Below are 522,275 nucleotides of genomic sequence, written 5' to 3' on the forward strand. Positions count from 1 at the left end.
TGCTTTTATAAGGCTAATTAATTTAAACTCTTCAGAGTATGACCTAAATGCTAATCTGAGTGCAGACATATTGTACAAAGAAAGAAAGAAAGAAAAAAAAAAAACTTCAGTAAACGGACTTTTTTCCTGGAATCTGGGTAGTGGTTTTTTACCTACAGGCCTTAAACTTCCTTTCTCATGAATAGCTGCCTGTTACATACAGATAAAGAATTGCAAAACTGAAACTGTTGCTTATCCATAAGCTATGGTCTGTCTAAAGTTCGGCCACAAGAATAAAAAGCAGGTGCTGGTCCTGCAATGCTGAACATCACTGGTTAAGTTTCTAACAGGTTGGAACGCTAATTGAAAATATTTACGGGGTAGTAGGGACAACGGTAGAAAAAGGACATAAAAACAGTTGATCAAGGCCAATACTACTGTCAACTTCAAATAGAACAAAATACTCATACACATTCTTCTCGCAGGTTACTGAATAATGGAAGCAAATGAATAGCTGCAATTTGTATGTGGCAGCCCCTCCCACCCTCCCTTGCTGTTGGGGAAGGGAAGAGGAAGCGGCTGGCGGATTGCAAGAATAACTGTAAATTGTCAAACCTCCACACGCTGCAAGAACCACTTTCTGGACTTTGGAAACTATCATGCTCTTGGGGTATCACACTCTGCTTTTTAATTAACCATAGTTTCGAAGGGCAGTAAAGAGCAATTAGGGGATGATTAAAAATGGAAACGTTTTTCCATTTCACCTAAACTCCTGCTTGATGTGAATTTGCAGGAAGTAAAAATAAAACAACAAACAATATTAACAAAGCTGCCACCACAGCAGCAGCAAAACGCCAGTGTCATCAATATAAAATTTGATTTGAATTCTTTAGTGAGATACTTATAAGAAAATCCTTGAAGAAAAAGTTACTCATGTGATTAATATTGCTTAGATTCTATGTGTTTTGAAAACTGTTCAATATGATCGTACTTGAGTTCTGTTATAAACCATGAGGCCCATCTGCCCAACAAAGACCCAGGCTCGCTATTGAAGCGTAGTGCTGATGTCCGCAGATGATTTTAATGTCCTTGCCCAGTATTTGTGTTCCTTTTACCTGGATGGTGGATGTGGATTTCTGTTTCTCTAATTATGCTCAAGGGTCCATCTTAAACAGCTCTCCTCTGACTACCCCTTCCTATTACTTTCCCATTTGAAAAAGTTGTCATTGACTTCCTTGAAGTCCTGGTGTGTGTGTGTGTGTGTGTGTGTGTGTGCGCGCGCGCGCTTGCGCGCGCACGCACACACGCACATACACTCGTGTATGTTGTGTTTGTGTATGCGTATGGTAGAATATACATAAAATAGACAATTTTTATCTTTTTTTAAATTTTATTTTAGAGAGAGAGAGAGAGCACAAATGGAAGGGAGGGATAGAGGGAGAGACAGAATCCCAAATAGGTTCTCTGCTCGAGCCCAACAGGGCTCAGCAACACAGGGCTCAATCTCATGACCCTGGGATCATGGCCTGAACCAAAATCAAGCATCGGATGCTCATCTGACCGAGCCACCCAGGAGCCCTGACAATTTTTATCATTTTCACGTGTATCGTCCAGAGGCATTAAGTATATGACATTATTGTATGAGCATCACCACTATCCATCTCTAGATCTTTTCATCCTCCCAAACTGAGACTCTAAACAATAACTCTACTGTTATTAAACAATAACTTCCCATTCCTCTTCTCCCCCAACCCCCAACCAGTCCCTGGAAGCCACCATTCTACTTTCTGTCTCTATAAATTTGACTTCTCTAGATACCTCATATAAGTGGAATCTAGGACATTGGTCCTTGTGGCTGGCTTATCTCACTTAGGTGGACCCAGGTTGTAGCATGTATGTGAATTTTCTTCCTTCTCAAGGCTGAATAATGTTCCATTATATGTATACATCACCTCTTATTTATTTATTCATCCTTCAATGGGCATCTGTGTTTGTATCCACCTTTTGGCTCTTGTGAATAATCCTGCTATGAACATGGATATACAAATATCTCAGTTCTTCGGGGTTATTCTTTTGGGTATAGACCCCATAAATAGAAATTGCTGGATGCAAGCATTCTTTATTGCTCGACCATATCATGATTCTATGTGTAAATTTTTGAAGACGTGGCATACTCTGAAATTCTTCTGTCTTCCTCATGTTTCATCTCCCTGCATTCTGGTTTCTGCTTCTCCTATTCACCAAGACTTTCTTGCCAAAGTCATCAAATGACCTTGGTCATTTGGATGTTACCAAATCCAAATGATACTTCATAGCCCCCTTACTTGACTTCCTTGCAGCATATGCCACTGTTGACCACTTCCTTCTTATAGAAGTGCTCTCTGTGCTCGAGTTCCTCACTCTCTCCTTCTGATTGTGTAACAATTTCTCCTTTGATTTTGCTAGAGGGTGCCTTAACTATGTTCATCCATTAAATATTTCTGCTTCTCAGGATTCTGTTCTGGGCCTGGTCCTTTTCTTATTGACACTCTCTCCAGTATACTTCCATGGCATCAATTGGCAAATACTTATAGCTCCCATATCTGTCTCCAACCTAGGTATCTCCCTAGGAAAGCTTTGACCAGTACAAAATACAAGATCATTTGGGCTTATGATCTAGAGAAAAGCATCTGCATAGAAGGTCTAAGATGAACCTGATTAATTTTTATTTCTATTGTTTAGTCTTGGACAAGTCAGCTATTATTTCTTTTATTAAGTTCTTATTTATTTATTTTTGAGAGAGAAAGAGCGAGAGAGAACGAGAGAGAGAGAGAGCCCAAGTTGGGGAAGAACAGAGAGGGAGGGAGACAGAGAATCCCAAGCAGGCTCCACACTGTCAGCACAGAGGCTGATGCGGGGCTAGAACCCACAAACTGCAAGATCATGAACGCGAGCCAAAACCAAGAGTTAGATGCTTAACCAACTGAGCCACCCAGGTGCCCCAGCTATTATTTCTAAGTCTTGTTTCCTTCTCTGTAAAATGGGGCCATAAACAACCACTTTGGAGGATTATTGAAAAATTATTTACCTAACTTTCAAAAATTATAAAATAAAAATACTTTGTTGTGTTTATAGTGTAAAAATACAGATAAAGCAAAAATTAATCCTGTCTCTCCCTATTGTGATTCTCCTTACATATATATGACACATTGAATGAATAATTCTGTGGGTTTTTTAACAATGGTTTTAATTTTTTTTTTTAATTTTAGAGAGACAGAGAAAGTGCAAGCAAGGGCAAAGGGGAGAACAAGAGAAAGAGAGAGAGAGAGAGAGAGAGAGAGAGGAGAGAGAATCTTAAGTAGGCCCCATGCTCAGCACAGAGGCAGATGCTGGGCTTGATCCCACAACCCTGGGATCATGACCTGAGCAGAAATCAAGAGTGGGATGCTCAACCAATTGATCCACCCACGTACCTCATGGGGTTTTAAATATATATATATATATATAACTATATATATATATAATATATATAATATATATATAACAATATAATATATATATATAATATATATAATATATATATAACAATATAATATATATATATAATATATATATATTATATATATATAATATATATATATATATATATATATATATATATATAACATCACAGTATACTTTCACTGTGATTTTTTTTAACTTACCAGTATAACTTGAAGATATCGCCAAGTTCTTCTTTTGATTTGATTCACATATATCTAATTCCCCGATGGATAAAATTTGTATAACTTCTTCACAATTAAAACAGTGTAGCCAGTCAACAGCATTATAGATGACTCTTTGAAAGTATGTGTAAGTTTGGGGCACCTGGGTGGCTCAGTTGGTTAAGCATTTGACTCTGGCTCAAGTTATGATCTCATGGCTCATGGGTTCGAGCCCTGCATCAGATGATCTGCTGTCCATGCAGATTCTGCCTCATATCCTCTGCCCCTCCTCTGCACTCTCTCTTTCTCTCTCTCAGTCTTTCAAAAATAAATAATTTTTTTTTAAGTTTGTGCAAGTCTTTCTTTAAGGTAAGCATAGGAAAGTAGTATTGTTGGGCCAGAGGGTGTACACATTTGAAATGTTAATTGTTATGCCAAATTGCCCAGTCAAAAAAAGCTTTACCATTTTGAACTTCCAATACTTCCTGTTTTTCCGCTCTATTGCCACTACTCGATATAATCAAACGTCTGAAGATTTGCCAATCTGATGGGCAAAAAAATAAAATAAATAATGGTATCTTCATAGTTTTCATTTGTTTTTCCCTGATTACTATGGCGATTGAACATATTTTAATGTTTGTATCCCCTTTTATATTTCCTGTTTTGTAAATTGCCTGTTCATTCATTCCAGACATTTGTTTATTGGGTAAATGTCAACTTCTTATTGATTTGTAGGGTTAAATTTACCTTCTGTTTTAATGTATTGTAATCATTGTTCTTCTTTAATGCTCCAGTCATTGCTACTGTAGCTTTTTGAGAGGATCCCAAAGTTCTTTGACAAAATCCTTGCATTCTCTCACAACTAGATGGCCCGGGCTCCTTTTGTTATATTTCCTACTCCAGACCTGACCTGAGCCCTTTTCTTGAAAGGATTTTGTTTCCTTTTAGTGGACGTGGTTTTTTGAGACCACAATTTAGACATTAGTGGTGCTTCTAGGTTATCATCAGCATTAGGAATAAACTAGGTTATTGTAAGCATTAGCAGTTAATCAACATACTGTTAGCTCTTTCTACATGTGATACATATATATTTGCAATGTATATTTAAACATGTACTAGTTTATAGCATGCATTAACATTGCATCATATTTTGCATGAAAGTAACTTAAGAATAACATTTCTGATGCAAGAAAATATTTTCTTTTAAGCAAAAACTGGGCACTATTTTATGAAAGGATATCTTGATAAAGAAAGGTAATTTTCATGTCTTTCATTTTGACCTTTTAAAATACCCTCCAAAGAAATTTCAAAAATCATGTAGATTGGAAAAATATTACACAGCTTCCATATTTTTCATGTTTTTCATTCACATTTATAATTATGATTCTCAATCTGTTTCCTTTTTTTTTTTTTTTTTGCTATTATGCACTTACCACTTAGAAGTAAGCAAGCATCTTTGCATTTGTCCTTGAAAAAAAGATTTCAATTAAAATAAATACATTCATGGTTCTAGCCACCATTTTTTCCCAAGACCTATTTCATGGCCACTTTAAAACTACTGAAGTGGCAGCCTTTCAGTTGCTATCTGCATAGCTCAGTGGTGAGAGGAGTACTCTCATTCACTGATTTTAGTTTTAATTTATTAAATACATGGATTTAATATTTAAGCATGCATATAATTGTTTTGTGCAGTTAGAGAATTGAAGAGGAAAGCACTGTCTGATCATTCTTTTTTTTTATGTTTATTTATTAATTTTTGGTGGGGGGACGGGCAGAGAGAGAGAATTCAAGCAGGCTATGCTCTGGCGGCCAGATGCAGAGCTCGAACCCATGAACTGTGAGATCATGACCTGAGCCCAAACCAAGAGCCAGCTGCTGAACCAACTGAGCCACCCAGGTGTCCCAGCACTGTCTGATCATTCTCAAATACCTTTCACCCTTATCTGTGAAAGGGAATGAGAATATCAACTTCACTGGGGTGTTGTGAGCATTAATTGGCTATTACAGGCAAAAGGCCAAGCAGGTTAAGTTTCCTGATAAGTATGATGCTGATAATTCCAAATCTAATTTGAAAACACACAGTTGGACAAAAAAGTTCCTTTCAATTTGTGAACTTATTTATTTATTTGTAAACACTACAAAAGGTTTACAAATTAAATCACATCTAGTTTTACATTTATGGTACATTCTTTGTGTTTGTTAAGAAAAGTGAATTAAAGAACCAGGAATATAGGAGATTTGTGGAGAGTCAATTACTCACTCATCCATTCAAAATTTATTATCTGATATATGTAAGGAGTTATACTAGGGGCTGGGGATACCAAAAGAATAATTGGACTTTGCAGATTACTTAGTCGTTGTTGCCCTTTCTTGCCCCACTTCTTTGCCTAGAAGCTCATCTCTACATACCACATACTAGCCTCCTCTGCCCTCTTCCTTCTGGTTACCTCTAGCCAATGGATGCATCAGCACGAGATGGAAAAGAGAACTGGGAGTATGATTTTGTATCCCTTTCATCCTGTCAGGGCATGATTTAGGAAGTGGCCACATTGCTCTCCCCACAGCCATGGCTCCTCACTGGCAGCTTCTCTCTTTTTCTTTTTTTATTTTTTTTAATGTTTATTTATTTTGGGGAGACAGAGAGACAGAGAGACAGAGTGCAAGCCGGGGAGGGGTAGAGACAGAGGGAGACACGGAATCTGAAGCAGGCTCCAGCTCTGAGCTGTCAGCACAGAGCCTGACGTGGGGCTCAAACCCACAAAGCTCAGGATCATGACCTGGGCTGAAGTCAGATGCTCAATTGACTGAGCCACCCAGGCATCCCTGGCTGCTTCTCTTTTGCAGCTATATCTTTGATCTAGTTCCAGTAACATGGCTCTTCTTTGCCTTTCGGGTCTATGGGTGGTAACAGCTTTCCACCATTGCTCACCTATGGTGCTTTACCATACCTGGCTGACCCCTAATCGTTTCAACACCCCTCAATAATCCTTTCGTTAAACGCACTATTTCAGGTAGATCTTACTCTACGTTAGTCCTGTCATTAAATCAAATTATACGTGTTACTTTGAAAGTGACAAACAGGAAGGTATACAGTTTCCAGGGAAGCACAAAGGTGGAACATTATAAAAGATGTCGATTGGGGGACTCAGTTCAGGGGAAGTAACAATTGCACTGAGACTTGAAGGATAAGTAGGATTTCATGGGTATTGAGCAGGGCTGGGTTTGCGGGGTGGGGTGGAGGGGGCGGGAGGGAATTAGAAAAAGAAACAGAAGTCAGTGAAAGAACATCCTAGTCATGGAACTGCATGTAGTATGCTATTTGGGAAGCATATGTTGGGAGGGTTGGAAAGGTGGGTGGTGAAGGTACGTATTAGAATAAGCCAGACAGGAGGCATTAGAAGATGATGAAGAGCATGGTATTAATGATCCCTGAAGAAGCATAAAATACTTTTAGTGTGGGCTGATTCAGGGCTTTTGGGTTATCTGTACTTTTCTTACTCTTTACTAATTCTCTCTTTCTTTTGGTAATAAGCCTCATGATTTTTCTCTGAGGAACATCTTTGGTGTCAGCTCACGTAAAAGGAGGCATTGATTTCTCTCACGTTCTAACTTGGTGTTAGCACATGACCAGTGTCTGGGAAATAAGTGTAATTCTTTTTCTTTGAGACAATGATTGATTCAAAGATGGGTAGGGGATTCAAACTAGCCAATGAGACTTATTTATGGAAACTTTAGGCTCTGCTTTTGCTGGAATTGGCTAGCTATAAGACCAAGTTCTGATGACATCATCAGAGTCCCTGACTCCAAGTATGCCTGAAGTCTTATCACTGTTCTTTTCTTAAAAAGAAAATTATTGGGGCGCCTGGGTGGCGCAGTCGGTTAAGCGTCCGACTTCAGCCAGGTCACGATCTCGCGGTCCGTGAGTTCGAGCCCCGCGTCGGGCTCTGGGCTGATGGCTCAGAGCCTGGAGCCTGTTTCCGATTCTGTGTCTCCCTCTCTCTCTGCCCCTCCCCCGTTCATGCTCTGTCTCTCTATGTCCCAAAAATAAATAAACGTTGAAAAAAAAATTTAAAAAAAAAAAAAGAAAATTATTTTTCAATGTTTATTCATTTTTGAGAGAGAGGAGGGTAAAGAGCATGTGCCGGGGAGGGTCAGAGGGAGGGAGACACAGAACCTAAAGCAGGCTCCAGGATCTGAGCTTTCAGCATAGAGCCCGATGTGGGGCTCAAACCCACGGACCTCAAGAGCATGACCTGTGCTAAAGCTGGACGCTTAACCGACTGAGCCACCCAGGCACTCTGTCACTGTTGTTTTCATTTACTGAGCCCATAAATTCTTAGATTTCTGTCACTTACAGCCACAAAAGTCTTTTACATCAGGAAGAAAACTATGGAGGAAAAGACATGTTTTATTTGAAGTGTAAATGTCAATATCAAGAAAAACAAGCAAGCGATTTTTAGTTACTACATTGAAGAGAAACAGGTGAAATGAATTTTAATGAAGTATTTTATTTAACTCAATATGTAGAAATATTACTGTTTCAATATGTAGTCAAGATAGATAATTGTATCCTATTTAATTCTTAAATTTCACCTTAAACTAATTAGAATTAAATACCATTAAAAATTCAGTCCTAGCCACATTTCAAGGGCTCAACAGCATCCAACAGCACAGCCCTACTAGGTCCTAACATACAGGAGTTGACAGGAGTCCCTTTGAAAGTCAGCCTGTGGTCAAATTTTAGGAATGAAGGGTGGGGAGCTATTTAATATTTTTGAGCGGGGAAATGATGTAAGCTAAAGAATGCTTCAATAAAAATAACCTGGCAATTATAGCATCCTCAAAGCTTTCCTGATTTCCCAGCCAAATTAATGATGCCTTTCTCTATAATCCTCTTGCACAGAGTCATAAGGACACATGTCAGACTCTCTAGGGACAGAAACACTTATCCATTTTGAGAAGGCAGCCAGAAAAATAATCTGTTGTTGAGCAAGATTCTCTCAAGACGTTGCCTATGCATTCTTTTGTCCCTAATGAGATGTGGAACATTCCCATGACATTACATAGTGTGCCAGTTTCGGATTCCTGCTTGTACGTGATCAGGTACAGTGGAATGATGAAATCAAATGTTAGGTGCAGAAATGATTAAAAAACTCTTTTTTAACGTATGCATGAATTAAATGACCAATCCTGACTTGAGACCTATTCAAACAGGAAACGACAAAAATCTTAGAATCAAGAAAATACACTGTATACTATCCGCTCCAAAGAGCGAAAATAGGCCTTATTTTGCTGGTGTTCCATCCCAGTTTCTTGCCCGTACGTAGTAGGTTTTTTTTTTTTTAACTATATTTGTTTAATGGAACTAGTGAATTGTAAAATAAAAGTAAGAGTCTTTCAATTCTTCTTGGGTAACTAATATAAAACCAAACAGAGCCCTTTAAAAATAGTTTTTAATTTTTTAATCTACTTAACATATCTGAATAACTCCTTGATTGAGTTTTTCTGATCAACATTCCATTTTCTTTCTATTCTTTATAAATGTAAAATGATTTAAAGATACACCTTTCATTCCTGCAACATCATCGCAATTTCAATCAAATGATTATATCAACTCTAAGAATCTCATGTCCTGGCAAATTAATCACGTTACCAGAAACATTTTTTTTTTTTTATAAGGAACACCCTTTTTCTGTACGAATGTTTTAAATTCCTGAACACAGGCATTTTATACGATTAGTGAAACATTTTGTTTCAGCCAACTGGGCGAGGGCTATGTTTGTTATTTCTGTGGTGAAACAAAGAAAGGATATGTTCTCCTTCCACAGCATACAACTGCTACAACGGAGGAGCAAAATGGGGGTCAGGTCAGGAAAAAAGTCCTCAGAGGAAAGTTGCTACAGACCGGCCACACCCAAACCTAGAGAATGCAACACAATAGCCATTGGTGGTGGCCACAGCTAACCATAGCTGCTACGAGTTACATGTGACTGCTTTTAAATTTTTTTTTCAACGTTTTATTTATTTTTTGGGGGGACAGAGAGAGACAAAGCATGAACGGGGGAGGGGCAGAGAGAGAGGGAGACACAGAATCGGAAACAGGCTCCAGGCTCTGAGCCATCAGCACAGAGCCTGACGCGGGGCTCGTACTCACGGACCACGAGATCGTGACCTGGCTGAAGTCGGACGCTTAACCAACTGCGCCACCCAGGCGCCCCACATGTGACTGCTTTTAGAACAAGACTTCTAGGAAACAAGGGTGTCCGGTAATGTTGGAAGCTCTCGTAAAATTATATATTCATTTATTTGCTTTCTGTTGGTTTGGAGCGATGATGAGATGCAAATTTCAGAATGTTGTGGGGATTCAGTTTGTGAGATTGTAAGCATCACAAAAGACAAATGTATGGACAAATGATATTTCCTAGGGGGGATTTAACTTCTGTTCTTTGAAGGCAGCTGTCTTTGTCAATAGACTTAACTAGTTTTGACTTTTGAAGACCAGTCCTGACAAGTGATGGAAAGTATGGATGTCCAGTTGATTGCCAATGAGCCCTTTGGTAATCTTTACTGAAAAGCTTTACAATGTGCTATTTTGTTGTAAAACATTTGCATGAGCCTTAATGCATTCTGTTCTTCCTGAAAGCCAATTTTACCAGCAGTTACACAGCTTTTAGAAGGCTTCAAATGAAGTCACATACGTTTCACAGTAACTGAAAATTTACAAAAATATCAAAGCTCAAATCTCTTATTCTGTGTGCTCAACTAAATCAGTGGCTTGCAAGGTTTTCTGAGTGTCAGGACATGATATGCTTTTGTTGCCTGGAAATCCTCTCCCCACCCCCCTTTTATTGGATACACACACACACACACACACACACACACACACACACACATAAATGTTACATGTGCATATATATACATACTACATATATAAATGGGTTTTTTTTTGGTGGATGGGAGTTGTAGAAGCAATATGTGATTGTCATAAATCTATAAGGAGGACAATAAAGATCACTGTTTGATTCAATTAATTGGGGATTATTACTATTTCATTTTATATACATCCTTCCAGATTCATTTATACATATATTTTTTCAAAAATGGATTACATATAAATAAAGCAGAATCCTATATAATATATAACTGCATTTTCATTTTTATTATTCACAGAGTGGGAAAATATATAACAAATTTACTATCAATTCAATAATACTTCTTATTCACATCATCACCTACATACATTTGAATGATAGTAGCACATATTCTTACAGAATATATATATCCAGGGTACTGAAATACATGTGGATGTATGATTTGGAAACTTTTCATAAAAAATATATCTCACACATTTAGAACCACTGGTTTAAAATCTTTTAACAAGCCATGCATGTGTGGCTGTTTTTGATTGCTCTACGTTCAAAGCAATTTCAACTGCCAGAGCTTCTGTTGGTATCAACAAACACTCATGGAATATTTGCTACAAATCAGGATAGGCCTCAACTTGCACAAGAAGAGCTTGGGAATCAGTTTGTCTGATTATGTAATTATGTGACTTCAGGAATTAGCTATTAGTGGTTCTTATGCGAAAGGTGAACGAGATACATCAATAATTTTTCTCCCCCAAACCTGGGAAGATTTCTAAAAAGAGATAAGATCTAGAAAGTCTTAAAAGAGGGAACTACAATACTTGAGGAGGTTAGTTAGGCAAATGAAAGCTTCAGGTACATGTGTAGTCAAAATCTAAAAGGAACATCCGGTGAGTATTGTGTTGTGAAAGATCAAGAGGTCAAAATTCACGTAGAAATTTATATTAGAAGCAGCAGAAGTGCCATTTAGAAAATTAAAGGTTTTTTTTTTAATTTGGAAACAAAATTCTAAAGAAAGGTAAGTTCAGAAAACAATATGATGAACACGTGTGTAGCCACTATCAGAATAAAAAAGTGATCTGGATATCTTTTTGTCTTGTGTTTTCTTCTTTATATAGCTCTTATATATTTAAAAACCAAACCTTGGAGCACAAGGAGTAGTTGAGTTGAAGTGTTGGGGATATTGCAAAGAGACTGGAAAAGGGAAAACACCTTCGGGAGAAATAACTCATATGGAATGTAAGTGACACACACTCAAAAATCTTTTAGAAGAATGACTCACTGGAATTATTTAAAATCGCAGGGACTCATCAAAGAGGAGAGGTTAAGGATGACATGACTTAACATGTTCTGAGCAATCTGGTCTCCACAGTCATTTGATGACAACTCTTTCTGATTAAGTTCAGAAATACAGACAGATTTCGAGTTTTATAGGAATATGATCCGAAAGTTTCCTGGTATCCTGATTATCTGCATTTGCTTCCCATAGTTATGAGATCGTACTTTGTTGTTAACTTTCCCAACGGGTTCATAAAAGCCTACTTTCATGGGCTGGCAGCCAAGATTACCTGTTCTTTTAAGATCCTTCATGCACAGACATAGTACGTAGTGATTGTTAGATGTGATAATAGGATGGTGGTTATATTTAGGGAAAAAAAAGGATTAGTTTTCTGTGGCTACATAACAAATTAACAGAAACCCAGCAACTTAAAATAATACAAATTTACGATCTCACAGTGTTTGTGGATCAGGAGTGTCACACAGGATGGCTGGGTTCTCTGATCAGGGTGTCAAACTGTGGAAATGAAGGTGACATTCTGGGTTGCTCTTCTCATCTGAGTCATAGGACCCAAGCTCACAGAAGTCATGGGCAGAATTCCTATGGTTTTAGGACTGAACTCCCATTTTCTCACTTGCTGTTGATCAGAGGTTGATCTCTGCTTCTAGAGACCACATTCTTTGCTGTTGGGCCCCCTCTATCATTAAGCTGGTAATGGAGACTGTCTTGCATGTCTAACTACTCTCATAGGATGAATTTCTGACTTCTTCTGACTCTGACCTCTAGACCTAGACTCATGTGATTAGGCCAGACTCACCTAAGAAAATCTTTCTATTTTAAGACTTCGGATCTTAATGACTTGGCAAAACTCGTTACAGTAGTGCTTAGGTTAGTGTTTTATTGCATAACTGAGAGAAGAGGTATATAGACACGGGCCCCCAAATCTAGGAGGACCACCTTAGAATTCTACTTACCATAAGCCCTATCAGTTAAAGATACATACTGGCATATGTGAGGACAGAATGACATGATGTGTGGGATTTGTATTGAAATAAGCCAACAACAACAACACAAAAAAGAGTGAGAAATAGCTGCAATAAAATTAACAAAATATTGAGTTACTGAAACAGTGGTGGGTATTTAGGGAATTATTCTACTACTGTTTCTGCTTCTGCTATGTTTAAAATATCCACTAACATTTTTTTAATACATAAGTAAATAAATACCATGTCCCTCAGCCTTAATCCTGAGACCCAAATTTTGATGCCTTTAAACTATCTTGTGACTATACACTAATAGCTTGGATTTTCTTCTGGGTTTTCTTGTCCTTTTGGGCTTCTTGTCCAGTCATTCCTCAGTCATTTAGAGCCATAAAGGAAATTGAGACTGAGTACATCACAAGGTATATCTGGGATGTCAAGAATGTTAGATGTTAGCACATGGATAAGGACTAGTGCATTTCCCACGGTGAAGATGAGAAGTATGTGTGAGATAGAGATATCTGGCCAAAGGGAGAGTTGTGATCAAGTGAGCCCTAACAATGGTTGGAATGAGAAAGGAAATAACGAGGCTTGAAAAAGAGGAATTATATGCCATATATAGGAAAGTTAGCAATAAATGTAGAAAGAATGATAGAATTAGCAAATCACTATTATGCAAACCCCAATGTAACATGAAATTTAGACGAGGATATCAGAGATATGCATCTAACTTCGTGAAAGTTTATTAGAAAACAATATATTCACACAGTTGTAAAATGGCATCACACAGAAAGCCTTTTTTAATTATAGAAGGAAAACAGACCTTTATTATGGAAAGACCTTGTGATTATCACCTTACTCGAACAATCTAATTTAAGATCAACATTAGTGACACAATGTAACTTTATGTGACTCCTGATTAATGCAACGAGAGTTTTATGCTATCACCTATCTAATACTTTGCCCCCAAATTTAACTTGAATCTGATCATAAGGAAATAATCACTCAATCCAAAATGTGGAGCTGTTTACTAGATACCTGACCTGAACTCATGCAGAATTCAGTGTCATCAAAAACAAAAATGAAGAAGCATAGGGATTGTCTTTTATTAAAAGACTCCAATGAGACTGAACCAAATAGAATAGATGAACTTTGATTGGATCCTGCTTTGAAGAAAAAAAAATAGTTATAAAAGACATGTAAGAGAAGGAAAACTGAATATAAATGGTACAGGTGATGTTATAATTGAATTACTGTAAATAATCCTGAGGTTAAAAATTGTATTATACTTTTATAGGAGAATGTCCAACTTGGGGTGTGTTCTAAAATAGTTAGGCATGATCAGTAGCATACTGATGTATATTTGGCATATATACATACATACACAAATGTAGGTATGTGAAGAGAAAGAGAACAGATTTGTCAAATGTTCATAGTTGGTGAAGATAATATTGGTGTTTATTGTTATATTCTTTCAACTTTTCTACAGGTTCAAACTTTCAAATGTAAAGAAAAACATCACATCATGTTTCTTGAATTTAGTTTCTGTTTCTGTAAAATGAGAAACTAAATGGTTTTAGAATAAACCATCAGGGAATTATTATTCTTTGATTATATGTAAACTGGAACAAAGGAGAAGGCAGCAGTTAAATTATTCAAGAACTTAACGAAACAGATTAGAAGGATAAGAAAATGCTGTGGTGACATGGGCAGTTAATTTAAAATGATTTTGCACGTAATTAGTTTTGGTTTTTTGGTTTGTTGATGGAATTATATTAAAACACTTTAATTCTTTCACCATTTAAAATATAATAGCTCAAGTTACTTCTCTGAGAGAAAAAAAATGAAAATTAACTAAAATTCAGATTTTTTACTATTTTACTATATATAATGTCTAGTTAAGCATAAAAGCAAAATTGACATAGTAGGATATGATATATCCTGGTAAAGTTTTGGATAGAGTATCAATATTGAAATATTTATTTAGGGTATGGTTTTTTAAAAAGGAATACCATTATGGGGTGCCTGGGTGGCTCAGTCGGTTAAGCGTCCGACTCTTGATTTCCGCTCAGGTCATGATCTCATGGTTCATGAGTTTGAATCTCATGTGGGGTTCTTCACTGACAACACAGAGTCTGCTTGGGTTTCTCCCTCTACCCCTCTCGCTTCCCCTCCCCCTCCTGTCTCTGAAAATAAAATAAACTTTAAAAAAATACCATTCTTAGAATGAAAATGGCGTCAGCTTCTTATCTTCTTATTTAAACTCTCATAGAGGCTTGATAACTAATCCCAGAATCTTGCCAGTTTACCTTCATACTATATCTAGATTTTCTTGCTAAGCAAGAAGATCACAGTTCATGGACCTAAGCATCAATTGACTGTTTTGTGGCTAAAACCGTTTTGCCTTTGAAAACATCCAAACTTATGGATACATTAATTTTTTAAGTTTATTTATTTATTTTGAGAGAGAGAAAGAGAGACAGAGAATCCCAAGCAGGCTCTGTGCTGTCGGTGCTGAGCCCGATGCGGGGCTTGAACTCAGGAATAGAGAGATCACCATCTGAGCTGAAACCAAGAGTCGGACACTTCACCCAGGCGCCCCTGGATACATTAATTTTTTAAGCATTGGTCATATCAGTACATTTTGAAGTTCTTTATTCTTGCAAAACACAAATGTAAGTTTATTGAGAGTTAAATCCTGCTTGTCATATGTTGATAGTGTCTCACTCTTACCTCGTGGTGAATATTAAAATGGATGAATTTTGACTAAATGTAATTTGCAGCCCCACATCACATCAGCACATTAATTATGATATAGATATAGATATTTATACACACATATATTCAATATGTATTTGTTGAATGAGTGATTCAGTGAATGAACTATCCTGGTAACTTAGTAGGTACTCAAGGTGAAGGGATAAAGTTCTCAGGTAATGTTTTTTTAAAAAATTAATATGAGCATCAGCACTTAAGACTTTAAGTTGAGACTACTAGGCCTTCCTATTTAGTAGATTTCCCAGATTTTGGTATCATATTTCTGCCCATTTCTCTCTTATTTTTTCTAATGCTTAATTTATTTCATATTTCAGAATTACCAAAACTTAGCAATTTTTACTGTGAAAGGATTACCCCTCGTTCAGCATAACAGAATATGTTTAATATTGCTTAACTAAACAAGGAAGAAACGTTAATTCTACTCTCTGTTTACTCACATGCCAAGTTCACATCTTTGTCTGATTTGCCTGCATCTGTTTTATTTTAGCTTGGTCAAGAAAACAATAAAATCTTAAACTGCATTACAAAAGACCAGAAATGTGACTGAATCAATGAACTACCATCCATTAAAATAGTTATATTTGAAAGGGATATTGTTATAAGGAAGTCCTATAACTAACTATAAGGGAGATGGTAATGTGGTGGTACTTTACGCACAGTGCTTTACAGCTCTCCAATTCAGAGATTTCACGTTGAATAAAATAATTTGTGGCACCCTGACTCTTTCCAGGCAGTCTTCCAAATTGTCTAAGGCAAACTTACCACTGTTTATGCTGCCGAATGTTTGAAGTTTGAAAAAATCACAGGGTTATTGCACTCTGAAATATGTTGTAAAAAGGTCTTTGCTGTTTACCTGAATAAATTAGTAATTTTACTTAGGTTGACTTTCATTCATAAATGAGTATATTTGAAAATAGGGTTCTATGCATTTATAAGATTTTTACAACCCAACATTATTATTAAACTCTGGATGTCCTTGAATAAGGGTTTAGGTCAATACCCAAAATCATCTGAGTATTATTCTTCCACTAGGGCTCATAGTATATCTTAGTTCTGCACCTAAAGATCATTTATTTTCAGTTAAATTGTATTATGGAGATATGAGTAATAATATAAAAACACTGATACAATACAATCTTTGCTCCATTAGCATCTCAAAAAACCTGTGAATTTTCTGATTCAAACAGAACAAAGTTAGTAAGTTATATGTTCATTAACACTTCATGATGATTATTACATTAAGATCAATTTTGGTAATAGTGCTATATTTCCATCTTCTAGGGTAAAAAAGAAATGATGATTTTTGTCTCACTAGATCTGTAGCTACTTCCTCTTCCTGACTTGGAATGAATAATAATTGTCTAACTTCATAGTTACATTTAAAACCAGGTTTCTGTCAAATCATTTTGATTTTCACTGAAAAAAATAGAGGTACATAGAACATCTAGAATAGGAAATCAATCACTAAGGGGATGTTTCCTTTCTGTTATCTTATAATTAATTATGATAAAAATCTATGTAATATACTGTTTTTTGCGTGTTTTTTGTTTCAAATTTTTATCTAAATTCTAGTTAGTTAACATGTAGTGTAATATTAGTTTTAGGAGTAGAATTTAGTGATTCAACACTTACATATAACACCCAGTGCTCATTACAACAAGGTCCTCCTTAATACCCATCATGCATTGAGCCCATCCCCTGCCCACCTCCCCTCTAGCAACACTCGGTTTGTTCTCTGTACATATGAGTCTATTTTATGGTTTGCCTCTCTCTCTCTCTCCCTGCTCCATGTTCATCTGTTTTGTTTTTAAATTCCACATATGAGGGAAATCATATGGTATTTGTCTTTGACTGGCTTATTTCACTTAGCATAATATATCCTAGATCCATGAAATGAATGAAATGGCAAGATTTCGTTCATTTTTCTGGCTGATTAATATTCTATTGTATGTGCCACATCTTCTTTATCCATTCATCAGTCAATGGACATTTGGATTCTTTCCATAATTTAGCTATTGTAATATCATAATTTTATTTTCATGGTGTTTAAAATTCATTCTTATGTCAGTTTGCAACCCCAGATACTGAGAGTGAATGGAACCCAATTCTGTACTCCCATGCACCTCCACCTGACTCTCTATCTAGAGTAGAAATGACTCTTGTCCCAAAAGTAGTTTCATATAGTCAAAAATTTAGACAGAAAATATCTTAGAATCTCTTGAGAAAAGAGAAGAGCAACAACCTAAGAGAAAACACTCACTTATTCAGGAATTTTTATATACAAATGTTTATTCATTTTTGAGAGAGAGAGAGAGAGAGAGAGAGAGAGAGAGAGAGAGAGAGAGAGAGAGATGGCAAGAGTGCATGAGGAGGGAGGGGCAGAAAAAGAGGGGCACAGAGGATCTGAAGCTGGCTCTGCACTGTCAGCAGCAAGATTATGACCTGAGCTGAAGTTGGACACTCAACAGACTGAGCCATCCAGCCACCCCAAAGAACTTTTTATTTTGTATACATATAAGCACAGTGATGACAGAGGATCTTATGTGTTAAAAGCAATTGAAGCAAAATCATAAGCATAAAAGGAAGTCATGTTTGAAAAAGGATATTTCTGTTTTGGGCCATGAGGGAGTAACAGAGTCTAGAATTAACCTTAATCCATAAACAAGTAGAACACTGGGCAAAATATAGATAGCATTCTATTTTCAGAAACTGGAACACAGGCAGTACAACTAATGTTTCTGAGAAAAGAAACAAATGAGTTTAGCTTCCTGCCTGGAGGTGATTTCCTGTCTGTAGTATAGAAATGGAGAAACCAAAATGATATAGGCAATCGTATTGAGTTGGAGAGATATTCCAATTTGAGGGGGATGCTGAAGTTAGTTTGCAGGACAAAGTATCTGAGATAAAGAAACTATGTAGAGAAGGAGTTCCAGCCTGTGACTCTTTGGCTGAATACCAAATACATATGAGTAATATGAAACCCATGAGTCCAGACTAGGAACATCATCCAAGGAAAGAAAAATTTTGTTGAAACTGTAAGATGAACAATTCCCAAAACTCACACAGAGCTTGGAGTTATCAGTCCCCATCAGCCAGAGGAAAGATGCTTTCTTAAATACATAAAACATTCAGTAGAATCTACAGGAGAACCTGGGCATTTTACAAGTGAGGCTAAAGTTGCACAGAATAAATTTTGTTCTAGATATTCCCTAAAATGACCTAAAAAGAAAATTCAAAAGATCAAAATTCTAAAATGTGAACCAAATCTTTAAAAGAATATAACAAAATCCAGCACTCAGCAACCTAAAATTCACAGTTTGGCACCTGATAAAAAATTATTAGAGATACAAAGGATAACAAATTGATCCATAATCCAAAGAAAAATCAGTCAGTAGAAGTAATCCCAGAAATGAAAGAGATGATAAAATTGGTGACAAGAACTCTAAGATATCTATTATAAATATGCTTCACATTCTCAAGGACATAAAGGAAAGCATGAACATAACGAGGACACAAATAGAGGATATAAAAGAGAAACCAATGGAACTTCCAGAAATGAAAATTAAATATCTGAAATTAGAAATTCACTGGATAAAAATTAACAGTAGTATATTCATTTCGGAAGAAACTACCAGTAAACGTAAAGACATAGCAAAAGAAGTTACCCAAAATGAAATAAAACAAAAACAAAAACAAAAACAAAAAACAAAGACTCAGTGACATAAAGCACCAGTGCTTTAAGGGACAATATTAAACAGTCTTGTCTATAGGTAACTGGAGACCCAGAACAAAATGAGGAGCAGAGAACAAAAATAATGAACAGAGTTCCCATATTTGTTAAAAACTATAAACTTTCAGATTCACGAAGCTCACAATCCCTAAACAAAACAAACACAAAGAAAACTATCCTAACACATAACAAACAAATTGCTAAAAAATGCTGTTTGAGAATGAAGATGGGTTGAAAGAAAGAAAGAAGATGGAGCTAGAGTCATGAATGAGAAAAGCCCAGATAACTGAAGCATTCCATTGCCACTCTCTGAAGGTTGAAAGCAGGCAGAGATTTTTTTAAAAATATAGTTTATTGTCAAGTTGGCTAACATACAGTGTATACAGTATGCTCTTGGTTTTAGGGATAGATTCCTGTGAGTCATCGTTTACATACAACACCCAGTGCTCATCCCAACAAGTGCTCTCCTCAATGCCCACCACCCATTTTCCTCTCTCCCTTCCCACCTCTCCCATCAACCCTCAGTTTGTTCTCTGTATTTAAGAGTCTCTTATGGTTTGCCTCCTTCCCTCTATGTTTGTAACTATGTTTTTCCCCTTCCCTTCCCCCATGGTCTTCTCTTAAGTTTCTCAAGTTCCACATATGAGTGAACACATATGATATCTGTCTTTCACTGACTGACTTATTTCACTTAGCATAATGCCCTCCATTTCCATCCATGTTACTGCAAGTGGCAGGATTTTATTCTTTCTCATTGCCAAGTAGTATTCCATTATATGTATAAACCACATCTTCGTTATCCATTCATCAGTTGATGGACATTTAGGGTCTTCCCATAATGTGGCTATTGTTAAAAGTGCTGCTATAAACTTTGGGGTACATGTGCCCCTATGAATCAGCACTCCTGTATCCTTTGGATAAATTCCTAGTAGTGCTATTGCTGGGTCATAGGGTAGTTCTATTTTTAATTTTTTGAGGAACCTCCACACTGTTTTTCAGAGCAGTTGCACCAGTTTTCATTCCCACCAACAGAGCAAAAGGGTTCCCGTTTCAGAGATAAATTTTTAACACTGACTTTAATTATTGGCATATTTTTTAGTTTGTCATTAAAAGTGAACAAAATTGAGGATAGTTAACATACGGTTAATAAAAATCTACATACTACATGTAGCCAAAAATATTTATTGGAGAGATGGGGAGTGTGGGTGAGGTCAGAGGAGTAGAATGGAGGGAAGCTATGGACCATATGTCACTTATTGTAATTTTTAGTTACTCTGTCAGGAGAGTCTTTCTCGTATTTGCAGAATAATGCCATGCTCCTTTAGAATTACGTTCATATTCAAGGCCTCTCAATTAGCAATTTTATCCTGTAAATCCTCTCTTCTCTACCTTTCTCTCTCCTCATCTGTTCTTTATTAAGGATAAGACATGATATAAAATAAAAGAAGAGAGAGGATATGAAATTTTACCCAACAGGAAGAACAATCCAGATCTTTTAGGGGGCATAAAAGAATCAGAGAAATACAAGAAGATCCTAAGGATTCAGACTCTGACTGGGCCTCACAGTTGAGGACAGGAGTTTGGTGAAAAGATAAAAATGTATGTATAGTTGGAAAGATCTCACAGAATAAAGAACCATGGCCTCATTCCCCAGAGTTTACAGGCGACAGGCCACCAAAGAATATACTGCGGGGCTGTGATATACTTCAACAAAGATATCTTGAATTACAGTTGCCAAACTTCCCTCAATGACAGATGGTGGTTATGAATCCCAAGGTTCTTCATTTCTCTTTGGGGTGATAGGACATTGGTCATGAGGACACTATGAGAGCTGAGGTAGGAATGTACTGTCACAGTGAACAGATAAACTAGGGGTTGAGTATGGACATGGCAGAGACAGAGCATCCATTGTGATGAAAAGTGGAGAAGACAGGGGTTAATGTCAGCAAGGGAGAATTACAAAGCCTTTACAACATCAAGAGAAAAGATTAGTAGTTCACTAGCTAGACTCAGCAGGAGCCATCAAGAGAACCCCAACATTGTGTTTAATGAAAAGAAGGAAGTTGACTATTTCTATATAGTTGGCCTTCAAAATATTTTAATTGGATGAATAAAATAATGCTTGAAATAATCCACATTCTGGGAGTTTTAAGTGGCTCAGCATATCTTTGATAAAAATGTCATTTTAAAATAACTAAAATTAACTCTAAGTTGGAACAGTTATGAAAAACAATCCTATATGAACTATTTAATGTAACTGAAAATTAAAAAAAAAAAACACCTAAAAGACATAGAGGGGGGGCGCCTGGGTGGCTCAGTCCGTTGAGCGTCCGACTTCAGCTCAGGTCACGATCTCACGGTCTGTGAGTTTGAGCCCCGCGTCGGGCTCTGGGCTGTTGGCTCAGAGCCTGGAGCCTGCTTCCGATTCTGTGTCTCCCTCTCTCTCTGCCCCTCCCCCGTTCATGCTCTGTCTCTCTCTGTCTCAAAAATAAATAAACGTTAAAAAAAAATTTAAAAAAAAGAGCGGAAAGTTTCAAGAAAGTGTATTTATTTTAGAATGTATATCCCTGATATATGTCATTTCTTCTATCTTCATGTAGTGTTTCCACCTGGCTCAAACTTGGTGTCATGCTTACTTCTTGGTAGGGAGTAGGATGTGGTTTCCAGAGACAGACAGCTGGGAGCAGGGCAGTGCATTCAAGATAGGACATATTTCAATATAGTAACTTGGAAAGATACTTTCCTTTCCTTGGATGGAAAGGAAAAGAACTTGGAGGTTTACATATTCCCAGGTGCCCAACATATGGTCTCATTATTCATTTGAGTATATTTATTCTTGCCATCTCAGACTCTGATGGGATCTCCTGGAGTACTAATTGTGACTGAGGCATCTGATGGAGTAGAAGGAGCCCTGGGTGGGGGAACTGGGTGATCTGAGCTGTACATCAGTTTCTGCCATTGACCAGCCATATCAACTTCAAACCAGTGGGGCTTAGTTCTTCCACTTATAAAAGTTGGGATCGGGACTAATTATTTCCCAGGTTTCCATCAGTTCTGATATTTTTTGAACTTCTAAAAAAATTTCTACCTTATTTCACAAACCTAGAAAATCATATAACCAACATCCAGGTTTCAAAACTTTCAAAATATGACATTTAAATCAACCATGCAGTAAGATTGTCCAAAGGATATGCAGAATCTATATTCTGTCTACATTTCTCATTTCTCTTTTGTCCTGATTTCTTCTTTGCACATTTGCAGCAGGAGCCCTAGGAAAACAAGTCAAGGACACTGTGTATGTTCTCTCCCAAACCCCCACCCTATTTGCAATGTTTTTCTTTTCAGATTTCTTCCCTGAGTTTACATTGACAGGACAACCTGCTTTATCCATTTTCTTCTTCTCTTAAAGGAAGATATCTAATAAACTCAGTAATTCTAAGATACCTAGTGAATTTATGATTAGTGTGATTCATTAAGAATATTTACTTTTAATATTTTAAAAATGTTTTACTTATTTTTTAAGAGAGTGAGAGAATGCAAGCAGGGGAGGCCCAGAGAGAGAGGGAGACACAGAATCCGAAGCAGGCTCCAGGCTCTGAGCTGTCAGCACCAGAGCCCGAGGTGGGGCTGGAACTCACAAGTACCATGAGATCACGACCTGAGCTGAAGTCAGATGCTTCACCAACTGAGCCACCCAGACACCCCTGGAATATTTACTTTTAAAAATATGTAATGCCTACCATTCCCCCATACACACCAATAAATTCCTAATGATATTTGTTAATTGTGGGCCACTAAAAAGACATATTTTTAAATTACCAAGTATATTTTCCTGGCTCCTAAAGATTTTCAAATTTTAAATTTTAAAAATATCACTTCTTAGTTTTACTTTAGAGCACTCAAATAAGAAACCAGGCAACTTGTTGTAAAAGAAGCAATCAAGCCACTGCATAATAAACCATAAACTACATCAAAAACACAAATTGAAATGAGCGTTGTGATTTCAGGAACTGTCACTATCAAAATATTTAGAAGTTTTCACCCTGAAGATATAGAGTAATAGTTTTATTGTGTAAAAGTTTGATTATGTTCATTTATAGGAATCTGTGCATCATTCATTAAGCATTCATTGAGCACCTACTGTGCTCTTAGGTTTCTTGGCAGGTGCATATATGGTGGTTTAGATGAAATATAAAAGGCATACATGTTGCTAGTTAGGTGTATCCAATGGTGGTCCCCTAAATGGGAAGCTCTGAGTTGGTGTACAAATAAACAGTAGATAGTGCTTTACCTAGGAAAAAAAATGCATATAAAATCTCCAAATTCCCAACTCATAAATATTTATAGTACTTATAAAATTATCCTTATGTGTCAAAACTCTAAGCTATGACATTTTGATTAAAACGAGACTCACTTTTTGCACCCCCCCTTCCCTAAGATATGGATCCATAATCCTAGCATCAAAAGGAGCTGGACCTGAACGAAACTTTAGAAATCACTTAGTACAGTGGCTTTCAAACTCACTTGAAAGAGGCCAGGTGGCTGCCCCAGGTGGGGCGGGGGGGGGGGGGGGAGGGATAATAGCAATGTTGGGGCAGATTGGCTGAGCAGGTGTCTCCCTGGCATAACCAGAGCAGGAAAATACCTTGGGGGAGGGTGCAGAGCTCTCTCACTCATAGCCTGGCTTTGCAAGTCACATATTTACATATGGCCTTGCCTGGACGCTGTAGACATGTGGGTTTGCAAAGCCTGCATTGTATCCTCACCTTTCTTTTCATTCATTCTGCCTTTTCTCTCAATGTGCAACCATGAAGGAGGAGGTCCATGTCATTGACTGATGTTTTCCTAGAGGGCACATTCTCCCATGACACAGAGGAAACTACCATTTTAAATAATTTTTACTTTAATACCCTGCGTTATTAATACCCTGTGCTATTTACTTATTTACTTATTATTTACTTTACTACCCTGTGTCATTAATACCCTGTGCTATTTTATATAGTTTTTGAAGAGAAATTATCAATGTACATTTTTGAATTATTTTTCGTTTAATAGAGCTATTTTTGACAGCTGAAATTATGGATCTAGGCTTGGAAGTGTGATCCATCCCATTTGCTTTAGATTTATCACAGATAAAAGCTAAGTTTTACTACTAGTTATAGAGCCTCAATTTTGTTTTTGAGAGAGAGAGAGAGAGAGAGAGAGAGAGAGAGAGAGAGAGAGAGAAAGATTGTGCATGCAAGTGGGGAGGGGAGGCAGAGAGAGAGAAAGAGAGAAAGAATCCCAAGCAGGCTCCACTCTCAGTGTGGAGCCTGACATGGGGCTGGATCCCACAACCCTGGGATCAAGACTTGTGACAAACTCAAGAATTTGATGCTTAACTGGCTGAACCACTAAGGTGTCCCCTGGCCTCAAATTCTTCATAATACTTAGAAGAAGTAAAAACTGAACAAAAATTTATCGGACAGAAATGGAAGGGAAGGAAATGGTTCCAACTTCTATTTTGCCTGCTGCACTGTCCAACATGGGAGCCATTAGCTGCATGAAACTATTTAAATTAAAAAAAATAATTTTAGGGGCTCCTGGGTGGTTCAGTCGGCTGGGCGTCCGACTTCGGCTCAGATCATGATCTCGCGGTCCGTGAGTTCGAGCCCCGCGTTGGGCTCTGTGCTGACAGCTCAGAGCCTGGAGCCTGTTTCAGATTCTGTGTCTCCCTCTCTCTCTGACCCTCCCCATTCATGCTCCATCTCTCTTTGTCTCAAAAATAAATAAACATAAAAAAAATTAAAAAAAATTTTTAAACATCCATTCCACAGTAGTGCTAGTTACATTCAAGTTCTCAATAGCCCTATGTAGCTAGTGGATACTTTATTAGAAGGCTGAGATGTAAAGAGTTAACGTCATTCCAGCAATTCCTTTGGATAGCACTGTGGTAGAGAAATACCATAAATTGAAGAAAATTGCTTATCAGCTATAGACATGAAATGTTACTTTCCCTGTCTCTTGTCATGGTAAGGAAACTGTTACTCTGTGAAAAGAAAATCTGGTGTGTTTGTTTTCCTTCTGACATTTCTTTCAATTGTCATTTCCTCCTGTCTATACTTCTAATGTTTCATCCTTCTTGCTCAATCTGCACGTTAAATACAGAGACATCTACCATTTCCATCCATATCCTTCTTCCCTGCTAAGTAAAGCAACTTTTCCGCTGTCACTAATATTGGCTATAAATTGTCATTCTGTGACTAGAAAAGATTGGATTATACAAACCTCGGGAAATAGCTTTCTGCCTTTGATGGATCTCCAGGGAATATTCTTGCCCCCAAATACCTTCCAAGAATCTGGTCTCAGTGCTTGAAATCCCAGCATATTACTGAAATTTTTTAGTTTTTCCAAAGTTTGCCACTAAAATGCAAATTCCTGGCTGCCGTGTGTCAGTCTGGTTTCCACATGCAGGTCTCTGTTGATTTTTTTTTAATGTTTATTTATTTTTGAGAGAGAGAGAGAGAGAGAGAGAGAGCAAGCAGGGGAGGGGTAGAGAGAGAGGGAGACATAGACTCCAAGGCAGGCTCCAGGCTCTGAGCTGTCAGCACAGAGCCTGATGTGGGGCTTGAACCCACAAACCGTGAGATCATGACCTGAGCTGAAGTCTGGGGCTTAACCGACTGAGCCACCCAGGTGCCCCCCAACATGCAGGTCTTTGTAATATAACGGGTCGGTTAACCCTCCTAGGTGTAAGCAGCCTGGAAGGAAAGGGGCATTGGTAACTAGGGAGGAGGAAGTGTGTCAGCAGGGCCTTTCATGAAAATGCCGGCTTGCTTTTGAAAATGTAGAGTCCCTTGCAAGAAAAGATGAGGCCAGGGAACATAGGACGCTGGGTCCAGCACCATGAGGTAGGATAGACCTGACTTTGATACTGGATCTATAGATTCTCCTTTTGCGTCCTTGGACATATGACTTAACCTCTCTGACCTTTGATTTTCTGTCCTTAAAACGGGTCAAAAAGTAATTTAGGATAAGAAAGGATGTGTACCCGAGGTGCAGCTCTGTACAAGGCACACACTTTCTGCCCCAGGTACTTGAGAGTCGGTGGGTCAGATCTGGGGCTGAGTCCAGAAGATCTCAAAGAAGGCGTAGTAACAGAGCTTCATCTATGTGGTGATGAACACAAAGAAATGGCCTACCGGGAGCAGAGAATCATTAAATCATGTTCCAGAGGAGGCTGAATAAGGAGATTGAAAGTTAGAACAGAGATAAAATGTAGGTAGGGCTTGGTGGAAGTTGTGGGTTGTCGTTTTTTGTTGTTCGTTTGTTGGTTTTTTAATCTAGCAGATTCCCTCAATGACTGAAGCCAGCCAGAGTGAATTCTTCCCCATTGTCTCAGTTTCTTGCATCTGTCTGGCTTTACACTGACCTTAAATGTTCTTTTCAGTTACAAACGGAAAATAAGTGCATATTGGGTAAATATGTGTGTCTATAAAATAGGTCTATCTTTCCCTTTAGAAGTTTTTTTTTTTTTAATCTAGAGGGACAGAAAGATTTTAAACAGAAATGTTACCCAAAAATGCATGAACCGTGATATAGGACAGTGTAGAGTGAAATGGGAGCACAGGGTATCTGCTCAGAAAAACGAACTTCCCTTTAACTGCTAGCAAAGTATCCAACGCTGAGCAAATGTCACTCCATGTAGCCACAAATCTCAAAACCACGGTTAACTTATTTAATTTACTGAGATATTTTTCCTATGTCCTTCCTATCATATCTTTTTTTAAAAAAAATTTTTTTTAATGTTTATTTTTGAGACAGAGACAGACAGAGCATGAACAGGGGAGGGTCAGAGAGAGAAGGAGGCACAGAATCCGAAACAGGCTCCAGGCTCTGAGCTGTCAGCACAGAGCCCGACGTGGGGCTCGAACTCACTGAGTGTGTGAGATCGTGACCTGAGCCGAAGTCGGCTGTTCAACCAACTGAGCCACCCAGGCGCCCCCCTATCATATCTTCTAACATAAATCACCTAGAATCAAATTTAAGTAAGTTATGACTGTCTCAGAAAATGACAGCAATATTCCACTTATCAGTAATCAACATTCAATAACCTTACCCTTTTGGAGTCAACATGAAGAATACCCACAAGGTGTTTCTGATTGCTATAGAGCTGTCACAAAGCAACCCTTAAGATCATCATTTATTTTTGACTTTTACTTCATGTGCAATTGTAAAAAGCTTTTTTGTTCATTTGTTGTTTGTTTTGATGTTTTATAAAGGCTGACTGGTGGCAGCAAATGAGAGAGCTGAAGAAATCAGACACTTTGGAGCTAGTAATGGCCAAATATGAGCCAGAATGCAATTTAAATTTTGAATAGGAGAATTAAGAAAATTGTGTTAATAATACTATTGTTCCAATAGCAAGGCAATGTGGAATGCATCTTAAAAGACTTCCTGCAAAGTGACTGAAATGGAAAAAGAAGGCATCAAAAACGATAAGTTTCCATTGTTTTTCATCTATGGAATATTACTTTTATTGGTGACGATTGATAAATGAGGTGTTATAAAACCTTTAGACACAGTACTTAGGTCTTCAAAATATTGCCTCTTATTTCTAAAGCCTTACAACAAAGCGATTATAATTTTTTCTTTCTAAACTCTGGTTCTGATGTCAGATGAAAAATCTACACTTTAGGAAAGATTTTAAGGAAAATTAAGATCCTATCATGCATTAAGTTCATGTGACAGAAAATGGAAATAGAAATGAAAGGGTCTGAACTCATTTAAACCAAGTTACTAAAACTTTCATACATTTAAAGAGTGACTAGTGATTTATATCTAATTTATCTCATACTGGAAAGAGTGACCTCAGAGTCTTTATGGAGCAAGGGGTGAAAAACTAAAACACTAAAGGAAAAACAAAAAAGAAAAACCCCTTCAGATCAGCTTTCCCAACCTCATGCTATGCTAAAAATCTACCTCCCAGAACAATTACTAAGTTTCCATTTCTTACGTGACAGTTAATTTTCAAAGAGTTGAAATTTAAAAAGACAACAAAATTTGTGTGTTTAATGTAGAAGTAATAGCAACAGGACTGTTGGGAATGTGAAATTAAAATAGGGTTCTCGGTTCTCTTCTCAGAAAATAAAATGCCAATTGAACTAGAGTGTTAATGAGTACCTCATTCTCCTCCCCCAATTTTGGGTTCAGCCCCTTTTGCACTATTTCAACAGCCTGCTAATTAAAAGATCTCCTTGTCTCTAACCTTTTCTTCTTCCAGTTTATCATTTTATAAGATTCATTTGGCAAGATTCATCTTTCTAGACCAGTGCTATCCTATGTCATTTCACATTAAGAAATCTTCAAAGGCTCCCATTTTTAACTGAGTTAAGACCCCTGTCAGGTTGTATTTCAGATGCCTCTATCCCAGTAGTTTTTCAAATGAATTCTCTGGAATCCTAATGATCCAAACAGGTGCTTCGGGAGTTACATGAGATTTTGGTCCAAGTGCAGTGGGTGCTGAGACTGCAACTATTGTTCATTATCCTGGGCTTTCCTTATCTACATGTCATTAAACCAGAGCACTATAGGAGTAACTGCACTACATTTGAATTTATAGAATAACTTTAGCGATTACTTTAAAATATTTTACATAGTAGGGTTATGCATAAAATTTTCTTTCTTCCTTTATTTTTATTTACTAAAAGAGTTTGGGAAAAGTTTCTCTATAAATGCTACCATTTTTTTTTTTTAATTAGGCTTCACCCCAGCACAGAACCCAATGTGGGGCTTGAACTCACTAGACCCTGAGATCAAGACCTGAGCTGAGATCAAGAGTCACACTTAACTGACTGAACCACTCGGGTGCCCCTAAATGCTACACTGAAGTATAGTTGACATACAATATTACATTAGTTTTAGATGTATAGCATGGTGATGCAACAATTGTATACATTATGAAATGTTCTCCACTCTAAGTATCGTTTTATCACCAAACATGCCAGTTTCCTGTGTCAGTTACCATGCTGGTTCTTTACCAGAAATTCCCTCCTCCTCATCCCATTCTCCAGGTCCCCACATTAAATCTTTCCAGTGCCATCAGAGCCTTTGCTGCTCCTTCCATCTATCCAACTTTCTCTTTACTCTGTGTCACATTTACAGCACCCGCTGGGGTTTCCTGCTCGGTTTCATCTACACTCCATGCTAGGTTCATTTTTTCTTTAAGGCAGGAATTGTCTTATTTTGCATTTATTAAATAATTAAATATTTAAAGAAAAGAATTAAGGTCCGAGATTCTGAAAATGATCACCATCACCACCATACAAAGTCCATACCTTCTATGCTTTATGAGTGCTACCTTTTGAAAAGCCTTATCCAATGACAGATGTTCTTTAATTAGGGAAGTATGTAACGTATGATAACTTCAAAGCACAAACACAAAATCACTAATATTTTAGAGTGAGTTCACTCTAAATTAATTTGGTAAATTAATTTAATTTGGTAAAATTAAATCACTATGGCAGGGATAATGAAAACAATGTGTTGAAAGCCTATCATGTGATAGATCTTTTATCTATTTTCTCCTATCACTCTAATAACTCTCTAAAATGGGTAGCATCTCGCTTTTATGGAAGAGAAAACTGCTACTCCAAGATGCTAAGTCTTTTGCTCAAGGTTACTTACAACTAGAGTAAATGGGAGAGTCAGAATTCAAACACTGTCTGTGTGGCCCAAGAAATAATGTTCTTTCCAGTTCATCACGCTATCACTCAGAATGGAAATAAGGAAAATAATAATAATAATGGCATATGTATGAATTCTTCCTGCAAGGAGATTTGCGTGTAATTATTCTTATTATTCAATGCATAGAGCTTGAGATCTTTTCATGTCTGTTACAAAATTCTTGCTTGAGGGTTTCCCACGATAAAACACCCACTTGGACTGAAAATTGCCTTCCTCAGTTAGTGAGCATTTCACTCTTCCTGGCTGAGATGAAAAGTTCCCATCAATACGAGTAACAACAAAAGGAACAAAAAAAAAAAAAAAAGAAATGTTCATATTCATAGTTATAGATGCGAACCCAAAACTTAGGCTGCTTCTAATGGTAGAATAAGAATGAAGAGGGGCACCTAGGTGGCTCAGTCAGTTAAGTGTCAGGTCAAGATCTCACGGTCTGTGAGTTTGAGCCCCACCTCCAGCTCTGTGCTGACAGCTGGGAGCTGGGAGCCTGCTTCAGATTCTGTGTCTCCCTCTCTCTCTGCCCGTCCCTAGCTTGCACTCTGTCTCTGTCTCAAAAATAAATAAACATTAAAAAAAAAGAATGAAGAGAAAAAATACACAGCAAGTGTTAAATAAGATTTGTAAGCATGTCTAGTATAGCTAATTGAGTATGGCTAAAGCTAAATAATCTAAGAGACGGAGACAAACTTCCTATCACAGCAGAATGGAGTAGAAGTATTGATCAAGATGCTCTTGGAGTGTATGAGAGCTTCCAACTTGTAGTTTATACCCCTGCTTGCCTTTTGAACCAATGCCAGCAAAGAGAGTCTCCTTGAGAGACCTCCAGCCTCTCACTTCATGCAACCAGGTATCCTTTGTTCGTCCTGTTTCTCCCTTCTCCTACTTGGCAGTCTTTCTGATTTCAGTCTTAGCATGAAGCCCTTTGACCGGCTCAGAACGAGTGGCCTCATTGGATAACACTTAGCAGTTCAAAACTTACCCATAGATCACTGAGCTAAATTTTCACTGTGGCAGTTCCTAAGCAAGCTTAATAAACTTCATAACTTTTACTTTTGTCCTTTCTTCTTTAATTGTGATCCTAGAGAGTTCGGATTGCTAAATTATAAGTAGTAAGATGACAGGAGCTGTGATATTTTGAAAGTCCCTCATGTGACTATCACCTTGAGACAGCCCTGGGGGTACTACTAGGAAGAAAAGAGCTTGAACAATAGCAATGCCCAGTGGAGGGTGGTGGGGGGGGGGGCGGGGGGGGGAGCAGGGAGCAGAGGTACAATCGTTAATGAGCTCCATGGCTGAGGGCAAAACCTTCCTCCCCCTCTTCCTTTCTTTCTCTTCTTCCCTCCCTCCTTTTCTCATCCATCCCTCCCTTCCCACTCCTCATCCTTCCTACTGACTTTCCTGACCTCATCTTTTCTCTGATCCTGCACCGATTGATCCGAAGTATGACTTTTCATTTCACGGGAACATTTCTCCAAAGTAGCAGAGCCATGTTAGACCATGATACTATCCGGATAATGTTTTTAAGTGGAAAATAAGAAACGCTGGATAATCACTACCCAATTACAAGATTTCACTTCTGTTTAGAAGGTTAAAGGTGATTTACATCTTTTGCAACTAGCCATCATTTTGCTTCAAAATGGAAAGACTAGAACTCGCACTTACTGAATTCTCGTGATGCGCCAGGCACTTGGCGAAGTACTTTAGATGAACTTCCTGGCAATAGGTACGATTATTATTACCCTTACTTAACAAGTAAGAGAATTGAGAATTATAGAGATTAAGCAATTTGTTCAAGGTCGCACACCCAGTAAGTATTCCGACTCAAGACTTGCAACCAGATGCTTCTAAAAAAATAATAAAAAAAATTATGCTCCTAACCACTTACACTGTCACAGATTTTCAATTATTAATATTAAGCCATATCTGATACCCTTTTGGCCAAAACTACTTCTCCTAAAGCTATTAGAGAATAAACTGAATGAAGTACAAAAAGTAGGCTGATCGAATTTCACAGAGAATTAGTTTGGGTCAATCATAGAGTCAGTTCCAACAATAAACTCTGCTTGCATTATATTTCACCATATTACGATAAAAATGTTTTTCTTCTTGTAGAAACCTTTTCATGTAGTGTGGTAAAATGGTCTAGACACCATTCACCAATTCTCCAGTTAAAGCCTTTCTCCAGAAATGTTCTTACAATGGGAAAAACAGGGATTTGTGTTTTTTTTTCTTTTTGGGGGTGGAGGGAGAGGAGTGATAATCTTCCAAGTGAAAACATCTCTTTAAGAACATGGAAATGGTAGTTTTTATATTCAAACACTATGGTGACCTTTGCGTGTGTATTTGGAGCTGCAGTGTTAGAGGATTTATTTATATTTCATCTTTTTTATTATCTCCTGTGAACAAAGGGTCTCAGACAATAAAAAGGTCACCTAGTCTAGCGTCAGATGTTACTTGCTCCAGCCAGGCTCACCATGATAAGAGACTGGCATGTGAAGCTTGACCACTTTGTTCCTGAAGCAATCTGATCAGGATCATCACCCCCGATTCAGGTAGAGAGGCAGAGAACTACTTGTGCAGCCTCAGACCAAACTAAACTATGGCTTCGACCCATGACCTCACAACCCAGGTGACTTCGGCTGTCACTATTGCCTGGGAACTCTTACTGCTGTTCCCTGTACGCTAGACTAAAATCCTGTATAGCCACACTGATCGGGTCTAGGTTTGCAACTTCTCTCAGGGCATTGCTTTTTTGCAGCACTGAATACTTTTCGGGAGCTCATCTACTTGTGAGAATCAGTTCCCTTAGCCATAGTCCTCACTTGGCCCATCAGGAGGAGATCCCAGCATGTTTTGAGATGAATCCATGTAATTATGACAATTAATTATTAGAACTGGAATGAAACTTTATCACTTTATCACTGTTTTTTTTAAAATCAGTAGACCTATTTCTTCAAGTGGAATTGAACAGTAAGTCTCAATTTTAAAAAATACAACTAAAGAGAAGTGAAGGTGAGGTTGAAACAATAATACAAAAATGAGGGCTAAGAGTCCCCCATGCACTGCCCACCCCCCCACCAGAAACACACTTACTCAACATTGTTAGAGCACAGCTTTGACATCCCTGATTTATTTAAACTAATTTGGAGTCCCAGGTACTTTGTCCAAAGTCACTTAAAAGTCTGGGACCCGAAAATCAAACCCAGTACACTAGTCAGGGATCTCCAGAGAGACAAAAGCAGTAGGGTGTGTGTGTATGTGTGTGTGTGTGTGTGTGTGTGTGTGTGTGTGTGTATCTATATCTGTACCTATATCATCTATATCTATCTATATATATATCTATATATTGAGAGAGAGAAATAGAGATTTATTTGATTTATTGAAGGGATTGGCTCACAAAACAATTTGTAAGGCAGGCTGGTAGGCTAGAGACCCAGGGAAGAGTTGATTTTGCAGCTTGAATCTGAAAAGAGTCTGGAGGCAGAATTTCCTCTTCCTTGGGAGAAACTTCAGTCTTTTTCTATGAAAGCCTTCACCTGATTGGATGAGGCCCACCCATATTATGGAAAGTAATCTACTTCACTCAAAGTGTCCTGATTTAAATGTTAATCATATTTAAAAAGTACCTTCACAGTGACATGCAGCCTAGTGTTTGACCATATATCTGAGTATTGTGGCCTAGACAAGGCCACATTTGTTTTTGACACGTAAAATTAACCATTACACACAGGGTTCTTAATCCAAAACCTATGCTCTTTCTGTTATGAATAAAGGCTTAGGATCCAATAGAAGAGAAAGAAGTGTAGTATGTGATGCTTGTTGCTTACCTAGTACTCATTCTCCTTTTCGCTCTCCTAACAAAATACACAATTTTGGGGGAAAAGCCAATAAACCTACCTAAAATATCAAGCTTTCTAATTTCTTCTAGAGTAATTGTTGGCCAGTGAAATCTAAGTAGAGGTTACTGGGTGCAGTTTTGGAAGAGTTCTTCCTTTCTTGATTTTTTGACCCAACCAATTGTTCAACTTTATTTCTTGTTTTTAATTGACATATAACTAATATACAGTATTATATTAGTTTCAGGTGCATAGTATAGTGATTCAACAATTCTGTACATTACTCAGTGTTCATCACGGTAAGTGTACTCTTAATCTCCTTCACCTACTTCACCCATCCCTCTCCCTTCCATTTCCCCTCTGGAAAAGTTCTTTAAATAGATGAACTGATTTTGCTGGTCTGTGGCCACCTGGCCTTTCCTTGTCTTCCTTTGTTTTGCCTGGAATTTGGACTTGGTGACTGAAGCTAGAGCAGACATCTTGTGATCACAAATGTCAAGAGGATCAGAGAGACCTAGGTCCTAACATTTTGGAGCCAATGAACCAGTACTAATAACTATGTTCAGATTTCCCTGTTACATGATAAAATGAAAAAAGAATCTTTTTCTAAGCCTCTGTTAATACAGGCAGTCTAAATCCTTAATTGATACAGACAGGGACACAGATGACTACAGTGAAGATCTTGAAAACTGAATAATGATGAGATCCTTGAGACTGTGCCTAAGGAAGCAAGGCAAAATGAAGAGTCTAGACATAATGAACATGTCAAATACTATGGGAGACCTAATTAGGCAGGAGCACTGGGCGACTGAATGGCTGCCATGAATTCAGCAAAAAGGTAAATGGACAGAAGTGGCTATATGAAAAAAGGAGATGGACATTTAAAAGACTAAACTTCCTACCCGCAAGACGAGGGCAGGCACTGGCATGAATGACAGTGAAAGCTGTGTGACTTCTTTCTCTGAATCTTTCTGAGAAGTGAAAAGTCAAGAGAAGGGCAGGAACAAATTAACTGCCTTCATTGGCAACCTCCACTCTAAGATGCGTCCTCCTGACAGACCCTTTGAAGAACTTTACCTTGGCTGGTTTATCGATACAAGCACTTCCTCATCCCAAGGTTTTTTGCACAAAGACTTAGTTAATTAAACCCTCTATCTTGTGTAATTAAACCCTCTATCTTGTGACTATAAATGCCCATTTTAGTGCAGGAGCTGAAGTACAGATCACTTTTAGACATTATATTTTAGAAGAGTGGGGTAGAGAGGGAGAGAGTGCTAGTCTGCTTGAAATGACTTAAATTAACTCCTACCTTGAGGTAGAGAGATAACTCTGAACTGTCCGTAGCCATCAACAATCTTTCCTAGAGATACCCTTCTTACGAGCGTCTGGCTTTGTGGAAAGAATGAGGGGTTCACAGTAGTGGAGAAGGTATAAATGGGAGGATTTGATGATCAGATTCTCCAGATAGAGTCGAGGTAGGGACACATAACTATGTATTGGATGACCTTGAGCATGAGACAGTCATTGGCTGGACGTGAGCACAGAATATCTTTGGGGAAAAGAGAATGGAATAGGACAGGTTTCAGTCAATTTGAAAGCCAGAGATAAATGAGAACAAAGATGCCTCTGGCAATAAATGGTCACATCAGCCGGAGTACTAAGCGGCAGGACAGGAAACAGGCGGTTAGCACATCCAGGGTGGGAGCTGTGGCTAAAAATCCTGACAAAGGGATGCATAGCCTCTCCTTTTCTCCCTTCTTCCGTGTTTCTGAGACATCGGAAGTACAGCACTCATTCTCCGAGCCAAACTCATTCCACCCTATTCTCTCAAAACCCAGGAAAAAATGATTCTCCTTCATAGTTCACTTTTAAGAAATCTTTTAGGAAGCACAAAAATACAAGGTATTTCCTTAAGCACATTTGTTACCCCTCTTCTCCTCATTTGCTGTCAGGAATACATTTACTTTATGCAAAAATTCAGCATTAAGTATGATTTTTGACAAAGAAAGCTACTTGCTTTTAAAATTTCCAATGCAATAGAACATGAGACTCAAATCTTATTATAATGTATCCACAGGCTATCCAAATTCTTCCGTTGAAGTAATCTTTTATTAAATAAATATATATGCCTGAGACCTATTAAATTAACAAACATATATTTAAAATAGTCTGGGAAGAGCCTATCTAATTCTCTGGGTAAAAGACATCTGAAGGAACTTTATTGGTCCAATACAACTAGCTGTATTTTCTCTTTATTTATTTTTTTCTTATATCCTTCAGTTCTCTGTACTTTCGCGGCCTGAATTTCCTTTTGGCCAAACAGCAAATCAGTTCATTGGAATCTAACATTTGTTGAGTGTCTGCTGTACAAACGTGATCTCATTTAATGCTCAAAATAAACATCCCAATACTTTTTTTCCAGAGGTTAAGCCACTTGTTCAAAGCCACTCAACTGGTAAAAATGGCAGAGAATGTTCCTTTTCCTTAAATTCAATTATCAGCTTAAAAAAAAATCTTATTGAATGAGGCTAAATCTGGATGCTGCCTCAATTTGTTTTCAAAGGGCCTGGGTGGGGAAAATACGTATAGGCAAGAGTTAAAACCAAGAGCGGTTAGGCACAAACGGATGTGAATAGAGTTGTTATGCCAATTTAATAATGACTACCTGGAACCGGAGGAACTTTGGTGATAAAATAATCACAGAAGATGAAAAATTAGCATTTTTGTTTTGCAATTTTCTTTCACTGTGTGGAGAAATACTGCTTTATAAGACAGAATTTGTAAACATGGTAATTTCAATTTACAGTGACCCAGTTAGCAGAACCAGCAGCCCACATAATAATGAAAGAGCTTCCTTAGCAGTCTTCACAGCCCCTCACCACTGCTTCTATACCTCTTTGTGCCTCTTTGGGATTTGCTAGCCACATACCTGTAACTTTCCAGAAAGGCAGAAAAGGGTTAATGAGCTGTTTGGTCATTGTTTAATCATGAACCGGTTTCCTGCTTCTTCCCAATAGGACAATTGTATGAGCCAAAGATTGCTTTCCATATTCAGCACAATAAAGGAATACATTTCAAAACTGTTTTTCCTTTGGTGGTTCAATGACTTTGTTTTTTAACTTATGATATTCTGGAAGCTGAAAATACATTAAATCTTCAGATAATATGAAAACCACAAAAATTTATAGAAGTTGCGTACAAGACATTAGAGGTGTGCTCTACCTTCTATCCAAAGGAACTAATTTCTGAATATTTATTTAGTTTATAAAAACGGTAATAATTACAAAAATGACAGACCCAAAACTATTTTCCAAATCTTCTCAGAGCATAAATACTTACATTCAAAATGAAGTGCTTTGGATTTAAGACTTTTATGTGTAAGAATTCATAGACAGTCTAGTTTCACTATATTTTAATGTTTTAAAATAGTGCCATAATCTTTCAAAATTATTTTGTTCGAACCACTTAAATATGCCTATTAAAAAACGTTAAGGTTCAAAGTAATCTATTTCTAAATGCCGCAAAATTTTCTGATTATAATGAACTATTATTTGCATACTTGACAAAATTAAAAATAGTTTGAAACTTCAGCATTCCTAAAAAAAGGGATTATTCTCTGATGACACTTCTCAGCATCTTCTATCCACAGAGTACCTTGTATGTATTTTATACTCAGCAAAATTTAATAAACTGCTAAATTTACTGAACTACTGTGAATCATTTTATTATCTGTTAACAGTTTTCATTGTACGTTAGAGGAAATCTAGGAAATGTTTAGCATCCAAATATTATGACCTAAATTACAGCATAAGTCAATAATCAAATTAATCCTAGGCCAGGACCTACTGGTTATAGGATACTTTCTGAGATGTAAAGTTATTTTACAGGATGTGCAGTTATTTAGCTGCAAATACTGTGCTTTCTAAACATTTTACGTCTTACGATGGTAACCTATGACTGGGAAATGATTTCTTTCAGTGTTATATTCCCTTGGTACATATTTAACATTTGTTTACTGTGAGCAAATTCATTCACCTTATAAACTTTGCCTAGAATGCTCCCTCTTCCTTTTGATTTTATTGGTTTCCCTTTATGATACCATTTCCCTTCTTAAAAGGACGTCTCTACTTGTCCTACTGTCCCAAAGCAGAAGCAGGAGACTGAGAAGTTATTCCTCCTCCCCACTCTCATTCAGGCTCTTGGCTCTACAAACAGTGCTCACCAAGCCCTTCTCCTTTAAAACCTTCGTGTTGTTACTGCTTTCCTTATAGCGCCCATTTACTGACCTCCAGGAGACTCAGTTTCTAGAACTTTAACACTTGGATGGAACTCTATCTTTGCCTGACCCCTACCTCTGCCATCATCAGCAGTCCTCCCAACTGTCAGCCCAACTGGTCAACTCCAGCAGAGACACCCTGGTCATTGCCCAAAAGTGATCCTTCAAGATAGCAAATTCTGAAACCTGCCTCTCAGTCCACAATGTCCTCCTCCTCACATCACGAGCTTTTATACTTCTGTGGAATCTGTTGTTTTGTTCCTGTCATGACTCTTGGGTTCTAATCCTTTTGAACTGTTTTCAGGTATGAAAAAAAAAAAAACACTTCCTTGGTCTTATTACCCAGTTAAAGATCCCACGGTCAACCATGATGGATCTCCTTTCCTTAGCACCTTCACACTATTCCCCAATCCTGGACATATTACACAATCTATTTCTTCACTCCCATCCCAAGGTGGCATATTGCTCAAGGATGTCACAAAGTGATATGTCTTACAGGGACTATGAATTTATGCTCCCTGACCTCAATTGGGTTTTCAGTGTTTCTCAGTAATATTTTTGTGATTTTACTGGTTTATTTTCTATTAACTTGCCCTTACTTGTTAGCTACCTAAAACTTACTCCTGACTGTCTCCCTGTCAGCAGGTGATCTTTATACCCCTTTCACTGAGAGGATTTAGGCTGTTAAAAATGAACTTTCCACTCGTCTCCTAATAACGTCATATGGTCTCATCTCAGCTGACTTTTTCCTTCTGCTTTTATTTTAGAGGAAGAGAGATTTCTCCATTTTCCTTGATAAACCTTATCATTTATATTTTTTAGTCTAATTCTTCTCATCTCCCAAGCATACTGTCTCCCAGCTCCTTTAATTTCCCCTGAAGTAGTCTGCTCCTTCCATGCTTTCTTTGTTTTTTAAAATTTTTTTTACACTTATTTATTTTTGAGAGACAGAGACAGCACAAGTGGGGGAGGGACAGAGAAAGAGAAAGAGACACAGAATCCGAAGCAGGCTCCGGGATCTAAGCTATCAGCACAGAGCCTGACGCGGGGCTCGAACTCACAAATGGCGAGATCATGACCTGAGCTGAAGTCGGACACTTAACCGACTGAGCCACCCAGGCGCCCCTCCTTCCACTCCTTCTTCCTGCCTTGGCATTCTCTCTCTCCAGCAACTCAGAGTCTAGACTTGCCCTCACTGGTGCATTGAGCAGTTTTCCCCAGACAAGCACACAAATGCCCTTATCTGGTGTCTCTCCCTAAACTACTCTTCACTTCTCATCGAACACCACAGACCACTCTCCTTCTCAAGTGTCCAAATCATCTCATTAACAATTATTTAAACTGCTGTGCAGTACATGCAATACGGAGATAAATATTATATGGTCCCATTCCTTAAGAAGCCCACAAACTAGAGATAGAACATACTGCTGAAGTCATAAGCAAGAGCTACTGTAGCAGAGAACAAAAGGAGTGAGCAACTCTGCCAAGGAGAGCTGGGAGCAGCTTCACCAGTGTGGCATCTTCGCTCCGTGCCAGGTCTGGTGCGTGTTTGCTAGGTTCAGACGAAGGCGGGCACTGTAGACAGACACATACGCCCGAGGCGCCTGCTTTGGAAACGGCAGACACTTTAGTATATTCCAGTAGATGTCGAACATCAAGCCTGCAGGGTGCTGTCTAGAGACTAGAAATGCAGTTTGAGGTCTTAGGTTAAAGGACTTTTCAGACCAAGGAGAAGAGGTAAAAAATCTCTCCCATTGGTATCAGTTTCTACGACTGAGCCAATACAGAGTTTTAGAGTATGTGTTTGTACAAGATGTGACTTGTACAAAAGAGAACAGATGATAGATCCTCTGAAACTCTTCATTTACTGAAATTTAATGAAGGGACTCTATCTTTCTCAGCATTCAGTCTTTTTTTTTATTTTTATTTTTTTTAACATTTATTTATTTTTGAGACAGAGAGAGACAGAGCATGAACGGGGGAGGGGCAGAGAGAGGGAGACACAGAATCCGAAACAGGCTCCAGGCTCTGAGCTGTCAGCACAGAGCCCGACGCGGGGCTCGAACTCACAAACCGCGAGATCATGACCTGAGCCGAAGTCGGCCACTTAACCGACTGAGCCACCCAGGCGCCCCCTCAGCATTCAGTCTTTAACGCCTAGACATCTATGTCTAGTCTGCCCCACCCCAGTCCCTCCCTATATTTTTGCTACCAAGTCCTGCTCGTTTTACTCCGCATCATCTTCTGCAATTTGGATTTCCGTTGCTTCTGTCCTCCATGTCCAGATTCAAGCCTCACCTGTTAGCTCTTGCCTAGATATTGGGGTCTTTGAAGCCATCATATATCGGGATCCCAGCCTCTAGTGTTTCTCCCGTACTAATATATTCCCCACAGTGTTGGTGCTATGGAAAGTCTGCAAAGAATAAACCAATATGCCAAACACTTTCTCCAGTTCCACCTGATATCAGAAGGCGTTTCTTTCCTTTTACTAAGTCTTTGTTAAGTATCTACTATCTCAGAACCATGGTGCTGGTGCTTTGTTATCTTATTTTACATTTGCATCTAAGAGCACGATTCACTATGAACAGTAAAACACATCTTAGCTGTATATGCAAACTCTGCCAGTATCTCCCTCTTCTGAATTCAACTTTCATTTGGATAGTTTTGTCTCTAACCACATGGGATAGGTTAATCCTTATGACGTGTCACCTGTATAAATCAGAGGACTTGCTCATTGCTGGCACTAACTCAGAGTAAACAAGATTCCTACTGCTTCAAATAAACCACGAAGTTAGCTCCCTCAAAATGTTGGTACGTGATGTATATCAATCTGAGCCTAGAAGCCACTGAAATTTGTGCCTAACTGCTGGGCTATGGGAGCATTTAGAAATAGCTTCAGACCGTGCTCCATTTTTATAACTTTGATAGTGAAACCAATGTCATCACAGTATGGTTTAACTCTGCTTCGTTTAGACTTTTTAAATTAAGAACTCATGCAATGCCTATTATTTGATAAAATTGATTTGTTATCGTTGTGCCTATGTGCATATCCTTTGGTGTTAGAAAAATCTGGAAGCACAAAGTGGTAGGTAGTAAGTTACGATCACCAAATGTTAGGGTGCAGGCCATCTAAGTGAACCTCTCCACAGAGCCTCTTTGTTCTGAAAAGTTAAAAAATGGGTAGCTAGACTGACAACTGCCATCAGGAAGAACAGAAAGCAGAAGTATCCCGATGGTAGTGCCCTTAGGATATTTATCAAATCCAGGATAAAGGTTGTAAAATGATGTCATTGGGCTGAATTGGCTCAATGCTGTATTTCACTTAACCTGCATCATTTAAGTACACATTTGGGAGAACTCACATAGAAATTAGGTTTTATGGCTTCTGTTGAAACATGAAACATAGAAAACAAAGCAGGATCAACAATTAGCTGGTCCTAGGTAGGGGAGGAACAAATTCTTGAAAAGGCACTACATGTTACTACTGCCTTTGCATCTCATTTGATTTCTGTCCCCTAATTCTACTCCACAACCAGGGTGGAATGAAGGGAGGCAAGGCAGGCAGTAGTGCCTGTGGTTGAATTTCCTGTCATTCCAATGGAAAGAGTTCTTTGAGTCAAAACTAATTTTTAAAATAATTATGATCATAAAAGAATGGGCAATTTCTTGAATACTTGAGTATGTAGATTCACACTAGCTAGGTGTAACACCAATAATTCTCTTGTTTGAGATTTAAAACAACTCCTTAATGTTTACTTATATCATATGCTCTCATCTTTTTAGGAATCATAGGCATCTGATGAGTTGATAGATGCAGTAGAGAAGGAAAATACACAGGACATGGATGGTCTTTAATACAGAAATTCAAAGCAGTAAATTAAGTTATATCATTGGTGGAAAGCCAAGGAAATGAAAAAAAAAAAAATCATGAGCAACTGAGATTGAGAAATTCCTAGTGTGAGAAGCTATTACAGAAACGAAAGCAGAGGTCTTGCCTTTTCAGGTGTTTGAAGACACCAGGAAATATCTTCAGACTAAAGCTGGAGAGCCTGTAAAAAAGAAGTCTAGAGAAGTCCTCAAACCCATAAAAGAACGTACTTCCCCAAATAGTTAAAGGGTGTTTGCCTTTGGTTAGCCAAACCGCTAAAATAAGGAAGTAGGCAAGGTCAAGATTTTCTCTTCTAGGTTCAGAAGAGCCAAGTTTTGCTATTCTGATTCTCAAGCAACTATATTTCCCTATAGAACATGGAGCTATACACAAATTTACTCATTGTCTAAACCTATTCCACAAACATGTAATTTGGAGACAGTATTGGGAGACAAAGTATTTGGAGACAAAGAAGCCAGCTGGTTCATAGCACTGCATCCGCACCTTTTATTAACATGTATCCAAAGAACTCATTTGCATAACATTTATATTGCCTTAGCCTTGAACAACCCATAAGGCAAATGCAAGACACTTGATCTAGGGAGGATATAGCATGTGGGTTTGTTGATCAGAGGACTTGTTGAAGTGTATGTGAGTGAGGGTAGTGGAGAGGAGAAGAGAGACATTAGTAAATCCAGTTAACACAGAAAGGTTCTTTAAAACTACTTTTCCCACTTTAAAACTATTTTGGGACATATAGCCTCAATAGTAGAAATTGTTCTTACAGGGAACAAAGTTCTCTGAAAGAAAAAAAAAAGTGCTAAATGCATATCTTGGCAAAAGGCTTTATATTTGAATTTAAATTTTAAGATAAATTTGTTTTTCAGATCGTATAAGCAAGCAATCCCAGAAAAAAAATGTCAGAACATTTTAGTTTTCTTTTTATTAAAAAAGGAACCTACAGAGATATAAATTGATTTGCATTCTTGTTATGTGCCCTTGGATATCACACAGATTGAAAGATTATAATTAGAAATGAAACAAAAAATAATTCCATAGTGCTTTCACATTTACACTTTAAGATCCAGAAAAATGTAATGACATAATTTAGTAGTCAGTATAAAGAGTCATTTTTTAAAGCGAACTGAAATGTGCAGCATCAGGGAAAAAAACCAAGGCTGACACTAACTTTTTTAGGGTTCTAGCAAAGTGACATTTTATTCAAACTTTCCTCACAATTCCACATACAAATCTGTAATTCAAAGCTTGTGAATCTTGCAAACTATGTGCAATCTGTATAAACACATACACGTTATTTGAAAGGGTTACATTACTAAAGGCACAGTCAGTGAGTCACTTTTAAAAAGAATAATTCACTGTATGAATCAAGCCATTTCTTACTAGAAGTGTGCTTTACCTAACTTGCACATGCTAACATTTGCTTTAAAAAATTCAGAATTTATGAAATCAGCAACATATTGCCTTCTAGTCTATCCACTGGAAAACTAAGTGAATTATTTCAAAGATATTACTTGAAAACCATATTATCATACTTGAAAACTAGACTTTTGGAAAAAGTCTAATTCTCATCAGGGAGTAAAAAATGAATTACCATAGATCAACTTAAAGCTCAATTTTACAATTCTCCATATCACCGGATGTAATACATTTTGAAACACGTATTTAGATCTTTCTATGCTACTTAGTTGTTTTTGCTCTAAATAATTTTCAGCTAAATAAAAGCTTCAATTCCTATCCAGCATAGTTAATAACACAGTAACTACAACATTTTTACAATAACTTACAATCTTCTGCGATGATGTTTCACAACTCCTTCGGTTACAGCTGGCAAATATGATTTCTGTTACTATTCTATTTTAGCTTTTCAGTAAGTGCCAGCAAACAAAATTATATTCCTTCCCTTTTATGGCTTTCTGCAAGGCCCTGGCTTGTAGAGAAGGCATTTGCGAGGTTGCTAACATTAAATTTAATGTTAAACAGCTTATATTTTAACTACAGCTATTTTGCTGGTTGGATATATGCACGTTTGACTCTTTGCCACACATTTTGTTAGTTGGAAATAGTAAATGACCAGGCTTTCTTGTTTACTGAAATAAGTGGCCTCTTTATACCTTCAGGAACATTAGCTCCTATGAAAAGAAGGTCTGGAACATCAATTAATGTGAAAATGAAAGTCAACATTTTTGTTTGTTTTAAATAATTTAGAAGCCAAAAGATAAAACTAGTTCACTTTGCCAAAATGCAAGGCATTTTAGGCTTTTATACAAAAAAAAAAAGTAAACACTAACATGAAAATCAGCAAACTGCTTAGGAAAAAAAAACGTGAAAGGGCGATTTTTGTTGGAGGACAAGGTAGCTTGCCATTAAAAATGGTGTCTGTTCCAAGAAGTCTGTTTGGCTAACGCCAGAGACTCTTTACCAGCAAAATAAGAGAAGCATGCTGTGCTTCACACATGTTTCTACACATTTCCTGAGAAAGTCTGAGCAATCTTTAAAATAGGAGTCAAGAGCAGAAGCCATTCTGGTCAGAATCACCTTTGAAGTGACTCTCTGGTTATCTCCATCACTACTCTGACCACGCCTCCAGGCCCCTGCTGTGTTCACAGGACAAAGGTAAGCCACAAAGGATGCCTTCATCTGCATTGTTCAGATATAAACAAAAACAATGAAAACTGATTTAGGTGAAAGAGTCAAAGGCAAGTATGCACTTTATAATTTGCCTTCGTGTGATAAAGATCCCAACTCTTAAAGTACTCCTCCAAAATAACTTTGTATGGAATGTATGTATTGAGCCAAGGCAAAAAATCCTATACTATCAAATACTTTAAACGATTAAAATTCTGGGATAATGCATACTTTCCTATGTAATCCTTTATCTTACAAGATAAAGGAATATTTTCTCTCAATTGTTCCTTATAGAAATCGCAGTCTTATTAAACCTAACAGTGCTCCGACAATAGGATTCTTTTTTTCAACTAAGCAAGTTTGTTTTTTGTTTCTTTTTTAATTCATGTTTTGTGCCTATACCTGATTGTAAGATGGTGTATTAGATTAGAGCTATTTAGTTAGACTTCTTTGATAACTGGCCAGGTAGATTTATACTTTTTCTAGGGCTTTTTGTTAGAACTCAATAAATATTTAATAATGATCATTATAATTATGGAAACACCCACAATATAGTTCTATATAATCAGTCACTATAGTTAACCATGATATTTGTGTATTTTTTTAACTTCTAAAGTTTTGATATAGCTAATATATAAGTGAGTCTGAAAAGAACCTAATAAATCTTTTTTTAAATGTTTATTTTTGAGACAGAGAGAGAGAGAGAGAGAGAGAGAGAGAGAGAGAGAGCACATGCACAAAGGAGGAGAGGCAGAGAGAGAGGGAGACAGAGAAACTCACGCAGACCGCATGCTCGGCATGGAGCCTGATGGGGGGCTAGATCTCACCACCATGAGATGACCTGAGCCGAAACCCAGAATTGATCACTTAGATCACTTAACCGACTGAGCCAACCAAGCACTACCCCCCCCCACTCCCGCCCTGCAAATAAACCTTTTTAAGCATAATCTTTTCCATTCTCAAAAGCAAGGCACCTAATAGAATTTTATCATGCTTTGATATTAGAAATCATATTAATTGGCCTTTCAGAACACAGAAATTCATGATTTGAGGGATATTATGGGCCTAGGAAATCACCTGATTCAACTGCCTTCATTTTGTGGATTGGAAAGTGGAGAGTCACTGAATGAAAAATTGCCTGCATTCATATAGCAGGTATGAATACAGAGTAGATAGAGCAATTTGACTATGAAATAATAAAATAATTACAATCTAAAATCTGACATTCTCTTCTTTCAGTGAGTCAAAAGCTCCTATTCATCTATCATTTATATTATTTTGTATAAGATTAGGAACTAGAAAAAAAAGGGGATGCCTGGGTAGCTCAGTCTGTTAAGTGTCAGGTTCCTGAGATCGAGACCTGCATCTGACTGCCTGCTGTCAGCACAGAGCCCAATTCAGATTCTCTGTCCGCCTCTCTCTATCCCTCCCTCACTTTCTCTTTCTCTCATCCCCGCCTCGCCCCATCTCAAAAATAAAATAAACATAAAAAAAGATTAGGAACTGGTATTTCCCTTCTTTAAAAATATTTTTTTATATTATAGAAATATAAACATACAAAAGTTATCTTTATTTTCAATTGCCTCAACAGATATTTATAGAAACTGATGACCTTCCAAAGAGTAACAAAAATGGCATGTCAGTGAACATTTTCATAATAAAGACATATAACATGAATTTATAAAACCATTCCTGAATCACTGAATGATACTACATTTTTGAGACTTTAATTAATTCTTCTGTTGCCAAATCCATAGCTGCACACCCTACACTTTTTCCAAGTTATTAAGTAAACAGTTATGAGATTGAACGTGCATTCCACCATGTCTTTTCTCATGAGTGCTATTTTTCAAGCACTGGTAATTTCAACAGGTATTTCTATTGTGGCTCCTTTCATGTGGGAATTATAAACAAACAAATATAAAAGGCAGGGATAGCTATATGATAAATATTATGCTATTATGTCATTAAATTATAATGACCAGAGAAAAAGAATATGATATAATTTCAAGTGAAATAAGCCACAAGAACTTAATTATGAACACACACACACAGAGTGAACGCAAACCTGTAAGAAAATATTTGAGAATATTAATAATGTAGGATTTTTCCTGGATTGCAGGATTTTGAAGGACTTTTCCTTTTTTCAAATAAAAGGTCTGTATTTTTAGGATTTTCTACAATTGGCATATTTACTTCTATAATCAGGAAAGATTAAAGCTAATTTCACAGAAATAGATACATAAAAACTAAATTATGGAATATGAGGGTGCGTGTACAATTTCAGGCTGCTTAAACTTTGCATTCAGACAGCATCTTTCCTCCAGAGAATGTTACGATCTCGGCTAGTGTGTATTTTCTAAGGAGGCAATGAGACAAAAGACATTTTTTTACTCACTGAAAGATTAGAAGCATTGCAAAGCGGAAGAGACCAGCAGAACAGGAAACAAAAGTAAAAGAGTTAAGATAAGGGACTGCTGAGAAAAACAAAAGAGAGCTGCTAAGGAGTAGTAAAAACACTTTCTGAGTGTTTTGGCTTATGATATTACTCAGAGAAAAGCAGAAGAAACTAGTATTTCTGTAAACTCTGCAATATGGCAGTGATTATGCCTATGTCACTTGGTTCCCAGTTGGGTCACATTGGTCTGATTATTCTCCTGTATATTACCTATGATTGACCTCACCCTGGTATGTCACCCAGAAAAAGAGTGACAGCATTAATGAAACCACAATGTACATTGAGGTTAGCTGGCCCCCCAAACTTCAGCTCTGTGCATTTCACCCCACTTTCTCCAGAGTAATTTCCATGAAATAACTAAACATACCATCTCTCTTCTAGGACGGTAATGGCTGTGTTATTTGACAGTAAGAGAAAGGGGACTTCAATCATTTTATTTTCAGATAGGCAAGTAGGACAAGGGAGGGGGTTGATAGAGAGACAGACCTCTCAGAGTCGTCAATTCTGTAGCTGAGGGAAAGGCAGTGATGGAATAAAAAACAACATGGTCATCAGACGAAACCAGATCGCAGTTCCCAGATCCCGCATTTACTAAATATGTGACATCTGGGCAGGTGTGCTAGCCATTTTGAGTCTCAGATTCTTCATCTGTAAATTGTTTTAATAATATCATCTTTGGGGCGCCTGGGTGACCCAGCTGGCTAAGCCTCCGACTTCGGCTCAGGTCATGATCTCGAGGTTTGTGAGTTCAAGCCCTGCGTAGGGCTCTGTGCTGACAGCTCAGAGCCTGGAGCCTGCTTCGAATTCTATGTCTCCCTCTCTCTCTGCCCCTCCCCTGCTCATGCTCTGTCTCGCTCTGTCTCTCAAAAATAAATAAATGTTAAAAAAATTTAATGATATCATCTTATAGCAGCTGTACCTACATGAGAAAAACAGTTAAAGAGTACTTAGAAGAGATCATAGCGCACAGTAGGCTCCCAATAAAAGGTTCCCCTTGCCTTGTGTCCCAGCCATTGGACACACATTACAAAACGCTATTCATTGCCGCAGAGTTTTATTAGCTGTTCCCAAGGTTCCATTAGCTGGTGGCAGCCTATCCCTAGATTCCTAAGTACATGTAATTTTTTTTTAAAGCCCCACCCCCCTTGTTGAGATGTTTCACTGTGGTTTTCCTATTACTGCTTTCTCATTTTCTCATGAACTTCAGTTTTCTGCTATCAAAATATACCCATGAAATTTAATAAAGCCATAATCATGGGGTGCCTGGGTGGCTCAGTCAGTTAACTGTCCTACTCTTGGTTTTGGCTCAGGTCACAATCTCACAGTTCAAGCCCCACATCAGGCTCTGCGCTGACAGTAGGGAGCCCGCTTGGGATTCTCTTTCTCCCTCTCTCTCTGGCCCTCCCCTGCTCTCTCTCTCTCTCTCTCTCTCTCTCTCTCTCTCAAAATAAATAAATAAACATTAAAAAAAAACAAAGTTATAATAGACTTTGTATTTAGAGTTCTTAGAATCTCAAATAGTACGTAGAAGGACCCTAAAAGATCTTTGAGTTCAAGAAGCAAACAGGATGAGCCAAGCTCATATCCTTTTAGTTTAGCTAGAACAACACTCATTATTTCCTTTCCAACTTAAAGGCTGCAGGCAGGGTGTTATTCCTCTCTACTGTGGGTTCTCTTACTTCCTATTGTGGCTGTTTCTACCTTCACTTTCCTTCAGTGGCCCTGATTTCATTCAAACCCTCTTTTAGTGGTGGTCTCGTGAAAAACAGGGTGTCGCTCAAAGACTTGTCACAAATTTTTGGGCCCCACCCTACACCTAATAAATCAGAAACTCTGCAGACGGGGCCCAGCCATCCATGTTTGAATGTGTCATTCAGGAATACTTGCTACATTTTGAGAATATATATTACGGAGACTAGCTCGATCAATGCCAGCACTCGGCTTTCTCGACAATAACCCAGCTCCCAGCCCCCACAGATCCAGCTTTGGTTTACTGCATGTTTGACATCATTACTTTGTTCAGGGTTTTTCAACAACTTTGTAATCTTCCAGGTTAGTCTATGAGGGAGAGGTAATTTTTGCAATAATCTTGAAAAATGACATGCGAAGCATGTCTTTACGCCTTGATGACCTTCCTTTTAATCTGTTCCCTGTGTACCACACCCTTCAGATTTCCAGGGAGGTGAGCAGAGTGTGTAATAATTTTTAAACATTAACAATTTAATCTTCTCTGTTTTAAGGAAACTGTGACTCACTTTAAAAGATTAAAAAATAAAAGCAAAACAAAAACAAAAGCCAAGCCTAACTGAAACAATCAAAGCAAACAAACAGAAACTCCTAAAACCAAGTCCTGAAATCAGGAGAGAATTTAAACCGTATGTAAATACTTAAGACCACCACTGAGGCGGATGCCTATATCACACAAGCATATCTGATGTCAACCACTTTTTGACTGACAGAGCAGAGCGGCACAAAGTGGCCAAGCTTCTACAACCTCTAACTTGGCTTGTCACTGAAATGAATAGGAATATCCTCCTAAAACAATAGAAAATGATAGGAGACTATGTTTCATTTAGGTTAATATTGATAAACGTTGCTTTGTTCCCCTTGGTTTTTGTTTCTCTTCCACAATTTTTTTCCAGGTCAGGGAAGCTGTTAACATTATTGCCCCAAATTCCAACCTGCCTCTTAAGGATGTGGGAAATTTGGGGCGCCTGCGTGGCTCAGTGGGTAAAACGTCTGTCTCTTCATTTTGGCTCAGGTCATGATCTTGTGGTCCGTGGGCTCGAGCCCCACATGGGGCTCTGCACTGACAGGAGCCTGGATTCTCTCTCTCTCTCTCTCTCTCTCTCTGCCCCTCCTCTGCTCTCTCTCTCTCAAAATCAAGAAATAAACTTAAAGATGTGGGAAACAGGAGTCAAACTGTGGACTAAGCAGTCAAAAGCTAAATTGTTTCACCTTGTCTGAAGATTGATGGCATTATCATTGATGCCGGTGCTCATTAAAATTTCTGAGCGTTTACTCATTCCACATGGTAAAATCCCTTTCAACAAATTTTCTCCTTTATCTAACCACGAATATTTCTTCTAAGGTCAAACAGACCTTATACCTTCTATGCCTCGTTGTTTTTACCAGAAACTGAGGGGGAATTTAGAAACATTTTGCAAATTTTTTAGATATAGATTAATAAAAATTAAATGCAAAAAGTGAACGCAATGCAATTACTACCGTTTAGACAATCTCTTTGTAGAAGGATGTCTATTCTGCCATTCTCTCCTCACTAGCTTGCAGGAAGCCAATCTTTTCCCTCCAGAGCTATGAAAAGATATCTAGAAATATTGTTTATGTTATCTGTGGTGCCTGTTTTGCTTTATTCAAACCTCAGAAATAGAATCCATGAGCTTCTTGGTGTGAGGAAAGAAATATTTACCGTTACCTCACATACCCAGACCAACCAAGGGTTCGATATTCTTCCAAATACTGCTCAAAGTAGAAGACAGAGCACTGAAAATTATTTTGGGGCATATCATCGTATTATTCTTTGTATCTTCAGCCCTTGGCACAGTTCTTGTCACATTATAGACAATTAATGCATGTTGAAATCATGAGTGAATAATTACTAATATACATTGGCTTGATTAATAATTTGGGTAGTTTGAAAGAAAGTCTCAAATGGATGAGGGATCTGCACCAGGCTATGATTCATCTCCATAGATTAACTAGTAGGAGCTTAAAAACTGAACAGCAACAAAAAAAATAACCCTATTAGGAATGACATCTGAGCCATAAACCCAGTAATAGAAGCCTTGAGTTTTAAAGCATGTGTTGTAATCATTAAATTTCAACAATCCTTTTACTATCATCCAACCTCACATGCCACGTTCGGTAGCAATATGTCAAGATGTGAAATGCCAGCCTGTCATGGATAGTACAGGGATATAATTTCTCTTCCACATTCATCTAGCATTTTGTTTTCTTTTAGCAGAGGTAGTGGGTGTGTGTTTGCCTTACATCAACACTTGAAAGCACTGCAATAAATATGTTTGATAGAAGCTGATGGAATCCCCATTTTTGGTGCATTTTAGAAATGATTTATTTGGTTTCCACGTCACACATCTAATTTAAATACAGAAGTCTTTTCCAAGAATGGGCATATTTTTACAATTTTTTGTTGGGTCCTGAATTATTTTTTCTTTGAGGAGGGGTGGGATTTTTTTCTACTTGAGCTTCCATTTCACAACATCTTTCGATGCTTCAGAGTAATACGAATTCTAGTGGATGGCAATTTTTCCATCATCCATTTAAAATTAACCTTCCCCCAAAAGTGACAGTATTGAGGATTCAGTCTCTCTTTGCAGTTCTGTAAGTTAAAATGACTAAAAATGAAACTTTGTATGTGGTTATTGTAGACTGAGCTCACACATGTTTCTCAACTGAAGTTCCTTATTTTAGGCAAATGTACTACAGTTAATAGTTTCTCTATTAATTCAACCAGGGGTTAGAAAAAAGGAGAATGCTCGTTTTAAGAAGTGCTTCTCAAGAGCGACACGTTAGATGACTAAATTCACTCTGTTAACAAAATGTCAAGTGTTTTTCTTGTCTTCATATTTGTTTCCATATGCCCTCCCCAAATCCTCCCCCTCCATTCAGATTTGTGCCTTACCTTTTTAAAAATCTGCTCTTTAGACATTTACCTCTTCCAAAAAGCCCACTCCAATAAGCCTGTAGCTTGCTTAGAAGCACTTGTGTTTCAAATACTACTCTATTTTTTTATTTTCTTATATTTTGCTAAAAAAAAGAGTGATTGGGTTTAAAGAATCCAACAACAACCTTTAGCCATTCCCCATTACTTATACTTCTGCCCAAACTCCTCCATTAAGGTCTCTGGCATTTCCACAATATGACCCCACCCACCTACCCAGCAAGCCCTTCAATTGCTCGATTTCCTGCCATCTGTCAAGCCACTCTCCAGTCAGAGGGGGCTCTTTGCTGTTTTAAAATTAGACCTTGCAAGTTTGTTCAACCCTTTTACTTACACTTTCTCCCTCTCAGCTTATTATCCCTCCTTCCACCTCTGTTAGGATTGCTATTTACTAGGCATTTATTTAACAAATACCTATTAAGTGTGACCAGTCCCTGGCCTCGAGCTAGGAAGGAGACAGATGCCAGTGAACAAATGAAGAGCTTATAGTAAATGAGTACCAAATTATCAAATTAAATACAAAGTCAAAAATTTGTGACACATGCTTAGAAGGAAAGATCCAGAAAGCCATGAGAGCAAAACAGGGTGGCCTAATTCAAATTGGGTTTTTTTTCAGCTAGTAATACAGTGAAGAAAGGAAGAAGCAGGATTAGCCAAGCAAACATTAGGTGGAAATCAGTTTAGTGAGAAGGAATCATGCTTTCATATGCATTGAAGAACTTTCAGAAAACAAGTGTGAGCATTGCATAACGTGAGAGAGGGAACTGCACCTCGATAGACACACTTCCTGAGGAGCGAACAGGGGTATGCTCCTCCATTGCTTCTTCTGATCCAAACGGTGGACACATTTAATGTCATTAGCCATCCTTGATATCCTTGACTTACAGACTTGGGACATGTCTTATCTCCACTACTCGATTTTAAGCTCCTTAAAGACAAGAACTACGTCCTATTCATATTTTGTCCTCTGCATTATTGGGTACAATCCCCAGTAGGTAATGACCATGAGGCCAGCTTCTCTGCAACCATACAGGGCCCTAAGCTTTGAGAGGCCCACTCTTGCTTTAATGCTTTGCTGTCACCATCTCTAATTTCTTAGTACTTTTTGAAGACAGGGCTCCAGCCTTTCATACTTCACTGAAACCCCAAATTAGTTAGCCAATGTTGAATGAATAGAGACTTTCTGAGTGAATGAGTGACTCAAAGGTTAAAGATACCTAATTGGAATAGGTCTGCAGGGCATTTTTTTCTTCTAGACTCTATCTTATTCCAGGAACACTGTATGATTCTCTGTTACATGATGGATGCTTAGGGAATGGGCAAAGTTTTCCTTTAAAAGAAGTTTACAGGGCAGCTGGCTGGCTTGGTCAGTTGGGCGTCCAACTTCGACTCAGGTCATGATCTCGCGGTTTGTGGGTTTGAGCCCCGTGTCAGGCTCTGTACTGACAGCTCAGAGCCTGGAGCCTGCTTCAGATTCTGTGTCTCCCTCCCTCTCTGCCCCTCCCATGCTCATGCTCTGTCTCTCAATAATAAATAAAAGCTAAAAAAATCTTTTTAAATAAAAAAGAGAGAAGTTTAGTCTTCTAGCATATTATTTACTTATTTCTATTTTTTATTTATTTTGTATTTTAGAGAGAGAGAGAAAGAGAGAGAACATGAGAAGGGGAGGGGGCAGAAAGAGAGAGAGAAAGAATCCCAAGCTGGCTCCACACTCAGTGCAGAGCCCAACATGGGACTTGATCCCACTACCCTGGGATCATGACCTGGGCAAAAATCAAGCTCCCACCCAGGCACTCCTGTTTTATTTCTCAAATATTAAATTGAGCTCCATATTGACTGGGTCGTTATGCCTTATTTAGATATTCCTAGAACCCCATCAGTTGAAGCATACTGTTTCATGATCATGGCTTTTCGAATCTCCATCCCCATCACTAGGAGATGAATAAGTCAAGGTCCCAGACATGGTTCTCTAGGCCATTCATCTGTTTGCATTTTGTGAATTCTTTGTGTCCTGCTGCATATCACAAGTATGAATGAGAGACATCAACGCGGAGAAATACATGCCATTCAGGCTTCTGCTGCTGAGTCTATAGAAGTCTGCAGAAAAAACAGGAGCAGCAAAAGACCTTCAGTTATCAAGGATTAACGACTGAAACTGGATCTTCTAGAGCTCAAGTCGTGTAACTTTGGGGGCCTGAAAGAACTAGTGTGGTTCTTAGTCCAGACAAGTTCGGGGCTGGCAAGTATTTGTGCAAAGCTGGGTTAAATATTAAGTTATTTACTGACTTACTTTTCCCCTTTGAGAAGCCCCTTGGAGAATTCAGAAGGCTTTTTAGCTCATCCACCAGTCACCAAGCTACAATCAACACTTATGACTGAGCTTCCACAGGACAGGCTGATTTCTCACTATCTGTCTGGTCAATGATCCATAGATTATGGCCTCCTTCGTGCAGAAGGAACTTAAACTATCTTAGCTCAAGAGTTTTATAGTTACTTATAGCAGTGAGTCAAAAAGGTGCCTGCAGAGTAAATAGGACTTAAACAGCCTATCTTTCAATTCACTGTCTGATGATACGGTGCACAGATTCCAAGTTTATTTTACCTAAGCCTTTTATTTATTTATTAACATTTATTCATTCTTGAGAGACAGAGCAGGAGTGTGGGAGATGCAGAGTGAGAAAGGGAGACGCAGAGTCTGAAACAGGCTCCAGGCTCCGAGCTGTCAGCACAGAGCCCGATGCGGGGCTCAAACCCAGGAACTGTGAGATCATGACCTGAGCCGAAGTCGGATGCTTAACCGACTGAGCCACCCAGGCACGCCTTACCTAAGCCTTTTAAAGACTGTGGTGGACAATCTTATGCATGCCCTGAGCTTGGGCTCAGGCTCTTTTTCCCTCCTTTGTTAAAAGAATAATGAAAGAGAACTCTTCCTTAATAATTATTGCAATACTTTATCATATTTCAAAAGAGCTAAGAACAGACTGTAAAATTAGTGACTAAAAATACTGTTATGAGAGCGGGTGAAATTTAAACCTATGCAACCAAGCAGGACTGAATAAATCCAGGATTATGTCTACTTGGTGATTATTTAGAGACATAGTAGAGTTATCCATTCACTGAGAGAATGCATTCTCCTTGTGGTGGTAGAATATAGCAAACTTTTATTATTTATGAACAAAATATCATCCCTTTTATTTTCTGAACCCCTCAGGGAGAATTCCTCATGAGAATTCTTACTCATGCACTGCACACCTTGCATGGCACCTCTTAATTTTTCTGTATTTATATATCTTTTCACCATTTTATCTCTTTCTCTCTAGCTGAAATCTCCCCAAGTGAAGGGACCTCTTGATATCTTTAGCCACAGTTCCTGGTAGATAATAAATGCTTATTAAATGAACAATGAAAGAATGCACGGACCATTCTTCTTTTAAATTACACTATGGTTATCTGTATCTCCTTAGCCCTGACACTTAACTGTCAAGCCTCTAAAAGGCGGTGTGAACTGATGGGAAATTTACACCGGGCCCAAGAGCTGTAAAGACCTAGGAGAATGTGCCCGTGTATGATGCTAGAGAAGAGGTCTGAAAAGCAGAGTGATTTCTGGCCTGGAGGCAAGACTATCTGGCTGAAGTAGCAGGGGGAGGCCGAGTTTCAGGAGAGCACACACAGCACAGGGTCTGCTTTGATGCCTCTGCTCCCAGTGAACCACATCCTTGCCCTTGGGGTGAGCGGCTCTCTCAAGTGCCCGGCTTGTGCTTTAACATCTGAAAGGAGGCACTCATTTTTAACTTCTGCCCCCAAAATATTGGTCTCCAGGGGGAATGAGGGACAATTAGAGCTCCCATCAGACATTTCTTTGTAAATCAGGTGATAGAAATATCTGATTTAATGAAAGCAGTTAGGAAGATTTCATTTCCATACATACATTTCAAATTTACTACATTCTGTGGAGCAGAGGGCCAACACATTCATTTACAGAGAGAAATATTTCACAGGTGTGTATAAAAAGCATCTTATAAAGAAAGTTTTTTATAAACAAGATCCATCTAGATTGGATGCTGCTTCCCTCCTGACTCTCTAAGTACCAGTATCAGTTCTTAAAACAAATTTTTACATACACATACCTTGTGTGGATGTGTATATATATATATATATATATATATATATATATATACTCACAAAGTAGCCAAATTAACTGCAGAAAACTTTAATCTCTGAATCTAATTAAGTACATTGTCTAGCTGCCAGATGGAGACCCATTTCAAAAGGCAGGCAGGAACGTTGACCAAAATTGTGATAATTTATATAGCTCTCCGTCCCCCTAATTTAGCTGCAGAAAGGTGTATGTTTCAAGCAAGTGTTGCCTTTTGAGTTTTCGCTGTAGACATTTTCTCGCAACATTGTTTCTGGCAACAACATAAAAGGCAGTATTATTTATTTTTTGACAATTTTTAAAGTAATTTGTATTTTGATTTTCCTCACATTATTTTAAATTTATATTTTCTTCTTTTAAATTGTTCTTTCCTTTTTGGAATTATGTATCGGAAAATTTTATTTTCAAGGGACTTGTGGTAAAAACCCTGCTGTCCTCTCCTCCTTCCATGTTCACACAGAAGCAGGATTTTATTGAAATATTGGGAGATTATTCTGTCGGATAATAGTGGTTAACTGAAGACATCTATTCATTTTTCAAGGAATAGAAAAGGAGATGGTCATGTGATGCACTTGTAGCCAAGGGAAGGCCTGCTGGGAGGCACCTGGGAAAATTGTTATTACTATGAATAAGAGGCACCAGGAAAAGATACAGCCTTTTGTATCTGATCGGGATGCAGTATTTAGGTCCGGTGCAGCCAATTTGCAATTAGGTGGAAGAGATAAGCCTGAGGGCAAAACTGATGAATTGGAAAGAAAAGATGGGGATGCCGAGGTGGCTCAGTCAGTTAAACATCGGACTCCTCTTGGTTTCTGCTCAAGCCATGATCTCACCTTTCGTGAGTTTGAGCCCCCCCATCAGTCTCCACGCTGCCCATGCAGAGTCCCCTTGGGATTTTCCCGCTCTCCCCATCTCTGCCCCTCCCCTTCCCACCGTTTTCCCCCCGAAAGAAAGAAAGAAAGAAAGAAAGAAAGAAAGAAAGAAAGAAAGAAAGAAAGAAAGAAAGAAAAGATGGACAGATTCTGAGTCAGTGATAAAATCCTTGTGAGCCACTATATCATCTTATACTTTAAGCCACTTAAAAAAAATTTTTTTTTCAACGTTTATTTATCTTTGAGACAGAGAGAGACAGAGCATGAACAGGGGAGGGGCAGAGAGAGAGGGAGACACAGAATCGGAAACAGGCTCCAGGCTCTGAGCCATCAGCCCAGAGCCTGACACGGGGCTCGAACTCCCAGACCACGAGATCATGACCTGGCTGAAGTCGGACGCTTAACCAACTGCGCCACCCAGGTGCCCCTACTTTAAGCCATTTTAAATAGCATCCTCTACTTACCTCCATTGAAAGCATGCAAACAGATACATCACCACTTTGGGGACTCATGGTTTCTACTAAGAATGGGGCTGTGAGTTAGGAGCAGAAGAGGCTATTTAATTCAGCATTTTTCATTGAATGTGCAGACGAAGCCAATTAAGATGAAGGTCAAGTTAGATTTACGCTGAAATGCCACCATTCCAAATATCCATCTTTCTGAAAATATTTTAAGGTTTAAAATTATATAGTCACAGGGTTAAGCAGCTATGGTCTTCTTGCCTTCAGAACGTGACTTACATCTTGAAAACTTCCTTTCTCAGTCTCTCTTTTTTTCTCCAGTAGATTATTATACAGTGAATATGAAGTGGTTCCATCCGTCATCATATTAAGATAACAAAATCATCATGGTGTGATGGCTGAAAAATTAATCAGCAGGATATAGGTTTGGGCGGGGGGGGGGGGGGGTGCTTCACACAATCCTGAACATTTTGCCAGGCTCTTCATGTACAGAAAATGCAATTGATAGTCACTGTCTATCAGTTGAGAATACTGTCATGAGAATCAACAAAAGGACCATTAGCTAGAGCATCTGGGGAAAAATCCTCCGAATATCAAACTTAAAAATATATATATCATAACGTACTTGGTCAATTTCTGCGTTAATGCTTAATTTCTCTCTCCAACATCATTATAATTCTAGTCTGGTAATTCTCCTTCTCAGTGTCACAATTTATTGGTATGTAAGTGACATTTTTGTGTGCGTGTGTGGTTTCTTCGTGACTATGGCTGAAATTAATAAAAATAGAAAAATTAACTTCATATGTTTGATTTTTCAAACCATGTTTAATTGAGGTCTGCCAGTATTTTCTGTTTTTTTTTTTATAGTGAAGCTTTATGAAGAGTATATTAAACAGAAGTCCCAATCGAAGCAGCCTAAAAGGGAGTTTGATTGTGTTGTGTCTACTGTAGGAGTATTCTACCATGAGGCAGGCTGTGGCCGCCAGCAGGTCTGGGCTCACATCCTTAGACCTTGGTAAGCCACAAATCTTGCAGTGACTAAAACGTTCCAGAGCAGAAGGTAGTGTGCCTTGCTGTCTTCCCTGGGTGAATAGCAGTTTCATCAGCTGCATGTGGGGTGGGAGGAGGAGAAATGCCCCAACAGTGGGGATCCCATTACCAGAAAAGGATGGCAGAGATTCTGAATAAGACAACACATGTCCTCTACATGGGGGGGTATTTAAGGCAGAATGCAGAGTTTCCCAAACTAATTTGCTTGGGAACTCTTTCCACTCAGAACATCTGTTATCATTTCTGGGAAGTGAAGTTTTGATTTAACACTTTGAAAAGTTATTCTTTAGAGTATGCAAAACATTTCAATATAGATTAGCTCCCTGAACCTTCACAACAATCCTACTGGGTCTGTCTCTGTCGGCTAGGTATAATCAACCTACCTTAGGAAACACAGACTCAGAGAGATTCAGAGACTTGTGAAAAGTCACATGGTCTACTGGAATACAAATTCAATCCCAGTTACTTGTCAAATGTTGTGAGATGGCCTTTGGACTGTAAGGTGGCCAGTTTTGTAAGTTTTCTCTAATTTTGACGGTACTTCATGTCAGCCTCTGCACATAGGACTGTCAGTGACACAGGATGGCTTGATTACAATGGCATTTCATGATCCATTAATGCAACTGTATACTGCTGGCTTTGGTATCAAACCACTTAGGTGAGAACCCTGGCTATTACTTTTGCTAGAGCTGTGTCCTTGGGCAAGTTACTTTCACTTGGGAAAATTGTGTCAATGGAAAGGCAGGCCCTATACGGTTTTTGCTGTTGTGATTAATAAAGATAATGAACGTAATTCTTAATATAATGACTAGGACATACTGATTACCAGTAAGTCTTATGCTTTTAGGGACAAGTGTCACAATTGAGTCGTTGTATAGTAAAAGATTCTAGAAAGTTTCTAATTGTTTATTTCTATTTAAAAAAATTTTAATGCTTATTTATTTTTTTAAAGACAGAGAGACAGAGCATGAGCTGTGGAGGGGCAGAGAGAGAGGGAGACACAGAATCCGAAGCAGCTCCAGGCTCTGAGCTGTCAGCCCAGAGCCCGACATGGGGCTGGAACCTACGAATGGTGAGATCATAACCTGAGCTGAAGTTGGATGCTTAACCAACTGAGCCACCCAGATCCCCCGTTTACTTCTCTCTTCATATATGTATTGACATACAAAGTTTTATCTGCAAAAGCATTCCCTCTCACCCCCCTGAATTGTATCTTCTAATATATTTTGGGCCAAAAAAAAAAAAAGGCGGGAGAGACACACACACAAGTGGAAATCAATTAACCCTAACTTGAAACAGATGTCACTAAAATGTGCTGTATGTTCTTTCACCCATAACAGCTAACACATCAATTATGGAAAGGGAGAAGCATCCAAAGCCAGATGTTTTGCATGTCTTTGGAATTTATACACTTTCTTAACTATGGCCAGTTGAGTTATCATATGTTGATAATTGAAATAGCTTCTCCTTAATTGCACACCATGGTAATTTCAAAGACAGCTCTTGGCCTTTTAATAGTCACGGAGGTGCTTCTGCTCTATGTAAAGCAAATGCCAAGACAGAATCGGATCAGGTGCAGAACACATAGGTAACATTTTTCTAAATTATTCCATCAGTGAAGTGATTCAAACATATTTCCTTTTGCCAGTCTTACTTTATACGTTGGTGTGGTTGACAAATCTCAAAGGAACTCACAACCATTCCACACAGAGACTTGTTCCAAGTCAGAGAGAAGCACATACAGTGTATTATGATTTAGAGTCTGTTGCTGAAAATAGGATATTGTGGCTTAAAGAAATATTTAGACATTACTTAAGCTAACTATTATGGGATTGAAATGAAGGTCCAAATGTTATGACTGGAACTGCACTCATGTTTTCAAAGCTTTTGAACCAAGCTGGTAGCTTGCAGAACAAATGTCACTCAGGAGTAGGAAAAGGGAGCGTGTGCACACACACAAAAACACACACAAATACTAACATTAATTTATATGAATACAATTCCTTAATTTTCTTTCAAAACCTACTGGTACTGCTTAGCTCATTAACTATGGGTAATTCATACCTAAATACTCAAGAACTCTGGTCACCTCGGAGAATTTCAATTATGAACCTGCAGGTCAGGTTGTGTTGAATGTACATTGTGGTCATATACTATTTCAAATTCTGACTCACTTCATTACTGAACTATAGTTGGACAAAATTCCCCTCAAGGAACTCTATTCTTAAATAGGATCACTCTTGAGTTTGTGCCTATCTAAAGAAATCCAAAGCTTCCAAACTCTAAGAAACAAGGAAATTTGGCGGTGGAGGGAGACAGCATGGAGGAAATGGAGGAGGAATGGAGGACAGTGGGGGAGTGGAGAGTGTGGGGTGGTTTGGGACTATAGCTTCAAGTTGCCTGCTTCAAGTATAAAATTACTTTGAAGTATAAATTCCTATGAATTTAAAAGTGATTTTTATTCCAGTATTTTAAAGTATAATTGATTTGGGGAGTTAAGTGTTAGTGGGTGATTTCTCACACTTACTGGGCCACTTTCACATATGTAATAACTCCCATCATATCCCAATTGGGAAGCATGGAAAAAAGTGGGGAAAATGTTTACTTTTATGAATCCAAAGTAAAATCACATGCAGAACTCAACTCTTATACAAGTTTCCTGCAACTATTCTTCGGTAGTGAGCAGAGGACCATGTTGGCAACCAAAATCTTCAGGGAAGGCTCTTGGTTAAGTCTCAAAGACAAAGTGGAAGTAGGAGGAAGTGGGGCCACTGCTCTCTGTCACACAAGACAATGGCAATAGTCCCTTTTAAAGATGTGGGGGGCAAAATAGATGAAGTTCTTAATAGGAGGAATAAAGACAAAATAATTAGACCTATATAAGTACCTTTGTTTTCTTTCCTTTAACATAGAGAATGGCTTGTTCCATATGTGTCATATAAAGGCTTATTACAGTCCACATCTTAGGAGATATAAATAGGGCAAGGGGAGAGGACACTGTAAAGACAAAAAGCAGCCAGAAAGACTTGGCCCAGTGGGCTAAATATTTAAATATAGCTGGAAGGGGCACCTAGGTAGCTCAGTTGGATAACTGTCTGACTTCCACTCAGGTCAGGATATCACACAGTCTGTGGGTTTGAGTCGTGTCAGGCTCTCTGCTGTCCGCATAAAGCCTGCTTTGAATCCTCTGTGTATCTCTGTCTCTGCCTCTACCCTGTGCTCATTCTCTCGCTCTCAAAAAAAAAAAAAAAAAAAAGAAAAAAAAAGATTCTCTTTCTTCCTCTCTCTGATTGATAAATAAATAAATAAATAAATAAATAAAGCAAGCTGTGAAAATGTCTTCCTTCATTGTCTGGCTCAGTTCATTAGTATAGCTAATGAAGATGTGGAGGCAGATTTGGTTATTCTAAGAATTAATTCAAAGTAGTTTTATTGTAGAATATGTCCTGTTTTATTTCTTGGTTGAAATGGAGGAACAAGTGATAGGATGGGATTTTGAATCTAATAGATGAGAAAGAATCCTAATATAATGGGAGTCAAAACCTAATTTCTACTGTAACTCAGCTGGGCAAAGATGACCCCTACCTACCAGAGATTGGGTAAAGAAATTACTAAATACCAATCCAATTTTAAATTTCACCCAATTAGATTTATATAATTCCTTTAGGTAATTAATATTCCATTTCTCTGGAAAAAGAAATAGCTCAGTTTGAGTCACCCCTTTTCCTTTGCTTTTCTTCTAAAGTGATAACTAAGTATCTAGGGTGAAGGGTAAGACAGGGAGGCACTGCTATCTTTGGGCACAGCTTGTACCGCCCCCACCTTTCTCATCCTCAGTCTCTGTGCAATGTCCTCTTTCTACCTGTTGCTGCTTATCTACTTAGCATTCCATACCAATTTGAGGCTGAGGTAAGGTGCACACCCTGGTCTTTCTGACAGTTTAGTAAGAATCTAGTGGATGGAATAAAGAAATGAGTGATCCAGTCCCACGTCAGTCTCTGATGGTGCCATAGACCCCTCTGATAGGGTCTTACTTGGACTCTATGTGTTTATTTTGTAGCTCGTTCAGTCACATGTCCCTGCCCAAACCATCCCATTTGCCAAACTCCACACCAGGTTCTCAACCATGTCAATATCCTTTTATATCATATAGAAACCAAAGATGATGAGGAAAGATGCATGCCCTCTCCATGCCAAGATTCCTGTAGACATCAAGTAGATACTCAAGGCTCAGGTCTTGGAAACATGTCAACTTGCTCTCAAGTCAATCCATATCTCTTCTCTCTCCTCTTCTGTTATCTTTCACCTGCCCTTCTTCCTTCAATCTCCTGGGAGCTTTCCCCTCTAAATGCACCGTCTCTTATGACTCTGACCTCCTCTCAAACTTTAATGAAGACAGGGGTATTTTCTCTACACTGGGTTAAAACTGATCCTCCAGGTTAAGCTGATTCTCCAGGCTTGGTTATTAAAATGCAAAAGGATGAGGAAAACAGATGAAAACAAGTTTGGGAGATCATTTTTCAAGACAATATCTTGGCTTGCAAGGCACTTTCCTACTGTATCATCCTATTTGCATATCAGAAGCAGGATATCTCCTTCCTTTTTCATGCTCACTGTAATAAATGGTTTCCTTTTGTAATAAATTCTAATCTTCCTTCAGCAGATGGATACTTTAGGTCTATTAGCACCAAGCTTATGAGTTCACATATTTAGAAAGGCAAAAGTGGAAAATACATTAATGTTTCCAAGAGGTTAGATGCTCTATCTAGACTTCTCTCAGCTTTGACCCAGAGAGAAGCAGTATGTTTGATAAATGATGGTAATATCAAGGGCATTGGTATTACCTTACTTCCCTTCTTGGTACCTAAGGAGGACAATGCTGTATAGGATATCTCACACTACCATGGGGGCAGCCTAGTTCATTTAAGAAGGCAGAGAACCATGGTCAGACGCATAGAATTGCTAGGGTGAGTCCAGAGCCTCTTTCATTTCCCATGTATTATGGCCATTGAGTTGAGAGCAGAGGCAATTGGTGGCGTGCCGGGTAGGAGGCTAAATTTAGGATAGGATAGGAAGATGGTGCATTGGTCCATATCCAGTAGAAGTTGAGAGGCAACCAACTCAAGAAGGTAGAGATATAGCATGCTTCACTATAGCCAAAAAATGTGCTGAGTTCAGTAGTTACAAGATTTGGCCCTGAGAGTCAACAAGATATCTAGGTAGCAGGATGTCAGGGATTGGGCATGGGAGACCTGTGAATGTCAGCAAAGACTTACCATGAAGTCAGGGGATTGCACTCCCTGGCCAGAGGTACCAACTCACCCAAGCCATATACTTTTTCCAGCAGATTACATATCACCTTAGATATAGAAGGAGGAGGAAAAATCAATTGTAGAAGACTGAGCATTAACAAGAGTGGCTGTTTGGGAAACAGCCACATTAGACAAAGGCTTAAGAGAAGTTGGTCATTTACTTACTAGATCATACTCTGTTTCAGAGGAACCCCAAACCCAGAAAGGGGCTTTACTTCTTCCCACTTTTGCTTCTTCCATGAGCCATCTTTTGACCTTAAAAATTGAAGCCTTATTAAAGATGGTGGAGCAAAAAAAAAAAAAAAAAAAGGAGCCTTGGCTCTTGATGACTTCATGGAACCATCATACCTATCCTGGAGAGTACTTTTCAGGACTTCCCTTAATGAGAGAATAAAGCCTCCAAATTTAAGTCACTAGAATCAATTTTTTTTGTTACTGGCAGTCAAACAATTCCTACCTTAAACAATTAACTTATTTTTTTTCTCTTTGAAATTTTTCTGCTAAGAATTTATCATTTTCCCTTATACATATGTTATATACTCAGGGCAAAGGTTATTTTTATTTTTCAGAGATACAAAAGAACACATTAGAAAATTTTAAAACATTATCAGAGGAGCCAATGTGTAGGACTGACCATCAAAATTAAATGTCTTTGCACATGAAAAGATGCTCAACATCACTCATCATCAGGGAAATACAAATCAAAATCACAATGAGATACTACCCTCAACACCTCTCAGAATGGCTAAAATTAACAACTCAGGAAACAGCTATTGGCGAGGATGCAGAGAAAGGGAATCCTTTTGCACTGGTAGGAATGCAAACTGGTGCAGCCACTCTGGAGAACAGCGTGGAGATTTCTCAAAAAATTAAAAATAGAATTATATTACGACTCAGCAATCATACTACTAGGTACCTACCCAAAGGATATAAAAATACATGTTCAAAGGGGTATGTGCACCCCAATGTTTATAGCAGCATTATCAATAATAGCCAAACTATGGAGAGAGCCCAAATGTCCACCGACTGATAAATGGATAAAGAAGATGTGGTAGGTATGTATATATATATATATATATATATATATATATATATATATATATACACGCACACACATATACACAATGGAATATTACTCACCCATCAAAAAGAATGAAATCTTTCCATTTGCAATGACATGGATGGAGCTAGAGTCTATTATGCTAAGTGAAATCAGTCAGAGAGAGACAAATACCTTATGATTTCACTCATATGTAGAATTTAAGAAGCAAAACAGATGAATATATGGGAGGGGAGAAGAAAAGGAGAGAGAAGGAAACAAACCATAAGAGACTCTTAAAGATGGAGAACAAACTGAGGGTTGATGGGGGTGGGGGGATGGGCTAGATGGGTGATGGGTATTAAGGAGGGCACTTGTTATGATGAGCACTGGGTGTTGTATGTTAAGTGATGAATCATTAAATTCTTCTCCTGAAACTAGTATGTTAACTAACTAGAATCTAAATAAAAATTTCAAAAGAAAAAAAAGAATAAAAAAATTGTCTTTGTTTTGAAAACCTATGTTTAAAGGGCATAGAGGGGTGCCTGGATGGCTCAGTAGCTTAAACATCTGACTCTTGATATTGGCTCAGGTCATGATCTCAGGATTTGTGAGATCGAGCTTCACATCGGGTTCTGCACTTGATAGCATGGGGCCTGCTTTGGATTCTGGGTCTCCCTCTTTCTCTGCTCCTCCTGCTTGCTCTCTCTCCCTCTGAAAAAAAATTAAATAAATAAATAAATAAAGGGCACAGAGATAAGATGTATGTGTACGCATATGTGCTTCTGTTTTCTTGGTTAAATGAAATAGAAAAAAAAAGTAACAACTGGGGGAGATTATGACAATAAGATGAGTTCACAGATGAAATTATTGTATTTACTTTATAAACGTTTTTTAGGTAGTGGCATCCTCATCAAAGAAAAAGGAAAAGTACTTACTCTATGACTCTGAGACCTGACCATATTAGAACATTAGCTAATGTTTGGGGAGGTGTGGGTACCCAAATCCCAGCACATAAACTGTCTGTATTGATAGACTGTTTATGTCTGCCCTCTGAGTCCCAGAGACAAGGCCCCAGGACAGAGACTTATCCTATGAAACTCCAGGGGGCGCCCTTCACAAAGCAGGGGATGCAATAAGAGATCTACAAGAGGCAAGGAGCTTTTTTGAGACTCCAGTGAAAATCTCCACACTAGAAATCTAGAGCTGTAAGTTCAATTTCTTTTTTAGTAGAATATATGAAAGTTTTCCTGTTCCCAAATATCTTTTCCACACTATTTAAAACTTTTACTAGCCACATTGCCTCTATTTCTTTCAAATAGTACATTCCATAATTGCACACACTTATCTTTTAAACTGAAACTGTTCCTGGAGGGCAGGTAAAGTGGTTATTTTCTTAGGGCACATACATCTTGTTTGAGAAAATAGAAAATAGATGGTAGAATGGGAAGAATGCAGAGAATGGAAAGGTTATTTTAATAATATAAGACCTGGCAGGGGTGGGAAGCATTAAAGTCCTGCTTAGCAGAGGTATTTGAGGCAACTTCTAAACTTTGCATTAAGGAACAGGTGTGGTGTTTTTGTTGTTGTTGTTGTTTGTTTGTTTGTTTGTTTTTACCTTGGATCTTAACCTAGTATAACTGTATTTCCCAGGGTGCATGTGGCAGTCCCAGTTTATACCAGTTGTTTTGCAGTAATTATTTTACTTTCCTTTTTTAAGTTTTTTATGGAGTAATTTTATTTTCAAAATTGTCCCAGAATGCATGATAAATCTTTAAAAGAATTTTAAATGTTTATTTATTTTTGAGAGAGAGAGGGGGAGAGAGAGTGAGAGAGAGAGAGAGAGAGAGAGAGAGAGAGACAGAAAGACAGACAGCGTAGCTGGGGAGGGGCAGAGAAAGAGGAAGACCCAGAATCCAAAGCAGGCTCCAGGCTCCAAGCTGTCAGCACAGAGTTCGATGTAGGGCTTGAACTCATGAACTGTGAGATCATGACCTGAGCTGAAGTTGGATGCTTAACCAACTGAGCCACCCAGGCGATTTTATGGAAAATCTATTCTTGTCCCATTTTTCCTCCTTTAGATAAGAGGGAAAGCGCCTCTGATATTCAGAGGCAAAAGGTAACTGTGATTTCTTTTTCTAGGAGAGCTACCTGTCTCACTCCTGTGTTCTGGCATCTGTGTCTAGGTTATAGGAGATAGGACAAGGTGTTGTCTTAGGATAAAGCCCTCCTATGTATTGAGTGGTTGAGAGCCTCAGAACTGAAAAGGGATACAACTAATGAAGTTTGCTCTCTCTTTCACGTGTGCCAGCAAGATGGATTAGGGGTGAAGTGATACTTGAGGTGGTTTTGAAAGCCCACAGGTAGTGATGTCTGTCCATGTACAGTCATAGTGTGAATAATCACCACTGTGCATATAAATATGTTGGGGGGCATATAGACAATGCAAAGTGTCTTAAAATGGATTTCCCTAAAAGCAGATTCTGAGTACAAGTAGTTTATATGGGAGGTGATCTCAAGAAATGAATACAACAGTACAACATGGTGAGTTAGGATAGGGAAGGAAGCCAATAAGTGTTTGTTATTGAGCAGGCTACCTCTGTGGATATAGCGGCTCAGTCTTGCTAAGGACCTCAGTAGGCTGTGTTTCATCTCAAATGACTTGTGAGGTAGCTAAGGTATTTATATACCAACTTCTGACAGTCATTAATTGAGAGCTGGTCTCAGGGGGCATAAAGTGCCCAGATATTCTGGCCTACTAGCAGAGGAGCAGAATAGTCTTCAACAGCCCAAAGCCCTCAAAGAATCACAGGTGCTTAAATATGGAAGCCAATGGTTCTGCACAAATGTAATTACCAAATGTAGATAGGGATTTGATAGTGTCTGGGGCATAGGCACAGGGAAATCAATTGCACATGAAATATAATTTCAGGGTCATCAGGAAAATCAATCGTATAACTGAATGATGCCTGAAAATCAGCTGTATAACTGAAAACTCTTTCACTGATGTTGGCAACAATACTCGATTATGATCTTTTAGTTGCAAGTTGTTTGATAAATTAATTTATTAATTCAATATAATAAAAAATTTCAGGTCTTTGGCTTCAGACACGACTGGATTCAGGCTTTCTGGCTATGTCATCATGCATGTTTCTTTCTCTTTCTTTGGACTGTTTTCCTCTGTTTTGGCTTCACCCTTAGGTAGATTATCTCCATTGGTGGCAAAATTGACTACCAGCTAGATTCAACCTGTTTGGCAAGCCAAGAGTTAATAAATAACCTACTTTCCAAAAGTTCCAGAATAAGTCTAAGAAGGCTTTCACTGTACTAAACTATGTTACCTGTGCACCTCTCTTCCAGTTATTATGTATGGGAAGAGAAATGGGATTTGATGATTGGCTGGACTGAGTTCATATAATCATCCCTAAAACTGTGGAGACTGGGTAAACCTTGGCTGCATTCCATAGCATGAGGTATGGGCAGAGTAGTTCCTTAGAAGAAAATCAGGTTGCTGTTATTAGAAGGGAAAATACTATGTGGCGATGAAAAAGAATGAAATCTTGCCATTTGCCAAAATGTGGATGGAACTGGAGGGCATTATGCCAAGTGAAACAAGTTAGAGAAAGACAGATATCACATAATTTCACTCAAATGTAGAATTTGAGAAATTTAACAGATATTCATAGTGGACGGGAAGGAAAAATAAGATAAAGACAGAGGGAGGCAAACCATAAGAGACTCTTAAATACAGAGAACAAACTGAGGGTTGCTGGAGGGGTGGGGGTGGGGGGATGGGCTAAATGGGTGATGGGCATGAAGGAGGGCACTTGTTGGGATCAGCACTCGGTGTTATATGTAAATGACGAATCACTGGGTTCTACTCCTAAAGCCAAGACTACAGTGTATGTTAACTTATTTAAGAATAAAACAAACACACAAGAAGGGAAAATGCATAGCAGACAGACTGCACACACACACACACACACACACACACACACACACACACCACAGAAATACACCTATATCCATCGCCATTCCACTCTTTAGCTTTGATCTCTGAAAAAAAAATGCAGGTTTCTTTGGAGATTCATTAACTTAATTTTGCAGCCAGGTGACAATTTTCTTTTCTGGCTTTGCAACCTACTGTTTGTGTGATACTGTACAATTCACTAAATAAAATGTAAAAGTGGAGTGTTTCCTCTCTTGGCAGTTTCAGGTGAGGCCTCCAAGCTGAAAGTGCCAGGTACTAAGTACCCCTGTGTTCTAATGGGAGGTTCTAGGCCATCTGAATAGGAGTTAGAAATAAGAGAATTCCAACATTGGTTCTTTGATCTTTAGCCCAACAAACCACAAACCATGTGGATTCTATAGGAGTTTATCAATGATCATTTCCTTAAAGGAATTAGGATCCCGGTTATTCCCCTCTGCCCCGTGGGGAAGAACGGGTGGTATTTTCTACACAGATGGGTGACGCAGGCCCCCATGAGATCTTTTCAGAGCCTAGCATGTGCTCCTTGGTTGGGTTTCCTGATTTGTGATTAGAAAGGACTGGAGCAGCCTCACCTGAACGATGAGGAGACCGAATGAAGGAAAAAGACGTGCCCTAGGCTCTTCCCTCAATGCGCTATAGTGATTAAGCGCACAGGCTCTGAAGCACTCCTGCTTTAGTTCAGATCTCACCTCCACCGAGTATTAACTGCGTGTTGTGTGGTTGTGTAGCTTCATGGAAATAGTTTAAAGGAGCATTGTGAGAATGAGATGGACTGGAAGATATCTTTCAGTAGTGCTTCAGAAGTGCTTAGAAGAGGGTGTGGCACACAGTAAGAGTTAGCTTTGATTATTACTTCTTTCTCACGGGCTGAGGTAGATATTTCTGAGGCCCCACAGAAGGAAGCTAGGTTTGAGTTATCTGGAAAGGGAGCCCAAATAAGAAGGTCACTACAGGGCCCTTAGGTGACATAATAGACATAATAGGGAGAGTCTCTGTGGGACCTCTGGAAGCAGGGATGGAGGGAGATGTCGTACGCAGGCAACTAGAGGAGTCATCATGCAGCATGGAGTCTCAGCAGGGTCTCTGATAATAGCAGTTCTCTTTGAAGAACCCTAAAGACACCCTAAAACTATTAACTTAAAGATCTACCCAGGGGCATGGATAGCTGAGAGAGCTACATGGTACAACTTCTTTTTTTCTCCGTCCTTCCTCCACACCACAGAGAAGAGGAACAGCTTTGTGAATGGGGGAGGGATGCAAAAGCCAGGAAGAATAATAAAATAAACCCAAACAAAGCTGATCTTTTGCGATAACTTTATCTATAAAGTAGATAAGAGAGTGAAGCTTTGATATTGCTGTGGACTGAATGTTTTCCCCCTCCCCCATTCATATGTTGAAGCACTAACCCCCCAATGAGACTGTAGTTGAAACTAGGCTTTTTAGGAAGTAATTAAGGCTAAATAAGGTCATAAGATTGGGGCCCTAATCTGAATGGACTGATGATTTTATATGAAGAGGAAGAGAGAGATCTCTCTTTTTCTCTCTCTATGCCATAGGAAGATACTTCAAGAGGGTGACCATCTACAAGCTAAGAAGAGAGCCTTAACTAGGAAAAAAATTGACTAGCACTCTGATCTCAGACTTCTCTGCCTCTGGAACTGTAAGAAAACAATTTCTGTTGTTTAAGCCACCCAATCCATGGTAACCCCCTTTGACTAATACACATATTAAACTTTACAATACCTGAAAAATTGGGCTATTCAGTGACACTATTCATTAGTGTCTAATAGTGGCTGGAAAAGCAATACTTTCAGCCCAAGATTTCATCCCATAGCAGGGAAGAAATTTTTTCTGTAATAGACTTAAAAGGGCAGTGGTGGGAAGGAATGGACACATTTTTCATGAGTCTAGCTTTTCAATAATTTGGTTGCACACTTAACTACTTTGGACTCTGTTTCATTTCTTTGGGAGTATAAAGGAGTTGGACTAGATGGGATTCAAGTCCCCAGTGTGGCTCAGCCACATTACATTCAATGATTCATTTCCATTCATGTGAAAGGGCTTCAGATATTTTCCTGAAAGCAGTTTCTAAAAAGTAAATATGTTCAGTGTATTTCAAAAGGAAGATGGAGAGAAAAGGAGCACATTTTAGAGAACTAGAAGCCTTAGGGTTTCCAACCACAAACCAGACTTTTCTGAGGCCCAACACTATAGCCAGTACTAGCCATTTCATTTAAAAGAACCTTATTAGGGTTGGGTGCCTGGGGGGCCCAATTGGTTAAGCGTCCGCCTCTTGGTTTCATGATGTCACCATTTGTGAGTTTGAGCCCTGCTTGGGGCTCTGCGCTGATAGTGTGGAGTCTGCTTGGTACTCTCTCTCTCTCCCTCTCTTTCTGCCCCCTCCCCTACCCACTCTTTCTCAAAATAAATAAATAAACTTTAAAAAAAGGACTTTACTAAAAACAAATGTTGTTTAGTAAAATTCCAATGATACCTGACTAACAAGTAGTCACCTAGAGCTCTCAAAAAATTTTCTTGGTAGCCTACAAGTAATTTTAGTAAATGTGAATTATAATGAACGTGTGCACACATGCACACACACGCACACACACACACCCAATGTCTCAACTGTGATGAATCTAGAACTCTTGAGCTTCTGGTTAATAAAACAAAACTCCTAGTTTCAAGCAAAAATATAGCTAAGTCATACAAGTTTTGAAAAGTCACTGTGGTATTCTGAAAGATGAGTAGAGCATTTCATATTCACTCTCAGGCAACTCATCCCAGTAGCTTTTCTTTAAAGATAATTATTCCTTTCCCACACCACATATGTCCCTAAGCTTGGGGAAATTGCAATTCCAATTTTAAAGGTCTGCCATGCACCGGTGGCAGGTTTAAAGACATTCCCTTCCAACGTGTCAAAGTCTTAGGTTTCTGAGGAGGAGAAACCAATGAAAATGTACACTGTAAATTCCCAGTTAAAAAGTGCCTGCCTGCGTGAGGGCATTTTCACATTTCAATGTTGCCAACGATATGCAATTTGCAGCCTACATGTATAGAAATCTTCCCTGGTAGGCCTGCCCAAATCTAGAGCCAGGGTTATTAAAAAATCTTTGTACCCTTTTCACATAAATCTAGTGCTTCTTATACAAACATTTTTTTCATGTTGGAGTGATTCTAAAGCCTCTAATCCCATGGGTGTAATAGGACACCTCTCAATTATGCATCCTAGGGATGAGTAATTTCACAAGCTGAGGGAAAGAGATAAATGCATTAAAATGTTCTTGCAAAACAAATTTCTGGGAGAGAAAAAGATGAAAAAGGAAGTGAATATAGAAATTGAAGATTTACTTCATTGTGCAGAAAAGAATATTAGACCTGCCTTGGCAGAAGTGCTTAATTCATGATTCTGCACAAACAATCTGGGTAATAGCACTGCCAAAAGCCTTCCTAATATGCATGTACCTACCAAAGCTCCGCTCTGTCTCTGGCAACTGTAGAGGAGGAGAAGTGTATAATAATCACATTCTGTAGTGAGTCATGGGTCAGAGAATCTGTGAGGAATTATCTCATTATATCATTTCATTCAGGATTAGTTCTATTCAGAGGCAGAGTAGTTGGTCACTTCTGGGCTTTTTGGCCTTGTGAGAAGCTATGTATTGAGGCCCTGATCTGTGGGAAGGCACATGGTAGCTAGATGTAGGCTGTGTTATGACACTCATAAGAGCCAGGGCTTCTATAGGCAAAGACAGATAACCATATAAAAGCAATATCTTCTGTCCTGGGTGAGAAATCTTAAAGATATGCAGAGGTAGATACAATCAGATTGTTGGCATGATTAAAGAAGGCTTTGTGGATGAGTAGACAAATTGAGCCTAAAAAAAAAGGTAGATAGGCAGAGGCGAAGAGTGTCCTGGAGAATTACCTCATGTGGGAGAAATGGAACCATAAATGCCCAGAGGTTTAAAGCATGGTTGGAGAACATTTATATTATTAGATATAGCAGTATAAAATTATTTTTATGAATAAGAAATGATCAAATATCCCCAGCTTTGTAAGACACAAAGCTGCCATACCAGCACACTGGAAGACAAAGGTGGATATGTGGGTAGGAGCCACAAATCAGGAATCAAGCATGTCCTGGCAAGGTCTTTTCTAGTGAGGTATTTCCTTTAAACCTCATTAACAACACAGCATCTGCAATCTAAAGAATTATGAACCTTAGAATTTTCTAAGGAAGGGGACTTAGGAGAAACTTAGTTTAACTTCCAAACCCTGAATGACACTTCATTGTCTGCTTTTATCATTCCAGTGACAATGAATGTCCACCTAATTCAGTTAATTCTCTTTTGAGACAACTCTAGTGGTTTATTTCTTTATTCGTGTGTGTGTGTGTGTGTGTGTGTGTGTGTGTGTGTTTAATGTTGAACCAAAGATTAGTGTTACAGGCAACATTAAAGCTTTAGCTCATCCCTTCAAACATGTGAATACATCAGATTAAATACAGCTCTTCCTCAATTTATGATGGGGTTATGTCCGATAAACCATTGTAAGTGGAAAATATCGTAAGTCAAAAATGCACTTAATACACCTCATCTACCAAACATTATAGCTTAGCCTAGCTACCTTAAACGAGCTCAGAATACTTACATAATGTACAATTGGGCAAAATCATCTAACACAAAGCCAATTTTTAATCAAGTGTTGGATGTCTCATGTAACTCTGAAAGTGAAAACTGGAAGAATTGTATGGGGCACAGAATGGTTGTAAAGGTATCAGTTATTTATCCTCCTAACGACAAGGCTGACGGTACTGTGGCTCGTGGCCCAGGATTACCGGAGAGGATCCTACTATATACCACTAGCCCAGGAAAAGATCCAAATTCAAAATTCAAAGTACAATTTCTACTGAATGTGCATTGCTTCTGCACCATCATACAGTAAAAAAAAAAAAAAAAAAAAAAAAAAAAAAAAAAATTAAGTCTAACCACCGTAAGTCAAGGACTACCTGTGGTCCCTTTCTTTTATTGCTTAACTTTTGTGATTTAATTTCAGGCTCCTCCTTCACTCATATGAGGACTTTAAGAGACAAAACAGATGAACATAAGGGAAGGGAAACAAAAATAATATAAAAACAGGGAGGGGGACAAAACAGAAGAGACTCATAAATACGGAGAACAAACTGAGGGTTATGGGAGGGGTTGTGGGGGGGGTGGTAAATGGGTAAGGGGCACGAAGGAATCTACTCCTGAAATCATTGTTGCACTATATGCTAACTAATTTGGATGTAAAATTTAAAAAAAGAAAAAAAAAGAAAAAGAAAAAGAAAATTTCAGGCTCCTCACCTAGTTGGTCTAATTTTGACATGCTCCAATTTGTGAAAGTTTCTCTGAAAGTTCAACATTTAACATGACACATTATTGGGGCACCTGGGTGGCTCAGTTGGTTAGGCGACCGACTTCAGATCAGGTCATGATCTCACAGTTCGTGGGTTCGAGCCCCACGTTGGGCTGTTTGCTGACAGCTCAGAGCCTGGAGCCTGCTTCGGATTCTGTGTCTCCCTCTCTCTCTGCCCCTCCCCCGCTTGCGCTCTGTCTCTCTGTCTCTCAAAAATAAATAAATGTAAAAAAAAGTTTAACATGACACACTATCTAGAAATTGTATGCCTATATCCAGCCATCTTCTAAATAGGTTTTCTGATTAATACATAATAACATAATTAAATTTTCTTGGCAATTGCTATGCAAAGCAAAATCATATTGAGTTTACTGTCAGCTAATCCTAATTCATTTCCTACCCAGGCTAAGCCGTGAAACCCATATTGTACAGCTGTACAAATGTACCACATTTAGGACTTTTTATTAAATTCCTGTTAGATGACATGTAGGCAGAGTTAATCCCTTATTTTGACCTGTAAGTTCACTATTCTTTCAGTCAACACATTATCTATTGCTCTCCAATTTTTCTTCTACAGGTTTGATCAGCATACGACAATGTCCTTTAATAAAACTACTTAGTAAGCTGGGGCTCTGAAATACACCACCAGATCATTAGCTGGTTTCACACAAACTATTTAGAAAATAACATTTATGGAAGTCACCTAATCTTGCTGTAATTTAGCCAATAATAATTTCTTAATCTCAATTATAGGGATAACAAGATATATTTGTCAGATACCTTGCTGAAATACGGGATGTATTTCCCGTGCTTTCAGTATTCTCCACTTTCTAAGTTTCCTCTCAAAAGTATTATCGCAACTTTTGCTGAATGGGTTGTTTCTACAATGCCTTTGTAAAATGAAAGTGGGGTAGAATATAGGGCCACCTCCTATTACCCAGTAGGACCCTTTCAAACCAGTTACCACGTGAATTATGCCTAGGCCCCAACACCAATGATACAAAGGTCAGCAAACTTTTTTCTGTAAAAGGCCAGATAGTCAGTATTTTAGACTTTGTGGGCTACCTGGTCTCTGTTGCAAATACTCAGCTCTGTCATTGTGGAGCACAAGCAGCCGTAGACAGTACTGTCTACTAAACAAATGGGTGTGGCTGCATTCCAATGAAACTTTATTTACAAAAACAGGCAGCAAGCTGGATTTGGCCCAAGGCAGGAGTTTGCTGACCCCTGTATTAACATATTAGTATTGCTGGAAGGGGAGGTGAGCAGGGGATGGGCTGAATGGGTGATGGGAATTAAGGAGGGCACTTGTTGTGAAGAGCACTGGGTGTTGGGTGTCAGTGATGAATCAATGAAGCTGATATTACTTTAGAGGCTAACTAAGTGGAAGTTAAATAAAAACGTGAAACAAGCAAAAATATATTAGTATTAACACGCTGTCAGGGATCATATCTGTAATATCTGAAAATACAGAGAAGTCTAAAAAATGACAACTATTGGTGTAAAAAAAATCAGGAAAATAATCTGAGGATGATAATCTTTCTGTGCAGAGAGCTACCCACTTCAAGGAGTCACTATGGACAGCTGAGAGCTTTAAAAAGGAAAGAATAGATGATAACATCCATCTGCAAGAAAGTAGGCCCAGCAGCAAATGTAAATTTAATCTATTTTGCACTTTTGCTGAGGTTTGGGACAGGTTTCAGTATTGGTATTACCCAGATATCACATTCAATTCTCTAGAGGCCTGATTTGAAACAAAGAAGCAGACAGCATTCAGCTACCACCAGCTTGAGGTATTTTTTTTTTTTTTTTATCTTGGCTGGTGACAGTTAGAAGGCCTTGGGCATATGTACGTAAAAGAGTATTTAAAGAAACGTGGCAAACTCTTGTTCAGTAAAGCTTGACCTATGTGCTCACAAAGTACAATGTGAATATAAAAATAAACAAATGGAACTTCCTCCTGGGGGAAGAGTTGGCCCGTCACATGAACTGAAACAGGAACTGAAAGATTCTTTTGGGAAGGACATTATTGTACACTTGTATGGAGTTCATATACCATCGTTCTTCAGTTTATAAAACACCATAGATTGTAAGCTGCACAGCTGATTTAATAATGGCCATACAGGAAAGAAACCCAAGCAAACTATATTAAATGTTCCCATCAATTGTAGACTATATCCTGGCTTTAGAAATTTAGAGAGTGAAAAAGAGCGTTATAACATGGAAGAAACGTCTCATGTGATCTCTCCACTGTCCCCTCCCCACCCCAAACCAAAAGCACACACCTTGGCTTTAGGGAAAAATAAGACAAGCAAGAGCCTATCACTCATCCTTCAGGAATAATGCAGCATAAATGAACCTCACTGCTTTGTCCTAACTTGTCTATACTGAGATGAAATCTTACATTTGGATTGTTTTTAAGTGGACATGTAACTATTAAAGATTTTTTTAAAAATGAACTTTTATTTTAGAACAGCTTCAGATTTATAGAGTTATTTCAAAGATAGTATAGAGGGTTTTAAGGTACCCCACACCCAGTTTTTCAATATGGTTCCTTTTTGTTGTTATTGTTAACTTTAAGAGTTGTTTGTAATTTTAGATACAAGTTTTTTTTTTGTTGTTGTTTTTCAGGTAATCTCTGCACCCAATGTGGGGCTCAAATGTACAATCCTGAGATCAAGAGTTCCATGCTCCATCAATTGATTGAGCCAGCCAGGTGCCCCTAGATACAACTTCTTTATCAGAGGTATGTTTTGCAAATATTTTCATCCAGTTTGTGGTTTGTCTTTCTTTTTCATAACTGTGTCCTAATTTCCTTTTTCTCTTCTAGGATCCCATCCAGGATACCACATTAAATTTAATTGTCATGTCTCCTTGGGCATCTCTTGGTTTTAACAGTTTCTCAGATTTCTCTTGTTTGCGATGCCCTTGACGGTTTTGCAGATTATTGGTCAGATATTTTCTACAATCTCTTCCAAATGGGATTTGTAATACATTAAAAGTCTTCTGCTGCTTTCTGTGTTCCATTCTAGGATCCTCCGCACTCTGAGACGATTTCTTAAAAATTGTATATATCAAGATGGAGTCTTTGTGCTATAAAAGTCAGTGGGTTTTGGGGCGCCTGGGTGGCGCAGTCGGTTAAGCGTCCGACTTCAGCCAGGTCACGATCTCGCGGTCCGTGAGTTCGAGCCCCGCGTCAGGCTCTGGGCTGATGGCTCAGAGCCTGGAGCCTGTTTCCGATTCTGTGTCTCCCTCTCTCTCTGCCCCTCCCCCGTTCATGCTCTGTCTCTCTCTGTCCCAAAAATAAATAAACTTTGAAAAAAAAAATTTAAAAAAGTCAGTGGGTTTTGACAATGTCTAACATCTTGTATTCACCATTATTACATCATACTTTACAGCCCTAAAAGTAGCTTTGCTGCCCTAAAATTTCCCCTGTGTTTTCCCCAACCAGAAGACCTTCTCTGCCACCTACTGAACCCCTGGCAACCACTCATCTGTTTATTAGCACTACAGTTTTGCCTTCAAACTGTCATACACTTGTGGAAACATACGATAAGTAGCCTTTTCAGACTGGTTTCTTTTATTTTGCAATATGCCTTTAAGGTCCCTCTATGTTTTTTTTTCATGACTTGATAGCTCATATCGTTTTGTCCCTGAATACTATTCCATTTAATGGCATACCAACTTTATTTATCTTGTTACCCATCGAAGGAAATCGTGGTTGTGCTCAGTTTTGGATGATCATAAGTAAAGACCTTCTAAACATTCGTATGAATGTTTTTATGTCAACGTAAGTTTTCAATTCATTTGGGTAAATACGACGTAGAAGCGCAATTGCTGGATCTTATGATAAGCCTATGTTTAGCTTTGCAAGAAACCGCCAAAGTATTTTCTGAAGTAGCTGTACCATTTTGCATTCTACAGCGAATGACAGCTCCTGTTGCTCCGTACAAACTGTTATCGTTGTCAGTGTTTTAAATTTTTGCTATTCTAATAAGTTTGTGGTGGTGTCTCATTGTTGTTTGTAATTCCCTAATAATAAATAATACTGAGCATATTTTCACATGCTTATTTTCCATCTGTATATCTTCTCTGATCACATGCCTCTTCGGATTTTTTTTTTTTGCCTATTTTTAAATTGAGTTATTTCTTTTCTTTTGGTTGAATTTAATGTTTTATTTGTGCATTTTGGATAAGAGTCCTCTATCAGAAGTATCTGTTGCAGATATTCTCTCCCGATCTGTGGCTTGTCTCCATATTCTCTTGACATTGTCATTCACAGAGCAGAAGTTTTTCATCTTAATGAAGTTGAGCTTGTCAATTATTTCTTTCATAGATCGTGCTTTGGTGTTGTGTCTAAAACATCTTTGCCATACCCAAGGTTATCTAGATTTTCTCCTATGTTATCTTTCAGGAGTTTTATAGTTTTGCATTTTATATTTAGGTCTATATTATTTGGAGTTAATTTTTTGTGAAGTGTGTAAAATCTGTGTCTTGATTCCTTTTTTTTTTTTTTTTTTTTTTTTTTTTTTTTTTGCATGTAGATGTTCAGTTGTTTTGCATCATTTGCTGAATGGATTGCCTTTTCATTCCCTTGGTAGTACCATTCGATGAACCAAAGTTTTTGATTAAGTCCGATTTATTTTATCTTTTGTTCCCTGTGCTTTTAAGATTCCATTGCCAAATCCAAAGTCCTGCATATATGCTTCTATATGTTCTTTGAATAATACCATAGCTACAGACTTTAAATTTGGTCTTTGATTCATTTTGAGTTAATGATAAAGGTGCATGATAAAGGTCTAATTTCATTCTTTTGCATGTGGATACACAGTTTTCCAGAACAATTTGTTCAAAAGACCATTATTTCCCTTTTGGATGGTCTTCCCATTCTTGTCAAAAATCAATTGACCATAGATTGATAGACCATTGAGTTTGTTTTTATATTCTCAGTTCTATTGTATTTGTCTATTTTTATACCAAAACGACAGTTTTGGTTACTGTAGCTTTTTAGTAAATTTTGAAAGCAGAAGTGTGAATCCTTCAAATCTGTTCTTTTTCAAACATGCTATTACTTTCTGGATCCATTGAAACTCCATATGAATTTTAGCTTGGGATTGTCCATTTTGCCAAAAAACATCACCGTGATTTTGAAAACGGTTGGTAAAATGCTGACATTTTGCCCCGTTAATTAGAGAACACTCTAACTGGAAGCTGGGGAGAAAGGAGGATGACTGTGTTCTCAGATGCACCAGCCTGGAGTGGCATTTCTGTTCCACTAATCTGGAAGAGGGAGGAGGGAACCTCAGATTCTCATTGTTCTTAGTGAGTTTTAGTAGATTTTCTTGAATAAGTGTTTCTTCATTTGCTGTGTGCCCTTAGGACCATTTCCACAAACTTTAAATGGTTGTTCCTTTTAAAATATTTTTTTCCAGTTTTACTGAAAAGTGGGTCCACAGTGCTCCTCACACTGTCATGTTGCAAGTGGAATTCTCTTTAAATATGATTTTAAAACATTTATACTTTATTAAGCTCTCCAGAGAGCAGATTTATCCCTTCACGGAAAGCCAGTTTGAGTTATGAACTTGTTCTTAAAAGAATGATATGTGTAGCCCCTCAAGTAATCACACATCGGCCTGTGGCATTTTTTTCAACAAAATCAAAGCTTTAAGTGTTTTTTATAAAATTTGTGTCTTTTTGGTGAATTGGTTTGACTTTTGTAATTCGAACATTTTAATTGAAGCACTTTTTTACAAGGACAGAAATGCAAAGAAAAGTAATTTGATTAATTTTATAAAATATATTTCCATTTTTATTACATTTATAACACATTAATATATATTTGTTATTAAAGGTTTAAACAATACACTTCTGTATCCCTATAGAACTTTAATGCATTTATATATATATTTACTGTATGTGTAATCATAAAATAAATGCATCTTTTTTTCTGCAACTTATCTTTTTCACTTCATAAGAGATCTTAGAAAACTTTGTTATTTGATATAGATCTTCCTCATATTTATCTTTAATAGCTGTAAACTATTTCATAAGGTGGATTGCCTTTTTTTTAGTTAAATTTTTTTTAATGTTTATTTAGTTTTGAGAGAGAGAGAGAGAGAGACAGAGTGGGAGTGGGGAAGGGGAGGAGAGAGAAAGACACAGAATCTGAAGCAGGATCCAGGCTCCGAGCTGTCAGCACAGAGCCTGATGCAGGGACTGAACCCACGAATGACAAGATCATGGCAGCCAAAGTCAGATGCTTAACTGACTGAGTTACTCAGGTGCCCCTAAAACACTTCTCTATTGATAGACATTTAGTTTTCTTTTTTTAAAAAAAAATTATTATAATTATTGCTAATTAGAATTTATTGAACACTATTCACCTCTGTGTATTTGGGTTCCACTCATGTAACAGAAACTTCAAATAATAAGGTAAGTTCTAAGTCCCTCCCCCTGCTTTACCTCTAGTATACACTTACCAAGATGCTCAGAGGTAGGGTTAGCTGATGATATTATTGAAGTTTGAATAGGTCTGGGTTAAAGATTCTGCGATTTCTTAGTCTTTCCTTCAGGGTCACAGAAAGGCTGTTCCAGCTTCAGACCTCTCCTCCATATCCCTGGCAGAACAATGAAAAAATACAACATGAAAATAGGGCCTATGACCAGTTAGGTGCTTTCCTGAACACCCTGCTGTTGTTGGCTGAATTGTGCTTCCCCCTACAAGTTCGTATTTTGGATTCCTAACACCCAATATCTCAGCATGTGACTGCGTTTGGAAACAGAGTCTTTAAAAAGGTTATCATGTTAAAATAAGGCCATTGTATTTATTTTAATGTGACTCATTTCCTTATATGAAGAGGGGACTAGGACAGACACACACAAAAGAAGGCCATGTGAAGATACAAGGAGAAGTATCCATCTTACAAGGCAATGAAAGAGGCCTTGGTAGAAACTAACTCTGCATACACTTTCGTCTCAGACTTTTAGCCTCCATCATTGTGAGAAAATAAATATCTGTTGTTTAAGCCAGCAGCTCAGTGGTATTTTTTTTGTTTGTTTACATCACATTAACTAGAGGTATGTCACCTGGCTATCCTTAGATGCAAGAAAGGCTGAGAAATATGATTCTTTTCTTACTGAGGACATTGCTTCCCCTATCTATACCAAGATTCTGATACTAAGGGAAGGGAGCCTAATAAATAATGGGTATTCACTGCTTCTAAGTTCCAAGGTCTTTACTTTTATAATCTTAACTTAATCCGTATAAGTCTAAAATATTTTACAGAGATATAAATCAAGGAGTCAAATAAAAAGTCACCTGATTGGACCACAGACTGTCTGATAGAATGCTCAATCTAAGTTATCTCAGTATTTTTCTCCCTATTATAAGTAATATCATTTTTAAATTCCTAATACATACACTTTTTTTGTATTTGATAAACTCGATTTTTAGAAACTAGATTTTTAGGATTCCTAGGATCATAACTACTATAATTCATGTTGTTACTCTTTAAATAAGAATGTGCTAGTTAAATTGCTTTCTTAAAAGGCATTGTCAGATGATACTCCCACCAACAGTTTATAAGTGTCCGTTTTCTCTCCAGTGCTGGGTATTAACAATCTTATAAATATTTTGCTAATCTAATGAGTCAAAAAAGGATATAACATTATTTTTAAATCTCCCTTATTATCAGGGAGGTAAAACATCTTTTCATACATTTATTGACCATTTGTATTTTTGTTCTTTTAATCATTTTTCTATTTGGTTATCCTTTCATATTTATTTATAGGGGCTCTTGATATATTCTGAGTATTAATCCTTCTTATATTTGCTCTATATACTGTTTCCCAATTATAATTTGTCTTAACTTGGTTTAAGGAATTTTTCTCAAGACAAATACTGAATATTTTTGTGATGAATTCTGATATTTATGTTTTTCCTAGGAAAATCTTCTCCAATCACAGTTATACATATGTATATATACCTATGGGTCATCTTAGTGTTATAGTTGTTAGTTTGTGGTTTTTATTTGAGTTTAACACTTAGCTCTTTTACCTACCTGGAATTTTTTTATATGCATTGCCTGAGGCAGAAATCTAACTTTATTTTTTTACAGACATTTGGCTGATTGTCCCAGTGTTATCCTTGATGTTGTTAATCTCATCATTTTTACAAAAATATAAAGATAATTTTTTATCTACGTAACATGCTCCTTATGATCTTCTGCTATACAGGAATTTTTGTACCAAAACATCATAATCTTATTTCATTTACATGTAAATCTGAAGATGGAAAACACGTTTTGGTAGTTTTATCACTAAAACGTTTGTACTCTTTCCTCAGTTTATGGCAAAATTCTTTTTCACCAGTAGTTTTAACATTATGATTGTATTGTTTATGAGGTACGTATTGCTTTTGGGGGGATTCTCAAGTGGTTGGCGAAAGTGCCTATTTGACTTTTCCACTGAAACTTTTATACCAGAGTTATTTTTGGTTCCCATCTGTCAGCAGATTGAGATGTTTGATGGAAACCACTTTATCTCAAAGATTTATTCAATCCCTTTAGCCATTTGAAAAATGAAGGTTAATCACAAAACACAAAGAGTCAGTATAGTTTTATTACTTAAGAGCATCCCACTGGAAGGGTTAATATGTCCACATTACAGAAAAAAGAAGGCTCATAATTCCTAGAGAATTAACTGGAAGAGAGGAACAGCCTGACCCAGAGAAATCCCTCCAGGGTCCTGGAGAAGTTCCAGCATTCTGAAGGTTGGTACTCAAGCTAGCCTGTGTTTTGAGCCACTTTATCTGATACTTGAAGTTGGAAGACTCAGTATATATTTAATGCTGCATGTCTAAAAATACCTTTCAAGTTTACTTAGAAATTTAGGCAGGAGAATGCCTTTTTCGGGAGAAGGGAATTAGGGGATTCTTTTAAAGCAATTAGAAAAATGAAATGAATAGTCAGGTATAAATGTTCTTCAAAATTAATCCTCACTAGAACCTGGGAAATTTGGCTGTAAATATCCCTGCTTTTTTGATAAATTGAAATCTGCTTTATCTGCATTAGAAGGAATGCAATCGATGTTTCTACAATGAAAATAAAGGATACTTTGTCTATTGTGTAAATTGAACATGTATATATTTGATTTTCTTAAGATGAGATTTACTTGTATATGTTTTTCTGTAAACTTGGGAACATTGATTTATTCTGTTAATACTGCTGGTTACAGGCCAATCTATATCTCCCCAACTTCATACTAGTCTATTTCTTTTTTTTTTAATTTTTAATGTTTATTTTTTAGAGAAAGAGAGACAGAGTATGAGTGGGGAGGGGCAGAGAAAGAGGGAGACACAGAATCTGAAGCAGGCCTCAGGCTCTGAGTTGTCAGCACAGAGCCCCATGTGGGGCTCAAACCCACAAACCGTTAGATCATGACCTGAGCTGAAGTCAGTCGCTTACCAGAGCCACCTAGGTGCCCCCACCCTACTCTATATCTAATGTATGTACATTGTTTCAGAGTCAAGGTATCTGACAGGAATATCATGTACTAAAAACAAACAAATAAATATGAGTTAAAGACTGTTACTTAGAATGAAGAAGTAATTCACATTTTTTAAAAGATGAATTATGAACTATTAGTATGAACATTAGGAATTATAGTATGTAGATGAATTTGTGTGAGTTTCTGGGATAGATACCTATTTAAATTTTTAATAAGCACTTCCCACTCTGCCTTTTATTTCCCTGATTGTCTTTATCCAGCAGTTCATACTTTGCAAACTCTCTCCTTATTGCTGGGGTTGCAAAAAACTATCATGAATTAAATATGTTGTCTATGGAGGATAGCTAATCCATAAGCCAACATCATGTAAAACAGCTTAATCTTGACCTTCTTTGACAGTTGTCATAAAAATTGCTTCAATCCAGTCCTCTCTGATCACCACAGCCTGTACAGCTTCTCAGAGCAAATCCTTTCCTATGATTTGCATAAGGAAGTTCTAAGCTCATGGTTACATGTCATGTCTTCTACTTTCAGGTAAGTGAAAATAGCTAATATAAACCTCTTGCTTAAAAAACACTAGGTGTTCCTATACTTTTAAATGACAGTCAACAAAACAAAAACTGAACAACTCAACAACTTTCTACAGAAAACTCACATCTCAGAACAAGCACTCTTGCAAGAGAGTGGTATACTGAAAAGATCCTAGACTTCAGGCTAAATGGATGTTGGGTTGAATCCCAGGCCCCCACCTGTATATCAAGGGAATTTGGCAGCAATGGATTTAACTTTTCCTAATCTGTTTTCTCATCCTGAAGTGAAGTTGCAAATGCCTAAGTCGTAGACTGTTATATGTAGTAGGAGGTTTACCATATAGAAAGCCCCAGGCATAGTACCCAGCAAGAGGGCCTTTCAATTCTAGAAAATCCATTCCCTTACTAGCTTTTCCTCCCTCTGTTTTTACTTAACACTGAGTTTTGCAGAGTTTTTAATACTGTAATTTCCCAAACTGTACTGAAATAGGTAGGATTCAGGATAGAGGCAGTAAGGCAGATAGCCTAGGGAGGTTGAGTAGGGAGGCTTTAGCTATCTGGAGAGAAATAGGGCTTTATGAAGTTTTTGAAAAGCGAATTACAGCATGTTGTTAGCAATCATGAACACTTCTAAGAATACTGGTGATTTTATGTGTCACCGTGAACTTGAATGCGCTAAGGGATGCCCGTATAGCTGGTAAACATTATTTGTGGGTGTGTCTGGGAGGGTGTTTCGTGAAAAGATTAACATTTGAATCAGTAGACTTGGTGAAGATTACTCTTACCAGTGTGGGTGGGCATCATCCAACCTATTTAGGGCCTCAATAGAACAAAAAGGCCGAGGAAGGATGATTTTCTCTCTCTGACCTGAAACATCCATCTTCTGCCCTTGAACATTGGAGTTCCTGGTTCCTGGGTCTTCTGTCTTACACTGGATCTTATAACATTGGTTTCCCCTATTCTCAGGCCTTCAGACAATAACTGAATTATACCACTGGCTTTCAAGGTTTTCCAGCTTGCAAAAGGCAGATCAAGGAGTCCCTAGGGCTCCATCATCATAGATAATTCTTTTTTTAAGTCATTCAATCAACCTCTTACTATGGAAATAAATTTCAGCGACTTGGACTCTCGACCTTGATTCCTCTAAACAAAAGGCCCCATGACTTGATAGTATGATTTAACCATAGGAAGTGTATTGCGCAAAAAGCTTTATGCATTACAACATAGAGAACAAGCTCTAGTTAAGGCAATAATATAGGGAAGGATGGTGTGCATATACATTTGTCCAGAGAAGCTCCTTAACTTTAAAATTATGCGTTGGAACTAGAACATTTAAAAACTTCAAATAGACTCCAAATGAAAAATAATGACAGAAATTAATTAGAGCTGGAGAAAAACTAATATCGCTTACTCAAAAAGCATGTACTAAGAATGCAAGGGAACAGATAGTTTACACATTCAGACTATGTTTAATGAGGTTTCAAGAAAGCACTCTATTTAAAAATTGGTAGCATGTTTTGGTTACGTTGGCAGAGTGTCACTCTGGTGTCTTCTTTTTTAATCTGACTGCAGATCTAATTTTTGCTATGTCAAAGAGACCCTCAAGTGCTTTTTAAATCCTCTTCTAAAAACATTTCTTCATTTGGCTCTAAATGTACAGTTGACCCTTGAACAATGGGTTTGAACAGTGCAGGTGCACTTACACCTGGATCTGTGTGTGTGTGTGTGTGTGTGTGTGTGTGTGTGTATGTGTGTGTTTTATAAGTATGGCACTATCAGTGTGTTTTCCTTATAATTTTCTTAACATATTTTCTTTTTCATAACTTAATGTATTGTAAGAATACACTCTACAATACATAGAATATACAAAGTTCGTGTTAATCAAGTGTAATGTTATTGGTAAGACTTACAGTCAACAATAGTCTATTAGTAAAGTGTTTGGGGAGTCTGATTTAAACTCAGATTTTCAACTGTGCGGGCAGCTGGTGCTCGTAAGCCTCATGTTATTTAAGGGTCAACTGTATATACAATCAATCCAAAGTACACTACATTTTAGGAAGAGATAAATTATAGTATGAGTATCCATTATTTTGAATCTACTATATTTACCAAATATTTTTGACTCATTATGTTTTTAGGCATCAATATTTATTAATACAAAATTTTATGTGTATACTACTGTTAAACTTTTACATTATGTTGTAATATGTTTGAGTATAATTTTAAGAACATAAGAAAAGATTAAGACAGGTGATGAACTCTGAGAAAGTTTTCTCATTTCATATAAAGGGGAACTTATGGAGGTCAAGCTTTTCCAACAACTTCCTCCTCTACATAGATAATGGCTTTGGGGCATCTGGGTGGCTCAGTCAGTTAAGTGTCCAACTCTTGATTGCAGCTCAGGTCATGATCTCAAGGGTTCGTGAGTTCGAGCCCTGCATCAAGCTGTGTGCTGATAGCATGGAGCCTGTTCGGGATTCTCTCTCTCCCTCCCTCTGTGCCCCTCTCCTGATTGCTGTCTCTCTCTCTTTCAAAATAAATAAACTTAAAATTTTTTTAAATAAATAGATAATAGCTTTTCTGAAGTATAAGCTGAAGTATCAATTTTTTTTTAATTTTTTTTTCAACGTTTATTTATTTTTGGGACAGAGAGAGACAGAGCATGAACGGGCGAGGGGCAGAGAGAGAGGGAGACACAGAATCGGAAACAGGCTCCAGGCTCTGAGCCATCAGCCCAGAGCCCGACGCTGGGCTCGAACTCACAGACCGCGAGATCGTGACCTGGCTGAAGTCGGACGCTTAACTGACTGCGCCACCCAGGCGCCCCAGAAGTATCAATTTTTTAAAATAGGTCAAAGCTGGTGAAAAGTAAGTTGTTATTTTCACAACCTCACCACACAGAGTTTTATATTATACTCCATTACTTACCCATAATCATATAACATTAAAGAAGAGAAGAAAATGGACTAGCATCTTTTAAATATTTTAATTAAAACTTAGGAGGCTGGGGGCCTGGGTGGCTCAGTCGGTTGAGCGTCTGACTTTGGCTCAGGTCATGATCTCACAGTTTGTGAGTTTGAGCCCCGTGTTGGGCTCTGTGCTGTCAGTTTGGAGCCTGGAGCCTGTTTCGGATTCTGTGTCTCCCTCTCTCTCTGCCCCTTTCCAGCTCACGCTCTGTCTCTCAGGAATAAATAAATGTTAAAAAAAAACAAAAAAAAAACAAAAAAACCACAAAACTTAGCAGGCTGATTTCTCATCAGAAGAATGAAGAATGTGAGTCAACGAGAGACTCTTAAAGGCTTGCTATTACTTCCTCCTCTATGTTCCCAGAGAATTATCTGTACTTTGTATCTAGACATCATGTACATCATACTAAAATTGTTTGTATACCTACCAATTTATCTTAAGAGAATGCTAGGCCCTCAAAGAGAGAGACAATGTTATTATTTTTTAATACTTCTGGTGTACTTAACATGTTGAATGAATGAATGAATAACTCTACTTATGAAGGAGTATAAACATGATTTTGATAAATTACAGAAAAATTTATGACTATGATCCATAGTAAAAAAAAAAACCCACAATTTTACATTAGGATGCAAAATACAAATGTCTATCTTGCTATCTTTCTCTGGTTATCTATCTAAAACAAAAGAGTTGCCAATCAATACTCCTCCTTACTCTGGGCACCATTCTCCTATTTTCTATTCTAATCTATTTTATTTTTTAATAAAGTTTATTTATTTATCTTTGAAAGAGAGAGAGCATGCATGAGCATGGGAGGGGCAGAGAGGGACAGAGAGAATTCCAAGCAGGCTCTACATTATCAGTTCAGAAACTGACACAGGGCTCAAACCCACAAACTGTGAGATCATGACCTGAGCTGAAACCAAGTGTGGGACGCTCAACCAACTGAGCCACCCATGCACACCTCATCTATTTCATTTTTTAAAGAGGATTGTCAATGAACTAAGCTGATTTTATAAACCAGGTGAGTCATGACCTGTAGTTTAAACAACAGATTTGTGGGGGAAGAGAAAAACAAAAGTATCAATTTATCCCTAATTTAACTTACATACAGGAAACTAATAGAAAACAGGTATATAGATGTTGGGCGTTTCATAAAATGTTCTGGAAATTCTGACAGAACATACAAGATACTTGAGTGTAAATTTCTGGAGAAGGCTTCAGAGAAGTTTAATTCCACTTGAGCCTTAGTATTTTAGAATTTACATGTAAAGAGAGAAGCTGAACATTCTAAGGTGTATAGTAGATGAGAACAAGAGCAGAGAAAGGAAGCAGAGAGCAAACAACTATAACCTGAGGAGATGTGACCACAACCATAAGGATCTTGACAGATGGCCTAAGAGAGATAAAATGGATTGAATACTGGACTGAGGACTCCATTAAGATTTCAAGCCATATACTTTCTATATGTACATTATATATATATATATATATATATATATATATATATATATATATATATATCAATGTAGCATCATTAAGCAACATAGCAATATTTTTCCCTTTGGTGAAAAAGAATATATGCAGGGAACACAATTAGCCTTTTGAAAAAAAATTTTAAATACTTTTAAAAAGTTTATTTATTTATTTAGAGAGAGAGTGCATGTGCATGAGTGGGAGAGAAGCAGAGAGAGACGGAGAGAGAAAATCTCAAGCAGGCTCCATGCCGTCAGCCCAGGGCTTGATGCACGGCTCGATCCCACGAACAATGAGATCATGACCTGAACCGAAATCAAGAGTCAGACGCTTACCTGACTCAACCACCAGGTGCCCCTAGCCTATTTTTTTAATGTTTATTTGTTTTTTAGAGGGGGGTTGGGGCAGAGAGAGGGAGGGACAGAGGATCTGAGGCAGGCTCTGTGCTGACAGCAGGGACCCAATGTGGGGCTCAAACTCAGGAACCGTGAGGTCATGACCTGAGCTGAAGTTGGATGCTTAACCACCTGAGCCACCCAGGCGCCCCAGAATTAGCCAACTAAAGTGCTATGAGGAAGGTGATAAAGATCAGGCTAGTTCAGAAACAGTTGTAAAAAAGGTGCTTGATGATTTCTGAAGCTGAACAATGAATGGAATTAACCCTTACTGGTGTGAGCCTGGCTCACTGGAGAAATGTTAGCAGCAATGACAGGCATGGAGACATTGGGAATAATGGTCTGTTTTAGTGGGCTGATTGGAGTGTTTTTGAGGTTCCCTCATAATTGTATATTTCAATATCCAATCATCTTCTACACTGGAATGATTAATAGTTATTTTTAGCTAAAAGTTTTTAATCTCTTTGACAATTGGCAGTTTGTTCACCTCTGGCATGACATAACATCAAGATGTAATTTTAAAGCTAAGAATGATTCCTATTCGCATCCTTGGAACAAGGCTAAACTTCAGTGTCTAGGTAGTCTGTTAGCAAATAGGCAAATTAGATAAAAACCAGATTGCTCTGGATATGGCTCTCCCAATCTCATGGTTGACCATCATGGAGATTCAGCATATAATCCTAGGCTCAAACAAACAAACAAACACCTTAGCTCCCTCAAAACAAAAGAACAAAATAATTCCAACAAAACCAACTATATCATGGAAATATTTAGAAAACTATATGAAACTGGACTGAAGTTACTTCTTTCCTTCACAATAAAAAAAAAATTACTGGCCTTGAGCATGATTTTCGAAGACCATTATTTTTCTATCCATTAGGTTTCAAGCTTCCTCTACAATACTGTCCTCGTCTCCCACCACTTCCACTTCTTTCTTTATTTAAGTCACTAAACCAAGAAAACACAAGAATTGCCTCTGTTAGATACATTTGGCAAAAACTAAATCCAACAGATACAGAAATGTAACAGAGAGCACTGTTTTATTTTAATTCTTTAAACACTCAAGTCACACTCTTGTTGAGCCACAGAATATTCATTGGGTGCTATTTGCATGACTAGTTTTATAATTTGGGATCCATCCATTTGAACAAATCAGAAGTTTTATAAATAATACCTTTCTATGCTTGAGTCACTTTAAAACCGTGATTTTATGTGAAATGGCAATATCTATTTGGCTAATTTGTTTTTTTTTTCTCAGAGTGAAAAGACAACCATGATGAAGGTAACAGTCAATACAATAGAATAAACATTAATATTTACAGGATTACTGTTATAGTATGAATGGCAGTATCGTACACAGAGAAGAAATGCACATCTTACAACCTTAGAATGTGTTCAGATGTTTGGGGTGTAGGACATATTATAACACTGCATAATTACAAAGTACCTTTCTTGATAGGATCTATTTCATATGTTCTCCTAGTTTCTTCGGTGTTGCTACAAAGATACATAACTCTATTTGTGAGATGATGTGTAACTCGGCAAATTCCTACTAAGTCCATGTGAGTTGAAGAAAGGAGAACAAAAACTAAGTTAGCTGAGCAGATGTTTGCATGTGAGAGGCCTCTACTGTTCGTGACCTGCAGGACTGGTATAAAGAAGGATTTCAGACACCAATGTATAGCGTTACAATAGGTTCTGTCCCATTGCAGGAGTTAATATTTCAAAATATCCTTATTGAACGTCAGTTGATGTTCTGTTAAGAGCCACCTTTTTTTGTTCTAGGTCCTCTGAATATAATTGGGAATAATGACAATTATTAGGAATGTAGGAAAAACTGAGACACCAGTCATGGATCCTTAAAACATTGCAAGACCAAATTTACTCCCTTCAGGTAAAACAAAATTGGAACTCAGAAGCGTTGTTACTTCCGTAATCCCATGTAGATTACATAAGATTCCCATGTGGGGAATTTACGAATCCCATGTGGATTCGTAAGAACATCTAACATAGTATTCTTCCCAGATGACAATAAATCCTATAAAGAACTAATTATTCACAATCTAGTCACTCTCTCTGCAAGTTCTTTCCATTAAGTTTAAATGATAGAAAGGGAAAAGGTAGTGCTAACTATGACAGATTCCAAGACCATAACATCATGAAAGTGGTTTAATTTTAGATAAGAGTCTGAAAAATGCATTCGAATCATGACAAGGGAAATAATTCCAAGGCGCTCGAAATGTGATACTACCGCTGATTGCTGAGAATGTAATTATTATAAAGAGTCAACAGTGAGTCTGCACTAAAATGTAATTTAGACGATCTTTCCGCATGAGTAACACAAAAAGGAGAATAAAAAAACAACTTTGCTAAGACTCCTGGAGAAAATATTCAAATGAAGCAACAACAGCAGTGAAAAACCAAATAGCAAACAGGACAAATCACAAGAGGACATTTTTGAGTCCTCAGACATTTGGGAATTGAAAGCATATGAAAACAACAAAGTTAGCAGGGTTTGGGAAAGCCAGCAGTGATGAAATCCACATAAGTCAGAGTTCAATAGCACTCACAGCACTGGCTCTACATAAATTTGGGAAGTAGGTGGATTTTTGCTTTGGTACCACCCAGTCATCTTTCAGTTCAACGTTTGGTGGTTGGCGTGTGTGGTAGGATTGAATTGGGTAAGGGAAGAAGGAGGATAGGGTGTGTTTTCTCAAATTCCTTCAAAATTTCCTGCTTTGGGCACCTCTTTTTTTTCTTTAATGCTTATTTATTCTTGAGAAAGAGAGAGAGACAGAGTGTGAGCAGGGAAGGGGCAGAGAGAGAGAGAGAGAGAGAGAGAGGGAGACAGAATCTGAAGCAGGCTCCAGGCTCCAAGCTGTCAGCATGGAGCCTGAGGTGGGGCTCGAACTCACAAACCACAAGATCATGACCTGAGCTGAAGTCAGACGTTAGCTGACTGAACCACCCAGGTGTCCCAGGCACATTTCTTAACTACTGCTATCATTTTAAGTATCCATTTTACGGGCCTCAACCCAGAAGGCTGCCATCAGGTCAGCTTTTACTTCCAAGGACTTTTCACCATTCATCTCAACTAAATGCTCCTCCATATTTCTGTCTGAAATATGTCTGATAGGCCCTGTGAGCAATAGGAAAACATGCTAAAGCCTTCTTTTTGACTTAGCTGGAAGATCCTATCTTACACTATCTCTCTGAGTTTTAGTAAAATGGAACCGATATACCAACATTATAGGATTGTGGTAAAGATTTAATAGAACTGCTTCTATAGCTGCTGGCACCCAGGAGTTTGGCACAAAGTTTGGGCTCGGGTGCTCTTCATCTTTCACATCATGCTCCTAAAGACTTGAAAGATAGTGTGTAGTAGTTCTAAAATATTATGTTTCCTTCTTTCTTTTTAAAATCCAGTCCATCTGATAACAGTACATTCTCATGAGTCACAGGTGTATTCACCATAAAAAGGATCCTCAAGGTTGAAGTAATTAATTTCAAATCTGGTGGGCATATTTTATAAGCGGATCAAAAAAAGCCCTACAAGTGGTGTGGTACATCTGGGAGATAAACCTCTGCCCTGCAGTTCTTAATGCCACTGCTTTTGGGGGAACGGCTTATATTTGAAAACTTCCCTGGTACAGATAAAAACTTCCCTGTGGCCTAGACCATAGAGAGAGACTGAGGGGGATCAGGAGTCCCTTCTGCTCTGTAGTATTCAAGGCAGTACCAAAGAACACATGTGGTTTTAAAGGGGGAAAAAAAGGAAAATCATTTTTGATGTCTGATCTGGAAACAATCATTCTTTTCTGAGATTTACCTGTCCATTTTCACAGAAATAAAAAAGAAGACTATACATGAAGGCAGGATCTCAATAACTGAATTTCTAGTAATAAGAAAGGAATTCTTTAGCTTTTAGTTGAATAAACAAAAGCTGGCTTTTCAAAAAACAATACCTGTATCCTGTTTTCTAAAATTTTCCTAGAAAATAGAGCCTTTGCTTTTTTTTGGGGGGGGGTGTATATGGCTCCATGCAGAATTCAGGACCTGAACTCAAGACCCTAAGATCAAGACCTAAGCTGAGATCGAGAGTTGGACGCCCAAGTGACTGAGACACCCAGGTGCTCCAAAGCCTTTGCTTTTAAAAGGTGAAGGATTTATGTGATTTGAAGAGAAAGCAGACTACAGAAACTTTGCTTTAAAGAAATCTAGCATTACATGACTATAAAACCCATACATCTTTTATACACTTGATATTTGCACCCTTTAGACTAAGATGTACATTAAATTACTATAAAGTAAGATATAGACATCATTATGAAAAATATTGTTATTCAGAAAACAAAGTGCCATATATACAAGGAGGTTGAGATATTAAAATTGCAGATTTCTTCAATTTTTCCCTACAGGCACTGGTTTTTAAGAGATACACTACTCTATTATAATTAAAAAATACTTTATAATTTTAGAGAAAAGCTTAAATCTTCCCACATTTGCAGATTTCTAATATATATAACTTATTAGTGGCATTTAGAGCATATGCCACTTTGGGGATCTAAAATGCTATAGCCAATGATAATGTGCTATTTGTCATAATAATAAAATCATGAAATCAAATCATTTTACAATTTAACAGGTGGCATTTCTGACATAGTTGTATGTCAGTGTATTTTTAATAAGTTTTATCTAATTGTCCACCAGTTTTGTGATTTAATATTATTTAAATGACTATTTTTCAACATAATTATTTTTTTGTCAGTCAATTTTTGTGCTTTGCACTTCTTTTCAGTTTGATACAGCGCTACAGCTAGGAGGCTAGATCAACACTCCATCCTGCTGTGGGCTGTGTCAGAGAAAGGACATAGGTAACTCATCTGGAGAGAGTATGCTCAGGTTCCTACATCCATAAAAATTGGTATAAGTCACTCCTCTTTTTATTTGGCACACATCATAAAGATAAAGAAGATAATTAAAAGAGACGAAACATATGGGAATAAATATATAAACCTGAGGCAGGACCATTCTCATGATGGTGATGATGATGAAGAAGATGATGATGGTGATGAAGAAGAAGAAGGAGGAGGAGGAGGGGAGGGAGAAGAAGAGGAGGAAGAACAATGATTATATTCAAGCCTCAATAATCAACCCAAACTATCCAAGACCATTTCTTACATTGCATTCATAAGGAAACTTGGAAAGGGGAGAGGGATCACAAACTGGGCAGTTGGGAAAGTTGGAGAGCCTGAATCCTGCCACAGGTACTGTAGGGTGTGGTCACTTGAGACAGTCTTGTCTGGCAACTCCCTGGTGAGTGCATCATGGACTTGAGTCTTTCCCACCAGGCATGTTCCCTCTCATGTCTGGCAGGAGCAAAGGCCAGAAGCCTGATGGAACAAGTAACTTTTCTTCTCTGATCCCAGAAAATGTCCATAGTGTTTGGAATTGAGTAATGAACCCTCCTGTGGCACTTTATGAATGAGGCTAAAACTTGCAGCCTCTGGTTGCATCATCAGTGAGATGCCAAATGAAAAAGACAGACACACTGGTTAGCCCCTGAAACAATGCTTTCTTTCTGAAGTGTTCTGCATCATGGTGAGCAGTCAGGCTTTCTACTGCTTATACCATTTTAGTTAGACACATCTCCCTGTGGTATAAAATTGCCATTTAAAAGTAAGGATACAGAGAGATTGAAAGGGTACATGCATCCCAATGTATATAGCACCAATATCAACAATAGCCAAACTATGGAGAGAGCCTAAGTGTCCATTGACTGATGAATGAATAAAGATGTAGTGTGTATATACAGTGGAATATTACTCACCAATCAAAAAGCATGGAATCTTGCCATTTGCAATGATGTGGATGGAGCTAGAGTGTATTATGCTAAGTGAAATAAGTCAGTCAGAGAAAGATACATACCATGTGATTCCTTTTTTTTAATTAAAAAATATTTGTTTATTTTCAACAGAGAGGGAGAGAGTGGGGGAGGGTTAGAGAGAAAGGGAGACAGAGGATCTTGAAGCTGACGGCAGAGAGCCTGGTATGGGGCTCGAACTCCTGAGGCATGAGCCAAAACCAAGAGTTGGATACTCAACCGACTGAGCCACCCAGGTGTCCATAAATACCATACGATTTCACTCATATGTGGAATTAAGGAAAGAAAAAAGATAAACATATGGGAAGGGAAAAAAAAGAGGGGGGGGGAGGAAACCCTAAGAGACTCTTAACAGTAGAGAACAAACTGAGGGTTGAGGGAGGGGAGGTTGGTGGGAGATGGGCAAGATGGATGATGGGCATTTAAGAGGGCACTTGCTGAGAAGAGTACTGGGTTTATACATAAGTGATGAATCACTGGGTTCTACTTCAGGGACCAATATTGCACTGTACGTTAACCACATAAAAATTAAATAAAAAATTAGAGGGAAAAATATATAAATAGCATGAAAAATAAAAGTAACAGTGTTAGGGCATCTCTGTTTCCTTCCCTATAGTACCCCAGGCCCGTTGTCACTTGCACTTCCATTTATCAAGTTTTAACTTGAAAGTCTTCCCTGATGTCACCTTCCCAACCAGGATTTTCTCCTGATTATTTTTTCCTTTTATAGCTCCGTGTTTGTCCTTGGTAACACTTGTCGCAGTTATATTTTTTCATTTACATGCCAAATCAGTGATTAGTATCTGCCTTGCCTACTGGACTTCAAATTATAACAGATCAGGTATAATATTTTTTTACTAGGGCTGTCATATTTAACATGCATGCAAGATAAAATAAAATAAAATAAAATAAAATAAAATAAAATAAAATAAAACAAAATAAAATAAAAAAATAAAAATAAAATAGATTACAGGACACCCAATTACATTGAAATTTAAGGTGAACAATAATATTTAGTATAAGTATGCTGCTGATCTAAAATTCAAATTTAACTGGAAATCCTGTATTTTGTCTGGCGACATTTTCTAGTTACAATTTGACCTTCAATGCCTACCATGGTGTTAGGAACATTGTAAGAGTTCAATTAAAATTTCTTGAATGGGTGTATGAAAGATTGCAGAAGGACAAAAGTACCATAAAATCTGAGACAGTTGCTAATATAGGAGAAGGCTTACTTGTATACTTGTAATCCATTCTCTCCAGAAACTCTCTTAAAGTAATATTTCAAAAATGAGGAATAATCCATCAAGCTTATAGATAAAAGACTTTCACAGTTATTGATAAAAATGTCATACTAGAATTCTGTCCCTCTAAGTTTTGACCTGCTGAGTCCCCCTATATCAGAGGTAACAAAAGTCACATACACACCCTAGTATGAACTAAAAGCTGAATTTGAGGCAAAAAGTTTCTACTAATTTTTTTTTGCAAAATTGATTTAGTATAGCAGATGAAACTAATATAGTAGACAGAGGTTGTGAACGATTCACTGAGATCAAGTACTACAGAAACAAGAAAGGAAACTGGCAAAGAGCCCTTATGAGGTCTTGGGTGAGCTTAGGTGAGCTAATTCCTGAACATTATAACTGTTTGACAGAATTGTTTCCTTTAAATTACAAAGCAGATCACTGTCTTCTCAGATTTTTATGCTCATCTTTTCTTTCTTGAATTTCAGCAAATACTGAATGCCCGTGTAAGCAAGACAGTGTCTATAACAGATGAGAAGAATTTGTGTTACTGTACTGAATATGAAAACATATATAGAAAGCATACTTAAGTGGAAATACATACATTCTTCATAAAAACAAATTGCTACATTCCATAAATGTACCAAAGGCAAAGGTTGCAGAGTGCAGAAAGAATCAATTTGTGTGAATACAAGTTAAGACATGTACTGTGATAGAGTTCATTCCCTCTAATACATATTTAGTTTGGCTCCTTATCCTCCATGATTCATACAGCATTAGCCACTTCATTTGTTTGAATACTCTGTTTTAAAACATCACTAATAAAATAAGTTCTACTACAGGTTTAAATTGCTACTAACGTATGTAGGCACACTTCTGCTTTGCTGGGTTTTGACATGCTCCTCCTTATCACAATATTTTAGAAAAACACTTTGTGGCAGATTAAAGATGAGCTACAAATTCCTTGCTATTACTTCCACATGAAGTGGAGTCTAATCCCCATCTCTTTGAATCTGGGCTTTAGTGATACACACACACACACACACACACACACACACACACACACACACACACACTTTGGAGTAGAATGTGTAAGACTGAAGGTTTTGTTATTGTTGTTTGTCTTGAGTGATAGTGATAGAACTTGCTGGAAAAGCCATATCTTTTGATTTTGGTTTGTGAGATCTTTTACTAGAAATTCAAACACTTTGTTATTAATGGGACTCTAATGTTTCTCTTTTTAATTTGGTTTTGAGGAATTTGACCAATTATGTAAATATTCAAATTTATTGGCATAAAGTTGTTTATAATATCTATTTTCTAAATTTTTTAAAATGTTTATTTATTTATTTTTGAGAGAGAGGGAGAGGGAGAGTGCATGAGCAGGGGAGGGGCAGAGAGAGACGGAGACAGAGAATTCCAAGCAGGCTCCTGATGTCAGCGAAGAGTCCTATGAGGGGCTCCAACAAAAGAACCGTGAGGTCATGACCTGAGCTGAAATCGAGTCAGATGCTTAACCTACTGAGCCACCCAGGTGCTCCATTATATTTTTTATTTTTTTATTTTAGAGAGAGAGAGTGAACAGGGGAGAGGGACAGAGGGAGAGAGAGAGAGAGAGAGAGAGAGAGAGAGAGAGAGAGAGAGAGAGAGAGAGAATATCTTAAGCAGGCTCCACACTCAGTGTGTGGAGCCCATCACAGGACTTGATCTCATGACCCTGGGACCCTGGGATCATGACCTGAACCGAGATCAAGAGTTGGATGCTCAACTGACGGAGCGACCCAGGCACCCCTCTCTCTATTTTCTGTTTAAGTTTTCGCATCCGTTATGCTCTCCAATATTTCTAATGGCAATTCTTTAAGCACCCTCATGTCTCCTCACCGCCCACTCCATCTTCCTCTCCTTCTTCTTCATCAATCTTGTGACAGTTTTCTCAAAGAAATAGTAATGTATTTTAGCTTTGTTCTTTTAAGTGTATTTGTATTTTATTTCCATTATTTCCTAATCTATTAATAAGGGGAGGGGCAGAATGGATATATCATGGTCAGCTAGCAGCATGTCACATTTCCACCTGAAAACTGCATCTATGTTCCATAGAGGGCTAAAGAAAAAAAAAAGTAAATTTCAGAGAAGTACAACTTCAAAAGTGAAATTCTATGCATTACCCATTTCAAAATGATATATTTTGTAGTAAAGAATTTGGCCTTGCAGAAAGAGAGATCCAGCCTTATCCTTGGCTCCAGGGAGGTAATCTCCAAACTCTTGGAAATACCCTCAGTGATAGGAGTACCTCTGTTATTCATGGTAGGCCTTTGGAACCACATCTGCCAGTTTATGCTAGCGAGATGACGGGTGGATCCCTCTGACCATATCTGAGACTTTATGCTAATTATGATGACTTATGGTGGGCCTCAGCCCTGTGTTATCAGCCTGAGCTCTGAGAGTAAGGGCTGGAGACTCGTGTGCAGCTTTGTGGGCAATCATCCAGTCAGGCCCAAGTAATGAAACTTCAGTAAAAAGTCTAGGCACAGAAGTTAAGATGAGCTCCCTGGGTTGTCAAGCCTCCACAGGTACTGTCACACATTGATGCCAGGTGGAAAATGGAAGTCTTGGGTTTGGAACCCTCCCAGAATCTGCTCTGTGTTTTGCCTTGGCTGATTTTAATGTATCATTTCCTTGTAATAAACCATAAATGTATATATAATAGTTTTCAGAGACTTCTAGGAGTCCTTCTGGCAAATTACGGACATTGAGGATGGTCTTGTGAAACATCAGTTTGGACTGCCAAGTCACATTGCATCAGACCAGGAAACACACTTCATAGCTTCTATGTCCAACAATGGGCAGAAAGCTTGTGTCCCCAGAGCAGTGGCTAGATATAGAATTAGAACGGGCAATAGGAATAGTTGTTGTTTAAAATGGGTAGATAAAAGCAAGAGTAGTTGGCTTCTGCACCTTCATGAGTGTGTTCTCACACTCAACATGAGGGGAGGCCAAGGAAGGATCTCTATCAGATAGATTCCCCTGCTTTTCTGAGTAATCTGAGAAGAAGGAAGTGGGGAAGTATTCTGGTATGACTGTATAATTCTTCCCATGGGGGGAGGATGCTGTTATGACTACACTGTTTCTTTTTTGCTCACATCACCTCAACTTTTTTCTTACCTAATGCAGTGGTCCTAGGACCAGGCCTGTGACTATTGGTGCCCGAAAAGCAGAGATAATCCTTAAACAAACAAACAAACAAACAAAAAAAACCTGTACCTCTATCTTTAAACTTTTATGTCAGAATTCCTAAGGGCCTGATAGGTTGGATTATGCCTTTACGCCATCTGGCATAATTGGGGTTGGTGGGAAATGTAACACACGAGTTGCTTAGTGTCCGAGAGCCCACTAGCTATGTACTGTGTAATCCTACCCTGTATAATGGGAGTGCATTGCAGGGAATGCTTGCTGGACCAGTATTACTACTGGCAATCTGGACCTGCTCAACAGCCAAACCTGCCATCTCTTCCAAAGGTGAAAATGTTTGGGTAAAACTAGGCAGTTAATGAAGCTAGGGAAAATAGTAGCTGAGGCTATGGGAGGGCATAAATTGGTTTTATAAGGGGGGAAAATAAATACTACATTACTACTTTGAGAAAGGCTAAGAACAAGAGATGATATGGTGTCAATGCTCAATTACACCAGTGGGTGAAGGCCACTTCTGCTTTTGCAACCTGACAGCATTGACAGGAAACCTACAAAGCTGAGTAGCATCACTCTGGCAGCCATTTTGGTTAGACAATATGATGACGGACTGTACTGTTAATGACTGAGTGGGACTCTGGTGATGTGCCAGTATGTTTTGATTCTTATACATTGAGAATCCTATATATAAGAATATACATTCTTGTATATTAAGAATATTATATCACATCTGCTGCCATAGTGTGATAGGGTATGACACTGGCCTTGTTGTTAAGGTTATAATGTTGATATTGATGATCAATTTGGGAAAAAGAATTAAAGCCTCCTCAAACCATAACACTGATGGAAAATGATTGGCTTAAGGAAGAACTGAATTTAGCCAATCATCAGATAATCTCTATGCTAAATAACATTGCATAAGTTTACTCTAAAGTACACATAATGGTAAATCAAGGAGTAAAAATATAAATGTAATATATGTAATGACTTTATAGGATGGATTAGTTTTTTCCTAAAAAAAATTTAATGTTTATTTTTGAGAGAGAGACACAGAGTGTGAGTGCAGAAGGGGCAGAGAGAGAGAGAGAGAGAGAGACAGAATCCAAATCAGACTCCAGGCTCTGAGATGCCAGCACAGAGCCCGATGTGGGGTTTGAACTCATGAACTGTGAGTTCATGACCTGAACCAAAGCTGGACACTTAACTGACGAAGCCACCCAGTCACCCTTAGGATGGATTAGTTTTTTCTTTAAACCTGTCCCTTCCCCATACTGGCTCCTCCAAATGTGAGGCACATTCATATGATAGTATTGTCTCTACCATATATAAGCTATACTAAATGTAGTTGCAGGTAAATATGATTGTTTTGCTATAAGACAGACTTGGCCAAAGGCTAGAGGTAGCCTTTATAGGATATCATTTGGTTTGGCCAAAGGAAAGCTCTGGCCTTTGTCCCTAGCCACTGGGAGGGACCTTCTAAACTTTTTGGATTTCTTAGATGATAGGAGTATCTTTGTTATTATGGACCACATCTGATACTTTATGCTATGGAGGTGACTCATGGTGGGCCCCTTGGGCCACATGGTATCAACCCAACTTCTGGGCAGTAGAGGACTAGGAACTGAGTGCGACTGCATGGGTAATCAATCAATCATGTCCACTTAATGAAGTCCCCATAAAGCTGTGGACACCAAAGCTTGGGTGAGCTTCCTGGTTGGCACTAGTGAGTGCATACTGTCGCATGTCAGGGTTGGAAATGAAATGCATTCTGAAGACAACAGAAGCTTCACATTTGAAACTTTCCCAGGCTCTGTCCTATGCGTTATTGGCTGACTTTAATTTATTCTTTCCCTGTAATAAACCATAGGCACGTGTATATTAGCTCTGAGTCCTGTGAGTCTTTCTAATGAATTACCAAACCTGACAGTGATTTTAGAAATCCCCTCAAACTTGTAGTTGGTGCAGAGGTCCCAGAAACGTTTGGCAACTCAGAGGATTGTGCCCTCAACCCTCACATTTTAGCTACCTTTGGAAGTTGTAGGTATATTTAAAAGGGAGAAACTGGACCAAAGAAAATACTCTGTCTCCATATACCTCACTTAAAAATAACTGTAACTATGGTGGGGAAGCCAAGGCACATCAAATTATTTTTAATACATGCCACAAAACAAATAAGTCACACCAGACACTTTACAAAGAAGAAGGTTTCTGTTATGCAGCATACTCAGGCAATGACTTCACTCCTCTATTTAAAGGAATTTACGTGGTTTAAAAGACCCTCGTGGTGGAGCCCCCACTGCCTCCTCACCTGCAGAGGATTGGTGGTACTGCCTTGCAGCCCTGAAAAGAATTCCCCCAAATGTCAACGGCCTCTCAAAATACAGGGCATGGATTTTCTTCTGCCTTGAATGCTTTCCATCAAACCTGCGCCTGATTTATTAGTGTTTATCCTTCAGACCTCGGCTGAATTCTCTTTTTCCAAAGGAAGTTTTGCCTGCTTGCCACAGACTAATTTTATACCTGTACAGGAACATGCACTTCTCCTTCATAACATTTATGACAGTTGTGATAATTTGTGTCTGTGTCTCCCTTATTAGGCTGTAAGCTCCATGATAACAGGCTTACCTGTTTTGCCCACAGTTGCGGAGTGGTGGTTATGAGCCAGGTACTGTAAGGTGCAGTTATTTTACTCAATTCATACTATTCAATGAGTCAGATGTCTTCATTGTGGCCCCCATTTATAGAAAAAGAATGTTTGACATGAAGACCTAAGTGTCTTCATGTGTGGAGACTCTAAATGTGGGGAAACCATGGGGCACCTGGGCGGCTCAGTTGGTTAAGCATTCTACTTCAGCTCAGGTCATGATCTCGCAGTTCATGAGTTTGAGCCCCCTGTTGGACACTATGCTGACACCTCAGAGCCTGGAGCCTGCTTCCGATTCTGTGTCTCCCTCTTTCTCTGCCCCTCCTCTGCTAATGCTCTTTCTTTCTCTCAAAAATAAACATGCAAAAAATTAAAAAAAAAAGTGGGGAAACCAGGGTTGGAATCCATGAATTTTGACTCTAGGCGCTATATTTTAAAAACACCATATTACAGTAGATGGTTAATACTACTTGCTATATAAACAACAGAAATTAATAAAATATGCCTAGAATACTCTGTTATGCTTTACAAATACTACCATTTCCAAAAATTTAGATGATAATCTCTCATACCATAATTGTATTTTATCTTTTGTAATCAAGAGTATACTCCAAAATCTTACTGAGCTATAGACATATTAGTGGGGGAATCACTTCTTCCCAGTAAAAGCATCAGGAATACTTTTAATCATAGGAAATTGATTCATAGGAAATTGATTCAATATTCTGAGTCATAGGAAATTGCAACTTGGAAGCTGTAAAAAAAATACAGCTCTGAAGCTCTGAAAAAAAATAGCTCAGTATCAGTAATTTTATATAGCTCAATCCAATCAAAACTTTTTGTTGTAGTCAATAAAAATCCAAATAATATTTTTTTCCTCCCTAATTCAACAACACATGAGGCTGGCCTGGCGTTTCCATAACATGAAACAAGCTGACGAGGTTTATGTCATCAGGAAATTTATTGCCTGAAAATACAAAGAAAACCCGCCCAAAGAAGTTTTGCAGACCAAGTATCTGAAAGGAAGGCACTGCCCCTTGCTCCTTTGTGCTTGCTGAGACAATTGAGATATTGTTATTGGATGTAGTTGCACGCTCCAAACCCTGGCACTTCTCTCTTCTCCGGCATCTCTGAAGAAATTTTAACAGAGCTTTAAACCTTGATCTCACTTCCTAAACCTATTTGTATTTCCCAGTGATGGAAAATAGTCAAAACAAACAACTATCCAAGCACCGCCTCCAAAAACCATGATAACAAAAAACGAAAACAAACTGAAACCCTTTGACCGAAAAGGCAAAAGGCAAAGCAGAACAAAACAAAACCGAGATGCTTATCTACATGGTGCAGTCTACCTAAATTCAAAATCTGTTCCTTTTGTGGCTCATACGGATTCTTTGTTGAAGTACTTTCAGTGCAAAGCTGAACCAAACGAAAGTGGAGTAAATGTTCACGACCATTATTTCCCATGAAATTAATGCTGGCTTCAAAGTTTTTACCACCTCACCTTTCTGGAGAACTTGAGTTCTAATAGTGTCACATCGCAGGACCTCTCGTGCCGTTTCTGGAATCTGAAATTGACCTGGACATCTGGTAAGACATTATTATGATTTTCTCTGTTTTGTGGAATGTTCTGAAGCTTTACCCTCACTATGAAGATACTTGTAGAGGGATGAAGCCCACTGATGTTTCTGGCCTTGCTTTTGAGTTTATGAAATGACCAAGATCTGGCAGCCATAGAGTTATAAGGCTTTTCTCATTTTCATGAACTCTTGCAAGTTCTTCAGTAGTTTGTTCATAGCATTCTGGGTGTAGTTCACAGCTCATACTTAAGGCCCATATGACACCCTCCCTCCTTTAAAATTACCTGCAAAGCATGGATTTGGGAGTGAGATAGATTAACATGACTTAATGCATAATATTATTCAAGGCAGCATCATGAGGATTAGATGAAAACACTTCTACAACTTTTACTTTATTTGTTTAATTTTTTTAAAACGTTTTCTATTTATTTTTGAAGAGGAGGGGTAGAGAGAGAAAGAGACGCAGAATCTGAAGCAGGCTTCAGGCTCTGAGCTATCAGCACACAGCCCAATGCAGGGCTCAAACTCACCAACTGCGAGATTGTGACCTGACCCCAAGTTGGATGCTTCATCAACTGAGCCACCCAGGTGCCCTGCTTCTGTAACTTTTAAGTGCAAGGTTTTGAGGCCCAATTAGACATTCAATACGTGTTCATTTTCTTCCTCATCTCCGTTAGGTGTCCTCTACCCTCCACGATGGGCCACTGGTGTCTCTAGTTGCCGGCCGTGTAGAGTATCATCTTTTCTTTTCTCAGTACTTACATCTGGATTCTCCGTTCCATAGGTGTGACAAAAGCTCCCTGGCCTTTCTTCAGCTTTTTGTTTCTTGGGGAAATCTTCTGGAACCTTTCAAGTTTAGCTTGGTTTCAAGTGGCACCATTCTTAACCACTGGCACAACTGTTGGCATGTAGGGTTTCTTTAAAAAACCAGCAGCCAGGACCATGATTTTCTTCTATTTTGCCAAGAAATTTCATTAGTTTTATTTAGAACTGAGCCTCCCATGAAATGTGAAAATTACCCAAAAGACTGTGGAAGTTACCCAAGAAAAGAGGCTTGTGAAACTCTATTAAATTATACTTCAGATCCTTCATGAAGCAAGGTTAATCACTGGCCCCGCAGTAAACTTCATCTTAGGGTGATATTATACAAGTCTTCTGGATAGTCCTTAGAGGATATGGGTGAGAAGTGACCAGTCCGGGTCTCCCTCTGATACATACCTACATACATCCAAAAAGTCTAGCAGCAGTCAAAAAAATTTTTTTTGCCTACTCATTAAATAAACATTTATATAATACCTACTACTATTGTTCAGCTCGTGACAAACACTGAAGATTCAATAATAAATACGGTTTAAATTTTTCTTTAATGTTTATTTATTTTTGAGACAGAGAGCGACAGAGCAGGGTAGGGGCAGAGAGAGAGGGAGACACAGAATCTGAAGCAGGCTTCACGCTCTGAGCTGTCAGTACAGAGCCCAACATGGGGCTAGAATCCATGAACTGTGAGATCATGACCTGAGCCGAAGTCGGACGCTTAACCGACTGAGCCACCCAGGCGCCCCAAATATAGTTTAGATTAATATATTTATTTTTTGTCTCAGACAAAAATAAACTAACAAATAACTCTCACCATATGAAGAGCAGTATTCTAATTATCATATCATATTATCATATCTCTGATATGATATTATCATATCTCTGATAATATATATTGATATGATATGATATTATATATATATATTGATATTATTATATATATTATATATATTATATTATATATTATATATAATATATATATTATATATTATATATATAATATATTATATATTATATATAATATATATTATATATATATATTATATATATTATATATATATAATTATATATATTGATATTGATATGATATTATCATATCTCTGATAATATATATTGATATGATATTATCATATCTCTGATAATATATAATACAACAAGCCTCTGAAGTGGGTGAGTACTATAATTATCTCCATTTTACAGATGAGGAAACTGAGACACAGAGAGGCTAAGCAACTGACTCTAGGTGACACAGCTAGCACGTGGAAGAGCCAGAATTTGAACCTTGGCTATCAGACAGTTTTTGTTTTTGTTTTTGTTTTTTTAAGTTTCATTTATTTAATTTGAGAGAGATAGAGAAAGCATGAACAGGGGAGGGGCAGAGAGAGGGAGAAAGAGAATTTCAAGCAGCCTCCATCTTGTCAGCACAGAGCCCGATGCGGGGCTCAAACTCAAGAACCTTGAGATCATGACCTGAGCAGAAATCGAGTTGGATGCTTACCTGACTGAGCCACCCAGGTGCCCCTTGCTATAGGACTGTTAATGTCCTGCCACATGGTCCCTTGGCTTACTTCTGAATTCATCTGTGGGGGAAGTAGTAAGTTTCCACATGCTCAGAGCTTCCCACCACAGGCCCCTGGTATGTATACTTGTCAGCCTGAGAGCTTTCTCTGATTATTGTTTGGGGGCTTGCTCAGCGTTTGCAGGGTAAAGCTTAAAGGTGCCAGGTCTTTAATGCCTCCAGAGAAAACTCTCTGTGGGCGTTGGGTATGGTGGGTAAAATACCTTGTCCCTCATCTCTTGGAGACATGCTCCTTAAAGTTCTGAGACATGTTCCTTAAAGCTCCTCAGAGGGTTTTGAATGGTATGGCGCTCCCAAGGCTCTCAGGCGTGACCTGCTCATTGGCATGTTTGATCTCTTTGATCTCTTTTTCCCCCTTTCTTTCTCCACTCCTTCATCTGTGCTTACTGGGATCACCTCTCAAAACAAGTACCTGCACCCAAACCTTTACCTCAAAATTTGCTTTTAAAGCCACCCAAACTGTGGCAGATACAACTCTCAACATAATATACTGCCTCTCTACAACCTCTGGTTCCTTAGTCTGCTTGGTCTCTGCTCAGAAAGGCCTGCCTTCACCATCTAAATTAAAATATTTATTTGTTAGGTTACAGGCTTAGCTGCCGAAACAAAGAGACCCAATACTGAGATTAAAAAAAAAAATGAATTGCACTTATCTCTTGCATAGCATCCCAGAAACAGACAGGGAGTCACCTCCCCTTCCAAACATCTATATTCAGGAACATAGATTCCTTCCATCTGGAGGCTCTACCATTCCCTAGAGTCCCTGTTCAGGCTGGTTCACATTTCCACCAAGAAGGGGAAAGGAAAGAAAGGTATCCTTTATTAAGTATGTATCTTAGAATCTGTACACATTGCTTCTCTTCACATTCCATTGGTTAAGACATTGTCAGATGGCCTAGCTACGAAGGAGGCTGAGGAATATAGTTTTACTCAGGTAGCCATGTTTCCTTGTATCATTCAGGAAAATGGATATGGCAGATAATTAAGAGTTTTAAGCAAAAATAGCATCAACCCAAACAGCATTTATGTATTCTTCTTCCTGCTTTATTTCCCATCAATTCACATATCACTATTTGATGACTGATACATTTCTCATATGTCTCCCCCACTAATGTATAAATGCCTTGAGGGAGAGGCTTTGTGAGTTTTGCCCACCTATAAATCCAGGCTCCAGCATGGTGCCAGAAGTCTGAAATCACTAGGGCTATACTACCTCTGAGGAATCAAGGCGACAACTTGTTTCTTCAGCTTTTGGTGGCTGACCTGGCTTTCTGGGCTTGTGACCACATCACTGCAGTTTCCAACTCTGTCTTCACATGACACCCTTTCTTTGTATCTGTATCTTGCCCTCTTTTGTCTGCCTCAAATATCCCTCTGCCTTTTATCTGATAAGGAAACTTATCAGTGGATTTGGGCTCACCCAGTAACTCAGGATTATCTCAAGACCTTTAATTGAATCACGGTTGAAAAGGCCCTTTTTCTGAAAAAGGTAACATTCATAGTTTCTACAGTTTTTCTGTAAATATTTCCTTTTTGATCTAGGGTAGGGGGTCTGGGTGTGTGGTACATTTTGCAGCCTACCAGTCCCTTCTCTGGCCCCAAAGGTTCATATCCATCCCACATGGGAAATACAGCCACTCCATCCCAACATCCCCAAAGACTCCATGTATGACAGCATCAACTCAAGTTCAAAATCTCGTCTAGCTCTCATCAACCCCCTAATCCCAAATATCATCATCTAATCAGATACAAATAAGACTCTGGGGATCTACCCTAGAGCAGAATCTCTCTTCATTTCTGGACCTGTAAAACTAGAAAGTGAACTGTCTGCTTCTAAAATAAGATGATGAAACAAGCATAGGGGAAAACAAACAAGCACGGATTCTGTAGACCAATAATGCATCTCTGTGTCAGATTAAATCTTGAGGCCACCTTGTTGTAGACCTTTGCTGGGGGAGGATGGCAGAGTTCCTCCAGGGAGAAATGTATATACATTTGGTGGTGGTAGGGTGGAGATCGTGAGACATTTTGTTAGGGAAAGGAAGATGAAAGAGATGGAGTTATTGAAAAAAGTCCTGTAATTTTTCTATAAATTTCAATAGATAGCTGTATAGAAAAAAGTATTATTGTTTGTTTATTATTTTGGCCCATTCTGATAATTTAAATCTTTTTATCTATGCCTATCTATATTTATCTACCCATCTGTCGATTGAAATTTATAGAAAAATTGAAAGTATGGTGCAAAGAACAATTTCATTTTTCCTGAAGCATTTGAGAGTAGGTGGCCAAATATGTGCCTCCATCACCCCTAATATTTTAGCATTTCCTACAAACCAGAACATTCTTCAATGTAACTTCAATACAAACAGAATCAAGAGTTAGATTTTGACACATTACTACATCTAATCAGATTCCATTCAAGTATTGTCAGAGGTTCCCACAAGGTCCTTACCCCACACTCAAACTTCCCAATTGTCCCAGTGATGCCTTAGTAGCAAACATGCTTTCATCTGTTCACATTTAGTTGCCATGCTTCTTCACATTCCTGGAACAGTTTGTTGGTCTTTCTTTACCTTTCATGGCACTTTTGTAGATGACAGGCTATTATGTTATAGACTAGATATAGAAAGATATGTTTATATTTTCTAGAATTTTATGTGAATAGAATTATACATTATGTATTCTTTTATTTTTTGCCTGTCTTCTTTCACTCACCATGATGATTTTGAGATTTAACTGCCTCTGTAATTCATTATTTTGGGCGGGGGTACTAAATGCCTATAGTTGAAGGCATGATACCAATGAAAAAACTTAAGTAGATATTTTGGCATTTCTCTTTTTTTTTATTGTTGAGCTGTACTCTATTATATGGTTATACCACAATTTGTTTATCTACTCACCTTCTAGGGAATATTTGGGTTGTTTCCAGTTTTAGGCTATTACAAATAAGCTGCTGTGAAAATTTGTGTACACATCTTTGTATGAACATATGCTTTCATTTTTCTTGGGTAAATACCTAGTAGTGAAATGGCTTGGCCCTATTGACTTTTAAAAATGTGCTACCCATTTCCAAAAAACTATACCATTTTGCATTCCCACCAGAAGTGTGTAAGAGTTATGATTGCTTCACCACCTCACTGATACTTAAGTATGACCAGTATTTAAAGTTTTAGACATTGTAGTGAGTGTGTAGTGTTATCCTTTTGTGGTTTTGATTTGCATCTCCTTAATGACTAATCATGTTGAGCATCTTTGCATGTACTCATTTACCATCCATATATCTTCACTGGTGAAGCATCTGTTCACATTTTTTTTTCCATTTGGGATGTTTTATTCTTATTAAGTTGTAAGAATGCTGTATATATTCTAGACTCGAGTTCTCTCCCTAATTTTGAAGGAAATTGCTTCTAAAGTCCAAAGTTTTCAAAAACTTTAAATGATTACTATTCTGCTTTGCTTTGTATTTAATAAAACCTTCACTAAACTGAAGTTCACTCAGAGTTTACTCTATGTTTTCTTCTAGAAATTTGGTAGGTTTTGCTCCTACACATAAGTATATGGTCCATTATGATTGTTAAAAATATGATGTGAAGATTTAAAGAGTTGAGTGTATGTGTGTATGTATATATATATATATATATATATATATATATATCTCAAAACTGTTTTAGCATCTTGACTGAAGAGGTTATACTTTCCACACTGAATTTTCTTGCATCATTGGTGAAAAACAATCAACCATGTATGTTTGCATCCATTTCTGGGCTCTTTATCTGTTCCATTGACTTCTACATCCATTTTTATGCCAAAAGCACAATTTTTCCTCAGTTGGGTAATAAATATCCTTCAATGTTACTACTTTGTTTTTTTGACATGTTTCCATCATTTGTTTTTTGAGCAATTCTTTAGTTTCTGGCACAAAAGGATATTCTGTGTTCATCTTGTATTGCCTTAAGACCTAAAATTGGCCTTTCCTCCAACAAGCCCTATTTCCTATCTGTGGCGAATAGTATTTAGAAGCCAAGATCTGAGTGGGAGTCATGGACATTCATGACTATTAAGAGTATCACTAGTCCCATACCACTTAGTGGACAAGCTAGAGTATATATATGCATGCATTTGAACACACATATGCACACATAATATACACGTATACACATGATACATATATTTACATCCATATTTCTCCATTTTTATCTACCTATTGAAGACTACTATTTCACATTGATGCCACCAATTCCAAAACAAGGTTAATTCTAATGTTTTTTCTTTCTATATTTGAACTGACTTCTGTGGCAATGCGGAAGCAGGATCCTCTTATCTTAAATATATTACTTATTTGATCAACCTCCCTTTATGCCATCACCATTGCCACCTTCCTTCTGCATAAATACCCTTCTTACCTTGTTAGGCCTCTTGTGCCAGACTCTTCCCTATGTGAAATCCTGTTTTACATTCCTGGGTTGTGATACTTTATGCTTGGCTGTTGTTGGGGAAGAATGCCCTCCTTACCCTGCTTGGACTTAGAACACTACTTTTCAGGGGACTCCCTTTCTTTCCTACCCCTGAAACCTGTGCAAATATTTACCTTCATCACCTACATTGAGTGGCTTTAAGATTGAACTGTTTTGGAAAGAAAAGGAAGAGAAGAAGATGAGGAAGAAGAAAAAGAAAAGAAAGACTAGTGGGATTGGATAAAAAGTAATTACATTTTGTCTTTAAGTGAGTGATAATGCAGGGTGCCTGGGTGGCTCAGTTGGTTAAGCATCCGACTTCAGCTCAGGTCATGATCTCTTGGTTCGTGAGTTCAAGCCCCGCGTTGGGCTCTGTGCTGACAGCTCAGAGCCTGGAGTCTGCTTTGGGTTCTGTGTCTGCCCCTCTCCTGCTCATGCTCTGTCTCTCTCTGTCTCTCAAAAATAAATACATGTAAAAAAAAGAAATTAAGTGAGTGATAATGCAACTCTACTATTGATTTTATAGGAAAGACACAAATCACGTGCAAATAACACATTGATTGTATCTTTAAATGTAATTGACCTTTACGGAAGTCAAAGCTGCTACAGCTGCCATTTCACATATCCTCTCCCCTCTCCTGCTGGGGAAAAGACAAGGTGCATTCTTTAGTGTGATTCTACTTTTGAAACTCCAACTCAAGAGTAGTGGTTGAGGAAATTTAGGAGTGATATCTGACATTCAATTTTAAGTGACTGTGTTTTTTTTTTCTTGAATCTTTGACAAAATTCCACCTTTTGAGATGATTTGATCAATAAATGAGATGACCTGCTCCAAAGCTTGGTCAGGGGACATAGAGAAGATGAATAGTTACAGAGGACAGGCTACTGGGAGGGGAGGGATTACTGAACTAGCAACAGCAACTTGTATACGGATGAATACGTATACATAGTCAGTAGAAGAAAATACCTGAGGTCAGAAATGAGCTATGGAGGTTAATGTTAACACAAAGCGCTGTGAAATTAAATTTCATTAGTTACCGTGGCATATATGTAATTATTGAATTCCATGCAATTCAGTCAGTGAATCACATTTAATATTTTATTTAATATGATAAAAAGCCAATGAAGTGGTGAACTATATCCACTCTAGAGGGGAAAAAGCTTAGAGGTTTAAACAAAACAAAACAAAACAAAACAAAACAAAACAAAAAAGAAAACACTTACTTAAGATCACCAAATTGGTAGTTAAGAGAGCTAGGGTTGAAACTTTATATCAGGAACTATTTTTTTTATGTTTACTTATTTTGAGAGAAAGAGCATGAGTGGAGGAGGGGCAGAAAGAGACAAGGACAGAGGATCCCAAGCCAGCTCTGTGATGACAGCAGCTAGTCCAATGTGGGGCTCAAACTCATGAACCATGAGATCATGACCTGAGCTGAGTCGGATGCTCAACGAACCGACTGAGCCACCCAGGCACCCCTAGATCAGTAACCATTAACAAATATGGCTACAGTCATTTTAACCTATATCATCTTTGCAGTCAGTTTTTTCAGTAGCAAGAAAAGGCCTTCAAGGCCTTAAATTGATGTTAGATAAACATTCATACCTACAACAAGGATTAATCATAGATGACATTCTGTCTGCTGCATTTGGTGCAGTATATAGAAAGCTGCAATGGTTAAGGAGGGCTTTCTGAAGGAGGTATCCTAAGAGAAAACTCAGAGATGAGTATTTACATTAATCAGATGAAGGATAGAGAAAGGGTGGAAAAAGAAACACTTGTACTGATATAGAAACAAAAGAAGACATTCTGGAAACTGGCAAGGTCACTAATAATTGTTTTATTTAAAAAAATTTTTTTTTCAACGTTTATTTATTTTTGGGACAGAGAGAGACAGAGCATGAATGGGCGAGGGGCAGAGAGAGAGGGAGACACAGAATAGGAAACAGGCTCCAGGCTCTGAGCCATCAGCCCAGAGCCTGACGTGGGGCTCGAACTCATGGACCGCGAGATCGTGACCTGGCTGAAGTCCGACGCTTAACCGACTGCGCCACCCAGGCGCCCCACTAATAATTGTTTTATAGAGAACAACAAGTATGATCAAAGGTGAAGGCAGAAAGGTAGTTAGTGGATAGATCCTAAGTGCCAGCGGACACCAAGCTAATTATCTTTTCAGTTATGAGTTATTATTGAACTCTTTTCAGTTGGGAAGTAAAGAAATCAGATTAGTTTTCTAAAGATCGATCTCAGTGGTGTGGAGAATGGATCCCAGTGCATTAGTGAGAAAGTAAGCATGAGATAGAATAATCAGATAAGTGATATTGAACAGATCCATTTGAGAAATAATAAAGGACTCGAGCAAAGGAGTAGCAGTGAGCAGAATATGTAGGTTATGGAATCCAGAAATATTTAGGCACTAGTATTTATAGGATTTGTTCAGTGTCAGGTGTCTATGCGTCGTGCCATTCAGATAGAGCTTTCCAGTACTCAGGTAGATGTATGGGTCTCAGCTTAGGACATATATCTGACCTGGGAAACTAGATGTGGGAATGCTAAGTGGACAAGAGTGTCGCTGAAACCATGGGGCCAGATGCTATCACTTAGAGAAAAATGTACAATGGAGAAAATAGAAAGCCAAGGACAGAACCCTGGCAAGAACAAAGGCACAGATACAAGAGGAGAAGGCCACAAAGGAGATGGAAAACTTGAAGCCAGAAGGATAGGAGGGCAGCCGGAGATAGAATCATCGAAGAAAAAAAGAGGAAACTATTACATTTAAAGCCTTAAATAATTAGGGGCGCCCAGGTGGCTCAGTCGGTTGGGAGTCCAGCTTCGGCTCAGGTCATGATCTCACGGTGCATGGGTTTGAGTCCTGCATCAGGCTCTGTGCTGACAGCTCGGAGTCTGGAGCCTGGTTTGAATTCTGTGTCTCCCTCTCTCTCTGCCCTTCCCTACTCACGCTCTGTCTCTCTGTGTCTCTCAAAAATAAACATTGAAAAATTTTTTAAAAAAAAGTCTTAAATAATTAAATCTAAGGAGGCATGTTATCAAACTGCACAAAATGGCATGTGTTGCAGACATTTAGTGATCGGCCAGGCATCATAAGAAGCAGTGTTACTCACAGAAGCTTGCAAGGCATTATTTTTATGTACATATATGTATGTAATATAGAGCTAATTTATGCTTCAGATGTGATATAGGCTGAAAATCTCTAATGTATTTACATGGAACTTAGCTAAATTTCTGGATTTATGAATTCATCTATTCATTTATCTATTTGACCAATATTGATTGTGCACAGAGCACACTGAGCTGGAATATTTGATAATCTCTTTTCTATGAAACGCTGAAAGAAATTCTGGTGGCATTTATTTCTTCTCCTAGAGTAGAGGTATCTCTTTGTCCCAGAGTAGATTGTGTTTTCTTTTTCTCTTTATTATTTTTCTCAAAATAATTTTTCTCAAAATTATTTTGAGAGTGGAGGGAGGGTCAGAGAGAGAGGGAGAGAGCATCCCAAGCAGGCTTTGTGCTGTCAGTGCTAAGCGCAACATGGGACTCCATCTCACAAACTGTGAGACCATGACCTGAGCCAAAATCAAGAGTTGGATGCCTAACTGACTGAGCCACCCAGGTGCCCCAGATTGTGATTTCTTAAGAACAGGTGCTATGACTCAACCGTCTGGAAAATGGAAATTAGAATGAAGTCTTGCACATAATAGAAGTGCAGATAATATTTAGTGATGGGATGAAGCATGAGAGTGGGAATAGAGGATTTTGTGACTGATTATATCCATCAAGAAAATGTTCCTTGGCACTGCTGTCAGAGAGCATTTCTCACTAAATGGTCTGACTCACAACAATTTTCCATACGCTGCTTTGGAGAGATGGCGTAAAGTAATGGATAAGGACTATGCTCCTGGGCAATATGGTAAATATGTATTACAACTTTGGTAAATATGTATTACAACAAATATGTATTACATCCTTTCTTGTGTAATGAGATTGTGTTTGCTATTTATTTAAGATTGGTTCTTAACACTTGTATGACTACCGAGCTATTTTTAATTTCTCTTTAAAATTTCTTACAATTCTTGTTTCACTTTCCGTATGTTTTACCCATGGCCCTGTGAAGGTTGGGGGGCATTGGGTCCATTTGGTCATTCTGGCTATCACTATGTCAACATAAATGTCGGTGTATGTCTCAAAGATGATGTGGTCTGTTCAGAATACGCTTTCGACCTTTATCCTATCCAACCAACAAAAATTTGTTGCCATTACTTTCTACCTAACTAATCTATCACACCAGTTTTGGCTACTTAAGTTATTCCTAGTTATATTCGAAAAACAGTATCTCATCTTGCCTTCCCACTCTTTAAGAATGTTAATATACTTTAAGCTATACTCTTTAGACTAAATTAGTCTGTGTTAAGATTTTACTTTTGATTTCCTTTGAATTACTATCCTTGACCTTTTAATTACGGTAATTACTCTTCTGAAGTTACAATAAATGATCTATATTATTTCAAAATTTGGATATCAAGATCTGAATACCTAATTTCATGTAGTTTTCCAAGTGGCATCAGAAAATGCATTACTATTTGCAAAAGTCATAGAGATTTTAAAGCAAATTTTCTAAGTAGACTCTCTTAATATGTTAGTTGATAGAAAAGTATTTTTCTTTTTGAAGAAATTCTCTGTCATTTGTGAAGTCCTCTGTATTATACAGACTGTGGGTGAGACTTCTATTATATTAGGTTCCTTTTAGTTCCAAAAGGCCAGGCACACTTCTTTTGAATTTTACAAGGAATAACTAAGAAGAAGACATTTTTCTCCCTTTCATTTGCATTCACCCAACATCACAGATATGTATAACTGTAGCCACATATCATGTAATACATATAAGGCACCTTGCTGGGTATTGTGGGTGAAACTGGGGTGAATTGTTCACAGTTCCTGCCCTGCAGCCATGCACTTTAGTGTGGGAGACAGATCCTTTAAGAAGTATCTCTGATTCATAAAAGGAAAAGAAGCTGTTATAATGGAGATACAATATATAATAGAGATATGCAAGAGTCCTAGACAGAGAGTTTTCAATATTGCCTGAGTTCATGGTAGAGATGAGATCTGAGTTGGCCCAAATGAATGAAAAAGGAAGGACCTTCTAGGTAGTGATAAAGGCTTGAGCAAAGATATGAAGACAGAAAAGTAAACGTTGTTTAGAGAAACAATGATTAATCTCTTGTGTTTGGAACATGTGTTTAACATGTGTCTCAAGAATAGTTCAAGATGAGATGAATAAATTTGTGGAAAATTCAAATGCCTGGCTGCCAAGTTTTGACCCTGTTAGAAAGGGACACTCAGAACAATATTAAGGAAAGATGTAATATTTTCTTTTTCTTTTCTCCACAGTATTTATAAATGAAATGATGGTAATATATTTTGATACGTCTATTCATATGGTGTTTCTTTTTAATATATTATCCTTTATATTGCTTTACTCTGCCTTGAGGAAGATTAGCATTACTACATCAGAGAATAAAACAAGAAAAGAGTGAGAGAACATCAGTACTAAGTTTTGCATTGCAAATTGTATTTTTTATTCTTAGCAAGACAACAGCCTTAAAATTTTAGTATTGCTGCAATATAAAGGGAATTTCCAAATCTCTATAGCTTCCACAGAGGGATCTGGAGCCAGAGGTCTGACTAGATCTTTTGCTCCTTCCCTGGTGTGTGGAATGGATTCTGTTTTGAGGCTAAGCCCTTCAGAAGAAGCAAGATGTGATGGAGAAAAGAAGGGGAAGTAGGGAGCCCAAGCTATAAGCTCTGTCAGATTGTGGAGAGAGATGACAAAACCTGATGAGAGGATAAAAGAACATCTATGGCTAAGAGATATTTTCCTGAAAACATTGTGCTTTTGAACATCCTTCTTTGTAACCTCTGCCAACCTTAGAAAGTTCATTTATTTGTCTCCAAAAAGCATGAGGGAAGAGAGGGCATCCAGAAGCCTTAACTGAGAAAGAATCAACCAGAAGAGATAGTTTAATAGGGAAGAAATGAGATATTATAGTTCAGGAATTAAAAAAAAGTGTTTTGTTTTCTCATTTACCAAAGAGATGAAGATCTCAAAGGAAAATCAGATCAGTCATAGAAAACAAAATTACATTTGCTTTAAATATCTGAATGTTGTTATTGTTTTTCTATTTAACAAAGTGCTTCATCCATTTATGAATCATTATTTGTTTCTCTTAATTAAACCACAACAATTGTATAATAAAGGACTAAAACATGTCACACTGGTTTGCCAAGCCTTATAGCAACTTGGTTCTCTTACTTGGTGGCTGTATCACTGGTCAGAACAAGCAGTTCATGACCTAAGATGAAAGGTGTGTGGAGAGTCTTAGGTCCCCCAGGAGGAAGGTAGCAGAGAAGCTGATAGACAAGGAGGAGAATAGAGGAGGCTGAAAGTATCATGTCTGGAAAACAGGAGACTTATGATCCCATGACTCTGCAGTCCAGATTATCTGGACCTAGGGATCACCCTTCTAAGGCAGGTATTATTACTTTGGTGCACATAAGACCATATTAAATTTATTAACACTTTCTAGGATTAATTTTTCATTTAGTTGACTTTACAAAACAAATTTATATGCACTTTTCCTCCCCCCCCCTTATTGCCATTGATCCTTTGGTCCCTAAACTAACTGCTCTATTATCTGGTAAGGTGTTAGATTTGGTAATATTATCTGATATTAACAGAAGTACCATATTGTTTCAAGTTACTGCAGAAGACGAAGAACTGTGGATTTGGCATTTTGTGGTAATATTGTCTTATTAAACAGAACATGCATGTAACAAAATAAAAAAATTATATCTAGTTATAGAAAGCCTATGAATGGAAGAAGAAGGGAAGAAGAAGAGGTGGCATATTGGTACTGAATGGAACTTGTGGGGATGGTGGAAATGTTCTGTATCTTCCCATAATGGTGCACCCATTTGTCAAAACTCATTGAATTGTACACTTAAAGTGTATATAGTTTATTATATGTAAGTTATACTTCAATAAAGTTAATTTTTTTTAAATAAAATAATATAGTAAGCATAATAATTTTGCCAAGCAGTGCTTACCTAGGTTTGAATTCTTGCTGGGCCCCTCACAAACTGATTGACCACTCACAGGGGTAAATGATGACCCCTCTGAACCTGTTTCTTTATCAAGTAAGAATAGCAGAAATATCTATTCCGTAGGATTCATATTAAGAAAATGTGGTAATATATGTAAAGCACATAGAAAAAAAAAGCACATAGGAAGAGGTTCAGGAATGCGTATCTTTACCTATACTTGTATAACCTAGTGAGAGCTAATAAAAACATTTTCATTAATAGACCTGAATAATGCAATCTCAATTATAAGAGACAGCTCTTTGCTAAAACACCTAAAATAAAAAAGAAATATGTGTGCTATTATTCTAGTTTTTTTCTAATGTAAAAGTATTCTTTCCCTATATTTCATTATTTCAGGAGAAAATATATTCAGTTCTTCTGACAAAAACTGAGGGAAAAAAGGTTTTTAATATGCTTTTAGTAAGAAAGATAACTACAGTGTGCTCATAATGGTCGTATAGCTTTCTTTCATTGCTGGGGTTCTAAATTACACTACACCAATAATGTTATGCCAATAACAAAAACTATGAAGTTTATTAGCTAATGTTTTTAAGAACCACTTCCTTTAAAAGTAAAAGATCTCAGTCTCTTGGCTCCGTAACCGTTTTTGGAATGTTCTGGCTGAATTCTTTTAAAACAGCTTAATTTATGGCCCAAACTATCATGGTTACTTCAGTATGAAGTTAATTCATTTAAACACAGACTAGCTTCTGATTCTCTCTGAGATTTACATTGTAGCCAAAGATGGTATAAAATAGATTCACTCCCTCAGAATAAAATGATAAGAATTATTGCTCTTGGCCTCTCTATGACTGCTTCAGTCAACAAACGTGTTGGCCTTGTAAAATAATGACTAAAATGCTCACCATCTGAAAGCTAGGAAAGGAATGACTGTACCATAAAATATTTAAATGAAATTTGCCCAGAGACTGAGGAAAACCAGAGAAGAAGAAACTCCCTTATTTATTATTTGTTTGTTTGCAATTTACATCTCACTTCTGCTTGCTTATGAAAAGAATTGGAAGACAAGACGTGTAGTCTTGCACACTATAGTCACTTTAAAAGATTTGGAAAGAAAAAAAGAAATGGAATTGGGGGGTATTCAATTACTCTAATATATGCTAAATGTCTGTAATTCACTGTTACTGAACAATGGAGAGGAGCTCATCTTTGTTGCACTGTAGTGAAATGTGAACTATAATTGGGAACCCATTTAATTACCGTTTTGTACTCCAGCATACTGTTTTGTACTATAGCCCATGAATTTAGTGAAGTTTACGATATAGTAGGTAAGAGTGCATGTTCTAGGGTCAGGCAAATCTGAGGTTGAACACCGGTTCTCCCATCCAGTGGACAAGTAGTATGGCCTCAATTCCTGCCTCTCCAACCTGACGATAATCATAACCATCTCATGAGTTTTTGAGAGGATTAAAGTCAAGAGTACATGGCAAAGACCCGTTTCTACACCTGGCATACTATAGGTTTGACCAATCATCCCTGGCACCTTATATACAAAGAGTTTCTGTGTTATGGGTAGTCATTACTATTGTAAATACTACCGAGAGCAAAATTTAAAATCTTTCCCTTTTGTTTCTTCTATCTATGCAAGATGGATGGAGAAAACCTGAACATCATATTTTTACACATTGCACCTTATTTCTGTTTTAACCAGCTCCACAGTCTTTTCTTGACCTTCTATACTTGAGTATATATGTCTTCTCTACTTGAATATATACTAGAATATATATATATATGTATATATACACATATATAAAAATATATACACATATATATATATAAATATATATATATGTATATATACACATATATATAAAACATTTCTTTTTCTAAATGTTCCTTTTCTGAAGATGTGGCTATATTTTTCCAGCCTTCCCTGATAAATGTCTGCATTCTCTTTGGTAATGGATTACCCCAGGAACTTCTTGTCTCCCTGTTTTGCTATGTTTTACCATCACCAGCTGTCAACTGGACAACTCCATATGAAGAATAACTGCATGTGAATACTGCATATTGAACACTAAATTCATTGTGTCTTTCCTCATCAGCCCTCCTTCCCTTGCATTCTTCCTTCCGTATTCCTACTCCTAGTGGATGGCTTGACTAGACACTTGATTTTCTAATTATACATCTTGGAGGCTTTCTTGATGTCCCATTTTTCTATCTTGCTATATCTCACTGATCCAGTTCAATTCTCTATCCAGCTCAACACCCAATTTTTCTCTGATACTACCCTTTACACATTTTTCCATCATATGACAAGATGATTCTTTCCTCCACATTTGTATTCATGTTGTTTTCTCTATCCAAATGTTCTCTGAACAAGCTACAGTTTCAAAGCTCAGTGACAATTTCAACCTTTCCATGAGGTCTTATTTCTTGGCAAGCCATTTGGACTTTGTGCCATCAGCTCTGTTACTTTCTGATATAATAGCATCACGTATATGCTTTGTCTTCTTTGAGGAGATCAATGGAAGGCAGGTAGGCTCTGTGTCAGATGCCCCAGATTTCTTCTTAGTGCCTTAACATATCAGTTTCCTTTTCTATAAAATGAAGTTAACGTAATACTAAGAAGTCATTGATATAATTACATAAAATAATGTAACTAACACTTCTTTTACTGAAAATTGGCACCGACATAATAGTTACTTTCATTATGATTTTCAATTTCTATTTGCTATGGCCTAAACCAAAAGGAGTTACCTACATTGTTTGTTTAAAAATTGCTTATTTATTGACTGTTTGGATCTGATATTTAAAAAGACATTTATTGCTTCATCTAATGAAGAATATTTAATGTTTCTGATGAAGGATACATCAAGTCAGTTATAGGTTTATGATTTTTTGTAATAAACTTAGAAGTAACTTAGAAAATGACAACCTTGAATAAATGCCTGTGTTTACATGAAAATGAAATTAAGAGTAAAACCAAGCAAGAAGAGACTAAACTAGAACTTGGCATATAGTCCAGCCATATTGGCCAACTTCTATAATCTCTCAGGTTTCTTTGCCTCTGACTTTCCCTGCTTTGATCCCTGCAATGCCCAACCTGGAGATAAGTCTTCTAAAAATACCATTCTTATCATGTTGCTTTCTTGCTTAGAAATCTTTAGCATCTCTCCATGACTTAATGAATCAAGACCCTAATTCTTTGTCGGAAATTCATGGTTCTACATAATCTGGGCCCAATTTATGTACCCAACTTCATCATCTATTATTCCAGCAGATGTGATCCATAAAATCTTTCTATCTTACATATTCAATAGTTTATGACCTAGGATCTGACACTTAACAATGCCTCTAGGGCCATCTAAATAATGTCTTCTTTGGGGTGGTTAGGTGGCTCAGTGGGTTAAGTGTCCAACTCTTGATTTCAGCTCAGGTCATGATCTCATGGTTCATGAGACTGATCCCCACGTCAAGCTCTGCGGTGGCAGCATAGAGCCTGCTTAGGATTCTCTCTCTCCCTCTCTGCCCTTCCCCAGGTTGTGTGCACATACTTTCTTTCTCTCTAAAATAAATAAACATTTAAAATACATACATACACACATAAAGTTTTCTTTACTGAAAACTTCCTTAACTATAAGAATCCATATTATTAGTACCTGAATTAATCTCAAATCAAAATACACTCATTGTTGCTTAGAAAGTGTCAAGCTCTACGACAGAAACTTTGAGGAGAATAAAGACGAATTAGTTACACTCTTTGACTTCAGTCTATTACTAAGTTCAATGAAACCCATAAAATGTGTTTCGAAAATAGAGGAAAGAAAATGTAAGGCACATGGTGTGTGTGTGTGTGTGTGTGTGTGTGTGTGTGTGTGTGTGTGTGTATTGGGGGTGTGCTCAGAAAATGTTTTCAAGATGAGTTGATATTTAAACTGTGCTTGGAAGAACTATCCTAAAGACACAATAAACAAAATGTCTAGGACCCATGATACTTCTAGGAGTCCATAGATAAAATACTTTTAACTTATTTTAATATCATAAAAATTTAATATAACAGTAATGAATATATAATAACAAATTCAGCCAGGATTGTGCTTGTTTTTATACAAATAGAATAATTTTTAATATTTTGATGGTGGAAGGAGCCCCTGAAGACAAAGTGACTTGGGTTCTCAAAAGTTACGTTGTCACCGTGCCTAGAAGAATAGATGCGATATGAATGGGTGGAGATGGAAAGAGGAAAACATATGAGTAAAGGTCACGTTGTAGGAAAAAATAGGGTATATGTAGGAAATTCCTGCAAAAAGAGTGTTTAATTAAATACGAGTAATGATGGCTAAGAGATATAGGATAATAGGTAAATACAGACTGTGGAATGGATCCATATTATGGAAGCCATTATTCATGGCAATTTTAAAGAGATTTGAACTTGTTGATGTTTATATAAAACGTTGTCGAATAGAGGAGTGACATGATAACAGTTTTCTATATCTAGTGCATTCATTCAACAAATATTTAGTAAGCATCTAAGATGTGCTAGACATTTTGCTAAGTACTAGGCATACAGTAGTATAAGAGGGAGTCCCTGTCATTATGTAGCCAACATTCTAATGAATTCCAGAGACAATAAATACACAAATTATCAAATAAATAATAATTTCCCAAAGTGATAAGTGCTTTGAAGACAGTAGAGGAGGAGAACAAATAGAGTAAACACAGAATACTGTTGTAGTTGAGAGGGTCAGGATTCTAAGCTGGAGGAACATAGCAAGGAGAAGACCAAGTTCAAATAACTGGTAGTTGACAAATCTATAATGAGGTTGTATGACTGGATTGAGTGTATCAGAGAATGAATTCAATCAGAGAAAGAATGCATGGAATGAGGTTGGGAAGGAAGTTTACATTTTTGCACTTGGTTATAAAACATTTTGTGTCCTTGTGTCCCTATCCTTTTTAATAGTTTTTTACATTTATTTTTAATTCATACTAACTTATTTCTTTTTTATCTGCAAAATGGCATTTTGAATCATTTTTGGAATGCAATGGTGTGCTTAAAATTCTCTTCTATTCTGTGCAACATCTATCAGTGAGTTGAGATTACGAAAGGCATTCAATAAACATTTGTATGACTGGTTTGTTAGACAGCAGATATATTCAGATATCATATGAAATTCCACTTAAAGGAGCCAAGAATTCACTTTGGTCTTAGATAAAAATAAATTGTCATTTAGTTTACAGAGTCCTATGAACATCTAAAATAAAATAAGAAGTATCTCATGGTGCTTTAAGTAATATTGGCCTTCTTCTTTGATAAATTCCTTTAGTACTGTTACAAGAGCACATCAGGGTCCATTATTCAATTTGGAATCTTATTTATTGTCATGGTAAACCAAGAAAAATGCTATCTAAATGCAAAACTTAGAGATTATTTTTGGAAGTTCCAGCATATATGCATATAGTTTCCCTCAATGTCTCCAAAAAATTTTAGCAAAATTAAATGAAAGCAAAAATTCAATTTAAAGGAAAGATTCCATTAATTGATATAAGCTTTGGAAGATTCAAGAAGCTGCGTTCAGAGTAAGCACCAATCTATATTTATGGAATAGTTAAGGAAAACAATATTATATAATTGTAAATAAGGATGCAACAAGTCTCATAGATTTTGGTATATTCTGTATTCTATATATTCTGTGTTCTGTATATTCTGTATGCTATAATGTCTCTAGATAAAACAATTTACTAAGGACTGTAGCATAATATATTTGTCATAATCATTGATCTTAACTGCTGCAACCTTTGGAGGGATTATTGGAATCTTACATTTTACTTCAATTTTTGTTAATAGAATTAGTCTCCTCCCACTTGTAAATGAAAGGTTGATTATAGGGAGTTTATATTTGTGATGGGCTTGGCTTTTGAGAGTGATGAATAAATATTAATAATATTGTATTTGGGTAACAATCTTCAAAGGATTAAACAAATGGGAATTAATCCCTCACCTAGTCTTCCTTCAATTAAAACTGATAACTCCCATTCTCCAAGAAAGCAAAGTGAGTCAAAGAAACTTAATCCTTTGATTCTGTGTGAATTTCATCACTTTCCAAAGAAACATTAAGCTGTAGTTTAGAAGAATGGGGATTTTAAAGTGCAAATAGATTTATGACTCTTGAAGTTAGAGTGATTTATTATTAATTACCTTCCTCTTATCCTTAAGTGTACATCAAGGCATCACTCCTGTGCTAAAATCCAAAGAATGTTTATATTAGATCTTCATTTATAATCAAGTTTTGTAGACTTAATTTGGGAATTTTATTACATAAATATGTATAGACCATTCAATTCAGCCACGTATTTTTGAGTATAATATCATAGATAGCAAGTTTAGAAAGGATTAATGTGCAAGACAGAATTCTGTATGGGAAAACACTTTCTTAATTTTGTCCACTTGGGGCTTATATATGACCTTCTAGTCCAGGAATTTATATTGAAATATATATTTGCACGTATTCTGGTAATATGTGCACCTAGGGGTTTCATGGAAGGCTTAGGATTTTTTAGAAAATAATATGGTTTAGAATCACTGCACCCCATATTTTAGGAGAACAACATAGAATTTACAATAAACTCTAAAATCTATATGGTAGTATCTGATATGAATTTCTAATTCCTTCACACTTAGGATTAGTGGCCTGCTGGGGACCACCTGTACCAGTACTGATAACAGAATGATCCTATCAGAGTGAGCTTTCCAGGTTTAGGTCCGTGATATCCTTTTCATAACACTTCTGTGGTTTGTGCTGAGATAGCTTCCTGATGCTGCATAGCTAATTACAAATCATAACTTTTACCCTTATCTTGTTAACACTGAGTGTTGCTGAATGATTCTGCAGTTGTAACTTTTTTTTTTTAATTTTTTAACGTTTATTTATTTTTGAGACAGAGAGAGACAGAGCATGAACGGGGGAGGGTCAGAGAGAGAGGGAGACACAGAATCGGAAGCAGGCTCCAGGCTCTGAGCTGTCAGCACAGAGCCCGACGCGGGGCTCAAACTCACAAACTGCGAGATCATGACCTGAGCCGAAGTCGGCCACTTAACCGACTGAGCCACCCAGGTGCCCTAGTTGTAACTTTTTAAAAATGTTTTTATCTCAAAACAATTTCAAACTTAAAAAATGTTAAGAATCATCCAAATAGAATTTTCCTGGGCAATTTGAGCGTGAGAGGCTAACACGATGCTCCATCATCCCTGCACACTTTACATAGAACGAAGATATTCTCTTATATAACCCTAAGACAACTACCCAGGAAATTTATATTGATACATTACTACCATATAATCCTTGGATTCCATTCAAGTTTTTCAAATGGTCTCAATAATGTTCTCTGTAAGAAAAGGATCCAGTCTGGAATCATGCATGCTATTTAGCTGTCATAATCCTTTAAACAACTTCAGTCTGGAATAGTTCTGTGGTCTTTCTGAGACTTTCACAACCATGACATTTTTGAAGATTATAGACATTATTTTCCAGAATTCTTTCAGTTGGATTTTCTCATGTTTCCCCATGATTAAATTTAGGTTTTCAACTTGAGCAGACATACCACAAAAGCGACTCTGCACTATTCTCTTTCATCCTGTTAGGTGACACATGGGTTTGTTCCGTTACTGATGATGTTAACTTTGATCACTTGTTTTTGGTGGTATCTTGCAGGCTTCTTATCATAAAGTTACTTTTTCTCCCTTTATAATTAAGTATTTTATTGGAGCAAGTATTTGAGGCTAGGTAAATATCTCATTTTTCGTTAAAACTTCAATTTATTCATTTATTTAAATCAGTGTGGATTGATAGATTCTTATTTAATAAGTTGCAGTCCAATATCCTCATTATTTACTTTAATGTTAAACTTGTCCAAGACTTAGTCACTGGGTCTCCTTCGAAGGCACTTTTTTGTCCTTTGGACATTTCTCCATCATTTTTTGAGAATTTCTTTCTTTCTGACACATGATTGTCCAGGTTCATATTGCAATATTCCTGCCCAGTGATAGATTGAGTTACTTGTCCAAGGAGTTCTACTTTCCTTAAGTGGACAGTGATATTTAGAAACTAAGATCTGGGTGCTAGGTGTTCTCATTACTACTGGAGGTTGCTGGTTCCAAGCTGCTCAGTGGAAAAAGATAGGAAATATATTTATATATGTTACATATACACACAAATATATTTTATTATTTTTACATATGCATATTTATTTAGGTGTGGGGGTAGAGATATATGTTTACATATAGATTTATACTTACATCCGTATGTAGTTTATCTATCTAGAATATGAAGAGTTCACATTAATATCTCAAATTTATTTTTTTTAATTTTTTTTTCAAACGTTTATTTATTTTTGGGACAGAGAGAGACAGAGCATGAACGGGGGAGGGTCAGAGAGAGAGGGAGACACAGAATCGGAAGCAGGCTCCAGGCTCTGAGCTGTCAGCCCAGAGCCCGACGCGGGGCTCGAACTCACGGACCGCGAGATCGTGACCTGGCTGAAGTCAGAAGCTTAACCGACTGCGCCACCCAGGCGCCCCAATATCTCAACTTTAAATGCAACAACATAGAGTTCATTCTAGTTTTTGCCCCTTCCCTATTTGTAACTCCTTAGTCCGACATTGAGAAACTAGGCTCTTACTATCCTTAATATCATTTATTTTATCAATTACCCTTATGTATCTAATCATTGCCACACCTAACCTGGATGTCCAGCTAGAATATACTTGAGATGATTACAGCCTTAGCTGACATCTGCCTAAAACTACATATACGGCTGCAAGTGAGAACCACCCAGTTAGATCCAATAAACTCACAGAATCATGAGAGATAATAATACATTATTGTTTGAAACGAGCAAGTTGTGTTGTGGTTTCTTATGCAACCATAGATAATCAGAAAAATGAGATCAGCAGGACAGAAAAGAAGGACAGCAAGTGCCAAAGCACCTAAGAAAATTACCTAACAGAAATGTGGAGGACGATAAACACTAGTATCTTCTCATTTTACATCACAGCTTTGCCTAGAAGTAGCCCTAATACTATCTAGAGGGCAATACGGACATATTCAACTACTTGAACTATCACGTTTACAAATGATTTCATAGGAATTGTGACTGCATGATCTACACAAAGCAAGATTCGTAAAGACAAATTAAAATAAGAAATGTAGAACTAGTTTTGTCTTCTTAATTCTCTAAAGTATCTTGAAAGGTCAATTAAATTGTACCTCATTTTTCTTATCTCGAAGGTCCTTTTTTAATCTGTGTATTTTGCCTTCCAAGAAGCTGCACTATAAGGTTACATAGAGAGTCTTAAAAAATCATGAATGAAGAAACCACACAGAAATTTAGTTTTCCCTCAAACATCTTTTAATCCCCATCTTGTTTTAATAGTAGAATCTATTCTACTGCAGCTTGCCTTCTCTTTGTGGCTTGGCCTGCTTCTATTCTTGGATGTTTGGAAGGCCAATATATTGCAAATTTATTGCCAAATGAAACTTTGAGCTTTGCAAAAGATACAGAATTCCATGGAGACCATGAGAAGGATATTAGAGAAATACTTAGATCTCATGTGAAGTCATTGGCAAATAAGCAATAAACAATGGGAGAAGAAAATGTTAACAAAAATAAGGATAGGCAGGGGTTTCAAAAGAGAATGATTGTTAAAAATCAAAGACTTAAGAGAGAGCTTTGCAAAGAATGATTAAGCATGTGTGTATTTGCAAGAATAATCCTCCTTATTATCATACTGAAAAAAAAACACATTTTGTGCAGATATGATATCATGCAATAGTACAAGTTTGTCAGTAAATTGCACCAAGAAGAAAACAATGTTCTTTGTCTTTTCTAAAAATTGAACCATGTTTGCAATTGTAAACTAAATTTAGTTAAATATTAGATTATATTTAATCACATTTTTATAATTTTGGTTTTATTTTTCAAAATAAAGTTCCAATCACAATCTTTTCCTCTATTTTTACAAATGAAATTGTAGTGTCAATTTAATGTTGATTCATTTCAAGTGCCTTTTCTCCCTATATTAAACATATTAATCATCCCCAGATGAGGAAGTAAAACTCCAGATTAGTAGAAATAATTTTTTGGATAATGGTTTTCATTATCAGTTAAGGGAAGATATTTTCTTAAGTAACTCAGAGCTTTCAAGCAATGGGTAAATAGACTTTAATATAATAAGTTCAGGTATTAGTTTACATGAAATAAACAACACTAAGATAATGGAAAACTTCTCTCAGGAAAGGATATATTCAAAGGAAATTTTGTATTTGATTTTAGGTATTTTAAGAGAATACTAAATACACCACAAAATGTTAAATCCCACAGTCTTTCTACTCTCCTTTCATTCATCCAGGCATTTGGTTGAAAATAAGTGATTTCATCCAGGCAGTTGGTTGAAAATAAGTGATTTCAAATGAATTTTAGGCACAGAATTCTTTTCCCTCTTCTTCCCTTTATCCCTTCCCTTTTCCCACATTCTTTCTGCCTTAAATTCTTTTTCTCTGGAGCTTACAAGAAAGGCATATATATAAAACATATACAAGTATACGGCTGTAGTTGAATCAAGGGTTCCAAACCCAAAGTCAATTTATCCAGTCTCCATGTACCCTCTTGCTGTGTTGGCATCTGGGATTCTTCCATGATTCCCTAAGAATTAAGCTAAAGATGACTTGAAGCCACTGGACTATCTTCAGTGTTCTATCAGTTTAGAATCCACAATTCTATCAGTCAGATAATTAATTATGGCACTATGTGGTCATATTTTACAGTGTCTGTATCATAGTGTTTGCTGTTCTTTTAGAAATTCCTTCCTGTGGTGGGAAATAATTGTCAGATTTGTCTTCAATGTTTGTTCTTATCAACTGAATGAAAAGAAACAAATGGCCTAAGAAAGGTCAATAAGGTTTAACTCCTAGGAATATGTTACATGGATCAAAGATGTTATTTTGATGTGGAATGGTCTATCGAATGAAGATACACAATCAGCTGTGTTGTAGACATTTTAGACTATTCCAAAAGCTGGAGAGAAGGAAGAAGGGAGAGGGAGAAAAGGAGAAAGGGAGAGGGAAAGGGAAAGTGGGGGGAGGGGGAGAGAGAGAGAGGAATAATACACAAATTCAGAGACAGGTAAAATTTTACTGCTAACTAATTTCCTAATGGCTTTTGAGTTCCCGGTACCATTTCTTTATAGTCTTGAGTGCCTAGGACTCTGTGAAATTTTCTTTTATGTTTCATAGACATACACATATATAGATATAGATATTCCTTATTGAAATAAATTAAGTTTACTTGAAACCAAGGAAATTTTGATGGGCATACAGGCTTAAATTGGAAACAAGAGCCCCCCAGTAAGTAGTCTAAAGCATTTGTTATACATTTCAGTATATATAGAGAATACTTAAAATTGCTTATCTTTTGACTTATATATATTATACTTCCAAGGGTATTCCTTAAATGAATGAGCAGAGAATACAAATATTTTTGCACAATTTCACATAGCATTATTTATAACATCAAAACTGGAAGCAAGTTTAGCATCGAACAGTAGACTAGTAGCTAATAAAGAATGGAAGAGTCACGTAATGAGCAATTATGTAGCCATTTCAAATGTTTTCTAAGAACATTTAACATAGGCTGTCACATTATACAACCCTAAGAGGTGTGTCATAGTCTATGTAAATGATGTCCTTTAGGCTTTTGCAGTGTCCAGACGATACTTGTATACACAATACATGGCATATTAATGATATATTAAACATTAAGCCAGGTTTGACATTATGTTACTGTCAAATAAAAACCAAAGTAGCATTCACCCAAAACTCTTTGGTATAATCCCAAATATATAATTTATAGATTTAAATGAATATATATACTATTCATTTAGATAGATTATAGAGATATAAGTCAAATTATTATAAATTATCTCTGAATGTCAGAATTATGAATGATTTTTTTTTAATTTTAACATTTTCTTTTTTTCTATAATGAATGCATATTGTTGGAATCAGAAAAAAATGATAATTATAATTTTAATGCTGCTGTTGACCTGTTAAACATCAAACACTGGGTTTATAAATAACAAAATCTTCTATTATATACCACATCTAATGTGCTCAGGTATCACCTTCATGGCAATTCTGTGGCTATGCTTTACATTAACACTCAACTATTAATTTTCTTTTATTATTCAATACTATCTGAGATATCCACTTTATTTATGAATTGCTAAACTGGGCACTTTTCTCTAATAAGGATCTGACTAGACTTAAATACACTGAGAAACAAACCCACATTTACTATGGTCAATGATTTTGTTGACATAATATATAATTATTATTTTGCAAGTTCCTAAACTATAGGAAAGACAGAATTCTCCAGGGATTTTCCAAATCAGTAATAGGCTTTGATTTCTCTACACTATAAATGGATTTAACCTCTAGATGTACTGGTTTTCCCATTTGCAAATTGATGATATATAAGCTTGCCTAAATGTCCTCTGGGGATATGATAAAGATTGGTGTAATTTAAACTAACAGGAAACATTAGATTTAACTATGGCATAAACAGGTAAACAAATTTGTGAAATGTTTTAATACCTTTACAGAAAGGGACATATTAAAGAGGTCTGGGGACACTTGACAAAATATTGACAATAGTAAAGTCCCACTGTGGCGGAAAAAGTGACCTAGCTCACACATTGAATACGTGTATCTTCTACCCAACACAACATAATTTTCCAGTGAGTTTCAAAGAAGGACCACAAGCAACCTTAATATGAGAACTGAACTGTGTGGGGCCAACCAGTCAGTTAGAACCTAATCCTAACAAGCAAGTGGTCACAACTTGGGTCCACACCCAAGTACCATGCCAATATCAAAGGATGCATTCCTGTTGTCAGTCTGCTCTTTCACCTTAAAGGTACTAGTCAAAGAAATACTAACCATGTATTATTAAGCTCCAGTCCTGTGTGCCCACTCATGGTTTTAGTATTCTACATATATTATTTCTAATCTCCAGAAAACTCTTTAAGTAGATTTTCTTATCTCCATTATACAGAAGAGGAAACAGAAGCACATAGATTTTACGTGATTTGCCCAAGGTCATTCAGTTAGTTGGGGTTGACTCAGCATTCAAATTCAAGGGTGTGAAACACAAATTGTTCTTATACTTTGATGCTTCCTTCCTGTTACTGAGATTGTAAGTGTTGAGACCCTCAATGTTAATGAAAATATATGTCTTATCTAGAAGACAACTCATAGATGGCCAATAGCTTATTTCTGTTTGTGGATATGATATGATGATATGATATGATATGATATGATATGATATGATATGATATGATATGATACTGCTTTCAAATAGCTTCCAAGATTTATTATTTTTCAAGTGATTTGTATTATCTATTACCGTATAACAAGTTACTTTAAAATGTAGCAGCTTAAAACAGCGAACATTTATACTCTCATGGTGTCTGTGCATCGGAAATCCAAGCATGGCTTAGCTGGCTGCCTCTGGCTTAAAGTCTTTCATGACATTGCATCAAACTGTCAGCTTGAAGCTATGGTCTTATCTAAAGGCCTAATTGGTTTGGAGAATGGGGAGAAGATTTGCTTCCAATTTCACTTGTGTGGTCCCTCACCAGGTGGGCCTCAAGTCTCCTCACTGGCTCCACCCAGATAAGTGATCCAAAAGAGAGTAAGACAAAGCATCAAACACCAAAAACACAGTCTTTTGTAACTTAATCTCAGAAGTGAGATTCCATCTCTTCTGCTGTATTCACTTCATTAAAAGTGAATCAGTAAGTTCAGTTTATACTTAAGGAGAAGAGGTTGCATCTTATACTAGAAGATGAGGATCACTGGGGACTATCTTAAAAACTACCTATCACATGATCTAACACAATTGCCCAGACAATAGAAGATTATGATATCTACTTACAAGTTTTCTATAACTCCAGAATTGTTGTAGTCAGGACTCTAATATTAACTAACAGAATGCCAATGTAATCTGGCTTAAGCAAATATAGGATATTTATCAGGTAATTCAAAAGTTATGTATGGGTCAAGCTTCTGACAGACTGCATTGAATGTTTGAATATTAGCAGATACCTGTCTGTCTTGTCTCTACTCTCTCTGGCCTTATTTTCTTCTGAGTGCCTTTATTTTCCGGCAGGTTCACTCCACATTGTGTAAAGGTTAATTCTAGTGACCCTGGGGGGAACATGATATATAGTGGCCACTATCTTTTTGCAGAGGCCAAACAAAATTTTTCATTGGTTCTCTGAATAATTAGGACTATGGCATGTGCCATCCCTGGTGTGGGGTTGTGGCTACCCTCATATGAATCATATGAACAAAGTGTTTTAGGGAAATTTGGTTCTAAAAAGTAAAAGGTTACAAGAATAAGGGGTCATTTTATGGGAAGACAAACATTTTAAAAATATCTAAAGAAATAAAGAAAAATAATCACAATGTTATAGGCTGAATCGTGACCCCCGCCCCCGCAAATTTATATGTTGAAATCCCAACACCCAAATGACTATATTTAAAAATAGGGCCCTTATGGAGGTGATTAATGTAAAATGAGGTCATAAGACTGGGACTTGAATCCCCTTGTCATCTACAAAAAATCCTGAAGTTGTCAGTATTGTATTTGTTTCCTGGGCCTCCCATAACAAATTACTACAAACCAGGTGACTTAAAACAAGGGACCAGAAGTCTGAAGTCAAGTTGTTGGCAATGTTGTTACCTTCCAGAGTACTATTCACAGACAGGTAATTACAAACAACCTGTTAAATTGGACTGAATAGGAATTATAGGAAATTCCTTAATGGAAAAGAAAATATTTTTTCAATAAAATTTTCTATATAGAGTTCAAATGTAAGCCTCAAAGATTCCTTAATGTAGTGTAATTTGTAATAATATCATAAAACAAGTCTTTGTTAACATTATTGAATTTTTATAAAACTTATGACATAAGAACAAAAAAAGTCTTTTAACAATTATAACTAAGTATATTAGTTTTCTAGAGCTACTATAAGAAATTGCCATAAAGTACGTGGCTTAAAACAGTGGAAATCTATTCTTTCATGGTTCTAGAGGCTTGAAGTATGAAATCTAGGTGTCAGCAGGTGCCTGTTATCCCCAAAGGTTCTCTGGGAGAGTCTTTCTAGCATTGCTTGCTGGCTATTCTTGGCTTGCAGATGTATCACTCCAATCTGTGCCTTTTTCATCACATGTTTTCTGTATGTGTCAATATCCAAATTTCCCTTCTCTTATAGGGACAGCAGTAACTGGATTTAGGGTCCACCCTAATCCAGCATGAATCCATTTGAACTTGATTAATCTGCAAAGACCCTATTTCCAAATAAGATCACATGGACAAATACTGAGGTAGGATTTCAACATATCTTATTGAGGAATACAATTCAACCCGCAATACTAGGTCTTAAAATTCTTTAAATAAATTGCATTAGAAAGGAAAAGAACATTAGACTCCCTTATTTCACTTTATTGGTTTCTATGAATAAACAAGAATAATTTATAGGAGGAAAGTTAAAAATCATAATTTTGTTAGGACTCCCACTGTACTAATCTAGTATTTCATGAATAAATCTCACATTGTAATTGGTTTCTGATTAAAAATGTACTGTCTACATAAACTATTAAAACTTACTTACCCACCTTCAAATTCATACTTACCAAATGATCTTTTCTTCAACTAGTGCATAGTCTGTAACTTTGGCATGGGAGTCACATGCTTAATATCACTCCACTGTGCTGAAGAGATCTGTTTAAACAAGTCACAAAGCTGTGATACAGGACAGAACACCAAGGCAAAAACATTTCAGCTTCTTCTATTTAAAGTCATCATGGTATTTAAGAATGCAGGCAAACTACAGGTTGCTTCAAGTTTTAGATCATCATGCTCCCACAAACCTTCAAATCATGTTCTAGGTAAGAGCTCTGAAATTCCAGCGTTCACAGTGACGTTGCACCTGCATGTAGAATTCTCTACCTTCCCTGATTCGGCAGCTATTCTAGAACTGAGGATCCACATTTTGTTACTTTTCCTTCAGCAAGACCAACAGTCTCTGATAATATTTCTCCAGGTTCTGTAAATTTGGGCTAAATTTTCAACATGTTAAATTAAAATGTTTTTGTTTCTTCATTTAAAATATCCAGAGAAAATTTTACATTTTTTTTGTGTGTAAAAATGGAGCAAGTAGGTGTTATGTAATGGGATGATTATTATCTTTCTTATATTCTCTTATTTCCCCCACTCTCATAGCCTGAGTACCCTAGAAAAGAGTCTGAACCAAAATGTATATATTAATGCTCTTTGGTAGGGGTGAAACATTATGTGCAAGGGCAGTGAGAGTGAAGGAAAAAGGGAAATGAGGCAGGAGTGAGGAGGAGAAATGAATCCAGTTGTCTGTGATTTTACAAGAAAATTCAGTCGGTTATTATTTAGTCATATGGGATATCTCTGGACAAGCTTCATGTCTCTTAGGTGGGCATGGTGTTTGGGGAAAAGAGTAATTCATCTGATGGTTCTACTATTTCTCACTGGTCACATCTGCTCCAGGGTCTATGAAGTCCCCACACTCCTGGGTTGTATGATCTAGCTTTTCTACAGAACAACAGAGAAACCATACCCTTTACAGCTTTGACCCGGCCAGTGGTTTGGAGACAGTGGTCACTACCAGTTGGGGGGTTCGTGATCTATAGTGATGATGGCAGCAGTTGGACTTTATCATCCCCAGAACTGTGGATTTCAAAGCTAGGGCTGCTCAGGCCAAGAACAAAGTCAGGAAGTTGAGGTCTGGAGAGTACACGTCAGTGCAGCCTATTGGGCAGTACATAACTGGGTCTACACACAGCTGGGTTGATCTTTAAAGGTCATTTATTCCAAATGTGACTTTAAAAATATGAGGAGATATTTTCGTCTTCAGTTAAAATGGAGTAATAAAGACTGAATTTACCCTCCCATTTGAGACAATTCCCCCATAAGGCAAAGTATATAAAACAACAGTTTTCAAGACACACAGTGTCAGATGATGAAGGAGAGTGCGACCTGAGAAATAGGAAACAAAAAGGTGAGCCTAACAAATGCTTCCTTAAGACTTTCTGGGCTAAGGGGCGCCTAGGGTGGCTCATCTGGTTAAAGCATTGGACTCTTAGTTTCAGCTCAGGCCATGATCTCAGGGTTCATGGGTTTAAACCCTGCATTGGGTTCTGTGCTGATTGCACAAAGCCTGCTTGGGATTCTCTCTCTTCCTCTCTGTCCCCTGTCCCCCCCCCCCCCCGCCCCACCACCACTTATGCTCTCTTTCTCTCTCTCAAAATAAATAAATAAACTTTAAAAAAAGTTTCTAGGCTAAGAGAGATCCAGTAGGAGCCTAGTGTATGGAGGATATGGAACTGTGTGTGTAAACTGAGGTAGCTAGAATTTGAAGTGCAGAGTATCAGGAAGAAGAGAGCAAGAAAGAGAGAGAGAGAAAGAAAGAAAGAGAGAGAGAGCATGCTCCAGGAAGATACCCCTTGAGTATGCAACTGGATACTAACACATGCATGGAGACTACTCCAGGCTGAGGAAAGAACCATCTGACAGTTTTAGAAGTAACAATGCCTAGCACTCACACAGGACTTGGAGTAATGTCTGTTACCACCAGCTGAACTGGAAAACCTCATGATGAAAGGGCACTGGGTAAACAAGAGACTTCCCTGAATAGTGGGAATCTTTAGCCTTACCTAGAATTGCTCTGATTCTAACAAATATAAAATCAAGACCCAAAAAGAACAGGGGCACCTGGGTGGCTCAGTCGGTTGAGCAACCGACTTTGGCTCAGGTCATGATCTCATGGTTTGTGAGTTTGAGCCCCATCATGCTCTGTGCTGACAGCTCAGAGCCTGGAGCCTGCTTCTGATTCTGTGTCTCCCTCTCTCTCTCTGCCCCTCCCCTGCTCATGCTCTGTCTCTCTCTGTCTCAGAAATAAATAAACATTAAAACATTTTTTTAAAGAAAAAAATTTAAAAATACCCAAAAAGAACAAATTGCAAGTAACTTAAATGCATCATAGAACAAACCTCATGAATATTTGTATAAAAACAAAACAATCCAGAACTCAATAGAGTAAAATTCATGACTGGCAAAAACAAACAACAAACAAAAACACCCCCCAAACCATTATACCCTTGCAAAGCAATAATAAAATATAAGCCACATTGAGGAGAAAAAAACCCAATAAATTGAAACTGGACTAGAACTAATAAAATGTCAAAATCAACAAATGAGGACATTGATACTGCTAATACAACTATATTACATGTGTTCAAAGAGTTGAGGAGAGGCATGGAAGATATAAATCCACCCAATTTGAACTTCTAAACATAAAAAGTTTGATGTGTGAGATGAAAAAAAAAATCTGAATGCGATTAAGCAAGTTAGGAGACATTAAAAAGGAAATATTTTAGAATGGTTAAACTTGAAAATGTTGACCACACCAAATGTTGATAACGAAGTAGAGAAACTGGATATCTCGTGAACTGCTTATGGGAATGTCCAATAATATAACTACTTTGAGAGATTGACAGTTTCATAATCTGTTTAACATATGTGTGCAATATAATCTAGTCACTCCACTCCTTAGCATTTTCCCAAAGAAAATGAAAGCCTACATCCCTACAAAGAATTGGGCACAAGTTCACACAATAGCTTTATTTGTAATATTCCACTAAAAAGACCAAAATGCCTATCAACAGGTTAATGGGTTGGCAAACTTTGGTATGTCCATGTAATGGATACTTGTCAGCAAGAAAAAGGAACGAACTATTGATATATGCTACAAAATGGATGAATATTAACATCGTTATGCTGAGTGGTAGAATCGAGACAAGAAAGCATACATACAGTATGATTCCAGTTATATAAAATTCTAGAACATAAAAACTAATCTATAGTGACAGAAAGCCGATTAGTTGTTGCTTCGAGAAGGGGGAGGAGGGACAGAGAAGGTTGAGTGGGAATGACTGCAAGGATCCGTTGGTGGGTATTAATATACTCATGATCTTGATTGTGGTGATGGTTCACGGTAGGTACACATGAAAACTAATCAAATTGTATACTTTTAATATGTGCAGTATATTGCGTGGTGTTAAAAAAAAAGAGGAACCTGGAGAACAAAGGTTTTACAGGGAGTCATAGGTAGAACTATTAAAGTCATATTTCCTTTTTCTATAATGCATTTCCTTTATTCTTAAAAGTATTTGTAAACAACATTGATTATTAGACGTAGTGTCATGTGTAAATGCAATCCATAATAATTTACAGTTCTGTCCTACTTCTTCCAAAATCAAAGAAGCACAACTGCAACTGTTATTCACATGGATGTTGAAAGGCTGGGAGTCCATATGTTGATGGAGCCACCATAGCCATGGTTACAATATTGCTTATTGTGGACTCCATGACAACAAAGGATATGCGATGAAAATTCACTAGTCTATACAGTAATATTCACTTCACACAGTGTTTGGAGTTTCTCACATTTTATCTTAGAGCCACCTGCAAGCTCATTAAACACAGATATCTGGGACCCATTACCAGTTTCTGACTGAGTAGGTCTGGTAGGGGGCTGAAAATTTTACATCTCTACCAAATTTACAGATGATGCTGATGAAGTTGCTCGAGGGACCACACTTTAAGAATAACTAAGATAAATGCCCTAGACAAAAAGACAAGGAATCCCTTCATGCAGTTGAATTTAATTATTCATTTGGGTTTGGATTTAAATATGTCCAGGTGGCAGAGAGCAAGCAAGCATCTGAGCAGCCCAGTGGAAATACCCCTGTCAGATGCTCATCCGTCCTTTCCTGTTTCCTGGATCCATTTAGCTCACCACAAACCTATTTTGTAGGTGTAGGAGTCACACCTATTTTGTAGGTGTAGGAGTAGCTCTTTCTACTTTTCAAATTTAAAATGTTTAATGGTAGTCAAAGGTAGCACCGTGTGCAGTTGAATCCTCGCAGAACCAATGAAGATCATTGTCCATTTGTAAGTTCAACAAGGTGTTTAAATGCCTGTCCTATGTCACACTCTGTGTTAGGTACTTGATATTCAGTGGTGAGCAAGTTGGGCATGGTCTTTACCTCTTGGAAATCCCTGTCTATTGGAAAAATTGTCATTATATCAATAATCATCCAAATAAAAGAGCACAATTATGACAAATGTACAGGAAAGCTGTAAGTATTATTGACGATCAGTACAAAAATAATGTTCCTGTGAAGACAATGCATGTAATTCTATAACTTGATTGGACCTGTATCTGCCTCCAATTCTAATGATAATTTCTGATATAGTTTGCACCGGACAATTCTAGCAGACAATTTTAAAGCGTATGGCATTTCACCTCCCATTTACACTTTCATTGCCTTTGGTTTTATCCCTGACTTTGTATCTTCTTTCTCTTGTAAGTTGATTTAACTTCTACCTTTTATTACTTTTATATTTTTAGAAGCTATGGTGTCAGTTTATTTAATGTTTATCTTTTCTTTGACTGATTTCATCTCAACCAAAATAGATCTCTTGTTTAATTTGTTATTGTACATTTGGAAGAGAATCAGATTTTCTGAGCTGAGCTTCACTAAATTACTTCTTCTTTTACAAGACAAATGCTTCACAGGAGACCTTAATGTGAGTATTCAATAAATACTTTTCCTCCATTTCCCAATTTTGTCCCTTTATTCTTGCATGCACAGTAAGCTTGTGAAATTCATGAATGATAACTCTCAAAATTTTCTTGAAACCTGAAATTTAAGTATACCACAATGTTTGCATAAGCTTCTAGCTTTCACCTAAATGCCAGTATAGTTCCTCTTCTTATCATCTCACCTTTTAAACTTACATGAAGAGTTTTATGCAATGCAATTTTCACATTAAAAGGAAATTTTTAATTCCTTGTGAAGGTTACCGTGTAACTAATGATGAATAGAAAAAAATCAAAGTTGCCTCGAGAAGTAGGTGGGGAACAGTTGACCAAATTGGTGCTTTTTTTTCGTTTTCTCAGGTCTCAGGACATTTAGAACTTTACAGAATCAGAGCTGAGAGCCAAACTCTCAGGGATCACAGCTTTGACAACATAATTGCCTGGGACATTCAAGGCTAGGCTCTATCACCAGCTGAGTGACTCACCAGCTCATGTAGAATACATGAGATTCAAATTTGTGACGGAGCAAAACTTCAAATAACTCCAAATTATGAATGCCAGGGTTGCTTGGGAATTGTTCATTCTGTCTTCCAGCATTTGTAAAATATTTATTCAACAAATTATAAGATCGTGGCCAGTGATGAATACCAAGCCTCTATACTTCATGTTCTATAATTATGCCAAGTTGTATAAAATCATAGACCTCAAGATCCTATGACATTATTTACAACTTGTTTCTTATTTCTCTGATAGCTACAATACCATTTTAGATCCTTATCCCATTCATCCATTTAAGCATTTTTGACATCTACTATGATGTAAGCACTTTGCCTACTTCTTCATACGATAGGCTCTACTCACTTAAAAAGCCTATAGTCTGGGTAGAAAGAAACACAAACAGACCATTACAATAAAATGTGAAGAGTACTGTATCACAGGGAAGCCCAGAAAAGAAGAGGAAGAAAGACACATCAAGTTTATGAGGTTTAATCCAGTAAGTTTTCCCATTGATTTTCCTCTCATTCTGAACATGGTTCATGAAATAACATCCTAAACATGCCCAGAGTCAGCAAGTACCACCCAGCATCTGTGTTTTAGGCCCCACTGCAGCTTTCATTATTAGCAGATCTGACACTTGCCTGTTCTAGTAAGTTATTATGGTTTCTATCAGGACATAGAAAATAGATGTGAAAATAGATGTGATAGATTTGGAATAGAATTTAGTCATGGGAAAAATGTCTGTTTTAGGTTAAAATATCATATCAAATAAATAGTTGCTAGGTGACAACACAGTGTGATTCATATTCTGCAAATGATATAGCTGTAAAAAAATTAAAACTTAGTTTTTCTTTAAAGCATTTTCTCATATTGTCTAACGATGCTAGGTCGGGGACTTTTTTTTTAAATTTTTTTTAATGTTTATTTTTGGCACAGAGAGAGACAGAGCATGAGTGGGGATGGGCAGAGAGAGAAGGAGACACAGAATCCAAAGCAGGCTCCAGGCTCTGAGCTGTCAGCACAGAACCCCACATGGGGATCAGACTCACAGACTGTGAGATCATGACCTGAGCCGAAGTCAGACGCTTAACCAACTGAGCCACCCAGGCACCCCTAGGTTGGGGACTTCTAATACTGTAGGACAAACACATTGACCATTAAATTTTTATTTCAGGAGGGAGTTACTGATACCCAAAGTCCCTGCTGAGACACGGTAGGGTTTTATGATGTGAGATTTGAGGTAGATTTTCCCACGACTTCCATTGTCTCAACTTACTCCAAAAAGGAAAAATAAAAACCTGTATTAAATGAAAGCCCAAAGAATTATTAGAATTGTATGGTTCCAAACAGGGCAAGAGAGTAACATAAGTAATGGGAACATATGTCAGTAGAAACTTACTTTCTCTTTTCCAAAGATAGTGTGCCCCCGTAGGGAGAGACTATCATTTGTTCTTTGGGCTGGCAATACTTAATTCTCTGTTCTGTACTTGGTAGGCACTCCATAAACATTCGGGAATGATTATAAAAATAATGAAGATGAAGTTATTTTAATTTTAAATTAAGTTAAATTCTAGGAAGGTTTTGTAATAAAAGTAAATTTAATATTTCTCCCAGCTCTATTCTTTGTTCTTTAGGACATTTCATAAGTATGTCTTGCCTGTTCAGAATGACACTATGCATTATTCTCAAAGGCATGAATTTTTTCAATCTCTGGAGTCATATTGATTTGGAATAAACATGTCCTTAAAATTCTAATTTAATGTTCTCAGAAAATTTTGCCATTATGGAAGTCACTTTCATATGTTCCTGTAAGAGTCAAGGGAGAGATTTGAATTTCTACTTGATTTCTTGCTTCTATTCAATTTCCTATCCAAGGTGTCAAATTTATCTCTCACTTGTGACTTTCATAGGAAGATATGAGGGCTCCAATGGCAGAAGGGAAAGGACTATATTTATAATTGTCAGTATTTTTATAGCAACAAGCTGCTGGATCAACAAAAGATAATACAGATTGAGCCATTTATATTCTTACAGCTATAATTTAATTTTACGTGGGAGCAATACATAACTTTTCTTTTATGTTTACTTAGCTATCTGTGTCTTGGAGCCCCTTTTTTGCCTTTGAATTGCCAGTTATCCTAATACTGTTTTTATCTTTTATTTTCTGTGAAAGCAAAAGAAAAATTTTTAAGTGTAATGACTATAAAAGGAAATGACACCTTATAAAAGGCATTGTTAAAATGAAGTACTAAATGTCAAGATTCTTAAAGCACAGGAGAAAATTTACATTAGTTTCTAATTATACTCTATCAGCAAATTAAAAAATACAGAGTCTAAAACTGGAATAAGTCTACAAGTGAATCAAAATTGCATTTAAAATGTCTTTTCTTTACTGGATGATCAAAGTACCTATTTTTTTTTTCTGTGTGAAATGCCACCTGTTCTATACAGCTTTCCTGATTGGTTGAAAATGAAATTGAAAATTCTGTGCTTTTTCACATCCACCTCAATCATATCTTTTCATTTTGCATTTTGTAGTTTCTCATAATTTCTCTTTTAATAATCAGTTTCTTATCCATCTAGATGTACATGTCCTGTGACAGTCTTTGAAGAAAATACATACGCTATTGTAGTAGACTGAATGCTGCTATTACATTAGGTAATCACCCACTCTGCTTCTCTATTTTCCTTAAGAGTTCATGAAAACAAAAGGAAGGCAAATCTCCTTATTGACCAAAAATTACACTAACAATTCAACAGACGAACTTCAACAGATGATGAGCAAAGGTGAAATCATATAATTTTGATTAATCCTTCCATTTCAAAGCAAGTTTGACTAAATGTGTAGTCATATTGATCATAAAATCTGTTTTGTTTGATTATTTCCAGTTGCTAATTAATAAACTGTGGAGTTTAAAAAAGAGAGGGGACTATAAATTAAACATTGAGCTACATTCCTGACTTTGTACATGACCATGAGAATGTCAACTCTCAACTATCCTCAGGTGAGTTATGAAGAAAGAAGCCTCTAGAATTTTCTGAAGATTGAAAGCAATAATCCCCCCAACAGTTTTTTTTTTAGAAAGTTAAAAGAGCATAAAATTGATATGCAAGCTAGATATAATGACTTATTTCAAACTACTACATAGAGACACTGGTTAATTAAGCTATGTTTAATTGGAATTTGATTATTACCATGAAGATGAGTATTATTTTTTTATGTGTCACTAAGACCATATGTTTTCAATAAACTCTTTGAGACTCACCTTAACAGTTACCGCATGAGAACAAAAAAAAAATAAGTTTCATTTCTGTATTTCTCTATTTAGAATTATGAGGAGAAAGGCCAATGACCACATCAAAATATAGTTCTTTGAGATAAGTACCTTAGCGTTGTCAGCACAACATGAAATATTTAAGATTTCTGCAACAGGAACTAAAATGGGCATTTTGTCACACAATACCAGATATGCCATTTCAGTTGGAATGCATAGAAGTAAAGCATTAAACACACCAGATAACCTTATGAAACTATAGTCTCATATCTAAGTGAAAATCATGCAAGAGTATCCATAAAACTTGTACTTCTAAAATTCTAGAAAAGGATTTATCTTGTTTTTTCATTATTTAAAAAAATTTTCTTTTATATTTATTTATTTTTGAGAGACAGAGGGACACAGAGCGCGAGTGGGTCAGGGGCAGAGAGAGAAGGAGACACAGAATCCGAAGCAGGCTCCAGGCTCCGAGTTGTTAGCACAGAACCTGACACGGGGTTTGAACATGAACCGTGAGATCATGACCTGAGCTGAAGTCGGATGCTCACCTGAGTGAGCCAGCCAGGCACCTGTCTTGGTTTTTTATTTTTAATGTTTATTTATTTTGGAGAGAGAGGGGAGGGAGGAGCAGAGAGAGGATAATGTATGTCATTTTTAAGATCCCACTATATGAATATGCATTCCCTATCCCACTGCCCCACCATCTTTCTAGTATAGTATGCACACTACGTTAGCAGGAACAAATATTCCTTCCTTTGGATCTTCTCTTCAACACTCTGGACATTTTAAAATAATAATTTGTCTTCTATAAGACAAGTCATCAACTAAAATATACAGATATAAATAATCTATTTATAGACAGGCTAATTATATCAATCCAAATAGAACCAAAATTCCTTCATATTTGGACTTGTCCATTGGCAAATAAATGTAAGAAGCTGGCCAAAGTATAATTTAATCCCAATGGGACTGCTATTTAAGGAAAACAAAACAAAAATTCTTAACTTTAACTAATTCTCTTCTATACTCCCCTCTGAGCACATAAATAATAAAAACAACTAATCCCATAGGGATAAATCCATGTCCCCTCCCCAACTTCTTCTTCCTCTTTAATTAGGGACAAAACAACTAAGTAGTACAGTTTGAATATAAACTTGCCAGTATTTCTAAAATGTTACATAAGAAAATTGTCACTAGTATATTAAGAAGAATTCTAACTTGGTACAACATAATCCACAGAGCAAGAAGTCAGGCCTAGAGGGAAAATGAAAGGTCAAAGAGTTGGTTCCCAAAAATCTCCCAACTCTAATGAAATAGTTTGTATTACACAAGGTCTCCAGTCAAAAGCTACTATAAAACCTCAGTCTAAAATTTTTCAGCTTATTTAGGCATTAGAGAGCAATTAAAGCAGCCATGATTAGAGGTACAGATCAAAAAGAGAATGGAAACACACTGAAGGGAACTATACTTGTTTAGCTGCTTTCTCCCATTGAAACATTTACTATTATTTGCCATTTCATAGCGGGAGGCTCAGAGTTTAAGCAGAAAGTCTGTCTAGAGTGTTTGTCAAACTTGGGATGTGGTAAAAATATAATGGCTAAAAAGGTAGGTCAGACCCAAACGAACAAGATCTAGAGAAAATGACTTTGTAAGGAATTGAGGACAACCTTTTTTTTCCTTGAGTCATTTGTCAAGCATTAATATTTCAAGGTGTAAAAGACTGAAGAACTAAGAAGGAAACAGGTTAGAAGGCAAAAAAAAAAAAAAAAAAAAAAAAAAAAAACCCAAAAAACCTTTTAGCAGTCTCACAGCACCAAAAGAACACAAATTGGAAATTAGAATCTTCCAAGAAAGAGAGGTAATGGTAAAACTCAAATTTTGCAGGAATATGGGCAAAGTAAAAATATTACAGCTTCTACAAAGCTTCAAACCAGTTCTCAAACTTTATTAATCCTAGCTTAGACTGAGAGAATCTGCCCTTATACTAACTACTCACTAGAATAATTAAATATTCTTTGATAAAGATAATGTCATATAGAGCTTCCTGTCTTGGCAGTCTTTTATATACAATGTTTAGAATTCAAAACAAATCTACAATAGTACCAAATGATCAAAAAACAAGAGAAGGAATAAGTACTAGAAACAGATCCACAGATGATCTAGATAGTGAAATGATAAAACAGAAATGTAAAAATAATTGTAATCAATATGTTCAATAAAATAGATGACAAAATAGTTTCAAAAAGCATAAGAATATATATATAATATATAACATATAACATATATATAGAATATATATATAAATATAAATATAAAATATTCAAATGGCAGTTCCAGAACTGAAGGATACAATAACTGAAAAGAATATTTGTGGGTAAATTACCAGAAGATTAGATATAAGAAAACAAAAATGTAGGTCAGTAGAAAATAACCAGATTGAAAAACAAAGAGAAAAGAAGATTGGTCAAAAAAAGAAAAAAAGATTAGGAGACATAAGTAATGTCGGAAATGGTAAAATGCATATGTAGAAGAAAAGAGAGAAGAGCGAACATGAGACTGAAGCAATAGTTGAAAAGACCATGGCAAAAAATTTTCCAAGGCTGTAGAAAGATATCAAGATACAGTTTTTTTCATTTTTTAATGTTTATTTATTTTTGAGAGAGAGAGAGAGAGCATGAGAAGGGGAGGGGCCGCAAGAGAGGGAGACAGAATCCTAAGCAGACTCCAGGCTCTGAGCTGTCAGCACAGAGCCTGACATGGGGCTTGAACTCATCAACTGTGAGATCATGATCTGAGCTGAAGTCTGATGCTTAACTGACTGAGCCACCCAGGAGGCCCTCAAGACACAGTTTTACAAAGAACTGCTACTCTCCAAAATTATAAATACCCAAAACATCACATCTATGCACAATTTAGTAAAACTTATGAAAAAAATAAAGGGAAAATAAAATCTTAAAAACAGCCAGAGTAAAGAAAAAAAATTCCACATTATTTGACTTCTCCAACTAGCAGTAAAGGACTCTTATTCTTACATTTTCTTACATTCTTACAGTGATATATTTCTCTAACTGAATTCATCCTAATGCCCCTTATCCTAGAAATTCAAAAAAATTCAAAAATAGATGTGTATGGCTTGGTAATTTGAATGACAAATAGTCACATTAAAAAAATCAGCTTGAAGACATTTAATCATTTCTCCTTTTCCAGCCTGAAATCTTTTCCCTTTATAATTTTATTTTGAAATTTAGGAGGTGACATTTGTTTCTTAATTGGGAATTTTAACCTTGAGACCAACTCTTCAACTTGATTTGTCATTTTCTCATGAGCTATCCCCCACTGACTCACTCAAAATACAAACTTTGAAGTTCTTAAATTCACAGTGACCATGAAATTTGAATCTTTGTCTTTTGGTCATAATACCATTATAACAATATTTATAAGGATGTAGGAAAGGTTTATTTTACATTTAGGAAGATAAAACTGTATTCTTTAAGTGTATTCTTATTTTCCTGTGTAATTCCCTGATGATGAGTGATGTTGAGCATCTTTTCATGTGTCTGTTAGCCATCTGGATGTCTTTGGAAAAGTCTATTCATGTTTTCTGTCCATTTCTTCACTGGATTACTGTGTTTTGGATGTTGAGTTTGGTTAGTTCTTTATAGATTTTGGATACTAACCCTTTGTCCGATATATCATTTGCAAATATCTTCCCCCATTCTGTTGTTGCCTTTTAGTTTTGTTGATTGTTTCCTTTGCTGTGCAGAAGATTTTTATTTTAATGAGGTCCCAATAGTCCATTTTTGCTTTCATTTCAGAAAAATGAAACCTTGCTATTTGCAGCAATGTGGATAGACTAGAGTGTATTATAATAAGTGAAATAAGTCAGAGAAAGACAAATATCATATAATTTCACTTATATGTGGAATTTAAGAAACACAACAGATAAACTTAGGGGAAGGGAAGAAAAGATAAGATAAAAACATAAAAGAGAGGCAAGCCATGAGAGACTCTTAACAATAGACAACAAAGTGAGGGTTGCTGGAGGGGAAGTGGGAGGGTGGATGGGTTAAATGGGTGATGAGCACTAAGGAGGACACTTGGGATGAGCACTGGGTGTCATATGTAAGAAATGAATCACTGGGTTCTACTCCTAAAGCCAAGATGACACTGTATGTTAACTAACTTGTATTTAAATAAAAAAAAAAATACAAAGTAGCCCACCATGCTGGTTTCTATTTAAACCAAATTTGAAAGAAGAATCATCATTTCTTTTGGATTTATATTTTGTTCATTTTTCATTGGGACAGACTTTCATCTAAACAAGAAGAAACACGTGAACTACAACGGTAAATATGAGGAACAAAGACTGGTGGAAGAGGAAGCAAAAAGACAATGGAGGAAATATTTTAGGAAATTATGGTATAAAAAGTAGAAAAGAGGAGAGGTAGAAAGGAATTATTCAAGAAAATATAAAAGGGAAAGAGTCAGTATTAGACATTCAGATTCAACAGATATTTTTGAACCTCTGTGGGCTTGCCTGTGTGCTGGGCTCTGAACAAAATGAAAAAGGCCTCTGCTTCCAAGGAACTTATATTGTAGTTGTTGTGTATCAGTTAAGATTAGGTGGTCTGTATGAAAAAAATGTGTGAAAAGATTTTAAAAGTCATATTGTTTTTCTTTAACCCAAAATAAAACTGAACTTAACCCAGTGTTGGTTAAATTCTACCCTGAAGGCAATCACTGTTCAAAACAGCTGCTGTGGCCCCAGCTTCCCCATCCATTACCAGACAGCAAAAAAGGGGAAGAGAAAATAAAGCAAAAGGGAAATATTATCCCTTAAGGAACCGACCATACTAGGAGTCTCTTCCCAAAACTTTTAACTTCTAACTCATTGGTCAGGGTTTAGTCATGTTGAAACCTTTAGCATATATGGAAGAGTGGGAAATAAAATATTTTTGTTGGGCATATCACTGCTCCAAATAATACTCGTTGTTTGCTCTTAAAGCAGAAAGCAAGAATGGATATCGTGTAGGGATCCAGTTGGCTCTGCCATGGATAGAAATGTGAACAATGTGATCTTTGATTATTATTTTATATTTATTTGGTTCTTATGGTCTTCAAACCATGGATATATTTATAATGACAAAAAAAAAGAGACTTATGTTGCCTGAGTCTGTTTTCTCCTAGTTGGCCCTATCAGTTATTGTTCGTCTAAATCTACTTTTCCTTTTTTCCATTCCCTAAGAGCTTACTTGTTTTTAGTGGAACTGGGAAAATTGTTTAAACTCCAACGTGACTCACAGAACTACTTGCAGATGTTGCCTTTGAACATGTGGAGACTAATGAGAGCTGCACACTAATCTCATTAGATTATTCACAAATAAAAACAATAATTTTATATTCTTAATAGTTTAAGATCCAGAGATTTGGTACAAGACACTGCCAATTCAACCCTATTTCCAGTTACTCATACTGAGGACATATCTAAATAAGTTCCAGAAGCACCTTAAAGTTTCAATCCCATTATAATTCCTGTGGCTAATTACTGGTGGCACAAGGACTGAGTTTCTCTTTCACATATTAGTTTTGGAAAGTTAAACTCTGTTAGAGTACTAATAAGGAGTATGCTGATTGCTTCTCAGCTCCTACTTCCCTCCCTCACACTATTAGAAAATAAACGAATGGTTAAATCTTTCTCTGAATCAATCACGCAATTTCCTGAGCACAGGAGCTTTACAATTTGCAGTATGCTTTTCCCTGTAGTATCTCACTTTATTCTCATACTTTCCCTGTAAAGTATAACAATTTGCAGTTATTACCCACATTGTACCGTATCTGAGGGTCTGAGGAGTGACCTGAATTGTTCAAGTCACTTGGCCTGTAAAATTTGAACTATGACCGATTAAAAAACATTTTTTCACTATAATTAATGTCCTTTTAATCTACCCACAAATTTTCAGCAAAATTATTTTCCTATGTTGCTGTTACCAATACAGAAGAAAAAAACAAAAAAAAATTTCTATGTTGCTTCTGCATTCCCCTCTTTTAATTACATTCATACACACTTTCACATCTCTCCCTTTTCTTCCCTTCCAGAGCAATTTGTTTTGTAGCTATCCCTTAATTAATGCCCGTTCTTCACCCATTGGTATAAAGGGCAGGAATGAAATATCAAAACTTGCTTTGTAATTGTAGATTCACTCCTGCTGCGAGGCTGAATGAAAGGAATAAAATTTCAATTAAGCAATTACGGAGGAGTGCCGCTGAAAGCCTCAGGGGTGCAACTGTTCCTCTCCATGATTTTTGCAGCCCTCATTGACCATATGTTGAATTTCCATTTTCCATGGTTTCCTCTCAGGCGGAAATCTCCACATATTGACATGTGTGTAATGGAGGAGCACCACGTGAGGCCCAGTTTTGTATTTATCCAAGCCCACTTGCTTCAATGTCTGTGACAAGAGTAGAATGGGTACCAGCAAGAGGCCGGACATTTTCGATGCCCTGTCAAAGCCTGGCTGTTCTTGGTCCTGTGATGATATGGAAATGGCTCCCTTCTTATTGTGCAAGCCAAGCTCACATGTGGATTAGCCCTTTGAACACCAAGTCCATTTCTTTGCTTTCATTGTTTAGTACTTGTAAGCCAGAACCTGCATAAAGAGTAGGCATTCCCGTTTCCAACCACGTAGACTGACTTCAGAAAGCCTGAGAGAGGCGAGCTCATAGAGTCACGTTGTCTCCAAGATACCAAAGAAGCCAAGTTTGATTGTGTTTTCCTGTCTTTCAACTCATAGACTTCAGGTTCCTGCGAGTTGTGAGCACAAACTATCACTCTATAGATACTCAAGGCACTTGGAATCAGTCACCACATGTCTACCCACTGGAATTAATTTGGAGTAACAACATGTTCTGTGGATATTTCTTAGTTGCTTTTTTTTTTCAGTGCCTTTGCTCTGAGATTATAAAGCACATATTTAAAAAATTCTAATAGTTCTAAATGTGAAAATAATGCTTTAATACTAATGTAATATACTAGTACTACTAATATGCTACATTTACATTACAATTCAAATTTGTCACGTCATTATTGTTTCTTTGCATTGCTGACCCTGATGTTAAGAAACAGAAACACGTGGAAGCAGTAGTGATCTTTTGTATCATTATTTTATGAAAGGGGATCTAGGATTCTGAAGCAGAAGTATTCAGGAGTTTGTTTTTAAATGTTAATACCATTGTCAATATACTCTAGAACTTAAAAAATGTTACAAAGAGTGCTGAAGAAAGAAATTTATTTTTAAAAAACATGAAAAATAAAAAGGAATATTCATTGAATCTTCTCCAGTCCCTATCCCTAATACCTGAGCCTGCAGAAATGAACACAGACCACAATATCCTTTGCAAACAGGGTTTCGAGGGCTCCTGTAGGACCAAGCCCAGTGTCCTCACTGGTGCATTCCAAACTGTAATGGTCTGATCCACGCTTTGTTTAACTTCTCTATTTCCACTGTCTCACTTAAGTTCCAGTAATAGCATTTTACTCAATTTTCCTGAATAGTTTTAAGCTCCTACATAATTTTCCTAAATTGCTTCAGCCTACAATGATCTTCCTTTCTTATGAATTGAATTGTGTTCCCCCCAAAAGATATGTTGAAGTTATAACCCCCAGTATCTCAGAATGTGACCTTATTTTGAAATAAGGTTAATGTAGATGTGATTAGTTAGGGTAGGTGGGCCACTAATACAGCATGACTTGTGCGCTTACTCATAAGACAATGGCCATAAGAAGGTTCAAACACACAGGGAGAAGTGATGTATCTATAATGACTGCCAACCATCACCAAAAGCCAGGCGAGAGGCATGGAGCAGATTCTCCCTCATGAAAAAACCCTTAGAAAAAACCAACCCTATAGACACTTTGATTGTGGACTTCCAGCTTCCAGAAATATGAGAGAATACATTTTTGGTGTTTTAAGCTACCCAACGTGTGGTGTTTTATTACAGCAGCCCTAGGAAATGACTATATTCTCCATTTCCAACTGCTATTGTCTGCCCATTCTATGGAGCACAGTTTAAACATAATCGCTATTCTCCCTAGTTCCTCCCTGAAGGAAGGCCATCAGAAATCTCTTACACCTACCTCATTTCCTCTCACCCTACCTTGTTACTCTAGCCATTTCTATGCAGTCAGCTGCCTACAGACACAACCTGACAGGACCTCATTCAATAACAGGGCATGTCTTTACTTTCTTCCCCTAACCTTCTCTGCTTCCACCAAGTGGGACTTCTCCAGGCTGCAGGAACTGCTCAGTCATACTAACACACACCAATCTGAAAGAGCAAAGGAGTTAATATACTGGAGGGCTGTGAGCCAGTAAACTAATACTCTGTAATGTTCCTTGGATGGATGGTTCTGAGACACATTTTACCCAGTAGCTTGCAGGACTGAGTGGAACTGAGCCCACAGAAAACCAGCTCATCACTACAGCTTTAGATTGCCTTTCCCTTCATTTCTGTGTCATTTTTTTCAGTTCTCTACTTTTCGAGGTCACATTCTGAAATAATTCAGTGTCACAAAAGCTTTAGTCTTAAGTTCTGCTTTGGGGGTAGAAGGTAAGCAGGCTGAGACATTTTTCCACCATAGATTGACTTTGCACTGTAAATATTCATGTGGAAAACCCTGCTTTGCACTTGGTTATTTGTGAATGCATATGAATGTCCTGATTCATCAGGAGGCTCTGGCTGCTGTGGCTGTGAGGGAGGTCTGTAGCCTAGCTTTATCTAATGTAGGACCCAGGGCAAAGAAAAAAGTGAAAACAACAAACAACCACCAATAGCAGGTTCTAATACTATATATCTAAATATTTAAAGGTAACAATTCAACCTAATAAATTATCAAATAAAACAGGTACCCTCCTTCCACTTGACAAATACGTCTTCGTAATGACCTGGAAGGCCAGGTTAAATTCAGGAAACTTGGATTTTTTTCTGCTATGGGAGTCCCGTACCAGAGCACAGCAGGGAGAGAGGGAGCCAGCACTTGGCCTGAAGCCTGTCCCGCTTTTCTTTGTATCACACCCCAAATACCACCCCACTTTGTCCTGTACATGTGGACTCCCTATTCAACTCTACCGCCTTGGGTCTAGGGATTACACATAATGGTTCAGTCTGCCTTTGACGGGATAAAGCCTGGAAGAAAAGTCAGGACCACTGGACATGGAATTCCGAGATCCTGAGGATCTAGATCATGACCCAGAAGGGGCTGTGTGATTTCAAGGTGGGCATATCACAAAGAATGGTCAAGAAGTTTGTTCAATAAGGAAGGTTTGTTTCATAAAGAATTATCGCCAAGCTAAAATGGGCAGTAACAAATCCCTGAAATCGTAGTGCTTGTGAACAAAAACCATAAATAAAATAAATACAACCACACTTTACAACACAAAAAGATCTTTGAAAATAGGGCTTATTCTTAGGTAAAGTTGATGAAAATCATAGAGTGCTTCAGGGAGCACTGAAAATCCTGCTCACTGCCCATGGACATAGTTCTAGTAATCCTTTCATTATCCTTGAGAATTCCAGAATTCCACATCAAAGAGAGAGTAGGGTAATCCCAGAACCCCTGTGGTTAACAGGTAAGTACAGAGGGCAGCCCAAAGGCTTATCTCTTTCTCTGCCATCTTCTAACCCCATCCCAAACTTTGGTTATATCCCCTACATTGGCAAAATTAGCTGGATTAAATTTTCTGACTGAACAAGTTTAATGATGATGTTTCCCCCCAGTTAGTTTACTATGTTTTATTTTATTTTGTTTTGTTTTCCTATTTGTGTACTTATTTATTTGAATATCTTCTTTAAAAGCCCTATCAAGTAATTTGAAAATAGCTCTATGGATACAGTATTAAGCAATCCCATACACCTGTTTTTTTTTGATAAATGGTATATAATAAACAAATTTTTAAAAAGGCTTTTGTCTTGCACTCAAAGGATACACACTATAAAGCTATGCAAATTCCTTATTACATTATTTAGTACTGAGCAAACTTATTCATCAATTGTCTTGCACATGCTCTTTTCCAGCAACTCATAGTATTTATAATTCATCCATATCAAATAGTGTTTACTAAATGCCTCTCTAGATAACACATTCACTGTATAATTCTTGGTGTAGCTATTAAAGTGTTAGCTTTATTTTTTGGCATTTTATAGTGAGTGGAGGTATCATGGAATGTCTTAGGTAGGGTGTTTTTACCTTCATTTACCTCCCCCCATTCCTACCCCTGCCTTGATATTCTTATAGTTTCTAAATATTATGGAAGCATCAATAGCACCATGAACATTTTCTATATGTATTGATGTATAATATACAGACTAAAGAAAAAAATCACAGTGTGCACACTACACAGTAAAGACCACTTTCTTCATTCCAGCCAGACTGTACCCATAAGCCCCTCCCATACAGAGATTTCTGAAAAATTTGGTTTCTAGATTAAACAAACTTAAAAAAAAAAAACCTTTTGACATTTATTTATTTTTGAGAGACAGAGAGACAGAGCACAAGCAGGGAGGGGCAAAGAGAGAGGGAGACACAGAATCCAAAAGCAGGCTCTAGACTCTTGAGCTGTCAGCACAGAGTCTTATGTGGGGCTTGAACCCATGAACTACCTGAGCTGAAGTTGGATGCTTAACTGACTGAGCCACTCAGGTGCCCCACAAACTTTTTAGTAAAATGGAATGGTACACTAAGATAACTTAAGAATTTTCCCAATACAGGAATGCTAGCAAACTATAATGAAAATTTTTTCAAATGTGTAGTTGAACACATGGGGAAGAAAGTAAGATCCTCAGGTGCTAACAATATACAAAGTACAGAAAACAAGAATGGTAAGTGAATGGGTGCTGTGGCTGTGTGGTAAGAAACTGGGGCAGGTGACAAGCCCTTGGACTCGTGTGAGGAAGGGAACTGTACATGAAATCTTGACCTTAATCCAGAACACTAAAATGACTGTACTCTTCAAACCAGAACACCCTTAGGCTCAGAGGGAGAATGCATGAAGACTTTCCTAATGATATTTGGAGGTGGGTGGCTTTAAAGTAGTTAATTTCCAATTCTCAGCTTCCTAAAATTGATCTTTTATAGAATATCTGAGATTTTAAAAAATGCTTATGCCTAAAGTGAATCCATCTGGCATATGCTGGTTCTCAGTGTTACCTCTCTTTTCATAATCACCCTTTCCCAAATAATAAAAGACAAATTCTATGTCTCCTCTAACAGTGACCTTACTAAGGGGCTTTGGCCAAAAGTGTAACCTTCTCCATGTCAAACAAAGTGGCCATGGAAAGACTGATGATGGTGTTGGGCAAATGAGTATTTAATGACTGGGTAACTGATCTTTTCAGAAATCAGATAGTATCTAAATTGCTCTTAATTAAATTGAAGCAGGATCTACTTGGCATTTAGCTTAACATTAAAAATAAATATTGATGACAGTGTTTTCTGCCATATAGCTGAGATTAAATTAGTTCAATTATATGTCAATGCTGCAACAATTCCCATCTACTTACTTATGTAAACATGAGTTTTCAGCATTTATAGCTATTCAACTTATAATTATGAATAAACCCAGTTTCATATTAGAAATACAAAACATTCATCAATGGATAAATTCATAAACTAATTTTAAAAAGACTTGCACATAGAGCAAGTGTGTGTAATAATTAACAATATGTTATTTTGCTACTAGCTTCCAAAAAATAGCTGTAATAATGGCTCAAGTGATGAGAAAATAATAATACTAAGAGCCTTATGATTTCAAGAAATACAAAATGAAAATATAAATTTGTAATCTGATTTTGCCCTATGGAGATATGTTAGGGTAATCAATTAAAGATAAAGAATTCTGAGTTCAATCCATTCTGAATCTTTTTCTCTTCATTCCAAATCTCTGTACATGCTCTACTCTCTAATGGAATGTCCTATTTATTTATTTATTTATTTATTTATTTATTTATTTATTTATAGCTACCACCAATTTTTAAATTCCAAGTACAGGCTAGGAACCTGTTCTGTTTGGCCAAATACCAGGTTTGGTAAAGCTACATTTATGCTACCAATGAGTTCCAATAGGACCCTTGGGCTATAATGTAGGGACTGAAAAGTGACAACTGAATGGACTGAAAAGTGACCACTGAAAAATAACAATGCATTTCAGAGTTTAAGTATGATTGCTTTAGTCAAAAAGTAGAATTTTACTAAAATTCAACTTTGCCTTTATCTAAATATGTAGCAATGCACATAATGGCACTGGCACATATATTTGGATTTGACCCTGAGTCACCGTAAAGGTACAACTGGTGATGTTCCTTACATAGACAAGTGTATAAATATTTCATTCCAATGACTAATGACTACATTCTATTATTTACTCTATAACATTTAAGCTCTACTCTTCTATACCTAATTGGCTAAAGAATGGTAAGATAACATGACTGATACTAAAGACGATAATGTAATGAGCTTGTAAAGAGCATCACAAAGTACTATACAATTTGTTCAATTTACCTTGCATAATTTAGATTTGTTCTAGTTTGTCAAAAAGTGCCTTTCATGCATTTTTTCCCCTCTGTATGGTCTTTAGCCTGGAATACAATGCATCAGATTACTACATTCATAAGGAAATTTTACATGTAACTCTCTGTAGTGAAAGAGTGTTGTCCTTAGTCAACTTTAGCCAAGTTTCCTGAAGCCTGTATCATGTATTAATATGCAATAAACAAAATATGCAATAAAGGCTAAGGAAATGTTGATGTTATCATGTATTCTATATGGAAATATACCTTGGCTGACATTTTAATGACACATAAAGGTTTTTTAAAGATTTCTGAACTAGTTGTTTTGGCCTATATATACCGCTTGCTCAGTTTCAGGACATTTTGACATGATAATATCTCATATCCTGTAACTGATATAGCAACTACCCAACTAGACGAGGTTTTCGTGGGTTAAGCACAGCTAACTAACTTACATTTCTTTTTCCAACCTAATTAAGTCAAAGAGATAAAATTCCATGGGACAAAAAAAAACACAAAAGAGGCCAAGGAAAATTTTCCAATAATTCATCAGAGTTATTTACAATGCAATTATACATAAAAACAGTTATTTAAAAATGAACCTGAAAAATGTTAAACTCCTGGTAAATTGGGAGGGAAAGATGTCAAATACTCCACAAGTGTAAATCTTATGATGTGAGTTCTTAAATCATTTTTGTTTACTCATTGGCAGCTCATGTTTTCTCCAAGGAATGACTAATTAAAAACTAAGGAACAACTTGGGATGGCAATGTTTAAGAATGTTAGTGCTACTCAGCTTAAAAGTTCTCACTGGTATAAAAACAGAAGAAAATTGACCTATACTTTTTTTAATGTCAAATCCTATGAAGACAATATTAGTGACATAAAAATTTATATTGCCGTATTTTTATAATTATAAAAGTAAGCAAAAGTTAAAATGCAAATGCTAAGGAAATGAATAAAGTGAATAAAAGTCCTCCATATTCCCCCATTAGTTTCTGGCTATCCAGTCCTTCAGATTTTTTTCTATACATATTACTAATAGTGTTTTATGCTATTTTTACAGAACGATATCAGACAATACAGACTGCTCTCAAATTTGACATTTTTCATTTATCAGTGTATTGTGAACATTATTTCATGCTGCTAAGTTTAAGTCTATCTCATTATGTTTAATGGCTTCATGTTATTCCATTAAATGGGTCTATCATAGTGCTTCTCTACTGATGAAAATTTGAGTTCTTAGCTATCAAAACAATATAGAAATGGAGGTGTCTGGATGACTCAGTTCATTGAGCATCTGATAGCTCAGGTCATGATCTCATGATTCCTGAGTTTGAGCCCCACATCAGACTCCATGGTGACGGTGTGGAGCCCGTTTGGGATTCTCTTTCTCTCCCTCTCTCTCTGCCACGCCCCTGCTTGTGTGCTCGCTAGCTCTCTCTCTCTCTCTCTCTCTCTCTCTCTCTCTCAATAAATAAATGAGTACTTAAAAAACAATATAGAAATGTACATATGTTATCATACTTTGACACTTATTTCTGAAGGATAACTAGATGTGAAAATGTTATGTCAAGGATATGATCATTTTAAATTTAATAAATATTTCTAAAATATTATTGAATTAATGTTGTACTGACTATAATAACCAAAACATTAAAATCTCCCTGTGTTTTATGTTTGTTTGGCAAGTTTTACATATGGAAATTAAGCACATAAATTTGTATAATCCCATACAATTTATATACACAGAATATTATCACTAATTGGTAAACTCTCATGTTTTGATTTATATTTACATAACATTTATTTACATAACATTTTGCTTATTAGATTGTTCTTTTTTAATATTAATATATTAGGATTAATGTAGACAACATAGAAGTCTTTCACATTTATCTTTGTGTTCTAAGCACAAAATATAATGTTTGGCATATACTAGGTGTTCAATAAATTCTTATTGTATAAGTTAATGAAAATTATTTACCCTTACTTATGAATAAAGAAAACAAGGAAACACTAAATGTTTCCAAAAGAGGGTGAAGCCAGGTTTCTTGCTGGCCTACCACAATTACTTTTCTTTCCATTGCACTGCACTTACTTATGTGAAATATATCTCAAAGGGTTTATGCTGTAGATTTTGTTTTTTGGTAGTTGAGAGGCATCTAGCCCATTAAAAGGCTACATCTTTGGCTGCTACCTTTCTGTTTCCTCTCCAACTCCCCTCTCCCTCTCCATGTATACAAGTACTACTGAACAAGCTGAAAATATGAAGTCATGCCAGGATTTGTTTAAAAAGCTAAACATTTCAGTGAAAGATCTTCCTGAAATAAGAAACTAAGTATAATTTTCATGAACCTCCAATAAAGATCTGATAATGTTATTCACGCTGCAATTTGAAAGTGAAGCAGGAGGAAAATCAGCCCCGCTCTGCCACTGCATAAATCATTCCCCTGGGAGTGAGAGAAGTGCTCAGAGAATGGGAAATGGGAAATTCGTGACTCTTCCTGACGAACGGTTTGGTCTAGAGTGAGCTGCAGTCGTGATTTTCCAGTAACAGCCTCTCCCGAAACCAAGATAAATTCCAATTCAAAAATAATGCCTTTATTGTGTTCAAAATGGTTTGTTTTGTGTAAGACAGTTTAGTAACTGCTGAAATTTGTCATCGAAAACAGGGTTTTGTACAGATAGGACTTGGTAGGATCTTGCTACCGGGAACTGACATGAACTAGAACGCGGATCCCATAACTGACTCTAAGGGAGGAAGAAACTATTGATCTAAATTCTCTGGCAGGAAAATAACACGTTTTAATTGAAGAAAACAAACACAAGCATACTCCTAGAGGCATTTCAACCCCCTGTTTCTTTCCTGCCATGTGTATTTGATTATAGAATATGCTGTAAAGGTAAACTAAGAATCGATTAGCTTAGATGTCATCAGTGATAATCAATGGGCTTCCTAGCATTAGATAGCAGGTGGTGCAGAATGTGCAAACTGGGAAGCCTTCATGTTCCACCACAGCAGGGGTTCTCTCCGGCTAGTGTTTCCCTCACTCCACCGTCCCCGTGTGTTTGGCAACTCTGGACCAAATGTTGGTTGTCACAACTGGTTTGGGGTGAGGGAGCAGTTGGTACAGCATCTACTGTGCTGTTAAACATCCTATAATGCACAGGACAGCCCCCATAACACATGATTATCCAACCCACATGTCAGCAGTACTGCTATTATGAAACCCAGTGCTAGGTAAATGGACAAAATTCCAGGTATGTCTTTGTAATATACTTTTGATTCAGAGTGAGATGATAAAGGAAAAGATAAAAATGGCTTCAGACATGTATTAAATTGCAGTTAAAATTACACCTTTAAGTTACTTTAAATCATATTTACAATGAATGGTGGATTAATGTTGACTAACATTGTTTAAATAATGCTATGAACGTAGGGTAACAATTCAGTAGGATCAATTTGCATGGTTTTGAGTAAAATTTAGTACCTGGGTCTTACATAAATTAGGTATCTTTTCATTCAGACTTTACAGCAAACTTCCAGAAAGGGAGTTTTTTTACTATCCAGAATAGATACATAGATTCCTCTGAAAACTATGGATACCGAGAAGACTGGGCTCAGTTTCCCAGAAACTTTCTGTAGAATATGGTCCCAACTGGTTCTTTATTAGGTGTCCTGCCTTCAACTTTGGCACTGTAGGTGAAATTAACATGGCTTCCCTGACCACAGCTGCCTGGATCTGAAAGAGGGGCATGTGCCATAGGCCTAGTCTCACCAAAATATCAAGGTGGCAGTTAACATAATAGATTTAGTGATAATACCTTTCTGCTCCATTTTGATATAAAGTTTTTTTGTTTTTATTTTATTCCAACAAACAGAATTATAATTTGGCTTTAATAATTTTATAAGTTGGCTTCATACATTTTAGATGGACTATTATATTTCTTAATCTTAATTTGCTTTCCATTTTATCATGAGTTTTTACGCTTTTGTGTGGGCTACACTGGAAAGAGAGTAGGGCAACTCTTCCTGAACAGCTTGGAATAATTCTGCCTAACAGATGCCCCCCATGGGAGCAAGAGGCAACTCAGTCAAATGCTCTTTTGCAAGAAGGATAAACTCTAAGGTGAGCAAAAGGTTAAGTCTCTAAGGCCATCATATGCTATTCCTAAAGCTATTTGTGAATCCTAGGAATCCTGAGACTTCGGTCACTCTGGAGCCAATCAGACAAATCTACCTCACATTTCTGTGCATTCTTTCAATTTTCTTAATCACTGAAGATGCAGAACTTCTTCTTGTAACTCCAAGAGACTTCTTTTGTAGGAGCTGAATCTGCAGAACTGAATTTGACAACTGGAACCCACACAAGTCCTTTGCTCTGTGTTCAGACCATACTGGGCCTCAATATTTTTCTGCACACATCCTAAAAATTCTGTGATTGAACACACTTTCCTAGTCATATGTAAACAGTACTAAGAGTAAACAAAAAACACTTAGCTACTGCCTCCACCAAAACTTATCCCTCCTAGACAAGAGTACGCAACAACTAAGACAGTATACTAATCAGACCCTGAGCTTTCTCATCAAGTCTTGCTTAAAGAATCTTCTCTCACCTTCACTTGCTATGTCCACCAATCCAAAGTCATTGTATCATAAACTTTGCCTGATTACAGCTGTTTTCTTACCTTTCAAGATTCAAATGATAATGATCCAACTGAGGCCCTAAAACCTTAGATTTCCTTTGACGTTCCCCTCTGAGACACTTTTAAGGCTCTGTCAAGGTAAAGTTCTCCCTTGCTGTAGCAGGGACCATATACTTAACTTTGCTTGGCCACCGTACTTTTCATGTGGTCTTTGGAAGGCAAGTAATAGCCAAGTTAAGATATTGCAACAAGGCTAAAGAAGAATGAAGGGCCCAAAAGATATAGATCTCATAAGATCTATAGATCTCATAAGCTGCTAGGCCTTCTTAAAAAGTGATTTATACTAGAACTGGTTTCTAAGAAAAGAGGAAGACTAAATAACTGATTATCCCCTGTGACCACCTCAAAGGTGATTTAGGTGTTTATCAAAATAGTTGTTAAGTCTCCAAGAAAGAAGAGAAGTTTATAAATACTTTCTTGAAGCTGGCATTTCATGGACACAAAAATCTCACAAAAACAGTATATTTGACTGCACATGGAACCAGAAGAAGTCCTGGTATGTAATTATAAAAGCAAACATATTTTGACTCACCATTCTTTTAAATCTGATTTAGTGAGCATTATCCTTTCTCTCCCCTTGGATTACCAAGTGAAACTAAGTGCTATTTCTTTCTGACCATTCCTTTATGTCGCAAACCTTTAAAATATCCAGTCCTATAAAATGATCAAAACTTTGAGGTTGATTTTTCTTTCCCTTCCAGCTGGAGTTTCCTTTGGGATGATTACTTTCAGGAGGAAGAGAGGGCACTCAATTGTCTTTCCCTCCTTCTCACTTAACCTCTTGTTCTATTTAGCATCTCTTAATCTAACACCATCAGAGTGGGTGGGGTTGGGAGGAGAGTAAAGTATGAAAGAAGAGGTAAGGCAAGTAGGATAACTCATGCTTGACAGATATCATCATGATTTTGGACAATGCAGGTATTTAAAGCCAACTTTTTTCACACATTGGGTACTTTTGTGTGTTTTCTGAAGATTTCTCTGTGGAGTGCCTTTTTCTAAAACTCCGGTGACATGGCAGTATCTTTCCTTTGTCAGGTCTACCTTCACCACAGAGGATTTTCTTCTGGATGGACACCCCATATCCCTTTCCAGATGATATTTTTTACCCTGAAAGGCAACGCTTTGGGGGTGGATCACAAATAATTCCAGAATGACATTTCTACTTGGGATCCATATGTATAGTCACCATGGTTAACCTACATTTGACCTACTTTCAGAGAAAAAAGTAACTCCCCAGTTTCAGCCTTCATTCAAAGATCACTTGAGCTCTTTTAGGCATGAGCCACAAATCTAGGGGGACATGAATAAAGCTTCTAAGTAGTCCCTTCAAAACCTCCTTCATTATACTCATGGTGAGAATCAGACACTGTCCAAATCTTCCCTACTACAGGATTGAGATTCCTAGCATGTTGGTAATACTCTCAGAATTTCTTTTCACAAAGCCTTCTCTTTAATATAAAATTTCAAACATTTCAGTTCTTAATAAAGGTGTAGGGCTTTAAGAATTTGTGTTGCCAGTTTAGGGATATTTTCATTGTAAATCTTGCATGAGGCATAACACCTACTTTGGAATGGAGGAATATCTAGCACATTATATTTTATCTTGGTGCTTTGTCAAAATGTCAATTTTAACATTCTGTTAGATACTGAAAAAATTTTCAAAGTAGTTCTTCTTACATGCATTAATGCAATGGTAAATAAATTAATCCCAGATAGAATGCAGAGGCATATTAATTGAGTTATACTCCAGTCAATTGTATTTGATCTCAGCAATGCAAGGATGGCTAGTATTTGGAAATCCGTTCATTTTTTCTTCATTTTATGTCATTAAAGATTGCAACTAAAAAAGCTTTTGCTAGAATTCAACTTTCTTCCTAGTACAAAATTTTAATTAACAAAGATGAACACTTTCTTAACATGGGAAAAATGTATTTCTGAGAAAGATGGATTGTGCTTAACTGTAAAATACTGAAAGCAGCTCTGTGAATATTACCAATAAATTTAATATTGATCTGTTAGAATGTTCAACTTAATTAGAAAAGAGAAGAGTGGGGAAAAAAGAGAAGAGTGGCATTAAAAGTGGAAAGGAGAAGATGAAATTATTTGCAGGAAGTTTGAATATATACCTAGAAACTCAAAGAGTAATACCTGAGAAAATATAAGATATAATAAAAAGAACTTAGTAAGATAGGTGAATTTAAGAAGAAATAGTTTTTCTTTATATGAAAAGGAAATAACCTATCCTGGTGTCTTAGGCAGTTGAGGCTGCTATAGCATAAGTGCCATAGACTAGGTGGCTGCTTACAGTTCTAGAAGCTCGAAGTCTAAGATCAGGGCACCAGTATGATCAGGTTCTGGTGAGAGCTCATTTCCAGGTTGTAGACAGCTGACTTCTCATTGTATCCTCACAGAGTGGAAAGCACTAATTCCATTCATGCGGGTTCTACCTCATGACTTAATTACCTTTCAAGGTCCCACCTCCTAATAACCACCACATTGAGGGTTTGGATTTCAATATTTTTCACCATGCAAATCAACACTGAATATATGTAATACAGCCGAATAGAGTTTTTCTCTAAATGCCTCTTATCTAAAAGTATATTTAGCAATCTAATGTTTTAAACAGTGGTATCTTGACACATCAAAGGCATTGATTGACTAATTTCACAGTCAAAACTAATGCTAAAAAAGAAAACAAGATTTTTTCTCTACTAGATGCCTCTTTGCTATTAAAAACTTTAGCATTCTTTCAAAGTTAAGTAAGAAACCTCTTTAATTGTTATGTCAAAGTTTTTTACTTCTACATATCATATCTTGAGCACCATTCCCTATTGCTTTCATATTAGATGTACATGTATAGTTTTAAAAACATTGTACAATATTTATCTACTTTATCCTTTTTGGTACTTCACTTGTACTATGGAGGATAAGAATTATGTGGTTTCATCAGCTACAATGAAAAGCATAACATTTTAGCAGATTTCTAAGGAAAAAGTAATTAAAGAATAGTATTACTTCTTGGCCTTTGTGAGTTATAATACCGAGTAGACCCATGTGTATTAACTTCCTATGAGATGTTTATTGTGTTCCTATTAACATATCATTTTGGTAATCTTTAAATGCATTATTTATAAAAATATGTTTTTGGCTTTGATTTGGCTGCATAGTACCCAAACTAGCAAAACTTGAACATAATTATAAATGGGAAATCAAAGTAGTTTTTATTCATTCATCTGGAAAGTAAAATTGCATATATTAACAATAATGATTCAAGCTGATGTGACCTTCAGTTAAAGTTTTTCTGTATAATTAGAGCTCATATTTTTGTATTTACTTCAAATATAGAGTACTTTTAATTCAGGTAAAACTAGAAAACACATCACACTTAGTACACCCACATAATTTGTTTTTTTAATATACTCTTTTTAGTGCAAATTTCTGTGACATGGAACATGAGAAGAAAGTGCCTTGATCCTCAAAAGTTCTTTAAGAAAGTAAAAACTGCTTTTAGTGAAGAAGCAAAATGGATTAAGAATCAAGTATTAAATGAATTCATGTGAGCAGGAGGACCTCTGATTCTGCACTGATCTCAATGTCTAAAGAGTGAACTTGGGCATGTAAGTACTGAGCCTAGCCGCAGCTTTGGACCTGGAAGCTCTGGAATATACAATATGAGGTCTTTCCTGTGTAATGTTTTGGAAGGAAAGACAGTCAGCTTCCCCGAGAAGTCCAGGGTATTAAAACATATCATTAAAATATGCAAACATTTATAAGTGCAGCTGTTAAAATTATTACTCCACTTACCTATACTTAAACTTGTTTTCCTAATAATTCCTTTGCTTTTCTCCCCATCTTTTGCTTTTTTAAAGTTTATTTATTTGGGGGGGGAGAGAGGCAGAGAGAGAGACAGACAGAGTGAGAGAGAGAGAGAGACAGAGACAGAGAATCCCAAGCAGGCTCTACACAATCCGTGTAGGGCCCAATAAGGGGCTTGAACTCAGAACCACGAGATCATGACCTTAGCTGAAATCAAGAGTTTTACCTACCCTCTCTACTTTGGGTTGTAAGATCTTTACGACAATCTTTCTGAACAGTCCCCTCTTTTAGTTATATTCATATATCTCAATTTAGAAATTGGACAGGCAGATTAAAGATCGGTGGATTAATTTTAATTTGCTTAAAAGAGGAGCTCGCATGTGTCCAGGTACTATTGGAGCATTCACATACTCATTTGATCAAACATTAATAATTAATGTTTCAGTACTTGCCTTATATATGTCAGGCATCATGCTAAATGCTATACACACTATGGTAAATATGATAGATGTGATTTCTACACTCATTGAGTTTTGTATATATATATACACACACAACAGAAGGAGACTCTTATTGATGAGTCTAATAGGAAGATCCAATTCAGGGAATGTTGCTTTGTTGAAGTATCTTTTAGTTTAGAACTGAGGATAAGCAAGAGTTTGCCAAGCCAAGGATGTGGACCTGAGCATATCAAGCAAAAACAAAGGCTAAAAGAAAGAAAGAACACGGTGCCCATGAGGACCTAAAAGGCCAGGAACTGTGGTATAGTGAGCAGAGAGGGAGATTGCCTGGTGGTAGGACTAGAGGGAGTGGGGTTCAGATCATAAAGAACCCACAAGGCCAGGTTAAGGATTTCACCTTCTATCCCGAGTTCAACAGGATGCCATTTACTGCTTAGGGGTTTGAGTAGAATAATAGCCATATTTTAGAAAAATTAGTTTGACTTCAATGTGAAAAACAATGAGTGAGAAGGAGCAGAAGCAAGGAATCCAGTTAGGGATTTTTGGCAATAGTCTGGATAACAATCCAAACTGACATATCTTAATGGGGGCAGGGCTTTGCAATCCCTGTGCCTAACACAATAAAAGACATTAAAATAATGGATTAAAGAATTAATAAAGGAATAAGTTTGGCCTGAAATTCTAATGAGCCATTTCCATGAATTCACTGTGAATACCAAAGTCTAATAACTACATACATATCTTTGATGTAGATTAGGAGTTTAACTCATCATCATATAAACTTTTAGAATTCCTATGGATTACCATAGGAAGTTATTACCGTAAATCCCCAAAAATAAGAGTTCCCCCCAAAACTTGTGTGTGTGTGTGTGTGTGTGTGTGCATGTATGTGTGTGAAAAGGCCTTCACTGCATAAATTTTTTTTCTATCCATCTCTTTTTATTTTATATGCACCAATTCAGATAAAAATTATATCCTGAAGAGACAAGAAAAAATATAATCATATAATATCCTAGAGAAGTGATTCTTAAATCTTCCTTTTTTCCCTCATTAATCATTTGATAAAATATGCCAAATCTTATACAAATTATATAGTTACAAACATTTGACAATTTTATTCATTACTTATGATCAATTAAATGGGTATAGCAATTCATTACTTGGCGAGTGAACAATTTTGTTGGTCTATCTTTAAAACACAAATTAAAATAATTCCTTTTGTGGTTTGAAATGGAGATAATGGTGTTGGAGAATAAATGTTACTGCTATCGTGACTCTTAAAAGCACATGTTTTCCCAAAATTATTCTGGTCTCATTGTACACATACATAGCTGATGTAGAAAGGGGAAGAAGCACAGGATATAGCTTTCAATAGGTGTGTCATATCAGAAGTACTGACTTGTGGGAATAAGAAGAACACTCCACGTGCAGGGCTTTACAGAGAAACAGCAGGTGGTAAACCCCTGGCAGGTAGAAGTGGCTATAAATGGCATTTTGACTTCCGGGAAAATAACTTGGGGGTTGAGAGAGAAAAAAAATTTTTTAGAAATTTTATAAAAACAATGAGGAATAAAGTCTCCCTAAACTATGATTCTTTCTCCCGCTAACCATCTAAATCCCACTGGTTGAAAACCAGAGTCCTATCCAGCAATCATTCTTGGCTTTTTTCCAAGGGAGGTGAAAACCTATCTTTTCACAAAAAAACTTGCTGCTTGTTTATAGCAGCTTTATTCATAACTGCCAAAACTTGGAAGCACCAAGATATCCTTCAGTAGGTGAATGGATAAATAAGCTACAGTTCATCCAGATAATATTATTCAGTGCTAAACTGAGATACACTATCAAGCCATGAAAAAGCATGAAGGAAACTGAAATTAACATTACTAAGTGAAATAATTCACTCTGAAAAAGCTACCTATTATACGATTCTACCTATATGATATTCTGGAAAAGGCAAAACTACGTAGATGGCAAAAAGATCAGTGGTTGCCAGGGGTTATTGTGTCAGGAGGGATGCCTAGGAGGAGCCCAGAGGATTTTTAGGCACTGAAACTACTCTGTATGGTACTAAGTATATATCATCATACATTTTTCCAAACCTACAGCATGTACAACATGAAGAGTGAAACATAATGTAAACTATGGACATTGGGCGATTATGATGTGCCAATATAGGTTCATCAATTGTAACAAATGTACTACTCTGTGGGAGATGTTGATAATGGGAGAGGTCATGCATGTGTGGAGGCAGGGGGTATATGAGAAATTCCTGTACTTTCTGCCCAATTTGTGATAAACCTAAGAACTGCACTAAAAAAATAAAGTCTTGGGGCATGTGGGTGGCTCAGTCAATCAAGCATCAGACTTCAGCTCAGGTCATGATCTCACTATTCATGGGTTCAAGCCCCATGTCGGGCTCCATGCTGACGACAGCTCAGAGCCTGGAGCCCACTTCAGATTCTGTGTCTCCCTTGCTCTCTGCCCCTGCCCCATTCACACACTCTCTCTTTCCTTCAAAAATAAACATTAAAAAATAAAAAAGTCTATAAAAATCCCCCACGAAATCCTGCAATATCATATGCTCATGATCCCCCTTGCCTTTAATATTCCTTCTCTATAATCCAGAGGATAAATGGTTTCAGGTAAGAACTAGATGCAATTCTCTTGTAATTAGGCCATATACACCAATACATTATTAGGTACCATTTTAAATTATTTGTTCCTTTAGGTGTCATTAGCTGTCCATTCTATTATGTTTATATATGAGAACAAATAGAATACGGTTAATTTTAATGTTTTGAGCAATTATAAATGGCTGTTGAAACCAGTTTCTCTTCTGTTTGCTATTCTAACACAAAATACTGCATTTTCCGGCAAAGGGATACTAAAATGTTAATAAAACAAAAATAGGTAATATCAAGATACATTAAAGTAATCTGGTAAATAATTGAGACCAGTGTTCATTCTAAAATAGCCTCTGAATTTTAATATCCTAGTTCTGGAGGAAAATTACATACTTGATATCAGTCATTTTGCTTCTTATTGTTTAAAATATAGATGATTAAGTTCAATATTTTGGGGGAATAGGATATAAAATTTTTATTTAGCAAGTTTTCATTCCATCTTGACTTCTCTGAATCCCTTGATACAGAAATATGCATATTTGCTCATATCTAGATAAGTATTATGAACATGGGGTATACTTAGGAAGGAAATATCATTCCCTTGAAAATCAGACATGGTGGCCATGCAGTCTTGGGAATGGGGTAAAGTAAATTAATTAACAAAATTTATGTTAACAATGAAAAGGATATCAATAGTTAGTTTAATCAGTTAATAATAATTAATATGAACTAAGTAGACTAAAAAAATGATCTTTGAAATATTAATTCTGATTCATCCTAGTAAAGTCTTTGATCGATTTAGGATAAGAATATCACTTCTGGGTAGGGGGAAGATGGCAGAGGAGTAGAAGGACCCTAGTCTTGTCCCAGACATACAACTAGATAACTATCATATCATCCCAAATACCCCATAAAATTGGCCTGAAGACTGGCAGAACAAACTCCACAACAAAAAATAGAGAAGAGGCCAAATCAAAGAAGGTATGAAGTACAGAGACATGGTCTGTGTGGCCACTGTGGCGGGAAGGGAGCCAAGGTCATGGAGAAGGGTGAGAGACGGACTAGCACACAGGGGAGCACACAGAGAAAAATAAATCTTCATAGCAATTGGCTTCAAAAGCAAGAGCACCCGAATTTTGTGAGTTCTTGCAACCAGTGGGACATAAAACTTGAGTTTTGAAGGTCAGTGTGTTTGGCCCTGGGAGAGCTTGGAGGGCATTGAGGCTGTTCTTGGAGAAAAGACAGGAGGGCAAACAGCCGGTGGACATACAGCATGGAAATGATCTGAAGAGCACCAAGGTACACAGTGGGGAGGTTAGCTGCTCATCTCAGAGTATGTCCCAGAGAGGCAGTACTTATGGAGAGGACCCTCCAGAACTAAGGACCTGGCAGGAAGCATTTCCCTCCTCTGCCCCTCAGCATAAACAGAGTACCCTGTGGGAACCTGTGGGCACAGATACTCACTACCTAACTTGCTTACACTGGCCCTGCTCCACCATCAGAACCACTCTTTCCAGTCACATTTGCCTTAATCTCGGCCCCTTCCCCCAAAAGACTGCCCCAAACCCCTGCCAACACGGGAGTTTTGTGAGGTGTTGATTCTGGAGGCAGAGGACAGAGGTCTCATTTCACAAGCACACCAGAGCAGATCTACTTAAAATGCACCATATTCAGGCCAGGCCCCAAACACTCCCCACAAAAGAGAGACTGCAGATGACTGGCCTGAACTGCAAAGAGAACTGCAGGTGACTGGCCTGAATGATGAAGTTCTCAGCAGAGCACATACCGCACACATTGGAGATACTCAAAGAAGCACCAGACCCTGGGGAAAAGGGGACACTACACTACAGGCACTATAGGAACTCTTCTTCATAAGCCTTTACCCTCAAGAACAGGAGACATAGCTGACTTTTCTAATGCAGAGAAACAGGCACAGAGACTTAGACAAAATGAGAAAACAGAGAAATATGTCCCAAAGGAAAGAAGAGGGCAAGGCCATGGCTGGAGATCTAAGTGAAACAGATATAAGTAGCATGCCTGATGGAGAATTTAAAACAATGATTATAAGGATACTCACTGGACTTGAGAAAAGAGGGGAGGACATCAGTGAGACCATAACACAGAGATAAGGAATAACATAGCAGAGGTGAAGGGCTTAATAAAAGAAATAAAAAATATGCTTGATGGAATGAATAGCAGGCTGGAAAAAGCAGAGGAATGAATTAATGACTTAGAAGATAGAGTGATGGAAAGTAATTAAGCCAAACAAAAGAGAAAAAAAAGAATTATGCAAAATGACAATAGACTTAGGAAACTCAATAACTCCATCAAACATAATAACATTTGTATTACAGGCATCCCAGAAGACGAAGAAGAGAGAAAAGGTGGCAGGGAACTTATTTGACAAAATAATAACTGTCAACTTCCCTAATCTGGAGAAGGAAATAGATATCCAGGTCCAGGAGGCACAGAAAACCCTCAACAAAATCAACAAAAGCAAAATTTTATTATCCCAAAAATTATTCCAAAAAAATAGAAGAAGAAGGAAAACTTCCAAATTTATTTTATGAGGCCAGGATTATTCTGATACCAAAACCAGATAAAGACACCACACACACAAAAAGAGAACTACATGTCTATATCTTTGATGAACAAAGATGTAAAAAATCCTCAACAAAATACTAGCAGACTGAATCCAAAAACACAAAACAATTATTCACCATGATCAAGTGGGTTGCAAGAGTAGTTCAATATTCACAAATCAATCAATGTGATATATCACATTAATAAGAGAAAGGGATAAGAACCATATGATTATTTCAATAGATGCAGAAAAAAAACATTTGACAAAGTACAACATCCATTCATGATAAAAACCCTCAACAAAGTAGTTTTAGAGGGGATATACCTCAATATAATAAAGGCCATATACGAAAAACCCACGCTTACATCATACTCAGTGGGGAAAAATTGAAAGCCTTTCCCCTAGGGTCAGGAATAAGATGGGGATGTCTCCTGTGACCACTTTTATTCAACATACTACTGAATGTCCTGGCCACAGCAATCAGACAACAAAAATAAATAAAAGGCATCCAAATTAGTAAGGAAGAAATGAAACTTTCACTATCTGCAGACAACATGGTATTCTGTTTTGAAAGCCTGAAAGACTCCACCCAAAAATTGCTACAACTGACAAATTCAGTAAAGTCACAGGATGCAATATCAATCTGTAGACATTTGTTGCATTTGTATATACCAATAATGAAGCAGCAGAAAGAGAAAATAAGACAGTCCCATTTATAATTGTACCAAAAATAATAAGATACCTAAGGATAAACCTAACCAAAGAGGTAAAAGACCTATACTCTGAAAACTATAAGACAATGATGAAAGAAATTGAACAACACAAATAAATAAAAAGACAGGGCACCTGGGTGGCTCAATTGGTTAAGCATCTGACTTCACTCTGGTCATAATCTTACAGTTTGTGAATTCGAGCTGCACATCGGGCTCTGTGTTGACAGCTCAGAGCCTGGAGCCTGCTTCGGATTCTGTGATCTTCCTCTCTCTCACCCCTTCACCTGATCACACACACTTTCTCTCTCTCAAAAATAAATAAACATAACCCAGTGAAGAAATGGGCAGAAAACATGATTAGACACTTCTCTAAAGAAGACATCCAGATGGCCAACAGGCACATGAAAAGATGCTCAACGTCGCTCCTCATCAAGGAAATACAAATCAAACCACACTCAGATATCACCTCATGCCAGTCAGAGTGGCCAAAATGAACAAATCAGGAGACTATAGATGCTGGAGAGGATGTGGAGAAACGGGAACCCTCTTGCACTGTTGCTGGGAATGCAAATTGGTGCAGCCACTCTGGAAAACAGTGTGGAGGTTCCTCAGAAAATTAAAAATAGACCTACCCTATGACCCAGCAATAGCACTGCTAGGAATTTACCCAAGGGATACCAGAGTACTGATGCATAGGGCCACTTGTACCCCAATGTTTATAGCAGCACTCTCAACAATAGCCAAATTATGGAAAGAGCCTAAATGTCCATCAACTGATGAATGGATAAAAAAAAATTGTGGTTTATATACACAATGGAATACTATGTGGCAATGAGAAAGAATGAAATATGGCCCTTTGTAGCAACGTGGATAGAACTGGAGAGTGTGATGTTAAGTGAAATAAGCCATACAGAGAAAGACAGATACCATATGGTTTCACTCTTATGTGGATCCTGAGAAACTTAACAGAAACCCATGGGGGAGGGGAAGGAAAAAAAAAAGAGGTTAGAGTGGGAGAGAGCCAAAGCATAAGAGACTCTTAAAAACTGAGAACAAATTGAGGGTTGATGGGGGATGGGAGGGAGGAGAAGGTGGGTGATGGGTATTGAGGAGGGCACCTTTTGGGATGAGCACTGGGTGTTGTATGGAAACCAATTTGACAATAAACTTCATATATTGAAAAAAATAATAAAATAAACATTAAAAAATTTAAAAAATTAAAAATTAAACAAAGAAGAAATAAAAAGACATTTCATGTTCATGGATAGAAAGAACATGGATAGAAAGATAATATTAAAATGTCTATACTACCCAAAGCAATCTACACATTTAATGCAATCCCTATCAAAATGCCACTGGCGTTTCTCACACAGCTAGAACAAGCAATCCTAAAATTTGCATGGAACCACAAAAGAACCTGAATAGTCAAAGCAGTTTTGAAAAAGAAAAGCAAAACTGGAGAAATCACAATTCTGAACTTCAAGTTATATTACAAATCAAATCAATTTATATTATAATCAAAACAGTATGGCACTGGCATAAAAATAGATACATTGATCAATGGAACAGAATAGAAAACTCGTAAATAAACCCACAATTTTATGGTCAATCTTTGACAAAGTAGGAAATAATATTGTATGGGAATGAGATATTCAACAAGTGGTGCTTGGGAAAATTGGATAGCAATATGCAAAAGAATGACAATGGATCACTTTCTCATGTCATACACAAAAATACATTCAAAATGGATTAAAGACCTATATGTGAAACCTGAAACCATAAAAATCCTAGAAGAGAACATATGCAGTAAATTCTCTGACATTGGCCTAAGAAACATTTTTCTAGATATGTCTCCTGAGGCAAGGTAAACAAAGCAAAAATAAACTATTAGGATTATATCAAAATAGAAAGCTTCTACACAGTGAAAGAAACAATCAACAAAACTAAAAGGCAACCTGTGTAAATTGGAGAAGGTATTTGCAAATGACATATCTAATAAACGATTAGTATACAAAATATAAAAAATATAGTGTATTAGTATACAAAATAAAGAACTTACAAAACTCAACACCCCAAAAATGAATAATTCAATTACAAATGGTGAGAAGACATGAACTGACATTTCTCCAAGAAGACATACAGATGGCCAACAGACACATGAAAAAATGCTCCTCATCACTTACCATCAGTGAAATGCAAATCAAAAGTACAATGAGATACTACCTCACACCTGTGAGAATGACTAAAATCAACAACACAAGAAACATCAGGTGTTGGTGAGGATGTGGAGAAAAAGGAACACTTGGGTACTGTTGGTAAGAATGCAAAGTGGTGCAACCACTCTGGAAAACAGCATGGAGGTTCCTGAAAAAAGTTAAAAATAAAACTACCCTGTGATCTAGTAATCACACTGCTAGGTATTTACCCAAATAATATAAAACAAAGGGATATATGTACCCCTATATTTATAGCAGCATTATTTACAGTAGCCAAGATAAGGAAGAAGCCCACACATCCATTGGTATATGAATGGATAAAGATGATATAGTATATAGATATAATGGAATATTATTCAGCCATGAAAAGAATGAAATCTTGCCATTTGCAATGACATGGATGGAACTAGAGAGTATAATGCTTAGTGACATAAGTCAGTCAGAGAAAGACAAATACATATGATTTCATTCATATGTGGAATTTAAGAAACAAAACAAATGAGCAAAGGCAAAATAGAGAAAGAGAAAGAGAGGGAAAGAGAGAGAGAGAGAGATCAAGAAAAAGACTCTTAAGTATGGAGAACAAAGTGATGGTTACCAGAGGGAAGGTGGGTCGGTGTATGGGTGAAATAGGTGATGGGGATTAAGGAGCGCAGTTGTCATGAAGAATACTAGGTGACTAAAAAAAAAAAAAAAAAAAAAAAAATCAGTTCTGTTGCTAACAGATGTGAAATGCTGGGAAAATTGTAAAGTCTCTGGGTTTTGAGTGACAATCTGTGAAGTATAGGTGACATTGATTTTTTTAGTAAGAATTCATATTCCAGGTGCTTTTTATTAATAAGTTGTTGCAGAATGGTGTGTACCTCAGTAAGAGTCAACATCAGAAAAAATAGTGCATTGAGAAATAACACAACAGACTATTGTCAGAGTCGCCACCCTTCATCTATATGAAGAAGTATAAAGGAGATGTGGGAAAATGTGTTAAAGTTGAATATCATAATGGCAGGATTTTGGTCAACCTTTTCTGATTCCCAAAATGGACAAATTAGTGATCCTAGTAAAATGAAAGTGTTGACTCATTAACCCAAGATTCTGTCATAAGCCCACTGGCCTCAAACTATTTCCTCCAATGTACTGTCACACTTCTAGTTTCTCTTGGCTCAAAGCAGAGGTTCAATATACATTTATTGAATAACCAACACACCACCTTCCCCTTAGCTTACTGGCACTTGGGTCTTTAAAGGTGAAAAATATAAAAATTTTAAACAGTTTTAAATATGACAAAATACACTATCTTAAAAAGTGCTTTGTTTGTTTGTTTGTTTATTTATTTATTTATTTATTTATTTATTTATTTATTTATTTATTTAGAGAGCACAAGTGGGAGAGGGGCAGAAGGAAAGAGAAAGAGAGAGAGAGAATCCCAAGCAGGCTCCACGCTCACCACAGAGCCTGACATGGGGCTCGATCTCACAATTGTGAGATCATGACATGAGCCAAAATCAAGTCAGACACTCAACTGACTAAAATATACTGATATTTTTAACAGATTAGGTAAAATAAATGACATGTGAAGTCTGCTTCTGAAAAATGATAAGGGAAGATCATATGATTTCAGAATGATAATTTGGGTGATGTTATGGAGGGCAGGGTTAGAGGAGCAGGCACAAAAAATGAAAGCTATTAGTGCACAAATTAATTACTTCCACATTTTCTTCTAGTTAATTTTGAAAATTAATTTATTAAAAAAAGAATAAATAACAGCTATCTATCTATCTATCTATCTATCTATCTATCTTTATATCCATATCTCTAGCCATATCCATTCAGATCATTATAACTATTCATCAGGGTCCTAAAGAGATGCTTATATCAGATGCTGACCACTATTCCAGACTGGTGTGCACTGGACAAGTAACAGTGATTCTTCTGGGATGATCCTTGATAGAATTTTGATAAATAGAGAGATTGTTCATATCAAATGCATTTTCATTTTTTACCGGTCTTGGATGAAAAGGTCATCTCATTCCCCAGAGCTCTTTATCCTGCTAGATGAATAAGGAATAGATGCTATGAATAATGGAGAATGAAAGCAGTTAGGAATATATCTATATATTATTAGTCACTCATTATGTATGAGCTAAAACTGCATTTTCAAAATAATACAAATGCAATTAATAGACCCCAACAATGGGGAATTTGAATAAGAAACTGAAGTATCATGTGTCCAATGTTTGATAGTAAAATCAATCTAAGGGAATTATTTATTTTGGTAGTCGGTTTTGACAGCCTGAAAAGATGTACCTTTTGTTCTTTTTCTGAAGTAAAATTTAAAATGTTCCCAAGTCTGGCCAACTAATCTGCTTTGGTGGAACAAATGTCAAGATGCCATTCTTTCCATTCCCTAAAGTAATGTTGACTACATGAATTGATATGTGTATTAACAACTAGTCTTTCCTTAGAATCACAGACTACTCAATTCAGACAGCTGCTACCAAACCAAGGAGGCTGCAAGGCAGTTGCTCCTCCAGCAGGCCCAAATCCTCTGTGCACTTCTGATCAGATCCCATAGAGCATTTAATGCCAATTCTTAATGAGCGGGATGAGGAAGAAAGCAATGAAATCAGAAAAACAAGACGTCATCCACTTTGGGTTTTGTTCTCTCACATTCTCTGACCATTTATTGTAGTTTTGTTCTTAAGATTTAGTTTGCTTAATTGGGAATGACTTGCTTGCCAACATTATGCTCTATTCTCCAAAGGCTTGCCTTTAAGCTTGCTCTTAAGTACATGATGCCTGGGGTTGGAAGCCTGAGTGAAGAACAAACACTTTTGTCTTGGCTTGGTATTTTACTTACTGCTTTATATAGGCAATCTGACACCCAGAGTTAAGCCTTAGCAAACCTTCACTTTAACACATGTTAATCTTCTCCTTTAACTCAACTGTAGAACTAAAAGCTCAGCCAATGAAATTACCACCTTTGGCAGTCATGTATGTGTAAGTGTTTGTGTATTTGAGAATGTTTATCTTAGGCTGGTTTTTACAGGCATTATAAATCATGACTATGGTTGTAAATTAACAAAAATAGTTTAGTACTTAGAGGACAGAATTTGTACACTATGTACCACAATTATGTAGAATTTTTGAAGAAACACAGGCTTCATTTAGTTGACCATATTGGGTGCCATTTGAGACTATGTCTCCCTCTGCTTTACATGCTTTCATTTGTGACACGAGTTTCTAACCAAAATTAATCTTTCCTTTCTCTTTTCTCCTATAGGCACTTTCTTGTACCTCTAGCATTTATAACCTGACTTACAATATTATTATTTGTTTCTTTGTCATTCGCAGCTCTACAGAGTAAACAGCTTGGTGTAAAGCATGCACACATAAACAGCTTGGTATAAAGCAGGCACAAATAAGAAAAACACAGCAATAATCTCAGCCATGCCATAGATCACATAAGAAGAACACAATAATTTTTAAGTTGAATAATTTGTCTAAGACATCCGATTTAAATAGACTTCTCATCATTTTAAAATTTACATACTAAAAAAGAGCCCATTTAAAGTCTATAGTCAATATTAAAAAATTCTTATTTTTCATTTATGAATATTCATATATTCCTTCTCTGTACCAGACCCTAAGTGAAGTTCTAAAGGGGAAAATATAAAACACACTAAATTGTCCAAATGCTAATACATAAAACAAATAAAAAACTGTAGGAAAACCATGAGGTGCTAAAAGTATTATACTGAGTTAAGGTCAGGTAGGTAAGATTAATTTCCCTGGTGATGTAAAGTGTTAAGACAGTCTTCTCAGAGAAGATGAAATTTGAACTGGGTCTTGAGGTAAATCCAGAAGGATAAGAAAGATTTTGCCAAATAAACAAGAGTATAGTTAGCATTGATGTATACAAAAGTCCAGGAGAATGAGTAAATAAATATAATTTATGAGATTAAATAAGGTTGTCTATAAATAGTGATGGGATTCTCTGGATGAGGAGGGACCAGACATAAAACTGGACCATTTTAAATCTGTTCTATAGGTTTCAATGGCTTTTAAATAAAGATGTGATGTGGTCTAGCTTCATAGTCTGGTATGGACAAAGACTGGAGAAACAAACGATAAAGTCACAGATCCCAGAGAGGAGGGAGGAGATGAGGGGCCATGAGAGGGTGGTGGCAAGAGGCCTGGAAAATATGCATCCATGAGATAGCTCAGTGTTAAAACTGACTGACTAGAAAATGATGGAGTATAGACAGTTAGGACAAAGTCAAAGACAATTCAGCAATTTCTACCTTGAGATCTGGTGATCTCTTCCCCTTTCTTTCAGGAGATAGGGCTGAGTTGGTAGTTGGTGGATAAAAATGAGTTTGGCACATGAATTTCACCTGCCAAGAGGATGTTTGTATTAAAAACCTATTATTTATTCTAGCCAAGCAAATCTTATCTCTTATCTCCTGTTTCTGACACATGTCTCTTCTCACATCACATGGTTTTGAAGCAGACATCATCTATATAATGGACATTTTCCTGTGGCCAGAATGGACTTGTTGGGGTAATATGTTCCTAGGATGGGCCACTAAGAGTCTATGTTTCTCCAGTACAGAGAAAGCAAAGTAGATCTCTTTCTGGATGATCTGAAACTGAGAATGTGTAAGCTTGGTGACCATTGGTTGTCACATTCCAACATGTGGGTTAAAGAGTACAAAATGCTGGCTGCCAGTGTGAGAGAAGGCATAAACAGATACTCAGAGTACAGGTGAGAGAAAGAAATTTCCTGAGTTTCTCTGAGGACTCTGGCCTCTTGTGGAAGCCATACCTTCCATCCTGTAGGCTCCTTGAAATTCCCCAGTAATCACTCCAGTAAGCCTCTCTTTCTTCCTTTGATTTTGCATAAGCTAGACAGAGTCCATGTCTGTTGTTATTTTGTTCTTTAAGCTAAAATAGTCTCACACTATGTTTGAATGATGTTCAATATACAAAGAAAAATATTCAGAAAACAATGTTAAGTCTTACTTGTAGATTAGACACCATCATCATAGATTTGGGAGCTGAGGCTCTATGAGTAGATGAAAATGTCCAGAAAGAGCAAGTATGGTGAAATGAGAATAGGCCTAAGGACAAAACCTTTGTAACTACAAAATTTAATGGTAAACATAAAGAGGGAGAGGTTTAGCAGATACGAAAAGGATAAGTATGAAGTAGTTTGACAAAAGCGATAGGAATTTCAAAGGAAAAGGGAATTTAAAGTATGAAGTATGGATAACTCTGCTAAATATTACCCAGAGGCAAACAGGATGAGGACTAATAAAAAGTTACTGAATTAAGCAAAAGAAAGATTATTGTTCTCTTTTGTTAGATATAGACAGTTTTAATAAAATGAGAAGGATGTTGCCCCAAAACGGATAAATAATGAATGAGAGAAGGTTGCTTTTGCAAGATGTGTGGAAAAATGGAATAGAAAGAGGCAGTAGTTAAAAGGAAAAAAGTGCATTCAATCCAACACGTATTTGGTTTTTAGTATGTGCTAGGTACTAAACTAAGCTAAATGCTAAGATAAATTTTTTAAGCTTATTTATTTATTTTCAGAGAGAGAGAGTCCACAAACAGGCGAGGGGCAAAGAGAGGGAGAAAGAGAATCCCAAGTTGACTCAGCTCTTTCAGCTCAGAGTCTGACACAGGGCTCCACTGCACAAACCATGAGATCATGACCGACCTGAGCCAAAGTCAAGAGTCAGATGCTTAACCGATCGAGATGCCCAGGAACCCCTAAATACTAGGAGAGATATAGTTTCTGACTACAATTTATAGTTAAATTTAGATTATGAGCCCATAATTTAAAGGACTGGGAGAGGCAGAGTTAGAAAAAAAGGCTTTAATTCCTGAACAGTTACTAGGTCATGTTGTATTTGATGTCTAAAAAACATATCAATTTTGTATGCCTGTGCATGCACATGTATATGAGAACACACATACAAAACACATAGAGACTGAGCTGAAACAACTAGCTTGCGGGGCACCTGGGTGGCTCAGTCAGTTAAGATCCGACTCTTGGTTTTGGCTCAGGTCAAGATCTTGAGGTTCATGAGGTCAAGCCCCACATCAGGCCATCAAGAGTGAAGTTTTCTCTTACATGACAAAGAAAGGGTAGCCTTAAACATCTTCCTCTCAGACAAAGTGTGGCAAGTGTGTTTGTATAAAGAGAAAGTAACACTCAGTTGAATTATATTGATATCATTAGTTTTGTTTGTTCTGTTTACTTTTGGAACAGCCATGAGAACTATACCTCTCTCATTTGTTTTCTCCACATAAAGGTAATTATTTCTAAATAGTACTACTAAACTTTCCACAAATGGAAGATTTTAATATTTTAAAGGGCACAACCCTAAGTATCTAGTTTTTCCAACAAAAGGATGCCAAGACTAAAATTCTTTAGAGGGGAGTCTCCTGTTTATGAATTACCCCTATTCTAGTCACAAATACTGAAAAATTACTCTTCACTGTCTACAATTTTATCCCCTAGCCAGGGCTTCTGACCTTAGCAACTTCAAGTACTCCTTCCCAAGAGCGTTCGAAATCTGCCAAAATCTTGTGATAGTTAATCAGCCTTGACACATTCTTATTCATATTTTTCTAAGATTATTTAACATTGTAGACATCTTGTTCATTCTATTACTATATGGTAGAGAAAGGAAATCCAGCTGATGAGAATGGAGATGCACAACACATAAAAGCACTGGAATAGCAATACCACTTTGAATTAACTCGGTGTATTCATCGAGCCCATGTATTTTAGAGAGAGAAACTAGAGCAAGAAATACAGTTTATCTGGAAGATTGTGGCTGGTTCGCCCTTTCTTCCTTCCTTCCTTCCTTCCTTCCTTCCTTCCTTCCTTCCTTCCTTCCTTCCTTCCTTCCTTCTTTTCCTTCCTTCTTCCCTCCCTCTCTCTCTCTCTTTCTTTTTCTTTCCATGGACTGGAATTTGATTAGATCAACCCACTGTCTGGTTGTTTTCATTAGAATTTAAAAGCAGAATTGCCAAAAATCTCTCTAACTTAACTCTTGAATACATCTGCCTCAATTCTTTTCCTTTGTTATAACCTTTCCCCAATTTGGTAACTTTGCTCTCAATCCATTCAGTTATTCCAGCTGCATATCTAGGCATAGTCCTTAATTCGTTTCCTTGTGTCAAACCCAGTCATGCGGTATGTCACATTCTTATAATTCCCATCCCCAAAATATGCCTAGAATATATTTGCTCTAGCCTTGCTGCTAGTATGCTTGCTCAAGCCCCCTCTTCTTTGCCTGTAATTCTGCGTTGCTCTCTTGCTGTTCCTTCTCAAGTTTCCTGGTCATTCTCTATGCTACAGTGATCTTTAAAAATGAGAATCAGAACACATGACTGTCTTGTGTAAAACCCTCCTTTAGAATGGCATCCCAACTCCTCATCATGGCCTGTTCTCCTCTATATGATGAGAGGTCTCTGACATGCCTGTACCACTCTTCTCTCTCACCACACTCCAGCCATATTGGCCAGTTTTGGGTTCCTCAATCCCTCCGGACTTGTTTGTACTTCAGGGTTTTTATACATGCAGTTCTCTCTGCTCAGAATATTCTTATTTAACATTATTGCAAAATTTTATCATAGCCATGAAAAACAATTTAGGTCAAATTAAAGAAAAGAGCTTTTAGAATATGTCACGTAAACCAAAAAAATTCAAACACTGAAAATGTTAATGCACAAAAATGCAGACTGATTGGTCAGGAGTTATTAAAGGAAAATTAGGATTCTAGGGACACCGTATTGTTTCAGTTACTATAGCTGCCTAATAAACAGTTCTGACTTTAGTGACATAAACACAAATTTTATGATGCTCATGGGTTCTGTGGAATTTTAAGAGTTCAGAAGGGATGGCTTGACTGTGCTCCATGTCTGAATTCTCAGCTGGGAGGTCTTGAGGGCTAGGGGAAGTGACTTGAGAGTAGGAGATTAGAATGGTCTGAAGGCTCACTTAGTTGTTTGATTGGTGTGTGGATGCTGGCTGTCAGTTGACATCTCAGTATGGCTGCCTGGGCTTCCTCACGGTATAGTAATTGCATTCTAAGAGTGAGGATCCCAGAAGAAACAAGCAAAAGGTGTATGGTCTTTTAAAAATAAAGGGGCGCCTGGGCGGCGCAGTCGGTTAAGCGTCTGACTTCAGCCAGGTCATGATCTCGCGGTCGTGAGTTCGAGCCCCGCGTCAGGCTCTGGGCTGATGGCTCAGAGCCTGGAGCCTGTTTCCGATTCTGTGTCTCCCTCTCTCTCTGCTCCTCCCCCGTTCATGCTCTGTCTCTCTCTGTCCCAAAAATAAATAAATGTTGAAAAAAAAATTTTTAAATATAGCCTCAGAAGTCACATAGCATTACTTCCACTGTTTTTACAGCCTGCCCAGATTAAAGGAAATAAACATAGACCTCACGTATTAGTGGGAAGAGTGTCAGAGCCACATGGTAAGAAGAGAATGTGGTATGGGAGAATTATTGTCATCATCTTCCAACGTATTTTACCATGAATTATGGTGTCATGGACAGCAATGGAGCAGTTGGGTGCAAACAACTACAGGTGTCAATGTCAAAGATAGAACACTGGGTAAGGAAATGTTTATGCTGCTGGATATTTTGTATCAGCTAGCTTTAAGTCACATCCCTTTAAAAAAATGCTTCATTTCAATGGAACAGGATGATTTAATGTATCAAGGAGAGATTTCAGCAATGTAGTTTAAGGTATAATTTATTATATTTCTTACCAGATAATGCTGTGACACTTACAATAAACAAATAAAAGAGATTGCAAACCACTGTATGAAAGATCAAAAAAGTAGGAGAAATCAAAAGGAAACTTTTTAAGAACTTTCCAGACTTGGCAATGCCTCACTTCTCTAGGCTATATTGTACTTTGATTTTTTTAATCACTCTGAGACAAAAAAAAAAAAAAAGTAGGACATCAAACCACAAAAACCCACAAGAGCATTTTCATCTACACCACATTCTCTATCAAATACAATGAAGAAACTGTTTAGAGATATCTCTCTCATTTCTTTCAAATACCTGCCTAAATATATGGAACGTCAAACATGCAATCCTTTAAACTATCCTAACTGACCTTGGTTGATGATTAGAAGCTGAAAATAGAGGCAAATATTCAATAGGTGAGAAATTATTTTCTTTTGTTAAAATATTTTTTAAGGTCTATTTACTTTTGAGAGAGAAAGAGAGACAGAGTGTGAGTGGGCGAGGGGCAGAGAGAGGGGGACACAGAATCCGAAGGAGGCTTCAGGCTCTAAACTGACAGCACGGAGCCCAACACGGGCCTCAAACTCACAAACTTGGAGATCGTGACCTGAGCCAAAGTCGGAAGCTTAACCGACAGAGCCATCCAGGTGCCTGAGAGAAATCGTTTTCTTAAAGGGTTATGTATATATTATATTCTATTTATTAAACACAAATTGAAAATAGGGTATTATGATGATATATAATATTTTTGGAAAAAGGAAGATTATATTTGTTGGCAAACTGGCACGGAGTGTGCACACGCACATATACACACTATAGGAACAGACAGTGCCAAGGACATAACTTAAATCATTATTTTATTAACAGAATTTGAATTTGCAAAGCATGAAACCCTCCTGCTGTAGATAATTTTTTGACATGAGAAATTCAGGTTTGTACAACGGAAATGTATCTTTTGAACATATCTTTGACTGTTAGTTGGGTACTTACAATTCAGTCTTGAAGATGTTCAAAATTTGGCTCTTGCAAAAAAACCTGAAGTTAAAATACATTATCCAGTGTTTATGCCTTTGTGATAGTTTTCTCTGCAAACAATTCTTTTTATTGGATTGGCAATTTAGTAAAAGCCTATTTATCTCTCAAGATCTAGTGCAAATATTTTGTTCTGTGTTTTCGTAACACTAACCTCTGTACAACACTCACCATATTCTACTGTATAAGTTGTGTTTTCTCACACCTCACTAGCCATAAGTATCAATGGGGTCACATGAATGATAACAATGAAAAAGTGCCTCAGGTTTTGTCTCAATCTGCTCAAGTAGTAACTCAGTACCCTGGGACTTGCCTGTCAAACATTTTTTGTAGTACCCAGGGTTACTTCTGTGACTGTGGGCACTAAAAGCTCATTCTACAAGTAGCATCCACTGTTCCCCACCAGGCTAACTCTGGGTGCTGATGGGTCTACTGGAAACGTCCATCTTTGGTTGAGCATCATTGCTCTGATGCAGCTGCTCTAGACAATGCTGAAATGTATCATACTGAGCCTTCTTGGTACCAAGGAGAGGGATGTACTATGCCCAAGTGGGAATAATTCACATCTCTGTCATCCTGTTTTATGCTTTGTCACTGAAGACATGAACAGCTCTGCTTGTGTTTCCATATCTCAATGGTTTTTCGTGACAATAACTCTTGTAGCCCCTCTTTCCACTGGATCAGGTTCCATTCCATGGGGGTTATCTTCATTTTCTGGTCTTTACAATCATGCAGATAGTAATCTCTAGTCTCTTCCTTTCTGCCAACAGGTAAGGCGAACATATGTCTGCATACAGTTGCTCTTTGCTCTCACTTTCCATCCCATTCAGCTCTCCAGCCAGATCACAGATGTGGTGAGGATGACTGGGTCTCACTTGGGCCGCAGGTACAGAGCCAGCCACACTTCCTTACATTTTCAGCCTCAGAAGGTTGTCATCCTTTGAGGACATAAAACAAGATCCTTTCTACATTACATTAAGTCAGAACTAAAAACTAAATCTAAACCAGCTCACAGACCAGTTGCTTAACTCTAAAGATAAGCAAATTATGGTATCTGTTAAAAAATGTGAAGATTTTACTCTGCTTGCAAGCTAGCAAGTTAACCCACCACAGTATTATGGGAACGGGTAGAAGTCACAGACTCCGGGGGTCAGAAAAAAACCAGTCCATTACTCACAACACAGCAAGAATAAACTTCACATTTACATCAAACTACTTGTCCCATAGGGGCCAAGTTTTGTGTCACAGTTGAGAAGCCCCAAGCTGAAAGATTTCTACTGTATTATAATGGGTTACAAAGCAATCTGCCCAAGTTTTACTCAGAGGAAAACATATTTATTATACTGGTGAGTAAACAAGCTTGCTCTCTGCTCTGGGAGAAGACTCGACCTCTAACTTCCAAGGCGACTCACTACACAAACATCCTTGGAAAGATAATCTTTTCAAAGCTCAGCAAAGGCTGTCAGTACCTTTGCTCACAAGATGCAGAAACTCAGGAGACCCCTCAGAATTATCTCCAACCACATCATGAATTAAAGTGCCCTACTCAGTTAGTTTAATTTAGTTAGTAGATATCAAGGCCAAATCTCAGGTCATTTGGCACATGACCCAGTACTTTCTCCAAATTTAACAGCAACTGAAAAGGAATAATATGGTATCAGTTTAGCTTCATTGATTAACATAGCTAAGGACAAGTGAGGCATATTTTAAAAGTTCTACTATTACTGTGGTTATCCACATTCTGTAATGAGTATTAAAATAACTGTATAAATTCTGAGCTCCTTTTCCAACTTCTACAGCCTCGATATACTGACAAAATGTGAAACAAGCAAACAAAAAAACACAAACAGTTAACAGCAAAGATAGGTATTACCTTGCTCCTATGAATGTAGCTAGGGCATAAACAAGATCTGCCTTTAAATCTTCAAATCAGCATATACTGGAATTTATAGATTTTTTTAATCAGAGATTTTCACACCCAAACAACAATATTTCTAAGTCCTGAAGCCTGAGGGCCTTAGCTCTCTTTCTCTGCAGCCATATTTTAGAAATTGTCAGAACAAAACACAAACTCATTAATTGAGGAGGTCATATTTTATGAAATAATGTCTGGAAAAAACTGCACCAAAGTTAAACAGCTAATGTAACTGTGAACAACACACTCTTTTCAGGGGTGTTATCCAAATTGCTATTGGGTGTAGCCTCAGTATTTTATTGTATGATGATGAAAAATTATTGACACGGTCACTAAGAGGTCTTCATGTAGTGTTAACTCATTATGTCCCAATGTGAAGAACTATTCTGTGATCGCTCACACTATAATTCTCACCTGTCCCTTAAATTATATCCTTCCAGATACTTTTCAGAGTCACTCTACGTGTGAAATCCAAACAATGAATAAGAAAACAAGTACAAGTTCATAGATACCCACAGATGTAGTGGAAAGGACTCTGGACAAAGAATAAGGAATTTAGGGGGTCAGTTTCCACTTCACGAAGCATGATAAGCAAAAGCAAAACTTATCCACTTTTCCTATATGAATTGTACCTAATTTTAACTAAAGTGTTGATGAATGCTAGGAGTTAATGAGCATGTTAATTGACACCATAAGATACAATCAACAAAATCTGGAGTGTAGGATGCTCTACAGAATGTAGATAACTTGCTGTTTTTTTTTAATCAACGAATGATTTGCCAGGTGAGAGAAAGAGAGAAGAGATTAAGAGATTTGTAAAATGTTAACTTATTGCATTGTATGATCCTCATTTGGATCTCAAAAAATTAAACTAAAAATTAAAATTTAATGACTCTCTTGGAAATTTTGATAGAGTTAACAAATTACTGTCATTTTAAGATATTATAAAATTGTGGTTAGATTTTAAAGAATCCTTGTTTTAGAAATACAGACTGAAATGTTTACATATAAAATGTCATCTGGAATTTGTTTCAAAATAATACACCTACCACCAACTGCCCAATTAATTACAAATGTCTCAGGCTCCCTCATACTTTTTGTATCCATTGATTCTGGGAGGCAGGGAATGAGGGAACCCAAGTTCTTTTATACCTGTGGCTTCCTTAATGAATCATTGTATCTTCTGCATTCAGTGACAACTAACTTAGAAACTTTTACATTATAAGTGGAACAAAACTTAGTATTTATTTTTTTATTTTTGTTTATTTTTTGAGAGAGAGAGAGACAGAGCAGGAGCAGGGGAAGGGAAGAGAGGGAGGAAGACACAGAATCGGAAGCAGCTTCCAGGCGCTGAGCTGTCAGCACAGAGCTGGACGTGGGGCTCGAACTCAGGAATCAAGAGATCACGACCTGAGCCAAAGTCAGACGCTCAACCGGCTAAGCCACCCTGGTGTCCCACATTTTAGCATTTATTAATAGAATCATACCAAACTCTAAATGAAGGGTATATGAATGAAGCTTTCTGTATTCTACAGAAAATTACCAACAATGTATGCATATTAAAATAAACTAAATACCTGTTGGGATGAGCACTGGGTGTTGTATGGAAACCAGTTTGACAATAATTTCATATTAAAAAAAACAAAATAAATAGGGCAATTTTGCTATTGAAATATTATGAATTTATGAAATGGTTAATTGTCTCCTGCCTAAATTTTTATTGAATTACATTAATGTTGATCCAAGGACATAACTGAAACATAACTGCCTTTCCAGACCATATATCAGGCCCATGCTGACATAACCAATCTACATACCTATAAAACAGAGCAACCAAGACTCTGTGAGGGAGCACTAACAGATCTCTATACCTATAGAGTCCTTCAGGGTGATCTATAAGACATTGTAGAGCAAAATACACAGATGATACAAATTTTACTTTTGGCAATAGTTGGGAGTCATTTTTGAGTCGTTATTACCAACATTTGGTGGTCTCACTTTGCCTAATTTTTGACCCCTAAAGAACATAATGAATTAGAGGAACACAAAGTAATCAGCACTGTAGGAAAAAATAATCAACATTAAAAATGTATTAAATTTTCAGCAACCCCTATCAAAATAACTCCAGCATTCTTCACAGAGCTATAACAAACAATTCTAAAATTTGCATGGAACCAGAAAAGACCCCAAATAGCCCAAGTAATGTTGAAAAAGAAAACCAAAGTTGAAGGTATCACAATTCCAGACTTCAAGCTGTATTACAAAGCTATAGTCATTAAGACAGTATGGTACTGGCACAAAAACAGACAATAGAACAATAGAACACAACAGAGAACCCAGAAATGGACCCACAAATATATGTCCAACTAATCTTTGACAAAGCAGGAAAGAATACCCAATGGAAAAAAGACAGTTTCTTCAGCAAATGGTGTTGAGAAAACTGGACAGTGGCATGCAGAAAAATGAAACTGGACCACTTTCTTACACTATACAAAAAAAATAAAAATGGAATAAAGACTTAAATTTGAGATATAAGACCATCAAAATCCTAGAGAAGAAAACAGGCAAAACCTCTTTAACCTCAGCTGCAGCAATTTCTGACTTGGCATGTGTCCAGAGAAAAGGGAAACAAAAGCAAAAATGAACTAAATGAACTATTGGGATCTCATCAAGATAAAAAGCTTCTGCACAGTGAAGGAAATAATCATCAAAACTAAACGGCAACCGATGGAATGGGAGAAGATATTTGCAAATGGCATATCAGATAAAGGGTTAGTATTCAAAATGTATAAAGAATTGTCAAACTCAACACCCAGAAAAGAAATAATCCAGTGAAGAAATGGATAAAAAACATGAATAGGCACTTTTCCAAAGAAGCCATCCATGTGGCCAACAAACACATGAAAAGAACATCACTCATCATCAGGGAAATACAAATCAAGACCACAATAAGATACCACCTCACACCTGTCAGAATGGCTAACATTAACAACTCAGGCAACAATAGATGTAGGCAAGGATGCAGATATTGTACTGTTGGTAAACTGGTGCAGCCACCCTGGAAAACAGTATGGAGGTTCCTCAAAATATTAAAAATATAACTACCCTATGATCCAGCAATTGTACTACTATGTATTTATCCAAAGGATACAAAAATGCTGATTCAAAGGGGGCACATACACCTCAATGTTTATAGCAGCACTATCAACAATAGCCAAAAAAGAACCCAGATGTCCTTCAATTGATGATGGATAAAGAACAGATGGTATATGTATACAATGGAATATTACTTGGTGATCGAAAAGAATGAAATCTTACCATTTGCATCAACACAGATGGAACTAGAATGTATTATGCTAAGCGAAATAAGTCAGTCAGAGAAAGAAAAATATTACATGATTTCACTCATATGTGGAATTTAAGAAACCAAACAGATGAGCATAGGAGAAGGGAAGGAAAAATAAGATAAATACAGAGAGGGAGACAAACCATAGGAGACTCTTAAATACAGAGAACAAACTGAGGGTTTACTGGTGGGTTGTTGGGTGGGGGGATGAATTAAATGGGTCATGGGCATTAAGGGGGGCACTTGTTGGAATGACCACTGGGTGTTATATGTAAGTGATGCATCACTAAATTCTATTCCTGAAGTCATTATAACACTATATGTTAACTAACTTGGATTTAATGTAAAAAAATTTTTTTTTATTTGAAAAAAAAAGTATTGAATTTTTAAATAAAAAAGCAAAGGTAATAACTCTTCTAAAATAGTTAAAATTCCTCTTGTTTATAGCAAATATAAAGAAGATAAATGGGAGATCCCTATTATGCTCAAATTGAGGGTAGTGTAACCATTTTTTTAAATTAACTTTGAATTAGAAAAGAGTTATTCTCAGGAATAGTCTGAGCTCTTCCATGACAGAAGACTGAAAAATCTATAGACTGTGTTCATGTTTCTCAGAGCTCTATCAGGTATATTATTCAGACCAAGGTCAAAATGTAACAGGATAATGCTTGTTATTACTGGCTTCTGATTACCCCAGAGAAATCAGAAGTGATTATTCACCTCAAATGGAGGATTTCCTTTTGTAAATGAGTCAGGAGAAAACAATTACTCATTTTGATTGTTTCAGCTGGTGATCCGAACATGGAAAACCTTCTATCTGGATTGAACAATTAAGAGATAAAAAATAAATTGATATTTTGCATGAATTCTGAGTGTCCCCAAGTGTTTGACTTAAGTTAATTTGGGGTCTGATTATAATAGTAGCAAGTAAGGGTCCTGCTGCTTAGTGTACACAAAAGTCAGTTACTAAAAATCATATGGTATACATATTGGGTAACATATAATTTACTACCCAAACTGGGACACACTTGAGAAGGAAACTGGGGGCTATTCATAATTTTGTTGTGACTGTCCCAGGCAAACCCTGATATATGATCATCTTTGTATATGCAATTATCCCAAATGCATCTACTAAATGTTGAGATAAATACATCATACAAAGTTTTACCCATGTTAGAATGTATTTTCTTTAAATAGAAATGAAAATAAAACGCACTTAGAGTCAATATTGTATCCCACTTGATGTAACTGGAGAATATTTTTTATGCCGAGTGCTATAATTTAGGGAACAAAATTAGATTTTTTGATATATATTACCTAATAAAATCTCATTAATAGAAGTGACCATCAGAGGTAGTAATGGATTGGTCAGATAGGCTAAAAAATGAGGTTACCTGCCAAAAATAATTTTACTCCTTAAATTGATTTCTCTCTTAATTGCTTTTGCATCTATTACCAGTGCTGTACAATTTAACACTGGCATGATAAGATCCAGCTTACTCATTTTACAGATGGGCAAGTCACTTAACTTCCCCCCAAAATTGTAGAATGTAGACTGGACTGGAAGCCAAGCAGTTCTTTTCCACCATGAAAACTGCCTGTCTCATGGTACTCTATCATGAGATGGCAGTCTTCTGCACACTGTACTCTAACTGTACCTAAAGTGGGGCTTCCTATACCTAGTTTGTGCTCCACTTATATGCAGAGCTCAGCACCTCTCTGAGTCCCTCTAAAGAATGAGAAAAGTTATGTATTTCATTGAGGGTTTCACAGGGGAGACAAATGAAAAGTTTAATAATGGATACTGCCCGCAAACAAGTTAGGACTCCTCTATTAGACATGTCTTGTAGTAGACATTTTTGGAACTAACATCTTCTCATTCTGAATATGTGGAAATTCTTAGTTCCCAACCCCCTTAGGTAGGCTGGGATCATGTGACTAGTTTCAATCAAGGCACTGTTATAGAAGTGAATGAAGTGTGTTGGGGCACCTGGGTGGTTCAGTTAGTTATGCGACCAACTTAGGCTCAGGTCATGACTTCATGGTTTGTGTGTTAAGCCCCATATTGGGCTCTGTGCTGATAGCTCAGAGCCTAGAGCCTGCTTTGGATTCTGTGTTTCCCTCTCCCTCTGCCCCTCCCCCATTTGTTCTCTGTCTCTCTGTCTCTCTCTCCCTCAAAAATAAACATTAAAAATCTTTTTGAAAAAGAAGTGAAATGTGTTTATTGCAGATATGAGACCTTAGACTCTCTCTCTTCCCCAGGTATAGCAATCATGAGAAAACCTTTGGTTTTGAGGGTAGAGACAAAAGTTTGAAGTGGCCTATATTGCCAAGTGTCCACTTAAAAGGCAAGTGACCTGAGTAGCTGCTCAGACCCCTGGGATGAGATGTGGAAAATTTTTTCATTGTGTTAGGACAAGTAAAGCACTGAGCTGTGAGGGTTGTATGCTGCCTCAACCTAACCTAGTTCAACCCTCTAAGGACTTGTCTCTGCTCCAGACCTTCCTCTGCCACATCACTACCAGGATCTTGTTTTTCTGTTCTTTCTTCACAGAGGCCAATAGCTCCAAGATTCTTTCTTTTAGGTATCTCCCTTAGCAACTTACATTTCTTTTTCCTTTATGGGCAGTGCAATTTTCCTCTAACCATCACTAAGCTTATCTAAACAAAAGGGACCTCCAGTTTCTTTCTGAGAGTGGAATTTCTTTCTGTGTGTGTGTGTGTGTGTGTGTGTGTGTGTGTGCACGCGCGCATGTGTGTGTAAGCAATATAGCATTCTGTAAGATGATTTGGTGATTATCTTTTCCTGAATCAGGTGGCAAGTCTCTTGAGGATGAGAGTTCCTAAGTGAGAGTCTATGGATAAGCTTCAAGTTCTAACCCTTGAAATGACATTTTTTTTTTGTTTCTTAGGCATATGTCGCACTTTTAGTTTTCATCAGATTTTCAAAGGGGTCCTTTAAGTGAAAAAAAAAATTAGGAGCCACTGGTATACGAGCAACATGAGTTTGAAAATAAGAAAGAACTTACAATGGTCCTAGTTTCAGCCCTGATACTAATTGTGATAAAGATTCTTACCACTGTCCTGGATTTAGCATGGTCAGAAGAACCGGTTACTCACTCTAGCTAATTCACAAGACTCTGAGGTATATAAGCCAGAATATAATTAATTTAATCAGAACTATATCTATAAGGTACATAGGATAATTTCGGGACAGGGCATTGTCCTACTCACTTCTTCTTTCCACTTAAGCTAATTGTAAAGACAGATTATTAATTTTTTTCCCTAAGGAATCTGTCTTTGCAAGAGATATTGCTGTCAGAGGACTACAGTTCACTTGGCTTGGGAGATACCATCTCAGGCTGGTCAACACTAATTCTAGGAGACTTAGTGTATAGTGTATAGTCAGACTTTGAAAGGCCTGAATACCATTCTATTATTTCAAGATAATCTCTGCTTAGATCTCATGAGCAGACTTAAAATTCATCATTTAATGCTCAGACATTTGCTTAGGCATTTATGAGGCTACATGCTGTGGGATAAGGTGAGAGAAATGAGAATGAGAAGCAGTCCTGCTTGAGAAGGTTGCCCAATATCTTGACACCAAGGAAATCTGCTTGATTTCTTTTGTGAAACTTATCCAATTTGGCTTCCTCTCATTTTTCTTTAGAATTCATCTTTGGTATATACCCTTGATAGTATATTACCTTGGAATACACAATGAGTAGCCACATCTATTGCTACTTTTAAACAATAGTCATTGAACTTTGGTAAATGTACTGAAAATCGTGTATCTTTTTACAGGAAATTGAGATCATATGAATACTATAGATATCTTTAATATGAGCCAATATCAAGATATTTTTAATTATTGTCACAATTCAAGAGATTTTTTTTTTCATACAATTTTGAGCAAGAACATTACTTCTAAGCCTCAGAGTCCTCATCTATGAAATGGGGATAATAATAACAATAATCTCCAAAGTTGTTGATAGTAGATCATTGGCTTTATAATTCCTTCGGTCCTCTCTTTCCAAATCTTTGTAAAACAGGAGACTAGAGCAACTGTCAGGTTAAATTACATTAGATTAGATTAGATTAGATAGATTAGAGCAAGTATTAGTTTTATTTCTCCAATTTTATAACTGGTGTTCTTAATCAGCAGAATAAAGGATTTTGCAGATGGCATAGTGTTGATCTTCATTTATCAGTATTTATAAGTTTTAATTCAGTATATATTACTGAAGAGTAAAAACCATTTCCCTTAATATATATTTAAATTGCTAGATTTTTACTTCTTTACGATTTGGGCATTTGCTATGATAATGGGATAAAGTGAAGATTATTGAAACCTTTTCCTGATCCTCTGAAGTTCATAATTCTATTTTAGGTTTTCTCTGAAAACAGTTCAAGGCTAAGAACAAAAGACTTTAGATTCCAGTACAAAAGTTTGCTAAAACACAGCAGTGCTTCTAAGGCAACTATACTAAAAGGAAAAGATACCAGAAAGAGAGAGAGAGAGAGAGAGAGAGAGAGAGCGAGCGAGCACATTTAGGGGTGAACAGAGCTCAAGAACACATAACTATTCCTTCCTTTTTCCTTCACAAGTGGAGTATGGGTAATGGATAAATTATTTCTCTGCTTTCTATACAGTTATGGTCAGGATCTCTTCTACCACTACATCTGGATTAATGACTTTTTTTTTTTAAATCTGAAAGCTGCTTAGCCCAGAGCTAGACTTTAGTGTTAAAGTTACAGGTTACAGAGAAGTAGGGTAGAGAAGAGATAACAAAGTTTCTGAAGTCAATCTAAAGGGTCATGGATTGAAGCAACATGGATCTATGAGATCCAATGGATAGAGAGTGCCCAAGGCAGCAGAGGCTTTAGCTATCTTGCAGGTACCACAAAATAGCTGTCCACAGGAACAGCGAGAATAACCCAGGAGTAAGAGTCTATGGGGTGGACCATCGACTGGGGAGTGAGGGAGAGGAAGAGGTTTGCAGTATCAGGAAAAGCATCAGTGCAAACTCTGAAAAACAAGCAAATACAAAGGGCTCATAAAAGGACTAGGATTTGGGCATTGGTCACACTGTGGCATCCAAGGTCAGCTGTAATGATCAAAAGAGGGCTGAAACTCTTGGTACTGATAGGGATGTGCTGGACATAACATAAATTTCTTCCTTATCACCTCCAGCTTATCACCAGCAAAGATGTGGGTACAGAGAATAAAAATTAATATGATTAAGCATGCAAAATGAAGTTTAGATTTTAATAATCTACTTGTACTTGAAGTTACTGAACTGACTGTATCAGAACAGTCTGAAAATCCACTAGTTAGCAAAGTTAATTTCTCTCACCACCCATGCCCACTATATCTAACTCTTAGAATTGAGGGCTCATCAAAATATTATTATCAGTTATTTGAGATAGACGAGATTTTTCCGTCAAACCTCTAATACTTTTAAAAGATTCACTTTCTTGAATATAAATTCAATTTTCTATGTAACATTAACTTTAATGTCAACTTACCAAATATTGCTTTACCTAGTACATATTTTCTGAACGAGCTTGGTGTTAAAAATATTTTTGGGTTAAAAGAAATAGTGAGTAATATTTTATAGAGTCAGGGACTATTTGGAAATTTGTTATTCAGCTCCTTGTTGGACAGCTAGGTCTCTGTCATCCTCCAACTCCTTGCTCCAACTAGGAAGTCAAGTAGACAGTATGGCACAGTGGTTAAGAGTACAGTTTCAGGAGCCAGACTGTCTGAAATTGAGCTGGTCTCAATGACTTCCTAACTTTGGGAACTTGGGCAAGTAATTTACCCTATCCGTGCATCACTTTCTTCATTTATAAAACAACATTCACCTGATTAGGTTGTTATGATAAATATGTGAGCTAACATAGGCCACATCCTGAAGTAACTGGAACTTAGCAATGTTAGCTGCTTTTTATTATGACTATTAGTAACATTATTATCCTACAGGCACTTATGTGATATGAAGATCTGATTGACATTTTAAGTCATGTCAACATTTAATTCTCTCATGTAAAAGTCATATTTTTCTCCAGTCTCTCAGTTTATCATATGAGAGGAAATCATCTGCTGCAATATCCTCAACTAATTGTTCCGCAAATATGAGCTGTTAATAACCAAAGAGGGCTATAAGACACAGAGACTGACATCAGACTTCTCTTTCTAACTTTTGTTTCTCTTATTTCTTCTGCCATAGTGAACCAGTCTTTCTGGTGGTGATGAATCATCAAAGTTAAAGTTAATTTAATTGAAGTTGTTTGTCACAGTTAGAATTCCTTAGGTTTTTGTCTCTATGACAAATTTCCTTTTGGTATTTTTGTATTTTACAGCTCCCTATTTGCTTAAACTATTTTTCCTTGTGTGACAGATAATTTCTGTGTCAACTTGACCAGATCAAGGGATGCCCAGATAAGTGGTAAAACATGATTTCTGGATGTGTCTGTGAAGAGATTAACATTTGAATTGACAGTTTGAGTAAAGGGAATTGACCTCCTCAATGCGGGATTGTCTGAATAGAACAAAAAGGCAAAGGAAGGGAGGATATGTTCTGTCTCTGTGAGTCTGTGTCTGTGTCTGTGTCTGTGTCTGTCTGTCTCTCTCCTGACTGTTGGAACTGGGACAATCTTCTGCCCATGGCACTCCTGGTTCTCAGGCCTTCAGACTTGAACAGGAATCTACACTATCAGCTCTCCAGCTCTCAGCCCTTCAAATTGCAGCACTGGATTTCCTGGGTCTCCAGATTGCAAAGGGCAGATTGTGGGACTTCTTAGCCTGTATAATTGCATTAGCCAGTACCTTGAAATAAATCTCTCTCTCTCTCTCTCTCTCTCTCTCTCTCTCTCTCTCCTTTCTAGATATCTCTATCATCTATTATCTATCTATCATCTATCTATCTATATCTTTTTTTTTAATGTTTATTTATTTTTGAGAGAGAGAGACAGAGTGTGAGCAGGGAAGGGGCAGAGAGAGAGAGGGAGAGACAGAATGTGAAGCAGGCTCCAGGCTCTGAGCTGTCAGCACACAGCCCGACATGGCTCGAACTCATGAACCATGAGATCATGACCTGAGCCGAAGTCACTTAACCGACTGAGCCACCCAGGTACCCCTCATCTACGTCTGTCTGTGTGTCTGTCTGTCTATCTATCTATCAATCTATCATCTATCTATCAATCATCTGTCATCTATCTCTAGAAAGAGAGAGTTCTGTTTCTCTGGAGAACCCTAAGATACCAGTTTTTCTCCTCACAAATTATAGCATAAATTGCAATTCCCAGATGTCACATTTGTCATTTTTATAATTTCTCTGCTTAATCTCTAGGACATTGCTTCCCAAATTTTAATGTGCATGTGAATCCATCTTGAAATCTTATTAAAATGAAGATTCTTAGTAATTCTGCATTTGTAACAAGTTTGCAGGTGATGCTGATGGTCTAAGGAACATACTTTAAAAATCATTATTCTGAAGAAGTAATAATAGTAAATAATAACAACTGCCAATACACTTCCTAGCCCTCTTCTATGTGCTTAGGCATCTTGACTTACTTAATCCTCTAATAATCCTATGAGGTTGGTAACATTCTACTTCTGCTGTTTTACAGATGAGGAAACTGAAGCACAAAGAGGTTTACCAATGTGCCCAAGGACATGTAGTTGAGTGCAAAGCAAGGAGGTTTTGAACCTAACGAGTCTGGGTTTGGAACTCTGCACACTTAACCACTGAACTCCTGTGATGTAAAAACTGAGCATCAGCCTCTTTATATATATCATGATAAAATGTTCTGGATCTGCTAAACTGTTCACAGTTACTCAATCATTTCTTTTTATTTGGGACCTGTGTAGGTAAGTGAAGAGGCAATGGTGTCAAACTGCCCAAAACACTAGCTGCTGGTCTGAATTGAGATGGACTGTGAGTGTAAAATACACACTAGGTTGAGAAGAAATAGGGAAAAAATAATGTAAATTATTTCAACAATTTTTTTTATAATGACTGCATGTGAAACAATAATGCTTTGGATATGTTGGATTAAATAAAACATATTTCATTTTCTTTTTTATTTTTTTCAAAAATTTTTAACATTTATTTATTTTTGAGAGACAGAGCGTGAGTGGGGCAAGGGCAGAGAGAGAAGGAAACACAGAATCCGAAGCAGCCTCCTGGCTCTGAGCTGTCATTACAGAGCCCGACCCAGGCCTCGAACTCACAAACCATGAGAACTGAGCCGAAGTTGGTGCTTAGCCAACTGAGCCACCCAGGCACCCCTCATTTTATTTTTTTAAGTTTTTTTTTTTGAGAGAGAGAGAGGGAGAAAGAGAGAAAATGGGGAGGAGAAGAGAGAGGAAGAAAGAGAATCTCAGGCAGGCTCCATGCTCATTGCAGAACCTGACGTGGGGCTCAGTCTCACAACTATGAGATCACGACCTGAGCCAAACTCAAGAGTCAGATGCTTAACCAACTGAGCCACCCAGGCACCCCAAATAAAACATATTTTAAAATGTATTTTCACCTATTTCTTTTTACTTTTTCAAAGTGAAGCCAGGAGAATATTTAAAATTCTATTTCTGACTTAGATTATATTTCTACTGGATGACACTTGGGTGGAACTTCCAATACAGGTAGTTGAGCATAGCCCTTCTCCACCATTCATTCAACGGTGAGACGCAAAGCTTCTCTTACATCAGGAAACAAGGCATATGTCAAGCTCAGGGAAGGTAGGTGGTCAGGGGTGAGACCTGAGGGCAACCAGATGGCTAACCATGGGGGCTAACCATGTCTGCCTACCTGCAGCCTAAACAGTAGTCCTTGTGATGGTGTTCACAATGGGTTTTCTTGAACCCTTTATTACTAAACAAATGACTGAGTTAGTGTGTCTGATTTTAATGTGAAAAATTCTTGATTCTGGCCACAGAGTGAATTATGTGTTCTTCCAGGATTTTAGTTTTGTCCCACAAAATGAGTGAGTGTAACTTCAAGATTCCTTCAAGATTTAAAATGGTATAATTGTTTGCTGATAAACACAGGAAAATCAAAACTCTAGAACAGGTGATATGCTTTAAATTCCATGCAGTCAGGGCAGGGGGAAAGCCATCTAGCTCCTAAATACATGAACAAGCAGAAGAGGCAAACATTTTATACTGGTAACTTCATGAGCTGTAAATCTGTGGCAACCAGGTTTAGTTTTCTTCGCTTTCCACTTTTGAGAGTATGTTCAGAGAGCCTTAGTAGTATATCATGTCCCCCTTTAATTGCTAGAGTTATAAAACTCAAAACAAGTAATGAAAAGATTTGTTTTATGCTTTAAATAAGTCACCAAAAGACAGTCTAATGGATCATAAATCAAAGGTTCTAAGCTACCTTTACTTTTCTTGTGACTTCTGAACCACACGTGGAGGTGGAGAATAGTTGAACTGAGGCTTATTCTTTCCTTTTTGAAGTTCAAAGTTAATCTTGTGTATTTAAAAAAAATTCCCATCTCATAATTTTAAAAATGTTTGTTTTTCAAGAGTGACATCATGGGACATGTGATTTTTAATAAATTGTTTCATATAACATAACAGATATTTATATCCAATCTTTGGAGAGTGATAGCTTTTGTCAATATAATTACTGGCTTAAAGCTTTATTCCGGCCTGATCAAATACATCAGCACATTTTTAATCTCTTGGGGGTTTATGAGAATATTAACTTGTTTCTTTAAATGTTTTTGAAAACTATTTATAATAACACATCCTAAAATCTTTGGAGTAATTCGTTCAGTTACTAATTAAGTGTTCTCTGGCAGAAGAGTAGATAATAAAACCTCAGAAAAATAATGTCCTGGAAGGTATTCTTCCTTGGGTCCCCATTAATTTCAGGTTTTAGTTCTATGCTAATTTGCACATATGTCTGTAATTCTTAAGTCCCTACCTTAATAATGGCAGGTCATTTTAATATCAGCTCATTAAATAGAGAATGAGAAAAGCAAAGGCAAATAAGTTTTTGGATAACTTTTAAAACCTTGAACTTATTTTAAATATCAACCTGACATTTTGTACTTTAGGGTTTGGCCTCAAATACAATTTAAACCAGATGGCAAAAGGGCACATTAGATTATGATGAATTCTTAGCAAATCTTAGTGAAGCACCCAAGATATAATATGATATAGTTACCAAACCATTTTATCATATATTCAATTTAGTTGAATATTTTAAAAAGCCAGTTGGTAGTTTCAACAAATTTAACATGGTAATAATTTATCTGTTAAATTTTTTGAAATAGACGGTCAACTCTTAAAACATATTTAATAATATTAAATAGTTTGGAAATAGGCTTAACTTTTTTCTGCAAGGAGTTTAATTTCGGTGGACTTTTTCCACTGAATCATTCATGTTCAGACTATCATGCCTCTCTTTTAAGTTAACTACTTTGGCATTAATTTCTTTGCTTACTTAAAGAGAGAGGACCAGTTTATTTCTAAAGTATTTTTGTTTGTTTTCCTTAAAAGAGCAGCAAACTTTCATTTTTAAAACGGATCCACTAACTAAGTGGAAACGATCTCATCAGAATAAGTGCAAACCTTTTAGGAAGAATAATCATGGCACCAAAGTTATTACAGTAATAATTTATTCAGAAAGCAGCACTTGTGTTTGAGGATGGCTACAAATGGGAATGGAAATAACAGAGAAAGAACAACGCATATTTTGAGGATGAGATGCCATTTCCTTTTGTAAGGATTTGGTCATGCCATAGGCATTATTTCTTTACAAAATCAAGTTAAATTTCTTTATGTGTGGTGGTCTGCCCTCTCCTGGGCCAGAATAATATACAAAAGATCCATTTGACTTGTAAAAAGGGAAATTCAGCTCCAAACGACTAAAGTATCTTTTAAATTAACCTAGTATTGAAATCTTAATGCATATTTATTAATGTAATAACTTCTCACGGACTGTATCCTAGTCCAAATATTTGAGAAGTTCTTAAGGTGTGGTTGTTCCACTAATTTCCATCTTATCTCCCTTTACCCCTTCTCTCTATTACAAAATAAACACAGCTTGCCACTTGACATTTTCCTTGACCTCTCTTTTTAAAGTATTTTAGAATTAACTCACAGGGAATGAACAGAACTCCCCCCTCTTTGCCTACAGATTTTTCCATTAGAATTTTTATTCTAAACATAATTACAAATTTGTTAAAGTAGAAAAAGAGAATAAAAATAAACAAACCATTAAATATTACCTACAATTTCTTTCATAATAACCACTATTAATATTTGGGAGACTAATCCTCCAGACATTTATGATGTACGGTTATATATGTAATACACTAACCTAAAAAAGGGAGATACAGAATACATACTTTTGAAACCTTTTTTATTTTTTAACTGAATACATGAAGAAAAGACTTGTGTTTGGCATTTAAAACTTTTTATATTGCTATTTAATCATTGTAGAGTTCTGTGTCTCTTTTGTTCAATTATATAGTAATCTCCTTTGGGAGATTAACTTGGGCTGTGCTGAATTAACTTGGTATTTCTATTGTTAAGCAGAGCATTATATACAAAACTATATACTCAATATTTTGGAACGGTCTCCTGACAATGAGTTGCTTTGGAAAGTATGCCCAGAGCAAAAATGGAAAACAAGTAGACTCCATCCTCTCAGCATATTATTAAGATAAACCAAGCAAAATGAATCTCAGCAGTGGATAATATCAGGATTTCAGTTACAACCACAATGAGAGTAAGTGATATTGTGTATACAAAGTCATTTGATAGATATGATAAAATAAGTATTTGAAATTAAATAGGTGACTTCAAGGAAATTTTATTGCTATAGCTTATTTACGGTTCTTTTGTGATTTTTTGTTTCATTCTCGACAGTTTTGAGGTTATAGAAAATGTCTCCTGAGATGTCTCCTCAGCCCATGAGACCTCTTTGGTGTGACTTAGGAGAGATCTCCTTACTGGTATAAAAGTTAGATCCCAAATTGCATTACTCAAATAGACTGAAAGATTTTTATCTTCCAAGTAACAGTACTGTCTAGTTTGGGAAGTTTGGCAAGATAGCTCAGCTCCACCTAGTCACTTAGAAATCCAGGCTGCAGAAATTCTGCCAACTTAACAATATGGCTTCCAAGGTCTCTCTGTTCCAGTCAGCCCTAAATGGGGGGTGGTGGTGGTAAATGAGTTTTATAAGAGCCTATGCCTGGAAACGGCACATGCCATTTTCAGTCACATTCTATAACAAAAACTCTATCATTTTGCCATACTTAGCTGTAAAATAGGCTAAGATATGTAGTCTGTGTTCCAAGAAGAAAATGTAGATTTTGGTAAGCTACTTGCTAGTACCTCTAGTGAGTCTTTGCTCTTTTATGAGAATTGCCTCTGTCTTTCCAGGGATGAGATGCCCTTTCCCATTATATTAGTAACATATAACCTTCCTCCCCACCTTCATTGATTTATTAATGGTGAATACCTGACATGTCACCAATGGGGCCAATCAAATTTAGATTCTCCTTCCAGAGAATTAGAAAGAGAGATTCAGAGGCCTTTTCTGTGTGTCCTTAGAACTAAAGCCATTAAACTTGTGAGGTCCCAGGAAGAAGAGGGGGAGGAGTAGAGGATGGGATGAGAACAAAGCAAAAGCATGCAAAAAAGACAAAAGACGTACACTGGATTTCTGATGATGTTCCTGTTGCTATCTTAATCCCTTCCAAAAGTCTGACTGGCTACTCTGCCTAATTCATGAGATGAACTTATATCCTGTTCATTAATTCTTATTTTTTAAGTTGACTCAAGTTGATTTCTGTTACTTTAAACCAGATTTTCAACTAACATGTTGGTGAGAAATTTCTACTGAATAGGAAAGAATTAGACAAGATCAGTTTTTAATCCTATTCTCACACCTGTTAAGTGTCTGCCTTTTCAGAAGTGATAACTAACTGAGCTTTCCCCCATCTGCAAAATGTGAACAATAATTCACACTCTTCAGTTCCCTTACAGGCTATTAACAAATAAAGCACAGAATACAGTGACAGACATACTGTGTATGCTCAGTAATTGATAGTTCTGGTAATGATAAAAAGGATGATGATGATAATATTTACAGATATCAAACAACACTTGTCTGGTATATTTATTTCAGAGGAACCAGTGGCTAACAGCTGTTCATGAGTCCATGAGGTTGTGTTTTCTCAGATTTCCAAATAAGACAAAAACCAAGTGAAATGTGGTACATCTAATTAAGGAAGCTGAAACTTTGTGCCAACTTTTGTAAGCTGTCTATAGCTAAAAATCTCCTAAAGACAAGAAAACATTTTAGAAAAACTCATCCTAACTCAAATAGTGCCAATCATATAACGGGGAAAGTATTTTATTTTCTCAGAATATTTTGGCCAATGTTTTCGATTCACTTTCCAGAACATGATTATATCTATAACTCTACAATGTTACAGTTGCCCTAAAAAAATAGGCAACTAAAAGATTTGAAAATGTATCTGTCATTTCTAAGAAATGTAAAAATGGCAGGTACAATTTAAATCTGTCTTAATCTAACTCCACCTAATCAACTCACTGAATTAACCGTCACTCTCCATGGCAGATGCAGTTGAAGTATATTTAATTTAATTCCACTTAACCAAGTCACTGAATTAACCATCATTCTTCATTCTTACTATGTTACACATGGATAGATGCCTACATAATCTTGTATGATCACAGCTACTGGGCTATTCCCTAATACATGCATAAAATAAATGCTTCTGAGTAAGGAACATTAAATGGTTGTGATGTAATTGAAAATTCCAGAAGAGTTTGGCACTCAGATGCTTAAAACACACATAGACACACACGGAGAAACACACCACACACACAGACAAACACACACTTTAAATTGACCAAACAGGAAAATGTCAATGCAGCTGTATGAGTATGGTTTCTGCAATAAGATGGCTAAATTTTAATCAACCAAGCAATATTCAAAATGAAATTCCTTAGTCATGAGTCAATTGGGATGGATATATACATATATATGTATATATATATGTATATATATATATATATATATACATATATATATGTATATGTATATGTGTACATATACATATATATATGTATATATAATGCCTATCTCATTCAATCATGTTAAATGAGAGGGGACTTAGGACTTACTATCCTGTTAGTTGATGTTTTCTGTATTGGATTCTTTCTCAGTTTCTCAGTTCATAGAATATCTATTGATAATACTTAGACTCCTGAGGAAATTGTGCTCATTTTTTTTCCTTCTGTCTCAGACAGACCATGCTAATGGAAGAAGAACTACCAACTGCTCCAGGAATGCTGTGGTGTATTTAAATATCAGAGAAATGAAGTACAGTTGTGTAAGCATGCATCTTATTCAGGACTCTTAAATTACAGATGGGAGTCTGAAAAAGCACATTTATAAAAAATGAGGCAAATAGCCATAGATAACCTGAACCTATGTACTTACAGTTTCAGGAAAGGAACAATAGTAATGATAAACTTGATTAAAGAAAAAAAGTAAGTGGCTCAGTCTGCTGAGCATCCGATTTCGGCTTAAGTCATCATCTCACGGTTCATGGGTTCAGGTCCTGCATTCAGCTCATTGCTGTCAGCCTGTCAGCACAGAGCCCCCTTTGGATCCTCTGTTCCCCTCTCTCTCAGTCCCTCCCCCATTCATGTTCTCTCTCTCAAAAAATAAAGGAAAAAGTAAGTAATGCTGAAAGTGCAAATTCCTAATACCCCAAGTTAGAAGGCTTTCCCAATGTTGATGTATAATCCAGAGGCAATATTTTATCTCATTAAAATGCTTCTCAACAATAACAACAACAAAGTAAAAAGACCAAAAACAGAAAAATAATATTGCCAATTCATATCACAGACCATGAGCTAAAATATAGATCAATTTGAAAATGACCAAAATCCAACAGAAAGGGAGCAAAGAGTATAAACACAAATATGAACATAAAATTTGCAGAAGAGCTATGAATGCTCCTTAAACATATATAAAGACTTCACCTTTACTTAAAATATGAGAATAGCAAATTAAACCAAAACTGATATGCCATTTTTTTTTATCTCTAAAGACTGGCCAACGTCAGTTTGGTAACAAATATTCTTGTTAGAGTGAAGAGAAACAGGTAATTTCATACATAGAATGTTATACAACCTCTAAGGAGAACAATTTGTCAATATATATTACAGTGTTAATGCATATAACCCTTTGCACCTGTAATTCCAAAACTTTTTACTTGTATACTCCTATTCTGTGAAATGACTTTTATAGCCTTGTTTTCATAAACATTGGAAATAAAGACTGTGTGGCTACATAGATGATGTTACATGCATACAATTGAATTCCATTTGGCCAGATAAAAAGTGTCCTCTTCCTTAGCCAAGAAAACCCTCCCACTATAAAACAACTAAACATCATGCATTAAAACATTTCATATACTTGACTAAGTGTGCAATTAAATAAGTAAATGCCTTAGATGTCAAAATGAAACTAAAGCACAAATTGAGAGCCAAGTAGGTGAGCAAATTCAAAGGTAAGTAGGTGCTAAAACTAGTGGTTGCCTAAAGAACTTACTATTCCTTGACTTCAGTGTTAACAGCCATGTAAGACAGGAAAAAAGTTGAGACTGGTGCATTGTGGGAAGCTGAATCAGAGATTCCCACTCATAAAAATGGGACACCAAATGACTACAACCATAATAAAAATGTTGGGTAGGGGATGGAAAGACCATGTAAACATGGTAAACATGGCTGTATTGACCATGGTTGTGAATAAAAGAATAAAATATTACCTGTTAGAAAATTGGTTCACAGGTCAACTCCCACTCAATTATGTGCCCCAAGTTCTAACTGCCAGTAACATCTAAAAGACCTCAAGCAAAGAATTTATTTGAATGTAGCTCTGGGTTGATATTGTACCTTGACAATGAGAAGAGAAAAAGAGGGGAGGGTACATCCTCTCAAGATACAAGAAATGAGGAAGTTGGATATCTTCCAAAAATTAAAAAAAAAAGATTAATAAATTACAGAAGAAAAAAATGTGATCATTTCTCTGATCATCTCAATGTAGAGAAAACATTCAACAACATTTAAAATCAATTTATGTTAAAATTTTTAGAAAACTAGGTACAAAAGAAGATTTGAAAAATCTGATATGAGGTACCTACTCAAATGTATAGCAATCTCAATTTTATGGTACAGCATTAAAAGCATTCCCTTTAAAATCAGGAATAAGGAAAATATTCCTACTTTGTCATTTATATTCTGCATATATTTTGGTGTTCCAGCTAGTAAAGTAAGATAAACAAAAGAGTAAATTATTTAGAAAGAAAGAAAAAAAAACTAACATTTTTTATAGATAATATGACTGTCAACAAAGAAAATCAGTATAATCTAATAAATCACTTGCATTAATGAGAAAATTTGAAGATGTTACTTTAAAAAGTATCAATATACAACTGTCAATTGTCATCCTGAATACCAGGTATTTAATTTTTAAAAGAATAGAATTTAAAATAGAAAAAAAATCCCTAAAAACCCTATTGAACAAAACTGTGAAAATGAAAATTTATGGAGAAATTCAACAATTTTTTAAAGGAAACAAAACCTAAATAAGTCAAACCTTAGAAGGTAAGTAGGTGCTAAAACTAGTGGTTGCCTAAAGAACTTACTATTCCTTGACTTCAGTGTTAACAGCCATGTAAGAGGAAAAAAGGTGAGATTGGTGCACTGTGGGAAGTTGATATATCATGTTCATGTATGGATTACTTAATGTTGTAAAAGTATCAGTTTAATTTATGGAAGTGAAAAAGTCCAAAGATAGCTATAACACACTGTCAGAAGAATATAGTGGGAGGCTTTACCTTAATGGATGTCAGCATGTTTTATATTAAGCAGTAAAACTAAGACATGCAAGAAATAGGCTACTGAAATGGAAAGCAAACACCCAAACAGACTTACACAATATAGACACTTGATTTATAAAAGAAGTACATGGAAAATAATTGGGGATCAAATGGACTTTTAAGTAAATAACTCATACAATTCAGTACACAAATGGAAAAGAATGATATTTGATCCCTACCTCAAGCCATAAACAAAAATCAATTCTGGATGGAATGTGAAAGCCAATTTTGTATGCTAGTTTAAGACAATTACTTTATGACCTCATGATAAATAAGGATTTTAAAAAATAAAACACAAAAGAAAAACTAAATATAAATAAAAATACTGACAACTTTTACTACATTGAAATAAAAAACTTCTATATATCAAAAGAATTCATAATGAAAATGAAGAAATAAGTGATTGAGTGGGAGAAGGTATTTACAACACATCTAACTGCAAAGAATTCATATCTAAACTATTCAAATAGTTCCGAAATTAGTCATTAAAATGATAATTCAAAATGGCATTTCATAAGAGAAAATACAAAAATCCATAAAAATAATTTTTAAAAGTCATGCTAAAAAGGAATATAAAAACGGAAACTACAGTGATATGTCATTACATACCTACCAGATTGGTTGGGAAAACAACAAACAACAACAACAGACTGAATCAAGAAGTAGTAAAGATTTGGAGCAGTAGAAACTGTTGCAGACTGCTGTAGAATTATAATTTTGATACAACCATTTTTGAAAATAATTTGACATCATCTAAATGAGTTGAACACAGACATATGCTATGACCCCGGCAATTCTGCTCCTGATATATTTGAGGTCATCTCTTTTTTTCTGTGTTTCAGGAAATACAAGAATATTCATAGAGGACTGAAATAGCTAAAACTAGAAATAACCAAAATGACCAAAAAGAATGGAATGGAAAAATGAATTGTTCTATGTTTCTTTTGTGGAATCCTATACAGCATTAAATAGGAATGAACTGGAATTACATGTAAAAATGTTTACAAGGCAAGATGGCATGTTTCCATTTATATAAGAGTTGTGCATAGACACAACTAAGCTCTAGTGACTACAAATATATATATGAGTGATAACAAACAATAGCAAGAAGACTATTAACATAAAAAATCAGGACAATGGTTACCTCTGGGAAGATGAATAAAGAAATACTGGGAATGGACATGAAGAACCTTCTGAAATGTTGGAAATGTTTTGAATCTTACCTGAATTATAGTTATACAAGAGTCTGCTTTATAATTACTCTTTAAATTGTGCCTACACATTTTATACTCTCTTCTGTGATTATATCAAATGAACACATATTTCTGATATGAAAACACATATTTTCCCATGAAAAGATTACTAAGCTAATTTTTAATAATAGAAAAAAAATAAATGAGATGCAATTTTATAGTCACAGATTTGCAAAGACTAAGAAGTATGGTAATGGCAGTGTAAATCCATATGAGCACTTTGGGAAACAATTCAGTATTATCTTATAAATTTGACGGTGCTCATACCCCTGACTCAACAGTTCCACTATTAGATACCTCATATGCAGGAGACATACCCAAGAAAGTTAATAGCATATTATGTATAAGAGCAAAAAATTGGAAACAATTCGTACATCTTATAATAGAAGCATGAATAATCCTATGTGGACTCCTCTGTAATGATGAAAATTAATGACCTATCATTATGTGCATTAACACAGATGAGTCACACACTTAATGTAAAAAGTATGTTGTAGAAAAATATACCCAGTATTATTGTATTACTGCTCAAATACATGCAATGTGAAAATAAGAAATCATAAATATATATGTATATATAATGCATATTTTATATTATAAATTATAATTTATATAAATTATATATATACATATAAATCTCTGATAAAACATTGAAGAGTCAAATATAAAGCTGAATTAAAAAAAAACCTGGATGATGAGAGAGAAGGAAATTTGGAGCGTTATACACAATGGGCTTCAAGGTTATTGGTAATGTTCTATATCAAGCCATGAGGTAGCTAAATGAGTAGCTATTTTATTATTATTCTACATATCTTTCATATGCATATACTATATACACACACATGTATTAATGACTTATGTATGCATGACACAATCCTTAGTTTAAAAGAGTTATGGGGAAGGAAAAAATAATGAGGTGATACTTTTTATATTGAAATGGAAAATGATTTAAAAAATTAGGTGGATATGTGTATAAGATGCTATGATTAGTATGAACAAAAGGGAAAAAATGAGAATGAACACATGTTTTCCTTATTTGTGTATGAATATCTTTAGAAAGTTACACAGGAAACTGACACTGGATTGCTACACAGAGGAACTAGGTATTTGGATGACACTTAAGTGAAAGGGATAATTTTTATTGATAATGCCCTTCTGTAACTTTAAACTCTTGTATGAAGCAAATACATTGTAATTATTGAAATAACTACAATTTAAAAATTTTAAATAAATGATAGTATCCTACTCACTCTTTTTTAAATTAAAAGTGTGTCCTATGATATATCTGAATGGGTGGGAAAGAAGAATCTGATTTATATCCTACTAACACAAAACTAAAGCATTCCATCCCTGGCCTTCTTGCCTACAGGGCATGGCACAAGGAATGGGCATACTCTTCTGTTGCCACACAAAAAAGGAGGAATAGGGGAAAGCATGCTGTGATTATTATTTTTATAAATTGCAAATCATAAGCGTGCAATAGTAGAATGGGACAAAATTCAGTTAATGTCAAGCCAGAAAACCATACCAAATGTGAAATTTTCACAGACATTCTCATTAACAACATTTATGCCAGTCACATACATTGGTTTCCACAGAGACCAACCAAAATTTCCAACTGTTACTGGCTTTAAAATCTAACTTTCTAACAAAAACTGGCTTATTATATCCCTGCAAAGCCCAAGTTTGAGCAACACAGAATAGCAACAGCAAAGAACAAACAATGTGAGCCAAAGTAAATCCATTTATTTATGATGTGGCTTAACCCATTTTTTGAGGGTCATATTTTATAGCACCACCCATGATTCTGGAATTTTCCTTCAATTAAAAACTGGTAAATTTGCTAAATATATAATTTAGGTCTCTGAAATTGACAAAGCCTTCATTTCAAGAAAGTGATTATTCTGTAATTAAACATTTAACTAGTGATTTAAAAAACGCTTCTAAGTAGGGGTGCCTAGGTGACTCAGTTGGTTAAGTGACTGACTCTTGATTTAGGCTCAGGTCATGATCTTGCAGTTTGTAAGTTTGAGCCCCACATAGGGCTATGTGCTGAAGGTGCAGAGCCTTCTTGGGATTCTCTCTCTCTCTTCCTCTTTCTCTCTCTGTTCTTCCCCTGCTTGTGCTCGCTCTCTCTCAAAATAAATAAATAAACTTAAAAAATTTTTTTTAAATGCTTTCAGGTGAGACAGAGCCAGTTTATTATTATTTTGTTTGTTCTTCAAGTTTCTGTATTGCCATGAAGTTTGTCACTTTAAACTTTCTAAGTAGTGTCTAAAAAAAGGTACTAAAGTTACCAATATTGATATATTATACAAGTTAACCAACAGTTGTGTATCTACTATATGTAAAACGCTCTACCAAAAGGTAACAAACCTAGATGGCTGGGACACTTGGGTGGCTCAGTCAATTGAGCCTCCCATTCTTGATTTCAGCTCAGGTCATGATCCCCATGTCAGGCTCCGTGCTTAGCATACTTAAGAATTTTTTCTCGTTCTCTCTCTCCCTCTGCCTCTCTCCCCCACTCGCATTCTCTCTCAAAAGATAAATAAAATAAAATAAAGACATAGATGGAAAAATAATAGACATAGATGGAAAAATGTACTGTGAGTGGATGATGAAAGATGGGCAAGGTATATAAATTATTTGTGGTGATATGTGTGCAGCATTTGGGTTTATAGAGAAATCTGCTATTACTTGGAGCTATTTGAATTGCACGAAACTTAAAGGCAGAAGGAATACTTTGTATGAATCTTGGAAGATGAGAATGACTTTTATAAGGAGGAGGAAAACAAGGAAGGGACTTCCAAAAGGACAGAAGAGCATGAGCTAGCTAAGATTGGTAGTACAAAAGTAATGACATATTTGGAAAACCAGAAACTATGCCTCAGATTAAACAGCCAGTTGTAAGATCTCAGAGAAAGAAAATAAATTGAGAGTAGAGGCCGGTGGAAGATATGCTAAGTCATTTACGTTGTGTTGTTAATCTGTTCATGGGGAATCTTTACATGTTTTTGAAAATGGTTACTTAAATTTGAAACATATTTTCTATCATAGAAGAAATATTTGGCTACAGCAGATTGGCAAACAGATCTTTTTCTCTCTCCCTCTCTTTTTTCCAGAGACAGAGTGAGAGAGCAAGCAGGGGAAAGGGCAGAGGGAGAGGGAGAGAATCCCAAGCAGGCTCAGCACAGAGCTCTATGGTGGAGCTTGATACCATGGCCCTAGGATCATGACCTGAGCCCAAATCAAGAGTTGAAGGCTCAACTGACTGAGCCACCCAGGAGCCCCAAAACTTTTTAAAAAATTGTGATGAAATACAGTTAATATAAAATTTACCATCTTAACCATTTTTAAGTGTGGCATTGCTGTGCAATCATCACCAGTATCCATCCACAGCACTCTTTTCATCTTGCAAAATGGAACTCTGTACTCATGAAATAAAAAATCCTCATTCTCCCCTCCCCAGATCTTTTTTCCCCTTAAATATAAAATAGCAGGTATGTAAGAGGCAAAAAAAATGTCTATGGGTGGTGAGAAAGATACAGAACTTAATGAATGAGTGTACTATAAATGTCTATCATCTATCTATGTATCTATGTGTGTGCAAATATCTATCATATATATGTGTAAGGATATGTGTGTGTGTGTGTGTGTGTGTGTGTGTGTGTGTGTATTTCTGTAGATATCAGAAAATAAAGAGGCGAAGGAGGGAATATGACTGAAATGATCAAGAAGAGGATATATTTCATTAGGAAGAAACCTTTGAGGTTTGTCATCATGAGCCTTGACCAGTAATACTGACCACTGAACATCAACCATAATGGCTTTGGATGCAAAACTATCATTTAGGCAGAACACAAAAGGGTTGTAGTAGATGATATAGTGATAGGGAATACAACCACTTTTATGGGTCACCTGGGTGACATATTAACAGTGCCAAGACCTAGGGGCAAAGAATCTAGTATTCATTTATGGTCCCAGAGACAACCTCCTGGCCAGTAGCTCTTTCATGGTGCCACTGCCTAACAGGGGCCTCAGATGGCTGAGGAACTGATGCAAGTATCCAGTTACCATATTTTAACAAGCTTCTGTGGAAACAAGGAAACAGGAAATTTCAGATGAGCCAAGAGTCTTTGTTGAGCACGCCCAATGTATTCAGCCTGGTTCTAGATTTTACAGATTACAATTAAGTTTTTACAATGATGTATAGTTAGGAAAGACAAAGTTTTACATGTTATAGGAACATGTAGTTGTATATAACCACAATATTATGATATTTCCATATCTTATGGTATTGCCATGGGAAAACACACATTTGTTTTCATGAGTTTACTGTAAAATCAGCTGTCGTATAGGCCTTAATTTAAAGATAATTAGCTTTTTTGGTAATTGGAAACATGAGGAAGAATACTGTAAAATACCCCAAAGTAAACAAACCCAGTTGGCAAAATAAATTAGTTTTGATTTACATGAGATTTTATATGCTTAGAGATTTTGGTTTGAAAGAAACAAATTTTTGAATCCTAAAATAATTTTAGTTCATTTTATTTCTTAATGTTTACCTAATTTTGAATTGATTTTATTGCTTTTTATTGCTATCATCAACTTCCCCATGTCTTAAAAAAGTTGCATTTTCATATCTCTTATGGTCATTAGACTTTTTAAAAGAAGAATTCAGGGGCACCTGGGTGGCTCAGTCAGTTAAGCATCCAACTTCTGCTGAGGTCATGATCTAGTGGTTCTTGAGTTCAAACCCCACATCGAGTTCAGAGCCTAGAGTCTGCTTCAGACTCTCTCTCTCTCTCTGTCATGCCCCCACTCACACTCTGCCTCTTTCTCAAAATTAACAAACATTAAGGAAAATAATTAAAAAATAAATAAAAGAATTCAATTCTACTTGGTAGAAGATGTGTTGGTGATCTGCAAATTATGTTGCAATAATTTCATTTTGTGAAAAATTTAATAATGAAAATCATTTTCATTGGATTGGAAAAATCATGGTTTTTGGCCACAGTATTGGCCATTATATTTTCTTGAACCTGAGGATGACATTTCTGTGTGACCAAATAATCCCTACACTGGGATTCACTTTACAAAGTCTCGAATCAACCAGTTAGGAGAATAAGCTGAGGAAAAGTCAGCAGAGTGTGGAAAATTCTGCCAAATTTTGGGATTGTTGTTTTTAACACCACACAATCAAGAGGAAAAGAACTCTGGGCTCTCTGCTTGTTCCTCAAATTAAGATTTCCAAGCCCATGTTCTTATAATTATTTTATATATTTTAGTTACATTTTGCTTATTATGTTTATCAGAAACAGAGACAACTTTATGCTAGTACCACCGAAGTTTGTTGTTAATTTTTTTAATATTCATTTATTTTTGAGAGAGAGACAGAGTAAAAGTGGGGGAGGGGCAGAGAGAGAAGGAGACACAATATCTGAAGCAGGTTCCAGGCTCTGAGCTGTCAGCACAGAGCCCAATGTGGGGCTCGAACTCGTGAGTCATGAGATCATGACCTGAGCCAAAGTTGGATGCTCAATGGACTGAGCCACCCAGGCGCCCCACCCTTAAGTTTTTAATTAAAGTTTGATGACACTCCTTGTTAAAAAAAATGTCCATGGCTAATCACTGACTTTAGGGCAATGTTTCTATACTTTGTTGTTGTTTGGCAGTGTTGGTGTGAGAAGATTATGGTCCTTTTCAGAAAATGAATAAGACAGGCACTTTTCCTAGATAAGTCAACATACGTATATATTCACAATCATATGCCATTTCAAGGGGTCCATATACTCTCAGAACTGTATCTATATAGCTCTAATTTAGAACCTAAATCTTGAAGCACCAAATCTGAACTTTCTAAACTTAATTCTCTACAACTAGATCATCTCCAACTCTGTCACAATCTCTTCTCCCACTATTTCATAAAATTAAGCTGCTTATGATTTCCTTACTATCAAGTCAATATGATTTCCGTCCTATCTTCCAAACAGGTCATACTGAAAACTACCTACACTCTACTACTGCCATTCTCACCTGGATCATGGAGAACAACTGTGTTCTTCTCCTTATATTTCCAGTTCTAAAAAAATCAAGGTTTAAAATAAGTAAGTCTCTCCTAGAAAAAAAAATCATATCAGCCCACAGGGAATTCTCACTTCTCTGCAATTTTAATTTGTGACACAGTGAATGTTGTTGAATATACTATAGTAGCTCTTAAAGTAGCAACATTTTCCTGAGAGTGTAGTGGATACCCTTAAGAAGATTGAGAACTCCTGTAGCATAGGGTTATATTCACACTTGGATTCTTTCAAGTACCAACTACCCAATGAAGAAAGATCCGGTTGGGGAAACGCTATTGACTTTATTGTAAAGTGGTCTCTTGACACTATTGCTATGGCAACATTCTATCCAAGTGTCGCCCTAGCAATTGACTTGCTTTACCTTAGGGTATTTAAATCCCATACCTAATTTCCCCTTCCTCTTTCCTAGAAAGCATGGAGCCAAATTTGTGGTTAGCAGTATAGAACTTCATGACATGTTATCATTTTGTTTTACTACATTTCATTTTCATTTTATACAAATTTTATTACAGTATTTATCTTCTGATAATATATCACATTTTTTGAAGCCATCTAAATATCCTTCTTGGAAAACAGCAGAAAAATACACAATAAATAAAATACATTATTTGCTTCTTCCACTGTGCAATGGCAATGCTTCAAGAGAAAGACTGATTACCAAAGAGCAGGTGAAAAAGGAAGAATAGAAAGGAAGGAAGGAAGAATTTTGGCAGTGAAAGAAGGAAGGAAGGAAAGAAGGAAAGACAGAAGGAAGGAAGGAAAGACAGAAGGAAGGAAGGAAAAAAGGAATAAAGACATCCATAGATTGGAATATTAGTTTCGCTAACTTCAAAAGGAATACTTTTTCCTTTAAGGTTATAATAATTTGAGTTAAAATAGAAATTCCCCATCTCAAGCACTCTCTATTCCTCATTCCTGTTTTATTTGTCTCCATGAAACTTGTACTTGGCATATCTCTATTTACCCATTGTCTGTATCTTCCTACTGGAACATCAGTTCCATGAAGGTAAAATTTTGTTTTATTCCTTATAGAGCCCCATAACCTTCCCCTAATTAGATACTCCAAAGATACTGAATAATAATAATAAATCACAATAATATCATATAGATACAGAGTAGAAATATACATACTAAATCTGTGTCTTTCAGTTCTACATTTTCCAAAATAAGTTTTGGATTTGGCCCAATTATAATATCTTCCAACTTAATTTTCTTCTTATATTTCCCTCATGATGATTTAGGATTGATGAACTATAAGATACAATGTCAAGTACTTTTCTAAATTCTATTAATAAAGACTTTTAAAGTGTTTATTAATCAATTAGAATCCATGGGGAAAAGGGTGGTTTCTGAAAAACGTTCATGTTCTCTTCTGTGACCCTTCTGAAAGGGCCTTTATTTCTAGGCCAAGAATTTCTCTTTTTTCTTTCCCACTTTTTAAAGATTACAAAACTTCATACATTCATACCTGCAAACAAATTGGTAAGACAGATCTTAATAGCTTTATTCTGTGACAATTTTGAGTAACTTTTCTTGATTTGAAAGACATTAGCAATGTCTCTAAGGGTAATGAGAGTCTCTTAGATTATGAAGTCAAGTGAAAGTAGACATGGATCAATTGTTTGATGATGATTTTATGAGTGCGAACAGTTGTGTTCTAAAGTTAGGATAGGAACACTTTATATCTGTAATTCCTTATCGTTACAGACAGACTTTCACCATTTACATATCTTTACATGGATAAGACTTTCACCACTTACCCATGTTATCTTTACATGGATAGTTCATTCCCCCTGCAGCTTTATATAATAACAGCCTGATTCAGTTATGTTTTCTACATACTCTTCAAAAATTTCATTGTTTTGAGCTAATTTTCATAGCAGAAAATAAATGAGTTCTTTCAGGACAATCAAAGACATATGATGTAGGCCATATTTACTCTCTAAAAATCCATTTATATTCATTTATATCAGCATTCTTCCTCATTTACTATGTGCTAGGCTCTAGTTTGGGTCTGGAGGTGAACAAGGCTTTACAAAGTTTAATCTAGTGGGAAAAATAGACACACATATATCTCTACTCTATAGCTAAAATTATGAGGTGGCAGTAAGTACAGTGTGGAACACAGAGGAAAGAGTGACAAATATCAGCAATTTATGAAATAGGGGAGCTGGACAGAGAAAGAACTTGCAAGGTCATAAAGAAGGTTTGGAGCACAAGAAATCATACTGTGTTGGGTATAAAATGCAGCTAGAAATATATGTTGTAGCTAGAATATGAAGGGCCCTACTTTCCAGGTTAAGTTGTGTGCAATTTTCCTTTTGGATAAGGAGAGTATCATGGTCATAGTAAGTAAATGTCAAGAAAATGGTCCTAACTCCTGAGACTATGTGCTTATTTGAGAATGTTCAGCATCATAAAAGGATCTGAAATACCAGAGGAACAAGAATTACATATCTTAAACAATTTTTGTATAAAAATTGATAAAGGAGCAAATTACATACAAAATTCACTTAATTGGGGCACCTGGGTGGCTCAGTCAGTTAAGCATCCAACTTTGTTTGGCTCAGGTCATGATCTCGTGGTCCATGAGTCTGAGCCCTGTGTTGGGTTCTGTGCAGACAGCTACAAGCCTGGAGCCTGCTCCAGATTCTGTTTCTCCTTCTCTCTCTGCCCCTTCACAACTTCCACTCTATCTCTCTCTCTCTCAAAAATAAATACACATTAAAAAAATTCCCTTAATCATTCAACAAATTCATTTTACGCAAGAGAATACAATGTAAATTGAGTTTCCCTCCTACTTAGACCCCAATCCTTTTTTTCAGAGATAACTACTAGCAGAATTATATGATTTCTCCCCCAAATCTTAAAATACATAAAATCATATGCAACCCCTAGGGTTGTGTCATGAGGCTCTCCATGATGCTTAAAACAAACAAAATTGGCTAATCTATAAAAAAGAATTAGAGCCTCTAAAAAAGCCTTTAAAGTCATAGAATAAGAAACAATTATTTAAGAAAATTATTAAAATTAGATTAAAGCAGAGAGAGTCTGTGGCATTTGAGATACATCCTTTCCCTCCTTCTTTCCCATCTCAGCTCAGCATGAGGCAAGTTCCCCTCCTAGCAGGTGTGGTCTAGCACAAGGAACTCCCTCATCTCAGCTCCCAGGCAAGGGCTACAGTGATTGACAGCTTTAGAAAGGGGAAGGCCACCAGTATTTCTTATCCTCTCCAAAATGAGAGAGGCTAAAGTCATGGTGAGTGTGTCTAAGAGGTGAGGGTTTCCTTTTTTTTCACTCAGTCCCTACCAGTAGGAAGAAGCTGTTCCCCAGGCTGAGGAATACTGGAAAGTGACAAAGGTCCAGATAGATGTCTTAATAAAACAACATGACTCAGATTTGTTTATGTTTTATATGGCCCAAAAGAATTAAGCCTTGCTACTCTATAATCCATTTTGTCTCTTTGATATGTTTCTTCAAATCTGTTTCAGACTTTGCTATATAGCTGTGTTTCTACTTGATTCCCAAATTCTGAGAAAAACCTCACTTTTGATCTATATATTGGCTATTTTCAATCATTTTGAAATTATTTTTCTTGTGTCCATGTTTAATCCATCCTGAAGCAAAGAGTACAGATTTCACAGGTTAACTTGTATAAAATTGGCTAATATTGCTGCCTAATGCTAGTTGAGCTATTCTTGGTTTGCTAATTAATAATCCTTCTCATTATCCAAGTTAAGGTTTGGATCCTGAATGATGGTAAATTTACTAAGACCAGTGTGATCTTGAAGGTCCTTATGAAGGTGGTTAGTCCTTCTTTCCCAAGTTATACTTATTTATTTTACTATGTATAATTAAAATAAGTTATTGATTCCTATCCAACTTAAATTAGTTGAAAATTCCAATGCCAGGAAGACTTTATCTCAAGCTACTATGATAATTCTCAGATATGTTATTACCACACTTGTAGTATAGTCTTGTAATCTTCATAATATAATATAAGAAATTTTCAGAATATTGGTAATTACAAATAATGCCCTGATTTTCCAAAAGGATGTTCTGAAAGTTGACCTTAGACTATTTTAATGTGTAAGTCCAGAAAAATTCTAGATAGGATTTTGGAAATAAATGTTATCTATAGCCCAAAACACTCATCAAAACAAAATATATCTGATGCAGACGTAGTAAATTAAGAAGTGTTAAAATGGGGTATAACAAGAGCCATCGCCAAGAAGACAACACAATGACTAGTTATTTGATCAATCAGGGGTAGAGGATAATAAAATAATTAGGAGAAAGAAAATGATAGATATCAGCTTTTATGATATTAAGGAATTGGTCCATGGGTTGTCCACCTCAATCCCAAAAGGAGCAGTATAAAAGAAGCTGAGATTTGAGGAATCTGTTGATAGGGTATTAACTGAGAATTACTATTATAATTATAAATTGTAAACCTATTAAATGCCAATCTGGAGTGGCCTCAGAAACCTTAGGTTATATCAAAAGTTTCTTAAAAGGTCAACATAATATAAAATTGAAGAGACAAAGAAAGGGAAAAAAAAGCCCTAAATTTATGTACACATGAAAACTGCATAAAGACAAACCAGGGGGACATGGACTTACCGCTCTAGAGAAGAGGAGGAGGAGGAACAAGACAAGGTCATCTAGTCCCCCAAATGCCACTGAAAGTGAAGTTAGTATTCACAGAATTGTAGAACTAGAATCTGAGTCTAGAGTTGTAACTATCACACGCTACTTTGGGCAAGAACCCTGTGGGAAAGGCTACATGAGATTGTGAGTGATGTGATTTCAAAAGACACCAAGACTGCTGGTGTAGAGAAGCAGAGTAAACCAAGCGGTGGACACTCGCGGACCATTTTGCGGGAGAAACGGCAGAGAGATCAATAATACTTCATCTTGAAATGAGACAGTTTTTAATTAACTATGAATTTAAGATATTTAAAGACTTTTCCCCACAGGAGAACTATAGACTTTTGTAATATAAATTTATTTATTTTTTTTAATTTTTTTTTCAACGTTTATTTATTTTTGGGACAGAGAGAGACAGAGCATGAACGGGGGAGGGGCAGAGAGAGAGGGAGACACAGAATCGGAACCAGGCTCCAGGCTCTGAGCCATCAGCCCACAGCCTGACGCTGGGCTCGAACTCACGGACCGCGAGATCGTGACCTGGCTGAAGTTGGACGCTTAACCGACTGCGCCACCCAGGCGCCCCTGTAATATAAATTTAAAAGAAAACAAATACTGCCATTCAGAAGATCTGCAAAATGAAGGCTATTTAAGTGTAAGACACTGAATTATTTCCATTTTGCAGGGGGGTGAGAGAGATTCTGAGTGACTTCTAGTCCAAGAAGCAGAAGCAGCATCTGGAGTAGTGCACAGGCTATGCATCTTTCAGCCTCTGCTTTCTACCAATTTGTAATGCAACAATGGAGCTAAATCACTTCCTAATATAAACTAAATCACTAGACTTAAAAGTATTGAAATATCACCAGATGAATTAAAATTTACTTAGTTTCCAAATGAAGCATTTAAAATGCACGAGCAAAGCTAATGTTTCCTTCTCTTTCAAGGTTTTACCTATACCTCTCCTACAGCAATTATCACAATCTCCTAATTAATCTCTTGCCTCTGAAAGTAATGATTCTTATCTTTTCCATATTGCCAAATTTTTATCACAGGAAGTAAAATAAAATATTTTAAAAATAAATTGGCAAAGTTACTTATAAAAGTTGAAAATACTGGATACTGTTAAATGAGCAAGTGTTTTTGTTAATACCCCTTGTGTGCCTTCATTAAAGCTTGGTCTTGAGATTTTATAAAAAAAAAATTAAAAGTTAAGCTTAGACTCTGAGCTTATTAAACGTATGATTTCTTATTCATATCTGCATTCCCAGGTTCTCTTACCCTTGCAAGTACATATAAAAGAATTGGTGCACAAAAATGGTATAAAATACACAACCTGATTATTAAAATTATCTGATATAACTACTGCTAATAACAACTAAAATTTAAAAAATAATTGTCAACATTTCTTAAGGTCTTTTTATAGTTAGTTCCCTGTGGTAAATACTTAAAATGTACTTATTTTATTTAATCCTCACAGCAAATCTATGAAAAACATATTATTACATATTGTGTGTGTCTCTTATAAGGACATTTGTTATTGGATTTAGGGCTTATACATATAATCCATCCAAGATCCATAAGTTATTTACATTAACAGAGATTCTTTTTCCAAATAAGGTCATATTTTGCAGGCTTTGGGTGTCAGTAAGTAGACATATCTTTTTGGGGTCATCGTTCAATTCACAACACTATTATAACAAGTATAAACTGAGTAGCTTAAGACAGAAATTTATGGTCTTACATAAATACATATGGTTCTGTATGTCAGAAAGTCTGATACTAGTCTCCTTGGGTTACAATCAAGATGTTGGCAAGACTATGTTTCTTTCTGCAGACTCCATGAGGGAATCTGCTTCCTTGCCATTTCCAACTTCTAGAAGCTGCCCACATTTCTTGTATTATAGTCTTCAACCTCTAACTAACACCAGCAACGCTGCACTTATCTGACCCTTTTTCCGTCATTACATCGGACTCTAACAGCTAGGGAACGTTTTCTACTTTTAAGGACTCATAATAAGATCGGACCCACTGGGGTAACCCAGGATAATTTTCTCATCTCAAGGACCTTAACCACATCTGCAAAATTCCTTTTACCATTAAGGTAAATTATTAAGAGGTTTCAGAGGTTATGACATGGACATCTTTAAGGGGCCTCCTATACAATGCCTAGGACCTGGTATTGCTTTAGAACCATGTTTGAAGACATATTTGAAGATCAGTGATACTACTGCCCTCACAGGAGCTCAAGATAGCATCTTTATCAATAGAAGCCAGGAGACAAGCCCGGGACAACCAGAAAAGTGCTGTTAGTCCCTGCTCTACTGGTAAGCTCTGCTCACTGCTGTTTCCAAGTTCCAGACCAGGCCACAATAGTTCCTTAAGGTGCCATGATGGCAGAAAATTTTTCCACAGGATCATGATTACCCACAACAAATTTACTCTGTACCACCAGTATTATGGTATTATATATACACTAATATAAATATTTACCTAAGGGGTAATATGGCCACCAGGATGGGTGAATTCAGACAGACTCTTGGTGTCCCCTAACTCATAGATCCTAAGCCACCTATTGTCCTTCAACTTGGTTTGTTGTCAGGGCAAAACAACAGGTCCCATTTTTTTCATAGAAGTGGCATTCCCTGGTGAGGATCTTTGGTGAATTTCATCCTAGTCTAACTGAACAGCTTTTAAAAGCTGGATTTATGGTAGATCATATGAAGCCAATTCCCTTTCAAAAATTTATTTTAATAATTTAGCCAGAATCGATTTCTGCTGCATGAAACATAGAAAGCTAATACAGAAAGTTTTTCAGTCTGTTCAACACGTTACACTTTATCATATAGAAGGCTTAGTCTTTCAGTGTGATGTTACTTCTCTCAGATGCTTTCATTTTGCCCCCAATGTTGAAATATTTTAATTATAATATTGCTATTTTTCATCAAGTGCATGACCTAATATGCCATTTCTCTTTGATATCTAGTTATTATCTGACCTAACTAGACCAAAAACAGAAAAACAAGATAGATTTAGTTTAAAGAATGTGAAAAATAAATATATGGTCCATAGAGATCTTAAGAGAGACATCATGGTCTATAACAATGACCTTCAATTTGATTAACCTCTCTGTGCATCAATCTCTAATTTTTTTGTGACAAATAAGGGATATGAAATCAAATATTGTATGTAAAAACATGCATTATACTTCTGATTTAGCAGATGACTGTTAAATGTCTAATTGTTGATATAACATAGATTTCAATGAAATTTTCATTTTATATAATTGTAAACAATTGTAAATATGAAAATATTTTGAAAGAGGTGAAAATCTTATGCAAAAATTTATCTGGTTCAGTATGTTTACTGTATGTAGTTGGGATTTTATGAAGGACAAGCATAAAGCTATTGATCATTACTGGTATAGTATATAAAAAAACTCTTTTACTCTTTAAAAACATTTCTGTTTTGGAAAAAAGGAGCTATAAGTTCAAGGGCTGCCTAGTGAAACAAAAGAGCTCAGTGCTTAATTTTTTTACACCATTGCTTTTCTTAATCCATAAAGAGCACTTCTTGAATTGACCTGGAAGAGTAGAGCCAAGCCCATGTGATGCAAATCTTAAACATTTATAATGATTAGTTCCAGATTTGGGCTTTGAGGTCTTTATCACTCAGAGTCTGAAGAGGGAAACCGAAACCTCTCTAAGAACTTAAACCAGAGGAGGTTTGGTTACACAAGTGATGAGGTAGCTAAGAAATTGAGTATATAAAGGCAACCGAGAGGTTAGAAATAGGAGGAAGCTATTATCAACCTACCATGCAAAAGGTAAACAACCATATGTGGGAAACAAAAGAAAAAGAAAAAATCAAACTAGACCCTTACCTCATACTATATGTAAAAATTAACTTGAAATAGATGCTACACCCAAATGTAAAAGCTAATGCTATAAAACTTCTAGAGGGTAACAGGGAAAATATTGAATGGAGGAGGCATTATGATATTCTAGGGGCTGAAGTCACTGGAGGAAGCAAGAAAATATATCAGCCCTGTCTACTGTGAACTACTGCCTTAGAGAGAGAACTGGCTGGAGTTCTACCCCAAGGCAGAGAAAGAGAAAAGAGAGAGACAAAGAGAAGAGAAAGAGAAACACAGCAAAGCCGAGAAAGAGAAAGAATAAAAAGAAACACCATCCAAAGCAGAGAAAGAGGAAGGTGAAAGAGAAAAAGAGAGAAAGAAAAGAGAAAGAAAGGAACACCACCCAAGCAGAGACAGAGAAAATTACCTTGACTTCATTCTGCCACCCTTTCTTCTCCTTCAAGGGCCTTATACTAGCTAAATCCAAACAAAAGTCAGCTGAGTAAATGTAGTCTGCAAGGATCAGCCACTGTGAAAAAACAGAGGAGAACAGACAAAAAAGGAAAGGGGAAAAAAAACCCAAAAAACAAAAAAACAAAGGATCTGAATGTTATGAAACCTAGAACTGACCTTGGCCTAGAGGGGTTTTATCTGGTCTCAGAATGGACCCAGTTCTTACAAAACATTCAATACAACGGAAAAGGAAGTAAAGGTATCAAGGGTATTCCTAAAACTTCAATAAGCATGATACCTTTCTCTGTCTGACCCTTTGTATCAACTCCATTATGAAATCCTATTCATTTTATTTTCCACTGTTGCCTTTCTAAACCTTTATTATTGCAATAGCTTCCTAAATAAGCTCCCAATATTTTTTATTGTGAAAAACGTTATGGAGCTCATCAGACAAAAATTCGTTATAAATTGTGTCACTACTCATCATTTAACTCCTCTATGCCTTCTTGTGACTCCTGGAATAAAGATCCCTATCTATAACTTATCTTTTTTAAAGTTTATTCATTTATTTTGAGAGAGACAGAAACAGTGTGAGCAGGGGGAGGGGCAGAAAGAGAGAGAGAGAATCCCAAGCAGGCTGAATACCTCCAGCAGAGCCTGATTTGGGACTCGACCTATGAATTGTGAGATCATGACCTGAGCTGAAACCAAGAGTTGAACGCTTAACCAACCGAGCCACCCAGGCACCCCTATAACTTCACTTACATGGCCCCTTGTGTCCTGGCCTCTGTTTGCCTCCCCAGGTTCACTTTTGGCTGCTCTCCTTCTCACATTCTGGAACGTTTTAGTTAAAAGAAATGTGGGGCACCTGGGTGGTTAAGTTAAGCATCCTACTTTGGCTCAGGTCATGATCTCAATGTTCTCCAGTTAGAGATCTTCATGAGGCTCTGTGCTGACAGCTCAGAGCTTGGAGGCTGTTTCAGATTCTGTGTCTCCCTTTCTTTCTCTGCCGCTCCCTCACTCATGCTCTGTCTCTCTCTCAAAAACAAATAAACATTATTTTTTTAAAGAGACGTACTACTCTCCCTTTTTTTAGATGATCATCACATATGATATTCCATATTCCCTCTACTTGGAATTCCATTTACCCAATTAACCCTTTTTTTAAATAAGTACTTCCTAACTCTTGGTTATATCTTTTTAAAGCACTGTGTACTTTTCCTCATAATTAGTTACTGCATATTATAATGAGGTGTTTAAAATGGGAGCAGTATGGGTGCCTGGGTTGCTCAGTCGGTTAAGCATCAAACTTCAGGGGCACCTGGGTGGCTCAGTCAGTTGAGCAACTGACTTCAGCTCAGGGCATGATCTCATAGTTCATGAGTTTGAGCCCCACACTAGGCTCTTTGAGGACAGCTTGGAGCCTGGAGCCTGCTTCAGATTCTGTGTCTCCCTCTCTCTCTTCCCCTCCCTGGTTCATGCTCTCTCTCTCTCAAAAACAAATAAATATTAAGTATCAACTTCAGCTTAGGTCATGATCTGACGGTTTGTTGGTTCACGGGTTTGAGACTCATGTTGGGCTCTGTGCTGACAGCTCAGAGCCTGGGACCTGCTTCGGATTCTGTGTTTCCCTCTCTCTGTCTGCCTCTCCACTGCTCACTCTTTGTCTCTATCTCTCCCCAAAATAAATAAATACACGTTTAATTTTTTTTAAATAAAATGAGGGCAGTAATGCATCAATGCCTATTTTACCCCAGAGGTCCAAGGGAATTTCTCTTTCGTACTACCAATGTCTTTTCCTGGATTTCCTTTCCTGTGCAAGTCTTTGCCAAAGTTTCCCTTACTGAAGTCACTTTGAGAAGTTCCAACTGTCTCCAGCCAGGACCCTGACTAGTACATACTTTTCTAGTTTTGCAGAGCAGTGTGTTTCTTCTTTGATATGGGCACTAAATTCCCAGAGCGTGAATCAGGGACTAGAATAGAAAATCTAGACATCTATCCATGCATACATAGTCAAATGATTTTTGACAAAAGTGCCTAAACAATTCAATGTGGGAAAGGATAGTCTTTCAATAAAAGATGCTGAGAAGTTAAACAACTATGTGTGAAAAAAGAAAAAAGTCAAACTAGACCCTTACCTCATACTGTATATAAAAATTAACTTGAAATAGATGCTACGCCAAAATGTAAAAGCTACAACTATAAAACTTCTAGAGAAAAACATAGGGAAAATATTAGTCACTTTGGGTTTGAGAAAGATTTCTTAAATATGACAGAAAATATATGAACTATAAAAGGAAAGTTAACAAATTGGACCTTATCAGAATTAAAATCTTTGCTCTTCAAAATACACTCTTGAGAAAAGGAAAATATACACCATAAACTGGGAGAAAATATTTGCAAAACTAAGAACTGACAAGCACTTATATCTAGAATATGTAACTCTCTGTGCTAAAGATTTGAATAGACATTTCTCTTAGTAAATATATGGGTAACAAATAATCACATAAAGATACATTCAACTAATTCATCATTAGGGAAATGCAAACTAATGAAGGTCCACCATACTCACAAAAAATGACTGAAATTTAAAAGACTGAGCATACAAAGTCTTGAAGAGTATTTGGAGCAACTTAAAATCTCATACACTGCTGATAGGAATGTACCACTTTGGAAACAGTCTGACAATTCCATAAAATGTTATACATACATTCACCACACTATCTTAAACATTGTTCTAGGTATTAAACCAAGGTAATTGAAAGCATGCGTCCATAAAATCCCTGCATTCAAATGTTCATGATAGTTTTGTTTGTATACTACAAGTCTAGAAGCAATTCAAATGTCCATCAAAAGATGAATGAGAAAAAAGTTGTTTATCATACAATGGAGTAATGTTCACTAATAAAAAAGAGTCAACTATTGATATATGCAACATGTCTAAATCATGAAATAAGTATACTGAATGAAAGAAGCAAGACTAAAAAGACGATATACTATGTAATTTTACATATACAAAATTCTACAAAATGCATGCCCATCTATAATGGCAGAAAACAGATCAGTGACAACACAGAATGGGTGAAGGAGGGTTGATGGGAGGGAAGAAGAGATTAAAAAGGAGCATGAAGAAATTTTAGGAGGTGACAAATATGTTCATTAATTTGGCTATGATGATGTTTTCTTGTGTGTATATATTTTCCAAAATCCATCAAATATTACACTTGAAATACGTACAGTTTATGTATGTAATTATATCTTAATAAAGCTATGAAAGAGTTTTACACTTAAAAACTCTTAACTATTTGAGATAATTTTATACCAATACATAGAAACATGTTTTCTTTAAAAACCATTGCTTTGTAATTCAGTGGATGAATATATCATAATTTATTTCAATAACTGCCCATTGATGTATATTGTAATTGCTTCTAATCTTTTGGTGTAAATAACATTCTGGTAATAAAGAAAACTGTATATAAATTATTTAACATGTGTATAAGAATATCATAGGACAGACCCACAGAAGTGGACTTATGAGATCAAAGGTTATATACATATATAATTATTTGTCAAACTGACCTCCATAAGGTTTGACCAATTTACTCTCCCATAGCTTTTTATTTCTCAGTTAGTTACACTATACCTCAATTTCCTTCTTTCATACCTGACAGCCTCCCCACATTTCTGAAAATGCATCCCTTCCATCAATTTGTCCTCTTAATTCTGTGACTAAAATATCTCCCAAATTCCAATGGTCATGCTTTAATTAAGACTTTTGTTAAGATACTCAGACTCTTGTAATAGAGTCTTAATTAGTCATTCTGGCACCTCTTTTTCCTATCCATCTTTTACTATCTGGCTCAAATCATAGACTGGCCACACCACTGCTCTGATGAACTCCCTCTGTGTTTCCCCATTAACCATAGAACCCATATATAAATATGTACAGCTTTATATAATGAAGTCAGCTAGTCAGTTACATTTCTTCCTCCAACAGGATTTCTACTACCCAGATATGTTGCTTTTAACCTACACCAAAATGGTTCTCTCTGCCAAAAATGGCCACTGTGTCACCCTCCTCTGTCTTCAACGTGGATTTCTCTTTATGAGGATGCCTCCTCCCACTCCTTTTCTCTGACTAGGAAGTTCCTATTCTTCAAGAGAAATTATTTGTGGCTTCAGTGATATTTGCTAGTCTTCTTGAAGTTGCCCTTCACACTATTCCTTCAAATAATCTCTCTCTCTTTCTCTCTCTCTGTCTCTGTCTCTCTCTGTCTCTGTCTCTCTCTCTCTCTCTCTCTCTCTCTCTCTCTCTCATACACACACACACACACACACACACACACACACACAACACACAAACACACACCAAAAAAAAAAAAAAGAGGAAGAAAAGAAGGAAAGGAGAGGAAAGGGGCGAGTATCAACTCTGACAAAAGAAGAGTCTTGGAGGTAATCCTATTCATTGAAACATTCATAATGCTGAGTTGAGAAATCACTGTTCCTGATCGATAAAACCCTGGTTCACTGCATTAGAAAAACCACATCATCCTTCTAAGACACAGCTATCAGAAAACCAATGGGTAAAAGATAGTGAGGGATTTAGTGGCAAAAAGAAGCTTCCTAGTTGGCATACATGCTGGGGAGTGTGGTTTTGCACTTACTAAATTTTACTTAAAGTGTTGGAAAACTGAGATTTAAGAGATAAAATTTATGTCAGTTTACTTGCAATCTATGCATACTCATTAGACTCTGGAAACTGGGCCTTTTGTTCAACTGTAATTATGTGAATTTGTTTTAATCACCATTTATACAGAGTATTTAGATCTAAGAGGAAAAACACAGTGTTTTGAGCAAGTACTGGGCCTTCATAGGTCTCTGTTCTCTGATGAGTAAGTAGAAAAATAATTAACAATGCTCCTATTGAGGAAAAAAACTATAGATAAAAGTAAACAAAAATCATAAATGACATTCAGAAAAAAAGATACCACTCAGATTTATTTACTATACATATCAGAATACATTTTAGATGTTTTAAAGAAAAAAAAAATCAGGGGCACTTGGGTGGCTAAGTTGGTTGAGCAACCGACTTTGACTTGGGTCATGATCTCACAGTCTGTGAGTTTGGGCCCTGCGTCGGGCTCTGTGCTGACAGCTGGGAGCCTGGAGCCTGCTTTGGATTCTGTGTCTCCCTCGCTCTCTGCCCCTCCCCCACTCATGCTCTGTCTCTGTCTCTCTCTGTCTCAGAAATAAATAAACATTAAAAACAATTTTTTTAAAAAAATTCAGGATAAAAAGAAAACAAATTGAGCTCTTTCAAGGAAATTAAAACTTTAAAGTAGAATTAAAATCCATGGTGTTGGCAGTAGAGGAGAGAAGTAACCTAGCAAATGGGACAAATCTGAAAGAGTTTTAAAAAAAAACTAAAATTATTCAGAAAAAAATTTTGAAGATGAAAAATATTTGTCTTTTTAAATAAAAGGGTATATAAGGGCCAAGACCAATTAATTAGGAAAGTTATAGCTAGATAAATCCTAGCAAACATTCGAATTACATAGATACAAAGGAAAACAAAAAGAATTAGGACAAAGTTCTGAGAAGGAAGCACTGAGACCACACCCCAAAATTTTGTTTCCAGTTACAGTTCTGTTCATATGCAAATGGAACAATTCTCATTATCAGGTAACCCATAACCAAAAATAAAATAAAAAATATGCATTCTAATTTCATTAATACTTATTCTGAATCTCTTGGCTGGCTCAAAAAAAAAAAAAAGATTTTTCCCCCTATAAAAGGAGTTATCATTATTAGAAAAGAATTAGATAAAGTACTATTTTCAAATACATTATGTCTGCTAAACAGAATTAATAAATAATTCTTCAAATTAAACACATTCCGTGAATTGGGAAACTAAAAAATATTAAAATTTAATTTCCTTTATATCATGTCTACCTAATTTATGCATCATTTTTTTTATATTACAACAAAAAACCAACAACTAGGAATTATAAAAATAAACTCTAACTAGAAGGGAGGAAGGGAAGAAGAAAGGAAGTCAGCATTTTGCCATCAGATATAAAGAGACAAATCATATTTCTAAATGGTACACTGTCGGGGCGCCTGGGTGGCGCAGTCGGTTGAGTGTCTGACTTCAGCCAGGTCACGATCTCGCGGTCCGTGAGTTCGAGCCCCGCGTCGGGCTCTGGGCTGATGGCTCGGAGCCTGGAGCCTGTTTCCGATTCTGTGTCTCCCTCTCTCTCTGCCCCTCCCCCGTTCATGCTCTGTCTCTCTCTGTCCCCAAAATAAAAAACGTTGAAAAAAAATTAAAAAAAAAAAAATAAATGGTACACTGTCATGGAAATAGTTGAAAGATATAAGGTAAAGAATTATGAGTAAAAAAACATATAGTATAGTAACTATGTAATTTTAAAATGATTTTAGGAAGAGGAACAACTTCCTAACATGAAAGCAATTATAGAAGAAGGCAACTCCAGGGGCCATTAGCAGCCAACATTCTTGGGTAGAAGAATATGTGCCTAAGTCCTGAAGGGAGGATTGAGACAGAACACTATCATATCCTCTACAAATATTGACAGAGCTCTAGTTTACTGTACATGAAAATCTAATTCAAAAAAATCTTGTAACTTGGCCAACCGAAGAGTGATGAGAACCCAAATAATAGATTTCCTGCACAATGGTGTGCTTTAGATAGTATTTCCTGGCGATTAATGACTTTTCCCCCCATTTCACAAATATCAAGTATTAAAGACATTATTATTAAAATATCTTAAGATTTCTTCTTGCTCAAGATTAAAATAATAATGGAGAAATTTTAAAGGTAGTTAATGGTTCCACATTCTATTTTTAAAAGACATTACTTATGGGATAACTGGGTGGCTCAGTCGATTAAGTCTCAACTCTTGATTTCAGAGCTGGTCATGATCTCACACTCATGAGATGGAGCCCCACATCGGCTAGGCACTGAGCATGGAGACTGCTTGGGATTCTGTCCCTCCCTCTCCCTCTGTACCTCCCTAACTTGTGGTCTCTCACTCTCAAAAACATTAAAATTAGAAAACCATTTTTAAAAAGTGGTTACTTATAGTTATTGATCAACCATCAATTTATCTGTTAATTTGATTCTTGGAATAACTCTGTATTATAAGTTATGGCTTTACAGCAAGAATTTACATATGTAATATTATTAATATAAAATAGATATCATTCAATAAATCAACAGGACCTAAAAGATATCAAATTTTATCTAATTTATGTTTAGAATGATTAGTTTCAATGAAAACTAAAATACAAATGTATTTGTATATAATAAAAACATAAAGGAATACATATTGACATACAAGATTTAATGAAGAACAATGTGTTTTTGAGAAATTCAACAATTTCTAAAAGGATGATGATATATATTTTTTTCATTAGAGAAAGTATATAATTTCTTCATTAGAGAAAGTCTCTAATTTCCTTAGAGAGAGTATATAATAGAGAAAGTAATATAGAGAAAGTACAAAATTTTCCCAAAGAAGTATTTCTCTGAGACCCAGAAATATTTTTTCAAAACAAAATTAAAAACGAAAGGAGATATGGTAACAATGGTAGGAGTAAGGGGTCATGTGAAACCTCTCACAGACAATAATTTAAAAAGTTGCATAAAGTATAAAAAACATTTAAAGGAACTCAGAAGAGTCTAAAAGCAGAAAGAGGCTGCATGAGAATTTACACTTGAAAATATGCACCTGGAAGGTGTAAGAGTTATGAGAATGTAGGAGTCTGGCCTGAGGGCTCTGCCAAATCTCCAGGGCTAGAGGAGCAGAGCATGGGCAGTAGAAAACCTCATCTTTATCAGTTCAAGATACCAGAGATAACAACACAGGGTTGAGAGCAACAGCAATAAATTTAAGGGGATAATTTTAGCCATAAAAGAACTACAGAGGTAAGATCTCAAATCGGAACATTAACTCTGCCCAAAATACTAGCTGAGAGTTGAACTGTACATTCACAGCTAATACTCCAGAGCCTCTCAGGAGAAAGGACAAAGTATATAATTGCACTGAGACCAGATGTGTAAATTTGCAACTTTTTTTTAAAGCTGAGTACATTTCTGAACAGTGTACAGATTGAGCAGCAGAAAACTGAAGCCGTTTAAGAGAACAAATGAAATCAGTGGCTGTGTGCCATGAGGAAGACAAAATTTGCAGTTGAAATTCAAGTAAGTTAGTTAACTGGCTACTAGAGCATTTAACCAAAATCATTATAAGAACACAACACAATCCGGTTGCTACAATATGTCTCCTACAATATTCAGTTTTCAACTAAAAATTTCTAGACATGCTAAGAGACAGGAAAATGTAACTCATACTCAGGATAAAAGTCTGTCATGAGAATATGATTTTGATTGGACCCAGGTATTGGATTTAAAAAGATGTCATAGTACCTAATATAAACATTTGCAGAGGATTAAAATATTTTCAAAGAACTGAAGGAACATTATGGTATCAGTGAATGAACAATTCACAATTGGTATCAGAGAATTTCAACATTTCAACATTTCGACATCAATTTCAACAATTAAGAAAGAAAAATTTAAAAAGAAAATTTCTAGGGCTGAAACGTAAAGCTAAATGTAAAACTAGACTTCTTGGCATCTTTCCTGCACACTGATAGTCCCTTCACAGTTCAGGAAATCATCAGAAATTTGGCAGAGCTTAGGAGGAATTTAAAATTCTCTATCAGTAGATTCCTCCACCCTGAAAAATTTCTCCCTCACTTTTCATGTTGACTCTTCGTACAGAAGTCTACCATCTTGTTTGTTATATGAATAAGATTGAAATTTTCTATTAGAGTTCTAGTGAATCCTATGGCGTGGACTAGATGCATGCTCTCAAGTAGTGTTGTTTTGGTTTTTTGTTTGCTTTTTTATGAGGATGTGTATAACTTACAGTTATCTGCAAGAGGGTTGGTATAATAGGAACTACTAGGCTATCATGAAAGCAAGCAGAATCCTTTTGGTCTATTCTTGACATACAGATATTTATTCAGTTATTCACGTATGCAATTATTCATTGAATTAGTCAATAACTATTTTTAAATATTTCATTGAATTATTCAACAATGTATTTGTTAATATTTAGTAACAGTGTGTGTCAAGTGTGTTTAAAACTCTGGAGATGAGGTTGAGTCAGAGAAAGACCTTTTTCATATATTAACGCAAGAGAAAATAAATAAGGATACAAACATATTAATTATACAGAAAAATAAATTCTAGAGAGAAAGTAAAAGAGGGCAAAGGTGGGGGGTGAGGATGAATTTTATACTAGATAATAAAGGAAATCCTGTATGAGAAGATGAAATTTGAACTGAAGCATGAACAAAGAGAAGAGGGAACATATGATCAACTGTAGAAATACATCCTACACAGAAAGAACAGTAAGAACTAATGCCTGAGGGAGGCCTTGAAAAAGGTGGCCAGTGTACAAGTGAATTGTTTTAGAATTGCAAGCCTTAGTAAATAAAAATACAGTATGCCCAGTTAAACTTGAAAAAGTTCTCATGAGACATATTATTTAGTTTATTTTAATTGCAATGGAAAGTACCGGAAGATTTCAAGCAAGATTGACAGAATCTGTAGTTTTTTTCAGTTAAATTTTAAAAGATGAAATTACAGAATTCAGATAAAGACTAAACTGGATAAACAAAAATCTGGACGCCTTTTGGCAGCAATTGTTTTTTAATTCATTTGTGAGAGAGGTAGAAAAGCAGGAATGTAGGTGGTAGGTTCAGGCAATGGGAAGTCAGGAGGCTTGAGTCAAAGGTTTATATTAAACTGAACACAGAAGTAGGTTTAATGTAGTCTAAACAGGGTCTTGAATGACAATCGAGATATACTTTATTTTGGTAGGCACTGGGGAGACGAAAGTGTTGTAATACATCAATTCCGGACCAAGGCTGTGGAAACTGCGATAAAAACATCAAGACTTCAGTCTCTCACAATGTGGTAGACTGGAAATTCTGACAAGCCTATTCCATATACATGCAGGGGATGAAGAGTGGGATAAAGATAATTTTGATTTGCTGCATTTTGGGTGCTAATAGAAAATTGAAGTGAATTGCTTTGTGAAGAGTTGGAGATAAAAGTCTAGAGTTCAGAAGTTAACTGGATGAATATGGAGATTTGGTTATTAAACCTACAAAAGTGGGTTTTATCACAAAAGACTGTAGCAGTGAAGAACAGTGGTCTGACCACTAAGCCTTGGATATATAAGAACAGAAAAAGGAGTTAGCAAAATTAATACATAAGATATAATAAGAAAATGGAGAACACAGAGACTTCAGATAGAGTTCTTTACAGGAAGGCACTAAATTCACATTCATCATCACTTCATTCTCTCAGCCTTGCACTTGATAGGTGCTTACTTAGTATTTGTTGAAAACGTTATAAGATCCTCCTGGATTGTAAATTATTCACAGAATAAAAATTAAGTTACAACAACTTTTAATTTGACACGGTTAAAGGGAGTTTTCAAACTATCAACAATTCTTATTTAATACCCAGGAAATTCAGGTCAGCAAATCTTATAGGATTTATTTTATCTATAAATAACATTCAAAGATTCTCACATGAAAGTATACACCTCTCATCTAGATCTTATATTTTATAGGTCATAAAACACAGAAATGAGGTAATAGTAGAATAATGTCTTATAAATTAACAAAGTACACAATTTTAATGAACAATCTCAGCTAAATTTGCCCATGTAAGAACAATGACTAGAAAACCAGACCAAAAATTTAATAATTGGGGATCTGATTTGCTGAAAGACAATTACTGTTTTTATTCTATTTTGACTTCTATATTCTAGAAAGTCTGTGAAATAATCCTAGCATCACTTTCAGCTTATGCTTTATCCATCAGGGTTGATCTTAGAGTTGATATCCAGAGTTCTCAACAGGAATGATTTCCGCAGCATGGGACATTTGGATCTGGCTGCAGATTTTTTTTTGTCCCATTTAAGAGGGCAAGTGGGGGTGCCTGGGTGGCTCAGTCGGTTAAGTGACTGACTGTTGATTTTGGCTCAGGTGATGATCTCACAGTTTGTGAGATCAAGCCTCCCATCTGTCTCCATGCTGACAGCATGGAGCTTGCTTGGGATTCTGGCTTTCCCTCTCTCTCTGCCCTTCCCCCAACTTGCGCACTCGTGTACAATTGCACATTCTCTCTCCCAAAATAAATGAACGTAAAAAAAAAAATAAGGTGGCAAGGGAATGGGGTAGGAACAGTGCTGCAGGTATTTAGTGGTAGAGGCCAGGGATGCTGCTAAGCATCCTGCAACACTCAGGACAAACCTCATCAGAAAGAATTATCCTACCCAAACAGTGCCAGCATTGAAAAGCCTTGTCTATCAAAGTCTGTGGGTCCAGAGTCAGTCAAAAAATATACCTAGGTTGAAACCCTCTATATAGGGACAAATGTTTTCACCTAGTGCGTGTTCTTGCATGCTCAAAAATAAACTCTCTCTCAAAAATAAACATTAAAAAAATCTTTAAAAAAAAATAAAAGGTAAAGTTCTAAATTTTAAGGTGATACAAAGCAAATTATCTTTGAAAAAATATGTGGCTTTTTGTCTATCTAAAGCATCTTTAAAAGTAACCACTGTAAAGCTAAGATTAAGTGATAATTTAACCAAAAGAATGCATAAAATAAAAAGATATTACCAATAAAAGAAGAACTAAATTCAATTTTCATTTTCATATTAACACTTTTTTTTCAGGTAAGGGGTTTAAAAAGAGTACAGCCATCCAAGACCTCTGTTTTTGTTTTGGTGCTCCCCTGTCCTCTCCACACATTTTATATAATCTAATTCCTTTGTCTTGCTTCTTACCTGAAAGAGCAGAGAATAGTCAAGACTGAAATATCTATCACTAAGACATCTCTTTCTTTTCAAAAGACCTTTGATCATTTGTCAAATATGTTCATTGAAAAACATATTCATTTGTCAAATATGTATATTGCATATGGTGGGCAAAATGAAACAAATAAACTGTAAGATTCCTGTATTTAACCAGTATAATTCAGCACCTACATTGGACCTGGCACTGTTTTAGGTATCTGGGTAAAACAGCAAACAAAATAGCATCCTGCCCTCATGGATTCTAGTGGAGGGTATAATTCCTACTAATGAGACACTTTCAAGAAAACTTGGAGAGAAACAGGTATGCAGACAACCAAAAACAAGAAGCTGTGCCCCTCAGAGTTACTCCTTAACTGTACATGTTGGTATAATGACTTAGTCAATTACAATTATCTGTTTATTTCCTATTTCCTTAATTAGAACAGTTTTCAGCCTTTAAAAAAGGCAGCAGAACCCTGTATCTTAGGGTGTTCTCTATGCAAAACTGATAAAAGTAAAACTGATTAAATTGGAAAGGAAGGGCCGTGTGTCACCAGCATCCTGGCCAACTAAAATGATCCTTAGGTTATCCGCAAGAACTCTTTGGGGCACAGATTAAAAACCACCATTGAAAATTCTGTGGGCAGAGAATATAGCTTACTGTGGGTGCAAAGTGCCTGGGAACTCAAATACTTGCTAAATGAATAAGTGACACTCTCAAGAAAAAGCTTTTTGTATGTAGTAGTCTTGAAGTTTTCATAAAAGACATGAGACATATCCTACTCGGATACAAGTAGGCTTTAGTTTGATGGAAAGAAGAAAAGTAAGTTTGTCTTGAGAAAGAGCATAAAGAAATGGGCAGGGAAGCACAAGGTGAATGGTGAGAGGGGGCAGACGTACTTCATGGGGCAGAAGATGTGGACAATGTTGAAAACAATATGTTGTTACCCTATAGGTAACATGAAGAACAGATACTAGCCAGGAGGAAACGGAACTGCCCAGAGATGAGACAACTTCGCTAAGGTTAGTCTCCAAATCTGTGCTCTCCATCATGACTATTTAAATATATTTTATAACATGTTAGGCACTGTGCATGCTTTACTTATGAATCGTAGGTCATTTTACAAATCTGTTCAGTTTACAGTCAGATCATTTCAGCCAGAAGCACTTAGCTACAGTCAAGTTCTCTTCTAACTCAAAGATTTATGATTTTTAAGCTTAGAGATGGGTAATTGTTATTGTGCATGTATTTATTCTTACTTAAATTAAAAATAAACATTCATGCAATTGTTCCTTTTTTGATGGGTCATATTAAAATAATCAAACTTATCTTTTAAAAATAGAATTACATTAACAGTGTTCAATAGTACTTCCATTCTATTGGAAAAGCCATAACTCATGAGGAAAATGGACTTCAAGAAGCACTTAGGAAGGACTAGTACAGCAATATAAATCGTATACATGTCCTCCTTGGAAAGCAGTTATGTTTAAAACTCTTACAAATCATGGTTTATAGTGGTTGTTTTAGAACGAGAAATGAGTATATTACTGTACATATATTTTTATGGCTTCATAAAGCTAAGCGCTGCTTAAATGTATAAAGGGGTCATTATGTCAACTAAATGACTTCTTTTTCCCTAGAGTAGGTTTTAAATATCTGAGCTTAGCAAACACTTGCTAGCTTATCCTTGTTCTGAATTTAGACAGAGAATCCTGAAAGAGATATTTCACAGTGTTTGATCAATAATAATTAATATAAAAACACCCTTCACTTTTTCCTTTGAGCACCAGCAATTTGAGCTTCAGTTAATTAAAAAAATGAAAACTTCATAATTACTGACTTGAGAAATTTTCCAAGCAGGAATAAGGAATTACTCACCATTAATGAATCCAATCTATCCTCTTCCAACTAATTCTTCTCCTCTTAAAAATTTTCCATAACACACTTAAAAGGTATAATCTGCCAAGTAACTAACTAAATGATCATTATCTATGATGATGCATATTGACTCTCTTTCCAAATAACTCAGATTTACCCAGAGCTTCTGAGCCTTATTTTAGTTCTATTGGACTCAACAAATACTTGCTACATCAACTACTGTATGCTAGCCATTGTAGAGGTGACAAAAATGAAATTATGTCTTCATTTATTTCCTCAAAGAGTTTCCAATCAAGAAGGGAAGCAAGAAATATATAAATAGCTAGCCAGAATCCAGGCCAGAGGAGAGGTATAAACAAACTGCTCTGGAGAAGCCAAAGGAAAAAAAATACATTCCACTGTAGACAGGCAAGGCATTTAGGGAAGGATTCATGAAGGTGGCTATATTTTAGTAAATTGGGTTTCAATAGATAGAGAGAGGCTAAAAAAAGAAGCATCACAAAGTGAGAGAAGAATAAGAGCAAAAGTCTTGAGATATTATACTTCAGATTTTTCTTTAGTACTTCCTGATCTTGTCGACTTCCTCCCTGATAAAGAGATTCAGAATGGGTGAGGCTTTTCTATTTTGCCACAACGTCAGTGGCAAGCTCTGTATAGAGGTAGCAAGACTCGTGCTTTTGGAGTCAGATTTAGGTTCAGTTTCCAGATCAGTTGCTTACTGCATACTATTTCTGAGCCTCTGTTTTCTTATCTGTGATGTAGCACTATTAATACTTACCTTGAAAGCCAATCAGGAAAATTAATTTTAAAAACGCCATAGAGAGCAACTACTAAAGATAACTATACAAAGAGATATACTACAAAAACAGTATAAATAAATCAAAAATGAATCCTAAAAAAGGGCTCAATTGACCCACAGGAAGGCAAGAAAGGAAAAACAAACAAACAAAAACAATAAGGAAATGGTAGACTTAAGCTAATAGCCCAAAACTTGAATCAGTTCAGATATCCTTGAGCAGATGAATGGTTAAATGATCTCTGGTACATTTACAACATGGAATACTACTGACCAGTGAAAAGGAATAAATTATTATTCCAAGCAACAACTTGGAAGAATCTGAAAAGAATTATGATGAGTAAAAAAAAAGTCAATCCCAAAGATTTGTATTGTATGATTTCATATACAACATTGTTGAAATGACAAAATTATACAAATTGAGAACAGATTAGCAGCTGCCAGGAGTTAAAGACGTGTGGTTATAAAAGGATGACATGACAGAGCTTTGTAACAGAAATGTTCAATTTCTCGAATGAAATGGTTGATAATGTAGAGACACACATATGATAAAATTGTACAGAACTAACTACACAAACAGATATACACACAGGTAAAAGTAAAATGGGTAAATATGAATAAGACCTTTGAATTGTCTCAATATCAGGATCTTCTTCGTAACAGTGTACTCTATTTCTATAAGGTGTTATAATTAAGGGAAACACAATGAAAGGCACAAGTGCCTGTAAATCTACAATATCTCAAAATATAAAGTTTAATCCAAAACCAAAACAAAACAGAATCCCACAGACCTTGTGTTAGTTTGCCAGGGCTGCCATAATAAAATACCATAGAGTTGTTGGCTTAAACAGAAATTTATTTTCACGTAGTTCTGGACCCTGCCTGATGGTCTAAGATAAGCTGTCGAAAGCTTTGGTTTCTTCTGGGGTCTTTCTCCTTGACTGTGTCCTCATGTGGTCTTTCCTTTGCATGCCCATGTCTGTATCCAAGTTTTCTCTCCCTTTTTAAAAAAACTTTTTAATGCTTATTTATTTTTGAAAGACAAAGAGAGACAGTGAGAGAGCCAGTGTGAGAGGGGGAAGGTCAGAGAGAGAGGTAGACACAGAATCCAAAGCACTCTCCAGGCTCTGAGCTGTCAGCACAGAGCTCGATGAAGGACTTGAACTCACACACTGAGATTATGACTTGAGCCGAAGTTGAACACTTAATGGACTGAGCCACCCAGGCACCGCGAAGTTTTCTTTTCTAATAGTGACACCAGTTATATTGGATTGGAGCCTACCCTGAAGACCTTATTTTAACTTAATTACCTCTTTAAAGACTTTATCTCCAAATGTGGTTACATTCTGAGGTACTGGGGTTTAGAGCTTCAACAAAAGAATTTTGGGCAGGATGCCAATTCAGCCCACACAAACTTAAAACAATAAAAGTCTTAGCAGAACACATTGGAGGAAATCTTTTGGGCATAAGACTTGGCAGTAATTTCTTGGATATGACACCAAAAGCACAGGCAACAAAAGAAAAACAAATAAGAATACATCAAAATTAAAAACTTCTGTGCATCAAAGACACAATCAACAGACTGAAAAGACAATTCACAGGATGGGAGAAAATACTTGGAAATCATAAATCTGATAAGAGGTTAATATCCAGAATATATAAAGAACTACAATTCAACAAGAAAATAAGCAATCCAATTCAAAAATGGACAAAAGACTTAAATCAACATATCTCCAGAGAAGATATATAAATGACCAACAAGCACATGAAGACATGCTTAATATCATTTATCATTAGGGAAATGTAAATCAAAACCACAAGGAAATCTCACCTCACATTTATTAGGATGGCTACTAAAAAAAAAAAAAACAGAAAAGAAAGAAAGAAAAAAGTAAAAAACTCTTCTCCCTCCCACCCCCTGCCAAATAATGCTTATGCACTGCTGGTAGGAATGTACAAAGGTACAACTACTGTGGAAGTTATAGCACTTTCTACAAAAATTACACTTAGAATTATAATATGATCCAACAGTTCCACCTTTGGGTATATACTTTATACTCTAAAGAATTGAAAACAGGTATTCTAACAGATATTTTACACTCATATTCATAGCAGCATTATTCACAGCAAAAATTTAGAAGTAACCCAAGTATCCATCAACAGATGAATAGATAAATACAATGTGATATATACACAAAATGGAATATTATTCAGTCTTAAAAAATAAAGAAAACTCTGATATATGCTACAATATGGATGAACTCTGAGGACATTTTATTAAGTAAAATAACTCAGTTACAAAAGGACAAATACTACAAGATTCCATTTATATGAGTTACTTTAGGCAGTCAAATTCATAGAAAGAAAGTGGAACGGTAACTACCAAGGGCTGGGGTAGATGGGAGCATGTGGAATTATTATTTAATAGGTATATGGATTTCTTAATGGTTTCTTTCCAGGACCAGCCTCTTTCCTTTCTTCTTCAATAAGAAGTTTGAATTTTACTAAGGAAGATATTAAACATCTAGTCAGACTATGTCTCTATCACTCCACTCCTTTACTCTGTTATGGCTCCAAAACTGGACAGTTGGTTAGAGACCTATATATATTATCTATCTATCTATCTATCTATCTATCTATCTATCTATCTATCTATTCGATTTAGATATAAGAAAGCTGTTTCTTAGCTTAATACATCTTTTTTTTAATATGACAGCAAATTTAATAACACAAGTATGATAAGATAATAAGTGTTCCCATCTTGTTGCTTGGATACACTGGCATTTAATATTCTTGAAGTAATGAAAAAAAAAATGAAAGCAAGATATTTTTCCACCATAGTGAGAATTGCATCTAGTGGAGTGTCTTACTTTCTATTATTTTAACGTAAAATATACTCAGTGTTCTCCATATTATGTATTAGCATTAATATGCCTTAATCAAAAGTACTTAATGTTCATACATGTTAAAAATAGCCTGGACATCTTTCCCAAAAGAAACTCTTCATTACTTACCCTTGAATTTCTTGAAGAATATCTTAAAGTATGTTAATACATAGTCAAATCATTCTATTGTTAAATAAGTTTGGAAGACATTGAAAAAGCACAGATAAACTTTTTTTTTATGGTTGAACTTCCTATGCAATAATTTGTACCTTTTCTCTTCCAATAGGAAATATAATAAATGGTAGTTTTCAAACTTAATTGACCATTCTACCACATATTATTTTAAATTGAATCATCTCAGGACTTTTAAAACACCTTTTGGGACACAGTACAATTTGGGATTTGGATGGATGAGGATGAGTCATGCTGCCCATGAGGAAATTGGACACTTCATACTGGCTTTTCCCCCCAAAGAGGTGGGAAAGACAAACGATGGTTTTTCCTTCTTTAGTAAAAATGTTGCTGCTCTAAGGTTGACCCTAGGAAAAATTTGAGAATATTGGCAAGGTAGAGTTGCCAATGACTAGCATTTAACAAGTGCCTGCTGAGTATCAAAGACTTAGTCTTACTAGAATAGGAGACCAGAGTGGTGAGAGGGAAGTACAGAGGTTTGGAAAAGCTTAATTTATTCATTTGGACCCAGCAGGGTTAATTCTTATAATTATAGCTTAAAATAAGAGCAAGTGGTTTAAAACCAGATTCTTCAAAATTGAAAAAAGTAGACACAAGAAAATATGGTTATGACCATTGGAAAATATCACCTAAAGACATCATTTTCACTAGTTCCTAGGAACAATCAAACAAGAGATATGCAGGAATTATTCACAGAAAATATAACATTTTGATGAGACTTTAAATAAAACCTAAATAACTAATCAAATATCCTGTGTTCTTATGTAGAAAGATGATATTATGAAAATGGCAATTTTCCTGGTTGACCTGGAGGTCTTATGCAACTGCAGTTAAAATCACATCAGGAATATTTTTGAAACTTGATAATATGATTCTAAAATTTATGTGGGAACAAAAAGGGCTAGGAATTGCCAGCATGCTTCCAAAGAAGAAAAATGAGCAAAGAAGATTTATTTTTACCAGATATAAATACTAAAAGTAAAGCTACAGTATTTAAGATAATATAGTGTAGATGCAGGGATAGACAAAATAATCAGTAGAACTTAGAAAAGATCCAAAGATAAATGGAACTTTAAGGTGTGAAACTGATGACATAGATCAATTGAAAAAGGAGGGACTATTAAAAAATAGAGCTGACACTTAGTCATATGGTTGGGGGGATAGGAGTGGGAACAGCATTGAATTCATGATATGCAACCCAACCAAAAATCAACTCCATATGTATTAAGGTAAAATACGGAATTCTAGACTTTTAGAAAAAAATATAGTTTAAATCTTTCTGGTGGTGGATAGGGCAGGCATGCTTAAACAAGATAGAAAAGCTAATCAGAAAAGAAAAAAAAACCCTGATAAATTATTTTATCAACAAATATTGTTCATCCAAACATGCCTTAAAGAAAGTGAAACAGGAGGCTGGGAAGATGGCAGAGTAAGGGGACCCTAAATATAACTCATCACATGGATACAATTAGATAACACTCACATCAGCATAAATAACCCAGAAAATTACCTAAAGACTGGCAGAACAAACTATACAACTAAAAACAGAGAAGAGGCCACATCGAAGATGGTAGGAAGATGAAGATGTGGTGGGAAGCTAAAGTGACCTCAGCTATCTGTGGGAGGGAGAGAGCCACGGCACAAAGAGCAAGAAACAGACTATCACATCAGAAGCCTGTGGGAGGAAGACCAGTCCCCATATATTTGGCTTTGAAAGCAAGAAGATCAAATATTTTGAGTTCTTACAATCAGTGAGACTTAAAGCCTAGAATTTTAAAAAACAGTGGGTTAAGTTCTGGGAGAGGATAGCAATAGGAAGCTGAGTCCCAGACCTTAAAAAGACACAGTGGGAAAATGGGCTTCATGAGCCCACGGAGATACAGCATAGAAACAGCCGTTTGGAAAATCCCTAGAACATACAGGAGGGGGAGAAACTCACTCAATTCAGAGCAAGTCCTGGATTCTCCTCCAGGAACAAAAGGGGTGGAAGTCTCCATTTCCCTCCTCTGCCCCCCAGCATAAACACATGGTCACCTGAGGGAAACAGAGCAATGCCTACACTCACTAACTTGTTTACACCAAGCCCCCTTCAATGCCACCATTGTCCTTACACAGATCTGCAATTTCCAATCACACCTGCCTGCCTCCATCTCAGAGCTGTGGATCTCCTCCTTCAGAATACTGGCACAAATCTTGCCAACACCACATCTCCCAACCCATGCATTTTATGGGGCCTTGGTCCTGGCAGTGGCAGTAGTAGGTCCTGCTAAAGCCCAAGGCTTTCCTTGATAAAACTATGCTCCCTACCCCAGCCAGGGACCAAATACAGCCTATAATAGGCAACAATAGCCTCTGCAAATGACTGCACTAAAGGAAAAAGTGGCCAGGACAAAATAGCATGGCACATGCAACACACATAGGAGACATCCCCTGAAGCTCTGGGTTCTATGGAACATGTGACCCTGCACTGCAAGGCACTACAGGACCTCATCTTCATAAGGCCATTACTTTCAAGAGCAGGCAAGATAGCTGACTTTCATAACACACAGAAAAAGACATAGATAGTTATGCAAAATGAGGAGACAGAGGAATATTTCCAAAATGAAAGAACAGTTCAAAACCACAGAAAGACATCTAAGCAAAACAGATAAAAGAATGCCTGATAAAGAATTTAAAGTAATGATTATAAAGATGCTCACAGGACTTGAAAAAGGACTGAAGAACATCAGTGAGACCCTTAACAGAGAGATAAAAAAGAGTAAATCAGAGATGAATAATAGAAGAAATGAAATTAAAAATACACTAGATGGAATAAATAGCAGTCTAGAGGAAGCAAAGGAATGAATTAGTGACCCAGAAGACAGAGTAATAAAAAGTAATCAAACAGAGCAGGCGAGAGAAAAAAAATGCAAAATTAGAAGTCTACTTAGGAACTCTGTGACTCCATCAAGTGTAATAACATTCACATTATAGGGATCCTAGAAAAAGGAGAGAGAGAAAAGTGGGTAGAAAATTTATTTGAAGAAATAATAGCTGAAAACTTTCCAAATCTGAGAAAAGAGACAGATATCCAGATGCAGAAGGCACAGAGAATCACTACAAAATCAACCCAAGAAGGTCCACCTCAAAGCACAAGGTAACTGAAATGGCAAAAAGTAGTGATAGAGAATTTTAAAAACAGCAAGAGAAAAGAAGACCATTACATACAAAGGAAACCCCATAAAGCTATGAATGGTGTTTTCAGCAAAAACTTTGCAGGCAAAAAGGGAGTGGAATGATATATTCAAAGTGCTGGAAGGAAAAGATCTGCAGTCAACAATACTGTATCCAGCAAGGCTATCATTTTGAATATCAAGTAAATAGATAGATAGATAGATAGATAGATAGATAGATAGATAGATAGTTTCTCAGACAAATAAAGGCTAAAGAACTTCATGGCCACTAAACCAAACCAATAATAAATGTTAAAGGGAGAGAAAAGACCACAGGTAAGAGTATGAAAAGTAGGAAAAACAAAAGCAATAAAAATAAGTATATCTGCAAAAATTATTCAAGGGGTTCACACTCACACACACACACACACACACACACACACACACGGATGTAAAATATGACACCATATACCTAAAACGTGTTGGGGAGAGGAGTAAAGAATGGGTTCAAACATAGCAACCATCAACTTAATATAGACTTACATATGTGGAAGATGTTATATACAAACCTAATGGTAACCACAAATCAAAAATTAGTAAAAAATATGCAAACAAAAAGAAAGGAATCCAAGTATATCACTAAAGAAAGCCAGCAAACCATGAAAGAGAGCAAGAAAAGAAAGGATCAGAGAAAAACTATGAAAACAATAACAAGTAACAAAGTGGAAATAAATGCATATCTATCAATAATTACTTTGAGTGTAAATGGACTAAATGCTCCAACCAAAAAAACGGAATTACAGGGTTACAGAATGGATAAAAAAAAAATGCATCTACATGCTACCTACAAGATGCTGAGACCAAAAGACTCCTACAGATTGAAAGTGAGGGGATAGGGAAACATTTCATGCAAAGTATTGTTAAAAGAAAGGAGGGGAAGCAATAATTCTCTCATACAAAATAGAGTTTAAAACAAAGAGTGTAACAAGAGACAAAGAATGACACTATATAGTAATAAAGGGAAAATCCAACTTGAAATTATAACAATTGTAAATATTTATGTACCAACATGGAAGCACTCAAATACATAAAACAGTTAATAACAAACATAAAGGAAGCAATCAATAGTCATATAATAATAGTAGGGGATTTTAACACCCCACTTAAATCAATGGACAAATCATCTAAGCGGAAGGAAACAGTGGGTTTGAATGACACACTGGACCAGATGGACTTAACAGATATATCCAGAGCACTCCATCCTAAAACAGTAGAATACACATTCTTTTCAGGTACACATGGAACATTCTCGAGAATAGACATGTTAGGCCACAAACAAGTCTCAAGAAATTTAAATCAATCTAAGTCATAACATCCACCTTTTCTGATCACAATTCTATGAAGCTAGCAATCAACCACAAGAAAAAATCTGGACAGAGCACAAATAAATGAAGGTTGAGTAACATGCCACTAAACAACAAATGGGTCAACCAAGAAATCAAAAAGAAATAAATAACATGAGGGAAATGAAAATGAAAACAAAATAATCCAAAATCTCTGGGATGCAGCAACAGCGGTTCTAAGAGGGAGATTTATAGCAATACAGGCTTACCTCAAGAGGAAAAAGCTCAAATACAGAACCTATCCTTACATCTAAAGTAGCTAGAAAAGAAGAACAAACAAAATCCCAAGTCAGCAGAAGGAAAGAAATAATAAAGACTAGAGCAGGAACAAATAATATAGAAATTAAAAAAAAAAAACAAACACAATAGAACACATTAATGAAAGCACTGATGGTTCTTCGAAAATTGATAAACCTCTAGTGAAACTGTTCAAAACGCAAGAGCGGGGACTCAAATAAAAGCAGAAAAGAAAGAGGAGAAATAACAATAAAAAGCATAGAAATACAAATGACTGTAAGAGGTTGTGAAAAATTATACACCAACAAATTTGACAACCTAGATGTAGTGGATAAATTCCTAGAAACAAAGAACTTCCCAAAACTTAATCAAGAAGAAATAGAAAATTTGAGCAAACTGATTAACAGCAGTGAAATTAATTCAGTAATGAAAAAATTCCAAAAAAAGTCCATGACCAGGAGGCTTCACAGGTGAATTCTACCAAACATTTGAAGAACATTAACACCTATTTTCTTCTCAAATTATTACAAAAAATAGAAGAGGAAAGAAAGCTTCTAAATGCCTTCTATGAGGCCAGCATTACCCTGATACCAAAATCAGATAAACCCCACAAAAGAGAGAGCGAGAGAGAGAGAGAAAGAGAGAGAGAACTAAATGTCAATAATCTCTGATAAACATAGATGGAAAAATCCTCAACATAATATTAGCAAAACAAATCAAGCATACATTAAAAAAAATCACGCACCACGATCAAGAAGATTTATTCCTGATTTTCAAGAGTGGTTCAGTAATCATAAATCAGTCAATATGATACATTACATCAACAAGAGAAGGGATAAAAACCATATAATCATTTGAATAGATGCAGAGAAAGCATTTGGCAAGGCACAATATAAATTCATGATAAAACCCCCAACAAAGTAGGTTTAGAGGAAACATATATCAACATGATGAAGGCCTTAGATGAAAAACTCAAAGCTAACATCATAGTCAATCGTGAAAAATAAAGCTTTTCCCTAAGATTGTAAACAAGACAAGGATGTCCACTCTCACCACTTTATTTCAACATAGTACTGGAAATCCTAACCACAGCAATCAGACAACAAAAAGAAATAAAAGGTATCCAAACTGGTAAGGAGTACAACTTCCATGATTTGCAGATGACATACTATGTATAGAAAACTCTAGGGGCACCTGGGTGGCTCAGTCGGTTAAACATCCAACTTGGGCTCAGTCATGATCTCATAGCTCATGAGTTTGAGCCCTTCGCCGGGCTCTGTGCTGACATCTCAGAGCCTGGAGCCTGCTTCGGATTCTGTGTTTCTCCGTCTCTGTCCCTCCCATGTTCATGCTGTGTATCCCTCTGTCTCTCAATAATGAATAAACTTAAAAAAAATTAAAAAAAGAAAACTCTAAAGACCACCTAAAAGCTACTAACTAGAAGTGATACAGGAATTCAGTAAGGTTGCAGGATTCAAAATCAATATATAGAAATCCACTATATTTCCATACACTAATGAGTAATAATAACGAATAAGCAGAAAGAGAAATTAATAAGATAGTACCATTTACAATTCCACCAAAAATTATAAAATACTAGAAATAAACTTAACAAAGGAGGTGAAAGACCTGTACTCTGAAAACTATAAAATACTGTTGAAAGAAAATTGAAGATGACACAAAGAAGTGGAAAGATATTCCATGCTCATGGTTTGGAAAAACAATTATTTTTAAAATCTCCTTCCATACTACCAAAAGCAATCTACAGATTTAATATAATCACTATTAAAATACCAACAGCATTTTCACAAAACTAGAACAAACAACCCTAAAACTTGTATGGAATGATGAAAGACCCTGAAGAGCCAAAGCAATCTTGAAAAAGAAATACAAAACTGGAGGTATCACAATTCCAGAATTCAAGTTATATTACAAAGCTTATATTACAAAACAGTGTGGTAATGGCACAAAAGTAGACACATAGATCAATAGAACAGAATAGAAAGCCCATAAATAAAATCACAATTATCTGGTAAATTAATCTTTGACAAAGGAAGCAAGAATATGCAGTGGGAAAAAGTCCCTTCAAAAAATGTTGGGAAAACTATACAGCTATATACAACAGAATGAAATTGGACCAGGTTCTTATACCATACACAAAAATAAACTTAAAATGGATTAAAGGACTTAACTGTGAGAACTGAAGCCCTAAAAATCTTAGAAGAGAGCATAGGCAGTAATTTTTCTGACACGGCCATAGCAACATTTTTCTAGATATGTCTCCCAATGCAAGAGAAACAAAAGCAGAAATAAAATATTGGGACTGCTTCAAAATAAAAGTCTTCTGCACAGCAAAGGAAACCATCAAAAGCTAAAAGACAACATACTGAATGAGAGAAGATATTTACAAATGACATATCTGATAAAGGGTTAATATCCAAAGATACATAAAGAACTTATACAACTCAACACCAAAAATCCCACAAATAATCCAATTAAAAATTGGCAGAATACATGAATAGACATTTCTCCAAAGACAACATACAGATGTCCAACAGACACATGAAAAGATGCTCAACATTATTCATCACCAGGGAAATGCATATCAAAACCACAATGAGATTTCGTCTCACGCCTGTGAGAATGGCTAAACTCAAAAACACAAGAAACAGCAATTGTCGGTGAGAGTGTGGAGAAAAAGGAACTCTTGTCCACTGTTGGTAGGAATGAAAACTGGTATAGCCACTGTGGAAGACACTATGGAGGTTCCTCAAAAAATTAAAAATAGAACTACCATATGACCTAGTAATCACTTGGAGTATTTACCCATAGAATATAAAACACTAATTTAAAGGGATACAATCACCCTTAGGTTTATTGCAACATTATTTACTGTAGACAAAATATGGAAGCTGCCCAAATGTCCATGGATAGATGAATGGATAAAGAAGCAGTATATATACATGATGGAATATTACTCATCCATAAAAAAGAATCAAATTTTGCTATCTGTAACAACATGTATGGAGGTAGCATTTATAATACTAAGCAAAATATGCCAGAAGAAAAGAAACATATGATTTCACTCATGTATGGAATTTAAGAACAAAACAAATGAAGAAAGGGAAAAAACAGAAAAACCCAAAAACACAGACTCTTAACTAAGGAGAAGAAACAGATGGTTATGAGAGGGGTGGTTGGGGGTGGGGGGATGGATGAAATAGGTGATGGGAAGTAAGAATACACTTATCATGATGAGTACCGAGTAATATAATGGAACTGTTTAATTATTATGTTGTACACTTGAAGCTAAAATAATACCATATGTTAGCTCTACTGGAATTGATTGTTTTAAATGCTAAAAGGAAAAGGAAAACAAAACAAACAAGTGACAAACTACAGGAAGATATTTGTAATATATGTAACCCAAAGAAGTCTAATATCAAGAATATGTGAATCCAATGTATATCCAATATTTGAATGGCAAAAATTAAGAAGTCTTAAAATGTGGAGAGATGGAAAACATGGGGATCAAACCAATTTTTCTCATTGCTATTGCGAGTTGATAACTTAATACAACTTCATTGGAAAACAACTTGGCATTGTCTATAAAGCTCAAAATATGTATACTCCACGACTCAGCCATTTTATTTACAGTTTAACCCTAGGCATTTGGACATCTGCACAAGAATATTGATTACAGTTCTCTCTGCCACAGGAAAACAACCAATCTGGAATCAGCCCAAATGTTCTTAATGAGGGAATGAGCAAATTAATGATGTTGTATTCACAGAGTGGTATATTATACAGCAGTGAAAACTTAATGAACTAGATGCAACATTAAGTGTGAATCCTGGTACACTAAATTTGAGTGGAAAAAAAAGCAATCACAGTAGCTTAAACAGTGTACATAAAAATGCACAATATATTCTTTAGGCATGTATATGTATGAAATGTAGCTCACTTTTATAAAGTAAGAGCATAGAAAAGACAAAACACTCAAGAAAGTGTTTGGCTATGACAGGAGGATGAATGGGTAAATATGGATCTAGGTTAGACCAGGAAAACCAAAATGAATATGTAGGTTACGGGCAGTATTGTAGTTCCTGGGTTGAGTATTTACAAGTTTCATTTACCTAACTAACTGTGAATATGTACATACATAGAGACATGGGCTGTCAATGAACTATTTATATTAGTCCATTTATGATTCATTCAACTTTGTACACCTGATTTCCATGAAGAAAATAAAATATATAACCTTATTTTTACATTGTGATGGTCCCACTGCTCCCACAGAAGCCATTATTAGAGTGGAAATCACTGGGACCCAGTGCTGAAAGAGACTTTGTGTTCTGTTTCTACCATAAAGAAAACCAGGAGGTGTTTGGGGACCTCCAATGCAGTTTTAGCATCACTACCTTTCTTGATCTGTGTGGAAATAGAATTCTTCTAAACAGCACAGCAATGCCTTCCTGCGTGTCAATGGGGATCCTTCAAATGTGTCTAAATTATCTCCTTCTTTAGAAAATCTTATTTTTACAACTATCAGTCACTCTTTATTGGAACTTGTCAATCATTAAATCTAATTTTTCCATTCTTCAGATGGCAAAGGCCAAACCCTTGGAAATGGACTTGCCTTCACTAATGAGCAAGTTGCTGAAGTGAAAGTCAATAAAAATGCCAGTTCTGATTTTGTCTGTGCTGATACTTGTGACTTTCCCCAACCAGTGTAGGACATCAGTGATCTAAATCAGTAGCAGTAGCTGAAAAGTAAACTGAATTGTGGTTTTCATGAGTCATCCATGTGAATCACAACTGGTTTCCAGTCAAACTCTAGTGGCAACTCTGGCCTGGATGGAATGCATTGAAATGTTTCTTTTTCTGACAGCATGTATGCTCACTTTCCTGTACAGTCACTTTCCATTGGGCACTTTCCAACCTCAGTGGGTTAGCATTTTAATAGCTACCTTCCTCAGCCAGGAAGCAGCTTAAGCTATAATTCATTCAGGTTGGTAAAAATAGATCTTTCTGGGGACTACAATCTCCAAGTTAATTGAAGAAAACAACTAAGCAGCAGAAGGATGGAGGGAAAACACAATAGCTAAACAAAACAACGTATTTTATTTGATTGGGAGATGATTTGCAGTCTAGCTTTTGCCTTGGTCTGATCAATTTAAAATAGAAGTAAAAGGCCAACTTTTTATTTCATTTCAAAGTTTTTATTGCATTATAAAGTTACGATCATCTTCTGCTCAAACCTTGGGAGTGTTATTTAAAAAATAAAAACAAACTAGCACTGTGGAGGCTAGATGAGACGGCATTTCCTTAGAACACTGATGAGGGAGAAGGTCATTTTGCATGCACGCATCCATCCATCCATCCAGTAATTACTGGGTATCTTCACTGTAGAAGACACTGAATATTGGTACAAATCAATTTGAAGCACAGTCCCTTTCATTAAAAGGTTTATATCAAATAGGATTTAATCCCCTGCAGTAAAGATAAATCAAGATTTAATCTGTCACTGAATACAAAAGATTTTTTCCAACATTTTTCAACATATTATTGAAGTTTGAATACCAAGCTATTATTAAAAATAAATGTAGACATTCATTTTTCTTTAGGACTTTTGCCATATGCTTAAATATTATATCTATACATCAAACTGCCTTATATTTCAAAAGACTACTAAAGAAATGAAGTCTAGAATATCTTTGTGAATCAACATTGCTGAAATATGTTTTTAATATTTCTTACTTATCCCACAACATTTTGTACTAGAATTACCTTTAAAACCATGAAAACCAATCAAATTGAAACAATGCATTTAGAGGAAGAAAGGCTGAAGTAGGGCCCATTGTAAGTGTGATTCCAATTTTATTCTTATGGATAATTAGATCTTTGGAAGTCCCTTACAGAGCCCAAATAGTGACACTTAATTGTGAAGACAGTCATATTTGTCATGTGTTTATTATTATTCTGTTTCTTTACCTTATGATTTTCTCAAAAGCCTGTAAACACCTCACTGCTATTGAAGAATGTGTGTGTGTGTAGTCTTGCAAATTAACAACAACAAAAAAATACAAAATAGTAATACAGGTCAGAAGTATGGACTTCTCTCTAGAGGTTTGACTTCTTGTAATTAATTTAAGAAATTTTGCAGAGTATTTTTTATTTAAAAAGACACTGCTAAAACACCACTTTTAGATACAGCACGTGAAAATAATGAGACTATAGACCATAACACTTTCACCAGTGAAAGCCAATTTGATTATACTTTTAAAAACTATTAAATAGAAAAAAAATGGAATGTGTAAATCAAAAAGTTTAAGAAATAATGGAAGGTTTTAGCAATACCTACCAGTCTTCCTATTTTGTTTTCTTAGTATTTGTCCATATATATTACACTCAGATTTTGAGTTCACCATAAATTTTATGTTATGAAAGAAATGGAAAGTATATTGAGGCGCCTGGGTGGCTCAGTTGGTCAGGCAACTGACTTCGGCTCAGGTCATGATCTCACAGTTCGTGAGTTCGAGCCCCAAATCGGGCTCTGTGCTGACAGCTCAGAGCCTGGAGCCTACTTCAGATTCTGTGTCTCCCCTCTCTCTACCCCTCCCCTGCTCACACTCTGTGTCTCTCTGTCTCTCAATAAGATAAATGTTAAAAAAATTTTTAAAAAGAAATGGAAAGTATAAAAACAGCACAAACACCAACAAAGATGAGAGAAAAACCCAGGAATAAACCAAAAACATATACAAAATAATTAATCTATTGAATACATATTTATTGAGTCCTTTTTGTTGAAGATACCATATTTATTGTTACATGAGGACATAAACATAACAAACTAAAAGCTTCCACCTCTGGTTTATAATTCTGTTGAAAGATAAGAACAAGAAACATTTAGACATAAAGTTCAAAGGACACAGTTACTTACAATGTCTCCTAAAACTGAAATAAATATTAGACCCCCTAGTGTACTTTCTCAAACTTTATAAATTTCTTTTTCCTTAACACAATTTGTGATTACTGACTGTGTACCTTTTAAAAATGTCTATTATCCCTGTTAACGGGAGGTTCCATGAGGATAAGAATCATTACTACTTGGCTGGCCCTTATTTCCTTAGGACCTCACGTAATGTATAGTACATGGAAGCACTCAATAAATGTTTATGAATGAATGAACAAATAAATCCAAGAAAAATAATTACAATACATATATATGAAAAATATTATGGAGGCACCTGGGTGGCTCAGTCAGTTAAGCGTCTGATGCTCGGTTTTGGTTCAGGTTATGATCTCATGGTTTGTGGGTTTGAGCCCTGTGTCAGGGTCTAAGCTGACAGAACCAAGAATCCTTCTTGGGATTCTCTCTCTCTCTCTCTCTCTCTGTGTGTGTGTGTGTGTGTGTGTGCCCTTCCCGTGCTCATTCTTCTCTGTCTCTCTCAAAATAAATAAATAAACTTAATTTAAAAAATAAAGAATATATTATATTATAAAAACTATAGTAGTGGTAAGGGAAATCATGTTGAAAATATTCAGATCATAACATTTAGGGAATAAATCAAACAGTGAAAGAAAATTTTGCATAAAAAGTAATCTCAAAATTGAACAGATCAGTGAAACCAGGAGCTGGCTCTTTGAAAAAAATCAACAAGATTGATAAACATTCAGCCACATTCATCAAAAAAATGAAAAAAAGAGAGATGACTCAAAACATTCAGAAACAGGAGAAATAACAATCTACAACACAGAAATACAAAGTATTATCATAGAATATTATGAAAAACTGCATGCCAACAAATTGGACAATGTAGAAGAAATGGATAAAGTCCCAGAAACAGAGAACCTCCTAAAATTGAAGCAGGAAGAAATGGAAAAATTGAACAGTGATTACCAGCAATGCAGTTGAATCAGTAATCAAAAAATTCTGAACAAAAAAAAAACCAAGACCAGAGAGCATCACAGTTAAATTCTACCAAACATTTAAAGAAGAGTCAATACCTATTATTCTCAAACTGTTCCAAAGTATAGAACAGGAAGAAAAGCTTCCAAGTTATTCTATAAAACCAAAATTACTCTGATACCAAAACTAGATAAAGAGATCACAAAAATAGAGAACTAAAGGTCAGTAATTTTGCACAAACATAGATACAAAAATCCTCAACAAAATATTAACAAACTTAATCCAACACACACACAAAAAATCATTCACCATGATCAAGTAAGATTTATTTCTAGTTTGCAAGTAGAGTTCAATATTCACAAATCAATCAACATGATACATTACATCAATAAAAGAAAGGATAAAAACCATATGATCATTTCAATAGATATGGAAAAAGCAATTGACAAAGTACAACATCCATTCATGATAAAAACCCTCCACAAAGTAGGTTTAGAGGGAACATATCTCCATATAATGAAGGCCTTAAATGAAAAACCCACAGCTAACATCATAGTCAATGGGGAAAAAGTAAGAGCCTTTCCCCCAAGATCAGGAACAAGACAAGGATGTCCACTATCACCACTTTTATTCAACATCATATTGGAAGTCCTAGCCACAGCAATCAGACAACAAAAAGAAATAAAAAGCATCCAAATTGGTAATGAAACAGTAAAACTTTCACTGTTTGCAGATGACATGATACTATATATAGAAAACTCTAAAGACTCCACCAAAGGGGTGCCTGGGTGGCTCAGTCGGTTAAGCCTCTGACTTTGGCTCAGGTCATGATCTCATGGTTCATTAGTTCAAGCCCTGTGTTGGGCTCTGTGCTGAAAGTTTAAAGCCTGGAACCTGCTTCACATTCTATGTCTCCCATGCTCTCTGCTCCTCCTCCAATCATGTTCTGTCTCTCTCTCTCAAAAATGAATAAATGTTAAAAAAAACTTTTTTTAAAGACTCCACCAAAAAAGCTACCATAACTGATACATGAATTCATTAAGGATGCAGGATTCAAAATCAACATACAGAAATCCATTGTACTTCTATACACTAATGAATAGTAATAATGAAGTAGCAGAAAGAGAAATGAATAAAACAGTCCCATTTACAATTGCACAAAAAATAATAATACCTAGGAATAACTTAACCAAGGAAGTGAAGACCTATACACTGAAAACTATAAAACACTGATGAAAGAATTAAAGATGATTCAAAGAAATGGAAAGATATTACATGCTCATGGACTGAAAGAACAAATACTGTTAAAATCTCCATGCTTACTACCTAAAGAAACCTACAGATGTAATGCAATCCCTATTGAAATAGCAACAGCATTTTTCATAGAACTAGAAAAAATAACTAAACTTTGTATGGTACCACAGAAGACCCAGAAGACCCAAAGCAATCTTGAAAGAGAGGAACAACACTGGTGGTATTGCAATCCTGGATTTCAAGACCTACTACAAAGCTATGGTAATGAAAATGGAATGGTACTAGCACACACACAAACAAATAGACACAGATAAATGGAAGAGAAAAGAAAGCCTAGAAATAAATCCACAGGAATGTGGTCACTTCATCATCAAGAAAGGAGGCAAGAATATGCAGTGGGAAAAGACAGTCTCTTCAACAAATGGTGCTGAGAAAAATGGACAGCTCCATGCAAAGGAAATGACACTGGACCAGATTCTAATACCATATACAAACAGAAACTGAAAACAGATTAAAAGACGTAAATGTGAGAATTGAAGTCCTAAAAGTCCTAGAAGAGAGCACAGGCAGTAATTTCTCTGACATGGCCATAGCAACATTTTTCCAGATATGTCTCCCAATGCAAGAGCAACAAAAGCAGAAATAAACTATTGGGAATGCATCAAAATAAAAAGCTTCTGCAGCAGAGGAAATCATCAACAAAGCTAAAAGACAAAATAGTGAATGGGAGAAGATACTTACAAATGACATATCTGATAAAGGGTTAATATCCAAAGATATATAAAGAACTTATACAACTCAACACCAAAAAACCCACTAATAATCCAATTGAAAACAGGCAGAAGACACGAATAGACATCTCTCCAAAGACGACATACAGGTGTCCAACAGACACATGAAAAGACACTCAACATCACTCATCATCAGGGAAACACACATCAAAACCACAATGTGATATTATCTCACACCTGTGAGAATGGCTAAACTCAAAAATACAACAAACAAGTGTTGGTCGGACTGTGGAGAAAAGGGGCCCTCTTGCACTGTTGGTGAGAATGAAAACTGGTGTGGCCACTGTGGAAGACACTATGGAGGTTCCTCGAAAAATTAAAATAGAACCATCATATGATCCCGTAATTCCACTACTGGGTATTTACCCAAAGAATATAAAAACATTAACTTGAAAAGATATATGCACCTCTATGCTTACTGCAGAATTATTTACAATAGCCAAATTATGGAAGCCTCCCAAATGTCCACTGATAGATAAATGGATAAAGAAGAAGTGGTATGCATACACACACACGCACACACACTGGGATGTTACTTAGCCACAAGGAAGAATGAGATCTTCCCATTTGCAACAACAGTGGTAGATTTATACAGTGTAATGCTAAGTGAAATAAATCAGTCAGAGAAATTGACATTCTACAGATGATGAAATCATATGGTGTTTGTAAGAAACAAAACAAATGAACAAAAGAAAAAAAAGAGAAAAACCAAAAATACATAATCTTAACCAAACAAACAAACTGATGGTTACCACAGGCACCAGATGGTACCAGAGGGGATGTTGGTAGGTGGATAGGTGAAAAAGGTAATGGGGATTAAGAGTACACTTATTGTGATGAGCACTGTGCAATGTTTACAATTGTTGAATCACTACATTGTACACCTGAAGCTAACATAACACTGTATGTTAACTATAGTGGAATGAAAATTTTTAAAAATTAATCTCAAATATATAAAAAATGGATTCTAAAAAGGAGAAATAAAATGTTTTCTGAAGGTTTTCTTTGGCAAACTTGAATTTCATTCTCTTATATTCTTTTCTATATTTTTCTAGTTTTCTAAAATAATATAAATTTGTATTCCAGATAATGAGTTACAAAAAGATACCTTAAATGTTGATAATAAATCCTTCAGAGAGTTTGGGGGGGGAGGTTTTAATAAGATTGTGGATGGATTAAAGGAGATAATGGCTGATGAGAATATGCTCATTATGCTAATCTATCATCTAGGGGAAGTGCATAAGATTGATCCTCACTCCAGATGGCGCAAACCTTCAATTTCAGGGTTTAAGGCTATTTTTTAAACTTTTATATTTTTAATAGTCTTAAAAAGCTATTTAGGTACCTAGTCATTTTACTTGGTAAATTTTAACCCATAAGGAAAATTAGACGTAATTCAATGACCATTGGATTTGGATTTATTTCAGTCAAGTTTGAATTTTTCATATAACACATAATAAGTCATTCTAAATAGTAGCAAAAGTTCAAATAACAGATTTAACATTCTTATATTCATATACCTAGCATCCCGATTTTCCTGAGAGATACTGAGAATTTATTTTGGTTATAAATTTACCATAAGCCAAAAAAAAATAATAGTCTGTGCACGCAAATTTTAGGAAATTTAGTGAGGTTTACTAAGGAATAAACTACCAAGACCATCAGATGGTGCTCTCCTTTCCTCCATCATGATATCACAAAAAATTTCAAACACACCACAAAGTTGAGATCATTTTACAGTGAATACCTATATACCTACACTTATATTTTCCATCAACATTTTATTTTATCACCTACCTAACTAGTCATCTTTTTAAAATCATCAATCCAACACATCTTTTTGATGCATTTCAAAGCAGATGGCACACTTCTGTCTACAGATTCAGCATAAATTATTAACAAGGTTTGAATATTTGTATTTTTATGTAAAACTTGCACACAATAAAATGGACAAATCTTAAATGTACATTGGTTCAGTTATGAGAGTGAATGAACTTCTGAAATCCATATCCCTAGTAAAATCTAGAATATTACCATCATCCCTTATGTCCCTTCCTCATCAATCTTCACCTCCATTCCCTGAGGGAAACACTGTTTTGATTTTTTTATATGCCATAGATTAATTTTGTCTGTTCTCAATTTTTATATAAATAGAATGATACAGTGTATACTCTTCAGGGTAAGTCTTCATTCACTTAGTATAATTGGTTTTGAGATTCATCCATATTTTTATGGATCAGCAACCCATTCTTTTTTTTTTCTGAGTAGTATTCAATTGTATAAATACACCACAGTTTGTTACCTCATTTTCTTAGGTTTGGATCCTGGAGTATTTCCAGTTTACAGACATTGTGAATAAAGTTAGTATTGAAGCTGGTTCATGGGAGATACAGTAATGATGCCTTTTAATAACAAAGTAGACTCCAGTGGTTTGACTTTTAAATAACAAACATGAGACAAGTGCACTAAATAATGGGTGAGGAAAGGTGCACCTGAGTGGCTCAGTCAGTTAAGCGTCTGACTCTTGATTTCAGCTCAGGTCATGATCTCAGTTTGTGAGTTCAAGCCCCACGTCTGGCTCTATGCTGACAGCATGGAGTCTGGTTGGGATTCTCTGTCTGCCTTTCTCTCTGTCCTTCCCCTACTCACTCTCTCTCTCTCTCTCTCTCTCTCTCTCTCTCAGAAATGAATAAATAAACTTAAAAAAAAAAAGAATGGGTGAGGAGAGCTGCACAGAGAGGCATAGATCCCCAAGGGAAAATCTTTGGCGTGTTCAGAAGAGAAACACAAATTAGGTAACAGGTTTCTGAACCTCTGAACGTAAATCCTTCCATCCCTCACTTATTGTTCTCTAAGGGGATTTTGTGAGGAAGCAATAAAACCAAACAAATAACAATAATAAAAGATGTAGGTGAATATTTGTAATTATAAAGCAGCAATCCTTGAGATATACATTATCCAACTTCAGAGGTATGCGGCTATTAAGAGAAGGGTTCTCTACGAAAGCATCCTAAGTATAAGATATTTCCTATCATTGGGATATTCACAACTCCTAGCTTTTGACATATCTTTTATCACCTATTACCAGAAAATCCCAAAAAGGCTTGACTACTTAACTGTCAGGGAGCTTTGGGGTCCTTTTGATGTCTGCTCTCAGCATGCCAAAGAGTAACTTACACAAAGATAAAAAGCATTCACTGCTCTAAAAGGCTACTCTTAATAGATTAAAGCTTCATAGCTGGGTCAATGGCAAAAGTCTTTCAACATATATTTTCTTTCCTCTCTAGAGTAAATATGCAATCATCCTGTGTAAATAATAAGAGAAAATTATACCAGTAGAAAGGGAACCACAGAGTTTTATGGAGTCAAATGAAACAGAATGAGGTGAAATGAAATGCCCAAGATCATAGGAACAGAAAAGTTATTTTGCTAGAATAAATTTAACTTCTTATCCCCAATATTCTCTTATAAAATTTTAAAATAACATATGTCTTTCCCATAGGCTCTTGTTTTGTAGGTGGCCTAGGTGTTGTTTACTCCTGAAAACACTCTGTTCCTTCCTTGACCTCCTTCTATCAGCTATAGACAAAGTTATCACCAAAAAGGAAACTTAGGTATTTTCTCATCTTGAGGGGGAATTTGAGGCAACAGTGGAAGATCTTGTTTGGGTTCCAAGAGAGGCCTCAAGCAGAGTTACAACCGTCAAGGAGTTGACAGTGTCGTTGAGACCAAATTGATATAGCTGGGACCCTGAGAAATGTAAAGAAGGCTAGATAAGAGTAAGTGGCAGGTAATAAGGCATAAACTGTGAGGAGGGTCAGAGGAAAGTCAGACCCAAGAAAGTGATCAGATTTACAATAGGCCTTAGAGAATGAACAGGATCTGACTAGGTGGAGAAAGGAGGTGGGGGAGGCAGAGAAAGAGAGAGATCATGGTAGAGGCACCAGAGAAAGGAGAGTGGATAAGAGGATAACAACCTTTGGCTATAGTATTTCCTACTGTTCCCATGCAGTCTGGAGATTAAATGTTAAAACAGGTGCACAATATTTACTTGTGGAGGTTATCAGGTAGTCTATTAAACTTGTACGTTTACTTTGCTCTTTGTACTATAGCTTCAACAGAATTTTACAGTCTTTGGATAATTAAGCAATGTTTATTTCTGAAAGACATCAGCACCTATATGGGTATTATAAACTCAATATTTCTTGTTAAATGAATGTCTGAAATGTTTTGATCTCACTTGATATAGGATTTTCCCCCCTTAAAGGACTTTTCATTAAGGAACTCAAAAATGTAAGTGTTATGTTTGCTTTTACCTGAAACAGTTGTATGCGTATCTTGACAGTGGACTTTTGAGTTCCCTGATCCTATTTTCATCTGAAATAGTTTCCTTTACACATTACTAAAAAGGGAATGTTAAGGAAGTGGAGAGGAAGGAAGAAAAAAATTAGATAACTCTTATGACAAGTCTCAGTCCTTTCTTTAAATTTGTTATTGTTGGACATACTCCATTAAATCAGTCATTTCACATGATCAAATATGGTTCTTTATAAAGTAATTGGAAATTTTACCATCCTTTTAGATTTTATACCTCCTATTTCTTTTGTTTAGGCAGTTGTCCAAAATTTAAGAAAAGAACCTATTATCCTTTCAAAAGTTCATTTTTAATTTTTGACAGTATTAGTACATGAGCAGAAAAGATCATATGAAACACTATATTGAAAAGGATTACCAGGTAGGAGAAGAAACCTAACCTTCAGAGGTAAAGCTATCACTCTGTCTCCTTTTCCTGTTAAATCCAAATTCTACCTCTAAATATTTATGTTTATTCCAGGAAATTAGATAACCTAATTGAATCTCAGGTTTTTAATCTGCAGAATGAATGACATTGTTTACTGCATAATTTGTTTGTTTTTAGTATTAATATTTTATTTTTAATAATCATCTAAATCAGTATAGAATCTGACTATAAAGTCAGAGGATTAAATACCATGAGGCCATGGAACAATGATTATAGAGCTACTTGATGCAAAAGTGAAAAATACAAAGAAATTGGCACAGTATTTTAATATTTTTCACATTTTTCTCTAAATATAAAAATAAGAGACTGAAATAATATTGTTAATCTATTCAAAATTCTTAACCAAAGTTTAAATTTGGCAAAAAAAAGACCTTATTATATTACTTAAATAGAATGAATTCTCCCCTAAATTTCCCTAAGGCTAATTGATCTTATTGGGGGCGGGGGGAAGGACATCAACAGTTGGGAATATTCCTATGATTATTTTTACCAAGACAAAAAATATTATATCTTTTTTAGTTCAAATGTCTCTTATTTCTAATGCCCCATAAAGATAAATATTCACTGGATTATGTGTTCTTCATTTACAGGAAAAGGGGAAAATGACATCAAGAGCCTTGCTGAAGTCTTCTTCTAGTTTTATACAATTTCTTGTTACCAGGACTAGGAAGTGCTACATAACCTAAATGTCAATAGCCCAGGAAATAAATAAAAAGACCATAGGGGGACTCAGAGGGGAAGATGGCAGCATAGGAGGACGCTGGGCTCACTTCATTCTGCTGCCCACTTAGATTCCACCCACATCTGCCTAAATAACCCAGAAAACCCCCAGAAGACTAGAACTGAATCTCCAGAGCCAAGCATAGACAAGAGCCCCATGGAAGAGGGTAGGAAGGGCAGAGACTATGCACACTACACAGACTGGCGGGAGGGAGCCAGAGCAGTGGAGGGGCAGCCCACAGGCAAGGCAGAGCCCCCGAAGTCTGGCTTGCAAAAGTGGTGGGGCCAGATGGACTCTGTGAGTTCTGACAGCTAGCGGGACTTATCATCTGGAATGTTAAAAGTCAACAGCTCTGCTTTCAGAGAGGGGAGGGCAAGAGGATACTGGGAGGGAGAGTTGTTGAGCCCTGGAAGACAGAGCTCAGCTCAGCGGGGGGAACAAAGGTGCTGGCAAGAGCCATCTCTCTCTTCCATCCCCCAGCCGAAATTCCAGAGGGAACCAGTTCCCGTCACCGAACCTGCTTGCACAGCACAAATGCCCAATGCTGTGCTTCTATGGATCCATCCCTCCAATAGGCCTGTCTCCCTCCCGGTGCTACAGGGCCCCTCCCACATGGGACCACCAATGGCAAAGCAAGCTAAGCCTGCCCCTTCCACCCCTGTGCACCTTGTGGATCCACCCTGGCTAATATGCCAGAGCCCATCGAAGCAGCACCACAAGCTTGGAAGTGTGCAAGTAGCCCAGACAGGGGCCACACCACTCCAAAATGAGTCCTGCCCCTGGGAGAGGGGAAGATAAGGCACACACCAGTCTGACTGTGGTCCCAGCGGTGGGCTGGGGGCAGACATTGGGTGTGACTGCGGCTCTGCCCACCAACACAAGTTACTCCAGACAGCACAGGGGAAGTGCCCTGCAGTTTGGGGCCACTGCAGGGACTACCCAAAATGAGGAAACGGAAGAATTCTCCTCCAAAGACACTCCAGGAAGTAGTGACAGTTAACAAATTGATCAAAAACTATTTAAGCGATATAATGGAACAGACGGAACAATATCCATAGCATAGGAATTCCAGAAGAAGAAGAGACAGAGAAAGGGGTTGAAGGTGTACTTGAACAAATCATAGCTGAGAACTTCCCTGATCTGGGGAAGGAAAAAGGCATTGAAATCCAAGAGGCACGGAGAACTCCCTTCAGAATTAACTTGAATTGATCTTCTGTACAACATATCATAGTGAAACTGGCAAAATACAAGGATAAAGAGAGAGTTCTGAAAGCAGTTAGGGATAAACAGGCTCTATCTTACAAAGGTAGACACATAAGAGTAGTGGCAGACCTATCTACTGAAACTTGGCAGCCCAGAAAGGAATGGCAGGAAATCTTAATTGTGATGAATAGAAAACTATGCAGCCAACATTCCTTCATCCAGCAAGTCTGTCATTCAGAATAGGAGAGATAAAGGTTTTCCCAAACAAAAACTGAACGAATTCATCACCACTAAACAAGTCCTACAAGAGATCTTAAGGGGGGCTCTGTGAGTGAAATGTTGCAAGGACCACAAAGGACCAGAGACATCACCAAAAGCATGAAACCTACAGACATCACAATGACTCTAAACCCATATCTTTCAATAATAACACTGAATTTAAATGGACTAAATGCTCCAACCAAAAGACATAAGGTATTAGAATGGATAAAAAAACACAACCCATCTATTTGCTGTCTACAAGAGACTCACTTTAGACCTGAGGACACCTTCAGATTGAAAGTGAGGGGATGGAGAACTATCTATCATGCTTCTGGAAGTCAAAAGAAAGCTGGAGTAGCCATACTTATATCAGACAAACTAGACTTTAAATTAAAGGCTGTAACAAGAGATGAAGAAGGGCATTATATAATCATTACAGGGTCTATCCATCAGGAAGAGCTAACAATTATAAATGTCTATGCGCCAAATACAGGAGCCCCCAAATATGTAAAACAATTAATCACAAACATAAGCAACCTTATTAGTAAGAATGTGGTAATTGCAGAGAACTTTAATACTCCACATACAACAATGGATGGATCATCTAGACACAGGATCAATAAAGAAACAAGGGCCCTGAATGATACATTGGATCAGATAGACTTGAAAGATATATTTAGAACTCTGCATCCCAAATCAACAGAATATACTTTCTTCTCAAGTGCACATGGAACATTCTCCAAGATAGATCACATACTGGGTCACAAAACAGCCCTTCATAAGTATACAAGAATTGAGATCATACCATGCACACTTTCAGACCACCATGCTATAAAACTTGAAATCAACCACAGGAAAAAGTCTGGAAAACCTCCAAAAGCATGGAGGTTAAAGAACACCCTACTAAAGAATGAATGGGTCAACCAGGCAATTAGAGAATAAATTTAAAAATGTATGGAAACAAATGAAAATACAACAATCCAAATGCTTTGGGATGCAGCGAAGGCATCTGAGAGGAAAATACATTGCAATCCAGGCCTATCTCAAGAAACAAGAAAATTCCCAAATACAAAATCTAACAAGCACACCTAAAGGAAATAGAAGCAGAAGAGCAAAGACACCCCAAACCCAGAAGAAGAAGAGAAATAATAAAGATCAGAGAAGAAATAAACAATATAGAATCTAAAAAAACTGTAGAGCAGATCAATGAAACCAAGAGTTGGTTTTTTGAAAAAATAAACAAAATTGATAAACCTCTAGCCAGGCTTCTCCAAAAGAAAAGGGAGATGACCCAAATAGATAAAATCATGAATCATGAATAAAAATGCAATTATTACAACCAATCCCTCAGAGATACAAGCAATTATCAGGGAGTACTATGAAAAATTATATGCCAACAAACTGGACAACCTGGAAGAAATGGACAAATTCCTAAGCACTCACCCACTTCCAAAATTCAAACAGGAATAAATAGAAAACTTGAACAGACCCATAACCAGAAAGGAAATTCAATCAGTTATCAAAAATCTCCCAACAAATAAGAGTCCAGGACCAGATGGCTTCCCTGGGGAATTCTACCAGACGTTTAAAGCAGAGATAATACCTATCCTTCTCAAGCTGTTCCAAAAAATAGAAAGGGAAGGAAAACTTCCAGACTCATTCTATGAAGCCAGCATTACTTTGATTCCTAAACCAGACAGAGACCCAGCAAAAAAAGAGAACTACAGGCCAATATCCCTGATGAATATGGATGCAAAAATTCTCAGTAAGATACTAGCAAATCGAATTCAACAGCATATAAAAAGAATTATTCTCCATGATCAAGTGGGATTCATTCCTGGGCTGCAGGGCTGGTTCAACATTCACAAATCAATCAATGTGATACATCACATTAATAAAAGAAAAGGAAAGAACCATATGATCCTGTCAATCAATGCAGAAAAAGCATTTGACAAAATTCAGCATTCTTTCTTAATAAAAACCCTCAAGAAAGTCAGGATAGAAGGAACATACTTAAACATCATAAAAGCCATTTATGATAAGCCCACAGCTAATATCATCATCAATGGGGAAAAACTGAGAGCTTTTTCCCTGAGATCAGGAACACTACAGGGATGCCCACTCTCACCACTGTTGTTTAACATAGTGTTGGACATTCTAGCATCAGCAATCAGACAACGAAAGGAAATCAAAGGCATCAAAATTGGCAAAGATGAAGTCAAGCTTTCACTTTTTGCAGATGACATGATATTATACATGGAAATCCCAATAGACTCCACCAAAAGTCCGCTAGGACTGATACATGCATTCAGCAAGGTCGCAGGATACAAAATCAATGTAAAAAAATCAGTTGCATTCTTATACACTAAGAATGAAGCAACAGAAAGACAAATAAAGAAACTGATTCCATTCACAATTGCACCAAGAATCATAAAATACCTAGGAATAAACCTAACCAAATATGTAAAAGATCTGTATGCTGAAAACTATAGAAAGCTTATGAAGGAAATTGAAGATATAAAGAAATGGAAAAACATTCCATGCTCATGGGTTGGAAGAATAAATATTGTTAAAATGTCCATACTACCAAAGCTATCTACACATTCAATGCAATCCCAATCAAAATTGCACTAGCATTCTTCTCGAAGCTAGAACAAGCAATCCTAAAATTTGTATGGAACCTCAAAAGACCCCAAATAGCAAAGTAATATTGAAGAAGAAGACCAAAGCGGGAGGCATCACAATCCTAGACTTTAGCCTCTACTACAAAGCTGTAATCATCAAGACAGCATGGTATTGGCATAAAAACAGACACATAGACCAATGCAATAGAATAGAGACTCCAGAATTGGACCCACAAAATATGGCCAACTAATCTTTGTCAAAGCTGGAAAGAATATCCAACGGAAAAGTCTCTTTAAAAAATGGTGCTGGGAGAACTGGACAGCCACATGCAGAAGATTGAAACTAGACCACTTTCTTACACCATTCATAATAAACTCAAAATGGATGAAGTACCTGAATGTAAGACAGGAAACCATCAAAATCCTAGAGAAGAAAGCAGGAAAAAACTTCTCTGACCTCAGCCACAACAATTTCTTACTTGATACATCTCCAAAGGCAAGGAAATTAAAAGCAAAAATGAAGTATTGGGACCTCATGAAGATAAAAAGCTTCTGCACCGCAAAGGAAACACTCAAGAAAGCTAAAAGACAACTAATGCAATGGGAAAAGATATTTGTAAATGACATATCAGACAAAGGGCTAGTACCCATAATCAATAAAGAACTCACCAAACTCCGCACCCAAAAAAAAATAATCCAGTGAAGAAATGGGCAGAAAACATAAATAGACACTTCTCTAAAGAAGGCATCCAGATGAATAGATGCCCAACGTCACTCCTCATCAGGGAAATACAAATCAAAACCACACTGAGATACCACCTCACACCAGTCAGAGTGGCTAAAATTAACAAATCAGGAGGCTATAGATGCTGGAGAGGATGTGGAGAAACGGGAACCCTCTTGCACTATTGGTGGGAATGCAAACTGGTGCAGCCACTCTGGAAAACAGTGTGGGGGTTCCACACAAAATTAAAAATAGATCTCTCCTATGACCCAGCAATAGCACTGCTAGGAATTTACCCAAGGGATACAGGAGTGCTGATGCATAGGGGCACTTGTACCCCAATGTTTACAGCAGCACTTTCAGCAATAACTAAATTATGGAAAGAGCCTGAATGTCCATCAACTGATGAATGGATAAAGAAATTGTGGTTTATATATACAATGGAATACTACTTGGCAATGAGAAAGAATGAAATATGGCTTTTGTATCAATGTGGATGGAACTGGAGAGTGTTATGCTAAGTGAAATAAGTCATACAGAGAAAGACAGATACCATATGTTTTCACTCTTATATGGATCCTGAGAAACTTAACCGAAGACCATGGGGGAGGGGAAGGAAAAAAATAAAAGTTACAGAGGGAGAGAGCCAAACATAAGAGACTCTTAAAAATTGAGAACAAACTGAGGGTTGATGGGGGTGGGACGGAGGGGAGGGTGGGTGATGGCATTGAGGAGGGCACCTTTTGGGATCAGCACTAGGTGTTGTATGGAAACCAATTTGACAATATATTTCATATAAAAAAAAAAGGACCATACACCTAACTCAGTGTTCAGTTACATTTTATTTGGATTTTGTGGTGCACACTCTGATGTGCTGTCAAAATTGCTCTTCAGGAATGAAGCACTTATTTCCCTAAGACCTGAGAGTGCTTCTATAAGATGGCCCCCTGTGGTCCATCCCCTTGGACATTTTCTTGGCCAAAGAAAATCCCCTCATCCAAGACAACACTTCCTTCCAAGGAAGTCAGCATACAATGACTCATCAATGCAGAGAAAAAAAGTGCTCAGCCCCCTCACTTTTACTCTGAAGATTCTTAAGGGTCATCCTGGCTGATCGGCTCACCAAGAAGTCATTTGAGGATTTTGAAGGGACTTCATGAGAGTTAGCCTTCTCCCTCTCCTCAGTCCTGCTTTAATTCCCTCTCTCATAAAGGTGTTGATCCTCAGAGTACTCTTTAATTAATGTGCTATATGCTAATATCCATCTCAGTGTCCGCTTTCTGAAAAACTGAACCTATGAGAGGTGATGGTCCACATTAAGATAGTACAAGAAAGCAAATGCTATTATGGGATTTTGGAGTTGGGTCACCTAAAGCCTAGCAGGCAACAGGCACTCATTATTCATTCAAGAAGTACAGATAACCCTGGGGTAATATAGCAGTGCAATTGTTCACCAGCGGTGAACTCTGTTGAGGGGGAAAATACATTAGCTGGTGTGATATGTTAGGTGTTTGACCCAGAGAAAGTGGTATCTATGAGGAGAATGGAGTTAAATGGCTATTACTAAGCTCAGTTGAAGTCGTGGAGTAAGATAACAAAAAGTCAAAAGTGATTAACCAACAATAAAAATCTAAGTACAAAGGGTGCCTGGCTGGCTCAGTCAGAGGTGCATGGAACTCTTGATCTCTGGGTCATGATTTTTAGCCCCACTTTGGGTATAAAGATTATTTAAATAAAATCTTAAAAAAATAACTAAGTACAAAAGCCAGAGGATCTTCCTGGCAGCATATAAGGAAGCTCATACATCTCATAGTGAGAAAGTAGAAAATGCTAAGGCCAAGGCCTTAAATGTCAGAGTAGCTGAGCTCCAAAAACGGTTAGAGGTATAGCCAGGGTAGGCCTGCAATGTCATGTTCAGTCTGTTTTGCGAAAGAATACAGTCCTGTACATGGAATGGGCACATTTATGTTAACATACATGAAACTTGAATCCCAAGATTCCTCTGGACTCACCGAGCCTACAGAAATGTCTTACATCTCCCTCGTAAGTTCTCCTATTATCCTCTCCTTGAAGTTCCTGCAGGTGTCTCTCCTTTAAAAGATAACATTTTACTCCCCTCTCCCCACCTTGCCTTAGAGCCTTCCTCAACCTCCTTTCCTGGATGCTAGGCCAAAAACTAAGGTTATGTCCCAATATCACCTGGCTATAAATATTCTGGGTCCACTAAGGAAGGAAAGGATGAAAAACCTTCAGGAACTAGATATTGTGTATTGGAAGGATCTCGGAGATTATTCATGGGTCTAGATAATCAGGCTGATGGACTAAACTGGAGCACAACATACACTTTCTGGAATACAGAATTTCAAACCCTAGAAAGGTCTGGAGATGGTACATATATCTAGATGGCTTTTAGAAACATGGGAAAAGCGACAGATCACTTTAAATGAGATGGAACATTGCCATGATAGATGATGACAGAAGGGGTTTAAAGGCCTAGAGACGTATGCATTTTAGAGTGGATATACTTTGTATAGCTATAAACCTCTCAGAAGACTCTGTTCTACACATTGACCCAGAGGAATGTGCTCTTGGCATCATTAAGTTCAGTAGAGGCTCTCCTTTTTAGGCCAAGTTTTCAAAGAACTGGGCTCATCATTTGCAATGCGGACAATAACAATTGGAAATAATAGAGGCCAGGTGGCAAGGTGTAACTGTAAGAATACAAGTCAGTTCAATTATAATAATAAACAGCAAGGCTGACATGGCAGCAACGTGAGGTCCAGGGTTTGGAAGAGTTAGATAGTCAAAAGCACATGTTAGGAGTCCGGCTTCAAGCGAAACAGTGTGAGGAACTTCATGGACTCACTCCATAGCTCCTTGTGCTAAACAGGCAAGAGGAGTCAACATAGGCCGGGGGTAGTTGACCCTGATCACCAGATGGAGGCAGAGCAACAGTTATAGTGGAAGCATGGAAGAATGCTTTTGACCCCTGAATGATCTACTTGGGAGCTTCTTGGTACTCCCTTTCACAGTTAATAGACAAGTTCAGCAATACTGCCCTAAGAAGGATATGATGGCAATGAACTCAGTCATTCTAGGGATGAGGGTCTAGAGACCAGAAAGGAAATTTAATCAAAAAATGTGATAAAACTGCCTAGGAGGAGACTATAGAAGATGCATAAACACTACCTACCACTTGAAAAAGTTAAATCCACAAAAGCCACAAATCTGGAGCAACAGAGACTAGCTGAAAAAGAAGGAGTCTTGTATTATTGCTGGAGGCTGTCTTCTTTCTTTTCCCTCACCAGAGTTTTCCTGTCCTTCCACTTTGTCCCCAGACAACTGGCTTACTTAATCAAATCCAGATGCTCCACTATTCTAAATGCATGGGAAAAGATTCATTTCTAAAATGGACATGTAAAATCTTCTGGATTTTAAGAGAGCATTATAAAAATTGTTTTCTGCATCGTCTTCCTATATGCCTTTAAACTCCTGTCCACAGTTCACATGGATAAGAAAAAAACAAACAATACAAAATGATTCTTCATAACACTACAAAGAAATTATTTCTATCTTCATTATCTATTTTACCTTCTATTTTATAGCAGGGCACTGAGTTTCTCAGTTTAGTTGTTTGTTAGGATTGAGCATGCTCTAGTCTCCATGAGTAGTTCTGATTGTGTCAAACAGCCAATGTCTTTGATATAAGAGAGAGCTTGATTAAAGGAAGACGCATGACTGGAATCAGGTCAGTTAGGATTACTCATTACTCTATCTCCCACTTCAGAGAATAGGAAGTTTAGAATCATTCTCGAGAGCATGAGTTGTGATGTTACATGGACTCAGATTTGATTCCTGGCTCCAAAATTTGTTGTGTGATACTTTATAGCTCAATATCTTAAAGTCACTTTCCTCTTACATATGAAAGAGTTAATATTACTACATAAAATCATTGGCTAATTTAAAGAGAGAATTTAGTAAAGTTTGTCTAAAAAAATTCTTGGCACATCCAAAACGTTTAATAGCTATTAGCTTTGACTCCAATGCCAAAAAAAAAAAAAAAAAAGAAAGAAAAAGAAAAAGAAAACAAAACCTAAAACAACAACAACAACAACAACAACAACAACAACAACAAACCTTCAACTTCTCTGAATCAGCACCACTGATTAGAAACACCTTAGATGTAAGCAGGCAGGGTGCTGCACTGGAACCCATTCCTCATGGTGCCACATGATTTTGAATGCCTTCCTCAAATATTGTTTTTAGTGTCCCTCTACTGTGATTGAGGCCAGCTTAGGTTAGCAGTGTGAGTGGGGGTTCTGTGAGCCTAGACTTGGTCATGCATGAGTCTGGTTGTCACACACAGCCAAATTCAAAAGTTAACATCCCTCTCCAGTAGCTCCAGTAGGACTGCCTAGAACCTGAAGTACAGTCTGGGTTAGGTGTTCCAAGCCTAGAACAGCTTCCTATTTCTCCCTTTTTGGTCATCCCTGGTATTTTACTTCAGATACAGGATTGAGTAGATACCCCAAGGAACTCTGTGGATCACACATAAAAGCCAAGAGGGTAGCCTGATGGGAAAATACCTCCCCTTGACTGGTGAGGTATTTCCTTTACGGGATAATGCAAGATTGGTATACCAGACCAATGCTAACATACTGATATGAGGTGACTCTCACTTATGTTGGACATCAGATTTGTTCTGAGCTACCAATCATCCATTTCTGACCTTTAGGCTTGAGCCCTGTGTGTAGATCTGTTAGTTGGTTCTAAGCCATTTATGTTCCCACCACAGCACTGCCTCTGGTCTACAGCACCCAAATAGTGGCCAAAACCCTTTACAATATGTAGCCCCTCATTGCTGGGACCCAAGATGATCATCCCATCCCCACCACCTGCTCTGTGCCATGTTCAGAGAGACCTGTTGGGTAGCTACCATAGCTGTCTCCTCCAAGGGCTTTTAAGACTGGGAAAGGAAGTACTTTTCAATGCCCATGGGCCTTTCTTATTGATGTTCTCTTTTGTCTCTGACTGATGCAGTAACATTATATTCTCCTGATCAGTCTTCAGCTGTAGTGCATACAGGATGGACATTCTTTGTGCAAAGAGGACTGCTCCCTCACTCCACTCCTGGACCCCTCACCTATCTTCTTTGCTGGTAGTGATGTGTGAATGGCAAAGGTGTAGTTCATAATGGAAGAAATAATACTCTAGGAATGCAGAGATGATAGTCTAAAGAGTTCGAGAAGACACAGTTGGAAGATGTGTTGTTCAATATCTATACTATAAACTTCTGAATGATGCATTTAACATGATTAGAAAATGAATTATCATTCATGTTTCACCAAACCCTGGGTAAGACTTACATTTGTGGTCTTCATCAAAGAAGCAGAGTAGCAACCTCTGAAACAATCAATAAGAGCCAACATTCACAGGAAGCACAATGACTGATTTAGCACCATGAGTAAAAATGTAACCAACATTTAAAAATTTGTATTACAGAACTGAAGAAAATCTTTATTATTTCCATACAAAAAGGTTGGGAAGAACCATGGCATTATGAACAACAGCAGCATTGTTCATTTCTAACAATGGAAGATATGAAATTAGCCAGAAACAGCAATTTATACACTAATGAATCAATTTGATAATAGAGATGGTCATTAGACCTGACAGGAAGAGGTGGTGGCTAGGCACTATGAAGAATCTTTATGGGCATTGATTGGATAATAACTAGGTATTTAAGTACTCTTCTCCACTCTTTATTCAAATTCTTCATTGATAAATCACTGTATCTTGAGTGGGCCCTAGAGTTTTATAATAACATTTTTAATTGAGTTGTTTTTATAGGCAACGGCCCCTCAAAATTTTGCTCTAGCCTCAACACACCTTAGGTGCTCTACTCTTGACTGAATCCAGCCATGCAGGTTGTACACATCCAATTACAGGGGCCCCATTCTCATAGACTTGAAAGAGAATGACACCAAACTGTTCAGTGGAGACTGACTTCTCTAGCCCTCTGTCATGTATTTCTTCTCAGCCTTAGATTTTTTTTTTCATCTTCAAAACATTTTTTAACTCTCGGATATTCTGAGGACACTATCCTACTTCTTTGTCACCATTGCTACAATCAAAGAAGCCAACAACCCAACCTCAGCCATGGTTCTCAAATCCATTCCACCCTGTCCATTTTCTTCATTAGCGACTAGATGACTGAAATAGGTTCCTCTTCTATATCTGTCTCTTCCTCCCTCTAGCTCTTACATGGAGGACCATGTTGCCCTCAAGTAACCATTCTATAATGGATACCAGAGTTCTTCAAAGCTTCAGGATAATATTTGAATCCCTCAGTAAGTACATAATCTTGTCCAAACATCCATTTATTATTTAATCTTTTAATGTTAATGCCACACACTTGACACTTCATTCCCATAGTCATCCTCTGAACATAAAATAAACCTTAAATGTTTCATACCTGCTGACTCTTTCTTCCTGAAAAGCCTTTCCTTACATTGTATACATGACAAGACCTAATCACTTCATAAGATGCAGCTGAAAAATGTGTTTTTCCGTGACATTTTGCAGCCTCTTTGGGGCAAATTAGCAGCCCTCTCAACTGTGGCCCCTACTGTTATGCATTTATCACTTTACATGTGGAATTACCTGCTTGCATGTCTGTCATTGTGCTAGATTATGAGCCCCTTGAAGCCTGGGACTCTGTTTTATCCATATTTATATTTACAATGCATGATTAATAGGCTTTCATTAAATATGTATTAATGAGCGAATAAATCCCCCTGTATTCTCACATGCATTTTCCATAACCCCTCTTTTTTACAAAAATGCTGTTTTTCTAGCCAAGTTTACAGTAATTTTTGAGTACTTTTAAATATAACAAGTTTTTAAATATAACTCAAGTTTTGAATTATATTTAAAAATAATCAAAAAATTATTACTTTACAATTAACAAAAGTTGTAAGTGAAACAAAGTTGAAAGAGACAAAATGAATATTTTATAAAATTGCTTAAATTACATACTTTTTAATTGTGGCTATTCCTGAAAGGCCTATCATTGAACCTTCTTTATCAGCTTTTACCCATAATACTGAGCGAGTTGAGAGAAATGAGGCTAGGAAACTCATAAGCAGAAGCAGAAATAGAACGTAAATTCTAAACACAAACATACAATTAAAATTCTAAAGTGAAAAAGTATGAAAAGCCTGTTATAAATCAAGAAGATAAAGCAGAAATCAGGTCACACATAAATATTTTTTTTTAAGTTTTAATGTTTATTTATTTTTTGAAGGAGAGAGAGTGTGAGTGGGGGAGGGGCAGAGAGAGAGAGAGAGAGAAAGAGAGAGAGAGAGAGAGAGAGAGAGAGAGAGAGAGAGACAGAATCTGAAGCAGGCTCCAGGGTCTGAGCTGTAAGCACAGAGCCCGACATGGGGCTCGAACTCACAAACCACAAGATCATAACCTGAGCCAAAGTCGGACACTCAACTGACCGAGCCACCCAGGCGCCCCAGACATGAATATTAATGCTTAAAGTAAGCAGTTACTTACAAACCAGAAAGGCAGCTAGAAGATCATTTAAAAAAAATGGAAGGGAAGCAAATTAAGAAATTTGGATGAGAGTCTAACAGATTCTAAATGATCCATAGGAAACAAGAGGGTAGGAAAAGTAGTAAATAGTACAAATTTAAGGCTCAGTATCAAACACCAATTGCATTTAATGACAACCTTCTAGCCCTGCTTTTTATGCACTTCTAAGACAATGCCAACAGTGAACATATAGGTGAGTGGGTGCACTAAAGAGAAAGAGAAAGTTGTTAAATTACCCACAGTTAGCCTTAACAAGAGCAAAGGAATCACCTCACGTTTGTATTACAGATTTCTTTTATTTATGTACTTAAATTTAAATTCCAGCATAATTAAGATAGAGTGTCAGCTTCAATTGTATAATATAATGATTCAACAATTCTATACGTAACTCAGTGCTCATCACAATAATTGTACTCTATATCCACTCTGGCTACTTCACCTGCCCCCCACGGCCTCTCTGGTAACCACCTGTTCCCTATATTTAAGTGTCTTTTTGTCTCTTTTTTCTTTGCTCATTTGTTTTGTTTCTTAAATTCCACATGAGTGAAATCATATGGTATTTGTCTTTTTCCTGACTTACTTATTTCACTTAGAATTATACCCTCTAGATATATCCATGTTGCTGCAAATGGCAACATGTCATTCTTTTTTATGGTCAAGTAATATTCCATTATATATATATAATTATATATAAAATATGTATATTTATATATACACCACTTCTTTATCCATTCATCTATCCATGGACACTTGGGCTGTTTCCATAGTTTGGCTACTATAAATAATTCTGCAATAAACAGGGGTGCAATGATCTTTTTAAGTTAGTGTTTTTGTATTCTTTGGGTAGATACCCAGTAGTGGAATTACTGGATCATGGGTTAATTCTATTTTTAATTTTTTGAGGAATCTCCATATTGTTTTCCATGTGGCTGCACCTGTTTACATTCCCACCAACAGTGCATGAGGGTTCCTTTTTCTCCACAGTCTCATCAACACTTATTTCTTGTATTTTTGAGATTAGCCATTTTCACAGTGCATCTCACTGTGGTTTTGATTTGCTTCACTGGTGATGAGTGATGTTGAGTATCTTTTCATGTGTCTGTTGGACACCTGTATTTTGTCTTTGGAGAAATGTGTATTCATGCCTTCTGCCCATTTTTAACTGGATTATTTGTGGATTTTTTTGTGTTGAGTTATATAAGTTTCTTATATATCTTTGGATACTAACCCTTTATCAGATATGTCATTTGTAAATATCTTCTCCCATTCAATATATTGTCTTTTAGCTTTGTTGATGGTTTCCTTTGCTGTGCAGAAACTTCTTATTTTGATGCAGTCCCAAGAGTTTATTTTTGCTTTTGTTGCTCTTGCATTAGGAGACATATCTAGAAAAATGTTGCTATGGCCATATCAGAGAAATTACTGCCTGTGCTCTCTTCTAGGATTTTTAAGGCTTCAATGTTCACATTATGCCTTTTAATCTGTTTTCAGTTTATTTTTGCATATGGTATAAGAACCTGGTCCAGTTTCATTTCTTTTGCATGTAGCTGTCCAGTTTCCAACCACAATTTGTTGAAGAGACTGTCTTTTTCCCACTACATATTCTTGCTTCCTTTCTTGAAGATGAATTGACCATGTACTTAAGGGTTTATTTCTTGCATCTGTGTTCTATTGATCTCTCTCTCTCTCTCTCTCTCTCTCTCTCTCTCTCTCTCTCTCTCTGTGTGTGTGTGTGTGTGTGTGTGTGTGTGTGTGTGTGTGTGTGTGTGTGGTAGTACCATTCCATTTTCATTGCCACAGACTTGTAATATATCTTGAAACCCAGGATTGCAATGCCTCCGGTTTTGTTCTTGTTTTTCAAGATTGTTTTGGGTCTTCAGGGTCTTTTGTAGTTCCATACAAATTTTATGGTTATTTGTGTAGTTCTGTTAAAAATACTGTTGTATTATATCTGCAGATTCCTTTGGGTAGTATGGATATTGTAACATTTGTTCTTCCAATCCATGAACATGGAATATCTTTCCATTTCTTTGTGTCATCTTCAATTATTTCATCAATGTTTTATAGTTTTCAGTGTAAAGGTCTTTCACCTCCTGGTTAAGCTTATTCCTAGGTATTGTCATTTCTCGTGCAATTATAAATGGGACTGTTTTGTTAATTTCTCTCTACTACTTCATTATTAGTGTATAGAAATGCAATGAATTTCTGTGTATTGATTTTGTATCTTGCGAATTTATACAATTCATTTATTTGTTCTAGTAGTTTTTTGGTAGTCTTTTGCAAAAAGTAAAAGTTTTACTTTTTCTTTACCAATTTAGATGCTTATTTCTTTTTGTTGTCTGCTGTGGCTAGGACTTCCAGTACTATGTTGAATAAAAGTGATTAGAGTGAACATCCTTCTTTTGTTCCTGATCTTATGGGAAAAGCTCTCAGTTTTCCCTGTGGAAATTGATGTTGTCTAGATTTTTCATATAAGGCCTTTATTATGGTCAGGTTTGTTCCCTCTAAACCTACTTTGTTGAAGGTTTCTATGATGAGTGAATGTTTTCCCCTGTCAAAATACATCTTTTGAAAGTACATCTATTGAAATTGTCATATTGTTCCTATCCTTTCTCTTATTGATGTGATGTATCACATTAATTAATTTGTGAATTTTGAAGCACACTTGCAACCCAGAAATAAATATCATTTGATCCTGGTGAATAATTTTTTTAATGTATCACTGGATTCAGTTTTCTAATATTTTGTTGAGAATTGTTGCATGTATGTTCACCAGAGATATTGGCCCATAGTTCCCCACCCCCCCCCCCCATGGTGTCTTGATCTGGTTTTGGTGTCAAGGTAATGCTAACCTCATAGAATGAATCTGGAATCTTTCTTTTCTCTTCTGTATTTTGAAATAGTTTGAGAAGAATAGATACAACTGTTCTTTAAATGTTTGGTAGAAGTCACCTGTGTGGTCCTGGACTTTTGTTTGTTGGGAGTTTTGTGGTTTTTTTGTTTGTTTTGTTTTTTTATTACGGTCTCAGTTTCATTGCTGGTAATGAATCTGTTCAAATTTTCTATTTCTTACTGCTTCAGTTGTGGTATATTTTATTTTTCTAGGAACTTATCCATTTCTTCTAGGTTGTCCAATTTTGTTGACATATATATTTTTTTACAATATTCTCTTATAATCATTTGTATTTCTATGGTGTTGGTTGTTGTTATTTCTCATCTTTAATTTTTGATTTTCATTTAAGTCTTCTCTCTCTATCTCTTTTTAATGAGTCTGGCAAGGTTTATCAATTTTGTTGAATTTTTTTTCAAAGAACCAGCTCCTGGTTTCATTGATCTGTTTTTTTTCATTGTTGTTATTTTGTTTTGTTTTGCTTTGTTTTTGTTTTTACTTTAGTTTCTATTCTATTTATTTATTTTCTAATCATTATTATTTACTTTCTTTTATTGTTTTGGGTTTTTTTTTGTACTTCTTTTTCTAGCTCCTTTAAATGTAAGGTCAGGTTGTATATTTGAGCTTTTTCTTGCTTTTGAGGTAGGCCTGTATTGCTATAAACTTCCCTCTTAAAACATATTTTTCTGCATCCCAGATTTTGGACCAATTCATTTTCATTTGTCTCCATGAATTTTTTTTACTTCCTCTTTGATTTCTTAATTGACCCATTCATTGTTTAGTAGCATGTTATTTAACCACTATGTATTTGTATTGTTTCCAAATTTTTCTTATGGTTGATTTCTAGTTTCATAGCACTGTGGTCAGAAAAAAATGCATGGTATCATTTCAATATTTTTGAATTTGTTGAGACTTCTTTTGTGACCTAACATGTGATATATCCATGGAGAATGTTCCATAAGGAATCACAGCATTTAAAAAATTTTGCAACTTCACATTCAGGTGATTCAGAAAGTTTGCAATTGGGTAGGCACACTCAAATATATTCCATGTCAAACATGTAGTAAAATAGATATAGATGATATAGATATAGACAGATATAGATATAGATATAGATATAGATAATTGAGTATATATATAAAATATATATATATAATCATATCACAATTGGGCTATAGATAAAATAAAAATGTATGAAAACTTAAAAAATAGAAAGGGAAGAAAAAAGCAGAGTTAAAGATGAACCTAGCTTAAGGTGGGAACATGAAACAGGTAATGCACCTTTGGTCAGAAACTCCACAAGATAATGGTGACTCAATCATGAGAGATTGTGGTGTGTATTCCAGGTCACTGTAAAGTAGGAGATGGAGGGTGGTGGAGACAGTCTGTCACTCTTATGAGGAGAAAAACAAAAAAGCTTGTTGGAGTTCTGAGTTACAGAGAGTTAAGGACCTGGGAAGTGAAAGAACTCTGATTCACTCTTACCACAGGCAGCTGAATAGAGTGAGTGACAGCCACAATTTAACCAGAGATAGTGTCTTGAGTCATCATTTTAAGACTTGCTTGTGTATTGAGAAACCTTGGATCTTGCCATCACAAATCTGCTAGCCAGGGTCAGGTATGTAGAAGTATGGGGGTAGACTATAGAAACAATAATAAGCCCAAAATATTCAAATAAGTTTCCACACAAAATGAGCCTACAAAATGAATATTACAAAATACAATAGAAATCTAATAAGAAAGATAGCATTCACATCAATTGGGATGGCTATATTATTAAAAAAATAAAAACATCTGAAAATAACAAGTATTGCCAAAGATATGGAGAAACTGGAACACTTGCACATTGCTGGTGGGAATGTAGAATGGGATAACCACTTTGGAAAACAGCATGAGAGTCCATGAAAAAATTAAACCTAGAATTACCATTTGATCCATGAACTCCACTTCAGAGTATACATACAATTAAAAGCTGGGATTCAAACAGATATTGTATCCCCATGTTCAGAGTAGCTTTATTCATAATAACCCAAAGTGGAAACAACCCAAATGTCCATTGACAGATAAATGGATAAACAAAATGGAGTATATACATACAATATAACATTATTTAGCCTTAAAAGAGAAGGAAATTCTGTACATACTACAATGTGGATGAAATGTGAGGACAATTACACATCAGTCAGGACAATAAGTCAGTCAGAAAAGGACAAGTATTGTATAATTGCAATTATATGAAGTACAGCAGTAGTCAAATTTATAGTGACAGAAAGGAGAATGGTGGTTGCCAGCAGATTGGGGGAAGCAGGAATGGGTGTTAGTGTTTTATAAGTACAGAGTTTCAGTTTGGGAAGAAAATTAAAGTTCTGGAGATGAATTATAGTAATCGTTGTACAATGTGAATGTACTTAATGCCACTGAACCATATACTGAAAAAATGGTTAAAATGATAAATACGGTTTGTACATTTTGCTACAATAAAAAGATAGCAAACAAAATTGCCTATAGTATGAAGTTAGTCCAGATAAAACAACATTTAAGTACCTGAAAAAGTCTAAAATAAGCATAATAAGGGGCGCCTGGGTGGCTCAGTTGGTTGGACTTTGGCTCAAGTCACGATCTCGTGAAGTTTGTAGACTGGAGCTCACCCATCAGGCTCTGTGCTGACAGCTCAGAGCCTGGAGCCTGCTTCAGATCCTTTGTCTCCCTCACTCTCTGCCTCTACCCCTCTCATGCTCTTTCTCTCTCTCTCAAAAATAAATATTTTAAAAATTAAAAAAATAAATAAAATAAGCATAATAAGGATACTGACACACATTTCAGATAGGAATATATTTGGATACTGAAAGATGTTGGTAGGACCCAAGGTCTTACTAGATTTCTGTAACATAATCCTTGATATAATGTATGTGTGTGTGTGTATGTATCTCCTTCTGGCCACAAAATGGCTGCTGGATTTCTGGAATAATTTCCACATTGGATGCAAGAAGAAGGCTGAATGAGGTAACTGGCTTTCTTCATAAGACCTTTATCTTAATCTGGGTCGGGGGAAGACCTCCTTAATTATTATCCTGATATACATCTCTCTCCACATTCAACGCAAATGCCCAATTTTAGACTAATCACCAGCAAAGGGAATTTAATTATCCCAACTGATTTAGATTGGTTGGGATTAGTTTCCTGATTTGTAATTTGGAAATGAAAAGATGCTTAGCCTTCAGCCCTCTGCCCATCCTCCTCACCTTCTGGATAAATCAAGGGTCTGTTTGCATTTAAGGGAAGGGGAAATGGTCTTGACACATGACACATTTAGCAACAAGAGAAATTAAAAGAGGAGAAATGAACCCAAAAGAAAGTTTTGGGATACAAGAAAAACAGTGAGCAAAGACATTGGTAAATTATACTAATAAACCTAATTTTTCGGTATTAAAAAATTCCACTTTGTTGGGTTTGTTTACAAAAATAGCTTAATTACTTAATAACAGAATAATAAGAGGCTTATTAATTGGTAGTTAAAATATGACAGAGCCCTTTTTATGTTTAGGAGAAAGACTGAAACATTGAATTAAAAGATCTGGTTAGAAATCTAGAAAATACTTGGTTAGAATACATCTTCTAAGAATTTAAGAATGAAATCCACTGATTCTAAATGAGCAAAGAAAAATCAAACAAATCTGCCGTGAGAAAACTGTCACTCCAAAGAAGTCCTAACAGCAGAAAAAAAAAAAAAAATCAAGGAAAAAGAAAAAAAAAAAAGAAAGAAAAGAAAAAAGGGGGAAAAACCCCAGGAAATTTACCTATTCAAAGGCAGAGATTATCAACTTAGATAAATGCAATAATCCAGTTAATAGCTCTCTCTGCTAGACTAAATTGAAAACCACACCACACTCAAGCTGGGAGTATTATTATTGATGGAGTTGAAACCTGTTTATGGAAAGTTCTGCTAGTATGCTCCTTGCAATCCCTCCCTCCAATGAAATATTTGTTCAACCTCTCTGTATACTTCTATGGACTTTTATTCATACAGATGCATCCCTGAACAATATGCTTATCATCTTCCTATCTTTAAACTTTGTATGGATTAGGACACAGTACCTAGTCTTTTGTAACATCTTGCTTCAGTATCATGTTGGTAAGATTTATCCATGTGGAATTTTTTCATTTCTACTGCTGACTAGCATTCCATTTGAATAACCCGCTTTTTACGTTGGGTATGGAGGAGGTTTTCTCCAAGTGTTTGTAATTACAAACAATGATGCTATCTATTTTCTTGTATAAATCTCCTTGGCCACATAGTTAAGAAATTCAAATACATACCAAAGAATGAAATTACTGGTTCATGAGACATGTTTATACATTTAACTTTACTAAATTTCATCAAATTGTGCTCCAGCGTAGATGTCTGTCCCCGATTATATTTCTACCACCAGTAATGAGAATTCCCATTAATTCACATTCCCATTAGTTTGGCATTACAAGACTGCTTAATTTTTTACCAATCGTACTAGTGTGCAATAGTTTCTAGTTGTGATTTTAATTTATATTTTCCTACATTTCAGTGAGCTGGAACATCTTTTATGCTATTGTCAATTTGGTTTATCATAAATGTGCTTTTCCTATTTTGTGAATTTCCTTTTTGTAACGTTTGTCCATTTCCCTTTTGGTTAGGTTTTTTTTTTTCCTGATTAGTAAGAGTTCACTACACATTGTGTATAATTCTTTGTGGAATATATGCATTTTGAATAACTTCTCCCAGTTATCTTCTCACTTCCCTTGTGGGATCATCTGAGGAACAAAATTTCTAATATAAGCATCATCTACTTTATCAATTTTATCTTTTTAAAAAAAATTTAATGTTTATTATTTCTGAGAGAGAGAGAAAGAGAAAATGAGTAGGGGAGGGGCAGAGAGAGAGGGAGACACAGAATCCGAAGCAGGCTCCAGGCTCCCAGCTGTCATCACAGAGCCTGACACTGAGCTCAGACCCACGAACCAGGAGATCAAGACCTGAGCTGAAGTTGGATGCTAACCGACTCAGCCACCCAGGCACCCTAATCTTTTCTTGAATATATATGACTTTAGCATCTTTAAAAAAATTATTCCCCATCAAGATCATGAAGATATTTTGCTACATTTTCTTCAAAAAGGTCCAAGTTTTGGTGTTTTACATTTAGGTTCCTTAATATGCCTGGAAAAATGGCTGATGCTGAGTCCTTACTTTGGCAGACATGAGCACAGAAGCCAAAGGAAGCCTTTGGCAGTTCTTTTGGGGAAAGTCTCCTCCAGCCTCTTACCAATCTGAGTCCAAAACACTGCAGTGCTCAGCAACCTACTCTCTCCTTTCTTACCTAGGTCTGCTTTCTAGAGAAAACATGCTTCTGGAGCTGTTGGTTATTGTAAAAGTTTTGCTCTCTCATAGACTCATATCCTTAGTAACTAATAACTGACCACTGTTACAATGGCATCCTCTTTTCTTCACGGCAAACCTCTGTACTGTCCTTCTAAGAAAGATTTTACTCAGAGATTTCCAGGTTCTTTTCTGATCTTGTCCTTAGTGTGGCCTATCCAGCAACTTCATCCACCAAATAGAGAGACAGAGAGGAAAATAAATCACTAGTTTAAACTCTAGAGTGATGGGCTTTACAACCATGCATGTTTTAGCCAGCTAATAAATATTTGCACTCGGTCAGTCCAAATTTTAATGGCTCTTATTTTCTTGCTTTATCTATACTAAATCTATAAATATTAATAAAAAATTCCTGTTAAAATGTTTGAGTTTTTTTGTAACTTTGTAACTCAATATGGCTATAGATAGCAAAAAAATAAAACTCCTAAATTGAGGCCCCCAAACTGATGCTTTCCCATTCCCTCCTACTAATCAGTAGTTCATGCTAGGCTTCTCTCTACTCTCTTACATAACTCCATCCCTATCTGAAGGGTCTTCAGATGTCAAGTGCTTTGTGCAATGAACAGAGAGGGAGATCTGGCTATCCATACTCTTGCTTGAACCCTGTGTGGTCCTATTATTTTAGGTAATATGTTTATATAAGATTACAGTGTTAGAACATCAGGGAAAGAGAATGAATCCTTCAACTCCTGTCATCAGAAAGTCTTTACCAGCAAGAGGTGAGGAAAGAGAGCCATAAGTAGTGAAAGTGATTCCAAACTGTGCCCAATGAGGAAATCATATGTGATGCTTGACAGAGTGTGGAGGAGAAAGACAAGCCTAATATATACCTTACTGATGCGCTTCCCACTGTGTTCATGGTCAAACAACTAATTGGAAACACTGGAATTCGAATCCCTGGTTTTACCAAGTCAGGTCATTCTAACTAATGCCTTTTGTAACCAACCGGGTGGGTACACAGGAAACAGAGAGTAAAAGGGGACCTGGCAAGGCCAATGCTTATGGAATTGGAGGCTCTTTGAATACAGGAGAGGAGGCCTAGGGAAAGGGAATTGAAAAAAAAAATCCTTAAGTCTTTTCACTCAAATGAGGAAAACCTCAACAGCTTTATACAAAGTGTGGAGTCAAAGATATGCATCTTTGGGACAAATGCAGCAAACTGATTTTCAGTACACTGTTAGGTGGTTTCTTGCAAATCAGGGTGGGGAAAATTTGTGCAATTTAGGAACATCTGCTTTGAGGGCAAACACATTGTGGGTTCACCTTAATTCACTTTACATTCTCTCCAACCTTTGCATCACTTACAATTCAATGTTATGAAATCCCAGAAAACAGAAAAGAAATAAAACTTGGGTGAAGACACTTGTAAAGCAATTCTGTAAGAGATTCAGAAAGAATCAAGTAGGAAAAAACACTGCTCAAGAGGCAGGATAGAAATTGAAGCTGCCTTCTTAACTGGCCTGGAAATTCCCTTAGGACCTAGAGGAAAGCTCCTGCAAGTACAGATAAAAGACATTTCGTTCTGTTACTGCTTCTGTGAGAATATATTTGATGGAGGTGAGAATAGTTATAGAAGGAAAAAGAGATTTTTTTTATGTAAAATAAAAGAAAATGAGGCTGAACAGCAAACTAACTCTCAGAATGCAAGTGCTTAGTTATATTGAAAACAATTCCTGTTGGAAGAAAATTGATGAAGATACACATGTCTGAATCTTCAGAAGAGTTTGTATTATAAAATGATGCAATAAATTAACATCTCGGGCAATGAAACGGTAATTTGCAATCTCTTGATGAAGGTAAATTTTCAATAAAGGAAAATGAAGCCAGATGAAAAGAAAAAAGAAGCGTGGCTTGGTGACTTGGGCAGCATACTGAAAATATATATAATAACTTAAGTGGAAAAAAATAGAAAATGAAACAGATCAGGAGAGTAAGTGATAAATATAAATGTTACTTTCTAATCTCAATTTTATAATATACAGACTTAATGTCTAGTTAAGATACAGTAATTCTCTATAACTTGCAGTTAAAAAAACCTCTCTAGAGCATACCTACAGTATGTTATAAAAGAAACACACACTTACTTAAATCTCTCTGCTTGTGTTGAGAGAAGCTCCCTCGTTCAGACAAAAATAACCACTTATGCATATGCAGCAGATCCAGATAATATTTGTAAAAGATGTTCTAAGATAGGCAGATTGGATTAATTTACTGACCAAGGTGTTTCACCATGACAAGGGAGACATTCTGCAAAGGTTACCAAACCCATTTCCTCATTTTATTTTTTGAAAAATCAAAAGATTAAAAGCCTATTAAATGAGGCCTTGGTTCAATTTGTGCTTCAACTGGGTCATGAGACACTTTTCAGAGATCAAATTATCGAAAATGGAGAAATATACAGCAAGTGAATAATACTCTTTCCATTAAGAAAATCTCTCAAACATCTGGTATGTATTCTCAAAGCAGATACATCGTGCCTTACAGATGTAAGTTCTATTAAACCTGAATTTAAATTAAGTACAGGAACGCTACTTTCTGATTTTTATGACAAAAATTAGGCATCTTACCAAGGACATATTATCCTAATAGATGAAATTTGATTCTTTTACACAGAGAAGACACAGCAGTCCTGAGTTTATGACAGCACTGTGGAACCGTGTATCACTTCCTCTACATTCTCCTCAAGCGTTTACAGGCATTTTTTGTTTTTCAAAGACTGTGAACTCACAGTCATTAACTGGAACATAAGTCCTTTCTTTTCCCTTTCTTACATTTCCTATTTTGGAAACACTGGTAGAGTTAAATAAAGGAATGATTTTAACCCTCACCAGGTAAACTCTAATGCTTTTGACCAAAGCTTACTGTGAGTTTAAAGCCAGTTTTCATAGTAAGGTAAAAAAAAAAAAAATGACACACATTATTAAATCCCTAAACTCTGAGGAATATCATATATAATTATATGTATCATATATCATAGGTAATATTATTTATTATATATGCTTAATATGTTAGAACCCTAGGGCTTGTACTTTATTAGCTTACTTCAAATGCCTCTATTTCACTTAAAGTAGTTAAGAAACAAGTCACATGATATTTTGATTTTACACTAGGAAAAGACAATGATATGCTACAAATAGTTGTCATCGGTGAGCTCAGAATAACCTTACTAGTTATTAAATACTCCAATAATTATAGTTCAGAATTTGCGTTATAGATATGATTTAAATTTTATGGTACATAAGCTAAAATGTATCATTGAATTGTAAGTTCTTCTGTCTAAAAATGGGACTGAAATCTTAACCTCATTAGCTTTTTCATACTAAGGTTTCAATAAAGTAATCAGCTTTAAACATCCCTTTAGCTTTTGTATCTGATTCTTAAATGTTGATATACTATTATATTTATAATATGTGAGGACATACTTGTATTTAATTATAATTAAATAATTTATACTAAAATTATGACCCATATGAGCCATATTAACATATGTTTATGATGTATATGTATGTAAGTTGAGTAAGTTATTCATGGTAATCACTACTTTATATTTTTGTTTATTACAAATATGCTGAACTAAGCACAAATAATATTTTATAGGGTAGTTTACAGTTCCAGATTTTCAGGCATCCCTGGTTAAGTGCCTTCAAGTTATCAGAATTAAGACATTTTAAATGAGTGAGATAAACAAAATATAAGTGAAAAGTTACTTTATAAAGAAGAATGACAATGTTCAAAGTTCTAACAAACTATACATATGCATGTAGTAGATTTAAAGTGATTGGAGTTTTCTGGATATTTTAAGTCAGAAATATCCCCTTCAGTATTTCCTGCATTAATAAATAGTTTTCCCTCAATAACCAAGGTATTTAAAATACAAGAGTGGCACCTGGGTGGCTCGGTCCATTGAGCGTTTGACTCTTGCCTTCAGCCTAGGTCATGATCTCATGGTTTCATGAGTTCAAGCCCCACATCGGGCTCTGCACTGGCAGCATGAAGCATGTTTGGGATTCTCTCTTTCTCCCTCTCTCTCTGCCCTTCCCCTACTTATGTGTGTCTGTCTCTCTCTCAAAAATAAATAAATAAATAAACAAACAAACTTAAATAAATGAATAAATAAAATAGAACATATAATGAAAACTAATAGGTTACAAATAAATTTAAGAAAATTGAGTCCAAAAATAATATTTCTATTGATAACACCTTCTTGCTGAAATAACTTTATAGAGCTCTGAAAATTTAATAATTTCTATTTAAAGAAGTATTAGGTTTCCCAGAAACATAAAATGAAGATATCCCATACTCTTCTGCAATTCTGCAAATAATCAGAACTTATAATTTGAGAAGCAATAACTCATCCTATATACAGTCTTTAGCTACTAACTGGAATGTAGGATATCCTTTTGATGGAATAAATGATTACGCAATGAGATCAAGAAGGGTTTTTTTTGGGGTGCCTGGGTGGCTCAGTCAGTTAGGTGTCTGACTCTTGGTTTTGGCTCAGGTCATGATCTCACAGTTAATGAGTTCTAGCCCTGTGTCAGGCTCCGTGCTGACAATGTGGAGCCTGCTTAGGGTCCTCTCTCTCTCCCTCTCTCTCTGCCCCTTCCCTGCCCTGTCTCTCTCAAAATAAATAAACTTTAAAACAATAAAAAGAAGGTTTTTTTTTTCTTTCAGACTCTGTTCTTGAAATCTAATTTTAGGTTGGAAGGTATTGGTATGGTAAATGACTTGTATATTTTCATATTCAGAAATTGATTGAGGGTAGTAGTATCTGACATAATGCGGTTATAACAGATTTTATGTGTGTGTGTGTGTGTTTTCGTTTTTAATCAACTTTATTTTTAGAGTACTTTTAGGTTCACAGCAAAACTGCGCAGAAAGCACAAATATTTCTCATATACCTGCCACCCTCACACATGCATGGCCTCCCCTTTAGTCAACATTTCTCCCCCAGAGTAGTACATCTGTTACAATTGATGAACCTACACTGACACATTATAATAATCCCAAAGCCATAGTTTACACAGTGGTTCACTCTTGGTGTTTTACAGTCCATGGGTTTAGATGAATGTATAATGACATGTACTCACCGTTACAGTGTCATTTGGAATAGTTTCACTGCCTTAAAGATCTTCTGAGCTCTGCCTATTTATCCTTCCCTGACCCCTAACTTCGGGCAACTACTTCTCTTTTTACTGTCTTCATAGTTTTGCCATTTCCAGAATTTCATATATTTGGAATCATAAAGTATGTACATAGCCTTTTCAGATTGGCTTCTTTCACTTAGTAATATGCATTTGGAGTTCTTCTGCGTCTTTTTAGGATTTAACAACTCATTTCTCTTTAGTGATGAATAATATTCTATTACCTGGATGTACTACAGTTTATTGGTTCATTCACCTACTGAAGGACATATTGGTTGTTCCCAAGTTTTGGTCATTATAAAATAAGCTACTATAAACATCTTTGTGCAGGTTTTGTGTTGATATAAGTTTTCAGCTCCCTTATGTATGTATCAAGGAGTGCAACTGATGGATCACATGGTACGGGTGTGCTTACTTTTATAAATTGTAACAGTTTTAAAATAATAGAATTATTTTTTAATTTTTTTAATGTTTATTCAGTTTTGAGAGACAGAGAGCAAGCAGGGGTGGGGCAGAGAGAGACAGGGAGATGCAGAATCCAAAGCAGGCTCTAGGCTCCGAGCTGTCAGCACAGAGCCCAACACGGGGTTTAAACTCACAAACTTTGAGATCATGACCTGAGCCAAAGTCAGACACCCAACTGACTGAGCCACCCAGGCGCCCCAAAATAATAGAATTCTAACTTACATGTTAGGATAACAGTTTTATATTAGGATAAAAAATTAAAAAATAACAATACTGTCAAAATTGCTTTCCTTGAGTATCACCAGGCAAGGACACAAAATAAATTTACAAGTTCATCTTTTGTGAAAAAAAAATTGGAAAGGCATAGCATAGGGAATACAGTCAATGATGTTGTAATAGCATTGTATAGTAACAGATGGTAGTTACACTTGTGAGCATAACATAACACGTAGAGTTGTAAAATCAGTGTCGGTTGTAAGTCTGAAAGTAATGTAACCTTGGGTGTTAACTCTATGTAAATTTTTTTAATTCAAAAAATAAGGGGTGCCTGGGTGGCTCAGTTCTGTGAAGCATCTGACTCTTGATTTTGGCTCTGATCATGACCTCACAGTTTGTGAGCTCAAACCCCGCATAGGGCTCTGCACTGACAGGATTGAGCCTGTTTGGGATCTCTCCCTTCTCTCCCTCTGCCCCTCCCCTTTCTCTCAAAATAAATAAACATTTTAAAAAAGGACACTATTGAATTGTGGTAATGTATGCTTTCCAACTGCTAGAAGTGGATAATATAATTTTATATTTCTATTTGCTCCTACGGAGGACTCTCTGTTTCATAGATTTATATAGTAATAGAAAGGTCTCCTTCATATCACCAAACTCTCTATCTGGGTTCATAGATTACAAGTGAATTATTTTTGCTATGGAAGTCAGGAGGAGACTGCTTCTAGAGTGCTGGTAATTCACTTAAGGAAACACTATCCAGGCATAAAAAGGAGAGTTTTTGAAGCCAGAATTGTCAGTGCAGTGTTGCTCTTTTTGTGAAGTTTGGCATAAGTCAAGGGTGTGTTTGCGACTATGGTGAGAAGAAAGGGATCCCTGCACAGTTTATTAGAACATGAGTTTAGGTTCATGTTTGGAGAAATATACTGAGCAGAGAAAGTTCATAGGAACCAATTTTAATCCTACTTATTTATTTTCTACCACATTGTCTTTTATAGAAGACTCTTTAAGCCGCTATGTTTTCACATCTCAGCATTTTCTTCTTTCTCATGATCCCTAAGACTTTGTTGCAGCCTTTAAAACTGGAAATGTAGCTTTGAGTTTTCCTCTTCAGATAAACAGACAAGATTCATACAAGTTTCTGTGCAGATTACACATCAAACACAGTCTTTAGGAAATTTACTTCTCTTGCTACATCATGCAAATTTTTTTCCTTGCTAGTTTAATTTTTTTTTCAACGTTTATTTATTTTTTGGGACAGAGAGAGACAGAGCGTGAACGGGGGAGGGGCAGGGAGAGAGGGAGACACAGAATCGGAAACAGGCTCCAGGCTCTGAGCCATCAGCCCAGAGCCTGACGCAGGGCTCGAACTCACGGACCGCGAGATCGTGACCTGGCTGAAGTCGGACGCTTAACCGACTGCGCCACCCAGGCACCCCATCCTTGCTAGTTTAGATCTACTTGTAGATAGACATGTTTACCTTAAGATTTAAATTAATCACTCTTCTGCATAACATGGTAGAAAAATGGACTTTTATTATGATACTGGCTAGGGCTAATGAGTATGAGTCCCTTTCTGTGTAAGTCATTAATACATTTTAAGAATATTTTGCAGTGAAAATACAAGTACCAGTGTTTTCATGAAGTAATACAATAGTTACAGTGTTCCCTAAAAACTCCTGCTTTGTGAATTTAATTCAACTTGGCAAAAACCATCATTTCTCCCAAGGAAGATACTAATACTACATATAAAAATGTACATAGAACATGTGCTGAGTTCATGATGCTTGGATTTAAAACATGCAACCTAAATTGGACCAAGTTTTATACAAATATTCTGTGGGAGTTAAAAGTATTTAGATCAGAGCTTCTCGACAATTCTTATACAGACAGCCATACACATATGAATGTATATGTGTCTCTATTTATTTTCTGTTTTCCAAATCACTTACCTCAGTCAGCTGAGACAAAATCAGCCTAATTCTGGGAGAAATGCAGCTTTCATTTGACACAGGTAATACACAAAGGAAGGTCCCCCCAAAAACGGAATATTAAAATCTCTAAAACTTATTTCAGCAAATTCTAAGCCATGACAATTCAAATCAAATTACTTTATTATTACATTTTTGTTTGTTTTGAGCAAATTATATTGACACATAAACACACACACACAGATCATTGATCTATAGGTTAACAAATTTTCACAAAACAAACCACATGTGCACAATCAAGACTTATGTCCATTACTATATCCCAGGAGTCTTCTTCATATTCCCTTTGGGTCACTACCCTGTCCTCAAAGGAAGCCACTATCTGACTTAATGCCACAGATTAATTTTACCTGCTTTTGAACTTTATGTAAGTGGAATCATATGGCACATTCTCATTTGTGTCTTTTTGTCTAGTCAATGTTATGTTTGTAAAGTTTATCCAAGCTGTCTTATATATTTATATTTTGCTCATTCATATTTCTGTTTTAGTATAAAATAATTATTTTAAGGTATCATCTATCATAACTATTTACACTATGTTAAAGATATTGTACTTAGTAAAATACCACTTTGAGAGTTACTGGCTTAAACCTAGCAATGTAACATAAAATCATAGCAATATAGCATAAGACTTGGGATCAGAGGACCAGGAGGAAAATCAGCAGCAAAGTCCCTTTACCTCTTCAGGAAAAGCTGACCTTACTCCTCAGTTTACATTGCAAATGCAAATTAAAACAACAATGAGATACTACTATACTATTAGAGTGGCCAAAATCTTGAATACTGACAACACCAAATGCTGGCGAGGACCTACAACACTAGTTCTCATTCACTGCTGGTGGGAATGCAACATGGTACAGCCACTTTGGAAGACAGCGTGGAGGTTTCTTACAAAACTAAACATACTCTTACTATGTGAGCCAGCAAATACACTCCTTGGTATTTACGCAAAGGAGCTGAAAACTTATGTCCACACAAAAGCCTGCATATGAATGTCGACAGCAACTTTATTCATAATTGCCAAAACTTAAAAGCCAACAAGATGCCTCTCACTAGGTGAATGGCTAAATAAACCATGGTACGTCCAGACATGGAATATTATTCAGCACTAAGAAGACATGATCTGTGAAGCCATGAAAAGGGATGGTGGAACCTTAAATGCATATTAATAAGTGAAGGAAAATAATATGAAAAGGCAACATTCTGTGTGATTCCAACTATACAACATTCTGGAAAAGCAAAACTGTGAAGACAGTAATAAGATCAGTGGTTGCCAGGGGGAGGGAGGGAGGAAGGAATAAATGAGTAGAGCAGAGAGATGTTTAAGGCAGCGAAAAAACTTTTCATGATAACATAATGATGGATGGATGTTTGCACATTTGTCCAAACCCAGAGAATGTACAACACCAAGAGTGAACCATAATGTAAACTATGGACTTTGGGTGATGATATGTCAGTATAGGTTCATCAATTATAACAAATACACCATTCTGCTGAGTGATGTTGATAATGGAACAGGATATGCATGTGTGGGAACAGGGGATATAGGATAAATCTTTGTACCCTCTGCTTAAATTTATTGTGAACCTAAAAATGTTCTAAAAAACTAAGATTTAAAAAAATAAATAAATATGGTAAGAAAGCAAAAACGGGGGGGGGGTGGACTCAAAAAGAGATAAGCATAAGAAGTTATTATTGTCATTCTTGACCACATCTTCCTGTCTTGCTTCCTAATATAATTCAGCAGTACTATTGGGACCATGAAATTATGCACATGAAAATGAAAAGGTAATATACTAAAGTGGTCAAACCAAAATATTATGATAATCAGAAACTTTGATTATATCATTGTGGTACTAAGCCAATTTTTAAACTCATTGCTCAGTAAAATAAGTATTTTCCTTATGATTTAAATCCATGTTATTTGAGCTTTCCGTTAGTGCAGCTAAAACTGTGGCATTGATGTTTCCTTTATCCAAATAATCAAAATAGAAACATCAATTGAAGGATATTGCTTAGAATTATGCTGTATTTTATTGATTTCTTGAAAAAAAATACCAATTAAAAATATAAAACCAAGTGTTCATCCCACATGAATCCTAGTTATCAAACACCTGCAATACTTTCTGATTCTTTTCTTTAAAGCAATATTGTGAATTTTTTGCTATTTTAGCACATAACTCGAGCATTCAAATATCTTACTATTTAGACCTTCCCTGGCCCACTGGGACAGGCTAATGGTAGACTACTACTTAAATCCCTAGAAGAAATCCCCAGAGGTCAATGGACTTCAAACCATTATTATTCCAGCAGTAACAGAAAATATCTTTTAACATCTTCCTTTAAACAGGTAGACTACTGTAATCATAGTTCTAAAGTGGTTTATTGTCTCATTACATTAACAGTTTCCCACAGACTTTTGGTGTGTGGTTTTGGCGTTGAGATATTAGAGGAAAAGCATTTAAAAGTCCTATGCTCCTCCTGTTGAAAAGCAATTACTCCTTTATTTGTACTCATTTATTCTTATTTGTAGCAAACATCCCTTTATCTTTCCCTTACTGGCTTTCTGTAGCTAAATCTACATAGGAATAAATTAGAGTTAAGCTTTCTTTTGATTTAAAGCAAATGTTATATCTATATTTGGCTATATCCCAATGGGTATTTCATTAGTATATAAAATCTATCTTAAAACATGGCATCTTACTAGCAACTTATATTTCTTATGTTTGTGATGAGACCTTATACTATGGAGAGTTACTTTAAACAATGCAGTCTGTCCTCAAATTCTATTATTAATAATACTGTAGTGGAGAGATTGAGGAATCAAAAGAAAAACTGTGTTAAAATTCCTGTTTTGCTTGCTTGGAGAAGTACTGGTTTTATAAAATTAAGGGCCCAATAAGGGAATTTTTTTTCACATTTTGTAGCAGGAAAGTCAAGGAATTTGGGGGCTTAAAGAACAATTGTGTGGCACTTGTAAAACTAAAAAATAACTGCACATTCAAATCCCTGCTTTTGATCAGTCTAGACTACTTTAATGGACCTCATTCACTTAAACTAAAAATCACATTGTGGCATAGAAATGATTACAAATATTTCCCAGAAAAGCCCAAAATGAATATTTATTCTTCTTAGAGTCCACTGATTGTAAACAGGAGAAAAGCATCAAAGAGCTCTGATATGATCTTTTTTATATACATTTTCCATGTTATATTAAAATTCTAAAATTTGATTCATTTAGGAAGATAAATAGGAAAGTAAAATGCCATATGAAAAGAAATAAATACAACTAGTCCTATTTTCCAAATGACAAATAATAATATAGTTAAGACCTGTAGACACCTAGTGCTATTTATCAAACTACACGTAAGCATAGTGTAAGAAGAAAGCTCTTATGTAGCACGTAAGCCAGCCTTTGACCAGCTGTGGCGCCTAACCAGAAGTCATATTTTTGGAGGCACAAATGTCTTCTGCACAGATAGTGTTCTATTTAACACCAAGGGCATGTCTTTTTCTACTCACATTTCCTGGAAAATAAGTACATATTTTGTAACCAGTTTATGAATAATGAAATACCTTCTCATGAATGGCTGACTTCAGAAGGTTCAGTGTTCCAACCTGGGTAAACAAGTATATATTTGTATGTCTGTCTAGGTTAATGTGTACTTATGCTGCATTCCACAAACTGTTTCACAAAAAGGTTTCTGAAGGCCTCTGCTGACTCCCACTTCCCACATTTCATGAAGGGGTCTGTGTGTAGAGGGGGTGGCTCTTCATAGAAGGTTTCAAATCATGTGTTTTGTCTTGAGATCAACCACAGTCTACTTCAGCAAGTAGAGAATGTATGGTCTCAAGATACTCCCCAAATCAATAACATTCTATTGGAAGACAGAAGTGAGTAAGTGCTCTTAGTTTATCTGAGAGATGTTAGAGAGGCTTCTTGCCAGTGGAAAGAGTCAGAGAAGACTTTGATGATTGTGAACTAGCATGAAAAAGAAAACACCTCTGTCCAAATAAAGGAAGAAATAGAGATGGAAACCACTTGTGTGTGTGTATGTGTGATGTGTGGTACATCAGGGTAGGGTGGTGGTCAGCCCTAAGGACTCTGACTTCTAGATATCAATTCATCTTGTTTCATTCAGCATCTATATTTTTGATTCCTTCAGTTATGTCCAATGCAGCTTAATGAAAATGCTGAAACCTCCTCTCTCTACGCCCCCCCCTCCACCCTGCCACATACACACAGAGACAGACAGATAAACTCAATGGATAAAGAGAAAAGCCCTCAGGGTTCCTTTCTTGGAGACTGAAGATACAGTGGGTTTACAAATGGCCCCAGAGATTACCCAGGCAACTTTCAATTACAAATTGAATGGGTTTCTTTGGCTTCTCAGAGCCTGGGTGAGATGAAAACTACAGGGATAATTAAAAGTACATTAAAATTCCATTTTTGTTTAAAGAAAATTATGCAAAATTGTGAAAATAACTTATATGTTACTTATCTAGAAACTTAGATAAGTACCTGTCATATTTACTATCCCTTTGAGTTTTGATTTGCAAAGCAGATTCTGGGCTTTACTTTTTCTCTTAGGTAATTCGCTTACATTTTTATATCAGTTAATAAGTAGCCATGATGCTTTATTAAGGCATCCTTGTCTGAAAAGAATGTAAACCATGCAATTAAAAATCCCAAATCAGGGGCACCTGGGTGGCTCAGTCGGTTAAGAGGCTGACTTCGGCTCAGGTCATGATTTCACGGTCCGTGAGTTCGAGCCCCGCGTTGGGCTCTGTGCTGACAGCTCAGAGCCTGAAGCCTGTTTCAGATTCTGTGTCTCCCTCTCTCTGACCCTCCCCCGTTCATGCTCTGTCTCTCTGTCTCAAAAATAAATGTTAAAAAAAAATTAAAAAAAAAAAATCCCAAATCATAGGCAAAAGATTATTTTCTACCCAAACATACAACTGCTCAAAATGCAAACAGATTTTTCCTAAGTATGTGCCTTTTATGTGCATTTGACTTGTATGAATATCATTACCATAAAATTATTTCCATGTCTGTATTTATTCATCAATTTAAAAGTGATATTAGTCTCTGCACCTCCCAATAATAGTTTGAAAATGGTGGTGAGTTGTAAATTATGCTTCTAAGGGTGGCACCATTGTAGGTGTTAAACAGAAATAACAGCTCTGCTTTGTTGGAATGAACCTTGAATTTTTCAAGTATTGTTATGCAAGAGTTTCAGAGATGCATCCATTGCATAAAATGTGACCACCCTATAATTATACGATCATTGTGAAATATTCAGACAATCAAAACATATAAAGAAGTAAAAATCATCCATAAGCCTAACACTAAGAAATACAATTAAAGTCTTTGAAAAAAAAAAAAAACCACATAACTGCTAAAATGTTTCAGCAAAACATTAACATATTTTCCTTATGATACAAAATTAGAGTAAGGTTAGGAGAAACACTACTACATCGGTTAAATACCTCAATCACGTAAGTACTAACGCTCCATAACTTCTGCTTATTTAGATGTATCTCCACCTCCATTTACGCTGTTAGATTTGAAGAGAACGCAGCTGAATGTGTTGAGCTACACAGTAGTCCTCCTCAATCCCTTTCATTCTCCTCAAAACCAAGTCCCTTTGACTATACTTCCAAAATACACCTCCATTCCTCTATCTCTATCACTCCCCGTCTACTCCTCCATCATCCTGTACCTAGACTAACACAAGAGCCTCCTACTGATTTCCCTGCTTCCTTCCATTTCTGCCACTTTAAAATAGCTTCTTGGGGTGCCTCGGTCAGTTAAGCGTCCAACTTCGGCTCAGGTCACGATCTCGCGGTCCCTGAGTTCGAGCCCCGCATAGGGCTCTGGGCTGATGGCTCGGAGCCTGGAGCCTGCTTCCGATTCTGTGTCTCCCTCTCTCCCTGCCCCTCCCCCGTTCATGTTCTGTCTCTCTCTGTCTCAAAAATAAATAAACTTTAAAAAAATTTTAAAAAAATAGTTTCTTATTCAACAGCCAAAAATGGCTGTTAATAAATAATTGGATTTATCTATTCAGTCGCTCATGGCCTTCAACCTACTCTGTGCCCCATACTTTCCTATGAACAAAACAAAGTTCCTCTCTTCATGCAACAACTTACAGGTTCCAGGATTCCCCAGGCCTTCTTGGGCCTCCATGCTCTTTCTCAGGTGCCTGTTAGAGGAAGACTTCTGTGCTCCCCACCCCACCGCACCTGCCTGGTTGGATATGCACATATTTGTGTTTTCAGGGTTTCCTGTGCATTCCTGCCTTTCAGCTGTTACCTACCACTGTATCACCATGGTTAATTACCTTTCTGTCTTCCTGTGTTAGATTGTGAAGTCCTCCTAAGAAGGGGCTCTGTGTTTCCACTCTTGTTTATTAGGTTATATCATGACCTTATGATCTAACTACCAGTTATGGGAATACTGTTGGGGAAAAAAAACGGCCCAGAGAATTTAATTTCAGTATTATATAGACATGAAGCAACAACAACAAACCAAGAATGATGAGTATCAGGTTCAGAAATCCATTCTGGGATTTTCTTTCTTATATTTCCTGGACAGTTTTTAGAATCTGGTTGGTTGAAAATGACCCCAATAAAGTAGGGATCATCACACAAAAGGGGACAAGTTTGTGGAGACTGAAAATACAGCCAAAATCAAACCCATTTTTAACCTTCCAGCTGGGTGATTCTCTACAAATTACATAAATGCAAGACTTATTTTTCTCATTTCTATCCCAATAATGAATATGTAGGTCATGAAACATCTCATCAGTTTTCCTCCAGGTAGATGAAAACATAGTATGATGCTAACAGTGAGTTATATCCATCAAGTGTGAATTTTTATTTATTTCAGTCACTGGGAATTTTCTGACGCTTCTCCTTGAAGTCTGGGCCTATCCCTTAGGCCTACTCATCTCCATTCCTTCTATTTTTCCAGGCATAGGAATGTGGTAGGGTGTGTTAGACAGTGGTTTACAGTCAAACATAATTGGTCAGATCTCTCAGAAAATATGTTTTTCTGAGATTCTGTCTGCAGAAAGAACATTGAATCCACATGTGTTGTTTTCTCTTGTTGCCATTGACATCCTGCAGTCAACATCTGGTCTGTTTTTAGTTTAAAAAAAACTTTTCTTTTCTTTTCTTTTCTTTTTTTTTTTTTTAAAATGTGGCTTCCCTATTTTTCTAAACTGACCCCAGATGCCAAGATTGTCTAAATTCTAACCTTTTTTCCAGGGCTTTATTTTGTATGGATAATTGTTCGGTAAATGAATATTATCACTTTCTTCTGCAAAATGAAGGGTGAGAATCCTTGTTTATGTTTTCTTTGGCTTTTCTAAAGATGAATTGGCATTTTAAAGCAAAAATGTTTTAAAGTTGAATTTTGTGCTTTTCTAATTAAAGGGGTATTTTTAAAATAATTGAAAAAAGCTGGCCTAATATATCAGAACAATAATATATTCTTCATCTTGGCTCAGGATGAATTGGCTTGATTTTGCAAAGGCCAAAGGATTCATTTTTTTCCAGTGCTGAATTCGTTCACCTTCTTAATCTTGGTTTAGAACATATTATGTTGTGTGGGTAGTAGAGATTGGAGAACTAAGGACACCCTTTCAAGTTTTAATAGGAGGAAATAAAAACTCACATTAAGACTTGTCTTGGAATGACTCATAGATTCAACAGTGATCACTCTCCAAAATAAAATGACCCTATGTTTAGGGGGGAAAAGGTAATTAGAGGCTCTGACCAGCCCAAGTTTCAATTCTAAAGAACCAAGATTTTCTGTTCAACTTTAACCCATGTGAATTTCTTGAATTTCAGCTGTTTTTATTTTACAACTGGAAAGTATCAGGACCACCATGAAAAAACAGACAGCAATTTGGTCTTAAAAATTATTAAGTAAATATTGATTTCTCAGGAGAAAAGCTCAAACCACAGACATCCACACCCAATAATTAGCTAATCTATTCTAAATGCCAAAAATGAATAGAAAAAAAAAATAGAAAAAGAAACGACAGTTTTTATCCACAATTTAACAGGTATATGAAATACCAAAGGCAAATTTCAGTTTCCTAGAGCTTAGATTGCCAAATACTTTACCTCTTTGGTTTTACATATTTAATGTTTTTTTAATTAAAATATTTAAAGTGCTGTTTAATTCTACTCTTCTTATTCCTCTTTCCCTATAACTAATGACTGAAAAGGCATGGTCATTTTTACTCAGAAATTACTTGCACCTATTTAGCTTCTTTTTAAAATTATTTTTAAACATTTTATTTATTTTTCATAGACAGAGTGCAAGCAGGGGAGGGGCAGAGAGGGAGGAAGACACAGAATCTGAAGCAGCCTCCAGGCTCCGAGCTGTCAGCATAGAGCCCGACATGGGGCTCGAACCCATGAACTGTGAGATCATGACCTGAGCCGAAGTCAGACACTTAACTGACTGAGCCACCCAGGTGTCCCATTTAACTTCTTTACCTCAAAAATTGCATAAATATTGCTGACCACATATCTTTCTTATTGTCTTCCATTAAGAACATGTAGCCTGAGAAGTTACAAAAGGGGATACAAGGCATTCTGTTGTGTTCCTATTTCAAGTTGAAGATTAATCTTTTCAAATATTTCAAAGTTAATATGTCTAGAAACCATTCTCTGCTATATTTTCTAATTTATGCCACCAGATAGTACTAGGATTTTTTATGAAGATGATTTCTATATGCAGTATTATGAATATGATTATTAATGTATGAACACATGATCTTGGGCACATCATAAGAGCTGGTGTGTTTTGACTGGTACAATTTAGAAATTTCACATTTGGGAAAAATAGTCATAGTGAAATATGCTTTGATGATAAGGATGGGAGTTTTTCTCAGAAAATTAAAATAACACCGTCCTCGGGGCGCCTGGGTGGCTCAGTCGGTTAAGCGGCCGACTTCGGCTCAGGTCATGATCTCGCGGTCCGTGAGTTCGAGCCCCGCGTCGGGCTCTGTGCTGACAGCTCAGAGCCTGGAGCCTGTTTCAGATTCTGTGTCTCCCTCTCTCTGACCCTCCCCTGTTCATGCTCTGTCTCTCTCTCTCTCAAAAATAAACGTTAAAAAAATTAAAAAAAAAATAACACTGTCCTAAGATGATTTACAAAACACATCACTGTCCAGAAGTCAGCTCCATAAATACCATAGATACGTGAAAATTATCTCCCTTGGTCTCTAATAATGAAGAACCCCTCTATAATTTCAGGGTTGGTTATCTGTCAAAAGGGTTGAGTGGCAAGAATCATCATTGAAGACTGGCTTCATTTTTTCACTTTAGCCCACTGTGAGTTGCCTTTTCAAGCAAACTCTACTCAGGATTTCAGGATTTGGGGCAGAGATGAAATTAGAATCCAGTCTTCCGAATCTTGTAACTTTCCATAAAAATATAGAGTCACATGATTCCTGGTCTTGTGTTTTCACTGAAATCACAAGATTCCTATAGCAAACAATGAAAGATAAATAGATGTGAGGTCAGAGAAACATAAGAACACCCTCAATATTATGTCATAGACAGGCACTCTGTTATACATTATTAATTAGTTTGAAAGTAACTTCTGGATATTGAATTCTTTTCAAAAATTCTTTTTATTGCTCTTCATCTTCAGAGCTTCTTGGGATTTAAAAAAGGAAACTTCATATTTTGGAAGTAACAAATGAGGCATTAGGAATCAAAGCCTGCCAGGTGATGCAAATGACAACAGTGATGATATTAATGATGCCTAAACAAATACAGCCCTGGCCTACCAAGAGGTCTTGATTCCACCTTGCTTTACCAGAACAAATCCTGTTTAAGATAATGCCACCAGGTAGTGGTAGGCTTGGATTAGATCTTGGATGGGGAATAACTTTTTGTTATACATTCATTGGGTCATGCAGCTCCTTCTCTTCTTTATCATTTTAAGTGTTTATTATGTAGATGTTGTTGAATAATGGCCATTTTTCCCATCTTAACTGAATAATATCAACACACTTTGCCCTGGATATGGGTCAAGATGGCATTATTGGTGATGTTGGCTGCCTGTCATATGTATCCCCTTCCTTCCTGGGCAAGGAATGGAATGAGGAATTACCCATTATTCTCAATGTCCAGAAAAGGAAGAAATGGCAGGTGTTTGATTTTGCAGCAGCTAGGTTAGAGGCATATACAGTGGGCACTGCCAGTCAGACACTTTCAGGCCACCGACTACTGTTGCAAGCCCACTGTGGAGTGAGTAATGCAAAGATGCAGGGACAAAGGAGATTTTGTCCTAGTGCATATAGCAGACACAACAGTTTCAGGGTCAGCATGGCAATGGTGCCAATGGCAGAAAATGTCCAAGATTGGAGGTGGAAGGCAGTCTTTTTGTTCCTACTTTTTTTTATTTTTCCTGAGCCTAACATTCCAAATTTTCTGCATATTCTGAGTATCCAGCAAGATTTTTGAGAAATTCCTTTTAGATTTAAGTCATCCAGAGTCAGTCTCAGTTAGTTCCAATGAGGAACTCTGATAGCTAAATGGCTTGAATAAAGAGAGCTTTGCTTTTGGCATCTGGGAATATCCAATGAATATGTTTGCTTTGCTGTAGATTTCAGTCACTAGCAGGGAAATGTATTAAGAGCCAGCTTAATTTCTGCCAATAAGTGCTTGCTGTCCATTGTAATGTCTTCAGAATTTTCTCTATACAATCAGCAAAATACTACAAGTAAAATATATTTCTCTCTCTCTCTCTCTTTCAGCTGGTGGGTTCAATTCTTCCTCCTTTATGTAAGCTTTCCAAAGGCTTTGGAAATAAACTATGCATCATGTAGAGATCTAAAGAACTTTGCTAAATTTTTGTCATGTTCATAAAAGTCTCCCTCCCACCATTTTTCTTTCTAAGTGGCAGGAACACTTGACCAGAAGTCTGGAGAACATACTTCCTAGTCCTTGCTCTTTTCCCAATTGATTCGTCACCTTTGTAAATGGCTTCATCATTCTGGGCATCAGTTGCCCATGTGTAAAATGTGGGAAAGGAAACCTCAGGAAGGTAGGCTATATCCCTTCTTCTTGTGTTACTACTTGCTCCACAGAATCTGGTTTTATAAGAAAACCTAACAGGGAAAAATTTGCCCTTTTCTGCCCAACCCCTCAAAATAAGCATCATTATCCATCCTTCAATAAAACATAAGGAGAAAAGGGGGAAAATGAAAGCAGAAAAAGAAAAAAAACCTTGTTTTCTTTTGATAGAAGTTCATGAAATATAGCAACTAGTCTCATTTTCTGGAGCTTTGAACAACTAGTTAATCTTAATTATTGCCTAAAGAAACCAAACACGCATAATTTCAGGTTTTTAAAGAATCCCATTCATTAAAATAAAGGAGCCAAGCATAGGTAGAGTGATATTTTTATGGAGCACTAGACTTGTAATTTTCCAACATCTGTAGGGAGTTAAAAAACAATCACTACGATCATTTCAGTCACTCTGAAGCCAGCAATATGAGTAATCTTTAGACGTTTTATGGGTTCTACAAAATCATCAAATAGATTTTCAAACAGTGTTTGCAGTAAGAACCACACCTCTTTTTTTCTGGGCATGGAAAAACCATGTAAAATAGATTCTCAATGAAGCCAACACTGTAAGTAACAGACACAGTTTATTTTTAGAGACTGGGTTGCCATTAGTACATAGTTGGACACTTTCTAGTCTGACTTAAACACACAAGAAACACCTTCCTGATCATTTATAGAGCAAGGTCTTGTCTCCACCCTACATAAAGTATAAAATATAAAGGTTCTAATAATAGGGATACACCTAATAAATGCATTGATGGGTGCTTTCTCTTTCGACACAATTAAATTGCCCTAAGCAATATCTACTTAATGAGGCCTTAAATTGTCAGGAATAAATAGGTGCACTCCGCCTTAACTTCAACATGAGGCTATGGCAGACACTGCTCTTTTCAGCTATTTAAATTTATTTTGGACCTTCTGCTTATCTTTTCAAGGTCCCTTTAGTGAGAATGGTTCATGGACTTCTAGCAGTCTGTCTCCTACACATGAGCCCTCCTTTATTGGAAGCTGACACTGTACTAACAATGAACTCCTGGCAAATGGCTATAATTGGTAAGTTTAAGTTTAGGAATATTAGAAAAAGACACTTAGTTCTGTGTTACCCTTGAGCTTTTGTAGAAGACATAAAGTCCTTCTGCTTCTAATTAAAACCAGACGAAACACTGAATGAAGGCTAGCCTTACACATAATGAAGAAGATGTGTATTTTGACAGGTTTTCTCCCTTGTAGTCACTTCATTTATATCTTGACTTTTCAAATTTCTGTAGTAGGGGAAATCCACTGTCATTGAACTTTTCAAACTAAGATATAAAATCACCGTGTCCCTAGGAGAGGTACGATGATTTAAATTCATATTAAGGCACACATGATTGATATTAGATTATTTCTGAAGGCTGGTTAGGATAAGAAGAAAAAAATAGGAAGATACTAAGAGCTTAAAAACAGAGACAGTCTTGGAAGTTGGGGAGGAAGCTTAATTCATCCACAGAGAAACAGGGGGAATCAGGTATTGAGGAGGGAATTGTGAGGCAGCTTGATGCTTACCCACCAGGCTTACCAAGAAGCTGCAAGGTGACTTTTGTTTTAACGGAGAACCTTTGGTCAGGGCTGACTTGACTTCCAAAGAGTTTATCAGGTAAATGTTGGCAATAGAAATCCCAGGAGGACTTTGGGTTTATTGCCTGTCTTCACCTCTGTTATATGAATTTCTTGGGGTAAGGAGTATTACTATTTTATTCACAACTAGATCCCCAGCACCTGAAATGTGCCTGGTACATGGGAAGGACTCAATAAATATTTGTTTTCAGAAGGAAGAAGCAGAGGCTTATTGAGAATACCCAGTGACAGGAGATCTGGGGCATGTGGTCTTCAGTACTCCAACGAGTATGTAGCTGTCTTCAAGAAATCTGTCTGTGGTGTATACAAAAGGATTTACAACACACTCAAGGGAGTGTGGTTATAAGATAGGTGACACGCCATCCTTTTGCCAAGATTTGTCTCGCTATGTTCATGCTCCCCAAAGCTCCCTCTGGCTTCTGACTGACCTCCTACTGGTTAGTCCTTCCTTCTTGGGACACCTACGTGTGTCTGTGTCACCCATCATGCTGCCCTTCGACTTTCTGTGACTACTGGTCCTCAACTGAGGTCCCACCTTTATTCCTGGAATTCACAACTTGTCCTTTAGACACCAAGTCTGCACAAATCCTATGCCTCTCCAGGTGTTTCAGATTGAGCAGCAGACTTTCATTCTTAAGCATGTCCCCAATCTGGCCACTGCCCAACTCTGTCCTGTCCCATGTTCATGGTGTGGTATAAATTTGAGAGTGAGATTAAGTCTTTAGAGAAGAGAACTAATGGGTCCACCTTCGAGGAGCTAGCAACAGCAGAGACTGAGGAAAGGAGAAGAGGACAGGAAAAAATGAATTCCGTGGGACCTAGGAACATGGAAAGGGGGATGGGAGCAAAAAACTCTATATACTTTAAAATCTGGCCCTGGATTTGTCCTGTCCCAAATGCTGACTGTACCAGCCTGTCAAACATTTAGAGAGATGCACAACTGTGCAAACAAAGCAAATTGCAAACCAGTTTTAGTAATTTCTCAATGAAGGGATTACCCTGTAATTCTCTGTGAACCTCCTATTTTGCAAGCCCAAAGGGAAAATAGTTTGTTCTAGACACGTCTATTATTGCTTGTCCCACCCTCAGCTAGTTGGAAGGGAAACTGCCCTTGCCTTCAAGTCCCTGCTGAGTATGCACAACCATGTTCACCGGCCTTGTCCATAAAATATGGTCAAAATAGTGTCTGCCTCCCAAATTGTTATTGGGATTAAATGAATCATGTCTAGAGTGTTTAGTAGATTGTCTGGCATGTAGTAAGCATCCAATAAATGTCAAGAGTGATACCGTGATGGTAAGAGATGACAGTGATGATGTTTATAATAATAATGTTAACACATCTTTGGTTGTGACTGATTGGATAAGATATGCTCTTAGCCAAAAGCTACCAATCCAGAAGCTGCACGTTGACTTCTGAATTCTTTGGCTGGTTTCAAAAGGTGGGCTAAACCAATAAAGAGTCTTTCTCAGAGAAACAACTGATGGTGACTGGTAAAGGTCATGGGCTGGGATGGCCCTGGTGTGACAGAGTGAAGGTTAAAATCGGAAGGAAAAAGTAACTGAAAGAAGGTGAGTGAAAAACAATAGGCATTGTAAGAAATGCACTAAGAAGCAGAAGCAGAGAGAAAGAGAAAGAAAGAAAATGAAAACCAAGAGTGCTCAGCACCTGGCCTGCCCTTTAATTCTGCTGCTCACTACCAGTTTCTCAAATATCTCCTAGATTTCGACCCTCACTCCTGACTTTTTGTTTTAAATACGTTTGAATTTGAGTGTTTTTTACGTTTCATGAGCCCCAAGGATCCTAACTGGATTTTAATACCTTTTTTAATGTTTATTTTATTTATTTTTGAAAGAGAGAGAGTGCAAGCAGGGGAGAGGCAGAGAAAGAGAGAGGGAAAGAAAGAATCTGAAGCTCAAACTCAAGAACCTCAGTAACCTTGAGATCATGACCTGAGCTGAAGTCAGATGCTTAACAGACTGAGCCACCTACACGCCTCTCTACAATCTGGAGTTCTCTCTTGTCCAGCAAGAAAGCAGATGCAGAATTGAATACAGAAGAGGCTAGCGTCCAGAGGAGACAAAAGCCTCGAATAGGGCTTTTGGCTCCATATTTATTGAGCTCACAAGATATTACCCACGTGGTGAACATGAAGAAAACAAGATCTCACACACGTGAACATAGAGAAAACAATCAGATAGTAATCATTAACTTGCGTAAGAAGCAAATAGTGTGGGGGAAAAGTGGACATTGGCCAGATGGAAAGTAACTTCCTGCAGGCAATATAACAAGTTATTTGTGATCCCATGACAATATCTCACGAGCTAACCTTGGGCGTTTTTGCCCCATGGTATCGGCTTTCTGCCCTAAGCTTTTATCTAACCCACGTAAGTAGAACCTGTTTCCCCACAGCCCTCCTAACTGGATTTAAAAAATAATTTTTACAGTATCATTAGTCATACTACAAAAAATGAGTCAGACAGTATCTGGCTGCAACACTTCCTTTCAACTGGGGTTTAAAAATTTTAGAGGCGACCAATGATTACAAACACTGATGAACGGTTTCAGCTGTTTATGTACACTGGCATTACAGTGGATAGGCCCTCCTAGATAATTCCATCCTTAGGCCCACCACAAAGAGACTGTGATGTTAATGATCTGAGCCGGTGACTGAAGTGGCAGTGGAGTGTCAGGCAGTGTAGACCTAAATGCCTAGAGGGGACACTAATGCCTGGGTGGGAACTCTGCCAAGTGAAGGGGCATGCCATCCCGTGTCTCTCTGGACCCCTTCCCATGAAGAGAATTCCTCCCCTGGACAGTCTTCTGTTGACTGATAAAAATATGCTTCCAATATAAAAACTGGAAACGCAAAATTTTAAAACTTGAATCTTCTGATTTTTACATGTTGCAAACTAATTTAATTTTTAAAAATAGCTATGGCCCGAAGAAATGTGTCTGTAGACCCAACTTTATCTGAGGCTGCCAGTTTGCACCCTCTGATGTAATGGGATGAGAGATATACTCTAGTTAAGAACCGGATGCCTCACAATTTATCACATTTCTTAAGTCCCCAGCCAGCTATGTAGTTATACTGTAAAAAGACAAGAAAGGGAGACTTTATTCTGAGAAGTTTTGCCAGAGGGAAATGAAGAAAAGTATATCAACATTTGTCAAATATTTAGGAATGAGTTAATATAATTATCAAATTATGGATCCTGGTAATAATGCACACATAATAATGCAATAATGCCTTTCATATTGCAATAAAACCATGTTACGTCTCCTAGCACACTTGTATGTCATTTTGCAATTGTCTCCTTTATCACATCCATTTCAGCAACAATTGCTAGGAAATCGCACAGTACGTGGGTAATTTTTAAGCCTTTTTTCCTGTTCCTAAAAGATTAAACCCTAGTATTAAACCTTGTATTAAGCCTCATATTAAACCCTTGGAGTTGTATTTAAACACACTCTTTGACTATGATAAGAAAGTAGTTTAAATGATATATGCACATATTTTAATTTCCCTAAAATTATGTGCTCTAGGTTTTTTTTTTAATTTTTCAGACTAATCCAATTAACTGCAATAGAATACACATTTTGAAATGCAGAGTATGTAAAACATGATACAAGGCACAGCTTTCAGCTTATAATTCAGTAATAGTCTTCTCAGTGTATACTATAATTGTCCTCTTATTTTCAAAAGATTACATGAACACTCCCTATGAAATGTAATTTTTAAAATGCTGTCCTTTGTTCTAAATTCTTTCAATTTAAAGCAAAGTGGTGATAAAGGAATAATAACTTCCTTCCACATCCCTCTCTTAAAACCTGTGTATCTAGGGGGCGCCTGGGTGGCGCAGTCGGTTAAGCGTCCGACTTCAGCCAGGTCACGATCTCGCGGTCTGTGAGTTCGAGCCCCGCGTCGGGCTCTGGGCTGATGGCTCGGAGCCTGGAGCCTGTTTCTGATTCTGTGTCTCCCTCTCTCTGCCCCTCCCCCGTTCATGCTCTGTCTCTCTCTGTCCCAAAAACAAAAACAAAAAAAAAAAAAAAATAACGTTAAAAAAAAAAAAAAAAAAACCTGTGTATCTAGGGGCTCCTGGGTGGCTCAGTCTGTTAAGCGTTGGCCTCTATTTTTGGTTCAGGTCACGATCTCCTGGTTGGTGGGGTGGTTGGAGGCCCCATGTCGGGCTCTGCACTAACAGTGCTAGAACCTGCTTGGGATTCTCTCTCTGACCCTCAAAATAAATACATAAACAACAACAACAACAAAACATTAAAAAAATAAACCTGTGTAGCTAACAAAAGACGTAAGAGAGTTACTGGTATTTAAGAACTCTCGATTGCATATGAAAAAGTATTCACTACTTGTGGTGTTAGTCCCAGCATCTAAAGAGTTTAGAAGTCATCACTATTGTCTTTGAATAAGAGAACACTGAACAAACAGAAAATTAGCAACTGGCTTAAGACCCACTAGAGAACTGAGGCTGCCGGGCAAACCACCCCTGAAATCTGGGAGAGACAGGCGGTGACAGGCAGAGTAACAGCGGCCCGAACAAGCTCACATGCTAATCCCTGGAACCTGTGAATACGTTACTTTACCCAAAAGGAAATTAAGGGAGCAGATGGAACTATGGTCGCTAATCAGCTAATATTAAAATACGGAGATTATGGGCTGGGTCCGATGCAATCACAAGGGGCCTTAAAAGTAGAAAACGGAGACAAAAGAGAATCACAGACGTGGCAGGGTGAAAAGTACCCTGTCCTATGTTAAGGCTTTGGAAGATGTAGGAATGATTTACTACCAAGGAACGCCAGTGGGCTTGAGAAGGTGAAAAAAAATAAGCTTCTCCTGTAGAGCTTCTCGAAGAAATGTAGCCCTCCCAACTCATTGATTGTAGCCCACTGAGACCCATACAAACTTCTGACTTCCAGAACTATAAGATAATAAATAAATCTATATTGTTTTAAGACATCAGGTTTGCGGTAGCTTGTTATAGCAGCAATAGTGAAATAATACATAGGCCAATCCAGAGTCTCAGCTCAGCACCTTACCTGAGGCAGAAGCCACTAGCCCCTTAACACCAAAATGCTAATTGTTACAAATTGCTGGAAGCTGTGTGGACTAATTGAGAGTGAGAAAGTCCTGGGGCCATAGTCGTAGGCCCTCACACTTCTGTGGGTTTTACCCCTACCAGCCCTCTACGCGGGATCTCAGGATGAAGAGGGAAGAAAGCTTGCCCGAAACGGGGTGGGGGTGGGGGTGGGGTGGTAGACCAAGCAACATAAAATACACCCAGAACATTCTCCATAACAGAGGCTTACCCCCTTATTCATACCGTGTGAAGTAGAAATTTTAGTGTTTATTAGGTAACTGTAGTCCCTCCCTTATCCACCGGGCATACATTCCCAAGAACCCCAATGGATGCCTGAAACCCCGAATGGTACCAAACCTTAGGCGTACTCTGTTTTTTCCTCCTTAGGCATACCCGTGATACAGTTTAATTCCTACATTAAGCACAGTAAGAGATTAACAACAATAACTAATAATAAACCAATTGTAACATGCTGTAATAAAAGCTATGTGAAAATGGCTTATTGTGCTGCACTCACCGTTCTCGTGAAGAGGTGAGATGAGTGAGATGATCAAATGCCGGCGGGTGGAAGTGAAGTGAGGTGAGTGGCGCAGGCAGTGAGACATAGCGTTTAGCTGCTACTGACCCTCTGAAGGATTCGTCAGAAGGAGAATCACCTGTTTTCGGAAAGTGATGCCTGTACCTGAAACTGCTGACGGCGAAATCACAGATAAGGAGGGGACCACTATACCCTTCATGTGAACAGTTCCGGGAAGTACTGGGTTAGGCGAACAGTCCCTAAAAGGTGTTGGACCAGCAGCATCGACTTCATCTAGAAACCTGTTAGAAATGAAAGTCTTGGGGTGTCTGGGTGGGTGAGTCCATTAAGCATCCAACTTCAGCTCAGGTCCTGATCTCACAGCTCATGAGTTCCGGCCTGGCGTGGGGCTCTGTGCTGACAGCTCAGAGCCTGGAGCCTGCTTCAGAGTCTGTGTCTCCCTCTCTCTCTCTGTCCCCTTCCTGCTAATGCTTTCTGTCTCTCAAAATAAATAAATAAACATTAAGAAAAAAAAAAAAAGACAAAACTAACAATTTTACAATCTGCATAGAATGGAAATATTTCAAAAGCTACTACTGATGATTTAGAAAATACTTGGAATTAAGGATTATTATTTCGGATTTCCTTGGTCAAATAGCCTCTAAGATGTGAATTTGATGGAAACATTCAGTTTTGAAATGGTTAGAGATACTGCAGTGATAAATTACCACCACTTGAGGGCAGTAAAAGCACATTTCTTGTCTGTATATTGCGGATGATTTAATTACAACTGTAAAATTAAACCCTTTTTTGAAAACATTTAAATCCAAGCTAGTTAACATACAGTGTAGTAATTGTATCAGGAGTAGAACCCAGTGATTCATCACTTACATACAACACTCCGTGCTCATCCCAACAAATGCCCTCCTCAATGCCCATCACCCATTTAGCCCATCCCTGACACCCATCCCCCCTCTAGCAACCCTCAGTTTGTTCTCCATATTTAAGAGCCTCTTACACTTTGACTCCCTCTCTGTTTTTATCTTATTTTTCCTTCACTCCCCCTATGTTAATCTGTTTTGTTTCTTAAATTCCATGTATGAGTGAAATCATATAATACTCATCTTGTTCTGACAGACTTATTTCACTTAGCATAATACACTCTAGATCCATCCATGTTGTTGCAAACACTTTCTCCAGATGTTTTTTGTTTGTTTGTTTGTTTGTTTGTTTGTTTGTTTTTAATGTCTTCCTTGGTCTAAAGTTATTATCCCTCACCTCCGTAGTTCAGATTCCATGTTTGTGCATGTGTGTGCATGTTTACACACAAGAGGTTGAGTAAATAAATATAGCTATAAGCATTACAGTCAACAAACATCATTCTTTGGGGCACATTCATAAAGCACCTATATTCTTTCCCATCACTTCCCTGCAAACCCACTATGTTGGTATGCTTCTTTTCCATCACCACCTTGGATAACATCTTGGGCAAGTCCCATAATTTCTCAGATGTTAAAAGAGATTTCCAAGTTACTTTCATCCCCTCCCTCCAATTATCTAATTTCAGTAATTAAAACATGCACCTTGCATAATACTTAAAATTCCAAATTTAACCGTCTCCCTTCATTTTGTCTGCTTCCCACTGGGGAGAGGTGGTAGGGTGGTGGTCACAGACTTTGAGGTTGATTTTCCTATCTCTTCATCACTTCCACTCATCTTCTCATCTCACAAGGTAGCCTCTGACTCCTAGCTGGTTGGGAAAGAGGCAAAATGCAGGAGATGTCTTCTTTCTTTGACACCTCTGTAATCTGACATGGTTTATCTCCAGCTCTGGCAGAAGTTAAAACCTGCCGAGTTCTCTTGAGACAACTTTTGGGAGTTTGGGGGAGCTGTGTGATCATACTACAAGAATCACCAGCTTCATGGGAGTGAGACATGTGTAGGTGCTCAGGACCATGCTCTGTATTACCACCTTGAAAATTTTAATAATTTTTAAACAAGGGATCCTGTATTTTCATTTTTCACTGGAACCCAAAAGTTACAAAACAAGTACTGACTGAGCCACTCTAGACTGCAGCTGTATTACAAGGTAGGAGCCTCTCCCTCAACTGGCAATTTATAATCTCCCCTCAGCCTCTCTCTAGTCAGATCATATCCCTGGCAGAAATCCCTTTGGACAAGATTCTGTGAATAAAGACTACAGGCTAATGCCTTCTGTGGTTTCTCTTGCTCCAGAAAAGCAAGAATTTGGGGGGAGTACAGCCATCGTAAATCTCTATGCTGGTGCCACAAACCATCTTAGCCTGCCTCTCCCTGGAGATTTCTTTTCAGACATGAGTCATATGACTCTATTGTGTTCCTAAGCAACAGTGACCCCTTCTAGGCTCTCCTTGTACTCCAGGAAGCCCCTCCTTCTCCAGATAATTGTCAACCTATCAATTGTTTCTCTAACTCCCTGACTTCTTGGGCCTCAATTTTGTGATACTGTCCAGGCCGGTGAGAAGCTCCGAGTGAAAACCAGGTTTTGGCCCCTCCTGTGCAGGTTCTGGATACAGTGTTCAGCCTTGCTTTGGAAACTGCAAGTTTTTGCTCTCTGCTCTTTTGTTCTCAGCCTTTCTGCTGAAGAAGTTCAGCAGGAAAGGAGATAGAAAAAAATGCCAATATCCAGCCACATCATTTATAATGACACCATTTTACTCAAAACTGGAGAGTTTGGAATTAAAATATTTACCAGAGAAACATTTTTACTTTATCTTTTATTTTAGAGAGAGAGAGAGAGAGAGAGAGAGAGAGAGAGAGAATGCAAGCCAGGGAGAGGGGCAGAGGGAGGGAAAGAGAGAATCTTAAGCATGCTCCATGCTCAGCACTGGATTTCTATCCCATGCTATGAGATCATGACCTGAGCCGAATTCAAGAGTTGAACACTCAACTGACTAAGCCACCCAGGCACCCCTGATAAATATTTTAAATAGTCCTAACTCTACAAATATGTTAATACTTTCATTAGTAGGAGAGAAGAAATACTCAACAAATATTTTTGAGCATCTTTTTTGTATAGGAGTCAGTAATAAGTTCTAATGATGTGCAAATTATTAAGACAGCCCCCACAGTCCTAGAGAGCTCACAGCTAGAAACTGGGGGAACACAGGTAGACAATTTTCCAAAGTTAGATGAGTGATAATAAAGTCTTGTCATGGGTTTTGTGTGTGTTTCCTGAGCTTGCAGGCGGGAGTGAGGTTGTGGAGCTTCTTCCCTAAAGCTTTGTGATTGGTGGATTGCTTTTAAGATCCTCTTTAATAGATCCACTCCTCATCTCTCAGTTTCTGTCTCTACTATATATATGGGATGAAATCACACTGATATAATTTCCAACATGGGGTTCAGTTCTGCCCATAAACTATTTTATGCCTATCCAAAACTCAACTCTGTGGCAAGGTTTGCCCAGAGCATCTTGAGTTTTTTCTATCTCATTGCTACGATGAGTTAATCTCAGAGCCATTAGATAAGACTTTTTTTAGTTTCTCCTTCAGCATAGGAGAAGCAGTCCACAATGAGAGGTAGATGGGTGTCAGGCTCTGACTGGTCCATTAAAGGACAGAGAAGGAAGCCAGTAGCAACATTCTTAGTGACATTGGATGTCGTGATTGGGAAATCTATTGTCTTTTTGTCCCATTGGAGAGTCCTAGTATTAATACAATTGTATTAAACTTCTTTGGTGTGGATCCCTTTGAGAATGATAGGAACATTTAGATCTTTACCAAGTAAAAATACTCCCAGATACTCACCCATTTAGTTCTCAAAAAGAAACAACTCCCCTGTGAAAGGGGTGGAAGAATTTCACCTTGGATTTGTTGTGCATAGTAATTATAAAGTGATTCATAACTTGGAAAACATTATCTTGATTTTGTCCTTCTGGTATTAAAGGCAGAAAATCAATGCGTACTGGTTAAGCATTTTGGTGGCTTTTCTAGATAGACTGACTTGCTAGGTAATATTTTTCTCAGGGAAAGGAGTCACATGTTGTGTAAACATCTTCTGCCATAGTGAAACAAAATCATGCCTTCTAATTGGCTCTGGCATGTTTCCTCAAAGCACTGAAGTTGTCATGCATCACTCTCAGCACAAGGGAGCAGTATTTCTAAAGCAATACCAACTGCTTCCAAGCCCATGCACGTGGCATCACTACACTGTGTCACATACCATTAATTATAATTTCTCCCACCCTTAGAAAAGGATTCTCATACTTTTAGGGAAGGTCTAGATCTAATCTCCCAGGAGTGCTCATTTTCTCATTCCACTGTCCTCTGAACTCCCAAAACTTCCCAAATGGTCTCTTTTTCAGTTCTTTTTTCCCATCCAGGAGAGACTAGATTTAAATGTATAGTTATCAGCTGCTATTGGTGCAATCTTTGGTGGAAGATTTCTGCCCACCCCAGCTTTAAAAGGCCCATTCAATTTATACCCCAAAGGGAGGATTTCAGTGGTCTGGGTGAGGACCACCTTACAGAATATTTGCCTTCTCTAGTTGAACCCTAACCAACATCAAGTGATTAAATTATACTCTGCAGCCAGATAAACTTATAGTATCATCCCATCCAGTTTAGAACAAGGAAAGACATAATTGAGAAGTGAAAATGTTGGTTACCAGTCTACTCTTGAAAGACCCTCCAAATATATACACATTAAATTTAACCATGTAGCGCACTACAGTGCAAAAAAACCCACTTTATGAAAGGAGAAATGAGCTTTTAGGTAAAGACTAGCAAATGCCAGTTTTCTTTACCCAGTTATTTTATTTAAAAAATATGTTATACCGTTCATAAGACCTATGAGTCAGCATCAATGTACGATGTAATGCTTATTAAAATTAGTAGAATTAAAATGGAGATGTTTTGATTAAGACAAAGGTTCTCAACCCTGGCAAAATATGAAAGCCACCTGGGGACCATTTAAAAGAAAAATATTATTTGAATTAGAATTTCTGAATTAAAAAAATCTCCCTAGGTGGTTCTTATAATCAGCCAAGGTTGAGAACCACTAGTCTAAGGTTTAGAATATTTGATCCAGGTTTTGCTGGAGATGATTGGGTAAATTTTTTTCTCTCACAGAGCTGCTATTGGCATCATTCTACACATGGAGGGAGCTTAGTGCTAACCAAATGCTCACAAGTCAAATCAGTAAGAGACATGGGATCCAGGTGTAATCTTTGACAACTTTTTGAAAAAAATTTTTAAATGTTTATTTTTGAGAGACAGACAGACATCAAGCACGAGAGGGGCAGAGGGAGAGGGAGACACAGAATCCGGAGCAGGCTCCAGGCTCTGAGCTGTCAACACAAAGCCCAACGCAGAGCTTGAGCCCATAAACTAGGAGATCATGCCCTGAGCTGAAGTCAAAGTCGGTCAGCAACTGACTAAGCCACCCAGGTGCCCCAATTGATTGACAACTTTAAATACCAGCTGAAGTTTCAATGCATCTTTACTTCTCTAAACCTACTAGGTGGGGAGTCATGAGAGAGGGGGGCCATAATGGCAGAGAAGCATGGAATTTATTTGCTTCTCTCATCCCAGAAATGCAGCTAGATCAACACCAAACTATCTTGCACACCTAGAAATTTGATCTGAGGATTAACTCAACAATCTGGATAACTTGAACCATACAACTCAGCAGGTACACGGTGTGGAGATGTGAAATGGTGGAGAGAGAAGCTGTGGAGTGTAGGGAGCTATTTTTGCATGAAGAGAGAGGATGGAGACAGGGGGGAGAGTACAGGAAAAGTGCTCCCCGTGAAAGCAGCTAGAGAGAAAGAGAAATAGTAAAAACACCCATAAGGGAATTAACAAGAAAGAGAGAAAGGAGAAAGGAGAGTGTTTGGGTACCATGAAGACTCTATTAACAGAAGAGCATAGAGTCTGAAACTCTGCAGCTCGATATCTGGTGGAGCTCTGGCAGAAAGGACGAATTCCCAGGAGCAGACAGCCAGGTCCAAGGGGTCTTCAGGCCACACAGGGAGAGGGAGTTCCCCTGCTGGGAGGACATTTGGTAGAGGCTGTGCAGCCTGCCCACAGGCAAAAGTCCCAGTGGACCCCAGAGAACAGTGTTAGATTGCATCTAACACCACATTTACTGGTGTTAGAACAAGGACATTAAGAGGCGGTGAGCCTGGCACCAGAAGTGTGTTGTGATTTACCATAATCCCTATAACACTACTGCAACATGATTGTGTGAACTTCTTCTGGGGTAGGCTGGCACTTGGCTGCAGTCTCTGGGCATCTACAGTGGCATGGTCATGTAAGCATTCCCTCAGGTGGGCCGGCACCTGGCCATTTCTTGATGAGACCCTCTCTAAGAGGGTCTGAGCTGGTCAAAGCCACCAGGCCCTCAGAAGAGAGGGATTTGGAAACACAGCCCCATCTAAAATAAAACTCAGGAAGGAGGGGCCAACTGGCAGGCTGATGACTTGGTCATGGACACAGTAGAAGTGGGGAGTGGATGAAGGCCGGAAACAAAGGAGGGGTGCTTGATTGCTGGTCAGTGAGAGCACAGAGTTCTGATACCAGAGACTGGTAGCTGGGTGATGCCATTTTCACCTCTCCCATGCATGTGCATACACTTGTACCTGGGCCACAATGATCCACCCCAGAAAGATAAGCAGCTCCATCTAGTGGAGAATGGAACCATTATACCAAGCCCTGTTCAACTGTGCTAACCATGCTCTAGAGGAACACTACAAGTTTCTCCAGCTGCTTAGTTCACAGACTATAAAGTGCTTTATGGTGTGACTTCTAGGGGAAACTGGATGTAATTTCAATCGTATTCCATTCTTTTTGCCAGTCCATATGCTCAATTTTCTTTTCTTTTCTTATTCTTGAATGCAAAAAGAAAAAACATTTATGTTTCCCCCTTTTAAAAAAATTTTTTCTTTAATTTTTTCTACTCTATTCTTCCCTTTTTCATAAATTTTTTATTCTGTTTTACTTTCATCATTTCATTTTATTCTATTTTATTGTATTCATTTTTTAAAATTTTCAAACGTTTTCCCTTTTTTCCTTTTTTTCTTTTCTTTTCTTTCCCTTTTTCTTCTATTCTATCAAGCTATTTCAACAACCAGACCAAAACAAACTAAAGATCTAGCATCCTTTGCTTGATTTTTTTGTATTGTTTTTAATTTTAATTTTTTATTTTATTGTTTTTCTTCCTCCAAAATGATGAAATGAAGGAATTCACTCCAGAAGAAAGAACAGGAAGAAATGACAGCCAGGAACTTAGCCAACACAGATACAAGCAAGATGTCTGAACCAGAATTTAGAGTCACGATAATCAGAATACTAGCTGGGGTTGAGAAAAGCATAGAATCCTATTCTGCCAAGATAAAAGAAGTAAAATCTAGTCAGGACAAAATGAAAAATGCTAAAGCTGAGATGCAATCTTGAATGGATCCATGGTGAAAAGGATGGATGAAGCAGAGCAGTAAATCAGTGATATAGAGGACAAACTTATGCAGAATAATGAAGCAGAAAAAAAGAGGGAAACTAAGGCAAAAGAGCATGATATAAGAATGTGAAAATTCATTAGAAATTTTATTAAAAAGGAATAACATCTGAATCATGGGATCCCAGAAGATGAAGAGAGAGAAAAAGGGGTAGAAGGTTAAGTGAGCAAATTATAGCAGAAAAGTTTCCTAACTTGGGGAAAGACACAGACATCAAAATCCAGGAAGCACAGAGAACTCCCACTAGATTCAACAAAAATCGCCCATCAACAAGGTATATCATAGTCAAATTCACAAAATACTCAAGCAAGGAAAGAATTATGAAAGCAGCAAGGGAAAAAAGTCCTTAACCTACAAGGGAAGACAGATCAGGTTTGCAGCAAACCTATCCATAGAAACTCGGCAGGCCAGAAAGGAGTGGCAGGTTATATTCAATGTGCTGAATTGGAAAAACATGCAGCCAAGAATTCTTTATCAAGCAAGGCTGTCATTCAAAATAGAAGGAGAGATAATAAGTTTCCCAGACAAACAAAAATTAAAGGAGTTTGTGACCACTAAACCAGCCCTGAAATAAATTTTAAGGGGGACTCTCTGAGGGGAGAAAAGATGAAATGAAACAAAAAAGACCAAAAGCAACAAAGACTAGAAAGGACCAGAGACCACCACCAAAAACTCCAACTCAACAAGCATCATAATGGCAATAAATTCATATCTTTCAGTACTCACTCTGAATGTCAATGGACTAAATGCTCCAATCAAAAGACATAGAGTAACAGAATGGATAAGAAAATAAGATCCATCTATATGCTGTTCACAAGAGACACATTTAAGACCTAAAGACACCTTCAGACTGAAAGTAAGGGGATTGGGAACCAGCTATGATGCTAATGGTCACCAGAAGAAAGCCAGAGTAGCCATACTTATATCAGAAAATCTAGATTTTAAAATAAAGATTGTAACAAGAGATGAAGAAAGGCATTATATCATAACTAAGGGGTCTATCCACCAAGAAGATCTAACAATTATAAACATCTATGCCCCCAACATGAAAGTACCCAAATACATAAATCAATTAATCACATACATAAAGAAACTCACTGATAATAATACCATAATAGTAGAGGACTTCAAGACCCCACTTACAGCAATGGACAGACCATCTAAGCAGAAAATAAACAAGGAAATAATAGCTTTGAAGGACACACTGGAACAGACGGACTCAACAGATATATTCAGAACATGTCATATTAAAGCAGTGGAATATACATTCTTCTCCAGTGCACATGGAACATTCTCCAGAATAGACCACATACTGGGACACAAATCAGCCCACAGCAAGTACAAAAAGATCAAGATCATACAATGCATATTTTGAGACCACAATGCTGTGAAGTTTGAAATTAACCACAAGAAAAAATTTGGAAAGGTAACAAATACTTGGATATTAAAGAACATCTTACTAAAGAATGAATGGGCTAACCAAGAAGTTAAAGAGGAAATTAAAAAGCATATGGAAGCCAATGAAAATGATAACACCACAACCCAAAACCTCTGGGATGCAGCAAAGGTGGTCATAAGAGGAAAATATATAGCAATCCAGAATCCAGGCCGCCTAAAGAAGGAAGAAAGTTCTCAGATACACAACCTAAACTTACACCGTAAAGAGCTGGAAAAATAACAGCAAATAAAACCCAAAACCAGCAGAAGACAGGAAATAATAAAGATTAGAGCAGAAATTAATGCTATTGAAACAACAACAACAACAACAAAAACAGTAGAACAGATCAATGAAACCAGAAGCTAGTTCTTCGAAAGAATTAACAAAATTGATAAACCCCTAGCCGGTTTGATCAAAAGGAAAAAGGAAAGGGCCCAAATAAATAAAATCATGAATGAAAGAGAAGAGATCATAACCAACACTGCAGAAATGCAAATAATAATAGAGAATATTATGAGCAATTATACACCAATAAAATGGGAAATCTGGAAGAAATGGACAAATTCCTAGAAACATATAAACTACCAAAACTGAAAGAAGAAGAAATAGAAAATCTGAACAGACCCATAACCAGTAAAGAAATCAAATCAGTAATCAAAAATCTCCCAAAAAATAAGAGTCCAGGGCTGCTTGGCTTCCCTGGGGAAGTCTACCAAACAATTAAAGAAGAGTTAACATCTATTCTTTTGAAGATGTTCCAAAAAATAGAAATGAAAGGAAAACTTCCAAACTCATTCTATGAAGCCCATAATACCTTGATTCTAAAACCAAAGACCTCACTAAAAAGGGGAACTACAGACCAATTTCCCTGATGAAAATGGATGCAAACATCCTCAACAAGATACTAGCCAACTGGATATAACAGTAGATTAAAAGAATTATTCACCACAACCAAGTGGGATTTATACCTGGGATACAGGACTGGTTCAATATCCACAAAACAATCAATGTGATACATTACATCAATAAAAGAAAGGACAAGAATTGCATGATCCTCTCAATAGTTGCTGAGAAAGCATTTAACAAAATACAGCATCATTTCTTGATAAAAACCCTCAAGAAAATACGGTTAGAAGGATCATATCCCAAGATCATAAAAGCCTTATATGAAAGACCCACCACTAATATCATCCTCAATGAGGAAAAACTGAGAGCTTTCCCCCTAAGGTCAGGAACACAGCAGCGTTGTCCATTCTTGCCATTGTTATTCAACATAGTATTGGAAGTCTTAGCCTCAGCAATTAGACAACACAAAGAAACAAAAGGCCTCCAAATCAGCAAGAGGAAGTCAAACTTCCACTCTTCTCAGACGACATGATACTCTATATGGAAAACCCAAAAGATACCACAAAAAAACTGCTAGAACTGACCCATGAATTCAGCAAAGTCGCAGGATATAAAATCAATGCACAGAAATCGGTTGCATTTCTATACACCACTAAAGAAGCAACAGAAAGAGAAATCAAGGAATCGATCCCATTTACAAGTGCACCAAAAACCATAAAATTCCTAGAAATAACCTGAAAGAGATGAAAAGCTATACACTTAAAACTATAGACAATATATCAAAGAAATTGAAGAAGACACAAAAAAGTGGAAAAATATTCCATGCTCCTGTATTGAAAGAACAAATACTGTTAAAATGTCAGTACTACCCACAGCAATCTACTTTTTCAATGCAATCCCTATCAAAATACCCAGCATTCTTCACGGAGCTAGAACAAATAATCCCAAAATTTTTATGGAACCAGAAAAGACCCCGAATAGCAAAAGCAATCTTGAACAAGAAAACTAAAGCAGGAGGCATCACAATCCCAGACTTCAAGCTATACTACACAGCGGTAGTCATTAAGACAGTATGGTACTGGCACAAGAAGAGACACTCAGATCGATGGAACACAATAGAGACCCCAAAATGGACCCACAAACGTATGGCCAACTAATCTTTGACAAAGCAGGAAAGAATATCCAATGGAATAAAGACAGCCTCTTCAACAAGTGGTACTGGGAGAACTGGACAGTGACATACAGAAGAATGAACCTGGACCACTTTTTTTACACCATACACAAAAAGGTACTCACAACAGATAAAAGACCTGAACACAAAACAGGAAGGCATCAAAATCCTAGAGGAGAAAGCAGGCAAAAAAACTTCTTTGACCTTGGCTGCAGCAACTTCATGTCTCTGGAAACCAAAGCAAAAATGAACTATGGGGACCTCATCAAGATAAAAAGCTTCTGCACAGCAAAGGAAACAGTCAGCAAAACTAAAAGTCAACCAACATAATGGGAGTAGATATTTGCAAATGACATATAAGATAAAGGGTTAGTATTCAAAATCTATAAAGAACTCAGCACTCAAAAAACAAATAATGCATTGAAGAAATGGGCAAAAGATGTGAATAGATAGTTTTCCAAAGAAGACATCCAGATGGCTAACAGACATATGAAAAAATGCTCAACACCACTCATCATTATGGAAATGCAAATCAAAACCAAAATGATATACCACCTCACACCAGTAAGAATGGCTATCGTTAACAACTCAGGCAACAACAGATGTTGGCAAAGATGTGGAGAAAGGGGAACCCTCTTACACTGCTGGTGGGAATGCAAACTGGTGGAGCCACTCTGGAAAACAGTACGGAGGTTCCTCAAAAAATTAAAAATAGAACTACCCTACTACCCAGCAATTGTACTACTAGGTATATATCCAAGGGATACAGATGTGCTGTTTTGAAGGGGCACATGCACCCAATGTTTATAGCAGCACTGTCGACAATAGCCAAAGTATGGAAAGGGCCCAAATGTCCAATGACAGATGAATTGATAAAGATATGGTGTATATATACATATATACATATGTATATATGTATATATGTATATACATATATACAGATATACAGATATATTTATATATATATACTCCATATATACACAATGGAGTATTACTTGGCAATCCAAAAGAATGAAATCTTGTCATTGGCAACAATGTGGATAGATCTAGAGGGAATTATGCTAAGCAAAATAAGTCAGTCAGAGAAAGACGAATATCTTATGATTTCACTCATATGTGGAATTTAAGATACAAAGCAGATGAACATAAGGGAAGGGAAGCAAAAATAATATAAAAACAGTGAGGGGAACAAAAAGATAAAAAAGCCTCTTAAGTACAGAGAACAAACTGAGGGTTGCTGGAGGGGCTGGGTTGGTGGCATGGGCTAAATGGGCAAGGGGCATTAAGGAAGACACTTGTTGGGATGAGCACTGGATGTTATACATAGGGGATAAATCACTGGAATCTATTTGTGAAATCATTATTGCACTATATGCTAACTAACTTGGATGTAAATTATAAATAAATAATAAATAAATAAATAGAATATAAATATACTGGGTGGAAGCTAGCAGATAGGACAAAATTTCCCTTGATAAGAAATGATGTCTGTTATATAATTAACAGAGGCCAAGGCATAGCAGAACTAACACTATTTAGGGCCTTCTAATAGCCATTCTTTAACAATGGAACCACTGTCTGCCAGAAAGCCTATGGCATACTAACATAAAGATACATTGATCAGATTTAGTTCATTAGTATATTACAGTCAATATCTATTTTTAATCTTTCTAGATTTCTCAAGACTTATTTGGATTCCCAAAGTTAGTTCTGTGATGGTTACAGGGTCTTTAGTATGGTCTGATGGCTTTTCAACCATACTTAAAAGGTGAAGTGTCTCATAATTATGTCCTATACTGTACTCCTCTCCAACAACCAATTCCCACTCTAGAGAGTTACACATTCCACATCCTATGAGATGGCTTTCCTATTATTCTCTCCTTCTATTGCGTGCATTCTAAGGAGTAACTAAAATCAAAACTGTCTACACTTCAGGATTCTGTCATTTGGAAACACAAGCTAAGCTATGTTGAAAATGACTTCTTGGGTCTTCAGATATCTGTCAGTCTTATGATCATGTGGGTAAGTATAGCTGTGTTCTGTAATTAGAACATATTATCACTATAATTAAGATTCACTTTTTAGTATTAAAATTTTAGACCAATTTAGGTTGGTCAGGGAGATGGAGTTTTGTGGGTTTTGCCTATTTAGAAGTTTCTCTGGAAGCAGATTCTCTAGTCACAGTAATTTAGCAGATGTATTAAGGGTGAGTGGGGCAGAGTGGAAAAAGACAATTTCATGCCTACTATAACTTCAAAATAGAATTCTCTAATGTGTAAACATCAAGAAGAGAAGGGAAGCACTCAGAAACTAGGATGTCTAAAAGAGAGTAGATCTTCAATAAATTATATTTTGGTGTAAATTCTTTGGTTAATTTTTTGGCATAAGTCTTCTTCAGTGTGAATTCTGTACTAGCCTCTCTTGTTCATTTCACAAGTTAAGTAAAATTAATAGAAGCATACTAATTAGATTAGATAAAAAGCAAAAATGGAAATGAAAGTTTTTTACATTAGTTAACATTTGCATAACCAGTTACAAGAGTGATCCTACTAAGTGAAAGGATTTTATTTTATATTTTAAAGATCAATATATCCTAGTTAAAGAAACAGACTAGTAAGGAAAACATACTTTAGGGAAATTTTCATATTTTCCCAAATTGCAGCTCAAGTTTCAGGGCTCAGGCCAGTAGATACATATTGTCTCCATATTCTGAAGATAAATACTAGATTTATCCATGCTGAATTTGATGAAAGCTGGTAAAACCAGTCCTCTACCAGCTTTTATCGATAGAGCACTAGAATGGTTTCTCATAAAATCTGAATGTACTCTCTTCCTCTGGGAAAATGGAAGAAATAAGATAGAAATAACTCTATAACCTTTTAATAAGTTTCTCCATTTTGCCTAAGGTACTTTTATAAGCCTCTGTTACTTGCAACGGAAGGACCCCAGACTAAAATATGAAGTACCATAGTCTTAAATGGATCTTCAGGCAACCACATCATTTTCTTTTTTCTAAGTCAGTTTCTAATGGAAGTAAGGAGGGAACACCTGAGGTAATGAGAACAGCGAACAGCTTCTGGAAGTTTATAAAAGGACATTTTAAGGTCAAAACGTGGGGAAAACACAAGGTTCAGATGATAGTCACCCTGACAGCAAACAAAATAAAAACTGCCATCTCAGCCATACTGACAGCAGGAACATTCTAAAAAAGTTGGTCAAATGAGGGCATGTCTCACTTTTTATCATGTATCATTGCTTTATTTATCTTTATTTATCTGTATAAATATTTATAAATAAATAAAAATTTATAAATAAATAAAATATAAATAAATATTTATCATGTATTATTGCTTTATTTATCTTTATTTATCTGTATACTAGTTTACATATATTATCTTCCTTATGAGACAATGCGGCTCTGAGGACCTGGTTCCTAATTCATCTCTGTATTTGCCCATCAATCAGCATGAGGTCTGTTATTTAGTATTTAGTATGTGTTTAACAGATATGTGTTAATTGAGTAAATATGATGGGGGAATAAGACTAACTTGACTCCTTTTTAAAATTCTGATATTCAGGGATAGCTTATTTGAAAACAAAGGAAATATGCCTTAAAAGAAGAGGCTCTCCTAGGTGGCACCTTACAGCTAGCATAGTGCTTCTCAGTCACAACTAATTTGTCTCCCAGGGCATATGTGGCAATACCTGGAGACATTTGTGTTTGTCACAAATGACGGCGGGGATGCTACTACTATCTAGTGGGTAGAGGCCAATGATTCTGCTAAATATGCCAGAACAGTCCCACTCCCCCAACCTTTTGTAATTCTACAAAAAGGAATTATCTGGTCCAAACTATCAATAGTGCCAAGGTTGAGAAATACTGCACTGGAGTTTTCTCTGATCAAAGACTCCTTCTTGCTGACTGGAGCAGAAAGAACGCCTTCGGGTTTCAGTTGCTAGTACTAACAGCTGGTGCCAGAGATATTATTTGTCCCACTACAGCAATTCTCCCCTTATCTTTTTTAGTAATAAAACATCATGAGTTTTAGCTGGGCCCTTGGCTACCAAGAAAAAACTATATTTCTCATCTTACAGCCAAGATTGAGGATGAGATTGAGTTCTAGACAATGGAAAGGAGTGGAAGCGATGTGTGCTTCCTTCTTTAAAAGGAAAGCTTTTGTACTCTCCATTCTTTCCTTCCTGCAAGGTATAACATAGACGGGGAAGATGTGAATGATATTTGTCCACGTAGATGTGGGTAAAATCACAAGAAATGCAGAGCAATGGGGTAATAGAAACCTGTGTCTCTGAATGACCTCATGGAGCAGTCACCTACCTGTCTTGTCCTGTTTCTGCCAGACTGTCACCTGAGCAAAAAAAGTTAATTTCTTTGGACCGCAGGGTTGTTTGGGTCCTTTGTGATAGCAACTGAGGTTTTACCCTAACTAATGCAAAATAGATATACTTTTATTGTTCTGGTTGATGGCTTGGAGTAGCACTATAGGAGACAGAAAGTTACACTCACATGGTTCAGAATACCGTAGACAAGAGTAGTAAAAACTGATAAATACATGATATTGGCAGACAGTGGGAAGAAGACCACATCTCAAAAGAGACCATATTTTCCGTGTGCAGTGACTTTTGTAGCAGTCTGCTAACCCATAGATGATACAAACTGTAGGACATGGTTAGACATGGTGATTTTTTAATTGTAGAATTTAGAATATATACTGATTTTGTTTTCCTGTATTGATGTTGCTTTTAATTTCTTTGTTTATTAGCTTCGGAATTTTGATAGGATATATGGCCATCTAGTAGAAAAAAAATTTCCCAGTTTTCTGTTTACAAGAAAGAGATGGCCATTTGACTCATTGAAATAGAGACTCATGGAATAGACTCATGGAATAGAGATCTTAGGAATAATGCAGATGTTGTATTTAGTGATTTGAGGAATGGTGAAAATGATAACGTTTTAAGCAGCTACCAAGTACCTGGTGGTCTGCTTTCTTCTCATTGTTATGGGATACAACTTGGAGAAAAATAACCATTTTTTTCTCCTACACTTTCTGGCTGCTGCCTCAATTTCTACCCACCAAGTAAGTGGCTTTCAGTCTCTCAGAGAAGGTCATATGCAGCTGAGAAAGAGGAAATCAATTGAGTTCCTCAAGAGATATGTTAAAACTCCTATGAGTCAGGCATTTTGAAAGCCAACACCTTATAAAAGCCAAGTTTTTTGAGATCACAGAGGACTTTTTAGGCAACAAAAGGCTAAGTCCCTGGAGATTGCTGACCATGAAATCTTGAGAATAAAGTTGGGGAGAAATGCATGTTGAGATAAGAGTGTTTTCCCACACAAAAGAAGATGAAATTTAACATGTAAGTGGGATAAGTATTGTTGGAGAGGAAGGGGCTAGAGTTTGGAAGCTGAAGGTGACTGAGATGGAATATTGTGCCCCACCCTCAGCTTAGCCAAGCTCTGGGTGGGGTAAATGAAGACCATAGATGGATTTGGTAGGGGATTTGCAATCAGAGGAGGCAAGTTTTCTATGAAGCCTGAGGGAGTGCAACTCTCAAAGTCAAGTCCCCTGAATGTACATGTTTCCAGACAACATCATTGTTGCCTAGTGATAGAAGAGTCGAATCAGAGATGTGTCATTAGAGATGGTCACAGATATCCTATCCTAAGTTTCTCACAGTTTGGACTAGTGCAGAAGAGTGTTAGAATTTTTCTGTATCCTTGAAAAGGGGACAAGAGAGCTGATTGGGACTTTGTACAGACCTTATAGGTAGGATAAGAAGGATAGGAAGTGACCTTTGACATGGCAGAGGAAAAGTAGAGGGGGGTGAAGATGCTATGATAGTGGGTATAAGTGGGCTAGAGTTTGATGAACAATATAGCAGTAGACCCAGCATAGGACTGAGGAAAAGAAGTAGACACATTAGTCCTTCTGTATACATCAATGTGTATTGAATCCCTTCAAAAAAAATTATGTCATCCCCTCAAGAAAAGAGAAGAGCATGAAAACAATCTGGAATTGACTATTTACCCAAAGAAATGGAGAAAACTCTCATAGGCCTTCTACATAAATACACAGTAACCTCCAGTGGATGGAGATGAGAAATCTTTCAAAGATCCACACATCATGGAGATGTTTTCAAGAAATGGATTCTGAGCAAAGACAATAGTTTCCAAATTCTAGAAAAGTATAGAACAGTCTTAAGAATGAACTAAAGTAAATAGTATTTGAAGAGAGCATAGAGGAATAAATACGGTAGAATGAATATGTGATAGAATGATTGATATCTGAAACTTTCTACCACCTTTTAAAATGGTCTCAATGTCCCAATAATGGAATCTAGGCATTTATTGCTATAGAAGGGGAATAGATAGAGTTGAAAACAAATTGTCAGTTGGTTCCTACACATGGCTTAAAAAATCCTTATTGCATAAATAAGAATATTGAAAGCCAAGGCTTACTATTGTAAGTACCAGTGTTATGAGAAATAAAGTTTAATTAAGGAGCAAATTTTGAAAATGCAAAGACTACCAAGCTTTCAGATTAGCAACCCCAAGAGGAAGAAGGCATGATGATTTACGGGCAGTTTTCTCAGTCAAAAGAGACAGAGATTCAATCTGTCACTAGGAGAAGGAGACTCATAGGACACAGGACTAGACTACAGAGGTTTGTGTGTGTCTGGGAATGGGAGGTTTCAGCACCCCTCCCCACCTCCATTGATCCTAGAGCTCTATGCAGTAAAGCCAAACAGAATCAGTGCCACTAGCTTAACATGAACCACGTACTCTCGGTGGCCAGGCTCACAAAACTAACCACAGTTTAGGTAGAGAGTCAGGTAGCACACTCAGTAAAAATATTAAGACACCTATGAGGAAGGTTTAACCATGAAGTTTTCAAACGTAAAGCAAAAACCAAAACAGAAACAAAATAACAAAAAGATACCAGTGTACCTTCTTACAGAATTTACAAAAAATGAAAAATTGGCCTGATTTTCTTTGGATTTAAAAAAATAAATAAATATGTTCAAATATTCTCTATCTGCATACCATTCAATGATCTTAAAAACAGACAATGTTTGTCTTAGCATAGACGTGAATCCTTAGGCAATAGGGCAAAGAAAAGAGATTAGATCTCAAGAGCCAGGCTGTGAAGCCCATGTCAGGGTCTGGGCTTCTGGCTGGGCCTCTGGCTGAATCATTTGCCAGGCCTTGTCTGGGCCTATGGTGGGCCTGTGAGTAGGTCATGGGCTAGGCCTGGGTCTGGGCCTGGGTCTAGGTCCAGATCTTAGGCTAGACTTGAAGTCTGAAGCCATGGCTGAGACAAAGCCTAATCCTAAATCTGGGTTTGAGATTATGCCTAGTTCTGGATTAGCTCTGGGCCTACATGTAAGACTGAGCCTAGGGCTGGGGCGGGAGTATGGTCTGTTCCTGAGAGGGTTCTGGGTGGGAGGCTGGACTGAGGCTGGGGCTGACGCTGCAAATTTTTATCTGTAAGAGGAAGTTTCTGTTGCAGCTGCAGAGGCCTTGTTTGTGATTAAGTCAGTAGATATCAGGAGTCATATCTAGACTCCTCTGATAAGGTCACTGAATTTATCTCAGTGACTGAGAATTTCTCATGGAAAAGCAAAGTCTTTCAGACTCAGTCTTCCATTTAAATCCTGAAATCTTGATAACTGAATTAGAATAACACTTCATCAAGAGGAGAATACAAGTGAAGGCATAGCTAGCTTTAGTTATGGCAAAGAGCCTTTTTATTTTTTTATTTTTTTATTTATTTAAATTCAAGTTAATTAACCTACAGTATAGTATTGGTTTCAGGAGTAGAACCCAGTGATTCATCACTTACATATAATACCTAGTGTTCATCCCAACAAGTGCCCTCCTTAATGCCCGTCACCAATTTAGCCCATCTCCCCCACCTCCCCTCCAGCAACCCTCAGTTTTTGTTTTTTTTTTCTGTATTTAAGAGTTTCTTATGGTTTGCCTCCCTCTCTGTTTTATCTCAGTTTTCCTTCCGTTCTCCCATTCCTTCCGTTCTGGTTCCATCCATGTTGTTGCAAATGGCCAGATTTCATTTTTTTGATCATTGAGTAATATTCCACTGTGTATATATATATACCATATCTTTTTTATCCATTCATCAGTCAATGTGCATTTGGGCTCTTTTCATAATTCGGCTATTGCTGATAGTGCTATGATAAACATTGACATGCATGTGCCCCTTAGAATCAGCATTTTTGATTCCTTCGGATAAATACCCAGTAGTGCAATTACTGGGTCATAGGGTAGTTCTATTTTTAATATTCTGAGGAACGTCCATATTGTTTTCCACAGTGTCTATGCCAGTTTGCATTCCATCAGCAATGCAAGAGGGTTCCTCTTTCTCCACATCCTCGCCAACATCTGTTATTTCCTGAGTTGTTAATTTCAGCCATTCTGGCAGGTGTGAGGTGGTATCTCATTGTGGTTTCAATTTATATTATTCTGGTGAGTGATGTTGAGCATTTTTTTTCACTTGTCTGTTAGCCATCTGGATGTCTTCTTTGGAAAAGCATCTATTCGTTTTTGCGGTGTTTAGTTTGATAAATTCTTTTCACATTTTGGATATTAACCCTTTATCTGATATGTCATTTGCAAATATCTTCTCTGTTATGGCGAAGAGTCTTAACAATTGTTTGGCAGTGAGAAGGCACTCAGGTTCATTAGTTCTTTAAATTCTAAACAATTTTCAGTTATTCATAGTTTATGTTTTAAAGTGATCATTTATATCTTAATCAAACATGTTGCTTTTGGTTGTTATTGATATTGGTTTTGGAACTAAATGATTATTACAGTAACTGTCATTTCTAACATTATGTGGGTCTGTGATTCTATAAAAATGTCAGAGATATGTTAAGAACCACTCATTCAATTCCAGCTCTGCCTTTAACTTGATTTTGAACACGTTGGTTTCTCTTAAAACCTCCCTCGTGGCATCACAGCATTGCTTCCTGGAGTTGTGAGAAGTCTGTCAGCTGGTACAAAGTACAAAATCAACAAGCCATACTCTTTGAGTATCCATTCCCTTCATTCATAGGTGTCATCCGTCCGCTACCAGGACTCACTATTGAAATTCTTCTCCTAGGGAACACAAGCTACTTTAAGCAACTCAGTGGTTTGAGTTGAACAAAACTGGTTGTGAATAATCTAGAGACTGTAGAACACCCCATGATAAATTGCTGAAGTACAAGCTACTATCTCAACTTGTACTTCTTTTCCTTCTTCTGCTTTGATCTTGGTTAGAGAAAATAACCATTATTGAGTTTCTATGATTTGTCTGACACTTGAAACTCATTTACTCACTTAATTTTCAGAATGGCCTGCAAAGAAGTGTTGTGATTCCTACTTAGCATGAGGAATATGAGCCTGAGAGAAATTAAATCACTTGCCTTTGGCTACGTAGGCTGGGATTTAAAGTTAACACCCTTAGACCCTATATAGGACTTCCTATTCTCTGATTCCTGGACTGCTTATTATAGAAATGACAGTGCTCCCTGACTCATAATTAAGTTCTTGCCTGCCTTTGGTTTCTGATCCATATTAGGTTTCCTGACCCTCATTTTCCCTTCAATATTGTAACCTAACCTTTATCTGGAATCTGAGCCTCAGTCTGTGATTCACCATTAACTATTCTCTTGTGCGGTTCCTACAAGTGGAATTTTTTTTTTCAACGTTTTTATTTATTTTTGGGACAGAGAGAGAGAGAGACAGAGCATGAACGGGGGAGGGGCAGAGAGAGAGGGAGACACAGAATCGGAAACAGGCTCCAGGCTCTGAGCCATCAGCCCAGAGCCTGACGCGGGGCTCGAACTCACGGACCGCGAGATCGTGACCTGGCTGAAGTCGGATGCTTAACCGACTGCGCCACCCAGGCGCCCCTCTACAAGTGGAATTTTTAAGGTATGTAAGCATTGAATTAGTTTTGTTAAACTGAATAAAGAAAAACTCATTTAAAATGGAGTTGGAAGGCCGGAAAGGAAACCTCTACCTCTCTTGCTCTTCAACTGCTGACTCCAACAGGATAAGACTATCCTTTGCATTTCCAAAGAGAACAAGCCTATCTTACTATTCCAGCAAGAGGAAGGAAGAATTTTTCCTTGCTGGGCAAAAGCACAGCCAATAAGAAAATGCCACAACTTAGCGAATGAAACACAATTACTATTCTGAACTCTTGCTTTCCTTTAGTGGACTTTTTTTTTTCAAAGCAGCCCCTCCCAACTTCCTCCTTTTCTCTATAAAATAATGTTCTTCTCCTTAGATCGCCTGACTTGCCTATGGTTAGTCATAGCTTGCATGTCCCCAATTACAAGTCCTTTGCTGTTCCTAAACAAACCCATCTTGCTGGTAAAATAACTAGCTGTTTTAAGGTTGATAGTTTGGACTTACATAATGATGTAGAAATTAAGATATATGACATATAAACTAACAAAAAGAAATATAACAATTCTTGATTTTCACAAGACAGTGTGTGTGTGTGTGTGTCTGTGGTGTGTGTGTGTGTGTGTGTGTGTGTGTTATTCAAGACAAATTACAAATCCCAAGGCAATTTCTTATCCTCATCCAGGATAATATGCTGTTGCCTATGCCAGTCTGTTTGTTTTTAAAGAATGCAAATTAATTTTAATATTGGACTATGGCATTTCCAAGGATGGAAAACCTGTTGCAAAAATGTCATATGATTCAAATTTCATTTGAATTCCACTTTGAATAGCATTGCCTGTGGCATCCCTTCATGTAGTAGCACAGATGGTAGAAAGGTGTTTATACATTCACATTTTTTATATTCCTTATCAATTTCATTCATAATCTTTGGTACTGTCCATTGAGACAGTTGACATTATTGCGACACTAAGATATGTGTAGAAATATCCAACCTTTTCAGTTACCCAGAGTAAACAAACCCAGGAAACTCAGGGTCATGAGAAAGTCATTAGTCATGACCTTGAGGAGTTAATGCAGCAAAGAAAACCAGGGAGAAAGATTTTGCCAACAGATTATTACTCAACGTCATTTTTTTTTGGTAAAAGAAAAATATTAAAAGGTAAAACAGAACGTCTTATTAGCACTACTCACTATTAATGTGCTTAGCATGACTAACATAGTGGTAAGATTGTCCTGGCCACCAGAGTCTCTAAGGGACTGTGCACATTCTGCAAGCAGTTAGTACTCAGTACCTCAGCCTCTGAAATTACACTAGGAAAGAAATGAGAGCTCTATTTTCTTTCACTATTTTTCATGAAATGCAACATCTGGACAGTGAACCTTTAAATTAACTTGACTAAGTGTTGGCTATTAAAAACAGAGTGCTAATGATGTAAAGGAAAAAATGATTGAAGATAAATATCACCAAGTCGTATTAAGGTAGCAGTGAAAGGGATTTTCCAGTCAGAGCTAGATTTACATATAATAAATTATCTAAATGTTAGCCTCTTATGAATTCTGTGGTGTTGGCAAAATAAAATAAGAAATTGATTCATACTAAAATTTCACAAGTCTTTGTCTTTCCTTCACGTAAGAGTCTTGAACTCTAATAAATGCAAATAACCTTGCCTGAAAGATGATGCCATCCAATAACGGGCACAGAGCTTAAAGGACAACCAGAGCAGGACCATATGAGTGAGCCCATGAGGCAGAGTCACCTCTTAAGTGCATATGTGCTGATTTGCTTTGGGGCTGCCTGTTTGTCACATTGGCATGGATGGGTATCTGAAGGAAGGTTTTTCTAGGGTAGGGAGAGAGAGAGAGAGAGTTGGATCACCCAAAAGGAAATAATTCAGTGGGGCAGGTAGACCATAGCTGCACAAAATTATATGGAAAGCACTGATTTAAGCACAGAGACTTTAAAATTACACACTCTGGGAGCACCTAGGTGGCTAAGTCAGTTAAGCATCTGACTTTGGCTCAGGTTATGATCTTATGGTTCACGGGTTTGAGCCCTGCATTGGGCTTTGTGCTGACAGCTCAGAGCCTGGAGCCTGCTTTGAATTCTGTGTGTGTGTCTCTCTCTCTCCGTCCCTCCCCCACTTGTGCTGTATCCCTCTCTCTCTCAAAAATAAATAAACATTAAAATAAATAAATAAATAAATAAATAAATAAATAAATAAATAAAATTACACCCTCCAGGCCTCAAATCCTTCATCCATTTACCATTTGTGGAGACAAAATACATGACTGTGCTATGGCTTACTTTCTTCAGCTAAATTTCCTAGATGTATGGATAAGAGTAAAACGAGAACGAGTATCAGAAGAATGGTATAAAATTTAGCTATACAAAATTAGAAAATATTTAGCTCTTGGTAGCTAGTATTAATTCTATTATTATCATCATCACCTCCATTGTATAGTTGGAGTGTGGATTCTGGAGTTAGGCTAGTTAGGTTCAAATCCTTTCTCCTTCATTTACTAACTTTGTAACACTTGACAGGCTATTTATCCTTGATATGCCTTGATGTCCTCATCTGTAAAATGATAATTATTTCTACCTTGTGAAGTTGTTAGGAATATTAAATAATTTAATTCAGGTGAAGCTCTTAGAATCATTAGATCTTGCAAATAGTAAACACTCCAAATGTTAGCTGATATTACATCTATATAATTTCAGAGTTTAAAAAAACTCTGAAGAGTGGCAATTTGAACATAAGAGAGGATACTTTCAGTATAGACTACTGGTTGCTGTTTAGACTATCTAGACTAACCTCAAGTGCCTCAAAGTTGGAACTACTTTTTTCTGGGGTTCTGTTATGCTTGCAGCAGTACTTACAGTGACAGCCTTTCTAAGTAGGAGCGAACCAAGGGGCCATCCAGGCCCACTGGACACATGCACACTTTTTACAGCATCTCCAACAACACAAGGCATAGTCAATGATGGGTAACATCACTTCTCAAGGCAGCCCGTCCAATTTTCAGATACTCATAGGATAGAAAATTTGCTCTTGTCTAATCATCACCTCAGTTCCCTCCTAACCACTGGACAAGTTATGTCCTAAAAAGCACCTCAGACTAAATCTAATTCCTCCTCCTTATGAAAAGTTTTGAATATTTGCAAATAGCATCCAAATCTACTCTTCTCCCCAATAGGCTAAGTTCCTCTTTCCTTGAAGCTAAGCTCCTTCCATTGTTGCTGGTGTAAGAGTAGCATGGAGTCCTTTGGAAGTCAAGTGAGAGGACATCAAATTTCCATGTGCTTAACTTGGGGAGTTTATCAGATTCCTCTAATGGAGGAATCTGCCCATGAAGGTGGGAATGCTAATACCCTGCTTTAGAGGCCACATTAGGGATTAAATGTATGAATATATGCATAACACTAGACACAACATAGGTGCTCAATAACAGCAGTAACTACCCTGATAGTTACTGTTTTACATAGCATGTTTCTCCTGCTATTCTAGGCCTTTTTTTAAGTTTATTTATTTATTTTGAGAGAGAGAGAGAGAGAAAGGGAGAGAGAGAATCCCAGGCAGGCCTGGACTGTCAGCACAGAGACCCAAGTGTGGCTCCAACTCAGGAACCGTGAGATCATGACCTGAGTTGAAACTAACAGTGGGACGTTTAACCGACTGAGCCACCCAGTTGCCCTTATTCTGGGCCTTTTTTGATGAAAGTGTTCAATGTACCAGCAGGTGGAAGAGAGTAAAATAATTATTCACCTTTTCTGTACTATTCCTAGATGGGAGCTACTGTTTTTTTTTTGTTTTTGTTTAAGTTTATTCATTTATTATTTCAGAGACAGAGAAAGAGAGAGAGAGAGAGAGAGAGAGAGAGAGAGAGAGAGAACAAGCAGGGGAGGGACAGAGAGAGAGGGAGACACAGAATCTAAAGCAGGCTCCAGGCTCTGAGCTGTCAGCACATATCCTGATGTGGGGCTCAAACTCACTAACCACAAGATCATGACCTGAGCTGAAGTCGGACACTTAACCTACTGAGCCACCCAGGCGCTCCAATGTGATCTATCCTTAAATTTAGGACTCTCATAGATACATTTGAAACTACTTATAAGTAATAAATGTGGGGAAAGTTACAGAATGCTTATCATGTGCTGTTCACTGTGTTAAGTGGGTATCAGGTACATCCTGTACTGTCTCCATTACAATAATACTATGAGGCAAAGTCCATTATTATCCCCATTTGTAAAAGAGAAAATTAGGCTTTAGTGATACTAAGAAATTTCTACAAGTTCACATAGCTAGGAAGTGGCAAAAGTAAAATTACAATTCAAGTCTTTCTCGTTTCCTTTTAAATCCTCTTTTATGTTACCTGTTCTTCACAATCAATGAGTTGATTGAACACACAATAGCAAGAATGATGTCACCTCCCCCCAAGTCCCAAAATACAACTGGGAAAATGATGACAATACTAAAGTTAGGGGAAGTAGATGGAAGCAACGAGGTGTCCTCTGAATCTGAAAACAGAAGAACCCCCAAACTGCCAGTAATTACTCACCGAAAGTGTGAGGGGCCGATCTGAGAATCAGCAATTGCAAACTGGGGAGGGCAGAAGATTTTTACATTTTACATCTTGGCACAAGGGGTCCATGGTCAGGTGTGAGGTTGATTTAGAGTCTTACAAATTTTCAAAATTAATCAACTGAAGCTATCTTCTAGGATAAAGTCAAACGTTGATGGAAAACTAACTTCTGGACATAGAATCCAAACTGAAAAAACAGTGTCAACTGAAGTAAAGAAAAGAGAAGTTCCAAGTATTGTAACTTCAGGAAACATATGACAATTTTTAAATTTATTTTATGAAAATACAGAATAGAAGGGTCTGGCTCGGGGATACTGGAAGACCTTCAGGGTCCAAAATGGTTCCATTCATGCTGTTACCTGCCATCTGCAGGGAGCTTAGCTGGGACTCTTACCAGAGGTCTTGATTCTTTTCCTTGAGGGGACTATCATCATGACTTCTTGTACTTTTTCAAGCCTGAGAAGAAGTCCAAGAAGACTTAAGAAGAAGAAGGCAGAAAGCAAAAGCTGTTAGTTCTCATAAGTCCTGGGCTCCGAAGTCCCCAGAAATCACTTCTGCTACATTCTACTGATTAAAGCAGTCATAAGACCAACTCAGATTCAAGGTGTGGGAAAATAAACTCCACCTCTCAAAAGAAGAGTAGCACATATGTCCAGCAAGAAAAGAATCTATGGAGGCCATTTTGGGGGACTATCTAGCATACATGTTTATACCACAAAGAATGAAAGTGTATCCAGTTGTTGATATAACTGCACTGAAACAAACTATTCCAACTAACTTTAAATATACTCATAGATTATACATCTTTAGTAGGTATATTCTAAGGACAAAAATAACTGCAAAATGAAATTTGTATCTTAAAATTATTTTAGAAATCATATCATCTGTGGTAATGTTAATATTGACATTCTGAGATTATTATGTAAGTTAGAAAAAGTAAATGAGGAAATTACATGGTATTGTAAATTTATCATTCCTCATTATTGAGAATCGGGATTCTCAGCATGGGAAAAAGAAGACAGAATAAACTCATGATGTATTTTATCTTATTTTTTCTTTATAATGTATTTTATCTAAAAAAATGCGGGGCGCCTGGGTGGCGCAGTCGGTTGAGCGTCCGACTTCAGCCAGGTCACGATCTCGCGGTCCGTGAGTTCTAGCCCCGCGTCAGGCTCTGGGCTGATGGCTCGGAGCCTGGAGCCTGTTTCCGATTCTGTGTCTCCCTCTCTCTCTCTGCCCCTCCCCCGTTCATGCTCTGTCTCTCTCTGTCCCAAAAATAAAAAAAAATAAACGTTGAAAAAAAATAAAAAATAAAAAAATGATATCCACTAAAATTCCTAGGCAAATAATCAATCTAGAAGAAACACACAATTACCACTCAAATTGAAATATTATGTCTCACTAAAAAGAATGAGAGTTCCTTAATAAATGGCTGATTTTACTAATAAGAAATGTTCAAGATGGCATACCAAATGGTAAGGAAACTATCAAAAACACCAAAACAGTCATACCAAAATACTAAGAAGCCAACTTGAAGAATTTCTCAGTGGCCAAATAGGAAACAATTTAACCATTAGCCAAGATATAACTACAATAAGTTTAAACATATCACAAAGTTTAAATACATGAGTTTGATACTGTTGGTATATATATATATATATATATATATATATATATATATGTATATATGTATATGTATATATAGGTATATGTATATATATGTATATATATGTATATATATGTGTGTATGTGTGTGTATATATATATATATATATATATATATATATATCACATTAGGAGTTCATTTTACTATTGTTTAATTATTAGGATTTACTTTTTGGTCCAAAATAAAAAGTTAAAAATTTCAGGATAATTTAAAAACCAATACTCAATGTCCTTTCATCATTATTTATAGATCATAGAATTGTGAACAAAATTTCCTAAACATTCTTAGGTATACAAATAGTTTTAAATATCGTCACAAGGAAGAAAAATTTCTTAAAAATGAAGTGATTTTGAATCGTGTAAGACCAGATAACAAACCACATATGTTCATTCTTTCTGAAAAATTTTGAGTAATACTTGCTAAAAATATAAATGACTGTTTCCCAATAAAACCATTTCAATTGTATAAACAAGATACATCCACAGTCACCAATTTTGTGATTATTCAGGAATCTGGTAAAATAAATGATCATTTCTCTTTTAAGCATATCACAATTACTGAATGAAACAAAAATAAAATTATGATCCCCTTTTCTACCCATACTCTACATAATCAATAGCTGCCTAAATTACAAACTCTTTTCATTCCGTTTCCAAGGTATTCAATCACTTCACATTTTTGTTTGATGATATGACATTATAGAAATTATTTAGCCCTTTGTTTTATTTATCTAAATTTTAAGACATGTTATTTATGACTTCTAATGTCCTTAAACTCACATAAACCCTGTAGGTATCATTTTATGGCCTTCAACCTCATTGCTGTACGAAAGCTTGGTGTGCTGTCCAAAAATGCAAAAAAGCAGTGATGAAATAAATTAGAGGTTTTATGAATAATGCTCTTCCTAGTTATTAGACATTTAGAATGGATATTTCTTTCCACCTCATTGAATTTGTATCATAATTCTCTAAATAACAACAAGAGATATTATAAATATAATACAATATTCTAACAAAATAAAATACTTGAAGTCAGGAGTATTTCAAAATACTTGAGGTCAGTCTAGTAGAAATTATTTACATAATGCTGATTTGAAAATAAATTATGCTTTTGACTCTTATTTGAATCTATATGTGACGTGGATACGAAAATTTTATATTTATTGATAACTGAGCACAGTTTTGTAACTGTGTACAATAGTAACTGACTAAACTGGAGTGCACTGGAACTGAGTTTGAAAATAACAGTCAGGGATCTCCACAATTCCTTTTCAAGTCACCTTGTAGGGATTGAGAAGGAAAGATTTCAAGCAGCTGCCTGTGATCCACTTCCTTCCTGTTTGGGGGAGTAGAGAGGCACCTCAGAAGGAATAAAGCTGGTCTAAATTTGTAAACATGGTCTAAATTTGGACCTCCTCAAAAACAGATTAATGATATTCACTAGAGAGTCCTTATCTATGAAATAATGAAATTTTTAGCAGAATATCCATGGTTTATGATTGATATATTGATGAATAAAGCTAGAATTTGGCTTTATGAAGCACAGCTTCCTATGTCACATAAGCTGTAAGTATCTGACATAAAACATCGATCAAAATCTAAACACTAAAGTGTTCTGCAAGCTTTCTTAGATACCTTGGCTATTATTTTGGATCAGAGAGCTTGTCCAATGAGAGAAAGATGGACCTGGGAAAGTGTTCATGAAGTTCGAGAGCTCTCCTTGATATGCCTATGCCTCTTGATGGCCCTAACCTTGAAAATGTTAGTAAACCTTGAAACTGGATATATTTTATTTATTTATTTATTTATTTATTTATTTATTTACTACTTACTTATTTACTTATTTGAGTTGAGCTGTTTATTCGTGTCAGACTATTTTAACATTATCTTGAAGTATTTAAACACTGTCTAAATTAAATCATGGGATTTCCTAATGACTATTCTGTGCTGTGATTGAGAAAGAGTAATGGATACTAAAGCTCTGAGTAGTTATAAGACCAAAAAAAAAAATCTTTCTTTTTGTAAGTGATTATAAACAATAATTAGTAAAAGATTAGAAACCGTTTCTAAGAAATATGAATGTTACTGATATTTGCACCTACATGGATAAATAAAAAAAAATTATAAGTATATTTTACGCTGGATATTTTGTCCGTGACCTCTGCAAAGGAAACCAGTTACAAAATAAGATTGCTTGCTATAATTGATAATGGAGTAGATATTTCTATATATTGGCACTTAACATTTGGAGGCTGCATCCTGGAGATCATTTGAAAAGGAACAGACATTCAAAGTGGTTTCCTCACTTCAAAAGGGACATAAACATTTTCAGGAATTTGGAAAGAACAGCTTGAGAGATCTGCAGATGATGCTGATCTCAAGCCGCTTTTTACGTACCTTGAGAAACGATGTTGTACACAGCCGAAGTATGACATTCTCTTTTACTGGATGCCATCATGAAGATGATACCAATATTTCTAAAATATGTTTCTTTACTGACAGGATATCTTTAAAAATCTCAAAAGGAGGTTTGAAGACAATATCAACTTTCCCTGTATTGGTAACATCGGACTCGATTTAAGCTCAGAGACTAGACCTAAAGCAATAGATAAGAATGAAATTTTCTGGGGGGGGAAAGAATGAAAAAGAAAAGGGAGCCAAGAACACCAATATTTAAAAGGTGGCTAAAATACAAGGGCCAGAGCTTGCAGAGCAGTAAAAGATAGTAGGACAAAGTCCGTCAAATTAACGATCTAATTATTGAGTAAATTTTGCTTCCTGTCTTTGTTTAATTCTCCCTAAAGTAACCCTTTGGGGAAAAGTCCTCATTTGAGAAACCTTAAATGGTTCCATGTATCCTGCACTGCAAGCCGAACAGCACTGTGCATGTGTATGGTGTCTCCACTACCAGAGGGTTGTTACTGATCACCTTCCCTGTAATTGCACACTTCCACAGTAATTGCTCCCTCACTGGGTTGGCCTGCAAATGTCTACCTTCTGGGCCTCTGCCTTTGCACCTCAACTTCTTGCTCTGTGGCGCTGCTCACTCCCATGCCAGCCCTCAGCAGGATGAACATCACCTGCACAAAATCTCCCAACCTACCAAGACAAAATTCAGACCTCTCTTCTATGCACTTTTAGTAATTTGGGCACATCTCTGTTTTTGCCCTGACCATGTTATGCATATCTGTTTATACGTCTGTTTTTCCTATTAAGATCACGAGCTAACTGAAGGAAGGGGTGAGCTAATTTAATGAGGGGAGCATTTGCTGTTCAGAGCTTAACCAATGACATAATTTCTGGCTTATGCTGGGCATTCGATAAATATTTGTTGAATATTTATTGAATTTGTTGAGTAAGTATATTTGTTATAGAAGGGGTAAGCTGTCACATAACTCTGTCTACGTGATATGATTTTGATTTTGATTTTGAATGTGTTTAGAACTCATGACACATCTTAGTTTATTTTGTCTCATCAATCTCTGAGTATAGACAAAAATTTAATGGAAAAACATGACAGAGGAACAAAACAATCGAATTATTGATGTAATGAGCTTTACTTTTTGATTAAATGTATTACAAATGTATATATTTATCTCTGTATATAACAAATGTATATGTGTATGTCCAGACTTTCTCCAGGTCCACTAATTTGGGAGCACAAATAGAATCACAGAAGCCGGTGCTTTGTCTTGTTTATGCTCCACTTACTCAGCATGTCTGAATTCCCACCCGGGTGTGTATTTATGTAAGGCCCCTGGGATATGTCTCATTTAGGTTCATAAGTATGCTCATGTTCCCTTCTCCTCTCCTGACAGATTCTTTCTCATGGCATCTTCCTGGCATTGCTGAACACAGATCTAACTAACCACTTTGCTCCTGATGGGTACTTCCATGTAGATCTGTCATCATTAGTTCTAATGGAAACCACCGTCATTGCTGATGGATGTTATTTTATAACTCAAGTTTCAAAATAGTTTGATGTTCCAAGTTTACACGTGAGAGAATCTTTATTTTTACCTTCTATTATATGGAGGTTTTGGGTAATGTGGGTGGGTGTTGAGGGTGTGTGGCTCACAAAGCTGTGCTGCTTGGGCCCCTATGTTTTACAAAGATTCTAATGAAACAACTTTTTTTCAATTAACTTATATCTACTTTTCTCCCCAGAATTCAAACATGACTATGTGGGACTTAAGCCAAAAAAAAAAAAATCCTAAGTGACCCACATTGTGTTGTACCCAGAATCACCCATGTCCCATGACAAAGGCCTTGTCCTGAAAACAATTGGCTGAATGCACCTGTTTTGCACCGATGATGAATTCTTCCCCTGTGGACCTGTTCATACACACATATGTGCACACAGTGCATGTTGCCCTGCCCCATGATTCACCAAGCACTAGTCTTTATCCAAGTTGTGGACAAATTGAAGCTAAAATTTAAGTAATAGTTTCTAATACACACATTATAGCTCTTGTAGGATGCATCGATTTTGTAACACACCAAAATATTTCCTACCTAGTTTTCGTTCCGTTGGAAACCACAGGAAGTGGGTAAAATGTAATACATGCAAGGCGAAACAGCCCTGTTTCAGCGACTACTATTAAGTTTAAGAATGAATGCCCTCATCCTTTCCCCCATGATAATAACTTTAAAGTCTGTCACAAGTTAACTTGGGTGGAGACTTTTAAAACATGCCCTTTGTTATATTTTAACTTAGTACACTACACTTTGAATGGAAAGCTATGAAATTAGCTCTCATTAAATTAATTTCAAACTCTTTGTATTCTTAGAAGTTAAATCTCAAATGAAGAAAACTACATTTTTAGGAAGAAAAAATTTTAAATCTCCCTTCCCATTATCAGTGTTTTCTTATTGAAAATAATGTTTCATAATAGGTTATAAACAACTTTTCCAAAATACCTTAGTGGATTGAAATTTGGGGTAATCACTTGGACTTCTTAACAGAGATTGTCATGAAGAGTTTGTGTTTCTTTGGAGCCAGATCTAAGTTTCGAAGCTGATTCTGACCCCTGCCTTGCTCAATTTCTCAAAGCATGTTTCCCCAACAGTACATTGGAGATAATAATACAACCTAAATGGCGAGACTCTTGAGGAATCTAATAAGTTACTAAGACACAGCCAATAATTTTTTTACATGGCATTCCTTGTTCTTTTTCTTTATGTGACATATATACACACATCAGTATAACATGTATTTCAAGTATTCATTTGCACATATATAATGTGACGTGACAAACTGTAATTTACTCTCTTTAGGGATCAAATCAAATCAACATATTCACAGCTAGAGGTTATAAATCTAATTATATGTTATATAGAATAAGAGAAAATTTGGTATTTGAATACATTATTACTTTCAACATAAAGTTATCAAAAAGTAAATTTTCTAATAAAATATTGTCCATATTATTAAAATTTAGAGAAAATATGGATATGACTTATTGATTCGGTCTGAGAATCTCACTAAAACATAATCACAGGGTTCTAGGTCATAGGACTTCACATTGCATTGCTAAAGAAGCCAGCTACCTATAAATGTTATACACCTGATCATTATGTACAGAAATTTCTATTCTGACATGTTACACATTCTTAAGTTTATTGTATCATCTGAAAATATTATCTGTGAATTCCATACCGTATGGTTAAATTCAAGATTTTATATGCGTCCAATATTCTGCATGTGTAAATAAAATGTCTGACTCCAGAGCCTATTCTAGAACTCATTCTCACATCATCCTGGAGTTGTCTTCCTTAGAGCTATGTTATAAGATGACTCTGGGACTAAACCATGTGATAAATTATAACTTAAACATCCTTAGAGAGAATCTAAATATGGTTTCTGAAGTGCAACCCTACCACTTACTAGCTATGTGACCATTAAACTCTCTGTGCCTTGGTTTCTTCATCTGTAACTTTCATAGGGTTTGGCAACAGTTGAATGAATTAAATGTATAAAGTGCTAGAGCAACTGTGCCTGGTACATTTTAAGTGCTACCTGTGTTTGTTATTACTATTATTGTGTTGATGGTTTACGATGGGATTTGATGACTCAGTCATGAACAATCTCATTTTTTTTCCACCCAGGGTTGAATAATAGATTACTCTCACAGGAATCCATAGCAAATAGAGATCAAAGCACCTGATTTGTTACTGGTAAGCCTGGGCTGCAAAATGAGCTTGAGTTGAAAACTAAAAACTATAAATAACTTAAATGTCAGCAATGAAGTGTTGACTAAAGCAATACAGCTATATCCATACAATAGATTACCATATAGTGACCAAGAGCTATACGCTAGAAGTAGGTTTATTAGCATAAAAGACTTACTGTCTTTTGACAATTGAATTTTTCAATTCTATTTGGACTTGAGACAATAATTTCTTTTAGGAACAATTTTACATTTGTTTGAAACAGTTCTTTGCTAAGACCACTGGTCTACTCAAATATTTTTGGTACCAAAATCTCTAAGTGGGGCAAAATTACCATTCAAAAAGTATGGAGTGGGACCCAGAATGAGGAAAGTATGGACACTAGCAAAAGGCAGGACAATGGGCAGGGGATGCTATTTGCTTTCAGAAAAATTATTGGTTTTGTTGGGTTTTTTTTAATTACTTTTTGTTGAAAATTATTGCAGAGGTTAGGTTTAAAACCAAAACTGGTGCAAGGGAAAATAGAGAAAGCATGAATAAATGCACAGGCTGGAGTCAAATGATGGTCAATATGAAATAAGCCCTTAAGAATATTTAGAAGCTATGAGTGGGAATTTAAACCACTTATGATATATAGTTATATTATCCTGTGAAGCTTATTAATTCTAATGGAAAAAAGTTTCTGCTTTAGTAATGGCCTAGTAATTCCTATTGATCCACACTTCCTGCAAGGGGCATCTCTAAACTCTGGGAATATATAAACAACCAACGACATAAAGATACTACAGACTGAACAAAACAAAGCAAGGAGGGGGATCCATACCTGGCAGAAGGAAAAGGCACTGAGTGACATTCACAGTTACATTTTTAAGTAATCAGGCCAGGCTGGTTTGCTAAAATATAGAAATGAACCTACAGTCTATCTGGCATGAGAAAGCAAAGAATGAGTCCAGAGTAAACTCAGCAACTGGAAAGTGAAGGGGGAAGAGCCCTGGAGAAGAGAGAGTTACAGACAGGGAACTGCACATCTGGTATATAAATTCTATTCAAGTCTCTAGCTGACCTCTGAACTATGGATGTGCTGGAAAGACTCTAAACAGCTCAGTTAAGGCTAAAATAAGTGAAATGAGATTGCAGGGCTTGGAGTTTGAGTTCAGCCATGAAACAAAATATTTGTACTTTTCCATGGAACATAATAGAATCCAGAGACTCCACAATATATTATTCAAAATGTCCAGAACATAATCCAAATTTATTAGATATGAAAAAGCAGGAATTTGTGGCCCATACTTAAGATAAAATGCAATCAATGAGCACAAATGTTGATATGACCCACCTTGTGAACTAGCAGACACAGATTTTAAGCATCAATTAGAACTATGTTCAAAGGTATGGAGGAAAATATAAGGGATGTGGCAATGGCATCTGGCGCATGTGTTTGTATATATACACTCTATTCTTTATATAAGACAGCAGTACTTATAAAAGCAGTGATGACAGAAAGTAGTCCAATCATGTACACTAAAAACGAGCATTGAATTCAATTTTAAGGACATTGATTCATAATAAACAACCATATAAAATATACCTTGCTAAGTTCTAGAAGGGCAATAAAAAATTAGATGTGGTTCTTCTAGTCACAGACCTTAGAGTTCACTTGAATCTAAACAACTATGTTATAAGTGCAAAAATAATTCATTTATTTCCAGATCTGCGGAGGAGACGACCTAAAGGAAGGTTTTCAGGAGTGACAGATGACATGTGCCTTAAAAAATGCATAAAATTTTTTGTACTTGGGCATGATGGGACAGGGGTGAGTATCCAGCTGTGCACAGTGAAGAAATTTCTGCATATAGAAGTGAGGTAACCATCTTTGGCTGGAGAGTATAGTTTGTGAAACTGGCAGTGGGAGATAACATATGATAATATTGGTGGGCCCAGATAGTGAAATGCTGGACCAAATAGCTTAGACAGGATTCTAAAAACAATAAGGAACCAATCAAAAGACAAGATGCCAAAGCCCAACATCATTTCCTTTGAAAACTACAAACCCAGAAATAATTTCCATTATTCTTTGTTTATAATTCTTACAATCACCTAGTACAAAAAGTAAATGGGGAATAGCTCTTATAGTTTTAGTGCAGGTCTCTTGTCTGCTGAGGATAAAGCTACCAGGTGACAGACTTGGCAAGAAAAGGATTAAGAATTATGCTATGAAATTACTTAACATTTTGGTTACAAGATATATCTAAGAGTTTGTGGTTCTATAAAATATTTCACTGCCCTAATTAAGAGTCCCTATCTCTCGGGTAAGGGTAGGGAAAATTTATTTCCAATTTTGCAAATTAAAACCCATGCATAAAAAGCAAATTACAATTACGTTAGATGTTTCTAAGTTTGCAGAAATAAGTAAACACTTCTTTCCTAAGGCTCTTTTGTGGCCTTTTCTGATGAGGATATTCAGGAGATTATGTTTTCAGTTTATTATCAGGCAGGTATAAAATCACACTAAAATTTCAAAAATATTGACCACAAATGCAAGGCATGAAAAAAATATCTTAAAGCCTAATAATAAGTAAGAAAATAAATCCTTTGTGAGTAATGCATTTTTATAATATCTCATTTGTTTGAATTATGTAAGCACTAACTGGGAATATTTTGGGTTTTTGTACTGTCAGAATATATCACCAGAGTATAGGACAGAGAGGGCAATAGAATCTTGTCTTTGTACTCATAATACCTACTTTATCCTTCATGTTACAACTAATCATTTTTTTAATATAACTTATTGTCAAGTTAGCTAACATACAGTGTATACAGTGTGCTCTTGGCTTCAGGAGTAGATTCCTATGATTCATCGCTTACATACAACAACACCCAGTGCTCATCCCAACAAGTGCCCTTCTCAATGCCCATCACCCATTTCTGCCCCCCTTCCCATCAACCCTCAGTTTGTTCTCTGCATTTAAGAGTCTCTCATGGTTTACCTCTATCTCTATTTGAAACTATTTTTTCCCCTTCTCTTCCCCCAGGGTCTACTGTTAAGTTTCTCAAATGCCACACATGAGTGAAAACATATGATATCTGTCTTTGTCTGACTGACTTATTTTACTTAGCATAAAAAAGCTAATGACTTTAAGGAAATGAACATAGACATGTGGCCATGGACACATTTTGTTACATGTAAGTGAGTTGTTATGTGATACTTATTTGATTTTAAAAAGCTAATGTAGCATCCATTTAGTTTTTCCTATATTTGTTTTGTGGCATAGAGGGATGCCTGGATAATCTATATAAATATGCACATAAATATTTCTTACATTTTACAATTTCATAAAGTGCACTTTGTTTAGAACACTTCCTTCAGTGGTCTTATGTGATGTTCTATGAACATGAAAACAAGGCTCATTCCAGATGTAAGTCACTGTCTTTAAGATACAGTCGTCCAAAAGTATTTACCTTTGTTTTGTTTTGTTTTATTTTGTTGTGCTTTGGGTTTTCTGATGACACTTTGTGTTCCATAGCTCTGAGATTTTTGCAAATCTTCTTCTTCTCTGTCTTTGTGTACTTTGGTAAAATCATTTATACCTAAATTCCCTGAGAGACAAGCTCAAACATGTCTCTCTTTTTGTTGAACCATCTCTTTAGGCTCCATTTAATTCGATTCTTTGCACTAAAAACCATGAAACAAAATAGGACTTATAATTACAACTTGACTCCAACTCATGATCAATACAAAGAAATACATAGAGACATCCTTGAACTCATTACATTGCTTTCTTGCTTGTTGCTATGGTTGACTTTAAATTTTGTTCAAGACCACAATTTCTAACAATAATCTCTAATAGTGTATGCTTAATCTGTTATTCAGTTTTCACATTAAGTTATAAAATCAAATGAATAAGAATAACATAGAGAATGTTGCCAACATATTTTTTTTCACAATCTGGTGATGATTAAATGCAGACTACTTGCTGCTTTATCTATCTTCTATTTCTTTTACACTGGTTGAGAAAGTCTTATAACACCTAGGGTTTTGGATTTATATGCTCAAGCACTAGACAATGCCAGTCCAGTTCCTTTCAATTCTTAGGTGAAGAAACCAATAAATACTTCCCATCCTCTTCTTTTCACAGACTCTGGGCACAGTATGTCTTTAAAAGAGTGTCAAGTCTTTGCTTCTCTGATTTACGTCTATGAGTTAAATCAAAATCTAATTGGCCTACATCTGCACATGCAAAACAGTGTGTTACACAAGCATCTCACTTTTCCCTGAATGGAAACATCAGTCCATGACTTCATCTTCTAAAGGATGTCAGGGATTTGAATTGGTGCCTCAGCTTGCTCATCAACATCTCCCTGAAGTGATCTCCCATAAGGAAGTAGAAGACAGGGTTGACGGTGCTGTTCAAAAAGGCCAAAGGCCGAGTCACAATGTATAAGCAGTTGATGGTGGCCTGAGCACAGCGGGACTGCTTCCACTTTCCCAGGCGTGAAGCAATCCTCACATTCCGCATGATGTGGTAGGGAGTAAAAAGCACGGAGAAGATCACAACTGCCATGATGACTAAGGTGAGGGGCTTTTCAAGGGGCAATGCAGTAGCAAGCTGTATGCTCCTCTGCTTTAAGAACAGAGCAATCTTGAAATAAAAGAAGCACATCACCAAAAGAGGAATGAGGAATCCCAAGAAGGTTAGACACATGCTATAAATGAGGTTGTATTTGGGGTCCCCAGAGCTTGCATAATCAATACAGTTGGTGCCATTGACAGCTATATTTGGATGTATAAGAGAAAGTATGGGCAGGAGCTCTAGGGTTACTAAAACCCAAATACCCAAAGAGATTAAAACAGCGAACTCTTTCTTTTGCAGAAAGTGTTCTCGGAAAGGATGCTTCATGAGCAGGTATCGATCAACGCTGATAAAAGTCAGAAAAAGGATGCTCGTGTAGAGGTTGGCATGAAGCACATATCGGTTGCTTATGCAGAGCACATCCCCATATGTCCACTTTCCTTGAGAATAACTTCTTATCAGCATGGGGAGGGTGCACAAAAAAGCCAAGTCTGAGATAGAGAGGTTAAAGAGATAAATGTTACTGCTATTCCAGTTCTTCATACAGAAGAGGTAGCCAAACACAACAGTTGTATTTGCAAGGACTCCCACAACAAACTCGATCCCATAAAAAATGGAAAGGTAGTACTTTTCCAGGGAAATCTCTGCTGCCAGCCAATTTTGGCAAGTTTCATTCCATGCCTAAGGAAGAGAGAAAAAAGAGAAGGCTGAAACACCAGCTTATGCCTAATGACAAAACTGCACATAAGTAATAATAATTAAAAAAAAACACTTAAAACTTGAACTATGAAAGGTTAGTAAGGAGTGCACATACATACACATTCATATACAGATATATCATTAATACATTATTTTAACAAATATTTATTAAGTGCCTTTGAACTATGTGCTAGGCACTGGGGATAACAGCAGTGAGTCAAACAAAGTTCCTAATCTCAAACAATTTATACTCTCTTGGGAAGAACCAGGATGCAAATAAATGCATGTCTTCTAATGGTAAAAAATGTCCCAGACATAAGGGGAAGCATGTGCAAATGCCCAGAGGTGAAAACACACGTAGAGGACTTGACAAATAGCAAAGAGGCCAAGAAATGGTGCAATGAAATAAGTGGAGCATCTAGTTCATTTTTCTGTTTCCAGCCCCTCCCATGGTCCCCAGCATATCACAGTTGTTCACCCAATTCTGCTAAGTTAAATACAATTGAACCACAACCTAGGAGAGGAAACAGGGATTCTTATAACTCCGGTCCTGCTATTTTAATAGATTTTACTGTGTTTCCATATTGTCAAAGAATTGTGGTTATTTCACTCAATTTGTAAAATATAATTCCAGTTTTAAAACATGATTTAAAAAAATTAAAATGTGGTGCTTCAATTCTTAGTAATAATAGTAACGGTGGCCACTACTTGCTGAGAGCCTGTAGGATATCTAAGCAACATCCTTGAAGTCGTCTGTAGCTTGTCTCCAATAACAAGTAAGCTACCAAGTCTTGCCTATAGTGTTTGGATATTTCTTGACTCCATTACCATTGCTCCATCTCCTTCATCACCATTCTAGTCCAGGTCACCATGATCTTTATCTTGGCCTGTACTGTATCTTCTAGGGTCTCCTCGCATCCTCTCTGGCTCCCTTTCAACCTACCTTTGGCTTGAAAGCATGACAATCTTGAAAACTACAACCATAATTCTGATTCTCCTCAGCCAAAAGACTTAAGTGACTTTCCTGTCTAGGAAATAAATTCCAAATCCATAATGACACGCATGACCTGGCTCCTGTAGGCCATTTCAGCCTCACCTCGCCTGACCCCCTTCCTTACTCATCTTCTTCCTGTTCTTTGATTGCACAGAGAACTTCCCAATGCTCAGTTCACTGAAACCCATCTCACTGACCTTTTCCCCCTGTGATCTTGCCCCATCACAAACGCTGCCTTCTATCTGCACGTCCTTTCAGACTTCAGTTCAAGTGTGGATTTCCCAAGAGAGGCTGTCAGACCCACCCATCTTAACTTCAGCCCCCCCATTCTATGTTCTCATTATAAACGAAGTTTCTTCGGGGCATCTGGGTGGCTCAGTCAGTTAAGCGTCCGACTTCGGCTCAGGTCACGATCTCGGGGTCCGTGAGTTCGAGCCCCGCGTCGGGTTCTGGGCTGATGGCTCGAGCCTGGAGCCTGCTTCCATTCTGTGTCACCCTCTCTCTCTGCCCCTCCCCCGTTCATGCTCTGTCTCTCTCTGTCTCAAAAATAAATAAACGTCAAAAAAAAAAATTTAAACGAAGTTTCTTCGAATTTCTCACAACTTGATCACACTCAGAGTTTATCTTCTACCTCTGGCATAGTGACTGCCAGATAGGGAGATGGTATGTAAATGCTTGCTGCGTGGAAACGAAGATAAACATTTGATAGTTTAAAAAAAAAAACCATTTTTTACAAATATTTCCTCTAAGGTCAGAGAAGCAGTAAATCCACCAAATTAAGCCCATTGCTCTATTTCACTCTAAAAGTTGACACTACATGTGGGGTGCCTGGGTGGCTCAGTCGGTTAAGCATCCGACATCAGCTCAGGTCATGATCTCACAGTTCCTGAGTTGGAGCCCTGTGTCCGGCTCTGTGCTGACAGCTCAGAGCCTGGAGCCTGCTTCAGATTCTGTGTCTCCCTCTCTCTCTGACCCTCCCCCGCTTGTGCTCTGTTTCTGAAAAATAAACAAATGTTAAACAATTTTTTAAGTTGACACTACATGTAAAATGACTAATATTTAAAACAGGCAATTGTGGTAGTTAGGTTGCTTTGTTTAGACACACATTTGTGGAAGGTAAGATTTCATATATATCTTCCAGAATGAATTTTTTAAATTAAGGTCAATTTAAAAATTATGAATTTACCTCTGACATTAATAAACATCAGAAAGTCTAGGAAATGTACCAAAGTATTAAGAGGTCTATCCCTAGGGATGAGATACCAGATAACTTTTTAATGTTGATTTATTTTTGAGAGAGAGAGAGAGAGAGAGAAGGGGAGGGGCAGAGAGAGGGAGACAGAATCCAAAGCAAGCCCCATGCTGACAGCAGAGTCCAATTTGGGGCTCAGACACATGAACCATGAGATCATGACCTGAGCCAAAGTCTGGTGCTTAACTGACTGAGCCACTCAGGTGCCCCAATACCAGATAATTATTAATGTAATATATAGAGTATATATAATTAATTATACTATATATATTAATATATGTATAATTATACTATATATATTATTAATGTAATATTTAGTATATATAGTATATATATAATGTAATACATATAGTATATATATAGTATATAGTATATATATATATAGTATATGGTATATATATATATATATATATATATATATATAGTATATAATAGAGTCAGTTTATCTGGACTTTCTATTTGTTTCCCCAAATCAACATGTATTTGATATTATTAGGATTTCTAGAAATACAGCAACAAAATTAATGGTCTTTTAAAAATATATATAGGCTTTATTTTATAGGTCAGTGGCAATTTGCCACTATTATTTTTAACTCTATTCCCTGATGCTTTCAGCTCCATGACTTCTGGAAGTACATTCTTCCCTGCTTTCTATGACATGGCAGTCTTCTCACTATCCTCCTTTCTCTCTTTGTGGACTATTTGCCCAAGCTTCAAATGTTGGAGCTCCCAGAGCTCAGATCTGGGCAACTTCGTTATTTGGGGAGTGCTCAAAAAAGCAGGTGCACACACTCAAAGGTATAGTAAGACAATAGAAAGTTTCCTTAAGACTCAGTTGTTCCACTTTGAATTTCCACTTTTTCTAGTTCTTTTTCTAGTCCTCTCTCTTATTTTTCTGACTACTCAGTTCTTAAAATGCATGGGCTGACGTCAGTAGCTTCTGTGCAGCAGGAAGGTTTGACTGCTATTGCAGAAAAAGACAGCCATGAAGACGTGCATTACTACATGTGCCCGATTCCCAATAACTAGCACTGGGGCAAGTCAGGGGCCGTGCTGACGCCATGGAGAAGGCTTCTTCTGCTTCAAGCTGTCCCATGGGAATGGAGATTCAGGGAAGTAGCAGGGATACAGCACATCAGAACTGGAATAAGGAAACTGAATGACTAGTCACCTTTGTCTTGCTTCTCAGAGCAGTTGCTTTATATTTTTAGTTTTATTTTAAAAATAACTTTGAAAAATGAATGTTATTCTGTAACACTAAGAAGGTACAGGTAGGCAAAAAGAAGGAATGAAAATTAATTGTCTGTAAACCAACTAGTCCTCATATCTGGATACCTGTTTACAGTTTAATATTTATTTGAATTTATTTTTTATAGAAATGAGATTATCCTCTTTATGATATTTTATAATATGCTTTTTGGTACTTTAATTCATTCTTAAAGTAATTTTCTTAAGTTCTTAATAAATGGTGGTTCATGAAGGTCAGGCTGTCTTATATTTGCAGGCCAGTTTAAGTCTCACTGAGACCCATAATTTTCTGGGTGCTAGAGTCCAAATTAGATGATGTTTATAGTCTAATGTGTTTTAGTGGGGCCATTATAATTCTACAAATTGATGAAGTAAGCTGATCCTTTAAGGAAAATTCTCAGTTGAAGGGATATTCCTTCATGAAAAATTAATATTCTCTGTTCCACTTTCTCGTGGTTGTTTTTAATTTTTAGGAAATAGAAATCATGATAAATAGGTTTTAACTGTTTTGGGTGAATTATTTATTTATTTTAGCTATTGGTAATTGAAGTGAAATCTTTAATTATATGTCCAAACATATATCTAAAGCTGTTAGAATTATTAAATTACAAGCAATAGTCAATACACACATAAGCAGATAAGTAGTACTCATTTGGATTAATGTTTCTTTCACCTTAATTGTATTCAGTCTTTTAAAAATGTACACTATTAAAGCTTAAATTTAAAAATATATTTGACAGCTTATTAGCATTTAAATTGTTTTTTTACAATCATTATAATTAAACAAAGATTACTTATGCATTTTAAACCTTAACTGCTTCTTTAAGGCACATTTACATGGCAGTATGAGTCTTTTTTAACAAATTGCTATTTTCATTAATAAACAACTTGAATGAAAAAATATATATTCACACTGAAAAGATACAATCACTTAATATTGATAACTTCGTTTTTTGTATATTCCAGAATTTATACTATAAGTCAAGGTATTAAAAAGTAAAGTACCAAATTGTGTTTATGAATTAAAAAAAACTCACCAATTATAAAAAGTTCTGGAAGGTAAGATAGCAATGGCTTCTGCAATTTGTCATTTTTCCTTAGTGAATTACTTTCTTGAAAAATTGTAACTTTTGCAACCGTAATTGTAATTTTAACATAAATGCTAAATTTAATCTTTAGAATAACTTAAGATTCCCTCTAACATATTATTTTCTAAACGTGAAATATTACATGTGGTTGATTTTGTCATACAATTTAGAAACTTTACATTTTTTCTGTAAGTAGTTACATTTAAGCAAATCTGATTACTCTTTTTTGTTGAAATATGTTACCAAGACATTAGCAAATGTAATAAACCTCTTTAAATAAAATTCCTATTTGGCAATTAAAAAAAGACATTCAATTTAGTGAAAAATAAATGTAGGAGAAAAAATTATGACTTCCTTTTGGTTTCCTTTATTGTTCTTCATGTTATGAATGACAGTTCAGACAGTTCATTTAAACATCATTTAAAACCTTAACTGCTTATAGGCCATTTAAAAAGAAACCCCTGAGGGAAGTCTGGCATTACTTTGTACACCTGGGTGACATGAGTTGCATTATAACTTACCATTCTGTTGGAAGGCCCTGATCCCTTGACGGAAACTCTTTGCCAGCAACCTGATACAACTTCTAACCCAAGACTGTGCTTCTGGACATAGTGAAGCCTAATTTGCATATCATGCAGACAAGATTAATAATTCAAAAGTCCAGAAATAATTTATTCAGTTGAACTCCCAAGTCCAGTTCAAGGGGAAATTCCTGTGAAGTTGAGACACAAAACGAATTACTCATGTCACAAACAGATTTTGAAAAGACTACTGTTGAAATCATCTTATTCACTATCAAAACAACAGAGAAGCATTGGTCATTTTCACGTTTACTTGCATATTGAAAGTTAGTATAGTTTATATTGGATATGCAATTGCTTCTGCTTTTTTTATGCTTTTTCTTTATTTTTCAAATTGACAATTTTTAATGAATTCTATGTTGGGCATATAACTAAACAGCTATTATCAACAATTGTGAGGGAGGTATAAAACTGAAGTTTTGAAAGCAAATTTGGGTATATGCTTTGTCAGTGTTCCGGCAAAAGGGACACTAGAGTTTCAGGTATTTCCCATTTTATTTTCTGTGATTAAAATCAAGAGACACATTAAGCACACACACACACACACACACACACACACACACACACATCAAATGGCTAGGGATTAGGGAGAGAGGTGGGGTCTACCTAAAATAACCTCAATACGTGGCATTTCATATATTCTAATCAGTGCTTAGCATAGCACCTGAAAGCACACTTCCACAACTTCGGACAGGAAGCACACCTGGCTTTTTCTGAGGATTGTATTAGATTTATATTCAAATAAACACTCATTCTGCTTGATCTGAAGCATAAGGTTTATGCTGAGAAAGTCCCTATTTTACAAGCAGTAGTAATTTCATTTGACGGTGATAAAGTTGAAAGTTGAGTTAGCAGTGACAGGCAGAAGCTCCAAAAGAAATTCTATTAGAGTCAGTTCTTCTAGCCAAGAATTTCCCCTTCTCCAATATATGAGAGCCCAAAACTTAGAAACTTAAAAAAAAAAAAAATATATATATATATATATATATTATATGTGAACATATACACATATACACATATATAACATACTTAAGAGTATATATATGCATGAAATATAAATATATTTATATGTCAAATGCATGTGTATTTATTTCAAATAAAGTCTCTATAATTTGCTGGGTTCTTATGATATTCCTGGTATTGCACTAAGCACCTTTATGTAATGGATGTTTACAAAAACTCTGAAGTTTTTCTCTCTTGTTTTTAAAAATTTTCCATATTATGGATGAAAAAACAGAAGCTCAGAGAGGTCAATCAACTTTCCCAAGATCACAGAATCTGTACGTAAAGCAACCTGAGTCTAAACCTATGTATTTTGATTTTAAAATCACCAGCTCTGATTCTTGATTGCCTACAAGATTGAATGACAATAACTTTAATGTACACCACAGATTGACTCAAAGTTCAAGAATTAATGAGAGCTATTTTTCAAAAATGCAGCTCTTTTCTACATATAAAAGAAAAAAAAGACTAAAAACATCATTTTTGTCTATAATTTTAAAAGGGCAAAAACCAAAGCGTTTGGATGACCAGGTCCAGGCTTATTAATTTTAAACATAAACTAACATGACTTCCCTCCAAACAACCATGGACACATGGATATATCTCACAGGCTTCTACACCATTCTGGTGAGAGACAAGTGCTATTCCCTCCTTGTGGGGTGGTATAAATTCACCAGAACTTCCTCTTTCTTCTCCCCACATCCTGACTCTGGACTGCTAACATGAAAAACGGTCTATACTTCTGCTTTCTTGTAGAAGGAGTGATCAGATCTGTGGCCTGGTAGTCTTACTTCCCTTCCATGTCCTTCTTCATCAAAGGTCCCATTGCCTCAGGATGCTTATAATGGAGAAGTTGGAGTCATTATGGGGCGGATTTAATAAAAGCTCTCCATTACTTCCATTCTTTTCATGTTATGAGTCTCTATTCAGATCTACAGGAGGTAAATGAACAGAATCAAGGCCAGAGTCAGAGTTATGTGCTCTGTGAACAGGGCTCATGTCATGGGTGTGCTACCTTTTAGCGACATAGGACCTTATGCTGTAAAGGACCACACACTTGTCTTAATGTTCTACTGTTACATCCCAACTGAATTTTTACTAACTTTTTAACAAGAGGCCCTATATTTTCATTTTGCACCCAGTTCTGCAAATTAATGTAGCAGTCTTGCCTGTGAGAGTACAAATCTAGAAAATCATTTCTATTGAGCGTATAAAATTTCAACGAGCAAAGCTTTGGGCTTGGGGGTTTTGTTTTGTTAGAAACAATGTGACATGTTTGAAATTTACTGCTTGAGCAGCAATGAAAATTTTAAAGGTAGTCATTTTGCAGTATAATTTATTGTCTAAAAGTTAATATGACATACTGGTTAGCCCTGGAGGCAAACTGCCCCCTTTCAAATCCTGGTTTCACTGCTTACTGGCGCTTAGTGTTCTTACTTGTAAAGGAGGGATAATAAAAGTGCCAGTCTCACGGAGTTGTTATGTATATGGTAGAATTACATCGTTTATACATATATTATATAGTATGGGTACATATTAATTGCTACATAAGTGCCTGCTATTCCAGACGTTTATAACAAATGAGAAGAAGACCTCTTCAAAATGATCATGTCAAACAATGCCATCAGTGTTAAACTATCTGCTGCCCAGGAATGTCCATTTAAAATGACCTTATAAAAGCGAGTTATGGTAAAAAAAAAATAGAATTCTAATTCTGGATTTGCCTTTTACTTTCTGTGCAGTCTGTGAAAAGGTAACATAACACGGTTTCCTCATTTGGAAAAGGGGAATAACAATTCCTACCCCATAAACCTCATAATGCTCATAGTAACCAAATGAGATGTTATGTTAAAATGTTATGGCCAGGAATGCAAGAGCAGTTCATGTAAACCAGGAGCACTCACCATGAAATTCAGAAGGAATAATAAAAGACTAGGAAAGATAATAAAACTATTTATTAAATTCAATGTTAATAATCAGTCTAATATTTTCTGAACACTCACTCTATAACAATATCTGTGTACCTTAGTTCCTTTAATATTCACTAGGATTCAATGCAGCGTAGACTGCTGATATCCCTAATGTTCGGATGAAGAAACTGAGGCAGAACAAAGATCAAGTAATTATCCATAATCAAACAGCTCATAAATGCCTGGGTTATAATTTGAAGTCTTATCTGTTTTACTCTGACCAAGCCTTTGACTGTTATTTTGTGTCTTTCATGGTAAAGAAGGAAATGTTATGTTGAAATATAAAATGACTATTGTTAAACCTTTTATACTCTAAATATAGCACTTTTGTGTGTTTTGGCCTAATAAAAGTAAGTTTAAAACTAACACACGGGCGCCTGGGTGGCTCAGTTGGTTAAGCGTCCGACTTAGGCTCAGGTCTTGATCTTGTGGTCCGTTGAGTTCAAGCCCCTCATCCGGCTCTGTGCTGACAGCTCGGAGCCTGGAGCCTGTTTCAGATTCTGTGTCTCCTTCTCTCTCTGACCCTCCCCGTTCATGCTCTGTCTCTGTCTCAAAAATAAATAAACGTTAAAAAAAAACAAACCTAACACTGAGTTTAGTTATTGGTTATTATATTTACTGGTTATCAGATTCAATAATCTGCCATCTAAATAGAACATTTTAGATAAGAAACCAGAAATGTTGAAAATAAGTAAAGTACTCATAGGAAGTTTCTAAACATCCTTGAGCATGTTTGGAAGACACATTTCTTTCAACAGCATTAACAAGTCTGTGTGGAAAACAAGCTGGTCTAAGGTCACACAGATCTTCAAGAAATCAAGAGCAGGGAAAATAAAGGAAAATTAATTCAGCTCAAGGAATTTATCCTAAACCTGTAGGAGTGATAACAATATTATTGCCTTACTAATGATATTACAGTTCCAAAGAGCTTGAGATGGATCAAGAAGATTATTGAGCAGGAAATTTTGGTGTTGCTATACTGGATGGACATACCCAAGGCTGCATGGTTATTTCCCTATCCAATTATGGTTTTACATAAGACATTAAGAGAACAGCAAGACAGTAAACATAATAGAGGGTATGTGTGGTGTATGTATGAGGCATACATATGTATATATATACATAAAAATATATGTATATGGGTATATGTAGTGTATGTATGAGGCATATATACATACATATGTATGCCTCATACATACACTACATATACCCATATGTGGGTACCATATATATGATATATGGTACCATACCATATACACGTATGTGTACACACACATACACACACACACACACACACACGCACTCTTCCAGATTCTAGAAACCAAACTATCTATGGACCAAATTTGCTTTACCATGGAAAGCTGTCTGTTCGACATAGGCATACAAGCTGAGACAAAGCAATCTGTTTCCTCTTACATAAAGATCTTTGTCATTGCCACAACATCATTGCCAGCATTTTTCTTTCATCATGCGATTGAGAAAAATGTGACATGTTTATTATTTTTTGGCATAATTCAAAGAAATTGTTTTCTGCTGAGTTAAACCATATTACTTGTTAAAAGTATTTGGCTATGGCTGAAAAGATTCTAAATTCTTTGAACTATTAATAGGTAATCTAGGAACACAGCAAACTACCTTTTCATTTTCAGCTTATATTCATATTCCAACAGCTAAATGATTTTTAACAATATATGGTAAACTTAATCACAGGTGTTTCCCTACAAAAATAATGTTGTATTGTTTGTTTGCTATGAAATTTAAACATTTGTGTGATATATGGAGATAATTTTCATTCCTGGCTGTCACTAAGGCATAGCCTTTTTTATTAAAATAAAAGAGTTTGCCTGAAATATTGAAATATTTTATTCATTTGTTAGTTGACTCTTCAACTACTCAGTCTTTTCCAGTCATATTTACGTGTTTTTGCATAAATTTGCTTGATTCTTGGAATATTTTGCATTATTATGAAAACAAAACAAAAAACAGCTATTTCATTGCTTTGATGTACATATAAACACTTTCAATTGGGTACGAACTAATTATTCCCCATCTTGCATTTCTTGTTTGCTCTAATTCATCATTTTCCTTTGGAATAAGGAACAAGAAAGTTTGATTGAATATCACTAAGCACTTTAATAATTGAATTGAGAGGTTTTCAAAATTCCCTAGAGTATGGGAAATATGTTCATTAAGAGAGTTAAGTGCTTTGTGAGTGCATTATAGGTTAAATTAAGGAAATTGCCTGCCCCATTAATAAAACATTTAGTGGTATAAATCTCCTGTACTAGTATCTTTACCTCTGCAATATACTCATTGATGCAATTATTAATTTTGAAGTATGTTTTACACTGACTTACTATACTGCAAAACTAATAAAATATGATTTCACTAGTAGACCAGTAATGTAATGTATATGTAATATAATGAATTTTCAGGCTGCAGTATTTCTGACAATTACAGGTAAACAATGTAAAAAGTTAAGAAAATACTTCAAATGCTACCTTTTAAAAATATCCCCCACCTTGTATGTATTACTTATGTGTCTATAAGTAGTATGTTTTCATGTTAACCTAACTTTAAAACCCAACATCACTTGTATTATTTCAAAGAAGAGTACATGTACCGAGAGGAGTACTGAGTAATGTGTAGAATTGTTGAATCATTATGTTGTACATCTGAAACTAACATAACACTGTGTTAATTATACTTTAAAGTGTTACTAGTGCTGGTCAAAATGCCTAGCACAGACTATTGGATCAGGAGATGTGCTTAGAAACCATTGTGTAGAGCTGCCTCATCCTGAGCACAAGAACATCAGTGTCAGTGGTTAGGAGGGACCTGGATGGATGGAGAAGGCTGAGTCTGGGAATACGGAGGGATGTTCTGTGTACAACAGAGATGCCAGGATTCCATGTTGGGGGAGGAAAGAGCGGTAGGGAGCCCACCCTGATTTTATATATATATATATATATATATATATATATATATATATATACTGCCTCCTTTTGGAAGAGGAAAAAAAACCACTCTCTGATCCATCCCCAGATTAGCACCTACCATTGTCTCTTTTATTTAACAAAAAAGAAGGAAAGAAAGATAAGAGCAAACTTGAGGAAGAGGATCCAACAGTTTGACCCTCCACGAGGACTCCATCTTCAGGAGAGGGGTATAACAAACCAGGAGCTTCTCACTGTCAAAGGAACTCAAAACACAAAAGCTTATGCCAAAAACAATTAACTCCAAACAAAACCCTGTTTTGTTTGTAACTGTGACCACAGTGAAATGCACCAGCTGCATCAATTTGTTTCACCACTGATACAGCCTCTACCCTTCACAGTCCAAGGAAACCTTTTGAATAAAAATGGCCTATTCCCTTGGTACTATCATTTCTTCCTCCTTTACTCAACATCTTTTAAGACCTATATGTGTATCAGGACCTGGAAATCATGAAATGCTCATTTGTAGCAGAGATCAGAATAAAGGGGAAATAAAAATGAACGAATTTTTTTAATGACAGTAAATTTTTGAATGTTAAATATCAACATCCGTGAGAGGGGAAAAAGCAGAGATTAGAAAAGACTTCCACAAGCAGTATCTGATATTTCTTTTCTCTCCTAACTTCAATTCCTTCCCCATTAGTGAGACACTAATATGTCATTGTGTAGCTCATTTCCTGCCTTCTTTTCAATAGTGAACTCAATAAACATGTGCTTATCACCCACTAGGTTCAAGGGGATATAGGGTAAAAAAGGATTAATAGGTGTAAAAACCTGACCTCAAGGAATTTATGATGTTTTTATACTTAAATCTTTTTAAAATTCTCAATAAAGTCTAATCCCACATGGAACTTCTCTTGCTTGCCTTCCATATCACGTCAGCTAGTCCATAATATGTGCTTGTTATTGTTGAATTCTTAGAAGAAACATTTTTTATAATACTGTATTAATGATCCAGCTTTTCCATAATCCCTGAAAATCTCTTTTGCTTTGCTAAATCAAATATTGACCTTGAACAATTTACATCATTATCTGAGCCTTGATTTTCTGATAGGAGAAGCAAATAAGTGGGCTGAATTATGAATGACAAGCAAGAGCTGCCTCTCTCCATGCTTGAGTTCATAGTAAACATTATTTATCAATCACACTGTTTCTTCTGTACCAAAACTTAAGCTTAAAATATTTCTTAATAGAATCCTCCAGCAACTCCTAACAAATTAAAGATATCATTCTTAGTACATCTTGGTTTGAATATAAGAGTTCTCATTTAATATAAATTACTTGGTTCTAACACATGATAACTTCTTGAAAATCTGGTACCAACTGAGAATTTGTTTCTTTTGTCTTTGGTATTTATTGTTTTTATTGAGGTAAAATTGGTATATAACATTATATAAGTTTCAGGTGTGCAATATTATAATTTGATATTTGTATACACTACAAAGTGGCCACTGTATTACCACCACACGTCTAGTTACCATTCATCGCCATACAACTGAGCCCCTTCACCCATTTTACCCATAACCACCACTCTCCCTTCTGGTAACCACCAATCTGTTCTCTGTATCTTTGAATTCATTTTTGTACTGTTTATTTTGTTAATTTTTTTCTGTTTTTTAGATTACACACATAAGTAAAATAATACATTTTGTCTTTCCCTGACTTATTTTACTTAGTATAATACTCTCAAAATCCATCCATGTTGCCACAAATGATAAGATTTCCTTTTTTATGGCTGAGTAGTATTCCATTATTCCATTTTGTATATATATGTGTGTGTGTGTGTATATATATATATATATATATATATACATATATATATATATATATATAGAGAGAGAGAGAGAGAGAGAGAGAGAGAGAGAGAGACCTGTGGAATATATTCCATTTTGTATATATATGTGTATATATGTATATATATATATATAGAGAGAGAGAGAGAGAGAGAGAGACCACACATATAGACCATTGTGTGTGTGTGTGTGTGTGTGTGTATGTGTGTGTATCACATCTTAACAGTCCATCTTTTGATGGGCACTTGTTTCCATATCTTGTTATTATAAATAATACTACAATGAGCACAGGGGTACATATATCCTTTTGAATTAGTGTTTCCATATTTTTTGGATAAATACCTAGCAATGGAACAGTTGGACCATGTGGTACTTTTTCCCAATCTTTTCCACCCTTTCGTATTTCCTTATTTTCCAGGCTTCTAGAAAACTGGTTGTGAGTTTGACCACAATTGTTACATTAGCTAGATTTGCTTATTCTGGTTTTAACGGCTTTATTATGTCTGAAAATTATTTAGACCTCTTCGACTATTTTTTGCAACATTGCAGCTTCTAAGTAACAAGTGAATTATTGTTTCAGTGATCATTCTTTGCATGACTTTTATAATCTTATCCAAGGTTTATGGGGTATCAACTTCAACTTAAAGTAATCCAGAGTATTTGCCAACAAATTGTGCTTAAATTTTCACAATTCATTTTTGTGAAAAGTGGATTTGTGACTAATGCAAGGGCCTTGTCTACCATTGGTTATTACATAAGCTTCCCTTTAAATAGCAGGAAGAGTTATATATATAGAACAAGGGACAAGAAATTGCCAGATATTGTTCCCCAGAGAAATGAAATTCTAGCCTCTTAGATAATCTGTGGGAGGAGGGAATGAAGGAAAAATAATTCTATTACATGGTATCATGCTTTGTGAACTCAAGAAGAGAATGAAAAAGAAAATAAATCATAGAAATGGGGGAGATCATCTCAGAATCCAGGACATCAAAGAGTGTGCTGACATAGGGGAATGTTTGGAAGCATAGACACATGCATGCCAAGGTCAAAGAACAAGAATTAATGGGAAGAACAAGAACTTCACCAAGAATAAGCAATAAATTCACTGCTGATGATACAAATTATCAAAATTTAAGGAATCTGATATACCTTTCTCTTAACTGGGTCTGCTGCATTTTTACTTTAATTAATGCCGTCTGTTTTCTCCATGAACTTTATAACTATCCAGTTTTGTTTACACAGATGGGAAAGATTTTCCCAGAACTGATATGTTTTTGTTAATTTTGGTTTGTATTCAATGCTTTTCCAAAGTGGGAAATATTTTGCCAATCATAATTTTTAAAGTTTATTTGTAGCTATTCAGTAATACAAAGTTCTAAATGTGTGATGGCATTTTATCTATGTTTAGTTCTAGGGAAATTAAAAAATAATACAATTGTACTTCCCAGAAAGAAACTTGTACTGTTAAAGTGAGAAATAAAGGAAAAGAACAAATATTTGATCACGTGGCACGAAAGGGGGGCAGGAGAATGTTATACTGTGCAGATGAAAAGTTAATGCGAGCCAATAAGAGCCTCCATTACAGTTAGGGCGCTAAAGCAAGTAATATGAATACTGCCTACAATTATCCTTGAACTTATGGAAGAGTGTTTGCATTTCACACTTTCTGGCTTGGTGACTGTGCAATATTTTTAAATTTTATTTAAGAGATTGTAGAGTCACATGCTATTGTAAGAGGTAATGCAGAGAGAGCTCATGTATCCTTTACCAAGGTTCCCCCAGTGGTAAAATCTTATAACACTTATTAGAAAATCTCCAGGATATCAACATTGATACAGAGCATTTCCATCACCATAAGGATCCCCCATGTTGCCCTCTGATAACCATCCTCCTTTCTACTTCTACCTCCTTAAACCCCAGTAACCACTAATCTCTTCTCTTCTTCCATAATTCTGTCATTTCAAAAATGTTATGTACGTAAAATCATGCAGGCTGTAACCTCCTAGGACTGATTTTTTTTCACTTAATATAAGAATCATCCACACTGTTGGGGTGTCTGGGTGGCTCAGTTGGTTAAGCATCTGACTTCGGCTGAGGTCATGATCTGACAGTTCATGGGTTCAAGCCCTGTGTCAGGCTATATGCTGACAGCTCAGAGCCTGGAGCCTGCTTCAGATTCTGTGTCTCCCTCTCTCTCTGCCCCTCCCTGGCTCGCTCTCTCTCTCTCTCTCTCTCTCTCTCGCTCTCGCTCTCGCTCTCTCTCTCAAAAATAAATAAATATTAAAAAAAAAAAGAATCATCCACTTTGCTGTCTATTGTCAATAGTGTGTTCCTTCTGATTGAGGAGTAGTATTCTATTGTATTCATGCACCACGGTTTAACTACTCAACTGTTGAGAGATGTCTGCATTGTTTCCAGCTTTGAGCTACTAGGAATAAGCTTGCTAGCAACATCTTAAAGATTTTGGTGTTAATGGAATTCTTCGTTTCTTTAGGGTGAATGCCCTGGGATAAAACTGCTGGGTTGTGTAGTAGTTGCATGTTTAGTTTTTTTTTTTAGGAAACTGCTAAGCTGTTTGCCAGCATAGCTTTACCATTTTACACTTCGCTAGCAACATATGAGTGATTCAAGATTTTCCTGCATCCTCACCAGCATTTTGTGTTGCCGTTTTCCAAGAGGCCTCTGCAGACATTGCCATGTGGGTGGCTCATTACCACCAGGCAGTGGGCACAGTCCTGACTCTCCACTAGACCTCCTCTGAGACCACCCCAGCTGGACTGGCTGTGAGGGAGGTGCCATGTTACTGCCCAGTGGGGATGAAATTCCTGGCTCCCTACAGGAGACTTTGCGGTGCCTTACCATGTGGCGAGGGGAGACTTCTAGCCTCCTTACTCAGCCTTCTCTGGAGTAGGTGGGAGCATGCCAGTGTTTTTCTCTGATGCTAAGTTTGATTAGAGTGTGTTTTTTTGTCCAAAAGGCTTTTGGGGGCTCTTTTTGTGTGTCTACGCCCACTGGCATTTTTAGATTGTGCTTCTTTAGCTCCAAATCTGGTATCTATGAAGCAAAAACAACAAAACAACAGAAGTCACCACTGTGTTATTCTCTGGATACCAAAGTTTCTAGCTATCTGTCTGCCTTATCTTCTTCTTTCAGAGCCTTATACTTTTGGTTGCACTAGACAAGAAGAATAGGAAAAACTATATCTGGTCCATTTTCCTGGAAGCAGAGGTCCCCTAACATAGTAATTTGAAATGAATAACATAAATTGATAATGTTTTCCTTAAGACAACAGAAATAAGTTACACTGTTAATATATACGTTCTTATATTTCCATATTCCAGTTATGTGTAATGGCTGCTTCAGTACTAAAAGAATATTGCCTTGATTGGCCTCTGTAAATGTTCTTACATGAAAATTAGCTGGAATCTAAATGATAACTGAAATGCCTTCAATTACTTGGAAGAACTTCAATGCTCAGATTGAGTAATTTTTAGCCCCTCACATTATGTTTTAAATCTGTCTAAAAAGTACTTTAAAAAGTTTCAAAGATGCGCCAAGTATAATATGAGAATTATTCTGGACATTAGAAAATTCGCATATAATAAACTGATTTTTCTTTTCACTTTTAATCACAAAGGCTATTCTTGGCAAAGGTTGTTTGAAACCTTTCCTGTTTGAAAGGAAAATAGAAATGTGAGTTAGAAAGTGAGTTTTTGAAGATAATGCTAAGAAGAAATGAAAATAGTAGTTATATTTTAAATAATAAAACTTCCTGTGTCACTACAATAGTAGTGAAATATTAAATTTCTTTCATGTAATGAAATATTAAATTTCTTCCACTGTCCATATATGAAGAAATTTCAGAACTAAATATATATGTTTACTATAGATGTATGCCAGTGAAAATTTTTATTTTATTTTCAGTTAAAATTAAAAAAAATAATTTATGCTCTCTTGCCTAAAGATTAATTGTGCCCAGTATACTCTATACAACTACTTAAGAACACTGATAATTGTCCGTGGTTGATACAATTATAATTTGATTTAACATACTGTGACATAGGTCACAGAAAGCCAATGCCGATTGAGAATGGGAATGTCTAGGGTAACGTGACACAAAAAAAGTCACTTCCTCTGAGATTCAGAAGACTCGGTCACACAAATAGATACCTTTCATTCTACTTACATATATACATCAATACATGCCTACAACCAATCGTGGATCCCACTCGTACCAGCTGCTAAGACCCTATTGTTAATTTTTCAGAAATTTTTTGAACAAGTTGAGGTCAGGGTAGTAGTTTGAACTTGGCATGGTGGGAATATTTACACCATGGAAATTGGCAAAGCCTTAAATCAACACATCCTCCCCTCAACACCCACTTTTCAAAGAGACAGCTGTTAAACATTTGTTAGCATACCACTCCATAAATCTTTCCATTTGCCATCACTAACTGGTACTTAAAAAAAAAAAAAAAAATATATATATATATATATATATATATATATATTTAATAAATATACATGGCAAATATGTATAATGAATATTACAATACTATTTACTACACAATCATATATATATATATACACACACATATATGATTACATATGAGTACATACACATACATAGTCCAAGATTACTTTTCCAACCAGTGTGTGTTTTAAACACCACTCTGTGACAGAACCTGTGCTGGGTGCATTAGGGAAAACAAGCGTGACTTCAAGGAGTCCTCAGCCTTGTTTTTAGGAGAAGACCTAATCTGAAACAATATTGTGACATTTTCTTCCTCACCTTTGCCTCCTATCCCCCATGCGGTCATGAAATAACTATTTCTTGGAAACAGCTGATACGTAAACAAATGTTTATAGAAATGACGACTTGAAAATTCCTCAGTTCTTTTGGGGAGCACACACAGATTCTCTCCCACAGGAAGTTACAAATAATAGTGATTTAAAGCAGTCTATGGTACATTCCAGGAGTGTCTAGAAATCCTCCCTTTCTTGGCAGGCATCCATTCACAAGCAATGGAAGATGTGTCTCCTGTTTGGATGCAGAGATAGGCACGTGGAGCTGTGTGACTATGGCTGGGTGTGACAGGAGGAGTCACCACAAGGATTAAGGGTCTTTGAGAACTTTGCTTCCTTCTTTGCTCTGCGGTACCCCAGCTCAGCACTCTCAGCCTTCCTTCACAGCTTCACATTTAAGACAGAATAAAATCATATTCCTTAGCCCCATTCAGCTCATAAAATAAGAGGCCAGCCCTTCCTCTCACTCCCGACTACAATAAATTTATTTTCAAATTCCTTAATACAGGGGTGCCTGGGTGGATCAGTTGGTTAAGCGTCCAACTCTTGATTTCGGCTCAGGTCATGATCTCACAGTTCATGGGCTCAAGCCCCACGTCAGGCTCTGCGCTGGCAGTGCAGAGCCTGCTTGGGATTTTCTTTCTCTCTTTCTCCCTGCCCCTCCCCCCTCCATCTCTCTCTCTTAAAATCAATAAAGAAAAATTTAAAAATATTTTTTAAATTCTTAATACAGAAACACATAAACTGCCTGTTTAGGCCTAAAAGGAGAAAAAGCTATATAAAATAAATGTTAGGTGTCGATTTATTTTATTCCTGGTTTCCTTCAGGCATTTATCAGTTAAATATAGAATAATAAAATAGCTGTACAATGAGAAAACATGGTTCATGGTTAGGATCATTAAGTTTAAACTGATAATGATTCTGTTTCAATGTGTTTTTTTCATAATTTTTTTAATGTTTATTTATTTTTGAGAGAGAGATTGAGAGAGAGAGAGAGAGAGTGAGTGAGCAGGGGTAGGGGAGAGAGAGGGAGACAGAATCCGAAGCAGGCTCCAGGCTCTGAGCTGTCAGCACAGAGCCTGAGGCAGGGCTCAAACTCACGAACCATGAGATCATGACCTGAGCCAAAGTCAGACGCTTAATCGACAGAGCCACCCAGGCGCCCATCAATGTCTTATTATTGCTTTTAAGGAGCTAAATGATAAATGGCTTGAGATTATGTGGCTTGTTTGAATTATGAAGTTTGAGTATTATTTCTGTCATCACATAAATAATTGCCACACAGTGCCCCAAGGGAAAATTATTTGCATCTAGATTTGCATCTGTCTTAGTTTAATTTAAAGTTACATACTACATTAGATGTAATCATAATAGCAGATGAAATATTCTCTTGATAGTATTTATTGTACTGACTATAGTTTTGTTCTTAAGTTTATATGGTTTATATGGTCATTTATATGATTTTGTTCTTAAGTTTCTGCCAATTTAATGTATCCCATTTCAAACCGTGCAAGTATCAAAAAGAGAAAAAGGACATATAAAATGAGTTGTCTGAACTTTGGCAACAAATGCTTTATAACTTCCATATAGAGTTGATTAAAATGAACTAGAAAAAAAGATGCTGCATTGTTGTCCTTATGAAAATTCTTATTTAAGAGAGAAAGAAATGTCCTTTGAAACTATTTCTCTGTCCCTGTATATCCAGAAACCTAAATTGGCATGATTTAGGGAGTCAGATCAGTGGCCCTATCTGGGCCAAGAGATATGAGTATTCTGTTGTGAAGAATTGGCACTCTTCATCTTGAAGGGAGAAATTAAGCCCATGCTTAATTTCAAAAATGTTCCCAGAATAAAGCAGTTCCACCATCCTGTGTCCTCTGTTGCAGACAAAGGGGATAAATGCTTGGGATTTCCTAATCCCAGTCTATGAGTTCTCCCTACCTGCATGATGGCTTAGGACAGTCATGTGATGACAGATGGTGAGAACATGAATCATGTGTCCATGCCACCTCTCAATGGCCTTTTTCTTTTTTTTCCATTTTTTTCTTAATTTCATGTGTATTTTGGAGAGACAGAGAGAGGACAGAGTGCAAGCAGGGGAGGGAAAGAGAGAGAGGGAGACATAGAATCTGAAGCAGGCTCCAGGCTCTGAGCTGTCAGCACAGAGCCCGACACGGGACTCGAACTCATGAACCGTGAGATCATGACCTGAGCCTTAGGTGCTTAACTGACAGAGCCACCCAGGTGCCTCTCAATGGCCTTTTTCTTTACAAACACGACACTGGGTCGTATTTAGGTGTAAAACAGAGGAAATTTCAGATTTATAATAATTTGGCAAGATAATTCAAACTAGCTAATTAACATGTCTCTAAAACAATGTCTACGTATCTATACCCAAAGGCCATAACAGAATTCCCACATACCAGAGGTCAAGCTTTACATGAGGGAGCTTTTCTAATTCTAGATTACAGTTAATTATACCAAACCAAATGCACTTAATTACAGTGTTTCTTTTTTGGGCTTGCATTTTTCCTCTGAGATTTAAAAGCCCTTGAGATACAATGTTTACAGGCTAAAAGCTGCAACTATTGATAATGTCCATGATAAAGACCCACTGATAACTATAATTTTGAATGGGCAACATTTTTTTTGGTGCAGGTAGACTACCCCAGTGAGATTTTCTCAGTACCGCGCTCACGTAGTAATATTATTCATCAATAGTTAAAATTTTGCATGATGGTTTCAAAGATCTTTTAGTCACTTGCATTTTTATGTTCTACCTTTATTTTGTTTCACAAAGCTCCTTTTCTTGTGTCTCATAGTTGTTGTGTCCCATGTCCTATGAGAGCCAGTTCCTTGACCTCTTATATTTTAAAATTTCCCAAAGCTCACAATTCAGTGATACTCTCTTTCCAAGGCCATGAACTCTGGGTCTCCTATCTGCCTCTCAAACCTGAGTTCCGTGTAAGGCAAGCTATGAAGTGGCTTGCTTGAATGGGTGAACCAAGGATGTACATTGTAGACTATTTGTAGTTTGATTGGCAAAATCGTTAGGAGTAAGTGTAGCTTTAAAAAACAATAATTTTTCTATACTAAATTGCAGCATATTCCTCACACCCTTCCCTAAATAGAAAAGTGCCACCTTCTATATAAATTTGGTAATAAATAAATGAATGATACGTTTAAATTATCCCTGTTATGGTTAAATATTATGTCAGTTGTCTCGAGGTAAAGAGAAGTGAATCAAATAAAGCCCCTGCCTTTAAAAATGACTTAATGATGTATTTGGAACTATCAGTTACCAACCAGGAACTACAAAGGTAGGAGAGTAAGGATGTAGCTAGACTCTTAATGGAAAGCTTTATCTCTCCCACCTTTCCTTGAAGACTCACTGACATGTGGAATACTAAATATGGGACTTAGAAAAATGTGATATCATGTGACTCTTGGTTTCTTAGCACACTGCATTTTATGCCCTTTAATGTGTTTCTTTATTAAACTTTATGTGACATTATGTTAGAAGGGCTTGCACCAAAACTGTCTTGCTGAGTGATGCATTTTCTTGGGTTTCTGGGAAGAGTATTAGATTAAGTGGCATATAATTTTTGAAGTCCTTGAAGTAAACATAGCCCTCCATGTCAGGCCAACTCTAAAATGAGGAATATATATATTTGAGTTCAAAGTACATGAGCATGATATGAACTTCTCTGTAATATCATCATCTTAATCTGTTTTTTAAATAGAATCTATGATTTTCTATTGAGCATATGTGGAAATGATATTAGAGCCCTTTGGGATTACAGAAAACATCAACTAGATAGGTGGCTTTACCCAGAGTATTGTAGTCAAGGCATATCTGGTTGCAAAGCAGGCTTATTTTAAGGAGGCAATCACAGATAAGAAGACAAACGCAAGTACAGTCAAGCCTCACCAAGAACCTGGAATTTGAAAAGTCAGTGTTTTAATTAATCAAAGCTAGTCTCTTTTTCTACTTATCTATATCTGTCTTTCTATTATCTCTTGCTCTCTCTCTCTCTCTCTCTCTCTCTCTCTCTGTATTTGACCCATCATCTTCTCTTTCTATATGGCTGCAAAAGGTCATGTTAGCCACCAAGACTGCATATTGTTTCAGCACAACTTCCTTAGCCTAATGACCTCATCCCCAATTTTTGAATGAGGGGTCTAACTTTCCAAGCCCACCTTTTTCAGCTAGGTCTATGGGTCGTGAGTAAGGAATAGGCAGATAGTACATGCTGAATATGGTTTTTCTTAGAAAGGAATAGAGATGGAAAGCAGTGAAAGGTACCTCTTATAAACCCTAATTGCAATATGCCTAAAATTAGAACCATCTTTCTCTTCTCCACGCCCTTCCTCAACGCATATCCACAGCATATTTTTCTTCTTTGTATCCCTGTCTTCATAAATGGCATCGCCAACCATCTAGTTATCTAATCAAAAAAGAGGGAAGATATTATTGACTTTTCCTCCTTATCTCCACATACCCAGTCTGTTCTTAAAGGCTGTTTATTTGATAATAATAAGTACCATTCACTCACTGGATGGAACTTTATATATATTATTTTAGTTCAATTTCAGAAAAAGTACAAGTTTAATATAGTACCCATATTTTATAGATGAAGACACAGAGACTTAGAGCAGTTAAGTAATTTACTCAGAGTGACCTACATAGTAAAACACAGAAGAGGATTTTTAGCATAGGCACTCTGACACTGGAACTATCCCTTGCCTAGTCTAATAGGAGATTAGAACATTTGTAACCAGGAGAGTCAGGGAACCTTGGACTTGCTGCAGTTATTTTACATCAAATTTTAATCCTTTAACAGGCAATTTACTTATTAATCCCTAATCAACAGCAAGGGAGCTAACTGGATACTGATAAAATAATGACTATTCACTTTTTATGTCTGAATTATTTTCCAACTCCATTCCCTTTTCCAGTCAGGAGTCCTTACTATCCCTGGTACCCAGAATGCCTGGCTCAGTTCAGTACTTGGGCCTCTGCATTATATGATCTTGAAAGGATAAGTTTAAATATATCTAGTCTTACTTAATCAAACTCATGAGTACCACTACCTAGAAATAAAATATAAAGAAAGAGGCACAATTTATTACTTTTTCCCAAGTTAAAAAAAATGGGGGTTATATGAGCAGGGAATTGTATCTATTCTTTTCTTTTATAATTTTAGCTTTATTTTTATACTTTTTTTTAAATCTATCACAGGCCCTATTTTAGATTTGATTAATCACTGCAATATTTTCCTCGATATTTAGAATAGAATGGTCTTTATTCTTTACAAATATTTGTTCATGATCATTGTGTTCCCCAGTGTCTTCAGGTATATGTTTGTGTATATGAGTGAGTGGGTAGGATAGAGTGTAAATTGCTAACTTAACTTGAATAATGAGCATATAATTATTGTATATTTGCTCTTATGACATTAATGGCCAAAGCCGTAATTTATTTGATGTTGATTCTCGGTCAGATTCATATAGAAACCTATCAGCCATTTTATAGTGTCCCCCTTTCTGATTCATTTTACAGCAATATATTTACAGACAATTGGGAGTCAATGTACAAAACATTTTGCATTCAACATTACAGAACCTTGTTTTATGATCTCTGTCACTTATTTTCTAGAAAAAAAAAAGGTAATTGGCTTTATTGGCCACTATGTTTTACGAGCCCTTTATCTTCCTTCCTTTTAATCAATTCAAATCTTAGCCTCCCATAGTCATTATTTTTGTTTTGTTTTGTTGTTTGTTTGTTTGACTGTTTTATAATTTTGTTGGGGCACATAACACATTCTGATGGGTAAGTACACCCAGTTTATTGTTTCATTGTTAAGGTTCCAGAGCACTTCTCATAGGAAGCACACCTGCTTAGAGTTCAATAAATGTCACATGAATTAAAGGGAAGCACTATTACATAGAGTGAATCATATGCTTATTTTCCTTTTTCATATTTTAAAAAATATTGCCCTTGTTTCTTCTAAGTTTTAGAATTAAACTCTTGGATACATTCATTAGGATTCTAAGGGATGTATGATACATGCCAGCAAATCTTGCTGATTTTAAAACATTCCACATTTTTATTTATTGATTCTTAAAAAAACAAAACAAAAAAACGAACAAACAAAGAAACTTTGACCTAAACATTTCAGAGCAACTATAACAGAATTCGAAGTAACTTTTGTGCTGGGCTTTCATCTCCCTGCTAAAGGAAAACAGCATATTTAAATTATTTGATAACTATCCTACTTAATTCCTTAATTAAAAACAAATTTGGTTCTGTTGGTCTTGTTTTATAGTGGCTGATTGTACTAAATTACAAATTTTGTTTAAGAAAATAACAATTTTTAATTCACTCCTCAAAGTATAGCCGTTTATCAAAGATTTATTGCAGTGAGGATGATGATGGCTTCTACCAGATCAGTAGCGGTAGCAATTATAAGGAATATTTGGGGGATTATTGGGATAATTTTGAAAGTGGGGCCAATTGTATTTGCTGATGAAATAGACAATGAGATGTAAGGGAAAGAGGAAGAAAAGATTCATACAAGATTTTTTGCCTAAGGGAAGGAAGAATTCTACATAGTTTGGAAGACTACAGGAGCAGCTGTTTGTGATACTGTTATATTTTATTGCCTACTAGATATGTCAAATTGCCAATTGTACATATGTCTGAGGTTCAGGAGAGAGAAATAGATGGGAAATATAGAAACAAGTGGGAGATATAAATCTGAAGCCACCGGGACATAGATGGTAAGTAAAGCCATCTTAAAAGATCAACTAAGTGAACTACCATATGATCCAGCAATTCCACTTCTGGATATATATATCCAAAGGAAATGAAATGACTATCTTGAAGGGTTATCTGCACACCCTTGTTTATTGCAGCTTTATTTACAATAGTCAAGATATGGAAACAACCTAAGTGTCCAAAGACAGATAAATAAAGAATATGGGACATAGAAATATGTATTTACACATAGATAGATAATTCAGCCATAAAAGAATAGGGAAATCCTACCATTCACAAGAACATGGATGAACCCTGAGGGCATTATAAGTGAAATAAGTCAGGCAGAGAAAGACAAATACTGTATGATATCACTTATATGTGGAATCCGAAAAAACTGAACTCATAGAAATAAAGAACAGATTGATGGTGAACACGAAGTGTGGAGTGGGGGAAATGGGTGAAAGTGGCCAAAGAATTTGAACTTCCAGTTAGAAGATGAATCAGTTCCGGACATGTAATGTACAGCATGCTGACTCTAGTTGACAACACTGTACTGTATATTTGAAGTTGCTGAGAGTAGATTTAAAAGTCCTCATCACACACAAAAAATTGAAACTGTATGAGGTGATAGAAATGTCAACTAACCTTATGGTGGTAATCATTTTGCAGTATATACATATACCAAATCATCATGTTGTGCCCCTTAAACTTACACAATGTTGTATGTCAATTATGTCTCAAGAAAGTGAGGGAGAATAAAAGATCATCTAAGGAAAGATCATGGATTGAATGCTGAGGTGTGCCAACACTTGAAAGTTGAAAAGTGGAGAAATGATGAGCAAAGAAGATTGAGAAATCAAGAACAGTAAGACTGAGTGTTAAGTTCCACATTCCAAAAGCAGGAGATCATTCAGTGCTACAGTTCCTACAGATAAGTAAGATAAGGTTGTCTGAGAATTCACTGATACATTTAGCAGTGTGGAGCCACTGGTGACACACTCAAGAGTATTTTGATCGACTTGTGGATTAAAACACAAATTGCAGTGGATATAACAGAGAACAAATGGAGAAGAATTGGAGCCTAGTATTAACACTTTTGAGAATTTCCTTTAAAGGAAAAGAGAGAATGTGGTGGTAGCTGGAGGACAATATGGTCTTCTGCAAGGTTCCTTCCTTAGTTCATTCATTTGTTCGTTTGTTCGTTTGTTCGTTCCTTTTAATGGAAGAACTAACAATGTTTGAATATGGAGGAGGAAAATTAATAAAGAGGTAAAGGTTTATCTTTCAATGTTTTGGAGCATTGGCTTTGTTAGGCAAGAGGGGATGGAATCTGTAGAAGGCTCAGTTTTATATAAGAACACACAGTTACAAAGTAGAAGTCAGAGTGTTTGTAAATAATGTAGATGCAATGGTAGACAAGGTAGACTGGGAAGTCCTCTTTCATTTGCTTCAGTGAACTAGGTAGTTGATTGATAGTGAGGAGACGTGTGTGTAAGAGGTCTGAGAAGAAAAGAGAAGGTGTGAATGTATAGGCAATGCCAATGCAATAGGAAAAAGTTTGGGATTTCTGGGTAGTTTTAAGGTCCACTTGGTTTCAGTTGCTAGGGGTCCACAGAATTGTCTACTTTTCTCCAGGCTCATTTGGCTGTGAGTGTCCAGGCAAAGTTGAATTTAACTACAATTAAGGTTGTGCCAGGTAAGTGTGTGAGTTAGATGAAGAGGCAAGCAATTTAGAGTACCTACAATGGAAGGACTAAATTGATACACCATGGTATCTAAGCTGGGAGAACAAACATGTATGGGTATTAATTCAGAAAGGGAGGAAAAATAAGCAATGATTATAATAGATTCTCATGGCTCAATACCCTTGTAAGTTTGGGACATTATTGAAGTTGGGATATCAACAGGGACTGAAATGAAAGACAGGAGAGAGCAGTCAGGGAGTAGAGTATCAGAAGTTGAGTTTATGAAGAGAAAGACTTACTGGTAATGACAAAATCTAGGGTGTAGCCAATCACAAGAACAAGTGGCTGAGACCTCATATAGGAAATAACACTGTAAGAAAGGAGGATAAAAAAGCCTAAGTTGAAAGAGTATTGGAAGGATCATCTAGGTGGATTTTGTAATCCCAATTCTGAATGGAGTGTATGGATAGAATTATCAGTAATCCACAAGGTGAACTCTACAAGGAAAAATGGGTAGTGGCTCAGAAGTCTACATATGACAGCACTAAGGAGAGATAGTGGATAACTACAGTTTGGAGGCAAGGACTTCAATGGTGGGGGTTTTAAAGAAGATAGAGGGAGAATGGCTTGGAAAAAGTAGTGAAGAGCCACAGGATGCTTCCCCCATTTTTAGGCACATTAGTATAAGGGAGTCACTGACTTCAAGGGATATAGGAGAATCAGCTTATAATAAAAGATAGATTTTAGTTAGAGTGGGAAAATAAGACATTATAGAGAAGAGTTTGAGGTTTGAGATATGGAGATTTTACTATTAATCAGCCACGATTTTTGGAGGGAACAGTAGAAAGGTTCAGGAAGGAGAAAGTAGGAGATAAGGTAAGATAAGACAATATTCAGAGTCCTGCGTAACTGAGAGTCTGCGATATGTATAGTATTGGGAGCCCTGGACATAAACAGGGTGAAGAATGCAATTTGTGTCAACCAGCGAAGTGGGGGTGAGGATTGCAGTGAATGTGGGCTGTACGTCTAGAGAGAACATAATGGAAGAGAGAGAAGGCCGGTGGAACTGGAACACAGGAAAAAAAGAAACACACATCACTGCTGAGTACAACAAAGGCAGAGGGAACAACTGAAATGTTATAAATGACAGAATAATAATCATATTTACATTATGAAAGAGTCTCCCCCCCCCCATGCATGTGCACATGCACACATACAGACACACTTGCTTTCTTTTTCCACTTTTCTAATTTTGATTTTTATTTTCTCATACTTGAATCATTGGAATAATTTCACAAGATTCTTAATTTCTAACTCAATTATTCCTAAAAATATCTGAGTGTCAAGTAACTCTTTTTATCAAAATAATTTCATACTCAAGGACGTTTGGCAGTACCTACTATATGGGATCAAGTCTAAACCCTTAATTTCCAACTCAGCAAGTCTAGCCAACACAGCCTATTCACCTTCTAGTCCACTGCATTACTCTTTTGCACACTACACGTTCGATGGCACACTCTTTTATTTTTCAATTCATGATATTCCTCCTCTTGGAATGCTCCCTCCAATACCACTTGTCAAAATTCTACTTATTTTTAAAGTTACAAATCAAATCTAACTTGCTTTGTAATATCAGCTGGAGATAATATCTTCTGCCACTAAATTCCCACACATATGTTAGTATGTTTAATTATATATAAATATTTATACATTAAGTGTATATATGTATATATATAATATATATATAATAGTAATTTAATTATACATACACTTAAATATAACCATAAGATAGTATCTCCAAAAAGCTGAATTTGTGACAATTGATAATTAAGTGGAAATAGAAACTTTTGATGCCTAAGATCATATTTTACACATTAGCTGCCCACTGCCCCTGGACATGGCCTGCAAAATGTTGCACAGAAATACTATTTCAAAATATGTTTTAAAAGGACTACAAGTAAGTTTATACTATTTATAGTTGAGAAAACACTAGAATTTTAGTTCTTTAATTCTAAATTTGGTGTTTATATAGATATTTCTTGACTTCTCAATTTTAAGTATTACCTTTGAATTTCTTCTGAAAGATAAGTACATACAGTCTTACCTATAATTAAATGCAATTACCTTTTTTCATCATCCCTACAAAATCAGATCATAATTTTTGTTAGGTTTCCATCAGTATCTACCATATTGTTGCAGTGTATTGTCTAAATACATAAATTTCATTTCAGAAAGGTAAAATTTAATATTAAAAAGAATATGTCAAAGCCAATTTTTCAGGATAACAAAGAATAATACAACTTTATGTAGTGTAAATTGATAAAACTATAAAATAGTTAAATAAAATTATTTTTAAAAGCCCTGAAGACACACACCAGAAACCGAAGGATACACAAGTTATTTTGCAGAAATGCTTAAAATTCTGTAATCATATATAATTATTCAGTATAGGAAGTTAAGATGAGAACTAATAAGAAATACATTGAGTGATATAATGGTTTTTGGGTGGAGTTTATAAAAATAATGAAAATGGTAAAATTATAACTTCACAATTTGATGGATACCATATCAATTTCATTCATTTCAAATATTATAGGAATGAACTATACAACGAGATAACTAAATTAAAAGAAAAATAGAAATCTAATCATCAACTTGTTTAGCACTGTACTTCTAGAATACTGAAGCTTCTGTAAATAAGATTATAAATTTAATATGATCAATTAATAAATTGAATAGATTAACAGAGGAAAATAGCTTGACAGTAATAAGGCAAAATAGGTCTCTCTTCATTCATAAAAAAAACTAAAAATTGAAGCATTCTTATAACAACAAATACAAATCTATTGTGACAAAAAAAATCAGAACAAAGTTGCTTCTGTGGCAGTGGGGCTAAGATTTGCTGGAGAAGGAGCATGAGGGAACTTTTGGGGAGTGATGGTAATGTTTTCTATCTTGATAGGGATAAGATTCACCCAGGTACTTGTTTGTTGATCCTCAATGGATGATATATTTAAGATTTGTGCATTTCAAATATATAAATTTTGCCTCAAAGAAAGCAAAAACAATAGCTAGTATTTGGGTTAGTGAAGTGCACACTAAAATGTTTAGGGATGGAAAGTACTGATGTCTGCAATTTTGAAAAGCATGAAAGAATAAGTTGGGGTGATGGATAGATAGAGAATGGGTAAATGAATAGAGAGCTAATGAATCAGGTATAATGAGACATTTATTGTTACATCTAGGTGGTAGGTACATGAGTATTCACTGTGAAATTCTTCCAGCTTTTTGGTATGTTTGAAAATGTTTATATTAAGGGTTGGAAAAGAAAGGACAAAAAGCTGAAAATAAAAACATAACCTTTCACACAAGGGGCACCTTGTCACTAGATGTTCCTTAAGGGTAATGTATTGACCTAAATATCTGTATTTGTAAAACAAACAAAATGCAACTACTGCCATTAACTCTCCACCTACAGAGCCAAAAAGGAACTCAGAAGGGGAAATACTGAAAAGAGCAGAAGTAAACAAAATTGAAAGCTAAATGAAATCGGTTATTTGAATTTCCAAAGAGTCAAAGTATCAGCCTAATTAATGAAAGACAGATATAATGTGTCATTAAATAAGAACTAGAGAAAGATCATCCACTAGACAGTTGAAATATTTAAATAATACAATTTTTTATTTCCAACTGGAAATGGAAAACTACTTAAAAATACAAAATAGCAAACTAATAGTATCAAACAGACAACTTGTGAGGAACAATAAAAGCGGAATTAATGGTAAAAAGGAAACAACTTCAAAAATAAACTGCATGGAATTTTTCAAAATTTTTTAGTGATGAATGATTCTTATGGTACAAATACTTCTCTAAGATATAAATAGCATGTTTATTTCTGGTTTATTTTAGCAAGAATAAAAAATGTGGTTTTTCTCTCAGTCTTGACCAGAGCAAAACCAAAAGGCAAATATTAGCATTAGCGTATTATAAAAATAGATACAAAGAGCTGAAATAAAATCTTAGAAAATAGTTTTTAGTTTATTTCTTGTGGGGGGGGGGAGGGGCAGAGAGAGAGGAGGACAGAATCCCAAGCAGGCTCCTCATTGTCAGCGCAGAGCCTGATGTGGGACTCAAGCTCATGAACCCATGAGCTCGTGACCTGAGCCAAAATCAAGAGTCAGACGCTTAACCAACCAGACGCTTAGCCACCCAGGTGTTTCAGAAAATAGTTTAAAAATTTTTTTAAATAGGGTGTTGAAAAAATATCTCAGAAAATAGAGTTTAGTCTGTAACATGCTAAGATTTTTTACTTCAAAAGTGACATAGAAAAGTTTTATGATGTCAATATATTATTTAAAGAAACTAATGGATAAAATTAGGTTTTACCTTGGAATATGCAAAGAAAGCTTTGGATAATATGCTTATCTCCCTCAACAAAATCATAAAGTTTGGGAGGGAAATGTATGAGAAAGCCCACTCACACTTAGGAAACCCCTCTAACCCCCAGGCCCTGCTGAGCTTTTGGTTTGGTGGTTGCATCACGTGATTTGACCTGTGGCTCAAATGGCCTGGTTTGGGAAAATATACCCAACAATCAGATTTCTCTTTGAAAAGTTTGGGTAACTAAGAATATGAGCAGCAAGAGGGGCAGAAATCAGCATATATCAGGGTTTTCTATGGAGTGACGTGTGTGGTTGTATCATTTATTTAATTTAATTTTTTTTTTGAGAGAGAGAGAGGGCACAAGTGAGTGAGGGGGAGAGAGAGAGAAAGAGAGAGAGAATCCCAGGAAGGGCAGAGAGAGAGAGAGAGAGAGAGAGAGAGAGAAAAGCAGGGCTCACCCAAAGTAAGGCTCATGTTCACCTGAACTGTCTCAAGAAACAGGCCTTGAGCTCACCCAATGTGCAACTCAAACTCACAAACTGTGAGATCATGACCTGGGCTGAAATCAGATGCTTAACAAGTGAGCCACCCAGGGGCCCCATTTATTCAATTTTAAATCAGAAGACTGAAGCAAAGAAAAAGAACCCCCCTTGAGAGATCAAGAATCTGGGGTTCTAGGTGCTTGTTACCCTCTCTTTCCTTGAGATTTGTTCTGTGTGGTCCTGCCCTTGGCTCTCTAGGATCTGTTCTTTATGTTTTAATAATTTCACTCTCACATTTCTTCTCCACTAACTGCTCTATTATGTAGCTGGCTGTAATGTGTTTCTTTTACTTGAAACCAAAGAGCCTCAACTAAACAGAATGGACAAAAGTTGCTTAATCATTATATACTTTAAGTGCCTAACACATAAGAGCAGCTTAATTATTTGTTGAATAATTTACAAAATAGAACGTGTAATTGATTAAAATTCCAATGAGGAAATAATTCACCATTTTAGACATGTTTTTACAATCATAAAAATATGGAGAGTGGTTAACTGATTCATATCTTATTCAGTAACAAATTATAGCTAGGTGAAAAAAACAAACATTTTAAAAGAGTGCTAGTTTGGTTTTTATGAAACAACTCTAAAGCTTCTGTTTCTACATCTGAATATAGGTTGCTATTATGTGATATAGTCGTGGTAGTTTTAATTTATAAAAAAAAAATAAATATTTGGTGAAATAAATTCCCTGAGGGCTTCTATACATTTCTATTAAATGAAATAAGGATAAAAGTATGACTTTCTCCATTCTTGGAGAAGAACGGAGTACCTTTGTACACTGAACACTCATGCATGTCAAATTCTACACACTGGATTTTAAAATACAAAGTTAACCTCCAAATATTATATTTCAAAACTCATTTTTTAGAGATTCAATACATTGTTACACAAGAAGCAATAGATACCCTTTTTACAAAATCAACATATTATTTGTGAAGATAGAGACTATATGAATAAGATTACTTCCTAGTTATTCCTTCCCTGTATTGATTTGGGAAGGATTTATTTGGTTTTTAAGTATAAAATACTGTGATAGGCACTGGACAGGAATACAGAAATGAAAAGTAGGTGAACTACTAATAATAAAAAAGAGGATGAAATTAATTATCAGTAAAATTAAGGACGTAAAGTTCTTATCAGAGAACTAAAGGAAGAGGATATGCTTTTGAGTTGAATCTCAGGGATTTAAATGGATTATGTTCAGCCAAATGATGTTAATTGACCAAAGGCCTGATGTGATTTGGCATAATTGATTTTGTCATGTTTTATCATTTGTTCCTAGAAATGGAATTATAGGTTGATCAGTGGCAGACTTTGGAGGCAAAGAATGATTTTTAAACATACAGTGATTAATAAAACTGAAGAGGGGCGCCTGGGTGGCGCAGTCGGTTAAGCGTCCGACTTCAGCCAGGTCACGATCTCGCGGTCAGGGAGTTCGAGCCCCGCGTCAGGCTCTGGGCTGATGGCTCAGAGCCTGGAGCCTGTTTCCGATTCTGTGTCTCCTTCTCTCTCTGCCCCTCCCCCGTTCATGCTCTGTCTCTCTCTGTCCCAAAAATAAATAAACGTTGGGAAAATAAATAAAAAATTAAAAAAAAAAATAAAACTGAAGAGAAAACAAAATCGTGGGGTGCCAGGGTGGCTCGGGTGGTGAAGTGCCTGACTCTTGATTTCTGCTCAGGTCGTGATCTCATGGTTTGTGAGTTTGAGCCCTGTGTCAGGCTCTGCGCTGAGAGTGTGGAGCATGTTTGCGATTCTCTCTCTTCCTCTCTCTCTGCCCCTCACCAGCTAATGCATTCACTCTCTCTGTCTCTCTCAAAAATAAATAAACTTTAAAGCAAACAAACAAACAAAAAACACAAAATCACAACTCTGACTTCAACCTAGCACCCGTAGGAAGTAAATGTGGAAACAACAGCAAATTCCAAATTCCTATTTATGCCAAATCTTCTTAATTGTGTTTAATTTTTAGCCCTTAGTTGCTCTGAGTCTCATATAATAGCTAGTGGATGCTAACAACCAATTGACTGGGAGCTAAACATGGTCAGAAAATAGCATATCAGGAGAAAGGAATGACAAGGATAGATGCAGAGCAGAGTCTTTGGAGGACAAAACTTGTTAGGCCTCTTGTGATAAGTACTGAAAAGACTCCACCTCAACTTGAAGAGACCTGATAGGCTAAACCGAATCATATGAAAACCTGATAAGAAATTCGTATTTTTCTGTATGAAGTTAAGAAACTGAACTATCATCACTCTTTGTCTTGCTATACGCTGCATTTTCAGAAAGTGGTCCTCTTACTAATGATAAGACATCAGATGACTATAGGAAATATTGTGACATTTACTCACATACTGAGAAAAGTATTTACCTCCTTCTCAATTACTTTTTAAGAAAGGCTGATTTAGATTATCTCAAGTTTTTAATATTTTTTAATGCTTGCTACTACTTTTTTTTAAAAAGGGGGTATACAGCCTCAGGTTCAGAACATTGACAGGCAAGGGGACTCAGATAGCATGTATTTATTAGTATTCTGTGTTCATTTTATATTCATGACAGGTAACACAGGTGTCTTGATGATGATACAATATGAAGTTTTACTTTTTAAGAATAAATATATTTAATTTACAATAGTTAACTACTAAAAAAAATAAGAGAATTGATTGCAAAGGTGGCACATGGACATGGCAAAAATCAGGAGGCTCTTACGCAAATTAGTGAAGTGTTGAGATATTGTTCTGAGCTGAGGGAGAATATGAGAGGGTGTGCTCTAGATTTAGCAGGGCTAAATCACCTAGAAGTCCCAGAACAGAAATGAATAGGCCCCTTCCCTTCATATACCTACAGTTCAATTGACGAAACAGGGTTCTCTGTAAGTCAGTGTTAGGTAATTTTGTTCATGATAGATGGCTTTGGGAAAGCTAAGCCAGCTGTTGCTTTTTATCCTGTAAACTATCAAAGCAGGGTGAGAGATGTTTGCTCTCTCTTTTATTTCTGTTAACATCATAATAAAATATGGCCTGTTCTGTTGTTTGTCTTTGACCTCCAGGTTAGTTGCATCTTTCCTACAAAGTTGCTCAAGCTGGTTATTTTTTCATTATTGGTAAGAAAGGAAGAGGCAGATCCAACTTAGATGTGTAGTTTTCTTTTTAACTGGGTTTCTGTTTTTATTTTGGATGTATTTTATCAGGAATGAATTTATGGGGCCATAAAGAGTCTTCTTTACAATTAAAAATGATTCTCTTTAGAAAGAAGTATACTTTGCTTTTCAAAATTAAAGTCATAATTTCTTAATTGATTCCCTCTATTCTGTACCAAAATAAAACATGTATGTGAATAAGAAAGGAATTAACTGTAGAATGTGATATGTTTTATAATAAAATATTTAGTCAGTTATGAATTTTTAATTAGTTATGATTTTTAATGAAAAATTTTAACCATTAAGTATTTTGGTAAAAGACTTATGATGATAGTCTTAAACTATCAGACTAAATCAAATAAAACTCAAATAATCAGACCAGGAAAGTAACATCAATATAGTAATTCAATATTGTGTTAGTTAATTATATTGACTCTTAAAAATAAGTCACTAAATACTGTATTTGATAATTTTTCAATACTGCCCTATTTAGTGGTCTTAACAAATTTGTGGATCTTGAGTTATTTGCTAATGGAGACAGAATTTGAACCTATCATTTTGTTGGTAGATGATCTGATTTACAAACAAAAAAAGTTTACAAGCCCAATAGATATTAGACTATCTGCCACCTATTTCCTTCTGTCTAGAGTTACTCCAATTGCTTAGTCCAAATATTCTAAACCATCTTCCCTTTTGTAGTATGTTCATTCTAAACCTGATCAGCAACCAATCTGTCTTTTTTTTTTAATTTTTTTAACGTTTATTCATTTTTTGAGACACAGGGTGTGAGTGGGGGAGGAGCAGAGAGCGAGGGAGACACAGAATCGGAAGCAGGCTCCAGGCTCTGAGCTGTCAGCACAGAGCCCGATGCGGGGCTCGAACTCACAGGCAGTGAGATCATGACCTGAGCCGAAGTCGGACATTTAATCCACTGAGCCACCCAGGCGCCCCCCAATCTGTCTTTTGATCAATTACTCCTATTATTGTTCAATCCATTTGTTCATAATCTCATCTTTGCATAAGCTCAATTATTTTGAAAGCTCACTGGAAGGACTGGTGTGCTTGTGAAATATATTTCCTTGAAACTTGTAACATTCTTTGCTGCAGTATCACTGATGTTACAAATATGTGGGGTTTATTTTTATTTTATTTTATTTTATTTTATTTTATTTTATTTTATTGGCTTTTGTTTTCCCTCAGAGCTCATGACATCCCTTTCCCATACTCTGCCAAGAAGCATTTCAGATTACCATCAGTATGCTGGATATTTCAGCAAACACTTCCAGCAGGTTGTCAGTTTCTTTCACAACATTACTGCAGCTTTGCTTTAGCTGAGTTTGTTTCTTTTGAAATGCTTGGAGAAACTGAACACCCAAACATAATAGAGAAAAATCAATGTCTTTCTTTTGTGGTATGCTGCCTTCTGCTGGTAGCTCATTTAAAGCAAGTGAATATTATATTTTAAAATAAATGTTAAACACTGAAACAAATTTAAGAAATGTTTCTCACATTTGAGCACTTGTGGACTACCAGAAATATCTCTGAAAATGACAAAGATCCTTAGACTATATATTGAAAAACTCTTCCTGACAAATTCAAAGCCTCTACTTTAGGTTTTGGCTTCATGAACACAGCCAGTTATAAGGTGTTCATCTAAATGATCTACAATTTGTGTGTACAGTTAAATTATCAGAATTATGAAAACAAAATACTTGTAAATTCCTCCAGAAGGCTTGCAGACACTCAGATCTATAGACCTCAGTCTGAAAAATACTAACCAACTCCTACACTATCATTTTACAAGTAAGAAATCTAAATCCAAAGATATGAAAGAGGTTTTGTCCACAATCACCAAAAATTTTCAGGCAAAGCATTGGTGAAAAAATTGTGTGTGTGTGTGTGTGTGTGTGTACAAATGCAAGTGTATGTACATATAACATAGTTTGTGCCCACCTAGATTTCTTTTCCTTTCAACCTGAAACAACATAATTTACTGTACTGTACTTAGAGATTATAGTCATATCAAAACCTGGGACACTACTTGGGAAAATGACATTGTGATTAATTAGAATGTTTATGTTTTTTCTTTATTCATTTTATGAATAATCTATTAAGAATTTCATTCAAATATGGAAAACTAAAAATGTATTCTCCCACCAAACAGGAAAACAAACAAAAGAAACAAATCCCCTAATGCATGAAAGAACTGTGTATAATATAAAAGATAAAAAAAGACATGGATTAAATAATAAAAAACTAAGTCAAATATAATATAGATTACTAATATTATAGTTTAGAGATACCTAGTTTAAATACTCAAATTTTAAGAACTTATAATAAGTATACTGACCTATTAGTTATCAAAATAGACCATTGGAGAGTTATCATTGGACACATTTACAACCTACAAGTGTTGGCATTTAAAGTCTAGGCAAATCTGGCATGATATATTCAAAGTGCTGAATGGGGAAAATCTGCAGTCAAGAATACTCTACCCAACAAAGCTATCATTCAGAATAGGAGAGATAGTTTCCCAGACAAAAACTTGGGAGTTCATGACCACTAAATCAGCCCTGCAAGAATTTTTTTTAAACTTTTTTTAACATTTTTATTTTTTTTGAGAGGCAGATAGAGACAGTGAGCAAGCAGATGAGGGGCAGAGAGAGGGAGACACAGAATCCAAAGCAGGCTCCAGGCTCTGAGCTGTCAGCACAGAGGCCTACATGGGGCTCGAACCCATCAACTGTGAGACTATGACCTAAGGTTGGATGCTTAACAGACTGAGCCACCGAGGCACCACAGCCCTGCTTGAAATATTAAAGGAGACTCTTTGAATGCAAAGGAGAGACTAAAAGTGATAGTATTAAGGCAGAAAACACCAAAGCAGTAAAAAATGAATATTTCTGTAAAAATTAGTCAAGAATTCACACGCACAAAAAAAAAAAAAAAACATGAGATTTGATAACACATACCTAAAACATGGGGAAGAGAGAATAATGCGTTCAAACTTGAATGACCATCAATTTAATTCCATCCTAAACCAACAGAATACACATCCTTTTCAAGTTCACATTGAACATTCTCCAGAATGGATAACATATTAGGTCACAAAACAGGCCTCAAGAAATACAAAAAGACCGAAGTCACACCATGCAACTTTTCTGACCACAACACTATGAACCTAGAAGTTAAGCACAAGAAAAAAAAAATCTGAAAAGACCATACATAAATGGAAGTTAAACAACATTCTATTAAACAATGAATGAATCAACCAGGAAATAAAAGAAGAAATAAAAAATATATGGAAACAAATAAAAATGAAAACAATGGTTTAAAACCTTTGGGATGCAACAAAGTGGTCCTCAGAGGGAAGTATATAGCAATACAAGCCTACCTCAAGAAACAAGAAAAATCTCAAATAAACAACTTAAACTTACACCTAAAGAAGCTAGAAAAGAACAACAAAAAACCCTAAACTAGTAAAAGGAAGCAAATAATAAAGCTTATAGCAGAAATAAATGATACAGAAAGTAAAAACAAAACAAAACAAAAAAACCCAAAGCAAAAACAAATAGCAACAACAAAACAAACAACCCCCCTTCCCCCCCCACACACACAATAGAACAGATGAATGAAACCAGGAGCTAATTTTTTGAAAATTAATAAATTTGAAAAATCTCTAGCCACACTTATCAAAAAGAAAAGAGAAAAGGACCCAAATAAATAAAATCAGAAATGAGAGAGGAGAAATAACCAACACTACAGATATGCAAACAATTATAAGATAATATGAAAAACTATATGCCAACAAATTGGACAATCTGGAAGAAATGGATAAATTCCTAGAAACATAAACTACCAAAACTGAAACACGAAGAAATGGAAAAACTTTAACAGACTGATAACCAGAAAGAAACTGAATCAATAATCAGAAAACTCTCAACAAAGGAAAGTCTAGGACAAGATGGCTTCTCAGGCTAATTCTACATGTATGTATGTATCTATGTATGTATGTGTTTATTTATTTATAAATGTTAATTTCTTTTTGAGAGGGGGAGAGGGAGGGGCATAGAGGACACAGAGGATCTGAAGTGGACTCTGTGCTGACAGCAGAGAGCCCAATGAGGGGCTTGAACTCATGAATCATGAAATCATGACCGAGCTAAAGTTGGACACTTAACTGACTGAGCCACCTAGGCATGCCTCTACCAAACATTTAAAGAAGAGTTAATACCTATTCCGCTCAAACTATTCCAGAAAATGGAAAAGGAGGAGAAAATTCCAAATTCATTCTATGAGGCCAGTATTTCCCTGATACCAAAACCAGATAAAGACACCGCTAAAAAAGAGTATAGGCCAATATCCATAATGAACATAGAGACAAAGATTCTCAATAAAATACATGCAAATTAAATCCAGAAATACATCAAAAAATAATTCACCACGATCAAGTGGGAATTACTCCTAGGTTGCAAGTGTGGTTCAATATTTGCGAATCAATCAGTGTATACATCACATCAAGAAGAGAAAGTCTAAGAGATGCATATCATTTCACTATATGCAGAAAAAGCATTTGATAAGGTACAACATTCATTCATGATAAAAATCCTCAATAAGGTAGGTGTAGAGGGAACATACATCAACATAATAAAGGCCTTTTATGAAAAACACACAGCTAATATCCTCAATGGAGAAACACTGATAGCTTTTCCTCTATGGTCAGGAAAAAGGCAGGGATGTCCACTTTCACCACTTCTATTCAACATAGTAGTGGAAACCTTAGCCACAGCAGTCAGATAACAGAAAGAAATAAAAGTCATCTAAATTATTAAGGAAGAAGTAAAGCTTTCACTATTTGCAGATGACATATTATATATAGAAAAGCTGAAAGACCCCACCAAAAAAAATTGCTAGAACTGATATACAAATTCAGTAAAGTCACAGGATATCAAAGTGGTGTGCAGAAATCTGTTGCATTTATATACTGCAATAATGAGGCAGAAGAAGGATAAATTACAAAAACAATCCCATTTACAATTGCACCAAAAATAATAAGATACCAAAGAATAAACTTAACCAAAGAGGTGAAAGACCTATACTCTGAAAAGTATAAAACACCAATGAAAGAAATGGAAGGTGACAAAAAGAAATGGAAAGACATTCCATGCTCATGGATTGGAAGAACAAATATTGTTAAAATGTTCATACTACCCAAAGCAATCTACACATTTAATGCAATCCTTATCAAAATATCACCAGCATTTTTCATAGAACTAGAACAAATAATCCTAAAATTTTTGTGTAACCACAAGAGACCCTGAGCAGCCAAAGCTACCTTGAAAAAGAAAAGCAAAGCTGGAGGCATTACAATTTAGTACTTCAAGTTATATTATAAATCTATAGTAATCAAAAAAGTTTGGTACTGGCACAAAAATAGACACATAGATTAGTAGAACAGAATGGAAAACCCAGAAATGAGCCCACAGTTATATGGTCAATTAATCAAAACCACAATGGGATATCACCTCACGTGTGTGAGAAACTCAAAAACACAAGAAACAATAAATGTTGGCAAGATTATAGAGAAAGAGGAATGCTTGTACACTGTTGGTAGGAATGCAAACCAATACAGTTACTCTGGAAAACACTATGGAGGTTCCTCAAAAAGTTTAAAATAGAACTACTATATAATCCAGCAATCACCCTACTAGGTATTTACTTAAATAAAGCAAAAATACTAATTCAAGAGATACTGCACCCCAATGTTTATAGTAGCATAACTACAATAACTGAATTATAGAAACAGTCCAAGCATCCATTGATTGATGAATGGATAAAGATTTTATATACATGTACATTACATATATGCTTTATATACATATATACATTTTATATATTTTATTTGCAAAGACATGGATGGAGCTCCAGAGTATTATGCTAAGTGAAATGGTCAGAGAAAGACAAACACCATATGATTTCACTCATATGTAGAATTTAAGAAACAAGACAAGCAAGCAAAGGGAAAAGAGAGAGAGAGAGGAAGGGAGGGAGGGAGGCAGACGAAACAAGAAACCAGATTTTGAACTATAGAGAACCAGCTTATGGTTACCAGAAGGGTGGTGGGTAGGGGATGGGTTAAATATATCTGTCAAGTCCTTCCGGTCCAGGTATCATTCAAGGGCATTGTTTCTTTATTGATTTTCTGCCTATATGATCTGTCCATTGTTATAAGTGGAGTATTAAAGTCACCTGCAATTACCATATTCTTATCAATTAGTTTGTTTATGTTTGTGATTAACTGCTATTTATATTTGGGAGTTCAAAGTAGGGGCATAAACACTTACAATTGTTAGCTCTTCTTGGTGGATATAATGCCCATCTTCACTCTTGTTACAGCCTTTAGTTTAAAATCTAGTTTGTGTAATATAAGTATGGCTACTCCAGCTTTCTTCTGACTTCCAGTAGCATGATAGATGGTTCTCCATTCCCTCATTTTCAATATGAAGATGTCCTCAGATCTAAAATGAGTCTCTTGTAGACAGCATATAGATGGATCTTGGTTTTTTTATCCATTCTGATACCCTGTGTCTTTTGATTGGGGCATTTAGCCCATCTACATTCAGAGTTATTATTGAAAGACATGAATTTAGTGTCATTATGTTATCTGTAGGTTTCATGCTTGTGGTGATGTGTCTGGTCCTTTGTATTCTTTGTAGCATTCTATTCACAGGGTCCCCCTTAGGATCTCTTGAAGGAAGGGCTAGTTTGGTGGTCATGAACTCCTTCTGTTTTTGTCTGGGAAAGCCTTTATCTCTCCTTCTATTCTGAATTACAGCCTTGCTGGATAAAGGATTCTTAGTTGCATATTTCTCCTATTCAGCACATTGAAAATTTCTTGCTACTCCCTTCTAGCCTGCCAAGTTTCAGTAGATAGGTCTGCTACTACCCTTATGTGTCTACCCTTGTAGGTTAAGGCCCATTTGTCCCTAGCTGCTTTCAGAATTCTCTCTTTATGTTTGTATTTTGCCAGTTTTGCTATGATATGTCATGCAGAAGATCGATTCCTGTTATGTCTGAAGGGAGTACTCTGTGCCTCCTGGATTTCAGTGTCTGTTTCCGTCCCTAGATTGGGGAAGTTCTCAGCTATGACTTGTTTAAGTACACCTTTCACCCCTTTCTCTTTTCTTCTTCTGGAACTCCTATGATATGGATATTATTACATTTCATTGAATCACTTAGTTCTCTAATCCTCTCTCGTGATCTAGTATTTTCTTATCTTTCTCAGCTTCATCATTTTCCATAATTTTATCTTCTATTTCACTTATTCTCTCTTCTGCTTCCTCCATCCTTGCTGTCACAATATCTATTTTATTTTGCACTTCATTTACAACACTTAATTCCTCATGACTATTTCTTAGTTCCTTGAATCTGCAGCAACAGATTCTCTTCTGTCTTCTATGCTTTTTTCAAACCCAGCTATTAATCTTATGACAATTATTCTAAATTCTTGATCAGATATATTATTTATATCTGTTTTGAGCAATTCTTTAGCTATCATTTATTCCTAGAATTTCCTTTGGGGATTCTTCCATTTCATCATTTTGACTAGTTTTCTGTCCTTTATGTGTTTTAATAGCTTGTTATGTGTCCTACACCTGCAAGTACTACTATATTAAAAAGGGGTCATACACTGTCCAGGGCCTAGCCCTTCAGGACGTGTTTTTGGAGTGTGTTGCATGCTCTCTGTCGTTGTGACTGTGGTTGCTTTATGTCCTTACTCACAGTAGTGGTTTCAACATTCCATCATGTGTCCTTTGATTTGTTCAAGATAGATCACATACTGGATCACAAAACAGCTCTCAATAACTGGGATCATACCATGCATATTTTCAGATCACAATGCTATTAAACTGGATATCAACCGTAAGAAAAAATTTGGAAAGCCTCCCCATGCCTGGAGGTTAAAGAACATCCAACTAAATAATGAATGGGTAAACTAGGCAATTAAAGAAGAAATTTAAAAATTTATGGAAGCAAATGAAAATGAAAATATGATAGTTCAAATGTTTTGGGATGCAGCAGAGGTAGTTCTAAGAGGAAAATACATTGCAATCTCAAGAAACAAGAAAAATCCAAAATACAAAACATAACCTCACACTAAAGGAACTAAAAGCAAAGCAGCAAAGCCAGCAGAAGAAAAATAAAATGATAAAGATTAGAGCAGAAATAAAAATATAGAATCCAAATAATAATAATAATAAAATAATAATAATAATAAACAAACGAAAACAAAACAGTACAACAGATCATTGAATCTAAAAGCTGGTTTTTTGAAAGAATAAACAAAATTGATGACCCCCTAGCCAGACTTACTCATAAAGAAAAGAGAGAGAACTCAAATAGATTAAATCACAAATTAAAGAGGAGATATCACAACCAACACAACAGAAATGCAAATAATTGTTAGAGAATACTATTAAAAGTTATATGCCAACAAACTTGACAAACTGGAATAAATGGACAAATTCTTAGACACCCACACACTACCAAAACTCAAACAGAAAGAAAGAGAAAATTTGAACAGACCCATAACCAGCAAAAACATTGAATCAGTTATTAAAAATCTCCCAACAAATAAGAGTTTTGGGACAAATGGCTTCCCAGGGGAACTCTACCAGACATTTAAAGCAGAGTTAATACCTATTCTTCTCAAGCAGTTCCAAAAAATAGAAACAGAAGGAAAGCTTCTGGATTCATTTTATGAAGCCAGCCTTACCTTGATTCCCAAACCAGACAGAGACACCACTAAAAAGGAGAATTACACTCCAATATCCCTGATGAACATGAATGCAAAAATTCTCAACAAGATACTAGCAAATCAAATTCAACAGTGTATTAAAAGACTTATTCACTATGATCAAGCAATTTCTAAAGGCAACAGGCCACAGAATAATTTCATGTGCCTCCTTTTATATCAGGCAATAATAATCTAATTTATTTCATAAAGAAATTATTAGAAAATGCTTTCAAAATCAAATCCCAGGACACTGAATGAATACAAAAAAAGCCCACAGCCAAATTGTTTCATATAGCATCTTTTTGATGATTGCTTCAGAGATCCAATTTCCATAACAGTCATGAAAATAAAAATATTTAAATTCTTGAAATATATATAGTTTATATAATATTTTAATTTTTAAAAAGAATTTTAGGAACTAAAGGAATTATTTTCCTTCAATTTATTCCAACATGTTGGTTTTGAGTCATTTATTTATAGTTTTAAACATTTTCTCTATGTTCAATTGAAGCAGGCTGAAACATTTTTCTAAACCACTTTAAAAGAGATGTTGGGGTGCATGGATGGCTCAGTCAGTTAAGCATCCAACTCTTGGTCTCACCTTAGTTCATGATCCCAGGGTCATGGGATCTAGCCCCGCTTTGGGCACTGCACTGAGCATGAAGCCTGCTTAAGATGATCTCTCTCTCTCCCCCTCTGCACATTTCCCCTGCCCGTGCTCTCTTCTGTCTCTCTAAAAGTAAAAATTTTTTTAAAAATTTAAGAAAGATTGATGGGGGGTGGGAGGGAGGGGAGGGTGGGTGATGGGTATTGAGGAGGGCACCTTTTGGGATGAGCACTGGGTGTTGTATGGAAACCAATTTGACAATAAACTTCATATATTGAAAAAAAATAGAAAAGAGATGTTAAAACTTGATCTTACTGGACATCTATAATAAGGCTATTACATAACTTGGCCTTTTAGCTTATGTTGGGTAACATCTTCCTGGAAACACAAAGGAGCAGACTAAGAAGAAATGAAATAAACTGGTCCTCAATCTGTAGCCTCTTTTATTCTGATGAAAGGTTACATTCAAACTACATAGATTTGGTTTTATTTACTTTCTTATTACTGATTTTTATCTTGTTTTATCCCGACTGTGAAAGTAGTTTCATATTTTCTTTGCACAATATTGAAAAGTTGATTGAACACCAGAAATCTAAATTCATTTGACAATACCCATTGTGTCATTTATTTTCTAAGAGACAGAAGAGTAGCTGTGTTGAAGGTAGACATTATGCTGCAGGGATTAATTTTCATGATTTCCATTCCATTATTTTCTAGTAGTTAATTTTTCTCAAAATTTTTGGCTTATTTTCCCAAAAATGTAATGGTATTAATCATAACTATTGACTTATTTGCTTTCATATCAATTATATAGATCAGTATTTTAATGACCAATGGTTTGGGTGCTCTTGTATTTTATTTTTATTGTGGCCTCATAGTTTGATTGAAACTTTTAAATAATTCTCCATGTTTATTTGAAGATCTTTCAATTAACTGGGAAAATATTTTCTAAGAGAAGCTATTTTTTCAGGGAGTTATTATATTTGCGTGTGTTCATCTATCTAGAAATTATAACTATCATGTAACGGTTATGGGACTAAACTATTGTTAGACCATTTTTTGGCACAAGGAAAAGTTCACATTTGCATTAATCATTAATAATTAAAGAAATGTTCAAAAAAACCCTGCACTGAAGATAAGTCAACCTTTTGATCTACTATAAATGAGATTTAACTAATATATTAATATATATATTACTTCTAAATTCAACTAGTTTAAAAGTGGAAGTTATCTAACAGTCTATATACTTAAATATATGTAAGGGGGTGTTCCACTTAAATTATTATAGATAAAAGATGAATTTACCCATTCAATTAGACCTTGTCTCTAATTTAATACTAATTAAATTTAGCATTTAATTCACAGAGTACAGATTTATAAAGTTATAAAACTGGTTAGTTCTCTAAATAGCCACCATGCATCCTAAGCATAAAGGGAATAAAAGAGTAGATAGTTACTAAAATTTGAATTGTTCATAGCTGAAAGGCCAATCTACACATGATCCTGCTGAACAGACTGCCACCCCCACAAGTTAGGAAGAAGTGTTTGAAAAAGAAGAAATGCATTCTCTAAACTTCAGGTCTTTTACAGGCATAGAGTTTTAAAGCACAAGATGAAAACTGTGCTTTAATTTAATTTGTCAGAAAACTGACAAATTCTAATCATCGCATAGGATTAGACACTTTTTAGAGAAGATGCGATTTTAATCACAAGGAAGCATGACTTTGGAGACTCTGCCAAAATCATAAGAATGTAACTTTTAGTTTTTAGTAGCTTAGAGTTAAAAAGAATATTAAGTTCCTTTTTGGATGATGTGAACCCATACAGTATGCCAGGCTCAACCAGAAGTAGTTAGAACATGTCTCTCTGGGTTTTAGAAGTAGGATAGACTGCAGGCTTCCTGGGCCTGTCATTGGCATGAGAGTGAGCTTCCCTAAAGAGTGAATCACCTTGGGAGGATTTAGGGGAGGTCGAGGATTTTGAGAATCTGAAGTCTCAACTTGGAAGAGAAGACTGACCTCAGGTCATCAAAACACAAAATGGATTTTATGTTATCAAATAGAGTTAGCTATTCAGACTTTTACTTGCAAGAGAGAGTTCTCAGTCAGATACACTACCCAAATGGAGTCAACAGATACTCAGTGGGAGAAGACAGCACTAGAATGAAACATTAATTTCCCTTACATAGACATCTCATCTCCTTCAGAGCCCTAAATGTACTAAAACAAACAAAGACACAATAAAAGATTGACGAATGAGTAGGAAGCCATCTACAGCCCTCTCAGAATTCTACAATCTTTTATAAGGAACCTCAGTTTTAAAGTATCTTAGGCTTTCCAAAAAGGGTTATATTTTTATTTTATAATGGTGCTCTAGCCAAAAGATTAGTAAAAAGGAAGAGCTGAGAATTTTAGAAAAACCATCAGAAATAATTCCAGCCCTGATGAAGAAAAAGAAGTGAATATCAGTCCTGGGACATTTTTATCTAGAATAATGTCTATCAAGATTAAACACCACTTTAAACAATAGTATTAAAAAAAAACCTGAAAAAGGCCTGTCAAAATGTAACATTTTAAATATTATAAGGGTAGTTATAAGTTATGTGGTACTATCAACAATATTGTGTGGGGGCACCTGGCTAAAATAAGCTATCACTGTCCTCTGACCAAAAGATTCAGAGATCCAGATATCTTCAAATATATATTGCTTAAATTTTGGTGTCCTGGACTAAGAAATTGGTTGTGCATTAAGAAATGTAGTTTACAATGATAGATAGATGATATCAAACTTGGACAAATGTATTTGTGAAGAGTAACAACTTCATTCATACTAGTGGTGAATGTGGTTTTTCCAAAGATCTGAAACCATGCTGAGACAAGCCTTGGTTTTAGATATGCAGACATTTCTTTTAATTAGTGTAAAACTCATCAAGTAAGGGGGGAAAAAGGAATGTAAGAAAATTTAGACATTTTAAAATGATAACCATTACAAAAATAAAAATCTAATACACTGGGCACCTGAGTGGCTCAGTTGGTTGAGTGACTTTTGGGTTAGGCTCAGGTCATGATCTCAATTTGTGGGATCGAGCCCCATGTTGACCTCCATGCTGACAGCCTGGAGCCTGCTTAGGATTCTCTCTTTCCCTCTCTCTCTGCTCCTCCCCTGCTCACAGGCATATGCTCTCTTTCTCTCATTCAAAAATAAATAAAAGACTTAAAAAAACCTAATCCACTCTAAGGAACAAAAAAGTGAGAGAATTACTCTCAGACTAATGTATAAAAATCATCCACCAATAATTTTGCTCTTGTATGGAATTTAAGAAAAACAAAAAGGAGCAAAGGAAAAGAGAGGTTGAGAGACAGAGAGGGAGAGAGAGAAACCAAGAAACAGACTCTCAACTACAGAGAACAAATTGATGGTTACCAGAGGGGAGGTGGGTGAAGGGATGGGTAAAATAGGTGATGGGGATTAAGGAGGGCATATGTGGTACTGAGTACTGGGTGATGTATGAAAGTGTCGAATAACGATGTTATATACCTGAAACTAATATAATGCTGCATGTTAACTGGGTTGGAATTTAAAATGAAAAAATGAAAAAAATCATCCACTGATAATAACAACTACTACATAAGAATTTAAGAAGACAGTTATGAATAAAACATATATTCCTAATATCAATCCTTTGCACCTTTGTTCTTTTTTTCCTGAAATACTGAGGCTTGAGTTTTTAGACTGATCAGGTTTCCACATAGCCAACTAATACACTGATTTGCTGTTCTGTAACCAAATTTAAAGTGCAGAAGAGAAATTATTCCATGGAATGCACCCTCTATGTGGCTACAGATCACCCTAAATTCAGAATTCCAGAGTCAAGTGATGTACATGACTCCAGCAAGCTGGAGTCTGCTTTGGATTCTGTGTCTCCCTCTCTCTCTGCTTTTAACCTGCTCACACTCTACCTCTCTCTGTCTCAATAGTACACATTAAAAAAAAAGTGGTGTTAATGTTTCCAAATTCAAAGAGAAAACTCAATAACTAACCGTTAAGTGTAATGTTTCTTGTGTTTTTGTTTGCATAGTTTTTCAAATTTAATAAGTTCACTTCTATTCTTAGACATCATATTGACAAGTGATGACAGAGATCATATAATAATCTAATTTGTTTCATCCCTATAGATACCAAATATTATTTGTAAAAAATCTGCTTTTATTGAGATAACCAAATGACTTTCTGCTTTAAGTTATTAATTTGGAGAATTGTATTGATAACTATTCTGTTGTTAAACTTACCACATTCTACTAGAATAAACTTCAGGTTATCATGATGTTACCATTTAAATATGTTGCTCAATATTATTTAATAGTATTTTAGTTTAGGATTTTGAATCTATGTTCATAAATGTGAGCACCTGTAATTTTTACTTCTCAAAGTGACTTTCAGGTTAAGAGTCAAAGTATGTTAACTTCTCAAAGTGCAACATTTCCTTCCTTTTGGAATCTAGGAGTAGAAATAACTCTTTTTAAAATAATTTTTAGAATTTGTGTTTGAAGCTGTTTGATCTTGGTGTGTGTGTGTGTGTGTGTGTGTGTGTGTGTGTGTGTGCAAATACATTAAAATTACCATTCAATTGATTTCATGATAATAGGATAATCCTTATTTTTTATGTCTTTTTGTGTTCTTTTTTCAATAAATCTTTCTATTTCATCTAAATGTAAATGTATTGCAGAAAAGGTATTCATACTATTGTATTTTTAATATCTGCAAGGTATTTAGTTATAGTCCCTTTTTTATTCCTTATATTGGTTTATTATGATTTCTCCTTTTTTTCTTAATGTTATTAGAGATTTACCAATTCATTACTTTTTTCAAAGAACTACATTTATTGACTTTGTTGATCCTATGGTGTTTGTTTACAATTTCAATTTTTTTGTCTTCTTATCTTTCTTCTTTTCTCTCATTCCATTTTTTCTTCTACTTTTTAGATATTATTTTTCTTTTCTTAATTTAAAAAAATGGATCTTTACTTGTTAATTTCATTCATTTTATATATTTATTTAAGATTGTATATCTTCCTCTGGATACTGATATAGATGTATTTCATAGCACACATATGTAATATTATAATGCAGTTCAAAATATTTTCAACCTCCCATTATAATTTCTTCTTTCACATTTGGGCTAATCCAAAGTGAGTATCTTAATTTCAAAACATGTGGAATTTTCTAGTTATATTTTATCAGTATGTAATTCTAAGCATAATGGTATCTGTAGACAGAAGACTGGGTCAAAGTAATTTGAATCCTCAAATTTTATTGTACGTGCAAATCACTTGGAATTCTTGTTAGATCACATACTGCTATTCAAGAAGGCCCATGATTCTGCATTTCTAACAACTGCCCAGATGCTGCTAATGCTTTCTAGTCCACACACTATGCTATGAATAGCAGAAATCTTATGGTTTTGTTCCTTTGATATTAATTGAGACTTGGTTTATAATTCTGCCTATGCTTGATTTAAACAAAAAATATTTCGTGTGCTTGAAAAGAATGCACATTCTGATGCTTATTACTTTATATTCATTAGTTTAAATTTTTTAGCCATATTGTTCTAACAATTATTGAAAGAGCCTCATAAAATTCTGTTACTTTTGCTAGTAATCTATTTTTCCTATATTTCTCTGTTTTGTGTATTTTGAGATTATGTTATTAAGTGCATATAAGTTGATAATTTTTTATCTTCCAGGTGAATGGAATTATCATTAGGAATAGTGCGCATTTACTCTAATAACAATTTTTAACTCTAAGAGTATTTAATCTGAAAACAAAATAAATATACTTATTAGTATTTGCATGGCACACCTTTTTCTTTTTCTTTCCATCTTCCATACACTTATATTTTATTGCATTTCATTTACATAATTTATGTTTGATTTTAAAATTGTATCCAGTTTTACATTTTTTTGTCTTTTACTTAAAACTTTTAGCCCACTTACATAAAATTTCTTATTACTATGTTTGGTTTAAATTTACAATCCATGATTGTGCTTTCTGTTTGTCTCATCTGCTCTATGATTTTTCCCTTCTCTTGCATTCTTTTGGAATATCATTTTCTTATTCCATTTTCCTGTGATATCTTTTTACTTATACATTTTTTCTACAAATTTTATAGGTATAGTAGGGATTAAGATAAAATTCATTAATTTATTAATGTCTAATATTAATTATATCTTTATTGTCGTCTTGGACAATAGAAAGTTGTTAGAACACTTTAATATTTTTACTAGTCTCTTGATGCACTAGCTAATGTTATTGTGTATATTAATTTCTTTCTAATCTTATTTATTTATTTATTTATTCATTCATTTATTTATTTATTTATTTTAGAGAGAGAGAGTGTATGCACATGCACATGTGGGAGAAGAGCAGAAGGAGAGGGAGAGAGAAAATCTTTAAGCAGGCTCCACACTCAGTGCAGAGCCCTATACAAGGTTCTATCTCACAACTGTGATATCATGACCTGAGCTGAAATCAAGAGTCAAATACTTAACTGACTGAGCCACACAGGTGCCCCTTTCTTTCTAATTTTATACCTCACAGGACATTATTATTGTTGTATAAAGTCAATGTTCATTTTGGTTTATAAGCTTATTTACCACTTTTTTTCCCGAGGTCTTTACTTCTTCCTTCTGCTTTGATCTTCCATATGGGATGTCCTGCTTGAAATATCTTCTCTAAATTTCAAAGTGTCAGTATTCTTGAATTCTCCTGAGTTTTGTCAAAAAATGCCATTTGTACTCAGATTTGAACAATACATTCATATTAGTCTTTCTCGCTATATTCTTTGTGTCTATCTATTTTGTATTTTCTATCTTTTATCTCTCTGTTCAATATTATGGATAATATATAAAAGAAATATCTACATTGCAAAACAAAAATTAACCCTAATATAAACTATGAAATTTGGGCTATTATAATACATCCAGGTAAGTTTATTAATTGTAACAAATATACCCTGATGGTGGGGGATGCTGATAATGGGGGAGCCTATGTATGTATGAGGACAAGGAGTATGTTAGAAATTTCTTACCTTCCTCTCAATTTTTCTATGAACCTAAAACTGCTCTAAAAATATAACATCTTTAAAAGAACCTATATTGAGCATTTAATTTTTATAGTTAATATTTTCTTTATTTAAGTTTTATTTTTTTTATTTATTAAATCTCTCGTGTCACTCCTTCCACAAATATATTTCCCAGTTTTAAAATATTTTTATTTATATTAAGCACATTCTATGGATACATTTTTTTTCTAATGACAACAATATCTGAATCTGAGTGTTTCTGCTACGTAGTTCTTATTTTGCTCTTTGTCTGTGTCCCGAGTTACCTTTAACTCCCTGTTGATTGTTCAAATTTAAAAAATTATTTTTAGGAAGTATCATGTTATCTTCTCCTAGTGTTGACCTATATTTCCTTCTGGCATGGCCACCACTATAAATCTAGTTACCATTTGTCACCTTACAAAGTTAATACAATATTATGGACTATATTTCCCATCCTGTACATCACATCCCCATAATTGGAAGTTTGTACTTCTTGATCCCTCTCACCCATTTTGCCTTCTTTCAACCTCCTCCCTTTGGGCAAACACTAATATTCTGCTTTGTTTGTTTTGGCTTTTAGATTTCACATATAAGCAATATCATGAGGTATTTGTCTTTCTGTGACTTATATCACAGTATAATCGCCTCAAAGTCCATCCATATTGTTGCAAACGGCAAGACTTCCTTCTTTTTTAAGACTGAGTTGTATTCTGGTGTGTGTGGGCATGTGTCTGTGTGTACATTTCTTTTTAATACACTTATCCATCGATGGATACTTAGGTTTTTCCCACATCTTGGCTATTATAAATAATGCTGCAATAAACATAGGAGCACATATATCTTTTTGAATCCACCAGGGGTAGGATCTGGGGGAGACCATCTCTCTGCCTCTCCTATCCATCTCTATATGGTTCTTTTATCCTTTGTTGTAGAACTGGTTCATCTATTTTTCAGATTTTTTCAGAGGGAAATGACCCATTTGTAGCTGTAGATTTGGTGTATCCTTGGGAGAAGGTGAGTTCAGGATCTGTGTCTATATCTCTCTATATCTATATGTCACAAATGGGACTCATTTTAGTTATACATGTTGGTTTAACATTTGAAAACCATACTAATGGAGAAAAATATAATCTTAATAGATTACAGAAAAAGCAAAACAAATTTGACATGCAGTAATAATGACAATAACAACAGCAATAATAATAATAATAATAATAATAAATCTCTCACCAAACAAGCAATAGAAAAGAACTCCTTCAATTTCTTCAAGGGTATCTTGAAAAACCTAAGTCTAAAATATTATCATATTTATTAGTGAAATATAAAATCTTTTATTCCTAAAATCAAGAAAGAAAATTAAGATACTCTCACCACCTCAACTCAGCACTGGCGTAAGGCAGAACAAAACTCAAAGTCATACATAGTAAGAAGAAAGGAATAAACTGCCATTCTTGGAAGATGACATGATCATGGTAGAAGAAACTCCTAAAGAATATGCAGAGTCAGTTAATAAGTAAATTTAGCAAAGGCATAATATAAATGTCAGTTTTAAAATATTAAACATATTCCTATATACTATAACAAAATGGGAGAATAAAACATCAAGACCATTCATAATAGCAACAAAACCCATCAAATTTCCATAATTAAATCCAACAAAAGATTTGTAAGACTATGGCACTTAAAACATTGTCAAGATAAATTAGAGAATACTTAAATCAGTTGAGAGATACAGCATATTCAAGTACTGGAAAATGTATTAATTTTAACTTACCAATTCTCCCAAAATTATTCCACAGATTCAACAAAATCTGTCTGAATGAAAAATCTCAAAAAAAATTTTTGGGGAAAAAATTGACAAGCAGATTATAATTTTTTTTTAATGCAAAGAACATAGAATAGTTGAGACAATTTTTAAGCAGAACAAAGTTGGATAATTTACCAAACCAGATTTCAAGTTTAACATAAAAATCAGTGAACATGAGTCAAAATAGAAAGTATTCAAAGTTAAATGCACAGGGGATGAAACATGGAAAAACGAAGGGTTCTGTAACCTCTGGGAAAAGATCAAGCAATTGAATATGTGTAATTGGGAGTTCCAGAAAGAAGTAGCAGACATATTGTTGGGGCAGGAGGAGAGGGGATAAATTATATGAAGGTGAAAAGGTCAAAATTTCTCTAAATCTGAAGAAAACTATGAATTCAAAGATCCAAGAAACTCAATAAATCCCAAGAGAATAAAAATACAAATCACAGCAAGTCACACTTTTTTTAATTTGAGAGAGACAGAGACACGTGAGTGTGAGGGGCAGAGAGAGAGGGGGAGAGAGAGAATCCCAAGCAAGCTCTGCATTGCCAGTGCAGGGCGCAATGTGGGGCTTGAACTCAGGAAACCACGAGATCATGGCCTGAGCAGAAACCAAGAGTCAGACGCTTAATTGACTGAGGCACCGAGGCACCCCACAGCAAGTCACGTGTTAATCAAAATGCTGAAAAACAGTTATTAGAAAAAAAGTTTTCAAACTATCCAGATATCAAAAGAAATATTATATACAAAAGGATACAAATGACCACAGACTTCTCATTAAAAATTTGTAGGAAGAGATCAACATCTTTAAAGTTCTGAAGAAAAATCACACTATCAGCCTATTCAAAGTGAAAATGTTTTCTTACATTCAAGCAAAATAAAATTTTATTTGGGAAATAAGCTCTGAGAAATCACTGCAAGCAAACATGCAATACAGAAAATGATAGAAGCACCTCTTCAGAAGGAAAAAAATAAGATGATAACCTTGAACTGTACAAAAGAATGAAGAGTTACAGAATGATAATCATTTGGGTAAATACAGATGTTTTTCCTTATCTTAGAAATGCTTAGAAAGATAATACTTAAAAAATTATTAATATAATGTTGGGTTCATAATGTAAACAGTACTGAAATATACGGCAACAATAACCAACAAGATGTGAGAGAAGAAATGGCAGTATACTTTCGGAAAGTTCTTACTACTTTTATTACATAATACATTATTTGAAGTTAGATGTGATAACATGCAGGTGCATACTGTAAATTCTAAATCAACCATTAAAAAGAATAAAACCAAGAAAAATATCTCCTAATCCAATTGCTAGAGAAAATAATTAAATCATAAAAATACTGAAATAATAAAAATAAAGAAAATAGTAAAATAAAGAGCAAATGTAACAAAGAGCAAACAGCAAGATGATTTAACCCCATACATATGTCTCCAAATATGTCCTATACATATAGTATCCATGTTATCAAAAGGATGTCTCTCTGACACTACATATTACACAAATAGTGTCTCCGCTCTTAAGATTATCTACTGACCTTCTGTAATGGAAGTTGTTTACAGCAGGGCCCTATAATAGACTAACAATTGTTCAAAAAAGTAATACTTTGCTCCTGCATCAAGCAGATTTTGAATCCAGAATCCCAAAAGACACCACTGGATGGCAGTATTTGACTTTATCTGCAAGTCTAGTGAACCACTCCAAAATCAAATGTGCATGCCAGTTGTTCTAGACCCTGGCCAAATTCAATATTATTTCAGTATATAGAGTTAGTAAGCTGCTTATGTTGGTAAATACATCTAGCGATATATAAATACATCTAACAATATTCAAATAGCCTGCAAGGGCCCAGTTTATTTTTTAGTGTTCATCCAGCAGAGACTATTTTGTTTCATACGTCCACGGAATGCATCCTGAGATCCTGGATGAAGTTATTAGAAAATTTATTGATTAGGTTAGTTCCTGTATTTTATCTAGTTGGATTAACCATCTTCAGCTACTCATGTACATCAACATAATCTTTGGTTTTTTCCCCAGAGTGAAATTATCCTGCTATACTACCAAAATGAATTACCTTCATCGTAACATTTACCAGGTAAAAACTCTCCCTAACAGAGTAATGATAGTATTTGAGAGGGGTCAGATATCCCTGAGGGAAGATGATAAACATATACTGGAGTCCTGTACGAGTGAAGGCAAATTGTGTCTGAATTTCTTCTCAAGATGGGATCAAAAAGATAGTGTTCAAAAAGAAAACACTAGCTAACCTGTAATAGCATACTAGTCACTTTTAGTTTGCTGCTCTTCTCAAAGAGTTTTCATACAAGTAATTCTTCTCAGGTCCATATTGGAGTGCTAGGCCTTCCACCTGGATGAATCATAGCTACCGCAGACACTATATGAACAAACATCCTCTTTACCTCCTACCCCATCAAAAAGATTCAGAATCATCTATCTATCTATCTATCTATCATCTATCTATAGATATCTATCTATATCTATCTATCTATCTATCTATCGATATCTATCTATAGATATCGATAGATATATGTGTATGGCAGAAATTAATTAGAAAAAAATAAGCAATGGAAAAGCCAAACACTTGAAAAGGCACTACATGAAAGAGAAACACTGTAAACCAATAATTACAGGATGATAACCAAACTCATTAGTATTTAGAGAAATTCAACAAAAAACCACAATAAAATACTATATTATACAAATTTCATTAGCAAAAATGAAGAAGCTTAACAAATCCAATTACTGGAAAAGATGGGGATCAAAAGAAATATTCATACATTGCTTTTGAGAATGTAAATTGGTACTGCTATTTAGAAAATAACACAGCATTAAGTTTTCTATGACTCAACAGTTCTACTTCCACATACATATATATATATGAGGAAAACCCTTACATAAGTGCACCTGGAGGCCCAGAATATCATATTTATAACAGTATATTTTATAAAGTGAAAAAACAAAGAAAACAAACAAAGAAACAAAAACCTGGGGAAAAACTAAAGACCCCAAACAAGAGAATGGTTAAATAAATTGTGGTATATTCTGGTAATAGAACATTTTATACCTTGATGAAAACAAATAAGCTTACATTCCCTGCAACATTTATGGCCAGTATATATATGATTGAGTGAAAATCATGTCTCAAAAGACTACATAAAGTGTAATTCCATATTTTGCCCCTAAAATAAGCAAAACTAAGCATATCGCTTAGGCCGGCTTACAGACATTTAAAAATATTTTTGATTAAGAAAAGAGAATTGCATACCTCCAAATGAGAATTTTAGCTATTTCTCAAGGGAAACAGAGACTGGATAGGAAAAACATATAGGTGGATAAAACATATTGGTAATATTCAGTTGAAGTGAACACAATAGTGAATTTATGGTGTTTGTTATATTATTAAGACTTTCCAAAAAGAGAGAAGATAAAGAAGGAAATGAATTAATTCTTGAATGGCAGAGGGAATCTGTAATAAGTGTAAGACACACAGAGAGTCCATTTAAGGCCTTCCATCCTTTTATAAGCTCTCCCTCACCCCAAAACCCCTGTGCTGCTCAACCAAACTATTCCCCCAGGTTCCAAGGGGAAAAAAAGAAGAATTTGTAAAAATAAAACTTCTAGAATGAGACTCATATTCTCTACACATATAACTAAAGTGTTACAGCTGCTAATAGAAGTCTACAGGGCAAAAATGGGGCAAGACAAAAGTAGTGTCCAGGATGGTCTTCTAAGAGGAGGGGGATGTATGAGCACAAGTCCATAAATACAAAATTCTGATAGGACTATGGGGCTTTAAGGTATTTTGAGGAGTAGACTGTGAAAGGCAGAAGGGATTCTGCAAAATATAAGCTGAAGACTTCATCAGATGGATCATTTAACTAATTGATAATCGACCTTGCTTCTATTCTAGTGTATGTATTAGAAACTACCATGTATGTTATAAATTCCCTTCTAAGACCAGCTTCTCTTCAGCCCACAAGTCATGATATGTGTTCTCATTATCATTCAATTCAAAACATGCTCTAATTTCTATAATAAGTTAGATTTTGTGTCTAAGTTATTTAGTAATACATTTATTACTTTCAAAGAGATGGGGATTTTTAAATTATCCTGTTGTTATTAACTTTTAGCCTAATTTCACTAGAATCTGAGAATATGCTCTACATTGTTTCCATCATGTAAATTTGACAATAATTACTTAATGGCCAAAAATATTTTTTAATCTTCAATGCATACTTGAAACAAATGTGTATTATGACATTATTTGCTACTGAGTTCAATATGTGTAAATTAAATCATTTTTATTAATTATATAATTTTATTAAATATATTAACAGAATTATAATTATGTTGTTACAATCTTATCTACTTATAAATTTGTGTCTGTTTTTTCTAATAGTTACTAAAAAAAAAAAGGATTCAAAACTTCCACTATGGGTCCTTAATTTTTAAAAATCCCCAAATCTCCCCCATGAGAATTCACACAGAAATTTGGTTAATAACACCAAAAATCTATGGACAACATTTTATGCAGTAAAACATGAGCCAGAATATAAAGTATCCATACAAACCTCCAAGTATGAATGGTGAGAACATTCCACCAACGATTATAAGGCTGGTACAGCATCAGTGCCTGTATAAGAGATAGCAGAGGGAAGCAACAAAGCATTTGATAGGCTAAGATTTTAACAACAAGTATTCACCAGAAATCTTAGTAAAATTCAGAAAACAGTTGAAACTGGCAGGGATTTGTGGACCCTACTAATAGGTGAATACAAGCTATCTGCAATTAGATCTGAAGGGGCTGGAGTAGTCTGGACTCTACCATCCCTCAACATGAACCAGTTAAAGCCTCTTTCCAGATAGAGCTCCACATTGACTAAGAGCTGTTGGGAATAGAATCCAAATAAACCAGGACAGAGGAAAGGACAACGCAGATTAAATGGCCAGTATTTGACAAGAATAACAGAAGAAAGAGCTCAAGAGTCATAAAATTAGGAAATCCGTAAAACAATTCTTTCCCTACAGCTTCTAGAAGTTAAGATAATTAGTTTCATGTAAAAATGAGCATCATAAGTAGGAGCCAAGATAGTGGAAGAACATGGAAGTTTTTTGTGTGTCTCGCATCCATGAAATACAGCCAGACCAACACTAAACCATCCTGCACACCTAGAAAAGTGATTTTGGATTAACACAACAATTTGCACAACCTGAACCACAGAAATCAGCAGGCATGCAGTGTGGAGAGGTGAACTGGGGGAGAGAAGCTGCAGAGGGCAGGGAGCCACTTTTGCATGCAGAGAGAGGATGAAGATGGCGAGGGGGGAGAGGGCGGATAATATAGGAAAAGCACCCCTCCTGGAAAGGAGCTAGAGACAAAGTGGAAAATTGGAAACAGCCACAGGGACAGAACTAAAAAGGTAGAAAGGAGAAAGGAGCAAGGAGAAGGTTTAAATTCCATTAAGACTGTAAAGAGGGGGAGCACAGAGTCTGAACATACACAGCTTGATAACTGGTGGTGCTCTGGTGGGAAGGGCAAATCCCCAGTAGCAGAGTGGGGTCTTGGAGGTTCTCAGGCCAAACAAGGAGAAGTGCTTCCACTGCTGGAAGGATATGTGGTGGAGGCTGTGAGGCTACATGGACCCAGCAGACCCCAAGAACAGCCACATTTGCTGGTGCTGGAACAAGGTCGTTGGGGGTGAAGTCTGGTGCCAGATGTCTGTTGTGATTTTCCATAATCCCTGAGGTTCTGCTGCTACACTGTGTTGCAAACTTTTTCTGGGACAGGCTGGCAACTGGATGCAGTCTCTGGGCATTGGCAGCAGCACAGTACCTCAAGCATTCCTTGGTGCAGCTGGCACCTGGCCATTGATCGCTGAGACATTCCACAGAGGGGTAGAGCGGGTCAAAGACACAGTCTCTCAGAAGTGGGGGGCTGGTGAAGGCAGCCACGTCTGAGACAAAACTCGGGAGGAAGGTGCTTCCTGGGGCTTGATCACGGACAGTGTGGAAGCGGGGAGTGGGTGGAAATCAAAGATGAAGGACAGGTACGCGATTGCTGATCAAGAAGAACAGAGTTCCAATACTAGAGACTGGGTAGCTGGATGTCGCCACTTTCACCACTCGCACCTATGCACATAAGCACCTATAAGCTCCAAAACAATCCACCCCAGTAGGATAGCAGCGCCATCTAGTGGAGAATGGAGAATGCCAACTAGAAGAGCCATTACACTAAGCTTTGCCCAACTGGGCCACCCTTGCTCTTCAAGAACACAAGCCTCACCACCTACTTACTTTATGGTCTATCAAGCACTTCATACTTTGACTTTTGGGGGAAAATGAAGTAATTTCAGCCGTATTTCAGTCTGTTAGCCAGTCCACCTATTCAATTTTCTAGCTGTTTTTTTCTCTTTCCCTTTTCTTTTCCTTTTCTTGAATACAGATAGAGAAAAAATTCATTTTATTTTCAAATTTTATTAAAAATATTTTTCTTTAATTTGTTTTCTACTATATTTTTACTTTTGTGTAATTTTTTCCAAACTCTAATTTACTTCCGTCATTTCATTTAGCCTACTTCAGTATATTCAATTTTTCAAATTTTCAAAACATTTCCTTTTTTCTTTTTTTCCCCTTTTTTCTCTAATCTATCAAGCACTTTCAACACCCAGAAAAAACACACCTAGGATCTAGCATCTTTTATCCATTTTTTGTGTGTGTTTTTAATTTTTAATTTAAATATTTTTTAATTTTAATTTTTTTAATTTCGATTTTTCTACCTCATTAATTCCTTTTCTCATTTCAAAATGATGAAATGAAGGAATTCACCCCCCCCCAAAAAAAGAGCAGGAAGAAACGACAGCCAGGGTCTTAACCAACACAGATACAAGCAAGATGTCTGAACTGGTTTTTAGAATCACGATAATAAGAATACTAGCTGAAGTCAAAAATAGATTAGAATCCCTTTCTGCAGAGAAAAGGAAGTAAAAGCTAGTCAGGATGAAATACAAAATGCTATAACTGAGCTACTCTTGAATGGATGCAGCGGTGGCAAGGATGGATGAGGCGGAACAGAGAATCAGCAATAGAGAGGACAAAAATATGGAGAACAATGGAGAATAAAAGAGGGAGACTAAGGCAAAAGAGCACGATTTAAGAATTAGAGAAATCAGTGACTCATTGAAAAGGAACATCACCAGAATCATAGGGGCCCCAGAGGATGAGAGAGAAATAGGGATAGAAGGGTTATGTGAGAAAATCATAGTGGAAAACTTTCCTAACCTAGGGAAAGACACAGACATCAAAATCCAGGAAGAACAGAAGACACCCATTAGATTCAACAAAAACCGATCATCAACAAGGAATATCATAGTCAAATTCACAAAACACTCAGGCAAGGAGAGAATCATGAAAGCAGCAAGGGAAAAAAGGTCCTTAAGCTACAAGGAAAGACAGATCAGGTTTGCAGCAGACCTATCCACAGAAACTTGGCAGGCAAGAAAGGAGTGGCAGGATATATTCAATGTGCTGAATCAGAAAAATATGCAGGCAAGAATTCTTTATCCAGCAATGCTGTCATTCAAAATAGAAGGAGAGATAAAAAGCTTCCCAGACAAAAAAAATTAAAGGAGTTTGCGACCACTAAACCAGCACTGCAAGAAATTTTAAGGGGGACTCTCTGAGGGAAGAAAAGATGGGAAAAAAAATCTAAATATAGATATATAGATATATAGATATCTCAAGGCAACAAAGATTAGAAAGGACCAGAGAACACCACCAGAAACTCCAACTCTACAAGTATCAAAATGGCATCAAGTTCATATCTTCCAGTATTTACTCTAAATGTCAATGAACTCAATGCTCCAATCAAAAGAAATAGGGTAACAGACTGGATAAGAAAACAAGCTCCATCTGTATGCTGTTTACAAGAGACCCACTTTAGACCTAAAGACACCTTCAGATTGAAAATAAGGGGATGGAGAAACATCTATCATGCTAATGGTCAACAAAAGAAAGCCGAATAGCCATACTTATATCAGACAATCTATACTTTAAAATAAGGACTGTATAAAGAGACACAGAAGGGCATTATATCGTAATCAAGGGGTCTATCCACAAGAAGACCTAACAATTGTAAACATTTATGCACCGAATGTGAAAGAACCCAAATATATGAATCAACTAATCACAAACATAAAGAAACTCATCGATAGTAATACCATAATAGTAGGAGACTTCAACACCCCACTCACAGAAATGGACAGATCACCTAATCAAAAAATCAACAAGGAAACAATGACTTTGAATGACACACTGGACCAGATGGACTTAACAGATATATTCAGAACATTTCATCCTAGAGCACCAGAATATACATTCTTCTCCAGTGCACATGAAACATTCTCCAGAAGAGACCACATCTGGCACACAAATCAGGCCTAAGCAAGTACAAAAAGATCGAGATCATACCGTGCATATTTTAAGACCACAATGCTATGAAACTCAAAATCAACCACAAGAAAAAATTTGGAAAGGTCACAAATACTTGGAGACTGAAGAACATCCTACTAAAGAATGAATGGGCTAACCAAGCAGTTAAAGAGGAAATTAAAAAGCATATGGAAGTCAATGAAAATGATAACGCCATAACCCAAAACCTTTGGGACAAAGCAAAGGTGGTCAAAGAGGAAAGTATATAGCAGTCCAGGCTTTCCTCAAGAAGGAAGAAAGATCTTAGATACACAACCTAACCTTGTACCTTAAGGACCTGGAAAAAGAACAGCAAATAAAACCTAAAACCAGCAGAAGACAGGAAATAATAAATACTGGAGCAGAAATTAATGCTATCAAAACCAAAAAAAAAAAAAAAAAACAGTAGAAGAGATCAATGAAACCAGACACTGGTTCTTTGAAAGAATTAACAAAATTGATAAACCACTAGCCAATTTGATCAAGAAGAAAAAGGAAAGGACCCAAATAAATAAAATCAAGAATGAAAGAGGAGAGATCACAACCAAGACAGCAGAAATAAAAACAATAATAAGAGAATAGTATGAGCAATTATATGCCAATAAAATGGGCAATCTGGAAGAAATGGACAAATTCCTAGAAACATATACACTACCAAAACTGAAACAGGAAGAAATAGAAAATTTGAACAGACCCATAACCAGTGAAGAAATCAATTAGTAATCAAAAATCTGCCAAAAAACAAGAGTCCAGGGCCAGATGGCATTCCAGGGGAATTCTACCAAACATTTAAGGATGAGGTAACAACTATTCTCTTGAAGCTTTTCCAAAACATAGAAATGGAAGGAAAACTTCCAAACTCTTTCTATGAGGCCAGCATTGCCTTGATTTCAAAACCAGACAGAGACCACTCTAAAATGGAGAACTATAGACCAACTGCCCTGATGAACATGGATGCAAAATCCATCAACAAGATATTAGCCAACTGGCTCCAACAATACATTAAAAAAATTATTCACCATGACCAAGTAGGATTTATACCTGGGATGCAGGGCTGGTTCAATGCCTGCAAAACAATTAACATAATTCATCACATCAATAAAAGAAAGGACAAGAACCATATGATCATCTCAATAGATACAGAGAAAGCATTTGACAAAATACACCAAACTTTCTTGATAAAAACCCTTAAGAAAGTAGGGATAGAAGGATCATACCTCGAGATAATAAAAGGCATATATGCACCACCCAACGCTAATGTCATCCTCAATGGGGAAAAACTGAGAGCTTTCCCCCAAAGGTCAGGAACAAGACAGGGATCTCCACTCTTGCCATTGTTATTCAACATAGGATTGGAAGTCCTAGCCTCTGCAATCAGACAACACAAAGAAATAAAAGGCATCCAAATAGTCCAGGAGGAGGTCAAACTTTCACTCTTCTCAGATGATATGATACTCTATATGGAAAACCCAAAAGATTCCACCAAAAAACTGCTAGAACTGATTCATGAATCCAGCAAAGTTGCAGGATATAAAATCAACATACAGAAATCGGTTGTATTCCTATTCACCAACAATGTAGCAACAGAAAGAGAAATCAAGGACTCAATCCCATTTACAATTGCACCAACAATCATAAAATACATAGGAATAAGTCTAACCAAAGAGGTGAGAAATCTACACTGAAAACTATAGAAATATTATGAAAGAAATTGAAGAAGAAAAAAAATGGAAAAAGATTCCATGCTCCTAGATAGGAAGAAAAAATATTGTTAAAATATTTTTAACTACCCAGGACCCGGACTTCAAGCTGTACTACAAAGCTGTAATCATAAATGAATATATATATGTAATCATCAAGAGAGTATGGTACTGGCACAAGAACAGACACTCAGATCAATGGAACAGAATAGAGAACCCAGTAATGGACCTACAAACATATGGCCAACTAATCTTTGACAAAGCAGGAAAGACTATCCAATGGAATAAAGACAGTCTCATCAGTAAGTGGTGCTGGGAAAGCTGGACAGTGACATGCAGAAGAATGAACCTGGACCACTTTCTTACACCATACACAAAAGTAAACTCAAAATGGATGAAAGACCTAAATGTGAGACAGGAAGCCATCAAAATCCTCGAGGTGAAAGCAGGCAAAAACCTCTTTGATCTTGGCCACAGCAACTTCTTACTCAACACATCTCTGGAAGCAAGGGAAACAAAAGCAAAAATGAACAACTGGGACCTCATCAAAATAAAACCTTCTGCACAGCGAAGGAAACAATCAGCAAAACTAAAAGGCAACCGACAGAATGGGAGAAGATATTTCCAAACGACCTATCAGATAAAGGGTTAGTATCCAAAATCGATAAAGAACTGATCAAACTCAACACCCAAAAAGCAAATAATCCAGTGAAGAAACATATTGCCAGTTATAGTTTTGTCCTTATGTGATAAACTTACTGAAACTTCCAAAGCAAAAACCACCACCATGAATATAGATGACAGCCGGTCTTGGGATTTCTGACTTTCTCTTTGGCAAGTACAAATGTACTGGAGTACCAACAAATGCTGTATCGGTTTCTGTGACATTTTCATCTGAGAGTGGTTGTGTATAGTCCAGACTGAATATCATGGAAATTAAGTCTCCATGTTTAATAATACCTAGGTTTTCAAAACACATACTCTGTAAAAGCAAAACAAAAATGAATATTTTCATCTTATATTACACCAAATGCATATAAAGAGAAAATAAAACGTAAGTGAAATGGACAGAAATAAAATATTTGTAATATTTATTTCCAAGTAATACTGTATAGACTTTATTCAATACCTTTTTGCCCTTGAAAATCTCAAGTATCCTGTATTTTATTAGTAGCTGTGTCATTCAAAATCTGTCAATTTACTGGCAGTTATTTTATAATTGTAAATTCTTACCTGGAAAATTTCCAGGTCTTATAACACCTTTTCTTTCCTTTTTGTTTTATAGGCATGCTGTCATATTTTTCTTCTTTGTTGTTCATTTTACCTAATCCAAAATTTTAAAAGTTCTCTTATGCTCACACTAATACTTATTTAATGCTGTGGTTATCTTTTTTTAATGCTTTTTATTTATTTTAATCCAGTTTAGTTAACATTCAGTGTAGTATTGGTTTCAGGAGTCGAACCCAGTGATTCATCACTTACATATATTATCCAGTGTTCAGCCCAACAAGTGCCCTCCTTAGTGCCCATCACCCATTTAACCCATACACCCAATTACCTCCCCTCGAACAACCCCCAGTCTGTACTCTGTATTTAAGAGTCTTTTATGGTTTGTCTCCCTCTGTTCTTATCTTATTTTTCCTTTCCTTCCCCTGTGATCATCTGTTGTGTTTGTTAAATTTCACATGAATGAAATCATATGGTATTTGTCTTTCTCTGTCTGACTTATTTTGCTTAGCAAAATATACTCTATCTCTATCCATATCGTTGCAAATGCAAGATTTCATTCTTTTTCATCACTGTGTAGTATTCCATTGTGTGTGTGTGTGTGTGTGTGTGTGTGTGTGTGTGTGTCTGTGTGTGTGTGTATACATACACATACACACACATACACACCACACTTTCTTTATGCATTCATCAGTTGATGGATATCTGGGCCCCTTTCATAATTTAGCTATTGTCACTATTGCTGCTATAAACACTAGAGTCCATATGCCCCATCAAATCAGTACTTTTTTATCCTTTGGATAAATGCCTAGTAGGTCAATTGCTGGATTGTAGGGTAGCTCTATTTTTAATTTTTTGAGGAACCTCCACACTGGTTTCCATAGTAGCTGCACCAGTTTGCATTCCCACCAACAGTGCAAAAGTCTTCCTCCTTCCCCGCCTTCTTGCCAACATCTGTTGTTTCCTTAGTTGTTAGTTTTAGCCATTATGACAGGGGTGAGGTGGTATCTTATTGTGGTTTTGATTTGTATTTCCCTGATGATGAGTGATGTTAACCATCTTTTCATGTGTCTGTAAGCCATATGGATGTCATCTTTGGAAAAGTCTTTGTTCATGTCTTCTGTCCATTTCTTCACTGGATTATTTGTTTTTTGGGTGTTGAGTTTGACACATTCTTTATAGGTATTTCATATTAACCCATTGTCTGATATGTTATTTCCAAATATCTTCTTCCATTCTGTAGTTTACCTTTTAGTTTTGCTGATTGTTTCCTTCATTGTGCAGAAGCTTTTTATCTTGATGAGCTCCAAAAGGTTTATTTTTGTTTTTGTTTAATGCCCTGTTTTCAACTTTAAATAGCTGTGTCCTAGCACCCAACCCCCATCCCTCAAATCCCATACTTGATATCACTGGAAAAAAATATCTCCCTGGTATTTCTGATAACTTTTCTAGGAAATTCGTGACATGTCACTGGGAAGTTTACTCAAAAGAAAAAAACTTACAAATACATGGTCAATAGTACATTAAACACATTCCTACAATTATTTCATGGAGTATGGTATTACAGGATCTTAGAGAATGTCTAATTCCTACACTTTAACAATGAGGAAGCATGCAGAAGCCCTAAGTTGCAGCCAGTAAAGGTCAAAGCTAAAATGCACTCATTTTTTCCAGACCAACCACTTATACCATCACTTACTGAATATATGATCTGAAGCAAATTAAAATTACACTCTACTTCAATTTTTTATCTATATAATTGTAATCATAATAATAACAATAAATCCCTCAGTGGGCTGTTGTATGATTTAAGTGTTGTATGATTAGGACTTCTCATGTACATAGAAGAGTGCCTACTACATGTACGTATTTAATAAATCTTGCCTTATTTAAGTATTCTTTGCTACTAAAAATTCTTAAGTAATTACGTGCTAATTGAATATAATCAGGTAGAGTGTCCTTTAAGGCAAGATTTTGGGAAATGGGTAAATTAAACTAATTTTTCATTTAGTGAAGTGAATTTTAAAAGACATTTGACAGATTGCTTTTTTTCCCTCATTTCTCAGACATTTTCTGTTTTTGAGAAGGTAAGTATTTTTGAATAACAAAAGTATCACCTCAGAGATTATTTTGTGCTGTTCGACCATACATGGTCTGTAATTCTCAGAGCAATCCTCTAAAGTATTTATGATTAATATCCCCATTTTATAGGTTAAAAATGTATAAGGCAGGGTTAAGGAAAGTTTAGAAGATTGGACATGCTTTCTTTTACCAAACTCAGCCTTCCAAGTTAACATATGACTCCATAGCAATGCATTTTATTTATCAAGATTACTTCCTCAAAAACTTTACTTTTCACTTCCATTTCATATGATAAAGTAATCTACCTTACTGGTGTCTCAACTTTGAGTTACAAAATTCAGTACTGACAAGAATAAAATTGGTTGTTGTTTTTTTTTTTTTTTTTGAGAACTGCCAAGGACTGTTAATTTTACTAGAATAATCTTGCAAGTAAATACACGGGTGCTCTTCTTAGCATCTTTTTAAAAATAAAGAACAATCCATATACAATGTGAAATCTATAAGGTACATAATTGTGTTATAGATGGACAATGGTGAGAATAATTTATAGCTGGAATAGGAAAAGACTATGGAGTCGGCACTTTTTTCCCCACATCTTCTTTCATGTTACGTTAAATCAAGGAGTAGGAGTATTGGAGAAAGAGGCAGTTGTAGTGAAGGTAAGCCACTAGAAGTAGTGGATAGGTAGACTTAATATTGTTGAGATTCGTCAATACAACCCAAAGTAATGCAATTCCCATCAAAATTCCAACAACCTTTTCCACAAAAGTGGAAAAGCCAACCTTTAATTCGTACGGAACTACAAAGGGCTCCAAATAGATAAAACAATCTCAAAAAATAAGAAGTAGTTCCATATTTCCCACTGGGGGCCAGTGGAAGTTACTACTGAATCAGAAAATATCTGAAAACAAGCCACTCTAACACTTTATAAAAACTGAAGCAGGAACTCTTTGATATTAGTAAAAAAAAATAACTGAACTGTCTCTTTCCACAAGTTCTAAAAAAACAAATTTAAAAAAATGGTGAAGAAAAGTATCAAGGGTCAAGTCTCATACAAAATATACAACATAGACAAGAAAACTAAAATAGAAGAAACAAAAAAATAAACACAACTATCCATTTATACAAAGAAAAGCAATGTGGAAAAAACAAAAATTTAAATATTAAACAGAAAAGAAGGGGGCACCTGGCTGGCTCAGTCAGTTAAGTGTCAGACTCTTGACCTCAGCTCTGATCATGATCTCAAGGTTTGTGAGATCAAGCCCTGTGTAGAGCTCTGTGCTGACAGTGTGGAGCCTGCTTGAGATTCTCTCTCCACCTCTCTCTCAATCTCTTAAGAAAAAAATAAATTAAAAAAATTTTTTTAAAAAAAGAAGTGATAAATGGTGTTTAAGAGAAAGTGACAAATATTAAAGATAGGCAAAGAAATGACAAATATGAACAATTGCACTCATCTAAAAAAATTAAAACAAGATAACAGAAAAAATATTACATATTATAATCAAAGAAGCTTTCCTTAAAAAAAAAAACACTTGAAAATACATAATGAGAGCCTGCTCTGTGTACCTGACAATATTGAACCAGAATAGCTAATAGCAAGATATATTCCTGTAAGTTATTGTACTGTAAAGAAAAAAGGGAAAGACATTATATGTTTAGGCAAAAAGGTCATTTGGCTTCTGAGGGAAATAATTAGACCAAGAAGAGAACTTAGTGGTCATTCTTTATGTCAAGAGAAAATATAATATTTCATTATATAGTAATAATTCATTTTATTATATAAATGTGAATAAATAATTTAATATCTGGATTTTTTCAACTCACTGTATTGTACCAAGAGTGCATCCTAAAGAATCTAGTAGAGAATGAGCTTCATGCAATCAAAATTAATAAAGAGACAATGTAAATACTGGTTAACATTATTAATTATACTGTTACTGTAAAATCAGTGTTCATTGATGGTTGAAAAGGGGAGGGGTGTAGCAGCAGATAAGGTATTGCTATTACTGTCTAATAGCATAGATAAAGTGCAACCAGATAGTGAAAAGAAAGAGCAAAAAGACAAAATTTACTATTTTTAGTTATCAAAAGTAGTGGTGGTGGTGTTCATATTGTTATTCAAAGACTACCATCTTTGTAAGGTGAGTAAAAACAAGAGAGGGGGATAGGGGATATGTGGGTGGTTCAGTTAGTTAAGCATGCAGTGTTGATTTTGGCTCCAGTCATGATCTCACGGTTTCTGAGTTCGATCCCCACATGGGACTCTGTTCACAACGCAGAGCCTGGTTGGGATTTTCTCTCTCCCTCTCTCTCTGCCCTTCTTCCATTCACACTATATATCTCTAAATAAATAAATAAATAAATAAATAAATAAATAAATAAACATTAAAAAAAGAAATGTGGGATGTTTTTATTCCCTCATATACATGTATCCCCAAGTGTCTAGATTCTTGGATTGTCAGTGTGGAAAAAAAAGACAAGTGATATAGAAGAGATCAAGTAAAAACCCTGTGGTCTTCTCTCTGACCTCAGCCATAGCAATTTCTTACTTGACACATCCCCAAAGGCAAGGGAATTAAAAGCAAAAATGAACTACTGGGACCTTATGAAGATAAAATCTTCTGCACAGCAAAGGAAACAACCAACAAAACTAAAAGGCAACCAACGGAATGGGAAAAGATATTTGTAAATGACATATTGGACAAAGGGCTAGTATCCAAAATCTATAAAGAGCTCACCAAACTCCACACCCAAAAAACAAATAACCCAGTGAAAAAATGGGCAGAAAACATGAATAGACACTTCTCTAAAGAAGACATCCAGATGGCCAACAGGCACATGAAAAGATGCTCAATGTCGCTCCTCATCAGGGAAATACAAATCAAAACCACACTCAGATATCACCTCATGCCAGTCAGAGTGGCCAAAATGAACAAATCAGGAGACTATAGATGCTGGCGAGGATGTGGAGAAACGGGGACCCTCTTGCACTGTTGGTGGGAATGCAAACTGGTGCAGCCACTCTGGAAAACAGTGTGGAGGTTCCTCAAAAAATTAAAAATAGACCTACCCTATGACCCAGCAATAGCACTGCTAGGAATTTACCCAAGGGATACCGGAGTACTGATGCATAGGGGCACTTGTACCCTAATGTTTATAGCAGGACTCTCAACGATAGCCAAATTGTGGAAAGAGCCTAAATGTCCATCAACTGATAAATGGATAAAGAAATTGTGGTTTATATACACAATGGAGTACTACGTGGCAATGAGAAAGAATGAAATATGGCCCTTTGTAGCAACGTGAATGGAAGTGGAGAGTGTTATGCTAAGTGAAATAAGCCATACAGAGAAAGACAGATACCATATGTGTTCACTCTTATGTGGATCCTGAGAAACTTAACAGAAACCCATGGGGGAGGGGAAGGAAAAAAAAAAAGAGGTTAGAGTGGGAGAGAGACAAAGCATAAGAGACTCTTAAAAACTGAGAACAAGGTGAGGGTTGATGGGGAGTGGGAGGAAGGGGAGGGTGGGTGATGGGTATTGAGGAGGGCACCTTTTGGGATGAGCACTGGGTGTTGTAAGGAAACCAATTTGACAATAAATTTGATATATTGAAAAAAATAATAATAAAAAAAATAAAAGCAAAAAAAAACACCCTGTGGTCTTGAATTTGAGATGGAATAACAGACTGCAATATTTATCAAGGATATCAAGAATCATTCTTTTCTTTAAAAATGGGTATTTGTAAAAAAATAAAAAAATTTGTAAAAAAAAATATTTTTTACAAATAAAAATTTGTAAAAAAATAAAAAAAGTAAAAATAAAAATGGGTATTTGTATAAATTTCCTAGTTTTGTCCACTGAAGAAACCTAATGCTCAGACTGTGGTATTGAAATATCACCACCATTAAAATAAATCAAATATTAAAGGAAAACCAGGGATCTGGGATGAATGGCTAATCCAAGATCCCTTTCAGAAAATGTGTAAGATGAGCCTGGAAAATACTGACATATCAGGTTGCAAGGAATATCATTTCAAGAGCCATATCAAGAGGACTGAAAGGAGCTTCCAGTGGCCCAAAGAGGGAATACTGAACTACTTTAATAAGAAATTAATCAAAATGGGGCACCTGGATGGCTCAGTTGAGTGTCCAACTCTTGAATGTGGCTCAGGTCATAATCACATGACTTGTGGGTCAAGCCTGGCATAGGGATTCTCTATCTCCTTCTCTGTCCCTCCCCTGCTCACTCACTCTCTCTCAAATAAAATAAACTTTAAAAAATGTTTCAAAAAAAGAGAAATTAATCAATAAAATAGGCTTTAATTCTCAAGTGTGTACTGATATGTTATTTTTTAATTTATCAGTTAATTACATTCTGAAGATAACAGGGAATCAATTCATTATCTTGAAAAGAGGAAATAAATACAAGGAAATAATAAACATTTTATCTTGCTTTTCTTATGTGAAGTATGCGGTTGTTGAACTAAAAATGAAGGTAACCATCTTGTATAAAACTTTCAAGGTAATATATAAAATATTATATTAAATTATAATATAATTATAATATCAATTAAAATATCATTTTGCAATCTCTACTGAATTAATAAATCTGTATTTTCAGCCTCGATGGCTTTTAACCTAACATGTAGTGACAAATACGTGTTTCCTGATGAAATAAAGCCCCATCAGATATATTCTTGCTAAACAGATTGAACCTAAGTCTGGCCAAACCTCTGGATTCCAACTGATAATTCCCAGGAAACACAGAAGACAGAGGAACATGGTAAACTGCCAAGAAGTGTGCAGTCAGCAAAATCTAGACTGTAGGAAACCATACAGGCTGAGATTCTTCCACAGATAAATTAGTAATAAAGTGTCCTTGTAGGAGAGCCCAGTGGCCAAATGAAAAAAAAAAAAGTATGAAGTGTACTTGGAGAGTGAAAGAGATTTAAGAAGACTGCCATGTTACAAGTTGTGAAAGAATAAACTAGAGTTTCTAGGGATTCACAGTTGGGTGATAATATTATATAGAAATGCAGTGAAGCTATAACTAAAATTCAGGACAGCGGTTCCATTTGGAAAGAGGGGAGAGTAGTGATTTAATTGTGACACAAGGATGGGCACATGGGTAACTTGGCAAAGTTGCATTTCTTAACCAGAATGGCGGTTGATACGGGTCTTCACAGTATCCTAATTCATTAACTATATACTTGTTTAATGTGGTTTATCATATCTGTTTGATTTTACAGTAAAAAGTGTTTTGAAATAAACATAGTCTAACAACATATAAAAAAATTAACTCCATAACCTAATATAAGACCTAACTATTCAACTAGAAGAAAACATGGGGAAATTGGATTTGGCCATGATTTCTTGGATATTACACCATAAGCACAGTCAGTGAAGCAAAATAGACAAAAATTAAACTAAAATTTTTCAGGGAATCAAACTAAAAATTTTCAGGGAAACAAAGGAGTCAATCAACAGAGTGAAGAGTCGGGGGTGCCCTGGAGGTTCAGTCAGTTATGCATCCAACTCTTGGTTTCAGCTCAGGTTGTGATGTCATGGTTCATGAATTAGAGCCCTGCGTTGGGCTCTGTGATGACAGTGCAGAACCTGCTTAAGATTCTTTCTCTCTCCTCTCTCTGCCCCTGTCCTGCTTGTACTCACTCACTCTCTCTAAGTAAATAAATAAACTTAAAAAAAAGCAGAAGGAAAAGGCAACCAGTGGAATGGGAGAAAATATTTTCAAATCATATATCTGATAAGAGGTTAATATCTGGAACATATAGACAACTTCTACCACTAAACAACAAAAACAAACAACATCCTTAAAAACTGGGCAAAAAACTTGAATAAACAGTTCTCCAAATAAGATATACAGATGGCCAAAAAGCACACAAAAACATGTTCAACATCTCTATTCATAAGACAAATGCCAATCAAAACCACAGTGTGATATCACCTTATAGCATTAGTATGGCTATTATTCAGAAAAACAAAACATAACATGTGAGGATATGGAGAAATGGAATACTTGTGCACCGGGTTACATTAATGTAAATGTAAGATGGTGCAGTCATGTGGAAAACGGTATGAAGATTACTCATAAAATTAAAAGTAGAGTTATCATGTGATCCAGCCATCTCACTTCTGAGTGAAATGAAAGAGAATGAAAAGCAGAATCTCAAAGAGATATTTGCACACCCATGTTCACTGCAGCATTATTCCCCATAACCAAAAGGCGGAAGCAACCCAAATGTCCAACAACAGATAAGTGGATAATGAAAACATGGCATATACATATATTAGAATGCTACGCAGCTTTTAAAAAGAAGGAAATCATGTCATGTGCTACAACATGAATGAAACTTGAGGACATTATGCCAAGCAAGAGTCAGCCAGTCACAAAAGAACAAATATTGTCAGATTTTACTCATATGAAGTATTCAAGACAATCAACATGATAGAAACAGAAAGTAAAAATCTATTGCCAAGGCCTCAGGGCAGGAAAGAGGGGGATTAGTGTTCAGTTGGTAAAGAATTTCAGTGATGCAAGATAAAAAAAGTCCTAGTGATCTGTTGTAAAACAACGTGAAGATATTTAACACTTCTACTGAACTGTACACTTAAAAATGGTTAACGTGATAAATTCACCGTTATGGGCTTTTTAAAGCCCACATTTAAAAAAATGGGCAGTAATTCTCGTGACTAGAACCATAATAAGAGTTACTTTAATATAGCGTAAAAATAAACATAGTCTGATAGCATTCTTAAATATCCATATATTGGTCACAGAAATCAAATATAAAATATAGTATGCAAAAATATTGGCATTCAACATATTACAAAACATATTTCAAGAAACATATGGTCTAGTTGGCAGCTGGTATAGCTACATTGCTCGAGGCAAGAATCATTTCTTGCCTATAGACAGATAAAGAAACTATAGATAGATAGATAGATAGATAGATAGATAGATAGATAGATAAAGAAACTATAGATAAAGAAACTCACCAAATAGTGACAAAAAATTTTTATGCACCTAGATGACAGATCAATTCCGTACTCTAGTAAACTAGCCTCAAAATAGGGACGGAAAAAACATAAAACTCAAAGAGAAACTGAAAAATTCACTGCATTAATGAGAGAATTTTAATACTTCTTTCCTATCATTAAGAGATCAAGTAGATAAAAGTTTTAGGAAAGATGTGGAAGATTTATACAGCACATTAACAAGCTCAGACTCATGGTATAAGTGGACTGTTGCAACCAACAATTAAAGATTAATATTCTTTACAAATGCATATGAACGTATACACAAATTGATCACATGCTATGCAATAACCCTAATCTCAAGAAGTTTTGTAGGACTGTAACATACAGACCATATTCTCAGGTCTCATCACAATTAGGTTAAAAACTAAAAAAAAAATCTCTAAACAACTAAATATCAAAAAAGACTCAATTGAAATAGAAAATACTAAGAACGAAATACACATCAACAAGTATAGAAAGCCATTTAAATAACAGGGGAAAATCTATGCTAAATTCTAAAAATAATCCTAAAATTTATGAGTTATGCATCCGTGGCAAATTCTCCATTTTTCCTAGCTCTCACCAATAAATGAAAGAACAGCTGTATAGAGACATAGTGTATGCATATGAATGTATGTACATGTGCCTTTGTACACACTCTTTTCTCTTTATTTCAGTGGTGAATTCTACTGAGAAAGGGTCACAAAAACGTATCATAGGGCAGTTAAATACCTCTTAAGAAGTCAATCAAAAGCTGCATATGTGCTTCTCTGGTGTTTGTTTGGGGAGGGTAAGAGGTAGCATCTTCCTGGCACAAGGAAAGCCTCAGGCATGTAGAAGATGTTGGTTTGGTGGCCTCATTATATACAGCTAAAGCCACGGAGACAGACAGACCTGGAGACAAAGACAGGCTTTGTAAGACAAATGTGGGAATTTGAGCTCTATCCTGAAGGAACTGGGGAAACGCTCCATGCTGTAGAGGGTGATCATATGTTCCTCTCACCTGAGGTCATCACCTTCGCAATTACCTTGGTTTACACAATACATTATTTGGACATCCATCTATAAAGGTGTTTAAAGAAAACACAAGTCTGACCTGGTATAGTTAGGCTGAGAGGGGAAAGGTATTGGAAAAAAATACCCAAACACCAATTGTGTGTGATGCAAACACCTGAAAAGAGGACAATAATCTTCCTCCTGTTGCTTCATAAACTTGAAACCAGAAGGCAGAAATTCACAAACTAAATCCCTGGAGTCATGACCTTTAACTTGAAACTGTAACACCATGACTGAATATTTCAGCAAGGAGGAGAAACAATACAAGCTAAAGCCCAATGAGAGAAAAACTCTCAAAGTCCTGGTCTTTAAGGGAAGCTGCTTTAGATTTCTTTCCAAGTCAGCACGAGTGTACATAAACTTTGCTGAAACCGAAAGCCTGATTTATGGCCCACCAAATGCATATTGTATACCTGGTTTGTAAATGAGCAGCCTGAAAGAAAATCATGTTGTCTTTAATCTAGCCATCAATGCTTCTACTCTCTGCATTCCTTGATGTTAAAACTCATGATTCCTGTCTATATGTTAATGTAAATCTTTTGAACTTTCACAAAATGTACAAATATTCATTCTCTGTAAAAACTGTTCATTCTCTGGAACACTTTCTTCCCTGTGAAGAGCCTGTTTCCCAGGCAACTATCCTAACTTGGGCACAAATAAAACTTTCTTTTAGATATTCTAAATGGTCTGTCCATTTTGTGTCCATAAGCCCATCATAAAGCAAAGTGGAGGACGGCTCATGCCAGTAGGAAAATTTTGCATCTACTGAGTTGGAAGGAGGAAGTGTGTGCTCTATACCTTTCTCTAAAATTGGCATAGGCTGCCTTGGGGACCAGAATAGCACCCAGGGCTGAGGCACAACCTACAAAGTGGGTCAAACTCCTCAGGTGTCTTCAATTCCACTTTCTGCAGACTCCCCCCTGTCACCTTCAAAGTGGCCACTCCCCAGTGGCCACCTGTTCTTGGATCTTCCCTTTCCTGCAGTGCATGGGTGCTACCTAAATCACCTCTAGTTCTCTCCTTCTAATCCCAACCTCCTTTCCTTTAGAGCAGCTGAACTATTATGAAAATATTAATAACAACAGCAACAACACACTAAAATTGAATAAACATACACCTGTATCAGGCAAACCGGCACATTCTGATTAAAGCAAACACAATCATCACTCAGTACATCTCCCAGATTTCCAAATATCCAATTGTTAAACCTCAAAAACATGATATCCTATTTTTGAAATCACCTCACTTCTGATTGCGATTTTATTGTTGTTGCTTTAACTGTATCTCTTAAAGCTCTTCATTTAGCTCATCCATCCACCTCTATATACCTACAGATACAATTCTCCTGGTAGTTTGAAGAGTAGAGAATTTATCTTCACCTGGTCCTTCTTTTCACTAAAGACAAATAAGGTACCTCAGTAAGAAACAAATTGCCAAAAGATACTCTCTGAGTCACCTGTATACGTGTCTAGGTTATTTGAGCCTAGGCTTTGTCTTTGAAATATTTTACATCTATGCATTGCCTCCATTAAGTACACTCTCTATGCTCATTGTCTCTGAGATGTTTGCATTATATTAGTCCCTTAGGTTCTCTTTTAAAGAAGTTATAATATCTGCCTGGTTTCCTAACTGAATTAATCAAAATACAGTTTTTAATATGTATTCATTTTTGGGGCGCCTGGGTGGCGCAGTCGGTTAAGCGACCGACTTCAGCCAGGTCACGATCTCATGGTCCGTGAGTTCGAGCCCCGCGTCAGGCTCTGGGCTGATGGCTCAGAGCCTGGAGCCTGTTTCCGATTCTGTGTCTCCCTCTCTCTCTGCCCCTCCCCCGTTCATGCTCTGTCTCTCTCTGTCCCAAAAATAAATAAACGTTAATATGTATTCATTTTTATATCTGCATAAGTCATAATTGTAAGATATTCGAAAAATCATCTTTGATGACATAGACCTGGTTAATCACTGTATTTACACATCAGTATGGTGGCTTATAATATTTATAGCTACAATGTTTTCATGGTATTATATATCAAGCTCTGTAATGAATTCTGATGTTTAAAAATTTTTTTGATGTTCATTTATTTTTGAGAGACAGAGAGACCACTAACAGAGGAGGGGCAGAGAGAGGGAGACACAGAATTCAAAGCAGGCTCCAGTCTCTGAGCTGTCAGCACAGATCCCGATGTGGGCCTCGAACCATGAGATCATGACCTGAGCTGAAGTCAGATACTCAACTAAGCCACCCAGGTGCCCCTGAATTCTGCGCTTTTAAAGAGGTTTATTAAATTCTTAAAATGCCACCTTCACTCTGACCCCACCAGTAGTTTCATATACAGAATATTACCTTTCATATGGATATTGTTACATTATGACCCATGATTGTATAAGCTTGAAAATGATGGACCAATGAATATATTTCCTAGGTTTTGAAACTTAGTAAGAATAGGACATGGTCAATAGCTTTGGTATCTGAACAAATTCTGACATGTGATTATGGGGGAAAAGCCTCTCTCTCTCTCCCTTTCTCTCTCTCTCTCTCTCTCTCTCTCGATCTGTCTGGTTCCAAAAAGAATAAATCTTGAATAAAATGTGATGTCATCTGCCATCTTATGTCAATATCAAGTGATGCATTAGTTTGAAAGTTTTATCCCTAACCAAAATGAGCCAAATCAGCATGTCATATGTTCTGAAATTGTATTAGTTTCTGCAAACTCCAGCCGATGAACATAATTAGCCTGCATTTTCTTTCCCAGGCCCTGTGGCATAGGACAGGCGATTTACTATACAAAATACATCATTCATCAATGCACCACCCTCAATGGTGTAAGGAAAAAACAACAACAATGATCACATAAACCTCTATAAACAAAATGAGGGTAGAAGATTTCACTACACCCTTCTCGGGGTAATACCAGAAATAGATAACGCTAATCCAAAAATGAGCCAGCAGGTTCTGCTTGTTCAGGGGAAATGCAGAGCCCATTATTCAGCCTCATCCCTTGACAAATTATATTGAAATACAGAAATTTGGAAATTAAATGCATAGTGTTTTTAAGCAAAAAAAAAAAATTAACAAAGCAATAATAGTTTTCCTAGTAGGGATTGCAAACTACCCCCCACCCACACCACCACATTAAATCTAGAGGTAATGCCAATATTATATTGGCATAATTATATATTAAATGTTATTAATAAATCATATAAATATTAGCATAAAGGGAAAGGAGCAGAAGGGGGATGGAATGTATAGACAGGTGGAGAGAGGCTTACAAGTACCACATCTGCTGGGTTGTTTGGGTCACTAATGTCTCTTTCTCTGCCAATGCCCATTGTTCTAAAGCACTATGCTGAGATGGTGAGAATCTCTTCCGTTACCTCTATAAACTCTATAATCTCCAGCCTTTGTTACAACTGCCAGGAGGTGCTGCCTAGTGCACAAGGGTGTCTAAGTGAATCCTATGCCAACCCCTTTAGAAATGCTTGGAGGGTGATATTTATTGTGAAACGTGCTTCTTTTAATTGGGCGGTTAATAGTAGGAGGCATCACATTGCCTAAATATTGACAATCTTAGAGAACTCATTACTTTTTTATGTAGCCCACTCCATTTTTCCAAAATAATTTTAAATATTTATTGTTTGAATAGTAATACATTCATATAGTTAAAGTAATACAACCAACATGAAAAAAGTGTATCTGCTGAGGCAACCTGCTCCCATTCCTGTCCTTACCCATCCTCTAGACATTGATAAAATGTCATTTTGCTTGATTTTGTTTTTTGAAGATAAATGATAAATTGTATCATAATACAATTTTGTTTGAGGTCCTCTTAATAGGAGTAGGCTTTAGAACCAGAAAACCTCCTTTTCCCAGTTTTAATCGAATTTTTGCTCTTTTTAATTTCTTTCTATACTGAGGAGATTAGGCCTTTGTGGAACAAAGTGCAAGTTTTGTTCCCCATTTACTTTTATCTTTAATACAATAAATTGGCCATATTGAAGTGTTTGTTTTTATTTTTCTTAATTTTTAAAAAATTATCATTTGTCAATGTTTACATTGTGTCTTCAAAACTTTGAGAGTTAGAAAGGCCTTCACCAAGATTATAGAATTCACTCATAGTTTCAACCAGTACTTTCATGGTTTCCTTTTTATACTTACATCTTAGTTCCGACTGGAATATGTGTTAATAAATGGTGACAGATATAGAATTAGCTTTACTTTTTTCAGCTTCATATCCTGGTACCATTTATGTTAAAGTTCCTAGTGATTTGAGATAATATAAAAGATCCATACAGGTCTCTAAAAAATAGCGAAAAAAAAATGATTCCTACATGATCTACCAAATATATTCGATGAAGATATGCATGGTAAATAGTACAGTGCTCTCAGAAAAGGAGGTGAAAGTGCATTCAATACAAAGGGGCATATTTCCTTACATGCACAACAGATGGCCAAAAATGAGAGTGATAATGGAAGTGAGCACCATGCTCAAGAAGACTAGAAAACTGTCACAGGAGCCTACCGTGAACCCAAATCCTGGATTTTTTCTTGTATTTAAAGGTTCACTTGCATTTTATTTATTTATGTATTTATTTTTCTTATATTTAAAAGTTCACTTGCATTTTATTTATTTATGTATTTATTTACTGCTTATATTTATTATTGTTTATTTATTTATATGATTTATTGCCAAGTTACCTAACATACAGTGTTTACGCTATGCTCTTGGCTTTGGGAGTGGATTCCCATGTTTCATCATTTACATACAACACCCAGTGCTCATCCCAACAAGCGCCCTCCTCAATGCCTATCATCCATTTTCCCTGCCCCCCCACCCCCACTCCTTTCCATCCTTAATTTGTTCTCTGTATTTAAAAATCTCTTATGGTTTGCCTCCCTATTTGTAACTATATATATCTATAGATATAGATATATAGATATAGATATATAGATATAGATATAGATACATACACACACATATATATAGTTAGTGATTCTTCACTTACACATAACACCCAGTGCTCATCACACAAACTGCCCTCCTTCATGCCCATTGCCCATTTGCCCATCCCCCAACCACCTCCCCTCCAGCAACACTGTTTGTTCCCTGTTGTTAAGAGTCTTTTATGCTTTGCCTCCTGCTCTGTTTTTATCTTTATTTTTCCTTCCCTTCCCTTATGTTCATCTGTTTTGTTTCTTAAATTCCACATAGAAGTGAAATCATATGGTATTTGCCTTTCTCTCACTTATTTCACTTACCGTAATACACTCTATCTCAATCCACATTATTGCAAATGGCAAGATTTCATCCTTTCTGATGACTGAATAATATTCCCCTCTGTATATGTATGTATGTGTTTGTGTATATATATGTATATATATTTATTATCACATTTTCACATTTACTCCTGAAACCAATACTTCACTATATGTTAACTAACTTGAACTTGAATAAAAACTTGGAAGAAAAAGAAGTGGAACACACTATTATATGATAAATAAAAGTAAGTTGTAAAAACACTGAAGATATAAATCATAAGTGAAGAATAATTAAATATATTGCAAGAAATATCAGGAGTAAGCAATCTGTCTGACTTGCTCTGTGGCAAGAACCACGCAGTGTTTTCCATCGCTATTCCTAAGCTTAGAAAATGTGCACATGGAGATCAAAGATTTCTGTGTGCACATGGAGATCAGAGATCTGGCAGTTTCCAATCTCTACCACCAAACAATCTATACTAATTAAAGTAAAAAGTTAAAAGAAAGGGAGAGAGGGAAGTTTAATTTTGTAGTGGGAGGTTTAGAGAAATTAAACTGGGTCACTTTCCCAATGAAGTAGTAGTCACAATAGAGATAACAGAGAAGTATTCTTCCACAGCCACTAACCAGGCCTCTCATTGTTTTTTAAAGGCATTTTTCAGTCAAACAATCTATACTCTATTTTCATAAGAACCTACTTGCATGTCTACAGTATACACTCCAATTCCAAATTCAATGCTTAAATATCATAGTTAACTACAGAGTAGCTCAAACATATGACTTCTGATTTTTGTATAAAATTTTTAAAAATCTTTACTTATTTGAGAGAGAGAGAGGGAGAGAGAGTTATGCACAAGCAGGGGAGAGGCAGAGAGAGAGGGAGAGAGAATCCCAAGCAGGCTCTTTACTCAGCACAGAGCTTGACATGAGGCTCAGTCTCAACAACCATGAGATCATGATCTCAGCTGAAATCAAGAATCAGATGCTTGGCCAAGTCACCCAGGCACCTGTGCATGACATTTTTAAATCACACCTAAGTAAAAAAATAATAATAATAAAAGAAAACAAAAAATTATTACTCTTTTTTTTTAAATATTACTGCTACTTTAGAATGTATCATTTTAGAAATATAACCTGAATGCTTCCTTGATCATCTTGTTATCAAGACCTATTTTGAGGTCATTCAGAGATATAATAAAGAAGTCAGCAGAATTTGAAGTCAAAGACATATAGAACTTGAAAAACAAAACAAAACCTAGAATACTAGAAAACTTGCCTCTCTAGATTAATAAATATTTTCACATAACAAATATGATGCCATTTTTATAAGAGCATTAAGCAACATCATTTTCCATGGTCCCTTGACATTATCTGGGAGGGGTTTATAATATGCTATGAGGACTTCCAAGATTAGAAAGTAAAAGGAGGGATGCCTGGGTGGCTCAGTCTGTTAAGCGTCTGACTCTTGATTTCAGCTCAGGTCTTGATCTCAGGGTCTTGAGTTCAAGCCCTATATTGGGCTCCACCCTGCCATGGAGCCCGCTTAAAATTTAACAAACAAATAAACAAACAAAAAGTAAAAAGATGTTGTCATCATCTTGTAACTCAGGTTCTGTTTCTTCATCAAGACAGTATTATAATTTCAATGCCTGAAATTAAATAAACATTGGGCAAGCCCTACCCAGAACTATTATCTAATTTCTGAGCCACAGTTTCCTCAGTTTGCCCAAAAGTATCCCATGTGACAAAGTCTCAAAGAGTAGTGTTGCAAAAAAGTGCTCAAGATCCAAAGCACACCGTGTAAAAGAGAATACACATGTTGTAGCAAGTCCTGTCAAATCTGCCAGCATTGTTTTATCTTCAGGTAGTCACTGTACAAATAATTATGGAACATCCACTTGGAGAAAAGTATGTTAATTCTCACAGATTCTGGAAAATATAGAAGCCCATCCCCTCTAGAAGAGAAGCAAAGGGATTCATAAAAAGTGAAATAAACAATAATAACAATACGTATGTTTTGATATATTTTACTAATACATCTTATCTTTCATGAAATCCAAATTATTATATGCAAATCAAATGTATTAAGTGCTATGTAGTGATTGGAATCAATTGGAGTGAATAATGGAAACTTTGTTGCAAAGGTAACTGAGTCAAGCCTTAGACAGGTCCATTGTCTAGTATGCGGGAGAAAGATAAAGGAGCTTTTAAAATAAAAGGCACTGAAGTAGACTTTCTAAGTCTGGTTTTTCAGGTAGTTTCTCAAACAGAAACCCATGGGGGAGGGGAAGGAAAAAAAAAGAGGTTAGAGTGGGAGAGAGCCAAAGCATAAGAGACTCTTAAAAACTGAGAACAAACTGAAGGTTGCTGGGAGGTGGGAGGGAGGGGAGGGTGGGTGATGGGTATTGAGGAGGGCACCTTTTGGGATGAGCACTGGGTGTTGTATGGAAACCAATTTGACAATAAACTTCATGTATTGAAAAAAAATAAGGTAGTTTCTCAGCTTACTACATCATTTCTTGCTCCTTCAAATTCTATCTTGGTTAATATATAATCTCACTTGATGTGTTGTTAACTAACCTCGCTGAATCATATCAGAAGTGAAGACATCCTAGGTGTCTCATTAAGCTAGTTCTGCTGACTTTAATGTAAGATTATTATTCTTTTCTTGGTCACTGTTCTACTTTTCAGAAAAGCAAACAAGAGAATGTGTAGAACCACCTTTTTTCTATTGTCAAGAGAATTCTGTAAGGAAGGTGGGTGGTAAAAAAAATAATAATAAATAAAATTTTAAAAATGTGAACTTTCAGCAGTACTTGCCCAGGAGAGAAAAACTAAATGTTGTGTTTTACTACAAATTTTCTGACCTTAATGATCTTTTTTTTTAAAGTTATTTATTTATTTTGAGAGACAACGTGCACGAGTAGGGGAGGGGCAGAGAAAGAGGGAGAGAGAGAGGCCCAAGCAGATTCTGAGGCCAGCACAGAGTCCCACATGGGGCTCGAACTCACAGACCGTAAGATCATGACCTGAACTGAAATCAAGAGTCGGACGTTTAACCAACTGTGCCAACCAGGTGCCTCATGACCTTAAAACTCTTAAAGAACTGTGAACTTGAGAAAACCTTCACCTGAATCTAACTGAAGATCCTTTCCTGACTAATGATCAATGGGACTTGTTTTGAACTGATTGTGCACTGACATATGAACTCATCTTTACTGCATAGAGAACTGGTTCTCAGTTCTTAATCATCACAACCACTGTGTGTGTGTGTGTGTGTGTGTGTGTGTGTGTGTGTGTGTTTCTCTTCAAAATATTAGTTTTAAGCAGGTTGTCTTCATGATGAGTTTCACTGCCTGAGCTGGCAGCCCTAGTGAATTCTATATAACTAATCCTATGTTTTGTTTACATTATAGCAAGAAGGAAGACAGGAATTCCAAAGCAGTATGAAGAAAAAAGGCTAAAGTCAGTAGACTTCAGCTGAATTCCAGCAGAGTGGACTCTTGGATTCATCACTTTGAGGCCAGTTCAATTCCAGTGTAATCAAGTTTGTCATGTGCCAGCAATGAAGAAGCTGGAGTTCTGAGTAAGACCAAGGTACAGAAAGTTAAATAAACCCTCTTCTGTCCAATCGTAGTTTATGTAATCAAAGTATTTATTATTTTAAAAATATAGTAAGTTTATATTATGCTTACAGTTTTTAGATGAAATAATTGAAACATATATTTACTAGCTGTGTGATCAAAGGGAAAGTTCTTAGACCACTCCTGAGGCAATCATTTCATTTATAACAACGGCATATCGATGCATACCTAATAAGGTTGTTGATTGAATTCAACTAATGCATCTAAAGAACTAAGCATAACTTGGCATCTAGGAGGTCCTCAATCAATGGTAATGTTATAATTACTATTATCTTTGTACATATTACTGTTAATAACATTACAGGGAGAGAGGAACACAATCAAGATTCATGCTCTGATGGATCTGACTTAACCCATCCTCCACTTAAGAAAATTGATCCCTTGATGCTGTCTACATTGCTGGATTCAAATATGAAATGCAGCAATTTAATAAATGAGCCCTAGGAACTGCTCAGGCAAATTGGGAGGCAACATAGAAAAGGCCAAGATTGCACAGTGCAGAAATAGCAGCAGAATAAAAGCATAATGACCAGTGAAAATTAAAACCTTATTATCCATGGGGTGCCTGGGTGGCTCAGTTGGTTGGCCGTACAACTTTGGCTCGGGTCACGATCTCATGGTTTGTGAGTTCGAGCCCTGCCTCAGGCTCTGCCCTGACAGCTAAGAGCCTGCTTTGGATTCTGTATCTCCCTCTCTCTCTGCCGCTCCCTCACTTGTGGTTTGTCTCTCCCTCTCTCTTAAAAATAAATAAACATTTAAAAAATTAACAAAAATAAAACCTTATTCTCCTCAAATGTTGATAGATTATTAACCTGTTAAAAATAGAGAAAAGGGATAATGCATTCTGATTGGAATTCCATAAATTAAGGAAGGATAGCTTCACAAAGATATGAAAAAGTTTTTGCTGATTTTTCCCCCACTGTCTACCTGGACTACACACTCCGTTTTAGATAACGTACACTAGGTAAGATTCAGGTCAGTCAGGCTTCCAAGAGTGAGCTGGTGGGAAAAGTCTTCCTCCTTATCCATGAGCAAATATTGAAAACAGAGAAGCATGCTGTGTGGGGCAAACAGGTTAGAAAAGAATGGTGCTGACCAGGAAGAGGGTATTTTTCCCTTACATAGATCTAGAGAACTAAAACAGGAAATCCAAATGATGACACATCAGAGCACCATTCACAACAAGACGGTACAAATACTGACATAAGCGCTTGCTGGTGAACCAAATTCTTGACTTTTTCTAATACTCAATTTCACTCATATTCAAACAAATTTCACCCAGACAGGACAGAGGTCTGACTTCCAATCTTACAGCCAGGAATAAGCTTCCAAAATATCAATGGAAATGCTTTTTAAAACTTAAGTAATAACTACATTCTAAGATCTTATTTTCTGCGACCCAACTAAGTCTTAATATTTAAGTATGGTCCTAAAAGCAAATTAAGGCTTTTCTCGCATGGTTAGTAAATGATTGCAATTTGAGGGTTTATGATTCTCACTGAATTCCTCTCAGCTTTTCAGTTAATACTTAACCTTTCCAAGGATTCAGAACTCTGCTCAGGCACTTGAAATGTCATTGTGGATATTGTAAAAGATCTTCGAGAAAACCATTGTGAAAGTGGTTGCATTTACTCCCTTCAATCTTCTCACCCCATCTAGGAAAAGTAGCTCACTCCAAGCAATCTGTTTATCAAATGGGCTCTCATTAGCTGTTGATGGACCAAAGTGATTAAATTGAACCAATGCAATTTATTGCTGCAGAAAGATACAAGGCCAACACTGACGTTAATCTTGATGCATGCACATAAACCATTCAAAATAAGGCAACCATTCATGTTGCAATGCAGTACCTCAGCCTGGCAGGGCCACTGGTTGCAGGATGGGAAATAGGAGAAGATTGGACTTGGAAGTGAACACACTGGTTAGTTCCTTCCTGGACTGACCCACATGGCTCTAGGTCAGGGAGAACAAAACAGTCTTAGCAAACTTTTATCCCACAGTCAGGATTTTCAGCTATGCCATGCTGCAACACCTACGTGCCAAGATTTTGAATACTTGCACAAGGCTAAAGAAATGGCTGATTTTTTTTTGTAATTTCCCTCACTTTGGTGGCAAGTTTTGAGGCTTAGGAAACATTATAAGTGTCATAGGTTTATGATAGGAGTTAGAATCTATGCCTCACTGAAGAGAGCATCAAAACAGGCTAAACTGTGATCCATGCACCCACACACATTTACGGGCATCTGTAACATCTCTAACAAGGTCTACATCCTGTCATTCCTTTATATCATTCAGTGGTGTTCCATTGCATACATAAATCAAAATTTATCTGTTCACCAGATGATGAATACTTGCATTGTTTCATTTTTGCCCATAATGACTAAAACTGTTTTGAACATAAATACGAGTATTAAAGAGGATATATATTTTCATATTTTTTGAAAATGGAATTTCTGGGTCATATCATAGGTTCTGTTTAGCTTTATAAGAAGTGGATAAACTGTATTTATTAATAATTAACAGTGTTCAATTTTTTTTCATGTGTTCATTGGCCATTTGTGGGAGATGGAGGAGAGAAGCATCAAAGGAAAAGACTTCAAAAGGGAAGGACTGGAGAAGGTGCAAGGCCTTAGGACATGTTTACATAGTTGAACGTGGCTGCAGCTCATAAGGAGTGCCTAGAGCCATTAACATTGTCCAGGGCTGGATCCTCCTTCACACCTGACCCTTCCTAGTGTTATAGAAACCAATTAACTCGAAATTCAACCTTGAAAAGCTAAACCATTGGATTGATTAACACACTTGCTTAGCTGACTTTATGCACATAGTCTTTAGCAATTATCCTAATAAAAAGAAGCTTCATTCTGGAGTCCGGGCCTCATTCCGACTAGAGTATGAGGACCTTCATTTAATTGCACTTTGTGGACTAATCTTTTGCGACTCCAGCCATACTCCCTGCAACAGCCATTTATATATCTTTTTCAATGAAGTAGAGCTGCTCAAATATTCCATGTATTTTTTTTAACTTGTATATTTTGCTTCTTGTTACAGAGTTGTAAAAGTCCTTTAGGTACTGTGGACTCAGGTTTGTTATCACATATATATTTCTCAGATATTTTCTCTTAGTCTGTGGCTCATCTTTTCTTTCTCTATATAAGGTCTTTCAAGGAGTAAAAGGTTTGAATTTTGATAAAGTCCAATGTATCTATTTATTTAATGTCTGTTGCCTTTTTTCTGCCTCATGTCTTGTCTAAGAAATCTTTGGCTATAAAATGTTCACAAATATTTTTTGTATTTTCTTCTAGAAGTTTTAAACTTTGAGGTTTTTATATTTAGATCCATGATTCATTTAGAGTTAATTCTTGTATTTGGTGTGAATTAAAGGTCATGGTTAAGAATTTGTTATGTGGATGTCCAAGTGTTCAAGCATCATTTAAAATATATATATATATATATATATATATATATATATATATATATATACATATTCTTTTGGAATTCATTTACTTTAGCAACATTGTCTCAAAAATTGACCCTGTATGTATGGGTTGATTTCTGGACTATTTTCTCATCTGCTGCTTATTATTTGTTTATTGACTAGTTGTCCATCCTTATTGAAATTCCATACTATCCTGACTACAGTAGCTTTATATTGCCTAGAAATCAGGTCGTGTACATACTCCAAATGTGTTCTCTTAAAACAAAATAGTTTTTGATATCATTTTATTTCCATACATTTTTTTAGGATAAATATGACATTTTCTTTAAAAAAAATACTTAAAGCCTCCTGGGATCTAAATGGGGATTGTGGTAAATCTATAGGAGAACTGACACCTAAATAATCTTGAATGTTTAGAAAGATGCACATGTTATTTCTATTTCTTTAAGGACATGTTTACTATCTCTTAGAAAATCTTTCATTTTGCCTATAAGCCTGTCTTGCACATATTTTGGTAAATCTGCCTCTGAATATGTCATGGTTTTTAGTGCCACTTTTAAAATCACTACTTTATTAAAACATAATTCACATACCAAAAATTTACCATTTTAAAGCAATTTGACATGTCAGAGACTGTACTAGCACAATGCAATAAAGTTTGAAATAGATTTTAAGATAATAGCACATCAAGTTTGATAGAATGAACACAAATTTTGTCAAAAGATAAATGACTACCTCCAAAGATAAATGAAGATCTCAAAGAATTGACAACTCATTTAGCAACAAAGGATTAATTTCTTTACTATACATTACATTCTTTCATATTAATAATAAAGGCAGCAATGAATTAATAGAAAAGTAGAGAAAGATTATGAAATAATGGTTCATGGAAAAAGAAATTTAAATATGCCCCTACCATTCATTATGGCAATAACTGCAAATTAGTCCCATTATTTTCCATGTATTTAATCTCTTTCAAATCTTCCATATCTGTCTCTCTCCAATGTAGCCTACTTCTTTATATCTATCTTTTATGCCTAAAATTCACTTCAGCTGACTTTAATATGTTGTTAAAGCACTTTTGTGTTTTAATTTTTAACTGTTATCATCCAAGTAGTAAGGATAATGGTGACTATATAAACTCAAATCTTAAGAAACATCCTCCCCCAAGCTATACAGTCCAACAAGAACAAATAAAATTTAACAATCAATCTCAAACTTCAAATTGCCTGTAAAGAGAAATTAATCAGCAAATTACAGCAGCATCATTTCCCAAGCTCTTGCCTCAAATCTTTACAGAGAATGGGAGAGAGATGTCTGGAAAAACTATAAAGAAGAGAGGAAAAAATGAAATGCGTAAGCCTGAGGAAAAATCACACCTCCTACCCCCAAAAGAGAAAGTATGCCTAACAGGTGAACATGGTGTACACGAGTCATAATAGATCATAGAACTTTACTCAAGTGAAGGGACTTAAAATGTGCACAGTGCTCATTGGGAGGGGATGGTAATGGGAAAAGAGCAAAGCCCTATAGAAAGACAAGGGAGGAAAGCGAAAAAGATCAGAGAAAATCTGTAAGTATCTTCTAGCTTTTCTACTAACTGGTTATTTTTTTGTTTATATGAAATATAATAATTTTCGCTTATTGATTTTCTAAACTTCCACCTTTCTGAATTTCTATCTTAATGGCATCTTATAGGTTATCTTAAATTATCCAAGTAAATTGAAATAGTGATCATTTAAGTCCTTTCCAATTGTTCACGTTTTAAATTTTATTTTCTTGCCTAATTGAAATGGATGGTATCTATCCGGAACAATGAAATTCAGGAAAGGTAATAATAGATATTGCTGATTTCTGAATAATTTGAATAGGGATTAGCATGGGGCAAAATTTTATATGGCAAATATTTAGCCATATAAATATCCTTCTATTACTATCACATATTGTTTAAAATTGAAAAGTGAAATTTAATTTTTAGATCTCTTTAAGATATTTAGAGACAAGAATATGATTTTTCTCATTGTTGCTAACAAAAACATTGGATAATCTTCTCACCCCTTATATCAACACTTCTTAGTCATGATATATTAGTCTTATGATCTGCTAATGTATTCTCCTTGTTTATGTTTTTAGAATTTTTCATTGCACTGCATAAATGAAATCGATCTGGAGTTTTCTCCTATCTGTCATTCTAGTTTTGATAAAATTACTTAATAAAATGAATACAGAAATGTTTTTTTTGCACCCTAGCATTCGATTTTTAAAGGGTTGATATATTTTCTCCTTTAGACTCTCTCAGGAACACTGTTTTTGTTGTTGTTGTTGTTGTTGTTGTGTTTGTTTTTTGTGATAGGAAAAGCAGTAGTAGCCTGATCAGTGTCAAAATTCTTTTGAAATTTTTAGTATGCTAATGTATCATTTAAGATAGAAAACATATTTTAGATTCATGTTTATTTTGCTAAAAAAAAAGGTTTTCCAGGTTTAAAAGTTTATTTTAATTGCTGAACAAACTAATCTACAAACTTCTTTTGTAACTTTTTTCATTTATCCTTTCTTATTTGGTGTATTTTTCTTCTCAACTAGGATGCCAGGTTGATTAGGATCATCAATATTACTGAATGTATGAAACCCAGAAATTTATTTACTAATGATGCCAATTTATTTACTTATTTATATCTTTTTAAAATTTGGTAATTCTTGGGGCGCCTGGGTGGCGCAGTCGGTTAAGCGTCCGACTTCAGCCAGGTCACGATCTCGCGGTCCGTGAGTTCGAGCCCCGCGTTGGGCTCTGGGCTGATGGCTCAGAGCCTGGAGCCTGTTTCTGTATCTGTGTCTCCCTCTCTCTCTCTGCCCCTCCCCCGTTCATGCTGTGTCTCTCTCTGTCCCAAAAATAAATAAATGTTGAAAAAAAAATTTTTTTTAAAATTTGGTAATTCTTTCTCCTTAATTTTCTTGGGTTTATGTAATTTCTTCCTAACATCTTGAGTTCAAGTTTAAGCCTTTTTTTTCTACCATATTGTGATTGGTGTATGAGACTGAAATTTCCTTTCAATGCAACAGGATTAGCTGTGTCCTCTAGACTGTATGATATTTCATATATAGCTATATATCTATCTTCCCACATACACGTTTAAAAAGTGAGAGTTTTTGTTTTCTGATTCTTTTGCAAGTTATGTTTTCATATCTTATTTTTTCAGAAGTTAAGAAAACTTTGAAATAGAACTCTGATGTATTTGGAAGTGTTTAAAAAATTTTTTGTAGTACCTGCATGAATCATTTTGGAGGCACACACTACTTGGACAACTGCAGAGGGAGTCTCTAATAGAACTCAAATATTGCTACCCAGTGGCATCCTTTGGGATTTGTATTAAGGTATCTTTTTATTTTCTAATACTTTGGTGTTTTGATATCTGAGGACTTGCTGACCAGGAAAGGACTGTCCCTCTCTGGGTCAGCTAATGCCTAGAGATAAGCATCCAACTGGCCTGTGAGTGTGCCATTCATATGTAAACCAATCAAGAACCCTTACCCACCCAGTCTCCTACAACTATTACCCCTTTAGTCAAATCACCTCAGGACCAGGTACCAGACAAACAGAAATAGCCCCAGTACCTCAAAGTCCACTGAAATTGTTCATGCTGCCCAATCTTACTTACTCTGCTTACTTGCCCTGCTTACTCTGCCTTGCCTATTCCCGTGGAAATCACAAGAGTTTTTCACTCACATTTCCCCTTGCTCTCTCTGCCTTCAGACCAACTCTGGGGCTTCCCCATGTGGTCCCCTCATGAAGTATCATACTCACGCCTCTGGCACCTGTGAGTAACAAACTTTCCAACGGGAGTCACCTCCTGATCTGTTTGCCTCACCATACTATAATAACAATAAAATCTACACTTTAAGACAGGATAATAGATTTAAGAACTGCCTGATTAAAGAAAATTATTTGCCTATCATTGGGCGATGATGCAAATATCTCCCACCACCTCAGGCCACCTGATAGAGGTAGGTGTCACTTACAATGTCAGAGATAAATCTCAGGTAGGAATCTGGGTTTGCACCTTCTTAACGTTTTTTCCCCTGAACATTCCTCTACTTTTCACTCAACCATTCATGATTTGTAAAGATTTGTTATTTATTTCATGCAGCAGGTTGAGGTGTATGTACTTTAAGGTTTTCTTCAGACATCTTGGCTACTACACTATTGAAGACAAAGCTGAATATATAAACTTATGTAAGTTTATTTAATAATTTCATAGATTAGAAAAATCCGATATTTTTAGCATTGAAAAGAGCTCTCCTTTTTGAAATGGTATTATTTAACTGTCTTAGTGCCTACAAGGCAGCATTTCAAGGCCCTAAACCCATGTCAGTTGAAGCTCTGGCATTTCACAAGCCAGATGTGTTGAAACTTTCTTCTCAATAGTAATACTGTCAGGCAATCAAAAAACTAGAGCTGTGGGGTACCTGGATGGCTCAGTCAGGTTAAGCATCCGACTTTGGCTCAGGTGAAGCTGTGCTATCTCCCTCTCTCTCTCTGCTTCTCCCTTGCTCATGCTCTGTGTCTCAAAAATAAAGTAAATATTAAAAACAAAAAACAAAAAAAACTAGAGCTGTGAATTAGAGCTAAAGAAATGAGTAACAGCAGCAAGAAAAGAATATACAGGAAAGTAAATATTTTCTAAGGTACAGAAGTGAATAAACAACACTTAGGACAAGAAATAGAGAACTCCCTGAGTTAAAAAACAAACAACATGATGGCTATGAAGACTTTAGAAAGGTCACAGATGATAAACATCAATCCAAACATAACCTTTGATTCTAAGTAGTTTCCTATTCTGGGGCTTATATATATTTTATGGACCCCTCCTCAGATTTTTACTATGGATTTTCGCTTAGCCAACTCATATACTGATTTTCTACTCTATGTGTAATTTTAAGTGCATAATTGGAAAGTGCTCCATGGAGCTCAATATGGTTATGGGTCACCTGAACTCCAGCATTCTGACGTCAGGTGACATACATGATTCCATCATCTCTTAAGACATCATATTGACAGGTGATGACATATGTCAAGGGTAAACTTCGCAATTTGTTGTCATCAGCTAACAAGGGGGATGCCCTCACATCGAGAAATCCTGGATATTTTTTAGCCAACTCAGAACTACCATAAGTTGGACTGTTATAAAAGTGCCCTTTCTTAAACTTCTCAGGGAGCAAAGAACTCCAATTAATAAATTTGAACAGATGGCTTGATTCCACTGGTACATGTTGCTTGAAGAGCATAGCTTTTGCAAGTGATTTGTCCGTGGTAAAGTACTCACTCCAGAACCGGACCATCAGTGATTTGGGCAGAGGTGGAAAGTGTGAATTTTCCCAATATGATGGTAAATCCATATCAAGAGTCTGAAGAGCAGGATAAATTAAAGACTGGGTCTTGAGTTTGATCTTGACATCCAAGTCATCTATGAGCTGAAAATAATTTAAATAAGTTGCTAAGATAATAATTTTTATTTAAAAATATTTTTATTTACAAACAGTAGGTGGATATAAGATAAATCCAGAATCTCAAAAAGATAATCAGAAACAACAAAAAATAGATCTCAAAGAACTTTCCAATTTTCAATATTATATTGAAGACTACGTGTGAATATAAACAAAATGATTTGTACAACTTTCCTCATGAGTGGGGAAAGAGATCATCTAATATGTGATTAAAAAGCAAAATATCTACCCTGACAACTAAGAATGGCAATCAGAGGAAACATTTTTTAAGTAAAACAAGTATGTACATATATTATGATATCAATAGGCCTTAACATTTAAAGGAAAGATCATCTAACTAACATTCTCATTTGGCTCTGATACAAAACACATGAATCTTAGGCAAAAGTCTAATTCATTTGAATATTTATGCTTTTAAAATATTCAAATTACATTAGTGCATTAACACAAATTTATCTATAAATTAATATGCATATATTTGTGGGGGTATACTAGAGGTTTCTTTTATTAATAGGACACATGATCAAAAATATTTGGAGACCAGTAACATTGAGCACTAAAGTTTGGCAGATGTTTTTGTGTACATTTACTTGGTCCTGCAAGTTGGAATGACCCAGTGTGTCTTCTAGATTAGCTTCTCAGAGTGTGGTCCCTGGACCACTAGCATCTGCATCAGCTGAGGATTTATTAGAAATTCAAATTCTTGGGTCCTCACCCAGACACACTGACTCAAGTAGGGAGGGACCAGCAATTTATGTTTTAACAAGTCTTTCAGGTGATTCTGATGTATACAAAACCTTGAGATCTGTTAGCATAGGTCACAAGTAGTAATTATTGAAGCCACATGTACTCTTATGCTCCTCAGAGTAAAGTATAATGTTTAAATTGAAGTCTATTTCTAAAAATTTAATATAGAGTTGAAAAAGGAAAGCATTCTGACATTTTTTCATTTGGTATAAATATAACATTTTACACACACACACAGACTTACATACTAGCAACAGCAAATGGCAGCAGTGTTTATTTCATTGCATTTAAAGCACAGTTAGTAATTATAGTTTGTAAAATAAAATATTTATAAGTCCATTACCATATTGTGTTATGTAAAAATAATTGTTTTATGTAAAAAAAATATGTAGTGAAGTTAAATAATCATTTCAGTGTTTTGTCTCAGATAAGTTTACATTCCATTTAGCTCACTATCTAGTATGAAGAACACTGTTTACATTAGCAGATGTGTGGTAATCATTAAATAGGTAGATAAGAGGTAGCTGATTGAATTAAGGAAAGATACAAGACTATTTTATATTTGACCAATAAATTCAACTTTACAGGTAGGTAGCCAAAATCTTTGAACATGCATATTAAAAGCAAATTGCCTTTGTAGCTAAATATAATACATATAAAATCATATATATAGCCTTGTAAGACAGAAATTTAAATGTAACTATGTTCAAGGGCCAGGGAGTTTATCATATACCCTGAATTGACCACATACCCTCTTCCTCCCCAAAAGGACTGCACTCCCATTTCCTCCTCATCCCCCATTTTATGGTATTTAGTTCTGTGTATTTCTTTAAAATTATACCATTTGTACACATTTAATCAATGTAGTTTACCTGTTTAAGGATGTTCCATCTATTCCTAGTGAACCAATAATTGTTACTGTGACTTTTACTAAATGCTTTTTCCGCATCTAGTATAATTCTGCTTCCATTATTAATGTGGTAAAAGTCACTTATTTTTGTAAAATATACTTTTCCTTGCATTATTAGCAACTTGGTCATGGTAAATATGTATGTGGTATATGTATATTTTTCTAATACTTTATTCATGATGATAATATCTTCATTTGCTGAATGTGATTGGCCCACTGTTTTCCTTCCTTATGTCAGATATAACATAAACAACGTGCTTCTCTGAAGATAATTAAAGAATGCACACTCTTTTCCTATTCTCTGGACTATTTTGTATTTATTTGGAGTGGTTTCTTTCTGATGTTTGCTGTAAATTTCCAGTGAAGTTTCTTAGCAGTACAATTTTTTAATTATTGATTTAATTTAATGATTATAAAATATCTCAGATTTTCATTTCTTCTTCTGTTTTGAAAGTTATATTTTTCTTGGAAAATGCCTATTGGATTTAAATATTATGAAATATCATTTTTACTTTAAAGTTTTTCCAAATTTCTCTTTTAAAGATTACAGTGTTCATTCTGAACTCATTGACGGCTAGTTCATTTTCATATTTTAGGGACTGCAGAATTGTCCCTTTTTCAATCCTGACATTATTATGCCTTTGTTCTTCCTCATGTGTCTTTCCAGAGATTTAAATTTTTTATTAGTCCTTTCAAAGAATTAACTTTTTGCTTTTTGTTCACATTTACTGTAAACTTGATTTTGAATACCATAATTTCTGTTATCATTATTATCATCTTCCTGCTATTTTTTTCTTTGATTTCTTGAGTCAAATTATTATTCTAGCCTTTCTTCTTTTCAAACATATGCTTTTAAAATACAATTCCTATAAATATTCTTCTAAATGTGGGGAAAATATATACAAGATATATATTCTATTAAATACTGGCCCATAGGTAATTACTTGTATTTTTTAAATTTCCATAAAAAGAAGGATGTTTTCTTGTTGGTCTTTTTCTTACTGATTTCCCACATTTTTGCACTGTGGTTAAGAGTCCAAAAGGTGTGATTTAAATTCGGTGATTTTTTGAGTCTTGCTTTACGGACCAGTACTTGGTCAATTTTTAAAAATGATCACATGTACTTGCTTTCTTCCCTGTTCTTTACAGGTCCCTTGAGTTAAATGTATTAATCATTATTCCAGTCCTCTATACACTTGTTATTTTTGACTGCTTTTCTTAATTACTGAAAGAGTTCTTTTTAAATCTCTCATTGTGGGTCCGAACATTTGTGTTTTTCCCTGTAGTTATGTTAATATTTTCTTCATATATTTAAGACCATGTTACTGAATCCATACAGATTCAGAGTTGGTATATTTTCTCGATGGTTTAACCTTTTCGGTAATGATGCGATCTTCTTAACCTGGCAGCAATGCTTTTAGATGTTATTTCCAGATATACATATTCCAACCATTTACTTTCAAATTTTCTGCTTACTTATGTTTTTAATCTGACAATATTGGTCCTACAACCAGATTATTTAGACCGCTAATATTTACTGTAATTATTAAAATAATTGATTTTAATCTACCACTTTATTTTGTGAATCCTCCTTCTTTTCTATTTTTGACTTCTTTCAGATTGGTTGACCTTTTCATTATTCTATTTTTTTCCTGTAATAGTTTACAAGTTATACCCCTTTTCTATTAATTGATTAACTGATTTTGAGACAGAGTGAACAGGGGAGAGGAGCAGATGGAGAGAGAGAACCCTTTTTTAAAAAAATTTTTAATGTTTATTTATTTTTGAGAGAGAGAGACAGAGACAGACAGAGCCCGAATTGGGAAGGAGTAGAGACAGAGGGAGACAGGGAATCTGAAGCAGGCTCCAGGCTCTGAGCTATCAATACAGAGCCCAGCGCGGGGCTTGAACCTGTGAACTGTGAGATCATGACCTGAGCTGAAGTCGTACAGTCAGCTGACTGAGCCACCCAGGCACCCCTGAGAGAGAGAGAATGTTAAGCAGACTCCATGAGCTTGATGAGGGGCTGGATCCCACAACTCTGGGATCATGATGTGAGTTGAAATTAAGAGTCAGACACTAAACTGACTGAGCCACCCAGGTTCCTCCCTATTGGTATTCATTAAATGATTTTCCTAAGAATTATAAGGTGTATTCTTAACCTCTCAAAAACAAATGAAATTATGAAAGATCTATCATTTATTTCTTCTTAGACAATCAAAAGAGCTTGGAAGACTTAAAATCTATCCTCTCCTCCACTCTTGAAATTATGATTTGTTTTTCTCATATTTTAATTTTATATATCTTATTATTTTAAACTTTCCAAGTTTAAGATTTACCTACATCTTAAAAAAAAAGATGTACCTACATCTTGCCACATTATTGCTCCTTGCTTCTTCCTATATTATAAACTTTTATCTGCATTTTCATTCTGTCTGAAACACTTATTTAAACCACCTTTTGGTGTGTTTTATTAATAGCTCTATTAGTTTTTGTTTATCTGAATATGCCTTTATTTCTCCTTTATTCTTAAGTAATATTTTTGTGCATCAAAGAATTTGGTTAACGGTAATTTTGTGTTGCACTTTGATGATATTTCACTGACTTAGAACTTACTTCTCGCTATTGAGAAGTAAGCTGTCAGTATGATTTGTACTTCTGTGAAGATACCCTTTTTTCTCTAAGATTTTCTTTCTTTTTTTTTAGGTTTAAAAATTTTTTTTTAATTTTTTTTTCAACATTTTATTTATTTTTGGGACAGAGAGAGACAGAACATGAACAGGGGAGGGGTAGAGAGAGAGGGAGACACAGAATCGGAAACAGGCTCCAGGCTCTGAGCCATCAGCCCAGAGCCCGACGCGGGGCTCGAACTCACGGACCGCGAGATCGTGACCTGGCTGAAGTCGGACGCTTAACCGACTGCGCCACCCAGGCGCCCCTAAAAATTTTTTTTAAGTAATTTTACACCCAACATACTCACAACCCTGAGATCAAGAGTTGCATGCTTTACCGAATGAGCCAGCCAGGAGCCCCTCTATTTCTTTCTGTTGTATCTTGGGTTATTGATTGTCAACACGTTTGCCTTGTCTGTATATCTAAGTATACATTTATCTCTAGCTATTTATTTAATTTTAACCTCTTAAAAAAGTATGTTTAAGGTTCATGGAGCTTCTGTTATCTGTATCTTGACATCTTTCATCAGCTCTGCAAAATGCTCTAATATTTTTGTATTCTTAAATCTTCCTTTCTCTCCCATTCTTTCCCCTCTGTTTCTGGCATAACATTTATTTTTTTTAATTTTTTTTTCAACGTTTATTTATTTTTGGGACAGAGAGAGACAGAGCATGAACGGGGGAGGGGCAGAGAGAGAGGGAGACACAGAATCGGAAACAGGCTCCAGGCTCCGAGCCATCAGCCCAGAGCCTGACGCGGGGCTCGAACTCACGGACCGCGAGATCGTGACCTGGCTGAAGTCGGACGCTTAACCGACTGCGCCACCCAGGTGCCCCTCTGGCATAACATTTAAAAGGCTAGTGGATTTTCAGGCTGTATCTGCTATATTTCTTATCTTCTCTACTGTATTTTCTGTCTTTCTGGGCTTCCATCCTTCATTGTGCATAGTCATCCATGAGTCATATGGCCCATCTTTTAGCTTATAAATGATATCTACAGCTTGTGTAAGACCACTTAAACAATGTATAAAATTTTAATTTTGTTGATTTTATTTTTTTAGTTTTGGACTTTTGTTTGCTTTTGAAAATTCTACTTTTATGCCAAAATTTGCAATCATGGTTGTGAATTAATTGAAGAAACTTGGATAGTTACTTTATAATCTGTGGCTGACAATTGCAGTATCTGAATTTTGTAAAGTGTCTGTCTTTTGTCTGTTGATTCTGCTTGCTTCCCTTCATGGCTTCTTGTTTACTTCTTTGCTTGGATATGTTTTATTCTGTGCTGGCTACTGATTTTGAAAAATTTTTGCAGGAATAATTTGAAGTCTATTATGATACTATATTTCTTCAGGGAGGATTTTTATACACTGTTAAGTATACTTGAATATCAACTGCTCATCAATTTAATTTAAGTTCAAGGACAGATTTCCCACAACCATTCAGGTGATACAAAGCAAGACTCTAAATGCACATGGTTTGTTTTGTATCATGCTCCCCCTAACAATGAGACCATACCTCTTTAGAGCCTCACTTAAAATCAGAAGTACTTCATAAGTGTCCCTGTTTTTTGGAGGGCCCTGGAATTTGACTGCAACTCTCTAGCTCATCTTGGTTGAATAGTTTTCTTTTGATTCACATATGCCATTAGAGCAGAGAGACATTGAGTGCTAGGTTATATTTGCATGTGGTTTTTTTTTTCCATATCCTTTAAAAAACTTTTTGGCCTAGGGGCACCTGGGTGGCTCAGTCAGTTAAGTGCCCGACTCTTGATTTTGGATCAGGTCATGATCTCACAGTTTGTGAGTTCAAGCCCCACATAGGGCTCTGTGCTGACAGTGTGGAACCTGTTTGAGATTCTCTCTCTCTCTTCTGTCTCTGTCCCTCCCCTGCTCACACTATTTCTCTCTCAAAATAAATAAACTTAAAATAATTAAAAACAATTTTTTGGCCTGGAAATCTTTCATATGTTATTAGCAGTTTAACGCTCTCCAGAATATTATATTTTAATAATTATGGGTCAGAATTGATTGGTTCACCACTGTCGAAGCCTGAACTACATAAGAGAAAGGGCTCATTATGTGACATGATAAAAAGAAATTATCTCCAAAAATCCATGTCTTCCGATATAACCTTTGTACTGCATCAAGATGCCTCTCAGAGTGACAATGAGTAGGCAGTAGGGAAGCAAATTTCTGGGAAGTAGCAGAAAATCTGTTCTGCAGTATTTTTTATCAAAATCACAAAATTTGTATCTTTCCTTTGACTACAAATCATAAGAAGGTTATTCTGAAGGCATCAATAGCCAAAACTTATATACTTTAACATGTGTATAGAAATGAATAATCAACAAAATCAAGAGCAAGGTTTGTTTGATTGCATAATAAACTTATGAGCAATATTTATAATTAGAGTTAGTTATTGAATTGCAGATATTCATTTTTAAATCTACAAGTAATTTTTTTTTTCATATAAGAACATTTCTTCTATGCCACTGGTGCCTGGTTTAATAGTTAGGTCAGATAACCAGTATCAATAACAATTTTACTCATTATTAGACTAATTATGATTATGTGTCACTTCAAATTAATAGTTAATAGATGCCCAGTTTTGGGGTACCTGGGTGGCTCAGTGGATTGAGCTTCTTACTTTTGATTTTGGCTCAGGTCATGATCTCATAGTTCTTGAGTTCTAGCCCCTGTGAGTGCGGAGCCTGGTCGGGATTCTCTCTCTCCCTTTGTACCTGCCCCTCCCCCACTCACTCTCTCTGTCTCTCTCTCAAAATAAATAAATAAACTTAAAAATATTTAAAAACTAGATGTTCAGTTTGGCTAAATATCATAGAGATAGTGTAATAGTTGGCATCTGAAAATTATAATTCCTTCTGCAAGTAAGTAGTATCTATAAACCTGTTAACATTTTTTGTCTATAGGCAAGATGATTATTCTGATAACAATAGTTTTCATGTAAGTTTTAGTATATGCCATGAAGAATACTGGAATAATCTGATTTTGTAACTATAGTGACTGGTATCATTGGCTGATTGCACAAATACCAGCCCTAATATAACAAAATAGCATAGCACTTAGCCGACATATTAATGATGTTTAAACCAATGACCTGGAAAGAGTACTTTATCATTTTATTTTTTAAAAAACTGACAGAAGGTAGGAATAGAAGCACTCAGGATACAAATGTTCTCTAATGTTTATTTCTATGTATAATCTCTAATTTCTAACATATTAGCATAACATAATTTGCATGGATATTTTAATGTTTGAAATAAATATTTAAGGGTAAGATATTTTTAGAAAAAAAAAATCTGAGCAACATACCTGTTGAGTCACTGCTGCAGCTAAATTCCCTCCAGCACTGTCTCCAGGAATTCCAATTCTTTCAGGATCCACACCATATTTATCAAGAACATCTTGGTGTAAGAACCACTTTAATGCATTATATACGTCTTCAAATTGATTGGAAAGTGATATTTAGGGGCTAGTCTGTAGCTGTGGGCAGAATAACAATGTTCGTTAAGACAATTATTTTTCAAAAAATAAAATGTGTGTGGGGGGCATGCTCTAACCCTTAAAATCATAAGTAAAAACATTTTCTTTAGCAAACCTGGTATTTGAGGTCATTATGAATCCAAAGACAAATGTCATTCTTATGATAATGCTTGCTATAAAAGCCTTTACAAATTTTTACATGTTTACATAAATAAAGGCTTGAATGCAAAACTTGGCTAAGACTTAGGGGAAACTTAGGGGAAACTTAGGGGAAAAAAACTCAGGTGATAATTTCCCTTAAATAAATTTTCACCAGAATGTATTTTCTTTGTAATCATTTTACTTTATTAGTGACTAATAAATAGCAAACAAACATTAGGAATTATTCTATTCCAACTTAATCTAATAATCAAGTTGGCAAGTAGTCACTATTATCCTTTTTTTTTCAGTTTCTTCATTTTTCTATTTATTCCCATTTGTTTTGTTTTTTATTATTAATAATTGATGTAGAATGTTTTTTTGAGAGTAGATTGTGCCTGTATTCCAATACATTATTTGGTTACTAATTACATTTAATGGAGGCTTGTACCATAAAATATTCTATACTAATTGTGTTAAATTTATTTGAGCACTCAATCTTTAAAACAACTCTATGATACAGAAAATATTATATGACTCTCAGTTTACATCTGAGAAAATTGAGCTAAAATGGTATTTATCTGGTACAAAGTTATTCAATTAATTCTAGAACCAGCCTTTAAACCTGATTCTTTCACCCTGAAGCCCTCATCTTACTTTGCTAATTAAGAGTAGGCTAGAAATCCAGCAGAGGTCATTTGTCCCTAAGATGCAGTAGTTTAATTTTATTGTAACAGTTTTTTGACTTCCTGTTTTTGATCCCCGCTTGACCTAACTGTACAACTCTTTTCTCTCTGACTCTTTTCTGGTCATGTGAAGTTCATGTTCTCTATTCTCACCTTCTCCATTTTATTTGAAACCCCCCTAGAATAACCAAGGAATGACTAAGACAGCTTAGAGCATCCTACTCTGTATGGTATCTGGCCCAAACTCTAACAAATCAAGAGTACTCTTACTTGACTGAAATGACAACAACATCAAATCTATCCACTGTCTGTTTTGACAGAAAGGCATAACTAAACAAAGCTGAAATAAAAGGAAATAAAATCAGAAACTAACCAGTGTATTGATGAGTGCTTCCATCAACACAGAGCTTATAACTATAATTTGTTCCTCACTGAAATGTTCTGGGAAAACTATTTCTAGGATTTCATCATAGCTATAAAACATGAATTCTTCTGCTCAGTGATCCTATGATATACGCATTGTCAACTCTCTTGTCCTTCCCCACATTTCACCCTGGATAACTTAAGCCAAATTCACTCTCTTTAAGATCAATCTCCTCCTCCTTCGTTCAGCAAGTAGTAGATAGTGAAAGAATAAACACAGACAATTAACCCCCTGGCTTTCAGCAAGTCACAGTCCAGGGGCAAGGAGGGCCAGGCATATAAACAAAAAGCAACAATGCAAAAAATATTAGTTGTTTTAATGGAGGGGTACAGAAAGTGTCATGTGGAAATGGCATTAGACTTTATTAAAACTGCCAGAGAAAACTAAAGAAAAGAGGAAGTAGGGAAAGCACAACCTGATTTATATATTTGTATGTTCTAGTCAGACAAGAAAAAATGTGTTTTCTGGAGCTTTTTTGGCCTTGTGAGCGGAGTGGGGATGAATCACACATATTTGCTATTGGGATTGGGTAAGTGCTTCCTTTTGCAGATAAGAAAATTTCAAGAAGATAAAATAGAATTTGCCATTAATGAGAGGAGGGAGAAATCACAAAGTGTTACAAGGGGAAGCATCAGAATATGTAGTTGTCACAAACATTAAATCATGTGGGCCATGAAAAGAAGAGATTCCAAAGTCAGGTACTGAATATTCTTAAAATATCAAATACACACTAAGTTTTCAACTTTTACTTAACATTTATATAAAAATGTCATTCTTGGGGCACCTGGGTGGCTCAGTTAATTAGGTGACTCTTGATTTTGGCTGAGGTCATGATCTCATAGTAGTGAAATAGAGCCCTGAATCAGGCTCTGGGTCCAGACTGGGCATGGATCCTGCTTGGGATTCTCTTCCTCTCTCCCTCTCTGCCCTGCCCCAGCACTCTCCCTTCCTCTCCCCACCCTCTCTCTCATAGATAGATAGGTAGGTAGATAGATAGATAGATAGATAAATGGTCATTCTTATATTTTGGATTAGAACGTAGATTTTGGATTAGAACGTAGATTTTTATGTCTTTTTAATATAAAAACAAAAAACATCAAAATTTTGCTAATTGCTAAGTAAGCTTATTCTTACTTAGTTCCTTTCTCTTGGTAAGCATATTCTCATTCTTCAGTAATAATGTGATGAAAAGATTTTTAAAGAAGGGCTTTGGGTAACAGGGACTCATGGAAACAAACTGAGGCATGGCATTATCAGACTTTGTCTTAGAAACCTCACTTCATTGCCAGCTAAGGCCTTTACTGCCTGTATTTGTAGAAAATCATAGAGAGGATCACTTCCTTTCCTACTTTGATTTATGTTTCCAATCTACATCACTCCATCAACACCTCTTTTCTTCTTGTCGCAGAGTGTGTTTCTCTTCCTATGTGTTGCCAATCCTTCTCCTCTGTACTAAGTCCAATTTCATCTCATATCTTCTAGATCAGGCAACCTCATTCCATCCTCCAGCCCCCTCCCCTTTTCTACAACATATTTCTATTAACCCCCACCTTTACCTTGAGTTTACATACATGTTCATAGATCTCCTACAGGTAGATATAAAATAAATATAAAACATGCTTTTATACATAAAATATAAAACTTTATATTATATAAAGTAACACTATATATATTACATATTTAACATTTATGTAAATATTAAAAATACATAAAATGGAAATACACTTTTTTATATAAAATAAAGATAAAATACTCATACTCAACTCTTCTTTTCCATCTAACACCTTTCTCATTTCTTTCCATATCTATGCTGATTGAAAGACTAGAGTCACATCTCCATTTCCTCATTCCTCATTCACTATTCAATGTACTCCATTTTGGTTTCATTGCAACATCCCATCATTTCTGCCATTAACAAGTTCAATAATAAATTTCTAAGTTCATGAAACACTTTTCTTTCTTCTGAAATTTGCTACAGCCTTGGCTATTGATTATCCCTTTAAGAAAGAGATTTAAAATAATTCCTTTAAACTAACAGAGCTCAAAGAAATGAATTTCAGACAACTGAAGTGTTAGCTTATCTGGGATGTTTAACAATATATCTTCTTGATATGCTGAAATCACCATCTTAATACAATGTGTGTTATATGATAAACTACAATTTCTAACAAGGGCACATACCAGCACTCCCCAAACACCAACCACCACCATGAATATAAAATAAAGCCTCTTCTTAGTCTCTCCGGCTTTCATTTTGGTACATATATGCGGACAGGAACATTGTTGAAAGTTGTCTCCATCACAGTGACATTTTCATCAGATGTGGGTGGGACTTCTTGAAAGCTCATAAAGAACATTACAATGTTCATGGCATGGTTGATTCCCAATAGTTCAATAAACAGAACCTAAAAGGGTGGGGGGAACCACACTAGGTTACACATAGTAAATATCAATGTTATTTATGCACGTAGGAGTATGCTATATGCCCCCAATGGTCCTGTGTCATACTGTCACAGGTAAATCTGAATGCCATGGTTAGAAATTTCCATGACTGGAAATTCAGACTTTTTACCATAATAGTTGCTTTAGATTTAAAACAAGATATGTAAAGAATTATTCAGGTATTACAACTTGGTGGGTTCTAGGCTTCCTACTTTGAGCACAAAGATCAACAGGGTAAGTTCCCTACTTGAAATAAGCTCAGAGTCAAGTGGGAGGAATGGATATATATAAGCAGTTATAAAGCAACATAATTGCATAAGTACATATCTCATAGACAAGTACAATGAACTTTGGCAAGGGTCAGTGGAAAGGTAAACTAGCTGCCTGGATGTGAGACCTAGGGAAGAGTTTTCAAATAGTAGGTGACCTCTGATATGGAACAAAGTTTGGCTGGACAAAGGAGGAAATCTCACTCTAGGCCAAAATTAAAGACACAGGTATACTCCTACTTCAATCAGAGAAATGCAGGTAGCTTAGTAAAGCTAGGAAGTCAGGTCCCTACAGGGATGTGTAAAAGAAAAAGGACCTCAAAAGGTAAGTGGGAGCCAAACCATGATCTATAATGTTGGAATTCCAAGAATCAAAAAAAATTGTTTTCCAAACTTACGTTGGAAGCATGTGGAGTATGGTCCTAAGTGATCGATTAAAGAGTTGGGTCAACCTCTGTCCCACTTAATGAAGATAAATGCAAAGGGAATAAACAAAATTATCTAATTTCAACACCAAATCATCCCCATGTTCCTGAAAGGTAGGTCAGGGAGATACATTTCCCAGAACTCCTTGCCAGGTTAAATTGTGTTACACAGAGGCACTCTTGTAAGACTGATAGGGTAGAAATAAAGAAAAAGCCATTATTTCCTCTGAGCCCCTATGGATATTTATGTGAACATTGACAATGATGTGGCTTTCTGTACCTCTGGTTGTCCTTTTGAGAATTACCAGTTCAGTGATGCAAGCAGCTTCAAGTACTGGTGGCTTCCCTTCACCCCACACTCTAAAGGTTGTATACTTCAAATTCTATATTCTCAAACTGTTCCTATTGGGATATTTGTAACAGTATCTATATTGTAAGAAAGCAATGATTGATAGAGAATATAGCCCAGAAGTTCTCAAGAAAGGAGACCATTTAAGACGTGCTGGAATTAGATAACTGACCTGGTTAGATTAACATCTAGTAAATTGTCTCATTGCTAATGCAAAATAGAACCTGTTCACACATGAAATGTAGTAGCAAAAAAGTTATTAAATTAACACTTGTAATAGTTCTTATTAAAGGATAGTTTTGAGAGATCAAGTAGCTATTGCAATAAAATATTATGGTGAAAATAATGAGTTCAAGCACTAACTGAACTTGAAACATTACTGAAAGAAAAATTACTTTCTCAGTTATTTAGGTTTTCAGTTTAAGTTACAGTCAGTAAAGCAGATACTCTGCAAACTTTCCCTGAAGAAATCTCATCTTTAACAGCTCTAAAAGCAGAACCAAAGTTTGATCTTGTAAACTGTAGAATTGCCATGCAAGGTAAAGTCACCATCCACCAGACATTTTAAAAGCTTGGTCTAAGTTTCATATGTGGGTGATATTCTGAGTAGATTACATACCTTTATATGGGTTCTGAACATCCTCAACTCCCAAATCCTCCCAGACCTCCCCTAGTAGAAGCAACAGAAACCAGCTTCAGTAGTAGAAGTATTTAAGGAAAATGAGGCACCAAATTTCCCAGCTATTGGAGGGGAAGAAATCCAAAGGCTGAGGGAAATATAATATCTAATATCTAATTTGATATTGTAAATAAATATCTAATTTATTATTGTAATCCATAACCCACCGCAACACTGTGTATTCAGCAAACTCCAGAGGATATCTATATCAAGACATTGAGATATATATTAGTGAGTGGAACCTTAGCATCTCAGCATACCAAAAGAAATGAGAAAAGATAGTATAAAATCAACTAACAGATTGATGACAGGTTGATAAATACTAACAGCTACACACACACACACACACCACACACACACACACACACACACACACACACACACACATAAATATGCACTCACATGTATATAATGTACTATATATATTTATATTAAGTTATAGATCTCATTAATATCTAAGTCTAGCCCATGTACAAATCTGTATTTATATGCACATCAATATCCATGTCTGTTTCTATCTCTATAAAACTTTTAGGTATTTTTCCAGAAATTTTACTTCAACATGATTTTCAATATTTATTTTACCCAGGATTGCCAAGGTTCAGCTGGGAAATTTTTTCATATGGTTTTATCTGGCTATAAAATCACAAGCATACAGTGATAACACAGGCAGTTGTATGGAGATAGATATAAATAACAATAATATTCACTGTGTTTAGTTTTTGCCAGGTACTGTGCTTGTTCCCATTTAATTCTTACTAAGACCTGATAAGTAGTAATATATTCCAGATTTTCAGTTCAGTACATTGAGATGGGAGAGTTTAAAATTTCTGTTCATGTCCACCTAGGCAGTCGATGCTGGATGTGGGACTGAAGTCCAGGTCTGACTCTGGAGCAGATGTCACTCCTGACTGGCCAATATGCCATCTCTTAGTGACCATCACTGCAAAAGGCCCATTGAAGAAGACAGAGCGTGACAGTGGATGCAGCAGTCAAGGATCCCTCAGTATCCATAGAACTTTGACGGGTATGAGAGAAAACAGAGAAACCTAACTCTTTGGCCACCTTGCGGCTGGCCCAGGGTCCAGCAGAATGTTGTTATATTTTATGACCAGCTGTATTTTCCAATCTACGAATGCTACATCTGGGTGTGTGTTTAAGCATCAAACAAACACCCCCTCCTTACTGGTGCCCAGCAGCTATTCCAAAGGGACTTCAGTTGTCAGACTCACAAAAAGTATACACTTTCAAGAAATGACTGCCCTCATGTTACAATTGCAGCCAGAAGTGTAGAACTTCACGCAGAGTGAACTGCAAATGCCTGACAGGCTTTGGGAGGCCAATTATTCTAGCTATGAGTGTGCTTTAGGTCTTCTCCATATTTTGGATATACTCCGCATACAGATAGCTCCACACATGCTGACCATGCCCCCAAAACTTGGGCGTCTCCTACAATTGCTCCTGTCTACAATTACACAAGGGGTGGAGACTCGTACCTCCAGTAGACCATTTTCTGTCATCTTTATTTCTATGTTATTTCTACAGTGTTAAATAATGTTCTCCATTTTTCAGCTGGAAGTGACTTTTGCACAAACACTCCAACCAATTAACAAAAAATGTTTGAAGAAATCACATAAATATCAGGCCTGCCAATTTTAAATGTTAACACAGAAAAGCGATAGATTGTTTAAGCATTAATTTATTTAGTTTTAACAAATTTAAAATTTCTACAACCTACGACATAAAGTAGGTATCAACACAACATTTTCCGCGTGGAGGGAATTTAGTTGGCCCTCTGGCTTTAAATAAAAGCTAAGTACAGAAAATATAAGGCCCTCTTTCAAAACATAAGTCACTGGACTCAAGTATTTTATCTGCAAAATATGAGACTGTTTAGTTCAAATAATATCTTTTTAAATGATAGAAAATGGTCTATGTTATGCAAGTTAAAGAAAAGGACTTAGTTATAGAAATAGTGATTGTCACATGTTGTATAAGACAGTACTAGGTATAAAATTTTGTAAGATGACTTTATAATCTCACAAAATTTGGATCCTACTAGAGTGTAATAAATGTATAACAAAAGACTAGGAAGTCATCAGTATGTTAAAAATAGTGTCCATTGTCCCTGGAGTCTGAACTGAATAAGAAGGGCTTTACAGTTTCTTTAATTGTCTTCCCTTTCATGAAGTCTGATGAGTTAGAGCATTAAGTTAATGGATATATCTTCTCAAATCATTTACTGGTTTTACACTAACTCTAAACCCTAAAAGGATTTTTAATGTAAATTTGAGATATCAAATTATAAACAAAAAAAATTCCGACCAACCCTGGAATTTATATCCTTCAGTTTATGGACAAAATGATTTCTTGCATCTTTATCATCCAAAGATCTATCATCTAAAGGAAAAATAGTAAAACAAATTTCTGATGATCCAAATTTAAGAAACAGTACTATGACTTTGGCTGCACCCAAGTTACAGATCTGCATATCAATTGTAGGTATTCAGCAGTTTGAAAACTAAAAAGATAATTGGGCCTCAAAGTGTTCATCCTTTATAGGCCAAAGAGTAGCAAAACGAAATAAGCAGGGCTAGAAGAATCAACGCCAAATGTAGGAAAGGAACAGAGATGATAAAACCAGTATTTTTAAAAATGGTCTCAAACCTAGGGAACTTCAAATTGTCCCAATACAATTAAGGAAAACCTTGTAATCTGGTATAATGATGGAAAACACTTTCACAAATGCTTATAATCTCAAACCGGAGATAGAGCTGACAGTGTTGTGTTATTTGATTATAATGTTACTTCTTACCAAGATGAGATGCAACCTCCAAGTCCTTTCAAGGTGATGCTGAGCCATCTATCAAAGTTGGCATTTTGGTTAATTATATTCGATATTTCTATTCCAGGAGACAATGCTACATCACAGACAAGTTGACAGGTGATTATATTCAGTGACTTCCATTTTTCTTCATCATTGAATTATTAAAAGTTTGAATTACTATTCAAACGGCTTCCAACTCATGAAGAAAACAAATTAGAAAAAAAATTGCTACAAAGTGGATGATATACTACACAGTATTGCAGAATGGATTTTAAGAAGAATGGTATGAAGAAATATCACAAAGGAGAAATATGCATATTCATAGAAGACATGGACAAATTTGGTAGTGATCACTAGTCAAAACAAGGAGGTGACTAAACACTGGTACTGGTAGAACTTAGGAGAGGAATATATAATGAAAGACAAAATAATTTCAGAAATAAACACTAAGTTGAAAGTAACACAAGGTATTATATACGATAGAAATGAGAAAATCAAAAGGAAGAAAAAATGTAGAAAAAGATTAAAAAGTACTAGGAGGGAAAACGACACCATTTTTGAAGACATACAGAGAGGATCGTGTATGTATTTACATGTGTATATATGTATATATACATACAAAATTAATCTAAATAATAAAAGAAAACAAAACTATAGACCAAAATAAATATTTTAAATAAAATTCAAGAATAACTTATAAAAGATAAAGAGTTGAAGCTATACTCCAGTGAAACTGACCCAAATCGAACAACATACTTGCTAACAAAATTACTACAAATGATCAAATCACTAATAAAATGAAAAAAAGACAAGTCTTGCACTTATTCAGAGCTACATTAATGCCAGAAGAGATATTCAAGAACACCTTTAAAAATTCAAGGAAAGAGATAATGAGCCAAGTGTTTAATACACAGGTTAACTGTTCTCATATTATTATTATTCTAATTTTTTTTTGTTTTTTGCTCCAGAAGGCAGTTTGCTACAAGGTGTTTAAAGGAGATTAAAAAAAAAAAAAAGCTTCAATTTCACATAATGAGCCTTACTAGAAAAGAACCACAAGTCTTTGAGGGGCAACTGGAGACATTGGAGAGGGTAGCCAGCTGCCCTGTTACCTTAGCAGGTGATGCTTTACAACTGGAAATCATGTACATCCAGTTTCCTTTGGCTTTTTACCAGCTGACTTGTTTACAAATATTTCAGTATGAATGTATTTGCATGCTTAAATACAAGGTTATTGCACAGAATTCTGTAACTAATCACAGCGCTAGTCAATCTTACTGTTTCTGAAGTTCACACTTCAAAGTGCTTCATTTGGGCAGGATTCATGCCATGAAACTCACGATACGACTTTTTGTCGGTCTTCCTGTCTTTTAATATTTAAAAGATTACATTTGTCTTTTAATATTTAAAGTTAAAGCTACTTGACTACTTCCTTCATATTTATTCTATTAGGGGTCTGCATTAAGGAATAGTTAAAATAAAAAAAAAAGGTTTTAAAATCAGCAAGCCAGTTTTACACACAAAATTTCCAAGACAGTAGAATTTTTTTTTAAATAACAATAATACAAATACTTTCTCCTGATTAAACTGTTAAATAGTCAGTCAATAAAGCTCTATAATTACCAAATCTGTTAAAGTTTTCATATATGTGTTAACCAACATTAGTTTCCATGGCTCCTCAATGTTATCTGGGACAGGTATATAAACATAATATGCCCCAAGAACCCCCATAATCACAAGTAAAATGGTCTTTCTTCCCATGATGGTTCTCATCTGCTCTTTTGACTTGGAGACACGGCAAATACACTTGAAATATTCAGTGGCTGAAAATTACACCCACGTTTTGGCACCCTCATAAAGTGTCATCTAACTTCCTGAACACAAATTCCACTGCTTAGTCTGTCATTTCATTGGCTGTCCTGTTACTAAGTTTACTCATTAAACTTAGTAACAAGTACAAAGAACTCTTCTGTTGCAAATTTTATCATATCCAACAGCCTTTATTATCTTGCTAGTCAAGTCAGTAAACAAACATGTATTGCACAGTTACTAGGTGTAGTAACTACTAAAGAATAGGCCATGATCAAATATAAGAAACTCAGTATATGCTTCAAATAACAAATCTCAGAGTTGGGGAGAACCAACAAATATTTGAAAAGTATTGAGAGCTTTTGCAAAGTAATATAGATATGGTCATACATATTTTGTATTACTTTTATTGTCTTGCTACAATTAAAATTACCAGTGAATAATAATCATGTTAAAATTATATAATAATCATGGAGAGAGCTAACAGTTTTTGACTACTTACTCTGATCCAAGAAAGTGTACTAAAACAATTAAAACTTATTTAAAGTTCAAAAGTATTGTCACATGAGAGAGAGAGAGAGAAACTGAGACAAAGTTCAGAAACTTGTGCAAGCTCATTCAACAGTATGGAGTGAAATCAGTACAGAGTCCTCTTAAGAGTGCACATTAAAACCTCACTTGTCCCAGTCTTCAATTAGTCTCAGATTACAGATAAATACCTGAAATTAAGAAGATTAAGTAACTTGTCAAGGTCATACAAAATCAAGTAGCAGTGTTAGAGACACTTATTGTTCACTAAATACCCCTGTAATATTTAGATCCCTTCTCTTGAGGTTAAGTGAGGTTATGGGGCTAGTGCTGGTAAAAAGGATCTGATAGAAAGTCATTTGTCATTTCCAGACAGAAGTAGTTAAGTAAGATCCAAAGACCTGGAAAACATTTGTTTTTGTTTTGCTTCCAAGATTTTATTAAAACTCAAATTAGTTAACATATAGTGTAGTACTGGTGTCAGGAGTAGAATTCAGTGATTCATCCCTTACATATGACACCCAGTGCTCATCACAAGTGCCCTCCTTAATGCCCACCTCCCTCTAGCAACCCTCAGTTTGTTCTCCAGAGTTAAGATTCTCTTACAGTTTGACTCCCTCTCTCAAACCATCTTTTAAAATGGTAGGATCACAAAATGTAAGTAGTTTGGATTGCTAAGGGACCCAAGAGTTTAAGTGCTCAAACTCCAGAAGCATTTTCTTGTGGAGCAAGTAAATTTCATGCCAAGTTTAAAATATGTGACATAATCCCCATATCACTTTAAATATATTATATTACTTAGCTCTCATATCAACAGTGGAATGTAAGAACTAAGACTATGAAAAGTTTCTTTCTTTCCCAAGATCACTTCATTACATATTTCCAAAGCTATCATTTTAGCCTAGATCCTCAGGCTCTGAGGTCTTTATTCTTAACTCTGCAAATTAACGAGAAGGGGAAATCCATAGGAGCTGGTCATGTCCATGTAGTGTCACTGTTAATTTTATTCAAAAAAATTCTTGAACTTCTAGGACTTAGATCCTTTTTTACCTACTTGTATCTGTCTTATCTAGCCACACCCAGGGAAGGCACTGACATCAGCTTCTCTTTCCATACTTAGTTCATCTGGGACACAGATTTATTTTGGACATAATAAATCCTTCAATAAAGTTGAGAGGATTTTGATATACAGGACATGTGGACTAAAGTATAATCAATACTTCAATTACTTGATAACACTTCAAGTCTGTTTACTGTCCATCTTGACAGAAAATCGTATCTATAGAGTTTAAGTAAAACAAGACAAAATCAAAATATTAATGAGAATTAATAAATCATGTGATTTGATTTTTTCTTCATAGAAAGCCTCCCATGATAATTTCGTATTTCTACAATTTATATTGAAATCCTAGGAGGAAAATCTAACAGTGGTCCCAAACATCAACTAATACTGCTCAGGGATTCTTTGACTTGCTCATGATTAGCTTTCTAAGCTCCATTCTGTCAAGTCCCATTCAAATCCTATACCAGCATCCAGCATCGATGTAGCTGTCTTCATTCAATGTGACTGACATGGTGTTAGTTGCTGGGAAGGCCAAAATGAAATACGTTTTCTGATTTCAAAGAGCTCATATTGTGGGGGCACATATGTACACATCAACAGCCCCTGCCTTGAAAAGAGGAAGGTGCTAAAGGAATTCTATAAATTTTGAAATCTTTTATGAAACAAGATAAATACAAGAGCTACAAATATGCAAATTATAAAGGTTTATGGCAAAGGTTACACTGAGACAGGTGTTTGGGTAAGGGTAATGGGTTGGTAAGTTAGAGAAAGTAATACTTTCCAGCTAAAATTCTTCTCAAATAAAGAGTCCTTTATTTAGTAAAGTAATGAAGGAGATTTAGTAAATACAATTTTTAAGAGAAATTTCTCAATTTAACATATAACTATTCTTTTATACAAGTTTTATCTTAATTAATATGCAATTATGGCTGACTGCATTTTGTTCAATTTGTTGTTGATTAACTGCACTGATCCATAGCAGCTGGACTTTGGGTGTATGTGTTTGTTTACCATCTAGAAGTTGGATGAGCCCTTCCTTCTGCATTACCAATGGATTCCCACATAGAAAGAGGGGGTATAAATGAAAACTTTGGATTTGTAGCATTACTCACTAAATACTGCATTTTACATCAACTGCTTTTGCATTAGTGCTCTGAAAGAACCATGATCTTAATAAACTTGCTAAGTCAGATGAATGTAAGTAGAGATTTTTTCCAGGCCAAAGAATAATGAGACTTGGTTAACCAATGGTGTACAGACCTATGGATTCATTTCCCCTAGCCTTTGAGCTCATTTTCAATCTTCAATCATTAGTTACCATTACCTCCATCAGCCATTCTTTCTTCTTTTCCTTTCTAGCCACTTAAAACTTTGACTTTTTCCCCTCAGAAAACTACACAGTGCAATTTCTTTCTGTCATGTGTAGTGTTGTCTGGCAATAAAGTTATCTTTTGAAAAATGTTCTATTTATGTGTATTCACTTGGGAAGAGTAGGAGACAGAATTAAATGACTATTTGAGACCCAGCACAAAAGGAAGTAATATTTCAAGAGTGCCTATCAATGTGCCAGCTTCTGTGGTATGAGTTTTAAAAAATTTCTTCATTCAATTTTTACAAATATTTTATGTGTTGTGTATTATTTTGCCAATTCTTACTAATGAGAAAGTTGAGGATCAGGGAGGAATAAGGACTTTGCCCGTGGTCACAGAGTAAAGGGTTTGTTAAACAAACACAGTGATTCCTAGTTTTTGACTCTCCTACCAAGAACCAGGATCTAAAACTAGATACGTCTGACAACAAAACTTCTGCTCTTTCTTTTACTTCAGTGGTTTCCTACACTCTTCTACCCTCAAAAGAGTTAAGGAATATCATTCCATTAGTAATGATGATTCACAGTGGGGGTTATATGCAACTGAGACAGTCAAGTACCCCTTGAACAAAGCATCAAACCCTCAATGGTGCAGTGTTTTGGGAAGAGAGTAACACAGAGATTCTTTTAAAAACCTCTTAAATGATTCTGTCATGGCCCTTCCTCCCAGAGCTTATATGAAGAATCACTATTTTATGGGCAGCTGGGTGGCTCAGTCAGTTAAGCGTCTGACTTTGGCTCAGGTTATGATTTCATGGTTTGTGGGTTGGAGCCCACCATCAGGCTCTCAGCTATTAGCTCAGAGCCTGGAGTCTACTTAGGATTCTGGGTCTCCATCTCTATCTGCCCCACCCCTGCTTGTGCTCTGTCTCTGTCTCTCAAAAATGAATAAATGTTAAAAAAAAATTAAGAAGCACTATTTTATATTGTTCTACCTCTATGAAAACACTCTTAAATAGTTCTAACTTAGATTTAATAGGAGTAGGACGGTGAAAACTTAATCCAGCTGATGAAAGTGAAAATCTGGATAAGTGATTGGGAAATATGAAATTGTATATCAGTCAGATGTTTTTAACTGAGAATACATTATTACAGAAAAAAAAGCTTCAAAAAATCTTCCTTAAACTTGCCAAAGTAGTTTGGACACCAAGAAAACAGAAGCTCTCTAGTTTGGACAACCTCTTTTCTACTAACCACCTAAAGTATCATGAATATGTATTAGCTTGTTTCTAAGTGTTTATCTCACAGGTCCCCTTGTGAAAAAAAAAATTATAATATGTATTTTCAAGAAACAAATTATTACTCAAATATAAAAAAATAACAGTAGAATAAAATGCAAAGCACCTTTTTTTCTATCCTCTTTTTGACTTGTTTTAAGTATATTGTAAACAAAATCTAATTAATTAATTAATTTTTTATTTATTTTTTAAATGACTCAGCTTTTATTCATTAGTATCTTGCATCTTAGAAGAAACAAAAGACAGACAAGTTAGTAGAGCCAGGAGAGCTCCCTGGACAAATGCAATGAAACAGGTGTGGACAGGGCTCAAGAATCCATCTGAACAGATGGAGGCAGCACCCTCTGAGAGTGGGCCCGGACCCAGGGGTGCTCCAGGATCTGCGCCAAAGGCAGCCGCTCCAAAGGCTGGTATCTGAGAAGCTTGGAGATCAGGTCCTGGGCCCCCAAAGGTATTGACGGAGGAAACCTGATGTCCACCTCAGAGATGGGGTGTAATCTTCACCTCACCCCTGAACCCCAGCAGCAGATTCTCTGGCTTGATATCCCTGTGAATCACCTTTTTCTCATGGCAGTATGTCAGAGCATCTGCTAATTCTTCCATTATCATGGCTGTGTGCTGTTCATCCAAAGTGTTGCTCTTTTGCAGCTCCTTGTAGAGCTCACTCCTTGGAGCATATTCTAGAATCAGGTACACCTGGCATGCATCATGGAAGTAGTTGTATAGGCATAGGATATTGGGGTGCTGTAGATGTGCCTGGATCTCAATTTCCCGGCGCAGCTGGTGCTCCAGTCCTTCCTTTTCTATCTGGGACTTGAAGATGACTTTCAGGGCCACAAGGAAATGGCTTTCCTTGAGCCGAGCCAGGTACAAGTTCCCAAATTTTCCCTTTCCCAGAGGACGCCCGATTTCAAAGTCCTCAATCGTGAGGCGCCGCACGGGGGGCATGCCGAGCTCCACGAGACCTGCTGCAGCTGTTCCCTGGTCTCAGGTCTGCTCCTCTTCTTCATCTGCAGGCTGCACGCTGCCCAACTGCATCGCAGCGTTTGGGTGGCTCCCCAGGAGACGGCACGGCGGTGACAGGACGCCTTCCCGGGCCCTTTGGAACTGTCCTCAAAAGGGGTGAGGGTAGGCAGCAGCCAGGCTGAGGTGCTTCGGTCGCCGATGGCCCCCCACAAAGCCTCAGCGCAGCGCACAGAGCCACACCTCCGGAGATCAAGGAATTCAACAAAATTTAATTTAAAAGAAACCAAGGAGGAGCCAAGTTGGCTGAACAGCATGGAAGTTTTTTTGTGTCTCTCATCCATGAAATACAACCAGACCAACACTAAACCATCCTACACACCTAGAAAACTGATTGGAGGATTAACACAACAATCTGCACAACCTTAACCACAGAATTCAGCAGGTACAAGGCGCAGAGAAGTGAATTTGGGTAGCGAGAAGCCACAGAGGGTAGGGAACTGCTTTTGCGGGAGGAGACAGGACACAGACTGGGAAGGCAGGGGAGAATAGGGGAAAAGCACCCCTCCCCAAAAGCAGCTGGAGAGAAAGTGGAAAATTGGAAACAGCCACAGGGTCTAAACTAAAAGGGAGAAAGGAGAGGGTTTAAATTCCATTAAAACTGTAAACAAGGGGAGTGCAAAGGCTGCAACTCCTCAGCTTGATACCTGGCAGTGCTCTGGTGGGAAGGGCAAATCCCCAAGAACAGAATGGGGTCTGGGAGGTTCTCAGACCACATGGGGAAAAGCGGTTCCAATGCTGAAAGGATATTTGGTAGAGACTACTGAAGCCACCTGGTCCCAGCAGACCCCAGAAAATGGCAACATTCACTGATGCTGGAACAAGGTCATTAAGGGCGAGGCCTGGTGCCAGATGTGTGTTGTGATTTTCCATAATCCCTGAAATGCTGCTACTACACTGTCTCGTGAACTTTTTCTGGGGAGGGCTGACACCTGGCTGCAGTCTCGGGGCACCAGCAACAGCAGGGGTCCAGCGCGCATTCCTGGGTGCAGCCGACATTCAGCCATTGCTCATTCAGCCATTGCTCGGTGAGACCCTCCTGCAGAGGGCAGAACGGGTCAAAGCCACAATCCTCCAGAAGTAAGGGGCCGGGGAAAACAGCCGCATCTGAGACAAAATTCGGGAGAGAGGTACCACCTGGGGCCTTGTCACAGACAGTGAAAAAGCAGGGAGTGAGTGCACAAAACCTGAAGACAGAGGACAGGTGAGCAATTGCTAAACCAGAGGAACAGACTGGGTAGCTGGGTGGCGCCATTTTCACTGCTCTCATGCATGCGCATATGCACCTAAAACTCCACAACACTCCACCTCAGTAGGCTAGCAGCTCCATCCAGTGGAGAGCGAAGCTGTTACACTGAGCCCCGCCCAACTGGGCCAACTTTGCCCTTCAAGAACAGAAGACTCACCGCTGGCTTAGTTTATGGACTATAAAATGCTACAGAGACTGACTTCTAAGGAAAATGAAGTAATTTCAGTCCTACTTCAATCTGTTAGCAGGTTCATTCAGTTTTCTTTTTTTCCTCTTTTACACTTCTATTCTTTTTCTTGAATACAGAAAGAAAAAATTTTTATTTTCAATTTTTATTAAAAATATTTTTCTTTAATGTTTATACTGTATTTTTTACTTCTGTGCAAATTTTTCCAAATTCGATTTTACTTCATTTTATTTTAGTCTACTTCAGTGTATTCACCTTTTCAAATTTTCAAACAAGTTCCTTTTTTTCTTTCTTTTCCTTTTTTCTTTTTCATTTCTTTTCTTTTTCTTTAATGCAGAAAGAGAAAAACTTAATTTTTACTTTCAATTTCTTAAAAATCTTAATTTAATTTTTTACTATATTTTTTTGCTTTTATGAAATTTTTTTCAAATTCTATTTTACTTCCATCATTTTATTTTAATCTACTACAGTGTATTCACTTTTTTCAAAAATGCAAATGATTTTTTTCTTTTTTTCTATTTTTCATTTCTTTTTGAATACAGAAAAAAAATCATATTCATTTTTAGTTTTTTATTAAGAATATTTTTATTTATTTTTTTCTACAATATTATTTACTTTTGTGTATATTTTTTCAAATTCTATTTTACCCCACATCTCATTTTACTCTACTTCAGTGTATTCATTTTTTCAAATTCTCAAATGATTTCCTTTTTTTTCTCCCCCCCCTTTTTCTCTCATCTGTCAAACTACTTTCAACACCCAACCAAAACACACCTAGGATCTACCATCATCTATTTGATTTGTGTGTATGTGTTTAATTTTTTTTTTATTTTTTTTATTTATTTTTTTTTTAATTTTTTTTTCAACGTTTATTTATTTTTGGGACAGAGAGAGACAGAGCACGAACGGGGGAGGGGCAGAGAGAGAGGGAGACACAGAATCGGAAACAGGCTCCAGGCTCTGAGCCATCAGCCCAGAGCCCGACGCGGGGCTCGAACTCCCGGACCGCGAGATCGTGACCTGGCTGAAGTCGGACACTTAACCGACTGCACCACCCAGGCGCCCCTAATTTTTAATTTTAATATCCTTTTTAGTTTTAATTTTTTTAATTTCAATTTTTCTACCTCATTAACTCCTTTTCGCACTTCAAAATGACAAACTGAAGGAATTCACCCCAAAAGAAAGAGCACAAAGAAACGACAGCCAGGGACTTAACCAAAATAGATACAAGCAAGATGTCTGAACCAGAATTTAGAATCACAATAATAAGAGTACTAGCTGGAATTGAAAATAGATTAGAACCCCTTTCTGCAGAGATAAAACAAGTAAAAAAATAGCCAGAATGAAATTAAAAATGCTATCACTGAGCTGTAATCAGGGATGAAGGCAGTGGTGGCAAGGATGGATGAGGCAGAACAGAGGATCAGCAATATAGAGGACAAACTTACAGAGAAAAATGAAGCACAAAAAAAGAGGGAGATGAAGGCAAAAGAGTGCAATTTAAGAATTAGAGAAATCAGTGACTCATTGAACAGGAACAACATCAGAATCATAGGGACCCCAGGAGAGGAAGAGAGAGAAATAAGGGTAGAAGGGTAATGTGAGCAAATCATAGTGCAAAACTTTCCTAACCTGGGGAAGGACACAGACATCAAAATCCAGGAAGCACAGAGGACCCCCGTTAGACTCAATAAAAACCGACCACCAACAAAGCATATCATAGTCAAATTCACAAAATACTCAGGCAAGCAGAGAATCATGAAAGCAGCAAGGGAAAAAAGTCCTTAAGCTACAAGAGAAGATAGATCAGGTTTGCAGCAGTACTATCCACAGAAACTTGGCAGGCCACAAAGGAGTGGCAGGATATATTCAGTGTGCTGAATCAGAAAAATATGAAGCCATGAATTCTTTATCCAGCAAGGCTGTCATTCAAAATAGAAGAAGAGATAAAAAGTTTCCCAGACAAACAAAAATTAAAGGAGTTTACGACCACTAAACCAGCCCTGCAATAAGGGGGACTCTCTGAGGGCAGAAAAAGTGAATATGTATGTGTGTGTGTGTGTGTGTGTGTGTGTGTGTATTTTGATATATATATATATATATATATTTGATATATATATATATATATATTTATTGCCATTATGATGCTTGTAGAGTTGGAGTTTCTGGTGGTCTCTGGTTTTTCTAATCTTTGTTGGTTTTTATATATATATATATATATATATATATATATATTTTATATATATATATTTTATATATATATATATATTTTATATATATATATATTTTATATATATATATATTTTATATATATATATAAAAACCAACAAAGATTAGAAAAACCAGAGACCACCAGAAACTCCAACTCTACAAGCATCATAATGGCAATAAATTTGTATCTTTCAGTACTCACTCTAAACGTCAATGCACTCAATGCTCTAATCAAAAGACATAGGGAAACAGAATGGATAAAGAAACAAGATCCATCTATTTGCTGTTTACAAGAGACCCACTTGAGACCTAAAGACACCTTCAGTTTGAAAACAAGGGGATGGAGAACCATCTACCATGCTAATGGTCAACAAAAGAAAGCCAGAGTGGGCATACTTATATCAGACAATCTAGACTTGAAAATAAAGACTGTATCAAGAGATGCAGAAGGGCACTATATCATAATCAAGGGGTCTATTCACCAAGAAGACCTAACAATTGGAGACATTTATACACCAAATGGGATAGCACCCAAATATATATATCAACTAATCAGAAACATGAAAAACTCATCGATAGTAATACCATAATAGTAGGAGACTTCAACACCCCACTCACAGAAATGTACAGATCATCTATTCAAAAAATCAACAAGGAAACAATGGCTTTGAATGACACACTGGACCAGAAGGACTTAACAGATATATTCAGAATATTTCATTCTAAAGCAGCAGAATGTACATTCTTCTCCAGTGCACATGAAACGTTCTCCAGAATAGACCACATACTGGGACACAAATCAGCCCTAAGTAAGTACAAAAAGATCGAGATCATGCCATGCATATTTTCAGACCACAACGCTATGAAACTCAAAATCAACCACAAGAAAAAATTTGGAAAGGTCACAAATACTTGGAGACTGAAGAACATCCTACTAAAGAGTGAATGGGCAAACCAAACAGTTAAAGGGGAAATTAAAAAATATATGGAAGTCAATTAAAATGATAACACCACAACCCAAAACCTCTGGGACGCAGCAAAGGCGGTCATAAGAGCAAAGTATATAGCAATCCAGGCCTTACTAAAGAAGGAAGAAAGATCTCAGATACACAACCTAACCTTATGTCTTAAGGAGCTGGAAAAAAAACAGCAAATAAAACCCTAAACCAGCAGAAGACACGAAAAAATAAAGATTAGAGCAGAAATTAATGCTATCAAAACCAAAAAAAAAAAAAAAAAAAAAAAACAGTAGAACAGATCGATGAAACCAGAAGCTAGTTATTTGAAAGAATTACCAAAATTGATAAATCACTAGCCAGTCTGAACAAAAAGAAAAAGGAAAGGACCCAAATAAATAAAATCAAGAAGAAAGACCAGAGATCACAATCAACACAGCAGAAATAAAAACAATAATAAGACAATAATATGAGCAATTTTATGCCAATAAAGTGGGTAATCTCGAAGAAATGGACAAAATCCTAGAAACATATACACTACCAAAACTGAAACAGGAAGAAATGGAAAATTTTAAGAGACCCATCACCAGTAAGGAAATTAAATTAGTAATCAAAAATCTGCCAAAAAACAAGAGTCCAAGGCCAGGTGGCTTTCCAGGGGAATTCTACCAAACATTTAAGGAAGAGTCAACACCTATTCTCTTGAAGCTATTCCAAAAAATAGAAATGGAAGGGAAACTTCCAAACTCTTTCTATGAAGACAGCATTACCTTGAATCCAAAACCAGACAGAGACCACACTAAAAAGGAGAACTATAGACCAATTTCTCTGATGAACATGGATGCAAAAATCCTCAACAAGATATTAACCAACTGGATCCAACAAAACATTAAAAAAAATTATTCATCACTACCAAGCGGATTAGACCTGGGATGCAGGGCTGCTTCAATATCTGCAAAACAATTAACATGATTGATCACATCAATAAAAAAAAGGACAAGAACCATATGATCCACTCAATAGATGCAGAGAAAGCATTTGACAAAATACAGCATCCTTTTGTGATAAAAATCCTCAAGAAAGTAGGGATGGAAAGATCATACCTCGAGATCCTAAAAGTCATCTATGAACAACCCAACGCTAATATCATCCTTAGTGGGGAAAAACTGATAGCTTTCCCCCAAAGGTCAGGAACAAGACAGGGATCTCCACTCTTGCCACTGTTACTCAACATAGGATTGGAAGTCTTAGCCTCTGCAATCAGACAACACAAAGAAATAAAAGGCATCCAAATTGACCAGGAGGAGGCAAACTTTCACTCTTCTCAGAAGACATGATAGTCTATATGGAAAACCCAAAAGATTCCACCAAAAAACTGCTAGAACTGATTCATGAATTCAGCAAAGTTGCAGGATATAAAATCAACGCACAGATATCGGTTGCATTACTATACACCAACAATGAAGTGACAGAAAAAGAAATCAAGGAATCGATCCCATTTAGAGTTGCACAAAAAAACCATAAAATACCTAGGAATAAATCTAACCAAAGAGGTGAAAAATCTATACACTGAACATTATAGAAAGTTTATGAAAGAAATTGAAGAAGACACAAAAAAAATGGAAAAAGATTCCATGCTCCTAGATCGGAAGAACAAATATTGTTAAAATGTCAATACTACCCAAAGCAATCTACATATTTAGTGCAATCCCTATCAAAGTAACAGCAGCATTCTTCACAGAGCTAGAACAAATAATCCTAAAAGTTGTATGGAACCAGAAAAGACCCCGAATAGCCAAAGCAATCTTGAAAAAGAAAACCAAAGCAGGAGGCATCACAATCCTCGACTTCATGCTATACTACAAAGTGGTAGTTATCAAGACGGTATGATACTGGCATAAGAAGAGACACTCAGATCAATGGAACAGAATAGAGAACCCAGAAATGGACCCACAAAGGTATGGCCAACTAATCTTTGACAAAGCAGGAAAGAATATCCAATGGAATAAAGACAGTCTCTTCAGCAAGTGGGATTGGGAAAACTGGACAGAGACATGCAGAAGAATGCACCTGGACCACTTTCTTACACCATATACAAAAATAAACTCAAAATGGATGAAATACCTAAATGTAAGATAGGAAGCCATCAAAATCCTTGAGGAGAAAGCAGGCAAAAACCTCTTTGATCTTGGCCACAGCAACGTCTTTCTCAACACGTCTCCAGAAGCAAGAGAAACAAAAGCAAAAATGAACTATTGGGATTTCATCAAAATAAAAAGCTTCTGCACAGTGAAGGAAACAATCAGCAAAACTAAAAGGCAACTGACAGAATGGGAGAAGATATTTGCAAATGACATATCAGATAAAGGGTTAGTATCCAAAATCTATAAAGAACTGATCAAACTCAACACCCAAAAAACAAATAATCCAGTGAAGAAATGGGCAAAAGACAGGAATAGACACTTCTCCAAAGAAGACATCCAGGTGGTCAACTGACACATGAAAAAATGCTCTACATCACTCATCATCAGGGAAATACAAATCAAAACCACAATGAGATACCATCTTACACCTGTCAGAATGGCTAACATAACAACGCAGGCAACAACAGATGTTGGCAAGGATGCAGAGAAAGAGAATCTCTTTTGCATTGTTGGTGGCAATGCAAGCTGGTGCAGTCACTCTGGAAAACAGTATGGAGGTTCCTCAAAAAACTACAAATAGAACTACCCTACAACCCAGCAATTGCACTACTAGGCATTTATCCATGGGATATTGGTGTGCTGTTTCGAAGGGACACATGCACCCCTGTGTTTATAGCAGCACTATCAACAATAGCCAAAGTATGGAAAGAGCCCAAATGTCCATTGATGGATGAATGGATAAAGAAGTGGTATGTATACACACACACACACACACACACACACACACACACACACACACACACTGGAGTATTACTCGGCAATCAAAAAGAATGAAATCTTGCCATTTGCAACTACGTGGATGGAACTGGAGGGATTATGCTAAGTGAAATTAGAGAAAAACAAAAAATCATATGACTTCATTCATATGAGGACTTTATATAGAGACAAAGCAGATGAACATAAGGGAAGGGAAACAAAAATAATATAAAAACAGGGAGGGGGACAACACAGAAGAGACTCATAAATATGGAGAACAAACTGAGGGTTACTGGAGGGGTTGTGGGAGGGGGGATGTGCTAAATGGGTAAGGGGCACTAAGGAATCTACTCCTGAAATCACTGTTGCACTATATGCTAACTAATTTGGATGTAAATTTAAAAAAATAAAAAATAAAATAAATAAATAAAATATATAAAGATCAATAATAAAATATTGAATATGTTCCTATATACAATAACAAAAATGAGAAAATAAAATTAAAACATCAGGACCATTCGTAATAGCAACAAAAACCATTAAATTCCCATAATTAAACCTAACAAAATATTTGTAAGACTGTGACACTGAAAATACTGTCAAGAGAAATTAGAAAAGACTTAATTCAATTGAGAGATACAGCATGTTCGTGGTTGAAAATGTACTAATTTTAACTTACCAATTCTCCCAAAGATTCAACAATATCTGACTCAAAAATTTCAAAAAACATTTTTTTGGGGAAAAAACTGACAAGCAGATTGTAATTTTTTTTAATGCAAAGAGCATAGAATAGTTGAGACAATTTTCAAACAGAACCAAGTGGGAGAATTTACCAAACCAGACTTCAAATTTAGTATAAAATTCAGTGAACATGAGTAGAAATAGAAAGTATTTAAAATTAAGTACACAGGGGAGGAAACATGGAAAAATGAAGGGTTTTGTAATCTCTGGGAAAATATCAAGCAACTAAATATGTGTAATTGTGTGGGAAATGCAGGAGAGAAGCATCAAAGGAAAAGACTTCAAAAGGGAAGGGCTGGAGAAGGTGCAAGGCCTTAGGACATGTTTACATAGATGAAGGTGGCTGCAGCTCATAAGGAGTGCCTAGAGCCATTAACATTGTCCAGGGCTGGATCCTCCTTCACACCTGACCCTTCCTAGTGTTATAGAACCAATTAATTCGAAATTCAACCTTGAAAAGCTAAACCATTAGATTGATTAACATATTTGCTTAGCTAATTTTATGCACGTAGTCTTTAGCAATTATCCTAATAAAAAGAAGCTTCATTCTGGAGTCGGGCACCTATGAGGACCTTCATTTGAATGCACTTTGTGGACTCATCTTTTGCGACTCCGGCCATACTCCCTGCAACATAATTGGGAGTTCCAGAAAGAAGTAGCAGATATATTGTTGGGGCAGGAGGAGAAGGGATAAATTATATGAAGGTAAAAGGGGCAAAATTTTTCTAAATCTAAAGAAAACTATGAATTCAAAGATCCAAGAAACTCGATAAATCCCAAGAGAATAAAAATACCAATCACAACAAGTCACATTTTTTTTTATTTGAGAGAGACAGAGACATGTGAGTGTGGGAGGGGCAGAAAGAAGGGGGTAGAGAGAGAGAATCCCAAGCAAGCTCTGCACTGGCACTGCCAGTGCAGAGCCCAATGTGAGGCTTGAACTCAGGAAACCACAAGATCCTGACCTGAGTGGAAACCAAGAGTCAGACACTTAACTGACAGGCACCAAGGCACCCCACAGCAAGTCATATTTTATTCAAAATGCTGAAAAACAGTAATTAGAAACAAGTTTTCAAACTAGCCAGAGATAAAAGAAATATTACATACAAAAGGATAAGATTGACCACAGACTTCTCATTATAACATTTGTAAGAAGAGATCAACATCTTTAAAGTTCTGAAGAAAAATCATACTATAATCTTACTCAAAGTTAAAATATTTTCTTAAACTCAAGCAACATAAAATATTATTCAAGAAACAGAAGCTTGAGAGAAATCACTGCAAGCAAACATACACTACAAAAAAATGATAGAAGGACCTCTTCAGAAGGAAAAAAATAAGATGATAACCCTGATTTATACAAAAGAATTAAGAGCTACAGAAAGATAATAATGTGGATCAATACAGATGTTATTTCTCATCTTAAATATGCTTAAAAAGATAATAATTTAAAAAATTATTAATATAATGTTGGGCTCATAACATAAGTAGCACTGAAATATATGGCAACAATAACCAAAAAGATGTGAGAGAAAAATGGCGGTATACCGTTGGAAAGTTCTTACCACTTCCATGAAGTAGAACGTTATGTGAAGTTAGATGTGATAACATAAACATGCATACTGTAAATTCTAAAGCAACCACTAAAAAGGATAAAACCAAGAAGTATATCTCATACCCAATAGAGGAGAAAACAATTAAATCATAAAAATACTGAAATAATAAAAAATAAAGAAAATAGTAAAACAAAAAAAAGAGCAAATGTAACAAAGAGGAAACAAATAGTAAGATGATTTAATCCCATACATTGAAGTCTCCAAATATGTCCTATATGTATAATATCCATGTTATCAAAAAGAAATCTCTCTGACACTACATATTACACAAATGGTATCTCAGCTCTTATCTACTGACCTTCTGTAATGGTAGATGTTTGCACCAGGGCTCTATAAGAGACTAGCAATTGTCCAAAAAAGTAATACTTTGCTCCTACAGCAAGGAGATTTTGAATCCAGAATCCCAAAAGACACCACCAGATGGCAGTAATTGACTTTATCTGCAAGTGTCTAGTGAACACCTCCAAAATCATGTGTGCGTGCCAGTCGTTGTTCTAGACCCTGGCCAAATTCAATACTATTTCAGTGTATAAAGTTAGTAAGTTACTTATGTTGGTTAATACATCTAGCAATATCTAAATACATCTAACGATATTCAAATAGCCTGCAAGGACCAAGTTTATTTCTTAGTGTTCATCCAGCAGAGTCTATTTTATTCCATATATCCATGGAATGTATCCCGAGATCCTGGATCAAGTTATTCTTAGAAAATTTATTGATTAGGTTAGTTCCTGTATTTTATCTAGTTGGATTAACCATCTTCAGCTACTCATGTACATCAACATAGTGTTTGGTTTTTTCCCCAGAGTGAAATTATCCTGCTATACAACCAGAATGAACACAGAAAACAAACAAACAAAAACCTGGGGAAAAACTAGATACCCCAAAACAAGAAAATGGTTAAATAAATTGTGATATATTCTGGTAATAAAACATTTTATACCTTGGTGAAAATGAATAAGCTTACATTCCCTGCACTATCTATGGCTAGTATAGAAATGACTGAGTGAAAGTCATATCTCAAAAGACTACATAACATATAATTCCATATTTTGCCCCTAAAGCAAGAAAAACTAAGCATATTGTTTAGGCCTGCTTACATATATCTAAAAAATATTTTTAATTAAAAAAAAGAGAATTGCATACCTCCAAATCAGAATTTTAGCTGTTTCTCAGGAGAAACAGACTGGATAGGAAAAACATATAGGTAGATAAAACATATTGGTGATATTCAGTTGAAGTGAACACAATAGCAAATTTATGGTGTTTGTTATATTATTAAGACTTTCCAAAGAGAGAGAAGATAAAGAAGGAAATGAATTCACTATTGAATGGCTTATTCACTATTGAATAAGTGTAAGTCACAAAGAGAGTCCATTTAAGACCTTCCATCCTTTTATAAGCTCTCCCTCACCCCAAGACCCCTGTGCTCCTCAACCAAACTATTTCCCCAGGTTCCAAGGAAAAAGAAAAAGGAGTATTTTTAAAAACGTAGCTTCTTAAATGAGATTCTCTGCATAATTAAAGTGTTACAGCTGCTAATAGAGGTCTACAGAGCAAAAATGGAGACTAGACAAAAGTGGTGGCCAGGAAGGTCTTGTAAGTAGAGGAGTTTGTATGAGCACAAGTCCATAGGTATGGCAGTCTGATGTGACTACGGGACTTTATGGTATTTTGAGGACTAGACTGTGAAAGGCAGAAGGGATTCTGCGAAATACAAGCTGAAGACTTCATCAGATGGATCATTTAGCTAAATGGCAATTGACCTTGCTTCTATTCTAATGTATGCATTAGAAATTATCATGTATGTTATAAATTCCCTTCTAAGACCAGCTTTACCTGCATCCCACAAGTCATGTGTTTTCATTATCATTCAAAACATGTTCTAATTTGTATAATGAGTTAGTTTTTAACTCTGAGTTATTTAGTAATACATTTATTACTTTCAAACACATAGGGATTTTTTAAATTTTCATGTTGTTATTCTAGCCTAATTTCACTAGAGTCTGAGAATATGCTTTACCTGGTTTCTATCATTTTAAATTTGACAATAATTGCTTAATGGCCAAGAATATTTTTAATGTTCAAAGTATACTTGAAAAGAATGTATTATGACATTATTTGCTATTGAGTTCAATATTTGTAAATTAAATCATTTTTATTAATTATGTTGTTGAAATCTTGTATACTTATCAATTTGGGTCTGTTTCTTTTTTTTTTTTTCTAATAGTTACTCAAAAAAAAAAAAAAAGAATTCAAATATTCCACTATGGGTCTTTAATTTTTGAAAATCCCCAAATCTCCCCCATGAGAATCCACACAGAAATTTGGGTAAGAAAACCAAAAATCTATGGACAGCATTATATGAAGCAAAACATGAGCCAGAATATAAAGTATCCTACAAACCTCTAAGTATGAATGGTAAGAACAATCCACCAACACCTACAAGGCCTGTGCAGCATCAGTGCCTGTACAAGAGATAGCACAGGGGAGCAACAAAGCATTTGATACACTAAGATTTTAACATGTATTCACCAGAAATCTTAGTAAAATTTAGAAAACAGTTGAAACTCTCAGGGATTTGTGCGCCCTATTAGTTGGTGAATACAAGCCATTTGCAATTACATCTGAAGGGGCTGGGATAGTGTAGACCCTACCATCCCTCAACATAAACCAATTAAAGCCTCTTCCGGCACAGAGCTCCACACTGACTAAACTGCTGGGAATAGAATCCAAAGTAACCAAGACAGGGGAAAAGACAACACAGATTAAATGGCCAGAACAAAACGTAGTATTTCACAATAATAACAAAAGAGGGAGCTCAAGAGTCATAAAGTGAGAAAATCTGTAAAACCATGCCTTCCCCATACCTTCTAGAAGTTAAGATAATTAGTTTCATGTAAAAATGAGCATCAGAAAATGATTGTAGTTATATATCACTCAGAATTAATAAGAGCAATTTGTAAGAGCAAACATAATAAGAAGCAGAATAAACTCTATACAGACAATGAGAGCATAAACAGAAAAACTTGCCCACAAAGCAAAGGAAAACTATATCCTAATGTTTTATAATTATCTGAAGTTATTAACACAATGATCTACAATGTGAAAGAGAAACATAATCCAGAATTATCAAAACTCAAAAATTAATTAATAACACCCAAGAAATAATTCAGAAAACAAAACAAAACACTGTTTCAAAAATGAAGATTAGGCCAGAATCAACACAAAGGAAAATAAATACAGAAAATGTCAGAGGGAAAAACAGCCTTAAATTAGGAAAAAGTTTAAAGTAAAAAGGAATTTAATGGCTCCCATATGATTCCATTTATATGATAATCCAGGAAAGGTAAACTCACAGAGACAGAAAACAGAACAGTAGTTGGCAGGGCCTATGGGAAACAGGAGGAAACACAGAACAGAGCTGTTCCGTGTCTTCGCTGTAGAAAAATTTCCATGATACTATGCCTTTGTCAAAACATATAGTCCTATAACTCAAATGTAAAAAAAAGTGAGTGCAAAGTAGAGATTAAGAACAAGATTAAAATGATTTTAAAATCTACAAATAATGAACAGAGGGAAAGAGTATCTAACATAGATATGATAAAATTTCCCAGAGAAGAAAAACCAAAACAAGGAAATGGAACAATTACTAAAAATTATTATTCAAGATGTCACTGAAAGTTTTTAAAGAATTACTTGAACTTAGATATTAATGAGGTAAATGGCATACCTGGGGAAAAAATCAAACCAGAAATATCAACACTGATTCATAGTTTAGTAAAAATTATTAGTCTTTAAAGACAAAAAATAATTTTTTACACATTAATGAAAACAGGACCAAATAACTTCTAGAGGAAAGGTCTTCAGATAATGTGTAACTATTTTCATACCAAAAGGAAATACTTATTTATGTATATGTGTGTGTATGTACATATGTACATGAAATGCTCTGAATATATCTGTCAAGTCCATCTGGTCCAGGGTATCATTCAAAGCCCTTGCTTCCTTGTTGATCATCTGCTTAGATGATTGTCCATTGCTGTAAGTTTGTTATTAATTCATGTACACACTTGGCTGCTCTCAAGTTAGGGGCATAAATATTTACAATTGTTATATCTTCTTGCTGCATAGATCCCTTAATTATATATTGTAGCCTTCTTCATCTCATATTATAGTCTTTGGTTTAAAATCTCATTTGATATTAGTATGGCTACTGCAGCTGTCTTTTGATGTCCATTAGCCTGATAAATGGTGTTCCACCCTGACCTTCAATCTGGAGGTGTCTTTGGGTCTAAAATGAGTCTCTTGTAAGTAGCATAACTGTGGGTCATGATTTTTTATCCATTCTGATGCCCTATGTCTTTTAAATGGAGGATTTAGTCCATTTACATTCAGAGTAATTATTGATAGATATGAATTTAGTGCCCTTGTACCACCTGTAAAGTCACTGTTCCTGTAGATGGTCTCTGTTTCTTTCTTATTTCTTTTGGTATCTTTCCCACTCAACGGTCTCCTTTAATAATTCTTGCAGAGCTGGTTTAGTGTTCATAAAGTCCTTTAGTTTTTGCTTGTCTTGGAAACTCTATCTCTCCTTCTATTCTGAATAACAGGCTTGCTGGGTAGAATTCTTGGCTGCATATTTTTCCCATTGAGCACATTATATGTATCATGCTACTCCCTTATGGCCTGCCAGGTTTCTGTGGACAGGTCTGCTGTTAACCTTATGTGCCTACTCTTGTAGCTTAAGGACATTTTGTCCCCAGCTGCTTTCAGAATTCTTTTCTGAAATTCTTTTCTGTCAGACCTGTGCTAGTACAGATGCACCTGTAGGGAACAGCAGGGTGAGGTTTGTTGTAAGTAGTTCCAGCCTCCACTGGCGGCACTGTTTTGGCTGGTGAAGTCCCACCAGGTACTGGGTGGGGGAAGATGGCATCACTCTCCTTTCCTGGCTAGGGGAGCTGCTGCCCACCTCTGTTCAGTTAGACTTCACCGACAAGCAAAGCATCTCCCTTCCTATGTCCTACACTTCAATCAGATCCCTGCCTTCAACCCATTTGTGCCTAGGTTGTCAACATGCCCAGTGTCACAGCTCTCCTGTGTTTTATCTCTGGTGCATGGCTCGTATTCAAAATTACTAATCTTAAAGGACAAGGTGAGCCAGAGGCCTGTACACCCCTCCAGAGGAGATCCTCACAGTGCTGTGCGTGGTCCTGTTATGTCCATGAAAATAGGCTGCACAGATGTACAGGTGCCTGGAGTTTATGGTGAAGCATAGCCAAAAGCTGGAACCAGGTTATCTGCCCTATGCACACACTTCTGTCCCCTGCTGTTGAATCGTTGCTCAAAGGCACCAGCCAGGTCTTTTGTCCGTGGAGAGGAAATATACCATCTTCCAAAGGCACAGCAGGGAAGAGAAACTTTCTCTCCCACTGTGACCCAGGGACTCCCCACAACCCACTATCCGCTGTCCACTGCTGACCTTCCACCCTCCTTTCCCCAGGAGCACTGCTGCCCTCCCAGAGTGACTTCCACGAATGGTAGAGAATTCCAAAACCTCGGAATTTCAGCTCCACTGTCTGCAAATATTGCAATAATCATTTCCCCCCAATTCCCCAATGATTCTCAGAAAATCCTTTTCTTGTGCAAACCCAGTGCCATGCTCTCTCACCCTGTTTCCCTCTTCTTTCTGTAAAAAGGTCTTCCTACTCCTGTGGCACTGCAGCTTTTCTCTCCCCTAATGCACGTCTCCACACCTCTTAACCTGCCACATTCTCTCTCTCAAATTATGCAGATTGTTCTCTTAATCCTCAGATCAATTTCCTAGGTATTCAGAATGATTTGATGTGATCTAGCTATGTTTGAGGAAGGACGCAAGCCCAGGGTACCCCTACTACTCCACCATCTTAACTCTTCCCCTCGTTGAGTGCATATTTAGATGTGATTGAACTTTAACAAATTATAATGTTGATCTGTTGCCTTTTTAAAACATTTGACTGAAAATGTGAAAAAAAAAAAAGGCCTTCCAGAAAAAAATCTAAATCCTACTCCGTGGGAATGTTACCTTACATGGGGGAAAAAAGGCAGGTATTTGCAAATGCAATTAAGGATTTTGAGATGGGGAGAGGATCTTGGATCACTTTGGTGGAAACACATGTACCTTTCTAAAAGGGAGGCACAGATGAAGGCCAGTGAAGATGCAGCCAAGAAAAAATTGAAGATGCTAACCTTGAAGATAATGTGATCTGGCTACCCCAAGGAATAATGACAGCCATCGGATGAAGGAAGCAAAGAGCTCCATCTAGAGCCTCCAGAGGGAGTGTGGCTCTTGCCAGCACCCTGATTTGGTGACCCTCTGAGAGAAAACATTTCTGTTGTTTTAAGCCACTAAATTTGTAGTAAAACATTACAGCAGTCACAGGAAACTAATCCAATTACCTTGTAACTTTTTCCCTTTATTTTTCCTTTGCCCACTCACTATTATAATTTCTCTGCCATCTTCTCTAAAGTGTCAGTAACCATTCTTATTCTCAACTTGAATAGGTGTTGGTTTGTATTAGGACAAACATAATTATCATAAACTATAAATAAAAGGATTATATACATTTTACACATGCAGTTCTAGGAATAAGAAAAATTAACTAGCTCAAGGACATACAGTCACTTTTATAACTGATTTTAATCTCCATTCAGATAACACAAATGACATTGTTCTTTGTACCACACCTGTGATAATTTGTATATCACAAATTACAACCCATTAACTGGTGGCCCTATATATTTTATATATATTACATTTATAAATTCTTATCCAGCCAACTAATATACATGTCTTTTATCCTGAGACCTAGACGTAAGTACACTGGTGACACCATGAACGATAAAGCTCCATGGAACCCATTCTCAATATGGTCATGAGTAATTTGAACACCAACATTCTGAAGTCTTGTGACATACATAAGTCCATCATCCCTTACACAATCATACTGACAGGTAAGAATATAGGTTGATGGCAAATTCTGTAACTGAGAATCATTGGCTAACAAGGGAGATGCTCTGATATCCATAAGTGCTGGCAATGAATAATTATGTCTTCCAAGAACTGGTTCGGTATAAACATGGTTTTTTCTATACTTCTTGGGTAAAAGAGTACTCCAGTTAACAAACTTAAACAGGTGTCTTGATTCCAGAGGCATATGTTGGTTTCTTCTCATTGCTTGGGTAACTGTTTCATCAGTGGTTAAATATGAGCTAACGAGTTTTATGCCCAAGTCCTTTGCTAGAATTATACCAAGCTCATTTTCTTTGTGAGATGGCAAACAAGAATCTATTATCTGTAAGATAGGGTAAATTAAAGCTTGAAGCTTGATTTTATGCTTTATTTCAAGATCAATCTGCACCTGAAAAAAACATAATGATGTCCTATAAGCAAAAATTCCAAAACTTCAGGAGGGAGAGATTTAATTTTTAAAACGTAAGCAATCATGAGATAAACAAATCTACATAAATTGATGTGATAATATATTATTTTCACAATATTTATAATGACCTTCAGTGGCATAAAAACTTGTCAAGCTCATTTCAACAGTAAAGTTTTATAAATGTTGGTTGTGTGTGAAAAAGGGAGAGAGATAGAGACGCCCAGGTATAAAACAAGTCCCAGGGATGTCATGTATAGTGTGGTTACTAGGTTAATAATCCTGTGTTGTATATTTGAATGCTATTAAAATAGTAAATCTCAAATGTTCATATCACAAGAAAAACAATTTGTAGTTATGTGTGGTGATAGATGTTAACTTGACATATTACTATGTTGATCAATCTGCAATACGTACATCTATCGATTATGCTGTATACCTGAAACTAACGTGATGTTGTATGTCAATTGTATATTGATTAAAAACAAACTTAAAACAGACAATGTCAGGAAGTGAGGCACTACTGGGCTGTACCCAAGAGCAATTTGAGAGACTGGGAGCAGCAGCCACAGGAATCTCAATCCCAGGTGGTGACAGAAGTAGCAGCAACCTGGCTTTGAAACCACTAATAGCACATACCTTGCTAGATTTGCTTTAGCAATTTGATGCCTTATTGTCAACTGGGCTGGTGCATCAAATGAGTTCATTACATTGGGTAAATGGGAAGAGAGAGAGAGAGAGAGAGAGAGAGATGCATACATACATACATAGAATGAGGTTTTTGTCAAAAATCACCAATGCAAATAATCTAAATAGGATAACCCTGGAGGAAACTGACACTATAAATAAATCTGCAAGAATTATTGACTGAATGAAACCAAAGTGAATGGAAAAAATAAATATAGCTATTGAAATAATATTTTATCATAAATTTGAAAATTAAAATTAAAAATTAGCATTACAATTTAAATATTTTAAAACAGTTTAAAGTTTAAAATAATATTATTAGGCTGTTAAGTAAGTTCCCAGCACATACTGTAAATTTTAAGAAACATTATTTAAATGCAGAAGTACAGAGACAGAAAAGAGAAAAAAAGCCAATGGCTAGGTAGCTTACCTTCTGAAAGAATGGTGATATTTGGAAAACAAAGGGATGAAATTATTTTTAAAAACCTTGTTGATATTCCATTTGACATACAAGGAGAGAATGTGGAATATGTAACATGGAGCCCTTTTTTCTTTCCAGAGGTGAAGGGGGGTGTCCTGAGGATCACCTATGACCCTGAGAACCCTAAAGGAGAACCTGAAAATAATTTCCAAAAAGCAAGTGTCTAGGCTAGAGTGTGGCATCTGAGACAATGATATCTGGAGGAATGAAAACGCCTGCTGTGACTAGAAGATGTACCTGTAAGTCAACCTCTCACCAGAATGGTTGGCTGAACTCAAAGGAGGGAATCAATTGAAATCCAAGATGTACCTCAGAAAGGGAAATAGTACCCCACCACCTCTATGATCCTCTCTCAGGGCATTAGAGGCTTCACAAGTTTAGAATGAAAATGAGCCAAGACAATGTTTCCTGACAGAAACTCTCAAATCTCTCCCAAGTGCCCTCATGTAGATAGATGATTTACTGAGCCAGTCTACCATCAACATCCCACTGCCAATGTCCCAAACCTAGACAAGGAAACAAACAGCCCACATCCACAGGGAGAGGGCAAACAGAAACACACCAACCAACACCTTATCTGGCCCTAACTGTCCTTTCTGGAATGTCATATGAAATAAATTGTTTTCCCACAAATGTGTCACTACTTACTACGTCTACATCCTTACTATATCATTTGTTGCTTTGCCAGTCAATACCTCTTCCTATCTCTCTGTCATCCTTTGAAGCTCATTTTAAAGTTAACTCTTTGAAAATACTGGAAGGGCACCTGCTGGTCAGATCCACCAAGTTTGGCAATTTTACCCTAGTTTTAGCAACCATGTTATCAGTCTAGTATGAATCTTCTTAGATGTTTTCTATATATTTACATATATTTCTAACCAAAAATGTATGATTATGCATGTAAGTACCTGATCAAAGTTCACTTCTCTATCTTTGAACTCCTCTAAACTTCCAAAACCCTCTAGCGCTTTCAGGTCAATGAAATTTCCCCTTACCTTTTAAAAATGTATATAATGGATCTCTCTCCTCGATTTTGAATTCCACAAGCACTGATAATATCTAAGTTGTCATTGTATGTCTTACCAGTTCTAAGATAATAAAAGGCTAAGTATAATATTTTTTAAAAGCAGAGAAATAACTAAATCAAAATTGCTGCTCAGTTTCTAATTCTAAGAGGACATTGTGTTCTCTTAGAACCAGAAACCAGAGGACATACGAAGCAGTAAGAGACTTATAATGAGTAGGTCCCAACAATAACACTTAATTATTGAATTATCTATAGCATTGTTCTTTCCTTCTAGATCCACATGGACTCAAAGACAAATGGCCAGAGTGCAAGAGTGCAAATAAGCATTAATACTGAACCATAAACATTACTACTGAAAAGCCCTGAATGAACCTTCCTATAACATAAATGTGAATATCACATTAATGGATACATATTTCTCATTCTGTGAGCAATCCATATGTACCTGGCTGCAAAAAGTGTGTAAGACATTTATCTCAGGATATTATCACTTCAAAAAGAACAAGAATGAAAATACAAAAGCAAAGAAAAAAAATTGAGAGAACACATCTTGCTTGTTGTGGTATCCTTGAGGCTTAAACACTGGTAATTGTTCTTAAATTGTCCACTTAAATTTTTATTATTGTTTTCAGTATAACAAAGACCTCTGGGTAACTCAGTAGAAGGTTACAGAATACATTCAAAAAAGCCCATTCTTCTGTCTCTCTCTGTCCCAAAAATAAATAAACGTTGAAAAAAAAATTAAAAAAAAAAAAAAAAGGGGCGCCTGGGTGGCGCAGTCGGTTAAGCGACCGACTTCAGCCAGGTCACGATCTCATGGTCCGGGAGTTCGAGCCCCGCGTCGGGCTCTGGGCTGATGGCTCAGAGCCTGGAGCCTGTTTCCGATTCTGTGTCTCCCTCTCTCTCTGCTCCTCCCCCGTTCATGCTCTGTCTCTCTCTGTCCCAAAAATAAATAAACGTTGAAAAAAAAAATTAAAAAAAAAAAGCCCATTCTTCTTTTTAATCCCTTCTAATAATTAACATTATTTCAATGAGAACACAATGGATGTGATACATTTCAACTTTTCTTTTGTACTTAAATACCATTAATTCTAAACTCATGAAATCTAAAATAGAATTCTCCCATATAAACTATTCCCTCTGCTCCTCTTTTATTAAACCATGCAATTTAAATTTCTACCTGGTTTTTCAAGTTACAGGTCATGCCACTGATAGTATTGTTACCATGAGAGTAGTTTATTAACACCATGGTAAAGACTGATCTCCTCAATCTAGAAAGTTGGCAACAAAATTCGAAACCAGTTCATAAAAGGCTTCTGTATCATACTAAAAAGCTTAGAATGACATGTAGGTCAGAAGGATTTTCACTCCTGCGTTAATTTCTTTATTCACAACTAGCCCCCATTAGTTGGGAATGGTGACTGAGGGGTAGCTGACAGGAAAGACAGAGAAAAACCACTCATGACTTTACGCCCTGCCCAGAGAGCCCTATATCAGTTTACTGACTCAACTGCTTTGAAGCCCATGTATTTGCCTGTCATGAATACTTGTGCCTGACATAAAGCCTGCTCCAGACAGTCTGAAGCATTACTGAATCCTCTCCCATTCCCCAAATGCCCCAAGGCCATCTATTAGGGCAATGGTGCTTTCCTAGAGAATGGCCAGTTCTTCCTGCCCAGCGCATACATTACTGTTCCTGCATTGAGTCCCTCATTATCCACAGCCCAGCTCAAACCAGTCACTGGTTTGCAAAGGCCCTTACCATCTAGCCCCCTGGCTTAGATGTGTATTATTTAACATTCTGCACATCCACAGCAACTTATCCTGTGCTTGTCATCCATAGAAAGATAGATGTATGTAAAATATTAGTTATATATGGAGTTCCCACATCACTACTGATAATCCTGTTCATCAAACTTAGCAGATCTACTATTTTTTAATCTGGTGCACCCAGCTTCATAGCAGTTGTGATTGCTTCCCTCACTGCTCTTCCTTTTCATTGATCACCCCCACCTCGTACCACATCCAACTTCACCAACACACAGATAGCCAGTGAGTATTTGGGTGACTATGAGCCACCATGAAGGAACTCCAATACAACAGGACTTTTGGCATCACCCTAGAGCACATGTTCCAACTTTTGTAGAAGCTGGAGAACTCCCACATGGAGCCTACTGTAGTCTGAATTTTTATATTCCTCCAAATTCATACGTTGAAAAGCTAATGTCCAAGATGGTGGTATTAGCCCATGGGGTGTTTGGGACTCCTTAACGTCCAACACTTATTTCACCAATTCCCCCACCCACCACCCCTCTGGTATCATCAGTTTGTCCTCTATGGTTAAGAGTCTATTTCTTGGTTTGCTGCTCTCTCTTTTTCCCCATGATCATTTGTTTTGATATTTAAATTCCACATGAGTGAAATCATATATACAATGGAATGTTCCTCAGCCATAGAAAAGAATGAGATCTTGCCATTTGCCACAAAGTGCCTAGAGCTAGAGAGTATTATGCTAAGATAAATACAACAAGCAACAGTATTTTTTAAATACAATTGTGATTAAAATTTTTCTATGACTTCACGATGCCCTTGGAGAAAAAAAATCAAAAGAGGCATGATTTGCCCCTGCCATCCTTTCTAACATCACTATTCACCGTACTTCCACTGATGTAGTATCTATGCACTTAGTTTTTTGTTTTTGTTTTTTTTTTTGAACCAGGATTCCAAAAGAGACAAACAGTAACTGCATAAATAGGGAGGGGACAGAATGAATCCGTTCAACTCTTCTCAGCAAGTCGCAAAAACAACTTGATTCCAAGGTCAATAATCAGTTATGGTTCAATTCAGCAGCATGTAGGACCAGTGTCTTTATTTAATATCTAAATTTTTCCCACAAAGATGTGTTGAGGATAATCTGTAATATCATGCTGTGTTACACAAGGGGACAGATAAAGAGGCTGCCCTCAGGTAAAACAGGCAGAAGAGAGGCAAAGGTCCAACTCTGGAGTATTCTGAAGGGTGGAGGAAGAAGACAGCAAGAGTACAGGTATGATGGCGGGGTTTGGATATATAAAGATTAAAAAAAAATTATTGTCCCAGATTCCAAAATACTTAGAGTCCAGTTGGGATTGTGCACATGCAACAAATAATAGGATAATCACTAGAGTGTAACTGCTTTGGGTAGTATAGAGGAGGTTCGCCTGTAAGGGTTTCTAGTGCTGATGGAATATCCAGGTGGGGAAAACTATTTGGATACATGGGTTTTGAGCTCATGACAGTGGCATCAGTGGGAGGCATAACTTTAAGAGCCTTCAGCAGATCATTCAGAGCTGAAGTCATGAGACCAAGCAGAGAATGGGATAAAAGCCAGAAGGACCAAACGTTGAGTCCTAAGGAAAATCAGACTCAAAGGAGTGTATAGACCAAGAGTTCATCTCCCATAAAACTGAATGGAAGAGAAGATAAGAACAGGGAGAGTGAGTATTTTAAGACAAAAGTTGGCAAGAGTTTCAAGTGATGAAAAGAAGTTAAAGAACAACAACAAAAATGCCCTTAGATATAGAAATAATGAGATCCTGGACCTACTTAGCCACAGCAAGTTGAACAAATGGCCAGGGGAGAATACAAAGTGATTAAATAAGGAAGGTATACATTAGGAGTATGTAGAAAAAGAGCTTAAAATGATGAGAGTTGAATATTTGATGTTAGGCTGTAGCAAAACAACTTTCTTACTTACCAAAGTGACCTCCACCTGTAACTCCAGAGTAAGGCAACTTTGTTGTTACTGTGTGTCAGGTAAACAGCTTTCAAATGTTGAAAGGTAATCATTTCAAAGCCAGATGAATTTCAGGCTTAACTTGCACTGTTAATAAAGGTCTTTTAGTTTTACAGAACTGAGCAACCTAGCCAATCTTTTATTTAATCTAGCAAACGTACTAAGTCATTTTTTCCCTGAAATGAAGATGTAAATCCCAAGACAAGATGCTTTTCCTAGACATGTCTTCCGCTTGGCCAACACAGGGAGAGAAAGACCTACTGCTAATCGACCCATGAAAGAAGAATGGAAGAATTTCTCTTAGTCTTAAGAGAGGGATAATCGGTCCAAGATCTAACAAATGATGACAAAGACCTCCTGAGACTACACAGTGGCTTCAGAAAACCATCTTGATTGTGCTGGCACAGATGGATAGAGGTTTCCAGAGAGCAATGGTGATGCAAGATTGAAATTAACAGAGGACTGGTATTTCTACGTTCAGTGGATTTCATGTAGTCCATGTGACACTGATATGTTGTGATTACATAGAGATTAATAAACATGGCAGAAGATAGTATACCTGCTACTGAAAATATCCCAGGTTGAAGGGTGTGTAGTGTCACTTTTTTTTAAGGCATCATCATTAATTAGTCTCTGATTTATATTTACTCTTAAGACTGGTAAAGAAAACATTAAAAATATTTTTAGACAAGTGTCAAACATATAAGATCATACGTGGCCATAGAAATATGTAGAGATGTCAGAGAAATATTGTTATAAATCGATCACAAGGCCGCGTTGACACCTTATGACAAATGATGCAAATTAGTAGGAACAATATATTTAGAAAGGTTAACCTGTAAACAAATAGAGATATCTTATATTACCACTACCTTTTCAAATTTCCTACATAGAATCACATAGTTTTTAAAAACTGAGAAGAGTGGAACTTAATAATTACTTCAGAGTATTGAATCAATTCATATTATTTTTTAAAATTAAGAAGATGTTTATGCCATAAATAAATAAAAATAATGCATAAATTACTCTAAAATATAATTGGATGAGATGGCCAGGAAATTGAATTTAAATGCTATTAAATTTTTAAAAAATTGCTCTTTAAAGTAAAGATTAAGGAACTTTGTTGAGAGAAAGTTTTTCGACTATAGTGATTATTCAGATCATTGTAATTGGTAAGCAACATTAGTAATTTTAGGACACATTATGTGACTTTGCCAGAAAATCTCAGAATTGTAGGGAAAAGATATTCATTTCTCTTTCAGTAAGTAGAAGAGAATTGAAAAATGGACAAAGTCCAAAAAAGAAAATTAAAGAATACAGAAGAATCTATTTAACCTCTTAATCCATGAGAACATCTTTTTACACTATGAATTATATATATATATATATATATATATATATATATATATATATATATTTGGTATCCATTAGGAAGGATATATCTAATATGTCACCTGAAGTCTTCTCAGAGTACACAAAAATACCGATCTCTAAATGAGGTATTCTTACTGAAACTGAGCTTTTCAGGCCATAAATCTGTAACATACTATTAAATGCTTTGTTGAAACATGAGACTTTGAAAAAAAGGGGGGGGGGTGGTATAATACTTACAAAGTAAAAGGTGATTTTAATTAGCCAGATAAAGAATAAACCTAGCATGGGAATAAAACTTTTTGATTAAAATACAACTCATGTAGAAAGTTTAGCTGACCATGAAGAATAAGCAACTTAAAGTATGATCATAAAAAACAGGAGGGGCACCTGGGTGGCTGAGTCCGATGAGCGTCCAACTTTAGCTCAGGTCATGATCTCGTGGTTCATGGGTTCGAGACCCACATCAGGCGCTGTGCTGACAGCTCAGACCCTGGAGCCTTCTTAGGATTCTGTATCTCCCTCTCTCTGCCCTTTCCCCTCTCTGTTCCTCTCCCTCAAGAATAAACAAACATTAATTTAAAAAAAATAAACAAGAAATGCTAAAGGAAATCACTTTTTTGTCATACTATGTAACCACGTTGAGTTCTGATACAGTATTTTCAGCTGTAAAACAATTTCTTTCATCAGATATATCAGAAAGTTAAATAGATATTATGTTCTTCTACAAGCAGCCAATTCAAAGAATACGATAATGTCAAATTTTAATTCACTTCAAGACAACAACTTGTACTGTCCTACAAATTGTACTGAGAATCGCATCTGTTTTTGGTAGCTGTGTTAATATTCAGGATTGCCCTGCTGGAAAGGTCTTCACATCTTGATGGATCTTTATGGCTACATGTCATAACCATTTCAAAAGCTTTCTTCATTTACAAAGCCTGGCAAATATTACAAAATGCAAACAGACATTACAGGTGTTAAAGGTGCTTCTTGATCATTATTGGGTAATTATTGGACAGTTTCCAGAATTTCTATATCCATAAAACCAGTTTTAGATAAAATTCAAGATTCGATTGCTGTATGATTTGGTGTAGCGATCCGTATGTAAAACAGGGGACAGTCTCCAATATTCATTCTCTACCACACTTCCCACCCCATCCCAGCAAGATTTTTCAAATAAGTGATGTATTAATTCAAATACATAGCAAATTAGTGTAGGTTGGAAGAGGCCTTGGGAATCAACAAGTCTAATGGCTTACAAATTTTCTTTTTGGTAATGAAATTCTGCAGAGCCAAAGGTGAAACTTTGCTAACTACTGCCATTCTGGCTCCACAATAGGGTTTTGTATGTGTATGTGGTGTTACAGATTAGTATACATGCATATGTATATGTACACTTTCAAATTATGAATGTGTGTATCTCTCTTTGCAATGTGCATATGTATACATAAAATATAAATATATGTGTCTGTATATAATTTTCTTCTGAGTGGTCTGAGTATTTTATTTTCATTCCTAATTTTTTTTTTAATGAGCAATATTCTGGGTTTGTGAAGAGGTGGAAATTTGGGAAGAGTGGAACACCTGGAGAAGGTTTCAAAGCTCTGTGCACTTGGCCCATACCTTGCCCTATCCATGTCTTCCCTATCCTTTTATAATTACCTGCTAATCTAGGACATTCTCCCTTGGGGGTTGGGCATTGCAACGAGATGGTCTCTTGTGCTGCACTATGAGCAGAATACGCTGGATTTCTTAACTACACAGGAAAACAGATTTTGATGGTGTGTGCCATGAAATTGAAGCAAAAAAAGATCAGGTGACCAGAAGGAATGCAGACATTTCCTCCAATCCAATTTATTTATGACTCTATTCCCTACATGTGTGAAATCCAATCCTTATCGCCCTACCTGGATAAAGTGTCCACAGGAAATCAGTCACCATATCAGTCACCAATCAGAGAAATGATTTCGCAGTTCATCATGCAGGAGAACTGATACTGGCTGTTACCCCAGCCAATACCAATCTTACAAACTAAGATCAAGGAAGATAACTAAATAAGTTGATTCTCAGGGTGCCTGGTTGGCTCGGTCAGTTAAGCGTCAGACCCTTGGTTTGGGCTCAGGTCATGATCTCACATGCTGACAGCACGGAGCCTGCTTGGGATTCTCTCCCTCTCCCTTTGCCCTTCCTCCACTCATGCTGTGTCTGTCAGAAAAGAAAAAAGAAAGAAAGAAAGAAAGAAAGAAAGAAAGAAAGAAAGAAAGAAAGAAGGAAGGAAGGAAGGAAGGAAGGAAGGAAGGAAGGAAGGAAGGAAGGAAGGAAGGAAGGAAGGAAGGAAGGAAAGAAAGGAAGAAAGGAAAGGAAAGGAAAGGAAAGGAAAGGAAAGGAAAGGAAAGGAAAGAATTTGATTCTCAAGGTCTGAAAACTACTGGAGTCATCACCAAACTAGACTTTATAGACGAAGAAACAGATGCCAGAGATGTCCTAAAGAACAAGATGCTGCCCCTTCACAGGGATTATGTGATGGCGGCAAACAGAAGCTGGAAAAATATATATGGGAAGGAGGAAAGGAAATTGTTTCTCTCACATTCAGCTTACGAACATATTGCCAGTCAGATGGACACCCCATACTTGGAGAAGTTCCTTAATCAGCTACTTACCAACCACATTTGACATAATCTGCCAAACTTCAGGAACAAATTAGAAGGACAGTTGTCCTCCACAGAAAGACAGAATGTGAAGTAGGAGCCTACAAACACTTCAAGCCAGAAGAGCCCACCAGGAAGACCAAAGCATTGCTGTAGGTAGGTCAACAATTTTCTGTGGACTTTGAGAAGAGAATCACAGTGTGAGGGGATCAAGTAGTTATCCTGGAATTCTCAAAGGGCTTTAAATCCATTGTATTTTCTATGAAGGCTTTCCTTCTGAGACAGTAAAGATGGGGTTCAATGAGAAAGAACTGTGAAGAGAAATAACCTATGCAATCAAAAACATACACAGTATCAGGACAGGGTTGTTTACTCGAAACATGGCATTTTGAGCAATAGTCAAGAAACAATTGCAAACCCTTCCTTAAGGTGTGTGGATCTGGTAAAACATATTTACCAACAGTATCAAAAAGTACACCAAAACAAAAAAAGACTGGCAAACTTCCCCAGACTCTTCAAGTAAATGGAAAGGATGATTGGTGACCACATTTGACAGCAGAAGGGAAGACAAAGTACTAGGTCCTGATATTGATTGACATCCAGTCTCCTACACCAACACTAATCATAAAGATTTCATAACTTTGCAAATGTTCAGCAGAGAATCAGTCAGGTTCACAAGAAAAATAGATTTGGAAATTAAGTAATTTGAAAGATGCAGCTAACCATCAGCATCAGCGGCATCATGAAAGGAGGCTTTAAAGGATACTGGTTTATACTCACCCCGAAGTTTGTCCTGGTACAAAGATGACAAGGCAAAAGCAAAGAAGTATGTATTTCCCTGGGACAACCTGAAAGTCTGGGATGTGGACAAGAGCTTTATGCCTAGCAAACACATATGTATATTCTTTAATAAAGAACAAAGGGCTGTATACAAAGACTGTTGCTTCCTTGAGCTGGCATGTGATTCACAGGAGGATGTAGGCAGCTGGAAGACGTCTCTACTAAGAACTGGGGTTTCTCCTGATGAATCTTTTACTGCAAATAATGATAATAGCCAAGCAGAAAACTTTTCCATGGACCCACAAGTGGAGAGACAAGCAAATACCACTCATAACCTGGTAGATTCCTACATGTCTACCACCCACAAATGTGCCAACATCAAATTCCCAAAATGATAATGCACCTGCTAATCAAAAATGTTAAAGATTTTTATAACTTCAGAGCTCTTAGCACAGTTTGGTTCTTTACAGGACCAAAATACTCTGATGAAGGAATCTGCTGAGCAGCCTCAGCACTGAGATGAGATATACCAAACGCTTAAAAAAGCCCTTGTGATCATTGGTGATATTAACACTGGCACTACCTTCATCCTAGGGATTTCTGTGGATGGCTCCTGCAAACAGCACTCCTGTAGGCCACCACCTCCAAGTCCCACAACCTACAACAGACATTGAGTGCTCCCCTCATATGGCCCTCATGGCCCACATCTCTCCCAAGGTCTGCCCCTGCCAATCCTCTCCTGCACCCCACTTGGGAGCTACCCCAGTTCCGTTCCAGCTGACCCCTTACTTCTTTTTCCCAACAGCAACAGTTCACTTGGAGTACCTCTGCAAGTTTCCTCTCAACCCACAAGAGTCCTTCCCAATGTTCTAAGTCATTCCCCCAAATTTTGAGTGAGGGCAAACCCATGACTCTTTTGAGTGTCTCTTTGAGTCTCTCTTTGCATATGTAACATCAAACTTTGGTGCCGTCAATGATGAAGCTAGTAAGCCTTGAGGACTTGGGCTCAGGAAACACAGACAACTAATTGACTTGTGTGACTGGCCTGTGTCTGATTTCCCCACAATCACATGGTGGAAATTACCTAACTTAGTCCCTCCTCAACATCCCTCTATAAGTTTGACTTTTAGGAGCTGAGTGTCATTTGGACAAACGAATTCAGCTTGTGACTTCTGATTTCAGCTGTGAGCTTTCTATTTTCCTCACCATTCTTCTCCTTTAAAGAACAAATAAATATATTTATGATTAGGTATTCTGAAAAAAAATTGGAGGAGGAGTTGGGATGCTTCCCAAATGATTGAATGAGGCCAGTATAACTTTATGTCAAAACCTGACAAGGGGTGCCTGGGTGGGTCAGTCAGTTGAGTGTCCAACTCTTGATTACAGCTCAGGTCATGATCCTGGGACATGGGATTGAGCCCTGTGTAGGGCTCCACATTCAGTGTGGGGTAAAATTCTCTCTCTCTCACTCTCTCTCTCTCTCTGTCTGTCTCTTGGGGCAACTAGGTGGTTCAGCTGGATAAGCATCCAACTTTATCTCAGGTAATGACCTCATAGTTCATGGGTACGAGCCCCATGCTGGACCCTGCAATGGACTCCACACTGGTATCTGCACTGACAGCTCTGAGCCTAGAGCCTGCTTCAGATTCTCTGTCTCCTTCTCTCTCTGCTCCTCTGCTGCTTACACTCTCTCTCAAATTAAATAAACATTTAAAAAAAAAGGATTCTCTTTCTCTACCCCCACACCTTCTTGCCTGTGCTCACTCATTCGCTCTCTCTCTCTCTCTCAAAAAAAAAAAAACTTTGACAAAGAACTTTTAAAAGATAGACATCAATCCCTCAAATCTTTAATTTCAGCAAAAAGAAACCAGCAAAATATAATAGCTTTAAGTCATCATGACCAGGGAGGCTCATGTCTGGAATGCAAGCATAATTTTACATCTGAAAGTCAACTGACATAACTTACTACATCAAAAGAATAAAGGAGAAAAATCACACTGTAATCTCAATAGATCCATTAAAAACATTTAGCAAACTTAATACATATTTATGCAAACACTATCATCAAATCAGGAATAGTAAAGACTTTCTCAGCCTGACAAAAGCCAACTGTAAAAAGCTTTCAGTTAACATCATATTTATTGGTGAAATATTGAATGATTTCCTTCTAAAATTCAGAGAATGACAATTGTTTTCAATGTAGTCCTGGAAGCCCTAGCTAGTGTACTAATTAATAAAAGAAAAGCATAAAGATTAAAAAGGAAGAATTAAAATGGTCTCTAGTGGCAGGAGATATGACTATGTAGAATATCCTAGGAAACATTAAAAAAACCCTAGAATTTATAAGTGAAATTTTTAAAGATATGATTGTAAAAGGTCAGTGTAAAACGCAAATGATTTCTGAATACTTTCAAAGAGGCACTTGAAAAATATTATTTTACATGAAAATTTTCCCAAATAATTCAGGAATAAATTTAAGAAAAGATGTGTAAGATTTCTACACTGAAAAAGGAAAATACTGAGGAAAGTGAAGAGGACTTAAATAAAAAATGACATAAACCATGTACTTTAATTGGAAGTACCAGGATTATTAACCTATAGATTCAACACAATACCATACAAAATCCAAATTAGCCTTTTTGTTTTTAGAAATTGACAAGATATCCCAGTATTTTGATGGAAAAGATCTAGAGTATTAGAAACAATTTTGAAGAAAGACTAAAGCTGGAGTCAGAATAGTATCAGGCATAAGAACAGACAAACAGGTCAATGGAACAAAAGAGAGGATTCAGAAATAGTCATATTGATAGTTAAATGATCTTAGACTCCAGTATCACTGTAATCCAATGAGAAAGTATGGTCTTTTCAACAAATGATAATGAAAGAACTGGTTATGTGTATAGGAAAAAAAAAAGATTTGTGACCTCTACCTCTCAGAATAAAAATAAATGCAACATACCTGTTGAGTCACAGCTGCTGCCAAATTGCCCCCAGAACTGTCTCCTGAAAGACAGATTCGGGTGGGATCCACTCCATATTTTCTAAGAATTTTATCTTGAAGAAAAATTTGACTGCAGTGAAACTGTCTTCAAACTGAGCAGGAAAATGGTGTTGAGGAGCTAGTCTATAGCTTTAAAAAAGAATGATTTATTTAAACAATTTTTTTATAATGTACCATTTATGGTTGTATCTTTCCATGTAGTTTTTCAATACCAAATAGATGCAATTCAACACCAGTTTCTATTTTTAATCTGTCAAAAAAATCACACTTGAGTTTTCCACTAACTCCTTAGTATATGGAAAAAAAAAAGAAAAGAAAATTCATATAAAGGTTTTCAACCTTGTATCTACATTCCACGGATAGCGTTGTGTGTGAGGGGTAAGGAGATATTAGGAACTCCTGACAATTGTAAGCATAGTTTTTAGTCCACATGCATTTTAGATGGAGATACTCTATAGTTTATACCATATTCTCAATGTAACTGGCGGTCCAAACATTAAAACATTATTGAAAGAGCACCATGGATATTTGAGGATAGCATATCTGAGAGATTATTATAGGGAAAGTGTTACATTTTTCAAGATCATGTGGATAAAAATCCTACATGCTTGCAATGTATATATCTCACCAAGGATAATGCCAACGGGTTGATTTTAGATAAAAATTTTGAAATATAAATAACCTTTTAGTATGCAAGGAAGATTGTTTGTTTCTGATGAATTCATTTCTGAGGCAAACTATCACACTATTCTTTTAATGGATACAAATGGATTTTTTCCCCCACTATGTACATGGACCAGTAAACATAGGAGAATGGTTCTATCAGCCTGCTATCTATCAGGGCTAACTTTTTTCCTCATGCTCTTTAGAAAAACAAAATTTGTAAATATCTGTACTTAACATTAAATGTTAGTGTGATGATCCTTAAAATTTTATCATAAACTATCTTTAGAAAATCCTAAACAAAGTATTTTGGTATCTATTACTTTAAATGCAGTATATTTAGACGTTAGGGTGAAGAACACAAATCATAAGGATATGAAAAAATATATAAGCCAGACACAGACATATCACTATATTAAAATAGATTTAAAATGATGTTTTAGATTACTTCAAAAGTTATGGAGGTATAAAGGATATATCCTAATGTTATAAATGAGAAGTATCCCTGAAAATAGGAAGTTCTAGCCACTGCAAGTAATCAAAACAAACAGCATTGGCAATCACTCTTTAGATGACCAAATTGTCACTTTAGTTTTCTCTCTAAACTTTCATAGCTTCCTAGCTAAAAATCAAAACAAAACAACAACAAAAAAAAACCCCAAATCTATGTCACTATTACAGATTAGAAGTCTGTAAGTATGTTTTTGCTACTATGGACTAGGGAAGAGAGGTACGAAAAAATCCCTCCTGGGGATGTCGGCTTCAGAAATACAGACTGCATAAGTATGAGAAAATATTGAACTGTCCTGACACATTCTGATATTTTCTAGCAAAATCCAGAAGGTAAAATTCAATTTTCCTGAGAATGACTTAAAATTCTTAGCTGATCCCAGCCTTTGCCTCCTACATTACTCCAAACAAGAATTATTATAAAACATTTTATTATCAACCCAAATATAATCTACCATCCCAAATTTGTAGGATTTATTTATATCTTCTTATCTAGCTATGTTACTTGACGCTTAAGTTGGGACCTGAGTTTTAAGTGTCTAGAGCAAAAGTGTATCCAAAAATGCTCACTCAGGGATGTTACTCAGAGATTTCCAAAATCACAGAAGAATATGAGATAGTGGACTCTTCAGGAATGGTTTACATTGCAATGGTGATAAATAAATAGAATAATTTTTTTAAATTGATATTTCAGGCAAAGCTAACTTGATTTGGAAATCAAACCTCTACCTGGTGAACACAAAAATCATAGTAGCCAAAGAAAAACATTCTCTTACTCCAATCCCACAACAACAGCATTGAGTTTGTTTGCAGTCCATCTATTCAGGGAGTCATAAGCCTTCTGCTCTGGAATGAAGAAAGAAATGTGAGAGTACTTTTGGTAAAAAAAACAAAACAAAAAAAAAAAAACCAGCAACAGAAATGCTTGTAGCTATGAACTTGGAAAGAAATGTGAGTGTTATATAGAAACCTAAATTTCCCACTCCATTTCATTCAGAGGGACCAGAATCAGCCTGACACAGTCTGGAGGAGTGTCTCCTCTGTCACTGTCTCCAGTGATGAAAAGATGACTTTGCAGATTGGTGTTTTGAGGAAGGGAAAGTAGCCTTGGGCCATTCTATTTTTTCTATTTGCATCCGCTGCCTGTACACAATGATCCTCCCAAGAAAATTTTGTGGCTTGTTGCGTTTTACTCTGCTTGCTTTTTCAGGCAGCAAGTTCCATGGGGAGGAACTGTGTGGCTGGTTAGCAGGGCCAGCCACCACGGATGAGTCAATCTAACTCAGTACCTAAATACACTTTCTCCCAAAGCCTTCTTTAGAAATAATGGTTATGTTTTGACTGTCGTTTATTTGAATTTTGTATATAATCTTCAGTTGGTTCAGAATTTGGGGGGAAAGAAAGTAATAGATACACTGACTCTGTAAAACCACAGCACTCAATAATACGGTTCCTTGAATCTCCATATTCTTTGCATATGTCACATTAGGAAATGGTGTAATAACCTTGGTATTGAAGACAGAGTCTAAAGAAAAGTAACTTAATTTTGAGAGAGCCTCTGGTGAGTGAGAGATTTCCAAAATCACAGAAGAATATGAGATAGTGGACTCCTGAGGAATGGTTTACATTGCAATGGTGACAAATAAGGAGAATTATTTTTTTAATTGATATGTCAGGCATAGCTAACTTGATTTGGTAATCAAACCTCTGCTCGGTGAAGCCAAAGAAAATTATTCTCTTACTCCAATCCCACAACCACAGCATTGATTTTGTTTGCAGTCTATCTATTCAAGGAGTCATAAACCTTCTGCTCTTACATGTTCATTTTAGCACATAAGGCATCCCCTCTCTCCCTAGTACACATGTGTCTCTAACCCCAGGTACCTCCAAACCCAATTTACCAGTAACCTGGCCACATAACTTTGGCAACTCTATGACATCTGCTACTACTTTATTTACCACAAGATCCTAGAAATTCAGAGAAGCTGTTCCAAGATGTCTCCTGCACATTAACAAAACTTCAAATTAAAAACTAATTAAATACTGGGTATGTGAATACCATGAAAACAGAAAAGTAAATCAACTAGCCTTTTAGGTAGATAAATGTTTTCATTCAAGACTGAGTTGATAATTTGCAAGAAAAGGCAATGGGTGGATGAACACCAAAATGTAAAGACATAAGGAGTCACTGATACCCACAATGAAAGACCCTCAATGATATATTTCAAACCTGTCTTCATTTTATCTCCCAATACTTTTTATTTATCATAAAGCAAAAGTCATTTTAAGTTTTTTGTTTCCTATTCTTTATCTCCAGCTGTCCGAAGTCACACCATATTTCTGATAAAACTTGTTGGCTCATGTTTTTCCCTCTTCAATGTCCAATAATTGAATTTATATCACTTGTAGAACCCAGGTAGAAACAGGAAGGTATTAGTATTGAGGTTGAAAAATAACAACCACTGTTTTATGTAAATAAATCGACTAGAGAAAGATATTCTTATATTTCTTAGTTCTCAAAACAACTTCAAGTTATAAAGAAGAAAAAATAGGAAGCCTAGGAAACAAAAAAGGAAAAATGAAATTTATAAATAAATAGTTATATTATATATGTCCTGATCTGTCAAAAAATAGAAGCTATCTAAGTCCTTTCTAGTTTATAAATATAAGCTCTCACATATCTATAAACAATACACAAATATAAAGCCAAGACACAGAATAAAGACACAATAGGAATTTGCTGAACAAAATGTTGGAACATGCATCCTGAATGATAATTTGCACATTTTTTAGGAACTACTGATCACAATCATTGCATTTGTCAATAAAGGGGAAATCCACATGATAATCAGGAGACCTTCCAAGTATTTTCCAAAGTGATATTTTCCTATCTGTGAGCATTTGTCTTGTGCTCACTGAAGACCCAGGTAATGTGTATATAGATACTTGGATATTTCATAGACCTTATAAGAACTTTAAGGGTATTAATACATCTCTTTAGAGAAGCATCTGGGCGGCTCAGTCAGTTAAGCATTAGATTTTTGATTTCCGCTCAGGTCATGATCTCACTGTTGGTGGTATAGAGCTCCATGTTGGGCTCTGTGCTGAGAACATAGAGTCTGCTTGGGATTCTCTCCTCTCCATCTCTGCTGCTCCCCTGATTACACACTGTCTCTCAAAATAAATAAATTTTAAAAATACATCTCTTTTGAGACAAATGAGGCCAAATTGGCCTCATTAATTTATCTTTTTATATATCTCAGAATATCTTAAAAAGTATTTTATAAAGGAAGCATAATATTCCAACTACAAATGCCTAGTATAAATTATATGTGAACTCTAATTTACAGAAAACATTAAGGAGATAAAAAAGATATAGAAATACTAGGAAAGCAAGGAGCCAAGATGGCAGACAGCATGGAAGTTTTGTGTGTGTCTTGCGTCCATGAAATACAGCCAGACCAACACTAAATCTGATCTGAGGATTAACACAACAATCTACACAACTTGAATGACAGAATTCAGCAGGTATGTGGCATGGAGAGGTGAACATGGGGAGACAGAAACCGCAGAGGGCAGGGAGCTGCTTTTCATGCAGAGAGAGGATGGAGACGGTGGGCGGGGGGGGGGGGGGAGAATATGTGAAAAGCACCGCTCCCCAAAAGCAGCTGAAGAGAAAGTGGAAAATTGGAAACAGCCACAGGGACTGAACTAAAAAGGGAGAAAGGAGAAAGCAGAGGGTTTAAATTCCATTAAGACTGTAAACAGGAGGAGTGCAGAGTCTGAAACTCCACAGCTTGATACTAGCAATGCTCTGGTGGGAAGGGTGAATCCCCAGGAGCAGAGTTGGGTCCAGAAGGTTCTCAGGCCACACGGGGAGAACAGTTCCACTGCTGGAAGGACATTTGCTGGAGGCTGTGAGGCCACCTGGTCCCAGAAGACCCCAGAGAATGGCCCCATTCTCTGGCTCTAGAACAAGATCATTTGGGGTGAAGCCTGGTGCCAGATGTCTGTTGTGATTTTCCAAAATCCCTGAAATGCTGCTGCTACACTATCTCACGAACTTTTTCTGGGGCAGGCTGGCACCTGGCCACATTCTCAGGGCACCGGCAGCAGCAGGGTCCAGCAAGTGTTCCTACATGCTACCAGCACCCAGCCATTGTTCAATAAGACCCTTCACAGAGGGATAGAGACAAAGCCACAGTCCCTCAGAAGGGGGGGCTGGGGAAGGCAGCTGCATCTGAGACAAAACTCGGAAAGGAGGTGCTGCCTGGGGCTTGGTCATGGACAGTGTGAAAGGGGGGAGTGGATGGAAACCGAAGATGAAAGATGGGTGCGCGATTGCTGATCAAGGAGAACAGAGTTCCGATACTAGAGACTGGGTAGCTGGGTGTCGCCATTTTCATCACTCCCACATATGCAAATATGCACCTACAAGCGCCATAACAATCCACTCCAGTAGGCTAGCAGGGCCATCTAGTGGAGGATGGAGAATACCAATTAGCAGAGCTGTGACACTAAGCCCCGCCCAACTGGGCCACCCTCACTCTTCAAGAACACAAGTCGCACCACCTACTTAGTTTATGGCCTGTCAAGTGCTTCATACTTTGACTTCTAGGGGAAAACGATGTAATTTCAGTCGTATTTCAGTCTGTTAGCCAGTCCACCTATCCGATTTTCTTTTTTTTCTTTTTATTGAATACAGAAAGAGAAAAAAATCCTTTTTATTATCATTTTTTATTAAAAATACTTTTTCTTTAAATTTTTTCTACTATATTTTTTACTTTTTTGTAATTTTTTCCAAACTCTATTTTACTACCGTCATTTCATTTTAGTCTACGTCAGTCTATTCATTTTTTAAAATTTTCAAATGATTTCCTTTTTTTTTCTTTTTTTCCCTTTTCTCTAATCTATCAAGCACTTTCAACACCCAGACCAAAACACACCTAGGATCTAGCATCATTTATTCCATTTTGTGTATGTGTGATTGTTTGTAATTTTTTAATTTTAATATTTTTTTAATTTTAATTTTTTTAATTTTAATTTTTCTACCTCATTAACGCCTTTTTTTCCCATCAAAATGATGAAACAGAGGAATTAACCCCAGAAGAAAGAGCAGAAAGAAACAACAGCCAGGGTCTTAACCAACACAGATACAGGCAAGATGTCTGAACCAGAATTAAGAATCACCATAATAAGAATACGAGCTGGTGTCGAAAATAGATAAGAATCCCTTTCTGCAGAGATAAAAGAAGTAAAAGCTAGTCAATGAAATTAAAAAATGCTAAAACTGAGCTGCAATCTCAAACAGATGCAGCGGTGGCAAGGATGGATTAGGCAGAACAGAGAATCAGCGATATAGAGCACAAACATACGGAGAATAATGAAGCAGGAGAAAAGAGGGAGACTAAGGCAAAAGAGCACGATTTAAGAATTAGAGAAATCAGTGACTCACTAAAAAGGAACAACATCAGATTATAGGGGTCCCAGAAGAGGATGAGAGAGAAATAGGGGTAGAAGTGTTATGTGAGCAAATCATAGTGCAAAACTTTCCTAACCTGGGGAAAAACACAGACATCAAAATCCAGGAAGCACAGAGGACCCCCATTAGACTCAACAAAAACCGACCAACAGTAAGGCATATCAGAGTCAAATTCACAAAAGACTCAGACAAGGGGAGAATCATGAAAGCAGCAAGGTAAAAAAAAGTCCCTAAGCTACAAGGGAAGACAGATCAGGTTTGCAGCAGACCTATTCACAGAAACTCGGCAGGCCAGAAAGAAGTGGCAGGATATATTCAGTGTGCTGAATCAGAAAAATATGAAGCCATGAATTCTTTATCCAGCAAGGTTGTCATTCAAAATATAAGGAGAGATAAAAAGTTTCCCAAACAAAAATTAAAGGAGTTTGTGACCACTAAACCAGCCCTGCAAGAAATTTTAAGGGGGTCTCTCTGATGGGAGAAAAGATGAAAAAATAAACAAATGAATAAATAAAGACCAAAAGCAACAAAGACTAGAAAGGACCAGCGAACTCCAACTCTACAAGCAACATATTGGTAATAAGTTCATATCTTACAGTACTCACTCTAAACGTCAATGGACTAAATGCTCTAATCAAAAGACATAGGGTAACAGAATGGATTAGAAACCAAGATCCATCTATATGCTGTTTACAAGAGACCCACTTGAGACCTAAAGACACCTTCAGATTGAAAATAATGGGATGGAGAAGCATCTATCATGCTAGTGGTCAACAAAAGAAAGCCAGATTAGCCATACTTATATCAGACAATCTAGACTTGAAAATAAAGACTGTATTGAGACGTAGAAGGGCATTATATCACAATCAAGGGGTCTATTCACCAAGAAGACCTAACAGTTGTAAACATTTATGCACCAAATGGGATAGCACCCAAATATATAAATCAACTAATCACAAACATGAAAAAACTCATCGATAGTAATAACATAATAGTAGGAGACTTCAACACCCCACTCACAGAAATGGACAGATCATCTATTCAAAAAATCAACAAGGAAACAATGGATTTGAATGACACACTGGACCAGATGGACTTAACAGATATATTCAGAATATTTCATTCTAAAGCAGCAGAATGTACATTCTTCTCCAGTGCGCATGAAACGTTCTCCAGAATAGACCACATACTGGGACACAAATCAGCCCTAAGTAAGTACAAAAAGATCGAGATCATACCATGCATATTTTCAGACCACAACGCTATGAAACTCAAAATCAACCACAAGAAAAAATTTGGAAAGGTCACAAATACTTGGAGACTGAAGAACATCCTACTAAAGAGTGAATGGGCGAACCAAACAGTTAAAGAGGAAATTAAAAAATATATGGAAGTCAATTAAAATGATAACACCAAAACCCAAAACCTCTGGGACGCAGCAAAGGCAGTCATAAAAGCAAAGTATATAGCAATCCAGGCCTTACTAAAGAAGGAAGAAAGATCTCAGATACACAACCTAACCTTACGCCTTAAGGAGCTGGAAAAAGAACAGCAAATAAAACCCAAAACCAGCAGAAGACAGGAAATAATAAAGATTAGAGCAGAAATTAATGCTATCAAAACCAAAAAAAACCCAGATGAAACCAGAAGCTAGTTCTTTGAAAGAATTACCAAAATTGATAAATCACTAGCCAGTCTGAACAAAAAGAAAAAGGAAAGGACCCAAATAAATAAAATCAAGAATGAAGGATGAGAGATCACAAACCAACACAGCAGAAATAAAAACAATAATAAGAGAATAGTATGAGCAATTTTATGCCAATAAAATGGGTAATCTGGAAGAAATGGACAAATTCCGAGAAACATATACACTACCAAAACTGAAACAGGAAGAAATGGAAAATTTGAACAGAGCCATTACCAGTAAGGAAATCGAATTAGTAATCAAAAATCTGCCAAAAAACAAGAGTCCAGGGCCAGATGGCTTTCCAGGGGAATTCTACCAAACATTTAAGGAAGAGTTAACACCTATTCTCTTGAAGCTGTTCCAAAAAATAGAAATAGAAGGAAAACTTCCAAACTCTTTCTATGAAGACAGCATTACCTTGAATCCAAAACCCGACAGAGACCACACTAAAAAGGAGAACTACAGACCAATTCCCCTGATGAACAGTCCTCAACAAGATATTAGCCTACCAGATCCAACAATACACTAAAAAAATTATTCAGCACGACTAAGTTGGATTTATACCTGGGATGCAGGGCTGGTTCTGAAAAACAGTTAACATGATTTATCACACCAATAAAAGAAAGGAAAGAACCATATGATCCACTCAATAGATGCAGAGAAAGCATTTGACAAAATACACAAAGCTTTCTTGATAAAAACCCTCAAGAAAGTAAGGATGGAAGGAACATACCTCGAGATCATACAAGCCATATATGAACAACCCAACGATAATATCATCCTTAATGGGGAAAAACTGACAGCTTTCCCCCTAAAGTCACGAACAAGACAGGGATGTCGACTCTCGCCACTGTTATTCAACATAGTATTCAAAGTTTTAGCCTCTGAAATCAGACAACACAAAGAAATAAAGGCATCCAAATAGGCCAGGAGGAGGTCAAACTTTCACTCTTCTAAGATGACATGATACTCTATATGGAAACCCAAAAGATTCCACCAAAAAACTGCTAGAACTGATTCATGAATTCAGCAAAGTTGCAGGATATAAAATCAACGCACAGAAATTGGTGCATTGACTGGTTGCACAGAATAGGTTGCATTCCTATTCACCAACAATGTAGCCACAGAAAGAGAAATCAAGGAATCGATCCCATTTACAATTGCACAAAAAAACATAAAATATCTAGAAATAAATCTAACCAAAGAGGTGAAAAATCTATACACTGAAAACTATAGAAAGCTTATGAAATAAATTGAAGAAGACACAAAAAAATGGAAAAAGATTCCATGCTCCTGGATAGGAAGAACAAATATTGTTAAAATGTCAATACTACCCAAGGCAATCTATATATTCAATGCAATCCCTATCAAAGTAACACCAGCATTCTTCAGAGAGCTAGAACAAATAATCCTAAAATTTGTATGGAGCCAGAAAATACCCTGAATAGCCAAAGCAATCTTGAAAAAAGAAACCAAAGCAGGAGGCATCACAATCCCAGACTTCAAGATAATACAAAGCTGTAACCATCAATTAATATATATATGTAATCATCAAGACAGTATGGTACTGGCACAAGAACAAACACTTAGATCAATGGAACAGAATAGAGAACCCAGTAATGGACCTACAAGCATATGGCCAACTAATCTTTGACAAAGCAGGAAAGAATATCCAATGGAATAAAAGACAGTCTCTTCAGCAAATGGTGCTGGGAAAACTGGACGGAGACATGCAGACGAATGAACCTGGACCACTTTCTTCCATCATACACAAAAGTAAACTCAAAATGGATGAAAGACCTAAATGTAAGACAGGAAGCCATCAAAATCCTCGAGGCAAAAGCAGGCAAAAACTTCTTTGATCTTGGCCACAGCAACTTCTTACTCAACACATCTCCAGAGGCAAGGGAAACAAAAGAGAAAATGAACTACTGGGACCTCATGAAAATAAAAACTTCTACACAGTGAAGGAAACTTTTGGCAAAACTAAAAGGCTACCAACAGAATGTGAGAAGATTTTTACAAACAATATATCAGATAAAGAGTTAGTATCCAAAATCTATAAGGAACTGATCAAACTCAACACCCAAAAAACAAATAATCCAGTGAAGAAATGGGCAAAAGACATGTACAGACACTTTTCAAAAGAAATCCAGTTCTGGGGTGCTTGGGTGGCTCAGTCAGTTAAAGCATCCAACTTGGCTCAGGTCAAGATCTCAGAGTCTGGGAGTCCAGGTCCCGCATCAGGCTCTGTGCTGACAGCTCAGAGTCTGGAGGCTGCTTCGGATTCTGTGTCTCCTTCTCTCTCTGCCCCTCCCCCATTTGCACTCTGTCTCTCTCTGTCTCTCAAAAATAAACATTAAAAAAATTTAAAAAAAAAAGACATCCAGATGGTTAACAGACACATGAGAAGATGCTCCACATCACTCATAATCAAGGAAATACAGATCAAAACCACAATGAGATACCACCTCACACCTGTCAGAATGACTAACATTAACAACTCCGGCAACAACAGCTGTTGGCGAGGATGCGAAGAAAAAGGATCTCTTTTGCACTGCTGATGGGAATGCAAGCTGGTGCAGCCACTCTGGAAAACAGTATGGAGGTTTATCAAAAGATTAAAAATAGAACTACCTTACAACCCAGTAATTGCACTACTAGGTATTTATCCAAGGTATACAGGTGTGCTGTTTTGAAGGGATACATGCACCCCAATGTTTATAGCAGTACTATCAACAAGAACCAAAGTATGGAAAGAGCCCAAATGACCGTCGATGAATGAATGGATAAAGAAGATGTGTAGCCAGAAATGAACGGGGAAATTAGACTTCATAAGAAGGAGTTTAATGTAACCTATGTCTATTTTGTGTTTTCCTTTAAAAGAATTGAGACTAGCTATCATTCTAAGCTTTACTAACTGTTAGCATTATTGTTATTGGTATTTACAAACTTGATCTTGTAGCAACCAACAATATGTGATTCCGATTTACTGTTTACAACATCCATATCACTTCAACGTTTCTGCTCCTGAATATATTCTAATGTCACAGAAAAGAAGTTGTACTAATTGACTCCTTCATGTCTTATTTTCATTTGATATGAGCTGATTCAATATGGAAGCTGAGAAGAAAGAGCTTATCAAAACCAAGCAAAACAAAAACAGAAATAATGGTCTGCCTATTTTTCTCCAAACATATGTCTACGTCTGTTCAATATCTAATATTTATAGCTATACTTATCCCTATTATACATGTAAGTATGTATATTTATATTAAATATTTCTTATACCAAAAACATATTGCCAGTTATAGTTTTTTCCTTATGTGATAAACTTACTGAAACTTCCAAAGCAAAAACCACCACCATGAATATAGATGACAGCTGGTCTTCGGATTTCTGACTTTCTCTTTGGCAAGTACAAACGTACTAGAGTATCAACAAATATTGTATTGGTCACTGTGACATTTTCATCTGAGAGTGGCTGTGTATAGTCCAGACTGAATATCATGGAAATTAAGTCCCCATGTTTCATAATACCTAAGTTTTCAAAACACATATCCTGTAAAAGCAAAACAAAATTGAACATTTTCATCTTATATTACACCAAATTTGTAATATTTATTTCCAAGTAATACTGTATAGACTTTATTCCATACTTTTTTGCCTTTGAAAATCTAAAGTATCCTGTATTTTATTAGTAACTGGGTCATTCAAAAGCTGTCAATTAACTGGAAGTTATTTTATAATTGTAAATTCTTACCTGGAAAATTTCCAGGTCTTATAACATCTTTTCTTTTCTTTTTGTTTTATAGGAATGTTGTCATATTTTTCTTCTTTATTGTTCATTTTATCTAATCCAAAACTTTAAAAGTTCTCTTATGCTCACACTAACAGTTATTTAATGCCCTGGTTATCTTTTTTTTCTTTTTAATGCTTTTTATTTATTTTAATCCAATTTAATTAACATTCAGTGTAGTATTGGTTTCAGGAGTTGAACCCAGTGATTCATCACTTACATATAACACCCAGTGCTCAGCCCAACAAGTGCCCTCCTTAGTGCCCATCACCCATTTAACCCATACTCCCAATTACCTCCCCTCGAACAACCCCCAGTCTGTTCTCTGTATTTAAGAGTCTCTTATGGTTTGTCTCCCTCTGTTATTTTTCCTTTCCTTCCCCTATGTTCATCTGTTGCATTTGTTAAATTTCACATGAACGAAATCATATGGTGTCTTTCTCTGCCTGACTTATTTTGCTTAGCAAAATATATTCTATCTCTATCCATATTGTTGCAAATGCAAGATTTCATTCTTTTTCATCACTGAGTAGTATTCCAAATTGTGTGTGTGTGTGTGTGTGTGTGTGTGTGTGTGTGTGTGTGTGTATGGGTATGGGTATATGTATATGTATATATACACACACACATACCCATACACACATACATACACATCATATTTTCTTTATGCATTCATCAGTTGATGGACATTTGAGCCTTTTCATAATTTGGCTATTGTCACTATTGCTGCTATGAACACTGGAGTCCATATGCCCCATCAAATCAGTACTTTTGTATCCTTTGGATAAATGCCTAGTAGGGCAATTGCTGGATTGTAGGGTAGCTCTATTTTTAATTTTTTGAGGAACCTCCACACTGGTTTCCATAGTAGCTGCACCAGTTTGCATTCCCATCAACAGTGCAAAAGTCTTCCTCCTCCGCCTTCTTGCCAACATCTGATGTTTCCTTAGTTGTTAGTTTTAGCCATTCTGACAGGGGTGAGGTGGTATCTTGTTGTGGTTTTGATTTGTATTTCCCTGATGATGAGTGATGTTGACCATCTTTTCACGTGTCTGTAAGCCATATGGATGTCATCTTTGGAAAAGTCTTTGTTCATGTCTTCTGTCCATTTCTTCACGGGATTATTTGTTTTTTGGGTGTTGAGTTTGACACATTCTTTATAGGTATTTCATATTAACCCACTGTCTGATATGTTATTTCCAAATATCTTCTTCCATTCTGTAGTTTGCCTTTTAGTTTTGCTGATTGTTTCCTTCATTGTGCAGAAGCTTTTTATCTTGATGAGGTCCCAATAGCTTATTTGTTTTTGTTTAATGCCCTGTTTTCAACTTTAAATAGCTGTGTCCTAGCACCCAACCCCCATCTCTCAAATCCCATATTTGATAGCACTGAAAAAAAAAATGTCTCCCTGTTATTTCTGGTAACTTTTCTAGGAAATTCGTGACATGTCACTGGGCAGTTTACCCAAAAGAAAAAAACTTAAAAATACATGGTCAATAGTACATCAAACACATTCCTACAATTATTTCAGAGTATGGTATTACAGGGTCTTAGAGAATGTCTAATTCCTATACTTTAACAATGAGGAAGCATGCAGAAGCCCTAAGTTGCAGCCAGGAAAGGTCAAAGCCAAATCTGCACTCATTTTTCCAGACCAACCACTTATACCATCACTTACTGAGTATATGATCTGAAGCAAATTACGCTCTACCTCAATTTTTTTATCTATACAATTGTAATCATAATAATAACAACAAATCCCTCAGTGCGCTGTTGTATGCTCTAAGTGAGTTAGGACTTCTAATGTACATAGAGGAGTGCCTACTACATGTACGTATTTAATGAATCTTGCCTTATTTAAGTATTCTTTACTACTAAAAATTCTTAAGTAATTTCATGCTAACTGAATATAATCAGGTAGAGTGTCCTTTAAGGCAAAATTTTGGGAAATGGGTAAATTAAGCTAATTTTTCATTTAGTGAAGCAAATTTTAAAAAGTGAATTGCCTTTTTTTCTCATTTCTCAGACATTTTGTTTTTGAGCTGGTAAGTATTTTTGAATAACAAAAGTATCACCTTAGAGATTATTTTGTGCTGTTCTACCATACATTATCTGTAATTCTCAGAGCAATCCTCTAAAGTATTTATGATTAATATCCCCATTTTATAGGTTAAAAATGTACAATGGAGGATTAAGGAAAGTTTAGAAGATTGGACATGCTTTCTTTTACCAAACTCAGCCTTCCAAGTTAACATATGACTCCATAGCAATGCATTTTATTTATCAAGATTACTTCCTCAAAAACTTTACTTTTCACTTCCATTTCCTATGATACAGTAATCTATCTTCTGGTATCTCAACTTTGAGTTACAAAATTCAGTACTGACAAGAATAAAATTGGTTGTTGTTTTTGTTGTTGTTGTTTTTTTGAGAACAGCCAAGGACTGTTAATTTTACTAGAATAATCTTGCAAGTAAATACACGGGTGCTCTTCTTAGCATCTTTTTAAAAATAAAGAACAATCCATATACAATGTGAAATCTATAAAGTGCATAATTGTGTTATAGATGGACAATGGTAGGAATAATTTGTAGCTGAAAAAGGAAAAGACTATGGAGTCGGCACTTGTTTCCCCACATCTTCTTTCATGTTACGTTAAATCAAGGAGTAGGAGCATTGGAGAAAGAGGCAGTTATTCTTAAGGTCAGTCGCTAGAAGTGATCAGGGAGAGAAATAGCAGGACTCAGCAGATGCAGACAGGAGATGGTTGCGTTTTCACAGAACCACTGTCTGCTGTGCAAAGTACCATGGGACAGCCTCTCCTTATATCATAGATTGTTCTCTCTTCTCTAATCATTTGCTGCTGCTTTGTCTTCTCCTTTCAGCTTCTTACTGTTTCCGTCATCAAATGACCTTTCTGGGAGCCACTTGGTTTGGCAGAAAGAGTACAAGTTTTGGAATGAGGCATTTGTGGCTTCAAATTTTGAAGTGGTCGCTTTCTAGCTGTGTGAGATCCTCTGAACTTCTTTTCCTCCTCTGTAAACTGGTCCAAATAGTTGGAAGGTAGTGGGGATTCAGAGAAGTATACATTACTGAAAACCTGTGTATTCTAAGAGCTGAAAAATGCTATTCTAACCATATCTCTCCCTTACCAAGAGCTGTTTTTGCTTGAATTCATAATCGACCCTGCATATTTCAAGTCAGACAATCTCTGAAATCTAGAAATTTTGATTAAAGATAAGCAATGGAGTGGCACCTGGGTGGCTCAGTTGGTTCAGTGTACGACTTTAGCTCAGGTCATGATCTCACAGTTCGTGGGTTCGAGCCCTGCATCGGGCTCTGTGCTGACAGCTCAGAGTCTGGAGCCTGCTTTGGATTCTGTGTCTCCCTCTCTCTCTACCCCTCCCCCACTCATGCTCTGTCTCTGTCTCTAAAACATGAATAAACCTTAAAAATTTAAAAAAAAGATAAGCAGTGGAAACCAATGAAATACTGAGAGCCCTAAATTAACACCAAATAGGCACAAGTCTCAATAATGTTGATAAGTATCACTTATATATAAGTAAAATATAACTGGAAACTCAAATACGTTAAATATAACTCAAATGTAAGGTATCAAGTAAGCTTCAAAGCTTTGCTGTCAAGAATACCACTTATGCATATCACAGTATGCACAAACTTTACATCTGGATACAAACTCCTTAGAAGCAAGAATTCTGTCCCACTCTGTTTGCACAGATGTAGATATAGCTAGTTTTATAACTTAGGTTAATTTTGTGTAATTATTTTTTTCTAAAAAAGAAGTAATGGTTATTTCAAAACAGTAATTTCTAAAAAGTTCAAAAGCACTGATTTTTAGTCAACAAGGCATCCCAATATCCAGAAGAAAAAATGTTAATCTTACCATAAATGTGCAGGTTTTAGCAACTGTAAATAAGGCTATTACTTTCCAGTATTCTTCAATGTTGCCTGGAATGGTGATATAAATGTAAGAAGCACAGAGAGCACAAAACAGACCCAAACAGAGAGCTTTGAACCCCATAATATCCCTTTCTCCAGTCTCTTCACAGTGCTGAGAAAAAGAGATTCTGAGACAGATACTGCAAAACATTAGTTCAAGCCTTAATTATTATTAAAGCAACTCCCACAGTGTTTCTTCACCCTGTGACACTGTCATCTTCCTAAAGCACCATAGGTGTGAGTCAGAGCCTAGATGAGAATTCTTAAAAAGCCACAAAATCCAATTTTGTGATTGGTTGGTTGCAGCATTTTGTAAGAAGAGGTTTTAAAAAAAAAACTAGCTAATATTTCATCAAGATCCTGGCTCATGAAATTAGCATGGATTACTAACTCTGTTGCTTGTTGTGCTGGACCAAAATTTGAGCTAAAAGATAAGGGGTGTGGGGACTTTTCCACATGACATTATTCATCAAGTTGGAACTTTAATAGTCAGAAGTACAACAAGGCTCGGTATAAGTATCTCAGGAAACACTTTTTAAAGAGATTGTATAGTGACTTTATTCTAATGGTTAACTGGTAAATCTTTAAAATCAATCTACACCAAGTAGCCTAGTGTGGCAGGCAACCACAAGCGCAAATATTGGACTTACGCTTGCTGCAACCTAAGATAGCCTGAGAAGCTCCTATCCATAAAGCTGATCATTTCAATGTTCTTTAGAGATGTAAGGCACTGGAGATTTTCTGTCTGATCTGTTAGGCCCTAGGAATTAAAAGAACAGTCATAAATCAATAAATCCACAATTCTCAAGCTCATTCCCAGAGATTGGGACTTAAAGAAAGTAAATTTTAGTGATAGAATTAAATTCAATCAGGAGTCTAATTTAAGTATATACTGGACCTCTTGAAAGCATAAGTATTAACTTCAAAGTCTCTCCTAAACTTTATTACCACAATTTTTATTTTTTTTCATTTACATTGCAGTTTCCCTGAATCCCCCAGGAGTAATTTAGGAATATTATTTGTTTTTCAAACTACAACACTATAAAAAGTGCTTTCACTATTAATAATGCATTTAAACTGGAACTTTCCTGGAGAAACTGGTACTAACAGACCTACCCTAATTATGTAACTCTTTGATCACATTCAATTGCTAAATACATATTTTTAATAAATTAATGTATAAACAAGTTAAGTGATTAATTAATGCTTACGAATATTGGGAAGGGGGAAATCTCCAGTTCACTGACAACAATGAAGTTTGAAAACTAAAATCAGGAGTGGTCATTGATGACAAAGACTGAGAGGAGAATAGAGTTAAAGTTAAGATAAAGTTTCTGCCTTCACATCACATGTCTCTCCTACTCCACCCCCACCCCATGCACATATGCATGCACACACACACACTCACAGAAGGGGACTGGGAAGAAACAGAAATAATGTTATCAGGCTAAATATTTGCTGTAGCTGTGTGAACATGAAGGCCCTAATCAGAAGCAGTTAGGAGATATAATCAAAGAATGCCAAGAAGTATGCAGAAGGTGTTTGGAATCTTTCAAAAGCCAGATATCATGTAGCTGATGTGGTTTTTTCTCATATTTTGAAAAATGAGCAGAGGCATCTGATGTAATGACTGAATTACTTTGATCATGGCAGTTTGCCTAACACATAGTAAGCAATCAAGAAATATTACCTGTTATTGTCATGACATGGTTTTTTCTCATATTTGGAAAGATGAACAGAGGTATCTGACGTAATGACTGAATTACTTTGATCACACAGTTTGCCTAACACATAGTAAGCAATCAAGAAATATTACCTGTGTAATATTACTAGTATTATTTTATTATTGCTGACATCAAAGAAAAGGGGTAACTTAAGAATATGGGATCCTCCAAGAAGACCCAGATCTATGTAGTGAGGTTATAGCAGGACTTTAGATCTCTGACTGTAGTCAAATGTTAAAAGCATCTGAAGAGCTAGAGAGAGGGGTGAAGACAAGGAGAAAATGCCCCCCAAATTTATTTCACTTTGCAGTTCCTTAGATTCAGCCCTAGGTTTCTAAAGATCTCTAACTTTCACAATTTTGCAAGTCCCTTGGGTCACCATTGTTCAGTATGGAAGGAGAACATATCAGATACACAACATGAAGAAGGAATAAAACTAATACCATCTCCTCCAAGATTCAATGGCTGTGGGTCTTTTCCTACTTTAAAGAGCTGTCAACAGCATCGTACTAGGTCTGTCTTTAATCTTCATTTTATTTTACTCACTAAATGAAAGAAAGGTAGTGTTTTTTGCATACAATAGTTTCTTTTGGCATTTTTTGGCCTTTGGCTTGTGAGATTACAAAAACACCATGCACTCAGTTGACAGCAAAGTGTGCTTAGTTTCCCCACAGGTTTCCACCACACAATATTATAATCAGTCAACTAACATCTGTGGAGTATCATCTCAATTCTATGCAGATTGGACAATCTCAAACATCTTTATATTTTTCCCATTTCCTCCAAGATAAAATCCAAATTTTTCCATAGCACATTGTATGTTTCTAGTCATCATCACAGAGTCTCTCCTTTGATCCTACAATCCAGGTCAACTTCAACTACTGAAAGTTATCCTATAGCAACAAGCCGTATAAGCCCTCTGGAGCTTTTGTCGTATCTTTTCCTAGAAAAAGCTTCTCAAGTTCTCTCTGCTCATACCTGCTTAGCAAACACTTTTCCTGCTTTGAATATTCAAGGCAGTCACTTCTATGATGCTTTTTGTGATCCCTGACAGATAGGATTGATCAATTTCCCTTTCTTTACACCCTCCTAAAGAAGTGTAGACTTTTGCCATAGTCCCAGTAACACTAAACTGAATTTACATAGTAGGCATGAATCTCTCTTAATGGTATGTACAAATATTTCTTTAAACCCTGTTATAGACTGAATGTTTCTGTTCCCCCAAAATTTACATGCTGAAAATTTAATGATCAAAGTGATTGTATTAGGAAGTGACCTCTGGGGAGCTGATTATGTCATGAAAGTAGATCCCTCATGAGTGGGATGGTGCCCTTATAAAAGAGACTTCAGACAGCTCCTTTGCCCCTTTTGCCAGTGAGGACACAACAAGGAGATGGCTGTCTGTGAACCAGGAAGCAGTCCCTCACCAAACAGCAAATCTGCTGAACCTTGACCTTGGGCTTTTCTGACTCCAGAATACTGAGAAATACATGTTTGTCTTTTAGCTACTCAGTCTACAGTTTGGTTTTGTTTGTTTGTTTTTTTATAGCAGACTAAGACAAACCACAAACAACATTAACATCAATGTATTATGCCAGTTAGGCATTACAAATAAAACATAAATAGGTCAGGGACAAGACAAGGATCCTGCTTCACCTCTATTACTTGACACTACACTGGAAGTTCTAGGTAGAGCTACCAGATAAGAAAAGAAAAGCCCATCCAAATTGGAAAGGAAGAGACAAAGCTACCTTGATTTGCAATTTACACGGTCTTTTTAAAAATGTTTATTTTGAGACTGAGAGAGCAAGCAATGGAGAGAAAGAAAGAGAGAGACAGAGGGAGAGAACCCAAAGCAGGACCCACACTGCCAGTGCAGAGCCTGATGTGGGGCTCAAACTCACAAACTGTGAGATCATGACCTGAGCTGAAATGAAGAGTCAGACACTCAACTGACTAAGCCACCCAGGCACTCCTGCAATTGACATGATCAGAGGTATAGAAAACCCAGTAAACCCACAAGAAAGATACCAGAGTTAATAAAATAATTCAGCAAAGTTGCAGAGTACTAGACCAACATATAGCTGTTCACTAGCAATTACAAAGGAAGTTAGGAAAGTAATTCTGTTTACAATAGCAATGAAAAGACTTACATACTTAGGACTAACTCTAACCAAGGAGGTGAGAAGCTTGCATGTTGAAAACTATAAAACAGTGCTGAAAGAAACTTTAAAATACATTAAAAAAATAGAAAGACATAACATGCTCATGGATAGGTAGACTTAACATTGTTACGATGTCAATACAACCCAAAGTAATCTATAGATTTAATGCAATTCCTATCAAAATTCCAACAGTCTTTTCCACATAAGTGGAAAAGCCAATCTTTCAATTTGTATGGAATTGCATGGGGCTCCAAATAGACAAAACAATCTTGAAAAATAATAAAAGAGTTCCATACTTCCCATTTGGGGCCAGTGGAAGTTACTAGTGAATCAGAAAATATCTGAAAGCAAGACACTCTACTTTTTAACACTTCATAAAAACTGAAGCAGGAACTCTTGATATTAGAAAAAAATATCTGAACTGTCTCTTTCTACAAGTTCCAAAAACCAAATTAAAAAAAATGGTGAAGAAGAAAAGTATCAAAGTCCAAGTCTCATACAAAATATACAACATAGACAAGAAAACTAAAATAGAAGAAACAGAAAGAAATAAACACAACTAACCATTTAGATCAAGAAATGCGATGTGGAAAAGGAAAAAATTAAATATTAAAAAGAAACGAAGGGGTCGCCTGGGTGGCTCAGTTAGTTAAGCATCCGACTCTTGATTTCAGCTCAGTTCATGATCTCAGGGTTTGTGAGATCAAGCCCCGTGTTGAGTTCTGTGCTGACAGTGTGGAGCTTGCTTGAGATTCTCTCTCTGCCTCTGTCTCTCACACTCTCTCCCGCTCTCTCGCTCTCTCTCAAGAAAAAGATAAATAAAACATTCTTTAAAAATAAAAGAGATAAATGATATTCAAGGGAAAGTGACAAATTTAAAGATAGGCAAAGAAATGACAAGTTGGACAATTGCAGTTATTAAAAAAATTAAAACAAGAGAAAAATATTAAAAACTGTAATTGAAGAAACTTTCCTAAAATTAAAACAAAACCTTGAAAATACATAATTAGAGACTGCTTTTGTGTACCTGAGAATATTGAACCAGAATAGCCAACAGCAAGATATATATTTGTAAGTTACTATACTGAAAAGAACAAAGGAAAGAAATTATATCTTCAGGCAAAAAGTCATTTGGCTTATGAAGGAAATAATTAGACTATCATGAGAACTTAATTATCATTATTCATGTCAGGAGAAAATATAATACATATATAACATACTTAATAGAAATAATGTGACTAAATACTTTAATATCTGGAATTATTCAACATATAATAAATCAGTGTATTGTACCAAGAGTGTTTTGTAAGCAATCTAGTAGAGAATGAGCTTCATGTAATCAAAATTAATAGTGAGACAACCTAAATACTGCTTAACATTATTAAATATATTGTTATTGTAGAGTCAGTGTTCAATTATGGTTAAAAAGGGGCGGGTGTAGTAGTAAGGGCATTGTAGTCTAATAGCACCAAAAGGTGAAAGGAGATCAAGTAAGGAAGAAAAGAAAGAGCAGAGAGAAAAAAAAAATTAACTGTTTTTAGTCATCAAAACTAGTGGTGGTGATGTTCATATTGTTATTCTAAGACCACTAAATTTGTAAGGTGAGTAAAAACAAGTAAGAAATTGTGGGACAGGGGTGTCTGGATGGTTCAGTTGGTTAGGCACCAGACTCCTGATTTCCATTCAGGTCATGATATCACAGTTCGAGAGTTCAAGCCCTATGTGGGGCTTTGTGCTGACAGCGCTGAGCTTGCTTGGGATTCTCTCTCTCCCTAATTCTGCCCCTTCTCCGCTAAAACTCCTTTTCTCACTCTCTCAAAATAAACATTAAAAAAAATTGTGGGATGTCTTTATTCTCTCATATATATGTTTCCCCAAGTGCCTAGATTCTTGGGTTGTCAGTGTGGAAAAAAAGGGAAGTGATACTAAAGAGATCAAGTAAAAACCCTATGGTCTTGAATTTGAGATGGAAATAACAAACTGCAATTACTATCAAGGATATCAAGAATTATTTTTTCTTTTAAAATAAGTATTCGTAAAAATTCCTAGTTTTGCCCGCTGAATAACCCTACTGCTCAGATTGTGGTATTGAAATATCACCACCATTAAAATAAATCAAATATTAAAGGAAAACCAGGGATCTGGGATTAATGGCTAACCCAAGATCCCTTTCATAAAATGTGTAAAATGAGCCTGGAAAATATTGACATATCAGGTTGCAAAGAATATCATACCAAGAGTCATATCAAGAGGACTGCAAGGAGCTTCCACTGGCCCAAAGAGGGGATACTGAACTACTTTAACACGAAATTAATCAACATGGGGCACCTGGATGGCTCAGTCAGTTGAGTGTCCAACTCTTGATTTTGGCTCAGGTCATAATCACATCACTTGTGGGGTCAAGCCCCGCATAGGGATTCTCTCTCTCCTTGTCTCTCTGCCCCGCCCCTGTTCCCTTGCACTCTCTCAAATAAAATAAACAAAAAATGCTTTAAAAAAAGAGAAATTAACCAATAAAATAGGCTTTAATTCTCAAGTGTGTACTGATATGTTATTTTTTAATTAATCGGTTGATTACATCCTGAAGATAACAGGGAATCAATTCATTATTTTGAAAAGAGGAAATGAATACAAGGAAATAAATACTAAAAATGAAGGTAACCATCTTGTATAATACTTTCAAGGTAATGTATAAAAGAAATAATCAAATTAAAATATCATTTTGCAATCTCCACTGAATTAATAAATCTGTATTTTCAGCCTCGATGGCTTTTAACCTAACATGTAGTAACAAATACGTGTTTACTGATGAAATAAAGCCCCATCAGATATATTCTTGCTAAACAGATTGAACCTAAGTCTGGTCAAACCTCTGGATTCCAACTGATAATTCCCAGGAAACACAGAAGACAGAGGAACATGGTAAACTGCCAAGAAGTGTGCAGTCAGCAAAATCTAGACTGTAGGAAACCATACAGGCTGAGATTCTTCCACAGATAAATTAGAAATAAAGTGTACTTGTAGGAGAGCCCAGTGGCCAAAGGAAAAAAAAAAGTATGAAGCGTACTTGGAGATTGATTCAGAACACTGCCATGTTTCAAGTTGTGAAAGAATAAACTAGAGTTTCTAGGGATTCATACTTGGGTGATAATATTATATAGAAATGCAGTGAAGCTATAACTAAAATTCAGAACAGTGGTTCCATTTGGAAAGAGGGGAGAGTAGTGATTTAATTGTGACACAAGGATGGGCACATGGGTAACTTGGCAAAGTTGCATTTCTTAACCAGAATGGCGGTTGATACGGGTCTTCACAGTATCCTAATTCATTAACTATATACTTGTTTAATGTGGTTTATCATATCTGTTTGATTTTACAGTAAAAAGTGTTTTGAAATAAACATAGTCTAACAACATATAAAAAAAAATTAACTTCATAACCTAATATAAGACCTAAAACTATTCAACTAGAAGAAAACATGGGGAAATTGGATTTGGCCATGATTTCTTGGATATAACACCATAAGCACAGTCAGTGAAAGGAAAATATACAAAAATTAAACTAAAATTTTTCAGGGAATCAAAGGAGTCAATCAACAGAGTGAAGAGTGGGGGTGCCTGGAGGCTCAGTCAGTTATGCATCCAACTCTTGGTTTCAGCTCAGGTCATGATGTCACGGTTCATGAATTCGAGCCCCACGCTGGGCTCTGTGATGACAGTGCAGAACCTGCTTGAGATTCTTTCTCTCTTTTCTCTCTGCCCCTGCTCTGCTTGTTCTCTCTCTCTCTCTCTCTCTCTCTCTCTCTCTCTCTCTCTCTCTAAGTAAATAAATAAACTTAAAACAAAAGCAGAGTGAAAAGAAAACCAGTGGAATGGGAGAAAATATTTTCAAATCATATATCTGATAAGAGGTTAATATCTAGAATATATAGACAACTTCTACCACCAAACAACAAAAACAAACAACATCCTTAAAAACTGGGCAGAAAACTTGAATAAACAGTCCTTCAAATATGATATACAGATGGCCAAAAAGCACACAAAAATATGTTCAACATCTCTATTCATAAGACAAATGCCAATGAAAACCACAGTGCGATATCACCTTATAGCATTAGTATGGCTATTATTCAGAAAAACAAAACATAACATGTGGGTGTGAGGATATGGAGAAATGGAATACTTGTGCACCGGGTTACATTAATGTAAATGTAAGATGGTGCAGTCATGTGGAAAACGGTATGAAGATTACTCATAAAATTAAAAGTAGAGTTATCATGTGATCCAGCCATCTCACTTCTGAGTGAAATGAAAGAGAATGAAAAGCAGAATCTCAAAGAGATATTTGCACACCCATGTTCACTGCAGCATTATTCCCCATAACCAAAAGGCGGAAGCAACCCAAATGTCCAACAACAGATAACTGGATAATGAAAACATGGCATATACATGTATTAGAATACTACGCAGCTTTTAAAAAGAAGGAAATCATGTCATGTGCTACAACATGAATGAAACTTGAGGACATTATGCCAAGCAAGAGTCAGCCAGTCACAAAAGAACAAATATTGTCAGATTTTACTCATATGAAGTATCTAAGACAGTCAACATGATAGAAACAGAAAGTAAAAAGCTATTGCCAAGGCCTCTGGGCAGGAAAGAGGGGAATTAGTGTTCAGTTGGTGAAGAATTTCAGTGATGCAAGATAAAAATGTTCTAGTGATCTGTTGTAAAACAACGTGAAGATATTTAACACTACTACTGAACTGTACACTTAAAAATGGTTAACGTGATAAATTCACTGTTATGGGCTTTTTTAAGCCCACATTTAAAAAAATGGGCAGTAATTCTCATGACTAGAACCATAATAAGAGTTGCTTTAATATAGCGTAAAAATAGAATAAACATAGTCTGATAACATTTTTAAATATCCATATATTGGTCACAGAAATCAAATCTAAAATATAGTATGCAAAAATATTGGCATTCAACATATTACAAAACATATTTCAAGAAACATATGGTCTAGTTGGCAGCTGGTATAGCTACATTGCTCGAGGCAAGAATCATTTCTTGCCTATAGACAGATAAAGAAACTATAGATAGATAGATAGATAGATAGATAGATAGATAGATAGATAAAGAAACTATAGATAAAGAAACTCACCAAATAGTGACAAAAAATTTTTATGCACCTAGATGACAGATCAATTCCGTACTCTAGTAAACTAGCCTCAAAATAGGGACGGAAAAACATAAAACTCAAAGAGAAACTGAAAAATTCACTGCATTAATGAGAGAATTTTAATACTTCTTTCCTATCATTAAGAGATCAAGTAGACAAAAGTTTTAGGAAAGATGTGGAAGATTTATACAGCACATTAACAAGCTCAAACTCATGGTATAGTGGACTGTTCCAACCAACAATTAAAGATTAATATTCTTTAGAAATGCATATGAACGTATACACAAATTGATCACATGTTATGCAATAACCCTAATCTCAAGAAGTTTTGTAGGACTGTAACATACTGACCATATTCTCAGGTCTCATCACAATTAGGTTAAAAACTAAAAAAAAAAAAATCTCTAAACAACTAAATATCAAAAGAAGACTCAATTGAAATAGAAAATACTAAGAACGAAATAGACATTAACAAGTATAGAAAGCCATTTAAACAACAGGAGAAAATCTATGCTAAATTCTAAAAAAAAAAAAATCTTAAAATTTATTAGTTATGCATCCATGGCAAATTCTCCATTTTTTCTAGCTCTCACCAATAAATGAAAGAACAGCTGTATAGAGACATAGTGTATGCATATGAATGTATGTACATGTGCATTTGTACACACTCTTTTCTCTTTATTTCAGTGGTGAATTCTACTGAGAAAGGGTCACAAAAACGTATCATAGGGCAGTTAAATACCTCTTAAGAAGTCAATCAAAAGCTGCATATGTGCTTCTCTGGTGTTTGTTTGGGGAGGGTAAGAGGTAGCATCTTCCTGGCACAAGGAAAGCCTCAGGCACGTAGAAGATGTTGGTTTGGTGGTCTAATTATATACAGCAGCTAAATCCACAGAGACAGACCTGGAGACAAAGACAGGCTTTGTAAGACAAATGTGGGAATTTGAGCTCTATCCTGAAGGAACTGGGGAAACGCTCCATGCTGTAGAGGGTGATCGTATGTTCCTCTCACCTGAGGTCATCACCTTCACAATTACCTTGGTTTACACAATACATTATTTGGACATCCATCTATAAAGGTATTTAAAGAAAACACAAGTCTGACCTGGTATAGTTAGGCTGAGAGGGGAAAGGTACTGGAAAAAACACCCAAACACCCACAGAAGATCAGATAACTCCGAACTGTGTGTGATGCAAACACCTGCAGAGAGGACAGCAATCTTCCTCCTGTTGCTTCATAAGGCAGAAATTCACAAACTAAATCCCTGGAGTCATGACCTTTAACTTGGAACTGTAACACCATGCCTGAATATTTCAGCAAGGAGGAGAAACAATACAAGCTAAAGCCCGATGAGAGAAAAACTCTCTAAAGGCCTGGTCTTTAAAGGAAGCCCTTTAGATTTCTTTCCAAGTCAGCACGAGTGTACATAAACTTTACTGAAACCGAAAGCCTGACTTATGGCCCACCAAATGTATGTTGTATACCTGGTTTGTAAATGAGCAGCCTGAAAGAAAATCATGTTGTCTTTAAGATAGTCATCAATGCTTCTAGTCCCTGCATTCCTTGATGTTAAAACTCATGATTCCTGTCTATATGTTAATCTAAATCTTTTGAACTTTCACAAAATGTACAAATACTCATTCTCTGTAAAAACTGTTCATTCTCTGGAACACTTTCTTCCCTGTGAGAGCCTGTTTAACAGGTAGCAATGGAAAACACTACCTGGTTCTTGTCACAGGACAAGTGAGACATATTGCTTACTCCTAAAATTTCTTTTAATATTTTTAATTATTCTTGAATTATTATTCATATCTTTAGTATTTTTACAACTTATTTTTATTTATCATGTAATATGGTGTTCCACTTTATTTTCCTCAAGTTTTTATTTGCATTCAAGTTAGTTAACATATACCTGTAGTATTGGTTTCAGGAGTAGAATTTAGTGGCTCATCACCTACATATAGTACCCAGTGCTCACAACTGCCCTCCTTAAAGCCCATCACACATTTACCCCATTCCCTCACCCACTTCCCCTAAGGCAACCCTCAGTTTGTTCTCTATAGTTAAGAGTCTCTTTTGGTTTGCCTCCCCATTTTTATCTTGTTTAATTTCCTTCCCTTCCCCTATGTTCATCTATTTTGTTTCTTAAACTCACATGAGTGAAATCATAGGCTGTTTTTCTTTCTCTGATTTATTTTGCTTAGCATAATACATTCCCACTCTATCCACATCATTGCAAATTGCAATATTTCAATCTTTCTGATAGCTGAATAATATTTCATTGTATATGTATATACCACATTTTCTTTATTCATTCATCAGTTGATGGACATTTGGGCTCTTTCCATAATCTGGCTGTTGTTGATAGTGCTGCTATAAACATTGGGGTACATGTGCTACCTCGAATTTTTGTATCCTTTGGATAAATACCTACTAGTGTAATTGCTGGGTCATTGGACAGTTCTGTTTTTTAACTTTTTGAGGAACCTCCATACTGTTTTCCACCAGTTTGCATTCCCACCAGCAGTGTAAGACGATTCCCTTATTTGTTTATCCTCGCCAATATCTGTTTTTTCCTGAGTTGTTAATTTTCACCATTCTGACAGGTGTGAGGTGATATCTCATTTTGGTTCTGATTTGTATTTCCCTGATGATGAATGATGTAAGCATTTCTTATTTGAGCATTTTTTCATGTATATGTTAGCCATTTGTATGTCTTCTTTGAAGAAATATCTGTTCATGTCCTCTGCCCATTTCTTAACTCGATTATTATATATATTTTTTGGATGTTGAGTTTGATAAGTTCTTTATAGATTTTGGACACTACACCTTTATCTGATATGTCACTTGTAAATATCTTCTCTCATTCCATAGGTTGCCTTGTAGTTTTGTGGATTGTTTCTTTCATTGTGCAGAAGCTTTTTATCTCAATGAAGTCCCAATAGTTCAATTTTGCTTTTGTGTCCCTTGCCTTCAGTGATGTGTCTAGTAAGAAGTTGCTCTGGCTGAGGTCAAAGTTTGTTGCTTGTGTTCTCCTCTAAGATTTTGATGGTTTCCTGTCTCACATTTAGGCCTTTTATCCATTTTGAATTTATTTTTGTGTATAAGAATGTTGTCCAGGTTCATTCTTCTGTATGTGGCTGTCCCGTTTTCCCAACACCATTTGTTGAAGAGACTGTCTTTTTTACATTGGATATTCTTTCCTTGTTTGTCAAAGATTTGTTGATGATAAAGTTGTGGATCCATTTCTGGGTTCTCTATTCTGTTCCACTGATCTATTTGTTTTGTGCCAGTACCATACCCTCTTGATGATTACAGTTTTGTAATACAGTTTGAAATATAGAATTGTGATGCCTCCACTTTGCTTTTCTTGTTCAACATTACTTTGGATATTTGGGGTATTTTTTGGTTACATACAAGTTTTAGAATGTTTCTTCTAGCTCTGCGAAAGATGCCAATGTTATTATGATAACGTGAAATATGTAGATTGTTTTGGGTAGAACAGACATTTTAACAGTACTTGCTCTTCCAATCCATGAACATGGAAGGTTTTCCATTTGTGTCTACAATTTATTTCATTAGTGTTGTATAGTTTTCAGAGTACAGATCTTTTACTTCTTTGGTTAGGTTGATTCCTAGGTATCTTATGGTTTTTGGTGCAATTGTAAATGGGATTGATTCCTTGATTTCTCTTTTTGCTGCTTCTTTGTAGGTGTATAGAAATGCAACCAATTTCTGTACATTGATATTATATTCTGTGACTTTGTTGAATTCACGTATCAGTTCTAGAAATTTTATGGTGAAGTCTTTCAGGTTTTCTACATATAGTATCATCCATGAAGTGTGAAAGTTTGACTTCCTCCTTGCCAAGTTGGATGCCTTTTATTTCTTTTTATTATCTGATATCTGAGGCTAGGATTTCTAGTACCAAGCTGAACAACAGTGGTCAGAGTGGACAACCCTGTTGTGTTCTTGACCTTAGGGGAAAAGCTCTCAGTTTTTCTCCATTGAGGATGATATTAGCTATGGGTCTTTTGCACATGGCCTTTATGATATTGAGGTAAGTTCCATTTATCCCTACTTTCTTGAGGGTTTTTATTAAGAAAGGATACTGTGTTTTGTCAAATGCTTTTTCTGTAACTACTGAGAAGATCACATGGTTCTTATACTTTCTTTTATTAATGTGGTGTATCACATTCTCCATTAGCATGATAAATGGCTCTCTATTTCCTCATTTCCAATATGAAAGTGTCTAAAATGAGTCTCTTGTAAGAAGTATATCAATAAGTCTTGTTTTTTATCCATTATGATTCCCTATGTGTATCATGTGTATTGGAGGATTTAGTCCCTTTACATTCAGAGTAATTATTGATAAGAATTTAGTACCATCGTGCTACCCAGAAAGTCAGTATTCCTGTACATTGTCTCTGTTGCTACTAGTCTTTGTTGCCTTTGTCTCTCTTCCCCAAGTGTCGCCTTCAATAATTCTTGCAGAGCTGGTTTACTGTTTACAAACTCCGTTAGTTTTTCCTTGTGTTGGGAACTCTCTCTCTCCTTCCTTGCTAGATAAAGTATTCTTGGCTGCATATTTTTCCCACTTAGCACATTATATATATCATGCTCCTCTCTTATGGCCTGCCAGTTTTCTGTGGACAGGTCTGCTGCTAACCTTATGCATCTACCCTTGCACATTAAGGACGTTTTGTCCCCAGCTGCTTTCAGAATTCTCAATCTTTGTATTTTGCAAGTTTCACTATGATGTGTCTTGGTATTGTCCTGTTTTGGTTGATTCTGAGGGGAGTTCTTGGCCTCTTGGATTTGAATGCCTGTTTCCTTCCTCAAATTAGTGAAGTCCTCAGCTGTAATTTGTTCAAATAAACCTTCTTTTTCTCACTCTTCCTCTTCTGGGACTCCTTTTATACAGATATTATTATGCTTTGTGGATCACTTAAGTATATATTCATGATCTAATAGTTTCCTTTCCCCCTTCTTTTCAGCTTCATTATTTTCTGTAATTTTATCTTCTGTATTACCTATCCATTCCTCTGTCTCTTCCATCTTCATTATGATTACATCCAGTTTTGCATTTCAGTTATACTGGCATTTTTTTATTTTGACCTGACTAGTTTTTAAGTATTTTATCTGGTGTCTTCTATGCTTTTCCCGAGCCCAGCTAGCATTCTTATGACTGTTGTTCTAAATTCTTGTTCAGATATATGGCTTATATCTGTTTTTGAGCAAATCCCTACATGTGGTTTCTTCTTGATCTGTCTTTTGAGCAGAATCCCTCTGTCATGTCATTTTGTCTAGGTTTCTCTTTCTTCATGTTATGAAAGCTTGTTATGCTTCCTGCTCCTGACAGTAATACTATATTAAGAAGGGTTCATACACCGTCCAGGGCATAGCACTTCAGGAAGTGTTTCTGGTGTGTGCTTTGTGCACTTTGCTGTTGTGTTTTTGCTGCTCTTTTCCACAGGTCAGTCCTCTGTAGAGTTCCTCCTTTCTTGCATGGAGGATTGTTTGGACCTTTAACTAAGTGTGCTTTGATTTGTTAAAATAAGCCCGATCCAAAAAAAGAGAAAATGAAAAGGAACTAACAAAACACCAGACAAAAAACTATAAGCCTGATTTCAAAGAAAACGAGAGAGAGAGAGAGAAAAAAAGGAAGCAAATGTAAAAACAACCAAACAAAAACTACAAGCCTGAATCTAAAGAATGAGAAAAAAGAAATCCTGGTCCTATTTCTATCAGAACTGAAACTCACGCTTTGGAGCACTCTATGATGTGTACACTTGGCGCATGCATTTGTTCTATGTGCGACAGGCTTTCTGCACTGGTTCACAGTCAGACCTGCCTTAAGATGCACCTGCAATATGCAGAGGTTGGGGTTTGGTATAAGTGGCTCCAGCCTGCATCGCGGGCATTTTTTTTTTTTTTTTTGCTCACTGAGCAAAGTCCACTGAAGTCCAACAGTGCTGGTGGGTGGGGTGAAGATGACATCATCCCACTCTCTCCTCCCTGGAGAGGGAAGCTCTCACCCACCCCTATTCAGGAAACCCTTAAAGACAAGTGAACCAACTCCCCTCTTGGGTTTCAGACTTCTGTCAGATACCTGCCTGTGCCAGGCCCTCAAACACCTGGCACCACAATCTCCTGTGTTTTATCTCTGGCATGGTTGGGATTCAAAATTCCAAATCTTAAAGAGCCTGACAAGGTGTGGACCCACTCCCTTCCTCTGGAGGAGACTTCACTGTGCTATGTCTGGTGCCATTTTGTCCCAGAAAAGCAGCTGCATGACCTCACAGGTGCTTGGAGTTTAAGTTGAAGTACAGTGAAAAACAGTGACCAAGTTACCTGCCCTCTCTGTGCACTTCTGTCCCTTGCTGATGAATGGCCATTCAATGATGCTCTCCGGGTCTTTTGCCCTTGGAGAAGCAATATACCCTTCTCTGTATGTACTCCAAGAGGGGGAATGTTTTCTCCCCATGCAACACAGGGGATACCTCCACCTTCCTTCTCTCCAGGAGCACCACTGCCCGTATGGCTTGACTATAGCATATGTTGTGGACTCCTAAAATCTCAGAATTTTGAGCTCTTCTGTTTGTAAAAACTTGCAATAGTCAGTTCCTCCCAACTCCCCATTTTGGCGAAGTGTTTTTCTAGTAGGAACCCTATGTGCTACTGTTTCTCCCCAGCTCACTCTCTCCTCTCCCTGTGCCACTGTGGGCTTCTCTCCCCCAATTCACATCTCTGCACTTCATACTTGACAAGTTCTCGCCCTCTAATTGTGGAAATACTTCTCTTAATCCTCAGATCAATTTCCTAAATGTTTGAAGTGATTTGATGTTAATCTAACTATGTTCGAGGAACAAGGCAAGTCCAGGGCCCCTTAATACTCTACCACCTTAATTAACCCTCTATTGTGTTCCACTTTTGTTCTTCCACATAGAAATTCATCATTGATATTGGGATTCTGTATTTTCTAGTCTGTTTTACTGCTTATCTTTGTCTTCTCCCACACTGAACCAATATTGATTTATGTGACATATTATAGAATGATTCAAACAGCATTAAAGGATTGCAAAAGTTTCTTACTCAATAACTTTATGTTAATATGTAGTAAAACCAAATTTATAAATAAGTTATCAAAGTTATACCTATAATTTCATGACACAACCTATGTGTCCCCCATGTGAGAGCACATCACCCAGGATTTTATGTCATCCTAGTATTTTCAGGTCATTAGAACTACATTCTGCTTCTTTATTTAATCAGTGTTCAGTATGTGACTAGAAACTTTCTCGGATTGATAATATAGCAATCAATATTTTTAAAAGTTTGAGTGTTGGGTGGGGGTGAGGGGGTGCCTCAGTGGCACAGTTGCTTAAGCATCTGACTCTTGATCTCAGCTCAGGTCATGATCTCACAGTTCATGACAGTTCATGAGTTCGAGTCCTGCAATGGGCTCAGCACTGATGGCATGAAGCCTGCCTGGGATTCTGTCTCTCCTTCTCTCTGCTCCTCCCCGACTTGTGCTCTCTCTCAAAATAAATAAATAAACTTAATTTTTACAAAAAGCATAGTGAGAGCTAAATATTTAGGCT

At 36.4% G+C, this 522,275-nt stretch overlaps 4 protein-coding genes, 2 long non-coding RNA genes and 1 pseudogene across 7 annotated transcripts; 2 read left to right on the forward strand and 5 right to left on the reverse strand.

The window, feature by feature from the left end:
• Positions 1-53,612: 53,612 nt before the first annotated feature.
• Positions 53,613-304,951, reverse strand: LOC123380090. The gene is made up of 4 exons (XR_006585395.1): positions 304,779-304,951; positions 133,225-133,312; positions 80,561-80,698; positions 53,613-53,900 (listed from the first exon to the last, which is right to left on the reverse strand). It is a non-coding gene; the product is annotated as an uncharacterized LOC123380090 (long non-coding RNA).
• Positions 102,943-146,709, forward strand: LOC102899395. Of its 2 annotated transcripts, XR_006585394.1 has the most exons (6): positions 102,943-103,504; positions 124,152-124,224; positions 138,189-138,214; positions 141,420-141,512; positions 141,615-141,730; positions 146,308-146,709. It is a non-coding gene; the product is annotated as an uncharacterized LOC102899395 (long non-coding RNA). The 2 variants fall into 2 exon arrangements; XR_441160.4 differs by lacking the exons at positions 124,152-124,224; positions 138,189-138,214 and having other exon boundaries at positions 102,968-103,504.
• Positions 304,952-341,168: 36,217 nt separating the features above from the next.
• On the reverse strand, positions 341,169-349,210 carry SUCNR1 (succinate receptor 1). The gene is made up of 2 exons (XM_019810555.3): positions 348,453-349,210; positions 341,169-343,331 (listed from the first exon to the last, which is right to left on the reverse strand). Exons 1-2 carry the CDS (start codon positions 348,558-348,560, stop codon positions 342,378-342,380), a joined length of 1,062 nt encoding a protein of 353 aa, XP_019666114.1. The 5' UTR covers positions 348,561-349,210; the 3' UTR covers positions 341,169-342,377.
• Positions 349,211-432,689: 83,479 nt separating this feature from the next.
• On the reverse strand, positions 432,690-456,929 carry AADAC (arylacetamide deacetylase). Its single transcript, XM_003992010.4, is given in 7 exon segments — positions 432,690-435,311; positions 443,006-443,145; positions 443,148-443,176; positions 444,271-444,340; positions 446,606-446,648; positions 446,650-446,829; positions 453,039-456,929. Coding segments are annotated over 7 exon segments (1,203 nt in total). The 5' UTR covers positions 453,189-456,929; the 3' UTR covers positions 432,690-434,720.
• Positions 456,930-457,042: 113 nt separating this feature from the next.
• Positions 457,043-459,014, reverse strand: LOC101096595 (aurora kinase C-like). Its single transcript, XM_023238569.2, has one exon. The coding sequence runs from the start codon at positions 458,368-458,370 to the stop codon at positions 457,903-457,905; it is 468 nt and encodes a 155-aa protein (XP_023094337.2). The 5' UTR covers positions 458,371-459,014; the 3' UTR covers positions 457,043-457,902.
• A 15,725-nt stretch (positions 459,015-474,739) lies between these two features.
• On the reverse strand, positions 474,740-515,542 carry LOC101091891 (arylacetamide deacetylase-like 2). The gene is given in 7 exon segments (XM_045037426.1): positions 474,740-475,705; positions 489,455-489,555; positions 489,558-489,625; positions 491,446-491,515; positions 501,178-501,400; positions 505,542-506,357; positions 515,413-515,542. Coding segments are annotated over 6 exon segments (1,272 nt in total). The 5' UTR covers positions 505,749-506,357; positions 515,413-515,542; the 3' UTR covers positions 474,740-475,102.
• On the forward strand, positions 484,023-487,388 carry LOC102900044 (annotated as a pseudogene).
• Positions 515,543-522,275: the final 6,733 nt, after the last annotated feature.

The sequence above is a fragment of the Felis catus genome, chromosome C2 (assembly GCF_018350175.1).
Source record: "Felis catus isolate Fca126 chromosome C2, F.catus_Fca126_mat1.0, whole genome shotgun sequence".
In the NCBI taxonomy this organism is placed as follows: Eukaryota; Metazoa; Chordata; class Mammalia; order Carnivora; family Felidae; genus Felis; species Felis catus.

Coding starts and splice junctions, on each gene's coding strand:
- SUCNR1 (XM_019810555.3), bottom strand. CDS start 348,560: ATGCAAATTAGGCTTCACTATGTCCAGAAGCACAGTCTTGGGTTAGAA. Junction 343,332..348,452: donor CAGGGCCTTCCAACAGAATG/GTAAGTTATAAT, acceptor TCTCTTCCTTAG/GCATGGAATGAAACTTGCCA.
- LOC101096595 (XM_023238569.2), bottom strand. CDS start 458,370: ATGCCCCCCGTGCGGCGCCTCACGATTGAGGACTTTGAAATCGGGCGT.